This window comes from Anolis carolinensis, chromosome 1, assembly GCF_035594765.1.
Source record: "Anolis carolinensis isolate JA03-04 chromosome 1, rAnoCar3.1.pri, whole genome shotgun sequence".
Classification (NCBI taxonomy): Eukaryota; Metazoa; Chordata; class Lepidosauria; order Squamata; family Dactyloidae; genus Anolis; species Anolis carolinensis.
Window position 1 is genome coordinate 222,958,129 of NC_085841.1, and position 552,108 is coordinate 223,510,236.

At 40.1% G+C, this 552,108-nt stretch overlaps 5 protein-coding genes and 1 long non-coding RNA gene across 16 annotated transcripts; 3 read left to right on the forward strand and 3 right to left on the reverse strand.

Moving 5' to 3' along the window:
• Positions 1 to 172,330: 172,330 nt before the first annotated feature.
• Positions 172,331 to 182,700, reverse strand: arl6ip6 (ADP ribosylation factor like GTPase 6 interacting protein 6). Its single transcript, XM_008117712.3, has 4 exons — positions 182,132 to 182,700; positions 179,352 to 179,405; positions 177,274 to 177,406; positions 172,331 to 174,847 (listed from the first exon to the last, which is right to left on the reverse strand). Exons 1-4 carry the CDS (start codon positions 182,562 to 182,564, stop codon positions 174,754 to 174,756), a joined length of 714 nt encoding a protein of 237 aa, XP_008115919.1. The 5' UTR covers positions 182,565 to 182,700; the 3' UTR covers positions 172,331 to 174,753.
• Positions 182,701 to 182,757: 57 nt separating this feature from the next.
• Positions 182,758 to 215,705, forward strand: prpf40a (pre-mRNA processing factor 40 homolog A). Its single transcript, XM_062965794.1, has 26 exons — positions 182,758 to 183,455; positions 189,898 to 190,035; positions 192,996 to 193,076; positions 194,010 to 194,040; positions 195,467 to 195,489; positions 196,847 to 196,924; positions 197,009 to 197,119; positions 197,772 to 197,892; positions 199,080 to 199,101; positions 200,084 to 200,371; positions 200,963 to 201,071; positions 201,764 to 201,828; positions 202,101 to 202,265; positions 203,586 to 203,694; positions 204,630 to 204,780; positions 205,950 to 206,083; positions 207,959 to 208,073; positions 208,815 to 208,906; positions 209,037 to 209,153; positions 209,725 to 209,862; positions 210,692 to 210,787; positions 211,864 to 211,950; positions 212,040 to 212,136; positions 212,229 to 212,290; positions 213,365 to 213,493; positions 214,382 to 215,705. Exons 1-26 carry the CDS (start codon positions 183,054 to 183,056, stop codon positions 214,472 to 214,474), a joined length of 3,054 nt encoding a protein of 1,017 aa, XP_062821864.1. The 5' UTR covers positions 182,758 to 183,053; the 3' UTR covers positions 214,475 to 215,705.
• A 2,926-nt stretch (positions 215,706 to 218,631) lies between these two features.
• fmnl2 (formin like 2) lies at positions 218,632 to 454,431 on the reverse strand. Of its 10 annotated transcripts, none has more exons than XM_008117713.2 (28): positions 453,882 to 454,431; positions 315,653 to 315,736; positions 300,184 to 300,264; positions 295,948 to 296,024; positions 290,630 to 290,713; positions 289,140 to 289,292; positions 276,047 to 276,155; positions 274,893 to 274,969; positions 274,386 to 274,479; positions 263,756 to 263,830; positions 258,925 to 259,035; positions 255,293 to 255,442; positions 251,867 to 251,968; positions 249,996 to 250,311; positions 248,034 to 248,237; positions 244,394 to 244,414; positions 240,368 to 240,492; positions 239,306 to 239,505; positions 237,515 to 237,749; positions 236,993 to 237,061; positions 236,791 to 236,871; positions 235,733 to 235,862; positions 235,036 to 235,199; positions 233,067 to 233,168; positions 230,912 to 231,010; positions 228,465 to 228,588; positions 224,968 to 225,014; positions 218,632 to 221,036 (listed from the first exon to the last, which is right to left on the reverse strand). In XM_008117713.2, exons 1-28 carry the CDS (start codon positions 453,999 to 454,001, stop codon positions 220,998 to 221,000), a joined length of 3,273 nt encoding a protein of 1,090 aa, XP_008115920.2. In that variant the 5' UTR covers positions 454,002 to 454,431; the 3' UTR covers positions 218,632 to 220,997. The 10 variants fall into 10 exon arrangements, with proteins under 10 accessions (XP_008115920.2, XP_016851716.2, XP_016851717.2 ...); XM_016996227.2 differs by having other exon boundaries at positions 224,921 to 225,014; XM_016996228.2 differs by lacking the exon at positions 224,968 to 225,014 and adding an exon at positions 226,582 to 226,716 and having other exon boundaries at positions 453,882 to 454,430.
• LOC134294502 (uncharacterized) lies at positions 233,112 to 234,496 on the forward strand. Its single transcript, XR_010001382.1, has 2 exons — positions 233,112 to 233,222; positions 234,257 to 234,496. It is a non-coding gene; the product is annotated as an uncharacterized LOC134294502 (long non-coding RNA).
• Positions 336,111 to 340,904, reverse strand: LOC134294499 (uncharacterized). The gene is made up of 2 exons (XM_062965803.1): positions 339,690 to 340,904; positions 336,111 to 336,461 (listed from the first exon to the last, which is right to left on the reverse strand). Exons 1-2 carry the CDS (start codon positions 340,890 to 340,892, stop codon positions 336,420 to 336,422), a joined length of 1,245 nt encoding a protein of 414 aa, XP_062821873.1. The 5' UTR covers positions 340,893 to 340,904; the 3' UTR covers positions 336,111 to 336,419.
• Positions 454,432 to 510,324: 55,893 nt separating the features above from the next.
• Positions 510,325 to 537,820, forward strand: stam2 (signal transducing adaptor molecule 2). 2 transcript variants are annotated; one of them, XM_008117716.3, is made up of 14 exons: positions 510,325 to 510,550; positions 520,717 to 520,801; positions 522,598 to 522,673; positions 522,880 to 522,975; positions 523,670 to 523,816; positions 525,528 to 525,597; positions 527,655 to 527,775; positions 528,645 to 528,739; positions 529,589 to 529,671; positions 529,790 to 529,877; positions 530,498 to 530,552; positions 530,930 to 531,083; positions 534,089 to 534,246; positions 534,372 to 537,820. In XM_008117716.3, exons 1-14 carry the CDS (start codon positions 510,511 to 510,513, stop codon positions 534,592 to 534,594), a joined length of 1,491 nt encoding a protein of 496 aa, XP_008115923.1. In that variant the 5' UTR covers positions 510,325 to 510,510; the 3' UTR covers positions 534,595 to 537,820. The 2 variants fall into 2 exon arrangements, with proteins under 2 accessions (XP_008115923.1, XP_008115922.1); XM_008117715.3 differs by having other exon boundaries at positions 510,330 to 510,550; positions 527,586 to 527,775.
• Positions 537,821 to 552,108: the final 14,288 nt, after the last annotated feature.

The following is a 552,108-nucleotide window of genomic DNA, read 5'->3' on the forward strand; positions in this document are numbered from 1 at the left end:
CCTTACATAAATTGTTTTTTTTAAAAAAAATGTGCTGACATTAAAAGACATTAAAAGTTACAGTTCATAGAAACAAAGAAAAGAAACTAAAATAACACAAAATAAAACATCAAGAGTGCAAGGCAAGAAAAGGAGAGAAAAAGAAAAAATATCCAATTTTCTTTTTAGCAGCTGTAAATACATGTAGTAATTATCACATTTGCAGATAATTGCTATTTGAATAATCTGTTATTTCTAACAATCTAACAAGAAGTTACTGAATCATTTTTTCTCAAAACACCTTTAAGAAAGCTCAAATCTTTGAGAAGGTATATACAAACTTTACAGCTTTTTCTTCCTCACTACTCACAGCAGGAATTCTCCAACACCTTCTCCAAACCACCACCTGTCCTTCATCAACTCTCATCAAACTTACTCAGTATAACTACAATTTATATACTACTCCTATTGCATTAACCACCACACCCTAATTACAGTGGCTTATCTCATTTACAAGTGGTCAGGTCAGAGGTATTAACTTTGCTATCACTTAGAAAATGCCAGGTAATTTCCAAATCCTGACAATAGTGGCTAAGGATTATAGACTGACACAGTATATAACTTCAATAATCATAGATCGTAACAAAGTTTTTAATTGTAAAAAGTCACACAGCTTTTTAATAATGTACCATTTTGCAAATCAAATAAAAACCACAGTAAAGAACTTGTAATTTAAAGCACTGCTTTTGCTTTTAATCTTTATTTGAAGTCATCCAATAATGACAAAGTGTGATTTTATTTGAAGTAATCTGATAATGAAATGGTGTCACTTTCAGAACACCAGAATTGACTTTTTTTTTAAACCCATCTGTATTGAAGACTGAAGTAATCTGGTGGGTGGTGTCTTCCTGTTGTCAATGGGGTGATAAATCTGCTCTGGATTATAATTTCAATTTGAAATAAGATATTAAAGAGGTTGAATATTGTCTCCAAGATAGGGTTGTCACTTTGAATTGCTCTTTGAAAACCTGTCCTTTTATTTAGAGCAGATTCACTTCACCGTCGACATGAGAGTCATAAGTGCCAAAGATGACAGACAGTGCAACAGTTTAAGAAAAAAAATTGTTAAATGCAGACCTGTTTAAATATATGTGAAACTTAAACAGAGAAGCATGATGTTTTTTAAAGAAACCTTTTCCTCTTTTAAAGTGTTTCTCTCTTCCAAGCAGGTGTGAGAAACAGATGTTTGGTAATGCTTGATTACACTTTGCCAAGCCAGTTGCAGACACTGTGGGAATTTATAATTTCACAAGACAATATTTGAGAACAGAATGTGCTTCAAGAATGAGTGCAAGAGGATATATTAGCTAAATTGCAAAGCTCCCTTAGGAATAGAACATTCTGTGGCTTGCAGGCTGATGTTTTTCATGGTGGCCGAAGGGTCAAGTGTGTATAACATGTGTTTATAAAGTGTGTGTATGTACACTTTATAAAGTGGTACTGTTGCCACATACATCATATATTCTTATCAATCCTAGTAGCATTTCCTAACTTTCATTTGGTTCCACACAGGGCTTTAACCCAGGTGCAATTGGGTTTCTTAAACCCAATTGGACACTTCTTATAACCTAAAACCATCAGACCTGGTCTTGTCTTCTGAGCAGCAGAGAATAAACCTGCCTCCTGCACTCTGTGGCATCCCTTTCCATATTTAAAGGATTCAATCATGTCACCCCACAGTCCTCTCTTCCCCAGGAAGAAGATGCTCAGTTCTTTCAACCTTTCTTCATATGTTTTGTTCTCCATCCTTGCTTCCCTTCTCTGAACCTGATCAGATTTGTAGATATCCCTTTTCTGAAATGAGGTTCACAGAACTGAATGTAATATTCCATATGACATACTATGCAGTGACCTTCCTGCCTTCCTTCAGGTCTGTTTTTCATGAGTACCTGCTTAGATGGGAGATTGTGGGAAAACATCAGATATGCTCCTTAAGATCCACAGTAAACACAATCAGTAAACACCATAATAATAATAATAATAATAATAATAATAATAATAATAATAATAATAATAATAACTTTATTTTTATACTCCACCCCATCTCCCCGGAGGGACTCGGAGCGGCTTACATGGGGCCAGCAGCAATTAAACAATAAAAACGATATCGAGAATAAAACAAATGGTGCATCAATAAAACATCAACATCAATAAACGGCCATAAAAGTCAGCATAAAGCCTAAAATGATTAAAAAACAGGAAGACTAAAACACAGATCTGGGCCAGAGTGCAATACACTCTCCAGCCCCTTCTACACTGTCATATAAACCAGATGATCATATCAGATAATTCACATTATCTGCTTTTAACTGGATTATATTGGAGCCCCCAGATGGCGTAGTGGACTAAGTGATTTGAAGGTTGGGTTGCTGACCTGAAAGTTGCCAGGTTCAAATCCCACCCGGGGAGAGTGCAGATGAGCTCCCTCTATCAGCTCCAGCTCCATGCGGGGACATGAGAGAAGCCTCCCACAAGGATGGTAAAAACATCAAAACATCCTGGCATCCCCTGGGCAACGTCCTTGCAGACAGCCAATTCTCTCACTCCAGAAGCGACTCAGGTTGCTCCTGACACGAAAGAAAAAACTGGATTATATGAGTCTACACTGCCATATAATCTGGCCCAAACCAGATAATCTGGATTTTATATAGCAGTGTTGAAGAGGCCTTTCTGTGTCTATATGAGTCAAATAAACTTACATCAAAACCAATGTGGACATTCCACTTGACATATGACCAGTTCCACAGAAGAAACATTGCTTACAGCTGTCAATAAATCAGAAAAAGAATGGTAGGTTTCCTAAGAGCTTCCATGAAACTCCAGAGTGACTCCAGTGTTTTTTTTTTGTTTTTTTATGTGTAGACAGCTGAATTAGGTTAGATCCCGGGTACCCCAGTCCCCACACATCAAAAAGACCCACCACTGTTTTGCCAGCTTAGAGGCAAAAGGTAAAGGTTTTCCCCTGATGTTAAGTCCAGTCATGTCTGACTCTGGGGGTTGGTGCTCATCTCCATTTCTAAGCCGAAGAGCCGGCATTGTCCGTAGCCACCTCCAAGGTCATGTGGCCGGCATGACTGCATGGAGCACCGTTACCTTCCCGCCGGAGCGGTATCTATTGATCTACTCACATTGGCATGTTTTCGAACTGCTAGGTTGGCAGAAGCTGGAGCTAACAGCGGGAGCTCACTCTGCTCCTGGGATTTGAACCTGGGCCCTTTTGGTCTGCAAGTTCAGCAGCTCAGTACCTCCCCAGAAAAGCAGTACTTATTATTTAGTTTTTTAAAAACTGTCACCACACACATTCAAAATAAGCTGAGTACACATAATCTGTAGTAGAAGTAATGTGCATTCCATAGCCCCTCATTTTTGGTCTCTGCTCCTCCAGGTGTTTTGAACTTCTGCTCCCAGAAATCCCAGCCATTTTACCAGCTGTTAGGAATTGTGGGAGCTGAAGTCCAAAACACCCAGAAGTGCACAGTATGAGAAACATTGCTCTAGATTCTCTCCCACACCAAATAAGTGTGTGTGAGAGAGATTATAACTCTGGAAGACACTGGAGCAGATGTGGAATTCATATAACTCTTTAAAACATGCTTCCCTCTGCACCTTTTCTCTCTCCCCCCCCCCCCCCAAGTTTTTAAAAAACTAAATCAGAAATGGATTTCTGGCCTGTTCTAAATTTGTTTTGAGAGGGCAGGATTAACCCCTGGACCCTTACAGCCTACTCACCCCAATGTAAAAGATCACATAGCAAAGTATAATTTTATGTGGGTTGGGGTGACTATCTCCCTGCTGGAAAAATGTATTCCTTGAATTGTAAAAATAACATTCTGAGGACAAGGCTTGTATAAACCAGCCCCTGGCAGATAAGAAATCTGATCTGGGTCATGATTGCTGTAGCTGGATATGGGACATCTAACCATAGCAACTGTTTTTGTTTCCTTCATTTGCCCACAGTTGGCTTTCTGGTTCCCTGGGTGCCTTCACCATGTCACAGAGTGCAGTCTGGCACACAGCTGCTCAGCCCACATTGAAAGTGTTTACACTGTGGAAGGGGCACAATTCAATAGCAAACCATTTCTGAGGGCAAGATGAACCCTTAAGCATGAAGTGTGTATGAAGTGTGACAGCTTTTGCCTCTGCTCTTCTGCAACATTGTCAGATAAATTCACAGGGTGATGAGAATTCTGGAACGTTCAGATTTCATTTCCACTTAAACTTTTAATTCTGAAGCACCGAATCCGTTTATCCCTGCTCCTGTCATTTGTCATTTTCAGTTTGCCACCTGTCTGGATTTTTCACTGACTTGGCCAGAATTGGTTTTGTTTTCTGAAGTTTCCCATTTTCTCAAGATGAGACTCCGTTATAATCACTTAAACTTATTGGGATAAAGGCATAATATAAAAGCAATTAAACCAGTGGTTCTCAACCTATCGGTCCCTGGGTGTTTTGTCCTACAACTCACAGAAATCACAGTTTACCAGCTGTTAGGATTTCTGGGAGTTGAAGGCCAAAATATCCGAGGACCCACAGGTTGAGAACCACTGAACTAAATTGTTACATTGACCTCTGCACCCCTGAAAAGGTGAGGGCAATTTCCGAAAATGCAAAAACTTTGGAACAGTGTGCCACACATGGAGACCTCAAAAATGTTCTTGTGGAGCTGCATGCAAGATGGAGTAGCCTCGTGGTTTCCAAAGACTGGCTTTGAAGGTGCAAGGTTGTTCAGTGTTAATCAAGGTGGGCTACAAAGGGGTTGATATATGTGTGGAATAACGTGCAGTGTGGTAGAATGAACTGTTGTGTGGTTGAGACAGGTGTTGCCATGGATCTCCTTGATTAGCATTGAATAGGCATGCAGCTTCAAGGTCTGCCTGGTTAGTACCTGGAAGAATCCTTTACTGGGACGTGTTAGCTGGGTGTGATTATTTAAGTTGTTTAGCATTGAATGGTCTTGTAGCTTTCAAGCCTGACTGCTTCCTGCCTGAGGGAATCCTTTGTTGGGAGGTGCTAGCTGGGCCTGGTTGTTTCCTGTGTGGAATTCCCCTGTGTTCTGAGTGTTGTTGTTTATTTAGTGTCCTGATTTTAGAGATTATATTGTTGTGTATTGTTATTAGAGCACAGTAATTATTACACATTATATTTATAATGTTATATGATTTGCCTGGAACAGGATTATATGAGACCCCTTCTAAACAATGGTTTAAAATCCACACTGAAGTGGTGTTTTGTTTTGTTTTTTGTTTGTTTGTTTTTTTGCTGTGGCCTAGGAGGCAGCCTGGCTTTGAAGCTGGAAGGCTGTTTAGTGTTAATCAAGGTGGGTCACAAAGGGGTTGATCTATGTGTGGAATAATGTCCAGTGTGGTAGAAAGAACTGTTGTCTGGTTGAGGGAGGTGTGGATGTTGCCATGGATGTCCTTGATTAGCATTGAATAGGCATGCAGCCTCAAGGTCTGCCTGGTTAGTACATGGAAGAATCCTTTACTGAGAGGTGTTAGCTGGTTGTGATTGTTTCCTGTCTGGTATGTGTTGTGACTGCGCCTTCGGGGATTATGGTTGATGGTGATGGAATTCAAAGAGGAAGAAAAAACCCTCGTGATGAGGGTTCACTGGAGGAGTTGCGCAGGAAGCGACTTAGAGAGCTATATGGGGGATCTTCTGAGGAAGATTCAGATGGGGAGATGGATGCTGAGGAACAGGTGGTGGCTGGGGAAGCGGGCACTGAATGGGCACAGGCACCGGAGATGTCTGGGGATTTGGGGTCTATGGATACTTCTGAACCTGGGGTTTCTGCAGGAGCTGATCCCAATTGGGATGCTTGGAGAAGGGAGGATGGTTCTTTAAGTGTTCGTGGGGCTAAGTGTGGGCAGGATGATTGGGACTCCGACGAATTGCTAGGTACTCCAGATCCACGAGCTCTAGCTGTGTGGAGTTCAGACTCTGAGTAGATTTGGGACACCTGGTGTTTGGGTGTGAGTGTTTGGTCACCCAGGAGGAAGGGGAATAAAATGGGAATGTTTGGCCACTACACTTTGCGGGTGGCAAGGTGTTGCTGAGGCGCCATTGGGATCTCTGTGTTGCCATGTAGACTGGACATGGACTATGATTTGAATCTGCTGATATCATCTAGCTTGGCTCTCGCTGTGTCTTATCGTGGACCTGTTTTGGATGACTGCACCCTCTTCGGACTTTGGATTGAATTTGACCTGGCTTCTGTCTACGCCCTCTGACTGACGGCTGACTATTGGTTTGTCTTTCGGAATTTCTGCTGCCTCCTGACCTGACCTTGGATTCTTCTGACGACGGCTATTCATCATCCCTTTGAGGCTCTCGGCTTATCTGCACTGTGGAAGCAGCTTTACTGCTTTTCTAGTTTGTTTATTTTCCAGCAATTAACTCTATTTGTTTTCCAAAGCTGAATTGAAGCGTTATTTAGTTTTTTATTGAATGCCAGCATGGGAAATTAGCGTGGCTCGTTTTTGAGTTATTATTGTCCAATCTACTCTCGAAACACTGAAAAGTGAAGTGTTTCAAGGATATTTCCTGTGTTTATGTTATTTTTTGGCTTATCTTCGGAATAAACTTTGTTTTGTATGTTAACTGGCGTCTGACTCATGTGTATTTGAGGTATTTTGTGTTACGGGTTTGTTGAAAAACAAACTGCGTGCAGTCCTGTCCAGACTTATCCAGCCACAATGAGCAAAAGAAAACAAGCGAGGAAAATGGAAAAAATCAAAATTTACTCTTAAGTAGCAGAGTCAAAAAAATCACAATAAAACTTCCAGCAACAAAACCCACATAAAGTTCCTTGCATTAAACTCATGCATTTTCATAGTAGGCTCTCAGTAAGTCCCCAAAAGACATTACAAACATTTCCCAACTATACCCCATTCAGGGAGTGGTTCAAGCTTGTTAGCCTTGATTGTTCTAATTACTCAACTATGAGTTGTAATTGACCAGGTGTTTTTCCCTTAACACACACACATATACAAGTAGCAATCCCACAGAAACTTAGTCAAATACATGCATATACAGTAACATTTTGTAAGTGTAATGGTTGTAGTGAGGGGGGGGGCGGTTTGGAGGTGAAAAACGTGGCAGGGAAGGTGAGTGATGGTGGCTCCAGTGGCTGAGGGGGGGGAGTGTTGGGGGGTTTTTTAAGAGAAAGGGGGATGGGCAGCTGGCGTGTTCTTGTCTCCAGGATGGTGTGGACGGTGTGGGAAATGGCAGCGACGTTTGTGGCGTGAAAAGGATTGCGCACGAGAGGGGCCGTTGAAGGGAGGGGTGGGGGTTGTGCTGTCTATGCTCGGACTGGCCTTTGGCGCAGGCGCAGATGGAGCATTCCGGTTTTTGGGGGGGTTTTGGCCCCATGGAGGTTAGGGATATGTAGTTTGTTTGTAAGAATGTAGAGACATGGATGAGGGGTTGTATTGTCAATTTTCTAGGTTGGGGGGCCTTTAGTTTTGTTATTTTGCCCGGTAGAGCGATGCCATTCTCCTTTTATATATATAGAAGATTTCAGTGGGAAATTTCCATTATATATTGTGCTACTTACATCACGGAAATCCTATTTTTGCAAAATGACTTACAACTTCTCAGAACTAGCAAGGAACATTCTGGGAATTGACAATCCAAAACATAACTTTTCCAAGTTCTAGATCCATTCTGCTGGATATACTGCTAGCTCCCCATTTCCAAACAAATAGGATTTTTTTTTTTTGTGAATCCAAGTACTCAGAAGGCAAAAGACAAAATAGTAGTGCTCTCCGGCAATGTTGTTCCTCTGAGGCTTTAGCAATATTGATGTTAAAAATATTACAAAGACTACTTGAAAGTGGTCTTTCATTGTTAATTCATAACCTGGCTTCTCACGTTTATGTCTTTCCTGGTAAAAAATTATCTTTACCTTCCAGCTCTCTGCTGATGTATTCCACCATTTGTCAAATAGAAAACCGCCACTTTCTTGCTTCTTATTCCAAAGCAATTTTTTTTCAGTAGCAGGAATTTCTCAGAAGTGTTCAAGAGTCCACTCAGAGCCTTTTTGGGGTGGTAATTTTAACATTCACAGACAAGACTGAGCTATCCAAATTATTTTTACGCTGGGCTTCTTTTGGAAATTCTTCATCGTCTCTTCGTTATTACCCACATTCTTCATCACACTGACTGCCAACAATTCCATGGCCAGTTTCTTCTGATGGTGCAATACAACTCTTACAACATATGATACTACGATTTAGTCCCCTGGATCTTTTACACTACACAGTTATAGTGTTTTGACCACCCTTTAACTGGTGTAGTTGATATCTTTGGAATGCTGTAGTTCATAGTTTGGGGTGTTACAAGGAGAGCTACCTGGTTGAGAAATCTGAATGCCCCTTCCTATGTTATCAGTTTCAATATTCCACAAGCTGTTGTCATGGCAGTTCAAGTCACATCATAGTGCTATAATTATGCAAAGAGAAAATGCTCTAGGGACTGGAAAATTGTGGGTTGAAAGATTGTTTCTGATAACCCTAAGTAGCCTCCTTTTGTTTTGATAAAAATAGCACATAAGTCCTCTGGGTATAAGTGCTAAATTGTGCCATTTGTAGGCCACCTGAGCAGGTTCAGAGGACCTTTTTCAAAACTGGAAATCACAAAGGTACCTATTAAACCCAAAATAGTTTTATTTGGCTCATGTAGACACCGCCCAGTATGAAAATGTCATGGGATGGAATCCCATGACCACTGATGGTAAAGGGATGCTGCATTATGCTGCCCCATGGTTTCCCATGCTTTTCCCCAGCTCCTCGACCTTCATATGATGAGGTCCATAGTCTTCGAATCTTTTCTTCTGGGTCTTTAACGGTAATGCCTCCTTGGAAAGCTACTTTTGGAAAATAAACAATTAGTTATCATTACAAGAAGGAGCCCCCCAGTGGCGTAGTGGATTAAAGCCTTGTGACTTGAAGGTTGGGTTGCTGATCTGAAAGCTTCCAGGTTTGAATCCCACCCGGGGAGAGCGCGGATGAGCTCCCTCTATCAGCTCCAGCTCCATGCGGGGACACAAGAGAAGCCTCCCACAAGGATGATAAAACATCAAAACATCTGGGCATCCCCTGGGCAACGTCCTTGCAAACAGCCAATTCTCTCACACCAGAAGTGACTTGCAGTTTTTCAAGTCGCTCCTGACACGAAAGAAAAATCATTACAAGAAAGTATTTACTATTTGGCTCCGTGTTTAAGCAAATAACTTAATGGAGTTGAGAAAACTTCTGATGGCTGACATAAACTGAACACACTCAGATGCCCATAATGTCATAGATTATATGGCAGGTTAATGTAGCATAGCATAATTCCTTGTGACAAAGTGCTCCCATTTGTGGCTATGCAATGCAGCTCCCAGGACAATTGATTTTATAGAAAGAGAGAAACTACATTTATATAACATCAGGATATGATGGTATTTTCTGGCCACTAAGAAATCCTCATTTGCTTCGTGCCCTTCCAAGCATCCCATGTCATTTTTTAAAAGCCCAATTGCAGAAATTTCTATGAGGATTCAATACAAGGGCTGATCCTAATGACAAACATATAGTTTCTGCGGCATCATTTTTTGTGAGCCATGGCATGTCACAGAAATGTCACTGGGTTTCAATACAGCTTTGGAAAATCATGCATTTACAAGGTACTCCCAACTGCTATGACAACAGAGCTTCAGTTTCTGCCAACCTAGCAGTTTGAAAACATGCAAATGTGAGGAGATCAATAGGTACCGCTCCGGCGGGAAGGTAACGGCGTTCCATGCAGTCATGCCGGCCACATGACCTTGGCGGTGTCTACGGACAACGCCGCCTCTTCAGCTTGGAAATGGAGATGAGCACCAACCCCCAGAGTCTGACACGACTGGACTTAACGTCAGGGGAAACCTTTACCTTTTATTTTATTCAATAAAGTTTACAACTTACATATAAATAATAAGTATTAAAATTATTCATGAAAGGTACTACTGTTCCGTTGAACTACATAAAATATATAGGAATTTGTCACAACGATGTTGGAGAGATGGTGGTAAAACAAAAGATTAGCAGCATATGTAGCTAATCTACCCAAAAATAGTTTCTAGACGATAATATCAATTTGGGTAAGTCAGATGTTAGAACAAAGAGAAGCTTTATAGTTCATAACCATATATGAAAATGAAAGTTTATCAGACCATGAGCTCAAGGCACTTTTGTTCAGCACTGTAAAATTAGACATAGTGAAATCATAGGAAAGGTCTCCCTACGGAAAGATAGCTAGATAATGCTGCACGGATCACAGTCTAGCTGGAATTTTAACATATGAAGTTAGATTTTTTTTTCCGTGTCAGGAGCGACTTTAGAAACTGCAATAGGGAAATCATGCCAATTCTGTACTTAAACCACCACTTGATCAAACATCTTTCTAGAAAAGTGCATTTTTAATATTATGAATAATGTACAACCCTTTGGACAGTACTTTGAAGATGATTTATCCTGCAGTGATTGACAGTGGTGTAGACTTTGCTTCATTAATTAAAGTTTTGAGAGCTGAAGAAAGGGAGGAAAAGGTTACATTATGCATATATATATATATATATATATATATATATATATATATATATATATATTGCAATACAATAAAATACAATAACAAATGAAGGAAACATATTATGCATATATAGACTTGTAATTTTTTTTGTGTCAGGAGCAACTTGAGAGACTGCAAGTCGCTTCTGGTGTGAAAGAATTGGCTGTCTGCAAGGACATTACCCAGGGGACACCTGGATGTTTTGATGTTTATACCATCCTTGTGGAAGGCTTCTCTCATGTCCCTGCATGGAGCTGGAGCTGACAGAGGGAGCTCATCTGTGCTTTCCCCAGGTTGGATTCAAACGGGCAACGTTCAGGCCAGCAACCCAAACTTCAAGTCATACTTGTAATGATAACAATGATAATGGACAAAAAATATTTTTAAAGAGCTCAAGCACATACTAATGCAAGTGAATAATAATAATAACATTTTATTTCTAACCCATCCTCTCTCCCCAAAGGGACTCAAATACAAAGGCAAATGTTCAATGCCATATACAATCATAAAAACACAGCACAATAAAACAACAAATAAATCATGGTTAAAAGTGTGTATAAAATAGATTCTATGGGGATGATTAAACGATCAGGCTGTGACCCAGAATTCACAACACAATAAGTGTTGATCCAATACTCCAGGACAGAAATCTATCCCTGGTTTGGTGCTCCGCTGAGGATGTGAAGGTGTACCAAATAAATAAAACAGTAAAATAGAGCAAACCAAATGTTTCCACTTCCCTCCCGGTTGGAGTGCAATTGCAGGAGAAGGCTTCTTGTTGGCATCAGGATAAAATGTAGTTGCGGCAGCCTAGCAACTAATCCAACCCAAGCGCCAGCCCATTAGTTCATTGGATAAAGTCTATACAGGTTGGAGTTAACAGTCTTTGTGTATCTGTGTTTTCTAATGCCAATTTGCATTCATTCAGACTTCATGACTTTGCTTTATTATAGTTTCCCTCACTCTGTGTGACTCTAATCTGCAGCCAATTTCTTCTTCCCTCTCTCTCCTTCATTTGATTATTTGATTAATTTGTAACACAGACTACTTTTAATATCTTTTGCAAAGAAAACTAAGCCTAACTATTTTCTCTGAGAGATTGGATGAAATGAGGTGGGATATAGGTTGTTCAGTTTGGTGGTTGTGTTCAGTTTTTGCCTTGCCAGATTGAAAGGTCGCAGGTTCGAATCCGGGTAGCAGAGTGAGTGCCCACTGTTAGCTCCAGCTTCTGCCAACCTAACAGAAAACATGCAAATTTGAGTAGATCAATAGGTACCACTCCAGCGGGAAGGTAACAGCGTTCCATGTAGTCATGCCGGCCACATGACCTTGGAGGTGTCTATGGACAACACCGGCTCTTCGGCTTAGAAATGGAGATGAGCATCAACCCCCAGAATCAGACACGAATGGACTTAAAGTCAGGGGAAACCTTTTTTACCTTCACATGACCCAATACTGCTGTCTCTAGCAGACAGATCATTTTTTCCATAAGAACTCACTGACTAGACTTGTTAAATCTTTTGTTTTTGCTCCTCCACCTACTCCTCTCACTTCCTAACTACATCTTTAAGAGATTGAATAAAGAAGTTAATAGCTGATGCTACCTCATGGACCGGTATAGTCAGCCACATTTGCTGGGGTTAGGGGCAAAGGATCTCCTTAAAAGTGAAAAGCTGCATTTCAAAAAACATTTTTTAACTTGAGAGAACACTTTTCAAGGAATCTCTATGTCCTTCAGCACAACCTCTGCTGGAAGTTGAACACAGAATCACACTAAAGAATCTAAAATGCAGACCTCCATTTATGAATCCTCCAGGTTGACTCTATATTCGACATATGGCAGAAATTGGCCAAAGAGTCATATGGGAATGACCTAGACCTGTGGTTCTCAATCTATGGGTCCCCAGATGTTTTGGGTTTACAACCCCCAGAAATCCCAGCCAGTTTACCAGCTGTTAGGATTTCTGGAGTTGAAGGCCAAAAACATCTGGGGACCCACAGGTTGAGAACCACTGGTCTAGAAGGAGATCTTGCACTGAGCAGAAGTTTCCACTCTATGATTCTAGGATTCAGAATGCTAGACGGTAGACTTAGAAATTCAGTTTTCCACACAGGATTGCAATTCTGATCACATTTCTGTGCTACTTTGGTTCTTGTTATGAAATGAGATAGACCTTCAGATTAAAGGTTTTAGTTATTAAGAAATTTCTGAAGATGTTTGCTTTAGTTCCCCATGATTTTAGGAAGTCCGTGTGAACAACCTAACTTCCCCCCAAAAGCTGCTCAGCTGCATCTTTGCATATCTCCAGGCGCATCCAGACAGCACCTAAAATGCACACCCTCCTTAGGATCTCTGGAAGCTGAAGGCCAAAAACATCTGGGGACCCACAGGTTGAGAACCATTGACCTAGAGATTCCTAAAGAGAATATTTTAATCAACTCCATAAATAATCAAACCAGCATATACAGAGGTTTGACTGTAATAAGACAGGCAAAAGCAATCTTGTTGTAGAGTATCTTTGTCTTTCAGAGGATGAGGTCCATGAGATCTGCCATGTGTATAATGGTGGACATTATATATATATATAATCTATATAATTTAGATTCTTCTACTGTTTGGTACGGGGGCCCCTGGTTGCACAGTGTGTTAAACCGCTGAGCTGCTGAACTTGCAGATCAAAAGGTCCCAGATTCAAATCCCGGAAGCGGAATGAGCGCCCGCTGTTAGGCCCAGCTCCTGCCAACCTAGCAGTTTGAAAACATGATAATGTGAGTAGATCAATAGGTACCACTCTGGCGGGAAGGTAATGGCGCTCCATGCTGTCATGTTGGCCACATGACCTTGGAGGTGTCTATGGACAATGCCGGCTCTTCGGCTTAGAAATGGAGATGAGCACCAACCCCCAGAGTCGGTCACGACTGGACTTAACGTCAGGGGAAAACCTTTACCTTTACCTTTTACTGTTTGGTACTGTCATTCATTATGATTGTTTCTCAAAAAACTAGCAACAAAATATATGTCAATAGCAAGATTAAACCCAGATACTACCTCCAGAATACAAAAGATCCCTTCAGTGACATCACTTGTACTGAAATGAAAGATATAAATGAAGTTGGGGGGGGGATCTGACTGTTCATGTGAAATAAGGATTAGAGTGAACAGATCAAAGGACAAAATAAGAACATGTCTTTGTAACTGTTTAAAAATTGTTTGCTGCTTTTTTCCTTTTTGAAAGAATCCATCCCCTGTATTGCTAAAGTGGAAGTAATATCTGTTGTGAATCAGCAGAGACCTGAAATGACTTTTTCTAATCTTTTCAATTATTGGCGGTTCAAAATGCAACCAAAATGTAGTCCTATAATATCACGCTCACTGCTTTTGTTTCACTAATCCCTCATTCAGGGAAGAACACAATATCCTGGTCTTTTTCTTTAACAGGAAAATTAAGCCAGGTAAAAAGGAATGAGGAACAAACAGAGCGATTTGACCCACAAAGGCATTTCATCTCTATTGTGAGGTTCTTCTCACAATGGAACAATTGTGTACTAAGTTCATTCAGAAGACAGAACAACAGAAGAGTAAAAAAAGACCATGTTTTAAAGCAAAGATTGTGATCACACACCTCTGATCCAGTGAAAAAAATCCCTGTTACTCTTAACAGTGCAAGAACCAGTGGTACTAACCAGAACTCTGAGCTGCAACAGTCAGGGCCCGTTACTGCTTCTGTTCTACCTTTTCTCAACCTTACAGTGGTCCCCAGATGTTTTGGCCTTCAACTCCCAGTAAACTGGTAAACTGGTTGGTATTTCTGGGAGTTGAAGGCCAAAACACCTGGGGACCCACAGGTTGAGAACCACTGAGGTAGAGACTTTGTATTCTTCTCTTCAGTACAGAACTATCCCAACTGGTCAGATTTCCAGTCTAAATAGTGGAAATCTCAGTGGTGATAGCAAACCATTGTTGATTATCTAGCTCATCCATGCTGAGAAGTTTCCAAAATTTGCCACAAAAATATTAAAAGGGATATCAAAATTAGATTGGCTGTAATCCCCCTGTGGCTGAAATTCTCTATGGTACAGCTTAATATAATAGTTTCATGGGACCTCATCACATGGATGAGGTCCCATGAAACTATTATATTAAGCTGTCATCATCACATGGATGAGGTCCAGCGTTGTGATTCGCCAGCCTCTGTGGTGAATCAGGACAGCAGCCAGGCAATCCTGTTGCAACAACCAGCAGCTGATGCTTCTCCATCACACGTGGGGAAGCATCGCTGTGAGGCTTAATCCTACGGTAGCCCCATTGTTTCTAATGGATCACGGGGTGGGAGAGATGCATCATATGACTTCATCACATGTTAAAAAAGGGAAGTCTGATTTGGCCACGGTGGTCCACGCTCTGGTTACATCCCGCTTGGATGACTGCAATGCTCTCCATGTGGGGTTGCCTTTGAAGATGGCCCGGAAGCTCCAATTAGTACAACGGGCAGCAGCCAGATTAATGTCTGGGACGGCATACAGGGAGCGTACTTTTTTTCGAGTTAGGAGCGACTTGGGAAACTCCAAGTCGCTTCTGGAGTGAGAGAATTGTCCGTCTGCAAGGACGTTGCCCAGGGGACGCCCAGATGTTTTGATGTTTTTACCATCCTTGTGGGAGGCTTCTCTCATGTCCCCGCATGGGAGCTGGAGCTGATAGAGGGAGCTCATCTGCACTCTCCCCGGGTGGGATTCGAACCTGGCAGCTTTCAGGTCAGCAACCCAACCTTCAAGTCACTTAGTCCACTACGCCATCTGGGGGCTCCAAAGGACTCCAAGCCTACTACCCCCCTGCTAGGCCAGCTCCATTGGCTGCCGATATGCTGCCGAGCCCAATTCAAAGTGCTGGTCTTGACCTATAAAGCCCTAAACGGTTCTGGCCCAATCTACTTGTCTGAATGTATCTCCTTCTATGAGCCAGCAAGATCCGCAAGATCATCTGGTGAGGCCCTGCTCTCGGTCCCGCCTGCCTCGCAAGCATGGCTGGTGGGAACGAGGGACAGGGCCTTCTCGGTGGTGGCTCCCCGGCTGTGGAACACCCTCCCCAGAGATATTTGAGAAGCCCCAACCCTCCTTGGCTTCAGAAGAGCTCTAAAACATGGTTATGTACTCAGGCTTTTAGTGAATAAATGGCAAAGACGACATGGACCGATTTATGGCTAAAGCATGAGGTTTCTTGGACAAATGGATCTAATCATATGTTTTGTATTTTAATATTTTTAATTGATTGTATGTACTATTTGTGATTTTTAACTATGTGTAGTCATTGAATTTCTGCCAATTGTTGTAAGCCGCCCTGAGTCCCTTCGTGTGCGAAGGGTAGGATATAAATGCTGGAAACAATAAATAAATAAATAAATAAATAAATAAATAAATAAATAAGTGTCCTAAGTGGTGCAGCATCCTACCACGCTGCTGCCACAGTTCACTCATGAAGCCCTGCCCGAAGTCAGCCTATGTCATCTGATGGGCAGCGTGGGGCTCCGTGATTGAACTGGGGCAGAAGTGTCCTAGGGCACTTATTTGTTCACATGTAATGAGGCCAGAACCTCCAGTGTTTAGCCATTTTGATAGGTGGGAAGTGGGGCACAGTATCTGGCCTAACACAGAATGATTATTCTGTGCCGGGCTGTGGCGCAGGCTGGTTAGCAGCCAGCTGCAACATATCACTCAGACCAAGAGGTCATGAGTTCGAGGCCAGCCCCGTGCCTGCGTCTGTCTTTGTCTATGTTCTATGTTATGGCATTGAATGTTTGCCTTATACGTGTGCAATGTGATCCGCCCTGAGTCCCCTTTGGGGTGAGAAGGGTGGAATATAAATACTGCAAATAAATAAACTAAGAATTTTATCACTTGAGACTGGCAAATTGCAGTTACAGCAGGAGTAGTGAGTACTTATCTCATGATGCCATGTCTCTACCAATGTTGCTTTGCATTTAAATCATTGGGGGAGCTCCTTTTCATTGATGTGAAAATCTGTCAATGGCACCCAATATCCCTGCTTGAGTGAATGGGCATGATTCACCTCCTTTCCTCCTCTCTATTCAAAGCAAGCTGGGGTTGGTTTTACTCACAGAAGAGTGAGCCCTGGATTTGGGAAAGGAGGGTTTAGCAAGATTAGCTCTCTAGGAAACACCCTGCTCCTTAACCAACTTTTCTTCCCTTTGGGACTATTGCTCCACATCTCTCCCCTCCCACAATCCCCATCAGAGTTAGCCCTCTGATAGAGTGATGGTTCTTTAAATAGAGAAAAATAGAAAGAGATCCACACCTGCTTTTCAAATGTTCACTGAAAACAATATTTTGAGGAGTGGAAAGATCTGTTCTGCGAAGGCCATGAAAAAGGGTGAAAGGGAAAATAAGAGGAAAGGCAGAAAAAGGGACTGGGAAAGGAAATGAGGAGCAAAAGACGGGGAAAACAATGGAACGACTGCAGGGAGCAGTGATAGTCATTGTCTTCAAACTGGTATGTCTCAGTATCTTCTCATTTCTTCAACAATGTGACTGCTGAGAGACAAAAGGCTAGTGTGATAAAGACCCATTAGGGTCCTCCAGAGGCATCAAGGAATGAGGTAATCATTTTGCATTTTAGGCGATGCCTCATTGTCCGAGTATGATTGTCTTCCAAGTATAGTATCTTTTCAATGGTTATGTAGGTGACTGTTGAGCCCTATTCTTAACTCGCATGTTCTTCCACAGTTAGGACATTGATTTCCAGGTGGAAGGTGATCCAAATCAGGCTTGGCTTGATGTGCCTTCCTCTTGGCACGTTTCTCCCTTTCACCCTCCATTTGTGCCTCTTCAAATTCCACTGCACTACTGACACAAAGGACCTCTAGTTAGAGCACTCAAGGACAAGGGCTTACCAGTTCTCGATGTCTATGCCACAGTTTTTAAGGTTAGCTTTAGGTAAAGGTAAAGGTCTCCCCTTACGTTAAGTCCAGTCATGTCTGACTCTGGGGGTTGGTGCTCATCTCCATTTCTAAGCCGAAGAGCCGGCGTTGTCCGTAGACACCTCCAAGATCATGTAGCCAGCATGACGGCATGGAGCGCCGTTACCTTCCCGCCGGAGCGGTACCTATTGATCTACTCACATTGGCATGTTTTCGAACTGCTAGGTTGGCAGAAGCTGGAGCTAACAGCGGGTGCTCACTCTGCTCCTGGAATTTGAACCTGGGACCTTTCAATCTGCAAGTTCAGCAGCTCAGTGCTTTAACACACTTCACCAACGGTTAGCTTTAAGCTCCTTTTTAAATATCTTTTCCTGTCCATCAGCATTACATTTCCCGTTCTTGAGTTGGGAGTATAGCAACAGCTTTGGGAGACGGTGATCAGGCATTCGGACAACATCTAGCAGAGTTGATGACGTAGGAGAATCGCATATGAGTACGGGGATATAAACACACATTTCTCCAATGTATTGTCAAAGGATTTCATGGCCAGAATCACTGGGTTGCTGTGAGTCTTTCGGGCTATATAGCCATGTTCCAGAACATGGTCATACAGCCTGAAAGATTCACAGCAACCCAGTGATTCCGGCCATGAAAGCATTCGACAATACATTGAACATCTCTATGGGGAAATTGGAAGAACTAAGGACCAGGAAAGAAATGTCTGGAATATAGCCATACAGCCCGAAAGACTCACAGCAACCCACTTCTCCAATGCTTTCCCCACTTTCCACCAGTCTTGAAATAACTGCTGAGAATTACGCAGCTGGAAATAAACCAGGAGGAGACCCTCCCATTGCAGAGAATGAAAGAGAAATACATCTTTATACCCCTACAGAATATATCGATTAGGTTGTATTGTGGCCAAAATTCTGTAAACTTTGATTTATCCATACAAACCTTCCAAGATTTACTTACATTTTTTACAAAAGAAAAAACTGAAACTGATTGTATAAAACAACAAATCATAAATTTGCCCACAGCGAAAAGCAATAAAACATAGCAAGGGATCAAAGTTAGAAAATATTTTCTAGGGTGACATAGTCCCATGATCCATTAGCAAAATGCACCATGAAATACCTGTTCCTTTGCTTTGTGGAGATTTATGTATGGTTTTAGCAAATGTCCATCTGTCACAACTGATGGACTTTATGGAGTTGAGAAAGGACACATTTTTTTCTCTGCAGGGAAAAAATCTCCCTTATTTAGTACAGAAAATCACTTTCTGTAAGAAAATGGCAAATAACAAATCTAGATAATGGAAGACATTTTGGTTTAGAAACATTACATTAACTTAATTAGAGCTGCAAACTAACTTGAGCTGTGGCAGGTTTATTACTTGCCCCAGGGACTTGGAATATAATAAGAGCCAAAGCAGATTTGCCTGAGTGAGTCTCTGCTACTCTCATTATGTTGACTTCTTGAAGTAAAGAGCTCAAGCAACACTAGACAATCAGAACACCTATTAACCTTCCCTATTTCCTTCATGAAGACAGCTTCATTAACACCTACAGTCTACTGTCAGTTCCTAACAATAGAGATTAGTTGTATGGTATTAGAATTATAAACACATCTCTCCCAAGATGATGCAGTGGAAGAAAGAGGGGAATCTGAGGCATTCGTATAGATAAATGCAAGCTTGGTAATTAGAGTCATAATCAAGCTTATTCTATGGGCCTTGCGGAAACTCTGTTATAGGATCTGATCCTGCTGGGTTGTTTCTTATTACTTCATAAAAGGAAATGGTGATCACCATTTGCTTTAGCTGTTGCAATTTATAGGATCATTCTGGAGTTGCTTAATCAAAAAGCTGAAGCCAAAAGAAATGAGTAGGCATATTGGCACACAAATATATGTACACACATGCAGTAAGTATGCAAGGAAGAGAAAGCAGGTTGTCTAAACAAGGAGTCAGGAAAATGTGGCCCTTTATCTGGTTGATCTTATACATGTAAGAGTTGCCAGACTGGACCCAGGAGGGATCTTCTGCAATTTTAATCCTTAATACGTCTTGGAGTATGATGAGGTACTGTAAAGCTTCATCAAGCAGAACCTATCTTATTTCAAACCCCAATGTTCACCTGCAGCTTTTCTAGAACAACTTGGATATCACCTTACCAGGAGTATTGGAGGAGTATCTGGTAACAAGAGCAAACTTGGCCTCTCCAAGGGATAGCTACAGGTGAAAGTTGGGGTTTGGAAGATGAAAGGAAACAAATATCCTCATCCCACTTTGCAAAAGTTTACCATCCAGTACTTCACTTTCAGGTCAATTTGCACTTTCTCTGCTTGATATCCATCTAACTCAGCCAGTCTGCTTGTAAGTTCAGTATACCTTGCAGGTGTTCTACCTCTATGGGCACTAGGTGAAATTCTGCCCAGATCAGAAACTTCTGAGCCTATGTCATGAGGGAATGCAACCACATCCTTCTTTGCAATTTAGATGAGCATTTGTGTTCAGGAGCACCTTTCTTTCTATGATGCTTGCAAAGGACAGGAGGGCTAATGTGATGCCCCGAAGTTACAGCAAATTTATGCTGTTGTTCTGGTTTCTCGGAGCCTCCGGTGGCTCAGTGTGTTAAAGCGCTGAGCTGCTGAACTTGCAGACCAAAAGGTCCCAGGTTCAAATCCGGGGAGCAGAGTGAGCACCTGCTGTCAGCTCCAGCTTCTGCCAACCTAGTAGTTCGAAAATATGCAAATGTGAGTAGATCAATAGGTACCACTCTGGCGGGAAGGTAACGGCGTTCCATGCAGTCATGCCGGCCACATGACCTTGGAGGTGTCTACGGACAACACCGGCTCTTCAGCTTAGAAATGGAGATGAGCACCTACCCCCAGAGTCGGACACGACTGGACTTAACGTCAGGGGAAACCTTTACCTTTACTCTGGTTTCTCAGATGTCAAAAGGGAGGGAAGAGAGACCATGCACTTATCTGCCCTTTTGATTGAGTTCAATCCTTTTTGCGGGACAGATGCTCTGACTGTAGCAATAAAGGTACAATAGTTTCAAGGGACAAGCCACTAATTCTGGTAGGTTTCCTTCCCAGCCATGTAGGGAAGGCAATACTCACCCCTTTAACTTTGTCATCAGATTGGCTTGCCTCCTTGACCTCTTGCCTGTTTTAGCTTGGGCAATGGAAATGCGTGGGTACAGTGCCGAAAAGGGCTTTTCCTTTTCTGTCTACTCCTCTGGCTACTTTGCCCTCGAAAGGCAATCCCTGCACTTCCACCAGAAGTGTTGGGAGCATGATGAGAAGTTTTCAATCAGGCCAGAGAATCTCTACTTAGTTCTCCAGAGGCTCAGCATCCTAAGGTCCTCCCTAAGTCCCACACTGAGTCCCAGGAGGCAACAAAGGTTTGAGTCAAGACAAGAGCCTAACCACTTAATCACATGAGGCTTGGTCTCCATCCTTCGACACTTCCAGGACAAAGCCTGCTGGAACCCATCATATGACATAGGGCTACTTCCGGTGGGCTCCACCCTGGCTCCATACTCAAGTTGTAGGAAGGAGCCACCCATGTATTCATTAGGAAAGCCAAAGACAGTACAGGGGAAAGCCAGGAAGTGACATTTTTCCCTATGTGATTGGGAAGGGGGTGATGCATGCAATGTGAGGCGCTTAATGCTGGTTTTGTTTGCTGCCCAGTGGATTCCCCCATTGTTCCCTGGCTTGAGGACCTCAATATGATGAAGTCCTAAGAGTCTTAAAGACCTTTAAAGAGTTTAAGGCTGGAGATTTAATGTGTAGGATTCAAGTTGAAAGTGGGGTTAGAGGGGCAGAGATAAGAGAAGAGCAGAAAAGAAGGAATATGATAAGAAGCTGTAACAGTGGAAGAACAAACAAGGAAGCAGGGGAATGAAGAATGGTCCTAGTGGAATAGTAGGCAGGAAAAAGACTGATCTTCTAGGGCATTGGTTCTCAACCTGTGTGTCCCCAGATGTTTTGGCCTTCAACTCCCAGAAATCCTAACAGCTGGTAAACTGGCTGGGATTTCTGGGAGTTGTAGCCCAAAACACCTGGGGACCCACAGGTTGAGAACCACTGACCTAGGGGTTGCTCCCATGTATGGCGATGCCAGAAGGCCTTTTTTTTCCTAGCCATTGCAATGAGTGGAAGGAACATCCAAGTTACAGGATGTTCCTCCCATCTCTGCTGGGAAACCTGTAGTTTGTATTTCCAAAACTCCATACCTTTCATCAGTGGCCTGTGATTAATTAAAAAAACAGAGACACCTAAGCTCGGTCCTGTTGGATACCCCTCTAAGCCATCTTGGATCATGAAGAACCAATATAATGGTTTATTCTTTGTTGAAATGCTTTACATATTACTTGCAAAAAGATGGCATAGAAGTCTAAAATGAAACACCATACAAAAGAATAAGATTCATGTAGTTTGGATTGGGCATGTCACCTTACTTGCTAAGCGACTGCTTTTACGAGCTTGGAAATTCAACTCTCCGTCCAATATTGTTGACTGGACAGCCGAATACCTAAAACTGGCACCTTGGGAATGTGTGATATTTATATGAAGCTTCATATAAATTTAATGGTGTATGAGATGCCTTTCCAGGGTGCTTTGACAATAACTTTAAAGCAATGTATTTCATCTGGCTGCTTTCCCAGTTAGCACAAAATGCTACACTCTCCCATTCCCTTCCTCCATCTTCCTTTTTCTGTCCAAACCTCTTTGTTTTTTATCTTCTTGCATGCTTAGGAAATAGGCTGTGGATTCACAAAGAAATAGCAAAAACAAAAATATAATTTGATTAGGAAGGTTTTCAAAATAATAGCATACTACACAAAAAGATTATGCACGGTTTTTTCCCATACCTTAGAGTAGTTTATTTGCTTATTGTTGCTCTGATAATTTTTAGGTGCATCAACAATAAGAGAAATGTCATCAAAGAAAGTTATGTTCGTTGTGTACATCACCAGCCACTATCCATTCAAACTTAAATACTGGAATGGAGATTTGGCATCAAACCATCCCACAAGAGCCAAGACACACAGAAATGAGGACTTGGGATATTATAATTGAGTTTTTAATTTCATGTTCAATTTGTCCTTGGAGCTACCACATAAAGTAATTTAGTTCTAAAAGGCTTTGTAAAGTTTAATTACTTTGTGCTGCTGTAACTGTCTGTTTAGCAGATGGTACTTATAAAGCCCAAGACTAAAATAGGCTTGTCACTGGAATGAATGGCTTCCTACTGGGAAACTGCTATGTTTTGTTCATTGAAGAAAACAGGTAAACTTATTTTATTGGTCAGACTTATAGCTTTCTTCCTCTTCAATAAGTTCAAAGTAGCTTTTATGGCTCTCCTCTTTCAGACTTTATCTTCACAATACTATCCTTGTTAGACTGAGATAGGTAGGTCAATTCACCCAGTGACTTCCATAGCTTGGTAGGAACAAGACCCAGGATTTCTGAAGTGCCATTCCAGTGCAGTTACTATGCTGTTGTAATTGTGATTTAGCAGATTCATGTGAGAAAACCCCCAGAACATTGTGAAATTGCCTTCCTGGCCCTGTGAAGCATTTCTCATTTCCCCTCCTAAGTCTAACAATTGCCCACCTGTATTTTAAAGGAATACCCAACTAGGAAATCGGACAAATGGGCCTTGGGCGTATCCCCCACCCCAGGTATTTCTCCCTAGAGCCAAACTATAGTCTAAAGTTGAGCCAAGACCATTATGGTTAATACAGACATTGTCCTTCGAAGACACAGAAACAACTCACAAAAGGGGAAACATACATTTACTTTTGTTCAGCAGTTCAAAACAGTAAAATAACCTTGTAACATTGCAGCAAAATAATAGTCCTTCAGAGTAACAGAACTCACATAGTCTTTGTATGCAATCACGACAACAGAGGTTATGACTCCTAATAATAATAATAATAATAATAATAATAATAATAATAATAATAATAATAATAAAGTTACAGAGAATGAGCATGTCAAGCTACTCTGGGACTTCCAAATTCAGACAGACAGGGTTTTGGAGCACAATACTCCTGACCTCATGCTCGTGTTAAAAGACAAAGTATGGATTGCCAATGTTGCAATCCCAGGTGATGGCAGGATTGAGGAAAAACAACTGGAAAAGTTGGCACGATATGAGGATTTAAAGATCGAACTACAAAGACTCTGACACTAGCCAGTTAAGGTGGTCCCAGTGGTGATTGGCACACTGGGTGCAGTGCCTAAAGACCTTGGCCTGCACTTAAACACAATTGGCCCTGACAAAATTACCATCTGCCAGCTACCTTACTGGGATCTGCACCCATTATTCGCCGATACATCACACAGTCCTAGACACTTGGGAAGTGTCCGATGTGTGATCCAATTCAACAGCCAGCAGAGTGTCTGCTGTGGACTCATCTTGTTGTGTTTCAAATAATAATAATAAAACTTTATTTATATACCGCTCTAGCTCCCCGAAGGGACTCAGGGCAGTTTCCAACATAGATAAAGCATTCAATTACCAACACAAAACATACAACACAACCGTAATAAAAATCAACATAATTACTATTAGCACAACATGCTCATTTAAATTAAAACCAGTTTCAGTGCTAAGCCATTGGGTTAGATTCAGCCACCAATGGACAAAATTCCAGAATGGGTCTATACAACTATGAGAGGCTGGGCCTTATTTGGAGGCTTTTAAGCAGAGGCTGGATGGCTATCTGTCGGGGGTACTTTGAATGCGATTTCCTGCTTCTTGGCGGGGGTTGGACTGGATGGCCAATGAGGTCTCTTCCGACTCTATTATTCTAGGATTCTAGTGCAGCAAAGTGACATGAAAATGGGGGTGGGTAAAGTGCAAACTGGTGGCCAGGATAGAGCCTGGGTTACTTGGTCTCAAGGCCTGTTGAGCAGCTATAAGAGGGCTAGACTAGTGCAATGATGTATCAGGGCTGGGGAAGTGGGTAAAGTGCAAGCAGGGTCCTAACTGGTGGCCAGGGTAGAAATTGGAATTAATCATTTTCAAAGGCCCACTGGAACCCGCAGGTTTTCAGATCCCTGCGGAAGGAGGATAATGATGGGGCTTGCCTTATCTCTTTGAGGAAGACGTTCCAAAGGTGGGGGGCCACCACCGAGAAGGCTCTCTCCTTCGTCCCCACCAACATGGTGGAGGGAGCAAGAGGAGGGCCTCCCCGGAAAGTATAAGAAACCATGCCGGTATATGGGGGAGATGCGATCGCTGAGTTAGGCAGGGCCCGAACCATTTAGGATTTTATAGGTCATGACCTGCACTTTGAATTGGGCCTGGCAACTTACTGGCAACCAGTGGTTTAAATAGTGTGTTGTCAATTCCCTATAACTAACCTTTGTACCGGTTGAAATTTCCAAGCCATCTTCAAAGGCAACCCAGAGAGCAAGCGAGAGAGCCACCATGTATCCCAAGAGACACTCAGTTATACCTGCACCGGGAGTGGCCCAAAATTACTGGCCTTAATGAGTACATTCATGTAACTTGGATATAGTAATGACCAGGGCCGGTCCAACAATGAGGCGAATTAAGCGTTTGCTTCGGGCGCAAAACATACGGGGGCGCAGTCGAGACTGCTTTTTCTGTTGATTTCTTGTAAAACATAATGTAAAATCTTAATGTAATTTGATTTGTAAAATCTTAATGTAATTTGATGTTTAATAGGCTTTTCCTTAATCCCTCCTTATCATCCAACATTTTCGCTTATCCAACGCTTTTATTTTTCAGTGATTGGTATTGGGGGGGGGGGGCACTCTTCTGTTCGCCTACACTTGAAAAATACCCAGGGCTGGCTCTGGTAAGGACCACCAGAATGAGTCCTTTTTCTTCTTAACACACCTGGTGCAGAGAAGGTAGTAATCCCACACAAAATTTACAGCCAGTTTTACAGAAACCTTAACAAGGACTTCATAGTCATAACACAAAACCACATGCACTACCAAAATTCTGCAAAGTAGAAAGGTTGGAGAAAACTGAAATGACCCCACATGGGTCAAGTAGGGAAAGCTGACTCCAACTTGAGGCCAAACCTTGCCCAATGAGTCTTTATATTCTTCCCAAACTTATAAAGACTATTATAAGTCTGAGAAGAATATATTCATTGTATTGCAGCAACGCAAAACTGGTAAGCATAAAAGGTTTATAGAAGCAAAGTATTACTGTTTTTTAAAACAAGGCTGTAAAAACTGTGATAGGAATTTTACTTCCTTCTAAGCTTTCCTTAATCCTCTTTGCTAAAGGAAGAAGTGATTAAAAAACACTATAACAAAATGTATTTGTTAATGAATGAATCTTGAAGAAGGGCTACTAAGCAACAACTTTCCATCTTGTTACAGGAACAAGTGCTGGAACAAATTAGTTCTTTTCTAATATTAGCTCTCAACTTTGTGATTAATTCTTACAATAATGTTATCACTTTGACTATTTCATCTAATTTGGGGAAACTAAGCAAGTGTTTTAAATTTCATTTCTATGACTCAAAGGCAGTTGTAATTAACTATTGTACTTAAATAACACTGAAAGTCACTAAGGAAGTCATTAGACTATAGGACTGGAATTCGAGATTTCCAGATTTTAGTCCTCACTGAGGGTGCATTTACACTGTGGAATTAATGCAGTTTAACACCATGTTAACTGTCATGGCTCAATGCTATAGAATTAAAAAATGAGTCGTTTTATAATGTATTTAACTTTCTCTGCCAAAGAGTGCTAATTTCTCTCCAAAATGTTGCCATATGGAGTGGCTCCGCTTAAGATTGCAGAGTTGTTCAATTATCCTGAATGGATCTTTGTTCTAGTCCAGTGGTTCCCAACATTTGGGCCTCCAGGTGTTTTGGACTTCAACTCCCAGAAATCTCAGCCAGCTTACCAGCTGTTAGGAAGTGTGAGAGCTAAAGTCCAAAACATCTGGAGGCCCAAAGGTTGGGAACCACTGCTTCAGTCCCATGCCCCCCACCCCACTCCATTGTCCTTTGCTGGTGTGAAAAGCAATGGGTCCAAATTGGCATGGAAGCACTGAATTTTTTCCAAGTGTGGGTAAGAACCAAAATGAGGAGAAACTCTGGTTCATTTGGGAAAACTTCACACTTATATTAGCCTCTGCACATCAAAACAATCGCTTTCACATAACCAAAGCGATTAAGGAAGTGAGGCAAGTGTACTTCTGACATACTGGATTAATGATTTTAAGAACAGCCAAACAGGGCTCTGTCAATCCTGTCTTCCTTGATTTCCCGCAACAGTTAAACAGTAAACAATTCGTATTTTGTTCTCATTTAGAGAATAGAGTCTTTCCATCATTTTCTCCCAACCCAGTGGTTTGGTGCTTCCTTGTACTTCTGCAAGCAAAGTAGTTTCCTCTGATCCTGCTGACATCTCCCCCCAAATATTTTGCCATAATAGCTCCATAAGGATTTGAAAAAGTAGGATTGCTTAATCCTAATGTGTGTAAGCTTAATCCTAATGTGTGTAAGCATTTAAATCAGTCATCTGATATATCTTAATCTCAGTTCTTTGAGTTTGTTCGTCATGAAGGAAAGCAAAGAAAATGGTAATATAATGAAATAAAAAATAGAAATTGTTTTATAGGTCCTCTCTTTTGTGAGAATTACTGTTACAGTAGAGTCTCACTTATCCAAGCTAAACGGGCCGGCAGAAGCTTGGATAAGCGAATATCTTGGATAATAAGGAGGGATTAAGGAAAAGCCTATTAAACATCAAATTAGGTTATGATTTTACAAATTAAGCACCAAAATATGTTATACAACAAATTTGACAGAAAAAGTAGTTCAATACGTTATGTTATGTTGTAATTGCTGTATTTATGAATTTAGCACCAAAATATCACGATATATTGAAAACATTGACTACAAAAATGCGTTGGATAATCCAGAATGTTGGATAAGCGAGTGTTGGATAAGTGAGACTCTACTATACTTCTGCAAGCAAAGTAGTTTCCTCTGATCCTGCTGACACCTCCCCCCAAATATTTTGCCATAATAGCTCCATAAGGATTTGGAAAACTAGGATTGCTTAATCCTAATGTGTGTAAACTTAATCCTAATGTGTGTAAGCATTTAAATCAGTCCTCTGATATATCTTAATCTCAGTTCTTTGAGTTTGTTCGTCATGAAGGAAAGCAAAGAAAATTGTAATATAATGAAATAAAAAATAGAAATTGTTTTATAGGTCCTCTTTTGTGAGAATTACTATTACTTTTACCAAAAAAAAAATATTAGGCTATGGCTTGCCAAGCTGATGCTCAACTTCAATTTTTATAATACAGCAAGAAAGAGAAACTCCACTTGTCAACATAATTCTCTGAGCAACTCATGTGTGGCCTATGCTGTCAGAAAATTGTTCCTAAGAGAACACACAATCTCCCAGTAGTAAAGCCACACACAGAGCCTCATCGTTTTCACAGCAGGTAAAAGAAAAGCAAGTGATCATACCAATCCCTGACACTTCCCACTAAAAAAATATATTGACCAATGACTAGATGAATGATTCCCCAGCATTCCAAGGGAGTTCATTTATGAACCAAAGCAGGAGAGAAATATATGACTTAGTAGCCGTCTTCTCATTGCATGCCCTCTTCCCCAGTAATGTGTATGGTTTGATAGGCCCTGGGGTGGTAGCAAGAAAGCCAATCTGAGGTAGTCTGGTTGGCTGTCAGGGGTGGGATATCAAAGATGGCCTGGAGGCTTCACTCCAGTCCATCCCTGGAGTATATACTGCTTCCCTGGTGCCCTAATAACCAGTCAACTTTGGCACTTCTTTCTATCCATCGTTTCAAGTCTTTAAAAATTGTAATTCCATGTCCTTGGTTTAGAGATTGAGGTATGGGATTAGGTTGGATTTGGGGGGGGAGGCATGTTCTGTTCAAAGATATCTATTCTGTCTCACTTCTAGGGGATAAAGGAACCACACAATATTTTCTCCATGTGGAATCCAACATTTTTTATTCTAGATCTACCCAACAATCAGATATGGAGAATCCATTTTCATTGACTGACTGGTCAACTGCCTCTGTAACTATGATTGTTGAAGCCTCTTCCCATTCCAACAAATCTTGTTCTCATTTTGGTAAGTGGGAATCACCACATTTTCTGTTCCAAATCTCAACATTCATGATTGTTAATGCAGCTTAGTACCTTGTAAGGTAAAGGTAAAGGTTTTCCCTTGACATTAAGTCTAATCGTGTCCAACTCTGGGGGTTGGTGCTCATCTCCATTTCTCAGCTGAAGAGCCGGTGTTGTCCGTAGATGCCTCCATGGAGTGCCATTACCTTCTCACTGCAGCAGTACCTATTCATCTACTCACATTTGCATGTTTTTGAACTGCTAGGTTGGCAGAAGCTGGAGCTAACAGCAGGCGCTCACCCCACTTCTCGGATTTGAACCACCGATCTTTTGGTCAGCAAGTTCAGCAGCTCAACTGTTTAACCCGATGTGCCACCCAGGGCTCATGATTGTTAATCAACACATTAATAATGTATTTAAGATGAAGTTATTATGTTTACTGAGACACAGGTTCAACCATGTTCGCAGTGCAGCTTAGTGTCTTGTAAACCTGCTTCATATTGCCAGCATGAAAGGGAGGCCACCCAGTCATACAGGCAGAACTCAATCATCCATTTTTTCTGTTAACCAAAACAGTTCAGGGACTGAATAGGATGAGGAACATCCACCAAGCTTTGAAGACAACCATAGATAAAAGTGGCCAAACTCTTCCTTCTAGATGTAGTATGTGCTACAGCTAGGATCTGTGAAGAAGGAGCCCATCTAAAAATGCTGTGGCTCATAGCTGTTGGAAATCTGAATGATGCCAGAAACCTTCCGCCAAATAAGTAGGGCAGTGATTCTGACAGTCAATTGCAACAAAGCCAGTGTTGGTGTATCTCAGTTTCAAATCCTTGACCGCTATTTAGAATCCTTGGAATGTTTGCTGATGAATCCTTTGGATCTTTGAAGTTGATTTACCACTTGGTTCTTCACCTTGGTCTGTTCTTGGCATGAATTCACTTTATCTTCTCCTTACAGTATTCCTGACCTTTCCTTAACTGACCTAACTCTTCAATCATGATTCCTACACCGCTGACTTCAGACATCTGTGCTGTATTGGAGAGGCACTTCAAATCAGAGTAGAACATTTATTGGGTTACAGATGTATCATTTATAAATGATATCCACAATCAGTTATTTCAGGGTGGACCTGGAGCTTGGGGGCGCTTCAAGTGGGACCCCAAAAGCTGCATGCAAACTGAAGACCACACGTTGTTCCACAGATGTTACTGGACTGTTATTCTCATCAGCGTTTTGGCCTTCCCTCCCACATCTACATTGCCATAATCTCAAACAATATAGTTCAGGTTGTGAACTGAATCACTGTAACTCAAAAGCACCATGGCAGAGCATTTATGATCTGCAGTTCCCAAATGATCAGTTTGTTGTTGTTCAATCACTCAGTCATTTCCGACTCTTCGTGACCTCATGGACCAGTCCACGTCAGAGCTCCCTGTCGACCCTTGCTGCCCACAGTTCCTTCAAGGTCAAGCCAATCACTTCAAGGATACCATCCATCCATCTTGCCCTTGGTTGGCCTCTCTTCCTTTTTCCTTCCATTTTCCCCAGCATTATGATCTTTTTCAAGCTTTCCTGTCTTCTCATGATGTGGCCAAAATACTTCATCTTTGCCTCTAATATCCTTCCCTCCAGTGAGCAGCCGGGCATTATTTCCTGGAGGATGGACTGGTTGGATCTTCTTACGATCCAAGGCACTCTCAGGATTTTCCTCCAGCACCAAAGTTCAAAAGCATCTATCTTCCTTCGCTCAGCCTTCCTTATGGTCCAGCTCTCGCATCCATAGGTTACTATGGGGAATACCATTGCTTTGACTATGCGGACCTTCATTGCCAGTGTGATGTCTCTGCTCTTCACTATTTTGTCAAGGTTGGCCATTGCTCTCCTCCCAAGAAGTAAACGTCTTCTGATTTCCTGGCTGCAGTCCGCATCTGCAGTGACCTTCATGCCTAGAAATATAAAGTCTATCACTGCCTCCACATTTTCTCCCTCTATTTGCCAGTTATCAATCAGAACTTGTTTATTTTCACAAGGATTGCATCCTAATAGTTCCTTGAAGGCTTTGTGCCATCTTATTCATAGACAATAACATAAAAACTACTGCTGACACTTGCCTCCTAGTCAGGTCTTAGGCTCCTCTCAGAATAACTTCAGAAGAGGACTATTCTATGCTCTTTTGCCTATATGTTTTGCAGAAAATACCTTTAAGTATTCCATCTCAAGTTAAGACAGATCAGGCCATATTTGAAGTGGTTCATTAAAATTGCACCTTTTAATATTATTATTCCTTAACCCGAAAGGTTACTTAGTTTATTTTAATGATTCTTTTAAAATTTCTATGTAGTCATAAGAATTTGATTCTTATTTTGGGGTGTTCTACTATGAGAAGACCATTAGCAAAACATGGATTTTATTTTTCCTGTGATGACAAAGCAGTAGGCTTTGAGCTAGAAATTAAAATAAAGTGATCTTCACATTTATGTTGATTTAGAAGTCTAATTGCTAAAAGGGAGGTGCTACATGTGTTCCAGACTTTCAGTATAATTTAAGGTGGCTTAAGATATCAACAACACTGACATTATCCAAATATGTAGTAATAGGTATGATCATTATCCATAATCATTGCTACTATATATAATAAATATTGTCAGATATCGAGGGACAACATGATGTAGTGGCTTCATTGTTGGAGCAAGTCGACAGGAGACTGGACTTCAGATCTCCACCATGGAATTCCTTGGAAGGAAAAATATAAATGCAGGTTGAGTAGCTATTGTCTGAAATGCTTGGAATCATAATTATTTTGGATTGTTTTAGTCTGGAATACTTTTGTGTGTGTGTGTGCACGTGCAAATGAATGCACACATGTACACACACAATGAGATATTATGAAGATGGGAACCAAATCTAAACATGAAATTATACGTCTTATAAACACAGCCTGGAGGAGATTTTACAAATATTTTAATTATTGTGCATGAAACAATGTTTGTGTGCAATGAAAGCATAGGTGTCACAATTTCAGCCAGCCATGTGGATAATTTCAGATTTTGGAGATTTCTGATTTGGGAATTCCAGACACTAGGTGCTCAACTTGTATAAAAAGTATATAAGGCATACATAACCATTTAAATTTTAAAGAAAAGAAAGAGTTTAACAGGAATTTTAGAAAGGTTCTTCTGGTCAGCAATTCCTTCTAGCTCAAAGAGTCCTGGAATGTACAATCCATGTACAATGACTCACGCTGACAGCTTGGGAATTCTTTTGGGTTATTGATTCAAGCACTAAAGCAATAATCCTGTTACTTTTAATCAGCAGTGTTCACTCTGTCCTCAGACCTTTCTTGTTCTCTGCGTGGTCTTTTTTCTGAACGTTTCATGCATTAGCTATTAATGGAATTTCACAGTTTGGGAATATCAGTATTGCCAAGAAAAAATATCTCACAAAACAGCTTTCTGAAATCTGACTTCAGCAAATCCAGGGAAGATGTAGTGGATATTATCTATGAGAACAATCAAGCTCTAATTTGAAAAGAAAATATATAATAATACTGTGTTCCCTCACTACTTTGCGCTTCATTTTTTGTGGATTCACTGTTTTGTGGCTTTTCAATAAACTCTAAAATAATATTATAAATCATAAAGAATTACAATTTACAGCCTAAGGAAGGGAGGAAGAAGAAGCCAAATGGAGAGAAAAGGAGCCCAAGCGGCAATGAGAGAAGAAGGTGATTTATCAACACATGATTGGTTGATAAAGACTTAAAATAGTGTGTCACTACTAAAATAATGTATAAATATATATAGCATCCCTACTTTGCACAAGATCTGGTGGATGATGGGCATATATATTCAACGTTGCACTGTGTTAAATCTTTTATATATTGTATTTTATTATGTTTTAACTATTTTAACTGTTTTATTATTTTATTGTATTACGATATACTGGTAGTGATCCTGCCAGTTGTGCAAGCCACCCCGAGTCCCCTCGGGGAGAAGGGAGGGGTAGAAATATTGGAAATAAATAAATAATAATTCGCGGATTTTCACTTATTGCGGGTGGTCCTGGAACCTAACCCCTGCAATAAGTAAGGGAACACCGTATATATAATAATATATATTAAACCATAACATTTTTCTCCATTGCTATACAGTCAGCCCCACACATGTTTTTATGGACACAGGACCCGCATAAAACTGAAAAACAATTAATAACAAAATAGCTTTTTTAACTTTAGAGATCACATCTCTGTGAATCTCTCGGTTCTATAGCATGACTCTTCTGGTAGAAGCTGACCATAGAATAACACTGGAAGACCAAGGACTCGTCATACTGATGCCCCCCCCCCCCAATGTTGTTCCATTTCTCTGGCAATCATTGGCAAAATGGAAGGTGTGCATGGCACCTTGCATCAACCTATGCACCCTCCCTCCTTTCCCCATTACATGGGGGCATCAAGATAAGGCATATTGGGAAAAGGCCCAAAAAACATGAGTCACTCCATTGGAGCTACCCAAAAGATGTCATACTTCCCATTGTTGGTGAGGAAGTGTCTTGTGATGCCATAAATGAGGCATAATGTGATGGCACTTGGCAGAGTTCCTGGCTGAAGAGGAGCAAGGGGCCAATTTCCCCTTGTATGATAAGCTGGGAAAATAATTTTAAAAAATAAAATCAGTAAATAATGAAATCTGTAAAACTCATACCCACAAATGTGGATGGCCAACTGTATTTGGGATACTTTCATATTAATATACACATTCTTGAAAACTGCTTCTACTCCTGATAGCAATGCCTTGGTACCTTCAACATTAATTTATTTCAGAATCCCCCAGCCTTCTTGGCCCTTGGTGAAGAAAGTTTGAAATGCATGAAAATGGGTTGTTGTGCATTTTCCGGGTTGTATGGCCATGTTCCAGAAGCATTCTCTCCTGCCATTTCACCCACATCTATGGCAGGCACCTCTGTGGATGACTGCCATAAATGTGAGTGAAACGTCAGGAGATAATGCTTCTGGAACATCACCATACAGAGGTCTAAGGAGATGTCCTTTTCCTCCCTTCTTAAGGAATGGAGAAATTTGTTGTCGAAGGCTTTCATGGCCAGGATCACAGGGTTGTTGTATGTATTCCGGGCTGTATGGCCATGTTCCAGAAGTATTCTCTCCTGACGTTTCGCCCACAACTATGGCAGGCCTCCTCAGAGGTTGTGAGGCATGGAGAAACTAGGCAAGGAAGGTTAATATATATCTGTGGAAAGTTCAGGGTGTGAGAAGAGTTCTTTTTCAGTTGGAAGCCAGTGTGAATGTTGCAGTTAATCACCTTAATTAGCATTGGAAAGGTTCATCTCCTGCCTAGGGGACTCTTTGTTCAGAGTCATTGACTCTTTGTTCAGAGTCATTAGCCGTCCCTGGAGCTCCTCTGCCCTCAGAGTGTTGCTTCCCATCTACAGTTCTGATTTTAGAGTTTTTTAAATACTGGTAGCCTCCCCTGCTGCCTATTATCCTCCCCACATCTCCTCATGAGCACACAATGGCTTTGTGGAGAGGTGCCAGCCAGGCTAGAAATCAGGTATGCAACTTAGAGAAGGAATCATAGCAGATTGGAGGTGCATGATTTCTTCATTCTCCACAATTGAAAAAAACTTACATATGCAATTATGCCTTCATTTGTCACTATGCCCAAGCACTACTGCTGCCAGCTGTCCATGCTAAGTCTCGTGATACATTTCATAATGCTTACATGGTGTCAAAGAGCACTGAGAGGGAGTTGTTTGTATAACCTTCTGGTGCTGAAGTTAGGGCAACAAGAATACAAATTATAAACAACACATGCACAAAAGTTGCAATGGCTGAGCTTCTTTGTAGTGAAGAAGTCCTTTCTTATCATCACTGTACAGATTCCTCCCATATCAAACTACAGTCTGCAATCATCAGAAAACAGGAGCAAATGATAGATAACACATGGAAATGCACTTACATTTACAACCTTTGTTGCAGGACTGCATGCGACCTTTCCACACTTGGATTTGCTCCACTGCATTTTGGAAAGGGGGTTAAATACTGTCTCGTAGCTAATTTATGGAGCAGTTTGTTCCCGGTGGCGAAGTGCGTTAAAGCACTGAGCTGTAGACTGAAAGGTCCCAGGTTCAAACCCCGGGAGCGGAGTGAGCAGCCGCTGTTAGCTCCAGCTCCTGCCAACCTAGCAGTTCGAAAACATGCCAATGTGAGTAGATCAATAGGTACTGCTCCAGCGGGAAGGTAACAGCGCTCCATGCAGTCATGCTGGCCACATGAACTTGGAGGTGTCTACGGACAACACCGGCTCTTCGGCTTAGAAATGGAGATGAGCACCAACCCCCAGAGTCAGACATGACTGGACTTAACGTCATGGGAAACCTTTACCTTTTACTTGTTGTTGTTATGTGGCATCAGCTAGTTTATTGTGGCCCTATGACCAACTTATAGGGTTTTCTTGGCGAGATTTGTTCAGAGAGAGTTTGCCTTTGCCTTCTGTTGAGACTGAGAGTATGTCTTACCTAACATCACCCACTGGGTTTCCATGACTGGGCAGGGATTCAAACATTGGTCTCCAAACTCATAGTCCTACGCTTTTTTTCATGTCAGGAGTGACTTGAGAGATTGCAAGTTGCTTCTGGTGTGAGAGAATTGGCCGCCTGCAAGAACGTTGCACAGGGGACGCGTGAATGTTTTTTATTTATGATTTTACCATCTTTAAGGGAGGCTTCCCTCATGTCCCCACTTGGAGCTGGAGCTGATAGAGGGAGCTCATCCATGCTCTCCCCAGGTTGGATTCGAACTGGCAACCTTCAAGTCAGCAACCCAGCCTTCAAGTCATGAGTCCTGCTGGCACAAGGGCTTAACTCACTGCACCACCAGAGGCTCCAGTCCTATGCTAAAACCACTACATCATGCTGTCTCTCCCATGAAGTTGAGTTATCTCTAAAAGATAACTCTGTACATTATATACTAAATATATAAATGTCCAGGTCATCCCAAATTGTGCACAAAGAAAATCCGAATACTGTGCTCTTATGTCGTGAATTACTTTTTTTCTAGAATATAGCCTATAGCACTTAATATTTTTTGTTAGTCTCCCATCCAAGTAGTTATCAGGGATGACACTTGTAACCTTTCAAAGTCAGACAGAATCGGGTACCTTTAGGGTATTTAGGCTTGGAAACTGGGGCTTTTGTTTCTTTCTTTGTTTTTGTAAAGTAAGACTAATACTCAGGCTATCCAAATTTTGTGCCCAAGGCCAAAGCCTTTTTTACACTTGTTTGGAAAACACTCAAACCTGCACCTTCATCCATTCATTATTCATTTAATGATTGGCTGTCAGGTTGGATAACTTTGTTATCTAGGGCAGTTTACAATAAAAAAAATACAACACAGTAAAGTCGATAAAGTACTTTACCTTTCAAGCATCCTGAAGGCACTGGATAAATAAGATTTAAAACATAAGAGTTTTTCTAAGTTTTATGTGGAGTCTGTTCAGTCATCAGAAAAAAACCAGTAAAAAGTGACACTGGTGATGGGTTATTTTCAGACCTGCTGCCCCATTAGTTTGGTATCAACTCAAACTCTATTTTAAGTGCCTCATTCATAAGACCCGCCATTAAGGAACTGCAATTACCAACAACAGTATTTCCTATACACACATAAAGTATGTCAAGAAGTGTATGTGACAGGAAAAGCAGAAGATAGACTCAGGCCCTCCGGGTAGAAAAATGACTCTTCATCATCAGGAGAACTAGTTGAGTCTCAGAGAATTGGGGGAGGTGGTAAGAAAGAAGGATGGCTTGGTTGCTAGATGAGCAAAAGCAGAATGAATTGGATGCATTAAAGGGAAATGACACTTCAAGGGCATTCTGTATGATACACTGTGCAGATATTTAAAAGGTTTCATTTCAGAATTAACTTTGGACATTCTATCTTCATTTTCTTCCATTTTACTGACCTGGCTATTTAGAGAATCAAGATAAAGAATAACAACAAAAGGTAAATGTCCTTGCCCAGTATCATTCTTTTTTTCTGAAACATTTTCTGCATTTTCAGACTTAGGGCTCATCTACATTGACCACATAGTTGGTTTGGAATTGGCTTGAGAGAAACTAGTTTCATTGTGAGGACTCACCTATCTGAAACAAGTTTGAGTCCAGAAAGGTGATTACATTAATCACCAAAAATGGACTCAAACCAGTTCCAGAATCACACTTGACAGTCAATGGATAAAGATTGATGACATTTAGCAGTGGAAATAATCACTTACCATCAAGGGGCCAGTTAGCCCAATGCTGCCCAATATGCCCTGGAGTGTTTTTCAACCCCCTCTTAACCACAACTTACCAAATTTTGCAAAGCACTTCTACGAGGATGGATGTCTGTAAAGCACTTTGCAATCTCCTGAGCCAATTTCACCATGCGATGTGTTTTAAATGCAGGATTCACTGAAATGCATTGAGGGACAAAGTTAGATTCCCCCCCCCCCCCGAATTTAATGCACTTTACATTGTTCCCTTACTTATCGCTGGGGTTAGGTTCCAGGACCACCCGCAATAAGTGAAAATCCACGAAGTAGGGACACTATATTTATTTTAATATTTATACATTATTTTAGTAGTTATACACTATTTAAGTCTTTATTAACCAATCGTCTGTTGATAAATCGCCTCCTTCTCCTCCTGTTGCCGCTTGGGCTCCTTTTCTCTACCTTCGGCTTCTCCTTCCTCCCTTCTTTAGGCTGTAAATTATATTTTTATGATTTATAATATTCTTTTAGAGTTTATTGAAAAACCACGAAGCAGCGAATCCGCAAAAGTGAACCTCAAAGTAGTGAGGGAACACTGTACTGGCCTTAAATTACACTGCAGTGCACTTTGGCAGTGTGTAGTTTCTATATATATGGTCAGTGTAGCTGTACCTTTACGGTAGCGCTGTTTCATGTATCACTGTGTGTCAATAATTCTGACCCTCGAAAAAGGAAAGGAAAGATCTTGACTTGAAAACATGGATGTTTCAATGTGCTTTTGAATAAATCAGCTTGCACTATCACTGTGCTGTCCTAAATTACTCTTGTTCGGTTCCCAGTACTTTATCCTGCTCCTGGTTCTATTACCTGCATTTGTACAAGCCTGCCCTTCCCATGCAATTTGAACAGTCCCACTTTTGTCTTGTAATGGTCATGTTGTGTGATTTATTTTAAGAAGTTTTAATTATTTTGTTCTATTATGCATTTTAATCTTGTATTTTGTATTGTGCTTTAATTATATGTTGAACTTCTTGTTCTTTGGGCTTTGTCCCCATGTAAGTTGGCTTGAGTCCCTTCAGGGAGATGGAGGCGGGTTATAAGAAATATATTATTATTATTATTATTATTATTATTATTATTATTGACACAACGACGTTGTATGACACAACAAACAAGATAGATATGCTAGATTTTGTATCACAAAATCACAAGTCGAACACTTCCCAAGTGTCTAGGACGGTGTGATATATTTTCGGATGATGAGCGCAGATCCCAATAGGGTGGCCTTTTGCAGGTGGCAGATTGTAATTTTGTCAATGTCTATTGTTTCCAAATGCCGGCTGAGATCTTTTGGCACGGCACTCAATGTGCCGATCACCACCATGACCACCTGCACTGGTTTCTGCCAGAGTCTTTGAAGTTCAATCTTGTGGTCCTGATAGCGGATGAGTTTTTCCTGTTGTTTTTCATCAATGCGACTGTCACCTGGGATGGCAACATCAATGATCCAAACCTTTTTCTATTCCACAACTGTGATGTCTGGTGTGTTGTGTTCCAGAACTTAGTCTGGATTCGGAAGTCCCACAGTATCTTTGCGTGCTCATTTTCCAATACTTTTGCAGGTTTGTGATCCCACCAGTTCCCACCAGATCCCACAACTTCTTTGAGGTTGTCCCAGGATGGATTAAGCTCCTGTCTTTTACTACTCTACAGAAAGAAGGTGATAGTTTCTTTCATTTTTAAGATCAAGGCAGGGTGTGGTGTGATTTTAGGTCTGAATAAATTTTAAGGATTTAAATGGTTTTTTTCTACCACTAATATTTAATTATTTTTACATGTTTGTACATTTTTAGATTGTATTGAATTACTTGTATTATAAGCCGTTTGAGTATCATTTGTAGAGAGAAAAGCGAGGTATATACAAACATTAATAATACAGTAGAGTCTCACTTATCCAAGACTCGCTTATCCAAGGTTCTGGATTATCCAAGGCATTTTTGTAGTCAGTGTTTTCAATATATCATGATATTTTGGTGCTACATTCGTAAATACAGTAATTACAACATAACATTACTCATCCAATGCTTTTTGGGGTATGCCTGTCCTGTTTGGCACAAGTCTGCCCATGCAAAGCAGGTGGACATAGCACTGAATGAAACATGCAGAATCATCACGGGATGCCTTAAACCTACACCTGTTGATAAACTCTACAAGTTAGCTGGCATTGCCTCTCCTGACGTGCGACGGGAAGTTGCTGCTAACGGTGAGAGAAAAAAGGTCGAACATTGTGAAAGCCACCCACTGCATGGCTATCACCCTCCTCCCACCAGACTCAAATCAAGGAAGGGCTTCATGAGAACCACCACTCCTCTTGATGTTCCTCCAGCAACAGCAAGGGTGTCCCTCTGGGCAGCTAAACCTGGCAATTCTAACTGGTTGGCCCCCCACGAGGGTCTTCCTCCAGGGGCAAACCAGGAATGGGCAACTTGGAAGTCCCTGAACAGACTCAGAAGTGGAGTGGGCAGATCAAAAGACAACTTGGCAAGGTGGCACTACCTGGAGGAATCCTCCACCTTGTGTGACTGTGGAGCTGAACAAACAACTCAGCATATGTATGCTTGCCCACAATGCCCTGCCTCATGTACGGAGGAGGAGTTGTTTAAAGCTACAGACAATGCGGTTGCTGTTGCCCGCTTTTGGTCCAAAACTATTTAGTTGCTTGTGATTTCTTTTCTTTTTTATTTTATTTCCATTATTTGAAATGTATTTGCTGTACCAATGCTTTTGATACGAAATAAATAAAACATAACATTACTGTGTATTGAACTACTTTTTGTGTCAAATTTGTTATACAGTAGAGTCTCACTTATCCAATGTAAACGGGCCGGCAGAACGTTGGATAAGCGAATATGTTGGATAATAAGGAGGGATTAAGGAAAAGCCTATTAAACATCAAATTAGGTTATGATTTTACAAATTAAGCACCAAATCATCATGTTATATAACAAATTTGACAGAAAAAGTAGTTCAATACACAGTAATGCTATGTAGTAATTACTGTATTTATGAATTTAGCACCAAAATATCACGATATATTGAAAACATTGACTACAAAAAAGCGTTGGATAATCCAGAATGTTGGATAAGCAAGTGTTGGATAAGTGAGACTATACTGTATAACATGATGTTTTGGTGCTTAATTTGTAAAATCATAACCTAATTTGATGTTTAATAGGCTTTTCCTTAATCCCTCCGTATTATCCAAGATATTCGCTTAGCCAAGGTTCTGCCGGCCCGTTTAGCTTGGGTAAGTGAGACTCTACTGTAATAATAATAATAATAATAATAATAATAATAATAATTATTATTATTATTATTATTATTATTATTATTATTATTATTGATAAGATATAAGGCACAATAATCACATTGACCCATAGATAAACTGACCCAGTTTTTTGGACTGATTTTTGACTATAATTTCTAGACTTATATATGAGTACTAGCTGTGCCCGGCCACACGTTGCTGTGGCTTAGTCTGGTGGTGTTGGTCAGTCTACATTAGGTTGTATTTATGCTGTGACCTCCACCTTCTTTATACGCACATTAGCAGTAGTATTTGAAGTCTGTTACCTTCTTCAATTTTTGTGTTGATTGATAATTGCTTGAGATCCCTGTTGTCTTTGGTTTGTTGTTAATTGTAAAGTCTGATTCTGCTAAGTGCGGTTTATATTTTTATTGCGGTACAATTTTCTTTTTTTTTGTTTTGCCTGTGTAGGTGTTTATTATTATTGTTGTTGTAGTGGTCATGAACGTTGGATAAGTTAGATGCTACTGTATTGTTTTTTGGAGGCCCAGTGTAGCACTGACTGGCCTCTCAGCCTCAGTGCCTGGCTGTTTCTTGCCTGTGATGGTGCTGATTCTTATTGTTGTTGTTGTTGTCATTGTTATTATTGTAATTGTTTTTTTGGAGGCCAAGTGTGAATGTAGGGATTGGGGAGGTGGATGAGTTGTGTTGTATTTGTTATAGTCACAATGCGTTGTTGTGAGTTTTGTGGGTGCAGATTGTGGTTTTGTGGTGTGGTTGTGTTGTTACAACTGAGAGGCAAGGCTTTTGTGTTGTGTTGCCAAGTTTTGTATTTCTGGGGCATTTAGTTGTGCTGTTATAGTCATGATGCATTGTTATGAGTTTTGTGGGTGCAGATTGTGGTTTTGTGGTGTGGTTGTGTTGTTACAATCGGGAGGGAATGCTTTTGTGTTGTGTTGCCAAGTTTCGTATTTCTGGGGCGTTTAGTTGTGTTGTTATAGCGATGATGCTTTCTTGTGAGTTTTGTGGGTCCGGATCGTGGTTTTGTGTTGTGGTTGTGTTCTTACAACTGGGAGGCAAGGCTTTTGCATTGTGTTGTCAAATTTTGTAGTTCTGGGGCGTTTAGTTCTGTTATAGTCACGATGCGTTGTTGTGAGTTTTGTGGGTCCGGATTGTGGTTTTGTGGTGTAGTTGTGTTGTTACAACCGGGAGAAAAGTCTTTTGTGTTGTGTTGTCTAGTTTCGTATTTCTGGGGCGTTTAGTTGTGTTGTTATAGTCACGATGCATTGTTGAGTTTTGTGGGTCCGGATTGTGGTTTTGTGGTGTGGTTGTGTTGTTACAACCGGGAGGCAAGGTTTTTGCGTTGTGCTGTCAAGTTTTATATTTCTGGGGCGTTTAGTTGTGTTGTTATAGTCACGATGCATTGTTGTGAGTTTTGTTGGTCCGGATTGTGGTTTTGTGGTGTGGTTGTGTTGTTACAACCGGGAGGCAAGGCTTTTGCGTTGTGTTGTTAAGTTTTATATTTCTGGGGCGTTTAGTTGTGTGCCAAGTTTCGTATTTCTGGGGCGTTTAGTTGTGTTGTTATAGTCACAATGCGTTGTTGTGAGTTTTATGGGTGCGGATTGTGGTTTTGTGGTGTGGTTGTGTTGTTACAACCTGGAGGGAAGGCTTTTGCGTTGTGTTGCCAAGTTTCGTATTTCTGGGGCATTTAGTTGTGTTGTTATAGTCACGATGCGTTGTTGCAAGTTTTGTGGGTCCTGTGTGGTTTTGTGGTGTGGTTGTGTTGTTACAACTGGGAGGCAAGGCTTTTGCATTGTGTTGCCAAGTTTTGTATTTATGGGGCGTTTAGTTGTGTTGTTATCGCATGATGCGTTGTTGTGAGTTTTGTGTGTCTGGATTGTGGTTTTGTGGTGTGGTTGTGTTGTTGTAACCTGGAGGCAAGCCTTTTGCATTGTGTTGCCAAATTTCATATTTCTAGGATGTTTAGTTTTGTTGTTATAGTCACTGCGCAAACAACTTTATCGTTTTATATATATAGATGTAGTACAGTATGTAGCACTTGTTTTATTGGTGTTTTAAAATAAAAATCAGAGATTTTTTTTAAACTCCTTTGGTTGGGCTCCATTTAGATAAGATTTTAATGGATAAGAATGCAAGCAGAACAGAGACACACATAGCCAGTTTTCTCAAACATTAACATATAGTAGTTAGGACTGAAATGCTTATCTTGGCTAAAAGCCACATAGAGAAAGAAAGTGGGTCAATTAAGTGCACTTCAGGTACCTTTCAGACAGTATAGCGATCACTTCTCATCTAATTAAGAATGATCATGGCACAAATGACACTTGAGGCAACTCGATCTATTTCCTTCATGAAACACAGTATGCCAGGACTCTGATATATAACTGCTGACATAACTCAGTAAGCCTCAGGAGATGATGTCTTCACAGAAATTGGCCTTATCTTTCCAAAAAGGAATCCTTGATGCCAATCCAGGCTGGCTCCTAGTTGGAAGAAGCCCTTAGCAAAGTGCCTTCCTGAGGGTTGTTGCTTCTGCTTATGGGCCTGCAGTCTTGAGTCAATTCAATCATTAAGTAAAGAAAGGGGGGTACCTCATCACATGGGTAAAATTGCCCATTCTATAACAATTTCACCTTAGTTCAGGCACAGAGCCTTCTGGATTCCATCAGACAACATAGACCTACTTCCAGCAGGGCTCCATCCCTGAACTGAGCTGAAACTGGTGTAAGAGGGAGGAGCAAGAACACGGGAGGCTTCCCATGTTCTCATTGAGAAGTACAAGAGGAAGCTGGGCAGCAACACTTCCCTACGTGGGATAAAGTAACAGGTGATGCAGGGTGCCTGGATGACAGGTTTATTTATCATTATTTATTTTATTTATTTACAGTATTTATATTCTGCTCTTCTCACCCCAAAGGGGACTCAGGGCGGATCACATTGTACACAAAGGCAAACATTCAATGCCATGTAACATAGAACAGAGACAGAGACAGACGCAGAGGCAATTTATGTTTAACATTTATATATTGTAATTTATATTGTATTTTTAATAGTTTTAACCTTTTTATGTATTGTTTGATACTGATTTTGTATGGGCATCGAATTGCTGCCATTACTGTAAGCCGCTCTGAGTCCCTTTGGGTGAGAAGGGCGAGATATAAATGTGAGAAATAAATAATAATAAATAAATAATAAATAAACCTTCTCCAGGTTCCAGCTTCCAGTTTCCTGAGGGTATGCTTGATTCCGGCCACAGGGGGAGCAGCTGCTTCATCATCCACTGCGAGGGCAACTTCCTCATTTCAATGGCGGCTGGATGATTTTTATGGTGTCATAAATTTGCCTCCCCACATATAAGTGGTACCTACATTTCCTACTTGATAGATGCAACTATCTTTCGGGTTGCTTAGGTCAGCAATGAGCAGGGCTTTATTTTATTTTTAATTGTTGGGTGCTTACCCCGACAGGGGCCGGCCTCGAACTCATGACCTCTTGGTCAGAGTAATTTATTGCAGCTGGCTGCTAACCAGCCTGCACCACAGCCCGGCCCCTGGGGTTCCCCACACCCCATGCTGGATTCACCACAATCCTTGGAAACCCCCCCCCCCCCCGCTATCATCAAGCACCCCATGCAGACATGCCTGCAAAACACAATTGGAAATGTCCATGGACAACAAACTCTTCAGCATGGAAAAATGGAACAAGAGTACCTCCCCATGGTTGAGTTGAGTATTGTCTCCAGATGCCAGAGATGAAAAGAGGAAGGCTTTTACCTTGTCTGTGTATTGTATGTCATTGTGTAAAAGGCATGGAATGTTTGCCTTGTATGTGTACTGTAATCCGCTCTAAGTCCTTCCAGGGAGATAAAGCGGAATATAAATAAAGTGTATTATTAAAATTTTGATCTCAATGTGATGGGTCCTTGGTAACGGAAGGGGCCAAATTGTTGTTTACCACTAACTTGTTGTGATAGTGGTAGTGGTGGCATTACTATGAGGGTTATCCAGAAAGTAGATTATGTATTGGAATTAAAAATGAACCAAGTATAGGAAAAAAATATTTATGATATGCAGTTGAAAGCCACACTTAAATACTACTTTTAAACATAGTCCCTATTCAAATTTAGGTACTTATCATAGCGATGAATGAGCTTGGCAATTCCTTCCTCATGAAATTCTCCCGCTTGTGTCTTCAACCAGTTGGTCACTTCTTCCTGCAGCTGCAGCTGCGCATCGTCCCTCGTGGCACCGGGGTGTCAGGGAGGGTGCCATGGGCTCACTTTGAAAGGCTTCTTCCCCTTGGGGAATCCTGGAGGGCTAACTCTGTCACCTTCCCTCCTCACATTGCCTGATCCTCGCCTTTCCCTGTCCTCTGTGACTCAGGGGGGGAAACCAGGTCAGCGCGCCGAGATGGGTAAAGCAGTGCGAGCAAAGCTGCCTATACTCAGGTGTGCCCAGCCTCCTAATCCCGAGCTTTGCACCTTTGGATCGAAGTATCAACAGCTCAACAAGGCGCTGGGTCCCAGCAGCAGTAAGTCCGGATTTGATGTTGTTGTTGTCCTTGCGGGACAGGAGTAGGAGGAGGGAGCCTGACCTGGGCAGGAGTTTACCGCGGTCACCATAACCTTCCTTGCCGACATTGTTTGCAAGCATTTGCAAAACCTTAGAAGAGTGATGTTTTTCCTATACTTTGTTCATTTTTAATACCAAAACGTAATCTACTTTCTGGATAACCCTCGTATTATTACGAGTTTCACTACCAGGATTTAAAAGACATGCTTACTGTATGTACTCATGAGTAAATCTAGAAATGTTAGACAAAAAATTGACACACACACTCCCACAACACTCACACACACATGGGTCGATTTAGAGTAGAAAAAGGCAAAAGTGTAGTCTGTCTCATGAAAACCCAAAGGAGACACTAATCACATCTACTTTCTCGATCACAGTGCCAATTCTGGACCTTTTTGAATGCCTAGGTAGGGAAATAATGACAGTAGCCAAGAGTGACTGGCCCCCTGAGTTGACACTGGCCCTTTCCCCTCTCTGTGGAACTTGCTACGGGTTTGTAAAAAAAAGGTGTGCAGTCCCCCATTCAGGGAGTGGTTCAAGCTTGTTATCCTTGATTGTTCTAATTACCCAAGTATGGATTGTGATTGACCAGCTGTTTTTCCCTTAACACACAAACACACAAGTGGCGATCCCACAGAAAGTTAGTCAAATACATGCATATGCAGCAATAGAACTGTCCTTGACTTATCTATGAGTCACATCAAACTCCATGGGACCCGAGAGAAGCCTCCCAGCAACACATCCGGACATCCCTTGGGCAACATCTCTGTAGACGGCCAATTCTCTCACACCACAAGCGACTTGTAGTATGTTCTCAAGTCGCTTCTGACATGATTTTAAAAAATCAAATTCCATAATTTTGGCCCCCAAATCTGCCTTCAATTAATTAATGAGGTCAACATTTCAGTGAACTACAAACTTGCTGGGTGCTCACTTTCTATCAACTAACAGATTTATTTAAAAATAAAGTGCAAAGAAGAAGAAAAAACAATGTTTGCCATTGAAATATAAAATAAATATATAAAAAAATAATAAGCACCCAACATCTAACATTATTTTATATTAACAGAACCTAACACATATAAAGGAACAGAAAAACAGATTAAATCCATATAGTTGGGCAATGATAATTTACTTTCTTAGAAGTTGAGGGGCCATCTCTAAAGGCCATCCTGCAATTGCTTAAGCTGAGAGACATATCAACATAGGAAACTATTCTGCCTTTTGAACTCAGCAGTACATCACCAAGTCAGCTGGTCTGCATGATAAAATCTAATTCAAATTTTATGAGTCTTTTAAAGTCTGGTCCTAAGTAATGTGCATATGTGTTTGTTAGTTCTAATGTGAAACGTTTTTGCATATAAATACCCATTTTCAGTTTAACATTGAAGCCAAACTCAAATGTCATGGCTCTTGAGAAAAGATTGTTAAATTCCTGAACCCAAACTATTTTTTTAACTCAGTAAACATCTGTGTGAATAAAAAATAAGTGGAAAGAGAATATTGTGTCCTATCATCAGGTCTAGCTTCTTGTCTCTAAGGCTTTGCTGTCTGATCTTGAAAGCATACATTGCTGAGGAAATACATGACATTAATTTGTGATAAAGGTTGGGTTTATGTAGCATGGGGCAATTGAAAGAGTGAAACATTCATTTTAGCTCATTTTGCAGCCTTTTCCAATCTGGTACTTTCAAATGTATCCAATGCTGACTGTTTTAGTTTTGTGTGTGTGTGTGTCAGGAGCGACTTGAGAAAGTCCAAGTCACTTCTGGTGTGAGAGAATTGGCCGTCTGCAAGGACGCTGCCCAGAGGACACCCGGATGTTTTGATATTTTTACCATCCTTGTGGGAGGCTTCTCTCATGTTCCCACATGGAGCTGGAGCTGATAGAGGGAGCTCATCCACACTCTCCCCTGGTTGGATTTGAACCGGCAACCTTCAGGCCAGTGACCTAACCTTCAAGTCATCAGTCCTGCTGGAACAAAGGTTTAATCCGCTGTGCCACCAGGGGCTCCATAATGCTGACTGTACTCCTACATCATAACAAGCCATGATGCGTTTTGTTGAAAAGTGGTTTATAGTGATGGTATGTTAGCTAACTGTGAAGAACTCAATGTTCAGGAACTTAACAATCAGCTATATATGGAAGAAAATTTGCATTTATCTGGCAGTTTGGCTAAAAGCAAATTTTTTAAAAAAAATTATTAAAGTTTCAAATATTGAATACAGCAAAAGTGTGAGAACAATTTTTCAATAGGAAAGGGGGGTGAAAAGATAGAAAAATCAAGAATAATTTTTTTAAAAAAGAGGCCCACACTGACAGTTCAGTCTCACTTATCCAACACTCGCTTATCCAACATTCTGGATTATCCAACGCATTTTTGTAGTCAATGTTTTCAATACATCGTGATATTTTGGTGCTAAATTCGTAAATAGAGTAATTATAGAATCATAGAATCATAGAATAGTAGAGTTGGAAGAGACCTCATGGGCCATCCAGTCCAACCCCCTGCCAAGAAGCAGGAAATCGCATTCAAAGCACCCCCGACAGATGGCCATCCAGCCTCTGCTTAAAAGCCTCCTAGGAAGGAGCCTCCACCACAGCCCGGGGGAGAGAGTTCCACTGTCGAACAGCCCTCACAGTGAGGAAGTTCTTCCTGATATTCAGGTGGAATCTCCTTTCCTGTAGTTTGAAGCCATTGTTCCGTGTCTGTAGTCTGCAGGGCAGCAGAAAACAAGCTTGCTCCCTCCTCCCTATGACTTCCCTTCACGTATTTGTACATGGCTATCATGTCTCCCCTCAGCCTTCTCTTCTGCAGGCTAAACATGCCAAGCTCTTTAAGCCACTCCTCATAGGGCTTGTTCTCCAGACCCTTAATCATTTTAGTCGCCCTCCTCTGGACGCTTTCCAGCTTATCAACATCTCTCTTCAACTGTGGTGCCCAGAATTGGACGCAGTATTCCAGGTGTGGTCTGACCAAGGCAGAATAGAGGGGGAGCATGACCAGGGCCGGCCGGAGATATTTTTAAATGTTAAGCGGGGGTGCTAAAAAGCGCCCCCGCCACCGGCCCCGCCTCCCACGCCCTGGGCCCGCCCAGCATGCCCTGGTCCCGCCTCCCACGCTGCGTGGGAGGCGGGGCCAGGGCGAATAGTGCTGGGGGCGGGGCCAGAGTTGGCCCCGCCCCCCTTCCAGCGTGCCCTGGCCGCGACCAGGAAGTAAGGGCAAAATGGCCTATCTGTGCTGTGCGCATGCGCACAGCCAGATAGGCCTTTTTGCCCTTACTTCCTGGTCGCGGCCGCCGATCGCCCGGGCGATCGGCGGCCGCGACCAGGAAGTAAGGCCCAAATGGCCTATCTGTGCTGTGCGTATGCGCACAGCACAGATAGGCCATTTGGCCCTTAGTCTACAAACTAAGGGCAAAAAGGCCTATCTGGCTGTGCGCATGCGCACAGCACAGATAGGCCATTTGGCCCTTAGTCTACAAACTAAGGGCAAAATGGCCTATCTGGCTGTGCGCATGCGCACAGCCAGATAGGCCTTTTTGCCCTTAGTTTGTAGACTAAGGGCCAAATGGGCTATCTGTGCTGTGCGCACGGGCACAGCACAGATAGCCCATTTGGCCCTTACTTCCTGGTCGCGGCCGCCGATCGCCCGGCGGCTGCGACCAGGAAGTAAGGGCCAATAGGCCATTTGGCCCTTAGTTGTCAACTAAGGGCAAAATGTGCTATCTGTGCTGTGCGCATGCGCACAGCACAGATAGGCCATTTGGCCTTTACTTCCTGGTCGCGGCCGCCGGGCGATCGGCGGCCGTGACCAGGAAGTAAGGGCCAAATGGGCTATCTGTGTTGTGCGCACGGGCACAGCACAGATAGCCCATTTGGCCCTTACTTCCTGGTCGCGGCCGCCGATCGCCCGGCGGCCGCGACCAGGAAGTAAGGGCCAAATGGGCTATCTGTGCTGTGCGCATGCGCACTGCCAGATAGGCCATTTTGCCCTTAGTTTGTCGACTAAGGGCAAAATGGCCTATCTGGCAGTGCGCATGCGCACAGCACAGATAGCCCATTTGGCCCTTACTTCCTGGTCGCGGCCGCCGATCGCCCGGGCGATCGGTGGCCGCGACCAGGAGGTAAGGGGCAAATGGGCTATCTGTGCTGTGCGCACGGGCACAGCACAGATAGCCCATTTGGCCCTTACTTCCTGGTCGCGGCCGCCGATCGCCCGGGCGATCGGCGGCCGCGACCAGGAAGTAAGGGCCAACTGGCCTATCTGTGCTGTGCGCATGCGCACAGCACAGATATGCCATTTTGCCCTTAGTTTGTCAACTAAGGGCAAAATGGCATATCTGTTTTCAGCGGTTTGGCGCGGGCGCGGGGATTGAAGCCCCGCGCGGCCGCACCAACACCGGAGGCGTCGGTGGCGCTACGGGCCGCTGTCGACGCCTCGACAGCGCCCCTAGCGGCCAGCGCCCGAGGCGGCCGCGTCAGCGGCCTCGTATAATCAACCGGCCCTGAGCATGACTTCCCTGGATCTAGACGCTATACCCCTATTGATGCAGGCCAGAATCCCGTTGGCTTTTTTAGCTGCTGCATCACATTGTTGGCTCATGTTTAACTTGTTGTCCACGAGGACTCCAAGGTCTTTTTTGCACACACTGCTGTCAAGCCAGGCGTCCCCCATTCTGTATCTTTGATTTCCATTTTTTCTGCCGAAATGAAGTATCTTGCATTTGTCCCTGTTGAACTTCATTTTGTTAGTTTCAGCCCATCTCTCTAGTCTGTCAAGATCGTTTTGAATTCTGCTCCTGTCTTCTGGAGTGTTAGCTATCCCTCCCAGTTTTGTGTCGTCTGCAAACTTGATGATCGTGCCTTCTAACCCTTCGTCTAAGTCGTTAATAAAGATGTTGAACAGAACCGGGCCCAGGACGGAACCCTGCGGCACTCCACTTGTCACTTCTTTCCATGATGAAGATGACGCATTGGTGAGCACCCTTTGGGTTCGTTCGCTTAGCCAATTGCAGATCCACCTAACCGTAGTTTTGTCTAGCCCACATTTTACTAGTTTATTTGCCAGAAGGTTGTGGGGGACTTTGTCGAAGGCCTTACTGAAATCCAGGTAGGCTACATCCACAGCATTCCCTGTATCGACCCAACTCGTAAGTCTATCATTACATTACTGCGTATTGAACTACTTTTTCTGTCAAATTTGTTGTATAACATGATGTTTTGGTGCTTAATTTGTAAAATCATAACCTAATTTGATGTTTAATAGGCTTTTCCTTAATCCCTCCTTATTATCCAACATATTCGCTTATCCAACATTCTGCCGGCCCGTTTATGTTGGATAAGTGAGACTCTACTGTGTATATCTACTTGTGGAATATTTCAGGTGATTCTTTTCTATGAGTCAAGATGATGAATGTCACTAGAAATAATATCTCTTCAATTTGCCTACCATGTAGAGGTTTAAATATACAAGGGCTATCCAGAAAGTAGATTACATTTTGAAATTAAAAATGAACAAAGTATAGGAGAAAACATTTACCATATGCAGTTGAAAGCCAGACCCAAATACCACTTCTCAACATAGTCCCCATTGAAATCTAGGCACTTCTCATAGCGATAAAAGAGTTTGGAAAGTCCTTCCCCACCAAACTTTGCCACTTGGCTTGGATCATTCTTCTGTTTTGCAAATGCTGGCAAGGAAGGTTATGGTGACTGTTTTTTGAGACAGGAAAGGTGTGCTTCTTGCAAAACCTTAGCAGAGCGATCCAGGAAGAGCATGGGGGAAAGTTGAGCACATGCACATGCGCAGCTGCGGGAAGGGACGCCCACCTGATTTAGGACGCAAGCCAAGCGGCAAAGTTTGGTGGGGAAGGACTTTCCAAACTCTTTTATCGCTATGAGAAGTACCTAGATTTCAATGGGGACTATGTTGAGAAGTGGTATTTGGGTCTGGCTTTCAACTGCATATGGTAAATGTTTTCTACTATACTTTGTTCATTTTTAATTCCAAAACGTAATCTACTTTCTGGATAGCCCTCATATATATGAATATTTCTATCCAGACAAAACTATTCCTATTCACTTATTGTGTATTGTATATCTGAATCACAATTTTCAGATACACAATAATGTACATGGCTCCCCATGTATGTTGCACAGTGTTTGACATGGCTGGAATTTATGAGCGATTGGTTCACAAATTGTTCATCTACCCACTACATAGAATGTAGTAAAATGGGCATGTGAAGAGCAGTTGATTGACATGCCCATTTCATTTTGAAATGGGCATGTCAATTTTGAAAGCTATATTTCCATGCATATTTTATGGCCTCCAAGTCATCGCTTTCCTCCCCAGTCTTTCCCAATATAGATAATTGTGTAAATCAGGGCATTAAGAACACATGAGTGAGGCTTTGTCAACATCAAGAGTAGTTATTATAATCTTCCATATCGACAGAACCTTTCTTTGATTGTATAGTACGGCCCCTGTATCCACAGCACTGGCATCCATGTCCAACAAAATGTATCCTCTTTTGGCATTTTCTAGAACCTTCATTTTCTTGAATCAGAAGACCTTCATTTTGATAAGGTTCACTTTCATCCAGAGTTCTCATATCCAGAGAGCCATACTATATATGCGGTAAGCCTGGGCATATTTCCAGAGAAATATTGTATGAAATATTGTACTCATAATCCTGACACTTAGTCAGCCAGTCTGGAGCACAACCACGGGTAGGATCTGCCTGTGTGTACTAATGTCTACGATAAATTAAGCCACATCTCACACAAATGCTAACATCTCCTAACAAGTCTGGAACGCGGAGTAAAAGTAATGTGAACCATCTGCTAGTAAGCATCTGGTTAATGCTGGACCAATTCCATGACAGACAAATGAACTGTCTCCACATTTCCTTCAAGATACTTATGACAACATTTTGTACTTGTTAAGCTATTTCTTGTTTCAAAAACTGACTTTCTGAAAAATATTGTTAGAACTCAGCTTGCTGTTTGTCTAATGAGTAATCATTCGGAACTGGTGTTGATTCACCCTAATTATTAGCTATTTTTGGATCTTTTCACATATCACTATTCTAGTCATGGCAAATGAAGACGGTTGTTAAAAAAAGCTATGAAGTGTGGCTTTCACGTTGCCTAGACCTGCAAATCAAAGTTTGTTCAGCTGCACCATGTAAATTCTGAAGATTCTAAAATCTTAGAAATGACTCATAGTTAAGAACAGGGGTGAGACAAAAGGAAGTGAGACAAAAGGAAATCTACACATCAAAAGAAAAATTCACTCCTGAAAGAGTTCTCATGGGGAAAAGGTGTCTCAACTGAAGCTGTATCACCAATCCTTGTTTCTAGAACAAGCCACATTTTTCAAAATCCAATTATCACAGGGACATAAAGTGAGGTGAAATCTTCTGAATAGGGACACAGACAGCAAAACAAACACCACAGTGGTGCTAACCCTTCCCTATGCCATCCAAAGCTTACAATATGTGTGTGTGTGTGTCTGTATCTGTGTGCAGCCTCCAGTGGAGCAGTGGGTTAAACTGCTGAGCTAGTGAAATTTGCTGACCGAAAGGTCGGCGGTTTGAATCCGGGGAGCAGGGTGATTTCCTGCTGTTAGCCCCAGATTTTGCCAACCTAGCAGTTCGAAAACATGCCAATGTGAGTAGATCAATAGGTACAGCTCTGGCGGGAAGGTAACGGCGCTCCATGCAGTCATGCTGGCCACATGACCTTGGAGGTGTCTACGGACAACACTAGCTCTTCGGCTTAGAAATGGAGATGAGCACCGACCCCCAGAGTTGGACAGAACTAAACTTGATGTCAGGGGAAAACCTTTCCCTTTACACCTCTCTCTCTCTCTCTCTCTCTCTCTCTCTCTCTCTCTCTCTCTATATATATATATATATATATATATATATATATATACATACATACACATACAGTAGAGTCTCACTTATCCAACATTCTGGATTATCCAACGCATTTTTGTAGTCAATGTTTTCAATATATCATGATATTTTGGTGCTAAATTCGTTAATACAGTAATTACTACATAGCATTACTGTGTATTGAACTACCATTTGTGTCAAATTTGTTGTATAACATGATGTTTTGGTGTTTAATTTGTAAAATCATAACCTAATTTGATGTTTGATAGGCTTCTCCTTAATCTCTCCTTATTATCCAACATATTCGCTTATCCAATGTTCTGCCGGCCTGTTTACGTTGGATAAATGAGACTCTACTGTATATATATATGGAGTTACACACTTTAAAAAAAGTACCTTTTTGACTTACATAAAATTTAACAAGAACAAACCTACAGAACCTATCTTATCCATAACTTGGGGACTGCCTGTAATATCATCTTACATCTCCGAAACAGGAAAACCTGAACCTAAGACGACAACTTTAATTTTAAAAGCCACATTTTAGTCATCACTCCACTTTTGCTGGGATTAGGGCCAAAGCACCCCAGCGAAAGTGGAAAAACAATGAATAAAAGAATGTAATTTTTTTAAACCTTCAAAAGTTGACCATAAGGTTGAAGGAGCAAAAGATTCCTAGGGAGATCATATTAATCAAATCCATGAATAGCAAATCCACAAAAGTGAAACACACAAATGACTGTGCTATCTTCAAATGAAAATCCAATCCACCATCCCACACACTAGAGAAATGTCCCACTGCAGGGACCACAGCCAATTCTTTATATCCTAATGCGTGCTTAAAGGGGGGAGAGGGAACAAAATCTTCCCTTTCAAGGTAATAGTAGCTTTGGATAGGTTTTTTTTTAAGCACCATCTTCTGTAGGCATATACTGCTTTGAAGTAGAAACAAAACAAAACACAGATACACATTGAAAGCATCACGTACCATGTCTACTATATCCTCTGCAACTGAAGAATACCTGTGATCTCCAGTGACAAGGTGAACATTTCAGGGACCTATGGTGAGCATTATTTGGAGTCCATTTATATAATTTTGCCTTCCAGAACATAAGTAGAATAATTTGCTCTTCCCAGCAGCCAGTTTTGTAGCATAGTAACTATGTGCTCAGAGTCTCCAAACATTGAACTAAAAAAAATATGATTTCTGTATATTGTATACTTCTCTTACCTGAGACCATGTCAGCAAGTCTCCTTAAAATATAATAAGGGCAACCAGTCCTGTAGCCAGAAAAAATGGGGGGATTGGGTTTGAAACAATTATTATTTTTTTTAGCAAATCATGAAGTGTTGGTACATAACACAAAATAATTTACATTCTATGACTCATTCTATAATTGTATATAGACTTGATTAAATCAAATTTCTATTTTAGCTACAAAGTTTAAAAATCTGAAACTTACTCTTAGTTGGTAATTTAGAGGTTGCAAAAGTGTACCACAATTCCTGTTGGAAACACTTGGAATCAGGCTCCATCGATAAGCTTCAGTTGACACTCAAGAGTATAAGTTCAGTCAGTCTTTCTTGCCCCATTGTGCTTCTTATGTATGTTTTCAAATGTTTAAGACTTGAAAACTACCTTTTGTTTGTAGCTGTTGACACTGGCAATGTTGCAGAAATCTGAAGAAGTTTCTTCACATTAGGAAAAAAACTGTCTATCACTGACAAGATATGCTTCCCGTGTATTTGATAGTTTTTCTGAAGCTGTAATCTTTTTCCATTTTCTATACCACAGGTCAAACTCTTTCATCAGTGTGTAAGTACATATTGATAATAATATTATAATGTAATACAATATTATGCTACTAATAATATAATATAATATAATATAATATAATATAATATAATATAATATAATATAATATAATATAATATAATATAATGTAATGTAATATTAATGATATATTATATATTAAAGGAGCCCCGGTGGCGAAGTGTGTTAAAGCACTGAGCTGCTGAACTTGCAGACCGAAAGTCCCAGGTTCAAATCCCGGGAGCGAAGTGAGCGCCCGCTGTTGCTCCAGCTTCTGCCAACCTAGCAGTTCGAAAACATGCAAATGTGAGTAAATCAACAGGCACCGCTCCAGCAGGAAGGTAATGGCGCTCCATGCAGTCATGCCAGCCACATGACCTTGGAGGTGTCTACGGACAACGCCGGCTCTTCAGCTTAGAAATGGAGATGAGCACCAACCCCCAGAGTCAGACATGACTGGACTTGATGTCAGGGGAAACCTTTACCTTTTTATTATATACTAATGTAATATTACTAATAATATTACCATATAATGATATAATACAATATAGTAATTTAATTCTTATACAGTAGAGTCTCACTTATCCAACACTCACTTATCCAACGTTCAGGATTAACCAACGCATTTTTGTAGTCAATGTTTTCAATACATCGGGATATTTTGGTGCTAAATTCGTAAATACAGTAATTACTACATAGCATTACTGTGTATTGCACTACTTTTTCTGTCAAATTTGTTGTTAAACATGATGTTTTGGTGCTTAATTTGTAAAATCATAACCTAATTTGATGTGTAATAGGCTTTTCCTTAATCCCTCATTATCTAACATATTCGCTTATCCAATGTTCTGCCGGCCCGCTTATGTTAGATAAGTGAGACTCTACTGTATTTGCTATGCTAATAATATATTGTATGTACATTTGATTTGTAAGCCGCTCTGAGTCCCTTCCGCGGTGAGAAGAGCGGGATATAAATGTAGTAAATAAATAAAATAAATAAATATATTGAAAGCATTCATTATAAAGTTTTGTGTACTTGTTCAAGTCCAATTAATAGGAGGAACACTTGCTGTTTCTGAACTACTTTCCTGTGCCTTATAAACCTTTTTTGAAGCTGACTGTAGAAAAAGTCCAGAAAAGAGATGTACACCTTTAGCCTATAATATTGCATTGTTGTTAGTGAAGTTGCCGGTGTCGACTGGATAACCAACCAATGGGGCAACAGTTTGCAGTGATAAGCAGTGCAATGCACCAACTTCAGTATAAACAATCACATCAAACCATGAAACTGTCAAAATCATGAATCCCGAATATAATTAGGGCATCCTTCTCAGGCAATGTGCACCATTGACAACCACCACCACCTCCCCCCTCCCCCAATGAGGGGGTTTCAAAAGCCAATCAGGGCTATCTATCCAAGGACAAGATAGGCTAAATGGAGCTAAGGTAAAGGTTTCCCCTGACGTTAAGTCCAGTCGTGACCGACTCTGGAGATTGGTGCTCATCTCCATTTCTAAGCCAAAGTGCCGGCGTTGTCCACAGACACCTCCAAGGTCATGTGGCCGGCATGACTGCATAGAGCGCCATTACCTTCCCACTGGAGCGGTACCTATTGATCTACTCACATTTGCATGTTTTCGAACTGCTAGGTTGGCAGGAGCTGGGCCTAACAGCGGGCGCTCATTCCGCTCCCGGGATTTGAACCTGGGACCTTTTGGTCCACAAGTTCAGCAGCTCAGCGCTTAGCTAGTGCCATTAAATTTAGTAACTGTAAACATAGGAACACTAACCAGATGTTAAGAAAGGGTTAATGGACACCATTAGCTAAGACATGTGTGCTGCTAACCTGAGGATGCCCAAAACAAAGCCCTGTGGAAATGACAGGCACAATGCTAACACCTCAATTGGGAAAATAGCTTAGAAAGAAGAAGTAGTTAGTGAAGTTGCCTAGATGTCGCTTTTACAAGTCTGCCTTGAACAGATATTTCTCCACTCATAGACTCCACCACTGATCTTGCTGTGTCTGTGTCAAAGATCTCTTGAAATTCTGTCACGGGCCTCACCACACTTGAGCCTTTATCCCCTTTAATCCACATTAAATGCTGTGATTGCCTCCTGCAGAATTCTGGGGTTTGTACTTTAAAGAGGGGCCTTTAAACTGCTGATCCAAAGAAGCCCTAGGCCTCCTTAAACTACAGACCTCAGAATTTAAAGTGGATTAAAGTGGATAAATACTCGAGTGTGATGAGGCTCTGTGTGCATCTCCCTGGCTTTTTCTAAGAAATTATCGACACGTTGTAGAGTACAGAAAATGTCCATATCTACTCTTTGTAATGTTTTGCTAAACTAAAGGGATGAAGACAGAAGCTTTCAAGGTGGGATTTGCCTTCCTTTGAGGCTGAAAGAGGGTGATTTGCCTAAACCAGTGGTTCTCAATCTGGGGTCCCCAGATGTTTTTGTCCTTCAACTCCCAGAAATCCTAACAGCTGGTAAACTGGCTGGGATTTCTGGAAGTTGTAGGCCAAAAACATCGGAGGGGCCCAAGTTGAGAACCACTGGCCTAAACCATTGGGTTTCCATGGCTGAATGGATTCAAGCCTTGGTCTCCAGAGTGATAGTTCAATGATAAAACCACTGCACCACGGGGACATGAGAGAATAATATAATAATAATAACTTTGTTTTTAAACCCTGCCCCATCTCCCCGAAGGGACTCGGGGCAGCTTACATGGGGCCACGCCCAGACGAAACAGACAATATAAAACTCACAATATAAAAACAGATCAATAAAAACAATTAAGATCACATATACAAAAATCATACATTGAGAGAAGCCTCCCACAAGGATGATAAAAACATCAAAATATCTGGGCGTCCCCTGGGCAACGTCCTTGCAGACAGCCAATTCTCTCACACCAGAAGCGACTTGCAGTTTCTCAAGTTGCTCCTGAAACGGGGAAAAAAACCCACTACACCATGCTGGGTGTATACATGTGCTTAAAACCAAGGTGAATAGTACAAAATGATACAATATATTTTATTTGGACAGCCTTAAGTTTGTTTGAAAAAAAATACATAACCTTTCAAGAGAATATTAAAATATAGATGGGCCTTGATGAGATTCGTTCAGTTACCTCCGAGTCTTCTCATTGTGCTGTACTTCCGGAGCCTTGATAACACAACGTATTTGACACAGAATGTTTTATACCTGAGATAGATGAGAAAGTCTCATAAAAAGATTAGTATTTGCTTCCCCCCCGCCCCCCATCTGAATTAAGGCTTTTCTGAAGGGGCAGGAAACAAACAAAAAAACATAAATTAAGAGTGTGCTGGATCTATTGAAATCCAACCAGTTCTGGCAGTACACTCTCCTGTTTCAATAGACTGGATACAGGAGGATATGGGATGTCTTTCTACATGAAGTAGCTGTGCTGTAGAAGAGTCACCCCATCACAGATATGTCTGACCTACAAGTGAAAGGACAGCATGTCCATCTGAATGTTTTGACATAAAGACTAAGAGTAGGTTTCAAAAAGTATTACATCACTGTTGTACATCTTCATCTCTAGTGCTGCTGTGTGCCTTCATGTTGTTTCCAGCTTATGGTGATCATAAGCTGAACCTACACATGGTTTTCTGGGGCTGAAAATGTGTGGTTCACTCAATGTCACCCAGTGGGTTTCCATGGCCGAGTGGGGAATTGAACCCTGGTTTCCAGACTGTAGTCAATGCTCAAACTACTACACCATGTTAGCTCTGCTTCTTCTTCACTAGATTTACTTTTCTTTATTGTAATTAAATTTATAATTAACTAATGTACAAGCAACTCTATTGTGAAGGTTACCCATCCTGTGGCATAAAGCTCTCTCAGCTGAAAATACACAAAATTTGTTGTTTATTCGTACAGTTGCTTCCGACTCTTCATGACCTCATGGACCAGCCCATGCCAGAGCTCCCTGTCGGACATTGCCACCCCCAGCTCCTTCAAGGTCAGGGCAGTCATTTCAAGGATGACATCCAGGATATTCATAGAATAAGAAAGTAAAAAATGAAATAAAAGGGGCCGGGCTGTGGCGCAGCTGGCTAGTAACCAGCTGCTATAAATCACTACTGACCGAGAGGTCATGAGTTCAAAGCCCGGGTCAGGTTAAGCCTCCGACCATTAATAGCCCCGACTTGCTGTTGACCTATGCAGCTCCGAAAGACAGCTGCACCTGTCAGTTAGGGAAATTTAGGGACGCTTTATGCGGGAGGCTAATTTACAACACCATAAAACTGCCAGCAAAACATGAGGAAAGGAATGCGGAAGTACAGCCACTACTGGACGGTGAAGCAACAGCTCCCCCTGTGGCCGGAATCGTGAAGCTGGAAAAATGTTAAAAATGCCTCTGAATCTGTCTAATGTATGTTGTTGTCTGTTGGCATTGAATGTTTGCCATATATGTGTTCATTGTAATCCGCCCTGAGTCCCCTTCGGGGTGAGAAGGGCGGAATATAAATACTGTAAATAAATAAATAAACAAATAAATAAATAAATATGATACAGCTTTTTAGTGGAGGAGAAAAAGGCCAATGGTTAACTGTAATAAGATAAAGGTAAAGGTTTCCCCTGACGTTAAGTCCAGTCATGTCTGACTCTGGGGGTTGGTGCTCATCTCCATTTCTAAGCCAAAGAGCCGGCGTTGTCCGTAGACACCTCCAAGGTCATGAGGCCAGCATGACTGCATGGAGAGCCGTTACTTTCCCGCTGGAGCGGTACCTATTGATCTACTCACATTGGCATGTTTTCGAACTGCTAGGTTGGCAGGAGCTGGGGCTAACAGCGGGTGCTCACTTTGCTCCCAGGATTTGAACCTGGGACCTTTCGGTCTGCACATTCAGCAGCTCAGCGCTTTAACGCACTTCGCCACCGGGGCTCCTTTACTGTAATAGGTACTAGCAAATATGTATAATTGGCCCAGAGTTTCATCTGATATCCTGTAGTTCTTGTAGCCCAATGCAGGGATAACTTTTTTTAATGCATGGCATTATATTTCAGTGCAAAAACCACTCTCTCATTTCAGCACATTTCTTTGTCAACAGGATTAGCAATTTATCGCTGTGCAGCAGTTTTATGGATTGGCATTTTATTGTGCTTTTTACTATATTGCATGGGTAGTTTTACAAAAGTCTGTTATCCAAAAACCCACTTTGGTAGATGAATGGAAGTCTAGGAAGGTAAATTTATTTATAGTGACAACACTCAAAAATTATTCCTTAAAAAGATTTTATGTGTTGTTGAAGGCTTTCATGACCGGAACCACTGGGTTGCTGTAAGTTTTCTGAGCTGTATGGCCATGTTCCAGAAGCATTCTCTCCTGATGTTTCCCCCACATCTATGGCAAGCATCCTCAGAGGTTGTGAGGTCTGTTGGAAACTAGGCAAGTGGGATTTGTATAATTTGTGGAAGGTCCAGGGTGGGAGAAAGAACTCTTGTCTATTGGAGGCAAGTGTGAATGTTGCAATTGGCCACCTTGATTAGCATTGAATGGCCTTGCAGCTTCAAAGGTTTTATGAATTGGTGACTCAAACTATCATTTGATGCTGAAACTTTTCAAATTTTATCAAAATGTTTCTTTATAAACCACTGGCAAATTGTTCACTGGATGCATGACTGGTAGTCACCATTGTATTAAGGAGTGCTATTAAGTACTGTCTGTGTTTAGGTAGTGAATAAATGACTTCTAAATTGGTATTTTCTCACTAAATTAAACCAGTTGTGTTGTGTATAATCCATACAGTACATAACACTGAATTTCTTATCACCTAATTGGATTGGAGATTGCTGTTTCAGAACATACTTGACCTCAATTTTGAACAACACAGGGATCCATTTTCATGTTCACAGAAATGTGACATATGCACATACGCACACACAGGCTTTATTTTTAAAACATAGCAAGTGATTTCATTTTTAGAATAATGAATGAAAAATTGCCGTGGCTTATCTTTATTGTAAAAAATGAGATGTTAATATTCTTCCTAAAGGAATCTTTTTAGCATCCTTCGTAAAAATCATTTATAAATGCTGGCAAGACTCATGTGCTCTTAATCAAATGACATGAAGCAAAACTATGAAGGTTAAGATAAAAGGCCTTCATTTATGTGCAAAGAACTGTCCATTAGTTTCTGTTAAACACTTGAAATATTTGCTTGAAAGTGACTTTAAAAAAAATGAAAAGGTAGGAAATCCATTAACTAATACTTATGTTTGCATTATTCCCTTCCAAATCAAAAAGTTGTCAACTGTTAGAAACTGGAATGCTTCAAGTTCTTACTACATAATCTGAAACAAAAAAAATAGCTCTATAAAGTACCAGAACGGATCAACACAGTGCATTACAAAAAAGAAGGAAAATTCAACTCTTTAGCATTTTTTATATACACAGCTAACAGTATGCACATGTGAAATGAAGCAACCATGGCAAATAAGCCTTTCTTTAGAAGGAAAACATGTTGGATCTTCTGTGGACCAATTGAGGGCTTCTTCTGAAATTCATCTAGACAATTTTTTTTCTTTCATCAGCTTTACTTGTAATTTCCATTTTGGTGGAAACATTTACAGTGTTCCCTCACTACTTTGCGATTCACTTTTTGCGGATTCGCTGTTTCACGGTTTTTCAATAAACTCTAAAAGACTATTATAAATCATAAAAAATTACAATTTACAGCCTAAGGGAGGGAGGAAGGAGAAGCCGAAGGGAGAGAAAAGGAGCCCAAGCGGCAACGGGAGGCAAAGGAGGCGATTTATCAACACACGATTGGTTGATAAAGATTTAAAATAGTGTATAACTACTGAAATAATGTATAAATATTAAAATAAATATAGTGTCCCTACTTCGTGGATTTTTACTTATTGCGGGTGGTCCTGGAACCTAATCCCTGTGATAAGTGAGGGAACACTGTATGTATGTTTGCCCCCGCTTTGCACAACTCATGGGATAAGGTCCTAAGACACATTCGGTTTATACGGTTAGTATGTGCTATGGATTATTAAACTCTGTCTGGCATCCTGTTGGCTAGTCCCAACTAAAGTAGACCCAAACTATTTTTGAATTGTGAGTCAACATGTAGATTAGTGGTTCTCAATGTGTGGGTCCCCAGATGTTTTGGCTTTCAACTCCCAGAAATCCTAACAGCTGGTAAACTGGCTGGGATTTCTGGGAGCTGTAGACCAAATACCTGGGGACCCACAGGTTGAGAACCACTGATGTAGATAAACCTATTGGATCCAGCAAGTCTATGTGGCATAAAGAGAGAATTTAGGTTACTGTATAACTAACTCATCAAGGAGAGAATGTCATAATCATCTACACAAGGAAGAGATCCTTTGATAAATGTACATAAATGAGTAAATTACTCTAGTGCAAGGTTGGAGAATTCGAATCTCTCCAGAAATTGTGGGATTCCAATACCCATCAACCCTAACAAGCAAAGGCAATAGAAAGGGATGATGAAAACAGCAGTTCAACAACATCTGAAGAGCCAGAGCTTCTCCACCTCTGATCTACATATAAAGACAAACATCCTATTGTATCTGCTGAATGTGTATCATACTCATTCATCTGAATAGCTTTTGGAATGTAAAACTAGTGGGTGGGATGTGCTGTTTAGGTTCAGGATCTTTTCCTTCTTGTTTATTCTATTTTAACTTATTTGTATATGGCATTGAATGTTTGCCAGTTTTATGTCTGTAAGCCACCCCGAGTCCCTCCAGGGAGATAGGGCAGGTTAGAAATAAACGTTTTATTATTATTTCCAAAAGTATATGTGACAATATTGAACCTTGGTTCCAATATACTGTATATACTCAAGTATAAGCCTAGTTTTTCAGCCCTTTTTTAGGACTGAAAAAAAAAACCCTCCTCGGCTTATACTTGGGTGAAGGTCCTGGTGGCCTGATATTCAAGTCGGCTTATACTCAAGTATATATGGTATATTTATTATTTTTCTCTATTATTATTGGTATTGTTACATTTATTATTTTACTCTATTAATTATTATTATTGCATTTATTATTTTACTCTATTATTGTTACTTTTACATTTATTTTACTCTATTTTATTATTAATAATACATTAATTATTTTACTCTATTTATTATTACATTTATTATTTTACTGCATTTATTATTATTATTATTATTATTATTATTACATTTATTATTTCACTCTATTATTAAAAGGATACATAAGCACATTTACATTGAAGAAGATGAAAATAATGATTTAATCAAAGTTGAACAGTCATATCTTAAATTACAGTTTGATGTAAAGATTCAAGAACATTTAAACTACTGATGCCTCAATTAATGTAATTTTATTGGTATCTCGGCTTATATTGGAGTCAATGTTTTCCCAGTTTTTTGTGGTAAAATTAGGTGCATTGGCTTATATTCGGGTCAGATTATACTCGAGTATATACAGTATATTTCATATTAATCCCTATGTTTTCGAATCCATTGGTCATGTACTGCTTTTTTATCTTGTCAGAAACGTGCAAATCGCTTCTGGTGTGAGATAATCGGCCATCTACATAGACGTTGCCCAGGGGACGCCCAGATGTGTTACCAGCCTGTGGGAAGCTTCTCTGGAGCTGACAGACGGGAGCTCACCCCATCTCACGAATTCGAACTGCAGACCTTCAAATCTTCAGGTCAGCAGTTCAGCCGGCACAAGGGTTTAACCCATTGCGCCCTGCAGCTCCTGTGTACTACTTTGACTAAAGATAATGAAATCTTGCCTAAAGACTGGTAATTGGATCTTGATTCAGTGTGTTGAATTTTATGCACTGAAAATAGTGGGACAAAAAATCATTATGTAAGACTTCTCTGATGTGAATACACTAGGTTTGGATCCAGTCCTGAATTTTAGCAATAGTTATTTATCCACATATTACTAGAGCTGACTAGATGCTTCTTCTGATAAACATTTTTTAAAATACTGGAATATTGAGAGAGTTGGTTCTTTATGGGTAGTGAGATAGGTAATCAGAAAAATGACGAATAAGAGTGATGATCATGACATATGGACTGCAATGCTAATTAAAATGTCACTGCTTAAGTGCGATATTATGGATTTTTCATTTCTCTACCCACAAATGGTTTTAAAAGAGAATTTTATAAAAGAATCTCATTAACACTTGTCATGTGTTACAATCCAATTCATAATATCAATTACTGGCATTTTGTCAGTGCTGATATTTGTTACCAGTTTAATAGGGCCTACTTCCTCCTTTTCTGTATTGTTGCCTGAATTTGTTTGGAAGACAATTTTTAGCTGGAGAAGAAATAACATTGAGAAACAGGATGCAAATGTGAAATAGTAGCACATAGATTTTACGGAACCAGGGATGTGGCTTCCCTGATTGAGTCTGTTCATCAGGAATATAGTTTTCCTCTCTTTTTTAAAAAAAATTCTCCTCTATTCCAAGAATTACTGTATTTTCTAATGTGTTGTGTCTTTTCATGATATGGAAAAATGAGCCATGGTGGCGCAATGGGCTAAACCCTTGAGCTGGTTGGACTGCTGATCTGAAGGTTGGGTTACTGACTTGAAGATTGCTAGTTCGAATCTGCGAGACGGGGTGAGCTCCCATCAGCTCTAACTTGCGGGGACATGAGGGAAGCCTCCCTGCAGGATGGTAACACATCCGGGCGTCCCCTGGGCAACATCTCTGTAGACAGCCAATTCTCTCACACCAAAAGTGACTTGCAGTATGTTCTCAAGTCGCCTCTGACACGATTTTAAAAATTGCCAAAGTACAATAATGACAGTTTATTCATCTTGGCTTCTAGAGAGAGTTAAGACTTAATTTATTTTAGTGGGAACAGCTCTTACTATGTTTTAATCCTGTTGTCACTGATAACTCTTAACATTGTAATCTTATACTTGTCTATAGAGAAAGCTATCACATTGAAATTTGTGGAACTTGCTCCTAGTTATATGGATTTAGGATTTCAGGTTACATCACCACTCGTGTGCACAGGGAGTATATTATGCTTACTATGGCAAATATTATATTCAATGTGGTCTCACCAAATTGTGTAATCCTACAGGTTGATTTTTTAAAGTGAAAATAAACACAATATAGATGGGAGGGCATAGTCCATTTTAATTGTTGTATCTAGTGTTTTGGAGCCCCCAGTGGTGCAGTGGGATAAACGCTGAGCTGCTGAACTTGCTGACCGAAAGGTTGGCAGTTCGAATCTGGGGAGCGGAGTGAGCTCCCGCTATTAGCCCTCAGTTTCTGCCAACCTAAAAATTCAAAAATATGCAAAAATGTGGATAGATCAATAGGTATTGCTTCTGCTGGAAGGTATCGGCACTCCACGCAGTCATGCTGGCCACATGACCTAGGAGGTGTCTACGGACAATGCCGGCTCTTTGGCTTAGAAATAGAGATGAGCACCAACTTCCAGAGTTAGACACGATTAGACTTAATGTCAGGGGAAAACTTTTACCTTTACCTATCTAGTGTTTATTCTCCCTTCCCGAAACATCATGAAAATGTAGCATCACCCCAATAATGGGAAACAACTTAGGAATTTGTACTAGACCAGAATAGAAATGCAATGTCTGCAAAATTGAAAAAGAAAAGTAACATCTCCAGGTAGCACAATATCCATTTTTGCACATCTCTACCATTAGGAAATAGGTAAGGGTAAAGGTTTTCCCCTGATGTTAAGTCCAGTCGCGTCTGACTCTGGGGGTTGGTGCTCATCTCCATTTCTAAGCCGAAGAGCCGGCGTTGTCCGTAGACACCTCCAGGTCATGTGGCCATCATGACTGCATGGAGTGCCGTTACCTTCCCGCCGGAGCGGTACCTATTAATCTACTCATATTGGCATGTTTTTGAACTGCTAGGTTGGCAGAAGCTGGAGCAACAGTGGGCGCTCACTCCGCTCCCAGGATTTGAACCTGGGACCTTTCGGTCTGCAAGTTCAGCAGCTCAGTGCTTTAACACACTTTGCCACCGGGGCTCCTTTAATATATAATATATAATTAATATTATTCCAGTAGAGTCTCACTTATCCAACATAAACGGGCCGGCAGAATGTTGGATAAGAGAATATGTTGGATAATAAGGAGGGATTAAGGAAAAGCCTATTAAACATCAAGTTAGATTATGATTTTACAAATGAAGCACCAAAACATCATGTTAGACAACAAATTTGACAGAAAAAGTAGTTCAATAGGCAGTAATGCTATGTAGTAATTACTGTATTTATGAATTTAGCACCAAAATATCACGATGTACTGAAAACATTGACTACAAAAATGCATTGGATAATCCAGAATGTTTGATAAGTGAATGTTGGATAAGTGAGACTCTACTGTATATTATATTATATTATATTATTAGTAGCATAATATTGTATTACATTATAACATTATTATCAATATGTACTTACACACTGATGAAAGAGTTTGACCTCTGGTGTAGAAAATGGAAAAATTTTACAGCTTCAGAAAAACTATGAAATACATGGGAAGCATATCTTGTCTGTGATAGACAGTTTTTTCCTAATGTGAAGAAACTTTCAAACTGCTAGGTTGGCAGAAGCTGGAGCTAACAGCGGGCGCTCACTCCGCTCCCCAGATTCGAACCTGGGACCTTTCGGTCTGCAAGATCAACAGCTCAGCGCTTTAACACACTGCACCACCAGAGGCTCCAGTGTTTGGAAATAGGTTTCTCAAAAGCCTACTTATGTGGCAAAGTACAGTATAACCTCTTTGCAGCACAGTGCCCAAAATTGTCAATTTAAATTGGCATATCTAAACATAAAGATCAAAACATACAAGCAAGGATGACTGTAGGCTCTTAAGTTCCAAGGAACTCTTCCTTCAAGCCCCAGTGGGCTTTACTGCATTGTGTCATTTATTGCTGACTATCATTGTCCTTGGGGAAGCCTAACTTGCTTCTATAGGATATACTGGCAGCCCTTGAGGGGCAGATCCACCTCTGCCTCTGTCACAGTGCACATATGACCCTGGCTCTTCTCTCGTCCCCTCCTTATTGGCCGATCCCTCCTGCTGTTGTGGAATGGAGCAGCTTTTGCTGAATGACAGCTCCCTTCGGAGTCTCAGATCTTTAATTCAGCAGCCAGCTGCCAACTGGCTAGTCACATGGTCACCTTTCTAGTGACATAAGACCAATGGATCACCATCCCCTGATCCATTAATAGAAACAGCCTAAAGAAGGGCACATGGCTTGCCCTGGGCCACTGCTTTCATTTTGCTGCAGACAGCATATTGTGGAGGGTCACTATCAAGCCGCATAGGAATCAGCACAGTTATTTCTAGGTTTCTGCTTCCCTTCTCATCGACTTATCCATTCCAGACAAGGACAATGTTTGCTTTCTCCCAGACATTTCTCTCCATCTGCATATCTTCTCTCTTTCCCATTTAAAAAAAGAAGGGGAACACAAATCAAACACTGAAGGTGAAAATTATTTGGAAACTAGAGGAATATCTAGTTTATCCTTTATCCTTACACATGATTTTGATGTAACTATGTTAGTCTAGAATGCAATATCAACACTATTCACTCCCAGCATCCCTTTTTGGGAAGAGCTGTGACTCAGGGACCCTAAGCACGTGCTTTATATGCAGAAGATTGAATCCTTAGCCCAAAACCCTGGAGAGCTGCTGCCATTCAGTGCTGACAATATTGAGCTTGATAGGTCAATAGCAAACATATTTTTTATTTATATTGCACCTTTCTAGGGATGGGATATAAACCGCTCCGGCGGGAAAGTAACAGCAGTCCATGCAGTCATGCCGGCCACATGACCTTGGAGGTGTCTACGGACAATGCCGGCTCTTCGGTTTAGACATGGAGATGAGCACCAACCCCCAGAGTTGGACACGACTAGACTTAATGTCAGAGGAAAACCTTTACCTTTACCTACAGATGGAGGGCTACTTAAAAAATGTTTTTAACTGTCAAGAAACAAAAAAAGAAGTTTTACAACTCTCAAGAAGAGCCCCTTGTGGTGTAGTGGACTAAAGCCTCATGACTTGAAGGTTGGGTTGCTGACCTGAAAGCTACCAGGTTCGAATCCCACCCAGGGAAAGCGTGAATGAGCTCCCTCTATCAGCTCCAGCTCCATGTAGGGACATGAGAGAAGCCTCCCACAAGGATAGTAAAAACATCAAAACATCCGGGCATCCCCTGGGCAATGGCCAAGTCTCTCACTCCAGAAGCGACTCAAGTTGCTCCTGACACAAAAAAAAACTGTCAAGAAATCTTGACAAGAAGAGTCCTGGGCTGAATCTTTCATTTCAGGACGTATCTTTTCACAAAATGTACACATGGGTGATTTATATAAAAATAGCATTTTCTGCACAGAAAACAGCATGAACTGTAAAGACAATATTGTTACCTGTCCAGAAAATGCTGTTTTGCATGCAAAATAACCACATGCAAATTTTGCACAGAATAGGTACTGAATTGGCGATAAGGTTTGAAAACTGTGATTTTCAAAGACAGAAGGAAGAAAATTACTTAATTTACAACAGTCGGCAATTATATTGCCCAAAATACATTCAATAAAAAAGTAACAGAATCCATAAACAATAAAACAGTATCGCATTAATTAAAACTCTAATTAAACTCTATTAAACCATGAATTATAAAATTTAAAATGCATATATAGTTAAGTTCGTCCACTAACACCATCCCCTGAAATCAGAAGACGTTTACTTCTTGGGAGGAGAGCAATGGCCAACCTTGATAAAATAGTGAAGGGCAGAGACATCACACTGGCAACAAAGGTCCACATAGTTAAAGCAATGGTATTCCCCATAGTAACCTATAGATGCGAGAGCTGGACCATAAAGAAGGCTGAGCAAAGGAAGATAGATACTTTTGAACTCTGGTGCTGGAAGAAAATCCTGAGAGTGCCTTGGAGTGCAAGAAGATCCAACCAGTCCATCCTCCAGGAAATAATGCCCGGCTGCTCACCGGAGGGAAGGATACTAGAGGCAACGATGAAGTATTTTGGCCACACCATGAGAAGATAGGAAAGTTTGGAAAAGATCATGATGCTGGGGAAAATGGAAGGAAAAAGGAAGAGAGGCCAACCAAGGACAAGATGGATGGACGGTATCCTTGAAGTGACTGGCTTGACCTTGAAGGAACTGGGGGCAGCAACGGCTGACAGGGAGCTCTGGCATGGACTGGTCCATGAGGTCACAAAGAGTCGGAAACGACTATGTGATTGAGCAGCAGCAACCTGGAGTTCCCCATTCATAAGTGCTCTGTATTCACAATCCTTACATAGTTATGACTGTGGAAATATTGCAACAATTGTGCCCCACTCCACCCTGTCTACTTTATCAAGCATCAACTGCATCAAGTGAAGGAGATTCACTTTGTTGATGACTTATGCAGAAGTGGTTGATTTTTCCACTCACTTCCACTAGCAAAAGATACTGTGACAATCAGAAGCAGAACTCTTGTCATATTTCAATATTGCATCCTCACTTGCTGATGGGAAGGGGTGAAAATGACGTTCCCCAATTGCCAGCAGCACGGTTCTCCTTCTCAGTACGGCAGATGCCTCGTCACGCAGCACTGGAAGAATTCCACCCATATTCTAATTCTGTTTAGAGAGTCAATAATCTAAATGACCCCTCATCTAAGATTAGATGCAAGAAGGCAAATAAGAAATGTATTTTATTTCTCTTGAGGCATCAAAACAATTTATGAGGAAGGCACTACTCCCATGCCCTTTTAGTAAATCCATTAAAATGACACTTTTTTTTTAAAGGAAAGTGTTCTTCTACCAGAAAGGTAACCTTGCTAAGGGGGATAGAAGCACTCTTTCTTTAAAAATTAAGATGAATATATACCCAAGTAATTACAAGCACACACATGAAAAAATTAAAAATAAAATGGGCAGAACAGGGGGGGGGGGGTAAGACTTATTTTTGTTCCATTATAAAATAAAAGACTTCTGCGTGAGGAGAATTCAAAGTCTGCTATACTACTGAAATATCAGTATGCAAGGGGATCTTGTAGCACCTTAGAGGCTGTGTGGGTGGCTTATGCATGAAGGGGAAAAGATTAATCAAGAATCTCTCAGTACAGTGATTGCACCCAATGTTGAATTCTCTTTTCTTTTCCCTGGTGTGATTGTATAGAGTTGAGTCTTAATATTCCAAGACATCAAAACGGCTAAGACAAAATCAATCCAAAATTTACCACTTTTCACTCTAGATCACAAAATATATAACAGCAAAATATGCAAACAAAAGAAAAAGACTGATTGCAGGGGGAAATAATGGTAGATAAGAGGCATACAGAGCCCTGACTGAAGAGAGAGCTACTGCCTGGGTAATTTGCAGAGCAGGTCTACAGTTATATCCATGGAGGGAAGATACATCTTTGTTCCTTCTGCCTTTTCTCTTTTTTAAACACAAATGTGTAACTATGAGTAAGAACTCTCTGCCCCGGAGTATAGTGGTGGAGGCTCCTTCTTTGGAGGCTTTTAAGCAGAGGCTGGATGGCCATCTGTTGGGGATGCTTTGAATGTGATTTCCTGCTTCTTGGCGGGGATTGGACTGGATGGCCCATGAGGTCTCTTCCAACTCTATGATTCTATGGGCTGTGGCGCAGGCTAGTTAGCAGCCAGCTACAATAAATCACTCTGACCAAGAGGTCGTGAGTTCGAGGCCAGCCCATACCAGGGTGAGCATCCGACAATTAAAAATAAAATATAGCCCCTGCTCGTTGCTGACCTATGCAACCTGAAAGATAGTAGCATCTATCAAGTAGGAAATTTAGGCACCACTTATATGTGGGGAGGCTAATTTACAACACCATAAAAATCATCCAGCCTCCGTTGGAATGAGGAAGTTGCCGTCACAGTGGATGATGAAGCTACTGCTCTCCCTGTAGTCAGAATCAAGCATACCCTCAGGAAAGCTGGAAGAGGTTTAAATTGCCTCTACGTCTGTCTCTGTCTCTGTCTCTGTTCTATGTTATATGGCATTGAATGTTTACCTTATATGTGTACAATGTGATCTGCCCTTCGGGGTGAGAAGGGTGGAATATAAATACTGTAAATAAATAAATAAATAAATAAACTCTATAGTTGTTCTTGTTATAGTCCTTTTGGTGTGGGAGTATTTCATGGCATGAGAAGGTATTGACCCAACAAATCTTTGAACTGTTCCAATATGTCATGGGCAAACTAAGGCCTGGGGGCCAGATATGGACCCCTGGGCACTTACCTTAGGCCCTCCTCATTTTCCCTGTCTTCTCGGCATAAGGACATGGTGGCCCGCCACATCCTTATGCAGAAAGGAGAGGGGAGAACAGCATGCAGCAGCTGAGAGCCCTCTGGATTGCTCTCAGGCAGCACATGTCTCGCCCTCCTCCTCACATAAAGACAGTGCGAGCAGCCCTGACCTTATGCTGAGAGGATGGCCCAAGGAAGACACGCAGTGGCTGAGAGCTCTCTGGAGCACTCTTGGCCATTGCCTGTCTCACCCTTCTCCCATCATAATGCTGAGGGGACAACCCAAAGATCAGAGGAGGAGAACTGGGGAGGAGGATTGGGGCAGTCGCCGCATGTCTCGTTTTCCTCGCATTTGCCCATGCCTGCTCTAAAATAATGGATGGTACAGTGAGATAGAAACCTCCAATACTGGAATTTGTATTTTGCTCTTAGCAGTTAATCACATCAGACAGGCAACTCACAGTTAAAGCAGGACAATAGCATCTTTCGCTGGAACTTATCACATGGTGTCACTTCTTTGCTGCCTCTCTTCCAGTGGGAGACAGCCACAGAAGTATTTCTTTTACAAACACAAATAATCAATCAATGCCCTCCTTTTGTAAAAGAAATGACTTCCAATGGTCTCCATGCACCCGCTCCAAGAGAACAGAAGAAAAATAACATCATGTGACATGTCCCACTGTTATCCTGCTGTAATTACAATTTATCGGCCTCGTGTGATCAACTCCTTAAACAGGGAGGTCAGCAGCATCCAGTGGTACCTCAGTGGCCTTACTGAGACTTCAGAATTGTCCCTATGTTTTTTTTTATTTTAAAAAACCTATACAAATAAAATTTAAATTGAAAAAACTTTATTTGACAACTAGTAAATTGCAAATGCAATATAGTGACAAATATTTCATTATCCCATTACATTTAGCACTTGCTTCAAACATAGCCACTAATTTCCAAAGGCACATTGTCAGAATCACCAAACATCAAATTGACTGAAGGCAGAATAGGTAATTGGTTAAAATTAAAAAGCAGTCTTAAATTTAATAGGCATTTTCCACACTTCCTTTCAAAATGGGAATTTTTTTCTAAGAAATTATAAAAGTTTGCAGTTGAAACAACTCGATCAGCATAGTTGCAAAAAATAGGCACCTATATCCAAATGCAAAGCCTATACATTTGTGCTCAGAAGTAAAGTCAGTATGTAACTCAAAATCAGTCCAATCTAGTCTATTTTGCTACCTGAAGCAACTGATATCTTCTCCTTTCCAGATCATGATACAATAGTATTCCAAACTAGTCAAGACATTTTAACTGTGGTAGGTAGTAGTTTCTATATCAGTGGGATGGAGAAAATGTTTTGTATTTTAGGGCCCCTCCAGACAGGTTCTATATCCGAGGATCTGATCCCAGGGTTTCTGTTTATCCCAGATTACCTAGTAATGCAGACACATATAATCCATTTTAAAGCAGAAAACCTGGGATCAGGTCCTGGGATATTGGTGCACCAGTTTATTTTTACAACCTCTCCGTGTTAATCCATGTTTTTGTTAAGTTTTTGTCATTTATTTTATTGGTTAATGTTTAAATTTTTAATTGTGCATGTCTCTTGTCTATTGTTGTGTTTATATTGTGATTGTTTTATTTGGGCTTGGCCCCATGTAAGCCGCCCTGAGTCCCCTTTGTGGATAAAGTTGTTGTTGTTGTTGTTGTTATTTTATGTCACAGCAAACCAGATAGATATGCTGGATTTCATATCACAAAATCACAAGTCGAACACTTCCCAAGTGTCTAGGACTGTGTGGTGTATTTTCGGATGATGCGTGCAGATCCCAGTAGGGTGGCCTTTTGCAGTTGGCAGATCGTGATTTTGTCAATGTCTATTGTTTCCAAATGCTGGCTGAGATCTTTTGGCACGGCACCCAGTGTGCCCATCACCACCGGGACCACCTGTACTGGTTTCTGCCAGAGTCTTTGGAGTTCAATCTTATGGTCCTGATAGAGGCTGAGTTCTTCCTGTTGTTTTTTTGTCAATGCGACTGTCACTTGGGATGGCAACATCAATGATCCAAACCTTTTTCCTTTCCACAACTATGATGTCTGGTGTGTTGTGTTCCAGAACTTTGTCAGTCTGGATTCAGAAGTCCCACAGTATCTTTGCGTGCTCATTCTCCAATACTTTTGCAGGTTTGTGATCCCACCAGTTCTTTACTGCTGGGAGGTGGTACTTGAGGCATAAGTTCCAATGAATCATTTGGGCCACATAGTTGTGCCTCTGTTTGTAGTCTGTGCGATTTTCTTACAGCAGCTGAGGATATGATCAATGGTTTCGTCAGCTTCCTTGTACAGTCTGCATTTTGGGTCATCAGCTGATTAATGATGATGATTGTTGTTGTTGTTGTTGTTGTTATCCTGACTCTGAGAGAAGGAAGAGATAGGCGTGGGCCAAAGAGGCGTTGGAGCCACCTCGTCCACCTCCTGCTTCTTCTCCCAGCATCAGGACAGGTCACTCACCCGGTCCTTATGCCGGGAGAGAGTGTGAGGAAGGCATGCTCCCAGACACCGCATGCCTTCCTCTCTCATCCTTTTGGCATAAGGACACAGTGGGCTGCCTTTTCCTTATGCCCAAAGGACGGGGAAAATTTGGAGGGCTGGGCATAAGCATCCAGAGGGCTGTGACTGGCCCATGGGCTTTAGTTTGCCCATGCCTGCTTCAAGGAGATGTCCAAGGCACCTAACCGTGTCTCCCAAAGAGGTTCAGCACCTTGGATAGCTCCTGTAAGCAATGATTACCAGCCAGAACTGATCAACTGCCTTGATGTGCTAACCACGCAAAATCTACTCCCTGTGACTTCAGGTCCACCTCAACTAATGCGAAGGAGGCCTGATAGGACTGCAACTTCACTATATGGTTTTCCCTCTTCAAGCATATCTTTCATGCCAAGTTCAATTATGGAAGCACACTTTTATTCCCTTTGTTGGAATATAGATATGTTTATTCCTAAAGAAGCACTCTGGAATGATTTGCATTCTGTAACAGCACGCATTTGCTGGAGATGTATTCCAAAGTTAAATGAGTGGTGAAAATATTACCATTGGTTAGATATGACTAGGTCTTTTGTACAGCACACTTATAGTGGTATGATTTCCCCTTAAGATTCCTGGGATTTCTGTTTGATGAGGCACTATACACTCTGGCACATAATTCTAAAAATCTTTCAAAACTACAGATCCAAGGATTCCATTGCAGTTAAAATGTTTTCAGCATGTTTCAACTGTGTAGTGTTTTAAAATATCTTAATTTATCTGACTGAAAGCATTAGAAGTGGGTTACATATCTTTGAAAAACAGGATGCTCAGTCTCCAATTCAGTTCAGTTTTATTGTTTACAACTCATCTAATAAGATGTCACGTAGTTTATCATATCATCCCCAAGGCCACATTTGTGAAAGCATGGAGGAAACCCGTGGATTTCAGTAAATAGCTTTTATTATTTGAGCATAGCTATCCGTTTAAACATGCAGAAGTAATTGGTTTTAGGATTGAATAGTTGGAGAACATGCCTAGCTCACAATGTCATTTGAGGTGTATTGGTTGTTATATGTGTGTGTGTGGGGGGGGGGATCAGAAAATAGCTTTTATAATTTGAGCACAGCTATCAGTTTAAACATGCAGATGTAATGGGTTTTAGGACTGAATAGTTGAAAAGAATGTCTAGCTCACAATGTCATTTGAGGTGTAGTGGTTGTTATATCTATCTATCTATCTATCTATCTATCTATCTTCATTCATTCTAGTGTTACTTGGAACATAATTCTAGAAAGTCATGGGATGCCTATGAAGCAAGTCTTGATACTGAAAGATTCCACAGACAGCCAATTTTTGTGACAGGAAAGTCTGTCAATCTACATTAGCTACTAAGCAACGCTTTCATTGGGAGGTATTACTAAAACATCTAGAAGATATTGTGCTGCCTGAAGCAGATTAGTAAATAGCACCCTTCATTGAACTAGGTTAAGTTGCATAATACCCAAAGCCATCCCAATTCTCTTGGCCCTTGTAGTACAAAGTCTCAGAAGCATCATTCTCCAGCTGAGGCAACACCAATGAAGTAAAGGTAAAGTAAAGGTTTTCCCTGACATTAAGTCTAGTTGTGTCTGACTCTGGGGGGGTGGTGCTCATCTCCATTTCTAAGCCGAAGAGCCGGCATTGTCTGTAGACACCTCCAAGGTCATGTGGCTGGCATGACTGCATGGAGCGCTGTTACCTTCCCGTCAGAGCGGTACCTATTGATCTACTCACATTTGCATTTTTTCGAATTGCTAGGTTGGCAGAAGCTGGGGCTAACAGCGGGAGCGCACCTCACTCCCCGGATTTGAACTGCCAACCTTTCGGTCAGCAAGTTCAGCAGCTCAGCAGTTTAACCCGCTGTGCCACCTGAAGGCCTTCATTGAAGTAAATACCAAAGTAAATAATGTGCTGTTTTTTAATGGCATGTAAAATATGCTGTCTGTGACAGTTGACTCACTCTGGCCAGCAACACCCAGGGTATTCCTGGTATAGAGAGAAGAGGAAACCCATTCTGAAGTTGGGGAAAATTGATGTAAAGTTATTGCAAGTGTCATTCAGGGAAAGAAGAATTTTATCTCTCTTTCTATTTCAGCGTCATTGGTCCGAACTTGCTACTGTCTATTAGTCAAATGTTCAATGCATTACAAAACTGAAAGAGGTGTGATGCTGTAAATGTTGACTTTCCTCATGCAGTGTAAACTTTTTTGGGCAGGTAGGGAGGAATATTTTTTGCCCTGAAGGAAAAAAAAGTTCTTACCAGGATTCAATGTCACTTGCAAGCTGCTCTGATATATCAATGTGACACCTGCAGCAGACACGGTTGTCAGGTGTGGTGCACCTTCCTCGTGAAGAGTGCACGCAAATGCTATCTACAGTTTGTCAATAAATATGCAAATGCACTGCGGACCAAAAGCACAGATAGTTGCCATAGCAATGCTGAAGAAGTTGCCCTCTTCTGCCTCAACTTCCAAAAAAGAAAAAGATAAACACTTGGTGAAAATCAAGACAGAAAGAAAAGGTGGGGATAAGTGCCAGCCACACATCCATGCTGAACAAAAGGGATTGTGTAAGGTCCTTGGAAATGGAAAATCAGATCCACTATTTTATTTCTCAAGCTCTTGTTGGTCTCTTGAATTCAGCTGAAGCAACCCATTCGATTAAGCCTTTATTCAGATTTATTAAAACAACTAGCTGTGCCTGGCCATGCATTGCTGTGGCGAAGTATGGTGGTATGGGAAATAAAGTATTGAGGAATTGGTGGTAGTTAAGGTAAAGGGTAAAGCTTTTCCCCTGACATTAAGTCCACTATAAATGGGTTATATAACTGCGTGGAAGAGCCTTGAGTCTACACTGCCATATAATCCAGTTAAAATCAGATAATCTGTATTTTATAGGCAGTGTGGAAGAGGCCTAAGTGAGGCTTAACTCTGCCTGTCCCCTGGGCTGAGTGGGTTGCTAGGAGACCAAGTGGGCGGAGCTTAACCTTCTAACTGGCAGCAATTGGAATAAAAACAATTATTCCTCTTCCTCTAATTAGGACTTTATTTTTCTTTTCCTTTTGTTGTATGAACGTAGAGGCATGGATAAGGGATTGTGCTGCCAAGTTTAGTGTTTCTGGGATGTGCAGTTTTGTTGTTTTGTCCTAGGCCGAAATTTCATTACCCTTTTATATATATAGATTAGGGAAGTTATCAAATGTCCTGGCAAACACCTTTGACATCAGAACAGTGCTGAATTCTGAGGTGAAAAGGCCAGGGCATGGCACAGATGAGAGTTTGGCTTATATTTTCTAAGCATTTGATCTTAATTTATTATATTCAGTTCAATTGGGCTCTTTAAGAATGAGTGCAGGAGGATATAAATAAGAAAAATTCATCCACCAGGTAAAGAGTCTGAAGTGTTTATCTCCTATAAGCTCTGCTTTGAAACTGGGTATAGTCAAAGCATGTTTGTGGACCTGAACATACACACATATACAACACTAAAGAAGGTTCTTTGTCTCTAAGAGCTACGTGGCAGACAAGTAACAGCACTGTTCTCTTCATACTAGGAATACACGTACCCGTAGAATTTGATTAAAGCAGCTCAGTGAAAGGTACAAAAATGAACACAGTTTTTTCCAAATTCTTTCCAACGTCAGGTTTATAAATAAAAACTGCAAGAAAGCAAAACTGAAAGAGTAATCTATGCATCTGATTGATTGATTGATTGATTGACTGACTGACTGATGGTTAATTGATTGATTCAAGGTAGCTCTCAAAAAGACTAAAATAAGGTAAAGTTTTAAAAAGTTAAAGCCCAATTAAACAAGTTACCATATCATAACACCATTTCAAACTGTAAAATTGTGTAAAAACTTATTAGAATTGAAAATACAACATAAATATTCGAATAAAAAAGATTCTTTGCAGCCAAATATGTCTGGAAAGATCTTCCACTGGACTAAGAAATCTTTTGCCTAAACTAGTGTTGATTAATGTTTGGTTCTCCAGATGTACTTAGACTGCAACTTTCTTAACCCCAATTTCATGGCTAAAATCTTAATGAACTGTTATAAATGCATCACTTAGAGTTACAAACTCATGACTGTTTTATATTCATGACCCATAAATAGCCCCATACGCGGGTTGAATGAAAAGTAATGCCTCCACCTTCGTAACTCCTCAAACAGATGGTAGTACTGGTATGCGGCAGGTACTGGCTTGTTCAGTAGACTCTCCTCTACAGTTCCATTTGGTGGGAAGCCTTAGCATTGAACGGTTGTGTTGTTAAAGTGCAAAGTATAGAACCCTGCGCTGATGGTCAGTCAATGAGACTTAAGCAACGTGCAGTCACTGAATTCTTGATAGCAGAAGGTGTCACCCCAAAGGAGATTCATCAGAGAATACAAGCTGTTTATGGTGATTGTGTTGATGTGAGTACTGTGTGTTGTTGGGTGAGTAAGTTTGAAGATGTTGAGGTGGGAACATCTGACTTGCATGACAAACAAAGACTTGGATGTCCTGTGACAGCAACCACCGAGTTTCACAAGCACAAGTTTGACAGATTGATTCAGGACAATCGTCATATCACTCAGAGAGAAATTTCACACATAATTGGCATTTCACAAGAATGTGTGGGTTACATTATTGCTTGGCTTGGCTATCGGAAGATCTGTGCATGATGGGTACCTTGAAAGCTCTTCCGTGACGGCTTCAGAAAACTTATTCATCGCTGGCAGGAATGTATCCAATTGTGTGGTGATTATGTGGAAAAGTGAATAGTGGTAGTTAAAGAGCACATTCAAAGGATTATTTCTGTGTTTGATTTATTAAAATATTCCCATCCAAACCCAAGTAACGAAGCTGGGGGCATTACTTTTCATTCAACTCTCATAGTATAGGGACTATATAGCATAGGGACTATAAAAGCACTATATAGGGACTATATAGTATAGGGACTATAAAAGCATATCTATACATGCCATAGACCTGGGGCAGCTGAAAATTGGCCTCTTAGGCCCCATCTACACTGCCATATAAAATCCAAATTATCTGCTTTGAACTGAATTATATGGCAATGTAAAGGTAAAGATTTTCCCCTGACGTTAAGTCCAATTGTGACCGACTCTGGGGGTTGGTGCTCATCTCCATTTCTAAGCCGAAGAGCCGGCGTTGTCCATAGACACCTCCAAGGTCATGTGGCCGGCATGACTGCATGGACCACCGTTACTTTCCTGCCAGAGCAGTACCTATTGATCTACTCACATTTGCATGTTTTCACATTTGCATGCTAGGTTGGCAGGCGCTCATTCTGCTCCCAGTATTTGAACCTGGGACCTTTCGGTCTGTAAGTTCAGCAGCTCAGCGCTTTAACACACTGCGCCACCACCAGGGGCAATGTAGACCCATATAATCCAGTTCAAAGCAGATAATGTAGATTATTTGCTTTGAGAATCTTGATTATATGGCAGTGTAGAAGGGGCCATAGTGTCCATTATCCTTCTTCATGGCACAAAGCCACTGAACGCATTCTTGCCCTACTTTAGCAAAAGTTAGGGAATGCTCTGAATGTTTAAGACATCAATTTATGTGGTTAAAGCACCTTCCCCACACGTGTCCTCCTCCAGATTTTTGGACTACATATCTCGTTGTATGTGCATATGCTTTCACATTGTATTTTGATTTATGACAACCCCATACATTTCATAGGGTTTTCTTAGGTAAGGAATACTCAGAGGTGGTTTTGCTAGGTTCCTTCTCCCAAATCTAGTATATATCCCAAATCTAGAATATATCAATATTCATTGGCAGTCCAAGGACTAATCATTCTCTGCTTAGCTTCCAAGAGTAGATGGGGCCTGGTGCCTTTATGGTATTTGGGCCCTACATATATCATTATTCCCATTGAAATGGCCATGCTGTATGTAGTCTAATGACCTCATTACATTGGCACTGGTAGCCAGCGACAGTGCTCCTCTCCATGGCAAGGCGTGGGGAATCCAGTGACCCCTGCCTTGCCACACATAGCCCATCAGGAAGATGAGCACATGGGAGAAAGCATAGAGCATATGTGGTGTGCACGGCTTCCCCCTGACATCTGGCAACACGGGAAGCCTCCCATGTTGCTTGGGCAGTGGTAGTATGCCAATTCTGACCCTCTGCATCCACGGAGGTGGCACGACATCATGTGAATAGAGTCGCTGACTTAGTGGATGACCAGGGCTAGATTGGCATTTGCTGCCAAGTCTAGCCCCATCTGATGAGGTTGTTAGACATCTAGAAAGGGTCATGCAGAGAAAGCCAAGTTAACGAAATACACTCTGCCCCTCCAAGACTCTTTCATCTATTATTTCTTGATATATTCCAGGCTTGAGAGCTGGCAGAGAAAACAGATGCCAGAGATGATCCCTGGCACAAATTAAGTCCAGAGTCAAGCGTGGCATATGTCAAAATGAGCAATGTATGAGATTTCTGTCTCAGGAGCATTGCATTAAGACAGATTGATGCTCAAAGACAAAGTCGGCGCAAAAATCCCCTTTGTGCATGAACATGAAAAGCAGTTTATGTCCAAACCAGCAAAGATCAAAATAGCTGCTGACCATATTCAGCAGCAGAAATTCAGGGACAATCTGTACAGGCCAATTTTCTGCACATAGCAGATAAAATTTCCCACTGAGAAGGTTGTAGCAGAAGACCACCCAAGGAAAGTCAGTCTGTTGAAGACAGCTGCAGGCGCAAATGCCCTGGTACTAAGGAAACGAGGGTTTGGCTAACCACAAAGCCTACAGGATCCAAGCAGATGTAAAAGAAATAATGGATTTTTGGCAGGGTTTTAAGGGCCTTATTGCATTTTTCAAAGAACAAAGGCGAAATTATCAATAAGTACAAAAGGCAAGAGGATTTCTTCTAAAACCAACAAGATAAGTACTGTAAATGTGTCAGCTATACAAAGGCTGATCAAACAAATGAAGGCAGTTTAAGAACAAAATGTGTTTTAAGATGTGTTTGAAGTTTATCAGATCAGGAACAGAGAGGGTCATGTCAATAGAGAGTGGAGGAGTGTATGTCTATAATATCTCTGTGAACAATTCTAATGTCAAACAAACACTAGGCTTGTTTAGCACAGAAACAGCCTTGCCATTAGGCAGAGTGAGGACTTTATTGCATGAACCTGCTATTTCACAACAGTCATGTCATCACTGATAGCAGATAGATACCAGATTGAACACTTTCGATGTTGCACCCCTCCTTATTGGGGCAATTGTGCTGATTTACCAATCCAGGGTCCCATAATCTCCGCCTTTCTGCACTACTGCTATTCCTCATTTTTTTAGAAAGCTGAACATTTCCATCATTAAAAAAATAGACATATAGAAACATTAAAAAGGAAAACAACCAACTTGGGAATGGTGAGGGGGAGAATGCTGCCCCTGACATCATATTGCGGCCTTCATATCATCACAGAAGTGGAAATGACCCACTCCACTAAGACAAGTGACAGAAACATGGTGGAATTGGAAGTTTTTAATTGTTTTCATGGGAGAATCACAGGTAAGAGACAGACCGGTGGCGACAGACTAGCAACAGGATGCACATTGTCTCATTATATAGGTCCAACTGCAATAATGGTTTGCTTGTGGCTTGTGTGACAAAGTCCATGGACACCTATCTCAGGAAGCAGCAGATTCTAGGAGATGACAGTTAGTGTTCTTTGGTCTTATCAGGCAGAGCTATATGGCCCTTGCAGCCTGTGTGGCGTCTCCTAAGCTGCCTTCCTGCCTTCAGGGGGATATGTAGAAAGATATTTTAAAAATTGCACCCTTCTTTACCATTGTCTTCTTGTTTCCATTAGAGAATGGGTAGGAATTCAGATCTGTTGGTACTACAACTTCCAAGTCGTGGATAGTGTAGTCAATGTATGAGAGATTATGGGATTTGCAGCTCACCCATGACTCTTATCCTGTATTGAGGAGACATAGCATCTCCTGTTTCCAGAAAACCCAACAGCCATATAATGATTGCTGAAAAGCAGAACATGACTAAGAAGTATCTGGCTATGTGAGGAGATAATGAAATCTGCAGTGACCAAGCCATCCTAAAGGATGCCTGAAGGACCTCAAGAGATCCCATAGGATACCTTTATTGTTGGGCATTTGGTTATAGGCAGAGAGCAATACACTCCACTCAACCTCTCATTGAACATCGAGAAAACCAAAGTGCTCTTCCAGCAGTCACCAGACAATCCCTCTGCATAGCCAGAAAAGTCAGCATCAGCACCGAAGTACAACACCACCTGAGCTCTGCGAGTGCAGCATTTTTCTGAATGAAGCAGAGAATATTTAGGACATCCGTAGGGATACCTAGGTACATGTGAATAAAGCTATTCTCCACCCAACCCTGTTATACACCTGTGAAATGTGGACCATCTACAGACATCACGCACAACTCCTGGAACGATTCCATCAGCGTTGCATCTGAAAAATCCTGCAAATCATCAAAAGAAAGGAACAGAGAAAATATGCTAATTATCCAAGAAACATTTGGCATTTGGATTCAGACTCATTGGAAAGGTCAGCTTCTGGCTTCTGGACTACCATGTAACTTTTCCCAGTGATATTAAGTGGCATAAAAAGAGGTCCATAAATAGTTAGATATTATGAATGCTATAATAAACAGGCTTTGATACAAGAATGTACATATTTACAGTTTGGTCAATCTTGCAAATCTTGCAAGTCCTTGCCCATAAATACGATGTACATATAACTTGTAAGCCGTCCTGAGTCCCCTTCAGGGTGAGAGGGACAGGATATAAATGTTGCTGATAAATAAATAATAAAATACACTTTGCCCACAGCTAAAAAAAAAGAGACCAAAGCCAAAACTGTAGCCCTATTTTATTGATCCCTGTTCATCTTTCTGAACCATTCACTCTCGGACACTGTCTCAGACACACCATTAGGAATACTAATGGTGGAATGACCTCGGACTATGATATTGGATTATGTGATTTTAAATAAGTGGTTTTAATTGTTTGATATGTTATAGTGGATGCTTTTAATGTATATCTTTATTTTGATGTATTTCATGTGGCACTGTATTATTGCTTGTCTATATATGTGAGCAGCTCTGTGTCTCCTACAGGGTGAGAAGGGCAGGGTATAAATAAATACTTTTGAGAAGACACCATCACAAAACTCAAAAGGAGAAAAACTAAGTTTTTAAAAATGCCTCATTTTTTGATTTTCTAAACGGGGGAAATCAAAAGCAAGTTACATGCATCCACATCATTAACAGTATCACAACCAGGCATGTTTCTGGATAATGATGAGCGGGCCAATAAAATGAGGCAGTTTTGAAATCGTGCGACTACGCCTCCGTCTCTTTGCTTGAGTTCGGAACACTTGGCGGATAGGGATGTGCATCCCGTTTGAAGCAAACGGAAAAGCTTCAAAGGAGCCCTATGTGCACTGTATCACAGACAACGCTATTGATCAGCACATATATCTGTAGCACTGGAAATGGATTATATATTTGTTTACATTGCTCTCTTTTTAAAAATAAAACAATCCCTCCTATAAATTGCCATGGTTATAACAAAAAGACATAATATGGGCCTTGTTGATTTATGATTCTCTAAGCCAAGGGCAGCTCACTGGCTTCTTACACAACCTGCCCTAGTCAAGATACACAGTACATAAAGAGTTATTGAGATTGCTGTGTAGCTAGGCAGCTCACAAGTCCTGCAAACCCAATCTCTTATGTGCCTTTCATTAACATTATTGTGATGGGCTTTTGGACTTGTTGTTTGGCTAGATGATCGATAATTGCGCAGCACAGTAAATATATCTTTCAGTGGTCCCATGGTGAGGAATGGGAGGGGGGTAGAAAGATTTCCAATCTACAAACTGCAAGATTAACCACCTCAGGAGCTTCAGCTGGGCTGGCATTTATCGTGTATTTGAGAGAGAAATAAACACATGCATTGAAAAGCAGTGAGTAGAATCAGTTCTGAGAATACCCATGATGAGCAAGCTTGAGGGGAAAAATCTGCCACTAGCTAACATTCTTTTGGTGCTAGTGAAAAATCCATAGCTGTAAGAATCTACTTTTGCAGTGCTTAGAAAGAAAACAGATAAAAAGCAGGAGAATCCAGTCAGCTGCAGCGACAGTATAATGGGTGGGCAGATAAGAGAAATAATATCACGGCCATTGATCTGCCCATTCTTTTTCAGCAGAACATCTGAAGAAAATATTAATGTAATAGCAGTTATAGGAAAGTTAATGGAGAAGTGCCACCACACTATGGTCACACTGAAAAGCTTTTTTAAAGGTTTATGACTAAAGGTTTTAATTGTTTTATATTAAATGGGGAATTTAATATTATACCTAAATTAGCCCAATGTTGGTGGATTTCATAGGATTTTCTTAGGCAAACAATACTCAGAGGTGGTTTGGCCAGTTTCTTCCTCTGAAATAGTTGTTATAGTTTTATAGTTTTAATGGTTTCAATCTATTGTTATATGTTGATGTTTTATGCATGTGAGACATTGAATTTTTCCATTGATTATGTTGTGAACCACTTTGGGTCCCCGCAGGGGTGAGAAAAGCGGTATATAAATGCAATAAATAAATAAATAGACCCTAGACCACCTGGGATTCATTGGTGGTCTTCCATCTGATCCCACTTAGTTTCTGAGATCTGATGGGATCTGGTGCCTTACAGGTATTTAGAAATGATGGGCTGCTCTTCTGCCACATCCTGCTAAATGCAGATGATGGAGAAGCACACCGAAAAATGATGGGGAATCATTTGGATTCTCCTGACAAATTACATAAATGAGGCATTGAAAACTTTACTAGAATCTAGAATCTCCTGGTTTTGTTCATTCCCTCTCCTTGTCCATGATTTTTAAATAAAATGAGCAAAGATGGGTACTTTGAGTGTCACAGCTGGCTCTTCAAACAATCAATACGATAAATTTGACCCTTTTGACTAGAAGAGCACCTTTAGGGTAAGGAATGGGAACAGTATGGCCTGAATCACACATCTGTGCCCCTTGACACCTGCCGGTATTTCTCCAAAGCCCCTTGAACCTCATCCATCTAAAAAAAGCAGGCAATTTGGGTAGAATTTTCTCCTTCCAAACTGACTGCATTGTATGAAAACAGCACATAGACCCAGTGATTTGGCTTTCCTCCCCAACCCTTTAGATCAGTGGTTCTCAACCTGTGGGTCTCCAGATGTTTTTGGCCTGCAACTCCCAGAAATCCCAGCCAGTTTACCAATTGTTAGGACTTCTGGGAGTTGAAGGCCAAAAACATCTGGGGACCCCAGGTTGAGAACCAGTGCTTTAGATGTTACCCAAACTGGATGAAAATGGCAACCAGATTATGCTATCCCTGGTGTGGGGCCAGAGTAAAAATTGACCCCCATTTCTGTGCAGTTACCAACTGCTTTTAAGGGAATGCCACATCTTTCAGAACAGGTCAGGTTGCATTCCACTCATTCTGGTTAAATTTTAAGACCTCACAATATCACAAAGAAATTGGGATACTGAGAAGATTCAGCATTGCTTCACAAATCCAGCACATCACTAGTAGACCACCAAGGCATGGTTTGCCCTTATGCGTAAGCAATCAGATGTCAAAAATTGCCAAGAGACTTTTCATCACTTCAGTCTTTCAGAAGAGCAATGATTGCTTTGCTTGTTGAAAGCATTTATTATCATAAATCTAAGAGGACCAGAGGTGGGGAATAAATAAAATTAAGACTAACTAAATTGAGTCAGATTACATAAAGAAGCAGCACCCAAGTTAGAAATAAGAGGTTCTGTAGGTTTGTTCGCTTTGGATAGAATAGGTTTAACAAATCCTGTGGTGCTTGTTTTGCTGTCTATGCCCCTGTTCAGAAGATTTCACCTCAATTTCTGTCCCTGTGATGATTGGATTTTGAAAAATATGGCTTGTTGTGGAAACAAGGATTGGTGAGAAAGTTTCAGTGGAGACACCTTTTCCCCATGAAAACTCTTTCAGGAGGGGATTTTTCTCACTTCCTATTGTCTCACCCCATTTGAAACTATGAGTTCTTTGTAAGTCAGATGTTTGTAACTTGGGGACTGCCTGTACATTCTAAATCTGAATAATCTCATTAGCATAGATATGACTTTTTAGTCTGTGTTTATGTAAATCCCATTTTTCTCAGTGGATCTACTCTAGTTTGGATTTAGATTTAGTCTGTTGTGTACACATCCTAGAAGAACTGTTTAGGCAAAATTCTTTGCTTTGTATCAGGTTTTAGATTATCTTTTTGCTTAGATTTAGTAATGAAAGTGTTATATATTTAGGGTGAACTGTTCATAATTCAGGGTGTTGACAGGGAACACTGTAAGAGCTAATATCCCTTTATTAATCACAAGCCATACTTCACTGAGCAGAAAAAAATTATCTGCAGTGTTTGTGAATAGATAAAGTTCAAACCATTAACATAAAGTCTAGGAGCAATTATGTGAGCAAACAGAACAGAGATGTGTAAATAGAAGCCAAAGAACATATTAACACAGTGGAGGGGGCAGCATAATGGGGCCAGAGTTAAAGCACAGTATATTTTGAAGAGTGAGTGCTAAAATGGATTGGATGGCAAAGATTCAGATGAGTGCTTCATCAGATTAAATTAGATCGTGACTGTGGGCACCCAAAATATCAAACGTTCCTAATGCAAGCTGTTTTCAACATAAGAGCAACACAGTGTTTACAAGGTTGCAGTTGTTGCTGCCCAACCAAGGAATAATGAGACCAGACACAAGAAAACTTTATTGTTACATATTTAAAGGTTGTTTGGGGGGGGGGGTAGTTGGTGATAAGCAAAGCTAAAAGTGGGGAGAAACCTAGTTGAAGAGTGGGTGGAGTTGTAACTATCACCCAGACCACACACCCCAGCCTCTCCTGTGTAAAAACGTCATAACCTCCAAGAGGATTGCTCCCAGGTCAACTTCAAAATTGGAAGGTTGACCAAAAGATGCAAGCCCTTAAGCTGCATGGCCCCTGGAGAGGCTTAAAGTTCCAGAGACCAGACCCAAGGACAATGATGTTTTCACCAACCTCTTGATCAGGAACATTTCCAAATTCCTGTCCTTCACCAAATGTGAGCCAGAAGGTACTCACTGACTCATATCTCTCCCAAAGCCAGCCACAGATGGGAGACAAGTGTCTGCTTCGCCTCTATATCCAACAGAGTTGAGTAAAAAGCTTTTTTCCCCTCTTTCCAAATTACAAAAAACCTGATTGTTCCCCAGATTGGATAGGTGAATGCCAACACGTCTGAGGGCGCTTCCAGACATAGCTAAAACCCACGTGGAAATGGGTTAAAATAACTCGCTTCCACACAGAATCTAGTCCCCACATCCCAACCCAAACCCTGGGCTTTTCCTGGGGGGGGGTGTCTATATTTATTTATTTTATTTATTTCCAGCATTTATACCCCGCCCTTCTCACCCAGTGGGACTCAGGGTGGCTTACAATAGTTGGCAACATTTAATGCCAAGAACATATGCCATCATGAATCAAATCGGGATGACATGAAGCCACCCACAGCTCCCAATTTTGTCCCTAAAACTTACCCAAAAGGAGCTGGCAGCCACAGAGTCTGTCTGGCTCCTGGTACGAGGAAATGGTGACTCAGGAGATGGGATGGGGGACAAGGAAAAGTCCTCTTCTCCTCCACCTGAGTCACCATTTTCTCCAGTCAGGAGGATGTTATAGGTAGGATCTGTGGCTACCAGCCCCTTTTGAGTAAGTTTTAGGGGAGAAATCGGGGGCTAGGGGAAAGGGTGAATGCCTTCATGTATCTTTGGGCTCCAGAAGCCCAAAAAAGTGTGAGATGGCTGTGGGGACTGATCCCAAGGTGCCGGGGTCAGTCCCCACAGAGGCAGTCCCGGTAGTCAGTGCCCCCACAGGCCCAGTACCTCAACAAACCTGGGCCTTTCAGTAAAACCTGAATTTGTTGAGGTGTTTAATTAATGCAGTGGCAAAGTGAGTTAAAGCACTGAGCTGGAGACCGAAAGGTCCCAGGTTCAAACCCCGGGAGCAGCATGAGCAGCCACTGTTAGCTCCAGCTCCTGCCAATCTAGCAGTTTGAAAACATGCCAATGTGAGTAGATCAATAGGTACTGCTCTGGTGGGAAGGTAATGGTGCTCCATGCAGTCATGCCGGCCACATGACCTTGGAGGTGTCTATGGACAACGCTGACTCTTCGGCTTAGAAATGGAGATGAGCACCAACCCCCAGAGTCAGACATGACTGGACTTAACGTCAGGGGAAACCTTTACCTTTACTTTAAACTGTTAAAACCTGGTTTACTCCTCATTAATTTGCTTTTACTGGAGGTGTCGTTTGGACAGGTCTCACATTAAAGGCCTGTCTGGAAGTGCCCTGAGCAACTCTGGCCTGTGGTAAGCGATTTCAGGATGTTGTATTCCACAGGTATAAAATATTTCTCTCTGTATTTTTGCCTTCAGAAGCCTTCAGAAATGTATTGAATAATGAGGAGAATTGTGTCAGAAGTGGTTTTAGGAAATGTGTGTGTGTGTGTGCTTTCAAGTTGCCTGTCAATTTATGACAACCTCATATTTTTATATTGTTTCCTTAGGCAATGAATCCTCAGAGATGGTTCTGCTAGTTACTTCCTCTGAAATACAACATATACCACCTGGTATTCCTTGGCCGTCTTCCATCCACATACTAACCAGGGCTGACCATGCTTAGCTTCCAAGGATCTGGTACCTTTGGGGTATTTTAGAGAGCTTCTTGGGAAATGTTTGTTAAAATTCAAAGGACAAATTGTTATGGTCTCCTGCTTTATTTTCAAATGACTAATTTCATATTCAGTTCTGTGTTTCAATCCCACAAAGCAATTTCATTCAAACTAAATATAAACAACGCTGGAACATAACAAATATTTATTGCCAAAGGATATGACTGTGCTCCTATAAACCACATATCCTCTCTGCCAAACAACAAATTCTGTATATTGAGAGTTACTGTCATTTAATGGAAATATCATATCTGCATGTCTAGTTCATTTTTAAAATGGTGATTGATTGTGCCAAAGTTGTGTCTGATGTGTGCCTTCTGTCTCATTGAAAAAATACCATACTATTCCATGGTAATTTATTGCTAGTAACAATATGCATTGCTTTTATGTGTATGACAATCCATGCAGTTTATTAGTAGCATGTTTGAATTGTTCGATGCCCCCAGGCAATTCATAAATTGTGCAAATATGAGATATTGAAATAGGTGGCAGACAGACTGGGACTAGAACATATGATTGACCGAGATACCCATTTCTACTCTGGCAACATCTTTACAGGACTTTCTAATGTCATTTACAACAAGGGTTCCTATGTTCACATTTTCTAATATGAGAGATAGCCATAATTTATGAGAAATGTGTGACTGTAGGGATACATATTTTTTGACTCACATTCCTCAAGCCCAAACCACCAGGGCCACCAGGGTTATAGCAGTTGTCAGAGAGAATATTCAAAAGGCATCAAGTTACTTAACATCATCAGCACTCGCTCATATTGCAGTTGGCAAAAAGAAAATGGATCAACCTGTGTCCAAAGAATAAACTGACAACAATCAGAAATTGTGACATTCAAAACTGATAGAGGAAGCCACTGTGAAATCAAGATTTTCTAAGGTTGGATGTAGTATATTGACAACTTCAGAAAGCATAGTGAGAACATCAAATGTTTATAAGCCTACTATATTCTGAATCTCTCTGAATAACAAAGATGTTGTAGGTATAAAGTTGTATTTTCCTTAAACTTAGAAACTATGTCCAAACTACTTTGGGAGCCTCCACCTATACTTTTAATATGGCTTGCTAAATGGTTTCTCTATGTATGGTGACAGTGCTGAGCACACTCTTCCATTATGTAATATGAAATAGTCCAGAAATGTCTGATGATGCTAATCCTTAATATCTTATTTAGTTAGCTAACATGAACTCTCTCGTTCCTTTTTTTCTTTTAACAGTATTACCTAGAATATTCCTTGCCCATTGGATGTGCTGAATAACTGGAAAAATTCACAATACAATAGTTCTTGGATCAAATGAATAAATAGATAGGTAGTGTTGTATAATTAGAGTTGTAATTTTAAATGATACTTTTATAATTGTTTTAACTGTAACAGTTTTATGTTTGCGTTTGGCATCTAATGGTTGCTGGTTGTGAAGCCCCCCTGAGCCCCCCCCCCCCCCCGGGTGTGGTGAGAAGGATGGGATATAAATGTATGAAATAAATAAATCCCAGAGCAGGATCTCTGCTGACCTAATCACTACACCAATTGTGAGTATAAACAGCAAACAGTTTATTAAAGAATATATGAGAGCTAAGCAATAAAAATGATGCAAACCGTATATTCCAAAAGGTATATTCAATAAGCAAGAATTACTCCATGAATTTCCAGATACAAAGATAAAACACAAAGTTGCAAACTTCACAACAACAAGGCAGCTTAAGATCCCAAAACTCAGAACAGGAACATGGCAAAACAGGAACCATGAAACTAGAAATCCACTTGGAAACAAGACTGTCATGAAAACCCAACGTTGACCACACTGAGGTAAAAAGCCCTCCCTTGTCTCTCATAAAGCCCTTCCTGTCTCATGCAATGAAAAGAACACATTCCATTTCACTTTCCAACCAGATGCAATTTTATTTTCCCTTTTTTCCCAGAGTCAGGCTGACCTTCGACGGACCTGTGAACTCTCCCTTTGTTTATAAAAGTCTTGTCTTCTATCTTCAAGCTCATTAAATTCTGCACCTGACAAATCATCCTCAGCAGACCGATTCTCAGAGAACAACTGCTGAGGGCCTCTCTCAGGAATTTGGCCTTGAACATCCACACTCTTTTCAAGAGAAATCTTGGCCCTCTCGGAGCCAGGCCTGTCAGGAAAATCATCATTCCCATTGTCATCAGACACAGACCCAGAAACCCCAGCATCCCAATTGACATCAAACATTATCACAGACTGAACTACAACAGGTAATTACAAAAATATGCCTGCTTTAGACATTACTTGCCACAAAGAGCACTAGATAGCCATCAATTTTGCATGTCCCTTAAAATTAGATGACTGCTCTGAACCCATCATCTATTAAGGAATAATATCTACAATGGGAAGCCATTTGTGTCTATTGTGGCTCTTGTATGGGCTAGACACCTGATTTTTAGACATTGTATTGTGTGGGAATCCTTTGTTCATGCACTAAATGTTCCCTCCTGTTAAAGTTCACCCACTCCGTCTGACACATCAGGAGGAACTATGTGACTTGAGGTGGAGCTAAAATAAACTACAACAACTCACAGTGTCCATATTGCTGTCAAAAGAAGCATCACAGGAGAGTCCAGGAGCAGAACCTCAGAGTCCCAAAATGGTGGAATGGTAGACAACCAGGATGGTATAGTGGTTTGAGTGTTGAGTCATAACACTGGTGGCCAGGATCCAAGTCCCTACTTTGCCATGAAAACCAACAGAATGAACCTGGGCAAGTCACACACCCAGAAACACCTGTAAAAGGGTTTCCAGAAACAACTTGAAGGCAAACAACAACAACAACAATTGCCAAACACAATAGAGCTGCCTCCCCACATTCTGAATCACTTATGAATGTGTACCAAGGGAGGGAAGATGACTTCAGTAATTAAGTCTAAGGGAAAGAATGATTAATTGCACTACTGGCTGCTGCTTAGGGACAGAGATGGAATAATGGATAGATGGACAGAGACGTAGGTAGACAGATTATTTGTGAAAACAGATAAGACTCTGCTGGTTTCTTGGCCATGGTCTCTGCTGCCTGGGCTTTTTGTAAAGGTTTTGGCTCTTTTTTATCTTGCTCTAATTGAGCTCCCGGTTCCCGCTGATGTGCTTATGCCGGATTTTCCCTTCTGTCATAGCTAATTGCCACACTTCTATACTTCATGGAATAATCACCTCCAGGAAGTCCTCATTAAGCCACAGTTTGCTTCTGCAGCATAACACAAAGTGAGGATTTAGGGGTTGTTTTTATTTTTATTTTTATAAAATGTGTTAATTACCTGAAGTAGTCTCCAAGGTAGTTTTGCAAAACTTTTCCTGAGCTGGCTGCATTTTCCAGAGTCGCAGCCATGATCTGTCAGTTGAGAAGAAAGAATCTTTCATATTTTTCCATCTATACATGGGATAGAAACAAGAAAAAATAAAGGGGGCAACCTTTATACATGAGCTTGTACAAACAGTATTCCTTTCCATTAATAGGGGTAAAGGTAAAGGTTTCCCCTGACGTTAAGTCCAGTCATGTCCGACTCTGGGTGTTGGTGCTCATCTCCATTTCTAAGCCGAAGAGCCGCCGTTGTCCATAGACCTCTCCAAGGTCATGTGGCCGGCATGACTGTATGGAGCGCCATTACCTTCCTTCCGGAGCGGTACCTATTGATATACTCACATTTGCATGTTTTCGAACTGCTAGGTTGGCAGGAGATGGGGCTAACAGTGGGTGCTCACTCCGCTCCCAGGATTTGAACCTGGGACCTTTTGGTCACAAATTCAGCAGCTCAGCGCTTTAACACACTGTGCCACCAGGGGCCCCTTCCATTAATAAGCTGATTGTAATTTGTAAAGTGCTGTTTTTCGGCTTTGAGGAAGCATATGAGAAGCTTGGCCTTTCATTGACCAGCGAGAAAACCAAAGTCCTCTTCCAGCAAGCACAGCCAATCCCTCTGCAATGCCAGAAGTACAGCATAATGGTGTAACATTATAAAATGTTAACAATTTCCGCTACCTTGGCAGCCACCTCTCCACAAAAGTCAACATTGACACTGAAATACATTGCCTGAGCTCTGCGAGTGCAGCATTCTTCCAAATGAAGCAGAGAGTGTTTGAGAATCGGGACATCCGTAAGGACACCGAGGTGCTTGTTTATAAAGCTATTGTCCTCCCAACCCTGTTATATGCCTGCAAAACATGGACTATCTACAGATGTCACACTCAGCTCCTGGAATGATTCCACCAGCATTGCCTCTGAAAATTCCTGCAAATCTCTTGGGAAGACAGGTGGACAAATGTCAGCATGCTGGAAGAAGCAAAGACCACCAGCATTGGAACAATGCTCCTTGCCATCAACTTAGCTGGACTGGCCACGTTGCCCAAATGCCCAATCACCTTCTCCCAAAGCAGTTACTGTTAATGTGGGATTTGTGTATTGATAGTGTTTAAATGCAATTTGTGCCATGCTTGTATTGCAACTGATTGCATCATCCAGATGTACCATAGTGTGGAAAGAGTTAATTGCCAAGAAGCTATGATGACCTTGATGTGTGGCTGGAACTAGGGAGTATCCAGACACAAGTGTTTGTGCATAACGATTGCATCAGTTCAGTTCTGTTCAGTTGAGTTCTGTCTGCCTAGAGTTCGAGTCAAGTTCTGTTGGAGAACAGAACAGTCCTGTGTTCGTCTGTTGTCTGCAAGTCTGTTTGTGTTGATTATTGCTGCATACAGTAAAACTTTGTAAATAGATTTACCAACGTCTCTGAGTGTCTCTTCGTTCTGCACTCCACTGCTTCCATCCAACTACTGCTGCGCTGCAAATACTCTGACAGTTACTATACTCTCAACTCAAGAACGCAAAACATAATGTTGGTGGACAGGAAAAGAGATTTAAAAACGGGCTTAAAGCTAACCTTAAACACTGTGGCATAGACATCGAGAACTGGGGAGCCCTGGCCCTTGAGCGTTCTCACTGGAGGTCAGCTATGACCAGCAGTGCTGTGGAATTCGAAGAAGCACGAATGGAGGGTGAAAGGGAGAAACGTAGCGAAAGGAAGACATGTCAAGCCAACCCTGACCAGGACCACCTTCCATCTGGAATCCGATGTCCTCACTGTGGAAGAATATGGGGGTCAAGAATAGGACTCCACAGTCACTTACTGTGTGGTACCCACTGCCAAGACACTACACCTGGAGGACCATCATACTCAGATAACAAGGGATCTCCTAAGTAAGTAAGTAAGTTTTTCGGCTTGCATGATCTTCAGAACATTCTGCTCCGTAGTCTCTGGCTATGGCCAGAGAAAAAGGACTGTCTTACAAGCTCAAGAAATTCATTTATTAGTGGCTACAGTTACATGCTGAAGATAGTCAGTTAGCAATCACAACCCCATAAACATCCAAGACATTCTCTTGCTTGGATACTGAAAACTACATCCAGAGATGAACCAGTGAGATTAAGAACCTTTAAAATGCTAGAAAATGGGACGTGATGAATTGCAAAGCTCCTCCTTTCAGCTTTGTAGTCTATTAAATTACCAAGAGATAAAGAGTGCAGTATGGAACCTAGAAAAGAGAGTTTGCCAGATAATGTTCTGCATTAAATCTTGTTGCACAAAGCAGAAAGCTGGAAATAGGGGATGGGAGATGGGCCAGTGCTTATGGCAAAATAGTACATAAAGCCAGCACATGAAGATGTACTTGATCACGTATTTAAACTGACATTGCTCTTTTAATTCTAATTTATTATTGGCCCTTGCATTTTTGCCCACCAGCCCTGTTCTGAAATTCTATTGCACAATTCCTTTCCCCCCTGAATTTCAGTACCCATTTACTGCTCAGACTATTGGCTGTTGATGATGCTGTTTTTATGTTATTGGCTTCTTGTAATGTCATTGATTTTATTGAGATATGTTTTAATCTATGTTTGGTTTTAATCTTTGTTGGATCGAGCTTGTCCCCGTGTAAGCTGCCCCGAGTCATAATTATTATATTTGAGAGTTCACCACCATCACAAGCACATCTGGCAACAGCTCATCCTTCTTGGTTGCTGCTCCCCAGATTTGGAAACATCCTCCACAGAAGTTTAGACTGACTCGCCTCCTTCATTGTTTCAACAGGCTTTTATTTAGAAAATCTTTATTGAGCTAGGCTTTTGGTGATTAACTGTATTCCAGAAGGGGTCTTTTAACTGCAAGAAGGTTAAATACTTTTATTCTTACCATCAGATTTTAAATGATTTCAAACACAGTCTTACATTATTGTTGTTTTAAATATGTTCTTCTATTTAGTGAGAGCTAGCATGGTGCAATGGTTTCAGCATTTGACTAGGACTAAAGTTCAAACCTCACTTGGACCTGGAAAACCATTAGGTGACCTTGGACAAGTCTCATAGTGCATGTATGCTATAGACTTTATACAGTTTGTCTCTACTTTAACTGTCATGACTCAGTGCTATGGACCCATGGGAATTGTAGCTTTACAAGGTCTCTTGTTTTATCTGCCAAAATATTCTGATGCCTCATCAAACTACAGATACTTTATTTATTTATTTGTTGCGTCAAAAGCAAATTGCTGATATAGTTATAATGTATTTTTAAAACTCAAAGTTAAAAACTTGACATTTAAACTAGATTTCCTTTAACCAGAAGCTGGCCACTTGTAGCGCCTCTGGTGTCGCTGTGAGAAGGTCCTCCACTGTGCATGTGGCAGGGCCCAGGCTGCATTGTAGTAGGTGGTCTGTGGTTTGCTCTTCCCCACACTCGCATATCGTGGACTCTGCTTTGTGCTGAGGTGTCCCTGCAGGTATCTCTGTTGATCTTAGAAAACTGTTTTTTGATTTAAGGTTTACAGCATTGAGCCATGGCAATTAGAGAAAGGCTATTTTTATTTATTTATTTACAGTATTTATATTCCGCCCTTCTCACCCCGAAGGGAACTCAGGGCTGATCATATTATATACATATAGGGCCAACATTCAATGCCCATATACACATAGAACCAAGACAGAGACAGACGCAGAGGTAATTTAACCTTCTCCTGAGGGGATGTTCGATTCTGGCCACGGGGGGGACAGCTGCTTCATCGTCCACTGTGATGGCACTTCCTCATTCCAACATCGTAAATTAGTTAAATTTGCCTCCCCACTTTATAAGCGGTACCTTATTTCCTACTTGATAGATGCAACTATCTTTCGGGTTGCTAGATCAGCAACGAGCAGGGGCTATTTTTATTTTTTAATTGACAGATGCTCACCCCACCATGGGCTGGCCTCGAACTCATGACCTCATGGTCAGAGTGATTTATTGCAGCAGGCTGCTCACCAGCCTGCGCCACAGCCCGGTCCCGGCTAAGAGAATGTAGGTGCATCTACACTGTCAAATCAATCTTCTGGACTAATTTTGCCAGAAAACCCAAAGATAAGTTCATCTTAAGGTTACCATAAGTTGGAAAAGGTAACGGCGCTCCACGCAGTCAGAGGCGGTCCAACCGCCAGGCAATCTAGACATTTGCCTGTGGCGCCATCGTCCCAGGGGCGCCATCGAGGCCCCAGGAGGGTGGCGTCACCCCTGCTTCTTTCACCTTCGGGACGGACCTTCCCTCCACGGCCCGGGCCTTGTCGCTGCAGCCTGGGCCTTGTCGCCATGCGGCCTGTGCGCCCTGCCCCAACCATGCAGCCCACGTGGCCTGGCCTTGCCTCCCGGCCCACGTGGCCTTGCCCCACCACCCAGCCCGCACGGCCTGGCCACGCCTCCTGTGCGGCCTGGCCCTTCCCGCCGTGGCCTGGGCCTTGCTACCATGCAGCCCACGTGGCCTGGTCTCGCCATGCGCCCCGTGGCGCGCGGACCCGCCCCTGTGCCACGCAGCCACGCCCCCCACAGCCCTGCCCCCATGCTGTGTGGCCCCTCCCCCATGCCGCACAGCCCCACCCCCACCCCCCCACTGCGGGGGGGTGCAAAAAATACCTTTGCCTCCTACATTAAAATACCTAAGGACGGCTCATGACCTTGGAGGTATCTACGGACAACACTGGCTCTTTGGCTTAGAAATAGAGATGAGCACCAACCCCCACACTAGACTAAATGTCAGTGGGAAACCTTTACCTATATTATGTTTCTCAAACACCAAAGTGTTTTGCATCCCTTCTGGGTAAAGGTATAGGAAGATTTTATTTTAACCCTCTCCTTAATTTGGCTTTTTGCTAAGAGCAAAGATACTGACTTTGATGCCAATCATGAAAAATTCCAGCACCAAGCAGAACATACCCAGCACTATTATAGCTCTCAAGGAGATGGAGAGAGGGATCTTTGCTTGATTTTTCCATTTTCTTTACTGTTGTCATTTTTAAAGTTTTGCAGTGCCTTGAGGAATCAACTGCTGCAAAAAACAGTGCCTGTCTTTATGATACCTGACTGGGGATTTGTTTCTGGGTAATGAAAAGCACTGCTGAAATAAGAGGAAAAGAAGCCCAATTTCCCTAAGGCGTCTTTTTAAACAAAACAGCAAGACATTTCCTTTAACAAAAAGGTATTGATTGAAAGCATGATTCCCCAAGAACTAATTACAATGATCTTGAATTCTTACATCATCAAAGCCATACAAACATTTTTCCCTGAAGGAAAAAAAATACGGCTGGACTTTGACTTAGAAATGGCCCATGTAATTGGAATGAAGGAAAAAATAAGCAATCGTTTAGAATTCAAAACATCAAGTAATGAACTGGGTCAAGTTTCTGTCTTTCACTGTCTTTCCAGTTCAGCTATCAATAATTTTACAAATCCATAGCCCGGAAATTAAATTCATGCTTAACTTTTCCCTTCTTCTACTCAAGCAGCATAAGTTGGCATACAGATGTAGCCTGATCAGGCCAGTATTATTCATTGACTGCAGCAACAAATGAACCTTATGTCTGTTTTTTACTGCCTTAATCAAAATTGGTTTCCACAGAAACCAGTGTCTAGGTCCTGTGGTGGTTCACCAATCTGTTTAATGCTGCATCCACTGCCATTGTCACAGCAATAATTTTATTAATTGCTGGGAGGTGGGGATAGATATGTGCAAGACTCCAAATAAAAATTAATATCATTTTTTTCAAAGAAGAAAGTAAACACAATGATTTATTCCCAGCCAACTGCATTTGCAAATAAAGTCTGAGATGATGAACTGCCTTTATTGACCAAGAAAACGTATGAGTGGGAAGCACAGTTTTATAACAAGCCCAAATTATTATATTTTGGAATCATGTTATTTCCAGACAATTACATACTCGGTTCTACTCCACGGCAGACTTCATCCATCTGCCAAGTTGAATTACAGGCACTATAGTAACATCTTTGTAATTTATGGGTTAGCTTCACTTGAACCCATTATGGGTTAGCTTCACTTGAACCCTGCTGCTCTGCTCAAAGCTTGATTCTGGGAGTTGTAGGGGAAAAGTAACTATTTTATGCTTTAGTTCCACCGTATCCAGCTGTCTAATCTTTCCAAATACCTAGAAAAAGGAGCAGTCATAATCTGCTCATTAGCTTGTTTTCCTCTTCTGGGTTGTGAAAAGGACCAAGCTGGAAGAGAGATGGTGGTAAACCAATATTAGATGAGAAATGTTAAGCTGTTACAAAGAGTATGCTTTTTTTGTTTGCGCACGGGTTTTAAAATCAGCACGTTGACTCTTAAAAGTTGCATCCTTTTGCATTAATAAAATACCCTTTTGTTCATTTTTGGTTTTGTTTATTTCAAATGGAATAAAAATTAAGGCTCTGGTAGCAAGCAGTGTGAAACATCATTACTGCAATAGCGACTCTGCATGCAGTAAGAGTGGAAAAGAACATGCAAGTGGAATTTGTTTAATACAATAATGGGTAGTTCTACAATGCCTTCAATCTGTTGCTGAACAATTGGCTGTTTTCTCTTTAATGTGATTGCCTGTATTCGGATGTTTTAGCTATGCAATCATGTGTCAGCCATGGTTTGTAATTTTAGGTTTTCACTACGACCATGCACTGCTGATCTTTTTCTCTCCAAGCCCTTTTTGTAAACTCCTGCCTCAAGGTGGGACACTAAGGGGAATCCAAGGGCAAACCAACAGTTTTGCGATAGGAGGGATGTCAAGAATGTTGCATTCCAGACTGTAAGTGCTCTTTCAAGGAAGGAGTTGCTCTAGGTGTCAGACTTGTGGATCTTCAGATGTCTGGACTTCCAATACCCAGAAACCCTAGCCGACTTATCCAATAGCTAGCAATTCTGGGAACTGGAGTCCAAAATACCTAGAAGGCCACAACTTTGACACTACTGTTCTACAAAGTCCATTCCAATTCTTATTAGAATCATAGAGTTGGAAGGGACCACAAGGGCCATCCAATCCAAACTGCTGCCCTGCAAGAATACACAATCCAAGCACTCCTGACTGATAGATATCCAGTCTCTGTTAAACCTCTGAAGAAGGGAATTCCACATACTCCAAAGCAAATTCTTCCATTGTTCAACAGTATTCCCTATCAGGAATTTCTTCATAGTGTTTAGATTTAATCTCCTTTCCTGTAGTTTGAATCCATTGTTGGTTTTTGGAGCAGCAGAAAACAGAATTGCTCCTTCTTCAATATGGGTAAAAAGGTAAAGGTTTCCCCTGACATTAAGTCCAGTCATGTCTGACTCTGGGGGTTGGTGCTCATCTCCATTTCTAAGCCAAAGAGCTGGCGTTGTCCATAGACACCTCCAAGGTCATGACTGCATGGAGCGCTGTTACCTTCCCGCTGGAGCAGTACCTATTGATCTACTCACATTGGCATGTTTTCGAACTGCTAGGTTGGCAGAAGCTGGAGCAACAGCAGGCGCTCACTCCGCTCCCGGGATTTGAACCTGGGACCTTTCGGTCTGCAAGTTCAGCAGCTCAGTGCTTTAACACACTTTGCCACTGCGGCTTCAATATGACATCCTTTCAAACATCCAGTATTTCACTTGTGCTCATTACTGGAAGTCAAACCTGACTCTGCATTAGTTTGTTCACCAGTGAGACAAAATGTTGCTTTGTAAGAAAATAATGGCTCTTATGAAATTTAAAGAACAGCCCTTAAACATCCTTAATAACAAACCCAAAGTAACATTTGAGGAGTAAACATTATTTCAAATCTCATTATTTTTACTTCAAAAATAATGTATTACAATATCACCTTTACTTATATCATGTTACATTCAGGCTCTGGGTGGAAAATATAGTTAGCCCTCCACATTCGCTAGGTTGGGGACAGAAGATCCCTGTGAAAGTGAAAAACTGCCCCCCCCCCCAAAAAAAGTAACAACCTGAGATAGCACCTCTCTAGGAATCACTTTGTTCCGAGAGATATTCAAATCGAAGCATATCCCACCTAAACATTAGGAAGCACTTCTTGAAGGTACAGTAGTAGTAGTAATAATAATAATAATAATAATAATAATAATAATAATAATTATTATAATAATAATTGCTGCAAGAAGATGGCACAGACAGACTACAAGCAGAGACATAACACCGCCATTGCTCAAATGAACTGGTGGGATAACAAGCCAGAAAAAGTTACAGAGAATGAGCATTTCAAGCTACTCTAGGACTTCCGAATTCAGACAGACAGGATTTTGGAGCACAATACTCCTGACCTCACGATTGTGTTAAAAGATAAAGTATGGATTGTCAATGTCGCAATCCCAGGTGACGGCAGGATTGAGGAGAAACAACTGGAAAAGTTGACACGATATGAGAATTTAAAGATCGAACTACAAAGACTCTGGCACAAGCCAGTCAAGGTGGTCCCAGTGGTGATCGGCACACTGGGTGCAGTGCCTAAAGGCCTTGGCCTGCACTTAAACACAATCGGCGCTGATAAAATTACCAGCTGCCAGCTGCAGGAGGCCACCTTACTGGGATCTGCACGCATTATTCGGCGATACGTCACACAGTCCTAGACACTTGGGAAGTGTCCGACCTGTGATCCAATTCAACAGCCAGAAGAGGTAAAGTAAAGGAAAAAGTTTTCCCCTGACATTAAGTCCAGTCGTCTTTGACTCTGGGGGTTGGTGTTCATCTCCATTTCTAAGCCAAAGAGTCAGCGCTGCCCGTAGACATCACGAAGTTCATGTGGCCAGCATGACTGCATGGTGCACTGTTACTTTCCCGCCGGAGCGGTACCTATTGATCTACTCACATTTGCATGTTTTTGAACTGCTAGTTTGGTAGAAGCTGGGGCTAACAGTGGGCGCTCACTCCACTCCCCGGATTCGAACCTGCGACCTTTTGGTCCGCAAGTTCAGCAACTCAGAGCTTTAACACACTGCACCACTGGGGGGCTTCCTGCTAAATTAGCAGTACCTAACTTCTCTATTTACACCTCTAGGCTGTTTTTGAACTGCTTAGGTAGACAGTGAGCAGGGCTTGACAGTTGAGTGCTCACGCCGACCAGGCTTCGAACTGGCCTCCTTTCAGTTGGCAGATCTTATTACTACTGGTGATTTACCAACTGTGCTACAGCCCAGCCCAGGTAAGAGCGAAAGTAGAATATGCTACCTCAGGGCATGGTGGAATCTTCTTCACTTTGTTTTGTTTACATGACAGAGGGTTGGGCTGAATGGGCCTTGTGGTCTCTTCTAGCTCAGTGATTCTATGATTCTGGGTCCTCCAGCATAACTCGATGGTAAATGTCCGGTGGAAGTTGACCATGGAGTAGCACTGAAGGACCCCGTGAATCTCAGGGAGAACAATTTAATCAAATTGGTGAATAATCATATCCACAAAAGTCAAGCCTGCAAATATAATGGGCTAAGTTTATTTGTAAACCAAACATGCCAACACCCAGAGAGAGTTGGCCAGCCACTATGGGGAATAAGATAAAGGGTGAGAGGAACCATGGTGCCAATCCAAGAGGACTCTTCTTTTGCTCTAAATTTCCCCATCTAACATCTGCAGGACATAATTAGTTTTCAGGAACGGACAAGCTTCCTCCTGTAGATGCTCCTGGCTTCCATTCAGCCATCACTAGTAAGTGCTGAATTATTATTTTCCATCTCTCTTGAGCTGTTCAGCACTCCAGCTGTCAGCCTCCTAGTCCCATGCTATGCCTAAATGAGCATGCTTGCCTCAAGCACTTCTTCCTGTCAATCACTAACAAGAACCTGGCTAAATAATCCAAATGGCCAGGGCAAAATGTGTAGACCCAGCTCAGCAGAGCTCACCTCATGCTTGAAAGTACAAGGGAGAAGAGAAATTAAGATGTCATATTCAGGAAGGAAGGAAGGTTAAATATGGTTCAACAGAGAGGTGACGACAAACAGAAAGAAGGGTGAAGAGACTAATAGGGATGAGCAACATTCACTCTGGCCGTGCCACACACCTGCTATAAAATGATTGCTCTGGTGCTACAAAAGGCAGTTACATAATGATCCCAGGACTCCTACCCCAATCTGTCTTTCCTTTGCTTGGAATCCACATATGAATTAATTGCTCAGAAAAAAGGCTAAAGGAGTCACAGCTCTAATATAAGAGGCAGTGCAGCACAAATACTCAAGCAGCACCAAGCACTGCACCCGTTAGCATTTCTCAGACAGCGGCCAAAAAGAAAATTTCCTCCTCGCAGTTGGCACTACCATTAGCTAGATAGAGGCAGCTGCTTCAGACAGTACATTGAGAACAGGCAACAAAATGAATCTATTTAATTTTAATATTTTATTTTTTACTATTTTTTATACCCTGCCTTTGTCCCACACAGGACTCAAGATAGGTCACATGAGTCGTAACATGTTACATGAATTTTAAAGTGATCGTAAAAAAATTAATAAGCTGCCATATTAAAATATCATATAAAAGTAGGATTTAATATATTGCTGTTTTTACTTTTCCTACCAGAGAAAGGCATCTATGGGTTCTTTTCTCTCAATTGTTGTGTACCAAAATATGTGAGACAGTGTATTTCCTACTTTCCCTCCCATAGCAAAATGCTGTGAAGTAAACATTATGAAGCCTTTGACTGTGTGGCCTTCTCCCATTCTATTGAATAGTAGGGCAGTTTTAGGGATGTGCACTTTTGGATGCAACCAATTGTCCTTAAGCTGAAAACCTTTGCATGTATAGGAGCTGGGGAGGAGGAACTAGCACTGACACCTAGTGGCTTCTGTGCCAGTAAGACAGTTAATCCTCTCTATAGTCATTCTTTAAAGGAGTTATCCAAGGTGCTAAACCCAAAGCACATATTTGCGCACAAACACTGACCTCACATCACTGTCATGGCAACCACCAGGTGCCACTGAGCAGAGAAAACTTCAGTTTATGTATGAGATCATTTCGGGGTGAAGGAACCTATATCGAGACAGCTATGTTTTGTTGTTAACTTCCTGTCAACAAGCTGACTTCGATTTATGGAGATCCTGTGAATGGGAGACATCCAAGACCCCCTATGTCAACAGAGAATGGAGCTTCTCCATCTTCTGCTTCTAATTATGTAGTCAATTTTATTTCTATATTGGCTATCAGATGATATCCATGTATACAGTTGCATCTTTGGTTGTTTGAAGAATGTCATTGCATTAAACCAGGGGTCCCCAAACTTTTTGAACTGGGGGCCAGTTCATGATCCTTCGGACCGTTGGAGGGCCGGACTATAGTTGGCCACCAAGCAATAATAATAATAATAATAATAATAATAATAATAATAATAATAATAATAATAAATAGGGTTGGAAGAGACCCTTTGGGCCATTGAATCCAATCCCCTTCTGTCTTTGGGCACCAAAAGCACAAGCAAAGCACCCCTGACAAATGGTCTCCCTGCCTCAATGTTAATAATAATAATAATAATAATAATAATAATAATAATAATAATAATAATAATAATAATAATAATAATAATTGGAAGAGAAGAAGAGAATCCTTGGGCCATTTAGCCCAACCCCCTTCTGCCTTTGTGCCGTGGGGGCCAGATAAATGGCTTTGATGGGCCGTATGTGGCCCCCGGGCCTTAGTTTGGGGACCCCTGCATTAAACAAACTGTTGCTGTCACAAAATTCAGTCAGTCACTCTCTTGCTTTAGTCCAAATTTCCATACAATCTTTGACTTCGCCCTGTTTCCTACTTTGGTATTCCAATTGCCTATGACTAACAAATATTCCCCATAGTAACCTATGGCTGCGAGAGCTGGACCATAAGGAAGGCTGAGCGAAGGAAGATAGATGCTTTTGAACTCTGGTGCTGGAGGAAAATCCTGAGAGTGCCTTCGACCGCAAGAAGATCCAACCAGTCCATCCTTCAGGAAATAATGCCCGGCGGTGCGTGATCAATTTCCACTTGGACTTCAGATATACAATGTGTTGTCAAAGGCCTTCATGGCTGGAATCACTGAGTTGCTGTGAGTTTTCCATACTGTATGGCCATGTTCTCTCCTGATGTTTCACCCACAACCTCTAAGGATGCCTGCCATAGATGTGGGAAAAACGTCAAGAAAGAATGCTTCAGGAACATGGCCATACAGCCCAGAAAACTCACAGCAATTCAGATATACCACTGTTCCCTCACTTATCGCTGGGGTTACATTCCAGAACCACCCACAATAAGTGAAAATCCACGAAGTAGGGACACTATTTTAATATTTATACATTATTTTAGTAGTTATACACTATTTTAAGTCTTTATCAACCAATCGTGTGTTGATAAATCGCCTCCTTCTCCTCCCGTTGCCGCTTGGGCTCCTTTTCTCTCCCTTCAGTTTCTCCTTCCTCCCTTCCTTAGGCTGTAAATTGTATTTTTTTATGATTTATAATATTCTTTTAAAGTTTATTGAAAAACCATGAAACAGTGAATCCGCAAAAGGTGAACCGCAAAGTAGTGAGGGAACACTGTACAGTTTTAGCACTTGGACCCACTATGAGATATGATCAATGAAAACCCCACATGCATCTCCCCTTTAAGTAATTTAAAAAAAAAAGGCTGAAATGTTGGTCTTTCCAGAACAGTAGCCAAAAGTGCAAGCCCTAGTTTGGTTTCAAAACATGATGCCATTGACAAATCTGATTGTCAGGAAGTCTGTTCAAACTGAGAATAGTATTACTGGATCTCACTTTGATTTGACTTTGTGACATCACAATGTAGACATTATGAACAAAGCAAGATCAAGTTAAACAAGTACATTTTAATGAATTCACTCTGGTTCCCAATGTATCATAGACACCATTCGACACAGAACTGAATGAAATGCAAACTTTCAAAAACTTTTGAACTCTCAAAAACATCTAAACGGCACCTGAAATAGAATCTGAGAGTTGTGATCCAAAAGAATAGGATTCCCAAGCTCTGATAAATGATCACATTATGAATATGTGGCAATGGTGTGCATTATATGTTAGAGCTGACATCTTTGATCATTCTTGATTTTAAAAAGACACGTTTTTGTTTCCCATAATCAGTAGTTAAACTTGAGAGTTACAGTGGATTCAATAACCTGAATTTGTATTCTTTCAAAAGTTTTGTATAAGGTGAAGAGCATATGCCATTTATTTCTACTAATGTAGACATTATGAATACTTTAGAATGAAAAAGAAAACTATAGTTACAGTAAATTATTTTTAAAATAGAAGTGCAATATAACAATCATATTCCAAAAGTAGTGTGCTCATTTAACTCAAGCAGGAGCCCCTGGTGACACAGTGGGTGAAACCCTTGTGCCGGCAGGACTGCAGACCTGAAGGTTTGGTTGTTGACCGGTTTGCATCCAGGGAGAGTGTGGATGAGCTCCCTCTGTCAGCTCCAGCTCCCCATGAGGGGACATGAGAGAAGCCTCCCACAGGGATGGTAAAACATCAAACATCCGGGAGTCCCCTAGGCAATGTCCTTGCAGACGGCCAATTCTCTCACACCAGAAGCGACTTGCAGTTTCTCAACACACACAAAAAAACTAAATAGCAAAAAAAGAAGAACAAAACAGTCTCTGGCTTTTAAAAAAAGTATATTTGCATATGTTCTTCATGTTTTGTTGTTATTGTTTTGTTTTTAATGTACATGTTTATTAGCATGGAACAGTACTAAATAGGCTACAGAAGGCGCTGAATCTATACACATAACCAGCCCATATTCTACTTGACCAGAGACTACCTTTGTATTCATAGGATCTAATTTTTTTGCTTTAGAATCAGAGAATTAGAGAGTCAGAAGGGAAAACATGGACCGTCTAGTTAAATCCCTTGCCAGGTAAGGATATACAATTAAAGCTTTAATTAAGTCCAGTTCTCAGGATGCTAGATTTTGTAGCCTTTTCTACTCCTGTGCACATTCACAGAACAGGCAAATCCCTGAATAAGAGGAATAATTTGGTTGGATTCATTTTGACATTTAAGAAGAAAGGAAAAAAATGGCAAGAGGAATTAGGAGGCATTCATTCATGCCCTAGAATTTGCATCCGCTTCTGAGCTACCCCAGCAAAGTCCTGTGGTTGCGATGATTGTGTGTGAGAAGCAACCTTGTGGGAAATTAAGGTTGTTCTATACCTGGAGTGAAGGCTGCTTGCCAGCAATGCTGATTCCTACCTTCAATCCTCCATAGGCAGTAAAAGGAAACAAACTTTTATAAAAGACAGACACCTTCTCAAGAGTAACATTGGATCTTTGGGCCAAGGACCCAGCTGCTGTGCCTGCTCTCGAGAGATCGAGCCAATGGACCTCAACAGTCTTGTGGGCACACTAGCTGGATCTGTCAGGGCTAGGACACAGCCCTGGTGTCCCTTGGAATGGGCAAGATGGGCAGAAAGGATTCCTTAAAGCAGGGGTCCTCAAACTTTTTAAGTGGAGGGCCGATTCATGGTCCCTCTGATTGTTGAGGGGCCGAATTATCATTTTAAAAAAAAAACGAACAAATTCCTATGCTCACTGCATATGTCTTATTTGTAGTGCAAAAAAAAAAAAAAACCCCAACAACAATCATTTATTTATTTATTTGCTACATTTATACCCCACCTTCTCTCACCCCGAAGGGGACACAGAGCGACTTACAAGTTGTATGTACATACAATATATTATATTATTAGCATAGCACAATATTAGCATTATATATTACTATATTGTACTATATCATTATACCGTAATATTATTAGTAATATTACATTTAATATATAATATATAATTAATATTATTATATTATACAATATTATTATATTGTATAATTATTATTAGCCGCCCTGAGTCCCCTATTGGGTGAGAAGGGCGGGGTAGAAATACTGTAATAAATAAATAAATAAATAAATATTATATTTTATTACATTATAATATTTATTATCAATATTATATGTATACACAATATATTATATTATTACCATATCATTCATTTACAATATTTCATTTACAATATTGGTAAATGAAAAAACAATACAATATTTAAAAATAATTTTAACCAACATACTGTGAACTTATCAGGATTTCAGTGGGAATTGTGGGCCTGCTTCTGGCCAATGAGATAATCAAGTAGGATTGTTGTTGTTGTGTCTTCAAGTCATTTCAGACTTTGGGCGAGCCTAAGTCTAAAACTGAGGGTGGGGGCCAGGTAAATGGCCTTGGAGGGCCGCATCTGGCCCCCGGGCCTTAGTTTGGGGACCCCTGCCTTAAAGGTTCCTTCGTATGAGGTTCTGACAGCCAATCAATTGTGCTGCTCCCTCAGATTGGCTGAGAAAAGGGCCAGCCAGGATCCACGTCGTAATTGGCTGAGGATTCCCTTGATGTCACCACCCACAGACGGGGATTCCCAAAATGGGAGAAATGACAGCCAGGGATTGGTCTATGCACTGAGCCATTCAGCTGCAGAGATGCCCCCTGGGAGGGCACAATCCATGAAGAAACAATGGTACAGATATGCTGATGAATCTTGATTAACTCAAATGTCCAGTTTTGTGCAAAACAAATGTGCAGAGCTCAAAAGACAAAGGTAATTGTAAGTAATCAAGGACTTGGCTGTCAGTATAGAAAGTTAATTAATGCACATACTCAAAGCCTCCTCTTTCGTGGGAGCAGCAGACTCTCAGCATATACACTTATCCAAGCTAAATGGGCCGGCAGAACCTTGGATAAGCGAATATCTTGGATAATAAGGAGGGATTAAGGAAAAGCCTATTAAACATCAAATTGGATTATGATTTTACAAATTAAGCACCAAAACATCCTGTTATACAACAAATTTGACAGAAAAAGTAGTTCAATACGCAGTAATGTTATGTTATAATTACTGTATAATTACAAATTTAGCACCAAAATATCATGATATATTGAAAACATTGACTACAAAAATGCATTGGATAATCCAGAACCTTGGATAAGCGAGTCTTGGATAAGTGAGACTCTACTGTAGATGTACTTAACCTGCGGAATTCAACATGGGTATTTCAAAAACAAGTCATACCAGACTAATTTTTTTTAACTACAGTTATAAGCTTGGTAGATGTGGGGAATGCTGTAGATGTAGCATATCTTGATTTCAATAATGACTTTAACAAGGTCCCACTTGATCTTCTTGCAAACAAACTAGTGAAATGTGAGGTAGACAATACTACTGTTAGGTTAATTTTTAATTGTTTTTGTCCCAGGGCTATTCAACATATTTATTAATGATTTGAATGAAGGTATAGAGGTCATGTTGGGGGGGGAATGGAACCATCACTGAGAAGAACTTGGAAAAGTTACTATTGTGAACTACAGCTACCCAAATTCCCTCATGCTTCAAACATGCTATAGAAGACTCTCCAGTTATCTGGAGCAGGTCTTTAGGTCACACTGAAGGGGTGGAGGTTGAAGGAAGGAGGAATAATTAGTTAAAATTTTTGAATTCTTGTGCAGGAGGACTCTTTTTATTGCCATTTAGTAAACTACAGAATGGAAGGGCATTCACAAAGGACACAAAGAAATCCACAGATTCCAGGAGAAAGGGCAATAGCATAGGCTTAAAAGGATAAGAAAAAGCCAGGGAACATATGGTACTTCAAAATGAAAAGAGAGTTGACCTTCAGAATTTCATGGCTGACGTAACAGGAACAACAACCAACAGTGGAGCTTTCTATGGTCAGTGCTATTAATTTAGACTACAGGGGGTTAAAAATAGAGTGACAATAACACCCGGCATGTAGATCCTTTGCAATGCCTATTATATGGATGCAAGAATCGCTTTAAAGTACTTTTGTGTGTGTGACCTCCCACCAAGCTTGTTCCTTGGTTACGGGTAAAAGGCAGACGACCTGTTTTGCAGAAAGGTATCTGCTCATGAAGAAAAATCATATATATCAATTTTTGTTATTTTAAAATATTGGAGTCACTAAATATATCATTTTCCATCATTCATTATTTATATATCATTTTCCATCATTGATCCATCTTCTTTAGGTAAGTTCACTCTGTTTATTCACTCTGGAGAAGTGTCTGAAGTAAACAAGGTAATAAAGTCTTACCTGAGAAAGAATGGGATCCTTATCCACATGAACCATAAAATACAAGGAATAGCAATAATCTGGTCTGGCCACAGGAGTGGTGTTGTAGCTCAGCCATCGCGGCCTATAGTCCATCAAGAGTTGGAGTTGGAAACAGACTATGCTACGTATCCCAGCCCAGAACGAGGCCCCTTGGCCTTGCAGCTGCCTGATATTATTACACAGGAGGATCCGATAATTGGAGAACATTCCGATGCCTCTGCATTCTTGCCTACACCAGATGGTGTTGTTCTGGGCGAAGATGGGTTTTTCAATTGGAGGGAGTGTTTTACGAGAGATAGGAGCAAGAAGGAGGGGGTTCGAAGAAGCAAGAGGTTAGCTCTGAGGATCGATAATGACTGTTTCCCGTGGGAAGTTTTGTGGGTCCTGCACTCCCTTAATCTCACAATCTTGTAATCTCCTTAAAAGTGTTTCCCTTTGTGTTCCTCATTGCGGTGTCAACTTTGCCTTTCCTCGGAAGAGGTTCCAGTATCCAGTTCCCAGCCTTGATTCCTGTTTGGAAACCGAGCCAGGTTTCCAGTTCCTTGCAAGCTGCCCCATGCCGCTACTTCCAAGTAGACCTCACCTTGTTACCTTGCCTTCCTTGTTCCTGGATTGAGACTGACTTTGCCTTGTTTATGTTGCTTTCCTTGTTCTGAGATGGGACTCACCAATTGGATTACAGATGCAGTTTGCAGCGTTTGGTTCTTGATTTTGATTTAAGAACTATCCTTGACTTTTGGGTGAAACTATCGAGTTTCACTGGTGGATTACAGAAAGGACTTTGCTGAACTTGTTTGAAATTGCAAAAGACTTTATATTAAGGACTACTTTTAATACTGACATATTTCGCTAACTGCGCATAGACATATATATATGCTTTAATAAACCGCTTGTGTGTTATACTGGTTTTCTATCTGTTTCTCAAGAGTGCTCCCGCAGCCTTGGGGTGCAACAAGTGGCTACACTGCCCAGTGGATGGTCATCCTTACCTGGGTGGTTTTTGTCACTATGGAAGAGGTTAGTACTTGGATGGGCAATTGCTAATGCATACCAGTTGCTGTAGGCTATATTTCAAAGGAAGGAACTGGCAAAAACAACATCTAAGTAGTGTTTGCCTATGACATTCATGGGATCAGCATAAATCAACAGACAACCCGACATGTACACATCTATGCATAAGCCGGGGGAAATTGTCAAGCAGTGCCCTGCTTCACCCTTTTGCCATCTTCCACTGTTATCCATCTGGCCCTGGCTTGTTCCCATGCTGTCAAGTCACAGCCGGTATGAAGCCAGCACAGAGCCTTGCCAGAAGTAGCTCTGCGTCATGTAATGGGCCCCAGTGGGCTCCATCCTGGCTGTGTCTCAGCAGTATCCTAGGATGGTGCTGAAAGCACATGTGATAAGGTCCTAAAACTTTTCAGTTGCCTTCTGACAGCAGCTTGAATTCTCCCAATTAAGTAAAATGAATTTGGCACAGATATTGGACATGCAGCAAGGGCATGAATCTATTAAAGAGAAGAGGGAACAAAGTCAGTTTAGTTCTTTGTTTTCAAGACTATATTTGATAGAGGGGCAAAAGTTGAGCATTTATACCTAGTGCCACTTAAAAAAATTACAACTAAGTATCTATAGGAAGGGGCTTAGGTCAACCCGTTTTTCCTATAAGGTAAGATGAAGCAAAGAGCCAGTGTGGCCTAACATATTGAGCATTGAACTTCAACTCTAGAGACCAAGGGTGGTCCTGGAACCAAGCATAAGCAAATACCAAGAGCTAACTATAGTTGTGTAGTGTGAAAGAGACCTTCTTGTCTTGAAGACACAGATTCAGAAATAAGGCAGAAACTATGCACATTGTTACTTAAGTAGGGTGAAAACAGACAGACATCCTAAGTCTAAAGCAACTAGTGTGACTGCAAATAGAACTCTCCCTTACATCTTTATACAGATATATAGCATTTTAACCTCAATTTTCCCTTCATGTAAAGTGATGCAATCAGAAGCTGAGATGAAATAAACAAAGTTCAAAGAAATAAATATGATAAAAAATACCATATTATACCTTGGTGGATAGGCCACGTCAACACACACACACCTCTCGCCCATCTTTTTGCAATGCTGTTGGCATGGTGCAATGCTGGTAGATCGTATACTGTTCTCAGTTTAGTGAGTTACACTTTGAACAAAACTTTTCTTCCTCTACTATTACAGTCTTTTTTCGTCCAATATGAAAGATGATATGATCTAGACATAATTGCATAGGCTGTGTTCACCTCAGCTGTACCTTTTTTGAATCTGATCAAACAGCTTGTGCAGGTTGGAAGGAATGTTTGAAAACTCTAGAATTCCTGTTTGACCAGAGGCAACACTGTGACAAAAGAAATAAGTAGATACACCATAGGAAATTATCATTTCTCATACTGTCTTCCCTGGTCTTAAGATTTGTCTGCCTCCAGCCAAAAAGGCTGGAAAAACTGAATTATCTGTTCAGCTGAAATATTATGTAGCGCACAACCAGCAAAGGAAAGAAGGTTAAAATGACTAATTCAAAAAAGATTAAATAAAACATTTCAGTTCCACATCAGGGTCTTCTCCTTGTTCTTGATGACTTGAATATACAAATTCAAATCTTGAAACACAAGACAAAATTGTTTTACATTTTAAACTCTTAGCAAAACAAATCAATATTTACCTGCATGCTCCCAAAATAGACCAAAACCTTCTGTACATTAAGAAACTATTTCATTGGGTAACACCAATAACAATACTCAAAAAAGGTTCTTAATTGTTAACAGTTGGGAGTTACAAAGAGGCTTTGCTTCCCTTTATGCACCTGACCTTCTCAGCCACAAAGCTGTCACAACCCATTTCTGCAATGTGTTACCAATGTAGAAGGAACCCATTCTTTTCGCTCTTGATCCATTAACACCTTAGCCCTCTCATCTAAACTATCAAAGCTTACATCTCTCCCTAGACATTCAGGTCAGATCGGCCAGGATGCTGCTTTCAAATGATGGACTTAACAGATCTTTTGCTCTAAGTCTTTTAAATGTCAGACTGTGTCCTATACGAGCAGCATCACCAGAAGCTAAATGGATTTGTTATCAACAATCAAAATTTTCTGTCACCAACCTAAGGATTTATTTCCAACATGATTTTATTCTATTTTATTGTTACAGTTTCCCTTAACTCAAGAATTGCCAAGGGGTGGACTGTGGGAACTGGCCTCTTACATCAACTTACTCACAAGAGAGGGAAGGTCATCCCAGAAATCTTAGTTTCATCACAGAGATATCTGGGACAGGCCAGACCAAAGCAACACAATGATCAAAACAACACAGTTTTCTCCTGTCTGAATTTGCCCATTTGAAGCCACAACTCAGATGTAGGAAGTCCAAAAAGAGTGACTAAGGACTTCATCACATCGTGATGGCACAGTGTAGGTCTGGATAGAGATCAGGTCAAATTGGATCCAATCCAGTTGTCCTGACTGCTGTGAAAGCCTGGGATACTCCAGAGTTTTCAGCAAATTTCAGATTCTCTCCCAACTATACCCGCTCTTTCGTGTTCTTGTAGACTCGTCCTTTGACACACAAAAATGTATGGCTAAATAATATTAGAAAACAAACTGAGTGATTTTATTCATATACAATGATATATTGAATGTATTTAAAAGAATGTTTGCAAATGCCATTGTAACTTGGTTAAATTCATTTTATTCTATGTTGCCCTGAGATCCCACGTTATATGATGGTAAAGAAATATAAAAAGAGAGGGAAAAGGAAAGTACTACCAAGCAAGCAATTAAGCATTAAATTTAAATGAGACAAGATAAGGAAATCATATAAAACAGCTTAGAAAGTAAGTTTCAATGAACAGAAATGAGTTTTGTCTCAAGACATTTTAGTTCCAGAAGCAGAGTACTAATAACCTTTTTCCTGTCCCTTTGTTGTTAACCAGTTGCTGTTAACTCCCTTCAAGGTGACTTTGACTTATGGTAATCCTGTGAATAAAAGTCCTCCAAGTCCTGGAGCAATTCAGCCTCGGTTTAGTTATCTAGAGCATATATAGGCAAGCCATGACCCTCCCTTAGGCCACACACGGCCTGTTGAGCTTTTTGCTTCAGTCCACCAAATAGTTTGCCCACACATGTAAGATGAAGCCCTTTGGTCAGCAGAGGCAAAAGGTGGAAGAGAGTCATGGAGTTGGGTGGGGCCTTCATCACCCGCTTTGGCTCAAGCTGCCTCAGCGCTTCTTCCCTCCTCTCTGCCCCTTCAGCAGCACTGCTGCTGCCTCCTTTTTTCCTCCTCGCCTTTTCTTCAGCAGGCTACTCTCGGTGCCCCCTCCCACCAGTGAAGATGTCACTGGGCAGAGGGGAAGGAGAGAAGGAAAAGACAAGGTGCCTCTCTTTCTTGGGGCCCCTGGGCCGGGAGGGGAGGCTCAGCCCCGGAAGGCCGTCTCAGTCAAGAGTGGGAAGGCATCTTCCTTAGGCAAGGAACCTTTGCACCCACCTCAAGCCTACCTTCTGAGGGGGGCAAGGAGAGGAGTTGATTCTAGAGAGTGTTACTCTAGATATTGGCACAGGGGCCAAACAACTTTATGATAATTCACTGCTGCAGTTGCTGTTCAGTCGTTTAGTCATTTCCGACTCTTCGTGACCTCATGGACCAGCCCACGCCAGAGCTCCCTGTCGGCCGTCACCGCCCCCAGTTCCTTCAAGGTCAAGCCAGTCACATCAAGGATACCATCCATCCGTCTTGCCCTTGGTCGGCCTCTCTTCCTTTTTCCTTCCATTTTCCCCAGCATCGTGATCTTTTCCAAGCTTTCCTGCCTTCTCATGATGTGGCCAAAATACTTCAGCTTTGCCTCTACTATCCTTCCCTATTTCAGTCATCCATGTGGACAGTTGGATTTGGGTGCATTTTTGAATTTAAGATCAGGGATGCTCTACCTGCATTGTTGTTAAGCCTGAAACCCCAAGTTTTGGCAATAGCCAGGAGAGCATTTGCACAATTAAAACTTGTGGCCAGTTGCGCCCGTATCTTGGAAAGTCAGACTTGGCCACGTTAGTCCACACTCTTGTTACATCCTGAATAGATTACTGCAATGCACGCTACAGGGGTTGACTCTGAAGACTGTTTGAAAGCTTTAAGTGGTCCAATGGACAGTAGCTAGGCTCCTTACCGGAGCAGCATCCTGAGAGCATACAACTCCACAGTTATGTCAGCTACACTGGCTGCCAGTTTGTTACCGAGCATAATTCAAAGACCCCCTCGATGGATTGTCACCTTGACGTGGTGAGGGGGCTTGCGTGTTCCAATGAACCTGCGGGCAGAACCACAGGAGTCACACTCTCCCAGAAGTGGCCACAGGGGAGGATCCAGACCAAGAACAATCTGGAGACCCAAAGACCTCAATGGTGGAGCAGGCAGAGGATAACATGGTACATGTTACAACGGCTGTGAAGGCGGAAGAAGGCTGCAACAGACTGAGAAGCCACTCTCGTTGTGTTAATCACACCACTGCTGGGACCTCAATCTGTGAAGACTGTGTGTTGACTGGTTGTGCACCGACCTCCACACATTTAAAAAAATCACGCAGAGGCGTCTTCCAAGAAATGGAGGACCATCATCCTCGAACTACGAGGGATCGCCTAAGTAAGTAAGCAATTCAAAGAGCTGGCTTTAACCCATAAAGCCCTAAATGGTTCTGGCCCAGCTTACCTGTCCAAACATCTCTCCCTCTATGAACCATCATGGATATTGAGGTCTTCTGAGGAGGCCCTGCTCTCGGTCCCTCCTGCTTCACAAGTGCAGCTGGCGGGGACGAGAGAGAGGGCCTTCTCAGTGGTAGCCCCTCGGCTGTGGAACTCCCCCCCCCCCAGTGATATTCTATCAGCTCCTTCCCTTCTAGCCTTCAGAAAAAAGAAAGTTAAATCATGGCTATGGAACCAAGCTTTTGGAGAATAGCTGCAGTGCAATAAATGAATGTAGAATCTGTGCAATGACAATTGGAATGGCCCTGGATTACAACTTTGGATCATGTGATTTTAATAACTGATGTAATTGTTTTTAGATGTTTTTAATGTAGATGTTTACCAGTTGTATGTTATTTTAAGTCATTGAATTATTGCTTCCCATATAGATAAGAATAATATTTGCATTAATTTCTCCCACCTTATTATGGTCAAGAATTTGAGATAATACGAGGGAGACAATTATGTTATCAGTCTTATTATCAATGCAGGCAAATGAAATCCAATTTTGTTCTCTTAAAATGCAGTCTTCAATTTACTTCCTCCTCTGCCATAACATTATGAAACCACTCTGGAGGAAAGGAAGCTCAGAGTGCTGTTTTATAGGTGGCTGATAATTGTGCATACAGTTCTCTGCCAGAAATTTAAAAGCCTGTATTACAATGAAACAGAAAATATCTTCCATTCCACAGTTAGTCATAGTATAAACTCAGACTTTCATTGTTTAGCAGGGACATTCCATTTTAGTCCTCTGTCATGTCACTTTCAAAATGTCCCAGTTTCTCTATCCTCCTCTCTTTCCTCCTTCATCCTCAAATTAATTCAGTTGCTGTAAATTAGTTTCAATTAAATTCAGTTGCGGTGACACAGTGGATTAAAGCACTGAGCTGAACTTGTTGACAGAAAGGTCAGTGGTTCAAATACGGGAGTGGGGTGAGCTCCCAATGTTAGCCCCAGCTTCTGCCAACCTAGCAGTTTGAAAGCATGCAAATGTAAGTAGATCCATAGATACTGTTCCGGTGGGAAGGTAATGGGCTCCATGCAGTCATGCTGGCCACATGACGTTGGAGGTGTCTACAGACAACTCCGGCTCTTTGGCTTAGAAATGGAGATGTGCACCAACCTCTAGAGTCAAACACAGCAAGGACGTTGCCCAGAAGACGCCCCAATGTTTTGATGTTTTTACCATTCTTGTGGGAGGCTTCTCTCATGTCCCCACATGGAGCTGGAGCGAATAGAAAGAGCTCATCCGTGCTCTCCCTGGGTTGGATTTGAACCGGCAACCTTCAGGTCAGCAACCCAACTTTCAAAGTCATCAGTCCTGTCGGCACAAGGGTTTAACCTACTGCACCTGGGGGCCCCTAGAGCGAGAACACATAGATAAATAGACATTCAGGAGCCGAAGGGGGAGAGATTCCCTCAGCCTAGTCTAATGCTAAATAATTGTTCCATATTGAGGACTGCAGACTTGAGCAGTGTGAGGTTGACTTCCAACAATAAAATATACAGTATAATCTCTATATGGATAGGACTGGAACATGCCATTGAATAGCCAACAAAATATGTCTTCTCAAGGTCATCCAAGCAATTCTAATTCATGCTTCCACTAGATGTTACCACAGAGTTGCCCTGGACAACCCAACAAATTCCTAGACAGGATGCCTCTCTAAGATTTTTCTGGGTCCTCCAGGGTGACACTAGAATAACTTACAGCAGAAGTCATTCACTTCAATAGCATTCACTATTTTCTATGGTTTCCGGTTTCCAGAGTAAACCATGTTGCTGTGGAATGATATGTGTGATGTATAGTTCAACTTACTCCCTGTATGATTTGCCAGAAAAGTATGATTCAAGGGTCCCTAAATTCCATAGAAATTTTTACATTATTTTTCTGAATCATTTGCCATAAGCTTTGATTGTAAAAGCTATTGCTAACATAGACTTGCCTGGCTTATTGTATTAAAGGCAAAGGCGGAAGAGGTTTGTTGCTTTGTCTGCTTTAAACAGGGGCAGTCTCAGGTCCCTGGGCTGCACAGATGTTAAATGCCAGCTCTGTCCCTGAAAGGCGACAGGCTGCCAGTCAATAAAGGGACTGTGTGCATTGAGAAACAATCAATCCTTTCCTTTCAAGAAGAGCCAGATGCTTTGACTTCAATGGAAGTCTGTTTTTAAACTGTCTCATTCCACAAAATGCGCTCTAATGTTTTTGTGTTTGCTTGAAAGGAAAAGAAAGAGAAAATGTCTGTTGTGCTTTGCTTCTTTGATGCTGCTTGGAAGTAAGAGGCAACGTTTATGAGGAAGGCTGAGAAAACCACAGTCAGACACGAGCCTTCTCAACTCTTCCTTTGTTGTTCAGGAGCTTTCAAAGGATGCAATCGTTTTAAAAAAATAGCTTGGGAAACAATATCCTCCTCTCTAATTAGTGGACATGTTATTAAATGTTATCTGGATTTAGTTCTCAGTCCCAACAAGAGTAGATGTCCTGTGCCAACATGTATGCAGATTCTGCTGATTCAGTGAGTGTATGGAGAGAGGCAGTGTGATGTAGTAGTTTGAGCATTAGACAATGACTCTGGAAACCAGGGTTCAATTCTCTTTTTTGGGCCACAGAAACCCACTGGATCACCTTGTATGAATAACACTCTCTCAGCCCCCCTGTAAAGGGTCACTTTACAGTTTAAGTTAGAATCACCTTGAAGGCACACAACAACAAACTCTAATTGGAACTAACCATTGGATTTCGGACTGTACAAACAATGTGAAGTGCAATCCAGGAGTCACACCACTTGAGTATTTTTGCAGATACCAGATGAGAAAATCTAGGCTAGCACTGGGGTAGCAATCACAAAAATGGTAAACAATTGTTGTAAAATACTAGTAACTACTACTGTAGCTGTTCTGGTAGTTTACTCCTTCACTACATGAAATTAAGGGGAATTGAATTTAGAGGTCTCATCAATATGTCTCGATTGTTTCCATTGTACATATAGCCAATGGTGAAAGCAAAGAGGTGAGGAAGCAGCCATGTAGATCCAAGGATGGAAGGAACCCACTTAAGTTTCTATGGACCCTTTTCCATGAAAGTCTCCACTTTGAAGGTTGCCAAATGGGGAATACTTCAGGCACCAAGGACCTTGTCACACTGAGGACCACATAATGGGGGGATTCATCATGCATTGTAGTGCATCCGACGGGCAGTGGGGGGAAACCACTGCCCCACACCCTGCATTACCCACATCGCCCCTCATGGGGGGAAGTATCGCCACCTGACTTCCCCCATTCTTCTCAATGAGAACACGGGAAGCAACCCGTGTTCTCTGAGCAGCATCCTAGCATGCTGCCAGGACACTACCCTCTATGGCAGTGGTTCTCAACCTGTGGGTTACCAGATGTTTTGGCCTTCAACTCCCAGAGATCCTAACAACTGATAAATTGGCTGGGATTTCAGGGAGTTGTAGACCAACACACCTGGGGACCCACAAGTTGAGAATCACTGCTCTATGGAGTCCCGCCAGAAGTAGCCTTACATCATCTGATGGGCTCTGTCAATGAAGCATACTGGTGCTTCCTAAAGCCCATGTGATTAAGTTCCAAGTCTCTCTAATTATAGAACACACACCAAAAAAAGATCTTTTAAATAGGCAACCCATGGTTTAAGAATGCTGAGAACTGGGATACATACCCACACCATCATACCCAGTTCTCTCCCTTCTGTATCTAATAAAGTAATTGTGCCTTTATTGAGGAAAGGAATCAAAGCCACGAACCACATCAAGGATTTGCTCACCTATCACCTAGATTCCTCCCATTGGACAGAGTGTGACAGTCACATCTGGCAATGGATGCAGAAATACAGCAGCAATCTTTTTGATAGATAAACTGCTGCATTAAATGTGGCTCATACTGAATGACCTCTAACCCAACGTGTATTAACTTTTAGGTTGGGTTGTTGTATGTCTTTCGGGCTGTGTGGCCATGTTCCAGAAGTATTCTCTCCTGACGTTTCACCCACATCTATGGCAGGCATCCTCAGAAGTTCTGAGGCATGGATGAGTATGAACCTCTGAGGATGCCTGCCATAGATGTGGGCAAAACGTCAGGAGAGAATACTTCTGGAACATGGTCACACAGCCCGAAAGACATACAACAACCCTGTGATCCCGGCCATGAAAGCCTTTGACAACACAACTTTTAGGTTGTTAGAGAAAAAAAATCCCAAATGTTTTTGGCCTTCACCTCCCAGAAATCCTAACAGACGGTAAACAGGCAGGGATTTCTGGGAGTTTAGACCAAAAACATCTGGGGACCCCAGGTTGAGAACCACTGCTATACTAGTATTGTAGTAAAAGAGAAAACTCCAGTATAGTTGGTTCAATGGGGGTGAGCTGGAATATTAACATTTGTTGTTTGTCTTAGGTAGCAAAATGTCTTGGCTCCGCAATTTCTGTCCCCATCCTCAGCCTAAAAAGGATACTCCTCCTTCATCAACAGATAGTTCAGTGCATAGTTGTTTATATGAACCTCCTTGTAGGCCCTTGAATCAGTAGCTCATAAAGCTAACATTGCAGAATATGAGGACTAATAAGGAAGATGTCTGACATCAGCAGAAGACTGATGCATTACAGAGTCATTCATCGTAAAACATTGTATTTTCATTATTTATCACAAGGCATTCATGTCTCAGTGAGAAAAGTGAGGCCAAAATGTTCTGACGGAAAACAAATTAAATCCACATCTTTCCCCTATATTTTCCATGCCAGGGCACATTTAGAAAGCAGGAAGACTTTAATAAATAGATCACATCTTCAAGAAAGAACTGAAACATCTTTTTATACGTAACGTGTTGACAGATTTTTGAGATGACCCAGATTGAAACCTGACAGGAGGTAGTCACACAAAAAGAATTGTTCTTGCCACTAGGTCCATTCTGGGTCACTCAAATAGCAGTGAAGGAGTATTGAGAGGGCACAGTTAGCAGGCACCCAAACTAGGTTGGTTGGTTTTAATCAAAGAATTGTTCATTGCTATCAGATAATAGCAGTAGCAAAGGAAACAATGCAGTTCTAACTAGTTCCAAGATTTAGATATTCCACCCAAGAATCTCTATCTTGATTTTTGTGTGTTAAATAAATATTCTGCTGGGAAATAGAACTGACATGAGTGTGCTTTACTGGAATCAATTTGTTAAGATGCACTGCTGCCCAAATTAAAAGATCCCATGCATACATTATTTCAGTATATGCAGAGGTTTGAACTCATGATTAGAGATGATTCTTAAACACAATACAGAGGACCTGGTTAACTGAAGAAGTGCCATAAATAAAGCGCCATATAGAAGTGCCATAAATAAATCAGACTAAAATGAGAAAAATATCTGGAGTACAGTAGTCTACAATCAAAGCTCCTCATAACATTTGTGCAGAAGATTAAGCATTAGCAAACATGCTTGCTAATTAATTGCTGATTAAACATGTGAACGCCGGATCAGCTCTTTCTGAAATTAAAATATAAATATTTTACTTATAATAGAAGAGAAATTACAATAATGTCCGTGATTAATATAGATCACTTATTTGCTAGTCTAAATTAAGGTTTAACAAACTAGGATTCTCTCCAAAGCATTTGAATTGAATCACAACACATAGCAAGAAATAAGTTAATTAAAATATGAGTGAATGTGCTTCAGTGTAGAGTAATCATCCATAGAGATTAGAGTGTATTTTCTACACCTATGGATTGCTGCAGATAAGACTGAAAAGTGTTTGTGTTATAATGCTAACCTTACATGATTTTAACCAAGTTTGCAACTAAAATGATTTCCAGCTTTTTCATAAAGTAGGTACAGCATAAGGGAAAAGCCATATTAGGGTTAAAAGACCCAGGAAACTTGCCAGAGAAAGTGATGGAAAGACCCTGTGCATATACTTTGCATGAAGTAGAATATTCCAAGAAATAAAGTGTTTGCTTGTTTTTAAAATGCATTGGTTAAATTTACATCTGGAGGATTTATGTTTTTCAACGAAAAGTTTGTTTTCAGTATAGCCTAATCCATGCTCTGTAAACTGGAACCATTTCAATTTGTTTTGAAAGAATTCACTCTTCTGACAAATTTACAGCAGAAAGGTGGGATAAAAGGATAAGCTTGATACTGTCTTGCTACAATAGCAATTTGTGACCATGTTGGTTATAATTTAAATGTTACATTTACGGGGGAAATTCAACACGTAGCATTGTTTGATAGCAGTTATATAGGTAGCCATTAGAGTAAGCAGTTATTGTAAGCAACATATAGCTACATCAAGTCCTGCAACCTTATCACATAAGCCAGGCGGAGTGTCCCACTTCACCTGGTTTTGCTGAAGAAACAGAGGAACAGTGGGGCAAATCCATCACCCCACATGCCACTCCCACATGGCAATGCTTCCCCCTGAGCGGTGAGGATCCATGCTGATTCCATTGGAGCCGGTAAACATGGGCAGACTCCCATGCTGGGAGGGAAGCGTTGTACAATGTTTCCATTCCAGTTATGTGCAGAGCTTCCGCTGGAAGTCCAGCAATGTCATGGGATGGGCAGTGTGCCCATTCATCACTGGACTGGCAGGGAAGTGTCCCAAGCCCCTTGGTAAGGTGCCCAGAAGTTTGTGCAAAAACTAGTGCAACAATTTGTGCAACTGCCTAGGTAGAGCCAACGTACAAGGATGAAAATGGGACTGCTCCAACAATAGAATCACAAATCACGTTTTATTGATTAGCCCATCGGCCGTATCAAAACATTTAACACATAGACATACATACAACATACAACATACAACATACAACCCGCGGTAAAAAAAGAAGTTAAAATAAACAAGCTGTTAACAAGACCCCGTTCAGGTCAAATATCTGCATCACCTGCACAGTTTACCCCAATTGATTCCAGATATGCAATTCTCAGTTGTGTGGCTTTGAATAGGAAAAGGGCTGTTTTGTGTGTTATTTTAGGATTCTGGCCGGCCAACAAAAATGAAATTTTAATATGTGGGTCCCAGTGTGTTTTGTGAATAATGTATGGCCCGAGGCATTGGTGTCTCTCTTTCTTATACAATTCACAGCTGAACAAAACATGTGCAATATCCTCCACCTCTGATGCTCCGCAAATACAAAATCGTTCGTTGTATGGAACATGATTAAACCTTCCGTGTTTGACCATCGTATCCAGCTGCTCAAAACGGGCTCTGGTAAATACCCTCCTGAGATGTTTAGGCATTTCTGTCTTTAGATACCTGGCTGTTTGGAAAGTATGTTTAAAACGGCTTAACCATTTCAATGAGCCAGCTTTACTCAGGGTAGCAATGTCTTTTTGGCCTTCTATATCCAGTACTCGTTGAGCCACTATTTTTGGGTCTAGTTCTTCTAAGAGATTTGGATACCGAATCGGAAGTCCACAACTACTAATGTATTTTGTCAGATGAACTAGCCAAGAGGACTGATGTTGATTTTCTATCTGCTCTAACAGGCACAGTTTTGGCAGTCTATCATTTGCCATGGCAATCAATTTTATCCAGTACTTGTAGGCCCTGATTTTAGATAAGCCATCAACTGTGTATACTCCCAGTTCCGCTCTTACTGCAGCAGCTGGAGTCGTCCTGTCTACTCCTAGAAAACTTCGCAGGTGCTGTGATTGTGATTGCTCTAATAATGGTACCTGGTTTAGACCCCAAACTTCAGCTCCATATAAAAGCATGGGGGTAACCTTCGCTTTATACACTTTAAGAAGTGGGTCTAAAGATCCTGGTTGGCTGTGAGTTGTTAATTTAAGCAGTTGGTTTACACGTACTCTCGCCCTGACTGAGCTTCTTTGATGATGTGGTAGCCAAGAGCCAGTCTCAGAAAAAACAATTCCCAGGTACGTGAAAGTGCAAACTTGCTCTATTGATTCACCATCCAGGAACCAGCTATGTCTGTTATGTCGTTTGCCAAATACCATTATTTTTGACTTTGATTTATTAATAGTTAGAGCGTTGTTATGACAATAAGTGTTAAATCTTCTCAGCAGCCTACGTAGCCCGACTTGCGAGTATGATAATAAAATCATATCATCTGCATATAGTAGGATGTTAAAGTGTGTTTTACACAACTTAGGCATATGTACCTCTGGGTCCTTCAGCTGTTCGGGGAGATCATTTACGTATAAGCTAAATAACAGTGGTGCTAATATACATCCTTGTCTGACCCCTTTGTATGTTTCTACACTGTTTGTCATGGCTCCTTGCGTCCCGAATCGCACTTTCAGGAAGGTGTTTGTGTAAAGTGCTTTGATTAGTGCCAGCAGTCTGGGTTCCATATTGAGATCAGTTAATTTTTTCCATAACGTCTCTCTATTTACAGTATCAAATGCTGCACTAAGATCTATAAAAGCAGCATACAGTTGTTTCCCTCTGCTGACATATTTTGCAATTGTATGATTTAAAACAAAGCAATTGTCAATAGTTGATCTATTCTGCCTGAAGCCAGCCTGTTCTTCAACAAGGATATGTTTTTCTTTTTCCCAGCATTCAGCTCTGTTCAGGAGATATCTGGCATATATCTTGGCCACAATATCAATTAGGCTAATTGGCCTGTAGGAACCAGGGTCTTTTTTGTTCCCTTTTTTGTAAACCGGGACAACTATAGCCATCTTCCATCCAACTGGAATCTGGCAGATGTTATTTATGTGTGTAAATAAGCCTGCTAACAGGGGGGCCCACCAATCCAGATGTGTTTTAAATAGCTCAGCGGGTAAATAATCTTCCCCTGGGGCTTTATTGGTCTTCAAATTATTTATAATACATCTGATCTCATCTTCTGTTACTGGTGGCCAAAGGGGCAGGGCTTTTATTGATAGATCTTTACCTCGTGACTGTGTCTCTGGAGGTTCTGTGGAGGCAAACAGGTGGGAGTAGTAATTTTCCCAGTCCTCTGCAGGAATAGGTATGTCAAATGTAAATTTCCTTTCCTTCAAAATTCCAGCTACTGTGTGCCAAAAGATAGCTGAGTTGTGACTCTTAGCTGAGCACTCAAGCCCTGACCAGATCGAGACTGTATGATTTTTCTTTTTTGTTTTTATAAGTTTCTTATATTCTCGTCTCAGGGTTAGCATTTCTAATTGAGGATTTACAAGATGTTGTCCCTGAGCACGTCTCATTGCCAATCTCAGCTTTGTTCTCTGAAGTTGGCATTCTTTGTCAAACCAGGGCGCTCTGCTCAAGTAAGGACCTTTAGGAGTGGATTTTGTGACAAGATGTTCCTTTAGACTGCCACAGATATTTGTAAATGCATTAGAGACTGTCTGCCAATCTGCTGAGTGTGACTGAATTATTGAGTTCCAGTTTGTAATATCCTCTGTTTTGAGGCTATTGGCTATGGCTGTCATGTCTACTTTGGTCCAGGCAAGTCTTTTGTTTTGTATCACCTCAGTGTTGGCCATAATCCAGTTATCATTCCTATTATTTGGTCTTAAATCTGAGGGGCCCAAGAATTTCACACACACTGGTTGATGGTCACTTTCTTCCCTCAAAAGTACTTTGATCTGTGAAAAAAGATTGGCCTTGCCTGTTGAGACACATATAAAATCTAAGGCACTGCTTGTATGGCTAGAATGAAATGTATAGGGGTATATATAATTATAATTATTGTTATTGTTCTTACCTCCTAGGATTTGTAAATTGCACTTCAAGATCAGTGATGCCAGACTTATACCAGACCTATTGATCTTTTTGTCTCTTGAGTACCATTTTGGGTGATTTTTAATAAAATCATGTGGAAGGCCACCATATTGGGCTAGATCATGTATAGATGGGCCTAATTTAGCATTAAAATCTCCAAGTAAAATAATTATTGCTTGGGTATACGCTACTGTTAGTTCTTCCACTATTATCTCTAGCTGTACCCAGGCATCAGGACTGTAATAGGAGGATGTGAGTGGTGGGATATAGACATTTATCAATATAAGCTCCATTTCTTTATAACTAAACTTAATGGCCAATATATTGTGGATATCATCCCCCTTGCACAATCTCTCCCCTTGCCACTGTAATTCCTCCTTAATACATATACATAGGCCCCCTGAGGCACGCCCTTTGTTCCCTCTTTTCTGAGCAGGTGTGTGCCAACATTGAAATCCAGGTAATTGTATTGGGTCAACCCCTTCTACCAGCCAAGTCTCTTGTAGTGCTATTATCTCAAAATCAGATAAGAATCTCACCAGTTCACAATCAACAATCTCTTTCCAGCCAGCTACATTCCAGGTTACAATCTGGATTGGTCTTACTGTCTCTAAGTGTTCTGGTTGGCCAGGTTGTATGAGTATTGAAGATTCTGACAGTCAATTCATGTCTGAGGCTGGTACGATGCCACCAATATCCCCATTGAAAACACAGTTGTTGTGGGGATCTCTTTTCTCCTTTCTGGTTTGCCGCAGATGTTGTAGTTGTTGTATTTCTTCAGCAGTAGTATTATTCTGTCTTGATGTTGAGGGTACACTCATTCCTTCCCTGGGAGGTAGATCATGGATAGGGGGTCTGCTGTCATCCCTCCTAGGTACCAAGACCTGTATTGGAGACAAGGTGGGGGTCTCGTCCTCCTCATTCAGCTCCAGTAGGTCATTAACATTAACAGGGCCCACTTCTAAGTCCATCTCAGCCTGTGGGGACTCATCAGTGGACATTAAGCCCACCAATGGCTCAACCATGTCCCCTATGGTGGTCGCTACAGTCTCAAGATGATCCAATCCAAAGTCAATGTCTCGCTGATCACCACAGGTTGCACTGCTCAGGATCGTAGACTGATTCTGTGTTGGTTTGCTGTCAGCCTTGGCTGGACTGGACTGTGGCCTATTCCTGCCAGAAGTCTCCCTGGGGGCTAATAGGCTGGGTCTGCCCACTTCCACAGGCATGTCATCACCATGCATGGGAGTTATCAGTGGGCTGATGTCCAGGTCACGGAAAACCCTCATGGGAGCTATTTGGAATTTAAGCAGGAAGAGCTTCATCTTCATCAGCATAGATGGTAATGTTGATTGTTCAAAGGTCATTACGATTTTCTTATCTGCAGATACTTGGGGTAGCCACTCAACTTTAAGCAGGTCAACACTTTGGGGATGTATATGTAGTAACTGACCCAACGATGTTCTAATAGCTCTGAATGACCTCCATCTGCCCTTATTTATGTTGTTATGAGCAATTCGCAGCATTATCTGGTTTGCTTGTAGGATCCTATTACACTTAGTAGAAGTAAGTGAGTAACCCCTAGTTGCCTTTGTGCAAGGCTTTTCGTCCGTTGCCTCCCTTCTGGGCCCCATACCATCAGCCTGAACTGTGCTTTCTCTTAGGGCCGTATTCCTCTGGACAAAAGAGTCAAAAGACAGTCTGAGCTGCTCAATCTGATTTGCTACATTCTTTAGTTTATCAAAAATAAATGTCACTGTTTTAACAGTCAGTAAACATTGCTGCATCAATGCACTGGTGGAGTTCGTCTGCTGCAACAGCTCAGGTTGTTTTAACTCAGTAATTAGTGAGCTTGTTCCAGGCGTATCTCCTCTACACAAATCCAAGGACACTCCTTCTTGATATGCTGTGGAGTTGTTACCGGAGTTTCTGTTTTCTTTATCCAAGGATAAGAAGCTGTTATCGGTAAATAATGAGTTCAATTCTGGCGTACTCACGGTTTCCACAAATAGATCATCTATCTTGAGTTGTTTAGAAGGTTTTTGATGTTTTAGTGTCTCTGGGCTTGTCCTTGTCCGTTTCTTCTTGTTTTTCTTATTCCCCATTTGCAGAGGCAAAGATTAGTTGCGAGAGATGCGATAAAATAAAATACTAATAAAATAAGGCAAACTTTAAAACTTTAAAAACATAAAAACAACAAAGATACCGGAGCTCAATTAGGCACGTCTGATTACTCCGGCGCCATCTTGCAATCTCTCCAACAATAGAAGTTTTCAGGGTTGTTGTATGTCTTTCGGGCTGTGTGGCCATGTTCCAGAAGTATTCTCTCCTGACGTTTCGCCCACATCTATGGCAGGCATCCTCAGAGGTTGTGAGGTATGGATAAACTAGGCAAGGAAAGGAATATATATATATATATATATCTGTGGAGAGTCCAGGGTGTGGCAAGAGTTTTTTGTCAATGGAAAGCCAGCATTAATGTTTCAGTTAATCACCCTAATTAGCACTGGTAAGGTTTTGTCTCTTGCCTGAGGGGCATCCTTTGTTCAGTCATTAGCTGTCCTTGGGGCTCCTCTGCCCTCAGAGTGTTGGTTCCCATCTACTGTTTTGATTTTAGAGTTTTTAATACTGGTAGCCAGATTTTGTTCATTTTCATGGTTTCCTCCTTTCTGTTGAAGTTGTCCACATGCTTGTGGATTTCAATAGCTTCTCTGTGTAGTCTGACATGATCGTTGTTGGAGTGGTCCAGCATTTCTGTGTTCTCAAATAATATACTGTGTCCAGGCTGGTTCATCAGGTTCTCTTCTATGGCTGATTTCTCTAGTTGAGTGAGTCTGCAGTGCCTTTCATGTTCTTTGACTCGTGTTTGGGCGCTGTGTTTGGTGGTCCCTATGTAGACTTATCCACAGCTGCATGGTATATGGTAGACTCCTGCAGAGGAGAGAGGATCCCTCTTGTCTTTCGTTGACCGTAGCATTTGTTGGATTTTCTTTGTGAGTCTGTAGATAGTTTGTAGGTTGTGCTTCTTCATCAGTTTGCCTATGCTGTCAGTGGTTCCCTTGATGTATGGTAAGAACACCTTTCCTCTGGGTGGATATTTGTCTTGACTCTCATGGCTTGTTCTTGGTCTTGCAACTCTTCTGATGTCTGTGGTGGAGTATCCATTGGCCTGTAGAGCCCAGTTTAGGTGGTTTAGTTCACCTTGGAGGAGGTGAGGTACTTAAGTATAAATAGAAGTTTTATACTTATAAAAAGACAGACTTGTATAAAACTTTTGATTCTTAACTGTGTATATAATATAGTCTGCCCTCCATATCAGCTATGAAACTCCCTCCCTGGCAAGATTAGATCAGCCCTCTCCCTCCTGTCCTTCAGAAAGATGGTAAAGACCTGGCTGTGGGACCAAGCCTTTGGGGCAGGGCAATAACGGCAGCAATAGGAAATTTCACCCTGTGGACTGGATACAGTAGGCTGACTTGTGATGGTTTAAAATAATTGTTTTAATGTGAAGATAATTGATTTTAGTATTTATGTATATTTATAGTTTATTTTATATTCCAGCATTGAACGTTTGCCGTATGTATGTTGTGCTCCACCCTGAGTCCCCTTTGGGGTGAGAGGGCAGAATATAAATGTTTTAAATAAATAAATCAATATCCATGGGTTCCGCATTCATTGATTCAACCAACCATTATGCCTCTAGCATTGAATTGAGCTGTTCACCATTTTATATAAGGGATACCATTTTACTATGCAGTTGTAAATAAAAGGACCTGAGTGTCAATGAATTTTGGTATCCACTGGGATCCTGGAAACCGAGGTCCCGCTTAAAGATGTGTAACCTTGGTACATAGATATTATTACCTTTTTTAATGCCTAAGCTCTCCAAAAGATTTAACCTATTTAAGGGATGGAGTTCAATACCTTGTATAACTCCTTTAACCACCCATTTTGCCAACCAAACACAGAAATCACAAAGCACTTTGACTCACATACTGAATGTTATATCACCGATCTACACAAGCCTTTACCATTGTTTCCACATTTAGACCAGAAAGAGACGGATGAAAATACACTTTAAGTATGATTAAGGACCTGAAAACAAAAAGAAGCAACCCAACAGTGCCAGCCAACAGTCTGCAGACAATCAATAATGTGCTTCACAGACCATAATTTGACAATGCAATTAGACAGAGATCTCTGAAGAAAGGAGGCCAGAAGCCAGGAAGAGGCGTAGAGAATAACACTGTCCTTGTTTAATGGGCTGATAAAAGGTCAATCAAGAATGAGCAATATTGTTCTTTTTAAGGCTATATTGTCTGACTTTTCAGGCTTCTTTTTTGTTTTCATTTTTTAGTTTCAATATTACTTCTATAAAAGCCATGGAGGTTTTGCCGTGTCTCTTTCACACACACACACACACCTCTTGTTTTAAAGAAGGAAGATGCTTATAGGGGAATAGCTAACTACCAGCCCAGAAACTGAATATGACCACCAATTTGTCCCTAAGGCCATGGCTGGGATGTCTTTGCTCTTTCCCTTTTTATAGTGGAGGAGTTAAAGGAGAGCCAAGTCAGTTCAGAACATAAATTGAATTTCAAGAATCTCTCTATGAGGTCTTCTCTGATCAGAGTAGAGTTGGCTCAGAAATTAATTTTACATGGGCTACAGAGTTATAAGCAGACCCTGTGATCGCATAGGAAGTTTCACTGTATTGTTTCAATAAAAGGTTAGATAAACATAGGAGGTAGATTACCTGTTTCCCACCTGAGTGAGTCATGTCAGTCCATTATTATTATTATTATTTTGCAAAAACCCTCTGTTAGAATGTCGAAGTGTCAATAGGCACCCTTATACTGTCAAATAATTCAGGAATTATTTCAAAATTGGAGCAGTGGGTTAAACCGCTGAGGTGCTGAACTTGCTGACCAAAAGGTCAATGGTTTGAATACAGTGAACGGGTTGAGCTCCTGCTGTTAGCCCAAGCTTCTGTCAACCTAGCAGTTCGAAAACATGCAAATGTGAGTAGATCAATAAGTGCTGCTCCAGGGGGAAGGTAACGGCGCTCCATGCAGTCATGCCGGCCACATGGCCTTGAAAGTGTCTACAGACAACGCTGGCTCTTCAGCTTAGAAATGGAGATGAGCACCAACCCCCAGAGTCACACACGACTAGTCAAGGGAAAACCTTTACCTTTACCTATTTCAAATTGCAGGTGCCACTTTCTCTCATAATTCTTTGTTCATCAAGAATTATGAGAGCAAGCTCTCCTGCATGCGGAAGAGGACTTGGGACCCAAGAATAGTTTTGAATCACAAGTCCTCTTCCAGATGCAGGACAGCTTTTCCTGATCTACAGGTTGAATATCCCCTAAAAGGGCTGGTTTTTGTTCCCCCAAATGGCCTTCCCAAACTACATTTCCCAGAATTCTGCTTACCACCTTATGCTGCTGCCTCCTTTTCCTCCTCCCTGAAAGTTTTGGTGTTCATTCTCTAAAGGGATTTCAAAATAAAAGGGGTTTGTTGGGAGTTGAATCAACCCTGTGAGGTAGGCAAAGCTGAAAAGCAGTAACACCAAAGTTTACCTAGTAGGTTTCCTATTATTATTATTATTATCATAGGAGCCCCCGGTGGCCTAGGGGATAAAAGCCTCGCGACTTGAAGGTTGGGTTGCTGACCTGAAGGCTGCCAGGTTCGAATCCCACCCGGGGGGAGCATGGATGAGCTCCCTCTATCAGCTCCAGCTCCATGCGGGGACATGAGAGAAGCCTCCCACAAGGATGGTAAAACATCAAAACATCCGGGCGTCCCCTGGGCAACGTCCTTGCAGACGGCCAATTCTCTCACTCCAGAAGCAACTCCGGTTGCTCCTGACACGGAAAAAAAATATTATTATCATTATTATTTCAAAGGCTAGATGGATATCTATTGGGGGTGCTTTGACTGTCATTTTCTTGACTGTAAGAAGAGGGTTGGACTGGATGCCCCCTGGGATCTTCCAGTGAATTAGTACTGTTAAGTTTATGTTGGTTAAAATTCCCTGAAAATCAGTGGATGTGTAAATCTTTCTAAAACTTGGAGGGAAAGATGCCCTAGTTATGTTCTATCATTGAAAGTTGAAATTCAAGGAGATGGGTCTTGTAGTGTTTTTAATGTTGTTCATAAAAACTTTTTTAAATTCCCAAAAATTAGTGAATGAGTCAAACATTCTCAAACTTGTGTGTGGGTGGGGGGTAACAGTGGTAAATGTGTTCTACAATTGTAGCAAGTTTCACCCCAATACTGTAGCTTTAAGTGACTGTAAATCACTTCAAACTGAGCTGAAACCATTACAAGCTCAGCTGCCAGTTGCTGGTTATGATTACATAGTAACTAGGGTCTTCCTGTCCAGATCATGCCTGAGATTTCTAACTTACCTTAACAAGGCATTCTTAGATTCAGAAATAAAAAGGTGTTAAGCATTAATGTTTCAATATGTGCTCTTGGTAGCACAATTTATTGTGAGTGGCAAAGTGCACTCTGTAAGAATCAGACTTATTTCATGAGAAGAATCAACAATATTTTCTGTTCATTGCTTCACACTTAATATGATTGAACAGCACGGCTTGCAATGGTACAGAGGGACCAAAGGGGTCAAAACAGAATATGGCCTTGCAACTCTCCTGAATATAAAGCTCCTGATTGATTGAACGAAAAGAGAAGTTTCTATGCATGAGGTACTTGCAGAATAGAAACAGTCAAAGAATAGCTAAACCTTCCTGCACATAGTTTACACTTGTTTGCAAACTATATCTTAGGGCGGATCCAGACAGCCCTTTAAAAGTGGGAATGTCCTCCCTAAAATGCTGTTTTTATTTAATGTTTACCAATATTAAGGAACCAGAAAAACTTTACAATTTGGAACAGAGATTTAAGCAAATTTATTTGGTAAAGGAAAAAACCCCGTATAAAGATGAAAAGCTTAATTGACGATAAAAAAAGGGGAGGATTTGCTATGCCTGATCTAAAAACATACTACAAATAATGTAATCTGATATGGATTAAAGATTGGATACAATTTAAAAAAAAACTAACTGTGGAAGGCTCCGATTTACACACCGGCTGGCATTCATACATAAAATAAAATTAGAGAAAAATTTTAATAATCATTTCATCAGGTCAGCCCTCATAAAAACATGGAACAAATACAAGATAAGAATGTATAATAAGACCCCAAGTTGGATATCCCCTCTAGAAGTGGCACAAAGGAGGCTATTGGGCTAGACCCACTGGCCCAAATATGATGAATTAATTAAAAAACAGGAATGGACCATACACTCAAGTCACAACAGGAAATTAAGGAAGATTTTATAAACATTTTGATAAAATACTGAAAAGCAGAGACATCACACTGGCAACGAAGGTCCGCATAGTGAAAGCAATGGTATTCCCCATAGCAACCTATTGATGCGAGAGCTGGACCATAAGGAAGGTTGAGCGAAAGAAGATAGACACTTTTGAACTTTGGTGCTGGAGGAAAATCCTGAGAGTGCCTTGGACCGCAAGAAGATCCAACCAGTCCATCCTCCAGGAAATAATGCCCGGCTGCTCACTGGAGGGAAGTAAATTAGAGGCAAAGTTGAAGTATTTTGGCCACATCATGAGAAGACAGGAAAGCTTGGAGAAGATCATGATGCTGGGGAAAATAGAAGGAAAAAGGAAGAGGGGCCGGCCAAGGGCAAGATGGATGGACGGTATCCTTGAAGTGACTGGGTTGACCTTGAAGGAACTGGGGTGGACTGGTCCATGAGGTCACGAAGAGTCGAAAACGACTGAACGAGTGTGTCAACGACGAAACAGTTTGGATGGTTACACCTTGGGTGTGCTTTACAATCTTATCACACAAGACTCTGGAATCACCATGCATTGTGGCAAGTCAGGTGACTGTCAGCAGGGGGCATGGGAAAAACATCCCTCCATGCCCCACATTGCCTGGCTTTGCAGGAAGCTGATCCCACGAGTTCCCCCATTGTTCGCTGCGAACATGGGAAGCCTCCCATGTTCGCAGCACAGTGGCATACACCGGCTCAGCTCTAGATGAACCGTGTAGCCCCACCGGAAATACACATGTATCATGAGATGGGAGTCAGTGGGCTCCGTGAGTCAACTAGGGCTGGACCAATGTATGCTGCCTGATGAGATCATTAGTTATATATTGCAGGAAGTTAGAAGTTGCAGATCCTTTCAATTCTATGGTTCTGTGCTTTTAGAGTTGTATGATTGTGGTTCAGGAAAAGGAATAATTACCATATTTCACCAACGTAATATAAATTTTTAAAACTTCAATTTTAGCGGGGGGGGGGGGAATAGTTTTTCAGAATTTCTTTTGTATGCACAAGACTTTTTGTGTTGTGACTGCGCCTTCGGGGATTATGGTTGATGGTGATGGAATTCGAAGAGGAAGAAAAAACCCTCGTGATGAGGGTTCACTGGAGGAGTTGCGCAGGAAGCGACTTAGAGAGCTATATGGGGGATCTTCTGAGGAAGATTCAGATGGGGAGATGGATGCTGAGGAACAGGTGGTGGCTGGGGAAGCGGGCACTGAATGGGCACAGCCACCGGAGATGTCTGGGGATTTGGGGCCTATGGATACTTCTGAACCTGGGGTTTCTGCAGGAGCTGATCCCAATTGGGATGCTTGGAGAAGGGAGGATGGTTCTTTAAGTGTTCATGGGGCTAAGTGTGGGCAGGATGATTGGGACTCCGACGAATTGCTAGGTACTCCAGATCCACGAGCTCTAGCTGTGTGGAGTTCAGACTCTGAGTAGATTTGGGACACCTGGTGTTTGGGTGTGAGTGTTTGGTCACCCAGGAGGAAGGGGAATAAAATGGGAATGTTTGGCCACTGCACTTTGCGTGTGGCAAGGTGTTGCTGAGGCGCCATTGGGATCTCTGTGTTTCCATGAAGACTGGACTTGGACTATGATTTGAATCTGCTGATATCACCTAGCTTGGCTCTCGCTGTGTCTTATCGTGGACCTGTTTTGGATGACTGCACCCTCTTCGGACTTTGGATTGAATTTGACCTGGCTTCTGTCTACACCCTCTGACTGACGGCTACTCCCGGCTTCTGACTATCGGTTTGTCTTTCGGAATTTCTGCTGCCTCCTGACCTGACCTTGGATTCCTCTGACGACGGCTATTCATCATCCCTTTGAGGCTTTCGGCTTATCTGCACAGTGGAAGCAGCTTTATTGCTTTTCTAGTTTGTTTATTTTCCAGCAATTAACTCTATTTGTTTTCCAAAGCTGAATTGAAGCGTTATTTAGTTTTTTATTGAATGCCAGCATGGGAAATTAGCGTGGCTCGTTTTTGAGTTATTATTGTCCAATCTACTCTCGAAACACTGAAAAGTGAAGTGTTTCAAGGATATTTCCTGTGTTTATGTTATTTTCTGGCTTATCTTCGGAATAAACTCTGTTTGTATGTTAACTGGCGTCTGACTCTTGACATTTTGTTTGTTTGTTTCAGTGCAGTTTTGTAGTGCAGTCCTTCCTTGGGGTAAGGCTGGAGTGTGAAGAAACCCACAAGCCATCTCTCTGCAGGAGTCTATACAGTATTAAGCCTATGGACCTTTTGGGAAGGGCAGAGGAAGCAGGAAGCGGCATTTAGCAAAAATACTGGTAAACAGCCGTCTGAGGACAAAATGGTGGGGGCATAGCAAAGCTACTGAGGTCCCTCTTCTTCCTTCTCTCTCAGAGGTAGGACACCTTTGCAAAAAAAACCCCAGTGAATCTAAGCCACTATTAAATATAAGATGCACCTCGTTTTGGAAGGCCATTGAACAGGAAAAAGTGGGCCTTACAATCAATGAAATATGGTAGTAGGCTTAAAACTATGTCTCCATGCAAGATCTCATTGGCCTCATCTACGCTGACCAATTAATTAAGTTTGAACTAACTTCAAACTTTGGTGGCCAGACACCAAACTCCTACATAAAGCACGCAAAAGAAAACCCTTAATGTGCATCAGTGCCCAAGCCTCCAACTGGTTCCAGAATTTCCTATGTGCACATGTACCAATTTGAAATGGCACTAAGTGTTCAGTGCAGATGGGGTCAAAGACCAAAACACAAAGAATGTATTAGCTCTTTTTAATCAGAGGAGATAAAGTGTTGTAGCACTACACGGATAATTATTTCTTTCTTACTTTTAAAAAATGCAGCCTTCTTTCAAGTCTGTCAGAGCAATGTATATGGCTCTCTTATTGTTTTATTTTCAGAATATCTGTGAAGCAAGTTGGTATGATCTGTGTGGTTGACTGGAGATTTGAATCCTTGACCTACTCCACCCTACCTCACATTGGCTCACTTTGTGAAATCACAATCTACTTTTGCACAAATGCACACGGATACGAAGACAAATTATTAAGTCACAGGCCTAAATCCAATTACTCATTTCAATAAGAGCAGACCCATTGAATCAATTGGTGAGCCCAGGACCTATGTAAATCCCACATCTCTAGCAGGAACTAAAAAAATGGAGTGATTTTAAAAGTTATAAATAAGAATCAAGTTCTCACTATGTAAAGCCAATTCTTCCTTCCATCCTGTATCTTTGTGAGTTACATTAGGCAGCTGCCACTGTCTTTCTATGTTAGCAATCTGATTATTACCTAAAACTCCAAGAAAGCACTTTCCCAGATTTAATTACAATAGATTTGTGCAGTCAGTTTGTAAAGTGAGTCTCTCTCCTTTCCCATTGCATTACAAACTGGAAAAAATGCAAGGGTAAGATAATGGAAAATAAAAAAATGCCATCAACCTGAATCTAGCTCAAAAAGCAGAACCGAGGTGTTGTCTGAAGTTTATGAAAAACCAGAATTGTTCAGGGAATTGTTAATGTTAGGAATATTCTATCAGTTACCTTTTTGCCCATTCTAGAAATGATGGTACTGAAACAAAAAAAACTCCCTTATTTATACAAGCTGAATTCACTAGCTGCAATTACAACCTATCTGGAAACTGAATATGTCTACAATATATATATCCCACCCACAGATGTCATGTAACTGCAAGCATGCCAGCACAGAAGTGGAGGGGACTCATCATACTATGGCTGATAATGGGAAAGTAGCAGGATGGGGAGCTATTGATGGGTTTTAGCTAAGAATGGGAGAATCAGTAGAGGTGGGAGCTGATAGTAAGATGTATGTGGCATTGCTCAAAAAGTGATGATCCAACTACAATGTTGATTTGCTTGCTTCGTGTGATAAAGTCCTAGGACAGCACTAACATGATTGTGTACACACATTTCAAACCCAAACTCTTAAGCACTAGATACACCTTGCTTTCTCTTAGATTGCCAAATCTATAAGTTTCTCCCACATTAAATTATTTAAATCTTCATATTTCCCCATTCCAAATGTGAAAAAATAAGTGTAACTTAAAACGTCAGGAGAGAATACTTCTGGAACATGGCCACACAGCCCAAAAGACATACAGCAACCCTGTGATCCCGGCCATGAAAGCCTTCGACAACACAACAAAATATGGGGATTTGGGCAACATCTTAACAGCAATACAGTGAAACAAAAATTTTACCTCCTCTTATGTGTTATATTGAAAGGAAAATGCTACCATTTAATTATGAAGAATAAAACTAAAAACAGCAAAGATTCCCATGATGATTTAGAAGTCCAACAATTTTATGATAGTATCAACTTCCATAAAGGACCCACTTCATCAGAGGATTTGTTGACTGACCTTCGGAGAGTTTCTAAAATACAAACAGTTTTCGCCTGATTTTTCACAAAGAACCATGAAAGGTATGTGCAAAATTATATGGTTTACTCACTATCAAAATGCAATTTGATTTGACTCCACATAAAAAGCAACATGGATAGTGCATGATTAAACTTGATCAATTTGCCTACGACTTCAGAATTAATTCACAACAGAGATGGCTTTTGATCATCACTAGTTCTTGTGTTTGATGCTACAAGCCTTAGAGACACATTCTGTAAAGAGTTATAAAGATGTTGCAGGCAAGTTCCTATTAAAATGCTAACTTTTTTTTTTACTGAATGGGAATGCATTCATTCGTATTTGTGGCATGTAGCTATTAAATCAATCTGTTTGGAACACAATCTCAGAAGAGAGAATTTTTAACACATATAAAAATTTATATGAAATAATGAGAGGAGAGGGAGTAAAAAAGACCTAAAAAGTAGCTCAAAGGAACTTTTATGAGGCTGAATCTCTATACTCTTTCCTGATAACAAAGCTTTAAACTGTAGAAGTTACTTTTAGGAAAACACAGCTAAATTAAAATGCATCACATTTGTTTTATTTCAACATCTATACAATATTTTAACAGCTTCTTCATGAAATGAGGCAGAATCCAAAGGCTTATTAATGTTTACAAGACAATAGGAATGTAAAGGCAGCCCCCAATTTACAAACAAGATAGGATTTGTAGGTTTGTCCTTAAGTTGAATGTGTATATAAGTCCTAACACGTATGTTTTTAAGTGTAACTTAAAACACACACACATGTATCATCAAAACTGGAAACAGCATCTATTGCATTACCTATTGGAAAATAACTGCACCCAGTCTTTGAGCACATATACTTTTGGTAAATGTGAATCTCCATGAATATGTGAAGATCACCTTTTGAAAATCACTAGTCAAGAAACACATGACCTTGTTAGAAGTCAACTCTTTGAACAAATTATATTCACAAACATTCATGTAATGGCACACAGGTAACTCAGTTATTAAACTGAAGAACCATGTCTTTAAACTGCCAAGGATAAAGACATGCCACTACAAAAATATATCTAGTTAGCAGAGTTTTAAAAATGTTTCTTTGCAGTTGTAGTTGCCTAAAAGATATACACTCCCTTTAAACCTCTTAGTTAAAATATGCACTCAGAGATAAAATCAAAGTATTCTTTGAAAAATAACATATCTTGTTTACTCATAAACATCTTGTATTAATACACATGCAGGCACATTTCTTATTAAAGTTCAGTTACAGATAGGATGTAGCTTCTCTCTGTGTTGAGTACACAGGGTATCTTTCTTAATCAATAGTCCATAGTCTTTAAGTATAGCTGTACTCAACGGAAGTCCATAAACTTACTTGTCTATTGAAGTCTCTAAACAGCAACATGCATCCACCTTCACTGAGGTCAGTGGACACATACACCTGCTTTCATTGAAGACCAAACACTGAAGACAAAATGGAGTCTTGAGTCTGAACATGCTCAGTACAATCACATGTCTATAACTCCTCCCACACCAAAAAGGTCAGTTAAACTGGCAAATCAACATACACATAGAATACAGGTTAGCAAATATATACATTAACAAATAAATAGTGAGAGGCTTGGGAGGTTGCTATTTCCAACAGCATCTTCCTTGGTGGGCTTAATGTCAGCAGTTCATATACTCTCCATTCATTCTTTCTGTCTCTTTCTTGGAAAATCATCTTATTTAGATATCGAGGGAATTGATAAAAGAATAGTATCTGAACATCCAAACTTAAGTTGTTATGAATGTGCTAGTGTGCCATATACATATTGCCACTACCACCATCGAAAAGAGGAAATCATTACCAGAAAAGAAGATGAAAGGAGACAAAACCATGCAAATATCTTTCCATAGTAAAGAAGAATGCTGACCTTCTGTGTCACGGCTGAATCGGCCCAACTAGTTGTTGCTGGGTACTGTCAATGCCTGTGCTATCATTTGTCACAGTTTTTGGGTTCATCTCAAGTGTTGACCAAGCAGACCTTAGCTCAAACAAGTAAAATATGGGTATTTGGCTTTCTATGAGAAATAAGATATAGGCATATTGCTCAATGTGGAGGTAAGTGCATCTTCTTAGTTCAAAATAGGTTCTATGCACCACAATTTTCATCTGTACTATAAGTCATAGGAAAGGTAAAGGTTTTCCCCTGAAGTTAAGTTCAGTCGTGACTGACTCTGGGGGTTGGTGCTCATCTCCATTTCTAAGCCAAAGAGCCGGCGTTGTCCGTAGACACCTCCAAGGTCATGTGGCTGGCATGACTGCATGGAGCTCTGTTACCTTCCTGCCGGAGCTGTACCTATTGATCTACTCACATTTGCATGTTTTCGAACTGCTAGGTTGGCAGGAGCTGGGGCTAACAGCGGACGCTCATTCCGTTTCCGGGATTTGAACCTGGCACCTTCTAGTCTGCAAGTTTAGCAGCTCAGTGCTTTAACACACTATATAGGGGGGCCTATAAGTCATATGGTGATGCTAATTTGAAATTGAAATTGTTGCATATTTCACATTTTAGTGAATAGAAGGCAAACTTTCGGTATGCATTTGGGGCAGGAAAGAATGAGAGCACATCCTGGGCAATGTATGTTATGTATTTGTCATAATATCTGTTCATTTGCCAGTGAACTCAAACAAAATTCACAGATGGACAGCAGGACTCCAGAACAAATGTGACCGGGGAGGGGGTGGTCATGGAGGATTAATTGGAAATGTGATGAGTACAAAGATCTATAATGGAAGTAAAACTATACAGATTTGGCATATCCTCTGATGTCCTGTTATTTTTGCCACTTGTAGCACCCGTGCTGCAGGCTGGGTTATGCATTAAAAACAATGTATCAAAATAAAATTTAAAATAATAATGAGATACAAGATCAGTAAGAATATTTAAAATGTGATGTAGGAAAATGCAGTCTAGTAATACAGTGTTTGAGATATGTGCAGAACTGAGGGACAGCATATAGATGGCTCAGCTTTCTGAGATAAAATAAAGGCTTTAACATTTCCACAAATGCCTGATTTCAAATCTCTCTGAAAATGAGAAAACATGCTACTGCATCCGCCTCTAGTAGCAGCTGCTTCAATTTAAATCTGAAGAACATATATTTCCCTTCACTAGGAGTCACTCAATTCTTATGCTAATTTATCATGCCATCTCAGATCACACAATGCAGCAAGCACCAAAAATGCAAAATAAAGATGACTAGAATATGTGCATGCAACACAGAAATGTGTTGATAGAGGACAAAAAAAAAAATCTCAGTGGTCCAGCAAAAAGAATATCACCTGGCTGAAATCACTCAGGGCAACAAGACAAAGTTAATGCCTCACGGATATGTGGCAAAGATGTGATGTTCTCTGAAGCTAGACAATTCGGCCATAAGTACAATGTTCACTGATAGTAATAGAAAGAAAATCAGTACAGGTTTGCAGTCACGGTGTAAGGAAAAGAAGAAAAGGAAACTGAATTCACTGGGAAACAATTAGATCTGGAGCCCCCGCTGGTATAATGGGTTAAACCCTTGTGCCAGCAGGACTGCTGACCGAAAGGTCAGCGGTTCAAATCCTGTGAGAGCGGGTGAGCTCCCTCTGTTAGCTCCAGCTCCCTATGTGGAGAATTAGAGAAATCTAAATCTATCCCTCTTAGGAAGAATAGCAACAATAAAAATAAGTGTTTTACCTAAATTACTTTATTTATTCCAAAACATCTCAATTATAAGGAACATAAAAATATTTCAATATTGGAATAAAGAGATAACAAAATTTATATGCCTTAGATTTGGTTAGAGAATAGGTTAAATTGGAAAAAATAAAAATTTTAACATTAGAAGGACACGACCTAAGAAGAGGTTAGCATGGCTATTTATGATACGGGAAAATTAAAGCTGAGAAGAATTTCGGGAATTATTTGATTAGATCTTTCCTGATAAAAATTTGGGATAAATATAAAAGATATTTTTACGAGAAAACTCCACTTTGGCTTTCGCCTTTAGAAGCCAACCAGAGAAGGCTACAAGGTTGAAACAACTGGCCAACTTATAGAGAAATCTTAAGGAGACCAAACACAAATCAAGATATACTTCAAATTAGAGAATTAGAGGAAATCCAAAAAGATAATAAAAATGTTTCCTGGTATCAATATATTCAAATTAAAGAAAGAAAGAAAGATACAAGAAAGATAAAATATTGGGTTTTAATTTTAATAACGGATTTTGGGACAACTTACTCCAAAGAAACAAGAAAAAAAGTAATGATATTATATAATAAATTGTTAGAATGGGCAACAGTAACGGAGGAAATTAAAGATTCATTGCTGAAATGGGCAAGAAATATAATAAGACCGATAAAAATGAATGAATGGGAGAGAATCTGGACAAAGAAAATTAAATACACACATGCCACTGATCTTAAAGAAACTTGGCTAAAGTGAATACATAGATGGTATTTGAAGCCCAAAAAATTAGGACTAATGTATAAAAATATGAATAACAAATGTTGGAGATGCAAGGAGCAAATAGGCTCGTATTTCCACACGTGGTGCAGTTGCAAAGAAATAGCCAAATACTGGAAAACAATACACACTGAATGTAAGAAAATTTTAAAAATAGATCTGGACTGCAAATCGGAACACTATTTGCTAGGTCTCTATAATATACAGAGTAGCGATGAAGCAGACAAAAATAAAGATAAAGACAATAAAGATAAAATCTTCACATATTTAGTCACGGCTGCAAGGATACTAGTAGCCAAACACTGGAAAGGGGAAAGCACTCCCAATAAAGAAGGTAAAGGTAAAGGTTTTCCCCTGATGTTAAGTCCAGTAATTTCTGACTCTGGGAGTTGGTGCTCATCTCCATTTCTAAGTCGAAGAGCCGGCGTTGTCCATAGACACCTCCAAGGTCATGTTGCTGGCATGACTGCATGGAGTGCCGTTACCTTCCCGCCAGAGCGATATCTATTCATCTACTCACATTTGCATGTTTTCGAACTGCTAGGTTGGCAGAAGCTGGAGCTAACAGCGGGCACTCACTCTGCTCCCGGGATTTGAACCTGGGACCTTTCGGTCTGCAAGTTCAGCAGCTCAGTGCTTTAACACACTTCACCACCGGAGCTCCCCCACTAAATAAACATGACTATTAAAAATGATAGTTATTGGAATGTTTCTTTTAACAGTTTGTTTTAATCCGCTTCCAAACTGGATTATAGTGTCTGTGAAGAACCCCCCTCTATTACACATTCATATGTAGAATATGAGCCTTAATTTGTAGCAAATGTATGAAATCTTGTAGAAAAACAGAAGAGATAGTTACATGATGATCTATTACTAACAAGAAAGTAAAAACTGGGGTGCATCCTGTGAAATGCGTTAAGCATAATCTTTGCAGCCTCTTAAGTCAAGTCTCTCTTTTTTACTTGTCTATTTCTACTACCCTGTTTCCCCGAAAATAAGACATCCCTTAAAAATAAGACCTAGTAGAAGTTTTGCTGAATTGCTAAATATAAGGCCTCCCCCGAAAGTAAGACCTACAAAGATTTGTTTGGAAGCATGCCCAGCGCCTGCCAAACAGAACACCAGAGCATGCAGGACTGGTAAATGTACATACCAGTTGTACATGGAAATAATGGTAGTAACAAGAAATTCTTGATAGGATTCATAGTTTGTCTGGTTGTGTTGGTTTGTGATGACAACTACTGTACAATATATAATAAATGTTCATTTTTTGATCAACAATAAATGTGAATTCTTCTTCATGGAAAAATAAGACATCCCCTGAAAATAAGACCTAGCACATCTTTGGGAGCAAAAATTAATATAAGACACTTATTTTCGGGGAAACACGGTAATATCCACATGGCTAATATGGAAGCTAATATGTCCCCTGCCACTTCAAAAAGAAAAATGCTACACTTTCCTTTCACTGACCATTTAACAAGAGAAACTCCCCGAATATTTCATTTCTCAGCTGGATTTCTTGGATCTACTTATTGTAGCACTATTCAAAGTAATCTGCACTTTATGTCCTCATTCCCCTCTTACTGCTTTTATTTCTGCTTTCCTTTTAAGTACTCTATATGTTGATCACGCTTGCCATACACTATCTGCTTCTCTCTTAGGATTTTATTGCAGAAAGCCACTATACCATGACAACTGATAGCAGCAACATATGAGAAAATCATGTATCTCTTTCACAACTCTCCACATTTCTGAAGCTTCCAATTTGCCAATCCAAGGGCATGGCTGCACTTCTGCTTAGCCTTATAACTCCACCCTCCTGCAGTTCTGCTCTGCTGTAATTTTTTAAAACATGATTTATTTATTTTTTTAAACTTTATTAACATTTTCCATAGATATATAAAAATTCAAAGAAAACATAAATGGAGGGAAGGAAGGGAGAAAGAAAAAAGAAAAAAGAGCAGAGAAGAGAAAAAGATTTTATTTTTATTTTTTTTTAAAAAAGGGGGGGGGAATATATAAAACTGAAGATATAAAAAAACTGCGACTTCCAGTCATCCTCAATGCGACATTTTCATTCTGTTCTTCCTCCTTTACACAATTATTCCCCTCCTTTTCGTTCTACCTTTTTGTATTTTGTTTTTGTAGTTCTTGTTATCTTTTGTAATATATTCCTGCATTAGGCTCCAATCTGTTTCTTTTTGCGGTCTTCCTTGTTGTTTCATCATTAGATATGCCAATCTATCCATGTTTTTTAATTCTAATAGTTTAATCAGCTATTGTTCTGTGTTGGGAGTTTCATTTTGTCTCCAGACTCTGGAGTAAACAATCGCAGCTGTTATCCTATAGTTCACATTTTTTTCAGTATTTTTCTCTAATTTCATATCATTCCTAATACAGTAGAGTCTCACTTATCCAACATAAATGGGCCGGCAGAACGTTGGATAAGCGAATATGTTGGATAATAAGGTGGGATTAAGGAGAAGCATATTAAACATCAAATTAGGTTATGATTTTACAAATTAAGTACCAAAACATCATGTTATACAACAGATTTGACAGAAAAAGTAGTTCAATACACAATAATGCTACGTAGTAATTACTGTATTTACAAATTTAGCACCAAAATATCACGATGTATTGAAAACATTGACTACAAAAATGCGTTGGATAATCCAGAACATTGGATAAGCGAACGTTGGATAAGTGAGACTCTACTGTAAGTATATTTCCGGTCTCATCTGGATGTTTAAATTCAATATAATTTGTGTCTCTTTGTGTATGCTTTGCCAATAATCTCTCGCTTTTTTATATAACCACCATATGTGGTAAAAGGTCCCCTCTTGTTTCCCACACTTCCAACATTTTGTATTTACCGTATATACTCAAGTATAATCCCACCCGAATATAAGCCGAGGCACCTAATTTTACCACAAAAACTGGGAAAACTTATTGACTCGAGTATAAGACGAGGGTGGGAAATGCAGCAGCTATGGGTCAAATTCAAAAATAAAAATAGATATTAATAAAATTGCGTTATTTGAGGCATCGATAGGTTAAATGTTTTTGAATATTTATATAAAACTGTCATTTAAGATAATAATAAGACTTTAATAAGATAAGACTGTCCCACTCTGAATACTTATATACTCAAGTATAAGCCGAGCTGAATAGAAGCCGGCCAGGACCCTCACTCGAGTATAAGCCGAGGGGAGCTTTTTCAGCCCTAAAAAAGGGCTGAAAAACTAGGCTTATACTCAAGTATATACAGTATATCTTTGTACCATTTTCCTAATTTGTTCAGTGTTATATACCATATATGCATCATCTTCATCCAAGTTTCCTTTAAGTCATACAAATATGTATACTTTAATTTCCTGTTCCACATTTCTTCCCACTCCTCCATCTGGATTTTTCTGTTAGCCCAAGCTTCTGCCAACCTATCAGTTCGAAAACATGCAAATGTGAGTAGATCAATAGTTACCGCTTTGGCGGGAAGGTAACAGTGCTCCATGAAGTCATGCCAGACACATGACCTTGGAGGCATCTGCAAACAACACTGGCTCTTCGGCTTAAAAATGGAAATGAGCACAAACCTCCAAAGTTGGACACGACTAGACTTAATGTCAGGCGAAAACCTTTACTTACCTTTACTATAGATAGAAAGGATTAGCTACTAGTAAATAAAATGACCATACCATGAGGCCTACAACAGCTCCCTGAAGGCCACAGTCGGGACCTTAACCTCTTGTTGATTAGCCTAAACCATAGTGTTCTGAACTCCCTTGAGTTATAAAAATTCGTTCTTGAAATTAATTTTAAAATTATTGGGTTTTATATAATGTTTTTATATATTTCACTCTTTATTTGCTGAAAATTACCCTGCCTTTCTCCTGGAATTGGATCCAGGGTGACTTATAGTGAAATTTTCATGGAACCATAGAATCATGGGGTTGGAAGAGACCACAAGAGCTATCTAGTCCAACCATCTGCCATGCTGGAATGCACAATCGATGCACTTATTTTATTTTACAAAGTTTTTTTAAAATAATATTATTATTAATCACCAAAGCATTATTATTAACTGGGTTTCTGCAAATTTTGTGGGCTTTATGGCCATGTTCCAGAAGCATTCTTTTCTAATGTTTCACTCACATCTATGGCAGGCATAGGATGCCATAGATGTGAGTGAAACATCAGGAGAGAATGTTTCTGTAACATGGCCATATAGCTCGGAAAACTCACAGCAACCCAGTGATTCCGGCCATGAAAGCCTTCGACAACACAAAATTATTAATGATAATCATTATCACTTTTGGAACCTAGTAGGTAGGAAAATGACCACAAGTAAGCAAATAAGAAGGCATCATTGAGCTGATGGAGAAAACACCCATCAGCTGAAGTGCTGTGTCTGTCTGCTTGGTAAGGAACTGCTGAAGCCTGTGGATGAAGGGATGCTGCAGCCTTCTGGAGAGTATATTTTCTTAAGCCTTGTTTTTTTAAAAGGTTTCCTCACCTTGGCTCTGTTTTGCCATCCATCTGCTTTCATGCATCACCAGGCATGGAGGTCAGGAGGCTAGAGCATCTGCTTCAAGAGGAATAAAGAGAGGTTCCTACATTTGCTTGCCTGGCTGCTTCCCAATGAACAGGCTAGCAGCAAAAGTGCGAGGTGAGAGCAGCAGAAGCAAAAGGGGAAGCAGAGAGATAGAAGAGAGACTTTCAAGGCAGGAGACAAAATGACAGAAAACAAGTGTGATTCCAGAGGAACAAGCAGAGTGGCAGTGGGAAGAAAGTATGCCAACAAATGAAAAGGGAAGTATAAATAGATGAAAGTTGTATCCTACAAGCAACCGATTTTGGGACAGGGGTTCAGATTTTTATATGGATGCTATTTTAGAGATCGGGATCAAGTATCCCAAAGCAGTTCCTTTATTCTCAATTTAAGATTGGAAACACAATGTGGTAGACAACAAAAGAAATTTAAAGATGGGATTAAAGTTAACCTTAAAATGTGGCATAAAAACCAAGAACTGGGAAGCCATGGCCCTCGAGCGCTGTAACCAGAGGTCAACTGTTACCAACAGTGCTATGGATTTTGAAGACACACAAACAGAAAGGAGAAACATGTCGAGGGGAAGGCACATCAAGAAAAATTCCTTTTTGTGACTGCCTTCCATAGAAAAAAGCTTGTTCCCTCCTCCCTATGACTTCCTTTCACATATTTATACATGGCTATCATGTCCCCTCTCAGCCTTCTCTTCTGTAGGCTAAACATGCCCAGCTCTTTCAGCCGCTCCTCGTAGGGCTTGTTCTCCAGACCCTTGGACACCTTCCAGCTTGTCAACATCTCCTTTCAATTGCGGTGCCCAGAATTGGAGACAGTGTGATTCCAGATGTGGTCTGACCAAGGCAGAATAGAGGGGTAGCATGACTTCCCTGGATCTAGACACTATACTCTTATTGATGCAGGCCAAAATCTCATTGGCTTTTTTTGCCACAGCATCACATTGTTGGCTCATGTTTTTGTTGGCTTTTGTCCACGAGAACTCCAAGATCCTTTTCACACGTACTGCTGTCAAACCAGGCACTTTTCTGGTCTAATTTTCCTTAATTTATATGCTGAGATCATTTTTTCTTCAGAGAGGTTCCTCTCTGAAATCTTCTCCATCCCACTTAATAGCATGACTTAAATATTTTGTAAAAAGTCCTCGGTATAGTGCAGAGCCTAGGAAGAATCGTGTTCATTAATCTAGAATAATTGCCATATCTTGAGGTCTTTATAGCAATTACTTAGTTCCATGGGACTATCCGTGTACATTTTAGCATTTCAATTGCTACTTTTCTCTCTCACACCATTTGATATGCTCTCCACTCTTACCTTCTGTCCAGAACTTGGGAAAATTACTTTGTTGGACTGTAACTCCCCAGTGGCGCAGCAGATTAAACTGCTGAGTGGCTGGACTTGCTGATTGAAAGGTCAGTGTTTCGAATCCGGGGAGTGGGGTGAGCTTCCGCTGTTAGCTCCAGCTTCTGCCAACCTAGCAGTTCAAAAACACACAAATGTGAGTAGATCAATAGGTACTGCTCTGGCAGGAAAGTAACTGCACTCCATGCAGTCATGCCGGCCACATGACCTTAGTGGTGTCTATGGACAACACAGGCTCTTTGGCTTTGAAATGGAGATGAGCACCAACCCTCAGAGTCGGACACGACTATACTTAATGTCAGGGGAAAACCTTTACCTTTATCTATCTGCCAACCTAGCAGTTCGAAAACATGCCAATGTGAGTAGATCAATAGGTACCGCTCTGGCAGGAAGGTAATGGCGCTCCATGCAGTCATGCCGGCCACATGACCTTGGAGGTGTCTACGGACAACGCTGGCTCTTCGGCTTAGAAATGGAGATGAGCACCAACCCCCAGAGTCAGACATGACTGGACTTAACGTCAGGGGAAATCTTTTCCTTTACCTTAGCTCCCAGAAATCCACCAGCAACTGGAAGATTCTTTAATTCATAGTCACAAATATGTCTTCCAAGCAATGTTCCTGCTACTATTTCTGCTTTTCTTTTCTTAACTCTCGCTTGTTTTTCAAAATTTTAGTCTTGCGGGAAGTATTCAGGACAGCACACAAGCATTTGGGAGAGGGGAATAGAGTAACACACTGCTTCTCAACCTTTGGTCCATCAGATGTTTTGCACTTCAACTCACGAAAACTCCAAATGGCATGACCAATGGTCAGGGATTTCGGAGTTGAACCCATAACATCTGGAGAACCAAAGGTTTAGAGCCAATGGTCTCAAATATGCTAACTGACAACTAGCAGCAGATGTGGCTGGTTGATTTCACAGCTATTAGAGAAAGTAGAGAAAGATTAGAGAAGAAGAATAAGAAAGTGAAGTATGAAACATACATGGGCCATTTAAGTTGCACTTGCAAGGGAGATATTTGCAGTCACACATAGATATTTGGGGCCATGTCCACACACTAGGGGTATACAACATAGTTGCTGTAGCTTCTCCATGAACGGTAGGAGTAGTACATTAGAGGATGAACTAGGAATTTTCTACATTTAAAAATTTCCTATTCAACTCTTTCCAAGCAGAACTATAGTTTCTAGAATCCCTGGAAATATAAGCTCTTTCTTGTGGTGGTGCCAGTGCTAGCAAGAAGGTGAAAGTTTGCAAAACTCACTGGATTTATAGCAAGGACGTGTGCAAGCACCAGGCTCACAAAGCAACCCAATACAAGGTGATGGAATCTATGTATGCGCAGGGAAAGCATTGGTATGATCACAAATTAAGTAGATATAAATGGTCACAAGAAGGTGAAGACCAAAAAAAGTGGAGTGTGTGAAACCCATTGCAGTCCAAATGGACGCTGGTCATTAGGAGGTGCAAGAACTTTTGAGTTAGGAGGAAAAAAGAAGAGAAGGGGCCAGGCCATCTAGTTCTAAACATTCACCTTTGTTATTTGCCATAAATCTTATAAGCAATAACTATTAAATCAGGCAATGGATGTAGAATACTTGTGCCCCAAGAGTTAGAGCCTAGTAATTTTTTTTGCCAAGAAACCATTCTTTCCTTGTCAACCTTTTAGTTTCTCTTGTGACCTTTCCTATTAGGTGACAAGCATTTTTATGGTGCAGTTTATCAAGAAAATGCACCATCCATATATAATGCAAGTCTGTTCTGGAATACAAGTAGCCATTGTGATCTTGTTGCCCATCAGCTACTGGAGGCACAAAACAGCAAGTTTTGTATCACAACTCATTTTTGTGGACTAGAGGAGAAAAGTAAAGATAATGAGGAAGATTTTTTTCACAATGATCAAGATATCAGAAGAATGATAGTAATACTACATTTTGTACACATAGATACTAACCTACTAACAAAGAGATGAGTTCAATAACTTTTTTAGATCAAGTTTGGCAATCAACAAAACTGAGCAAGAGAGTTAAAAGAAGAAAGCTTTCAAGAAGAAGAAGAAAAAGGTGAAGAAGACAAGAAACATGGAACAAGACAGAAAACACAAGAAGGTTCGGGAAGATAAGACTATTAGGTTTAATAGAAGATAATAGGCTTGTGCAATCCAGGTAAACCACAAGCTGTTTCGTGTCCCAGCTTTTGGTGGGCGCCCCAATCTGTTTTCTTTTTGGTTGCCTCCCAAATATGGGAGGGCAGATATTTATTTATTTATTTACTTACTTACTTACTTACTTACAGTATTTATATTCCGCCCTTCTCACCCCGAAGGGGACTCAGGGCGGATCACATTGCACATATAAGGCAAACATTCAATGCCATAACATAGAACAGAGACAGAGACAGACGCAGGCATGGGCGGGCCTCGAACTCATGACCTCTTGGTCAGAGTGATTTGTTGCAGCTGGCTGCTCACCAACCTACACCACAGCCCGGCCTTGTGATACTAAAGTTTTGCAAGTTTAATATATCTTCCATATCAAGGAGAGAAATATTATCTTGAGTTGTACGCAGATCCATTTTTAGTCATTTCCTTTGGCAAATCCAGCTTCTTCAGGTACACAAAACAGCAAGGGCCCAGCTGTTACGGATACCCCTCCGTAACGGGACCACCTGACAGACAATCTCGGCTCCTCCTCCCCTATTCAGCATCATAGTTTAATCTTTTTTATTAATGCTGGGGGATTAATAAAGGAAGGAAACGGTCTGTGCACAACTCTAGAAGATAATATTTCTCTCCTTGATATGGAGGACATATCAAACCTGCAAAATTTTAGTATCACGAGTAATGAGTGTTTGGGGAACAGAGACTAAGAATTGGATGTAACACACAAAAAAAATAAAATGTTTCTCCCCTTGCCTTCTATTCCATTTTCCTCCCTTTCATTGATTTACTAGATATTTGTTAGGATTTAATTTATTAACACTAACACGAGTACCCCTACCTGTTCCCCTTTCCCTACCATACCCTCTGGGGAAAATATATTTGGAAATGAATAATAAAAATGGAATAATAAAAAAGATATCAGAATGGGGTGTTTAATCTACTGGTATGTATATGTGTACATTATGACCTCCACATCTGCAGGAGATTCATTCCTGTTAAAGCGCTGAGCTGCTGAACTTGCAGACCGAAAGGTCCCAGGTTCAAATCCTGGGAGCTGAGTGAGCGCCTGCTGTTAGCTCCAGCTTCTGCCAACCTAGCAGTTCGAAAACATGTCAATGTGAGAAGAACAATAAGTACTGCTCTGGCGGAAGGTAACAGCGCTCCATACAGTCATGCCGCCCACATGACCTTGGAGATGTCTACGGACAACGCTGGCTCTTCGGCTTAGAAATGGAGATGAGCACCAACCCCCAGAGTCAGACATGACTGGACTTAACATCAGGGGAAACCTTTACCTATATGTGTACACTATGACCCCCATATCTGCAGGAGATTCATTCCTGAACTTTCTTGAAATGAATGACTTCCACTGGAAGTTACCATAGAGTAGTGGTTCTCTACCTGTGAGTTCCCAGATGTTTTGGCCTTCAACTCCCAGAAATCCTAACAGCTGGTAAACTGGCTGGAATTTCTGGAAATTGTAGGCCAAACACCTGGGGAACCACAGGTTGAGAACCACTGCCATAGAGTTACCTTGGATGAGCTAGAAAAATTATAGAAAGGTTTCCTCACTTCAGATTTGCTAGTTTGTGGTAACTCCAGACATAAGCATAACATAAAATCACCTGGAGAACTAAGAAAAGTTCCAGGAAGAACATATATTTTTTTGGATGCAGATAGGTAAAATCACTGATACTAATCCCATGGGTATAGAGGTCATACTGCTTTAGCTTCATATGAAAACAAGTCTGAGATAATTGTATTTGTATCCAGTAGCATGACCTGGAATTCATTTATTTATTTTATCCAAACAATGAATAGAAGAAGGTTTGCAGAACTTAAGGATATATTGAGGTATTGTTGTGTAAACAATTTTCCAGATAAGGAGGCACATTTTAAAGCCAGTGGTGCTGGAGAAAAGATTTGTTTTATTGTGTGAAGTGCCCTCAAAACAGGGTGGGGAAAGTACAGTCCATGGAGCACACATGACCTCCCTTTTCAGCCATCTCCAGACCAAACTGTCAACCAGAAATAACAAAATTTTGGCCAAGAAATGGCTGGAAAAGCATGGCATGAAAGGGCACTATTGCAGGGGGTTCTATCTCAAGGTCAGGGTAGAAATTGTCATCTTGAAGTTGCCTATCTCTTCTTTGAAGCACAGGTGCCCATTTTCTGCTACTATGCATTGGCACCAGGACAGATGCCTCAGTGCAAAAATCTATATATATAAAAGAGTGATGGAATCAGGGCACCGGACAAAACAACAAAACTACAAGCCCCCCAACCTTGAAATTTCACAACACAACCCATCATCCACGGCTCTAGGTTGATACAACAAAAAGAAAAGAAAAATAAAGTCCTAATTAGAGGGAAAGGAATAATTGTTTTTATCCAATTGCTGCCAGTTAGATGGCTAAGCTCCACCCACTTGGTCTCCTAGCAACCTACTCAGCCCAGGGGACAGGCAGACTTAGGCCTCAGGCCTCTTCCACACTGCCTATAAGATACAGATTATCTGATTTTAACTAGATTATATGGCAGTGTAGACTCAAGGCCCTTCCACACAGCTATATTACCCATTTATAATCTTACTAGCTGTGCCCGGCCACGCGTTGCTGTGGCATTGTCTGGTGGTGTTGGTGAGAACTTGTTGAGGTAGTGATGGTATTGAATGTCTGTTGTATGGTTGTCTTTATGTTTAGTATGCATTTGGTTGTTTGTGTACTGTGTAAGTGGTGAGGGTAGAGGGGGTCTATGTCCCTGTGTAGTAGTGTATAGTTTTTATACATTGTCCATGTGTTATGAATGCTTGGATTGTGTCCTGCTGCATAGTAGAAAGGGTTGGGCTGGATGGCCCTTAGGGGTCTCTCCAAACTCTTGGATTCTATGCTTCCATTATTATTATTATTATTATTATTATTATTATTATTATTATTATTATTATCTTCATCGTCATTATTATGTAGAGGCTGGATGGCCATCTGTCAGGAGTGCTTGGATTGTATCCTCCTGCATGGTAGAAGGAATACCACCACTACCTCAACAATTTCTCACCACCACCACCAGACAACGCCACAGCAATGTGTGGCCGGGCACAGCTAGTGTGTCTATGTGTGTTGTATTTGCACAATACTGGCATGGCTGAAAACCAAGTGTGAGGAGAGAGACTAGAAAGAGAATCACTGAGTACATGCACTTGAACACATCATGTCTTTCAGAGCAATGAGGGAAGCATAGCACCATCATTGCAACTCTGGAATGCTACATTACCTGGGTTGCTGTGAATCTTTTGGGCTATGTGGCCATGTTCCAGAAGCTTTCTCTCCTGACATTTCACCCACATCTGTGGCAGGCATCCTCAGAGGTTGTGAGGCATGTCATCTTAAATGGGAAAAAAATACTTAGCTGGCGAAGTCTAATTGTTTCTACTATCTTGGCTATGCGGCATCTATGGCTTGGCATAGGATAGTGCTGTGAAGAATGAAATCTAGTCTCTAGCCAATTCTAACAGGCTCTCATAATCAGGCAGTAATTTTTGAAACCTCTTCTAACCCAGAAACAGCTTCCACCAGCTGCTTTCACACACAGTTATAACTCCAGCTCATTTCAATATTTGCCATTTTATTTTACATCGGGATACCAGTGCTTTTTTAATGAACAATTCTCTCAAAAGTCCACCTTTCCTATGAATTCACCTCCTCCACTTTAAATGTTCCTGTCATTTTACAGGGGTTTATGACAGAAGGGTAACATATGACGGGAATAATATGAGCCCATTCTATTTTTGCAAAATGATCTCTTTATTATTAGGCAGAAAAATGAGCAGACTGATCACACTTTTTTGGATTTTGTAATTCAGTGTAATTTAGGGGCCTCCGGTGGCGCAATGTGTTAAAGTGCTGAGATGCTGAACTTGCGGACCAAAAGGTTGTAGGTTCGAATCCAGAGGGTGGAATGGGCGCCCGCTATTAGCCCCAGCTTCTGCCAACCTAGCAGTTCGAAAACATGCAAATGTGAGTAGATCAATGGGTACCGCTCTGGTGGGAAGGTAACGGCGCTCCATGCAGTCATGCCGGCCACATGACCTTGGAGGTTCCTACGGACAACGCCGGCTCTTCGGCTTAGAAATGGAAGTGAGCACCAACCCCCAGAGTCGGACATGACTGGACTTAACGTCAGGGGAAACCTTTACTTTTACCTAATTCAGTATAACACAGTGGTCTCAGCCTTCCTAATGCTGCGACCCCTTAATATAGTCCCCCAACCATAAAAATGTTTTTGTTGCTAATTCAGAACTGTAATTTTACTACTGTTATGAATCGTAATGTAAATACAGTAGAGTCTCACTTATCCAAGCTAAACGGGCCGGCAGAAGCTTGGATAAGCGAATATCTTGGATAATAAGGAGGGATTAAGGAAAAGCCTATTAAACTTCAAATTAGGTTATGATTTTACAAATTAAGCACCAAAACATCATGTTATACAACAAATTTGACAGAAAACGTAGTTCAATATGCAGTAATGTTATGTAGTAATTACTGTATTTACAAATTTAGCACCAAAATATCACAATATATTGAAAACATTGACTACAAAAATGGCTTGGATAATCCAGAAACTTGGATAAGCGAGGCTTGGATAAGTGAGACTCTACTGTATCTGATATGTAGGATTCATTTTAATTCACTGGACCAAATTTGGCACAAATACTCTATACGCCCACATTTGAATACTGAGGGGGTTGCGGGATTGATTTTGTCATGTGGGTGTTGTAGTTTTTGAGATTTACAGTTAATCTACAATCAAAGAGCGTTCTGAACTCCACCACTGATGGAATTGAACCAAACTTGGCACACAGAACTCCCATGACCAAAAGGAAATACTGGAAGGGTTTGGTGGGCATTGACCTTGCGTTTTGGTGTTGTAGTTCACCTACATCCAGAGAGCACTGTAGACTCAAACAATGATGGATCTGGACCAAATGTGGCACAAATACTCAATATGCTCAAATGTGAACACTGGTGGTGTTTGGAGAAAATAGATCTTGACATTTGGGAGTTGTAGTTCCTGGGATTTATAGTTCATCTACAATCATTCTGAACCACACCAACTATAGAATTGGGCCAAACTTCCCACACAGAATGCCCATGACCAACAGAAAATATTGGAGAGATTTGGGAGGAATTGACAGTGATTTAGGAGAGATGTAATTCTCCTACCTCTGGAGAGCATTGTGTAATGTCTTTGGCAACCCCTCTGACACCCCCCACCCCGTGACCCTCCCAGGGTCCCCAACCCCCAGGTTGAGAAACACTGATGTAACATGTCCTGAATGATAAAAATTTTCTAAGTGATTTTCATAAAAAGTGAAACCAATTATGTTCAGAAGCTATCCTAGAATTTATGTGTCCCTCCACAAGTACTCCACTACTCGGGGGAGACAAGTCCAACTGCCTGCTCCAGCTAGATCTCCAGTTTAAGTATGCACAACAGATAGCTGTCTAGCCTCTTTTTGGAGACATCCAGAGAAGGAGACCTCACCATCTGTGTAGACAATTGATTCCATTGCTGTACCTTACTGTCAAGATATTGTTTCTAATATTCAATCAAAATCTCTGATGGCTGAAAGTGAGGAAGAGCTGAGGAGCCTTATCACCAAGGTGAAAGAAGAAAGTGCAAAAGCCAGGCTGCAGTTAAACATCATGAAAACCAAGATCATGGCAACCAGACCGATTGACAACTGGCAAATAGAGGGAGAAAACGTGGAGGCAGTGACAGACTTTATATTTCTAGGCGCAAAGATCACTGCAGATGCAGCCAGGAAATCAGAAGACGTCTACTTCTTGGAAGGAGAGCAATGGCCAACCTTGACAAAAAGAGCAGAAACATCACACTGGTAACAAAGGTCCACATAGTGAAAGCAATGGTATTCCCCATAGTAACCTATGGATGCGAGAGCTGGACCATAAGGAAGGCTGAGCGAAGGAAGATAGACACTTTTGAACTCTGGTGCTGGAGGAAAATCCTGAGAGTGCCTTGGACCGCAAGAAGATCCAACCAGTCCATCCTCCAGGAAATAATGCCCGGCTGCTCACTGGAGAGAAGGATATTAGAGGCAAAGATGAAGTATTTTGGCCACATCATGAGCAGACAGGAAAGCTTGGAAAAGATCATGATGCTGGGGGAAATGGAAGGAAAAAGGAAGAGAGGCTGACCAAGGGCGAGATGGATGGAGGGTATCCTTGAAGTGACTGGGTCGTCCTTGAAGGAACTGGGGGTGGCAACGGCCGATAGGGAGCTCTGGCGTGGACTTGGTCCATGAGGTCACGAAGAGTTGGAGACGACTGAACGAATGAGACGACAACGAATCAAAATGTACTTTTCTGTAACTTCAAATTATCAGACCCTGTAGAACAACAGTGAGCAGGCTGACCAGCCATCTCTCTATTGAAGTCCATAAAGAATGTAATCATGTTACTCTTGGTCCATGTATGCCCCATTCTATAGCTGCGCATTTAATTCTACCTAAATGTAGAATTTTACATTTGTTGCTCCTGAATTTAATTATAATTCTTTCTGCTCAATTTTCTGCCCTTAAATTGATGATGGCAAGAGGAATTTTGTCATCATGTGAAAACACAATGTGGAGAACAATAGCACATCATGCAGAAACGGTAAGAATGCCATCATGTAAAAATACATTTGAAGTCTCTACACAAGATTTTTTTTTTCCGTGTCAGGAGCAACCTGAGTTGCTTCTGGTGTGAGAGAATTGGCTGTTTGCAAGGACGTTGCCCAGGGGCCGCCCAGATGTTTTGATGTTTTTACCATCCTTGTGGGAGGCTTCTCTCATGTCCCCGCATGGAGCTGGAGCTGATAGAGGGAGCTCATCCGCGCTCTCCCCGGGCGGGATTCGAACCTGGCAGCCTTCAGGTCAGCAACCCAACCTTCAAGTCACAAGGCTTTAATCCACTATGCCATCAGGGGCTTCTACACAAGATAATCTATATGATACTAGTTACAAAAGCCTCACCTTATGTTGTGAATTCATATGTGTAGAGTAATAATTCCCTACTAATCTAACCCATGAATTTGTAAAGCAGTACATTATTTTGAGACCTCCAGTAAATGTCATTTTACCTGACATCCTGGAAGACCTGGGAATAAATCGCTACCAACAGAGATGCATTGATTAGCAAGAATCCTCAGCCGGCGCCCTGAAACTGTTGCATTCAGAACAAGGAAACGAGAAAAGACATTTGTGAGTTTTAATGGAATCCATTTTCAGGCTCTGCTGTACTTATATCACCTTTTTAAAAGTAAAATTGTACTTTATCCATGCTTCAAGTCATTAATTTCACTGAGGTTATTAGGTGCTTTTTAAATGGTGAAAAACGTAAAGAATGATAATGGCTATTTAACATTCTGAAACAAAGAAAGATTCACCGAGCTGCAAATTTTCAGTGACAAAGGCTATTAACAATAAACACCACTTTAAAGCACTGTGGAAAAGGTATCAGATTGTTTTGTATTTCCTCAAAGGAGCATCCAAATGTACAGTACCATTCAGAAGAGATAGAGTTCTTGGAGATTATGTTATCCATGTCTGCATGTAAAATGCATGTAGGTTTATTTTAATACTTCCAGGAATTTCACTAGTCACCGATATGTGAATACTTGTGATGAATAGATGGCTCAGAACCTTGATAGCTGAGCAAATATCTCAAGGGCTGTGAAGCCCTCTTCTGTGTCTAAGAGCAATACATTGTGTGAGAGAGGGCATTATCAGCTATATGTCAAATGTCCTTACCTTAGAGGTTTGATTTGTCACCCAGTAAAAGTGTGGCTCTTTATCATATCCTCTGGGGCTCATTGGTTTATCTCAATGCTTAAACACATAGTTTTACACTCTTGACAATCTGATTTATTTTATTAGTTTATTTTAAAAAAGTTATTGTTTTAACTTGTTTGAAATCATTTTACTTTTTAAACCACTCTGAGATACTGTATATACTCGAGTATAAGCCTAGTTTTTCAGCCCTTTTTTTAAGACTGAAAAAGCCCCCCTCAGGACCCTTGGGTGAGGGTCCTGGTTGGCTTATATTTGGGTCAGCTTATACTAGAGAATATATGGTACATTTATTATTTTTCTCTATTATTATTGGTATTATTACATTTATTGTTTTTCTCTATTATTGTTGCTACTATTACATTTATTTTACTCTATTTTATTTTTATTATTAATACATTTATTATTTCACTCTGATCTTATTATTATTATTGCATTTATTATTTTACTCTATCTATTATTACATGTATTATTTTCCTGTATTATTTATTTATTTATTTATTTATTTATTTATTTATTTACAGTATTTATATTCTGCCCTTCTCACCCCGAAGGGGACTCAGGGCGGATCACATTATACACACATAGGGCAAACATTCAATGCCCATAAACACATTATTATTATTACATGTATTATTTTACTGTATTATTATTAATAGGATACATATACATTGAAGAAGATGAGAATAATGATTTGATCAGAGTTGGACAGTCTTATCTTAAATTTGAGCTTTATGTAAATATTCAAAAACATTGAACCTACTGATGCCTCAATTAATGTAATTTTATTGGTATCTATTTTTATTTCTGAAATTTACCACCCTCGGTTAATACTGGAGTCAATGTTTTCCCAGTTTTTTTGTGGTAAAATTAGGTGCCTCGGATTATATTTGGGTCGGCTTATCCTCGAGTATATACGGTATTTTGATAAAGGAGAGGGCGTAATCATCAGCATCAACATCATCGTTGTCTTTTTCCGCCTCCTGTTCCTCCACCACCCCAGCCCCAAAATATCAGAATAATATTTTAAATAATCCAAAACAAGACTAAAACTCTGTGTTATATAGAATTCATTTGAAGTAAGTATCCTGTATCCAGGGCCATAGCCAGAAAAAAATGGGGGGAGGGGGGCTGAAACTTCTTTTTAAAGAATCATGAACAGTAATTCCATAACACAAAATAATTTAGAAATCAGGCTCCATCGATAAACTTCAGTGGACACTCAAGACAGATAAACTTCAGCGGACACTCATGGGGATTTGGTTAATCAGTTAAAATTCATGAGTAAACCAGGTCTTTGTAAAACCTGAAATTTTTGGGGGGGGGGGGGGTTGAACCCTAACTCCCTCCCCCTGCCTACAGCCCTGCCTGTATCCATAGAGAGATGTTTCCAACTGTAGATACCCAAAATTATGGATACAAGCAAAAGCTATTAAATTACTTGATGTCCAGCCCCAGCATGCCATAGTGTTGCCCTGGAGCAGGGGTCCTCAAACTCTTTAAGTGGAGGGCCGGTTCATGATCCCTCAGACTATTGAGGGGTCGAATTATCATTTGGAAAAAAAAACAAGCAAATTCCTATGCACACTGCACATGTCTTATTTCTAGTGCAAAAACTCCCAACAACAATGAAAGAACAATACAATATTTAAAAATAAAAACAATTTTAACCAACATAAATTTATAAGGATTTCAATGGGAAGTGTGGGCCTGCTTCTGGCCAATGAGATAATCAATTAATTAGGATTGTTGTTGTTACAATATAATAATAATAAAACTTTATTTATATATCGCCCTATCTCCTCAAGGGACTCAGAGCAGTTTCCAGCGTACCAGGAAATATACAGTCAGTTTAAAACATACAATTAAAACATTATACACATATCCAAGAATATTTAAAACCGATAATCATAAAACACATAACCCAAATTAAAACTTAATAATAGGGCTCCATCAATAAAACCAGAAACAATGGCCAGGATTTAACATTGGAGCAGCCATCTGTAAAGTGCTAGATGTGCCAGGTATTCCAATACAGTGTGGGCAGGGATTGATAAAGTGCTAAGCAGAGACATAGCTAGAGAGTCTAAGGAGCTCTATTCAAAGATCTGTTTAAACCACCAGGTTTTCAGCTCCTTACGAAATGAAAGTAAGGTGGGAGCTTGCCTAATCTCTCTAGGAAGGGCATTCCAGAGCCGGGGAGTCACCATCGAGAAGGCCCTCTCCCTCGTCCCTACCAACTGTGCCTGAGCCGGTGGCGGGAGCGAAAGGAGGGCCTCCGGAGGATCTTAAAGCACGTGCCAGTTAGTAGGGAGATATGCGATCACAGAAATAGGTTGGGTCCGAGCCGTATAGGGTTTTATAGGTCATGACCTACACCTTGAATTGGGACCGGCATTGGAGCTATTGTTGTGTGCCTTCGAGTCATTTCAGACTTTGTCTGAACCTGAGGGTGGGGGCCAGGTAAATGACCTTGGAGGGCCGCATCTGGCCCCCGGGCCTTAGTTTGGGGACCCCTGCCCTGGAGGATCTAGAGCAGTGGTTCTCAACCTGTGGGTCCCCAGATGTTTTGGCCTTCAACTTCCAGAAATCCTAACAGCTGGTAAACTGGCTGGGATTTCTGGGAGTTGTAGACCTAAACAACTGGGGACCCACAGGTTGAGAACCACTGATCTAGAGATTCTTAGAGAAGTATCCTATCTTGAATTTGCTAGGTCCTCCAACGTGATTCTGTTTTAACTTCCAGGGGGAGCAAATTCTGAGAATGACCAGCTTTCCAGGAATGGTTAAGTGAGATCGTGAACATGGGTTTTGTGGTTATGAGTGTCTTACTGTACTTCCTGCATAGGTCATCTAAACAATATGAATTTTGCACTCGCATAAACCAAAATCTGGCAAAGACTAGGGAGGGGAAAATAGACCAGCTTGCTGATTGAAATGTGGAAAGAGCCAAGAAATTTGTTCTGCAGCCCAGCCTTATCATGTATTGAATGGAACTCTCTGCACACCAGTCCCGCTCTGAGCCCCTTATCTTAAGATTTACCCTGCCTCCCCATTCTCTGTCCCCACAATGAATGGTAGATCTCAAATGTAGTTCTATGTGCAGTTGAATACAGAGTATTTACTTACTTATTTATTTACAGTATTTATATTCCGCCTTTCTCACCCCGAAGGGGACTCAGGGCGGATCACATTATACACACATAGGGCAAACATTCAATGCCCATAAACACATCAAACAGAGACAGACAGACGCAGAGGCAATTTAACCTTCTCCTGAGGGGATGTTCGATTCTGGCCACGGGGGGAGCAGCTGCTTCATCATTCATTCTGATGGCACTTCCTCATTCCAGGTCGTAAATTAGTCAAACTTGCCTCCCCACTTTTTTTATAAGTGGTACCTTATTTCCTACTTGACAGATGCAACTATTTTTCGGGTTGCTAGGTCAGCAACGAGCAGGGGCTATTTTTTTATTTTTAATTGACTGGTGCTCACCCCGCCACGGGCTGGCCTCAAACTCATGACCTCATGGTTAGAGTGATTTATTGCAGCTGCTCAACAGCCTGCGCCACAGCCCGGCCCCAAAGTCCTAGATGACTGGGGACTCCCCTTTACCACACTTCATTCTGCTCATATTCAGTTAAGTAAAAGGCACTGTTCAATCTAGAGAGGTCCAGTATGGAGACTTCACTAGCTTGCAAGCCATTTCTCTCTTCTTGTATTAACATAGACGTAGAGCAATGTCTAAGCCTGTGGTTATTTTGTTTGAAAAGAATAGTGAATGATTGCTTCAGAATAGATTCAACAACAGTGACAGTCTGAATTATAAAAATGGCATTGAACATAAAATGTGTGCTCATTTATTATGGAAGGAATGCTACACAAAACAATTGAATCAGTCATAATAGTATCCTCCTTTTTACCCGAAGCCTGCCAAGGCAATTAACTTGTGTTCACATTTGCACAAACATTGAAATGCAAATCAAAAGTTGTTACCGGTTGGAATCAAAGATTGTAACGCTATATTACTATAGCCATATCACAACAAAACAATACAATGTATTAGTCAGTCATTTAAATATTTATCAGTATGCTACATTGCTTCCTATTTTTTAAATGGTTTATGTCTCTTTTAGTATATCCTGTTGTTGTTCTTGTTCTTGTGTGGCATCAAGCAATTTCCAACTTGTGGTGACTCTAAAGCAAATCCATCCCAGAGTTTTCATGGCAAGATTTGTTCAGAGCGGGGTTGTCTTTGCCTTACTCTGAAGCAAAGAGTGTAACTTGCCCAAGGCCACAAACTGTATTTCCGTGACTAGTGGGAATTTGAACCGTGGACTGCAGAATAATAGAGGTGGGGAGAGAAATGGAGCCATACTATTGCACAGCACATGTCTCCTGAGTTGTATTGATTAGTCTATGATGTTTGTTTCTACCTTGTAGAACAGAGACACTGTTACAGTACAATAAAGGTTTTTAAAAAACATTTTTTTATTTTATAGTGGATGATGAAAACTCTATTTCAAACGTCTGTCACTCACAGAAAGCTCCCTTAAAAATCCCAGTCCTTTAAATGGTTCTGACCTTTACTGATCATGCAGTCTACAGAATGGGAAGAAGGACTAGCTTTTCCAATTTCACATCAGGAAGCTAAAATCAAAATAGCACTTGTGCAAGAAGTGGAGCAATGGTATATGAGAAGGTGGTAAAAGCTAAGGACTACATCTGCCAAAAATCTATTGATATCCACATTACATGTTTTCATTGCAGTTTTTCCAGTATGTAAATATATAGATCCACACTTTCTCTAGAACATTTTTTTTCAATTCCTTTATATGTAACATATGATGTCGAGTTAGCAGGGAAAATTGGGAGTTGTTGTATGTTGGTGGCAAAAACATCGTAGAGCTGTAAGTAGAGAAATTAGATAGTGCTAATAAGCAGGGGAGGTATTTTATGACACCATAAAGAACAAGACCAGAAATGTGATGACCAAAAGGAAGATGGAAGGAGGAAGTCCTGATGGTTCTTTGTCATCGAGAATGGAACTCTTTATCATAGAGAACCCATGACTGAATCCAAACCCAACCCCCAAAGCATCAAAACTGGACTTTGAGACAACATACCTCCTTTCTGTCTGTCTGTTCTGTCCTGTCTGTTCAAACGGCATTGAATGTTTGCCATGTATATGTACTGTGATCCGCCCTGAGTCCCCTTGGGGAGATAGGGCAGAATATAAATAGTGTTATATGATATTATTATATATTATAATCTTCTCCAACCCCACCAGTATTAAAAGTTCGCTATGTTGGCTATGTGTGCCAATTATGGTCCAGATTCATCATCGGTGGGGTCCAAAATGCTCTCTGGCTGCTTGGTGAACCAAAATTCATGGTCAGTTCCACCCAAACCCTGCTAGTTTTGGCATGTTGGGTATACATGCCAAATTTGGTCCAGATCCATCATTGGTGGGGGTCACAGTGCTCTCTGGATGCAGAACTACAACTTTCATCATGTTGGTTCTGTCCCTCCAAATGCCTTCAGTATTTTCTGTTGGTCATGACTCCCCATGTGCCAAGTTTGGTCTAGATCTGTGGTTGGCAGGAATTACAACACTCTCTGGAAGTGGGAGTCATCTTGGAAAATATATACAAACAATCATAGATACCTACCTACATACATTCACTTTATATAGATATAAAGAGCTAACTGCTTCTTTCAACTTTGTTATTTCAATAGTCTTTTACTATTGTAAGCAAGAAATGGCTGTAAGCTTAATATTGGAAGCAATTCAATAATCGTAATCTGCCAGCAAAATCCAGCAGGACTATTTCAGAGAACGTTTATAAAGAATTGCAACTTTCCTCCCATTTCATTTTCGCCAGTGCCTCAGGACAATTGCTTGTTTTTTAGTAGTTGTTTAGAGAAGGTAACCAGTCTTAATAAGATGTGACCTTAGCCTTTATTTAAAATAACATTCAAGGGAATTGTGCTTATTTATTTGAAGAACCTTGCAAAATGTTTCTGCCCCTGCAATCAGAAGTAGGCATAGGCAAGCCTGTGGGAAATAAAGGGTGATGTATAACATTTGGATTCTTTCTTGTGTTTGTTATCATTTAATTTATCAGAGAGCCTGGCACTGGAACTTAAATTCTCAGAGTAATTTTTCTGTTCTGCTAATGATTAAAAAAATGTAGTGAATATTGAAAAACCGACTAGTTTTCTAAAGTTTTTTTGTGTTTTTTTTAAAGGTCATCCGCAGCCTTCCCCAATAGGTTCAGGCAAAAATTTGCATGACATGATAGTCATATATACTATTATGTGCATGTACTATATATGATAATGCAGAACCCTAAAAAACTACCCTGTAGCTCAGCGAACCACCAAGGACAAGTTCAGCATCTTCCTTAGAGATTGGACCAAGAAATCCCCTTTCCCAACATGTTGACACCTGCCAGTTTCACTCCGCGGCAGAACCATATAATTCCTTTCTCTGATTTACAATATGTCTTATCAACATATCAGGAGATCATGGTTGCTATTGGATAGTGACCTTGTCAATATAGTATAGATGAGAATATACTGAGGATGGACCTGGCATTATCCATAGGTAGAAGAAGTAGGCTGAAATAATATTGCCAATGAGTTATTAACAAGTTGAAATTATTATTACAGTAGAGTCTCACTTATCCAACGTTCTGGATTATCCAACGCATTTTTGTAGTCAATGTTTTCAATATATCGTGATATTTTGGTGCTAAATTCGTAAATACAGTAATTACTACATAGCATTACTGTGTATTGAACTACTTTTTCTGTCAAATTTGTTGTATAACATAATGGTTTGGTGCTTAATTTGTAAAATCATAACCTAATTTGGTGTTTAATAGGCTTTTCCTTAATCCCTCCTTATTATCCAACATATTCGCTTATCCAACATTCTGCCGGCCCATTTATGTTGGATAAGTGAGAGTCTACTGTATTTGAAACACAACAAGTTGAGTCCACAGCAGACACTCTGCTGGCTGTTGTATTGGATCACACATCGAACACTTCCCAAGTGTCTAGGACTGTGTGATGTATCAGCGAATAATGCGTGATCCCAGTAAGGTGGCCTTCTGCAGCTGGCAGGTGGTAATTTTGTCAGGGCTGATTGTGTTTAAGTGCAGGCCAAGGTCTTTAGACACTGCACCCAGTGTGCCGATCACCACTGGGATCACCTTGACTGGCTTGTGCCAGAGTGTTTGCCGTTCAATCTTTAAATCCTCATATCATGTCAGCTTTTCCAGTTGTTTTTCTTCAATCCTGCTGTCCCCTGGGATTGCAACATCGACAATCCATACTTTGTTTTTTAACACGATCGTGAGGTCAGGAGTATTGTGCTCCAAAACCCTGTCTGTCTGAATTCAGAAGTCCCAGAGTAGCTTGACATGTTGTTGTTGTTGTTGTTGTTGTTGTTGTTGTTGTTGTTGTTGTTGTTGTTGTTGTTGTTGTTGTTGTTATTATTATTATTATTATTATTATTATTATATTTAATATCAAAAGCATTGCATAAATTTGATAAAAATAGGAGCACAAGCAGCTAAATATCTTTTGACCAAAAATGGGCAATAGCGACTGCGTTGTCTGTAGCCTCGAGCAATTCTTCCTCTGTACATGAGGCAGGACATTGTGGACAAGCACACAGATGTGGAGTTGTCTGTTCTGTTTCACAATCGCACAAGGTGGGGGATTCTTTTAGGTAGTCCCGTTTTGCCAGGTTGTCTTTTGATCTGCTCACTCCACTTCTGAGTCTGTTCAGGGCCTTCCAAGTTGTCCATTCTTGGTTTGCCCCTGGAGGCAGACCCTCGTGGGGGGCATCCAATTGGGATTTATTGGTTTAGCTACCCAGAGGGATACTCTTGCTGTTGCTGGGAGAACGTTAGGAGGAGTGGTGATTCTCATGAAGCTTTTCCTTGATTTGGGTCTACTGGGAGGAGGCTGATAGCCACTTTATATCTATATCTATTAGGCTTGATCGATCCACGAAAAATTTGATTCTAAACTCGTTTCAAAACTAGAGGGGGGCAGCTTTTCGTTTCTGATGGTATTTCCGAATTTGGCCCCCCAAAAAATTCGAAATTAACGAAAATTCGTTATTTTCTAAATTAATTCGTTAATGGCGGACGCGCATGCGCAATTCCCAAAAACAGCACAGAGGGAGAGGACTTTACAGGACTCTCCCACCCTCCTTTTTTGAGTGATCTTCTTCAAACTTGGTACAGTGGTAGAACACATTTAACACTGATAGCTCACCAAAATTTGGAACGTTTCCCTTATCCTCTGATTTTTGGCGAATTTTCATAGCTTTTATAATAAACCATTTTTAATAATTGCAGAAATCTGTTCCTGCTTTGAAAGTCTTATTTCCTGTTAAATTGGGTTGTCTTTACTGTGAAAGTCATTGTTCTACTTCAGTAACTTTGTTTTTGTGGCTGAAACTTTGTTAAATTGGTGTGTGTGTGATATATACTGTGTATATAGTCCCTGCATAATGTGTGTGTGTGTGTGTGTGTGTGTGTGTGTATAGGTAAAGGTAAAGGTATCCCTTGACGTTAAGTTCAGTCATGTCTGACTCTGGGGGTTGGTGCTCATCTCCATTTCTAAGCCCAAGAGCCAGTGTTGTCCATAGACACCTCCAAGGTCATGTGGCCGGCATGACTACATGGAGTGCCATTACCTTCCCGCCAGAGCGGTACCTATTGATCTACTCACATTGGCATGTTTTCAAGCTGCTAGGTTGGCAGAAGCTGGAGCTAACAGCGGGCACTCACTCTGCTCCCGGGATTTGAACCTGGGACCTTTCGGTCTGCAAGTTCAGCAGCTCAGTGCTTTAACACACTTCGCCATCGGGGCTCATGTATATATAATATACATACACATACACACAATGTGGAGAATATGTGGAAAGGTAGATAGATAGATAAGTTGGGAGCCACAGCGAAGGCACCTTCCTGGGAGCAAGGTCTAATAATAATAATAATAATAATAATAATAATAATAATAATAATAAATCCCTTACAATATCCAAGATGGGTACCATTATTGGCAGAGAAAGCCAAGCTGTAGGAGTTGAAATCCAATCATTTATCCTCCCTATAGAATCAATTTTATATGCATTTTTAGCTACAGAAAAGCTAAAATCAGGACAGTAAAAGAACAACACCCAGAAAATGGGAATTCCAGACAGGAAACAATCAGGGCCAGCTAATACCTCCCAACAAAGGATTCCCCCAGGTAGGAAGCAGCCAGGCTTTGAAGCTGCAAGGCTATTCAATGCTAATCAAGGTGACCAATTGCAACATTCACACTTGCCTCCCACAGACAAGAGTTCTTTCTCCCACCCTGGACCTTCCACAGATATATAAACCCCACTTGCCTAGCTTCGCACAGACGTCAAAACCTCACCGCCGGGCCCCTCTCTGTCTCTCTCGGTCTCAGCTCCATCCGCCGCCTTCCCGCCTCAGAGAGACACCAGGCCTGAGCTGAGGCGAGGCGGCGGCGGCGGTGGCCATTTCCCCCCTCCGTCTTCCTCCTCCTCCTCCTCCTTCCCCCTCGCCCCCTCCCATTGGCTGAGCCCGTGACGCCCCTTTTGCTGAGGGGCAAAAGGAAAGGGCCTGAATGGTTTGGGTGATTTGCAAAAGCTTTTTTTTCCTAACGAAGAAAACGACGACATAACGAAAAACGGCCTCTCGCGATTCGAAACCGCGATATCAGACGTGTGGACAACCAATGCTTCAAAATTGCTTCAAAACAAACGAAAATAACGAATTAATAACGGTTAACGGGGAAAACGAATTATTTGAGCAAGCCTAATATCTATATATATATCTATATCTAATCTCTATCTATCTATCTATCTATCTATCTATCTATATCTATATATAGTATCCCTTATTTTATTTATGAAAAATAAAAAAATATCCTGCCACCATCTCCCAGAAGGACTTGGGGCAGCTTACAGAAGCACATACAAGTGCCATAACACATAAAATAGAGGTAAAATTACATCACATATTAAACAATGACAACAACAGTTAAGAAAAAATAAGCAATATATTTGCTAACCAAGCAATATATTTATTACATGACTAGGATTTGGCCCCAAGAAACCGTAGTAAAGGATCATGGGAGCAGTAACTCAAAAACATCTGAGAGCTCTTCCAGACAAGAAAAAAAAGGTTTCTGAAAGCCCCAGGTTTTTTGCTCCTGTACAACTTATCTTATTTTGAAGATCTACATGACATTTCTTGCATCCTGAAGGGAATTCCTAGCATGGCAAGCACTTTTCATTCCCACTCCCCATCTCTGCTTAAATTCACCCAGTATTTCCCAAAATGAAATGTACCCTCCCAAAGTTGTCGGTTTGTGTTATGCCAGAACAAACTACTGACGCTCCCACCAAAAAAACAAAAAACAAAACCTTTTGCATTGTTTCTAGAATTCAGATTCAGCAGAGATCAAACAAGGGAAAGAGAAATGCTAGCAATAAAAGAATACCTCCAGGGTTTGTTTGTTTTTTTCATCCCCTCAAAGACAGAGCATAGATTCTCCATCTCTGGGTTACTGACTAGTTTATTCCATCTACATTTAAACAAGGCTACAAACTGCACTCTTGCCTTTGGGCAAAAGGCGGAAAGAAAGTTGTTGGAAATTAGTCGCCCATGAAAATTCATGGAGTGTGAACAAGCATTGATGTAAGCTGCTCTGAGCCTTGATTACAGTTATATTGTGCGCGCAAGAGCACATAAAGCAAGCCAGATCGCAGTGATTAATATTTTTAACTTTCAGTGTGGGCATTCAAGACACAATGAAGTTTTCTTCACCTCATTAATGGAAAATGTCGTATTTACAAATAAGCAGAGATATTCATCACATTCTATCAACGTATTAGGAAAATTAAATAGGGCTTAAACCATGGAAATGAATCAAAGTCTCTCACCGCCTCTTTTCTGTGTAATTAGCACATAGCCTATCCATATGTATACAAGCAACTCAGGCAGACTGCAATTCCCACTAAGGGCACATCTACACTGTAGAATTAATGCAGTTTGACCCCACTTTCACTGCCATGGCTCAATGCTATGGCATCCTGGGACTTGTAGTTTGAGAAGGAACAAGTACTATTTGGCAGAGAAGGCTAAAGACCTTGTAAAACTACAACTCCAAGGGTTCCTTACCATTGAGCCATGACAGGTGGGGTCAAACTGCTTTAATTCTAGTGTAAATACATCCCAAAACTACCTTTCCCAACCAGATGACTGGATTGTGATCCATGGTAAAAGCATACCAGTGTAAATAAATGAAAAGAAACAGTCCACAGTTTCCAGAAACATGTGTCTCCCAGAACATTTGATGGCCTCCAGAAATTTTGGTTATAGCTCCCACTACTTGATGTTAAACTCTATTCTACAGTACCTCGAAGTCACTAAGCTGGGGAAAGCCGACATAAAAGTGGGGCATTAGAGTAAATAATTGAATATATACTAATGGTGTCTGAAATGTGTGGCAACACTCTGCAACAATCTCTACTCTGGAGATTACTAGGAAAGGGGCAGAAAATAAAACAAGCTTCTATATATGAAACCATGGGGCAGCCACATCTTATATCAGAGTATTAAACAAAAACAAAACAAAAGAAAACTTAAGAATAGAAGCAACAGTATGGCAAAGGGACTGCAGCATTTTCCTTAAAAGTAAAGGTAAGTAAGAGAGGACTACTTAAACAACGAACAAAGAAAATTGAGGAAAAATATTGTAGAAGCTTATAAAATAATGCATGGTGTAGAGATGAATAGAAAGAACATGTGTTCTCTGATACCCAGAATATCCAAGTTAATCAGGTGGCAGTAGATTCAGACAAATGAGAAACAGTACAAAATTCATCTTCAGAATGTCTGTTTATGGCTTAGAGGGCTCTAAAAAGGATTTGTCACTCAGAGGATGAAACAATAACTAAAACAACAAAGAGCCTTGTGAAACGTTCTAACTTGGCTTTACTTGCTTATTCCAACAATACATTTGCTTCTCTGTAAGGCGCCACAAGACCCTGTTTTTGTTGGAGTGGATAAACACCTTGACCCTCCGGGAAGCTGCTGTTAATCATGAGAGTTGAATAGAAACACCATGTTTCTGTGTCAGGAGGACTCCCAACAGAAAAACGGTGCTTACTTTTATGCCTTGCTTGTTGGGTTCCAAAGCTAAACAGGTATTATGTTTCCTTGCTGTGATCCAGCAGAGACACAACTCTTCTTTATGTTCACGCCATAATTAACTATGACATATCCCTAAATAAAGCCAACAAAGGCCACGTTCATATGAATGGGAATTGAATGTTCATTTTACTGAGGAATACACAGGAAAAAAATCCCTGTGGATACTATCACATGTTTCTACTTATTTACATTTATATTCTGCATTTCCAGCTGGGAGAACAAAGATGTGTGCCTAGCTTTCTTTCTCCCTGTTCTGTCGTTATAACAATTATATAAAAATTAGGCTGAGAGTAAAATGAAGCATAAGTAGCCCTAGTTTCACAACAGTGGGAATTTGAACCTGAATATCCGAAGTCCCTGTTCAACATTTAAATCACTACACAGACTTCAAGTTATTGCATGAAATAGCTTATGTTGAATAAAATGTTTAATTTTGAAAAATAGAGTTTATCAAGAGAGTAATTTATTTAGGATGATTTGTGATGGTTATAACAGAATTATAAGACAGCTTGGCACATTTTATATCAACATCTTAAATCAACAGGTCACTTGAAAACAGAGATTTCCATAGCAGAAGCAATGCCTGCATCCAAGGTAAAATAAGCTTTGATTCAACCATTGCAGTATTAACTTCTAGCAAGGCCAGCTTAAAGGTAATGAAGATTAACCTAATTCATTTCATAACTCTAACCAAGCTCCAGGATAGATTAGGTCAGGGGTCCCCAAACTTTTAAAACAGGGGGCCAGTTCACAATCCTTCGGACCATTGGAGGGCCGGACTATAGTTGGCCACCAAGCACTAAATAATAACAACAACAACAACAACAACAAAGAGGGTTGGGAGAGACCCTTTGGGCCATTGAGTCCAACCCCCTTCTGCCTTTGTGCACTGAAAGCACAAGCAAAGCACCCCTGACAGATGGCCACCCAGCCTCAATGTTAATACATAGAGTCTCGCTTACCCAACGTAAACGGGCCGGCAGAATGTTGGATAAGCGAATATGTTGGATAAAAAGGAGAGATTAAGGAAAAGCCTATTAAACATTAAATTAGATTATGATTTTACAAATTAAGCACCAAAACATCCTGTTATACAACAAATTTGACAGAAAAAGTAGTTCAATACACAGTAATAGTATGTATTAATTACTGTATTTACGAATTTAGCACCAATAATAATAATAATAATAATAATAATAATAATAATAATAATACTTTATTTATACCCCGCCACCATCTCCCCGTGGGGACTTGGGGTGGCTTACAATGTTACAAAAGTAACAGCGCAAATACATTAACAATATACACAGTTTAAAACACAAGAAGATGATAAAAACAGAAGTTAAAACAAAGGTTTATACAACAGTAATAATATCAAACAACCACCAATGCAATTCAGTCAACTTCAAAGGTTGGGGGGGGGGGGGGACTATAGCAGCAATGTAAAATAAAATCATTAGATTAAAATACCCCGATGAAAGGAACCTAATAACATTCAGAATAGAATTATGATGAGGCTGGTCATCCAATAGCTGTCTCTCCAAAATATGATGTATTGAAAACATTGACTACAAAAATGTGTTGGATAATCCAGAATGTTGGATAAGTAAGTGTTGGATAAGTGAGACTCTACGGTAATAATAATAATAATAATAATAATAATAATAAAGAGGGTTGGAAGAGACCCTTTGGGCCATTTAGTCCAACCGCCTTCTGCCTCTGTGCACTGAAAGCACAAGCAAAGCACCCCTGACAGATGGCCAACCAGCCTCAATGTTAATAATAATAATAATACAGTCCTAGACACTTGGGAAGTGTTCGACTTGTGGTTTTGTGAAACGAAATCCAGCATGTCTATCTTGTTTGCTGTGTCATACAATGTCGTTGTGTCAATAATAATAATAATAATAATAATAATAATAATAAGGGTTGTAAGAGAAGAGGAGACCCCTTGGGCCATTTAGCCCAACCCCCTTCTGTCCTTGTGCCGTGGGGGCCAGATAAATGGCTTCGATGGGCCGCATCCGGCCCCCGGGCCTTAGTTTGGGGACCTCTGGATTAGGTATTCTTGCAATGTATGGTTGAGTTGGCAAATACAAAGCACCTGAGCTGTTGACCTATTTGCAAGACAATGCTTTTCTTTGTCATTTCTCACTCTGCTCAAATGATTGGCATCAGATTTTCATTGCTATCTGCTCCCTGAAGATATACTGATTGCATCCAAGCATTTGATAGTTTTACTGCCTGAGTCACTTATGATTGTCCAAGTTTTCAATTCATCCCTGCTGCTATTTGAATTTAATCTGTCACACTATAATGCCTATAGTTGAAGATAGAATATTTTAATTCTTTCACTCTGAGTCTGACTCAATTTTTGAAAAAGGAAAAAGCAGACAATGCAGCGATAACACCTGTAGTGCATACCATATCCAATGAATTGACAGCTTGAATGTCCCTTGTCCTAAATGTTTGGGCCAAAAGTCTTGAGATAAATAGCATCTAAGTGAATGGGGCTTATTTATTTCTAAGTCAAAACATGACATGTAAAAGCTACAACAGAAATCAGTCAATCAATTATGCCTTAACTGCTACAGGAAATCAAGTCAAATGCAAGTAATGTTATGAGAGCATTTTTAAAATTTACATATTGTCTAAACGAATTTTTGTATCTAGTTAACTGCTTTTATGCTTCTTAGCTGAGGTGAAATGCATCTCAGAGTTCTAATGATGATAAAACTATGCAAATTTTCTGATCATTGCTTATCTCATACTGGACAGGTTATAAAACACACATTTAAAATTGAAATTCCTAAATTCTGGTTTGTACTTGGATGGGAGACCACCAATAATTGGTGCAGTAGACTATACTTGGGGGGGGGGGGGGGAGAGAGAACTGACAAAACTAAATCTGAATATCCCTAACTAAGACAACCCTCTGAAAAATCACTGGATCAACACAAATCAACAGGTGACTTGAAGGCAGAAACTCTCACACACACTTTTATGTGCATTATCAGGGTTCCTAATGGCAGAAACATTAGAACTCTGTTAAACCAAATACTAAAATCTCTTTTGAAACTGAATGTGAAGGTTTGGACAATGTAGACAATCCCTTTGAAGCCCTTCTGCCAAGATGGTTACTAAAGCATTTCATCAAATCCTAATTTGTTAAACCCTGAGCTAAAGAACAGGCCAAAAGAAAATTTACCTGTGGCATCACAATTCATACCATTGTTGCTTTTCTAAAAAATTGTGTCAGAAGCAACTTGAGAACATACCGCAAGTCGCTTCTGGTGTCTACAGCGACATTGCCCGGGGGCATTCAGATGTGTTAGCTGGGAGGCTTCTCTTATGTCCGCACAAGCTAGAGCTGACGGACAGGAGCTCACCCTATCTTGTGGATTTGAACCGGCAACCTTCAGGTCAGCAACCCAAATTTCAGGTCAGCAGTTCAGCCAGCACAAGGGTTTCACCCATTGCGCCATTGTGGCTCAATCTCTCTTGATATGTCATTGCCAAACATAATGGTAAAGACCCATGCACTGTGACAAAGAAGGATATGGGGACAGCTTCAAAAAGGCCCATCATTCCTTGGTCAGTGTTTGGCAAGTGTTTCTACTGACTGCTATTTGGAATCTCCATGTGTGCAGAAAAGGGCCAAGATAATAAGACCAAGAAGAACATTCTCATTCAAGAGAGACAACAGAGATTAGGTATAAGGTTGCAATTAATATTCACACAGAAGAAATGGTCAAAGGAGATCGAAGAAGAAATATGACCAAAATACTTTATTGCCATAAGAAATTACTGCATTTTTTTTGAATGTAGGAAAATACTATGTAGACAAAACAATATGTATTTACAGGTGCATATGTAACATGGACCAGTTATTGGTTCAGGTCAGAATGATAACTTTTTAAAAATTACAATGTTTTAATAAGCTATCTTGGCACTTATTTTAATACTATATATAGCATACAGTTCATAGTGGCTATTAAAACACAGCCCACTCTTTCAAAGTGCTCAATAAACAAGGCAAGCAAGCACATTTGGTTTAGACACAATATTTGTGCTCATTCTTTCGCCTCTGTTCCACTGGTGTGTCTGTGAGATGTAGATTTCATTCCCCCTTTTCAATCATTCCTATCATACAGGGTGTTTGAAAAAGAACTCCCTAGTTTTAATGCGTTTTAACTTAAAACAAGGGAGTTATTTTTCAAACACCCTGTATGGCTAAATGTGAAACTATGGTTAACTTTTACTATGACTTAGCAAAAGCATAGGCAAACTTCAGCTCTCCAGGTATTTTGGACTTCAACTCCCAGAAATCCCAGCCAGCTTACTGGCTACTACAAACTGTTGGAGTTGAAGTCCAAAACACCTGGAGAGCCGAAATTTGCCCATGCCTGATTTAGCAATGTAAGCCAAAATTGTGTTGACCTCTTAAATTTAATGCTAACCAAGTTTGTCCTCAGATGTAATGAGCAATATTTAATTGAGGAACATTCCCACCAACAGAAGCAAAGACTAAATGTGGACAATAAACATAACTTTAATTGTAAGGCCATAGTAATAACCCTGTATTAAGGCAGGTTTGAGTGAAGGTAGCTTTACTTTCAGATGGTTAAGCAAGACCTCTTGTATTTGTGACAAATGAAGAAAGAGCCTAGGGTTTGTTTAGGTCAACGCAAATTCCTAGTTTAATATTGCATCCATGATAACTTAAAACACATATAAAAGCTATCATAAAGGCCTACATTTAATTGGTAGTTCCAGCTAGAGAAGATTCCTTGGATAAAGTGCTAAATAATAAGATCCTGTAGATCCTATTAATTCAACAGATCTTCTCTAGTACCCAGTATTACTGGATCTTGGCTATTAGAAGACAACAAATTACATTATTCAAAAATGTCCTTATTTAGAATAATGGGATAATAAACATACAGAAAGAAATGAGAATTTAAGACAGATCTTTCTCAACATCAAAATCATGATTTTCACATGCAAATAATTATTTCAGGCATGTACTCTAATAAAAGTCTTATTTAGTGTGACTCACTGAAAAAGTATCTTCTAAAAACTGAAAAACATTTTTAGCAAAAGGTAACTGTCAAACTGCTTAATCCTCTGAAAGCAAAGCTACATTCACTCAAACCTGCCTTAATATAGCGTTATTACTGTGTCTGCATCTAGTATTTGCTTCTGTTGGTGGGAATTTTCCTTCTACAAAGTTCTGTTCTCAGGTTACTTTTGCTTTCTTTTTCTACAGCTGTTTTTATTTTATTTTTTAACAAAAACTTTACCAGGTTGCATTATTAGAAGGCAAAAGCAACAGTGAGGGGAAGAAAATGGTGTGTGCTGTATGCCTCCTTTCTTAAAGTCAAGTCTCTCTGAAGGTTGTACACCTTCTATAAAATATAAGTTTTCCTCCATCATAGAACAGAATAAAGATCACAATAAATCTAGATTTACAGCTTTTTATTTTTCTTATACAACCCTCTGGATATTTTAGAGTACAAGTGTTCCTGACCTCTAGCCATTCTTGATGGGGCTAATGAGAGACCAAAATCTCCAAAAGGCACCAGGTGAAGAAAGTTGTATTAACTGTGTTATATCTTACATATTTACAGGAAACATAATTTTAAATCATTAAAAATATAGAATAATTTAAAGCTGTTTACATTTGATGTGCAAATCTTGATTACCGTTGACATCTATAGAGCAAAAATGTCTAGTAACAATAACATTCTAGAAGTTTACATTTATTTCAATCCCTGATCTGTCATAGAAAAGAAATGTTTCCACACCACCTTTTTGCTCCTTGGGGAACATAAAAGTCCAAGGCTTGTACTTACGTATGCATCATGTCAAAATAAGATTCAAAAGAAGGCATAAAGGTCATTTAAGAAGTCCAACACAAAACAAGCATTTTAACATCACTGATCCAGAGTGGTTTCCTTTCCTTCACAATAGTTACCAAGCAGAGTCAGTTTGAAACCACTCTCACCTGTGGCTATCATGCCAAGCAGTTGGACATTTGTTAGAAAGTCGATTAATTGTTGTACATAGCAATCTTTCTCAGCCTCCAGCTGGTTTCTAGAAAAAATGTATTCATGTGGAGAAAGTACATGGCACTGGAGACACTTGTAGGAAACAGTGCATTTTCTATACAGCTGAGACATCTCTATACACACTAAAAAAGACACCACACGACAGTGAGAGCTGCCACTATTCCATTAAGTATGGCCATACTGTAGCCCATGTGAAAAGAGTGTCCTGTCATTCGCCTGAGAAGAAAATAAGAAGACCAATTAGTCAGAAAAGAAACACTGAAAGTCGAATAAATTCACTTATTCTAATAGGAAGATTAAAAGGCAAATTGGAAGTGACAAAAGTCACAGGATTACTCTCCAGATGGAACTGACTTCAACTTCCAGAAGCCTTAGCCAGCATGCTAAGGGACTGTGGGATTAGCAGCTCAAACTACTGGAATACAGAGGTTTCTTATACAGGAGGTCCCCAAGTTATGTACAAGGTAGGTTCTGTAGGTTTTTTCTTGTTGAATTCATATGCAAGTCAGAACCTGCACATTTTAAAGTGTAACTCCAGCCATATGCATGTACGCTTTGGATAGCACAGGGAAGGGTTAACACCCCTGTGGTGTTTGTTTTGCTTTCTGTGTCCTTGTTCAGAAGATTTCACCTCACTTTCTGTCACTGTGATAACTGAATTTTGAAAAAAAAAAAGGCTTTTTCAGACTTCCTGTTTCCTCACCCCTTTTCTTAATTATCAGTTGTTTGTAAGTTGTTTGTAAATCAGATTTTTATAACTCAGGGACTGCCTGTATTAGATTTCACTTCATGAAAACCTGCAGAGCTCCATCTAGTGGCAACATTATGATGATCCTTCCCTGTTCTGGCCACCACTTTCTGGAATGACCTCTTGTTTACTGAGCATGCATTTATGACCGTTATTAAAAAAAACTACTTGTTTACTGTTCCAAACCATTAAGAGATTAGTTGTTCTAGTTCTTGTTTTACAAAGCCTCCTATTTCTTATACAGCTGTGTTTTTATTCTTTTCTGTGTCATTGTCTGCTGGAAGCAACTTGAGCATTTTATGTTATCCATTACTTGTTTTATCTATAGCCTGACTCTCTCTCAATATGAGGCTCTAGTATGCTTACAGTGCAGGATAACATATACAACTAAAACAATACATAATACAAATGTTAAAAAATTTAAATAGGCACACCTATGAAAAATCATGAAAATCAAAATTCATTTGTACAACTAATTAAAGAGCTGAAGGGTGTCTAAATAAAAGAATCTTTGCCTCTTGGTGAGCCAACTAAGCCTTCCCGGGAATGATGTTCCACAGCTTAGCCCCTGAGACAACTCCCCTATGCCCTCACCAAGCATGCCTTGGTGAGACTGTGAGAAAACCCTCTCCTGAAGACCTTAGAACACAGGCAGGTTCATAGAGAAGAGATGGTCTTTCAGATAGTCTGCACATAAAGACTTCCCAAAATGGAAACATTTACATAGTTTAAATTGAGCTAAAAAGGAGGTATTGGTGACCCTAAGAGATGTTACAATATTTTAATTTTCACCTTGCACTGATATTGCCAAACATAACAGAAGTTTTGCGACAAATGTGAAAACTTATAGTAGTGCACACCCTGTTGGCCAATTTGTAGAACTTTTAAAACCATTTTAACATAATTTAAAAATAGGTGCTAACAAAATACAGTAGAGTCTCACTTATCTAACGTTCTGGATTATCCAATGCATTTTTGTAGTCAATGTTTTCAATATATCGCGATATTTTGGTGCTAAATTCGTAAATACAGTAATTACTACATAGCATTATTGCGTATTGAACTACTTTTTCTGTCAAATTTGTTGTATAACATGATGTTTTGGTGCTTAATTTGTAAAATCATAACCTAATTTGATGTTTAATAGGCTTTTCCTTAATCCCTCCTTATTATCCAACATATTCTCTTATCCAACGTTCTGCCGGCCCGTTTATGTTGGATAAGTGAGACTCTACTGTTAGTCAACACAACCAGCAGATTATACTAGCTAGAATGAGAAATATAGGAATGGCATTGGTCTATCTTACCTACACTGTTGGAAACCATTCAACCATTTCAGGCAGGAGTTGTTTTTAAAAAAGATGGTATGCAATGAATGTGAAGCATTTTGCATGCAAAGCAATGTATGGGCTCTGCACCTATGGCCTCTCAGTTGTTTAACAACAGTTTCTGCAAGAATTAAATCCTTGACTAAATATAGAACTAAATCCAACATTTCTTTCTTTCTTGTTTCATTGTCTGTTCTGTTTCTAAGTTCTTCAGATTGGCTTTGGGACTTGCACAAGGGTCTACTGTAGAGTAGCTGCCTCTTTCAATTTTGTTGGATGCTGCTATTCTGCCAGTAGAATACTATCACTGGATACTGCCTATAGAGTTCATGTCATTCTAACTGGACATTTGAGACAACACTCTGTAACCATCAACATATATAAGTATGGTTATATTTTCTAGAATGCACAATTGCGTTAGAATCATTACATTTATTAAGATTGTTCCTTAAACATCTGTAATTACACTCTATGTTATATTCTGCGTATCTAATGTATGAATTTCTACAGCTGACTTGCAATTTCTACAAGACGTCACATTTTAATCTTAGTAAACCAATACTTACTTGAACCGTGCAGGGGAGAGTGGGGTAGGAGGAAACATTCCTGGTTCAAAGGAATCAAAGTATGTCACTGTCCAGGAAAAACTGCAGCACGACAGCCCAGTCATTAATGACAGAATAAGAAGACCCCAAAATCCTTGCAAAAGAAGAGCATATTAGCAAACATTGAAAGCTTAAAATACAATAAAATTGCACACAGAAGATATTGCCAGAAAGTAGAAAACAAAGGAGGTAACAGGTATCTAACTAACTAAATACAATTCAATCTAACACATATTTACTCAGATGATGAATGTGGGGTATTCCTGGACCACTGCTTCTTAAACTGAGGGTCCTGGCCCCAAATGGGGTCCCCTTAGCTCTATGTTGGGGTCATGACAAATTTGGCAACAATAACATTTCTGAATGTCACCTAGATATTTACACGAATCTGTTAGCAACAATGTGCAGGGTTAACAACAACTCTGTTAGCAACAACTCTGTAGAAATTGCTTTAGCTATATTTCACAAAAAAAGAAAACTATCCTGTTCAGCAAGCTTTGCAAATGCTGGTTTATCAGTAAATGTTTGATTTATATAACTTTTTATATACCGATATACTTGGGGTCATGTAAAAAATTCCTGGGCGTAAAGGGGTCACTTGAAAAAGGTATAAGAAGCCCTGACTTGGACCAATCCTTGATCCAGATAGTATCTTTATAGCATGTTTGACTGGATAACCATAGCAAGCAACGGGGTTCATTTTCCAAAGTACAGGGAATATGTGTTCCCTTCAATGGAATGTATATATCTCACTCCCCGCCCCCTTCGCGCACAGTGCATGTCACTCCAATCCTTTAAAAAAAAAATCACTGAAGTCATAATTACATCCTCTGAGGTGAGCAATCTCACTATGCTTTTGATTTTCCCATTCTCTGCTGGTTTAGACTGAGATCCTTATAACAGTACATTGCTCTAGCACTATGATTTCACTTTAACCACCATACCAAAATTTTTGGGATCTTGGGATCTGAAGTTTAGGGAGAAGCATTTAGGATTCTCCACCAGAGAGGTCTTCCCCCATCCCCCAACTACAAACCTCAGAAATCTACAAGATGCTGCCATCATAGTTAAGAGTAGGATAAGGTTTCCCTTGATATTAAGTCCAGTCGTGTCCAACTCTGGGGGTTGGTGCTCATCTCCATTTCTAAGCCGAAGAGCCGGCGTTGTCCATAGACACCTCCAAGGTCATGTGGCCAGCATGACTGCATAGAACACCGTTACCTTCCCGCCAGAACGGTACCTATTGATCTACTCACATTTGCATGTTTTCGAACTGCTAGGTTGGCAGAAGCTGGAGCTAACAACGGGCACTCACTCTGCTCTCCGGATTTGAACCTGGGACATTTCGGTCTGCAAGTTCAGCAGCTCAGCGCTTTAACACACTGAGCCACTGGAGGCTCCAAGAGTAGGATACTGTGCTATAAAAATATAGTATTGTAAGAAAAGTAGTAGGACCCTTGTTAAAAAAGGAGGAAGATGCATTTTTAAATGAGGAAGAATAACTTCTGGTTCTGAATAAAGCCCCTCCTTCAGGCTATAACAGACCAAGGAGGGTCGAGCATAATTGTGAAAGGGGACATTTAAAGTTGTTTTGCTTTTTAATGAAAACTTTTAAAAATAAGAGGAGGTGGTGGCCGCAGTTATGGTCTTGTGGTTACATTATCCACACCTCACTCAAAAGCACCGAATAAGTCATTTTATACTAAGTGAATGGGTAGAATAAAATAAGACACTTATGGTATAACTCAAGATAATATAATATGATTTCAGCATACATTATTTGCTATAATTTTTAAATTAGAAATCTAGGCATGTTTGAAAATATTTTTTGGAATATGAATGGAATATATATTAGCACTCATGGAACATTATAAACCTCAAATGTAGGAAATACATTTTGATTATTAGTAAAGGTATTGGATAATTTCACAGTTCCTTTAAAGAAGAATCTTTTTAAAATATATATATAGCTGTCATTGATCCAAGAATGAGTAATGCACCAGTAAGATTTCCACAATGAATTTTAAGAAATGTCTTACCTAAAATACTTGTTTCTACAGTACCTTCAGCCCTTTCTTTTTCATATCTCAAATCTGCAAGGAGAAAGCATGATTATCTACAATAGCTTCTGGGATCAATCTTATAGTGCAAAATTCCCACCCTCAGAAAACATTTTTGATATCCTGCTTATTTTTAAAAAAAAACATAAATAAATTTACCTCTTTGCAATGAAAATTGGCCAAATCCTCTCTTTCCTGAACTTCTCTATACTGTAGCCTGGGTACCTTGTCTATAAATATATGTACATAGAAGCTCTTATGACACCAAGAACGCTTATGAGAGAAACAAAGCCTAGAATATGGCAAATAATACGAGAGTCAGATACCATACGATCTTGGAAGCATGATCAGCCCTAGTTAGGAGTGAGATGGGAGGCACCCAATGAATGCCAGGTGCTGTTGGCTGTATTTCAATGAAAGAACTGGCAAAACCACCTCTGAGTATTCATTGCCTAAGAAAACCCAATCAAATACAAGGTAACGCCATAAGCAGCCAAGTATCCTGAAGGCATGTGCATGCACACACACACACACTAGGACCTGTAACCATCCAGTATATGAAGCAGGGGCCTAAATACTAAAATCACCAGACCTTGTCTGATCTTGGAAGCTAAGTGGGATCAACACTGCTTAAAACAAGGATAAAAAACAACCAAGTAATAATGGGTGCTGTAGACTTTATTTCAGACGAAGAAACTATCAGAACAACCTCTGAGTATTCCTTGCCATTAGCAGGCAATGTGATGATAAGCACTATGCACACACCATATATAAATAAGAGCAAAAGTTAAGGTATCAGGTTATCCAACATGGGGGATTTTTTTCTTCTAATATTTTAGGGATGAGCACCATATTTGTATTCATTAGCTACAACAGCGTCTTGCTTTCCTGTGAACTTTTAGCCAACAGCTCATGGCTCATCATAACTGTACTTGCCTTAGGGAGTTGGTACACTGTAGAATTAATCCAGATTGACACCATTTTAACTGCCATGACTCAATGCTATGGAATCCTGGGAGTTTGGTGAGGCACCAGCACCCTTTGGCCCCATCTACACTGCTGTATAATGCATTTTATTGTACTGAGATACTCCACTTAGGCAGAAAAAAATATGAAATGCAAAGATACAGAAAGGGGGACACCTGGCTCGACAGCAGTATGTGTGAAAAAGATCTTGGAGTTCTTGTGGAAAACAAGTTAAACATGAGCCAACAATGTAATGTGAGCCAACAGTGTGATGCTGTGTCCAATTCTGAGCACCGCAATTGAAGGGAAATGTTGACAAGCTGGAATGTGTCCAGAGAAGGGTGACTAAAATGATCAAGAGTCTCGAGAACAAGCCCTGTGAGGAGTAGCTTAAAGAACTGGGCATGTTGAGCCTGCAGAAGAGAAGGCTGAGAGGAGACATGTAAGCCATTTATAAATATGTGAGGGGAAGTCTTAGGGAGGAGGGAGCAAGCTTGTTTTCTGCTGCCTTGGAGACTAGGACGCGGAACAATGGCTTTAAACTACAGGAAAGGAGATTCCACCTGAATATTAGGAAGAACTTCCTAACTGTGAGAACTGTTCAGCAGTGCAACTCTCTCCACCAGAGTGTAGTGGAGACTCCTTCCTTGGAGGCTTTTAAAAAGAGACTGAAATGCCATCTGTCAGGGATGCTTTAAATGTGATTTTCATGCTTCTTGGCAGGGGGTTGGACTGGATGGCCCACGAGGTCTCTTTCAACTCTTATGATTCTACACTGCCATATAAGTTCAATGCATTATATGGCAGTGCAGACGGAGCCTGTGGCAGAAATGGCTAAAGACCTTGTAAAGTTATAACTCTTAAAAAGAATAGCATTGATCAATGGTAGTTAAAATTGGTGTCAAACTGCATTCCTCCTACAGTGCCGCCAATCTGTGGCCATGCTCCAGCTCCGGTGTCAACCGCTTTGAGGCTAAACCTGGCACGGGCCACCTTGGGCCCTCCAGGTGTTTTGGAATTCCAAAAAAGAGGGGCTGACCAAGGGCAATACGGATGGATGGTATCCTTGAAGTGACTGGCTTGACCTTGAAGGAGTTGAGGGTGGCCATGACCAGCAGGGAGCTCTGGCATGGGCTGGTCCATGAGGTCACGAAGAGTCGGAAGCGACTAAACAAATAAATAATAATAACAACTTTATTTTTGTATGCCGCCTCCATCTCCCCGAGGGGACTCGGAACAGCTCACATGGGGACAAACCCAATCACCATCATAACGTGATAAAATAGTCAGTTTAAAACACATAAACAACCATCTCCCGCTACGACCCACCTCGAAGCTTAAGATCATCAGATGAGGCCCTGCTCGCAGTCCCGTCAGCCTCACAGGTGCGGCTGGCGGGGACGAGAGATAGGGCCTTTTCAGTAGTGGCTCCCCGCCTATGGAACGCCCTCCCCATTGAAGTCAGGCAGGCTCCCTCCCTCCTATCCTTCCGTAGGAAGGTTAAAACTTGGTTGTGGGGCCAGGCCTTCGAATAATTATCAGCAGCATTACTATTATGTACGCTGGAACTCAATTGACAGACCCAGTCTTTTAAACTTGAACACGCCTATTTGTATTTTATAATGCGTTCTATGAATGTTTTATGTAAGTTGATTTTTAACCGATTTATAGTGTATTGTACAGGTTTTATATGTGTGTTTTATTGTAAGCCGCCCTGAGTCCCCTGTTGGGTGAGAAGGGCGGGATATAAATGTTGTAATAAATAAATAAATATAATGCTCCTGGGCGCTCACCTCTCAGTACCAAGCAGCCGAGGGCGAGCAGGAAGGCCAGGAAGGCCACGGCCAGGAGGCAGCAGAGCACCGCGCAGATCCTGCTGGGCCACCGGCGCCCGGGGAGCGACGCCCGAGAAACCGCGGGGGCGGCCTCGTAGCTTCGGCTAAGGCCGCCCAGCACGCCTCCCGCGCCCTCGCCCCTCTCCTCCTCCTCCTCGAAGTCCGCCTCCAGGGTCCGCGCCACCCTGTCTCCCTCCGGCGTCCAGGCCGCGCTAGGCCCCAGATAAGACGCTGCCATGGCAACCGAACACTCAAGCAGGAGGGGCGGGGAAACAAGAGGAGGCCCACCACTCTGCCTCTCCGGAAGTCCAGCCAAGAAGGTGGTGGATGGGAAGATGAAGAAGCCCCGCCTTTTCCTGCTTCCTAACAGCAATGTGCGGCCTCCCATCATGCTCCGCGCCCTCCCATGGCTCCATTAAATCCACCCCCTTTCTTAACCCTCACAACGGCTCTCCTTTCTCTTTGCCCGAATTCTCCTCCCTTCGCTAAAAAAGGCGGAACCTCTTGGGCTTCCGTAGCCTTGCTGACGGAAGCTGCTTTCCCAGTGTCCTTTGCGCGGCCCGTCTCGTTTCCCTTCCCATTCCTCCGCCCGGGGCCTTCTGCTGGGACGAGAGCCGGCCTTTCCCTCCCGCCCGCGCCGCTTTTTAGCCTCCTGCGGCGAGGAAGAGACAGAGGGCCAACCACGCGGCGTTGTTTTTTTGTTTGTTTCTCGGCCCCGCCCGCCTCTTTTTCCTTCCAGAGCGCGAGGCTGCATCTCCATAGGCTGACTTTCGACAACGAGGCCTTCCCGGGTAGTTCTCCTCAGTCAGGCAAGAAGGAAGGCCGGACTTAGGTGCTCTTGAGAGGGAGCGAGAGAGGGAGGCCGTCGGGCCAGCCGGCCATGTCAGGCGGGGACTCTGCGGCGGCCTCCCCGCAGGCCTTGCCCTTCTCGCTGCCGAAGCCGCCTCCGCTCATGCAGCTCAACCCGGGCGAGGGTGTCCGGCCGGGCCCCGAGCAGTCGCCCAAGAGAGGCCGCGGCCCCGACTGGCCCTCCGGGAAGCCCGTCAGCCTTTTGGCGCCGCTCCTGCCCCCGCGAGGGGAGCCCGAGCCCCTGCTGCCATTCGGGCCCGCCTCCCGCCAGCCGCTCCGGGGAAGGATGCTCGGCAGGTGCGGAGGAGGAGGAGGCCCCGGCGGAGGAGGGAACCCTCTCAACCCGTCAATGAGGCCCGGAGGAGGAGGAGGAGGTCCCGGCGGCGGAGGAGGAGGCGGCGGCGGTGGCGGCATGGGCCGAGACGCCCTCATGGTGAGTGGGCAGCATTTGAATGGCCCCGACCCACGGTGCATGCAGACACAATGCTCTGGGATCGTCAGAGTTGCCATTTCACTAGGCCTTGGGCCTCCCCTGTCAAAGAGTGCCAGCGCCTCACTCAACTCCGACTCCCAGGATTCCATAGCGGTTGCAGTGGTGCCAGGCGCATTCATTCTCACGCCAGATTTGTTGCAGGCCCTCTGCTGCACCTCCAACACTTCTCCAGCCCTCCATCGCTATCCTCCCAATTTTGTGGGATATTTATCCCTTTATGTCGGTGGTTCCCAACCTTTTATTATTATTATTATTATTATTATTATTATTATTATTATTATTATTATTATTATCCTGGGACCACACTCCAACATTAGTACCAAAAGGGTTACAAAGCAATTTTTGCTCAACTTTAGATTCAGTCTGGTGTCGCACCTTAGGTTAGTTTCACCTTGCTAAATACACCAGGTTGCACACAGGTTATAGCCTTTTGTAGTTTATTAGAAGATAAGACATAAGTAGCTCTTAAAAGCAAAACTAAAGTTCCAAAAGATTGTCACAAAATCAGAGCTATAGAGAATAATCAAAGAAAACATTAGGCATAAAACAAGGTTACATGAATGCATGACAAAGTCCCATAGCTTGAATACACAAGGCAAGGAGCCTCCGGTGGCCTAGGGGATAAAAGCCTTGTGACTTGAAGGTTGGGTTGCTGACCTGAAGGCTGCCAGGTTCGAATCCCACCCGGGGAGAGTGTGCGTGAGCTCCCTCTATCAGCTCCAGCTCCATGTGGGGACATGAGAGAAGCCTCCCATAAGGATGGTAAAACATCAAAAACATCTGGGCGCCCCTGGGCAACGTCCTTGCAGACGGCCAATTCTCTCACTCCAGAAGCAACTCCGGTTACTCCTGACATGAAAAAAAAATACACAGGGCTGCAAGAAAGCAAGAGCTAGCTTCTATACTCCAAAACGAGACGTTGCTTTTGACAAAGGTTTGTCTCTCAGCACACCCTTTAATATTCCTTGCATAACATGAACACATTTCTTTGGCCTCTGACCTCTCTCTTGTTTGCTATTCTGGCGCTCCTGCGAACTTGGAATTCCAAATGGCCAGGTCGGTCCAGGGATACTGTTTCGTCAAGGCCAGACAGCTCGTTAGCAGCAGCCTCTGTCTGCCTGCTATCTAGCTGGAAGCTATCCTCCCTTTGCACCTGGCTAGCTTCAGTATCATCTCCACCATTCCCTGCCGTGGGAATGCCTCCCTACTCCTCATCTCGCACCACAGGGACACTCTGAACCTGAATCCCATAATTCCCATCCGAGTCATCATCATGGACATCTAGAACCTGAATCCCACAATCCCCATTAGAGTCACTCTGAGACTCCAGCTGAGTCACAACATCTGGTTATTTGGGTTGCTGATTCAAAAGATCGCATTGGATAGACCACATCAGCTCTAGATTACTAAATATGGGTTTCTGTGGGCAAGCAGATGGTGACTACTGGATGGCATATGTTCTGTATCAGAAACTAGAGCTGATTTGGTCTATCCAATGCAAATTTCTGAATCAGCACCACAAATAACCAAACCAAATCTAAAGTTGATTTGTAACCCTTTTGGTACTAATGTTGGAGAGTGGGCCCTGGTTAGAGTGGGCCGTGGTAAAAAAGAAAAAGGTAAACCACTGCTTTAGCCCATATTAAGTTCTAAATGATTCTGGCCCAGCTTACCTGTCCGAATGGATCTCTATGATCCACCTCGGAGGTTAAGATCTTCTGGTGAGGCCCTTCTCATGGTTTCACCTCCCTCTTAGGCTCGACAGGCAGGGACGAGAGACTTCTCAGTAGTGGTCCTTCGGCTCTGGAACTCCCTCCCAGCGAAATCAGAGCAGCCTCCTCCCTCCTGACCTTTAGGAAGAAAGTAAAAACCTTGTTATGGGACCAAGCTTTTGGCTAGCAAGTTAGTGCAATATGAGTATATGGAATAGTGAAAGGACTAGTAGAACAGCCTTGGATTTGATTCTGGATGACGTTATTTTATCAATTGTTTTAATATTGTTGTTTGATTTTTGGTTTTAATTTATATGTTATTTTTATTGTATGTATGTTCATGGCATCAAATTGCTACATTTCTGTAAGGCTATATAAACTACAGCTCCCAGATTATATAGCATGAAGCCCTGGTATTCATTCTGCTCTATCTTATCCCAGGGCCAGGCATGTAGCTGGGGGGGGGGGGGGGCTTGAAGGGCTTCAGTCCGTCGTCCCCCCCCCCCCAAAATTCTCAGGGTGGTCCATGAGAAGGCCTTACATTTACTATTTAAACTGTTATGTTTATTCATATCATGATCTGATCACCATGCTCAATATATCCCATATGCATGGGGGTATTGGGATAACGATACAAAAGGTTTGCTAGGGTAGATCCTCTCAGACTCCCCCCCCCCTCCCCGGAATCAAAATCCTGGCTACGGGCCTGCCCAGGGCAAACGGAAGCTTTTCTAGCAGCCCTTCTCATCCAGGATGGCCCCATTGCCATGTCAGGTTAGCTCAAAATGGCACAGCGCATCTTCTGACAGACACGTCCTCTAACCCATCATTCTGATCAAATTTTCCACACAACGTAGGTGTTTCTTAGGATACATCTTGCACGGTCAATTTGTTGCAGTTTGACTCCACTTTTGCAGCTGTGGCTCAATGCTATGGGATTCTGGGGGTTGTAGCTTTTCAAGCCTTGGCTAGCAAATAGTGCTGGTTTCTCACCAAACTACAGCTCCCAAGATCCATAGGATTGAGCCGTGGTAGTTAAAGCAGTGACAAACTGCACTGATTCAGTACAGATGAGAGTTAAAACTTCCTGATTCGTGAGAATATTATTATTACAGTGTTTCATAGCTGCTTTATTTACATATTTGATACATTTCTATACAGCTTTTCTCACCCCTGGGGGGACTCAAAGAGGTTTACAATGTAATTGCAAAATGCAGTGCCTTACATAAACTGTATATAAAAGCACATCACATACCTAAAATAACATCACTATGGTTTAAAACCATTAAAACTTTAACTGTTGTTACTCCATCTTACAGAATTGTAGGGTTTGTACTTTGGCAAGATATTTCAAATGCTCTATGGTTGTGGACTTTGATGTGCAGTTCCCTGAATTACAACACTATAACTCACCAAACTATATTTGTTGTTGCATCCATATTCAAATCATGGGAGGTGTAGTTTGGTGAAACATCAGCATGTTTTGGCAGAAAAAGCTAAATAATGTGTCAAAAAACATTTCCCGGGTTATATAGCATTGAGCCACAGCAAGTAACATGAAGTCTACAGTGTAAATGCAACCTAAGAAGCAGCACATGCAGTTCACATGGGTGCACTTACAAATATGTTTCTTCTTCATGCCTTCTTGCAAAGTTTACTTCAGGTGCACGCAGCCTACATATGATCTTAACCTGGAAAGCAGGAGGAAGCAATTCTGGTTGTCATCCTTTTCCACATATGTAAAGTGTGCATGTTTTAGAAGGAGGAGTTTATCTGTTAAAAAAAAACATTTTGCCCTCCATATCCATGTATTCTTCATCTACAGATCTAACTATTAATGTTTTGAAAATATTCCCAAAATGAAGACAAAAGCAAGCAAACCTTGATTTTGCCATTTTGTATAAGAGACACGATTGTATTAATGAATTTTGGCATTCATAAATGTTGGTGTCCTGGGCCCAAACCCCAATAGATACCAAGACCCCACTATATTGAGTATTCAATCACTACTAATCTTTATATACCAGGAAATTGTTTTGAATTGGTTCGTAGGCAGGTTGCTAAGCAATCCATTAATTTAAAGGTAGATACAATACTTGATAATTTGGTTCAAGTTCCAGGTACAATGTGTTACTACAAGTGGAGTGGAAAGGTAACATTTTCTTGATTCCTGTTAATATATAAACTCGCCATTGTACCTTTATAAAGCCACTTTTGTACCCTGTCATGTGAATGTTTAAAACTCTGTCTGGGCATAGGAAAATGTCAGAACTGAAAGCAGTTTATGTAGATAAATGAAGGCTCAACATGAGATAGTTATTTTGCATGTATGGTATTCCACACATTTGGTATTATTACTCCTATCTTCAGGCTCAGACAGCTTTATTATCTTGACGAAGACTAGTTCTGTAGTTCAGTCATAAGGCAGAGACTTTTTGCTTCAGAAACAGGCCTCTGTGTTATGACTGAACTAAACTTGTTTTATGATCCATTCTTGTAAGGTCATAGATGAGATAGTCTGTCTTGTTCAGACATTACAGTAAGATGCACACACACCATAATTGCAGAATGCATATCCGTGGTTTCACTTACCTGCACCTGGGGAAAAATTGTCTCCAAGAATTTGCTAGGTCCTTCAGGCAGTTCTATGGTATGCTTTTCCCATAAGTTGCGATAGAATTGTGCTGATAGTAGCCATGATTTCAGGTAATTGTGTTCTGGCCAGAAACATCTCCCCCCTCAGATGTGGGGAATCTTACTGTACATTAAACTGACTCTTGATACATTCAACAGTTACAGTAGAAAGATGCAACACTAGCTATAACATATTTGAAACTTAGAGCATATTGTTTGCCTGCAAGGTCTTTATTTTAAATATATACTGTATGCAGTCAGTCTGCCATATTTGCAGGTTTTGATTTGGGGGTTTGAGTATTCATTGATTCAGTTAAAATGTTTTCTCTTAAGAATATCTGTGTTCTTCAGTGCAACTCTTGTCAGAGTCACACTGGAGGACCAAGCAGACCAGCTGTCTAGAAACCAGTAGATTGCCCCAGCATGATCCTAGCATAGTTGACCATAGAATCATGCTGAGGGACCTAGAGATTCCTGGAGAGCTGTGTTCTCGGGTTTCCAAAAATAATTTTTTTAAATGGCTTCTAATGTTAAATAGTGTGGTTGGTGATAAAAAGTGGTCCCTGATTGATAATTTCTAGAAAATGAGTGTTTTGACAACAAGGAGCTAGATTCTGATATTTTAGTTAAAATCTAATGACAACAGAGAGCTAGATTCTGAAGTTTTAGGATTATGTGATAAAGTAGGATCATCATCAGTTCTTCTTGATGGTTTGAATGTCCCTGGTATGCATGCTATTTATTCTTGAATGCCTGTTGCTTAGTCAAGAGTAATTAGCGTGTATTTTCATGCACAGCTAATGATATAAGGACCTTGGGCAGACTGTGTTTTAGGATAGAGGCCTGGTAATCATTGCCCACCCAGAGGCTGAGGTTATTGCATCTTGGTTGTGTGCTTTTGTCCTTCAAGGTGATGTGTATGTATTAATAATGGACAAAGTACTTTTTGTAGTATTATAAAATGATTTGTGGTAGATATCCTGTTTCCCCTAAAATAAGACATCCCCAGAAAATAAGACCTAGTAGAGGTTTTGCTGAATTGCTAAATATAAGGCCTCCCCCAAAAGTAAGACCTAGCAAAGTTTTTGTTTGGAAGCATGCCCAACGAACAGAACACCAGAGCATGCAGGATCAGTAAATGTACATACCATAGAGTGTTGTACATGGAAATATTAGTAGTAACAAGAAACTCTTGATAGGATTCAAAGTTTGTTTGTTTATGCTGGTTTGTGATGACAACTACTTTACGGTATATAATAAATGTTCATTTTTTTTGTTCAACAATAAACGTGTATTCTTCTTCATGGAAAAATAAGACATCCCCTGAAAATAAGACCTAGTGTATCTTTGGGAGCAAAAATTAATATAAGACACTGTCTTATTTTCGGGGAAACACGGTAGTAAAGACTTGTATTAGAGGAGTTCTACACACTACATACAATATCTGAAATGTATCATGGGTATACCACAGCATATTCATGTATCTTACCAGTCCTGTCTGCCAACCTATATGGCAGACATATTTCCATGCTAGAAAATTTAAAGCGTATATGGAATATTTATAAGTATATTTGAATCATCCTAGGAACACCATCTGCCACCCTGAGCCCTAAAGAGGAAGGACTTGGTATAAATTGAATTAATAGCAATGCTGAAAATGTGGGAAGTAGTCAAGTAATTTGCAGTTTTGACCACTAGCCCTTTCATTTTACTTAAAAGTATTCATTTAGATTAGGGATGAGAATAATTTGATCCTCCAGAAATTTAACTGCTATGGCTCAATGCTGTGGAGACACAGGAGTTGTAGTTTAGAGAAGTGCCAGCACTATTTGGTAGATAAGGCTAAAGTCTTTGTAAAACTGCAACCCCCATGATCCCATATCATTGAACTGAATTTTCTGCTCTCCTTGTAGACATAATCAACTATACAGTTTCTGAATTGGAATCCAGACAAGTTTGCTCTTTTCATAATGTCATTTCTACTGTTTCTGAGGTCTCTGTATTTTCAAACTTTCCTGTTGTTTTTTTTCCTTCAGATGGGACATCCAGGCATGCCCCATTACCCACCCATGGGGATGCATCCCATGGGCCAAAGGCCGCCAAATATGCCTCCAGTATCTCATGGAATGATGTCTCAAATGATGCCTCCAATGGGAGGACCACAAATGGGGCAGGTAAATTAATCTCTGAGATTTTTTTGTTGCATAAGTGGCTGTAATTAGTTACAGAAATGTAATGCATTACAATTTTAAAACAGTAATTTAAATCTTTTATAAAAATTACCATACACCATTAAAAGATAGCACTGAGCCTCAAATAACTATAGTCTTCTAAAGCTTTTCATTTTTGTAAAAAATATTATTTATTTAATTGAATTCAATTTTCTGCAGGTAATCTAATTACAAGAGTAATGCATGTTGAAGAATTTCAGTTCCATAGTGCTCACTATTTTGGTTGCAGTGTTAAACATGGAAGGTCATGGGCATATTTCTCAGATTGCTCTACAATTCTGAGGTGTATGGCCATTGAGCGCTTCAATCATTTTAGTTCCTGCTTTTGACTTCCCTCCCTTAATGTTAGTGACTAGTATTTTGTATCTTCTGGGGCTATGTAGGGAATCAGAAATGGTACATTTTGCTTTGCATTTGTTTTTCTTCTAATAGTCCTTCCCCATCTGTTTGGTCAGTAGTCTAAGCTTGCTTTCAGGAAAGATGCCTTTTTCAGATATCTCGTGTCAGATCTCCTTTCAGAAATATCCCTACTACTAGAAACTTTCATCTTCTTTCCTGATGCCTTAGTTGAAGGTGAATAAAGGGACTGTGTCTGGGCATTTAGATGGTAGGAAGGTTTATGAACAGTGTGGCAATGTGTTAGTATAGATGACTGTAGTAATTTCCCCCATGAATTTAAAGGGAATACGTGTGAAATAATTTTATCAGTGAGCTATTGTCTTTATGGCCTTTTTTTCAGAGGAGATTGATAGAAGAAAGCACTCTGCAGTTCAGTATTATTGATAACCTTCCCCTAGCTGTTACTTTCAGTTAATTTTTTATTACTTTTATACTACTAGAACTCATATTTCTTGTTTATATCATGTAATTTAATTATACATAACAAGACAAAAGCACTTGGATCTTTTTGCAGATATCGAAGTGTTTATTTTGATTTTTTAGAGGTACAAGTAGGTTTTGTTAAATTCAGACTATAGGGTTTTTGTTTCTTACCTTCATAGCTCTAATTTATTATCCCTTCTTTTTAGGCTGCCAGGTCCTTCCTCCAAGGAATTTTATCTGTTCTTTAGAGGAATAGCTTGTGGATATTTAGAACCTCTCCATTGATTGCTTTTGAGGGCCAGCAGGTTCCACTTGAGATTTATCTGCTATGTTTCACCATACCACACTGTAGGTGTACCTTTATTGGAATAACAGTTATTCCCATTGATGATAGTTTCCCTACAACCACCATGGTTTATAGGAATACTGAGTTGAAGATTGTGTGCTAGTATTCCAGAAAGTTAAGAATATCCCCAATTAATTAAAAAAGGCTGCCAAAACACACAGATAATTGACCATTGTGAACCACAAGATGCTTGCTGAAACCTGGAGTTTGTAGTTTATTGGGGTCAACGAAAACTGGACTTGCAGCATACAGATTTGTTGTTTTCTGTAGCCTAGGGGCTATCAATTTGGCACCTGCATTAAGGAATCCTCTATTTCTGAAACTATCTGAGTAGAGGTTTGTAGGGAGCATCTCTTGCGTGGAACACAACTATTTGGAAGCAGCAGTGGGGCAAGACTCCTTTCTTCTCCTGCTTCTACAGGATGGTGGGGAATGGGAGGGCCACTCCCATTCTTTCTTCTCTTCCTCACGCTTCCAAGAAAACCTTGTGGATTGAGGGTGGAGCAGTAGCCCTACCAAATACCTCTCCCTCCACACAAGATGGAAGGTAAGAGGGAGCAATAATCTGATGCTCCCTGAAGATACATGGGAATGGGGTCCCTTGGCCAACCTTCCAGGGATTGTCACCATATATTGGGGGGTGAATTCCCAAGAACTGTTTGTGGGGCTTGCCATGAAATTGGCTGATATGGCCAATGGAGTATATTGCCACTATTTGTATAGACTATTTCTCTTGTTGCTATTCTCTCAGTCCCTAGCAAGTCTGATGAAAATGATCAGAAATAAATCCCTTTAGCTTTCTTTCAGGAATTCACTTCCAGTTAAATCAACATGAGCGACACACGTTTTGTAGTAATTACTTTTATTCTCTGTCTTGAATGACCTATAATAGACCCCCAAGTAATCATCGCTTTGCAACGTTACTCCGGTCTGAAGAATTGCCACATCACCATAATGTATTAAGGAATAACAGCAGATAAGGTTTTAAGTGCCTGTAGTAGTTTGCATCCTTGTTGCATGCATTTCTCAGCCTTTTTTAACAGTTCATGTTTTTGAACCCTGCAGTCATAATTCTTAAACTTTATAGTACTCTTCATCTTGGAACATCTTTGCAAGCATAACTCTTACTCCAGCCCTGTGAGACAAGTTCTTCAGGTATTATTCTCTGTTCAGATGAGGTAAATGAGCCCTCAAGATTGATAGAGTTTGCATAGGTCACAAGATTTGCTTTGGGAACTAGACATTTTGGGGCTAAATGACATGGGCTTCATTCCTGCAGTGTCTTGTGAATAGACCTAATGCTTTGGGTTGTTTTAACTTTAAAATACTTTCACTTGGGAGGTTAGTACTTTTCATAATTTCTCTGCTATCCCTTTACCCCAAACTTTGATTTCCCTCTTTTTTTCCCCTTTTGGGTTCCCTTTGATAGATTACTGATTGAGAAATCTTACCTTTTTGCTGTCCCCTAAGTTCATCTTGTTTACAATAGTTTTTATAATCTGAATTGCCCTTAGTACCATAGACCTGGAAAATACCCAGAGCCCTAATACTATATTCCAAGAGTCAGGCAGTTCCCTCATTCGCTTTTTACAGCATTTAACATTGTTTTTATGCCCCAAAGTATTTCTTTTTGAACAGAGTTAAATATTATTACCTTGTCAATATAAGCAAGGTTACATATTTAGAATTTTGTGGTAAGTTGTAAACAAATCCTATAATCATATTTTGCTTTTAGATGCCTGGAATGATGCAGTCAGTGATGCCAGGAATGATGGCGCCCCATATGTCTCATGCTCCTATGCAGCCTACAGGACCGGTAATTAAATTGATTTGCTATCAGTTATTGTGACATATGTAGCTTTATTTTTTATCTAATATATGTAGTCGAGAATCTTTTATGTTTAAACAGTTTGGTACTTTGAAAATTATGTCGTTAAACATTGGAAGTTAATGAAGGGTAAACATTGTGAATGGACAGCTTTATTATTAGGTACAGAAAATGTTTGATTATGTGATACTTAGTCTATGCATGCATAGTAGGCTAAAAGGCATATTTCAAATGAAAAGTTGTCAAATCTGAAGATATTGATGGCTATTATAGTTGAAGCAAATAATTTTAAAGTCTAATTTCTTATGTTGACATTTCATAGGGTTGTGACATTTTGACTACTTTTTCAGGTTTGACCATTTTCAGCCCTAAAAGTGTTAGTAAATGCTCGCAAATAATGCTGTCAAAAGTGGTGGCCCTTGACTGGTTCCAGTCCTTGGTGGATTTCCTGGAAAGCAAGAAACTGTTGGACACAATAGGCTCAAATTTAGTGCAGGTTCTGTCACTGGAGGGGGGGGGGTGTTAGTCAGATCAAACAACCAAAGAAGCACTGTTTTACAGTGTATTGTTGACCTTTACATTTTCCCCTAATTTGTGAAGGATTGGTACTATATTAGTGCCCATTGACAGCAACTGCTTCTTTCTTTCTTGCAAATTTAATTTGGACCAGCAAATTTAATAGCTCATGAATTGGCACCCAGTTCACAGACTGCCTGTAAAGGAAGATTTTTGCTTATCGCTTGGCCTTCTTCTCTTTCTTTTATCTAGACATTTCAGTTCATTCTTGGAGAACTACTTTGATAAAATGATGGGTGGTTTTTAAATAAACATGTGGGTCAGTAAGATTTCCATTAATCTGTGAACAATGCTGGAGAAGAAATATTAACTGAATTCCTGCCTTTGTCTTTTATATTTCTACAGCCAGGAGTGAACAATATGGATTCTCAAATTGGTATGCATATATTGTCTGTTACTTGTTGAATAGATTCCCAGTGAAACACCAGGGCAGAAAAATATAATCATTACAAGAATTAAAATGTTAAAAGTCCATTTAGCTATTTGAGTGAACATTGAAATCTCCCTTCATGCTATTTGATAGATGACAGTCATTCAAATAGTTAAGTGTGGTTCTTATTGATTATTAAAGGCAGATTCTTTGTAACAACAACAACAACAATTTATTGATTAGCCAGTTGGCCTTATCAAACACAGACAATACAAACATGAAATACAACATATATCTGGTACACTTAAAATAAAATAAAAATATACAGGTATTTGCCAGCTTGGTGCCAATGTAGCTTAACCATAGATGTATGCATCAGCTATCCTCATCTCCCCTACACTGCACCCCAATCTAATCTATGTACTCCGATCTCCTTTTAGCAGCTTTAAGCAAATACAGGACCACTTTTGTTGTCACAATGGGGTTATAACCTGCCAATAAAAATGTAGTTTTGGCTGCTATGTCCCAGCTTGTTTTATTACAAATAAAAGGCCTTAAGTATTGTTTCCTTTCTTTTTCGTATAAGTTACAATTACGCCAACTGGAAGTCCTTCTTTGTAAAAGATATAGAACTCAGAAAATGGGCTGGGATGGAGAGTATTCACCACTATTTCATCTCTGAGCTGAAAAAGATGAGTTTCCTGACGTTTTGGAAATCCAGGCAGGAATAACATAGGTTTTAATAATTTTCCATAGTTTTCACCCAGTCTACACACATTTTAAAGTACTTCAGAAAACTATTGTCTAGTAATTCATGTGGGTTTATAAAAAAAATAATGATTGCATATGCATAAACCTTATCTCTGACACATCCCCCCCCCCCCCCCGCAAACAATCCCACTATTCCTAGAAAACTCAAATTTTGCGCATACGATCAGGGATCTGGAAACAGTGGAAGGGGAGATGTGTATCAATATTTTTAATGTGCAAAACAGATAACAATTGCTAACTGTTAGAGAAAAATAGAAAACCAAGTTTCAAGCAAAAATTATATGAATCATGAAAACTTCTGCCTTGGTTCAGGAAGCACTTTTTGCAGCAACATTATGTTGCATCTTCTACATTAGAACATTTCCTCTTGTGTGTAGTTCAGTTTGCTGATCCTTGCATTATTGCAGTTCATTGCTACCTTATTTTTTAAATAATATGAGCTTTTAATTGATATGCTGAGTCAGTTTGACGTGTCTCTGTATTAATTATGTTCTAGTTGCTGGAGTGTTCATCTTCCTACTATCTGATATTGTTACTTGCAAGTAATCTGTTAAATTCAGCAGAAATAATTATTTTCTTTGTGTGAAATCAGAAATCATAGGATGGATGAGATTGTTTTATTTTTGTTCTCTAATATTTGACTTCTCACTTTGTCTCACAGGTTTAGCGCCCCCTGGAACTCAGGTAAGCAAGGAACTTTTCTTGGTTTAATAAATGAATTATTTTTAGCATTAAAACATTGGTTATACCCCTCTCCTCCTTTGTATAAATTGGAGCAAAATTGTGCATCCCCATCAAATCTTCCATTTCAAAGCTGCCAGACAGTTATTTTTAAGAGTAATACTTGAGTAGTATAATCTGGTGACATGGCTTTGAGTCAGATTTGACAGATTCAAGATGCTAACTTCAAGGAAGCCTTTTGAGGGGATGCTTTGTTTTAATGGCTTTTTCTAGTTTTTACTGAGTTTTGTTGACTCAATGTCAGTGACACCTTTAAAGACACAATATCAGTTGTTTACTCCTTAATCTATTATTTTTATAGGCACAAGTTTGTGGGCTTTATCTTTGACTTAATGCACTGACAAATATGAAGCTATCTTATCTTAATACATTATAGTTAGGGTTAAAACTATAATAGCTTGAGTATAATTACCGTATATACTTGAGTATAAGCTGAATTTTTCAGCCCTTTTTTTAGGGCTGAAAAAGCTCCCTTTGGCTTATATTCGAGTGAGAGTTCTGACCAGCATATATTTGGGTTGGCTTATACAGTACTTGAACTGTATATATGGTACATTTATTATTTTTATTACTATTATTGTTATTACATTTATTATTTTACTCTATTATTATTGTTACTATTATATTTATTAGTTTACTCTATTTAACATTACATTTATTATTTTACTCTATTAATATTACATTTATTATTATTATTACATTTATTATTTTACTCTATTATTATTTAAAGGATACGTAAGCACATTCACATTGAAAAAGATTAGAATAATAACCTAATCAGAGTTGGACAGTCTTATCTTAAATTACACTTTTATGTAAATATTCAAAAACATTTAACCTACTGATTCCTCAATTAATGTAAGTTTATTGGTTTCTATTTTTATTTTTGAAATTTACCAGTAGTTGCTGCATTCCCCACCCTCAACTCAAGTCAATAAGTTTTCCCAGGTTTTTGTGATAAAATTAGGTGCCTCAGCTTATATTTGGGTCAGCTTATACTCAAGTATATACGGGTAATAGCGTGGTATAACATGTGATGGTTAATCCAGAATTAAAGCTGAAACTCACAGTGTGCTTGTGCCTGGACAAGAACGGGTGGCTTTGCTTACATGTCAATAATGAGGCAGACCTATAGCATCATGCACATATGAATCTGACTCCCTCCTCACATAGACATAGGAGGTTATAGTGAATGCATTCTTAATGATGGTATGTTTTATTTGAATCAATTGCATTCTTGTTCTTGAAATTTTGTTTCTTAATAAACAAAATGTTTTTCTTAATAACCTTCTTTCTTTAGCCTACACCTCCAGTAGTTTGTTCAGTGCAGCAAGCCATACCAGCCAACAGTACTGCTACTGAAGAATCTTCCAAACAGGTATATGTCTCTTAAATTTATTTTGTCTCCCACTCCCTAAACGTGTTACAGATGTCTTTTTATTAGATGTCTTATTTTTCATAGAAATCTATGTGGTCAGAACATAAATCACCAGATGGAAGAACTTATTTCTATAATACTGAGACAAAGCAGTCCACATGGGAGAAGCCAGATGATCTCAAAACACCTGCAGAGGTAAAATGAATAAGTTAAGAAAATTTAACTTTTTAATTGGCTTTGTATTTGGGAACATAGGGTTTTTGCTTATTCGGGCTAGTTTTCATTTCCAAGTATATCCTGTAATGCCAGATTGAATATTTGAGATACAGTAGAGTCTCACTTATCCAGGCTTCACTTATCCAATGTTTTGTATTATCCAATGCAGTCTGCCTTTTGGTAGTCAATGTTTTTGTAGTAAATGTTGCAATGTTTTGGTGCTAAATTCGTAAATACAGTAATTACTACATAACATTACTGTGTATTGAACTGCTTTTTCTGTCAATTAGTTGTAAAACATGATGTTTTGGTGCTAAATTTATAAAATCATAATGTAATTTTATGATTAATAGGCTTTTTCTTAATCCCTCCTTGTTATCCAACATTTTCGCTTATCCAATGTTCTGCTGGCCTGTTTATCTTGGATAAGTGAGACTCTACTGTATTGCAGTAAAAAAGGAGGCAGTAATAAGGTCTTTTTAGACGCATCATATCTTATGTTTTAGTATGATTTTTTTTTGTTTCAGGTGATACAACTTTAAATACCACTCACTTTTAAGCATTTGTATAGTGTTAACATGCTCTGCATTGTGGAATGGTTTCAAATATTTTTATGAAAACTTTTTTTTAGCAATTGTTGTCAAAATGTCCATGGAAGGAATATAAATCTGATTCCGGAAAGCCTTACTACTATAACTCCCAAACAAAAGAGTCACGTTGGGCAAAGCCAAAAGAACTCGAAGATCTTGAAGGTAATTTTCACAGAAAATATTTTCTGCCCTGGTTTAAAGTTGGTGTTGAGGAATATGAAATTTTAGGATGAAGGGAGCCAACACTCTTCCTCTAAACACCATACACCAATAATTATTTTTGGACAAGATGATATCTGAAGATGTGGCCTTATCTTCCAATGTTTTTGTGTGTCTAGACAAAGTATCAACTGGGACCTCTATAGCTTAACACATTCGCAGGGAAGGTACAACTTTTCCTATTTGGTTCCTTAGGCTTTTCCTATCTGGCTCCTTTACTTCATTGTGTCACAAATGTTGGAAACTTGCTTCTTAACTTAAAGTGCTGATAGATCTTCTCATCAATACTTTTTGAGTGGTGGTTTCACTTCTTGTTCACGTTGCTATTGTGCAGAAGGAATAATAGAAGTAAAGTAGCTGGGCAAATCTCAAGAACTTGGGACAGTTGCTTTCCTCCTCTCCCTTCTGAATAAATAGGCAGAGCTTTGCGAAGGAACCTTGACTCAATGCATTGAACACTGAGTGGGCTAACATAGTGAGTCAGTTTTGTTTTGTTGTGTAGACCAGGGATTTCCTGTCCTTATATTCTGGAGTCCATGATAGTGCTGAAACGTATCATTCATGCCAGCATGGGAACTCCAGAATTCAATCTTAATAATAAAATAACCCATAGTCCTGAACCTGTAGCATGTCAGTAAACAAAAAGAAATGCATTGGTTAAGCTGTCGTGAATGAAGAGAAAAGAATAAAAGCCCAATCTCAGTAGTTACTATAAAACAATCCCGGGGGGGGGGGGGGGGGGGATGTCTCAGTAGCATTAACTGCCCTGAATGTGTGATATACCTTAGCGCCGTTAGTGAGAAGTCTCAGACAGAGGTCTTTTCTAACTACTGGAGATAGGAGCACCTTCTTCAACTAGAGCATGAACTCTACCAGTGATTTATGGTTTAGGCATGCAGTAGTTTGCCCATGCATCCAAACAATATAGAACACATCTTAGGCTTTGGTTGCACTTCAGGCTTAAAGTGTCTTATCCTATTTCTAAATGTTTTTCAAGGAGGATGTTACCTTTAGTAATGATAATAATAATTTTATTTCTTATCCACCTCTCCTCGAGGCGGGTTACAACCTTTAAAGTGTTCCTTTATTTCAGTTGAATTTCATACTAATTTTGTTTCTTTTTTCTATAGCCATGATTAAAGCAGAAGAAAGGTAAGTTTAAAATATGAGTCAGACACATTTGAACTGCTGGGGTATGTTCTATGGGTGCTGGCACTAGGGGGATATGTATATTAATGCAAGGGAGCCTGTGTGGTGCAATAGTTTGACTGTTGGACATTGGGAGACCATGGGAACCAACTAGGTGTCCTTTGGCAAGTCACACACAGTCAGCCTTAGATGAAAGAATGGGCAAAACCGCTTCTGAACAAAGTTTCCTAAGAAAATTAATGTCAGGTTGCCATAGGTCAGAAATTATTTGAAGGCACACATCAACAATTGATCCAATTAAGTGTCTTTTGTTATCTGTTTCTAGAATTTTCAATAAAATCTTCAATGAGCATCGAGTGCTCGGTGCTCGATTGTAGGCCCTGCGAGCCGGGCCTATGAGACATCAAGCACTCAATGGCTCATAGGCCTGGTTTGCAGGGTCTACAATCAATCGTTCGGCACTCGACTGTGAGCCTAACCTATGAGACATTGAATGCTTGTAGGCTTGGCAGGCAAGGCCTATGAGCATCGAGCACCCGGCGCTTGGCTGAAGGCCCTGCGAGCCAGGGCCTACAGCCAAGTGCCATAAATCAGCTGACCAAATGGCTACCATTCCCCTCTGAATTTCGTTCACGTGGGGTTTTACCGTTCCGTGCAATCCGAATGGACAAAACTTTACAAAACCATGAAAGAAACAGATGAAACAGGATTCGGGCCCTACTCTAGTATTGATGCCTTCAGCAGCCCTTAGGGGTGACCTGCCATGGGCAGCATGCCAGCATTGGGAAGAGATAGATATCAGAAGCTTCACATTCTACTTCCTTTATTCCTCTGTGCCCAATGGAAGGCTGGGAGAGACAGATTACCTTTCTGAGAGGTCTGATATGTTCACTGAAGAGACATTCTACCCTGGAAAAATCAGGCCCCTGTATATGCTATTAAGAACAGACTATGAATCCAACACTGATGTCTCTTGTTTTCTTAGTGGCAAAGCAGAAGAATCCATTCCAGCATCCTCTGCTGCTGCGCCAGGGACTACCTCGGCCACTCTTCCGGAGGCTCCTGCGGCTGCACCATCTGCTCCTGCTGCTCCACCCGCTGCATCCGCTCCTGACGCTGAGCCCTCTGCTCTTTCTACTGCTGTAGAAAATGAAAACAGACTCCCTCCTTCAACAGAGGAACAGCCACAGCCAGCAGTTCCAGTTGTGCAAGAACAGTCAGTGGATGTTATCACAAACTCTGTAGAAGAAATTCCAAAACAAGAATCCTTAGAGTAAGTAATAGGTTGCCTAGTTTTTCAATGTTTTAGTATGTTTTGTTTCAAAACATTGAGTTATAGCCTGGTAGTAGAAAATTAAATTTGAAGAAGGAAAATGAGATGGAAAATTAGATGGTTGTCATTTTGCAGCTATTAAAATTGGACGTTTCTCAAGTTGCAGGGTTCAGTTAAAGATGCATTGTGGTCCAACCTGGTTTTGTTGTCCAAGAAATAGGGTATCATAGGTTTTGGATTCTGAGTGGAAGTGGTTGGAACTGTTTGACTGGCCCCATTGTGCAGCTGGGGGTTATGCTGTAGCCTGAAACCCAAATATGCCTCAGATTTTCTGGGGTAAAATAGTTCCTTGTCTTCTTATTTCTCTCTCCTGTTTGACTGGCCCCATTGTGCAGCTGGGGGTTATGCTGTAGCCTGAAACCCAAATATGCCTCAGATTTTCTGGGGTAAAATAGTTCCTTGTCTTCTTATTTCTCTCTTTCTTCTGTGAATGGAATCAGCATCCTGGTTGTCAGCTACCAACTTCCTGACCCTCCCATGGAACTAGTAGTATTTTCTTTTGCTAAAATGATGTTTTTTATTTCATTTTAGTATTACTCCCAAGAAAGAAGAGGAGGATGCCCAGCCAGTTAAAAAAACATATACTTGGAATACAAAAGAAGAAGCTAAGCAAGCATTCAAAGAACTGTTGAAAGAAAAGGTCATTAAATTGAGTCATGGATTATGAATGCAATACTTAATTTGGCAGAATTGCTCATTTTTAGTGAGCTTTATAGAGTAACAGTTACACAGAAGTAATCAGGGGGGAAAGTTGGTCCAAAATAATGTTTGTATAAGCTATCTTACCTGGTACTGTCTTAAAGTATTAAGTTAGGACTTTGAGTGAGAAAGTCTAGGAAGAAAATAAAACAATTATTACTTTCAAGATGATCATAGTGCTGAGGCAGTTGTCAAATTCTAGAATTCTGGAGCAAATGGCAAAGGAACTATTTCGAAAACCTTTTGATGTTTCCAGTTGAATCTTTGTTCTTGGTAAACCACTGAGAAACACCTCTGTGCACTGTTTTAGTACCTTTTCATTTCAAGTCCTGTTTCTGAAACATCACTTCAGAAACAAATAGATGAAGCTCTGAATTTTTTATGCGTTTGCTTCCTTTCACACTAGATAGGAAATGGGAGAAAATAACAATTGTTGGATAAATGAAGTATAACAGTAGAAAATAAGCATGGTGGTGAGAAGAATCCTGTGTATCAGATTTATCAGTTGCCTTTTTGTCAAACTTCGTATAAAGATACATGACAATCCTTTGTGCAAGTAGTTATTTTTTAATTTTAAAAACATTCAGCAGCATACAGGTCACAAGTTAAATTGTTTATTTTGTATCTTCATAGCGTGTACCATCAAATGCCTCCTGGGAGCAAGCAATGAAAATGATTATCAATGATCCAAGATACAGGTATAACTTGTATTTATTTGTTTTAACCATATAGTTTTCAGTTATGTCCATGAGCCAATGCAAAAGCGGATGCAGTTGACTCATAAGTTAACCTTTTTGCAGTGTTATTAGTGTTTGTGTGGTTGAGAAAGGTTCCAAGTGTGTTTTTAGGAGCAAAAAGTTCTACACATTCTAAAATTGTCATTTGTATAAGGTTAAAATCTGCAAGAGGATGAATTTTAGTTGATGTTGCAACTGTGATTGAGTTTTTTCTTTGTTCTTTAATATGGCAGTGCTTTGGCAAAGCTGAGTGAGAAAAAGCAAGCTTTTAATGCTTATAAAGTCCAGACAGAGAAAGAAGAAAAGGAAGAAGCAAGATTAAAATATAAAGAAGCAAAAGAGTCTTTTCAGCGTTTCCTTGAAAATCATGAAAAAATGACATCCACAACCAGATACAAGTAAGATGAGCTTCATATAGAGTACTAATCAGTATTTTGGACCTAAAGTTCAAAACTCTTTAGCTCGGGCAGAGTGGAATGTTAGTTTCAGTGTATTGCATAAATCCTTTAAACCGTCTTGCATAAAGGGACTGGGAATTTACACAGATTGTATCCTTTGTGTCCATTCATATTTTCTCCAACAGTTAGCAGTGGAGAATGTGAACTTGGGAAAAGGTTTAGATTGCATTACATGCAAACAAAACAGTAGAATAATAATTTCTTCCTGTTTAGGAAATGATGTCCAAAGCCATCTTGTGCTGTGTTTTCAATATTATTTGAACAACGTTCTGGTTTAATAAACCTTGGTCTTTATAAAAAAAAAACCCCAAAACCTTATTAAGCCCATTGAATGGGCTATGATGAATTCCCAGTCCTTTTCCATTGTAATTGGTTTATTCTTTTTACTGCATTTTCTGTTGAAATCTCATTTTGCTATGTTTTGTATGACACCTTGGTCCTATAAGGTGAAAGGTGGTTTGAAATATTTTTAATAAATCCATTATGTGATTTGATGTAATAATTTAGGTCATGATTGGAGGATTTATGGCTTCCAATGTTGGAACTCCTGCCAGCCCTGGCATGTCTAATACTAAGGGATGATGGGAGCTGTAATTCAACATTCAACAGGGGTGTTTCCCACATAATAATAATAATAATCATCATCATCATCTTTATTTATACCCCACCACCATCTCCCCACGGGGACTCGGGGCGGCTCACATGGGGCAGAGCCCGATCAGCATAGTTTACAAAAACAACAGCATAAATACATTACACAATATACAAAAGATAAATCACAATAAGGCAATAAAACAAGAGTGAATACAACAGTAATAATATCCATCAACCACCAAGTACAATTCAGTCGGCTTCATAGATGGGGGAACTGCAGCAACAATATATAAATAGCATCATCAGATTAAAATACCCAAATAAAAGGGACCTAATAAAATTCAGGATAGAATTATAATGTCGACTGAGGCTGGCTGGCTTTCTGTAACAATTTCACTATGAAAACTGATTTCTGTGCTCAAAATGTACCTTAGTTGATGTGGAGAGAATGTCTTATATCTAAATTGAGATCACATTGTTTCTTTATGTCATATAAAGCAAGAATACTTTTGCAATTCTGAACACAATTTATGTGGAATCAGAAAAAAAATTGGCATAGCTATTTAACAAAAACCAGCCAAAATAATAGAAGTGGAACAAAGTGAAGATATATATCATGTGTCTCTATTTCACCCCCCCCCCTTCCCCCAATATTTTTGTAAATAGAAAAGCTGAACAAATGTTTGGAGAAATGGAAGTTTGGAATGCAATATCAGAACGCGATCGTCTGGAAATCTATGAAGATGTGCTATTCTTCCTATCAAAAAAAGAAAAGGTAATTCCCCCCTTCCCTGTTTGCTGTCCTATCTTCCTGTAGATCAGTGTTTCTCAAACAAACTCTGTTCCTCTAGGTGTTTTGGACTTCAGCTCCCATGCATCCCAACCAGTTTACCAGCTGTTAGGAATTGTGGGAGCTGAAGACCAAAACATCTGAAGGAGCAGAGTTTGAGAAACACCACTGTATATAAACCCTAAACCTACATTTTTAACATCAAAATATGTGAGAGTTGTATTAGAACATTTAGAGGGCCAGATGAGGTTTGGAAAGTAGATTTTTTACATGTTAAACAGAAAAAGAGTTTGATTTTTCTTCAGTGATATTCTTACATTATTTTTGTAAGAATTACAATTAGAAAATTAGAAAAACTTTCTGGTCCTGGTTTGAAAGTGTTATTCATGTTTAATTGTACTTTGAAAGTAGTTATACTCCAGAAACTTCATTTTTGTCGCTGCCACAAACTAAGTTGAATTGGTTGAGACTCAGTGAGATATTCATTGGTAAACTATAGCGAAATGTGCTGCAGGATGTCCAGAAAAAAGAAAGTTTTTGCAGTTTAATAAACGTTTTCCATGTTTTTATGATAGAACCAATTAGGAAATGACATTTATAACCCAGGAACAAAAATCATGTTACATAGTGCAATTACAATTCAGTGGAATCTTTATTAAATGTAGGGAATTTAATAACTTAGATAATTGTATTTTGTTTTTAAATATATGATGTGCTACATCTTTTAGATCAGCTTGTGCTACACAATAGAAACAAGGAGTGTTACGATGTCATTTTCCTGTGATAGATGAAGTACATGTAGAGGAAACATAAAGACTGGTATTTTGTCTTGCACCCTTGTTCAGCTGGCAATATTATTATTATTTTTTTAAAAATCAGAGCATTCATACCTCTCAATTTCTTGTGACTTGCATTTTCAGGAACAAGCCAAGCAGTTAAGGAAGAGAAACTGGGAGGCATTGAAAAACATCCTTGACAATATGGCCAACGTCACTTATAGTACTACTTGGTCAGAGGCTCAGCAGTATCTGATGGACAATCCTACTTTTGCAGAGGATGAGGAACTTCAGAGTAAGGATAAAATGGATGAATGACTTTTTTGTTGGAATTCGGTGTTTTGGGGGTGATTGAGTTCCAAAAGCAACTGAAATATTGAAATGGTTGAGAGTTAACTGTTGTCTGAATGTGAAACAAAAACCCTTTGGTAACCTGCCATAAACACAAGATTTTGATACTGTAAAGTACTGCATCATTAAGCTGTGCTGTAAATAGCCTAGTGTGAGCTGTTCAACAGAAAATGGTCACTTTGTAAATGTTTTATTGGGTTTTCAAAGAGCAACCCAGAATAATAGATCTTTAGCAGTATGGTAGGTTTGCATGTACAGTTGCATTTTTAAGATAAGCCTGTGAGGAAAGAACCTTTAGGCTTGAATATTTATTCAATATTTCATTTGCAGTTTTGCCGTTTTCCCCTTCATGTTATTGATACAGATCACAAGATATAGCTACCTTTAGAATCCAAATCCTGATCTTGACACATCTGGATTAAAGAACCCATATCCTTAAAGTTAATATTCAGAAATATTTTATTATATTTTCCTTGCTTTTTTATTATCCTGGCATCTGATATGATTGCTTCCAGGATGGCAATGGAACCGTTTATAACAGCAACATTTGCAGCACTTTCAGGGGTTTAATTGATTTTAATCAGCAGCTGCCTTTAAGATGGTGGCTCGGAGCACAGGTTGTGGCTCATTTCAGAAGGTTTGCGATTTTCCACAAGGAAAGTGAGCTATTGAAAGTCTCTGGATTATAAATTTATTCATCTCCTCTTCTCATTCTTTTGGTGGGCAGGGATTGCAAGATTCTATTTTTGTTATGAAGTTATAACTAGTTTCCCAAGGTAGGACATTATGGAACTATTGTGGAATGAGAGCAAGCTAGAATCAAACTTGCGATTTCAGATCTTGACTTGCTTTTGAACCAGAGTTCATTGAGTTCATGAATTGTAAACCGGTGCTTAAATTAAAAGATTTCTTTGCAGGCATAAAACAAGAATTAAGGAAATTGCATTCGCCATAGATTTGTTACAGAACACCCTGACAGAGTGATATCATGATTTCTTTTAATTCTTCACCGAACCGCTGTCCATATAGCCTTCATGAGATTACAGGTATGGACCTGTATTTGAACATGTTGATATTAGAATTGTTTTTTAAATTACTTGCTGTTTTTTCTAGATATGGATAAAGAAGATGCATTGATTTGTTTTGAGGAACACATAAGGGCCTTGGAAAAGGAAGAAGAGGAAGAAAAACAGAAGGGCCTTTTCAGGGAACGGCGACGGCAGCGTAAAAATCGAGAATCTTTCCAGGTCTGAAACATCATGCTAAGTCCTTGTTAGAGACGCAATGTTAAATAATTTTTGTTGAGGCTTCATTATATGTGGGATTTATGAGCTTGCATTATGCTGTTAAATGTAGAAGTGTGGCTATATAATAGTTCTTAAAGGGAGTAGACTAGTTAGTTAACATTTAAAAAAACAGGCAGAGAGAGATCTGTAGACTAGTCTAAGTTTATTAGTCTTGTTTTAGTATAAATGTTGTGTGTTTTTTGTTTTTATATGTTTTTTGTGTTGTCAGGTGTAAAGTTTTAGAAAGTAGATTAGTAGGGTGTTTTTAATGTAAAACTTCATAATATGTTTGCTTATTATAGTTATTTTTTCTATAAATAAAAATTAATAGCAAAGAAAAATAAGAAAAAAGAGACAAATGTTAGTTTTGGTATCCACTAAGCAATTTTTGGCTGGTCTAGTCACTGGCAAGGTTGTTGACTGTGTTCCAATAAGGGATACATGTAGATTTTTCTTTTGCTGGTGCTTTCAGTGCCAGAAATGTTGCTAAGCCACAGTTCATTGTTTTTAATGTACACTCGGACTTACAACAAGTTCCAGTTGGAGGCAAAAAGGTGTTTGTGTGCTGCATATATGAGCGCTTTCGAGATGCCTGTGGACTCTTAGGGCAACCGCCTACATTTCATAGGGTTTTCTTAGGCAATGAATACTTGGACGGGTTTGCCCGATCTGATATCTTTGTCTGGTGAAGAGTTACAGCTTTTGAACATCCAGATAGAGAGAGAAAAATATGTATCCAATATTTTGCACACACTATTGGACTCAAATATTTTTCATTTGTAGGTTAAATAAAGTAAGTGCTTTAGAATAGCAAAATGTGCCTTAAACCTCCAACATTGTGAACTAATTAACTAACACTCTAAAATAACTATGATCAAGACCTGTATTACACTATTGTGCTTCAAATTCTTCCTTTAAGCTAGGAACCTTTTCCTGTTCATGACCTGTATTCTCTTGGAGATAATCAAAGGAGACTGTGTGCCAGCAATAGGAGGAAACAGAATCAAAAGTAGATGGGCTGCATGTTTTCTCTCCCCTTTAAGCGTGATGTTGGGGGAGGAAGTGAACGCTATGGCTAGGGTCCTTAACAAGACTGATTCCAACAGTGATTTTTAAATCAGGCCAGAGATACAGAACTGTAAGATGTTCTTCCCCCTACCCCCCAATGCTACCCTGTTCAATTTGGGGAGCGGTGGTTTTGGTGAAATTACAGAATGGGTCCTTCAGCCTAGAGGCAGAGAAGTGTTTTATTGGCCAAAGATTTCTACTCTTTTGTGGCTAAGTTTGTAGGGCCACATACAGAGGTGGGGACTAACCTGTACCACACATGGGTATAGTGGGCAAGATAACCATGCTATTTCTCATCTGCTTGTGTCTGTTCATGCACAGATCAAATATATACTCCCATCTCCCAATTTCTCTTCCTCCCAGCAGTTACTCTTTTTTAAAAAATAAACTTTTTAACTGGAACCATGTTGGAGGAGTACTGCCATTAAAAAAAGGCTTCAAAGTCTGATCATGTCTGAGGAAGAGGAATATCCTTTTCTTTCCCCTCACCACCCATTCCTTGCATAGTTATAAGGCACTTGGAGCTAGTAAGAATGCCTAACTCCTGTGTGAGAGGAAGAGAGGGTGAATGGGTGTCAAAAAGGGAAATCAACCTATGGGCAGAGGGTTTATGCCTTTTCTCTACTGACAAATGGCTGAGGTAGCAGGTGTTTTTCCATTTGGAACTAGAACATTGTCTTCACCTGTTTCTGAGGCTTTAGAAAAAGCAGAACAGATACATTGACTTTTAATGTACAGGTTTCTAACTGCCTCATTACTATTTTCCAGATATTTTTGGATGAGCTGCATGAACATGGACAGCTGCACTCAATGTCGTCATGGATGGAATTATATCCAACTATAAGTTCTGATATTAGGTTTACTAACATGCTTGGTCAGCCTGGTAAGCATGTTTTCCATTGCTTGTAGACAATAGAAGGCAAAAGTACAATTGGCCTTCCACATTTACAAGTTTAACTTTTCCAGCTTTGCTTATTCACGGATTTGATTAGTATGTTCACTATAGGAATTTCAAGCTCCTCCACCATGACTCTGTAGTCAGTTTTTTGCCAGAAGTAGACCATAGAGTCATGCTGGAGGGCCTAGAAGTTCCTAGAGATGTATTGTCTCCGGTTAAAAAAGACTAGAGGTTTTTTAATTTGTGGTTTTTCCATTTGTGTGCAGGGCCTACTGTATATTTTAGATAAATCATACGTTTGTCTACTGGCAGTTCCCGAGTTACAAATATCTGACTTATAAATGTTACATAGTTACAAATGGGGATAAGGCAATGGGAAATGAGAGAGATCTTTCTCCAGGAAGGGAAATTCACTGCTGGAAGTTATCATGGGGAAAAGGTGTCTCCACTGAAGCTTTATCACCAATCCATGTTTCCACAGCAAGCCAAATATTTCAATAAAATTGGCCTTTTGTGGAAAATAAGATTGGTGATAAAGCTTCAGTATGTGTGTGTATATGTATCTGTCTGTCTGTCTGTCTGTCTAAATATATACTTACATATAAATTCAACTTAAGAACAAACCCACAGAACCTATCTTGTTTGTAACTCAGGCACAGCCTGACTCTGAAATGTAAAGCTATTTGGTTGGAGGGTATGTTTGACCAATATGGTTTCTTTCTTTAGGCTCGACAGCACTTGATCTTTTCAAGTTTTATGTTGAAGATTTAAAAGCACGCTACCATGATGAAAAAAAGATAATAAAGGATATCTTAAAGGTGAGATAAATATATTAAATCTGATTCAAAATTGTGACACCCATTTTGATGTCTGGAGCTAGGATTTCACGTTGTGGCGATCAAAGGCATTTCCTTGCCTTCTGGTGACATGGATTTTGCTCTTTTGCAGGATAAAGGGTTTATAGTTGAAGTGAATACTACTTTTGAAGACTTTGTCACAGTCATCAGTTCTACTAAAAGAGCTACAACATTAGATGCTGGGAATATCAAGCTGGCTTTTAACAGTGTAAGTGTTGTTTTTCTTAAAGGAATCCTATGTTTAAGAACATTGGCAGCACATAAAGCAATATTTTTTTGACCTTGATGAAGTTAAACCCCAATTTTGTGTCACCTTTAAATAGCCCCACTTCACTCATAAAATTTTATTTAAATAGCAGTGGAGCTATTTAAAGATGACACAAAATTGGGGTTTTACAAGACTGAGCTCTGAAGACTTTTGGGCTTGTTTGTTTCTTCATGACCAGCATGGAATAACGAACATGTCTTGAACCCGGTTCATTGACAAATTAAACTGTCTGCTGTTTTGCTTATACATAACTGTACACAAGAGCAGCCTCTAAGACTCATTTTTCATGTCAAACTGATCTAGAGGTACGACAGAATAACCTTTGAATGATAGTGGTATCTTTATAAATAATTCCTTTATACATTGCTTTGGCAACCCTGACAATAGATTAGTGATTACTTTTAAGTAGTTAAAACAAATGCAAAGCAAATTATATGAAAATTGCCTTCGAAATGGGATTGGGGTGATTTTTGCACCTTTTATTAAATGCCTATTTGCCTTGTTTTTGTAGCTGTTGGAAAAGGCTGAAGCTCGTGAACGTGAAAGAGAAAAGGAAGAAGCTCGCAAAATGAAAAGGAAAGAGTCTGCTTTTAAGAGCATGTTAAAACAAGCAACTCCTCCCATTGAGCTAGATGCAGTTTGGGAAGATGTGAGTGTATTCCAGTATTTTGGAAGAACCTTTTTTTTCCTTACCAATTTAAATAATTTAATTTTATCAATACTTCAACTGAAAAAAACTTTTAAAAAAATCTCCCAAGAGATTTGCAGTCCAAAGAAAATATATTTTTGACAAAATTCAGATAAGCTGTAAAACTAAACAGAAATTGGGTAGGCCTAAATGTTACAGAATAATCACTTGCATCGTTGGTTGTATAGGCTCAAGCAGTATTTTGCCAATTCCTAGAGTAGAGTGAGATGTTGATGGACAAAGTCATTTAAAAATTTATTCATGTGGGATTGATTTTCCTTTCAATCTTTGATTCACATTGCAAAATTATTTTCCTCAAGGTTTACCAAGGATCATATAGTTAAATGAAAGCAATGACAAATGCACTTCTTTATGACATGCAGATTTTAGTAGGTCTTCTCATGTATAAGATTAGAGTATCAGATTATTTTATGCATTGGGTAGGTAATCAGTGGATCAACATTAAGAAATTTCTGCGTTTGGAAATTTTCCTAGAATTTTCAATGTTTCTCGTGTTGGAATGAAAGCCAAAAGCCAAATTAGATAGTTGCTCTATAATAAAGTTTTTGGCAATTGAAAAAAAGAGGGGTTTTTTTGTGGTGATGGTGCTTCTAGCTATTTACTGCATTATCTGTTTATTGTGTTCATTTCAGATATAAATTTCTTCTGAACTGCAACATTTATTTGTAAATAAAATTTATATCCTGCCTTTTTTGCCATAAGTTGATGTTCTCTTTATAAACTTGAGTGGCTGACTAAATCCTATATGCATTTTTTAAATCATATATAGATTCGAGAAAGATTTGTGAAAGAACTGGCATTTGAAGACATCACTCTAGAATCGGAAAGAAAAAGAATATTTAAAGATTTCATGTATTTACTAGAGGTAATGGCACTTGATGTGTGATTATACTGTGAAAAGCCTGAGTTAGAATGAAATGGACCAAGTGCAAAAATGGACCTTGTTGAACCTATTAACAAGAGGCGTATTTTAGTGAAGAGCGTTATGGATACGATATTGTTCATAATCATACAGTTAAAGTGAGAATTTAATATGCAGCTATCTTAAGCAAAAATATGAAGCCTGAAGATGCGGTTTGCTTTTGCTGCTTTGCTTGTAAAAGTCCCATGTTTTGCAAAGATATTGTCTATAATGGTTAAAAACACAAAACTTGCCATTCTTTGGAGATGGAGGGATATGTCTGCATGCTACTGTTGGGCATCATCATATAGTATGCTACAGGAGTAGCTTGACCAGTCTACTGTTTGCTCTTTTTCATTATTGAGGACAAAACGGAAGGGGGGAAATGTCCTTTCAAACCAATTTGTACCTGGTAATAGCAACTACAGCCTAGACAACTGTTTTCTTAGCATTCCTGCTTGGGTGCCCATGGCCATTTTGGATCCATGTTAAATGAACACAAATGAAATCGAATGGATGGCAATCTTTTTCATTGGAGTCTTTTAACAAAATCCCTCAACTGCTTAAAGCATAGCATTCCTCATTAGGAATGGGAATATGTCAGATTTCCCCATATGCAAATTGCACTTAAATGTAGTAAAAAAGAATCTTTTTCAAGCACCTTTTCTTGTGAGAGAAGATTTGTGTTTGTCAGATCTCGGTTACTGTTGAGATTAGAGAGCCAATAAAGCAGTGTTTCTCAACATGTGGGTCCCCAGGTGTTTTGGCCTGCAACTTCCAGAAATCCCAGCCAGTTTACCAGCTGTTAGGATTTCTGGGAGTTTAAGACCAAAACATCTGGGAACCCACAGGTTGAGAACCACTGCAATAAAGGGATATAGCATAGTACAAATAAATAATGTTATAGGGGTATCCTTCAGGGATAAACAGATGCATACAGAGAGATGGAGGGGGGAAATTGATTAGAAATGTGCAGTAAATATGAGTTATTTTTTTACTCTTGAAAACTTTATTAGTAATTTTGATTCTCTCTGCTGCAGCATGAATGTCAGCATCATCATTCAAAGAACAAGAAACATTCTAAAAAATCCAAAAAGCATCATCGAAAAAGGTCTCGTTCCCGTTCGGTAAGTGCTTTATTGCTGCATTTAATTCGTTCTCTCCCTTAAACCACCTTTAAAGGTTCATACTGAGCCCAAACACTTTTGTTTTAAAGGGATCAGAGTCTGAGGATGAGGACAACCATGTGAAGAAAAAGAGGCAGCGCTCAGAATCCAGGTCCGTTTCCGAGCGCTCATCCAGTGGAGAATCTGGTGAGACTGTTTTCATCTTGCCAAAAGAATTAAAGATGAATTAGTGGTGAACTTCAAAAGTCTTAATTTGTTGTTCTGTAATACACTAATAGAGAGAAGCTACAAGAAGTCGAAGAAGCACAAAAAGAAGAACAAAAAGAGACGACACAAATCTGTGAGTATCTCTTGGTTTTAGATTTTAATCTGGACATGAATCTTCAATTTGATATACTTACCTATGAGGATAAGCTTGGTTATAGTGAAACATAGACTTCAAACTTTATAATTGCCTTGTTTTGAAAGAAAAAAAATAACAGATTTGGCTTACTTATAGTCACAGAGCTGTTAAATGGAGGATTCTTTCACACTAAATTAGAATTCCTCTCTAATTGTCATGGCTCCATCCTATAGATTCCTGGGATTTGTAGTTTAGAAGAGGGGGATTTGGGATTCTCAGCCAGAGAACTCTTTGTTCCCTCTGACCAAACTATTAGGTCCCAAGATTCCACAGATTGCCGTTAAAGCAAAATCATAGTGTGAAAGAGTCCCTGTAGTTGGAAATCTTTTGGTCCTCTTATTCTTATCAAGTTTAAACACAAAAGGTTGACTTGTTAATGAAATTTTGGGTTCTGTGCAATGTGTGTGCATCTGATTATCAAATTCATTCTATGTAGGTTAGATGTCACCTTTCTGAGGCTTTATTTTTCTTTCTTAGCACAAGATGAAATTGTACTGTGCTTTTGGTACAGTGTCTATAGACTTCAGTTTGCCCAATAAACCATCTTCCCCCACCACCTTCTTATAGTCAAAAATCTAGCGGTGCATTGATAGTATGTTTAATCTCTAAAGTCTTGGGTCCCATTCCAGGAGAGAGGGAGGGCACACATTCAATAAAAAAGGAAAGGAGGTCTCCTACACTTGAAGATGTAATTTTCATAAATTCATTTTCATAAATTCATGCTTTCTAATAAATTAGCTTCCAGGTTCAGTCTCTGACATCTCATATTAAAAGGATCTCAAGGAGGAGGGAGAGCACTGAGAGGTGCTTCAAGTCCACAGTAATTCCCTCAGTGGGTTGGGTCCAAATAAGGCCATTTGCATGCCCTCAGGCTCTGACTTTAGAACCTAATTGACTTGCACAAATCCCAAGAACACTTTAGTAGTGGATTTTCTGTTGACTGTTAGTTCACAAACATCAGCCTAGTTCTGTGTACTTTGGGTTATACTGCTTTCTTCTCCTGGCACACAGGATTCCCCAGAATCAGATGTGGATCGAGAAAGAGAGAAAAAAGAACGAGAGAATGAAAAGGAAAGAAGTAGACAAAGATCTGAATCTAAGCATAAATCACCTCCTAAAAAGCGACCAGGCAAAGATTCTGTAAGTTTCCTTGTTTTGTTTTGGTATGTTTACTATGTAAAGTAGTGATGGCTTAGCTGATTCATACACAAGGAAAATCTTTTCAGGCGAACCTGTACCTCTTTGGTCTCTGGCTATGGTTGCCTGTTTTAACCCACATATGGGCAACTCATGGGTCACATGTTCCCCCTCTGCTAGAAATTATATCTCCTGTTTGCTGGAAGTTAACCTCTCGCTGGAGAGTTGGGCGCAGTCAACTATTTGGCAGTGCAGTTGTGATCAGAATAGGATGTGGGGAACAGGGTCATCCCTGTTGACTCTCTTTCTACCAAAATGTCTCCTCCAAAAGTAGGGCTTTTTAGTAGTTAGGACAGAACTTTGGGGAAAAAAACTTGCCCAAGTACCTCCTTCCCAGCATAGTTTTGTGTTTTACTGGGTAGTTGTAGGTAGTTTGAGGAGTGAAGTAGGCCGAGGACAGTTTTCTCCTTTGAAATGTTGAATTAAGGACAAATTATACAGGGTGTTTCAAAATGATGGATCCTGTTTCAAAGCAGTACATTTCATGATCACAACATGTTACATCTACACAAAAAGTTACAAATGGTTTGATGAATTATCAAGTTTTGCTAACCATTTTGAGCCAGAAACAAAAAAGTAACTCCGCAAATGGAGAATATCTCATGAGGCATTATGTTGTGGGGTTGCGATCTTATGAATGACTGAAGCTAAGAGCAGTTTCAGGGAGAAGCATCTATTCGTGGGTGATTCATGATTGCAGAGATACAGCTATTTCCAATCGCATCCATCTTTTTGAAAGACCCTCTAGTTCTAAATGTGTGTGGAATACATTAACCAGATGGCTAGTTATATGAAATGCTATACCAGTTACTTTTCCTTATGCTTTTTCAGGGTAATTGGGATACCTCTGGTAGTGAATTAAGTGAAGGTGAACTAGAAAAGCAAAGGAGAACCCTCTTGGAACAACTGGATGAAGATCAATAAGAAATATTTATACCAAATATGTTTACAGTGTGATCTAATAAAAATATAAATGGCTAATTTCAGGAAAATGGATTCCCAGTGTTCTGAGTTCCATTGGTTAAACGATGGCTTTTCGGTTGTACTGCGTAACTAAGTATCTCCAATATCATTGTGTGCCTGGCAGCGAAATCAGGAAGATGGCAAACATTCAGAAGTCTCCTTGAAGTTCTGCTTGGATGAGCTAGGCAGTCTGTATATATCCCATGCATCAGAGAGCACACTTGGATGAGCAGGGAAAAAAATTATTTTTGAGCCCTTTCAATAATGGCTTTGAAAAACTATGTAATCCTTTCAGGCCTTTCTTGTCTATATAACAACAGCTTTGCTAAAAAGGCCTACATTTGGGCTCCTTGTCAAATAAGGTCTAAAAGGCAGGGAAAAGATGCCCCAAGGGTGTTGTTCCCTTTGGAAAGATGCTCTGTAGTTCGCTTGTAGCTTCACTTCTGTTTGTTATTTTTTTTTACAGTACTTTTTTTGCAAATAGAGGAACAGGAAAAGAAGGGGGGCAAATGCTTTTCCTGATCCGTGGTAGTCCAAAACCCAGTGCTGGGTTTCTATGCATTACCTTTCTGGCCAAACTGATGTCTTTGGTGATTTCTATTGATTTTTGACTTTGGGTTGAAATGTATGAGTTTCATCCTGAAGTGAATTTTTAGTGTCAGGTTTTAAATCTGTGAAAAATAGGTGATTGGTGGAGATCCTAATAGGCCCTTAACTTTAAAGGCACTAAGATGTGCTGGCATAATAACATAGCTACCATTTTTATTAGGAAAAAAGTATCTGGTATATGTACAACAAACAAAGCAAAATTTGCATTGTTTTAGCATTAACCCAGTGTTACAGAAAATTGAAAAATCAGACTGTAAATCAATTGCAATATGTTGCCTTAAGGACCTTCCGAAGAATGTACCACCAAATTTTGAAAAGCAGTTGCAATACTTCGTTTAGAAAATCAGTGTAGATGTAATGCTTTTCTTTTGAAACATAGTGACCTACTGTTAAAGACCTGGTCTCCTTTTATTGTTTTCCCCCTCCTTTGTATTCATTAGCTTTTGCCAGATTTGATTTGATGAGTATTCTCTGCCCTATACATTCAGGAGTATTGACTACTGTGGTTACAGACTCTAAAATCTTTCTGATTTGAATATTTTTGTACATTTTTATCACTTATTAAACCTTGTCTTCTAGTGTGTACTAGTATTTTTTCTGTTTTTGAAAATGCTCTGTACAGGTAACACATATTGATTTCCATTTGTTAGTTGAAGAGTATGCATAGGAGTTCAATTCTGTGGTCAAATGCTTCAATCACTTATATTACAGTAAAAAGTGTGAAAGAAGACATTCAAGGCCAGCCACTAATGTGGAATACTTCCATCCTGTATTGGTGTAGTAACAATTAGTTAACTATGCATATTAAGAATTGCAGACTGTACATTACCACTTAGTCAGCTGGTTTCATTAGAGCATCTGTGTCGATCAGTTTGTCCCCATTCCCCATAAACGGATAGTTTTGCTGTCTAATGAATGGTAGACTTCCCATGAGTGGAACTGAGGTCCTGAGATGCTCCTAATAAAGATATAGGGTTCAAGGTTGATTTTTTTTCAGCCTGTTGTCCTGATTGCAGCCCCCTTCGGGATAATGTGGGAGATGCGGGACGAGAGTGGAAATATGTTTAATCCGTCCAACAAGTGGGTCTTGCTTCAACAAAAGAGTATGCACAGTATAAGGTAACAAAATAACTTCCCTGATCACTAGATTTTATCCAGATATAGCTACAAGCAAACATCAGGACGCATCTCCAGAGACATCAAAGTATAAGATAAACTTTTCCAGAATTTTGTGGCAGCAGTCTCAAAATTTGAAAAATTGAAACCCAATGATGTCACACTATTTTGAGGATCTGGGTGTAAAACATAAGTAAGGCGCTCTCCCTGTTTGGCGCCTTGTTTTGAGAAACTTAAATTCAGATTACATGCCAGTAGCTGAATCTAGTTACAGTACTTACTCAACATGTTTCATACTCAGTTATATGTTGAGATAGCACTGGGCAAATATTGCAATGCTAGAACTGGAATTTTTAACATTATAGTCTTTGGTCCCTTCTTCCATGCAGGAATATTGATGTGAAATATTTTCTTACTGCCTTGCATAATTTACATGAAGAAACCTGTTTCTAAGTAAATATTACTTCTGAAAGCATTGTCTTTATTTTTTCATTAAAAATAAAATGCTATAAATATCACATTAAAATGATTCTTTATATTTCTCTAGATTTTGATCTTGCAGGTTACTTGGTTTAATTTGAGGAAAAGCTGAAGTTTTTAGCTTAACTTGCAAAGGCCTTTTTCACATGCAGACACAATCATGAATTAAGTGAAAATTTCCTCTTGTCTTCAAGCATACACAAATTGACTTGTAATCCTATTCTGGTGCATTGTCCAAATATGAACAAAAGTGAGGTTTGAGTTCTCACATAGCTTTAAGAGGAAGACAGACGCCTAAGAGAAACCTTTTAAAAATAGGATGTGAAGGAAAGGTTGATCTATTGGGGAAAAACCAAGCAGCCTCTGGTAAATTTCCCCTTGTGTTGTATGTGCCCTGACCAGCTTAGCACCAGCTTGTTTTTTGCAGCATTCGAAATGGCTGCTGGGTCTTAACAGCAGAATAGAGAGAGTACATACATGTCAAGCGAGAAAGATGAAGCTCAGAATTCTATTGACAAAACATGCGGGAGAAGGATGGGATATGAAATAAACATGGCAAAATTACATCTACATGTGTCCATCAGAGGCTATTGTGGAAGGAGTTACCCCACTGTCTTTCTGTATCAAATTGCTGGCTGTGGAACCCACCTCATGACTGCTTTCTTCTCCATCCTGCCATTAAGAATGGTCAAGCAGTGAGATGTAGGGGTTCTTTGGGAGATCTCGTAGATATGTACATGTCTGGCTGTAGGGATATAGCTGGATGCCTGTCATTCAACCTCCCTACATTATTGACCCTGGTAGCAGAGAGATAGGAGACGGCATCTTCATGTCTTGCTGGTAGGAACATGGGACCTCATCATGTGGAAGTTTTCCTCTTTCTACCTGTTAATACACACTTCAAAGACAGACTCCAATGGAGCTCATCAAAGAACACTGGGCTGCGTCCGGTAGTTGCTCATAGGTCTCCTGTCTGGAGCGTATAGAAATGGGAAGATTTCAAAGACGGGCAGAAATCAACTCCAATCCTTTCCCTGCATATAGAAATACTAAAATGGGTGTTTTCCCTTGTGATGAAGTGGTGGACTTGTCCAATTACTTTGTGACGTTTCAGCGTAGGTGTTCATGTGGGCGGTCTATTTGTTATTGTTCCTTCTGTTTCCATTAATGGTTTCAAGGTGGGGTCCATTGAAAGGAGTGTTTAAAACATTGTGTCTGTCTCCTTTAGTGTAAAAGGCTTAAGGGGAAGGAATGATCCCATGGAAAGCAGTGTATCAAAAAGGAAAGGATGCTTTTAGTGTAGGGGCTTCAGGGTAACAATCACATGGAAAGTAGTGTCTCAAAAAGAATGCCCATTTTAAAAAGTGTTCTGGTGTCCTTGGAAATGGAGGAGGCCATCCTGTGTGATGGGGGTGAATAAATTTTCCGGCTTCTATAAAGAAGCATGCATCTTTAATGTCTTAACGATTAGCACAAGTTTGATTTTTTCAACATGGAAATAGGTAAAGGTGAAAGTTTTCCCCAGACATTAAGTCAAGTTGTGTCCGGGGAGTGGTGCTCACCTCCATTTTTAAGCCAAAGAGCCAGTGTTGTCCGTAGACACCTCCAAGGTCATGTGGCCAGCATGACTACATGGAGCACCGTTACCTTGCCACCAGAGTGGTACCTATTGATCTACTCACATGTGCATGTTTTCAAACTGCTAGGTTGGCAGAAGCTGGGGCTCAATGCGGGAGCTCACCCCGCTCCCTGGATTCAAATTGCTGACTTTTCAGTCAGCAAGTTGAGCAGCATAGCGGTTTTAACCCCTTACACCACCGAAGGCTCCCATGGAAGTAGCCACAGTTAATCATACTCGTTTACTTCGATTGCTGGAATAAATTGAACATCCAAAAAATAATTTAACTCATTCGTAGTAGTGTAAATAGTTTATTCAATCATATGCCATGAACAGATCAGAAAAGTAACTTGAACTGCTTTTATAAAACAGCTATAATATTGCTAAGAAGCAGGTCTATTACTAGATAAAATATCAAAGAGAACATGCCAATATTACAACCTATTTGTTCATTTGAAACTATTTTTGTATGTTTTGAGTTTTGCCAGCATTTTTCACTGCTGTTAAATTATCTTATCAAATTGAGGGTTCATAAATAGGGATAACCAAGTCAAAATATTTGTCGTTCTGTAAAGAAAAAAGCTGTAATGGTGGCATGTTCTCCCTGGCAGGTCAGGTACACGCTGCTGTAAACTGCGAATGCTATTGGTCATTGTGTAAAATAAACTTTCTGTCAATAGGTAAGCAGATGTCAATGTAATAACTTCTGAGCCCCCAAACTGTCCATTTAGTTAAATATAAAAACAAAACTATAAGTTAAAATAACATTCAGATTGTATAGCTCAGGCTGATGCATTTTAAACAATATTTACAATATTACCCCGAGGCTAGAGTAGGAATTAAAGAGAAGTGTAAAAACCATAAAAAAGCACCAATTTTGTAGCAAAATATCTGTACATTTAAAAACATTATCATATAGCTACACATTATCAAAGGAATATGGGACCTTTACCAGTGGTTCACATAAGCACAACATAAAAAAAGAAAAGAATTAAGTGGTTAAATACTATACAAGAAATTTTTACAATTAACATAGTGTTGCAGTGCTATCAGCAAAGGTAAGCAGTAAGCAAGGTATCCCGTAACTTCCAGTTCCTGACTTCAGAACAAATTGGTGCCCTGCCTTATAGAAATAGATGAATGTATAGAAGATTAAAGCCTGATTGAGATGCTTGAATTGGCTTTAAGATGAAAATATAAGCACTTAGATTAGATTTGGAAGAGACTCCGTTAGCATAAATCGTTTTTTCAAACGAGTACATCCTTCTGCACTGCATTACGTTCAATGGCTTATGCATTCCCTTTGAAATCCAAATGTTGACCAAAAGAAACACAGTGCAGATATATTTAAAAGTCTGACTCCACATTGTACTTGGTCTTGGTTTATATTATTGAGTGGATTAGGATAAAGTGTTTCCAATTCAGGTTTGGAAGCGAGGCGATCAATTCCATAGTTAGCTGCAGTCCAATTAAATCCTGATCCAACTTGGATTGTCGTGAGCTGGCTCCCAAATCTCTGGTCTGTGCAGCATGAAGATAGAAGGTTGTGCATGGAAGGCATCCAATTTTTTAAAGTTGGGCACCAGGTTTTCACTGTTCTGACAACTGAACAGTTTGCGGTCCTCAGGAATTCTAATACTGATTATTGAGAAGTTAATATCTTAGTGCTAATTAATAAATAATAAAAGTTACCCAAAAGCTGCCTCTACGTGAAGAACACAATAACCAGAGTTTCATACATCATTCTGTGTTCGCAATATGTTCAAACTTTTCACCAATACCTCTGCTGCCTACTGGTATGTACCAGGTAGAATTTGAAAGTAGGCAAATGTGTATTTCATATAAGCCTTGCATTACCACATCCTATTTACAATAGAAGTCCCACTACGCAAACCTTTCTTTTATCCCAGTGATCTTTAACTTTTACAAACTGTACCCAAATCTATGTCAACTTTTGCTTTATGGATGTTTTCTCCCACTAAGACAACAAAATTTTCTTACAGGGCGCAATTTATTTTAACAGCATATTTTGTCCTTATGTATGCATATACCTACATATGCATATAGAACACTAAAATAAGTGCAGCTCAAGTTCAGAGTTAACTTCTCAAATCATTCAGGAATGTACTGAAATAATAATAATAATAACAAGAAAAGAAAAGCCCACAGCAGCTCACATCAAAGTATTGCCTATTTACAACTGGTCATGGTATCAAGAAAGCCTAGTGAAGGCTACTTACTAAATTGTATGTAACGACAAAAAATACAATATGTATCTTACATTTTGGTTAAAAACACGGAACAAATTTATTGGTGTAAAAAGATACCCAATCAAATAAAGTCCTATTGCTTTGATTAAATTTGAGCAGGTACTTGAAATTTAGGCACTTGGTAGCTACAGTTATGTGGGGAGCCCAGATTTTCCCCGTCATTCCTATGCACTTTCTGTCATTACGGAGCCCTTCGGAAGATAAGTTAATGTACTGTGATCAAGGCCATAATTAAAGTGGTAGCACAAAGAGAGTTCGCGTGGGAAGGAAGTGATCAAGGACACTTCCTACTTTACACATGCAGGTTTCCTCAGTCCGGCTCACATGGTTATTTCAGCACCATTGAGAGCACGCAAGGCCTGGTCGTCGAAGCGCCTCCGCACGCTTCTCCTCACCGCATCGGCTCGTCTGTAGGGCTGGTTTCTAAGATCTGTGCAGAGGAAACAGGAGAGTGTCAGAAGCAGAATGGCCGGTGCCTTTGGATTTAGACAAGGAAAAGAGTCTTGCTGGTAGCCAATCAAAGCAGCTTGAAGCAAAAGAGAAAAAGGGGCTGTTCAAATTTCCAGAGAGGTGAACACCCAGCATAGATTGGTCTGTCTCCACTAACTAAGTGTAAAAATATAACAACATGTGGAATTTCAACTTTGGCAGTATTTTAATTTGACTGGGTGGCAAGACAACTACATTAGGTGTAGGAATAGATCCATGTTTGGAAAGTCATCAGATTTGGGAACGGTTGCTTATTTTAAAATTGGGTTCTTGGGATTGTGATTACCCCTCCCATACACACACACACATAGTAACAAAAATACATTTCCAAGTCTTGGTTCCGTTCCTGGAGGGCTAAGACTTGTGTTCCCATGATTCTTGGGATCAGTTCTGTTTCTTACTATATGGATGAAATGAAAGAGATGACAGCAGGGTTAGATGCTAGTGCTGTTGACTGTGCTACTGAAAGTCAATCATTTCTTCAACTTTCCCAATAGTGAAGGTGACTCCGTTATGAAGATTATCATTCTTGGATTGGTGAGAGGAGGGTTCATTCCCATCATAGTTGACCAAAGACAGGCAAGGAAAACATCTGACCTAAGTTCTAAAACGGATTGGCTCTCTCTATACAGCTATCTTCCCTGAGGCAACTGATTCCTTGGTTGCTGTGAGTTTTCCAAGCTGTATGGCCATTTTCTAAAAACATTCTCTCCTGACGTTTCACCCACATCTATGGCAGGCATCTGCAGAGGTTGTGATGTCTGTTGAAAACTAAGCAAGTGGGGTTTATATATATGTGGAATGTCTAGGATGAGGTTTGCCTAGTTTCCAACAGACCTCACAACCTCTGAGGATGCCTGCCAAAGATGTGGGTGAAACGTCAGGAGAGAATGCTTCTGGAATATGGCCATACAGCCCGAAAAACTCCGGCCATGAAATCCTTCGACAACTCCTTGTTGGTCCCACAGCAGAGCTCCTTTGCCCTTTCCCTTCTTGTTTGTTCCTTATTCTTAGATCCTTTGCTTCTCTTAGTCTCTAGTCTTTATCTTCCTAATCTTGTTGCATGGATACCTCTTTTCAACAATCTATATATCACTTTCCCAATAAATAACCAATGTGGCATTTCCTATTTACCATGAAGGACTAACCTTTTTGATTGTGTTTAAATTATTAAGTTTTAGTGGAATTTTTTTGTTAACCTCCATGGATCCCACTACAAGGGAAAGGCAGAATATACATGAAATGGATTGGATGAATGCATGAATGCTGTGAAGTGACAAGGTCATCATACTAGATTAAAGCTGTCCAACATGTTAGGATGTGTGCGTTTTACAGTATTTCTACTTTTCAAAAAGTATCACTCTGTCCTTGTCTAGCTTTCTGTCTATACACAGAAATCCTTCAGTTATTTTACTATGCCTCATGTAGCTGTGTAAGGTTTCCAGCTGGTAGAAACCTGCTTGTCTATCCCCATATTTAAGTAGCAGAGTCCTTGGTGGCAGAATGGGTTAAACCCTTGTGCCGGCAGGACTGCTGACCAAAAGGTCGAGGTTCAAATCCAGGGAGCGGGGTGAGCTCCCACCTGTCAGCTCCAGCTTCCCATGCGGGGACATGAGAGAAGCCTCCCACAGGATAGTAGAACATCAAACATGTGGGCGTCCCCTGGGCAAAGTCTTTGCAGACAGCCAATTCTCTCACACCAGAAGCGACTTGCAATTTCTCAAGTCGCTCCTGATACAGAAAAAAAAAGTAGCAGAGCAGCTATTTTGCCCTGATTTTGCCTTGTAAGGCAAACAACAAGTCTGGCAAAACTCTTTCCATTGGTGCCAGTGCCTTTGTGCAGCTCCCTCATCTTAAGGCAGCAGGCCAAATAGAAAGTGATGAATAAATATAGGACACGGGCAGATCAGATAAACATTGTGTCCCACTTATTTCTGTTCCCATTTAGCAGGCTTCCTGTGTTTTTGGTCCCCTATTTCCCACAGACATTGCTGATGGCTTTGAAAAAGGCAATCAAACCATGGCAGCAAAGATACCTGTTTAAAGATAATTCTTACCACTTGTGGGAATAAAGGCCAAACAGGGAGAAATAAGGTACACAACTATGGGGAAGGGAAGATCCTAGGTTAAGGTCCTATGCTCTGCCGTTAACACTTCTTCATATTTTCCAATGGGGAAAAATTGGAAACTTCAAATAATGTAGGGCTCCATTGGCTGTACTGTATTCCCTTTTAATAATGATTTTAAATAAATGTTAGATGTTGTTTATATAATTTATGTTTAATGTCTATTATGTTAGATGTAGATTAACTGGTTGCTTTTTGTTTCTATTTATGTATTGGATCTGGCATTGAATCTTTGTCATCTTTTGTTGTAATCCGCCCCGAGTACTCTTGAGAAGAGAGGGCAGAATATAAATAAATTATTATTATTATTATTATTATTATTATTATTATTATTATTATTATTATTATTATTGACACAAAGACATAGTATAACACAGCAAACAAGATATATATGCTGGATTTCGTATCACAAAATTACAAGTCGAACACTTCCCAAGTGTTTAGGACTGTGTGATGTATTTTCGGATGATGTGTGCAGATCCCAGTAAGGTGGCCTTTTGCAGTTGACAGATTGTAATTTTGTCAATGTCTATTGTTTCCAAATGCTGGCTGAGATCTTTTGGCACGGCACCCAGGGCGCCGATCACCACAGGGACCACCTGCACTGGTTTATGCCAGAGCCTTTGCAGTTCGATCTTGAGGTCCTGATAATGGTTGAATTTTTCCTATTGTTATTCATCAATTCGACTGTCACCTGGTATGGCGACATCAATAATCCAAACCTTTTTCTTTATTATTATTATTATTATTATTATTATTATTATTATTATTATTATTCTTGGCAATATATTATCCTTTAAGAGGAGATGGGTTGGTGTTGGACCATTATGGTTCTTGAGTTAACGGCAACAGGTAGGGAGGGAATACAAATATTTTATTTATTTATTTACAGCATTTATATTCTGCCCTTCTCACCCCGAAGGAGACTCAGGGCGGATCACATTGCACACATAAAGGCAAACATTCAATGCCATGACATAGAACAGAGACAGAGACAAGACGCAGGCACCGGGCTGGCCTCGAACTCATGATCTCTTGGTCAGAGTGATTTGTTGATTTGTTGCAGCTGGCTTGCTTTCCAGCCTGCACCACACCCCGGTCCTGTGTATGTAAGCTCTCCCTCCTGAGATATCACACAGCATTTCCTTGTGTGTGTGTGTGTGTGTGTGTGTGTGTGTGTGTAGTAAAACTCTGGACTGGACAGGGGCCTCTGTCTTTAAAAACATCCAACATTTAAAAATATAGCAGGCTGCACATATTCATTTTTATTCCTGTTCCTGTCAAAGTCTCATTGGCTATATTTCTGTATGCTGGGCTGCTAAAAATGTAAGAACAGACTGTTCTTTAAAGGACAGCAATTCTGTTTACACGTTTTTGTCCTCCCTTTATATACTCCTGCCTTGTTGTGCTCAAACCTACAACCTATCAGTATACACAGGTCTATAACCAAAGTGCAATATCCACTTTGTAGAATATGACCTGGGTGTCTGGAAGCGGTCTGGAAGATTTGTGATTTGACACTCTTGCTATTCAGTGCAGAATAGAGCTGCTGGTTGACAGATATAGAAAAGAGACCTAAAAAGCATCAGCAATGCTCCTGCACCCTTACAGCATAGCACTCCTTGAAATCACTGTGTTTTGCAGCAGTTTTGTGTGGCATACAGAGAGAGGAGGAAGCTAAGTAAAAAGTGATGCTTGCCAGCTCTGTGTATCCTCCACCACCGGTGTGCTAGAAGAAATCCTTACCCTCGAGTGAACATTTGGAAATTTAGTGATATTATTCTTCTTTAAGGCTAAACAGAAGGGAAAAAAACACAGAATGATGGTTACGTTAAAAATGGGATGGAACATGAAGAGCAACTCAACTCAGTGTCCAAAACAAAAAAATCCAAAAAAAACCCCACATGGGTTAGCAAAGTCAAGCAAGAGTGAGGGAAAGCCAAGACTTGAAAGGGGTTAAAAAGGGAAAGGAGAGGAGAAGGCAGCCACCCTGAACTCTGACTCATGAAACTCCAAGCTGCTTTGAACACTGGCTCCAGGATGACAATGGCACTTAAAAGAGCAAACAGGAACTGATCTGGTTATAGTCAGCATTCGTATTGAAACGTTCCCATTAAAACGTACACATCGCACCAGTCAGAAATGAAATGTGCTTCCTTGGAAGATCCTTGGTTCCTTGCATCCAAGACAACAGCATTGAGAGATACATGCAGAAACATGCACTGCTTTTTAACAGTTCACATTGTGTGATGTAAAAGGATCCAGTTCCATGACAATGAACTTTGGACAACTTATTATTGCCAGACAATTTTGAGAGACAGCCCTGATATCCCCCACATATGATTTCTTCAAACCATATTTCTTTGGTTCTCAACCTAGCATGAGAATGATTAAACATTGATGCGAATCAATGGAGAGGATGCTCCCCAGGTTATCAGACTACAACTCCCATAATCTCTTATCATTGACCATGCTGATGGAGCTGATGGAAGTTGAAGTTCCACAACTTCGGGAAGACTAGTTTCCTGACCTCCAATACCCTGTTAATTTCTGGTTGAGAAAACAAAACCCATTTCCAGTATTTTGATCTCTCTTGGTCCTGGTTTTATCCATTCCCTTTCTCACCAAGACGGATCTAATAAAATGCATAAAGTTACATATTTCTATGACACTGCTCTAAGGAGGTTTCCAATTAAGTTGGCATGGAACTGAAGCTGGTATGACTGTGGAGGTGTCAGGATGAAAATGGAGATTTAGAGGCTCACTTATTTGTTTTCTTTCCAGTTTCACAGGCAAACACAGCATGCAAGCAATGGTTAGAGGGGCCAAATGTGGGAAATGCTCCTAGAGATCTCAAGAAGAGAGCGACTCTCTTGCATGCCAAATCTATGACAGTTTAGTTTCATCCATTCTAGATTTCCTTCTGGAGATTGGTTTAACTGAACAGGACTCATGCAACACAGATCAATTTGCTAAGAAGGATGGAAGAGCCCGGAAGAGATGACATGAATAAACCAAGTGAACCGTTTGTCACATATATCATTATGTCCTACAAAACCCATTTGCAAATTGGGTAGGCTGGCTTGAAGCGCAGCTGTTCTTGATCTCTGTGGCTTCCAACACTTGCTGTTCTATAGCGCTCAGCACATAAACCAATGGTGCCTCTGAAATGCAAAAGCTGGTGGGAACGGTCCCATGTCCAGTGGAAAAGGAGCAAAAGGTTTACTGGCAGACAAGAACATGCAATGAGATGACAGTGTAAACACAGCTCCACGAGGATGCCAAACATCACGAGTCCATTCAACAGCCACATTGCCTTACACAAGTGCATAAACAAACATAAAAAAAACCTACAGCAACCTTTTTTGTTTTTTAAGAGCACCGGGTCTGAAAGAGGAATAGTTTAGTAATGGAATTCCTCTGTGAGAACAGGTTCGCAGAAGAACCGAGAGCCACGCTTGGCCGTTCGAGCGGTAAAGGGCACCGTCTTCAGCACTGCATGGAAAATAACAGCCAAACAAGACAGAATACAGTAAGAAGCAAAGATCTATGGCATTTAGTACATTGTTAGTGCTCTCTATTAAGAATGGTTTGAGTTGGCTCCTCAGTCATTTAACCACAAGAGGATGTGTTATGCTGGGTTACTCTTAGAATTAGCATTCTGTAGTTATAACATATTTAAGTAACTTTAGTGTTAAGGAAATTTTTATATCAGTACTCTTTCTTTGGCATGGACCTTCCCCTCTGCCCACCATTGCTGGGTTGTCCCTGGATCTTAATTAAACAAAACTGTCATGAAAACTCAGCTGAGGCTTCACCCAGGGAACAGCAGACACACTAGATTTCCCTGCCATCCTAATTTAGTCCTTGAACAGGGTTCTCTGCAGATGTGCATGTGTGTTTTTCAAAAAAGGTGACAGTAGTAACTATTCCTAGCATTCGTTATTACTTTATATACTCAGAAGCTTACTAAGTAAAGGTAAAGGTGAGTAGATCAATAGATCTACTCACATTTGCATGTTTTTGAACTGCTAGGTTGGCAGAAGCTGGGGCTAACAGCAGAAGCTCACTCTGCTTCCCAGTTTCAAACTACCAACCTTTTGGTAACCAAGTTCAGCAGCTCAGCAGTTTAACCCGATGCACCATGGGGGGCTCCAAGAAGCTTACTAAAGGTAAAGGTTTCCCCTGACGTTAAGTCCAGTTATGTCTGACTCTGGGGGTTGGTGCTCATCTCCATTTCTAAGCCGAAGAGCCGGCGTTGTCCATAGACATCTCCAAGGTCACATGGCCGGCATGACTGCATGAAGCGTCGTTACCTTTCTGCCGGAGAGGTACCTATTGATCTACTCACATTTGCATACTTTCGAACTGCTAGGTTGGCAGAAGCTGGAGCAACAGTGGGCGCTCACTCCGCTCCTGGGATTTGAACCTGGGACCTTTTGGTCTGCAAGTTCAGTAGCTCAGTGCTTTAACACACTTCGCCACCGGGGCTCCCTAAGAAGCTTACTACTGAGTATCAAATTTACGGGAAATGTACCCTCCTAATGCCAAGAAAGCTGTTCATAATTAGTTCTTAAGTACTACTTCCACTCTGCTACAGCCATAAAAGAAAGTAAAATTACACTTTAGCAGATAACCTGTTTTGTGGCAGGAATGTCCTGGTTATCTCTACTATAAATTTGACCCAGCCATGCTCACCCTATTGTCTTCAATTGCTGAAGAGGGCAAGTATTAGTACGTTGCAAGAAAAATATTTAACTCTAAACCATTTTAGCAACCCAAATCAAACCATGTCCACTGTTAGGTATTTAGTGCTGCAGTAATTAGTATTAGTAGCATTTGAAGGACAAGGCAAACTTTCGAAACCAAGCCAGCAAGTTTACATGTAGTGCAAACGTATTCTGAAAAATATATATGGCATGCATCTTTTGCACAGACATATCTAACAAGGCTTGATACGATCTATGGCTTTAGTCATGGCAGCATGCTGAAAAGAAAGACAATTACAAGAGAAATAGATAAACAAATGATATCTCAGTGAGAACTCTGCCACTGATGGGGCCTTTAAAACTGGTATTTGGAAAAAATAACACCTGGAAAGTGGGTTTTTCCTTTAATGACTGATACATTGGATTACTGGCACTGACAAGCAATTCGTAATGCTCTAACAGAGCTCTTAAACATGAAAGCTAAAAGCAGATATATGGGACTGTCCTCAGAAAATCCACCTTTATAAGGCTTACCTGTGATTATGTCTTCAATGGCACCATCCTTCCCTTCATACACATGCCTGTTGTCTTTGACTTGCCGCCGCCTTAGCTCTGCAATCAGCTCTTGCTGCTGTCTTTTTGTTTTATGGGATGGAGACTGAAAGGAAGCAGAAAAGGGCCATCATTAGCAGATAATGAGCAGGCAGTAAGGTGACACATGGAAAAAAGGATAGGGTTCTTCTATATTTAAGAGTTGCATACACAAGTGGATTTCAATAAATGAAACATCTGCCAAAAATCCTTCTTCCACACAGCTGTTGAAGGTCCAAGAGACTTGGCTTCTGCTACATAGATGTGGGTGAAAAGTCAGGAGAGAATACTTCTAGAACATGGCCGTACAGCCCGGAAAACATACAACAACCCTGTGATCCCAGCTATGAAAGCCTTCAACAACACATCGACTTGGCTTCTTTTCGTATGGTCACCCTAGACCAGTGGTTCTCAACCTGTGGGTCCCAGGTGTTTTGGCCGACAACTCCCAGAAATCCCAGCCAGTTTACCAGCTGTTAGGATTTCTGGGAGTTGAAGGCCAAAACATCTGGCGATCCACAGGTTGAGAATCACTACCCTAGGCAACAGTACCTCTACTCAAATTGAAGGAAAAGAGATTCCATCTAAACATTGGGAAGAACATCCTGAGAGTAAAAGCTGTTTGGTAGAGGAATATGCTGCCTCAGAGCTTAGCTGAATCTCTTTCTCTGGAAGTTTTTGGCAGAGACTGGATAACCATCTGTCAGGAATGCTTTGATTGTGTGTTCCTGCATGGCAAGGGGTTGGACCGGATGTCTCCTGGGGTGTCTTCCAACATTATGATTCTATGTGTTGTCAAAGGCTTTCATGGCCGGAATAACTGAGTTGGTGAGTTTTCCGGGCTGTATGGCCGTGTTCTAGAAACATTCTCTCCTAACGTTTTACTACATCTATGGTAGGCATCCTCAGATGACAGTAAATAAAGAACAACCCTCTGAAAACAGGGGAATTCCAGACATGAAACAACCAGGGCCACCAAAGGAACCCCCCAGGCAGGAATTAGCCAGGCTTTGAAACTTGAAGGCTATTCAATGCTAATCAAGCTGCCCAAGTGCAACATTCACACTTGCCTCAAACAGACAAGGGTTCTTTCTCTCACTCTGGACAGTCCACAGATATATAAAGCCCCTCTGCCTATTTTCCAACAGACCTCCCAACCTTGAGGATGACTGCCATAGATGTGGGTGAAACATCAGGGGAGAATGCTTCTGGAACATGGCCATACAGCCCGGAAAACTCACTGCAACTCTATGATTCTACTCTTCCTACAGAAACCTAAGCTTCGTGGGGGACAAAGGAAAGTGCCTTAAACTGACTGAAGTCATTTGTTCATCCGGCTCAATATTAGAAGCACTGACCAGCAGCAGTCAATGCAGATAGTATTTTCCAGAAGTATTTCCCAAAGGCAGTTAGTGAATGTGGAATCTCTCATATGTCAGTCATGGGATCTACCACTGGGATGCTGTCCCTCCCTAACCTACCTGCTGCCTGGATATATTTTGTGTATATATTCTGTGAATTATGATACAGTAACCTACTTTGTGATGTCGTCTCAGTTCGTTTCTAAGCCTCTTGGAGGAGCCAGTGAGATGGAGTGGTTTGAATGTTGGACCAGGACTCTGGGAGACTAGGAATCTAATCCCCACTTGGCAATGGAAACCTACTGGATGACCTCGGTCAATTCACACTTTTTCAGTCTCAGAGGAAGGCAAAGGCCTCTCTGGAGAAATCTTACCAAGAAACCTCCATGACTGGTTTTGCTTAACATCACCATATGTGGGGCAAGACTTGAAGGCAGACAGTCACTACTGCGACTATAAGACTCATGAGATATTTTAAACTATTTTGGGGAGAGAGTGTTCAGAATGTTGGAAATGGTTGGCTGGTGACTGGTTGAGAGTTTGAAAGACAAAACAGGTGGGCAGCAATTGTAAAGGAGCAATTGGTGTCTGGAAAACTGAGGCTCAAACAAAATAAATAAAACAGAGGAGAATGTTTTCCCTGGCAAAATGTCCATCATATTTGGCTACTGCAAATGTATGTGCAAGCACTCCATCTTCTGCAGTTACGAAACTGCTTGAATGAGATAAATATCTAAGACTTCTTGGAAAACACCTTTGGAACAGAACAAATTCCAAACATTGTGAGCAATGTCTCTAAGATAATAAATGCTAATCTGGGATTTAAGGACTAGAAAATAAGTACAAAGAACTGTGACATTTATAAAAGAAGCTAGAATATCAGAATAATGCGGCATCATTAAATACCACCAGGACAGGTGTTTGGATCACTGCTATTTTGTTCATTCTAAACAATAAGAAAGGCAACAGTCTGACACTTTCACAAGTTCATCACTTAAATTAATTATTGAAGACTTGGTTCTTGGCTACCTTTTGGTCTTGTTGTTCCATCAAGGCTTCCTGTTCAAGAAGTTTTTCCATTAATGCTTGCTCTTGCTTTTTCCTTAGGTCATTCTCCTCTTCCGCTTGCTGTTCAGTTTCAAAGAAAATACAAACTGGTAAGAGCAGGCCACGGCTTCCAACAGAATAAAATTCATTTCAAACTGACTGCACATCACAAACCTACCAATACCAATTTTGCATGGATACATTACCTGTATAATAAGGACAAAGTCCTCTGTTTGTTATACAACCTCAGCTTGAATTCTTTCAGAAAAGTAGCCTAACTCATTAAATGTATGTCTGATGCTTCCCACAATCTATTTCCAATTAATCTACAGAAAAGCTTACACCAATGGGGCTGGTGGAAACTGGATTTCCAGTCCCTTTTCCTTCTAGCAGCCTCGTGAAAATCTGTTACACGCATTTCTGTCTGGATCCAATCCTATGTGGGCTATCTGACACCAACCTTCACTTCTCTCATTCTGTCATATACACTGGAGTTAAACTAGTTTTAACCAATAAGCAAATGCAAAATTTGAGCAAGCTACCTATGTTCTCCTTCTTGGGAGGAAAAGAAACCCAAAACATGGAATGAAGATAGTGGAGCATATTTCAAAGACACACTAATGACAGCCAGTACATCTGTAGCGGAAAAGTGCTTTCATGTGAGTATCCCTGTCATTGGTCAGGGATGAAGCTGTGACTGAACACCATCCAGTACCCATCATACTGCTAATCAACCATTTTGTGTAAGGAAATACAAAATTACTTCCTTATGCAACACTGAAAAAAACATATCCACTAGCATAGCAGCCAGTTACATTGTGGTAAAGCCCGAAGAGGATTCCACACTAAAGGACACCACTACCGTGTCCCTTCAATTTTCCAGAATCGTCACTCTTCGACATGTCAATAAAACAGGAGTGCTCACTTCTGAATCTCACCACTGACTTGCTGATAACTAGAGCTGATGGAAACTACAGTCCAGCAGCATATAGCAGCATACAATAACAACAACAACAACAACAACAACAACACTTTATTTTTCTATCCCGCCACCATCTCCCCAAAAGGGACTCAGGGTGGCTAAAATGGGGCAGAGCCCAAAACAAAACAGAGTAAAACAATTACAACGAATATCAAAACAAAAACAATAATAACATCAATCAAATTAAATAAACAATTTAAACATTTTTTAAATTACAGTAAAACACATAAAATCAGAACAAATGAGTAATAATACAACATCAACCACTAGAGATAAAAAGGGGCCGGGCATATAAAAACACAATATCAAAAGCTTTTAATAAAGTGCATAAACAAGTGTCAGAGAGTCAACTGGGATAATATGGGACAAGGTAGGGTAGGAAGGAATAAAGTGCTAAGAAGTAATGTCTCGGTGAAAGGGTCTATTATGCTGGTGAATTATTCAAAGACAAAGAAATAGTCATACAAGTTGCCTACTCTTGGGAGTTTAGGGGAATTTGTGATTTTAATTTTATTAGTTTTGCCCATTGCTTCTTAAACTGTAGATCCCGACCTCCTTAGCTCAATGTTGGGGTCACAAAAAAATTGGCAACAGTAAAAGATTTCTGAATGTCACACATTTACACAAATCTGTTAGCAACAACACGCCATGTTTACAGTGGACTCTGCAGAAAATGCTTGTTGTGCAAGCCACAAAAAGGAAAGTCAGTGTGTCTAGCAAGCCTAGGAAATGCTGGTTGATTACCAGTAAATGTTTGATTTTTATACTTATTTTATATACCTATATACCTGGGATCACACAAGGATTTCTTGAGTGGAAAGGGGTCATGAGTGGAAAAAAATTAAGAAGCCCTGGTTTAGTCCATAAGTACTGGGACTGCTGTTCTCAACTAACAAAATGTTTTTGGGAAAATTGATGGTTTTGGGACAGTTGCCACCTGCTCGTGAAAGAGGTATAATAAATCTTCACTGTAGGCACTTTAATTAAAATAATGCAAACAATTGTTTTCTTTGTAGTTATTGTGGAGCATGGAGTTGGCAATCAAGCCTTTTTTTGGCCTGCTGTGCAGGAAGAAATTACACAGTCACAGAGTCCAAATAGCACAGTCATAATTCATATGAATTAATGTGAGATATGATTTACATTTTTGTTTACCTTGTATGCTTTCACAAATCGGACAAAGACTGGGAAGAAGACAGATGGAGGTGTTGTCTTGGGATTCTCTCCAAAATATTTCACAGCATCATCAAAGGCATCCTGGAAGACAGACACTTTTCAAAAACAAGACACAACCTTGGCACTAGTAAATAGGTCAGTGAAAGGAAATGGAGGGAGGAATTAAAAGGGAAACATGGACAAAAAATTGAAATAATTTTCCAGGGATATGTGTTTATGTATATAGCTATGTCATAGATAGATCCAGAGAAACATCATTGTATAATAATAATAATAATAATAATAATAATAATAATAATAATAAGTAGTAGTAGTAGTAGTAGTAGTAGTAGTAGTATATCTGCCACCATCTCCCAGAGGGACTCGGGGAAGTTCACAGAACACTCAAGGTGTGACATAAAAAATACAACAATTGCAAAACAAAACATAGACAATAAACAGTCAACACAACATCATAAATTCACAGTACCCCCTGGTAAAAGCAATAAAATAAGCAATTGCAGTATTTGATCTCAGAATTGTAAAGTGCTAACAAAGAGTCTAAAGGTCCTCATATGTATTATTAGAGAGAGTAAACATGATCGAAAGCTTGATGCAAAAGCCAGATTTTTAATTGTGTGCGAAAGGTTTGGAGGGTGGGGGCTAGCCTGATAAGCAAACATAAAGATTTTCTCATTAAACCTTTACCTACATTCCTATGGAAAGGAATATCCCATTATCTTCCACCACTGCATGATAGTGGTTAGGGTGATTTGGTTAGGGTGATTTGCTGATATTCTTTGACTCCAACTCCCATCAGTTCCCAACACTAATGCCAGTGGGCAAGGATGATCAGGGGCATCCCATATGCAACAGATTGGTCACTATGGGAAAAAAATCATGGTCCAGGCTGTTGCTTATTAAAATGTGGGTCCTGACCCCATATGGGGTCCCCTTAGCTCACTGATGGGGTCCCACGTTTTTTTCTGAATGCCACCTAGTGACTGTTTCAGACATTTACATGAATCTGTTGTATAGTGTTTACAGTAGACTCTACAGAAGATGCTTCAGCTGTATTTCATAAAAAGGAAAAATCTGTCTATTTAGTAAGTCCTGTAAATGCTGAATTGTTATCAGTAAATGTTTGGTTTTTATACCTATATACTCAAAATCGCATAATTTTTTCTCAGGCCAAAAGGAGTCCCGAGTAGAAAAGCTTAAGAAGCCCTGGTCTAGGCAATGCTTTGCTCTTTTTCAGCATGACCTTCCTTATAAGGAGAAGAAGGAAGATAAAAGGAGCAACAACATCTGGAAGGCCTCATATATATTCTAACTAAATACACACCTTGAAATGATTCAGCCAAGTCCATGAGGGTCTATCCTACTGTTAAAACTGATGTGCATTAAACACACATATGCATGTTTCTTTATTGGCTGTTATTGACCTGTTGTTTTCTGATATATTGATTATGTATACTTGTTGTTCAAGCCATACTCATCTGTCTTTTGGAACTGGTTTATCTACAATGGGTTTATTGTGCATAAAAGGGCTGGGGAACTGGTGGTCTTCCAAATCTCATCTTTCTTCCCATGTTTCCCTATAGAAGTTTCCAGGGCAGCACAATCTGATAACTTTCAGACTGTCCATACTTGATGTACATCCAGATGCAAATATATTATATAGGGGCATAGCTTCTGCAGCATTTTTTAAAAATTTATCCCCTTTCCCCCCTTGGAAGCATTCATGGTTTTCTTCTATTCTCAATTTCACCTTCACCTTTCTGTGAAGTAGGTTATGTTCAAGGTTATCCAGCAAAGATCTTGAACCTGGGTTTCCTCTGTCCTAATCTGATATAATGACCACTAAGGGGGAAAACAGTTTATTCTGCCTATTCGGATAGCATTGTTTCCAGCTTTGAAAGAATGAGACATTGTGATAATATGGTAACAGATGAACTGCAGGGAATACCTGGGCTATTTTTGCATCATCCTGTAACTTCTTTAGCTTCCCTTCATTGTTCTGAATGAATTCCTTCAGCATGGTATTGTGATCATGCATGGTGTATTCACGTTTTGTTAGGTCCAGACCTCTTTGGAGTTCCTTTACATCCAACAGAACATTTTCTAGCGATACTAAAGAGGAAAGAAAGCAAAAAACCTTCAAAAAATTTAAATTTACTTTCGAAGACTTTTTTGAGAGCGGTGCTCCATCATTATTTTCTTCATTCCAGCATACAGCAACACGACCAACCATCTGTTTAAATTGTTTGGAAGATATTTTCATTGACTATGTATCCCTGAAGCCTATATACATTGGAACCAATACCAGACTTGCAAAACTTGCAGATTCATCTACCAGAAGCCCTGGAAAATTTAAGTACAGATTCACTAGTAGATATTTCTGCTACTGATATTAAAACATGGAGCTGCAGAGCAGAAGGCTGCATCAGAGTGATAAAAAATACTTCAAAAAATTATGGTATCTCTGTGAATTGTCATATTTGTTACACCCTTTTAAGATGCATATTTACACATAGCAATGAGTATAATTCAAGGCAGGTATATTTGGCTCTATGTACATGTATTGAATTCATTGTTAAGTTGTTCAGTGAATGAAACTCATCCTGGATTTTATATAGTTGAGAAGTGAATTTTGGACACATTACCTGCAGCAGCTTTCTCCACATAGTGAAGTTCATTGTAAAAAAGTGATACTTGTTGATATTTGTCCCTCACAACATTTGATATATAGTGCAATAGCGTTTGTTTTCTGTCTGTTGATTTTGTATCTAGTAACTGCAAAGAATCAAAGGAAATACATTAGATTAGGGCAAATCTAGGAAAAGCTATAATTCTTGACTGCTATTCACATCATCCCCTTCTTACTACTTTTTCAAATGCAAGCTTTTAAACTATTCTTGATGTTTTATTTTTTTTTCCATAATTTTAAAGACCTAAACCCAACTACTAGGCACAACTAGAGTAGTTTAGATCGAACCAGTTGCTGAATAATAAGACAAGACTTATGCAAATCCCACTGATTGCACTGAAAACAAGGTCAATGTTTTAAGTTTTAATAGTTTACTTTTTGGTATTGAGTATGTTTATAGGAAAGACACAAAATCCAATCAGTGGATACAGCTGCAAACAAGCAAAAATACTCAATTTATTAACTAAATGTATTTTTTCACACTCCATCTGTACTCTTTCATATTATTTTGAAAAATTACGAATCAAAACATTGTCATACTCAAGAATGTTGAGAGTCTGTTATACAACAGAAGCTAACAGAAATCAGCCAAGTCTGAAATGGAATTTTCTGCAATTGGAAACTTGAGATAAATTTCAGTTCTTTCTTTTTAGCTACAGACTCTAATCTCTATGGCTGACAGTGGAGGAAAAATCATCATGGTGAAAATGCAGCCTTGGGAGGCCTAATATGAAAATTTGAAAATGTAGTTAATCTTTATTTGATAAGACTGGAAAAATTACTCCTTCAGCCAGCATACCATAAGTATGCTGATTGATGGATTCTGGGAAGTGTAGTCCAAAAAAAGAGGAATTTTTTTCAAGCTGAGAAATAAGCTTATGGCTTCCTCCTTTCCTCACTACTTCACCATTCTCTCTTGCACAGATGTGGCTCATGTGGGCAATGTGAATGCATGGAGATCCAAAAGCAATGTCCCAAGCAAAGGTAGTTCACTGAAGATGTATCCCTGCTTACCAGATCTAAGCTTTGTAGTTTAAATCCATAAACAGCTCCTCGTTTACTGCTATTCATATAGTTTCCCAGAGCCAAGATTATCTGCAGAAGCCACAAGGGGAAAAAATGGTAAGGATTAACGAAGTAATAGAAATGAAAGGAGCATTTTTGGCTTGTCTACTTTCTCCTAAGGTCCAAAATGAATTAGTATAATGATACTTGCCTCTAGGATTTTCTTGAGCTTCTGAGATGACTTTATTGAGACAGATGCTGCAATTATAGCATGAAGTTGCTAAAGATAAGCACAAGAAATAACATTAAAAGCTAAGTGCAAAATAACACAATGTCTACACAGGATGGCCTGGATCCAATCATAATTATATGGAAAAGTCATTCAACTTGCACAAGATATTAATTTTACTAAAACCCTCTTTTGACAGTAGTATCAATGCCATATCCCAGTGCCATTTCCCACTCTCACTACTACAATTTTTTTAAGGAAAGGGTCAAAAATGGGATCAGAAAAAAGATAGGAATGCATCTGAATACGTTCCCATCTTAATGCATTTAGTTGATTCAGCGAGGAGATTTAAATGGACAAAGATACGTCAACACCCATAAAAAGACAAGATCAGCCCGTTTCTAACAAGCAAATGCCTAAAGGTAATGTATCCTTAAGGTCAATCCTTAGAATTCAGTTCTAATTCCCTTTTGGAGAAGGTTCTGAGCTCCATATCCCACTCACTGGAGTCAACATCTGGATGCTTTCTGCAAAGTTGCCAATGAAGGCCATGATGGTCATCTTCTGCATCAACCTCTCAATCTTGCTGAACTGCATCATGAACCGATCCTCGTCTGACAGGTTCTCAAGGGGTTTCCTCTCCCGCTCGTAAAGCCGCAACATTTTCACTTCATTTTCCATGGGCAGGAACCTCATTAGGCATTCAACAAAATCTACTGGAAGCGTCTTCAGATCAAATCTAGTCAATGGGAAGTAAAATACAGTTTGTTAGCACTCAGTGCTTACAGTACAGGAATTAGAATGGGCTATTTTCAGCAACATCCAGGGCCCTGATTTCCATAAGATTTCTAATTTATTTGCCTTATTAAAGTTATAAATCAATTATATAGTTGTGTCACATTTCATGCAACAACAGTTGTAGCAAGCATATTGATTTTACATTGGTGTTTTCTGAAGTCAACACGTAAAATGTAGGGGAAAAACACAACAAAGGTAAATTATGAACATATGTTCTTAAATACATGCCTTTGAATGATTGGAATTGCAATGTATAAAATTATCTGTTTAAGCTTGGCAGGCCAATAAAGTTGCTGTAGGCCCTAGCAGCTGTTTGAAATAAATGGAAAGTACTTCCAGGTAACCAGAACCACTCCATATTTCATGGGATCAACTGGGCTGCAATGCTTCATTGTCTCCCTCTCTAAGTTATCAGAACTCCAATTACTATTTTCATGAATGAAACAGTGGCAATACCAAATGCCTAAGCTTATTGGAACCCATTCTTAATGCTGGGAAAAATAACTTGCATTTTAATTACATGATAAATTCCACTTTTATGTGATTATATTCCTTCAGGAGCACTAGAGTACATTTTCTGGTTTTAATATCTTTTCTTAAACTTCTATATAGTGTGTCCTTGATATCTACTGTGGTTTGCTACCAGGACTTCCTATGGATACAAAAAATTGTAGACACTGAAGTCCCATAATGTACAAAGGCATAGTAAATTCTGTTCCTTATATAAAATGGCACAATCAATGATATATGTACACATACTTACATACATATTTTTAGAATCTGTGAATACAGACAGCCAACTGTACGTTTGTGAATATGAAATGTCAAGAACAAAAATGTACTGCAGGGATTGTCTGGACATCAATATTGAACTGATACTTGGTTAGATTAATCTTGCTTCAAATTTATTTTAAATTGACAGAGGTGTTAGTATTTGAAGACAGAAAGTTTGCAACACTAGATTCTAATTAATCTGGTTTTGGGAGGAGTGGGAGGGAAACATCGGGAGGCGGGGAGAGTTCTGCTTTGTTTTGCCCTCCATTGTGAATCTAATATTACATTTCTATTTTGCATTGTTCTTTCTGCTCCAAGGTTTCACAACAGATCAAATAGGAATTAAAAATAATATGGGTTGTGTGTGTGTACACATACACAACCAAGGTGACAATAAAGAGTGATACAAGTAAAATCATTTTTTTTTGTCTCTTTTCAGCTGCATTTTTAACAGGAACCCAAATAGCAATTGACACTATTGGGATTTAGAATTCTCTACATGACACTGTTATCCTAATTATCCTGGAATTTGTAGTTTAATAAGATATTTAGAATTCTTTTCTAGCGAGTTCTGGTGCTATCTATAGTTTACTGGAATGTGCCCTTGAACTTTATGGCACAGAACCCCAATATCTCATCAAACTACAGCTTTTAAAATTTAGTCCAGTTCAGAAATACTACTGAACAGTAAATATACTATATTCTACATCCCTTTTTACTTACGCCTGAATTGCCTTGCATATCTCATCAGATGTCTTCCCAGCTTTTCTTAAAGTGATGGCAAGATTTTTTGCTCTGTTTGCTTCCAATAGCGTTACTTTGTTTGACCCCTTCTGAGTTATTTGCTTGCTTGAAGAAAGATCAATGGCTGGACCTTGGGCTTTTGTCTTGAATATTTCTTCAAATTCATCCACATTTAAATCCTAAGACAAAAACCATGTGTAAATAGAAAGTAGTCTATAAAGCAGGCAGAATAATCCTCTAAAGAATCTATCATGGAAGAAGCGTTCCATGCTGTTGGGCCTTGGGAGGTGTGTAAGGAGGAGGCTTTTTCTTTACTGAGTATCTTTTAAATCTCCATCTCTAAATTCTTACAATGTGGATGGAAAATAAACATGCCAGCTCCAGTTCCCCTCTATTCTAGAGGATGTCTAGGGAAGAGTACTATTGTTGCTCTGCCACTGGACCAGCAACAATAGAGTTGGCACAGTATTGTTGCTTTCTTCACCAGTCAAGTGAAGATTACTTCTATGGACCTCATTCTCTGACACACTTTACCTTGTCACCAAGAGCTGAAGACTATGACCACAAATCCTCAGGCCTTACTGATAGTCAGAATTGTGTGGCCATATTCACTCTTAACTGGGTGCCCACACCCCCAATTCAAATGTTCTCCCTAAAATAGGAAAGCAGTATTTTTGTAAACTTTAGGATCTTGTGTGCAATGATCTAGAAGAGAATCTAATGGAACCTACTTTGGAAGAGTTTAATAGTTCCAGTATCTGGACCACTAAATGGCAACCACTTGCATGTGGTAGCTTCTGGGTCAATGGGGACAGTGAACTCTATCCTCAAAACTGGTTCAGCATCCAACTCTTTTAAAATTCATACTAAGCCCTGGATCACCTACATATAAGTCAAGCTATCAAGTAAAACGTACTGATTTAATGTTTAAAACTCATTTAAATTCACTTCACTGATAGAAAGTATAGATGTTTCCTTTTGAAGAACTTCAAAACACACTCACACGTCCCCTGCCCCATTACAGTTATATAGGTTGCATACCTCCAAGATCCTTTCATCATCGATTTCATTGAAGACTGTCCCATTGATCTGATTGGGTTTCAGAGCTACCCAGTTAAATACTGGCATGCGGAACTTTGTCTTTATTGGCTTCTTGATTTTCACAGCTTTAAACAAAACAGAGAGTCTAATTATACATTTCAATCGTGCCAGAATACACACACACACATACACACAAATACTTGGATCAATCCAACAACAACTCTGGGAGATGGCACTTCAACACTGGAGGAAGTCTAGCAAGTCTTAAAAGAAATGTCTTGGAAATAATAGAGAAACACATTTTCTATGTAACTCATTAGGTTTGCCTATCAGTTATCATAAGTTAATATGTTCTGATATAAATACATGCATTTTTCAATCTGATACTACAATTCTAGATAAAATAGTCCAATGCTTGTCCAGGCATGGGAAAACTTCAGTCTTCTAGGTGTTTTGAACTTCAACTCCCACAATTCCTAAAAGTTGGTAGTCTGGGATTTCTGGGAGTTGAGCATTTCTGGAAGGCCGAAGTTTGTCCATGCCTGCCTACACCATGAGACCAGAAAGATCTCCCAATTCCCCTTCCCAAGCAGAAGCCACTGCAACCATTAGGTGATGGTTACACCAGTCAGGTGACAGGAGACCATCCATCAGGTGCTTTCTGATTGATAGGAGAACAGATTCCCATTGATCGCAGCAGTTGCTGCCTGGTGAGTGGAGGTAGGAGATAGGCTAAGAATCCTTGCATAGCTACGTAATTACAGTGACCAAAGTGGATTCTGGCCACATTTGTATAATCAGGGATCTCACATGTTTCTGCATCTGTTGTTATGGGTCACAAGTGTATAATAATTTGCCTGAAGAACATTATGAAACCGATGGTATTTAAGTCACTGTATGTCACATTTGCATAATGTATCACTCAGTCTTCGTAACTACAGGTTTGAGTCCATAATCTGTCTGAAAATGTCAGTCTGGCATAAACAAATGATGTTCTGGAGGCACAAGTAGCAGAGCCCAATTTCCAATTTTCGAAATACCCAAGGGAGAATTGTAAATCGCAGTGCTCAGTAGGCAAAAAGTGCTGCTGCAGTTTTAAACAAGTTGAAATCTGTACTTTAAATAGCAAAAGGAACATGATCAAATCTCAGTAGTTTCTTCTTGGGGTATTAGTTGCTTTGACCGATCACTGTGTTAGGGCTTCTAAATCTTCTCTGAAGAGATTTGTTCCTTATTAACTATTAATGGACAAAGTATAATAAGCTGAAGCAGAAAAATGTAGGTTAATTACTAAGGGAACAAACTTTCTAACACTTTAGGCCATTCGTTTTTAGCCAAGAGTGCTGATAGAATGTCAATCACTGGAAATCTTTGGTACTTAGTAATTAATTAATTGTAAGCATTAATGTGCAGCAGATTCCTTCATAACATTCATAATAACATTTAATATCTAAAATATAAATAAGGAAGATTTTTAAATGGATTTCCCACCATCAATAAGTAATCCAACCTTTTCTTACCAACCTATTAGCATTGTCCAATCTGTCCCCTGACACTCTTAGTATCCAGTGCTCAGTGTTTGTGACCACAAACTCCTAAAAGTACTATGCCCTACAGTTGTAGAAAGTATTATCACAGGTAGAAAAGATACTAGCTCACCACTATCAGTATTATTAAGAATACAGTTATATCAATCTTACATTAATGTAGAAACTAGTAAACTTTAAACATCTTTTGTGAATTTTACACAACCAACAAAATGACTGCTGCTCACTCCTCCAGTTTTGAATACAGTTTTTAAGCCAACAGAGTGAAAATGAAGCATGCAACTGATCAGGAAACAGTTTGCTATGGTGGCATCTGTTCACCATCAAGCCAAACATTGTAGCAGGTCTTTGAACGGAATAATATTCTCAGAGGACCACTGCTTTTAAGGGTTCAACACCCCAACATTCTTGTTATCTCAGTAGCTTCTTCCATCCCACCATTGCACCAACTTTCTTGTGTAAAGTTTCAGATTACAAATAAAGCTAAACTAAATTCAAATTCATCCAGTAATGTACAGGTGGGCAGTGGTCCGTCTAGAATTTATCTCCTTGTTCTGTTGTTTTCCTGAGCTGTTAAAATAACTCAGATGCTGACGTCATGCAATGATGCCATGCAATGATGTTATGTTGATGTCATGATACACCAAAAGAGCTAAAACAACTATAGAGTCAAAGCTCACATCCTTTATTTTGCTTAAAATCCACATCTTTTTGGATGTGTGGTTGCATCACCAAAAACACCAGGTAAGGCACATACGGTGTTTTTACTTGAAAGTATCCAAATGATAACTAATATTTGTTAATCTCTAGCACAGTGGTTCTCAATTTGTGGGTCCCCAGGTGTTTTGGCCTACAACTCCCAGATATCCCAGCCAGTTTACCAGTTGTTAGGATTTCTGGGAGCTGAAGGCCAAAACATCTGGGGACTCACAAGCTGAGAACCATTGGTCTAGCATAAAGCACAGGGATTATGATATGGCTTGATGTACTGTACTATTTCTTTTTTTATGGAGAAACTATTGAATATTTTGTGTGAATACTAGGCATGTGTATACTGTGAATACCAGGCACGTGTCAGCAGCTAAAAGGAAAAAAGTAGCACCCATTGCAAAAAGGAAACAGGCAAGGAAAAGGCTAAACAGACAGCTTCCCCATCCACTCCCTGCAAAATTCACATGGCAGAAAGTCCATGTGTTCTGTTCCCCTGCTCCATTGCTATCCACCACAATGAACAAACTCATATGCTGTGAAGTAAAAATGTTCAGTTGAGATTTCAGCTGAACAGCAAAACCAACAGACTTATTGTTTCTACAACACATCCCTCCACTTACAATACATATGGCCTTATATCACGTCAGACTATTTGCCCATCTAGCCCAGTATCATCTAGCTAAGGTGAAGCTACCCATTTACATGAGGTGCCAGAAGCTTGATCTGGGACATCCTACATGCAAATCACGAGGCTACCCAGTGAGCTGTCCCTCTTTTTAAAATACAAATAAAATGATAATGATATTGCAGGGATCATTGTGAGGATTATAAGGACTGGTAGAGGAACATTTGGACCCTCAAATGTTTTAACCACAACTCCCATAACGCATGACTATTGGTCATATTGGCTGTAGGAGTTGACAACTAAACATTTTGAAGACAAAGAAACCATGTCTGTTGTAAAAACGATTGAATTCCCATGTGCATGAGTGTTGGTGTCATGGGCTGGATATCTGAAAATACTGTTGATTTATTGTGCATATATTAGAATAAGAAATAAGCTGACGGGAGTAGGGAGAATAAAACTTATCATTAGTGGAATATTTGCGAAGATTTGCATAAGGCTGGTGAAGGTGCATTTCAGTTGTGAGTTCAATGTAGGTGGGGAGATAGTTAGCCTAGAATTTGAGTAGAATGCAGTCAGAAAAAATGTTTGAGACAGGTTTGAGTCAGACTAAGGCTGGAGTAAGAAAAGAAGGGTTGAGTTGAGTAGTTTGCTCAACTCAAACCACAGCAAGAGTGTGTGTGATGTTTTTAATGTGCTAAGTAAACAATCTGTGGTGTGATGTTTACCTCTTGTAAACAAAGAATAGTGTTTGTTTTTATACACTTTTGGCCTCTAAAAATGCTATCCACAAGATAGCTTGGATTCAGACAAGGTGTCTGTGGTGTCAGCTTTGAATATAAAAGAGTGGTATCCATTGAGGACTAACTCTCATTTCTTCCTTCCCAGAAGACATTTGTGTAATATTGAACATTTATGCTTGTTTATTCACAAAACTGAATGAAAATAATATATTGACAAAGTTGGGCACCATGATGATGTTTTAAGCTATCTCAAAAACAGCCCATGCTTTTAGCTAATGTAAAATCACAGCAAGCTGATTTTAAAAGTGACACAAACACATGTATTGTGGTAACAGAAAAAGGAAATATTAGAAAATAGGATTTTAAAAGCAAGTAAAACATTTAGGAAAAAGAAACCTACAGAAAAGCTTGATTGGCCCATCTTAAAGGAAGCAGAGGAAATAAATAAGAGAAGTGTTAACTATGATTACAAACACAAAGGTCATTGAATCATAAGGAGAAAATAACATCTGACTTTATGCTTGTATAAAACAGGGATCTTAAGGCCACACTGCAGTTCTTCTCATCAGAAATTTTATCTTTCTATTTGTCACATGTTTATTTATTTAATACCTCATCTTTGTTCCAAGATGAGGTTCATACAGATATTAACAAATGCCCTGAAGATCACATAGTGTACTAGGAAGTCTCTACTGTGTAAATAGTTATTTAAGCTCTCTTCCTCCAGTGGGGAAGAGGTGAGTAAACTGTGGCCCATTCAAATATTGCCAGAGTATAAAATTTAAATACATACACACATTCATTAAATGCCAGAATTGCTGACCGCTGACCATGCTGCCTGGGGCTGATGGGAACTGGTGTCCAGCAATACCTGAAGGTTCACCGACTACTCACCCCTGCATCCAGCCAACACTTATTTCCCTACATAAGACTTCCTCAGAGTAATAAAATGCAATGGACAATCATATGCCCATCAAGAGCCTTATTCTAATTTCATCTAAGCAGATTTTAAACAAAACACAGCATCTGAAGCACAACTTTGACAGATATGCTTCAGGCATATGATGATCCTATGGCACAGGACCATAATTCATGGTAAAACATATCATATTTGGAAACTACACTTTTCATCCTATTTTTTTGTAACCAAACCTGCTAGTAGAGGCCAGCAATGTTGCTACTACAAAGTGCTATAAAGTTGCAGTCTAATTATCTATAATTACATGCCCTTCCAGGATGCTTCCAATCCTGTTATTTTCTATGACTGGTAATAGTTACCATCTGCATACTTTGAATCAGGAATGATAGCTTTTCATGCATATCCTCAATGTATATAATGCAGTGGGCAGAAAAATTATGTTACTAGGGGCTACAACCAATTTACCACTGGAAGTCTCTAACTCTAAAACATTGAAGTTGAAACCAACCATAATGTAGGATATCGTATGTATATTGCCTAAATAATGCACACTCTTCAACTGCTTTCAACACCTACAATTTCAAAAGATTTGAAGAATCTGAAAAAGTCCTAGCAGAGTTTGTTAAATTGTTTTCACTACTGATTCTTCTACTTTATTTCTAAAGATAATCTTGTCTTAGAAACTATAACAAGTGAGTTAAGGAAAATACCAACAATTAAACCGCTGAAGGCCAGGATTTGGAAGATCCTTCTCTGTGAAATTGACACAATTTTCACTCACTTCCAATTAAATTTTCATCACACATGGGCATCAGAATGCATCAAAGTGAAATATCTGCAATTCTTTTTGGATCCTAGTAGCTGTCATTTTCAAGAGAGATGTTAAATGGCACTGGCTTCAGCATCAGTTCCATATTCAGGCCTCTGATGTGAGGTCTTCTAACTATGCCCAGCACATGCACAAATATTTATAAATTGTTGGAAAACTTTTCACATTAATGAGGGGGCTGAATGGATTTTAATGGGTGAGACTGAATCAAGATTCATATTCCTCTAAGCCACACTTGACTAAAAGAAAACTGTATTAATTGTAGCAAGACAACAGACAGAGTATTTCCAGGCTGGCTGGTCATTGGATTTACAGGGAAAACGGTGACTAATGACAAAATCAAGCCAAAGGCTCTGGGCTGAAAAAATCAGAAGAGGCCGAGCAGAGCCACCCAGACAGTGTGATGCTTTTTAAGACCCTGGGTCTGAATGTCTTTTGCCAAGTGCACATATACTACTAGAGCAGTGGTTCTCAACCTGTGGGTCCTCAAATGTTTTGGCCTTCAACTCCTACAAATTCCAACAGCTGGTAAACTGACTGGGATTTCTGGCAATTGTAGGCCAAAACACCTGGGGACCCACAGGTTGAGAACCCTGTACTAGAGGATGAACACTTTGGATACTGGACTATATTCGGGATAAGGTGAAAGGAAGCATTTGCTGCAGAGTCTTAGATTTGGCTAAGTGAAGCTTTCCTGGTGCCAAATAAATGTCCCCGTAGCAGAGACACACCCAAATGTTTGTTTTTAGCTAAGAATATAGAGAACAACTAAAGAAGGACATCTATGGGATTGGATGGCTTGAAAAAGCCACCTATTTCACAATTAATTATATATTCCTTATATAATGTGTTATGAGTTTTGTTAATAATGAAAATCTATACAGAATTAGAGGGAAATGGAAAGGTAAGAATTGGGTGTCTGCTTTTAAAACCCATTAGGAACAGATGCCATGTTCTCTCTTATGTACATTATAATATTTTGCACAGAGTGACAATTAGGTTCCATTTGCTTCTTGGCAGCACGATGGGCTTCATTCTCAACACACTGCTATGCCATAAAACACCACCTGGGAAACACTCAACCAATATCTTAGGAGCATTTTATGTGAACTGGCCAACTCAAAAATAAAACGCAAGATTGATGATCCTCAAGCGGAGGCTTCAAAAACATGAATCATCATCTCCTTTCTCTCCCATTTCCATGGCATCAATATAAAAAGCTCATCCCCACATTGTTTTGTACATGAAACTGCTATAGGAAATTGAGCTTCCAGGTAGACACCCTGCTGCTCTTCTATCTTTTCATCCTCCACATTTTTAGTAAGCAGAAGAAAACACCAGCAGAAAAAATGGCTGAGTTACTAAGTGAAAGACATTTGGAAGCACCCTGGAAAGTTTTATGAATGGGATAGGATGATAAAAGACTAATCTATTAGTTGTCCAACTATATAAGATACCTAAAAAGAGCAAAATATTAGCTCCTTATAAAGCGACTGTCATCAAGCTAATAAAATATCAATTAAATTCAAACAATTCATTAATTCTTAAGAGATTTTAGTGTAATGATATGAAAATATCTGTACACTGGTCTATAAGCAGTCTATGCTTTGAATGTCTGTAGACCATCATCAGACATACTAGGAAAGTCATTTCAGGAAGGAGGGTAGTTTTGAATCACCTGCTTGAGCTTATTTAGTTGTCATGCTGCCATCTTTTGCCAGTTCTAGTGGGGAGCAAATGGCATAACTCTCTCCTTTTGACATATGATGCACTTCCGAGATCCAAATTGCATGTGACACTCAATCTGAAACAGTGGCTAGTGGATATACTACAGAGTGGATTAATCCACTCTGGAGTTTGCTACTACTCTTTCTATAGCTGTTTCGAGAGTAATTAGACCTTTTCCAATGCTGGATTCTGGATTTGGAGCAGCTTCAAACTGGCAAGCGCCAGAGTAGATTCACCACTTCTATGCTACCCACTCAGTTTTTAATTCACCACAGTTCTACTCTTGCAAAATTCAACCAAACGAATCATAGATCAGCAATGGGAGAGGGATTTTCAAATCTTCACCTACCATTATTTTTTTCCCAAAATAAAAAATAATATCCTGTCCCACTGGTTCCCCATTATTAAAGAAGCTTAGAATAAAGATGTACTATTTCCAGTTGAATAGATATGGCCATACGCAAGTTATAAGAAACAGAAGGAATTGATCTTGACTATTTGTCCATCTAACTTGGCATTGCCTCCTCTGCTCTGTAACACCAATGATATCTTGTTACTTCTTACCTGCTAATCCTGAGTTGAAAACAACTGTGGGGGAGGCTGTTCCTGGAAGAGGGGGTGCGGAGGGTGGGGGTGGGGGCGGCAGGGGGGGCGCTGGTACTGGTTCTGCAGCCGGACCAGGAAGAGGGGGGGCTGGTGGGGGCGGAGGGGGAGGCGGCGGTGGTGGAGGAGGTGGAGGCATCGATGTTGTAATAGGGCCATTTTGAACTGTGAAAATGAAAAAGATGAGAGGCATATAGCATTTGAAAATATTCAGCCAATGATGAGAGTCCTAGAGGCAGTTTCTATCATCCTGTTTCGCTCTGAACCAGTGTTTCACAAACTGTGCCACTCCTCCATGTGTTTTGCACTTCATCTTCCAGAAATCCCAGCCAGTTTACCAGCTGTTAGGATTTGTGGGAACTAAAGTCCAAAACATCTGGAGCACAGTTTGAGAACCACTACTCTAAACTATAGTCATTTAATTTATAACCTGTTTTTATCTTATATAGTGGTTTACAAATAAAAACAAATCATTGTGGCTTAAAACAATATGTAATATACATTTTTTTAAATGAAAAATACTTCACTTAAAAACATTAATTTAGATTAGGAACCAGCACATTCAACACATATGCTATTAATTCTGAACATAAAATATGAGAAGCTGCAAAAAATAGAAGTTATTATGGCCAATCTGCTCATGGCTCTTCAAATCCACAAAATGCAACATAAGCTTTCCAAATCCTGTACCTGCTGGTCTGAAAGCAGAGGAAACAGGTAAAAGAACATAGGAGCAAGAAGGAGAAACACCATGTTCAAAACCACCTTTTATCAAATTGGTTGAAACCCATTTTCTGAAGACAGGACAGCGGTGGGAGGAGGTAAATACAAATTAATTTTCTAAGACTGAGAGGCTGTCTCTTGGAAACTTGTATCTCAAATGCAGCTGAATTCACTCTACTGCACATATGGTTTTTTATGTCCATACAGAACATTTTCTATTGGCAGAACTAAGCAAATGAATACAAGTTTATTTTGGTAGTGTCAGATAATTATATTATCTAGGGCTGTGGTTGCCAAAATGAAGTCCAGTGATGCTACTGAACTCCATCCTGCAACAGCTCTAGCTAGCATGGCTAATGTTCTGGTTTTGAAAGCTGTAGTCCAACAATACTGGTGGATACAGGTTTAGGTATCGATGGTCTTGGACATCTGTAAACTGCAATTCAAATTATTTTTGGTGAAAGACACTAAATCACCTGCTCAGAAAGTGCTAACATTATTATTTTTTTAAAAGTGAATCCAGTGCTCAATGTATGTATCGTGTCACAATTTCTTTGCCCTCCAACAAGCCATTCAGATTTATACCATTTATGGATCTCATCAAAGAAGGAAAGGCAATAACATGGTTAACCTTAGGAGGGAGGAAAATGCAATTAGAGTCAGATATTGTTCTGTAATGCCCTATGAGTACACTAAGAAAAAAAACCCTACACTACCACTAGTCCTACTTGAACATTAAGTACAATCCAGGGCAAAGCAGATACACTTAATCTGTGACCCAGCTTAAAGAAATCTACTTGGAGGTAAGCCTTACTGTTCTACAAAAATGTACTCATAAGCGAGTGTTTGTAAGGGAAGATGAGAATGAATTAAACACTAAAATCTTACTTGTCCTAAGGAGCCTTTAAAGCAGTGGTTCTCAACCTGGGGTCCCCAGATGTTTTTGGCTTTCAATTCCCAGAAAATCCTAACAGCTGATAAACTGGCTGGGATTTCTGGGAGTTGTAGGCCAAAAACATCTGGTAATCCCAGGTTGAGAACCATTGCTTCAAAGCATCAACCTTTCTATTGGCTTGTACTCAATTCTTTTCAAGTGTGACCACAAAATGTTATCTGGTTTAGGAAAGTCGATGAACTCATCCTTGATCTCTTTAAGCTGAGAAATTTCTACTCATTCCTTGTACAGCCAACATTCCTCACCTGCTTCTGATTCTTCTGCAGACAGCGGCAAGGGGGGCGGAGGTGGCGGCAATGCAACTGAAGACGTTGTACCAGAAACTGAACCCCCAACAGTGGTAGTCACTGCGTCTGATCCAGATGATAATGTCCCAGAAGCCACCCCAACAGGAAGGATGTTGATATCACCATCGCCTTTCTTTTGAATTTTAATAGAACCTTGCTTCTCCAGTTCATGAATTTTTTTCTCCAGTGTGGACTGTCGCTGAATGGCTTCCTCTTTTTCTTTCACCATTTTTCTCAGCGTGTGAACCTGTGTATTTGCATCTTTGTAAATTTCCTGCAAAGAAGCCCAAAAGCAAAAGGAATGCATTTGAATTCAAAATACAAAATACAAAACAGTGTCCAAACAGAAGTACACCACAAAATTTCCATCAGATGGTCATCCTTCTCTGGACTGTCAGCATTCTTATCACAGCAAATTGCCAACAGATCCAGAAAACTTTTTGCCATCACTAGCCACCTTAGCTAATGTCAGCAAAGTTTCCTCATGATGGCCATGAGGTCTTCTAAAGTTTCACTGAAGCTCTGGAGCATTCCCCAACTTCTAATACAAAGTAAAACCAGGTGAAATAGTTTTATCCTGTGTTACCAACTGGAAGTCCCTTGACATTGTCTGGATATCCAAGTGTGAACTATAGTTGAAACTGGGATATAGGGCCAATGTAGACAAGGCCTAAACCAATGAGATCTGGTTTTAAGCAAAGTGGATGAGATGTTCCAAACCTCTGCTTATAGATTTCACTCTTACTAATTATTTGTCCTATTCTTTTTGATGCAACTGCTAGACATAGGACTCCAAACAAAGGGAGCTTGCTTAAGGTAATGCATAAAAGAAGAAAATTGAGGTTGAGATTCAAAGAGACCCACGGACACATCCATGCACTTCTCCACATGCATGGATTTTTCTGAGAATATGTATTGATCACAACTCCTTATGGATCATCAGATATTGCTGAATCAAAGGAGGAGGGTACATCAGCAACCACAGAGAACTATGGTCTGAAGTTGTTGCTAATGGTGCGTTATTGTCCTGATCTTCATGTAACCCGGATGTGCCTGGACCTTGAGATCTTCAGGAGAGGCCCTTCTCTCGGTCTCACCTCCATCTCAAGCTTGGTTGGTGGAAAAGATAGAGCGGGCCTTCCTTCTCGGTGGCTGGCCCTCGACTCTGGAACTCCCTGCCCAGGAAAGCCAGAATGGCCCCTTCCCTGCTGTCCTTCTGGTGGCAAGCTAAAACCTTTTTATTCAATCAGGCTTTTAAAGAAGAAGGTTTTTAAGATCAATTCAGGAAGTGCTGTGGTTTTATATGCTTTTATGGTTTTAACCTAAATTGTTTTTAATATTAACGAGGTTTAATATTGTTTTTATATTTTTATATTTTAAGTTGTATTGTAATGCTTTTTATTGTGAGTGGCTTTGAGTCTTCATATGGAGAGAAAAAGTGGAATATAAATAAACATTAAAATAAAATAAACCCTTTTAATTAGATTTTAAAATCACTAGAAGATACAGTGATCTATATGCACCTTGTTATTAGCCGTTCAAAACGGCAGCTAGAAATGTCTGCATAACGTAGCTCTTCCTCACTGTACTGTGTGTACACACTTTGGGTATATGCCTCCTATAATCTGGAAGCACATTTAACTGCTACCCACTTTGAATGCAAAAGTGAATTCAGCAGAATCCAACTCTCAGAGTTTGATGCATTTGAGTAACTATCTAGTTACCTACTTAGTATGCAAAAGTGAACATAGCAGATTTCGCTTCTCAAAGTCTGACAAGTCTGTGGTTGACTTTCTAGTGAGCCCAGTCTGCGCTCAAAGCACACTTACCCGAACAACATCCAGTTCTTTGTTTCTTTGCATGAGTTGCTTTTCCAGTTCCACAATCTTTGCCATAGCTTCATTTTCTGTGTCTTGAAGTTTTTCTGATAACTAGACATTTTTTAAAAGGCAGAAGGTGTTAAACTGATATGAAATTTCACAGCAATATCTCCTGCTTTGGCAATGTCTTTGAGGCAAGGTTCACTGGTCTAAATAGAGTATTATATAGAAAGGGCACAAAGTTTTTTCTCAGGGCCGAAGTTTTTTTCTGGCCCGAGTCTAGCAAAATATTCCCAATATCTGTATATATACTATAAGATGGATAACAGCACTCCTAGCAACTCCCTGAAGTGGCAATTCTGTCTCCTCCAAAGCATCCTCATAAGGCATTGATTTATTGAAAGCAATCCTTTTCAATTGTAAAGAACTGAAGTAAACTTTTGTTCACTTTCTATTAAAAAGAAAGCAAAATAACATCAGATGTCACATTTTGTGCAAGAGTGCACCCTACAGCATATTATAGGAGGAAATAAACCCCAGCACCACAAAATTATCTATCTTAGCTATAAAGATACCGCTACATGCCCCATAGATGACCTCAACCTGGGAGTTATTCAATTGATTTTTTCTTGGAAGCGCAAACCAAAAAGATGATGTTCTGTTCCACTTTGTAGATGCTAGCCTTTGAGGTATTCCAGATTTTCATCTTGTCTACCACGTTTTTCTGCATCTACATGAGTTTACTGGGAAGCTATCTCCAGAAAGCTTGGACTGAGGTGCTATCAGCAGTCTCTTTTCCATCGACTGGACACATAAAACAGTGATCCCAAACAAATGTGAGGAGGCAGGTAAAAGATGCATGATGGCAAATAAACTGAAGATTAATACATAGAATTTGGAGGTGCTATTTGTTAGAAAAACAGTTTATTAGACATCACGTGTTCCTTGAGACCCCAATTCTGGCCCCAGAAGCCTTCCATATATCCCCAAAACGCAAAGGAAACCTTCAAAATGGGTCAAAATGTTTCCATAAAAATGATGTTATTTGTGTTGTCCCCTCCTGCTGGACACTTGCCCTTCCTCATCTAGAGAAAGGCCTTCAGCTATTTTTGGCTAGATTAACTATGAAGTTAAAATTTAAAACCGTAGCAGAGAAAGAGAGAAAACTGTCATGCTAATCAAGCCTACATAACTATCCTCCCCTTCATAACCTATTAAACTACTGAAAACAAGGGGGCACTATGTTCACATTCTTCTGACTGAATCATTCACAACACTTTTGAGCTTTCATCTCTAGAGGATTTGACTTAATTTAATTTAATTATATATGTACAAACACCTACCATGCAACTATCTCCCTCCAACATAATTCCAGCTGCTGATACATTTTAAATGCAAAATAGCTCTGCTTTGCAACCACTTACTGTACATTGTACGATGCACCAAATTGCAGTTATTTGCTTTTTTTATATGTACCCAGAATTTGCAATTTATATCTAAATTAGCCGCCTCCTCCCCATAGTGAAGCTATTTTCCCAAGTGATTCCATATGGAATTATAAAATTAAATACTTCTGAGCTATTTGAGGCAATTGTCTGATCACAGAACAACAAATACCACACATATGCAATATGTTTCATTCATAGCATTAGATCAGCCCTGAAATGTGTCTTGATGAAATACAAATCAATATGAGAAGTTCAATTTCAATATTGAAATGGATTTAACACAGGAATATTTTATCAATATTACTTGTTCAAGTTTTAAAATGCAAGCTGTGTTGTGTAATTACATTACTAAAAACCACAGCCTTATGCTTTTTTGGTAAAAACGCACATTCTAATTTTAAAACTGCAGTGCAATATAATTTTGATTATTAAGCTGTATATACATAAAAAAAGATTATCCAGGCAAACAAGGAAAAAAGGCTATTCAGGGGACAATCAGATAAAAGTTTGGTCACCAAAAATCTCAGCATAATTCTATAGCAAACAGTTGCTGTTATTATGTGCCTCCAAGTGATTTATTACTTATGGCAACCATAAGGTGAGCATTTAAAAGGGTTCTGGAACATGGCCACACAGCCCGAAAGACATACAACAACCCTTTAAAAGTGTTTTCTTGTCAGAATTTGATCAACGAAGTTTGCCTCCTGAAAGAATATGACGTGCCCAAGGTGGGTTTCCATAGCCAAGTGGGGATTCGAACTCTACTTTTCTTGTGTCCTAGGGTGAATCTATACTGTAGAATTAATGCAGTTTGACCCACTTTAAGTAACACAGCTCAATGCTATGAAATCATGGGAGTTGTAGTTTTACAAGATCTTTAGCCTTCTCTTCCAGTAACTGCTAGTAGTTCACCACTTTACAACTCCCATCATTCCATAACATTGAGCCATGGCAATTAAAGTGGTCTCTAACTGCATTTATTCAGCAGTGCAAACGCACTCCTAGTCGAATATATATAAACCATTACACCATGTTGATTCCACAAACTAATCCATAAAGAATTTCCTACTGAATCCAACTGAAAATGTACTCCTGCAGCATTCTAACAGTGTCCACCCAAGCAGCCATAGATTGGGCTCTAAGGAAACCTCAAGCTTCATGTCCAAAGCACCATATGTTCCAAAATCCTACATAATATTCCCCAACCACATGTCAACCTGGAACAGAGACATAACTACTCAGACATTAAAAGGACCCCAGAGTTATGATCAAAAGAGGTCAGCAGATTTTGCTGTCTGTATGAACTTTTAGAAATAAATTGTTTATACTGTTTGTGTTACAACAGAAATTTACCATCAAGAAAACATTATTTATAGATGCTTTCATGGGCATCACTCATGCAGTTTGACCCCACTGTCATTTGAATTAAGCCTACATAACTATCCCTCTTCCATAATTTAAAAATGAATTAAAATGAAATATCACTGTGTTCAAGACTATGTTGCCAATATTTTTTTTAATGCATACAGTTGCAAACATAGCTAAACATACGGACACCACCCTCCAGACCAGGAGATGGTCAAAGGCAGAGTTGTGGGAAGGAGAACAAGTAACCCCTTTTCCTTTCCGCTCATTGATGTCTTTTTTTTGGCGGAGGGACACTATTTGAAGGGATAAAAACATTTTTTTAAATAAAACCATCATTGCTGGGAATGTTGTTTGGCTGCAATTCCCACATGTCCTCACCAATGGTGAGGAATGCTGGAAATTGTAGTACAATAAAATGAGGAGGACTGAATGATTACCACTCTATAATAATAACTACTTAATGCCTTGTTCTAGTGATACTATAAATCCTTCGCTCCACTCCTTCAGGGGTTACATTTTCTTATAACCACCCAGCCAACCAGCCAACTAACCAATCAACTTATCCTAAGCTTCAGAAATCAGTTTACTAAACTTTTAGGCCATTCATGCTGATACTTACATGAGAGATATTTTCTTCCAGTTCTTCCACTCTTTCCAAGGCAGCATTCTTGGTTTCAGCATCTTCAAGTAAAGCTCCAACATCAAAGACATTGTCCAAATAAGCTTGAATCTGCACCTGGAGCTTATCGCTTTCTGTGTGTTTCAGCTTCTGAAAGGACAAAAGCAAAACAAGAGAATGGCAATTGAATTAATCAGATCAGATGGAAATAATATGGACATGGTGGTCCTACTTTTCCTCTCATCATCACTCCAAAGTTATTTATCTTATCCTATCTGTTGTTCCTCAGATATAAGTCCTATTTAGTTCAATGTGATGTTTTCTAAGTTCATGTGCTGAGTATTGTGGCCCTATCTGCTTTTTAGAAGTTCAGTCAAATTTTTCCGCTAACTTCAAAGAACACTCTGTTTCATGTGAATTCTGAGAATTTCTGGACTTGCACTGTTTCTACAGAAATATGTAGAACTCAACTGGAGGATGGGAAACCTACCCTACAGCTGAAGGTGAATGATTCAAAAGAGCTACCTCTTAGAGTCCCTCTCTTTTTGGAAATATAAGCCCTGGACTGAGTGCAGCACTGTAGCATCAGAAGGAATACATTATACAGAACATAAATATTCTTGTCAGAAAACATAAAAAGTACCTCTTGCTATGTCACACAATGGAACAAAGCCAAAAAACCAGCAAGAGCAGCTGAATTCCTGAGCAACACCCCTCACAAAAAATGTGTTCACATTAAAAGTGCCTAAAAATAGAATCTCCTGAGGAAATAGAAATGAAAAGATGGAGAAACAGCACACAGAAGTTGAGAGACCACAACGAACCAACAACAGCTGAGATACTGAGGGAAGGGAAGCAGAATTGTTCTTTGTTAATAGCAAAAAAAAGGCACAAAACATTATGGGTAATGTTAGCCTGAGTGTTGTTTCTATTGTCCACTACTTAATGTATGTGGCTGGATAAATTTCTTCATCTCCACAACCAGTTTTACATATTAAGCATCTGCTGAAAAGGTCTCCAATTTTATTCCTAAATAGATGTATCAATCACATTTTGTATATAGATTAACCTGTCTGAGGAAGGTTTGCTGGGATGAACAAAAATATTGCTTTACAAAAGGCTGGGATCTTTCAAGGGGGCCTCAGAAGTTGCTTCCTCCTCTTGACAGCAGTTTTTCATTATTGTGTCATTATTTGCTCATCCTATCTCAACAGTTGTGCTAAGTTACTGCTGCCAAAAAGACAGTAATGTATTTTGATTTCTGCTAGTGAACTATTGGAGCACAGAATGAATAAAATTCTCAGAAGTTTGTACAACTGTAGCTTGAGTGATGTATCACTCTACTTACTCAAAAGGGTCGGCTGGAGCGAGGAATGGAAAGTAGATAGCTAACAAAACTCCTGAAATGGATCCAACTTTCTCATTAACCAGGGCTGCCCAGAAGAGGTGCACCTAGCAGTTTACTGTGCTAGAGGTACACACTGCACATGGCTTCATTCATTTCTCTTGACACAATAACCAGGCAGTCACTGTATATAAGATGCAAACTCAAAGCAATTTTTCCCATATTCTCCTTTCCGGTTTTCTGATTGGCTATGATCTACAAGTCATATGAGTTCACCAAATTAAAAAGAAGAGCATAAATGATATGCACCAGGAATAGGCAGCCCAGCCTAAATGCCCTGAAGGCATTAGATCCTGTCTTATCTCGACTGCTAAGCAGAATCAGACCTGGTGTGAACTTGGAAGGAGACTGCCAGGAATATCAGGCTATATTTGGAAGAAGGCGATGGCAAACTTCCTCTGAATAAATCTTGCAGAGAACACTTTTTAATAAGGTTACTGTAAATCCAAGTCGGCTTGAAGGCACCGCAAGGAGAAGTTTCATTCTGAAACGAGCACATGTAGAGAGAGATAGGAATGGCTTGATATGATACAAATGTGGAACCCCTTGGGCTCTCCACATATGAAATCCAAAATGTCTCAAGGTTCCGCACCCCTGAGATAAAGGGTTTATAAAATTTGAAGAACCGACATAACTTGTTCAGGCAGACAACGTCTGTGGGTCTGGGGCAAATTTTCTGCCTCTGGGGCCCTCAGGGGCTGTAGGACCTGCCAAAAATTTGAAAGGGGGGCAGAGAATAGAAGTGGCAGGATGTTCACTTCTGGTTTTGGGTGATGGTGGTGGTTTTGATATTGACTAGGGGCCCTGATGTCCATTAATAAAGTAAACTGTGAAATTGTACACCACTAGTCTAGGACCATAATAAAGATTTTTAAAAGATGATAGAAATTGTCTGGTGGCTGGTTGACATTATAAAATACTGTTATAATATTTTTATATTGTATTGCTGTTTTACCTATTTTATACTGTGAATTGTGCATTATGTTTTTGTCTACTCTATTTTAATTGTGTTGTCGGGGTTGGCCCCATGCAAGCCGTGCCGAATCCCCACGGGGAGATGATGGCAGAATACAAAAGTAAAGCTGTTGCTGTTGTTGTTGTTGTTATTATTATTTCAATTTGAAAGTAAACTGTAGTTACTTTTCCTATGGATTTTAGGTGCTACTGTTCAAACCTTAAGTAAATCATTAACAACAATCCAGGCTACACTGAAATTTCCATGCAAGTTTGACACTTTTGTTTCATTCAGGCAATTAGTGAATCAACTGGGTAAATTACAGGACAAGAGAGTTCTGGGTGTCTCATTTTAAGAAGTGTATAGACTATAGTAGGTTCAGAGAAGGGAAACAGGGATGATAAGAGATAGGAAACAAAATATATGAGGCTGTGAAGGAGCTGGACATGTTCAGCTTGGTGAAGAGAAGGGAGAATAACTGCATTCTAGATATCTCAAGGGCAGTCACAACGAGGAGGGTGCAGACTTGTTCTCTACCTTGTCAGAGAACAGAATTTGGTCTAATGGCTTTACATTCCAGGATGATAGATTTCAATTGAACATTAGAAGGAATTTTTAGACTGTAAGAGCAGTCTAGCAATGGAATCAATTGCTTAGAGATGTGATGACTCTCCTTATCTGGATGTCTTCAAAAAGAGAATGGGTAGATAACTGTTGGGGATGCTCTAGATCAGTGGTTCTCAACCTGTGGGTCCCCAGATGTTTTGGTTTTCAACTCCCAGAAATCCTAACTGCTGGTAAACTGGCTGGGATTTCTGGGAGTTATAGGCCAAAACACCTGGGGATCCACAGGTTGAGTACTACTGCTCTAGATAAAGATCCTAGACTGAGTGGGAGGTTGAGCTCGATAGCATATAGGGCCCCTTTCAGCTATGAGGAGGGGTGATAAATAAAACAGAAATATTTACTGTATTCTTTCTTCCACCCACAATTAGAAGACTACAAGAGGTGCAGTGTAGGGTTCTAACTCAATCTATTGGATTGTTTTTCCCATATCGTTTTGTTTTAGTATGACCAGTGTTTGAAAACTGCTTTAAACAATTCAGACTTTTTGAAAAAGAATTTGCACTAGTGTTCTCTATCTCAAGAGGTGGAAGTTACATGATAATGATTTGTCTGGCCACATCCAAGCATAAAGCTCAAAAATACTCAAACGTGAGAATCAACAATATGCTTGGGAAGCCATGAAGAACCCAAGTGAGCTGTACTTACATCCAAATATTCATCCAGTCCTAGTTTTGTAAACTCATATTGGAGGTGGACTCTGAAATTCATGTCTTCAACTGAGTGAACAACTATGTTAATGAACTGCATGCACGCCACCTGTAAAGAAACAATCATCATTAGAAAACAGAAACTGACAGTCAATAATAAGCACCTTTTTGTGGGGTGGTAACAGGGACAAAAGATGTAGTATATTGGCTGTCATATAAACATATCATATACTATCACTGATAAGAGTAGGTCAAGATTATGTATGAGGATTCTGTGCACCTGTATGTGTCTGTGCGTATTCACACATGCCTGCACAGGGAATAAGATCCCCTTATCCACGGATTCAGTACCCACTATTCCTCCCTAGAAGTGTTTGTGGGTCTCTAGATCAGTGGTTGTCAACTTGGGGCCCCCAGATGTTTTTACCCTACAACTCCCAGAAATCCAAACTAGTTTACCAGCTTTTGAGATTTCTGAGAGTTGAAAGCCAAAAACATCTGGGGACCCCAGGTTGAGAACCACTGCTCTAGGTACTCTAATGTGATTCTATGGTATGCCTTTGGTCCAGGTATAGTCAAAATACAGGGTTCACCGTTATCCACAATTTCAGGTATCCACAGGGAGATTTGGAATGTACCTCCCACAGATATAGGGTTTTTACTATCCAGTTGGAGCAGTGGTTCTCAAACTGCGGGTCCCCAAGGTTGAGAACCACAGGTTGAGAACCACTGAGTTAGAGTCTTTTCAAACAAGAATAACAAAAGGAAGCAGGTTTTTAAAAATAAAAGGCCAAGAAGGATAGAGATGGGAATGATGCAGCACAATCCGATGCAGGCTTCAGAAGACCTGCTTACTGCAAACAAGGTAGTGTTGGAAATAACATCTGAAAACATTCTGGACTGATTGGCATCTTCACAAGTCAATTTTGTTATGTACAAAATTTGCACATGGTTGTTTTAAACAGAAATTCAGGCAATTTCCTTATTATATTACTAGCAACGCTAATAGAAAACCAACATACTATCTGATTTAAAGATGATAGAATAATTTCATACTTTCCCATGAATTAGGCTGTACGTGGTCATAATGTATAAGGGTATGACCAATATTTAATTATATTTCAATTTCTCTTGAAAGGTCCAGTTATAAATTAAACTTACGTGATATAAATTACTTTATCAAGAAGTAAAAAAAAAGACATACATATATTTATATAAAATCATACATATATTTAAGAAGCATGAAGTACAACTTATTGAAAGCACTGGGTTAATTTAAAATATAACTTTGTTCCCTGGTGCAACAGCAAGGTCTGGGAATAACTTTTTAAATCCACTTTCTCCTCTTTACATCAGGGGAAAAAAATACTTTCCAAACTCCAATCCAGTTTCCATGTCAAATTAATGGTCAGAAGCTATTGTTTTATCAATGCTCCCACTGTAATTGCTCAAGTTTTAGAATGGAAGGTCTTATTTGACCCTTCCTTCCCTATCATGATAAATACAGCTTCTGTTAATAATAAATAAACAGTAAACATCAGAAACCAGGATGGATGTTGAATATTAGAAAACTCAAGGGTTCATCACAGAAAGCCTCAATAAATTAAGTCTTCTTTCACCTAGCACTTCTTCTCCCAATCTTCCTGAATTATTTCTATCCAGATGAGGATCTATTTAAAACCAGATGGTAACAGAAGTATGTGATCTATCAAACTATGGGCCATTAATTCTTGATTGCTTCTTTGGCACAATTATTTTATTGATTAAGGGGAGAATAGAAATGATATAAACAACACAAGGCTGTAAATATTACCTGCAATGAGTTCAAGTTCTATTTTTCCTACTGCCCAGAATTTTTTAAAGATAGATTTAATTGGTGGACTTTAAAAAACAATGTCTTTTAAAAATTTACTTGGTTTGGCACTTGATCCTAGCCTAGGGAGTGTTAGACCTTAACCTCCAGTCTTGCCTCAGGCACCTGCAATAAAGTCCACTGGGACTAATTTAACATCATCTTCAAAAACTCTAGAATGCATGGGGAAATGACACAAGAGGAAGACTGGAGAATAACATCATAGTGGAACAAGTTGTCTGGCTAGTAAGCTTCATGTGACCCTTTGGATCCCTATTCACCCCCCTCAAGCCCCAGCCATTCATTTTTTTATTCCCCAATTCCCCTTTCTAGGCCAAAAATACATTGAAGATGCTTTGAAAATACACTGAAAGATGCTCCAGGGATGCAGTAAGACTCCTCTCTTCAAAATTGCCCCAGTGTTGCCTGAGGATAACACAACATCATCTATGTTTTACATTTGTCCTTGTTGAAATTCATTTCATTGCTGTGGAATCCAAGGATTCTACAGCATTGAGCCATAGCAGTTAAAGGTGTGTCAAACTGCATCAATTCTACAATGTAGATGCACCACAGTCTGTAGAGGCTTCTAAAATTCCATAGTTGAATCTGATTCTCTTTCAATGAAAGAAGAAGTGGGAGCAGAGAATAGTTTGGCAGGAGGAATCTGGAAACAGTCAAACAGGTAGTGCCACATTTAACTGAGGAACAAAAAGAGGAAGAATGGCAGTTCCCTGATACTGTTCTCATTCATGAGGCATCTGTATACTGTATGTTTCAGATATTTATTCCATTTCCCCTTGAGTTATTGCTACATCTTATTTTAAAGTAAGAATTTCTAAAAGTGGTTGCTTAATCTGGAGATATATTGCTGAATTTTGAAACAAAATTTCTCAGATTCAGTAATTGATAAATGTTGGCCCTAATCAAGTTTCCTTACTAGGAAATATGGCAATATCAAAAACTTATGAACAGAGAAAATGATAGGGAAATCATTGACACATATCCTTGAAAACTCTAAAAAAAACTAACCTAGGTGTCCAATTCAAATCTCAGTTTTAAAAATGACACTAAAATTTTAACTTTGCATTTTGTTAGATTGATGATTGAGGATTCATTGTAACTGTATTTTTATTTTTGTGTCTTGCAGTAAGTGTATGAATGGCCAGACGCTCCAGGATTTTAACAACAACTTTCTAAACTTGCTATTAGGGTTGTGCATTTTGGTTAAACCCTGATCCGTTTTCAGTGTCCCAAATTCCAGTGTAGTCCCCATCCGTTTTCGGGAAATCAGTAGAGTGAGAATCTGTTTTCCCTTACTCCAACCGAAAGATTCATTTTCGATCCAGCCCACTGGTGGCAACAAGGAACTTATGAGGCTTCCCTTTCCATCATTTTTAGGGCAAGGGATTATGAAACCCTGCTTCCTACGATCCTTTCCCTTCTTTCTTTCAAGGAAACCTGGGTTTAAGGCAAGGGCTTAATCCTTGCTGCAATCCTTTCCCTTCTGTCTTTAGGAGACCTAGGTTTGAGGCAACAGGCTTAAAAAACCACAAGGCATGTGGAAAAAAATCATTTTTGTATCATATTCTTCATTAAAGCTGTTTCTACTCTAGAGGAGACAAGAGCCATGGGTGCACACAATTCTCTCCCTGCAGGAGGCAGTTTTCCAAGACACCTTAAGGGGGTTCCCAGGAAAGGAGGAAGGATTGACCTGGAGGTATCCTCCCCTGGGCTTCCTTGAAAAAAACCCCTCCCTTCTCTCTTGATTTGGAGGCACCAGAAAGCAGAACTGGCCTCTTGCTTAGAATGCCTTTTCCCCAATCGCACTTCAATTCTGCCTCCAAATCAAGAGAGAAGTTAAGAAACTTTGCTTCCTGTAAACCTTTCCCTTCTAGCGGCTGCCTCCCTTTCCACACTCCACGTGTAACAACCCCCCCCCCAAAAAAACCCCAAAAGCAGCCAGTTTTCGACAGCCACTGTTTTGTTGCAACTTGGGGAAAAAGTGGCGAACCCCATGCCGTTACAGATGTCCGAACCAGCTGAAGATTACTGTTGACAATGGATTTGTGCACACGCCAACTTGTTATGACCATGGCCGAAATTAACAAAAGTTGCTACAACAGTCATTAGCCTTGCTTGCTTTGTAGAATGCAACCATACTTTGGAAACTATGCTATTCCTTGTGAGAATGAGAAAATAGGACAGAAAAGAAGTCAGAACCTTGCTCACAGCAAAGTCTTGCTTCTCAGAAGGAAACTAAGAACTGCAGATAGGGGAGTCATAAATTATTTCAAGTAAAGATGAACTTTTCTTGTTTACTTGTGTATTTTCTTAGCTGGATAAAAATGCTGTAGTTGTAGACTTTGTTCCGAAGAGGTTCTACTGGGCTGCTACTTGAGGGAAGCACCATCTTTTAAGAGTAAGTGAAATCAGAGCTTTGAAAAGTTCCTTTTTGGACTAGAACATTCAGAAACCCAAGTCACTGGAAATACTGTCTGGAGCATTCTGTAACTTGCAGACAAAAAGAATTTTCCCTCAAGCTCTGAGTGTAATACTTACAGTAGAGTCTCACTTATCCAACATAAACAGGCCGGCAGAATGTTGGATAAGCGAATATGTTGGATAATAAGGAGAGATTAAGAAAAAGCCTATTAAACATCAAAATAGGTTATGACTTTACAAATTAAGCACCAAAACATCATGTTATACAACAAATTGGACAGAAAAAGTAGTTCATTATACATTGATGCTATGTAGTAATTACTGTATTTACGAATTTAGCACCAAAATATCACGATGTATTGAAAACATGGACTACAAAAATGCGTTGGATAATCCAGAACGTTGGATAAGTGAGTGTTGGATAAGTGAGTCTCTACTATATTTATAAAAAAAAAAGTCTTAAACATTATCAAATACAGCACATGAAAACTAAAAAAGAGAAAGGCCAATACATAAAGTAATTGACACTTACCATGAAATCTATATTGTTATCTTCGTTTCGGAAATGTTCCATTAGCTTCTCAAAGCGCTGTTTTTCTCCACAAACCTAGAAAAGAGTAATGGATAAATTATTTTCAAGATTCTGTTGCAGCATTAAAAAAGAGAGGAAATATGGTAGCATGTTTACAACTAACTTGTTTTTCTTCTGGCATGTACTTTTGTGAATACAAATCCACTTTTTTCAATGCAGTGTGTTTGTGTTTCACCTTTAAGTCCTTTCTGACTTTTGGCACCTTATCACTGAACTTTCTTAGCAATATTTGTTTAGTTTGCCTTCTTCTAAAGCTGAGAGTATGTGACTTGCCCAAAATCTTCCAGTGAGCTTGTGTGGCTGATGCAGTATGAAGTGATTACTTGTACTATGCATCTGTTTACTAGAGACAGTAATAAAACACCACTAAGCAATGAAACACATAAAATTACTGGGAACTTTTCACTGGGCAGCTTTTTTGAGCTGCATGTCTATCTTTTATTTTGCAAAGGTCCTAGTCATGCTAAAGGTCAATATGGTATACTCTCAACAAATCACACAGATCACTAGGGTGACCTTAGGTCAGTTAAGAATTATTAGCCTAGAGTCAACCCATTTTGCAAAGATCGGATTTAGGTTGTACTTGATACTACAACTGCTGCATTCTAGCAAGTGGCTTGGGGATAGGTTTTAATTTACATTCAGCAACTGTATCAAGCATATAAATTTGCAGAACTGAAGAGCTTTCCATTGTCAACTGTGATGCTTAAAAAAAATCCCAGCTGGAAATCCACATTTATTGGAACGCACACAAGGTCAAAAAAGGGCACGACTGAATAGTGCTCATAACTGTTGGCCATGTTTATAAGAAAAGATAAAGAACTGTCATCTGGAAATGTTGCAGCGACAGTCACAATGTTTAAAATTTTCTTCTCATTATAATAGCATCATTGGCTTGACATAGGAAAAGCTGTCTGAAATAAAAAAGGAAATGGAAAATATAAGCCAGAAGTACATTCAGAGCAGATGGCTAACGTAAGTATAGGAAAACAAAACAGGAAAATAGCAAAAAAAAGGACCTAAGGACTGGGGATATCATAGCTTGAAAGTGGAAAACAATTTCAAGCATTATTTGTCATCAAGAGTAAGTATACCCTATCTACAGACATGTGTTTTAGATCTTCCACCACAGCACTATTTCAGACCAATCAACTTGTATACATGAGTAATGGTAAGCATCCCAAATGTGAAATATTTTATTTCATATTTGGCACCCAATGCCACATTACATAGCACGTGAGCCTGAATTTGAGTGTTTGTGTGCATATTTTGCTTTAAACAGTGGAGAAATGAGAAGGAAAGTCACAGATGAAATCTGCTTACTAAATTTGTACATGCCAATGTAAACAGGAATATATAGAGAGCAATGGGTTCACACAAAAGCATGGTTTAGCTTCCAGTGGGCACTACTTTTTCTTTCATGAAAGCAAGGGGTATAGCTTTTACTTCCAGTTGTAGCTATTCACTGTACTTGAATCCAGACAAACTATAGTGTGACATGTCAATGTGAAACATGATGAACTACTCTGTCTTAGTTTTCCTAAGCACAACTGCTACTCTAGTCATGTCTGAATGAAATGAAAAACCATGGTTTGCTGCAGATGCATACAAAGTTTCCTACCTCTTTCTCAAGGACATGGCAGAAGGGACAAAAACCACATTGTCACTGTATTGCGCCCAACACTATTACTATGCCTTACTTGTTGCTGTTTTATGCTATTACTCTATATATCTTACTAGAAAAACGGCCACATTTTCGACCTATAATTTCTCATTCTAACATACATTGGAATCCTATCAGGTTAGCTCCTTCCCTGCCCATTTTCTGCTGGGAATTAAAAACATGGTTGTTCCAGAACGTGTTTGAATGAATAGGCCCAATAGAGCTGTCACCAGAATACTTCTTTATGTTTTAAAAGCGTATGGCACTTTATCACTGTTACTCAATTCCATGATACAGCACTTTATGAAACCTGTCCCCACTGGTTTGCTTTTAATTACTTTGATTTTATCTGCTTGGATTTTAATGTATTGTCCATTATTTTATTTTATGTATCGTTGAAAAGTTTTAAGTTTTTGTCAAATATGTTGTGTCGTTGTTTCAGGCTTGTCCCTGTTGTGAGCCACCCCGAGTCCCTTCAGGGAGATGGGGCGGGATATAAAAATAAAGTTTTTTATTATTATTATTATTATTATTATTATTATTATTATTATTATTATTATTATTAAACATTTGTAATTTTCTGCAACTTCTGCAAACCACACAGGATCAAAGGCAAATTCAAAGACATTCCTCCCCTGGATCCTGGGACAAAACAATTTTTTATAGGGAATCATTTTGTTACTACCCTGAGTCCCCGTGGGGAGATGGTGGTGGGGTATAAATAAAGTTTTATTATTTATTATTATTATGTGAGGAAGAACTTGAAAAAAGTGACTTCCACAGCCAATAGCTGGGGAAGTTTTTGTTATCAATTGCCATCAAGTCAACTTCAACTTATGGCAACACCACAAATGAGAGATCTCCTCAACAGACCTTGCAGATTAAGGACCATGGCTTCTTGGCTGAGTCTATTTGTCCGTAATGCAGTCTTCCTCTTTTTCTACTGCCCTCCACCTTGTCTTCTCATGATATATCCAAAGTATGACAGTATGACAGTCTCAATTTAGCGATCTTGGCTTCTGGAGAGAGTTCAGGATTGATTTGCTCTAGGACCCATTTATCTCAAAAAAATAATGTTTGCAAGCCAAGAAACCAAGTGAGACAATTCCTACTAACTTTCTTCTGCTTCAGAGCTGGAAAGGATGGTGACCACTCAGCACAATTATAATAATGCCAGATTTAGTACTCAGTGAGTATACTGGGTGCAGCATGGGATTCAGAGAGTGGAAATTCACCATCAAATCCCAATTCAGATACCGGTACTCACTAGCCAAATTTCAGCAAAAAAAAAATGCATTAAAAGACCCATGTCTATCCCATTGTTCATTTACATTGGTTTTTAGTTTTATTCATCCCAAAATCTTAAATAAACTAGCTGCAAAAAAGAGTCCCCCAAAGTCTACAAAATTAATTTTCAAATGCGTGTTCTAGTTTGCATGACTAAGAAATATCTATGCACATCAGTGTGTAACACCATGAATTCAATCTAATAAAACGATGGTACAGTAATACTATAATACTATACCATCATAATTTTATAATTAAAATAACTGTGGTCCTGTCCAAAGTTCACGGGAAGTTGTTCTTCTGGACATTTCCTCTACAAATGACATATGAGGGTTGGTATACAGCTGCCAAAAATAATAGGGGAAGTGATAAAGTCCAATGCAAATGAGCTTTATATATTAGAGAGGAAACTTCTCAGGACGTAGGGGGAAATAAACTTTTGAGAAGAACTTTGCTGTGGTTGTTAAACTTCTCTATTATGATTTGAAAGTAAATGAATGATCTCTTGCAGTAAAAGTTCTTCAAAAGCCTTTAAGAAATACATATCTACTAGATTATAGTCTCATCAGATACATATACAGAGAAAGAAAGAAAAAACGGAAGCACGTTCTATCAGGACTTAGATCAATAATCCTTCTCATAAGTGCATTCAAATGAAAATGAAAATAAATCTGTCAAGGTTACAAATTATTTGTGGTTTCTTGATTCAGGAAGGGACTATAAAAAGTACAGGTTTGCAAGAACCAAGGATAATGTAATGATGTTCTATTAATTCAATGGTGAGAACCAAAAACTCATAACCATTCTATTTCCATTCACAGTCCTTAGATTTCTGTCAGCTGTGTAGTTTTCTTATGCTTTCGTCAGCTAAATCCAGAAACATTCCTTGAAAAACGTTTTATGGGGATAGGGCTTTGTGAGCTTATTGACCATATGGAAGGATCTGGATAGTCATATCTCAACATGGCATTTGAAGGTAGTTTGATATCCAAGCATGCTTCAAAGCTCTTAACCAAAGTTTTGTAATCATATTTAATTGAAGACTTCCTTCAGTTTCCTTTAATGCTATGCATAAAAAAGAGGGGCAAAAGCATGGCTTGACAACACAAGTCTAGTTAAAATGCAGTCAATGTGACAAAGAGGTTTGGGAAAATACATGATATACAATCTAACTTATCCATGTTTACTGAGAAATAAGATCCACAAAGCCTTCAAGGTAAGCATGTTTGGTTGTTGTTGTTGGGGTCTTTAGTACTTATGTATTCACGTCAAAAGCACTGCATAATAAATAAGTTTAAAACTGCTATGTGTACTGATATGTGTAAATCCAGATAAGAATAGGAGGAAACAGAGAACACTGAAGGGGGATCCAAGAATTAATACAAACAACACGTGTATCAATGTAACTATTATAACCACTTAAAATACTCTCTCTTCACAACTCAGTCACATGCATATATACTGGAAACTATAATTGTCTGGGGGCACAGGGTTATTTTAAAACAGGGGTGTCAAGCCCATTTTTACCTATGACCACATCAGCCTTACGATTGCCTTCAATGGGCCAGTTGTAATTGCAACATTTTATAAATGTAACTACTGCATATTGCCCTGGCATTGAAAGCCTTGTGGGTCACATAAAATGGCATGTTCTTTGACATGTGCTAAAGGAAGGGTGCACAAAATCTCAGCTTAATTTTTACTATGTGATACATCAGTAATTCCTTCAGCCTGTGTGGTTCCACCTCCCCCCAACCTCAACCCCCCAAAACAACATTGACAACAAAAACTGTGTATGTACACACACAGGCACATTGCTCTTCCTCATCCCAATTTGTTTCATTATAGTAAGTCCATCAGATTGAAGCAACAGGAAATTCCATAAGGAAATGGGAGGCTGCCACAAAGTTTTGTCCAAATAAGCAACTCTGACCAAATGAGTAACTCTTATGTCCATTACAACTTTTGCTGTAAGTGTGTGGAGGGGAACACAGAAATTATCCACACCGTCAGGCCATCAATCTACATGTGCTTTCTCCCAACATGATACATCTGCCATATGAAGACTATCTCAGTGACAACTGTAACAAGCTGACCAGACCTGGGACTAAACGTTTATACTAAATGTTCAGTGCTAATAAGATGCAGAATTCATTTCATGGAGGAGGGAAAGTATGAAGAGGAAAATCAGCAGTTAGAAATATGTTCCATATTTAAACATGCTTGGGTGTTCAAACATTAACGTGACTCTCCCCTAAATATTTTCTTTCTTTCTTGGTCTCACCATCCCAAGGTCACAATGAATGCTTTTTTCTTCTTAGCACAATGGTCTAGTGTGATCAACCAATTTCACTCCAGGACAGTACTATTTTGGGGCAGATATCTCTCAGAGACTAGCATTACATTCTTACAAACCACTTAAGGAACAAAAGACCAATTTTCTTGCAAGATTCTGGTTAAGTAAAGGGTTGTTTAATGTTTAGTACACTGGAAATACTTTGTTTTCTTCTTCTTAAAAAAAAAAAGCAAAAGGTCTACATCATCTGCAGTTTATGGCCCCGGGCAAAGACTATTGGCTCATTTTTTCCGACACATCCTGCTGCGACATATAAAATTAAATAGCTGCAACGTCCAATAAGAATAAAGCTGGAATCTTGTTTGCAGTAAATTTCTATCTTCAGTTACAATACATAAAATTGAATCTCTACTAAGCTTTGTGAGAGTCTTGGGTTAAATAGTGAACTCTAACTCCACCAGAGGGAAGGGTAATAAAAAAAAAAAGAATCAATTGGAGTTCACTGACCCTCAAGTACACTCCATATTTTAAAAATCCTTCAAAGATGTTCCAATGCATATCCAAAGTTCAGATTGTACAATACTAGATTTACTTGATAGTAATCTATATTCATCTCAGTGGAATTTTCTTCCAAATGAGATACAACAACTCCACTCACTAATCCGTGGGTTCGGTTTCTTTAGCTTCAGTTACCCGTGATCAATTGGGGACTGAAAATATTATAGGTATAGGGTTCGGTACTATCTGTAATTCAGACATCCGGTGGGTGGGGGTGCTGGTCTTAGAATAAATCCCCGATAGATGCAGGGAGACCGAATATTTTTAAACTGGATTTCAGATTTTAAGGGTGGCGGGGTTGGATGACTGCCCTTTAATGGCACTAAGGCCATTAAGGCCGAAGTGCAGTTGGATTTTAAAATTAATTTTTGATATGAATTTGGCCCTCGGTCCAGCTTCTTGTCACCCCCCCCCCCCCACACACACACACACACATACTTCCTCATCACGTCCTATCTCCCTACAGAGAAACAGCAACACGAAAAGAGGGAGGGATGGTTTTTGGCAGGAAATCTGATTGGAATAAGGGCAGTTCCCGAGTTACAGACATCTAACTTACAGCCAACTTTTAGTTAAGAATGGGGGTAAGACAAAAGGAAGTGAGAGAAATCTACCCCTAGGAAAGGAAATTCACCCCTGAAATACTTATCATGGGAAAAATGTGTCTCCACCGAAGTTCTATCACCAATCCATGTTTTCACAAGCCGTTTTTAAAAAAAAATCCTATTATCACAGGGACAGAATGTGAAATCAAATTTTCTGAGCAATGGCACAGACAGCCAAACAAACACCACAGGCATGTTGTAGGAACATTTGACTATTTATACGTAGATGCAGAGGTTTCAACTGAATCTAGAAATCCAATTTGTTCAGGCTATGTGAAAGCTTACACACATGGTGCTGTTTGTGCACAGCCTTCCTTGCTCAGATATTCTTGCTTAATAGGTGAATGAGAAAGAGTGAGGCCATCACAGTAGATATCCTCCCCTTTCTATATACAGAACCATTCTTCCCATAAAAAGCTTGGTAAGGCATACTTGTGAGACCATGGGTTGAAAAAAAGTCACTTAGAAGCAGCAAAGCAAAAGGTAATGTCTCTGGATTGTTTCATTGCACTAGACACGGTCGATATAGTTCCCAGCCCCAGGTTTACAGCAGTTGTGCAGATGCAAGAAACTAAAGAGTTTCTATATAAAGTATCAGCCAATGAAACTATTTTGAAGGTAAATGCAATATATTTATAAATCCATCCATCCCAGAATGTTTTAGAGTCAGGATTAAACTAGATTATACTACTGGAACAAACTCAAAATGTCTGTCTGATTTCCTGCCCTATTTAGCATCTCATAAATAAAAAGCTAATGAGCCTTCATATTATCATTTTGAAGAAATGGAAAAGTAGTTTTCCATTGACACACAATAGCCAAACATTATATGGGAAGCATGTATAATAATATACAAGTAAGGATAAAACCATCTCTTTTTGAGGGCAACTTGCTTTGGAGCTCTTCTGAGCCAAGAGTTGACTATAAATTGTTGCAGATTAAATAACCTTTTCCTATAAGATCTTGCCTCTCCTGCTGAACATCACATTTTCTCATCTTATTTTTTCCAAGTAAAATATGTTGTTCCCATCCTGTCCCGGCTATTGCTTCAAACGTGAACTTCTGAGCTACTACTGATTGCAAAATGGCAAAAAAGTGCCATTAACCAAACACTGCCTATCACAGTGGGTAGAAAGTAATAAGTTACTACCCATGCCTTTGTCAATTTATATACATGCAAAACATTTCTAGAGCAGGCCCTCAAAATAGGATTTTATTCTACCTGCTAACATTCTCAACTACAGGTCATGTTGGATGGGAATGATGGGAGTTGTGCACCAAGATGAGTGGAAAGGTTATCCAATTACTCCTGCTCAAGGGCATGAAAAAACTTCATGAAGGGTTCTCCTTGCTCAAAACTACATCTCACACTGCAGCAATATCCATTTTCACAGGTATGCTTATCTCCAGTAACCCCTCTTTCACAGGTATGCTTATCTCCAGTAACAATGCTCACAAAAGTCTGTGTCTCCTTGAAGCCCATTCCATTATGCCCGAAGCAAATGCCACACTAATCACTTTGGATTCTCTTCTTACCACTCCTCCATGTGGTATGTTTCTACAAAAAGGGGTTCATGGTGAGGGCACACTTTGGATCATATGAACAAGCTTTCCCCAGTTCTGTCACCTAACTGAGAAACCAGCAAATATAAGACAGGAAGATTCTTTCCTCCTCTCCCAGAACTCCATCATCCTTAGAAATATTATAAATAGACAAGAAATTCACCATTATGAAAAATTCATTTATTGGCTTTCAGAAGCTCTTTCAGTTGAAATGAAAGAAAAACCAAAGTTGAATGTAGAAAGCAAAAGCAGCACAATGCAAAAAACAAAACCAGAAGTAAAACCTAGTACTAACTCTTTTAAGGCCACAAGCTCTTCTATCACTAGCAACAAGTGTATCATTATTATTATTTATTTGCATCCATAGATTCTAAAGTGTTTTATATATTTCTTGTCTACTTGCTGCTTAATCTTAGCAAGAATAAATTTCAGTGTACTGTATAATTAAGCTATTTTCAAGGCTGGTTTATGGAAGTATGCTACAGGTCAGAAACAAACCAAGCCTTTGCAACAATTTGCTAATGAGATCAGTGCAAGTCCTTCTGTTTCAAATAAGTCCAAGCAAGGAAGCATAGTAAACAGGCTGGTGGTGACTTCTGGATTCCATGTCAGTGGAACAGTGAACCAGCTCTCAGTTTAGTTTGTACTTTAAAGATAAGATCCAAGATGCTGAATGAGGCATGCTGTGGCATTGAGCACCTTTAATAGTTCATTTAAAGATCAGAATGTAACCCGGTGTGGGGTAATTATAACACTATCATTCCAATGTAACTATCATGGGTGTATCTCATGGAATCCTAGAGTCTGTAGTTTGGTTGGAGACAACAGAAAAATTCTCTGTTTGAGTGCTGAACATTTTTGTTGCTGTTGTTGTTGCTCTTGTGTGCTTTCAAGTTGGTTCTGACCTATGGCGACTCTAAGCCAAACCTATCCAGAGTTTTCTTGGCAATGTTTATTCAGAAAAGTTTTGCCACTGCCTCTGAAACTGGGAGAGTTTTGACCAAGGTCACCCAGAGAGTTCATGACTGAGCCAAGATTCAAATCCTGGTCTCCAGAATCAGAGCCCAATGCCCACAAATGCCTCTACCTAATCTGCCAGTCTCGGGATTCCTTAAGATGTTGATATGGTAGTTGAAGTGAAATCACAGTGGTATAATTTGGTAGTGTGACAGGCCCCCAAGCTGCTTTGCTCATGCACAATATTACATATTCATCCTTCCTATATAGAAACAATGTGCCCATCTCTTTCTTTCTCACTCTTAGACACACTACCGTGTTTCCCCGAAAATAAGACAGTGTCTTATATTAATTTTTGCTCCCAAAGATGCACTAGGTCTTATTTTCAGGGGATGTCTTATTTTTCTATGAAGAAGAATTCACATTTATTGTTGAACAAAAAAATGAACATTTATTATATACTGTACAGTAGTTGTCATCACAAGCCAGCATAACCAGACAAAATGTGAATCCTATCAAGAATTTATTGTTACTACCAATATTTCCATGTACAACACTCTATGGTATGTACATTTACCAATCCTGCATGCTCTGGTGTTCTGTTCGGCAGGCATGCTTCCAAACAAAAACTTTGCTAGGTCTTACTTTCGGGGGAGGCCTTATATTTAGCAATTCAGCAAAACCTCTACTAGGTCTTATTTTCTGAGGATGTCTTATTTTAGGGGAAACAGGGTATCTATTTCTTTAATTCACAGAGAAACATGCCGCACTTCCTGGTTCACATGCACCCTCAAAATATGAAGCAGAATTTGACAGGAGCTGCCACAAGGTATGTCAGGCAAAAAACTCTACCTGACCCCTTGCACCACGTATGAGAAGGCACATTTACCTTTTTGACAAGGAGGTATTTTTAGTGTTGGTTTTAATTCAGACATAAGCAAAATGTGATCCATGAGTTGTACAGCATTTCCTCAAAGTCTAAAACAGCCAGGAGGGCCAAAAATATGATAAAATTGTCCACATACTCCCAGAGGGCATAAGGATTATTTTAAGTTTACTTTTGAAAGAGTTTAAACCTCTGAGAAGCTTGAATGAGGGGAAAGCAGAAGAAATTATAAACCACCACCTGCCTATTTCACTGACATTAGTCATTCCACTGATACGACGAACAAATTGGACCTGACCCATTTCTCTGACAGTTTAAAATTTTGTGTCTTGATTCTGAGATGAACTGTAGTCAAGTAGAATGACAAACACAATACATTGTATGGCATCAAGGCATGGCCAACCTTACCATTAGATATGGTGTGATCATCACTTCAGATAGTAGGTTTTAGTTATCATGAAAGGCCAACATATTGTGAGCTGTTAAGGATGGGTAGTGGTACTTGCCAGATCCTGAATAACAAAACAACATGGCTCATTCTTGAAACACCCTGAATCAGATAGAAAATGGTGCCATTTCTTGCTCTGACCACGCAGGAAAATGTCTTGGGCTGATCTTGGTATCAATGGCTCTACGAATAAGTTAGATGACTCTCAGGCTCATGAAATAAAGATTAATCCTCAAGCTTCCAATGGCCTCATCCAGCAAAGTTATGCAGGGCATATGCTCTTCTCTGATTAAATAGAATAACCTACCTCTTTAAAATGATCAAAGGCAGACAAAATGATTTCATGTCCTCCTCTCACGAGACAAACGGCTGCCAACAGTTCCAAGACCAGAGCCTTTGTTCTGCACAAAGAAAGGGGAAGAAAAATCAATTAGAAAAACATGATGAGTCAGCTTTTGCAAGATGGATGTGATGACATCTGAAAATAATATTTTTAATGTTCCATACAGCTTCCAAAGGTTCTCTCTCTCTCAAGCAAGATACGGCAAATGCTTGATTTCTCCTTGAAGTTCCAGTCCTGAAAACTTTCTGTAATTTTTTTAAAAACCTAATCTGTAGACTATATAGTCACTACAACACAATTTCTTGAGCTGCATGGGTCTACCAAAATGATCACAAGTTTAGATGAAAGAAAACCAGTCAAGAAATAAAATTCATGAGGGACTGAGTGCATGTAAATGACAGGTTGCTTGCAGAGCAGCTTTAAAAAAAATAATTTCCACACAATAATTTCTAAGACAAAAGAGGCTTTTACCTGGGGTTCTTGTTGTTCAGGCTTAGTGCAATTTCATTAACAGCATGGGGGTGCGACATGACCATATTGAATCCATACTGAAGTAGAAATTGGAAATAAAGTACAGCATTTGAAAAATATTCTTATCATTTTAAAATGGATAAAATGGATAAATCAAATATTCTTGGTTCAGGAAACAAATCTCAATAATCTTTTTGAATGTCTCTAGCCATCCTCTTGTTTGTATTCTACTCTTTTAATCCTCATTACCATTATTGCATGTAAACTAAAGCATCTTTAAAGAAGGTCTTTTTCTTCCCAATACTCTTTCGGAATTCTGATATTCTGATACGTCTATGCAATCTTAACAGCAACATTGGCTGCCAGACTCCTGATCTGTGACCAGAACAATAAAATTCAATTCAACATTGCCTGCCTAAACCTAGTTGTTACTCTCAACTAGAAAACAGCCACTAAATCAAAGTGAACTTTGTAGGACAATACTTGTTCAAGTTCCATTAGTGCAGTGGTTTTCAACCTGGGGTCCCCAGATGTTTCTGGCCTACAATTCCCAGATATTCCAGCCGGTTTACCAGCTGAGAACCACTGCATTAGTATATATCAAAGGGACTACTGTAGTAGGATCTTGGAAGTGGATTAAGGCCACTGTAATCAAAAGTACTTAGTTCCACATGTTCCTTGCTTCTCACTCTATAACCTACTCAAATAGCCATCTGGAATACTCTTTATGTTTCAAATAATCTAAGACTCCTTCTCCTACTACTATTACAGAACATCGCCTTCTTATTTTTCATCCCTCCTCCATAACAATTGTTGTCAAATAGTGAGACTATAATAAGCCCAGGGAGTTGTTGGGGCCATCTCAAACTCCTCTATACCATCCTGATTGGGTTTATGTAGTTTCACTATATCCAGTTTCAAATACAATATGCACCATCACTATTGTGTGACCCAAATAGTTTTGTTCTGGTGCATTAAATATTATGATCAAATATGATGATAAATATTAATCCAGATAATTCAGCCATCTCTAATTTTCATTTACAAAGCTTGGATAGTTTTCCCTTTAGTGAAGCAAGGCAGATCATTATGACAAATATCACATCCCCTCTCGATAGAAATATGTATGAGATCAAATAGCTGAAGTTAGATACCTGGTAATTCATGATGGCACGCAAACACATGATGCAGACATGAACATCATCCTTTTTACTCACTAATCTTGAATTTTTAAGTGCTCTTCTGCTTGGTAAGGTGTTATACCTGAAAAAAGGAAAGGAGAATCCCATAAGCTCTTAGTTATTTATAAACACCGAAGAGACCTGATTTTTCTCTCCTCTGCATTCACCTGTGAAGATATGCAAGTAGCTCCATTATTGATTCTAAGTAACAATAATCACAGATAATAGTTGCTGGAAAATGCTTAATGTTATCTCAAACATATTAACCAAGTGAACGTCCTGTGAGATGGCATCTCTGTGGAGTGGGTAATATGTTACAGTATGACCCCCATATCTGTGAGTGATACATTCCAAGATCTCATGTGGATGCCCGAAACTGCACAAAATACTGTATATTTTGATTATGTTTGGGCTGGAATCATACCACAGAATAGCACCAAAGAACCTGGGGTGTGTGGATATTTTTTGGAGCATTGGTAAATGAAACCATGGATATCAAGTCTATAGATAAAGGGACTTTACTGTATATAACATAGATACCAAGGAATTATATTATTATCCATATGAGAAATTCTAAAGGCATTACTTTGTGAATCAGTTAAGAATTCCCAGTGTTTTTGTATCCTCTAAGTATCGACCCTGCTGCCTTTTCTTTTCGAAGGTGTAATGTGACAGATAACACTACGAAAACAGCCTTCTCTGCAGGAGCAAGTGAAGATGGAGAGATGTGAGCTTAACAGCTGTTTACACAGTACTTATAACATGGTGCCTATCAGGTCTTGGCACTCAATTAATGTCCAAAGAAATCAGTCAAGCACAGCTGTGCTACTTAGACCCTAGCAAATCCACACATTCCTCTGGAATAAGTTCTCTATCTTTCTTTTCCCAAGAGTAATTAATCTGAAGGCTACATACAGTGAGAAAATCAAAGAACATATGTCCCTGTTCTCTGATGTATGATATTTCATATCTTCCACCACATAGCTGCTGTGCATTGGTACAATACCAATTTCAAGGTAAGTATTTTCAACATCTCAATAGTATTTTTTTTTTGAGATCCAACTTATGCTCACAGTGAAATTCCACAGTGAAAACCTCTTTGCAGTACAGAATTTCAGAGTGCAGCTTTGGGATCTCATACTGAAATTCTCCGCTATGAGTAGCAGAAGGAAAATGCCGAGATAGTTTTTATTGACCTTTTATTCATGAGCTAAATTGTGAAAAGGTCCCCCCAAAAAATCTTCCATTAGAGCAAATTAATTCCTTCATCAAGAAAATATAAATTTTGTGATATGAAAAAATTGAACAGGGATGATCTTGTTTTGAGCAATTTCATCATGCATTTTGCACAGCATATTTTTATTTTCTTCATACAGAGTAACACAGAAAGTTCACCTGCATCCACTTGGCCTCTTATTCATGAGACCCCCTTCAGTTTCCGTTTTTTTTAATTCCCTCATACATAATAAAACTTATTTTTGAAGCCATAAAACTACAAACTTGATTTTTAAAAGTAACAAAGAACGTTTTAAAAGGAGAATATTCTCAGTAAGATAAATTATGTGCCTGTCAACAGAGCCATTGACTTTTCTGCGCACAGATAGAATACACATATTCTTTATAAGGCAGCTACATGTCGCAGGATTAGACTATCGTATATCCTGCTTCTTCTCTTGTATTTCTTTTCACTCGATAGATACCTATTTCTAGCCCCCCACCCCACCAGCATTGATAGAGAATTAGAAACTCCTTCAAAAGGTCCTCTTGAATTAATAACTTATCTGAGATAATACACTGCCACCTACCCTACAACCATATGGATGCGGTCCAACTTTTTCCAAGGTCTTCCACTTTCTGAGTTATATAATAACCACAGAAAACTGGTTTTACTAGGCACGTTATGACAACACTGTACTTTAAAAAGATGTCAGACAAAAAGCAAGGCAGCATAGCTCATTATTCCACATTTATTAGGGAAATATACTTTTATTGACATGCTTTATCTTCAATATCATTTTAATATGTGGATATTAATGCTCCTAGATTAAGTGTTTTTTAATAAGTCTGGTCCTTCTTAATGCCAAAGAAAACATCTAAGCACTTTTAAACCTAGCCAAATAAAAGCAAATTATTCTAAAATTGTTTTAGCTGTTATTTTTAATGACCACTTTACAAAATCATCTAGTGTAACTTAACCAAGCAGGAAATAAGTCTTATTGAAGTATATGAGGCCAAAGTATATTGGCCTCACTACAAATATTATTATGTCTACATTTAAAATGAACCCTTTACTTACCAGCATAAATAAGTATAAATGGGGACACCTATTACTTTTAATGCATAAAAGAAACCAAACTTCAGTATTATTATTAATATAAATGAATCAATTTGGTTTAAACTAAGAGAGAGCCCTGCCCACTCTTTTAGGAAACTACTCTCATGTGTTTCTGAAGTCAATATGATTGACTTCAGAATTGCAACCTTTGGATTAAGTATGTGTTCTAATCCATCAAGGGCAGCTGCTGCAACAAACCAGTATATTATGGGAAAAAGTTCATACCCTTTGTTTAGCACTGAATCTAAAGCTTTGGGGGAAACCCCCCACATTTAGGAACACACCTGCATCACTGCTCACTGACCGTAGCTGAAATATAACACTGACACTTTCCCAGCACTTTCCTAGCAAGGGATTTGGCATTTTCTCCCAACCTTGGTCTCAGTTTCTAATGGGAATCACTAAATCAAGGCACTGTTTGACTTAAATGTATGATAAATAGAAATTGCAAGCAACTGATCTCTCCCTATGGCACTGAATAAATCAGATGACCAAATTCTTTCTATTGCACAAAAACTGTGAAGTAGAAAACCTCTGTGTACATTCATGAGAACACATACCTGAGACACACTGAAAGCTGATATACCATCTTATGAAGCATAACAAGGCCTTGCAGAGATTAGTTCCTTACTACTCACACATACCACACCACTTATAGTATTAAAATAAATACACTATTTCAGATCTAATGTTAACCATGTGTGTTACTTTATATATCAGTGTGGGAATGCTATTTTAAAAACATGGCATATTGAAAACCAAATATTGATGTAACTATTGATTTCAATTAACTGACCAATTCTTCTACATACAGCTTTAAATGGAATCAGGAATAGTGATCTCTCTCCTATAATGTTGTAAAAGAACATAAAAGTGGGAATCAGTAGTCTCAGAACAGCTCTAAGGCACACCATAGCCTCTCTATGTTGGGGTTTACGTGCATTCGGGTACACATCCTCAAGTTTTTCGGAGAAACTTCAGGTGTGATTTTACATCTTATCTGTCCGAACGTGTCCCCTGCTACGACCCACCTCGAAGCTTAAGATCGAAAGGTGAGGCCCTGCTCGCGGTCCCGTCAGCCTCACAGGTGCGGCTGGCAGGGACGAGAGATGGGACCTTTTCAGTAGTGGCTCCCCGCCTATGGCACGCCCTCCCCATTGAAGTCAGACAGGCTCCCTCCCTCCTATCTTTCTGTAGGAAAGTCAAAACTTGGTTGTGGGGCCAGGCTTTCGAATAACAATTAGCAGCACTAATTATTATTACGTATGCTGGAACTCAATTGACAGACCCAGTCTTTTAGACTCAGAACAAGCCCATCTGTATTTTATAAGTGTTTTTATGAATGTCTGATGTAATTTAGTAACTTTTTAATTGATTCAAAATGTATTGTACAGTTTTTATATGTGTGTTTTATTGTAAGCCGCCCTGAGTCCCCTATTGGGTGAGAAGGGTGGGATATAAATATTGTAATAAATAAATACATACATCAGCTACTAGCTAAAAAGCATCTCCTAGCCTGAGTGCCCCTTTCCAGTATCCACTTTTGAACAGGCAGCTGCTGCGGGCAACAGGGAGCCCATTATTCTGTTGATTGGAAATCAGCTAACTGCCACCGGTGGTGCAATGGATTAAACCCTTATACCAGCAGTCTCTCCTGACATACTGTTGAATGACATGTCGGTGGTTCGAATCCAGGGAGAGCGGGTGAGCTCCCTCGGTCCAGCTCCCCATGCAGGGACATTAGAGAAGCCTCCCACAAGGATGGTAAAACATCAAGCATCTGCGTGTCCCCTGGGCAATGTTCTTGCAGACTGCCAATTCTCTCACACCAGAAGTTTCTCAAGTCGCTCCTGACAAACACACAAAAAAATCTAACTGCCATTACCACCACCTTCTGACAGGCAAGCCAGAAGAAAGATATCTGTCAAAGATCCCCATGTTACCAGAAAATATCAGTCAGCTGCTTCACACATAACTCAGCTTAAATATTCCTGATCAGGTTTATGAGTCTTAGAAAAAATACTTCTGCCAAGTGCTGTGCAGAGCAAGCCATCACTAGCTAGAAGTCCATCTTCATGAAATCCATCCAATGCTTTTCATCCAATGCATTGCCCCTCCTGACATGCGACGGGAAGTTGCTGCTAACGGTGAGAGAAAAAAGGTTGAACATTGTGAAAGCCACCCACTGCATGGCTATCACCCTCCTCCCACCAGACTCAAATCAAGGAAGGGCTTCATGAGAACCACCACTCCTCTTGATGTTCCTCCAGCAACAGCAAGGGTGTCTCTCTGGGCAGCTAAACCTGGCAATTCTAACTGGTTGGCCCCCCAAGAGGGTCTTCCTCCAGGGGCAAACCAGGAATGGGCAACTTGGAAGTCCCTGAACAGACTCAGAAGTGGAGTGGGCAGATCAAAAGACAACTTGGCAAGGTGGCACTACTTGGAGGAATCCTCCACCTTGTGTGACTGTGGAGCTGAACAAACAACTCAGCATATGTATGCTTGCCCACAATGCCCTGCCTCATGCACGGAGGAGGAGTTGTTTAAAGCTACAGACAATGCGGTTGCTGTTGCCCGCTTTTGGTCCAAAACTATTTAGTTGCTTATGATTTCTTTTCTTTTCTATTTTATTTCCATTATTTGAAATGTATTTGCTGTACCAATGCTTTTGACACGAAATAAATAAATCTTCATGAAATTACAGAGGAGCCCAAGAAGCCACTTCTTAAACTTGCTCCAACTTGTCTTTCCAGATGTCACATACAATGTTATTACTTGACAAATCTGAAAAACTGAGCCTCAAAAATCTAAAGACTGGTAACATCCTGTTTCGAGACCCAGCATAATGGTAACGCCAATTAAAATAGCAATGCACAGCAAAGTGCATTTTCTGGCATACCAGAGTGGCATGCAAAATGGTAATATGTATGCAAGGAAAGGTAACTTTGGTGAATTGCAGGGCCAAATTATTATTCAGAGCATCTACCAAGGACCAAACAATTCCCAGAAATGTTTTAAAATGATGCTAGTGGAATAAAACAGGAAGAGACTAGACATCTATTTTCTGTTTTGACTGGGTAGGAGTGGGTTCTATCCTCTCAATGCATCCATCTCGGGGACAGAAGAGCCCAAAATTATAGGACACTGTCCAGAATTAGATAATTCTACATCCAACTTCAGTCAACTCTGCTTTGGAGGAACCTCCTTCCCCTCTTCACACTGTCCAGTTTTGGAGTGACAGATGTCTTCAGAGAGAGAAGCAAACAGGAAACCTTCTATGAAATCCTTTTAAGTTAATGCACCTTGTCAAAACCTTTACATCAAGTAAAATCCCTTGAATGTCAATGGCTGATCTATCTGAGAAACAAGTGTATGCTGTTTCCTCAACATTGTGGGTAAAATCCATAATGCAAAGGAAGATTTTAAAAGGAGACTGGAAAATGAATTTTTCCACTTAATTTAAGAAATTCTTCTTTCTTGTGCCAAACTAGTTGAGGTTCAAATGTCAAGTACTACTGATGGCCTCGTCATGTAGTTATTTATATATCTGTTTGTTTAAGGTCTATAAGAAATAAGAGTTATAATGCACATCACTGTTCTTTCTACTTTTTATCTTCTAAGTGGCATTTCAGCATCAGCCAAGAACATTTGCTTAAAGGAGCTCTTGGGACGGTCTCCAGTCAAATAAAGAGAAAGTGAAATCCTTTAAACTGTTTTCTTTCTACTTCTTGCTACCAAATGTTTGTTAGGGCAGAGAAAGCTCTTAAATGTGTTACTGGTTTTCATTTTGTTCTTGATAGAGGTCAAAGATGACATCTCTGATAGCATGTTTATTCTAATAATTAATATCATATGTTTTCTTTTCGGCCCCATCCAATTCTCTTTTCTTCCTCTCCTTCAAAGGCAAGCAATAAAAAAGCCGATAGCTGCTTTCAGCTATAAAAAGCTTTGTTTAAAAAGACCATGTGTATATTCCTATGGCTTTGAAAATCTTTTTACCTACTGAGAATGAGCTGAAGAGCGCTCAGTTCATATCTTACCATAGTCATAAAACCACTGCTTGTTTGTTTTATTAAATGTCTCCTCACATAAATAGATAATAAAAATACTTACAATAAAATTGATTTTTTTTAAAAGAACTTTTTTGTTTCTAACTTATAGTAAACTTATGCTGAGGTTTTCTTGGAAAGATTTGTTCAGAGAGGGTTTACCAGTGTTTTCCTCTGAGGCTGAAAGACTGCGAAGTGAAGTGATTGTGAAGATTATTCAATAACTACCTTATCAGACACAGTCTTCTCTGCATCTTCTCTCCGTTTTCAGATGCTGCCAAAATGGAGTCCCATGGAGGCCATCCTACAATGCACAGCCACTTCTCGTAGCTGCCTGTATGAATCCATTTTGCCAGTGTCTAAAAATGGATAGACGACTTGGAGAACACGGGGAGGAAATGGGGAAGCGACGGGAAGAGGCGTGGGATGGGAGGCCACTCCAGAAGTCGGGAAAATACGGTAGGGAACAAAGGAGGAAGGTTCCATCTGCTTTCCCTCTGCCCATCCGATGAGTTCCTATGTTTACTGGCTGAGCCAGAATTTGAACCCTGATCTCCAGAGTTGCAGTCCAACACTCAGACCACTACAGTCTGACTGCTGGCCCTCTTAGATTTCTGCAATTTTTGGTGTCAGGTATGTGTCTCCCATCTATTCAAACAGGATCTGTATACAGCCATCACTGTACATTAGTATGTGTTGTCATGATTTCACAAAGCAAACAATCCTTGACAACAGAGATTTTAAAATGAGAGCACACCTCTTTCATTACTTCATGCCCATGTGAACCGCCCCAAGTCCCTTAAGGGAGATGGGGCAGGATACAAAAATAAAGTATTATTATTATTATTATTATTATTATTATTATTATTATTATTATTATTATTATTACAGCCAATGAAACACAAAACATACATTTATCTCTTTTTATGTGAAATAAAATATATAAGTAGAGTCCAGGCTTAGCCTTAGGGTATGTCATATAGTTTAACTAGTGGAGATTCATGTAGTATAAAATTGGATCTGGATTTTGTTCTTGTTGAACCCCAAAACCGAACTAAGCTTATTTTTAGCTAAAGGTTCTATCTCAGGATTACTCCAGTTTTTTATTTCAGCAGCCTAATTAGGATGGAGATAGTCCATTATTATATGGAAACAGGAACCTATGACAAACAAACAGTGATCTATAAGAAGATACAGATTCAGTTTTTTCAACACCTGCTCCATAAGGATGAAACAGTAGTACTGTTTCATCCATAGCCAAGAAATTATTGGAGACTTCCCCGCAAATGTGTGTAGATGTGCCTTCAAGCTGCCGGTTGACTTATGGCAATCCCATGGATTTCATAGGTTTTTTACGGCAATGAATACTCAGAGGTGATATTTAGGGACCTGGTAGTGTCACAAGAGATAGTGCCTTATGAAGTCATTAAGCATGACACAATAAGCATCATTCCCAACTCTTCAGAGCATATAATTCAAACAAAAAACACAAGCCGAACAATTAAGACAAAGTAGAGAAAGAAGAGGGTGAATTCTCGACGAGTTTCTAGACAAGTGGTTCTCAACCTGTGGTTCCTCAGATGTTTTGGCTTTCAACTCCCAGAAATCCTAAACAGCTGGTAAACTGGCTGGGATTTCTGAGAGTTGTAGGCCAAAACATCTGGGGACTCCTGGTTGAGAACCACTGCTTTAGGTTGTCTACAGTAGCCATTCATAGCTATCTGCAACAACAGGAATCAACAGCACACATTTTAAAAATCTGTTTTTAAAGCAATCCTCTTGCCTAAGTTTCCTCCTTTTTTTGGCCCAGAGAACAGGCCCTGAGATCTGAAAATCCTACCACTCCAGAGGTAAAGTGGACTGCAATTCCAATCAACCCTTATTAGAACAGCACAAAAACTAGTGTGGCTCCAACAGAAAAAAAATTCAATCAGTAACAGCACATATGCATCCATATTTTTCTTCTTTTTCCTTAACAGACATGTCATTAAATATATTTGCTCTTTAACTAACAAAACATGATGAAAAGCTTTCAAACAATACAGAATCATAAAGATAATAGTAGTTGTAATAAATATTTGAAGATCACTGCAACTTAAACACAGTTAGAAATAATTTGAGATTCTACAGAAGCAGCTCCTGACAGATTTGATGCATTGTTTTTCATATGTGCATAAGTACAAATAGAGACGAGACAGAACTGCTGGAGGAAATGGAAAATCAGATGTGCTACATATGAAACAAATAATAAAGCAATATTCCCCATGATGAGAAACAAAACCAGATCCTTTCCTTTAAAAAAGTAGGCTATTTTTTATGAAACAAAACTATATGCAGAAACGAGTCAACAATGTCTTTCCCAAGTATTCTCTTGATTAATTTAAATAGCACATGAGATGCTGGGTTGCTTTGACAAACAGATAAAGTTTTCACTTAGACATCAAAATAAATAAATCCTATTTTAATGTTTCCTTGGAACCCATTATCCAGCATAGTAAGTACACCTCGCCCGCCACGTGAAATAAAACTACCTATAATGAGGTAACCTACATATCAGACACTGATGGGTCCTGTGGCTGGAACCCTTCATGTATGACATGTCATCACCTTCATTATAATACATGGAGAGCAGTGCAAAGGGATCTGCTGCCATGTACTATTTGGCTGTTCTGGGTGTAGCTATACACCCATGACTTACGAGTTTTTCCGGCTTGAAGCCTCCTCGGCAGAGGGTAAACTGAAGCCGCTCCAGAGGCAGTTGGGTGAAAAGCAGCTCTGGCGGCGTTTGAACTGAAGTTTTTCAGGCAGACAAACCATTCTGATGGCATTTTGAGAGATGGATGAGCATGGAGGAGAAAAAGAGAAGGAAGCAGTGAGGAAAAGAAGAAATAGCAAAGCAGAGAAAGAAAAGGAAGGCACTAGGGGAATTGATATGGCAGGAAAAGACCGTCTAAAGAAAAATATAACATGGAAAAGAAACAGAGAGGAAAGGAAGAAAAAATGTAAGCAATGTGTAATGCACACTGAATTTTGTATTCTGCAACAAATTTCTTCTTTCCAAGGGAACACTTGGATATAACTCTACAGGAATCCACGTAAGAAAAATGTTAAAACTCATAAACAGAATTGTTGTTTTATCTTTTGTTCCCAAAGCAGATCAGAGTTCATGAAGATGCTACTTGTCCAATCCAATTTGATCATCTTCCTCTGAACCCTTTGTTCCACTTGTACACAGGCCTTATTACAATTTACCAACAAAGTGATGCCTGCAACTCTTATGAAGCATCAACCATTGTCATCTACTCAAACTGTTTAAGTCTACCAATGCAGACTGATAGTAACAGGGAGCTCCCTGAAGATGCTATGCTTCTACATTCTAAATCCTCAATGATTTTAAAATCTGTTTACTTTTATGTTCAGCAAGCAATATACAAAAAGCACTTTTAAAAACAAGTGTAATAATAGGTATCAACAATCCTTTACAGATACATTGTTGCAATTTATCCATATGCCTACACTCTGCTGAGTTTCTTTCAAACTTGCAATGGCTACTGCTAATATATTATTCACAGTGCAGTTCATGTGAAGCTGTTGTTTTTGGACACACATTATTTGATACTGATTGTTTGGCATTGAATCTTGCTGGGTGTTGTGAGCCGCCTTGACTCCCCTCGGGTGAGAAAGGCAAGGTAAAAATATTGTAAATAAATAAATACTGATTATATGAAGATGCTCCGCTTTTGGGAGGAGGGAAGTAGGCTCCAAGAGTGCTACTACTCAATGTCTACAAAGTAATAAAGAATACAGAGGTCCTGTTTCAATACAAACGCTTTCTCACCTGAGCCCAAACTGGAAGTCTGTACAAAACCACTATTATGGAGACCACGGTTCAAGTGCCTGCTTGGCTATGGAAACCCATTGGATAACCTTGGGTAAGTTACACTCTCTTGGACAAAACCCCTTTATACAGTTCTTATAAATCGGAAATGACATGAAGGCTCACAACACCAACTATGTGATAGCCACAGAACCATAAATAGTGACACATCCTTTGGCATAACCACATTTGCTACTCTAATGCTACAATCTTTTCAAGACTAATATTGGAGGAATTTGAATTGAAAGCATGAAGGGGACTCTACAACAGATTTTTTGGATAAAAGTCTGCTGAACTTAATGTGACTTACTAAGTATACATAAGGCATTACTTCTTCTATTAGTATCTCCTAAAAGCAGATTCACATATAGGTGACTACAGATACTGAGTAGCTAGTAAAATGGAAAAAAACCAGTCAAGTTAGAGTTTGATCAAGATGCAAAATTAATTATTTTTTATTTTCAAACTAACACTTCATCTTGAGAGGGTTTGCAGCTAATATTTCTTGCAGGAAGTTAGATCTACTATACAGTTGGGTCCTGTGGCTATTATGAAGCTAAAACATTTGGGTAGTCAGGGAGGGGTGATGATCCCAGGTCTTCCACCATATCCACTAGTGATCTTCCCACTACATTGAGCTTGGAAAGTTTATTTTTGTTGTTAACATCCAGCTGCTAGTTCCAACCAGAGTACACTCATTGAATCAATGGGAACATCATACAGTAGAGTCTCACTTATCCAACATAAACGGGCCAGCAGAATGTTGGATAAGTGAGTATGTTGGATAATAAGGAGGGAGTAAGGAAAAGCCTATTAAACATCAAATTAGGTTATGATTTTACAAATTAAGCACCAAAACATTATGTTATACAACAAATTTGACAGAAAAAGTAGTTCAATACGCAGTAATGCTATGTAGTAATTACTGTATCAAAATATCACGATGTATTGAAAACATTGACTACAAAAATGCGTTGGATAATCCAGAACGTTGGATAAGTGAGTGTTGGATAAGTGAGACTCTACTGTACATTATTTTGATGAAATAGGTCTAAGAACTAAGTTTAGGCTGAGGACCACAACTTTCAGAACCTCCCAGCCAGCTTGGCCACCCCACATGCATACTGGAAGACTGTGGGAATTATAATCTAGGGGGAAAAAAGTTTTCAGAACTCTGCCCATGCCTTGGATTCATGTTCAGAGAGGAAGTTTGCTAAATGTGACAAAGTTCTGTTCTGACTGCAGAAAACTTATAGGGAAGTAACACATGCCAGCAGCCTTTCCCTCTATAGCCAAGAATCTCATGTGTGGGCAGCGTGTGTCACGGGGGGAGAGATGAGGAGATGCAATGGCAGGAACAAGGCATGTTCCATTCTCTGCCCACATGAGTTTAAAAATGCAGAAAGAAGAGGCCAGAGCTATAGTTATGCAAGCCATGAGTGAGTCCATACTGAAAGGCATGCCCTACATCGGGGCAGGGCTGAGGAGTTCTTACTCATAGGATTCACATGTACAGAATGAATGTCTGCCAAAGGAGGATCCTCACACATAACAGCTTTAGGAATAAGGAGTTGTCCTCATAAACATTTACACTGGATGGCTGTATATACTTTTGGAGACAATCAGGGACAGAGATGATAATGAAGTTCTGTACTGCTGTTACTCATAAATATTACATCTGAGTTCGGCTTGTAACACCCAAAGAGGGCAATATGCAACAGGTCTAATACCATATTTGCTCGAGTTTAAAATGCCATCAAATCTATTGCGCACCTCAATTTTCAGAACCCTGAAATGGGGAAAAACGTATTTTCTCCCAAATGTAATGCTCAGCGGCAAAAGGTGCGCTTTTTGTAATTTGACCAAAAAAGGTGTGCATTACAATTGCTGCCTGCTTAGAATACAGAAATGTTGGAACATGAAAGCTTCGAGCAATGGAAAAGAAAACCTTCAGTTGCATCTAGGCTGCAGAACAAATCCACTTTAATTGCTTTGGTTCAATGCTATGGAGTCCTGGTCCTTCACTGACAGAGAATGCTGATATCTCACCAAACTACAAATCCCAGGAATGCACAGAATTGAGCTATGGAAATTAAATGAGAGATGATGTCACTCAAACAGGAGTTTCTGAAGCAGCTTCTCCTTTTGCTATGGCTAAGCACTAAGATTACCGTATTATGTGAATCTAATGCGCACCCTAATTCTGGTGAGATCATTAAATTTGATTAAATAGGTAGTGAGGTCATTAAACTTGAGTATATACAATTATATATTAACGGGTCTAACATATGCAGTACATGTACATTATAACAGGAAGATCTTGCAAGCCAACTTAAAATTAACTGTGTACTGTAATGTTTACCTGTTTATTTCCTTTATGAGATTGTAAGAACATTTTAAAGCATTTGTGGCTTCAGTAATGTAACTAAGGAGAAATTGTGTGTGGCAGGACCTCATTGCTTTGCAGTGTTTTAATATAAACAAAAAGAAGATCACTGCCATGGACATGTGAATAATTAGCAAACAAGTAGCTGCAAAATAGGAATCTCTCTCTCTCTCTCTCTCTCTCTCTCTCTCTCTCTCTCTCTCTCTCTCACACACACACACACACACACACACACACACTGTACTCATTTTATTGCAAAATAAATACACACATGATGAGAACAATGAATTTTATAAAAATGGAAGATGCTGTGTTTGTCTTAAATGTTACCATAATGTTTTAAAACATTTTGGCACAATTTAAAACAACCCTTCCTCGCGAGGCCACTCCTCTCTATTCCACTCCTCTTACTTCCTTACCTCAGTGTAGAATGCCTGCTAGAGCGGGAAATGCTACTGCCAACGGGAGAAGGCAAGTTACTTCCTCGATGAAGATCTTCTATCGAACGGCTCCAAGGTTTAGATTTGTCCATTGAGTTTTCCATATTGTTTTCCAAGCTTTCAAAGTCAAAGCTGAAAAGGAAAGAAATCGAGATTTCAATTTTGATGTTGTTGTGCCTCTGGGCCATTTGTTGTGTCTTCAACCTATCACAGGGTTTTCTCTGAAATATTCCTTCACATAGGATTTGCAATTGCCTTCCTCTGATGCTGGAAGACTGTGTCTTGCCCAAGGTCGGACAGTGGGTTAACATGACCAAGATGGGATTCATTCCTTGATCTCCTAGTATCCTAATCCAACATTCAAACCACTATATCACACCGGTTCTCCTGAGATTTCAATGAGGGCAATTTTCTTTTAAAAAAACAGAGAAAGAAAGAGAAACATTAAGAGCATTCCTCCCCCCGCCCCCCATGCTGAACATCTCCAGATTTACTGTGTCTCAATAGATTATTGTCAATGATAAAGCGACAGAGGACACCATAAAATGTTTTCCCTTGAGCTGAAAAATTGCTGGTTTAACATACATTTCACATTACATTTGGATCTTGAGAAACAGGAAAAGACAAACCAAGGAAATATCTTATAATCTTGTATTTTTCCAAACTTCAGTTCTGAATGAGTAGTTGAAGGACAAGTGCTAAAATAGATCACTCCGTTTTCTAGTGTTAAAGTAGATTATACAATTTTCTTTTAATAAATCAGTAAATTACTTTTTTGGACTATAACTTCTAGAATTCTTGAACCAAGAATGATAGATTATAAGAGTTATAATAAAAAAGTAACTTTTCCAAAACCTGGTTCTAATTAGGCGTCAGTTGTTAATATGCTATTGAGCATTCACCCTGATAAGAATAGCCAAAAGCAAATTCCCAATCTTATCATACGTAACTGTGATCACTACAAATCTTGCTTTGTTTTGGCAAGTCTTCACTGTCTGTCCAATGGTAGCATCTATTGTGTGTGTGTGTGTGAATATACCTTCAAGTTGCCTGTCAATCTATGATAATTCCATGGATATCACAGGATTTTTTTAAAGAATACTCAAGAGGTGATTTTTGCCATTTCCTTTCTCTGAAATACAAACTACAACACCTGGGATTTGTTGGCAGTCTCATATTCAAGTACTAACCAGAACTGGCCATGCTTGACTTTCAAGATGACCAAATCTTTTGCCTTTATGGTATTTAGGCCTTATTGCCTTACATTTATATTGTTATAAGGAGTGAAATATGTATGACACAAAAGATGCAATTTCAGACAGCAGCTTTCTGAAAACAAAATTGCAAATGACCACACTATATGTTGTTTTACATCTTACCAATGCCAACATATTTTAATGCTTCATCCACTTACTCCAAACAACCCCCACCCCCTAACACTATGGATTTGTAAACCACATTTTACTTACGTGACTGCATATTGTGCAAATGACAAATATTCCACCAAAACATTTAGGCCTTTGTTTTCTTCATTCAAAAACTCTCTGACCCATCTGTTGGAAAAATCATTTAGAAAGGCATCAGCATATCTGTATTAAAGAACATCAATCTATTCCCATCCCTCGCCTCCAAAAATAGAAATCCACACTCATTTTAGGATGAAAAATATCCAGTGTAAAAACTGTTAATTTGTCTCTCAGCCACTTTGCAGCAAGGAATGGAATGGTGCCACCAAAAATCTGACAGCTTTAAGAGCACAACAAATCTTAATCATTGGGGCCCCTTCCACACAGCCATATAACCCAGAATATCAAGGCAGATAATCCACAATATCTGCTTTGAACTGGATTATCTGAGTCCACACTGCCATATAATACAGTTCAATGTGGATTTTATAAAGCTGTCTGGAAGGGGGCTGAGTTGATTTTACCATTGAACAGAGTGAGATACCCCACCTCAGAAAGATCTGGTGGCACCATTTGAGGACACCACTGTAATTTCTGAATGTTGTATGCACCAAAGGACGTCATTAACAATCTTAATGTAAATACAAATGCCTCTGGTTTTATTGTTTGATCAGGAATCTGGAAGAGAATTTGCTGTGAATCAAACAGTAACATGGAAGCAAAACCAACTCAATTGGACTACGTCAAAACAAAAACAGATTCATGGGGGGAGGGGGATCCTTTAAGGGGAATGTGGACCAAATCATACCGATGATATTTAACTCATTTCAAAAAGAAACTCAAAGCCTCTATGGGGCTCAAAACGTATTTTAGTTCGGCAAAACCTGATATATTTGATAATATTGCACTTACTTAGTGGTAACCTGTACATTGTTTCTGGGCAAAGTTAAATTGCACAGAATTCATAATAGGGAAACAATATCTGAAGGCATGCAACATGACTCTGGAGAAGCCTTTAAGGGGAAAGCTGCATAAGTTTCTAATTCCAAGGAACTAATACTAGAGTTCATGAATGGGGTACTTAGACCACCACTACTGAGTTCTATTTGTGTGCCTTCAAGTTAACTGTTGACTCATGACAACCCCATGATTGTAATAGGCAAGGAATAATCAGAAGGATTTTCCCATTACCTTCTTCTGAAATATGCCCTGTAGGTAAAGCTAAAGGTTTACCCTGACATTAAGTCCAGTCGTGACCGACTCTGGGGGTTGGTGCTCATCTCCATTTCTAAGCCGAAGAGCTGGCGTTATCCGTAGACATCTCCAAGGTCATGTGGCTGGCATGACTGCATGGACCGCCATTACCTTCCCGCCGGAGCAGTACCTATTGATCTACTCACATTTGCATGTTTTCGAACTGCTAGGTTGGCAGAAGCTGGAGCTAACAGTGGTACAGTAGAGTCTCACTTATCCAAGCCTTGCTTATCCAAGCCTCTGGATTATCCAAGCCGTTTTTGTAGTCAATGTTTTCAATATATCGTGATATTTTGGTGCTAAATTCATAAATACAGTAATTACAACATAACATTACTGCGTATTGAACTACTTTTTCTGTCAAATTTGTTGCATAACATGATGTTTTGGTGCTTAATTTGTAAAATCATAACCTAATTTGATGTTTAATAGGCTTTTCCTTAATTCGCTTATCCAAGCTTCTGCCGGCCCGTGTAGCTTGGATAAGTGAGACTCTACTGTATAAGATATTCTTAATGAAGGGAACTGTGTTATTTATATTTTGTCTCAGAACAGTATACATGGCCTCCTGGGCCATTTTTAGCTTCACAACTTCCATTGTATTAAGACGATTCTGCCAGACATGAAGACCATGGTCAAGAGCAAACAACATTTTTCTGTAAAACTGATCTTTCTATGTTAAAAAAGAGTTTACGTTTTCACAATCATAACACATTATCAGCTCAGTCCTAGCATTTGCTAATTGGGAATAAATACCAGAGAGCTAAACAAAGTTTTCATTGTTTTAAAGACACCTCTGGGTATTAGGGTTTCGGATAGTTAAAATAAACCCAGGCTTGGACAAACAAAGGATTGTTCCAGCAGCCAACTTCGCACCATGTAAGTTTAGTACAGTTTGCCAAATGATGACCATTCATCCAGTTTTGAGCTGGGAAAGGAAACCATGAGGTAACTTTTGCCTTAAGGCTATGAAGTGATCATATGCTTCCACCTGGCAGAAACCAAAAATCCTGGAATCAACCTGGAAACTTTATTTTTAAATTGTTTTCAATAGATGAAAATGTGTGATCTTATGCTGTATGACCAGTTTTTACGAGATAATTTTATTATGTGAAAACTGAGGTGGAAGTCTAATAGTAGCTGTTAAAATGCCAATGTGTTTTTGAGTCCTGAGAGATTTATAGGGACAATCACCAAGCAACATTCTGGATGCAACAACAGCTTGGCTATCTGTGCGAATCAGCCTATTTCTGGTTCCATTAGCACTGCCATATATTCCCATTTCTGAATTCAGATAGTCTGTTTTTACTGGATTATATGGCAGCATAGACTCATATAACCCAGTTCAAAGAAGATCATCTGTCTGGATTATATGCCCGTGTAGATCCAGCCTTAAAGTACGTACATTTGTGAATTACTTGCTGGGGGTTTTGCCTGAAGGAAGTGAGATAATTTATTTTAAGATAAAATGGGAAAAGTCAGCAAATTATCAACCAAGCTTTTGGGATCTCTACAGCTTGAGCACTTATTTAAAATGGATGTCAAACCAAATTAGAACATGGTGTGTGATGATAATATGGGCATGATGCTGCCATCCCAAATTGTAGAGTTAGGCTTCAAATCTGTACCCAGTTTCTTAGGAGTAATCTTAATAATGACTTATTCTTGACTGAAGCATCATTTAGGTCCCATCTATACTGCCATAAAATCCAGTTTCAGAATGCAGATTAACTGCACTAAACTGGATTATATGGCAGTGTAAATGGGGCTATAGGCTGGTGTCAAACTGCTATAATTCTGAAGTGAATGTAGCCTCGGTGTCTTACAATGTAATGTTCTCTTGTCTTGAAATATGATGAGATAATGCACCAGGTCCAGGAATCTTAAGTGTGGCAGATGCTTTGCTGCACATGTAAGGATGCTATTTCAATTCTAAAATGATATATGTGCCTAGGTGCAAATAAACTGCAAACAGTTTGTACAGTTGACTTTCACAGCAGACATATATGACGTCAAAGTCCTAATGAACCTAGCAGAAATGGTCTCTAACTCCTGTCACAGAGAACATCTGGCATTACATTTGAGTAAGTTGTACATTTTGCTTGGCATTTAAAAATAGCTATCTTCCAAAATGAAACAGGTGTGTGTGTGTGTGTGTGTTGAACACAAGCACTCTTCTACTAAATATTGAATTTCATCAGGGCAGGGGTATAATTATAGAATGTGAAGATCAATGAATAACAGAAGTGTTGCAATAACATGCAGACTTCTCCAGCATGTCATCACATTGCCCGAATGTTCTCTTCGCAGCCAACTATGTACTAACAATGTTGGCTTAGCTTTGGTATTCCATGGTCAATTACACTTCAAGTAAGCTGGAAGGCGGAATAGGATGGCGGGCAAGAAAACCAACACTTATTGAAAGAGAACCCTTTTGTGGAACATCTACTATATAAAATATGTAAATGAATACACTTAAAATGAAGCTCTCTTTTGAAGAAACATAATTATTGAATGTACCCTAAAGTTTCAATATCTGAGCAGTGTGTGTGTGTGTGTTTGTGTGCATGCATGTGTGTGTGTGTGTTATGGTGACCACATGAATTTCATAGGGTTTTCTTAGCCAAGGAATACAGAGATGGTTTTGCCAAATCTATCCTCTGAAATATAGCCTATAGCATCTGGTTTTTGTTGCTTATCAGTATTAACCAGGACTGACGCTGCTTTTCTTCCAAGATCAAACAGGATCTGTCTGGTGCCTTTAAAACTAACTTACACTAGCAATCCATAGGTTCCTTATGAGAAACCACAGTAGTTCTTTCCTCACTCTGGACCTAGAAATTTGCAAGTTCTTGGGGCTTTACTGGAGGAACCTCAAAGAGAACTTCAATAACAGGTACCAGGGTATCCAGAAAGACAGTTTACATGAGTGCATTTAAGCTATTCATTTTACATATAGTGCCTTTGCTGGCCTGGTCAAAACCTGATGGCAGGCCTGTAGAACTTGTCAACAGTAAGAGGGCAATATTAGATAGGTTAAGCCCCTTGTGGCCGCAAATAAGTTTTTATCGCCTCACTTTCCAAGTAAGGAATAATTAATTATTAAGATTGTTGCTGTTTTGTGCCTTCAAGTCGTTTCAGACTTAGGGTGACCCTAAGGCAAACCTATCACAGAGATTTCTTGCCTTCCTCTGAGGCTGAGAGAATGTGGCTTGCTTAAAGTCACCCAGTGAGTTCGGAGCCACAGTCCGAGATTCAAACACTACACCACGCTTTCTGAATTCTGAATTCCTTCCCTCTTTGTTTCCTACCTCCCTTTCTTTTGTCCTATTCTCTGTTCCTCCTTCCTTCCCTCTCTTTTTCCTACCTTCTTTCCATCTTTCTCCCCTCCCCTTCCCATTTTTCTTCCTTCCCCCCTCCTTCCCTAAATCTCCTACCTCTCGTTCTTTCTTTCTTTCTCCTTCTTTCCCAGTGGCAGGCGAAAGAAGGAGCAGTGGCAGCAGGAAGCATCAAGTGATTAGGCAAGCAGGCAGGGGAAAGCATTGATCAAGCAGGTAGATGAATGGCAGGAGGGCATGGTGGGGGAAAAGTATCAAGAAGGTGAGGGGAAAGCAGTGGCAGAAGCAGTAGAAGGTATTGAGCAAACGGGTGGGAGGAGAAAAGCAGAAATGGCAAGGGAAAGCATCAGGCTGGTGGGGGAAAGCAGCAGTAGCAGTAGTGGCAGTGGCATGGGAAAGCATTGAGCGAGCAGGCAGGCAAACAAGCAGGTGCGCAGGTATGGAAAGCAGAGAGTGGTTAGGCAGGCAGAAGCAGCAGGAGGTGCTCGGTGGGCTGCACCAATGACTTGTGAGGCCCACATGCCGCCTTATGAGTACACCCCAAATGTCCCAGGATTCTTTGTAGCAGAAAAGGGACACAAGGAAGCTTTTTTTTTTTCACGGAGGATCTTCATAAGCCCAGGAGATGAGTCAAAACCAGAAATGTTGCCTGGAGGCAACAGGCTTGAAAAACACTCTCTTGTTTTATTCATTTTCGTATTTGAAACCTAAAAGGACAGATCTGTGCCAAATGAGTGATTAAGATTTGTCCAAATGTCCTTAAAAATAAAACAAAACATGGAAGCTTACCCAATATGATTGGTTCTTAAAGATATTTCCAGTTCTCGTAAAACTTGTGTAGATTCTTGAACTCTTCTCCTAAATTTCTGTAATTTACATAGAAAGAAAGCATTATGCCAGTAAGATTACTGATTATAAAATCTAAAAAATATATCTGAAAGAAAACAGAAAAAAATAATTAAGACACAAAGAACTAGACTGCTCATCATGGTGCACGACAAGCAAAAATCAAATGCATTTTATGTAGATCCTAAATGGAGACAATATATTTTCGCTTATTGTTTTCGCCATGCCACAACTGCTAATATGTTCTGAGTGCTGTTCACGAAGGATAACAGAGGAGGTTACTATTACATATGAACACTGAATATACCAGATAATCTGCATACCCCTGATAAATTTCTCCACACTGATCCCTAGGTAATACAAATGATCAAGCCCTGTGGTGGTAGCGATCATACTCCAGAAGCATATGCTTACCTGTTTCATATTGTTGTTGTGTGCATTCATGTTTGTTTCTTATTCTTATTCATAGTGACACAAAGATAACTCAATCAGAGATACCTCACAACCTCTGAGGATGCCTGCCATAGATTTGGGCGAAACATCAGGAGAGAATACTTCTGGAACATGGCCATACAGCCCAGAAAACACACGAGACAATTCAGGTTTTACAAACTAGAGTTCACATAACTGTAAATCTCCAGTTTTTTTGGCCAGAATTGCTAAGATTGCCAATGGGGAGGGCAAAACATATACAGTATTTATTAGTTCTCTGTGCTGAGGGCCCAGTTGCTTAAGTTGAGGGTGGAAATCAATTAACAATCCAAGCAAAAACTCTTTCAGGCACTTTCCGTCCGGGCTCCATTTGAACTTTTGGCCTACACATGCTGTGGTCTGCAGCCCATAAACAGTGTGGTGTGTGGCTTTATTCAACCACCACTAAAACTTCACCATATGCCAGAAGTCTATAGCCTCTGTGGTATTCATAAATTGTTTCCTTCTGACCTGCACAGACAACCTTCAGTGCTCAGCCAACCATATAAGTATAAAATGGAGTAAAATATTTTCCCTTTTTAAAAAATCTAAGGAAGAAGTGGTTCGGAGCCTTGATAGGTCCTGCCTATTGACACATACACATGGCCCGTTTATATGATTTTAGTGAAGTTGAGCAATCAAGTTTTCATGGACTACAGTTCATTCTGGTCACAGTGTACTGTTGTATATTGAATGGTGGGAAAGTGGGTCAAAGAAAGACTGAATTTAGAGAATTACTTTGGAAAAGTAATTAATTACAGCTAACATTCACAGCAGGTACTCCACTGTAGTTAGCTGCCATTGTAGATGTAGTTTTAAGAATATAGTCTTTATTTTTCTATTTCTGAAAAGTACTGCATATAGTAACATAAATTTAGAAATTTTAGTCAAAAATCAATACTAAAATCTGGGTAGACTTTCCGTAGCGCAATGTAAGTATTGTACCTTAAGGTCAAGGTTTTCCCCTGACGTTAAGTCTAGTCGTGTCCGACTCTGGGGGTTGGTGCTCATTTCCATTTCTAAGCTGAAGAGCCGGCGTTGTCCATAGACACCTCCAAGATCATGTGGATGGCATGACTGCATGGAGCACCGTTACCTTCCCACCGGAGCGGTACCTATTCATCTATTCACATTTACATGTTTTCGAACTGCTAGGTTAGCAGAAGCTGGAGCTGACAGTGGGAGTTCACTCCGTTCCCTGGATTCAAACCGCAAACCTTTAGGTTAGCAAATTCAGTAGCTCAGCGGTCTAACCAACTGCACCACCGGGGGCTTCTTAACTCTTTTCAAAATTGTACCTTAACTCTTATCAAAAAAGTAGAGTGGCAACAGACAAGATATTAGTCCATCCAGATGAACCCAAAGGAAACACTGACTTCCTCTGCTTTCTCCCCTTTTTGGCCATTTTGAAGGCCTGGCTGCAAAGACAGCACTGGTGGTCACGGGCAACTGGTCCACCTGAGGTGGTACTGGTTATTTCCCCTCTCTGTGGAATGACCATTGACTTATTCATGAGTGACAAAAAATCCAAAATTTTAGCCCTCAAATCTGCCCTTACTTGATACATGAAGTCGACTACTGCAAGACTATATATGGTAATTAGAATAATGGACATTGGCGGTTACATTTTTAAATTCACTGGCCTATTTATTGTTGTTTTGGGGTTAACTTCTGTCAAAGTGTTATCAATTTAAAGCAATTTTGAGAATATGAGTCATGTTCACAAGGGATGCCAGATTGTAAACTAGAGATCATTCCTTCGATGACTGTATAGAAAAGGGGATTTCAGCAGTGGGCCTTGGTCCTCAAAATACATGCTCCTTCCACCTACTGTGCTGGCCCTTAGGCACCAATAATAAAGCATAAGACAGCATCATGAGGCAAATCACAAGGTAGCAGCTGAACTGTGTGATTTTCCTTGTCTACATATCAGTGAGACCACACTGCCTTAAATATAGAACTAACTAAAAATATATAGTTATGCTGCAAGAAGAGTGAGGATACTCCTTCCTCAGTTAAGGCTGAAATATACTGTAGTTACATATTGGTCCAAAGGAATGAAGTCTTTACAACAAATTATTTCCAAACTCTTATAAATACTACATGGTTAATCTGAACCTTCCTGTGATGGACAGCAGAGGGTCTGTCCAGCAAATATAATATGATACTCTCTTATATAAGGAGTCCATGTTTTCACTTTCCCATGCTCCAAAAAATATCTCCACCCCAGAAGTGTTTGTGGGCTTCCCTAGGGTTCCTTCTACTCTGCCATATAATCCAGATTGTCAAAGCAGATAACCCACATTATCAGCTTTGAACTGGGTTATATGGATCTACACTGCCAAATAATCCAGTTCAAAACAGATAATCTGGATGTTATATCACAGTGTAGAAGGGGCCTTGGTCCTCAAGTGCAATTCTCTGGTATGTTTTCAGCGCAAGTATAATCAAAACATAGAGTTTGCTTCTATCCACAGTTTCAGGTATCCAAAGGGGTTGCATTTTGGAACCTATTCCCCATCAATATGGAGGTCATTTGAAATAAACAACCAGTCTCAGCCCTTGGAATATCGAAAAAGGGGCACTGATGGGGAAAAAATTAAAAGGAGAGGCTTGACTATTAGCTGCCAGTGAACTGAGAACTTGGTTTGACTATGGTGGGAGATTAAGTGGGAAAAGTGTCTGTGGTCAAAATTCAGGAAAAATATTACAATATTTACACATTGTAAATCTGAACTAGGCAAAGGGCCAACTATTGTGCTAGATGTTTCCAAACGCCCTTTTGCTCAATAACCATTTATTGTTCTTTTTGGCTTAACGTCTGTCAAAGTGTTATCAATTTAAGGCGATTTTGAGTATATCAGTCATGTTCACAAGAGATGCCAGACTGTAAACTAGCGATCATTCCTGTTTCTTTAATGACTGTATAGAAGAAGGGATTTCAGCAGTGTTGTTTTTTATATGACAAGCAACATCTGGTGAAATGATCTTTTCTACACAGGTATTCAAAGCACAGCAGCCCACTCCAGTTTTCAGTTTGGTAATCTTACACACTATGTACAAACACAGGGAGCCACAGGGCTGTGGATTAAAGTAAAAGGGCAAGGTGAGTAAAAAGAGATCACAGTTAACTTCTACATGAGTACATTTCTGCGTGATTAAGAGCAATCCACCATAATTTCCTACAAAAGAAGCCTAATATTCAGCTTTACTGTTTGAAAACAGCTATGTTTTGGTTTATGGTGAAAGTAGGCATCGATTAACTAGCAAGTGTGTTGTCGAAGGCTTCATGGCCGCAATCACTGGATTGCTGTGAGTTTTCTGGGCTGTATGGCCATGTTCCAGAAGCATTATCTCCTGGTGTTTCACCCACACTTATGGCAGGCATCCTCAGAGATTGTGAGGTCTGTTGGAAACTAGGCAAGTGAGGTCAACTAGTTTCCAACAGACCTCACAACCTCTGAGGATGCCTGCCATAGATGTGGGTGAAGCATCAGGAGAGACTGCTTCTGGAACATGGCCATATAGCCTAGAAAACTCACAGCAACCCAGACCAGGAAGCCCTTTCAGTGGAAGCATCTTCACCTTCTCTCACACACCCCTCATTCCCAGCATAAAGTGATATAATTCTGGAAACACTATATGATTTTATTGGTTTCCCCAACTGATCCTGAAATGAGTGAATGTTTTTATTGCAATAATTCTCACCTTCCTTGTTACGGCTGGATCAAGATAGCCTTTTAACTTCTGAATATATGTATGAGGAGGATTCTTGACTTGAAATCTTTCCTATAGGGAAGAAGAGGAATTGTTAGCCATTTAAACAGTTACCAGATATGTGTTTTAGGCATCATAGTTGAAAACACCACACTTTGCTGGCTTCCCTCGGTTTAATTAACATTTTATCTTTCACATTTTATATACCAGAAACTAGAATAAAGCCCCAAAGATCAAAAGCTCTACATGAATTAATCAAACTGTAATTAAAAATAAAATACAGTTATGTAGTTTAGCAGCATTTTTGATTCCTGGGTCAATTCAACAGCATGTTCTTTGGAGAGAGGAAGGGGTATATGTAAAAGAGACAGACAGACAGACAGACAGTGATTGGTTATGAGTCCCGAATCCTACTACCAGAATAGCTCCAACATCTTGAATAACTGGGACAACCCAGAGCAGGCTCCTTATCACACCAATATAGCATAAACCAGCTAAAGACAAAAAACCATTTAATTTTATTACAGTTTCATGTTTACTCATCTTGGGGGCTGAAAATCATCTTTATGGTATTTGTAATGCTTGTCATTCTATCAATTATATGAAAACTGAGGCCCTTGCCACACTGTCCCTATATTCCAGGATCTGATTCCAGATTATCTGGCAGTGGAGACACATATAATCCCGTTTAAAGCAGATAATCTGGGATTGGATCCTAGAATATAAAGGCAATGTGGAAGGGGCCTGAGTGACTTTGGATATGTTTTCTCTTGGCACACATTTTTCATGGCTTCTTAATAAATTTTAAATATTTCAGAAGGAAGTTTACTTTCTTAGGAAATATAAATCTCTGTTCTTTTAGAGAAGTTAGTGCTCTTTTGAGCATAAGATCTGATTACTTACTCAAATCTATTTTCATTTTTTAATGATTGTATTTAACAAGACAACAATGTATGAAAAGAGACAAAGATTTAAATGGGGCAGCTACAGCTCTATGTTAGTTCTGTAGTTCCCGTTCCTTTAGTTTCTCTTTTTCTATTCTTTTTAATATCTATTCCTTTTCAATGACACTTTAAAAATTGCTTGGCTTTCTTATGCCAGAGGGGCATGTGAAAGTCCCAGTGGTTCTCAAATTCTGCTGCTTTAGACTTCCAACTCCCAGAAGTTTCAGCCAACAATCTGGAATTCTGGGACCTGAAGTCCAAAACACTACAGGACAAAAGTCTGGGAACCACTGTCATAAGATGCATCTACACTGTAAAATTAATGCAGTTTTAAGCCACTTTAAGTGAAATAGCTCAATATAAAGACAAAGGAATCATGGGATTGTAGTTCACTGAGACATCAACAATCTTCAGGAAAGAAAGTTAAAGGTCTTGTAAAACTAGAATTCCCATGACTCCATAGCACTGAGCCGTGGCACTTAAAGTGGTGTATGGCTAGGACATTCTAAAACAGTGTTTCTTAACCTGCGGGTCGGGAAACCTGGGGGTGTAGTGAGAGGGTGTCAGAGTGGTCACCATAGACCATCAGAAAACATATTTTTGATGATCTTAGGAATCCCTTTGGTAGAGAAGGCTGAATATCTCTTTGCCTGTCCTTCTCTTCCTTTTTGGAAACAGGCAGTGAATTCTCCCACCAAAAGCCCAATTTGCCCAATTCTATTGTTGGTGGGATTCAAGGGGCTCTTTGATTGTAGGTGGACTATAAATCCTAGCAGCTACAACTCCCACATATCAAGGTCTATTTTCCCCCAACTCCACCAGTGTTCACATTTGAGTGTATTGAGTATTTGTGCCAAGTTTGGTGCAGCTCCATCAATGTTTGAGTCTAAGTGCTCTCTGGATGTAGGTGAACTACAACTCCAAAACCCAAGGTCAATGCCCACCAAACCCTTCCAGTATTTTCTGTTGGTCATGGGAATTCTGTGTGCCAGGTTTGGTTCAATTCCATCATTGGTGGAGTTCAGAATGCTCTTTGATTGTAAGTGAATCTCAGCAACTACAGGTCACAAATAACAAAATCAACCCCCTCCAACCTCACCAGTATTCAAATTTGGGCGTATCGGGTATTTGTGCCAAATTTGGTCTACTGAATGAAAATACATCATGCATATCAGATATTTACATTACAATTCATAACAACAGCAAAATTACAGTTACAAAGTAGCAACAAACATAATTTTATGGTTGGGAGTCATCACGAGGAACTGTATTAAGGGGTCGCAGCATTGGGAAGGTTGAGAACCTCTGTTCTTAAAACTTCCTTTTTGTTCACATGCTGATTTCATAATTAAATGTTATGGCAATGTATTAAATACTGTATGTTGGTATTTTTAACAGTATTTTAAATGTTTGCTTATCTTCTGTAAATATGCATTAATCTCATAATACTGAATTATTATACAACATTCATTTTTTTCTTTCAACAATGACATCCTACACATTAGTATTCTTATCTTACTCATATCTATCTCGCATCAGCACTCTTTGAATGTTAAATATTGATAAGCGCTTCCTATCTGAAAACTGAAATAAAAGGTTCTATTATTTTGTTAAAGCACTGATTCACAAATCACACAGCCTTTAATACCTCTTTATCTTTGCACATGCTATTTTCTTTGCCACCGCATGCCAACTTTATCCTTATTCAAATGTATCCATGGGTCAAAGTACTCCTAGTAATTTGTTTGCATGTAAGAACCACACTAAGATCATCAAGCACGGAAATTAAGTTGTGAATGGCAGTTGCCCACTAAATGTTTGGAAATATGAGTTCTGCAAGTCTAAAACAAAACGTGGGTGTAGACAGTACTGGCTGGTTAACACTGATGCTATCAATATAAATACCTTCTTCTCTTCCATAGAGCAATTTTGAACAGTGTTCAATATATTGTATAATGTTTCCAGTTTTTTTTCATGTCAGGAGCAACTTGAGAAACTGCAAGTCACTACTGGTGTGAGAGAATTGGCTATCTACAAGGACGTTGCCTAGGGGACACCTGAATGTTGACGTTTTATCATCCTTGTGGGAGGCTTCTCTCATGTCCCCGCATGGGGAGCTGGAGCTGACAGAGGGAGCTCACTCACTCTTCCCAGATTTGAACCACCAACCTGTCAGTCAACAGTCCTGCCAGCACAAAGATTTAAACCATTGCACTACCGGGGGCTCCAGTGTTGCCAATGAAAATATAAATGTAAATCTTTTTAAGGTATCTAGTGTGTATGGTCAAAGAAGCATGTGAAAAGAAATAAAGGAAGCTCTGATTTTGTCCTCCTTTCCCATAGTGAATGCTAATTTATATCTTGAGTTTCAAAAGAGAGTCTCCATTACAGACAGACTATGTTGGAACATTAACTTCGGTGAAGTTTTAGTGCTAATGCTAACTTGTAAGTGGAGGCAAAGCTTGTGAGCAAATATGCACATGGGAAGAAGGAAGCATGTGATACACTGGAGATATTAAATGTTACTAGACTCATGGATATTTTAACGGATCTGTTTTATTTTTATTGAATGCCTTTGATACCATACTCTTCAATCTAAAAGAATCCAGAAACAATAAAAACAGTAAAGCTATAAAGCAGTCTGGTTACTGTGCAAAAGATATTACACATGCTCAAAAATCAGACTGATCTCTTGGTTGCTGATAAATGCACTGGCTTTGAAGTAACCCAAACAATTGTGTATTAGCCTTCCATGAGTAATGCAATGTATATATCATCAGCGTTACAATTTTATAAATATACAGCTAGAAAAAAAGACTATCATAACCCCCGAAATAGTTGTTGGCTGTATCTGTAGGCTTTCAATCGCCTATATGGATGACTACATATCAAAGACCTGGAATGCTCACATAGATGAGAATCAGCTCTCAGCTCAACATACCGATATACCTCTGAAGCAGCTAACAGAAGAAACAGAGAACATCATATATTGCTCCCCAATGCATATGTTTCTTTGACTCACCATGCGGGAAAGCGCTCAGTGAATCATAAACCTGGCATGCATGAGCAGTAAAATGCAATCATTAGTTAGAAGGTTATATACCAAAAGCATGATTTTTCTGCCAACTTTTCTTGAGCAGACAGCTATCGCTTCTAAAACTAATGGCTGGAGAAAGCACATTACGCTGCTGGGAATACACTCTGTTCAAACTTGTTTACAACTGTCGGAAAGCCATTCCCTGGATAGTTACTTCATCTCACTCTTCTTTCTCCTCAGATTATTTCCTTTGCTTTCTATTTCTAAATTAAGAGCTCCGGAAGTCCCAGCTTTTTCTTCAAATCTCTGAAGAAATGCAATATACTCCCAGGATCGGCAATGAATGCAGACAAATAACACTTCCAGACTAAGCTAAGAGCTTAGATGAGCCCTATTTGGAAATGGTTTAACTAGTAGTCGAAGAATAATTCAAGGGCTTGTCATTTGGGAAAACAAGAATGGCGAGAGATTATTTCAAATTGTCTCAACATTTTATATTTGAAGTAATTGGAAAAAGGCCTAGAATGTTCTGAACTGATTTCCCATTTGCAGTTAATACTACATAGGGATACTTAAATGTATAATGAAAGACGTCTTTCTACAGCACCAAAAGACTTTATTCTCCACTTTCAAATAAAAGTGGAAATGTTTTAATAAATGCACTCGGCAGGCAAGGGTGACTGCACTTACTATATTCAGGATATTTCTGTGCCTCTAATTCAAGATTAGTTGAAACAGGTAACGTTTTCATACATGAATCTTAATCTCACTGTCCTATACTGAACTAAATAGTGTCACCTTTTTTGTCTTAAATTTTCACTGAGCCACAAGCAAATCTGAATTTTAAATAAAGGTAATCTCAGTTATCTTTTAAATTCAGTCTGATTAATTAATTTGCTGCATTTGTATCACACCTTCCCTCCTTTTGGAAAGTCAGATCAATGCACATGAAGCTAACTTGGGAGAATGGGTTCAAACCAATCTTATGAAGTAGGCTAGGGAGAATTAGTGAGTCCCCTAAGATTTGAAACCAAAATACAAAATGACCTCTATCCAATAAACCAAATCTCTAACTAAATGCATTGGTATTTCAGTGCCTATCTAGTGAAATTCTCTCCACCTGCAGCTCATGGTTTGATGGGATAACACTCGCTTGGATCGTGCTATGTGTTTGCATAAATAAGGAATGTTTTTAACTGACCAGTAGTTCAGAGATTGAAATAATGAAATGGGGAAGAAAATTATGACCAACTCTTGAATATCTCAATATAAGATAGCGCACACACTGTCTTCTCTAGCCTGGTTCTGGTGGAAGCTAAAGTCCAACAGATATAAATTTTAGGAGAACGTCACTATAGACAGTGACACAGTTATCATGTTTTTAGCATGGAAGAAGTAAAAAGGCTTCAAACTAAATGTAAAGGTTGCTTGCCTATAAGTAGACATGAGATCTCTATTCAGACAAATTTCTGCAAGCTATGATGTAAACCCAGACTGTATTCATTCAGCCAAGATATAGCACTTCCACATGTAGAACAATAAATATAAGATTAGGGTGTATAAAAATTAAGAGGCTGGTACAGAATAAATGAGCCTCAACCACACTGCTATTACATGATAAGAAGAAAATTACGAGATAGACTTCATCTTGTTTTCCATAAATAAAATCCAGATTTGAGTTACATACTCTCAAGTTTCAGATTGAATACAGATCAAAATATGGTTGCCAGATATGAAGATTTCAAGGACAGTATGTGGGAACTTTTGTACTGGGTAAATCAATATTTCTGGTAATGAAACAGAATCACATGCTCACGACAGCAAGACTTCAGGTACACATGAGACTGACTCTCATTTTCTTAGTCCTTTGCTTTTATATCTTCCTTTTTTCTTTTGTATCCTTCAACCATTTAGATCAGTGGTTCCCAGCCTTTTTTGACCAAGGCCCACGTGACCAGGGACCACTTTGACCAGGGACCAACTCTCCAACGTTAGTACCAAAAAGGTTACAAATCAGTTTTTGTTCAACTTTAGATTCAGTTTGGTTATTTGGGGTGCTGATTCAGAAAATTGCACTGGATAGACCACATCAGCTCTATATTCTGCTGCAGACCATATGCCATCCAGTAGTCACCATCTGTTCGCCCATATTTAATCATCTAGAGCTGATGTGGTCTATCCAATGCAATAGTCAGCTCTTCAGAAAGGAGTAGAAATAAATAAAATAAAATAAAGAGGAAGGAGGTTTGAAGACTGGATTTTCGTTCTCGTGGTCCACTGCTGGGCCCACAGGTTGGGAACCACTGATTTGGATTATGAAACCCTTGTAACTGAGGCCTCCCTTTCTGTTGATGTGTGGCTCAAGACATTTCTGAATTATGGCAACCCTAAGACAAACCTATCACAGGATTTTCTTGGACAAATTCGTTCAGAAGAGGCTTGCTATTGCCTTCTTCTGAGACTGAACACCTATGACTTGCCCAAGAGCACCCAATGGTCAAATCCTAGTCTCCATAGTTGTAATCCAATGCTCAAACCATTACACCATGCTGGCTACTAATGTAAGTGATGATTAGTAACTTATTTTCAATACAACAAACAAAAGTAAACAGATGCATCTTCTATTTTATGGAAGTAGGCAGGGGAGCATTATCAGTGACAGAGTATTTTCTGTTGTGGTATTTTGACTCTTAGACAAAATCCAAAAACATATCTACTAGAAAACTAATGTCTTCTTTTTTATTTGATCAAGATTTCAATAATTTTAATATTTTATAGATTACTACCATTGTGCCTTCAGTTGTGAAATAGTGTAACACCAACACTCACATAAACCTTCCTGTATTTAATATGATGGGCCTTCCATGTCAGTGTGCACTGCAGCTTTTATTTGGATATATACTCAAGAAGGGGTCATCAAGGGGCACCACTTGATGGGAAGACAGAATACAAAGTAAGTAAGGAACTACTATTTTAATCTTCCATCAGCAACCTTGGAGCCATTTTGTTCAAAAGCCAGGTTACAAAAAATGTAATGGGCAGCAGAAAACATTATTTGGGATTCCCCTGCCTCTAAGAAAATCTGGAAAAACTTCTCATAAAGTCTGTCAGCCTCTGAAGTCTGTCTGTCTAAGAGCAGCAGAATTCATAGGAAATAGGAACAGTATCTGATTTCAACATATCCTACAGACTGCTACAAAAAGTTTAACAACTCCAAAAGGAGACAGGCTATCCATTTCTTTTTATTTTTCTGTAGTCTAACTTGCTGAACGGAAATTCAGGCCTAATGAGCTACACAGCAAACACTCAAGGAGGCTATTTCCTTAATTCATGTGTCTTATATGGTTACCCTAAGCAGCTTAGCCATTCTGTTATTCATTGTAAACAAACACACTAACCTTTTCTCAAGTAAGGAACCACAATCTGGAGAGGAGAGGCTTTTCTATCTGTGGAAACTCTGCATGCCATCATGATCTGAAATAGAGAGCCTTTCCTGTTCCTGGAAGCTTTCCATGCCATCAGGAACCTTGAAAAATACAGATTTCCAATCATGTGGAGAGCCTCCAGGAACAGGAAAGGCTCTCTATTTCAGATCATGATAGAGGGAGAGTATGTTCCCTTTCATTTTTTTATAATTTATACTCCTTGGTTAGGGCTATTCAAATCTAGTTTATTCAGAGATCTCCTTTACACAAACACATGGCAAAACCACTAGTATCGCAGACATTCCCTTTTAATTTAAATCTTTTAACAGGAACTCCTTCAGTTCACAGTCTACCTTTTGCTAGTTTCTCAAGTGCGTTCAATTCAGTATTCAGCTTCCTCTCCATCCATCTATGGGGACTAGGATCGTAAGTGGTGCAAGACTACTTAAAACTTTGGTGTTCCATTCCAATATACAAATCTTTGGATCATAACGGACATGCAAGGAAAAAGACATTTCTTATTTTCACCTTGGAACAGGCAATATTTGTATTTTTATTGCTTTCTTTGTCATTCTTTTCTTCCAACTTCTCACTAGCATAAATAAAATTTACTTATCTCCTTGTACATTAAGTTATCTGCATTCATGTTCCTATCACACATCTGTCAAGGCTTTTCATTTTCCCATATAAATTTAATGTAAGCCATTCCACTTTTTTATTAATCCTCCTATCTACCCACAGAGCCCTGTCTAGAATTACCTTAAAAACTGGAGATCCTATATCTGAATGCTGCATATTAACTGCATAAATGGTTATTCTGATTAGGTGAGGGCAGAATCAAATGGTTCTCCAGATGTTATTCAAATACAACTCCCAGCATTCCTTACCACCAAGTATGTTGGCTGGAGCTGCTGAGGGCTGCAGTTCAACAAAATATAGATGGCTGCATGATTCCTACCTCCTGTTCGATCTCTCATTTTTCTCTCATTAAGGTAAAGGTTTCCCCTGATGTTAAGTCCAGTCATGTCTGACTCTGGGGGTTGGTGCTCATCTCCATTTCTAAGCCAAAGAGCCGGCGTTGTCCATAGACACCTCCAAGGTCATGTGGCCGGCATGACTGCATGGAGCGCCGTTACCTTCCCAACGGTACCTATTGATCTATTCATATTTGCATGTTTTCAAACTGCTAGGTTGGCAGGAGCTAGGGCTAACAGCAGGCGCTCATTCCGCTCCCGGGATTTGAACCTGGGACCTTTTGGTCCGCAAGTTCAGTAGCTCAGCGCTTTAACGCACTGTGCCACTGGGGGCCCCTAGTGACATGTACCAGTATATATATACAGTTTGCGTACAAACAAAGAAATACCTTCCTGTCCCTCTGCCCACAGGAATAGATGGGAAGCAGAACAATTACTAATTACTGATTTTTTTTTGATATTTTTTTTTCGTGTCAGGAGCAACCGGAGTTGCTTCTGGAGTGAGAGAAGTGGCCGTCTGCAAGGACGTTGCCCAGGGGATGCCCGGATGTTTTGATGTTTTTAACATCCTTGTGGGAGGCTTCTCTCATGTCCCCGCATGGAGCTGGAGCTGATAGAGGGAGCTCGTCCACACTCTCCCCAGGTGGGATTCGAACCTGGCAGCTTTCAGGTCAGCAACCCAACCTTCAAGTCACTTAGTCCACTACGCCATCTGGGGGCTCCACTAATTACTGATACAGAATGGTCTTAGAACTGGTCAGGATAAGCTGATATAGAATTTTACTTGGGATTGCCCACATTTTAACCCAACTGCTGAAGACTTAGTGGAAAAACATATTCAAGTTTTCATTTCTCAGCCAAATACAATTCCAAGTATTAAGATCACTACCACCATGTTCTGAATATAAATGTCTCTGCCTTTGTGTCCGCTATGAAATCACATTCAAAAGTTTCAGCCACCTATTAGGAGGCATAAAAGAGATTTCTAAGAAGTTTCTAAACACACACACACAGTTTTGCCCTCATACAACACGCTTACCTAAAACTAAGAAGAAGAAGAAGAAGCAGAAGAAGAAGAAGAAGAAGAAGAAGAAGAAGAAGAAGAAGAAGAAGAAGAAGAAGAAGAAGAAGAAGAAGATCACACAGATAGACTCCAAGCAGAGGCATAACGCCGTTGCTCAGATGATTCATTGGAACTTGTGCCACAAATACCATCCGCCTGGGACAAAGAACTGGTGGGATCACAAGCCAAAAAAGTTATAGAGAATGAACATGTCAAGCTAATCTGGGACTTACGAATTCAGACAGACAGAGTTTTGGAGCACAATATTCCTGACCTCACAATCGTGTTAAAAAACCAAGTATGGATTGTCAATGTTGCAATCCCAGGTGACAGCAAGATTGAGGAGAAACAACTGGAAAAGCTGACACGATATGAGGATTTAAAGATCGAATTACAAAGACTCTGGCACAAGCCAGTCAAGGTGGTCCCAGTGGTGATCAGCACACTGGGTGCAGTGCCTAAAAACCGTGGCCTGCACTTAAACACAATCGGCGCTGACAAAATTACCACCTGCCAGTTGCAGGCCACCTTACTGGGATCTACACGCATTATTCACCGATATATCACACAATCCTAGACACTTGGGAAGTGTCCGACGTGCGATCCAATACAACAGCCAGCAGAGCGTCTGTTGTGGGCTCATCTTGTTGTGTTTCAAATAATAATAATAATAATAATAATAATAATAATAATAATAATAATAATAATAATAATAATAACAACAACAACAGCAGCAGCAGCAGCAGCAGCAGATCTTTATTTGTACCTGTTTCTCTTAGCTTAGCATTCTTCCCCACTGCCCTACATAGCTCAGGTGTTGTTCAGAGCTATAATCCAATTGTCCTATCCTGCCACCATATAAATTCCTCACATTCCAAAGTAATATCTTTCCTTGAAAAAGAAAGTCACCCATGCACTTCATAAAAATGAAACCATTCCACGTGCTGAAGGGGCAATAAAGAAAATTTCCTCCTTGGTCCCTCACCAAGATTCATTGGCAAGGCATTTGAGATACGCAAACACCTGATTTGATGTTAATTGTATTGTTTATTTAACTCTATTAAGAGGAGTGGGGGGACAACATCCAAAATTACACCAAATGCCAGGCTGTATAAAAACAACATAACATAAGAGTGGCACTTTTACTTTATTTTTAAATGATTGTTTCTGTTGTTAAATCAAAGTGCTGCTTATGGAAACCCTGTTTGGCTTATTTCCAAAACTAAACGAGAGACTGCATCTCACATATGAACCCACCAATGTTCTGAGATCTTCTTGGCAACTCCTTCTCTTTAATCAACCAACCTCACAGGCACATCTGGTAGAAACACAAGAGAAGGTCCCTTTAGTGGCTTCTCCAAGGCTCTGGAGCCTGGGGGCAGCCACCAAGGTTCATGGAGACTGACCTTTAATAAAGTCAGTGTTGTCCAGATCTTTTGTTATGCTTTTTAGTTGTCATGTTTTTAATTGATTTTAATTCCACTGATATTTCTAAATGGGATATAATAGCAACAATGCCCAGAAACAGACTGGCAGCCAACCACAGTCGTTGTAACAAGAAAGAGGTAGGCAGTCCCAGTTAACAGTCTGGCTACAACTCTTTGGACCAAATTTCTAAGCACTCTTCAAAGGCAGCCTCTAACAGAGCGTATTACAGTTAACAACTATGGGATGTAAAATATGAGATTTGGAAATGAGGCTGGGAACACAGTTTAACTCTAATGATTATTATTACAATCATTGTTTGTGTGCATGCATACACATGTGTGGTTTCAAATCTCAATAAGGGGTAGAAGTCCACATAAAGCAGGGATGGAAAATATTCAAAAATATTTTTAAATGGCTAAAAATATTTTTTGAGTTTAAGAAATATTGATGAGGACTGGACTGATATGCCTCTTCACAGTTTGGGATTTATTCTGCATATACTTCACATATTGTTGTATTATGCAGAAAACAGCATTTTCTGCACAGGATATAGCTTTTTCTGCATCATATTTCAATACGAAAATCTGAATTACAGGCAGTCCCCGAGTTATAAACATCTGTCAAATTACTCAGAGTTAAGAATGGGGGTGAGACAACAGGAACTAAGATAAATCTACCCCTAAGAAGGGAAATCCACTCCTGAAAGAGTTATCATGGGGAAGCTTTATCTCCAATCCTTGTTTCCACAGCGAGCTAAATATTTCAAAATCAAATTATCACTTGGGCCCCTTCTACACTCCCATTTAATCCAGATTATCTGCTTTGAACTGGATTATCTGAGTCTACACTACTATATAATCCAGTTCAAAGCAGATAATCTGGATTTTATATGACAGTGTAGAAGCCAGGGACAAAAAGTGAGATGAAATTGTCCGAACAGGTCGCAGACAGCAAAACAAATACCACAGGGGTGTAACCCTTCCCTGTGCTATCCAAAGCTAAAAGATATGTGTGTGTATATGTGTGGAGTTACACTTTAAAATATACCTGTTTTGACTTGCATACAAATTCAAGAATTCAATTTAAGAATCTACAGAACCTATCTTGTTTGTAACTTGGGGACTGCCTGTACTGTACAGAAAACATTGTTTTCTACTCAACAAAAGCTGTAATTATGGATTTGTTTTGTATAATAAGGTTACTTTGCATAGAAAGCAGCCATTTCTATGTAGGAATTAATATTTCTGCATTGAAATGTTATTCTCTACAAAGAAATGCTGGCTCATTTACACAAAATGCTGTTTTCTATTCAAAACAACCATGTGCAAATTTTGTGCAGAATACATTTTAATTGTGAATAGCTTTTTAAAATTACGTAGTTTTTGAAGACTTTCTCACAGAGAGAAGAAAATTGCAAAAATTACATCCCTACCATAGAAAGAGATGGGGAGAGACCTCACGGGTATCTCTCTGTACCTTAATGCATCTCCCTGTTTAACATAAGAGCTGCTTCTGGAAGACCTTGGAAAGGCATGGAATCTCACAGAATGGGCGAGCTGCATGAGGACAGGGACAATTAAGTGGGACTTGGTTGCACAACTGGAATTTTGCTTATGAAAGATACTTCTGGATCCTAGAAATGGTTTGCTCTTGGAAGAAGCACAAATGAGTGGTTTTCTTCCTCTGGAAAATCTTCTAAAATCCAATGTCTTTCTAACATAGTCCCAAGGTAGCAAGTGAAATCCAGGTAAGACTTTATTCAGAAAAGTTCATCCTCTTTCATCTCTCTCCACAAAAACTACTGTATACAAACTTTTTTTAAAAAAAAATACATAGTCTACCATACCCAATGAAGAGTTAAACCTGAAATATATAATATGCAAAACCAATTTTTGGGGAAACAAACCATGCATTATAATTGCAATTAGAGAAATAAGATTCATGCACCATATGCTACATCAGAATCACTTTTCTGAAACGTCTGCCTCCAGGCTGATCTAATTTACACCTGCTGATAATGACCCTCAAGAAGTCACAGGGTTAACCACGGATGGTCATCCTGAAGCCTGGGAGCATTCTTAATGGTTAAGAGTCCTTGAAATGGAAAAGGCTGGCAAAGGGTAAACTAGGAAGACCTGGAAACATTTGAATTCACCCTCCTCGGGGAACAGACAGAAACAGTTCTAAGAGCAAGTGCCATTTAATAGCTTCTTTCTAGTAGAAACACTCTCTTGACTGTTACAGACAGAAATATGAAAATGGCCAAGTAATATTTTCTCTGGATTTCTCCATCATTTTCTCTTGATTGAAATTCTCACATGTTTTTACTCCAGCTTTACTGTGCTATCAACAGATTCCAAGATGACAGATCTTTATCCGAAATGGTGGGGCTGTGAGCTGCAAAAGAGTACAATTGACTTGGAGGTGTGAATGACAGCACCTCGGCCCCAATGGTATAGCTACTTGCATTCTTTCTGAATCCTTCTGCCTGACAGTGTATACAACCAAAGACAAAGCTCACAATTCATAGTGGCTTTCTGCTCTAACTGCACCATGCTGTAAGCAAACAGCCCTGAGGAAATGAGTTACTTACAGCAGATTAAGCAATTTGCCACAGTGTCTCAGTAAATTGCAATTGTAAATCCCTACAATGCTTGAAATGTTCTGCATAGAATATTCAAGGAACACGAGCTAGTTCTGTAGTTCCAGGATCATTTGACAACTGCTCTGGGAGATACACAAACACATAGCATAACATAGGGAGTGAGTGGGATCAGTTAGATTCCATGTAACTATGAACGAACTAACTAAATTTCAGAAGGACTAAAAACAAGCCAACTTGCCCCATCTAGTTCTCTGTTTGAATATTTTCAGTTTTACAGGTAGTTTGACTAATCATTTTATGGGGCAACTCTTATTTGCTGTTTCAGACTTGATGATGAATTCAAGACATGAACACACATGCAAACCCACTTGTAAACAAAAAAATGACAGCATTTTACTATTTGCTTCAAGAAATTTTTCATCCCTGTAGACTGCCCTACCAATTCCCAGAATGATTGGATTTCATCAATAAATCAAAAGTTAATAACAAGCAGGACAAATTATTCTCATCGACATGCCTTCAAAGGTGGCTCAAATTCACCAAATCATGCGTTTTCAACTTTCCTTATCAGAAGTGCTGTCACCTCTAGATACAAAATAGTGCCAAATCATTATTAACTCAGTTTGATTTTATGAAGATGCGGCCCATGGAATCATCTAATTTTCTGTTCCCCAAGAACAGAACTGAAGCCACAGTGTCTATGTACTAAACCAGTTTATTAATGTGCTGAATTGGAGGCTAAGTTCAGCACATTTTTACTCATTATCACATATTAAGCCAGCTGCCACAGATAGAAATGTTGCAAAAGAAACATGTAAACTAGCCAACATATTCTAAAGCAGATCGAAATAATGCTTGTAATTTGAATTTGTCATCTGACTTGCCCTGGAACCTGAACTCGTGTGATTCATGTGGCTTACAAAGCCTATTTCCCCTGACTTTTTGTCAATTGTAATATGGCTCTTCTGATAATCTTCAATAGATCACAAATTTCTATTTGGAGCAGCATGCCTTCTGCAGCTCTGCTCTTCTCAATGAAAATGCTGTTTTGCCCTTTTGCTTGAAATACAGTAGAGTCTCACTTATCCAAGCTAAACAGGCCGGCAGAAGCTTGGATAAGCGAATATGTTGGATAATAAGGAGACATTAAGGAAAAGCCTATTAAACATCAAATTAGGTTATGATTTTACAAATTAAGCACCAAAACATCATGCTATACAACAAATGTGACAGAAAAAGTAGTTCAATGCGCAGTAATGTTATGTTGTAATTACTGTATTTATGAATTTAGCACCAAAATATCACAATGTATTGAAAACATTCACTACAAAAATGGCTTGGATTATCCAGAAGCTTGGATAAGCGAGGCTTGGATAAGTGAGACTCTACTGTAAGTATCTCTTTGGTCCTAACCAGATAGCCACTGGGTGCATGGTCATGAAGAGAAAGCCTGTATGAGATATTCACATAGTATATGAATACAGAATCCTGCACATGTTGCTGAATGCATACAGCAGACGAAGTCTTAAAAAAGCTACTTTTTATGTACACTGCCTAAAACTCCTCAATCAACATATTTGTTACGTCTGTCATACATCCTTAGAAAATGTTTTTGTGTTGCAAGAATAAACACTACCATTATCAAGAAGATAAGAACCAAAGCAGAATAAGTATTAAAACTCTACATGCAAGTACTTGGCACCACAAATTAAAATAACAAGATGGCACCCAATGGGAAAGATCTCTGAGATCTTCAAAAGAGGAAATCACAGTAAAGCAGACAATACTGAACTAGATATACACACTTCCTGATCTGATGCAAGCCAGCTTCCTCTGCTCCTATTATTTCACCTTACAGTAGTGTCAATTATTTGATTATTGCGCCCAGAATTTTGAGAATTGGAAGCCCAAAGGTTCTGCCTTCCTGAGAACACCCGTATCATCAAATTACAAGTCTTAAGGAAACACTTAATTGCTACCTTACCTGATCACAGATCAATTCCCATTTTTTCTCACTGTCATACTGCCGGAGTAGCCTTGCTTTGTCAGGAGGCAAATTCATTGCATTCTGTGGAGAAAGAGAAAACAAATAGGGTTGACCACAGCAAGCTTAAGGACGTAAAGAACCGTAACATGGTTGTAAACATTAACATTTTTCCTTTGAATACTCAGTTAATCCATCGCATTCCAGAAAAAGGATGTTACAGAAAGAACTGCAAGAGAATATCAAAGGAAGCAAAGACAGAAGTGTCTCCTTTGCACATACATACATACATACATACATACATAGGATTTATTTATTTCGTGTCAAAAGCATTGGTACAGCAAATACATTTCAAATAATGGAAATAAAAGAAAAAAGAAAAGAAATCACAAGCAACTAAATAGTTTTGGACCAAAAGCGGGCAACAGCAACCGCATTGTCTGTAGCTTTAAACAACTCCTCCTCCGTACATGAGGCAGGGCATTGTGGGCAAGCATACATATGCTGAGTTGTTTGTTCAGCTCCACAGTCACACAAGGTGGAGGATTCCTCCAGGTAGTGCCACCTTGCCAAGTTGTCTTTTGATCTGCCCACTCCACTTCTGAGTCTGTTCAGGGACTTCCAAGTTGCCCATTCTTAGTTTGCCCCTGGAGGAAGACCCTCATGGGGGGCCATCCAGTTAGAATTGCCAGGTTTAGCTGCCCAGAGGGACACCCTTGCTGTTGCTGGAGGAACATCAAGAGGAGTGGTGGTTCTCATGAAGACCTTCCTTGATTTGAGTCTGGTGGGAGGAGGGTGATAGTCATGCAGTGGGTGGCTTTCACAATGTTCGACCTTTTTTCTCTCACTGTTAGCAGCAACTTCCCGTCGCACGTCAGGAGGGGCAATGCCAGCTAACTTGTAGAATTTATCAACAGGTGTAGGTTTAAAAGCATTGGATACATACATAGGAGATACACCCTCTCTTCTGTAAGATTCAGTTCAGACTTTGCCAATATTTTGACAATAAAATTGGAGAGGAGTCATTGTGAGTCTCTTCACCCACCCACTCCAGCTACCTTTATTACTGTATCTTCAGCGGTAAATAACAGCAGCTATGCAGATAGGGGCAATACAGAAAATTAAATACAATCCATGAGTCAAATATGAAAGCAGCCAAAATGTACACAGCTTCTAAAGGGGTTAAATCTGATGCAGTATAAACAACAGAGTCTTGTGGCATCTTAAAGGATGTTAGAGAAAGTGCTGTCACATTTAAAGCTATCCTTACAATGTGACTGAGACATCGTGGACAAGTAGGACAACTATAAAGGCTTTCTTGTTTTGGCCAGGGACTTCACACAGAATCCACTCTGTAGATTTAATTCAGTTTGCCATCACTTTAACTGCCATGACTCTAATGCTGATCTATGTTCTTGTGCTTTTCTCATTGTGGCCTCCCTTGTTCTGTTCCATGACAGATGCTTAGATTGCTGTTCTCTCCAATCAATCATATACTCTATAGATACCTACCTTGAACTCACTAAAACCCTAATTAGTGATGTTTGCAGCTATAGAGATACAGGTTGCTGTGAGTTTTCTGGACTGTATGGCCATACAACCCAGAAAACTCACAGGAACCCAGTGATTCCGGCCATGAAAGCCTTCAACAACATATGAACATATGTATACCAAAGAGACACAATTGCTCATGGATCTACAGAATTAGTTCATGTGGCTGGAAATATCTCCTATAGTAGTTGGATTATTTCAAAACTAAGGGACATCAATGACATTTTGTCTAGAGATGTTGATTGAAATGTTTTTATGCATTGTGATATTTAAAACAAATTACAATGGATGTGAAGTTTCTGAAATTTATCTGAATTATTCTCAAGCATAATGGTATTATAATGGCCAACTGACTTCTTTAGGAGGCAACTTGTTCATGCCTATTGAACTGCCCTTTATAACAGCCTTCCCAAAATTGCCAAATCTGTAAGCTGCCTTGAGTCCCTTCGGGCGAGAAAACCAGGATAGAAATGCCATAAATAAATAAACAATACTTTATATGTCAGACTGCAATACCTTTCACCCCAAGCTTTCCTCAACCTGGCAATCTTTACATATCTTAATCTATAGTTCCTATGTTTTGTAGGAATGGTTGGAATAGAAACTTAACATAACTAAAAGGTGCCAGGATGAAGAAGGCAGTTTAATAAAGTGCAACCAGAGGACTAAGTTAGATGTAAATTCAACCATGCTCTCATTGCCTCTGCAAAACCTCACCAGGCTCACAACCTCGTACCCAGCCAGAACAGCAGCAGGAGTTTCCAAATCTGCAAGAATGAAAAGTCCCAGGATACATCTACACTAAATGCAGTTTGATACCACTCTAGCTGCCATGACTTGATGCTATGGAACCCTGGATTTGTAATTTGTGAGGCATGCGCACTCTTTGGTAGACAAGGCTAAATACCTTGTTAAACTATAACTTCCACTATTCCATAGGATTGAGCCATGACATTTAGTGGACTAAAACTGCACTAATTCTACAATCTAGATGCAATTCCAGCGTTCATATCCACCTCAGCACTCTTTCTGTTTTTTTCCTAGTTCTCTTCTCTCCCTGACCCTTCTTACTCATGGCTTATCTCTCCTTCTAGTATTGCTCATTCTGCCTTTTCCTCTGCTTCCTTTCCCCTCTCACCTTATTAGGGAGCTGAATTTCTTCCTCCTTCCCCCTGAACTGTTTGATGAGCTCAGGGGCCATAAAGATGAGGGAATCGTTTAGAACAAACTCGAAGCCTTCTGGAGAAATGGAAATCCTAGACTAAACTGCAGTTTCATCTCTAGGGAAAGTAAGCTAAGTAAGTACTGCAGGCAGATTTTAATTAATTAAACTTAATTAAACCATTCAAAAAACAAAGTAACCCTAGGGTGCACATCCTCAGGGTCTGATTAATATTCATGCCAAATTTCAGGTACCTACGTTTCAGTCTTCAAACTACAGTAAAGCTAGACATACATTGTCTTTTATCACGTTTATTATTATAGAAACTACAATACAGATATGTGCTCAATGGCATTCAAACCTGAGTTTCAAGGCAGCATAATTAAAACAATAAATCAGGCTATCAAACCCAAAATGCACAAAAAAGCAGCAGTTGATGATAACGATCTCTGCTCTTGTTACATTAAAATCCCTAGCTGAATGGAGGTAACTAGTTAAGTGCCAAGTTTAAAAATAATGACGGGACTTCGACATTTGGGACAGTATAGTATGTAAGCAATTTTGCAGATTTAACTGGATTTATTTGACAATAGATCCTAGTTTTCAAACCCAACTCTGCCAAGTTTTTCAGACTTCTGTGTTAACATTCTAGAAGAAAATGATCCTTAGTGCTACAGCTACTTCCTTTTAAGAAGCTGCCATTTCCAGAATGCTGAATTTGGAGATGGAGAGAGGAGAATCCTACACTTAATTTAGCAACATTTCATGCAGCTCAATGTTTGGCTGTAGACTGTAAAGTTTATGCCAAACAAAAATGCCTCCAGTCTAAATCCAATTATTAGTCCCAACTAGAGCAGATCCACTGAATGAATACAAGTTAGGCAACCCAACCCAAGTTTCATTTATTTAGTGGGTTTAGCGTTACTTAGGATTTAAGTCTTAATCTTTAAATTGCCACAATATTGTTATTTTTGCACACAAAGCTATCTTAACACTTTTTTTTGCATAGCTCTCTGGAACATTTATGGTCATGCCAGTATAGAGGAACATTTGTCTAATATAAGGAATGGAAAAATGTGTGCACCATTATTAAGCCATTGTCTTGAATTTCAGGCATCACAGGGATCAAATTCTGGGCCCTAGAAAAGATGCTAAACAGCCTGCAAAAAAGTTTGCAGAGGAAAGGAGACTGGATCTTAAAATAAAAATCAGAAGATCTTAGTAAAAACCTAACTGTAATAAGAGTACTACATATTACATCAGATGTCCTTTAATTTTTTTTCACCACAGTCTCTCTATCCACCCTCCTCCCATTTCTGGCCATCTACAAAACTAGTAATGCAGTAGAGTCTTGCTTATCCAACATAAACAGGCTGGCAGGACGTTGGATAAATGAAAATGTTGAACAATAAGGAGGGGTTAAGGAAAAGCCTATTAAACGTCAATTGACGTTATGATTTTACAAATTAAGCACCAAAACATCATGTTTTACAACAAATCAACAGAAAAATCAGTTCAATACATGGTAATGTTATGTAGTAATTACTGTACTAATTTAACACCAAAACATCGCAATGTATTGAAAACACTGGCTACAAATATATTTGACTACTAAAAGGCAGATTGCATTGGATAATACAGAATGTTGGATGAGCAAAGTTGGATAAGCGAGACTGTACTGTAAAAGTTGTAAGCCTAGTTCCTTTTTATTGTGTAACGGTTCAGTATAGAGACTGAGATTTTCAGCAACTCCAGAAATTTCTTTTCTTGTAAGATTGAATGGTAGATGTAAGTTTCTATATATTTAATAAAATTATATTTATGTGACAGAACTATGGATTGTCCTTTCTTAAACTTTGAAGTTTAAATTATTATTGCATTTATGTTTTTTTCAGGTGTTAGAAGACAAGTGTTAAAATACATTGAGTCTTTTTATTAATCAAGATAACCAAAACAACACATGTTGTTTCTTCTTTTGCCTGTGGATACTATACAAGTTTGCCAGTTCCAGTCTGTTATTCACACCAGGAAGAAAACATCAATGCAATTTCAAGAATTGCCACAGTGATGAAATCACAAAGTTGCAGATGTAAATTGACCCAAGACTAATCCCAAGTACTTGTTGACTAATACAGGTCTCTGATGACTTTGCACAACATCCTTTACAAATCATATCCACTGCCTCATTTCTAAGGTAAAAGAGAGGAGAGTACACCCTGTTAAGAAGAAAAATGCTACCGATTGTACCAAATGACATAATCGTTATACCTGGACATTTTAAAAGCACATCCAGACTTGCTCTTTCTGGCTTAGTAGCACTATCACTGCTTTCTTCATCTCTGTCAAAGGCTAATCCTTTTGCCAATCCTACCAAGTAAGCTTCAAATTTCTTTTTGCAACATCATAAATGATTCATAATTCTGCCCTGAAGATTTCAACAGCATGACTTGTCCTTCCTGTAATTATGGAGCCTGATTAAGTGCAGGGAATTGTGTAATGTTAGTAGTCTGATTGCACTGTATAGTAATCATCACTTCTATCAGAAAGGTAACCTGGCTGAATGCCACAAACCCAAAAGACATAGACTTTACCTCAGTCCCATGGAACTGAAAGGATGCAGAACCTTTTGTACTGCAAGTTATTTTCTCAGACTCAGAAAATTGTTTATTCTTGGGCTCAGCAACCCATGGAGCTAAGACTCATTGGCATAGTGACACCACATCAAAGAGATACGTTCGTAAGTTAGTTCTAATGCATCTTAATACATATGAAATAAATCATTACAGGCATGTTGTTTTGTGTACCTTCAAGTAATTTCCAACTTTTGGGGACACTAAGGCAAACTTTTTCTAAGGCGAATTTTTTCCAAAGGAGATTTGTCCTTACTGTCTTTTGAGGGAGTGTAACTTGCCCAAAGTCACTCAGGGCCATTCCAGACAGGAACAAAACGTGGCACCTGTCTTGCTTTTACTGGAGGCATCCAAATGACGCCTTCAGTAAAAGTGAATTAATGCTGAGTAAACCGGGTTTTCCACACCAAAATGGATTACTTTAACCTGATTCAGTGCGGGTTTTAGCTATGTGTAGAAGGATGCCCAGCGGGTTTCCATGGCCAAGCAGAGATTCAAACCATGGTCTCCAGAGTTTTAATTTAATGCTCAAACCACGACATCATACTGGCTCTCACAGGCATGTAATATATCTGGAAGCATGTTGGAGTGAGATACAGTGTTCCCTCACTACTTCGCGGTTCACTTTTCACAGATTTGCTGTTTCACAGTTTTTCAATAAACTCTAAAAGACTATTATAAATCATAAAAATTACAATGTACACCCTAAGGAAGGGAGGAAGGAGAAGCCAAAGGGAGAGAAAAAGGAGCCCAAGTGGCAACAGGAGGAGAAGGAGGCAATTTATCAACACACGATTGTTTGATAAAGACTTCAAATAGTGTATAACTACTAAAATAATGTACAATGTTCCCTCACTTATCACGGGGGTTAGGTTCCAGGACCACCCGCAATAAGTGAAAATCTGCAGAGTAGGGACACTATATATTTATACATTATTTTAGTAGTTATACACTATTTTAAGTCTTTACAGGAAGCACCATTTAAAAATATCCATAACCTCCGGGCACTGAAGATATTTGTCAAATATTATCAAAATATTTATTAGACTGGTGGTGCCTATTATCATTCGTGTGGGAAGGCCAGGCTCCACAGAAAGGTTTTAATTTGTGAACGAAAGGCCAGTAAGGAGGGGGCCGATCGTGCCTCATTAGGGAGGGAGTTCCAGAGCCACGGGGCCACCACTGAAAAGGCCCTCTCTCTCATTCCCGAAAGCAACCCGAAAGATAGTTGCATCTATCAAGTAGGAAATAAGGTACCATTTATAAAAAAAAGTGGGGAGGCAAGTTTAACTAATTTACAACGTTGGAATGAGGAAGTGAGGAAGTGCCATCAGAGTGGATGATGAAGCAGCTGCTCCCCCCTGTGGCCAGAATTGAACATCCCCTCAGAAGAAGGTTAAATTGGCTCTGCATCTGTCTGTTGTCTCTGTCTTGGTTCGATGTGTTTATGGGCACTGAATGTTTGCCCTATATGTACATAATGTGATGCGCCCTAAGTCCCCTTCGGGGTGAGAAGGGTGAAATATAAATACTGTAAATAAATAATAAATAATTCCCACCAAGAGAAGGGCCTCTCCTGAGGATCTCAGGGCTCGAGTGGGTTGGTAGAAGAAGATATGCTCCCTCAAGTAGACTGGGTTCTAGATGTGCTCTCACAGACACACAATATACTTTAATACATGTGTAAGATAATGTAACACATTCAAAATGTTTTCAGTGAAGACTCACAAAGATCAAGTCTGAGTACGAACCAAATGTGTTGTGGACAAAATATACCTGATGGATAGCTTTGGAATGTACTTGATATACAGAGTTGGATTTGCCTCTGCAAAATAGGAAAAATACACAGTTTGCAAAGAAAGCCCTTATAGGTTCACCGGTTAAACAAGCTAAACATCAGTCTGTAAATCTCCCCGTTCTCCATATCACTTTGTAACTCTGTATCACTTTCTTCTGTATTGCTGTTTTATGAGAAAGTTTCTGTTTTGCTCAAGGTTACAATTACATGGCAGCAACTCACTTCAGAGTGGGATGTAACTTCCAAGTTGTCTGCAGTTAATGAACACCCACACACAGACTACTAAACTATCTGGCTGTTTCATTCAGATCCTCAGATTTGTAAAACAGAATAGAGATCTAGCAGTAGATCAAAATCCTGCCTCTCTGTAGCACCTTTCCCGGTTCCTCCACACCCTGTGAAAAAAAGACAGAGAAACAACTCTCAACTGCCTTTCTCAAGAATGGCTCCCTGTTATCACCCCAGCATGTGACTCATTTGTTTTACTTTGGTGCTTTCCACTTTCCTATTTGAGCATATTCCACAGCTTTTTTTCAGTTGCAAATGTTTTCCCTTCAGGCCATGGTTCTTGTTCCACCTTGTTTGGAACTATTTTTCTTTCTCCATTTCCATTGCTAACCTTCACAGGGTAGATGTGAGACTGGAACAATACCAAGCAAGCCTCCTTTACATACCTTCTCTACCACCTTCCTCTTGTTCTGCTGCATTTTGTGATTTAATTTTTGGTTTGTTTTTGCTCAAATCCAGAGTTCTTTGATATGTATGTTTTTGCTGAGGGGCCTTCTTTTAATCCTTCCTAGACGACTGGGGATCGAAATTGCATTCCAGGACTTTACAAAGCTCCAGGGTTATGTAAAGCATTACCATTGGCGGCTGAAGCACTAAATCACCCCGAACTGTGAACTTCAGAGGAGTGCGGGTCCTTATAAAAGTTTTGAAGTCAAAGTCAGAACTCAGTCAAATCTACGGCTTAGGAGTGCTGTGAAGTTCAAGGCAATTCAGACTCACCCTGATGTCATACATATGAGAGCCATATACCTCTCATATCACTTTCTGTTGACATAATAATATTACAACGTGTGCGGTCCAAGCCATGGGATCAGGATTTCACAAACAGCAGCCCTGCAAGACACTAGCACATTTGGCACATTCTTCTCTCCCCCCCCCCCCCCCCCCCACACACACACCTCAACTTTGGCATATTATTTCTGCATTTCCTTCCCTGCTCTATGCTAGAAGCCCCCAAAGTAGCACAGAAGTCGCACTGTTTCGCATGTTTTGACTTGAAATGAGGCATTTCCAAACTGCTTTCAAATCCTGTCAAGATAACAACCACTGTTAATTAGCAGTATCATTAGTTCTCCAGATTAATTGGTAATGGCCCCATTTGTATGCATCCAAAAATAGGACTAGCCTGTTCCATAAATGCAAACAGCTCAATTCGTTAGGTTATATTTATTATACTGTAAGCATGTTTTGTGGGGATTTCACTAGAGCAGGAGTGGGGAAAGTGTAAGCTCCATTGAGCCCCTGAACTCCAATTTATGGTCTGATACCTCTGCATATTCCCCTCTCCATAGCGTTTATAATTAATTGTAAAAGATCTCCCTTGAACATTACCAAAAATATATCCAAGATAGGGATCTCCTTCTCCTTGTCTCAGAAACACCACAAATCCTGGTTTAAAAATGAATTAATGATTTCAAACTAGCCAAAGGAGGAACCCAAAATGGAATCACAATCACATGGTCATCAAGATATGGAGGTAGTAGGTAAAGGTTTTCCCTGACATTAAGTCCAGTAGTGCCCAACTCTGGGGGTTGGTGCTCATCTCCATTTCTAAGCTGAAGAGCCGGCATTGTCCATAGACACCTCCAAGGTCATGTGGCCGGCATGACTGCATGGAGCACCGTTACCTTCCCGCCGGAGCGGTATCTATTGATCTACTCACATTGGCATGTTTTCTAACTGCTAGGTTGGCAGGAGCTGGGGCTAACAGCAGGCGCTCATTCCGCTCCCGGGATTTGAACCTGGGACCTTATGAGGTGCAAAAATTGGCATCTACACCCCATGTATTTGCCCACCTTCATACTTAATGAACAAATATATAATTATCTTAAATGAATGTTAAAATGCACTCACATATATTACATAACATTAATTTTACTTTGACTTTTTTATCTTGATTAGCCTGGTTTTAACATATGCTGCTTTGCAAAGCCAAAAATGCAGGATAAAAATACTTTAGGAAACAAATACATGCAAACTGACATGCATACACCAGCTACATGCCTTGGGGAACACCTGCTAATACTGACTCTCCAATATGTATTTTGTGAAACCAGCCAACTTGGAGGGAGATGAAATACACAGCTGGGATTAGCAGGGCATTGCCAGGAGAGAGCCAGGGCAGGCACTTCCCAATCCAATCTGGCATGCTCCAAAAGAGATGAGCTGGAGCTGGTGGCTAACTGGGAAAGGAAAAACTACCTAAGGCCAAGGATGAGGGAAGGAATAAGAATTTGAAAGTAACTAGATATGCTAAGCAACGAGGGATTGTTTTTCCATTGTTTTCTGGGGGAAAGGACTCTTAAAGAAACACTGAAAAATTAAATAAGAGTATTTTATCCAGATTCAAAGTTACTTTACATTGGTATGAAATGCATCGTAGACCACTTAATTTGGGGAAAAAAATAAAGCTTTCGTAAATTAAAATGCAATTTACTCAGAATATAGTTACAAAAAATGTACTTCTTGTGAAATATTTTATTTTTCATTATATAATAATAATAATAATAATAATAATAATAATAATAATAATAATGACAACAACTTTATTCTTATATCCCGACCCATGTCCCCATGGGGACTCAGGGCGGCTTACATGGGGACTAAGCCCAGTAATATACAATAAAATACAACTACATAAAATACATTTCAATTACAATAAAATTGATGTATAAAAATATATATAATCGCAACATAACACAACAACAACCTAACCAATAGCCAATGGCCGGCTTAATGGCGTATTCAATATTGGAGGCAAGGCAATACGTTATATTATATCCATCTATTAGCCTCTCTATCATCTATTTCAGTTACAAAAGGGCCTAAACTACAAGCAACCTCCTCGGTTTTGCCACTTTGAGGGGCAGGCAACCCGCCTCCTGTAACAGAAGAGAACCCACTTTCTCTATAAAACAGAGAAAATATTTAGTCTCCACCAGTCTCCATATCATTAAGCAGACATAACATACATTTCCATAAAAAGAACTGCAAAAGGCAAAACCAAAGCCAGGGATTGTAATGATCTGATACTGTACACAGCCTTACATAAAAGTCTTTCTTTTCTCTTAAATAGCTCTTACAAATAATCTTGAGGCAGTAAACATGAGAACACGTTGTCTTAAATGTTTTATTCATTGTTCTAAAATAATATAATATGTTTTCTTTTATTTTAAAATTTATTCTAAAGTAAGCAGAGAAACATTCCCCTCCCCCTTTTTGTGAACCTTTTCCAGGCCTCTTCATCTGTAAAATAACTCCCCTAACTACTTACAGCTGGTTATTTAGCTTGGTAATGACCCATCAAGTACCATTGTTTTTCTGGTCGAAATAATGAAGACAAAGGTCATTCCTTCAAATAGACTTCATGGTGCAAATAGGGGTTTTCCAGATCATTTGTGGACTGTCTCTTTCCTCTTTCCTCCACTCACAGCTGACCTCAGTTTCCTTCCACCATTTCTCCTTCTCTTTTAACCAAAAAATCCAACCTTATGTGGGAGACAGAGAGCCTTTCCAAAAGGCTAAGACAGCTCCAGGAAGCCTCCTAGAAGTACTGATTTTTCTAATTTCCAAAAACACTCAAAGCTGCTTTTTGTGCCCTTTGGGGAGATTTGGGGAATTCAAACTCTGCACAGAATTCCAAAGTAATCATCTGACCACAAACACATTCTCCTTTGCTTAAAACTATTACATTCTGAAGGGATTTTGCCTTCTGTGCCTTGGAAAAAAGGAGATGTTCTACAGGTGCGACCTCCCTGTACAATAAAGGAAAGATGATTTTATTCCATGTTATTCTGGGTTTAGGATTGTGAAAACCAGTTTCAGTGTGTCTGTTTTGGACCTTGGTTAGCTGAGTTCCAATTACTTTTCCAAAACTAAAAATGTGCATTAAAAATACTGCATGGCAGGCATCTTAGCTTTACTCACTATTAAGAAACTATGCAAAGTACCAAGAATTAGAGTACCAAGCCTTGCTAAGTTCACTGGAAACAGCTGCTTTCAACATTCTATCACATGTGATGACGTGTTGCATTTACACTCTGATAGAAAACAATAAAAAGCTTGCCAGCCGCTTAGTAGTGCAGGATGTGGTCTGGAGCTGACGAAGAACATTTGTTCTAAACTTGGAACTCAGCCATCATGTAATAATTAGTTACAAGAGTATATTGGTTCTCACTTTACTACACCTGAGTTTTCCATTCAAACCTGCAGACCAGAACTACATAGTTACTTATACAGGGACTCAATTAAATCTAAAAATAAATTGTGGAAAGCTAGGTATACCTTTTCTTATAGAAACCGCAAAGCTCATTTAACGAAGATACCCTTCCTTACCCCAAAACCCAAAATACCACTTAGAACATTACTGCTGAGATCTTCCAAGGTGAATTCTTTATTTATTCCAAGTTCAGTGTGATCTTTATTCACATATTGACTGGAGCAAGGATCACAGAAATAACAAAAAAAGTGTACTGCAAGAGAAAAGGCACCCTTATGCCTCTTTTCAGTAAAGTATGGTGGAAACAAAATGTTTTTTATTTCCAGTAACATATATGAAACAGCACAGTACAAAATCAGATAATATCCATGTGTTACAACTAGAGATGGGAAGGCCTGAAAAAAAAACCTGGAAAAATGGGGGGGGGGGGGGGGGAGACACAGGTTTTTCTGTGGTTTTTTTCTTGATCTTTCCCTATTTTTCCAGTTTTTTCCCTTGTCCCCCCCCCCCCCATTTTTCTGTTTTTTTCCATCTCTAGTTACAATACTGCACAAAAGAAATGAGAAAGACTCACATAAATACAAACACAGAAGTCCAGTCCATTGGAGAATGGTCAACCAGGACATTAATGTCTACCTGATCCCTTTCTACTATCTAATCTCTACCTGACTGGTGCTGAGAACAATTCTGGAGCACACAAATCCCCCCATGTCAGCAAGGTACGGGGCAGTTGAAGCAAGGATGTTTTTGATCTCCTCTTCTGACATGTGAACAGAAAGACGGGGAGGGAATCATACAATCCCAAAGCTTATCCATAGTTTGTTCAGAGCAGACATGATTTTGTATGTCAGTTCGGTCATACTAAGGTGGTTTCATAGAATCACAGAGTTGGAAGGGACCCCAAGGGAGCTCCAGTCCAACCCCATTCTACCATGCAAGATCATCCTATCAAAGCCCTCCTGACAGATGGTCATCAAGCATCTGCTATAAAACCTCCAGAAAAGACAGCTCCACTACACTCTGAGGCAGCAAATTCCATGGTCAAACAGTTCTTCCATATTTTTTTGCATCATGATTTATTCAGAAATTACTTGTTTTTAATGCATTCTGTACATACTTCCAGATGATAAGTAATAGCTTTCTTGTGCAAGTTCACCACTTGCTCTTCTTGATAAATGTCCAATATTGCAACAAATCCCTTCATTGCCTTGTGATCATACGTAGAATGGAGTACACTAAGATTGACCACCTCACCAAAAGTAGAATCCCAAGTCTATCTGAACAGCTTCAATCTTTACTAGATACCAGACTGCTAAGTTTTATTTAAAAATGCCAAGGGAAGGGCATCACTTGGCCTAGGCTTCAATATGCCAACTCTTGTGTCCGAATGCTAAAAAGGTCCATGCAAACACATTAATCTCATTGGTGCCTGAGAAGATAAGCAAGAGTTTATACAACAGTGAGATCATCCCATTCCCATTCTGGGAAACTGATATGAACAATTGCACAAAGCCAGCTATCGCACACGTGAACTGAGTAAACTGACGCCTGCTGTTAACAAAACGTTGGGCCTGTGATAAAAAGATAGCAATCAGCATGAACTTCCTGCAATTAAGTCATAAAATGCTCAGAGAAAATACAATGACTGTCATGGACATATTAACATCAACCCCATTCCCTCTTTTATCCTATAAAGCATGAATGTTAAGCTCTTTTATCCCTCCCCTGCTCACCTCCAGACTTGGAGTGGACAGTAAATGAAGCAAGTGGAAAATGAAGAGTGCAAGATGTTTAGTCCCTTCTATTTCCCAAAAAGAAACAATCCAAAGGAAAGTTTATATGGACTGGTTAATCTGGTACATTTTCTGAAGAGCAGTATATAGGAATGAGATCACAGAAATTGCAATTCTTTGCTACTTTGCTCATGCTCTGTTCTTGGAGACTGAGGAGGAACTGATAGACTGCAATGATATAAACTCTCCAGGAGAACACAACAGATTTCTTCTATCTCACCTGTATTACAACTCTTGGTTTTTTGGCATGAGATCTTACAAGCAGCTGCCAGCAGGCCCCACAATGCATACTATTGCCTTTATTGTGCCAATTATAGTCTAGTTCAACAAGCACACAGTTTCTCTCTCTCCCCCCCCCCCCCTCCTATCCAAATCCCCCAAATCATTCCTGTCTGATCCTAACTGCCAAATGTTACATGCTAAGATTTCATTTCATTTATCCTCAAATCAGATTGACAAAAACCAGAACTTTTGCTAAACTACTCACAGATGAAAAGCAGGGCAGGAATGTTAGAAAACTGACTGGTGTGTGTAAAGATTTTAAAATTTATAACAAAAATGAATCAAGGAACCATATTAACTCCAGGCTACTGCACATAAATATGTTCCAAATGACGCCATATTAAATTACTGGAAGATATATATTACACACACTTGTCATGACTTTCACTTCAAATAACATTCAAATAGGATAGCAGAGCTATCACAATGGAACAGTAATAAAATAGGAAACACTCAAAAGGGCAAAAGTTTGCCATGAAATTAGAAGTGACCCAAGCCTCACATCTGAGTACTTTGCTTTTAGACCACAGAAATTGTGTTGGATCCTCTCTCCTAGCAACAATATAGAGAGGCGCTCTGCCTAAGCTTGTCATATGATTTCATAGAATAAGCACAGGAATAAAATTTGACATGGCATCACATGCCCTCTGCTCAAGTCAACTTCCATGTATTGGATGCAGTGCCTGGATATATGCCAATTCCTCCTCCCACTAATAGCGCTAGACAGCCTCAGCCCTTTTGTTGTGCAAACCCAAGGGTGAGCTCCGTCTGTCAAATATAAAAGTAATGAATTCATTTTGCTCACAAGAGAGGCAAGCTAGGCGTGTGCCTGATGCCCAACAGGATAGGATGTCACCAAGCAGAAGCTTTTGAAAGCTGCAGGATGGATTCCAAAACCCAGAAATAACTTTTAAGTCTCTTGAAAGCAAAGCTGTCAACTGTTAACACAACATTAGCCGTCGAACAGAAGCAGGAAATGAATGCATTGAAGAATATTTTTAGAAGGCATACTCCTGAGACACAGATTTTTAGGAAGCAACCCATGGGGTGTATGCATCCTTCTCAATTACAAGCTGTACACTTGACTTAGCTTCCCCCTTCTTCCCATGCAATCCATGGGGAGCGTGTACTTCTCAACTGCACGTGGTACACTTGGCTTGAGTTCCTTTTCTTCCCATGCAGCTCTTGCTATCTTTTAATAGAGTAACACGGCTGAGGCCAAAGAGGCATGACCCACATTGGCTGAACGCATAAGACCACTCAGTGGTTGTGGAATGTGAACATTCACAAAGCAGCTTTCTGCTGTCTTACAGTCAAGGAAAGGCTACAAGCAACTGGACAAGGGCCAAAGTATTAATGTATCCATCTTAACTCAGCATTTTAAAATCCACCTCCTCAAAAAAGACAAAACCTCACCAAAAATAAAGTTCCATGGCTAAGTGATATGCTGGACTCTTTTACTATGAAGTGATACAAGAAATATTCAGTTAACTCTGGTGCCACATTGTTCTGCCACTTTCTCAATTGAATTTTTTTTAAAAAAACTGAGCTTAACAAACCTGCTTAACAAAGATTTTATCTTATATTTTAATTGCAAGTGCCAGTACCCTTGGAACATGTTATACAGTGTGGCCACAAAACCAATATAGATGGTTTCATTCACAGTTTCATTTATTCATTTAGGGCAGAAATGGGCAAACTAAGGCCTGGGGTCCGGATCCGCCCCCCTGGGTGCTTACCTTAGGTTCTCCTCATTTTCCCTGTCCTCTTAACATAAGGACACGGTGGCCCGTTGCATCCTTATGCCAAAAAGATGGGGGAGGAAGGCACATAGCAGTTGAGAGTCTTCTGGAGTGCTCTCAGCCACCATGTGTCTCCTCCTTCCGACATAAGGATGGTGCAAGCAATTCCATCCTTATCCTGGGAGGATGGCTCGGGGAAGACATACGGCAGCTAAAAGCCCTCTGGAGCACACTCAGTCGCTGCTTATCTCGCCCTCCGCCCAGAATAATGTCAAAAGGACAGCCTGAGGATTGGGGGAGGAAGATAGGAAGGAGGATCAGGCAGTCGCCATGTGTTCCACCTTCCCCTCAGCAAAAGGATGGGACAAGCAGACCCGTCCTTATGCTAGGAGGACAGTTTGAGGATGACATGGGCCCTGTCCTGTCCCCTCCTGGACCCGTACTTTCCCAGGCCCTTCCCACCCAGGATGTGCCTGCCCCATCTCCCACCTGGCCCGTCCCTCCCAGCCAGGCCCACAATATGACCCCAAGTCAAAAAGGTTTGCCCATGCCTGATTTAGGGCCTTCTGCAAAAGCTACATCTTCTTCAAGGTGCTTCCATTGTTTGTCCTACTGAAAATACGATTCACTATTAGCTGCAATTTTATGTATTTGTATGACATCTGGGGATGTATTCCCCTCAAATACCAGAGTCATACCATAATATGCGTACCAAATATACTGAGGCAGAAACTGCTGGCTGAGTGATTGTGGGAATTACCATCCAAAAATGTATTTTTGGCTCTGAATAAGTTGTTTAGGTTTTGGATTTCCTGTATCTTATAGGTAGGATGAGCATCAACTATACAATGGCAATTTTAGCATGGTACAACCGCCTCTGTTTGGATACCCACGACCAAGACTCTTGTAGTAGATAGTTTCTGGGTCTTAGCCTTGCCTTTGTTGATTTGTTTCTTCACCTCCTTGGGTGGGTTTTGTAGTTTGAGAAATGGCTCTTGAAAAATCCAAGACAAACCAAAACTACAAAATGACAGAATACCCATGATGGTCATCTACAGTCTCCACAGGAGACCACTCAAACACATCAAGAAGGAGATACAACCAATATTTTAAAGTAAAGGTAAAGTAAAGTAAAGGTGCTTCCAGAAAGTGCCAAAATGTGGAACAAAGAAATGGGTTTTTAAAATACGGGACCTTGAAGGGAGTCCAAACACAGACCTGTCAGTCCTGCTGCATAGTCCCCTGTTCTCACAGCCGTTTTTTTGAAGCAGATTGAGATGGAGGGTGGACGGGGACATCTGGCGGATTTTTTTTAAAAATACTCCATAGATGCACATATGCAATGGAGCACATTTTTATTTTGAAAACCTTCCCTCAAATCTCTGTCTTCCCCCAATTGTTAATTCAAGCTCTGTTTAACATTGCAAAATGTAAAAGATAGAATTGGACAGAGCTGTATTTGCTTTCCACTTATGCTTCCCTGGGCCACCTGTGTCTCAATTTGACAGCTGATCTGCTGATTAGCTATTTCTGGCTTTTCAGAAATGCACTGTGTTCTGCAGGAGTCCACACAGGGGGGAGGGAAGGAAAGCATGTGTTTTCCATGCCTGCTGGGATACATGTTTCCCAGGAAGGATCGGGTTTAAAGGAAACTTTTTACACACATGTTTTCCAGCCCTTAACTTGATTCCTCCTGATTCCTTACACACTTTGGCTAAATGTCATTTAGCCAGCACACACACACACACACACCACCCCTTTTAACCCGCTTCCTCTTGGGTTTTAATGTGTAGAAGGGCCCTAACAGGACCTACTCAGAAGCTCTAGGAAGCAGGCTTTTAGTAAGCAGAATTATGGCTTTCAAGACATCAGCATCAAATGACCATTGCAAAGATCTGAAAGACCTGTATCATCTCACCCAGCCCATTGAAAATGTAGGAACATGTAGGGTCCCAGTTTGCATTATTACATTCCACACCACTCCCACAACTATATAAATATATATTTATACCTGAGGCCTTAATGCTATGTGCATCAGAAGAAGTGTTTATGAATGTTGATGTGAGCTAATAATTTTTAACCTGATTTATAATGTACTGTACAGTTTTTATATGTCTGTTTTATTGTAAGCTGCCCTGAGTCCCCTGTTGGGTAAGAAGGGCGGGATATAAATGTTGTAATAAATAAATAAATAAGTGGGTTCTCATATATCCATGAAAGCTCATGCTAATATTTTAAAGGTCTTAAAATTGTTGCCACTTCACTCTTCCCTCTTCATTATTTTTACACTGCAAGATACCTCTTCAAATATGAGGTTAGGATTCCAGCAGGGTTGTTGTTTAGCTTTAAAGTACAATAGAGTCTCACTTATCCAACACTCGCTTATCCAACATTCTGGATTATCGAACACATTTTTGTAGTCAATGTTTTCAATACATCATGATATTTTGGTGCTAAATTCGTAAACACAGTAATTACAGCATAATATTACTGCGCATTGACCTTCTTTTTCTGTCAAATTTGTTGTATAACATGATGTTTTGGTGCTTAATTTGTAAAATCATAACCTAATTTGATGTTTAATAGGCTTTTCCTTAATCTCTCCTTATTATCCAACGTATTTGCTTATCCAACGTTCTGCTGGCCCGTTTACGTTGGATAAGCGAGACTCTATTGTATATGGTTGTCTAAGAAAAATGGAATTTAACTGAGCTCCTGACAAGCAAAAAGAAAAAGATTTGGGTAGAATAATCTGGATCCAAGGAAGATTTATAGACATCTTTCAGTGTTTTATAGTCAAAATTCATGGGGGGGGGGGATGCCACCCTGCCTCTGGGCCCACTGGAGCCCTTATTCTTTGTCATCCAGCAGAAGATTTGAAAAGGGCATCTATAGAAGCCCCTCACATAAATGAAGTCCAGAATCAAGAAAGGATAATGTCAGGCAGTTTCACTCCTTCATTCATTTCTTTCTTTGATCCCTACAAGCTTTTTTCTCCCCTTCTTCATTTTCTCTTAATCAAATCTGGTGCATTTAACATAGCAGCTCAGCAGCAAATACATTCCGTGACCATCTTTTACAGCTACACATGTAGCATTTTACAAAACAAATGTGCAAAAAAGGGGGTGTCTGTTTCACACTTCATTGTGAGAGAAATCTGTGTTGCTGCATTCCCGCAAGGTTTCACGCTTAAGGATGGGCTTTGGTCAAGGCAAGAAGCTGGTTGAAAGATTTTCATCATTGCCAGGAGCCCAGTCAGTCCCTCCACATTTCAAGTCTATTTAATAGACACAACCACTTTAGGTAGTGTATGCTGAGCTTGTGCAAAATGCCTTTTTTAAAATAAAAAAATCAACTCCCAGAATCCCTACACCAGAAAGATCATTTGCCATGTTTATTGATTCTGCGATTTGTAGTCCATCTTTTCCAAGCTCTGGCTTATATGGCAAAGAAGGCTACTTTCACATTAAGAAAATATTTACACTACCAAAAATCTGAAGCAATTGGCAATAGCTAATTTACCCATCAATATTCTGACAAATGGCTAGTTTAAGTACATATCTGGCAATCCCCAGAGAAAATACATGACTGTATAGAAGGCGTAAGACAGCCCTGGTGTACTTACAGATGGCCAACTGAATACAAGGCTAGGTTCATACGTTACATATAGTCAGCCAGCACTATTATTTTTCTGGGGAGTAACAGATTTGGTTTAGGGTAGAGGTATAAATAATGCAGTTCCCCAGAGGTTGCTGGGCTCCTTCTTCAAGTAGTCATAGCCCCTGACTATGTTGGATAAGACTTTTGGAATATACAATTCAATGACATCTGACATACCTAATCTTTCTCACCTCTGCTAAGGGTTCAGGGACACATCTATAGTTATACATATGCAGAAAAATGAAACACCAAGTCAAAACTATCCTGCCATCTAAAAGAGATCTAAAGAGTGGACTCCAGCTACTTATGATATATGAGGCACTGCTTGTCAATTTTGGGTTGTGGCTTGGCCAGCTCCCTTTGGCCTGTATTAGTGCTAGTCCAAAGAACAGCAAAACTGTGAAGGATAACTTAAGGCACCTTCAAGTAAGTCTTTAAATGCACCTTAAAGCAAATTTATTATGTATAAGAGGTATGATGAAGTAGAATCCAGTCATCAAAACATATGCCACATTACTTATTCCTTAATAAGCCACATTTTTCTGCATTTATATTATTATTATTATTATTATTATTGACACAACGATGTTGTATGACACAGCAAACAAGATAGACATGCTGGATTTCGTTTCACAAAACCACAAGTCGAACACTTCCCAAGTGTCTAGGACTGTGTGATGTATTTTCGGATGATGCGTGCAGATCCCAGTAGGGTGGCCTTTTGCAGTTGGCAGATCGTAATTTTGTCAATGTCTATTGTTTCCAAATGCCGGCTGAGATCTTTTGGCACGGCACCCAATGTGCCCATCACCACCGGGACCACCTGCACTGGTTTCTGCCAGAGTCTTTGAAGTTCAATCTTGAGGTCCTGATAGCGGCTGAGTTTTTCCTGTTGTTTTTCATCAATGCGACTGTCACCTGGGATGGCGACATCAATTATCCAAACCTTGTTCTTTTCCACAACTGTGATATCTGGTGTGTTGTGTTCCAGAACTTTGTCAGTCTGGATTCGGAAGTCCCACAGTATCTTTGCGTGTTCATTTTCCACGACCTTTGCTGGTTTGTGATCCCACCAGTTCTTTGCTGCTGGCAGGTGGTACTTGAGACATAAGTTCCAATGGATCATTTGGGCCACACAGTTATGCCTCTGTTTGTAGTCTGTCTGTGCAATTTTCTTACAGCAGCTGAGGAGATGATCAATGGTTTCGTCAGCTTCCTTGCACAGTCTGCATTTTGGGTCATCAGCTGATTTTTCAATCTTGGCCTTAATTGCATTTGTTCTGATGGCTTGCTCCTGGGCTGCAAGGATCAGGCCTTCTGTCTCCTTCTTCAGGGTCCCATTCGTGAGCCAGAGCCAGGTGTCAGCTCACCACAGCCGCTCCTGAATGAACACACGAGACTCTCTGTGGTATCACCAGGAACTTTTACTGTAGGAAACATGAACATCAGAAAAGCCAAGAATGGGAGGCTCCGGCCAACCCTCCTTTATATACCCTCCCCCTCATTTAAACAGTCTCTTCCCGCTCAGTAAAACCCCGCGCAAATTCCCCGCCAAGTCCAGCAGCCGTTTCTCCTCCGAGTCCTGGGACGCAGGTGTCTTATCAATGTCAGTGACCCTGAAACTCAGAGCCACATCCAGGCTCTAGTAGCAGGGTTCTGACATGGCGTCCTCCTCCCCTTCGTCCTGGAAGGAAAAGATTAAACACAACTATTGTTCTCCGCTGTCCAGAGTTCCTTTATACTTTTTTAACAGGCTGCAATGGAATACCGGGTGTACCTTTCCTAGGTCCTTTGGTAGCCTCAGCTCATAGGTCACTTCGTTTATTCTTTTTGCTACCCTGAATGGCCCTATATAGCGTGGAGCCAATTTCTTGGATGGGAACCCCAATTTCAGGTTTTTTGTGCTCAGCCAAACCAGATCTCCTTCGCCCAATTTGTCCCCCTCTCGGCGCCTACGATCCGCAAAGAGCTTGTACTTCTTTTGTGTTTCCCGCAATGCCTCTACCACGGTTTGCCACCCTTGCTTGATTTTGGCCGGCCATTCCTCGTCGGTCTGGCCCTCCCCTTCCTTCCACTCGGGTAGCCTGGGGAAAGGTGCCACCTCCTGTCCGTATACTATTTCGAATGGGGCACGACCTGTGGCCGAATGTACGGCCCCGTTAAAAGCCATCTCAGCAAACGGAAGAAGGTCCGCCCAATCATCCTGTCTATAATTGGTGTACATCCTTAAGAATTGGCACAGTGTCTGTTGGGTACGTTCGACCCCCCCGTTGGTCGCGGGATGAAAGGCCGAGCTCAGGTTCCTTTCTGCTCCTAACAGCTGTAAGAATTTTCCCCAAAATTTTGCAGTAAATTGGACTCCCCGGTCACTAATTATCTTGTCGGGACACCCATGTAGGCGATATACATGCTTCACATACAAATCAGCAAGTTTTTCAGCTGAAGGGAGTTTTGGCAGGGCCACAAAGTGTGCCTGTTTTGAGAATAGGTCCAATATTGTCCAAATGTATCTGTGGCCTCTGCTGGGGGGTAGTTCGCCTACAAAATCCATGGCTACGCATTCCCATGGCCTCATGGGCTCCACCACCTTCTGCAATAGCCCCTGGGGCTTCCCCGGTGGTGTTTTTCCCTCTGCACATAATTCACACTGCGTGACGTACCCCCTGGCGTCTTTCCTCATTCCGGGCCACCAGCATTGTTTGGCCAACAGTTTAATAGTCCTGGTGGGGCCTAGATGACCCGCACCCTTGTTATCATGGTACTTCCTTAACATTTCTCGTCTTAAACATTCAGGAATATACAATTTCTTATTTACAAACACCAAATCCCCACACAATTCTCCCTTTTCTTTGTTAGTTTGTAACCATTTGTCCATTCCATACGCTCGCTTCAACTCTTCCTCCCATATTTCTCCTCCCCCCGTGGAAATGGCAGTACGTTTGTTTTCTTTGGCCGCTTGTGCTCGAGTTAGTACTGCCAGGCCCCATTGCTTATCAAGAAAAATACTCCCTTCAGATTCCTGAATTCCTCCCCCGTGCTGAGGCATCCGAGAGAGAGCGTCAGCGAGTATGTTATGTTTCCCCTGGAAGAATCTGAGTCTGAAATCAAAACGGCTGAAATATTGGGCCCATCTAATTTGCTTCGCTGATAGTTTACGAGGGGATCTTAGATACTGTAAATTTCTATGGTCAGTCCACACCTCAAACGGTGTTCCACTTCCTTCCAGAAAGTGTCTCCAGCACTCTAGTGCTTTTAGAATCGCTAATGCTTCTCTCTCCCAAATCGGCCAGTTTTTTTCTGTATCGCTAAACTTTTTTGACAGATAGCCACATGGCTTCAGGTTCCCCCCCTCGTCTTTCTGTAGCAGAACTGCCCCATATGCCCGGTCTGACGCATCGCAATGTAATACAAAGGCTTTAGACATATCAGGGTGCTGTAGGACAGGCTCCTCAGTAAAACGCTTTTTAAGGGCTTCGAAAGCTTCCTGGCATTCTATTGTCCAGGTCAGTTTGGCCCCTGGGGCCTTCACTTTGGCTGTTTCTCCCCTGCCTTTAGTCTTTAACAAATCCGTTAATGGCAAAGTGAGGCGCGCAAAGTCCTTGATAAATGTTCTATAGAAGTTTGCGAACCCTAGGAAGGATTGCAGCTGCTTCCGTGTTTTGGGGGCTTCCCACCCCCTCACGTCTTCTACCTTCGCAGGGTCCATCGCCACTCCCTGGGAGGAAATCCTATACCCCAGAAAGTCTATCTGGTCTTTATTGAACTCGCACTTGGCAAGCTTCGCATACAGTTTTGCTTCTCTCAACTTTTGCAGGACTTCCCTGACTAGTTCTATGTGTTGCTCCTTAGTCCGAGATACTAACAATATGTCATCTAAAAAAACAAAGACTCCCTTGTACAACAATGGATGCAACACTTCGTTGATTAATTGCATGAACGCGGCACCTCCGCCGCACAAACCGAAGGGGAGCACACGATAATTGAATAATCCGAATGCACAGGAGAAGGCCGTCTTCCACCTGTCCTCTGGTTTAATCTGCAATTTATGGTACGCTTCAATTAAGTCCAATTTAGTGAATATCTGTCCCTCCGATAACTGGGCGATCAAGTCCTTCACTAAAGGTAGGGGGTATTTATTTACAGAACTGATTGCATTCAGGCCCCTGTAGTCAATGCAGAGCCTCAGCGTTTGGTCCTTTTTGCGCCTGAACAACACAGGCGCCCCTAGAGGGGAATTTGAAGGCTCTATGAAACCCCTCGCTAGGTTTTTATCAATGTATTTTCTCAGTTCCTCCTTTTCCCTAGCCGACATTGGGTATATTTTTGCCTTAGGAAGCTCTGCTCCTGGGACTAGCTCTATCTTCACTTCAACTCTCCGCTTCGGTGGGAAACTGTCTGCTTCCTTCTCATCAAATACGTCCACAAAATCCCGATACTCTGGGGGTAATTTATCTGCCAGTTCTGCTATCCTGATAGAGTCTTCCTCCCCCCTTTTCCCCGGCTCCCTCTCCACTTCCTGGCTCCCTCCTTCCAACTTCATCCTGAAGATCATGCTCTTATCCTCCCAGTTGATTTGCGGGTTGGCCTGCCCCAGCCATGGCATGCCTAGTATAACATTATAGCTGGCTATTTGTGATATCACAAATGACACCTTTCCTTCCCAACTCCCTATCTTACACTTTACATCTTCGGCACTGTACTTAGCTAATGATCCCGATGCTGTGGATCCGTCCAACTGCGAAAAAGCTATTGGGGATTCTAGGTTCGTTCTTTCGCATCCCAATCCCTCGGCTAATTCAGGGGAGATGATGTTCCTGGAACATCCACAATCCACAAATGCTTTGCAGGTTGCTTGTTTGCTGCCACTTTCCAGCTGAATGGGGACCACTATCATGGCTTTGTCCTGACTTACCAACCCCCCCGAGTGGTGCCTCATCGGTGGTTCTTCCTCGGCGCGTTTCCCTGCCACGGCTCTTGGTTTGGGCGGGCCTCCGCCTTCCCCTTTTCTCTGCCAGCACTCGGCAGCCCTGTGGCCCAAACGGCCGCACACGAAGCAGCCCCTCCTGCTGGCGCTCACGTTCCCTGTCGGCTCCGTTCTCCTCCCGGCTGGGGTTGATCCCTCCTTCCGGCTCCCCTCTTTCATCTGCGGCCGCTGCTGTAGCCCTCCTCGGTGCCTCCTCGCCTGGGCCAGCGATGTCTCGATGCGCCCCGCCAGCTGAATCCATCCGCGCAGTGTGTCAGGCTCATCACGATGCACCGCCCAGGAGAGGGTCTCCCGCCTGAGCCCCTCTTTGAAGAGTTCTATCTTTGTCACTGCAGACCATTCCGGCACCTTTTCAGCGAGGCATTGGAACTCCTCCGCATACTCAGATACCGACCTCTGCCCCTGGGAGACGGTCTTCAACTTCTCCCTCGCCCGGATCTGCTCCAGTGGATCTCGGAAACGGGTCTCCAGGGCCCCCATAAAGCGTCGGAGTGACCCCAGACATGGGTCGCGCCGCGCGTGCAGTTGAACGTACCAGCTGGCCGCTCCCCTCTTCAACACTGCACCAATGGCCCGTACCCGGCTGGATTCCGTTCTAAAAGTGTGAGCATTGTCCTCCATATAGCCCCTCACCGTGGTCAGGAAAAAATCCAGTTCAGAGGACTCTCCCCCAAACTCGATCCTTAGTTCCTCTCGTCTCGGTAGGGGTCCCTGTGGTGGCAATCCCCAATTCTCCGCCCGTCGCAAGCCCCCTTGCGGGCCAGTGGGCCCCGCTGCTGCTTCCCTTTGTCCTGTGCCACGCCCGGCATTCGCCAGGGGCACCAGGGTCTCAGTTGGGAGCGTAGCCGGGATTCTCGGAGGCTTTTCCCCTTCGTCGTCACTCTCCTCCACCCGCGTCAGGCTCGTTTGGATCTTGGGCCGGGCGCCGGGCTCCTTTCGCATTTCCCTTCCCTTCGGTGCTGGGAGGTCTGCAAAGCCCTGGCTGCTTCCCATGCTCACGTCCCACATTGAGCTAGCCCGAAGTTCCCTTCCTCGCTCCGGCTCCGCCAAAACCGCCAGGCGCTCCATCGCCCTCGACATCACTGCCAGGGTGGTCTCCATCGCCGACATCCTCTCCTCCAGAAACACCATCTTTTGCGGGCCTGGGGGTTACCCCATTTGGCTGGGCATAAGCGGTGGATGACGCCAGGGCCGCCAGCTGGTGGAACTCAGCGTCCGGCTCGGGAGTGGCCCTTTCCGACCTTCCTCCTCCTGCGCCCAAGAGCTCTTCATCCTCCACTTGCATGTTACACCTCACCGCTACAGCGGGATGGTGTCCGTATTCTTGGCTTAGTGTCAGCTCACCACAGCCGCTCCTGAATGAACACACGAGACTCTCTGTGGTATCACCAGGAACTTTTACTGTAGGAAACATGAACATCAGAAAAGCCAAGAATGGGAGGCTCCGGCCAACCCTCCTTTATATACCCTCCCCCTCATTTAAACAGTCTCTTCCCGCTCAGTAAAACCCCGCGCAAATTCCCCGCCAAGTCCAGCAGCCGTTTCTCCTCCGAGTCCTGGGACGCAGGTGTCTTATCAATGTCAGTGACCCTGAAACTCAGAGCCACATCCAGGCTCTAGTAGCAGGGTTCTGACAGCCAGGTCTTCTCCTTGTCATTTCTATCAACCTACCAACTGGTCTATCTGACTTTTCCTCCCAGCATGGGATTCAAGGCAACTTGCAGCATAAATAAAATAGATTCCAGTTTTAAATTTAAAAAAACTTAATTATTGAGGAAGAAGAAATGGGTCAGTTAAAGAGGGAAATTTCCTTTTCCTCACATCTATATGTCATGATGCAAGCTGGAAGGGAAGCAATTATTTAGCCTTTTTATTACAAATTCAACTGATTGTGTAGCCTGTAAATTATCTCCCCTGATGGTTTGAAAAGATTTGGCATTTCTCCTTTCTCTGAAGGACACAGTAAGTACACCCTGGGCTACCTGAATATCCATCAGACACAAAAACTTTAAGTCATCCATTATGTTGTCTGTACTTGAACTGGTGACCTAGTGGTCAAAGGCTCTCATATCCCATTACCTGTTCTTTGAGCCAGTCAATCCTCTTATTAAATGGTTTTTATCTGGTCTGCGTCTTCTACTCTTATGTAATGTTTCTTAAGAGGCCCTGTGGGCTATTCTTCTTAAGGGATTATTCTCCTTTTGTTTGAGATGCCTGAACTGTACCAATTAACATTAGCAGAACTGTACTCTGAATCACTAGAAAAATTGTGCTGCCTTTCATTCAACAAAAGCCCTACATCCCTTCTTGCCACCATAATAAATATAAGACAACATAACAACCTGCTAAGTCGTAAGTGTGCTCAAACCATTTCAAAACATTCATAAATCTGCAACTGGATATCTGGATGTCTAGTTAAAAGTCGGGCTTCAGTTCTGATATGTTTAATTTTAGTTTTGCAGGACATTATAGGCATGTATTTACATAATCTCCACCCCAAAGACAGAGTGATCTAGAAATATGGAGCAAAATACTGTATTTCAGAACAACTTACAAAACACAGCCAGTCCAACCCAAGCATTTTTTTAAGAACGATGTACATGAGTTTCCAGTGATTTCTAGAAAAAACTTTTCAAGGAATGTCTTTAATTATATTGTTTCCAGCATAACAGTCAACCCCAAACACACCATATCTTCTGCTCCAGGGACCCAAGGCATGTGTCCAAATAATATCGTGTTACTGGAAAGGCACATATCCCAAATCCTGAATCAGGAAGAACTGATATTATGGAAGTAGGGGTAAAACAGAGTTTACAGGAACAGATTTTGAATGGTGTAAACAGTAGGAAATGGAAATTCCGCTTTCCATTTTCCACGACTTGGATTCTCATGATGTTCGTTAAGATAAACAACTCTATTTGATATCTTGAAGTAAGCCCAGGTCAATGTTTAGGAAACAGGCACTGTCCTTTTTTATTTCTGGTTCCTGTTCTAGGTAGTATAATGACCATTGCTTCTTTAATACCAGAAAACTTGCATGTGTGCCTATGACTTCCTCTGTTGTTTTGTTTCATTTTTTATTTTATTGTGTAAGTGGCAAAATAAGTGTCATTTCTGTTTTCAACAAAAGTGTTCATAGTAATGGCTAGGAATATGAGGGTTGTCCCATGAACAAAACTACACTGCACATTTAAGAATAGTATTATAAAGCTCCCTTCTGTCCTATTCAGCTGTTCTCTACATATAGAAGTTACACATGAAGAAAGGATCAATGGGTCCATGCTAGTGGTCCTGCCATAGTATCATGACTGGAATTGGCCCTAGCTTTTATTGACAGCATGCTGTCATGCTTTTGTGGAAAGTGTAAATGTGTAGAAATCCAGGGAGCTGGCCCATAACATAATGGATGGAGCCTAAAACATGACACCATTCTGCCTCCCCCACCTCCCAGCTTCTCCATGCATAGTTTCTTCACATAAGGAATTAACAGATAGGGATTTGTAATAGATACACCTGCTGTCTGCTTCAGTTAATTTTACTAGAGACAGTAGACATTAATGAATCTTTTTTTTTACATAACAAAACTTAGAAGCATAAATACTATTAATTCAGATGTATAACTTCAGGAGACACTGCCAATCTCATGCTTTGAGTTGAAAACACTGGATAATGCACTACAGATGTTTGAACCAATCAGCATCATAAAGCATATTTAGTCCCAAATCTTGACAATGAAACACTAATCCCTTCTTTGTTTATTTTACCATAAGGCCCCAGTGACAGCTCCACTCAAGGATCACGCATCTCACCTTCAACCACGACAATCCTCAGACTCCCCATATACTTCTCAAGGATATTTGTCTACCTTATTTGTCTCCATATTTTCTTCTCCTATCTTTGGGGCTGTAACCTTGTTAGAACCCTACTACACAGTTGTACCTCCACATTTATGGTTTTGACTTTTCCGAATTCGATTATTCGTAGATTTGATTAAAGTGTTATCTCTAGAAATCTCCACCTCCTCCAGTGTGACTCCGTGGTCAAATTCCTCCAGTCATGCTTGAGGATTCTAGAGATTTCTAGAGATAACATCTCTCCAGGAGATACTATGGTCAGCTTTCTACCATAAAGTTATGCTGGATGATCTAGAAATTCCTATAGAGGTGTTCTTTCAGTTAAAAAACTGATATCTGTAATTATGTTTTTTCACTTTCTTGGGTGTCCCACAAACCTAACCCCAGAAAATGTGTAAGGCTGACTGCAATAACCAGAGTGAAGGCATGGCTATGACAAACAAATACTCTTTAAGTTTAGTAAATACAGTTTAATATCATTCTTTATTTTTCATTTTATTTTAATAATAATAAACCAACCAGTTTTAATGCAATGCACAACTCATCCTTATTCAGTATCACTTTTTCGTGCTTCACTTCTCAAATTATCTCCATTCTATTTGATTATCATCCATCTCACTCTCAACATATCATTCTGACAGCAGTCCCCAGAATTCCTCTCTCCATCAATGGCCATTCTTCTGTAAATTTGCTCCATCCAACCAGGCCCGTAGCCAGGATTTTGATTCGGGAGAGGCTGGGATTTTGGTTTGGGGGGGGGGGGGGGGGGCTGAGTCTGGATGAGAGAGGATCTACTCTAGCAAACCTTTTGTATCGTTATCCAATACCCCCATGCATATGGGATATATTGAGCATGGTGATCAGATCATGATATAAATAAACATAAGTTTAAATAATAAATATAAGGCCTTCTCGTGGACCACCCTGAGAATTTGGGGGGGGGGGGGCTGAAGCCCCTAGAGCTTAACACACACACCCCCCGCTACATGCCTGCATCCAACATTCTCTAACTGTCACTCAAGCTTCATGCAATGTCCTTCTTATGCTACCCATGTAATGCAATAATATCAACAAAAATTGCTTGTACAAATTGTGTGTTGCCATAGTTCACAATCACAAATGGAGGGTGTGAAGTTTCTAGCTGCATCAACTTCAAGTCATTCTTTTCAGTTTGTTATTTCCAGTATTTTAAATGTGCTTTCCTTTGCCATCAACTTTAGCAGTATTTGGGTGTCCATGTATTCCTATCTCAAAACACTACTTCGCAGTTCACTTTTCGCGGATTCGCTGTTTCACGATTGTTCAATAAACTTTAAAAGACTATTATAAATCATAAAAAATTACAATTTACAGCCTAAGGAAAGGAGGAAGTAGAAGCCGAAGGGAGAGAAAAGGAGCCCAAGCGGCAACAGGAGGAGAAGGAGGTGATTTATCAACACATGATTGGTTGACAAAGACTTAAAATAGTGCATAACTACTAAAATAACATATAAATATTAAAATAAATATAGGATCCCTACTTCATGGATTTTCACTTATTGTGGGTGGTCCTGGAACCTAACCCCCGCAATAAGTGAGGGAACACTGTATACAAATAAGACTACGTGGGTACCTTAAGCAAACTTTTCCAATATCCGCATACCCTGAATCCTTACTCTGTATCCACCTCTGGGCAGTTTGACAAGAGTCGTTGAACACCTTTTAAGGGCAATCCCATTTGTTTTTTTATTTTAAGCACAAAAGTGCAGCTACACCTTTAACATACAACATGCAAAAGTATATTAATTTGCTCTGTCTGGATATTAAGCAGCTTTTAAACAAATTTTCCCATCCAAATTTCATGCATTAACATGTCTTGAATATCTTTAGTGACAGATGCCAATTACTCTTACCCCACAGCTGCTTAATTCATTTGAAAGTTGGTATTCAGCCTAAGAGGCTTCAGATTTTGGAATCACTGAAACCTCATTAATTCACGGCTTATGGGAGAGAACTATGCTCCAAAGCTTCAAAGCTCAACTAGGTGGAGTTTTTTAAAATGTATTTAGGTGCTGAATCACTCATGCTGGAAGGTAATTCCAAGCAAATATACTTTCATCCTGCTAAGGAAAAGCCACCAAATCTAAAAATTAAACATGTTTATGGAAAGATCAGGCAAAGTGAGATAAGGAGACTCAGGGAAAATAGAACCTATTATAACTATTATCGCAATCATTATAACTGAATTATCACTGTGAATTTCTGATTAGTTCTTCTGATTTTGTAATAGCATTTAAGCGGTGGTTCACACCCAGTATTTTCACTAAAATTACAACAGTATTCAAAAGAAGGAGAACAAGAGTGTATAGCATGTTATAGAGTGTTATAGCATGTATTGAGTGTTGAGCATTGGACTATGATTCTGGATACCTGAATCTGAATATCTGCTCTGCCATGAAAGACCCTGGGCATTTCACACTGTCTCAACCTTATGGGGAGACAATGGAAACCCAACCTAAATAATGGGTTCACCATAAGTTACACTGATGATGCAGTGACACAAAGTGACAGTGAGAGGTTCCTGCTTGAGCTTATGGCAATCTTGTCATTGGTCGGCCTAAATGTCTACCTTATCATAAAAGTTTTCTCACATTTCCATGAAAACACTATATGATACAGAATAAGATACAATAGAATTCTGATGGCACTTAGCTCTCCATGTCATCAGAATCAAGTGGGGCCTGTGTAGGTGTTAAACTAGCATCTTAATTTGGTAATAAAATATATAACAGATAATAAACTAATGGGAATCAAGGTAGATGATTCCCATGAACAGAAATGTGGTGTGCAGTATGTTCTAGATGGGGGTGGACTTCCAGTAAATGAATGGCTTGGAGACATTATATGATCAAGTTTTGTCACTTCAGGACCTGGTAACAACAGTGGACATTTTACTAGTTTGACCCGTATCATCAGCTACAATTGGTCCTAAACAAGGGCAATCTGTGCACAGGGAACCATGCTTTGACAGCCTTCTGGTTGGATTACCCTAATGTTGGGTTGTTGTATGTTTTCCGGGCTCTTGTTCTTCCCTCACCCTGGACTTCCCACAGATATATATAAACCTTCCTTGCTGAGTTTCTCCATACCTCACAACCTCTGAGGATGCCTGCCATAGATGTGGGCGAAACATCAGGAGAGAATACTTCCTGTGATCCCGGCCATGAAAACCTTTGACAACACATACCCTAATGTTCTGTTCATGAGTTGCCTTTGAAGACAACATAGCAGGTTCTGCTAGTGCAGAATATAGCAGGCAGGATGGAGTCAATGAAGTCATATGGAGCCATGCTACATAGATTACAAAAGAGCTGCCTAGACCCCCACGTACTCATCTGAAAAGCCCCAAAAGGCTTAAGACTCTCCCTATGCTAGCCTGCCTGTATCTTTAAGACAATCATAGAAGGCTCTTTATTCAAATATCATTAGTACATTATAGGACAACAAGAGAGAAAACCTATGCAATGGTATGGTAGACCCTACCTTGGAAACACCCACTCCATGGAGATATGAACACCAATAGTATGGTCTTTTCAGGTTCAGGTTTGCTCAGCACTTTAAATACAATGGACGTTTGTTATCTACTGGGCTTTGATTCCAGAACGCTTCACAATAGATACTAAAATTTATAGATTATTAAATTTTGCCATCTATATATATAAAAGGGTAATGAAATTTCGGCCTAGGACAAAACAACAAAACTGCACATCCCAGAAACACTAAACTTAGCAGCACAACCCCTCATCCATGCCTCTACGTTCATACAACAAAAAACTCCAGCTACTCCAGAAAACGGCCAGGCTTTGAGACTGCAAGGCTATTCACTGCTATTCCACCTGGCCAACAAAGGATTTCCATAAGCCACAGCAACACGTGGCCGGGCAAAGCTAGTTTTATATAAGATGGCAAAACCAAGGTTTGCTTTTTGTTCTCTCTGTGTGTGTGCACACATGCATGCACACACATTTTCATGTCATGGATGGTTGAAAATGTGGATATGGAATCCATGGATGTACGCAGTTTTATTTTAAACTGGTTGACGTGAGCTTTCTATTTAAATGCATTCTGGGCCTTTTATTGCTATGCTTGATCTTGCTTTTGTTTCTACCAAAACCATATTGGATTGAAGTTTATGACTGCATTTTAAATACTGCCCTGGTGTTTCTAAAATGACATATGAAAGCACAATATTTTGATGACAACATATCCCAAGGAAACAATGTAGGCAGATAAAAGAAACTAAGCAGATCTTGAACTAGTAAACACGTGGATGGGATTCTGCTTGGCAGCCTCATGCACAACACTTTGAGTTTCATCAGGATGAAAAGTAGGATATGAATGAAACACAATCCTAAAGAAGCAACTTTCAAACAGTGATACTATTTCTTTTAGTGTCAGGAGAAACTTGAGAAATTGCAAGTCGCTTCTGGAATGAGAGAATTGGCTGTCTACAAGGAGATTGCCCAGGGGACGCTTGGGTGTTTTATCATCTTTTTGGGGAAGCTTCTCCAATGTCCCTGTATGGGGAGCTGGAGCTGACAGGGGGAGCTCATCAACATTCTCCCTGGATTCGAACCGGCAACCTTCAGGTCAGCAATGGGTTTAATGCACTACACCATCGGGTGCTCCACCATGACACTATAAAACTGAAGGATTTTCAGAATCTCTTTGGGGGAATTTGCAATGATATACTGAAGGCCCCATTTATATGTATGCCAAGAACTACGACTTGTTAGTGATGTCCCAATTGGCTACAATGTGTGAAAGTGTGGGAGAAGATTAGTTGTTGACAGTGAATTAAGCTTACCTAGGGGGTTATGGAAACTCACATGCAGGAAGAAAAGAGACACCAACAATGGTCCTGAACATAAATAATCCTAAAGCAGAGTTTAATATCAAAAGCAGAAAGCTGATCAATAAAGCAATTTACTGAGAAACACATAAATGATAACAAGCATACTTGTACTACTGTAACACAACAGGTACTCTTTTCTGAAAAACAAACTCTTTGCTGTGGGTAAATAACGCAATCCTGCCCAACTTTCTCCAAAGCACTTAATCCCCTTTTCAGGGCTAACGCCTACTTTCTTTCCCAGGTTCTAATTAAAATGGAAAGAAAAATGAGGGCCGAATTCTATGAACAATAAAAAGATAAAGATCACTACACAACAAAAATGTCTATGATAAAAATGTATTGGCATGCAAACAGTGGGCAGTTGCAAAAGAAGACGACATTGTTCTATACAAGTTGCTGGAAAGTGAAAAACGGCAACAGTGGTGAATTTGACATCACTTATCATTCTGTGTCTAGCATAATCCTGCATTGTTTGATGGATGGTTTACTGTACGGCTTGCCTGTCCAATTGAGCCATTTGTAAGTCTTCTCACAGAGATGTGTTGCTGACACACACTGGTACAAAGTAATTCCAGATTACCATAATAATTGTCTTTTATTGTAGTTTACTGAGCCCCCGGTGGTGTACTGAGTTAAGCTGAGCTGCTGAACTTGCTGGCCAAAAGGTCGGCAGTTGGAATCTGGGGAGCAGGGTGAGCTCCCGCTGTTAGCCCCAGCTTCTGCCAATCTAGCAGTTCAAAAACATGCAAATGTGAGTAGATCAATAGGTACTGCTCCGGCGGGAAGGTAACAGTGCTCCATGCAGTAAAGCTGGTCACATGACCTGGGAGGTGTCTACGGAGAATGCCAGCTCTTCAGCTTAGTAATGGAGGTGAGCACTAACCCCCAGAGTCGGACACAACTAGACTTAATGTTTACCTATGAGTAAACAGTAACATTAAATCGTTTAACCGTATCCTGTTACTGATGGTTTAATTAACAGTACTCCATGCAGTCATGCCAGCCACATGACCTTGGAGGTGTCTACAGACAATGCCAGCTCTTCGCCTTTGAAATAGAGGTGAGGACCAACCCCTAGAGTTGGTCATGAGTGGACTTAATGTCAGGGGAAAACCTTTACTTTTACCTTTTTATTGTACTTATTTTGACAATATGGCTGTTTTGGTTTTTGAAAAGAAATATTCAAGTGACAAAAGACCCTGACTGTTCTAACTACAGAAAAAAATTAGATGACACTTCTTGATGAAAGCAGGTCTGTAACCTGTCCTCAGATTATACTGTGCAAAAAGGCCTTTCTTTCAATTTATCAAATTAATTCCTCTTTAAAAATAAAAAAACAGAAAGAGGAAAAATAGCGGGCTGAAAACCATCTGCTAAATGATTAAGTGTTACCTTATGAACAGAGAACACCTGCTTTAAAAAAGTCAAGATTTTCATCAGAGCATGATTTCAATCTATATGAGGAACTACTGGAAACTCATATTAACAACAGCCCAGAACTCATAAAGGAAAAATCTGGTTGCTGCAAATTATTTTTAATATTAATACTTTAAAAAATTAACTGAAAATTATTCATCCAAAGGACACTATTTCGTCGGTGTTTTAAAATCAAAGTATTTCATATTATGTGCAGGAATAAGTCTGGTACCCTGCTAACTATGAATAAATAACTAGAAACTAGCAGTTGTTTCCCCATCAACCAAGCACATTTCCTACTTAACCATGGCTCAACAGCTTCATAGTCATCAATGTTAACCACAGACAAGATTGATAGAATTTCCCTTGGCTCAATATACAAAGCCAGCTTCAAGTCACTGTTTCATATCCCAAACTAAACAGACGTCAGTTAAAATTATACACCACTACTAATAAGAAAAAGAGAAATTGGATCCAAGAGAAGGAAGAATGCATTCCTGAGGTGACTGTGGTTAGGTAAAACACAATGTTGTATGTCTGATGACCTTTCATGAGAAATATGTTTCAGCAGAATTTACTTGAGATATTTTAGTTAATCCAGCATAATTCCAGCCCTACCGCAACTTCTATTAGTAATTGAAATTATTATGAATATGAATATGTATGAGTGTGTGTGCATTCATTTTTATATATTATATATTTATATATTGCCATGTAAATGGCAGAGGTATTTTTAACCCAACTGTCAAAGAACAACCTAAAGAGAGCTGAAATCAGTGTTTAGCTTAATGACTGAAAAGAGGGACATTAAAGTAGCATCTATACAGTAAAACACAATATGATTCAAGATCACCAAACAGCAAATGTACCTCTGAATAAGGAGCTTTATGACCCAAAATTGCTGACATTGCAAGAAGCGTGACCAAACAAAACAGAGTATTCTGGCCGGAGGTCGTGCAAGTACCATTAAGGAAACTCTCACCTAATCACACATGGAAAGATTCTCTTTGGTTTCTATTTTGGAAACTGAAGGATGAGGAGAAAATGAGTAAATCTATCACAACAGCCCTAAGTACAAAAAGTTATTTTAAAAATCATGGCCTCCATAACTCCCTTTCATTATGCCGACTTGCCCTCCAAACTCCCTGAGAATAAACAAGCTGCACTCCTGGTGATAAAACTTTACATGCCTGTTCTGAAAGAAAACCTATTGAGTCCCATGAGTCTTATTCCCAGGATTCTAGTTTTCCCAATACTAAAATTTGGGGATGAAATATGGGGCAATTCAACCACACTACACGGAAGTATGTGGTAGAATACTTAGGTACACAATTAAGAGAAGATGAAAAACTTGCCGAAACTTGGTTTAACATGGAGAAGTATGTATTAGTTGAAGTAAATTCTTATTTCCAGCATGCTATAGTAGTTCCAGGGGTGGACTAGGACACTAAGGGCGCTTCCAGACAGCATCAAATGCAAGACAAGTAAGTGTGGGGAAAAATCTTCAGACCTGACAGCAAGTCCAAACACAGACCTGACAGTTTGTAAATGTTCCCCTGCTGTCCTGACACCTTCATTTGTAGCTGATTTTTAAAACCCACAAGATGGACATCCAGAAGTTTACTTTTTTTAATTGACTCTCCAAGATGCGCTGGACCTCACATGCACTCATGCGGATATCTAAATGCACACACAAACAGATTTCTTATTATCTCTCCTCCCCCTACTGTAAATTCTAGCTCTGTTTAATTTCATGAAGATCAGAACAAAGGAATGGTTGCAGACAGTTCTCATTGTAATAGCTTTCGAATTGTGCTTCCATTTAGCCACTTGTGTGTTCGTGGATCTATTTGTTTACAGCCCAGATCAGCTGTGCTGGAGCAGTCCACATCAGTGCATATGAACAAAATCCTATGTTTTCCTTGACTACAGAGATATACAGTCATGCCACATTTTTGGGAAAAATCGGGTTTTAAGCGCACCTTTTTAACGTGTGTTTTCCAACTGCTAATCTGAATCAGCACTCATTTTCATGAAACGTCATTTAGCCCCCTACCTCACCCCCTTTTATCCCAGTTTCTTCCATGTTTTAGGGCAGGTGTTGAAGAGCCCTAAGAGCTCAAATCCCTGTTTGGCCAAGGAAACCCACTGGGTGACTTTGGGCAAGTCAGTTTCACTCAGCCTCAGAGGGAGGCAAGGCCAACCCCCCTATGAACAAATTCTACCAAGAAAACCCCATGATATGTTTCTCTTAGAGCTGCCATAAGTCAGAAATGACAAGGAGCACAATCACAATCAAACTGTAATTCAATAGCTGTACAGCTGATCTACCCTGGATCAAGCCAGATTTGCATAACAGAGTACATATCAAATATAAACCCAGGAAAAAAGATTCTGACAAACATCTGACTGTGTGTGCCATACACAGTGTTACACAAGTACAGTGTAATACCTGGTCACCTTTATATAAGCAATGTAGCAGACTAAGTTCAAAAGCCAATAAATCCCATAATCTTGGCCCTGCTACAGTCAATGAACTTCCCCTTGTCCTAGCCAAACTTCAGCTGGGAGTACAGCACCACCACACATTTAACACACTGCTGAAAGCAAATAAAGAGTTGACAGCGGCATGATAATTACGCAAGAAGAGAACTGCAGTACAACAAGATGCAAACACTCAAATTTTGACCATGGAATGAACTACAATGCAAATCAGAACAATGTATATTTCATTATGCAAAAGAGAACCACATGAAGGAACCACAAAAGAAACCTATAAAAACATGCATAAATCATTATTCCACTAGATTTATCGCCAGTTTAAGCTGTTGGTGCGCTGCTGACGTTAGCATTCACTGGATTAGTGCCAAATTTATATGCATTTAAATTAACTGTGACCTTGGGGCCGCACAAGACTTACGTATAATCAAAATTCAACAACAACAAAATCCATTCAATTCCAAATCACACTGAAAGGTAACATAACCTCGTGATTGCCAAGAGATTTAATTGCTTAGCTGAATCATTTCATACTGATACGTTTTCCCCTGTAATTGCAACATGGTTCAATGGTTGGAAATATGGAGTGCAGAGAGTGACAAAATAATTACCTTATCAGCAAACAAAGAAAGAGAAAGAGAGAGGGCAGGGGAAAGAATAAGTAATGCTCCATTAAATCCAACATTTTTCATATTTATTGTGCAGTTCTTAAGGATAGCAGGGATCCAATTAATGAGCAGAAGGAGAATTATACGAAACACATTTTGAACATCTATTCATAAAATACCTGCACACCCACAGCTTCTAGCTAGGTTTACTCTTTCTTCCAAACTGAAGACAGAGAATTTGAAAAGTAGGAATATTTTCAATGTTGCACAAAGCACTGACAGAGTGTCAAAAGGAACTTATTCATGTCACAATGCTATTAATAATCACGACCTTTTTCTTATGGAGCCTGTTGTTTTGAAGGCACTGTTCCTTTTCCTGGAGACCCACAAGATCTCAGACACTTGACTGGAATCAGAGATTTGGAAGGTCACGAAATGAAGCTTGCTAATTTTCAAACCAAAGATTCCACAGTCAACAGTGAGGCCATCTGCCTGGAAGTAGCCAGGCCTTTGTTCCAAAAACCTTATTCTGACAACCACTTTGTCAGACCACACAGAGAAGCCACAAGCACATGGACAATTTCAACATAAAGAAAGAAACCATGAAAATGGACAAAATCTGGCTACCAATATTAATAAACACCAGAATCAAGACAGTAACTTATGAACACCACCCAGACACAGGAAGCCCCTGCCCCAGGCAGCAAGCAAACATGGGCCAGTGAACACCACCCAGACAAAAGTTGCCTCAAGGCAAGAAACACTCCAAGGGAAAAAACCTCTGGCTACAGTAGAGTCTCACTTATCCAACATAAATGGGCCAGCAGAATAAGGAGGAAGTAATGAAAAGCTTATCAAATTACATTATAATTTTACAAATTAAGCACCAAAACATCATATTTTACAGTAAGTCTGCCACTTGTTTGGAAGTATGGCTGCACTTCTGTTGCTGTTGGGCGTGTTGTCCTGCTTCACATTGCTGCTTTGAGAAACAGTTGTGGATCCGGGCAGGCGGCAGACTGAGTTGGATAATACAGAACATTGGATAAGTGAAGGGTGGATAAGCGAGACTCTACTGTACTTCCAGGCAGATGCCCTCACTATTGACTATGCAATCTTCTCAGTTACTCACATGCTAATGGATGGACCCTACTTAAACACTTATAAATCTGGCTTGTTAACTGCACCCTTCACACTTTGCAAATAGACATTGGTTCTTTCTCCCACCCTGGACATTTCCCAGATATATATACTCCACTTGCTTTACCACCATCAGATTCTCTGAAGACACCAGCCACAGATGCAGGCAAAACGTTAGGAGAAAATGCTGCTAGAACGCAGCCATACAGCCATGATTCTAGCTGTGAAAGCCTTTGATAATACATATTTCCAACTGGACCAACTAATACAAGGGATAAGCAAAGTGAGAGCATCCAATTTATATTCAGCCTCCCACGGTTAAACTGTGTTCTGGTGTTAACAACTTTCTTCACTCCTGAGAACTGGCAAAACTTATAAGCAATTCATTTCTATGTGACTGGTTATCACCATTCTCAGAGGGAAAGGAACAGAAAAGATGCTGTACCTGAGAATTAATACTTTATTGCTGTGTATCAATCTGACTGATGGCTTCTCAAGAAAAACTGGTGGGGGGGGGGGGGGGGGGGTGGAGAAAAAAAATCCAGAAATGTAGATGAATTAAATTTCAGTTATTTGTACTTGTTTATAGTGTCCCAGAAGACTGCTTCCATATTCTCTAGCAGTGAAATGGTAATTCATTCTTTGGTCTTAGATCTTGCGCTGGCAAAGACACAAAACTTTCAATTCTCTGGTAACAGAATGAGGATGTTCAAGTCACTTGCACTTTCCTCTTGTCTCCTCACTCCACTAGATCCTAAGTCATTCTTATGAAAAGGTTAGTTTTACTTCCCCTGGTACACAATGTTGTGCTCAAATAGGTGTCAGAATGCCAGTAACATCAATTTTAAGAACAGTCAGCAAAAATGAATTCAGCAATAAACAGATGAACAATAAGTTAATCCAAGCTTAAAACCTTCTTAAAATGTCACATTTTGGCCGAGATGGGATTTGAAAAGTACATAAGCAGATTTCTCACTAGCCAATAGTCCACAACACTATCCCACCATGTCTGAAAAATCCCCGTTTGCAGAGCTTGGTGAAATTACTTTTGGAAAATGACTCCCTGAAACCACATCCAGCATTACAAACAATCAATTCAAGCTACCTGGCAAGTCAAATGGATAACATATGCTTATACACATTCCATATGCTCCAGATCTCTATGCTATTAACACCCATGTGTGTTTACAAATTAATAGTCAAAAAGCTACGAGTTTCTACTTTAGTGTCCTTGCTGATAAAGTCTTTGTACAGGAGTAACATTTTCATGTTTCCTAAATCATCCCAAAAATGCTATTTGGAAGTATGAGCTTACTTTCAAACATTTTGTACTATCCACTGATCAATGAAAGTATGTTGCCTAATGAGAAGACAGGAGAGCTTGGAGAAGAGAATGATGCTGGGGAAAACGGAAGGAAAAGGGAAGAGGGGCCAACCAAGGGCAAGATGGATGGATGGTATCCTTGAAGTGACTGGCTTGACCTTGAAGGAGGGGTGGTCCAGGAGGTCACAAAGAGTCAGAAGCGACTGAACAAATAAGCAACACATGTTGCTTAAACAATTCCCCATCATTTTCACATCACCACTGTCACAGTGATAAATGACAAAACAGCTCTTGTGAAGCCCAAAGATAGAGTACTTTTGGGGGGTTAGCTCAGGGACTGAGGAGTTCCCCCTTTAAAAGCTGTATGTAGGGTTAGAAATACCCCCTTCACCTTTGGCTTGATAGGACGACCATTTTCAGATGGGACAGAGAACTGTGCTCTTCTGAATGGTGTTGGTTTATAATTCCCATAACTTTAGCCCATCAATGTTAAAGATTCTGGTACTTAAGAGTTCAGAAACCAAAGGACCATAAGTGCCCATCCCTGATGTAGACCACTTTAAGAGAAAGTTTTTTAGATCTTAACAAAGAACTTGATAGTTCTAGGGTTTAGGAAGCTGTTTGGTATTAAAACCACTTCAAATTGAGTCATTGACATATACACAGGCTGCTTCTTCCACAAAGAAGGCAAAGAGATCAAATTTCTGGGCAAAAATAGAATATGACAAATAATCCATCTGGACCCGAACATTTTTCCTATAAGGTTCCAGTTCCCCTTTCCAGTGTTGACTACAGAATGAGTCATTGGTAACAGAGGAGACAATGTCACAACACAAAACCACTATTCACAGTCACTACGGTGGTCTCCCTGGAAAATAAGCAATGAGCGCTAGGGAGGCGACATGGTTTAAATGCACACATCTGGCTTTTTAAAGGAGGGAATGAACATGAAAATGCCTACTGTGTAGAAGTGCTGTGTAATTGCTTGGTTCATTTCAACTCTGACTGATTTGGTTTATTCCCAAAGCTCTTCTGAAAACAAAACACACGCACAAAAAGTCTACATGGTCTCCTCTCTGAACCCCACTGTTCTGCTGATTTCATAACATGAGAAGGGGAGTGATGCACTAGTGCGTACAGCTTTGGATTACAGCAGTCAGGCACAATTTGCTGTGCCAACAAGTTATGAAGTCCCTTGAACTGGACATAAAACTTGAACACGGCCAGGATTTCATCAGTTCAATAGATTCCCTCTAATCATCTGCTTCATCTAATCTGACAACTCGATTCATCTGTATTGCATCTTTTGGGGAAATAACCACTGCTTTAAAACCAACTAAACTTCACACCACACGTGAAACAAAATGTTGCATTTTTTTTCAAACTACACTGAATATTAAGCCAAGCTGTAGAAGATGGAACACAAGAAAACTGAAATTAAATTACCATGTGCACAGTGAGGAGGGACCCTCTGTATCTGGAGGAAAAGTACCTTCCAAATGAATTCCAATGAATATGAGCATAGCAAGCTAGTGACAGGACACTGGGCCAGAGATTAAGGTGACATAGAAAAAATCTCTTCATCAGGCCAGAGGACACATATTGCAGTATGTTCGGTCAGGGAAGAACTTCAACTACTCTCTTTGGTTTTAATTTTGGCAAACTATTACATTTTGCTCTGTATCAATCAGGCAAGCTGATTTTCTCTACTTTGAATTCTATTTATCCATCTGATGTGACATCTCTTCTGAAATTGATTTCTTATTTGAGTCAATGGTGGGTCAACTCTAATGGATAGTCTGATGAACAAGTACAGACTGACAAAGCTGAAACCCTGTACTGCGAGTTCTGAACTTATTACTCATGGTGTGTTTATCCCAGAGCTTTGAAGTTTCTTTTGGGAATCCATCAACAAACCAACAAAGTACTTTTTCCAAGCTCTGATCTGACCATTACCTGAGAGCTTATTTTTTATTTACTGCTTAGTGCTGTCATCAGCCCACTATCAAAACAGGAGATTTCAAAGAAGCAGAAATGCCAAGCTGAAGGATGCATTAGCGTTTACCCAAACATGCCCGCCAGTAAATACTGGCAAAGAACTTGGCATAAAACATAAATGAAGAGCTACATCAAATCTAGAAATGGCCTCAAGAGTACCTAACGAGTTGCTAAAATGCTTACGTGTTACATATACTTTTTCCTGTGATCACACACAAAATGCTGTCTTCAACAAAATCTAAGCACACAGACTACAAAGTTAAAAACATACCTCTGCATATTTCAAACTGCAATGGCTTAAACCAGGCATTAGCAAACCTCGGCCCACCAAGTTTTTTGGATTTCAGCTCCTACAATTCCTGACTGCCAATAAACTGGCTGGGATTTCTGGGAGTTGAAGGCCAAAACACCTGGAGGGCCAAAGTTTGCCCATTACTTGGTTTGAACTGTCATTTGTTAAGGCAATAACAAAGTACATCATGTCTTCCTATGTTGTCCACATGGCAATACTGACACTATCCAAAGATGACAAGGTTTACATTTGCTAACCTGTAAAGGTTCTAAAGGAAGAACATAATAATCCCAATGTATATAACCTATCTCTAACCTCCCCACTAGGATACTGTTTATGAAACTAAATGATGGTCACACTTCTCTGCTATGAACAGCCTACTGGCCCTGTTACTGTTCGCTACCTGAAGCCTTTTGACTTCCTTTGGTCCTAAAAATATGTCAAGAAGTTGTAGCTAGCAATGAGGAAGAGCAAAACTACTCAGCAGAATGGACAAGCACCACCATGCAAGACCCTCTTTATTATCATAAATGCATGAGTGGACATCCAGGTGATTTTGGTGTACCTCCAGTGTACCTCCTGTTCTGGACCCTAACATATCCTATTTGAAGTTATTTATATATAATAGAGATATTGATTGCAGATTGTGGAAACCCACTTGGTGACATTCAGCCTCAAAGGAAGCAAAAGGAAAACCGTCTCTGATAACTTCTGCCATAAACTCCATGGCAGCTTCAGCTTAGGGTCATCATAAATCAGAAAAGACTTAAAGACACACAACACGATTTCTGTGCAGAACACCAAATGAAAACATTAAGAAAGGAGAGACCCAGTCTGCCCCTACAGACCAGTACTGATGCCAGGCCTACTTAGAAAATATCTCTGATTTTCATTGCAGCAGAAACCCTCATTCATTTCAAATCACAGCCCTCAGTTTTTCACTCCCAAACTCCAACCTTCATTAGGAAAGAAATTTAAAGCGATGCCCTATAGGTGCAATTTATTATTCAGTGAAAAGTTTTCAAGCCTCCTTGTTCTATTTTAGAAGATCAAAAGCAGCATCCACTTTTCAGGATCTCTGACTGGAGAGAGCAGCAGGAACTTAAACAAGCACATATAAATCTTCCATGACCCACTTTTACTGCTGACACCTCAGAAGCATGAATGATAATCCCCGGGACGGATTTAAGGCTACAACATATCAAAACAGAGTACAATATCACCAGGCAGCTAGATTTTCCAAATGCAGCTTGCTTTCACCCCATTTTCTGTGATTTTTGTCATCACTAGATAATGCCCTTAAAAACTGCCCTTTGCTGCTTAAGAGTCTGAAGCTCTTAACAAAGCATCCATTTTACCGTCTTTTCAACTGTTTGTGGGGGGCTCCTGCCACCCGATTTATGGGCTTCCTCTGGATTCAACCCAAAAATATAATAAAATGAATTCCTGTCACAGTTTTAAGTACTGCCAGCAATTATGACACACTGTATTACTATAGTCCTGTTATGGCAAAATAATCTATAAAATACATCATATTTTAATGTGTCTTAACTATTCTCTCATTCTTTCTCTTTTTTCAGCTAATGACAAACTATCCTTTGCTATACAGTAATTTTGTGCACTCCCAGATGTTGCTGGACTACAACTCCCAACAGTTTGAGGAACGATGAGAGCATCAATCTGACAATATTTGGAGAATTCAAAAGCTGCTGGTTAACAAATTCTACTTTACGTGGCTAGTACAGAAAGAATCCAAAATATTAAAGACTCCATCCATTTCGAGACTTGGAGAACTATCCTTTCTGCCTCCTCTTTTCACTCTGTAGGATTCCTTCAAAGTTGGTGCTATCAAAAGCACACCAGACAGTGCTAAAACTTTAAGTATTCTTGTTCTTGTTATGTCAAAAAGCATTTAGAAATCCAGTTTTAAAAATCTGTAAACATGGACCAAACTATAAGTTCGCCACACTTTAAGTTCGGTTCCACAGATTCAGCTATTTATCATACCACCTCTTCCAAATGGACATCTCCTGTTTTCTATCAGACTGCCATTGCTGGCTAGCTTTTTTATTAATGAATCCTGGCATGTGCTAATTTGCAAACAGGTAAGTAATTATCCAGAGTGCTTAATCTAATATGGCACCTTGTAGGTGTTTTGTCATCTTCCCAAACACACTGTCCAGTACCACGACCAAATGCTTTTTCTACTGCATTTTTAACATGAATTTCTGTTGTTCACATACTTAAGCAATTTGGTTCTCCTTGATCCAAAACTTCCTGGTTATTTTATGCTGAACTGTAAAATTGAAGCCAAACAAGGGTGAACTGGGCCATGTGACGATATCTTTGACATATAATAAATGAAAATCAAAGAAATGTTTGGCAAAGTATCCTCTGATAAACTTTCTACTCTTTGTATTAAAACAGTAAAACCATATAACAACACAGCATGTAAAGTGTTGTATATTTTCAAGGAGCCATTTCATACCCAACATACAGATCTGCAAATGTTATTATTCAAAAGAATAAATAACAATGATGAGGTTGTACATTAACATATCAGTAAAAGCATATTATATCAATTTGTCAGATACAGTTTCAGCATATCATTATATTCATTCTCAATAAAATGTAACTTTTCTTGACTCTGCAGTCTTCACATGCAAAGCCAATCTGTGTCTTGGAAATTCTCAGGATAATGAAGAAATGGCAACTATGTACTTTAAATACAGTCAGTCCTCTGTATCAGCCCTTTTTACCCATGGAATAATCAACACCTTGAAAATATCTCTCTGCCCCCCGCACAAAAAAGACATCAAAAAGCAAACCTCGATGGTGCCACTTTTTATAAGGGACAACATTTTACTATGCCACTGTAGATAACGGGACTTGAGCATCCACAGATTTAGGTATCAGTGAATAGTCCTGGAACCAAACCATAGTGGATACCAAGGGCCCACTGTAATAGATGCTTTACTTATCAAATCGGAGGTCTTTTAGCTGGTCAAGAGATTGTCCCAGGAACTGTGATTTTCAATAGTTTTTGGTATCCAGGTTGATCCATGCTTTTTAATTATAGAACAGCATTGGCAGGGTGGATGAGTGGTTGTGTGCCACTTGACCATCAGAACCCTTTTCCCCCTTTGATTAATTAAATACTTGAAGTTTGACAATGAGCCAAGCTTTAAGCTTCCACATTGATCAAAGGCAATCAAAACAAATAAGATAATCTGCCCTTCTGTCGTTGTGACAGAAGCAACAAAACTAGACCCAGTTGAAAACTCAAAGCTACTAAAAGCTGTTTTTACTTCTTTCTATATTTCTTATTAATTAAAACAATTAGCTTCAGGAATTAACATGTTCCTAAATTCCTAATCACTGCAAAGGTAGCCAATGATCTGAGAGAGGATAGTGGGTACCTCAATGAGAGGCAGCAGAGTGAAACCATGGACCATGTGCCACCACTGATCAATGACAATGTAAGACAACTACTTGGAACAGAAGCTTTACTCTATCTTTAACTCACTCAAAGTATTCAAAGTTCTTCCTGAAGAGTCCAACATTCTTCAGTGGGAAGGACATGGGATACTGACAACTCCCAATCATCTAAAAGTCTCTCCCCACATTCATGACCACCTTTTTTTTCTGCATGCAGTAGTTGCTTTCTCCCACACTGGAACTCTTCCATACTGCTCAATTGTCCCAATCTGGCAGGGACAGTTCTGGCCAATCCTCTGTCATTCCACTTTACTAGTTGCTCTTAAGATGTCCCAGTTTTTCACCCCTTATCCCACTTCAACATACTTGATGAAAATGGAGTTCAAAATATAAAAAAAATACACTCCATTAAGTCAGAAGAGATAAAAGGAGAGGAGAAGGCAGAGTACTGCCCTTCCCAATAAGCTCTGACCAAAACAAACTACATTAGCCTTTTGTAGTCTGAATTTTCTCCCTTTTACTATGTCGACCATACTCTGATGGTGCTTGGCCACACATGCCCCAATTTCCATTTGAGTAGTGTTGAAGGGTATGATAACTTCGTTTAGGGTGTTGTTCAATTTAATGATGAGCCAACCAATCTGCCACTGTGACTTATTTATTTATTTACCCTATTTATACCCTGCCTTCCTCTACCCTGAAGGGGATTCAAGGTGGCCTATATATGGCAATTATTCAGTGTCATAGCACATACAAAATTAAGCTCAAAATAAATTGAATTAAAATTAATACATATTAACATTTTAAAACATTACATTCAATATTAAAATCACATCATCCAAGTGATCATAGATACCACTGAAAACTTTGTGGGTGGGAAGTCGGAGGATCCAAAGACTGTCATTTCCAACATGAAAGGGAGGGGGGGAGGGGATAAGTTTATTGGTTAAAATTGTTCTTCATTTTTGAATATTGTATTGTTCTTTCATGTTTTTTGTACTAGAAATAAGATATATACACAGTATTAACAGGAATTTGTTCATAGTTTTTTCACACTATAGTCCAGCCCCCCAATGGTGAACCGGTCCTCTGCTTAAAAGGTCTGGGGGCCCCTGGTATAGATGGACCCCAAGCTACCCAGTGCAGGACTTCTGTGCCATTGCTACAGAATTAGCTCCCCTGAAGGCTTCCATTATGAAAAAGGAGAAAAGAAAAAGTACAAACTACCTCATGCTTCCCCTGAGGATTTCCAAAAGGCCCCATGCTGTTTTAAAGCCTCATTAATATCTAGTAATACTCATCTGATTACGCTCCATTAACAAGAGAATCCCATTTGCAGAGTGGCTAAATCAGACCATAACAAAACCAGAATTAACCAGAGTCTTAAGATAAAATGCTGCTGACACATGGCCAGTCAGTACTTTACTACTCATGACCACAAAATGGTTAATAAAAGAAACAGGGGAATTCCAAAAGAACGCTTCCCATGTCCTTTAAAATAATAATGTTAGTTTCATTTCTCCAAAAAGTTCACTCATCTCTCAAATGGTGGGGTGGGGACTGTTTATTGTTTTTGATTTCTTTTCACTTACACAATATTTCCTCCACATGCCATGATTATAAATCCATTGAACTTACTATTCCTAATATAGAAGTTTTTACCGCATATGGGCAATAATTTGGAGCATCTACATTATAGAATTAATACAGTTTGACACCACTTTACTGCCATGTCTTAGTACTATGGAATCCTGTGTGTTGCAATTTGGTGAGGTACCAATACTATTTGGAAGAGAAGGCTAAACACCACGTAAAACTAGTTTCAACAATTCAATTGCATTGTGCTACAGCAGTTACAGTGATGTCGAATTGCATTAATTCTACAATACAGATTCAGTTTTCATGTATGAAACCCTTGCGGCATGCACAACTGCCATGGAATAGAAGCTTCCTGTGATAAAGTCCAAACTGTTTATCATGCTCCTAGAATTAATATATTAATTCTTACTGTTTAAAAGTTTGAACATGTTCTAAATTATTTTCAATTGACTTTAGGGTATACCACCATGAGATGATGGGATAGAGGGTAAGATATAAATATTGAAAATAAACAAGTACTTAAAGGTGGATTCATAAAAGTCAAAACAAACTACTTTCATACACGATTAAATTTCAAATTTTGCTGCCATCACATATGGTAATAGCTGCTAATATAAGTGGCTTGAAAAATGGATATGCATCCACCGAATGGATAGATGTAAATGAATAGATGCATCCACCAATAGCTATTTTTCAGTAAGTTTTTTTGGGGGGAAATAGGAGCTGGAGGGGGGCTGGATGACATCTTGGGCCAACCTTTGGTTGACCCGGGTTGGCATCTAGTCACCCCTCAAGGGAAAGCCCGGGGTCTGGGTTGGGAGTGGGGCATGAAACCTGGAAGGAAGCAGGTTATTTTAGGGAAGTGTAGAAGGGCTCCGAGTTGGTGCTGTTGGACTGCCAACATGGTCCGATTGAAGGCTGAAGCATGAGGTTTTTAGACAAATTGATCTAATTTACATATGTTTTAATTGTTATAATGTATTTTAATGATGTATTTTTATGGTTTAATTGATTATATGTACTGTTTTTGTTTTATTATTATTATGTTATTGGCATTAAATGTTACCAACTGTTGTAAGCCGCCCTGAGTCCCCCCCCCCCCCGGGTGAAAAGGGTGGGGTATAAATGCTGGAAATAAATAAATAAATAAATCATTATCTTGTTCCTGTTCTGGGATGAGCGGTGCCCACCAGGTACAAAAATCAAGCTGTTCATCACTCAGCATCTACAGTGATTTTTGCTGTTAACAACACGATGATACAGGAGAAGGGACACCCTTCCCTTCTCTGATCACCTCATCACTCTGGCTACTATTTCTCCAGGTGCCAGGCAACTAACTCCACCATTTTGTGCCAATTTTGTTCATCCAACATACCTCGTAGGACGGATCTATGTAACTGCCTCATTCAATATGAAAGAGAGTTTCCTTTTCCTAATGAGGATGCTCCTTGGGAAAAAAAATGAAGTCAGAATCCTTCAGAACTGTTAAAATGAAGATATCTATGTTAAATCACACTGTGGCTTTTCCTGTCTTCCCTAGTTGAGAATAAAATAAATCCCTCTTGCAGTAATTAGGTTAAACAGTTCATCAGGCTCAGACAGTAGCAAAACATGGCCCAGAATGAAAATGAGTGTGGAACCCATCAAAGACTTCGACAGCCTATTATCATGAAAGGAAACAGAATTAATTATATACCACCTCCTCTATATTTATACTTGCATACATATATACAGCTTCCAGTTATAACTAATAACTTTTCAGGCAAGTCAATCAACAGTAGAATAACAGACAACAAAAGAAACTGATTCTCACAGAACAAAAAAGCTAAGAAAATCTTAATATATAATACTATAAAATCAGCTATGGTTAGGGGTGCAGGACCCATGCAAAAGTGGAAAAACTAAAATTAAAAAAAACATCTTTTTTTAATCTGAGAGAACACTAGAAATGTCAACATCCTCCAACACTGCTCCAAAGTGAAAGTTGACTATAGTGTAACATTGAAGGACACGGAGATTCCTAGAGAGAACAGATTAATCAAATCCAGAAATATTCAAAACTGAAAAAGTGAAACCTGCAAATGTGGAAGGCTGGCTCTATCAGATAATATTTTGTCAATCTGTAACCAATATATACCCAAAACAAATTTCCATACATTAGAGCTCTGAAATTACTCTATATAAAGTTTTAACTCTTAAACATTTGCAAGTATTAGTTCAAAGCACATATCCATAATTGTCTGACTTTTTAAGATTTTGTATACTTAATAACATAGTGAGTGCAAATACCTATCTCTAATCTGAAAGAACTTTACATAAGCTGTTATAAATACAGGTGCTTTGGCCCAAGCCCAATTCTTTTCAACACAATTTGTCTTCTGCACAAGAGAAGGAGTGAAAATAAATCACTTGATCACAGGTGGTGGAATAAAGAAGTTTTCCCCATACCAAGTTTTCCTACCAGAAGTAAAATATCTAAAATGAACATGAATAATTGGAACTCTATAAAACTGTATGCACATACTTACTTGAAGATTTAAAATATTTTCGAATTTAAGTTTTAAAAACAGAAGGGGTCTGTGTGGATTTTATCAACAAGAGAAACCTCAGTCTTTTTTAAAATGAAGGCCACAAATAACAGAACTATGAAAATACGTTTTGCATTAAAAACATCACAATGATATTGAAATATAAAAGAAAAATAAGATGGTGCATGGATATTATAGGTGCATCCGTGGCAAAAGCCTTCAGCTACATCAGCTATCTTAACATCTAATAGATTACTGACCAACTAATGGCAAAACCAAAAAACCAAAACATGGCATCTTGAATTAACACATTGTTAATGCATTCCACCAGTGTTGCCTTCGAAAAATCCTGCAAATCTCTTGGGAAGACAAGTGAACAAATTTCAGCGTGCTGGAAGAAGCAAAGACCACCAGCATTTAAGTGATGCTTCTACACCATCAACTTGGCTGGACTGGCCACATTGTCTGAATGCCCAATCACTGTCTCCCAAAACCAATATACTCCGAACTCAAGAACGGGAAACGTAATGTTGGTGGGCAGGAAAAGATATTTAAAGGTGGGCTTAAAGCTAACCTTAAAAACTAAGACATAGATACCGAGAATTGGGAAGCACTGGCCCTTGAGCACTCTAGCTGGAGGTCAGCTGTCACCAGCAATGCTGTGGAATTTGAAGAGGCACAAATGGAGGATGAAAGGGTGAAACGTGCCAAGAGGAAGGCGTGTCAAGCCAACCTTGACGGGGACCACCTTCCATCTGTAAGCCAATGCCCTCACTGTGGAAGAACTTGCAGGTCAAGAATAGGGCTCTACAGTCACATACATATCCACCGAAAAGACACTACACTTGGAAGGCCATCATACTCAGACAGTGAGGGATGACCTAAGTAGTTCACCAAACATTAATAAGGAATATTTTGCAGAATGAAATAATTGAAACAGAATCAAATGCTACCCTTGAATCCACTGATTATTATGAATTTATTCTTAATTTAAACAACTATCAATTGGTGACATGCCCAAGTCTGCATTAAGTCTGTGGGATGTCAAGATATTAATTTTGCATAGCCAATGTAACATTTTCCATCTTTATTATATCCTTCATTTTGCTGGGCTGACACTTTTATTTGTTCTTGCTGTTGGTCTTGTTGTAACTGGTTTTATTTTTATGATGGTTTAATTGCTTTTTGGCTGTTGTATGCTGTTAAAATTTTACTATGTTTGTTTTAATTGTTGTAAGCCACTTTGAGTCTCAAACCAGCTAAAAGGTGAGAGAAAACTGTATATATTCATGTACAAGTCAATCTCATGCATAAAGAGAGGGAAGGTTTCGGAGCCAAACAAAATTAAGGATTCTGACAAGACCCATAGATAAATTGAGAATCATGCAGCAGAGTGTGAGCAATGCCAGCACCTCCTCGGGGTATGCTGCCCCTGGCCACCATCATTTCCCTGCCCAGGCATTCAAACAGGCCAGAAGCAGAGTTGTGGCAAAGAGGGGAGAGTGGGTCAATGCTTCTTTCGGGTTCTCCAAGGATAGGCTAATACCTTGCCTTTGACCACTCTATTCAGAAAAGGGCATGGTTCTTTTTTATATATAAGCATTAAGGTATAGTACATACACTGACCTGTGGATATGTTGACCCAGGGTTTTGGAGTTGATTTTTCGATTAATATTTCTAAACTTAAACATGACCTGGAAAACCATTTATATGCAGGCGACAAACTACACTAAAAGTTACAAAGATAACAACATAAGCACAAAAAATGCAGGTGGGAATAACTTACTCTCAACACACATATTACTACAGGTTTAGGAGATATACCATTCTTGAGCCAGCTTCAAACTGCATTATAGTATTCGTGCAGAACTGCCCATAATTGCATCATGTAAAATAGCTTTAGCTGGTTTTAAATAATCAAGCTATAATGGATAAACTATTAAATATATTTTAAATCTTTTAAACTATTGTTATTATGTTGGCCAACATACATTTTGGTGCCTCTAATGTTAGACCTGTTTCTGGGTATATTTGACCTGCTGATTCCAAAAATGGCACAAGTTTTCTCCAATCAGCTCTAATTTTTGAGATACAGAACATATGCCATATACAAGTTGCCATCTGCTCATTCATAGAAGAACATGATAACCACATCTAAGAAAGTAGAGCTGATGCGGTTAATCCAGTGCAATTTTCTGAATCAGTGCCCCAAATAACCACAGGAACAGGCTTAAAAACCAAGGCACAAAGAATTTATTTTGGATGGGCAGTGTTATTTATTGTAATACGGTGGGCTACCCTGAAATTTCCAGACAAAGAAGGTTCCAGACATCATACCAATAGAGTGCATATTTTAAAGCTTTGTGTTATCAATTAGGAAAGGGTGTGCCAAGGAAACTCTTCTGGCCTGGACTCCAGATTGCTTCTCTGTGGCCCTCTTTGTATCTGCTCTCCCAGTCTTTGCTGGCATATATGAGGCCTTGAATAGAGTGCAAGGCAGCATGGTGCACAAAACACACTCTAGTATGAAAATGGTTGCATTAATTAGGCAACTGACCTAGAATCTTACTGCTCAGAAATTGCCCATCTTGTTTTGGCAATGTTATTTTACCAATACATTTCTACAATAATTTCTACTTGTACGATAACTATTCAGACTAGATATGATGATGGAAAAAGTCATTTCTGGAAAGAAAAGTTAAACTGGTGCCACTAGTTATTGAAAAACAACATGATTTGTGGAGCAGAACCTGGAAAAAGGGGAGGGTCGAAAAACTGGGGGCATATCTCCAAGAATCTAGCCCATGCTGACTAGAGGATTTGGGAAGTTATAATAAAAAACTAAAAACGATGAAATAGAAACTGTTCTAAGCTGCCAGTTCTAGGCTACCAGACTGAGCTTTCTTCATAGAAGTCCTCTGTCTTTCTTGGACATTCTTGGAGCAAATAGCTGTTATAGCAAAATCTACATCCCATTATGGAGGAGGACCCAAATATCCCCAAAACACACACACATTTCTCTCTCAAAAAGCTGCTGGCAGAGAGGTTTTCTCTCCTGGCAAGTTGAGCTGTGGAGCCTCATCGAAGCAGCTCCTTTGCACAAAGGCATCCAATTGCTAATGAATGGAGAGTCATTAATTGCACATAAACCCTTTTTGCTTCTGAAATCCATTAGCAATACAGACTTTCCCAAACAGTCATATTCTCACTCGCTACTGCATAAAATGTTCAGGGTAGTGGAATTCTTCCAGGGGAAGAAAATAATGAAAAGTAAGGTTGGGAAAAGGGGCAAGCTGCATGAGGAGGGGAGGGATGCTTTTTGTTTGGTTTGGGAGGACATACAAAACATAATGCTCAACTTCTCATTGCCAAGCCAAAAATATACCCTCTTCTCTCACAAAGAAATTTCTGAGCCAAAAGTTGCCACTCTGTATTCCTAGCAGCTTTGAGGCCTCAACCTATGTTCAAGTTGCTATTAAGTCCAAAGTAAACTGATATATATCCTTAAATGTCACATGTAACTAATGATAAATAGATGTATTTGTAATGCTTTATTAGACAAAACAAACCTAATTTCTTTAGATGCCATTAGGTCAGTACGGGCTAGTATTTATATGGAAGATTATCAATGAATACCAAGAACTATAGACTATATTCAAAGGAAGGAACTGGGAAACTGGAGTATTCCTTATCTAAGAAAATCCTATTCCACTTCCTTGCCACTTACAATGTGTTTGTTATCTAATAATTTACTAACATGTTCAGAAACAGAAAGTAAATGCTTGAGGATCTTCTCCACCCCAGTTCCCCAAGAAAGTGCCCAGTAATGCATTAAAAGTATATGAACGTAATTTTAAATTACAAAGGTAATTTTATGCCCTAAAGATTCCACTTCTCACAAATATTTGGGGGAAGGTAAAACAGACATTTAATAAGTAGAAAATCTACAAAAGTGAAAGATCTACAGAAGATGAAAAATGATATTTGGGAGACTGATTTCTTGCAAAATCAACCTCCCAAATGACAGATAGTATACATGGCCACAGAATGGCTTCATCCTTACTTTTTGTTTTCTCCACATTGCATTCATTGAAAGCCAATTAAATTTGGACCCCACGAAAAACACAATACTATTAAAGTCATAAAGTAGAGAGAGTAATAATCAAATTGAATCAAATTATGTATCCAATCTGACAGCATGAATATGAATTGCAAAACATAACATTCACCTAACCCAGTGGTTCTCAACCTGTGGGTCCCCAGATGTTTTAGCCTTCAACTCCCAGAAATCCTAACAGCTAGTAAACTGACTGGGATTTCTGGGAGTTGTAGGCCAAAACTGACCTAACCAATCAAGGTGAACAACTAATAATATAACTGATCCTCCTATCAGCTGTTCTACTAATGCCAGAGTTGCATAAGGGAGACTGAAATTGAAAAATGACAACACTTGTTGTTGAAAGTTAATCAAGAAATCTAGATTTTTTTTTCTCATGCAATATCGCAACAAAAGTATTTACAAAGTGTTAAAACATTATTATGAAAGGTCTTTAACATTACCATGTTAGTTTAAAAATAAAACTAGACCTGCTTTAAGAAAGGCCAATATAGGTCTGATATGTCACAAATGTATACTTTTATCAGGAGACACACAAACTCTTCTAGAGTCCTGAAGATCCTGACTTGAGTAGGAGAAAAAGAGTAGATCAATTCCCCAATCAGAGCAATAAACTGATTCTTTACTGCTCAAATTAAGTATCTGGTTTTTTCACAGATTGTTTGCTACATCCCCTATTATTATTTAGCTCACTGATTGCCATAGTAAAGCATGTTTCCTGTGAACTTATGCTAACCCAAATAATTTCATAGGGTTTTTTTGACCACATAACACCCTGAGGTGGACTTGTCACTTTCTCCCACTGAAATGTAGCAGGACCTGGCATTCATTGACAGTCTCCCATCCAAGAACCAAGCAAAGCTGACCCGGCTTCACTCCAATATCAGATGGGATCTGAAGCCTTTAGGGGCAGAAATGGGCAAACTTCAACCCTCCAGGTGTTTTGGACTTCAACTCTCACAATTCCTAACAGCCTACCAGCTGATAGGAATTGTGGGAGTTGAAGTCCAAAACACCTGGAGGGCCAAAGTTTGCCCATGCCTGCTTTAGGAGGGTATGTGTGCACATCCATAAACTGCTTGCTTTTCTAGAATTCATGCCTATAGCTTGTCTCTTTACTTTGCAGTACAGCTTTTTTCGCAAGAAAAAATTATCTAGTATAGGGGTATTTGTGGTTCCAGGGGCCTTTTATTATTATTTGTTTGCCTCTGGTCACTTGTTTAGGCAGTTATCTTTCCCAATTCTTCCTGGACAGGCCAGACCTAGGATTTTCTGCATGAAAAGTATGTTCTCTATCAGTAAGTTAAGGCACAGAGGTATTGACTGCCACTCTCTCGTTTCCACCCAGAAAAACACCAGAAGTGATAAGAGAATTCTAACAAAATTGGGAATTTTGGAATATGAAAAAGGATGGGGAAGTCTGCAGCCTAGTCAAAGGGTGCATCCAAGAGATAGCATTCACCTTTTCATGTTTGTTGTTGTTTATCCATTCAGTGACTTCCGACTCTTTGTGACCTCATGGACCAGCCCATGTCAGAGCTCATTGTTGGCCGTCGCCACTCCCAGCTCCTTCAAGGTCAAGTCAGTCACTTTAAGGATATCATCCATCCACCTTGCCCTTGGTCAGCCCCTCTTCCTTTTTCCTTCCATTTTCCCAGGCATCATTATCTTCTCCAAGCTTTCCTGTCTTCTCATTCTGTGGCCAAAGTACTTCATCTTTGCCTCTAATATCCTTCCCTCCAGTGAGCAGTCAGTCATTGTTTCCTAGAGTATGGACTGGATGGATCTTCTTGTGGTCCAAGGCACCCTCAGAATTTCCCTCCAACACCACAGTTCTATAGCATCTATCTTCCTTCGCTCAGCCTTCCTTTTGCTTCAGCTCTCACATCCATAGGTTACTACGGGGAATATCATTGCTTTAATTCTACAGACCTTTGTTGCCAGTGTGATGTCTCTACTCTTCACCTTTATTGAGGTTGGTCATTGCTCTCCTTCCAAGAAGTAAATGTCTTCTGATTTCCTGGCCGGAGTCTGCGTCTGCAGTAATCTTTGCGCCTAGAAATGTAATGCCTGTCACTACTTCCACATTTTCTCCCTCTGTTTGCCAGTTATCATTCAGTCTGGTTGCCATAATCTTGATTTTTGTGATGTTTAACTGCAACCCAGCTTTTGCACCTTTTCATAGACAGCAGTAATTTTGAAGGATGGAAACCCACAAAAACAGATTGCTGCATGAAGCCCAGAGGTACTTTTTCCCAGTCCCAATATAGCAATGCATTAATTAACCCTTCTAATTCTGATCTTCATTTCGAACAATCTCATCATAGGGTTTTAATGATAACAGGCATTCAGAAGTGGTTTACTGGTCCCTTCTTTCTAAGCTGTGCTAGAAAGAGATAAAGTGCCATTATTGTTCCTGAGAGATCCTCTGCTATTGTCACCCTCAACCTTGAAGTAGCTGCTAACCAAAAGGCTATCTGACATGTGAGAGCCTACCAGCAGCAATAGTACTGCTGAATAATCTCTTGATACACAATGCCTTTACCATGAAAAAGGCCATGATGTGTCCTATGGCAATTCAGGTCTGAACTTCCCTTGGATACATTGTGAGACAATATGGCTCATTAAAAAAGACAAAAAATACTTGGTAAAGGAAAGGCAGTACAAAAAGAGAAAGACAGCATTACAGGTGGATACACTCAGTCTAAGAAGACATGGCCCTGAGTTTGCAAGATCTTTAGGGTTGTTAATAGCATTCAATGATAGGTTCACCATGAGTTGATGACATTTAATAACTAGGTGGCAATTAATATCAGCAAAATCCTGCTCTGGAGGATTAAGACATCACCAAAATTGACAGGCAGACGATGATGAAGGAATAAACAAAACTTTTTCCCTTCCTTTCCACTGGCAGGAGCCTTCATGGTACTATTTCTGATTCTGAAAAAACAACTTAAGATCCAGTCAATAATCCAATATTCAAATCTATTTCAGTTCCTTTGCAAGTAAGTGTTTAGTCTTCCACGGCTCCTTGGCCTCTCCGAGTACAGCCAATGAAAAGACAACTGTTGGTGAGACTTTCTGATCCACATCAGTAGATGACTGATTAACAATAGCTTCTTTCTGCTATTAAGTTTAATATTATCAAACCCTTAGGGCTATTAAAAACAGAAGAGAGATTTATTGACCCCAACCAATGAGAGATAGTGAAAGAGGCCATTTCCCCCATCTGAATTCCTTCCTAAAACTCAACAGCATGTTTGGAAGAAGAGTTTAGTAATTTATGGTGTGGACAGCAGGACTGGATTTCTACATTGCTATATATTACGCCATCGCTCCCTTTGAAGTTACATGCTGCATTGTTTTCTAGCTTTCCAGCTGATAGCGAAATGGCATGTTCAAGAATTTGGTTTGTTGTAAATCTTAGCAAAGAAGTTAGCCATGTGTTACAGTTTAGATACAGAAGGGTTGAGGAAGTAGGAGTAGGAGAAGATACCTATGGAAGGAGAGTTTTTCCTTTCTTTTCCTTCAGCAAGGCCTCATCTTTTAACTTGCACAATTACACTACATTTATATAATAAAACTTGGTAACCTTGCAGAAAAGATAATCTTTCATTTTTACATGTAAGCTTCTATCCTTCCGTATCCAGTGTGAGGACAAAAAATAAAATAAACGAGCCAAAAAATTAAGTATCTAGCAGCATCAAAAGTAGCCCTGTCTTCTCCACCATGACTAACGAAAACCTTGCTTGCTGGCCTGCTTCTTTTTCCTCTCAAAAATCTTACATCCCTCCCTTTTCTAGGACAATCGTATACAGTGGGACCTTGGTAACCACTATCATTTAGTTCCAGGACCTCCCATGAATACCAAAATCCACTGGAGTTTAAAACACATTTTCAAGTCATGGGTGGTTAAATCCATTGATACAGAATCTGTGGAAAGGGGAGGGGTAGACTGTACATGCCATCTCTCCACTTTCCTGCCACAACTACAGGTCTCAAATTCATTTAGCAAATACAACTTGGCTGATGGATGGTCTTCTCTCCATTCCAACTGCCATAGTTGTGACCTCTGAGGAGGAAAAAAGCAGCCAATTCATCATGCTTTGGCATAGCAGGTCCTTCTTCCAAGTTGGGAAAGGACTCATTTTGGGAGTTTATAATGGACTATTGGGAGGAACACCCTTATGGATTTGGATTTTCTCTTTTCTGAGAAGACAAGGTAAGGTAGGTAAAGGTTTTCCCCTGACATTAAGTCTAGTCGTGTCTTACTCTGGGGTTGGTGCTCATCTCCATTTCTAAGCCAAACAACCCACATTGTCCGAAGACACCTCCAAGGTCATGTGGCCAGCATGACTACATGGAGCGCTATTACCTTCCCACTGGAGCGGTACCTATTGATCTACTCACATTTGCATGTTTTCAAACTGCTACGTTGGCAGAAGCTGGGGCGAAAAGCGGGAGCTCACCCCCACTACCTGGATTCGAATCGCTGACTTTTCGGTCAGCAAGTTCAGAACCTCAGCAGTTTTTCTATTTTCTGGTATATATTTCTTTCTCTTTCTCTCTGTATGTGTGTATTTCTAATACTGTATTTCATCACTATGGAGTAGTCACACACACCCTTTTTTGGCCCCCAAAATGGTATTCCAGCTACAGAGGTTCACTCAGCAGTTGGCAGCCAAGTGATCTCCTGTAACTGGATTTTTTTTAACCGCATAATAGTCGCACCTCCCCTTTTTCAGCCAAAAAGGGAATAAAAAGTGTGACTATTATGCAGTGAAAACAAGATATACACACAGAGATCCTGTAGGACAGATGCATCCATGAACAGAATGTGTAAAAATTTGCCTGAAATCTATTTAAGGGAGCATAAAATATGAACTTATTCAGATACTTCATATAGCTTAAAACCTTTTCAGTAAGATAATATGAAAGTGAAGCATCTTTTTTCAACTGGAATATACCATCTCAAGAAATTCTAAGAAGGTGCTCAAGGAACAGTCAAAACAAAAAGATAACACAAAAACATACACCTTCTATTTTTGAGATTTCAGGAGAGGTCCTCCCTGCATGTTCCCATTGCCACTGCTTCAACCTCTGAGGGAGACAAGAACAGCCTGAAGCTGGTGGACTTAATCCATCCGTCCATGCCCCATCACCCTCCCTTCCTCATGTGTGTGTCATGTACAATTTGTAAATTGCTCTGTAAGCCTTTTGGCTGAAGGTCAGGGAAATAAATGGTCTAATAAATAAATAAAATCAAAATGGAAGGTGACTGAGGATAACACATGCAATCTTTTGTCACAGACATGGAAAAACACCTACACACCCCCAAGCCACCTTTTGCCCAAATGTTAAGAATGCTTCCCAATATTATTTGTTTTGCGTTCCAGCTAGTGCATCCCAATGTGTTTTGGTAAGGGGAGACAAAACAAACAAAGCTAGCAAACTATGCTCAGCTTCATCCTCTGACACAGAAATTGGACTTCTGTAAAACATATGTAAAGAAAGATACGTACTTATCCCTTTACAACCTATACAAGCATTCTCATTGATTAACACTTTTCTTTTGGGTCATATGTTTCCATATTAGCTTTCTGTTGCAGTACATGTAATGCAAGCAAAAATGATGACATGGTAACCAACATAGAAAATAAAATTGTTCAAGATTTTTTTCATCCCTCATCTGCAATCCCCTCCCCCCAATTCATAAAGCTCGTTTGTGTTTCAGAGTATTCTTAAATAGTTCTTAATCTAAATATAAAACACTTTTTGCTTTATATTGTGCAGATAGTTGTGGTCTGGTTTTAAAAATAATAATAATAATAATACACCTGCAAAACTTGAAGATCAAACACTACACTGTTTTTCTAATCACCTGCTAAACATAGCAAATTAATAAGTCGCAGATAAAAAGTAAAATAGAAACATGATAAATATACCCTATTTGCAGTAAACAGATTTAGGGCTGCGATATAAAACCTAGACAGATTAAGGAGCAGGGCCCCAACCATACTGTAAAGTCAAGGCTTGTTCTGCTATACAATGAAGGAAAACACACAAAGAAATAAAAAAGATGGGTTACAAAACATGTCAAAGACAAATATTGAGTATAAAGTAGGACAGAGCTGGGTGGCTGCAGAGGTGTTCCATTAAAATGTATCCTGAGAATCAGGCTAGAAAAAACATTGCCTTTTTGTTTTGTTCTTAAAATGGTTATATCGATCCAGAAAAAGTACCAATTTCAACAGACCTAATTCAATCATCTGGAAAAAAATAAATAATAATGCATCATTTCAAACAACATTCATTTCTTTATGAGCATATATTATCAGGGATCAAAGAAAAAAGATGCCCATCTCTCAATGTACATACACACAGAGTGTGACCTAGTAAATAAAAAAATAAACAATAAAAATTGGAAAGATGGCTTAGGATGTTAAGGTACTACAATAATTATTTTAAAATTTCACTCTGTTTACCCCAGTTCACATATGGAATTGAAAATTTGTTTCAGTAGAAAGACATTTTTGAAACTACTTTCAATGACATTGGCAAGGACTAAGTATTGTGTATATTAATATTAATTGCGAGATGTGGGTATAATACAGAGCTGACACCTGGTGTTTTATACACAGATTTTTCATATAGATTGAGACATTCATTAACAGAACTGTAAATATTATATGGTAATGTAAGTCCCATATTTTGAACTTTGTATTATTGTACCAAATGATATGAAGTTATTGTGTTTAGACAGTTGTGATTTTACTTTCTGTTTCAAGTTTATTTCTGAAAAATAAGGTACAAACAGCTCTACAAACTACTACTCCTTGAAAGTACAGCAGTCTGAATAGTCAGCTACCAAGAATTACGCTCCAAAATTGACACAATTTTTTGTAGTTTTCATGTTTCTGCATCATTTTCTTGTCCAATATTTGCTACAAAGATAGTAACTAGTTTATCAGACAGAAATCCATCCTATGCCCCCAATAACTCTTGGTCCTTTGCCCATTTTAACAACACATTTTGATCTTTACAGTGCTGTTGCAGTTTAAACAGTCTGTATAGTTTCTAAAACAAAAACAACTTTTTGAAACATTGGCTCTAAGGATTAATGAAGTCCAGGTTTCCCCCAGTGTCAAGGAAACCCCCTTTAAGCAGTATTGTTTCTATCAGAGAGGTAATAAAGGTATCTTCAAAACATCATGTGGCAAAATATCTGTTGCACTTGTCAAATCTTCACCTCATTTATTTTCACAGATGTGGGGAATAGGAACAAAATCAGAATAAAGTCCATTGCTCATTTGATTTTTAGAATGTCACTTTTCAAGTGACATCTATGCCATAAAAAATTAAACATGGACCAGAACTGGACTTGCTCTCTTATGATCGTGCCGCATGAGTGCATATGTGAATGGTGTCAGTTGAAAAGCAGTGTCCTGTGTAATGTAAAACAGTTAGCTCTCCCAATTTATGGATTTAACTTCTGCAAATGTGATTATTATGGAATTTCTATGTGCTCTGATGCGACTCTATGGTAATCTTTGGCTGGATACAGATGTACTTAATTTTATGTGCAGTACATTTTCAGTACATACCACATAACAGCACTGCATTTTTGTAATTTTACAATTTTGGAGAAATCTTGAGAAATGTTCTAGAATGTGTTGTTGAGGGCTTTCATCACCGGAATCACTGGGGTGCTTTGAGTTTTCCAGGCTGTATAGCCATGTTCCAGAAGGTCTACAGGTATTATTTTCTAGACAAAATTGTCAATGAACCGAAGCATGTCAACCAACGCTCGATCTACACTGCCCTATATCCCAGGATCTGGTCCCAGATTATCTGCTTTGAACTGGATTATATGAGGCTCCTTAGAATCATAGAATCATAGAATAGTAGAGTTGGAAGAGACCTCATGGGCAGGAAATCACATTCAAAGCAACACCAACAGATGGCCTTCTACAATGCCATATACAATCCAGATTATTCTCTGCTATGCATTGGATTATATGGCTGTGTTTGTTGTTTATTCGTTCAGTCATTTCCGACTCTTTGTGACCTCATGGACCAGATCACTCCATGCAGTCGCTTCGGGCGCAAAACATACGGGGGCGCAGTTGAGACTACTTTTTCTGTTGATTTCTTGTAAAACATGATGTTTTGGTGCTTAATTTGTAAAATCTTAATGTAATTTGATGTTTAATAGGCTTTTCCTTAATCCCTCCTTATTATCCAATATTTTCGCTTTTATTTTTCAGTGATTGGTTGGGGGGGGGGGGGGGGGCGCCAAAATTCTGTTCGCCTACACTTGAAAAATACCTAGGGCCAGCTCTGACTCCATGGCTTCCTATTGGCCATAGCCACCCCCAGCTCTTTCAAGTGTAGAAGGGGCCAAAATCACTGATCCATTCATCAGATAATGTGATGTTGAAGTTATATAGTGTTGGCCCAGTTTGAGGCAATTGCCTCATATAGCAAGATGGAAGAGTGGGAAATGGACCTATGAAACAGAAGGACAGAGCTGTATGCTACATATAATATTCAAAAAATTCCCTGAGCTAGTTTTCTGCCATCAGGTATGATGGTTAATACTGCCCTGACAACAACTGTTGAAATTAAATCCAACTGCAAGTTTGGTCAGCTTTGGTACATGGCATGGGAATGAGGTGTCATTTTCTATTTTGCCACAGACAGCTAATTGTCTCAAGATGGCTTTGTGATTAAATATTTGTGACCAAGAAAACCAAAACAAACCAACAAATTGAACAAAAACTCCTTTACATTAAAACAGACAGTAAAATAGCCTATCATGTGATAGAGCAGGTCACACTAAGATAATACTTGGCTGATGACAGTATATTAACAAGCAAAACAAAAAGTTCAGCACCCCATATGTGGGAAGTGAGAGCACTACTATCCTTGGAATCACCGAGGCCACAGCTGAAACACTGTGTCATGGGTAACAAAGCAAGCAAAAGCAAGCATTTCCAGAAAATTAGCTGAATCTCCTTTCTGAAGAGTTTTCAAAATGAAGCTAGAGAAGTTCTTGGCAGACAACGTTTAGGCACAGGAAATCCCTCCTCAGTGCAGTGGGCTAGGCTAGATTATCTTCATAAAGATTCATCCAATTCTGTGATCATAACTTCTTCGGGACTTAAAATAAACAGCTGCTGGGTTGAGTTTCGATATAGGAAACCCAGGCTGAAAACTCCTTTAAACCATTAAGCATTCTCTGGGTGGTCTTTTGTAAGAGTAAATTTTACAAGGGGGACAGGTTGCAAGGTAGGGGTGTGTAAGCAACTTCTCTGCAACCATTTGAAGGGAGTGATTGCATCAGGAAAATTTTGTGTGAATCTCTTGCAGTTTCCTCTCAGAATGCATAGTTTGCAGCTAAGGCCCTTTCTATACTTCTATATAATCCAGATTATCAAATCAGATAATCCACATTATCTGATTTGAACTGGATTATGTGGCAGTGTAGACTCACATAATCCAGTCCAAAGCAGATAAAGTGGATTTTATATGGCAGTGTAAAAGGGGCCCAAGATGTACAAGGACAGATGTTTAAATGATGGAGAAAGATGGGAGCATTTCTTTCCATGAAACTAAATATTTCTCTTCCTAATACTCAACATTCAGATTATAAGAAATAAAAAGGAAGAAGTCATTGTTTGTGTTTTTACATGCCCTAATCATTTTATAGAGTGCAGGATGTGTCCCTTTTGTTTCCAGTGCCAAAGCTTCATGAATAGTCTCAAGAGAATAGTGCTGGTGGAAACAAATTTTTGTGAGATTAAGGTCACATAATCCTCACCAAAGTGGATAACCATGAATTTCAAAAATGCCTGAGGATCACTTCTCTAAAAAATCTCTAGGTTCTCCAACACGATCTGGTAGAAGTTGACCATAGGATCATGCTGGAGGACCTACAAATGTTTAGAGAAGTGTTCCCTCTAGGAATCTCTGGAGGCCAAACTATGTTCAACTTCCAGCAGAGGAACTAGAGATTCCTCAAGAAAACACATTAATCAAATCAACGAATAATCAAATCTGTAAAAATTGAATCCACAACTGTGGATGGACAACCATGCTTCAACAAATCCTTTACAATCCTTCTCAGGCGATCTGATGTGGCTTTACAAATGCATTACTCACAAGCTGCTATAGTTCCAGTTAAGAAATGAAAGACTCTCACAGAAATATAAACCACAATCTGACACCAATGCTCAAATATGAAGGAACCGCTGTGAAATATCAGATTATTAATGGTTTCTGCAGAAGGCAGCCACTACCCAAGGAGATTTCTCATGCCCACAACTGCCTTCCCAAGTCCAAAGAGGTGGGTAGGAAAGACAGTAATGTTGTTATCATATAGCAACAAGAGATAATGACTTGCACCACTGGGCTGGATTCGATAAGGTGTGGCTGTCCCTGTTCACAAGCACAGGCACAAAATATGAGTCTACACTGCCAAATAAAAAGATAATCTGGGATCAGATCCTGGGATAAAGGTCAGTGTAGATCCAACCCAAATTCATTGAATAGGTGGAAGCAAATGCAATATTCCATCTTTCAATCACTAGCTTGCATTAGTGTAGTGATTCCCAACCCGTGGGTCCCCAGATATTGCTCGACTACAATTCCTAGAATCCCTCAGTAAAGGACATGCCAGCTGGGATTTGAGGGGCCGGCACTGGGAACCAATAAGACAAGGCAATGAAAACCATTGCCGGACATAACTCCTCTTCCAGTATCTCAGCCCCCTTCCACACTGCTTACTAAAATCCCATATTATCTGCTTTGAACTAGAATATATGGCATTGTGTACTCAGATAACCCAGTTCAAAGCAGATAGTGTGGGATTTTCTGCCTTGATATTCTGAGTTATATGGCTATGTGGAAGAACCCTCAGTGCATTCCTTGATATATACACAAGTTCCTTTACCCAAGTTCCTTTACCTCGATGGATTGTCACCTTGACATGGTGAGGGGGTTTGCGTCTTCCAATGAACCTGCGGGCACAACCACGGGAGTCACACACTCCCAGGCCAAGAACAATCCGAAGACCCAAAGACCTCAATGGCGGAGCAGGCGGAAGATAACATGGTACATGTTACAACGGCTGTGAAGGCGGAAGAAAGCTGCAACAGACTGAGAAGCCACTCTCGTTGTGTTAATCACACCACTGCTGGGACCTCACTCTGTGAAGACTGTGTGTTGACCGGCCATGCACTGACCTCTACACATTAAAAGAAATCACGTAGAGGCATCTTCCAATAAATGGAGGACCATCAACCTCGAACTACGAGGGATCGCCAAAGTAAGTAAGTCCCCAAGGAAAGGAACAGTGAGCCAGTCTGGTTTATGAACATCCATAAATTCAAATTAACACATGCAAAGCAAATTCATTTCAGTGCACCTAAAAATGAACTCAATTTTTACATTGAGAAGGCCGTTGCTTCAGAAATAGTTCCCCCCACCCCCAGAAAACACAGGTGAGTATGGCCCCTTCCACACTGCCAGATAATCCAGGTTATCAAAGTAAAAATCCACAATATCTTTGTCTATACTGCCATATAATTCAAAACAGATAATGTGGATTTAATAGAGCTGTGTAGAAGGGGCCTAAGAAACAGAAAAACAGCCATCTTTACTGAATCAAGCGAAAGCTGAAAGGTGTTGTAAACCAGGGAAAACCACAGGTCCTTCTACAGGCATCAGCTCTGTAATGTCACATACTGAGAAGTCTTGCCTACTTCGTGCTATATGATCCTGAGGGAATGAACAAGGTAACTCATTATCCAGCAAAGAATTGGCAGTTGCACTGAAAGTATCCCCAAATCTACAGCAAGTTTTCATTCCAGCTGAGTGCTGGAAGCAGAAACAGATGGGAGTGTTTCCCTTAAGTCTGCACAAGGCGTTCAAGTGCACAAATCCTTGCTAGTAGGTAAAAAAGGTGAAGGGCATGCCTGCTTCATTGACTCTTCTGGTAGAATCAATGTTATTCTTGCCTCAGTACCGTTTCGAAATTGACAGCACTGCCATAAAATAAAGTAATGTACCTCTGACAAATGGCAGCATTAACAACACCAATCACTCTGCCTTTATTTAGAGAGTGGACATAAATCCAATTTTTATAAGATCAATAAGGGGAGGAAGAACCCCACAAGCAATATCTCAACTATTAAAAAACTGGAAAGGAAAACCTAGCCATTGCTTCAAAAGGGAAGGATACCATCAGTGACAGACAGATGTCGGAACACAATTCATCTAAGAAGATCATCCAGGTGCATCCATGAGATACTAAACCAAATGCTGCAGGAAGGAAATATAAACTTTGAGAGATGCAGATTACCTTGATATCTCCATCTTGAACTGGATGCTCACTGTGAGCCCATCTACACAGGCCTGAAAACCCACAAGAAAGTGGGATAAAAGGGGGCAGTAGCTAGAAAATGCACACCCAAAATAATGTTTGATCACAGGACTGCATGAAAAACACATTGAGAAAAAAGTCTGCAAAAAATCCAAAATCAAGCAAAAAATGCAATGCTATAGAGTAAAAAAAATATGAGTCCCTTGCGGTATGCTGATGTACACTGCTACTGTGCTTACTCTCCCTTTCAAAATCCTAAAATAGCTGATGTAGACAGATGGAGCCATGGACACGTATGTGTCTAAATGGAAGCACAACAGGAAAGCAATTCCCATGAGAACTCTCGCCAACCATTCCTTTGTTCTCATTTCCTGTGAAAGGAAACGGAGCTTGAAATTACAGTGCGCACCAGCATGGCAGGCAAGTGACCCAAAAGGGAAAGAGGGTTCAAGAGGACAAACCAGGAGGCACTAGGAGTGAGGTAGAGGAGAAACAACAGAAAATCTGCTTGTATGCACTTCATTATATCCGCATCAGCGCTGCAACTCTGGCAAAATGCTTATGAGGTGCAGCACATCTCTGTGACTAATGGGGGGAAAAAGTAAAAGAAAATTTCCACTATATATTTTGTGGTATTCTTCAATACGCATTCACCAAAGCATTCTGGACAGCATGGGACCATTTCCTGGGACTAACAGCTCCTTGTGTGATACTGGGATTTTTAATCGCACTTCCTCAATCTGGATTAAATGGCTGTCTGGAAGGGCCCAGTACCAGCCCTTGGATGACTAATTTTACATTAATCGAACCTACAAATTTCTCTTTCCTTTTAACTTTTGGCTCCTCCATAGATTTTTGGTGCTATGAATCTGCACAATCTAGTATATTTAATTTTTCTAATAATAAACAGCCACATGCCATGTTTTTAAAGGAATCTTCCATATTTTATGGCAGTCTCTTAATCCTATTTCTTTATCAATTCTATTAAAATTCTTTTAAAATCTAACTTTTCTGACTCAGTTACTGAACCAGGAGAGAAACAAATGTCTAAATTTTGGAATCTGTACCACTATCCTCCACTTTTGCTGAATTGCACATGATAACCATTCGCAACTGCTAAAATGTCTTCATTTTCATATTTGTAATAATACAATAACTACATTGAATAGACTGTATGACCAGATCCAGCATGTGTGCAACACATGGTTCAAGTTCAAGTGCAGACATTGGAAAATGGAGTAATACTGCATATTAATCTGTTTAAAACCCTAACCACAAACCCTTCCTAAAAATCAAGCACGGCAAAAAACTAGAGGAAGACGGGAGATACTAGCATGCAGAAGATAAAAGCATTCAGAGGGCCTTTGCAGATTAGCTCACAGTCCCATGACTTCTATCTCATGCATTTTGGTTGTTTTAATAGATGCAACACACTCCCACATCTGGCACGCTATAGTCTCCAGGGTTTTTTCCAAGTACTTTTTTAAAGCAATTTCCAAACAGAACTAAAGAGTAATCCTTTGGGTGCAAACAAGCAGCTATGCCTACTGTATACTAGATTAAACTTCTATAGATGTGGCCCATTTGGCTCTTTCTATCAGCTCTGCATTTCTCAAAGCCTCTAACCCCGGACCCAGCAAAACTCTGGGACACCCGCTCTGACTAGGCTTCATCGTGCTGGATAATATGCCCTCCAGGGATTAGATCTGGAAAAAGGTTGAAAAGAAATCTACGCTTTTCAGAACCAAACTTTTGTTATTTTACACCCACTGCTCCTCATTAGTTTCCAGTTCTGAGTATTAAAATGGGTCACTTTGCTGCTTAGTTCCCCAATTAATACTAGCAAAAATTACAGGCTGCCGGTTTAAAAACGGAGCAGAAAGAGAATATTATAGTACCAGTGGGAACCCCTCAGAGGCACCACAGATTTGCTAATTCACTCTGCAGGAGTCAAGCACAGAAGCTAACTATAGAAGAAGGCCTGTTCTTGTGATCTGCCAAAAAGGGAAGGGAAAGGGGGCTGGGGGAAGAGTGTGGAACGACCCTGTATTTCCACAGACTGAATTACAAAATGAAAAGGGAGGGAAGACTGATCAGCCCACAACCAATAAAAGTACAACCTCCAACACAGCCTCAGTGAGATTTTTTCCTCTCTCAACAGAAACCTCCATTATAAAATTTGAGATCAGAGATGGACAAAGTGTAGCTTACCGTGTTTCCCTGAATATAAGACAGTGTCTTATATTAATTTTTGCTCCCAAAGACAAGCTAGGTCTTATTTTCAGGGGATGTCTAATTTTACTCCCTTCTCCTCCACTGAGAAATTGCACTGAGGCTGTTAGGAATTGTGGGAGTAGAAGTCCAAAACACCTGGAGGGCCCAAGTTCGTCCATGCCTATTTTAACTGCTAGGCCTCCCTCCAGTCATGCCCATTTTTAACTCAGAGCAGAGCTTTGGCCTTGGCACCAGAAAGAAACCACCCGTGAAGGCAGAGGAGGCATGAGCATGTCCACTCGCTCACTCGCCTCAGGCAGCGGGCGCTGCTGCCACCAGTGCACCCTCGGGATCATAATGCGCCTCGGAGACCTGGGATACAGCGCGTGAGCCCATCCACAAACTGGCACCAATTTAACCATACAGCCCTCCCCCCTTCCCTTTTATTTCACTTGTGCATTCTAGCCTGGGCCTCCGGGGCGCTCTATGGTCCAGAGGGATTGCGCGTCCCTGGAGGAGCCTAGGCCAGCGCTGCTGGCAGCGGCGTCTGCTTCTTGAGGCTCAAGGGAGCAGATGTGCCCTCGCCTTCTCCGCCTTCGCGGGTGGTTTCTTTCTGGTGACGAAGCCAAGGATCTGCTCTGATGGAAAAATGGGCATGACCAGAGGGAGGCCTAGCAGCTAAAACAGGCATGGACCAGCTTGGGTCCTCCCGGTACTTTGGACTTCTACTCCCACAATTCCTAACAGCCCCCTCCCATTTTGTTTTGTTATTATTTTGTTTAAAAAGACAAATTAGCCCTTGTTCATTCTAGGAGTTGTGAATGGCAAATGTCATGTTTTGGGCTCCTGTGCAGTTTTAGGTGCTGTGGGGTGTGCGTGTCTTTTAACACTCATTTTGAGGGGGGGAAACTATTGGGCATAAATAAATAAGTAAAATTTGCTAGATTTATTTATCGTATCAGAAGCAAAACAGGGTACAGTTGTGATGTATTGAAAAACACAAAGTTTTGTTTTTTAAAAAAAACTTGGGATTATAATAAATGTCCTTTGACCAGTAGCTGGCCACTTGAAGTGCCTCTGGTGTTTCTGTAAGAAGATCCTCCATAGTGCATGTAGCAGGGCTCAGGCTGCATTATAATAGGTGGTCTGTGGTTTGCTCTTCTCCACACTTGCATGTCGTGGACTCCATTTTGTTGCTCCATTTCTTCAGGTTGGCTCTGCATCTCATGATGCCAGAGGGCAGTCTGTTCAGCACCTTTCAAGTCGCCCAGTCTTCAGTGTGCCCAGGAGGGAGTCTCCCATCTGGTCTCAGTCACTGATTGAGATTTGCTAGATACTCATTTAACATGGCAAGATTGCTTTCTCGAACCCTCCATTTCATTTCTTCAGCTGTGATCGTGTGGAGAAAGGGCAGCCCTCCTACACCCAATGAAGCAGCTAAATTTCTCAAACTGTGCTCCTTCAGGTGTTTTGGACTTCAGCTCCCACAATTCCTAATAGCAGCTGAGCTGGCTGGGATTTCCAGGAGCTGAAGTCCAAAACACCTGGAGGAGCACAGTTTGGGAAACACTGCAGTAGAAGCTGGCCACTACAGATTAACATTTTGCAGATTTCATGAGATTAGTCAGTGCAACTAAAATTCTAAAGGCAAACATATATATATGCCTAAAGAGTTTAGGGGGTTCCCTAGATGAGGATATCTTTGCGCTTACAAGATGCTAATGCATGCAGCAATGAAAGCTTTATCCTCTGCACATATTGTGTCCGCAAATTCATGTCCAGCTGAGCTGATCAGGGTGAAGAAAGGCCTAACACTGGTATCCTCCTCCCTGAACGCAATGTTAGGAGCCTTCAACAGCTCGCTATGATGTCTTTAATGACCATTTCGCAGATAAAGTATCTCACATAAGAGCTGAGTACTAGTCTTGTGCATTTGTATAGAATTGCTATTTGTTTCTGTTTGTTTCATTAGTAAGCCCCTGTTTTCATTTTCAAAGGTCTCTCCCGAAAACAGGCACCTTTCCAAATGAGCTTTTTCATCCCGGGTCCAAAAAATGAATATTTTCATCCCATTGGTGGCAATGGCCAGTTTATCACGCTCCCCTTCCCCTCAGTTTGAGGGCTAGAAAGGTGAAACTAGCCATCTCTGCTGCCATTTCCCCCTTCAATTAGGAAATATACCTTGCGCCACTGCTGAAGCCTTTTCATCAGAGCTAGAGGTAGACCCACGGTGGGATCCTTGGCACAGAACTGGAATGCACCACATTCGCTGGCGGCTTGCTGGGGTTTGCCCTCCATCATGTTTGCTCACGGCCTTGCTCCGCAACCATGCAGGCCCAAAGCACCCACGCCTACCAGGACCTGCAGCTGAGCACTGAGTAAGAGGCTATCAGTTGCAGGCCCTGGCAGGCGCAGGTGCTTCGGGCCTGCAATGCCACACATGAATGTTCTTTCCAAGGAGAGTGCATGTGTGGTGTACAGGCCCAAAGCACCTGCGCCTGCCAGGGCTTGCCCTACACCCGAGCGACGAGTAAGAGGAGCTCGGAGCTCGGCTGCAGGCCCTGGCAGGCCAAGTGCTGAAAATCAGGTGACCAAATAGTAACCATTCCCACTTTCCTTTTGTTTCACTGTTATTTTTATATCGGAGGGGGGTGGACCATTTTGTGCCATCCAAATGAAACAAACAGTACGAAAACATGAATTAAAGAACTTAAACGGTTACCAGGCCCATGACTACTGAATACAGGGTTTACCATAGTAATGAAAATCATTGCTAAACCACTCAATCTCAAATTATGGCAAACACAAGAGATGGAAATGTTTGTATTTACAGCAATTAATACCCTTAGGGCTATTACGCTGTGTATCAATGAACCTTCATGTAATCAAAACAGGAGAGGTGCATAATTAACTCTTATATATAGGACATGTTCCGTGGAAGCCATACTTTTGAGAAAGACATTGCAAAACAAACACAGTGCAGCTGAGGCCAGTCAGTAAGATATAATTGCTATAAAGCTGAAGAAAGGGGCAATTATGAGATATTATGAAAAGACAGGGTTATGTTGTTGTTGTTGTTGTCATTATTGCTGAGAAATACACTCATGCAAAGTAGTACATGCAGCAAATATGAAGCCATGCTGGGTTTTATGGGTTAAAGGGCATGAAGACAGATGGAAAAGCAGAATGCTCCGATTCCAAACTTCTCACATTTTGCCTCATTCTGTGAGACACAATAGCTGCAGCCTTCATTTATTTAGCACTGAATTAGTCTCAGTGTTAAAACAAGGCAGAAATAATTTCAACTTGTGTTATGAAGTCAGGCTTTGGCCCTGCTCCCAAGATGCAACAAAAGCTAGCAAACATGTCAAGATCATTCCTAGTACCACTCCAGAAAGCTGAACTAGCTACATATTCACAAATTGGACTGCCTCCAGATCCAAAAAGTTGGCACAGCCTTGTCTAGAAACGTAAAAATTTCCAGAACTTTTGAGGTTATGGCATGGGGTGGGGGCTATTTTTCTGCTATTTTTTAAAGGGGGGGGAGTTTAAAGAGAAATTGAAACATGGGTTTTAATGGCAAACCTAAATTTATACTGGCATAAAATACTTCACCCATAACTAAGCATTTTAAATTGTACTATATATCACGCTTAAAAATTTTAAAATATCAAAAAAATTTACAATCAAAATTGAGAAAATACTCTTTGACTGGAGTGGGGGAAATGTGGTCTACAAATCGCAAGCAGCCCTTTCAAGTGCTAAAACACGTTTTTCAAAAAGAAAGAAATCATGACTATTCTTGCATCTTCACCCCACTCAAGACCACTGCAAAATGTAGTAGTTTTGCCCTCAAGAATCTCCCCTTCTAGAGCCAGAAGTGATCTGATACCCCTTCCCATGATTTCAGAGGCACTAGGGCAGATCTCAAGGGGGTGATAAATGGTCCCCTGACCTTTCCTTTTGTGGTTGCCCACCCCTACCCCTATGCTGAATGAAGAGAGCACCTCAGACTGCTACATTCGCTGCTATCTAAACACATGTATTTTCATGTTTGGTCAATTAAAACTAAAAGCTACAGATTTTATGGTAAGCCAAAGTGTATCTTTTTAACAGAAATGGTTCCATGCAGTCACATTCACAAGGATTGGATAAACAGCATATTTAGATACAAAATTGGAATTGTTAAACTTTTCTATGGCATCAACACACACTCCTCATCATGTCCAATGAATGCTTCCCTTCCTCATAGGCTCCTCTCTCAAAGATGGCAGCACCTCACAGTGCCGGAAATGCATGCTGGATTTGAGGGTGGTCCATGGTATGCACAGGACTTTTATTGCTGTTGTTGTTAGACTTCAACTCAACATTATAATGACCATATCCTAAGCTTTCCCAACAAGATGTAAGCATAAGAGATTTGCCATTGCCTTCCCTTTAGGCTGAGGAGAAAGCGTCTTGCCCACTGAGTCCTACTGGGTTTTCATAGCTAAGTATGAGTGCTAGAGTCATGGTCCAACATTCAAACCACCACACGATTATGGCTCTATTCACTGTGGAGGAATGAATCATAGCAGACAATACCAATAGTCTGATTTAGTATGAAACAAATTTCCATGCTCCTAGGCTTCCAGTGAGATTGATAACTACCTGCTTTGCTCTTCTGTGCTCCATCTTTCTTTTTCAGCTGATGTATTTTCTTTGCTTTTCTGTACTCTGTTTTGCTTTCAACCCATGTATTTCCAAAACTCTGAATTCTGGGTGCTAATAAACAACACAAATACATCCTGCCTCCACATTTGTGGGCTTGATTTTTGTGGAATCTTTAGGTCCATTTAGCACAGTCATTCTCAACCTGTGGATCCCCAGATGTTTTGGCCTACAACTTTAAGAAATCCCAGCCAGTTTACCAGCTGTTAGGATTTCTGGGAGTTGAAGGTCAAAACATCTGGGACCCACAAGTTGAGAACCACTGGTCTGGTGCAATTCCATGGTCAACTTCTGATTTCTAGAGAAGTGCTTCTAGCAGGTTAAAAAAAGAAGTGTATTAACTTGTGGGTTTTCACTTTTGTGGCGCTCCTGTGTTCCTAACCCCTGGTAATGGAGAGGGCTGATTATAGAAATAAAATCCCTGCTTCTCTACATTTCCTACAAGTGGCCTTACATTACCTTGAGAAAAATAGTAATACATTTTATAGCCACTGCTGCCTTTTCTAATATTCTAAAGATTCTTGCATACATTCAAAAATTGTGTTACATGCAACAAAGTGGAAGTCAAGCTTTACGATCTTCTGACTTGAAATCTGCTCTACAAAATCTACAGAGAAAGATTACGTGGCCAAATCATTAAGCCAGGGAACATTTATTCTGTCTCACAAAGAAACACATGGAACAGAAGAAAAAGCATGACAATGAGCTGTTACGCCCATACAGAAGTGAAAATAGGGTGTAGCTAAATGTTAACCAGACTTTGGCACAATTATTAGGTTATGCCTGTTTACGCCTGCAAATCTCTCATAACAAATTTTTCTTTAAAAAAATAAACAGAAAGACTTTTTAATAAAGCAAAGATATTTCAAGCTAAATTTTGGTTACACAACATACTTTTGGTATCTACCCATCATCCACCTCTATCTATCTATCTATCCATCTATCTCTACACATACACTAGTACTGGAAAGCTGTGTAAATGACACTAAAAGCACAGCTCAGGTCAAAAGTATTTATTGCTTACTTGCTTCTTAAGTTGCTGTTTGAGGATATCTGCCTCATGCAACCTCATATAAATCCTGTGAGCTGATTGGACTAAAGTTTTATTTGCAGAGCTTGTTTCCAAAATGTATCTGAACAAATTTTACAGGAATAAAAAATAAAAAAACGTGCTGAAGATATACATTCTTTTGATACAAAATGCAATTTTCCAAGCCCTATGTCAAAGTGTTTTGATACATTTTGATAGTTTTGATCTGTACATAATATTTTACTGCTAGCAAACATTGTGCTGCCACCTATAACTTGTTTTTAATTTTTTAATTTTGTACCATAGAATCATAGATTCAGAGTTGGAAAAGACCTCATGGGCCATCCAGTCCAACCCCCTGCCAAGAAGCAGAAAATTGCATTCAAAGCACCCCCAACAGATGGCCATCCAGGCTCTGCTTAAAAGTCTCCAAAGAAGGAGCCTCCACCACGGCCCCGGGGAGAGAGTTCCACTACTGAACAGCTCTCACAGTGAGGAAGTTCTTCCTAATGTTCAGGTGGAATCTCCTTTCTGTATTTTGAAGCCATTGTTCTGCATCCTAGTCTCCAGGGCAGCAGAAAACAAACTTGCTCCCTCCTCTCTATGACTTCCCCTCAGAGGCAGTTCAACCACCAGGCCAACTAGACAGTTGCCTGTGGTGCCATCTTGTTGGGGGCACCATCGAGGCAACTCCTGTCTCCTGCAGCCTGCCTCCGTCGCCACGCTTCCCTCCGCAAGGAAGGAGCCGAGGTCGCCGCTTTGGGGAGCAGAGAAGCGGCGCTTTTCTGCTCCACAAAGCCCTGAACACCTTCCTTCTCGCCAGGAAGGCGTTCAGGGCTTTGCAGAGCAGAGAAGCCGCCAAACGCCTTCCTGGCGAGGCCTTCCCCTTCTGCCCAGCGCTCATGCGAGCACCGGGAGGCCCAGGACTCACCGGGTGCCCGCACCGGGCCCGCCCGAGTGCCCGCGCCGTGCCTGCCTTTGGGGCCTTCAGAGATTGTGAGGTAGGTGGGGTTTATATATCTGTAGAAGGTCCAGGGTGGGATAAAGAACTCTAATTAATCACCTTGGTTAGCATTTAATAGCCCTATGGCTTCAAGGCCTGGCTTCTTCTTGCCTGGAGGATTTTTTTTTGGGAGGTGTTAGCTGTCCCTGATTGTTTACTGTCTGGCTTTCTCCTGTTTTCAGAGTGTTGTTCTTTATTTATTGTCCAGATTTTAGAGGTTTTTTTAATACCGGAGGCTATCTGGGTTATCTACACTGCCCAATATCCCTGTTCAATGTTTGGTGCTAAATTCGCAAATATAGTAATTCCTACATAACATTAACATGTATTGAACTGCTTTTTCTGTTGATTTGTTGTAAAACATGATGTTTTGGTGCTTAATTTGTAAAATCTTAATGTAATTTCATGTTTACTAGGCTTTTCCTTAATCCCTCCTTATTATCCAACATTTTTGCTTATCCAACACTTTTATTTTTCAGTTGTTGGTTTTTTTGGGGGGGGGGGTGCCAGAATTCTGTTCGCCTACACTTGAAAAATACCTAGGGCCGGCTCTGCTTCCCCTCACATATTTATACATGGCTATCATGTTTACCTTATGGAAACAAACTTCACATTTATATCATGTCTATCTACCAAGATCATTTATAACAAGATCCAAACTGTACAAATTTTAAAAAGTCATAACACCAAAAAATAAGTATATTGATTACCTTATTAAAATCACTACCAGATGAAAAGCAGTTGCTAATAGCTCATCTGCATAAGATGCCCTTGAATTGCTAAAAGAAAGAAAACAAGTGTATAGACAACCAAAGCTCCCTTGGTTGGACACAGCCACTGAAAGGTGCCTACATTTTAGTTAGCTGTTGCATACAAATGCTTCTAATAAAATAGGTTGTTTTTGCTTTTTAAAAAATTGCAATTTTGAGCAAAGCAGTAGCAGTAGATGTGACACTTTTTGTTCCCACCTGAAAATGTTACGGTGAGGATCTATTTTGAGCAAATAAACAGTCCTTAAGGGGAAATGATACAAAAGCACGCCTTGGATCACATCTATAATCATATACTCATAAGTAGAGATCTAATTCTTCTGTAAATTTTCTTCTTGAAGGGAACAGTGAGTAATTTTAGCAGTTTTCATTCATCTGGGCAAAAGCCTTCAAAAGTCACACTACTTTCAAAGCCTATTTGCAATGTGAAACTTACTCTGCTCAAAAATGTGCATCTGGTTGTTATGCACAGAAAATAGTGTTTTCTGCACAGGGAGAAACTTTATCTGGCAAAAAATAATATTCCTGTATAGAAATATTTTCTGCATGAGAAGAGAAATTTTTTAGCTCACAAAAGTATGGTTTCTATGCAAATCAATGATGTTGAATTTTGTGTAAAAGAAGCCCCGAATTCTAGCATTTTCTGTGCAGAAAACACTTTTTTGCACAGAAAGAAAATAGAATCAGGGTCATAGAGTTGAAAGAGACTCTAAGAGCCATCCACTCCAAAACTCCTGCCATGCAGGAATACACAATCAAAGCACTCTTAACAGATGACCATTCAGCCCCTACTTTAAAACGTCCAAAAGGGGAGACTCCACTATGGTCTGAGCCAGCATATTCCACAGTCAAACAATTCTTACCATCAGGAAGTTCCTCTTAATATTTAGGTGGGATCTCTTTCCCTGTATTTTGCATGTTTAGAAATATTATTTTGTCTAGAGAAAATACAAAAGAACCCTATGTAGATTCTATGTGAAATAAATCTTTGGCTGAACAGAATCGCATTAGCCTAGGATTCTTATTGTCTGAGTTTCTCAATAGTAAAAAAAAAAAACACACACACACACACACACACACACATTTTTCAACCATTAACTTTCAAATAATCGTTTCACCATACTCCCAAGTTAAAAACAAACTAACAAGCAATTAACTAGTCTTCAAGCTTTTTAGATGACAATATTTAACCTAACTATACATTTAGGGCCCCATTTCTGCATCTGTAGGAAAACTGTATCTCTCCCACTTCCTCTCTCTCTGGCTCAAGAGAGCAATGTGATCAAATAAAGTCAGTAAATTTCCTGGTTAATGATTATTGGGAAGCAGAGTCTCACACATCAAAACTAACCCCTTTAACAACTGCATCATATAAATTTAATGTCTGGCGCAACTGATGTTGTTAAGACGTTGTCATAATGACCACTGGGTGCCTGAGCATAAGAGCTGGCCTTAGTGGTTGCTTCACTCTGTGCAGAAAATGAATCCAATAAAAATTTAACAGCCAACAGTACTTTGTAAGGTCACTCACAGTCCCAACAAAGCCTAGCAGACACATGAAATTAAGAGTCCTTTTGGGGCCAAGCTCCAACTGCAAACTTTTTAACTGTGCAGGTGCACATCCCTAGAATTTACAATAAATAATTCTGGTGCAGTGAGAAAGTTTGCAGTTGGAGATTGGTTGCTGACCACCAAGCAGGAGCCCTACTCCAATAAATAGCATCCTGGGGTGAGGCTTTTTAGTGAAGCTCACAGGGATGACAAGACAACCAGGAAAAACTTCCTACAATGTTAAGGGTTTCCTGAATGTCAGAAACCTATTTCTGACCTACTTGTTCAAATAACATACTCTTTAATTAATCTTCTATTAGGGAAATAAAAGAACCCTCTGTAACCTCTGTGCAAATTTTCCTTTCCCTGAGACACGGCAACAGGTTTAAATGCCCAGTACTCACAAATGTGTGGTTTGCTAATGAAAACATAGGAGAATCTTCTTTAATTAGATTTGTTTACAATAACTACCTGCCAGATTGGTCTTTTAGAGATATTCTGGGAGGCTCTCTGTCAAACTGATTTACCTTCCTCAATGGCAAAGGTCACGCAAGGTACAGATTTAGCACTTCCACAGCCATCTGTTGATGCATTTGGAAAACAAAAGAGGAGACAGGAAAGGCTGGAGTCCAGCTAAGTCCCTCAAAGTATTTCATGCTTCAAACTAGTTTTGTTTTCATCATGCATCCAAAGAACAATACAATAAACTTGGCCCTAGATAGTCTTTAGTGTTTATTGGAGTTGGCAGCTTAGGATCCTAATGCATGCACTGTGGCTCAGAGAATTGCAAAATCAGAAAGAGGTTGAATCATGATGTCAAGCGTTGACATGCCGAGTGAACACAGACAATCGGACAGTGTGGGCGTCAAAGAGAGGGGTGAAGTCTCTCCACTGAGACACCAGACTCAACAAAAAGTCTCAATTTTGTTCAGACTTTTAGGTTTCTCTATGAAAACAACCAATAAATTATGGCTATGTACAGGACGGCTCACTGCTAATAACAGTGCATATTACTATAGTATTACTGTTTCACACCAAATCTCCATGGAGGCCCAAATCATAATTTAAACATGTCAATAGGATGATGTAAATCTCTCTCTCTCTCTCTCTCTCTCTCTCTCTCTCTCTCTCTCTCTCTCTCTCTCTCTCTCTCACACACACACACACACACACACACACACACATTTAATAACACATACATCTAACCTAAGAATGATTTCAGACAGAACTTCTTCCTATTTATTGCAGCTTCTTGAGTGTTATGTTTAGGTTCATCAGCGTAAAATCTGATCTAAGAGGTTATAAATTTCAGTCATGGCATTTTTCACAGCATTTTTTTCCTAGGAAATGGTTCCCTACCTGAAATAGGTAAGCCCTCATGTACACTCAATGAACACTTCTCATAACTTATGAAAACACAGTGGCCAACACAACACTACTAATATGATTTAAAACAAATTGTATCAGTAAGTCACTTTTCAAAGATTGCAAATGCGAAATAGTGTCACTGCTGCAATATGATTCAGTAAAAGAAACATTCCATGTCTATACATCTGCATCATTACAGCAAACCACATAATGGAATGATTGGGCAGGGTACGGACTAATAATTTTCAGTTTTAGGATATGATCGCAACAGAGGTTTTTTTCAAGGTCACTCTTTTCAAGCCACAAAAAATTACAGATTTGTGACAGAACTGGAAGTAAGAAATGTTGGCTTTTACTCCTGTTTCCAAAGCCATGTCTGTCTAGCATGTCTCTGTTCCTAGACAGCAAAAACCAGTCTAATTGGTGTGACATGTATTTCAGTTCAAAGCCAAAAAGATATTATCCTCCGACTTCCTATCAGAAGGTTTCACAATCATCTTATCATTTCAGATGATTAACCGATAGTTTCACAATTATCTGGCAGGACACCAGCAAGCGAAAAGTATTTGGGGATGTGATATAACTTCACCATTATAAAGTAAGACAACAATCAGAGGTATCATGTGGTTGGCTCAATTATTACTAGGAAGAAATAGAAAAAAGGGGACCAGGACCATATTGGCTTCAACACTATCACAGGTTCCTGCAATGCTTACACAAGTGTCTGCTTGTTTTTCCCATGAAGTGCATTTGGTATGTCTATGTTCAGTCACGTAGATAAGATTACAGAACTGACTATACATGAAGAAGACAACCATCTCAGTACATGTTTCAGAAACCATAAGTCTGCTATTCTAATCAGGAAGCTTAAACCATTAGCAACCAATTATTTTAAATAAGCATACCATAGTCTCTCCAGTTTCAGTTTATTCTTTTTTTTCTCTTTGCCTAAATCATACGAAGATCTTCTCAAATAAAACTAACTTTAGGGGTTATTTTGAGTACCCAGTCAAGATCATCATATTACAGGATATTCTTAATTTCACTAAGAAAGGAATAGTAGTGTTTTGCATCTTGTTGATCAGCCTTAAATAGAATGGACCCCTATAATCAATTATGGATTGATGAATCAATAGATAAGCAATCCACAATGATTCGACAACACATTCAATGGGTCTATTTTGGACAGGAGAATTCAGATACATGTCTCCTTTTGTTTTGTCATTTCTAATACAAGGAAGTAACATGGTGTTATTTCAAAGGATGCAGGAAAACACCCATAATAAATGGAATATAGGCACACCATCTTCATTTAAATGGCATGGTGAGCAATATATACATATATACCACTTTTAAAACTGCCTTTGCCTTGCACTCACATTCATGCCAATCTTTTAAAATAAAAAAGACTAACAAAAAAGACCTACTGCAAGCATGATAATATTAATCAAAATAAAGATCAACACCTGTGGACCTTAACCAACACTCTCCCTCTGCCCCATCAAGACAAAATTAGCCACAAGTCAGGAATGCAGAAGGATAATGTGCTGCTAACTTGCAATTCGAAGTATTTCAGCAATGTGTGAACAAATATGCCTTGCCAAAGAGGTATCAGAAACCACTTTACTGTGAAGCGACAAAGAGACATACACACCAAGACCCTTAATGATTGTATAACGTCAGGTGGATACATTCCTAGTAAATATGCTTCTTTAAACACTACATTTAACATTTTAGTGGCTTAGAAATCTAATAAAGCTAGTTCAATGAAAAAAGGGATGCTGTAAAAAGTATTTTCCTTCTCCTATCACTGACTTTAGTAAAAAAAAAACATTCTAAGGATTTGTGAAAATGCCTCTTCTCTGTCTTTAATGCTAATTACATTCCATTTTGATCTATAAAAGACTCTGAATCAAAAGATTGGACTGCAGCAAAAAATAGTAGCAGATCAATTGAGATCAGCTATTTTTGTGGGCAAGATATTCCACTCATTAAGATGCTAGGTCTTACTTAAGTCCTTTATCCTTTATTCATGGATGACACTTTCCTACATTTATAGGAAGAACCTAATACATAGGAAATGGCCCACAGGATAAAAGTATTCACTCAACATTTACCTTTTTCCTCATATGAAGTACAGTGTTTCCTCATTTAGCGCGGGGGTTAGGTTCCAGGACCACCCGCAATAAGTGCAAATCCGCGAGGTAGGGACACTATATACTTATACATTATTTTGGTAGTTGTAGACTATTTTAAGTCTTTATCAACCAATCATGTGTTGATAAATCTCCTCCTCCTCCTCCCGTTGCTGCTTGGGCTCCTTTTCTCTCCCTTCGGCTTCTCCTTCCTCCCTTCCTTAGACTGTAAATTGTAATTTTTTATGATTTATAATCGTCTTTTAGAGTTCATTGAAAAACCGCAAAACAGCGAATCCACAAAAAGTGAACTGCGAAGTAGTGAGGGAACACTGTAATGTCTTATTGTCCTTGCTTAATTTTTTTTCTTAAAATAAACCCCTACTTACAATCCCCTGGATGTGCCAATTATCTAAGTGGCAATTATACATGTTATTGTGCTTATGATGTTGCCCCTGTTATGCTAATAAATGCAACAATAATAGGTTTGGCCTTGTAGGTGGCATATATCGACAAGTCAGCAAAATTAGGGTATGTTTTCGCTGATATAGCAAGTGGTTTTCTTCATTCCTTTTTTAAAAGATGAAATGCTGTCAACGCACAGCACATCAATACACCAAATGTGCTGTGATGAATCTGTCTTGCTTCATATTTCACTTGCTATCACTCCGCTGGTGTGTTCAGCTGGTTGGTGAAGTGGGCAAACAGCTGAAGGACAGCACTGCTCAAAGCACACTAACTGCTTTGTGTATGTTCTCTATTCTCTTGATCGTTCGTTCGTGACAACAGGCTTGTCCTCCAATGCACGTTCTTTCTAGATGCTTTGTTGAGAAAACAATAGTAAGCCACCTTGTGGTGCTCTTTCTGTGACATCTTCCTTGCGATTGGGTAGAAAAAAGGAGAGCGATTACTACTACAAGCCTGTTTACACTTATCTTCCTAACAGCTGGCATTTACTCATATGAGCTTCAGCTGTATTGTACATTAATTCAAAAGGCAAGTTTGAGGCTGCAATTCATGGGACCTGAGAGAAAACTTACTTATTTCATTTAAAAAACAAATCTTCCTTGGATCCCACTATATTGAGTATTTTAGAACAGGGCAAAGTACTACAATGATCCAGGTTTTCCTAGATGAGACAGATTATCCCGTTTGCTTTTAGGCCTGGTTATGGGATGGAAACATCTTTGATCACCTTAGATAATGATCTGTACAGTGTTCCCTCACTACTTCGCAGTTCACTTTTCACAGATTTGCTGTTTCGTGGTTTTTCAATAAACTCTAAAAGACTATTATAAATCATAAAAAATTACAATTTACAGCCTAAGGAAGGGAGGAAGGAGAAGCCGAAGGGAGAGAAAAGGAGCCCAAGCGGCAACGAGAGGAGAAGGAGGCGATTTATCAACACATGATTGGTTGATAAAGACTTAAAATAGTGTATAACTACTAAAATAATGTAGACATATTAAAATAAGTATAGTGTCCCACTTCGCGAATTTTCACTTATTGCGGGTAGTCCTGGAACCTAACACTGTATAAGGAACTGAACAGAAGGATTGTTTGGCCCACAGTTTGTTCAGCTGGACAGAGGTGCTCCTGGTCAGCTAAATGACAGAACAAGAAATATGAATTCCACTCTACTAGATGTGGTTATGCTCTGTCTGAAGATGCACGTTCATGGGTGTAGTCCTGAATTGAGGTTCAGTTCCCTTTGGTGGCCAGAAGTGCATTTCTTAGTGTGCCAGCTGCACTCATTCATGAAGATGTCTGATCTGGCTATATTGGAACATACTTCAATTACATCCATTTTAGGAATACTGCATTGTACATCACAAGGTAGGTAAAGGTTTCCCCTGATGTTAAGTCCAGTCATGTCTGACTCTGGGGGTTGGTGCTCATCTCCATTTCTAAGCCAAAGAGCCGGCGTTGTCCGTAGACACCTCCAAGGTCATGTGGCCGGCATGACTGCATGGAGCGCCGTTACCTTCCCGCCGGAGCGGTACCTATTGATCTACTCACATTGGCATGTTTTCGAACTGCTAGGTTGGCACAAAGGATTGCCTTTTAAGATTATTCAGGATCCTCAGTTTGCTCAACAAACTGTAGCCAGGTTGGTTTAATTGTATATATTATTTGATCACATTTTAACTTTGTATCCTTTAATGATACCTTTGGATATATTTTATTCTGTGTTTGTTTTATGTTTTGTAAATGATAGGGAAAAAGCAAAGTATAAAAGAAACAACTGCAGCAACATAAGTTATATGTAAGTTATATTGCCTTTTCTACACTTTAAATTATAATCTTACTAATTTACCAAATACTAGAAAGACACATATGCTGGTAATTTTTTATCCTTGCAGCCTCAAAGCTTTCAAAGCCTACCTTTCACTTCATTCTTCCTGATTTCCACTTTTCTCTTTCAACTCCACCTTAATCTCCATTAAAACAGAGGTCACAGAAGTGTACAGATACTATACTATCAGCCCTGTGTATCAACGGATTCTGCACCCACAAATTCAAGCATCCACAACTTTTTTCATGTCAGGAGTGACTTGAGAAACTGCAAGTCGTTTCTGGTGTGAGAGAATTGGCCGTCTGCAAGGATGTTGCCCAGGGGATGCCTGGATGTTTGATGTTTTACTATCCTTGTGAGAGTCTACTCTCATGTCCCCACATGGAGCTGGAGCTGACAGAGAGAACTCATCTGCGCTCTCCCCAGGTTGGATTCACACCGACAACTTTCAGGTCAGCAGCTGAACCTTCAAGTCAGCAGTCCTGCTGGCACAAGGGTTTAACCCATTGCACCACCAGGGCTTCCACAGATTGAAAATGTTTTTTAATCCAAAAGGCAAACCTTGATTCTACCATTTTACAAAAGGAACATCATTTTACTATTCCATTGTACATAACGGGACTTGAAGATTCATATATTTTGGTATCTATATCCTGGAACCAAACCCCAGTGTATTCCACAGACTCGGTGTATAGCCTAAGCATTTTATCTTAAAATTTGCTGGAGCAGGGAAAGGAAGAAGCGGCAGTCACAACGCAAGCACTTATCCATTACAATAACAACAATCATTTATTGAGTAAAACAATAATAAATAAAAATAAAATGATAAAATAAAAAATCAGTATTACCAAATGCTGATATATGTGAAGTGTTGGAAGGTAAAAGGACCCCTCTTTTGAGAAAAGCACCAGTTAGAAAAACAGCTTTTTAAGTCTTAGTGAGCCATTCTGCCCAGATTAATGCTATTGTGTTCACCCTTTCCCAATAGTATGTCAAGTCGGGTTGGTTAACTCACGGAGGCAGCCAAGAAACACTGATTGGAAACATATGGTAGCTGTAGCAAAGGGTTCACCTAGACTTCTTTGGCCTTAAACTGGCTGATTCTATCCCCTTTCTGATGCTGTGGGAGAGTGTAAAACCAAAGCTTGCACTCAAGCCTTTTCAATGGAAATATTTTCCACAGCAAGAGCCAAATTCTGCCTTCAGATGCTCACAGTAAACTCCCAGAGAAGTCAACTGCAGTTGCACAAGGGCAGTCAAGAGGCAAGATTGCAGGCCTTAAAATTCAAGGCTTCCTTAACATACTGAATTCTAATTAATGAAGAATGTGAAAACAGAGCTGCATTTTTACTGTAAGCTTCTTGAGCCCTCCCTCCTCTCAAGTTCATATAAAAGACTACATTGTTAATTCAGTTATAACAGTTAAGGCTTCTGGTACAGCAAATGTGACTCTGGTCTGAGGTAAAGCCATTTTGTTTATTAAACCGGACAACATAATTCTAAAGGAGTTGCTAGCAATTTAAAACTGGGGAATGCTCAAAATTAGGCAACCAAAAAATGAACATCAGGATAAGACATTCCTTCTATTTTAGTCTCAGTTGTTGGGGGAACCGGCTATGAATCTTGTTTGTATTCATGCACACATACCCAGGGTACATCTACATGAGCAGGAGCCTCCAATGGCCTAGAGGATAAAAGCCTCGTGACTTTCAGCTCCAGCTCCATGCAGGGACATGAGAGAAGCCTCCCACAAGGATGGTAAAAACATCAAAACATCTGGGCGTCCCCTGGGCAACGTCCTTGCAGACAGCCAATTCTCTCACTCCAGAAGCAACTCAGGTTGCTCCTGACACGAAAAAAAAAATCTACATGAGCAGAAAACCTCAAGGCTGGGACATACTGAGTACTCCGCATTAGACTTTGGTGTGGCTTCATTACCCGCTTCTATCCCACTAGACGGCCACCCTTATCTTGGTGGTCACATTACTATCATCATGGTGGTCACAAAACTTCAAAGAGTTTCTAGCTGTCCCCAGGTGCCATTGCTAACATTTGCAAGGACACCTGCACAAATCGGAGCAGAGGAGAGAGAGGAGGGAACGATTTCACTCTCCTCTCCGAATCATATGGGTACAAACACCAGCAATTGTGCCCAGGGACAGTCAGGAGTTCTTTTACCTTCATGACCATTGCGACAACAACTACATGATCAGCAAAGTAGGTGCCATCCCACTATTCCCATGGTCCAGAGCTCGAGGAAGCAGCATGGCTGTGTGAACAGCAGGGATGGTTCCGATTCAGAACTGGCCCTACTGCCTATATTACTGTGAAAACTCCAGAGCATTCCCCGACTTTGCCTATCACAAGGCAAAATCACATTAAATGGTCTAGTCCTTTCTTGGGGGCAAGAAGAGCCAATGCATCATGTGGATGTCACAAGAACTATTTTCATCCACCCACTACATACATCTATGTAGATAATATGCCTCCAGTTATCTCGTCTCCTCACATGATTACATTACTTCCGGATTCCACCATTTATTAAACCATTAATTCATCACTACAGCCAACTTGACAAACTATAGTTCTCACCACCGTCTCCTAGATGTCTTGGTCGTGGGCTATACATACAACAGAATGGGCTGAAAGAATGAGATGTTCTATACAGAATGCAAGTTGGAGCTTTTCTTTATATACATTAATCCGAAATGATAACTTCAAACAAAAAGAACACTGGGCAAATTCATGTTACAAGCAAAAGACATTATCTTATGGACAGACACCCATATCTATATCTATATCCAGAGCCGTCCCGAGGTAATTTTCGGGAGTACGTGACCGGAATTTTGGCATCCCTCCCGAATTTTGCTGCCCCCCCCAAAAAAAAATTGTTGATAAATACTGGCGATGGTGGAAGGCCCAGCCACCCGTCCGTGTGGCCGCCCTCCTGCTCTCCCTCGCTGTTGCCCGCCGCCCGCCCGTCAATCTGGGAGTTGCAGTTCTCCCTTCCCCAGAGAGCCCTGCGCCCAGCCAAGGACGAGCCTGGCCCTCGCCTCCCAACACAGGGTGCATCTCCTCCTCACATCCCCACGCGAGAAAGCAGAGGGACTCACAAACAAGAAAGGCTCCCCAATCTCCCTCACTCTTCCCACCCTCCCTCAGGGCTTCTCCTCCTTCTTCTCTCCGAGGCCTCCATCTTTCTCTCCCTCTCTCTCTCTCTGCCCACACAAGCCCCTCCTTGCCGCCCGTCAATCAAGGCTGGAGAACAGCACGCAGCCAATGGGGGGCCTCCGGTGGGCGGGGCGTCACGGGCTCAGCCAATGGGAGGGGGCAGGGGTGGGCTCCGGGGAAGGAGGCAGAGGACGATGGTTGATGGTCCTGTGCGTGTGCACAGACCTTCCAATCGACCCCACGGTCAATTGAAAGGCCTACGCACACGCACAGGACCATCGATGGGCGGGCGGCAGGCGACAGCGAGGGAGAGCAGGAGGGCGGCCACGTGGACAGGTGGTTGGGCCTTCCGCCACCAACACCGCCTCGACAGCGCCCCCGCATGGTCTGCGCCACAAGTGACGGTTTAATTGGCTGTAATGTTGGACCACCTCTGTCTATATCTATATCTATATCTATCTGTGAGTGAGTTAGAAGAATTGTATGAGAAATTGCTCTTCTGGAAAAACCTTAAGAAAGCAAGTCTTTCTATTTTAATAGTAGGATAAAATGTGACTACATGCTGTGCACTCTCAAGCAGTTCTGTTCCTTAACTGCTATTTGTACATACGTATATTTATATGTGTATGCACATATATCCATCTTTTGGTTTGAAACTGAGACAAAACAAGGTATAGGAAGCAGGTTATAATGCTAAAACACAACTAAAGAAAGTAGAAAGTGGTTTTAAAATACACTGATGTAAAAATTACAGCATCCATTCATAACAAACCCTCTCTCCCAACAACCAGTCAATTGCCAATAGACCACCTGAATAGGGAGCCAACCCTAGTCTACCACTGTCATAGCTATGTCTAATGAATTCAACACATTTCTGCCAATGTATATCAAACAACATCTCCTTCCTTAGTCCTTTACCGTTTCCTCTTTTCTGAACCACAGCAATGCTAGTCATAGACTTAGCATTGATTCTGGAAATTTGCCCATCAGCTGCAAATGTTCAGCTCTGTCAGCAGGAAAGTATGAAAACAGGAACTGCTGAAACTAAGATTCAGGCAGTTCTAAGATGCACCAATAAAGCATGCCTCAACTGTGTTGTTATTGTGTGCCTTCAGGTGGACTCTGGTTTATGAAAATGCTGCCATGGGGTTTTTCTAGCAATAATTGTTCCAAAGAGGATGTCATTGCCTTCTTCTGAGGCTAAGAGAGTGTAACATGACCAAGGTCACCAGTGAGCTTCCAAGGCAAAGCGAGGACCCCAGTCCTGGTTACTGTCAAGAGAGACCAACAACCCCTACGCCACACTATTGTTATACCTATACCTACAGCTTCCCAAACAATTTACACAATACCCTTGAATGGCAGATTTCCCTGAAAGACAGCTCCATACAGATCAAATGGATGATTAGACAAATAACTGAGTACATGTTACACCCTTGTACCCTACTGACATTGCTAAATAGTAAAACCAAGACAGAATCATGCTAACAAATATGATTCAACACATCCTTCACTGCTGAAGAAAAGTCTAAACTATTTACTTCCCCCTATCACTACTGAAACTTCAAATATAGCTCTAGGTAAGTGTGACGGCGCGAGTGGCGCCATCTATGTGTTGGAACTATAAGTTGCAAGATTTGAATTGTTGTATCATGCCTGATTTTGCCCTTACCCTGTAAATGTAGTTGGATTGGTTATTTATATCTGTCAATCAATGTTGTTTGTACCTGTTATATTGCTCACTCAGCAAAACTGTTTGGCTCCACCTCTTCCTGGAGTAGGACTGTGTTCCCTCCCTTTCATTCCATCAGCAAGTTCTCTCTCGGATGGACGTGAAAGAGAGGCTTGGCTCAAAAAGCCCTTCAAAAGTTACCTCTCAGCACCAATTCTGAGGTTCTTACCCTTGGGACTCACACTTCATGTTCAGGGCCAACCTGAACAACGTTGAGGAGTCTCAAGCGCCTTCACATCAGTCCTTTGGCAACAGAGGAAGACTCTTGTCTTCAGATATAGGTCATTGGACTGAGGCTGAGTTTGCTCCGGCATTCACAGCCAGAGAAAGAGGGATCTGGACAAGCTTCATGGACTTAAACAATCAAAGACTGTAATGTATATTTTCTTTTACCCCCTTTGTGAAGAATAAACCCAGTTTTTGAGTTAACTACAGTGTTTTGGTCCTTGGGAGTTCCAGTTTCCCTAAAGGAGGGCAAGAAGCAATCCCCTGGGGAAAGATGTCACGTCCATGCCTCTTTCACTAAGAGTTTACAGCCCCAGGCGCGACGGCACAGTAAGTAAAAGGTTCCCAAATTTTCCAGCGCAAGAGACAAAATGCAAGAGAATAGAAACATGAAGATCCTCCTTCAACTATTTACATTAGAGCCACAAAGCAGCATCACTGCATCCAATTGACTTGAAGTCTGCCAACCATACATATTAATATAAATGGGAAAAGCTAGCAATACCATGGATTTCAGTATAGCCCATGAACTCAAAAGGCCTCAGTTTTTGAACACTGAAGAGGTGATGTTTCTGAAGTTCTCACACCTAAGGTCTTTTCTTCTGCTTTTATCTCAAACATCTTGGGCACCTGAATTGTGCAGGTGACATAGTCAAACCGGAGTCAGCACAACTGCCACCTAATATCTGCTAAGTCAACCCTCCATGCCATTTACCAATTCTTGCCTAGCTACAGTATAGAATCCCTTTTATGTAGCAACCCTACTATCATCGTGATCTTGAGATGGTCACATCTTCACCTCCATCATTCTTCATTGTAGAATGCTTTCTGTTTTCTCATCTGACAAAAACAAGAAGAAAAAGACCAGAGAGGTTTTTTGGAAATGCAAGAGAATTGCACAGGGCATCTCAATGACCACAATATGTGTCTTTCCAAATCTGGTTGCAGTTCCCTGCTTTCAGAACCCCTTTGCCAGCTTAGGGTATAGCATCAATGTCATTTTTTTCACTATCTCTGAATAGCACCAATATTGAATGGTGAAGTTTCACTCGTGTTTTCTCTGGCCAATGAATATGGCGTGTGACTCAGCCTTAGGACTAAAAACCACAGGGCTTGACTGGGTGATTTGGTGAAATTATCACAGTTGCATTGTTGTCTGTGGGCCTATCGTTGAACAAAAAAATGTGCATCTTCTTCACCAGATACTTTCTGAATTTTATTATGTTTCTGTTATTGTATTTTGTGTCTTACCTGAGTTGGGCTTTCCCCACTTTTGATTTATACAAATAAGACTTATTCCCAACAGATCTTGCCAACTCAGATTTCGGAGTGCATTTTAATATCTGCTACTATTGATTGATTGATTGATTGATTGATTGATTGATTTACTATATTTATATCCCGCCCTTCTCACCCCGAAAGGGACTCAGAGCAGCCTTACAATCAGCAGCAATTTAATGCCATATCAACAGGCAATAAAATAGACATATACATTAAAACAAAAAATTAAAAGCAATATAAACATTAAAACACATTATTAAATTCACACAATCCAAGGACATAGTCATTACGGTCATTATTGCACTTGATTCTATTTTACTTATTGTACTGAAGTATTGACCAAAGGCTTGGTCCCAGAGCCAAGTTTTCACTTTCTTTCTGAATATCAAGAGGACACTTGATCTTGCCACTGTCTTCTTAGAAGCATGACTTCAATTTTATTTTAGTCACAGATTGACATACAACTACATTACATGTTCACAGATTGACATACAAGTACATACGAGTAAAAATAAATATATACCTAGTGCAACTACCCTACTAACACAAATGTATGTCTCCAATGTACTATTATACTTTTCAACCCCAAACGTGTCCTCAGGGAGGCTGGGTGCCTGCAATTTCAATCTTCTTAAGAAAATAGCATTTCAGAGTGCACTAGCAAGTCTTCTTTCTACAAAGGGATCATTATAATGGCTGCCAAATATGGCTTGCCTAAATGACAGGCACATATTTTAAAGGGTCATGTTTTTTTTATAACTGCAATTGATAGAGAGATTCAAAGGAACCTAAATGGGCAAATAGTGGTTTCTTTAAAGTAATACACTGAAATAGATGCCAAAACACTTATGCTGATTTTGCGGTCTATATCAAGTTTTTAAAGTTTATGACTTAAGTGCCTTAGATTTAACCAGGACCATACACAAAATACAGAAACCAAACTCAGCAACCACCCAGTTTTAAATTCAGTGCCTTCCCCAACCCTCAGTCAAACCCTGGGTTTTATATCTCTGAAATATTAGTTACTATATTCTATTGTTTGTTCCTGCCCTCATAATCCTCCACCTATTCAGTCACTTATCTACAGGTCCAGCACAAATCTGGTTTTTCAGGGGGAAAACAAGTGGTTACTTGCTGGTACCTTCCTCCCACATTTAGAAATTATAGCAAAATATGCTATTGACAGATGGTAGCTACTCCTAAAATAGGAAGAGCTAATCTAGCTACTGTATTTTTGAATCCTTGCATAGCTACGTAGCAATTTTAAGGAATTGCTTGAAGGAGAAAAAATTAATAAGACAGATTCTCAAGTCATATTTTTAGTAGCAGGCACAACAACTGTCAAATGCTGTATACATATATTTTATATCTATACACCAGATGTGGATAAATGACATTCTCAACATGCAAAATTATCCAACCCACTCTCCTACCTCCCAAATTATAAAACCCTTTATCCCAGGCAACTGATTCAGAACTATTTCTTTTATTTCATTCATGAGCTGTTAAGAGTTTCTGTCTTTCCTGATTGTATGAATTTCTAGGGAAAATTGAAGTATGAGATAATACTAGAATTTATTCAAAAACTGGGCATCAGCGTATTTCTTGTCCTTTCAGAAGTTCCATATATTGCAATCTTATCCATCTGCCATGTTTCACAACACTGAAAGAATGCTTTGCAAATATTTTTCTAGCACATGGAGGCCCATCCATATCATTATCACACCTCAAAAATCATGAAGTGGATTGTGCCTATAAAGGCGTTCATGTGGCTATAAAGACAAACCATGGCAAAGCAGGCACACTTAGAGCACAGTTTTTTAAAATGTATTCTTACTGACTTTTTTTAATGACATAAGATGCCTGGTGACTTTGACAGGGTAGGTATTTCTAATTCAACAACAACAACAACAATAATAATAATGCATTAGTTTCACTTTTGTTTACAAAGGCTGGAAAATCACCAAGGAACATACCTATCTAAATTTAGGATAATCTGGTTTAGCACACATCTGATATAAAAAATAGAGGTGATAAATCTGTTTCTTGGGTGAATCATTTGAGACAGCTGCTGGGTGTTGATGTATTTAAAATTCCCTCTATTACCCCCACCCAATTCTTCCACACAGAAAAAACAGCATACTAGGGAGGCGTTGAGCACCTATTGTGACATGTCAGTATCCAACCTTTGATATGTGCATTATATGTGTATATCAAGAGAAAGATAGCATAAGTCCACTATTTCATGGGTATCTACGCGAGGTGATGGAAGTTGATGTGCAACACCAGGAAGGCTACATATTTCTTTTCTTTTTTTTAACTAAAGGCTGGTTTAAATGTTGCCTTGGTTTAAATGAATCCTGAAAATCCTTCCTTCTCCACTTAGCTAGATTCTTCCCCTTCTACCCACATTTCTGTTCCCATCACTATTGTCACACCACAATTGTCTTCTCTTTTCTAGACCAATGAGTGTCAACCTACTGTCCTGTAAACATTTTGGACTTTAATTCCCAGAAGCCTCCACTAAAATGGGCAACTGTCTGGGATTATAGGAATTGAGGTCCAAATTATCTTGAAGGGCAACAGCTGAGAATTATTTTCTCTCAAAGCCCCCTCAGCCATGAAATCCACTGGGCAAGATATACTCTCTGAGGGCGCTTCCAGTCAGCTCCAAAATGTCAGACAAAGAAGTGGGTTTTTAAAATGCAGGATCCCAAAGGGAGTCCAAACACAGACCTGGCAGTCCTGCTAAATAGTCCCCCACCATCCTCATAGCTATTTTTTGAAGCAGATTAAGATGGAGGGTGGATGGGGGATATCCAAAGAAAGTCCTTTTTAAATTCACTACAGAGATGCACATATATGAATATGCACATGAGGTCCTGCACATAGTGGAGCAATTAAAAAAAAAACTTCCCTTGGATCTCTGTCTTCCCCCAATTGTTAATTCAAACTGTTTTTAAAATTAAAAAGTGTAAAAGACAGAATTGGAGAGAGTTGCATTTGCTTTCCACTTTTGCTTCCCTGAGCCACCTGTGTCTCCGTTTGACAGCTGATCAGCTGTTTTTGGCTTTGCAGAAATGCACGTGTTCTGGAGAAGTCCATGCAGGGGGAGGGGAGAAAAGCACATGTTTTTCATGCCTGCTGGGATACATAGGCATGGAAAGATGTGTGTTTCTCAGGAAGAATGGGGTTTAAAGGGCATCTTTTCAACACATATTTTCCAGCCCTTAACCTGATTCCTGCCACACACCCCTTTTAACTCGCTCCCTCTCGTGTTTTAATGCATGTGTAGAAGGGCTCTAACCCTCAGACTAAAGCAAAGTCAAATTCTTCTCATAAATTTGCCTAAGGCTCACCATAGGTCAGTAATGACTTGAGGCACCCAAAACATACATGAATATAATTATAATGGATGCAATAATTGCATAACTGATTATGAAACAGAGCTGTTACCTGGAACTCAACAATTGTGAAATAGTTGATTACCTCCATCCCATTAAGTCAAATACAAGACAGAAGATGGTATATCTTCTTATTGAGTTACTACTTGTACCATACTGAGGTACCATACAACAAAAAACACTAGGTTATGCAAGAATTTTTAAAGGCATCAGATACTGTCTGATCTTGGAAGTTGAGCAGGGTCCGGTCATACTTAGATGGAGTTTACCAACAAGTACCAGGCTGTCTCAGTCATATTTCAGAGAAAGGAACTGGCAAAACTACCTTTCCTAAGAAAACTATAAAATTAATGGAATTCCTACCCAAAACAAATCCTATGAAATTAATGGGATCACCATACGTCGACAGGCAAGTTGAAGGCATACAGACACACAAAAAAGATTTCTGGCCCCTTTCTTTCCTTTAATGTATCCCAGAAGCTAATAAACAGGACACAAAGCCAACCCTAACTGTCTGCACCTATTGATGGTCCCCAAGCAATGAACATGAACACTCCATAGCTCATCAACACTTCCTTCACTGATTTATCAACCAGCCTTCAGTGTGATGGGTAATGCTCGTTCATCGGAGTTTTCAAAAACATTAGAAGTAGCAACATATTAGTAAAATGTTGCTTCTGACCTTAAGTAGACCCTGCACCTGCTCTATTAAGGAGCATCAATCCACTGGCATGAGTCCACTAACTCTCTCCTCCACTTTCCCTTTCTCTTCTAGAGTCAGCTAAGTAAACAGTTTCTCAAGGAAAACATACCACATTTAAAAAAAATAAGAAAGGAAGAAAAAGGAGAAATTCCCAGCAGACTTCTAAAGTGTGGTTTTTGATCTACATACTCAAGTCTTTTTATCATTATAGAAAAATCTTGTGGTCTCCCTGTCATACTCATTTGAGAGAAAACAAAGATGTTAATGATCAAGCAATAAGCTATGACTAGAATTCAAGCTGGAGTCCTACACATATTTCCTTGACAAATAAACTCAGCTGAATGTCTCAATGAGACATTTCTGAGTAAACCACACATAAGACTACATTCACGGTTGCCTAATAAGATAAGTTACTTCTTTTTTGCTACTGAATCTGTATAGGACACTGCTGAATAGTGTTCAACAATGCTCTGATGAATCAATGTGGCAATACGGCCACAGGATTCTCCTGCAGCATTAAAGTGGAATACACTTTCCATTAGTTTTAGTATGCAGATCTACAATGAGACTTTCTAAATCTGACAAGAAATTCTTTTTCTATTCCCTCCTTCTTCCTTCAGAAGCAAGCAAAGTAGTCGTAAAGATGATACATAGATAGAGGGCAAGATTCAAAAACTACACAGGTCAAAGCTGGGGAATTATTTATAACCTGTAACACAGTTACCTGAAACATGGACATTATAAAATTACATTTTGATGGAAGAACTAAATCAACACGTAATGTTTTCGAACTACATTTTAAAGTTACTTTTAAAGTCATTTTAGAGGAAAATTATCCAAAAAGGACAAGAAATTACTTTTTAAATCACGGCATTAAATTAATGGGTTACCTTTAAACATTATTGAGACTAAGAGAAACAAATCAGTTTGAAAAAATAATCCCCCCAACCTCTGCCACATGCATATACCGAATGTTAAAATGCACAAATGGGCAAGGGGGTCTTAAGACGAACTGTTGCTCCCTTTATTATCCTTTACACAATCTACAGCAACTAGATCAGGGCATCAAAGGAAATTGACTGTAGTCCACAGAAACTTCTGCTGAAATAAACTGATTAATACGTTCCTTTTATACTGAAGTAAACTAAAATGGCTCAAAAATCACCCTACACATATGTATGTAAATACACGTTCCGCTGAATCCAAGAGGGCTTATTTGCATGGGATATGGCAGTTAAAAGGTTCAAACAACCATGCTGTTTACTTGTTTAATTCCTAAAGTAAGATTTGTTCCTTTCATATACCCATAAATCGAGTGAATGATGTTTTTCATCATCGTTGATTACACCAGTAGTAACTGTGTGACTTCAAGCACAGACGCTCCTGGGTTTCCTTTTTTTCTACTCAATCCCCGATGAGGCAAAGAAGGGATAATCCAAGCAAGAAGCTTTTATTGCTCAAGGCAAATAATGGCTTAATATTAGAAACAGCACTACAAACTATGGGGGCAGGGGAAGGAAAAACTAATTATCCATCCTCCACAACTACATAGTTCCGTGTCCAGTTCCTGAGAGGAAATATACATATTGGTTTGGAAACAAAAGAAATACAGAGTTTGAGAGAGTGGTTTTGTTAAACCACGACTCACAGCATGGCCACTTTGAGAACTGTAATCTCAAATACAGCTCAATGTTCCCAGCTCTTGAATAAGGCAAAGAAGAGGTCCATGCTCAGTAGAACTTCTCAGTCTTTTTTGTGTGCCTTTCCTACTCTCAAGAGTTAGAGGTAACTCTTAGAAACCAGAAGCTCTTCCTTTGGAAAACCAGCCACTGAAATACATGGCTAGCATACCTTATATGCCTTGGAGTTATTTCTGACTTCTAGTGACCTTATCATGGGGTTTTCTGGGTCTGAGAATGTGACTTTCCCAAGGTCATCAGTGGGTTTCCATGGCTGAGCAGGAAATTAAACTCTAGTCTCCATAGTTGTAGTCCAATGCTCAAACCACTACACTATGCTGGCCCTCTGGCATACAATATTCTGAATTTATTTCATCTGAGATACATAGTACTTCCTGGGAGGGGGGGGAGTGCAGAAGTTTAAAATGGGCAAAAAACATGAGCAATAGTTTGATACAGCTGAAAAGCTCCTACACACAAAATACAGCAGTCATACCTCTGTCCTCAAAAAGCTTCTTGTAAAAGATAGGCAAGAGCAAAGGACTGTCAGAGAATCTTTTCATACATAGACAGGATTCACACTACTGAGCAGAATTGGGACATTTCCTCTAAAACAGCGGTTCCCAAACTTTTTTTGACCAGGGACCACACTCCAACATTAGGACCAAAAAGGTTGCGAATCAGTTTTTGGTCAACGTTATATTCGGTCTGGTTATTTGGGGTGCTGATTTGGAAAACTGCATTGAATAGACCACGTCAGCTCTAGTTTCTGATACAGAACATATGCCACCCAACATATGCCATCTGCTTGCCCACAGAAAACCGTATCTAATAATCTAGAGTTGATGTGGTCTATCCATAGAAAGAGAATAAATACATAAATAAATAAATAAAGAGGAAGAAGGTTTGCGGATTGGATTTTCGTTCTCGCAGCCCAATGCTGGGCTGCGTCCCACAGGTTGAGAACCACTGCCCTAAACATTCTCCTATCTCAATCTACCATATACAGACTATTTATTTCTTTTCTCTCAACACAATAGTGTCAATGCCTGAGAAGCAGTGAATTCTCTGCTCTACATTTCTATGGCTTCCTCCTCACCACCGGTACTTTAAACTATCAGCAGGAGTTTTATATATTCTGGGTTTATGACTATTTTTCCATATGTGGTACCACTCCAACGTCAAACAAAGAGCTGACTGGTGGTTTTTATGGCAGTAGGCTTAAGAGAAGGAGAGAGTGCACTTTTTTTTTGCTTCCCCTGCCAAATTACCACTCTAGTCCAACAACCTAATTGGTGGGTTATTCATAGGAGAGAGGCTAAGTGAAGGGGAGAGGAATTAATAATATTTCTTGGTATGCCCAGGGAGGGAGGGAGGGAGGGAGGGAGAGGGTGCAAAGGTGTGACAAATGACTTTCAGGCTCTTTCTTTAAAAAAAAATAGATGAGGTACAAAAGAAGGCACTGTGTTGCCCCTATGAAAAGTAACAATACTGCAGTGTTTTCTTCCCCTTTTGTGGTTATTAGGATAACATTGCATGGTTGTTGTTGTTTGTGAAAGGGAAGAAAGGCTTTCAGTTCTCCCTTGCACTTTCGCCTGTAGCTGCCCGCAACTGTCACGGCAAATCCTGTCCTGTTGTTTTGGATCCAATGATTAAGGATCTATTGTGCTAGACGAGATGCCAGAGTGACTCTGTTCTTCCCGCTGAGTCAAAAACCAGTGCCAGGTATCCTATGAAATCTCTGACAAATAGCATTGCCACCTGGCTAGGATCTGACAGCTGATACTGGCAGTCAACTCTGGCTCCAAAAGAACCAATAAAAGGCCCAGTTTCTTGATGTCACCAGAGAAGAGGGCATGTGGGGAGAGAGTTAGCAGTTACAATCCAGTCATTAATGCAACACACCACATGCTATCTGCCAGATGCTGTTGAACTGCAACTTTCAGAAGACCTAGCCAACATAGTCAGTGTGAGGGATGATGGATGTTATGCTTCAACAAGATATTGAGGATCACACGTTGCTCACCCTTCAGAACATGTGGAAGAGGAGATAAGTTTTTGTGAACCATAAACATGTGCACCATGCTTCCCTTACAGGGAGAATGGATTGTAAAAAGCTATCATGTTTGGATTGTAATACAAAGTTCTCTTTCAAAACATTACAGGTTGGTTTGAAATGTCCACTTTCTGCATTATTCATTTAGGCTGGAATTCTAGCATCAGCTCTTGCTAAGTTTAATGGGGCTTATTTCTGACTAGATAAACATAGAATTGGATTCTTAGTACATGTACATCCAAATTTTTACATCATGGAACTTATGATAGTTTACATGGTGTTTCCACAAAGAGTTAATCTACACTATACAGTCACTGCATTTTGATGCTGCTTTAAATTTCATGGCTCCCTCTTATGGAATCCTGGGATCTGTAGTTTGGTGGGGAATTTAGACTTCAAGTGGTGTGGTTCAGGGTGATGAACATGGGATCCCTAGGAGTCTAAGCATCTCACCAAAATACAAATCCTAGGATTCCACATAATGAAACCACCGCAGTGGCATCAAATCACTACAACTATAGAGTATAGACGTGCTCATAGTTTCTCATCCAGTCATTGAGCAAAGCCAAGATGGCTGCATGATATGCCCTCAGACCATATTCGGGGTAATTGCCCTACCATCTGTCCAGTGCAGACTGCATTAAAGGATTTCATCATGAATCACAACAGAAACAGATGCAACCATAATGCTGAAAATAAATGACACGATAAATAGATGGTTGGGTGTGAGGAAACAGATTGCCTGTTGCCACTTTGGGGTGTGCTTTCTTTGGTAATCATCCAAAGACTGGTTCATCTCTTCTTACTGTCCTGAAGCTGCCATTTCCTCACAAGGCATCATAACAATTCATTTTAGGTATCTTTTCTCAATGAAAGAGTGATAGAAAAATAAGCCTATTTTAGTTTCCATACTCAAGAATTCCTTAAACAACCTCAAACTGAGAAATAACTGCACAAATTGGTTATCTGTTGTTTTTAAGTGGCGACATGTTCAGATTTTATGATAAACCATAGTTAATCTGGATGTGAGTGAGCCTCAAGCTTGCACTGCCCTATCCCTTTCTCCACCATCATAGTCTTGGCAAGGCTGGAAACATCTCTAGCTACTTTAGTAGACATTGCGGTTTAAGATATAATCTAATGTGGAGCTATTCTTAGGGGGTTGGAGAAACACATTAGCTTCATAAACCATGGCTTACTGCTGGTGTGTTTCAGTCAAAACATGGCTAAAATTGAGAATTTAGGGTTTAAATGACTAATCAAAGACAATTGTCAAATTCAAAGCCAATGACCATTTTTTTAAAAAAAGAAACAAAAGCTCCTGAGATGTCTAATGGCTACAGTGGGAAAGAAGGGCAAAACATCAAGGACATATTAATGCTTTGAAGATATCAGGAAAGTGGTGATTAATTCCTTACGCATGCATATGATCTGAAAACTAACTAGTTCAAAATGTGTCCTACTTTCTTCTGGCATATCTAAGTCATGATGAACTAACTTATCAACTATCTTCTCTTAACATTCTCTCTGACTGGCTTTATATTTCTTTTCAGCTATTTTATAATTATTTTTATTAGCTACAATAAAAAACAAAAAATATAAAACAGAACAATTCCTACAAATATAATAAAATAAAAATGTAAAATACATTGTTGTTATGTGCCTTCAGGTGGCCTTTGACCTATGTATGACAACCTTAAGGTGTAAATATGATGAGTCTTCTTTGCGAAATTTGTTCGGGGGGGGGGGGGGTTGCCAGTGCTTTTGTCTAAGGCTGAGAGTGTGTGAGGTGCCCAAGGTAACCCAACAGATTTTCATGATTTACTGTAGCAGGTCTTCAAACCCTGGTCTTCAGGGGCATTGTCCAATACTCAAAATACTACACCATGCTGGCTCTCATGGATACACTTCAATAAAACACAAACCTGAACAAAATAATATCTTGGTCAACAGCTCTCCAAAGACAAAGATGGAGGCAATCACCAACTTCCTTGGGAAGGGGTCAGGGGACTGCTATAGAAGGCTCTGTCCCTGATGCCCGCCAAGCTCATTTCTTTAGGTCAGGACTGGGACTTTCCAAAAACCCACTTCTCCTGTAGGAACTCATTACATGCCTTTTTGAAATCTCAGAAGGGCTATCCTAAGACATTCACAGCAATCTGAATTAGTCTTGGAAATTAATAGAAAATCAGTGAAGTTTATTTATTTATATATATATTACATCATTTCTACCCCGCCCTTCTCACCCATCAGAGGACTCAGGGCAGCTTACAATATGAGCATATACATCAAAACAGTTTACATCACGTTTAACAATCCGTGTAAATTAAAAATTACATTAAAATTAAGAGCTTACATTAAAAACCTAAATAATTATACATATAAATATACATTCAGGCGCGTTTCAAGTCCAAGTGGGGTCTATCAGTGAGTCATATAGTTGTGTCAAATCTGACGTTATATGGTCTTGAAGATTCACACACAGGACACAAGTCTAAAACTATGTTGTCCAACTAGTTATTACTCTCAAAACACTGTTCAACAGCAATCCTGTAAAGAGAACTACTGTGTATATACTCATAATGAGTTAGCCTCATGTAAAGTTGAGGGCTGGTTCTGGAGCCAAAATTGTAGGTTTTAAATATGACCCATGAAAAGGGTCATTCTACACAGTGGGGAAAGCACCAGCACTACCTCAAGGGGCCAGCTGCCCCTGGCTACCAGGCATTCAAAAAGGCCTTTCACCAGTCTACTCAGAGAAGATGGTTCTTTTTTTGATAAAAGATAAGGTACAATATTAATTCTTATTTTAAAAAAAGAAAAGAACCATCCCTTTCTCTGAGAAGAGTGGTGAAAGGTGAATCCATCCCAGAAGATCCTTATAGAAATACCAACCACCATACTCTCTTGGTGCTCCTTTAAGAGGAAGTGTGAAAGAATTGTTGCAGCCACCATTGTCCCAGCCAGGTTTTCAAAAAGGCCAGAGGCTACACCACAGCAGAGAAAGTTGAGAGAAATCAGTGTTTCTTTTCAGTCCTCCTGGTATGAACTAAGCTCTTGTCTTTTGATGTTCTACTCAGAGAAGAGAACTGCTCCTTTTTATACGTATGTGTGTGTGTGTGTATGAGATTTTGGATTAATTCTTTTGAGTAAAATCCCTAGACATCCCATGTATATGCAGTACATTGCTCTAATCTAAATTAAAGGTGATTAAGACATGGAGCACTATGACTACATCTTGAACTAAATTCTTATCTAAAGTTTGAAATCTTTGATCCCACATGAATGCTGATGCATATAAAAATTTGTATTTGATAGAGCAATCAAATTACACCAGCATTAGTAGTGTTAAGGATTTTCACTGATGTGAACAACTTTGATGGAAACCATGAGTATCACTAACTTGCAAGAGTTATAAATACCATTGCAGAGTAATAGTTTATCTCACTAGTTAAAATTTTATCACGATGCTATAGAATTGGAATTTCTTTGAATAAATTATTTAGTATAATGGATAACAGCAGAAAAGCTGCAGAAGAATTACTGTCCCTTTCTTCCTCACTGCTCAAGGATGTGCTCACAGTGGTACTAAGTCAGTGGTTCTCAACCTGGAGGGTCCCCAGATGTTTTGGCCTTCAACTCCCAGAAATTTTAAAAGCTGATAAACTGGCTGGGATTTCTGGGAGTTGTAAGCCAAAACCCCTGGGGACCACAGGTTGAGAACTACTGAAATTGGTGATGCTGCTACCTATTCTGATCGTTTCCTTTTTTGCTTACTTGAAGCCACTTGAGTCCCCTTCAGGGGAGATAAACTGGGGTATAAATAAATATAATAATAATACTAACAATAATTCATCCCGGGGTGAGATAAATACTTGTTGAATGCAGTGCCCTGGATGTCTTTTGGCAGCCACTGGACCCACCCCACAAGATCATTCTTTTAAAAAAATCCCAAACTGCCAGAAACTGCTAAAAAGTACTGGAAAACGGAGCAGTTTTACCCACTTCCAACAAATTCCCAAAACGAGCAAAAAGGGGAAGAGATTCGCAAAATCAGCTTGAAATGAAACCAGAAGCGACCTCACATCACTGCTGGTTTTGCTTTGGCATAATAGAGATTCAAATGAGTGGGAAATGGTGCCCAATACAGCTGCTGTGAACCCTGAAGCTAGACTAAATTTGGAGAATTCAAACATGTGTAATTTTGGTTAGTCCAGAGATTTTCTTCTGCCATTCTTCTTGATTTTCCTATACTACCACATTCCCATGGGGGTCCTTTCGAAAAGAGGAAAGGGAATTGTAATGCATATGTTTTAAACATCTATGCAGCCTTATTCCAGCAGTTTAAAAAAGTATAAATTCATAGGTCTGGTTACTATTTAGTTTCTGTTGCTATTCCTGAATACATTGCAAGCTAGCTTTTCTTCACTACAAAGGATCAGATGTGATGCTTTCCAACTGATTCACCTAGATTCTACCCTTGGCTATGTCATAGTCTGACTTTAGAGGCTTAGCTCAATTATATTTTGAAAGCCTACAGTTGCCAGTTCTAAGAATAGGGAAATTGTGCTGAACAATGCCACAATTCCACAGGGAACTGGAAAAATGCCCGCAATCCACAATCCATTTATCCCAGAATGGCTCCACTGTCCGTCTGTTCCCTTCGTTCTTTTCTTTCTCGCTGACAGCTCGGCTACCATTGGGTTTAGGACAGCAGCCATGTGTGTATTTACATTTAAATTGAGATGTATATATCACAGACTACTTTGTTATGCAGCACTTGGCAAAAATTTATCCTACTAATCTGCCCCTTCCCCACACACTGCCCCACAGCCTCCTTGGGGCTGGATGATTCCTTTTTGTGTTGTGGGCCAAGTCGTGTCACAATGCCATGGCAACTCCGCCTGAACTTGTAGCCATGCTGCATCTGAAAGAGTGTGCCAAGTGCAAACACCAGCTAAGCATTTCCAGCTTCTTTACACTCAGGTCCTTCCCTCCTGCCCTTTCCATACGTTCTTGAGAATCTCGCCAGTTAACTCTGGAAAGCAAGCATCCACACAATGAACATTCCTCTATGGGAGAGAACAAAAATCATGTAGATTTGAACTTGTGATCTAGAAACACAGATGGGTGTTTTTAAAAGCAATTTTCCCTTAAGGGAAGGGTTTTGTCCAAGAAACCAAGTGTCACCCTTTTTTTCTTTAGTTCTCTTAGCCTTGAAGTGTAGCTTGAAATCAACTTAATCTGCAAGCACAACTGATAAATTGCTGGGAATGACAGATAATTCAAAATGAAATATTTAATCCCCTACTTAGTCTTTTCCAAGGCCTTTAAATGAGGTAAGTTTTGGAATGCAAGTATGGAAGCTAAGTGGGGTCAGCCCTGGTTAGTACTTGGATGGGAGACCCCATGCTGTAGGCTATATTTCAGAGGAAGGAACTGGAAAAATAACATTTAAGTATTTCTTACTCTATGACATCCACAGGGTCACCATAAGTCGACAAACAACTTGAAGGCACATTTATATAAACAATCAGCAGGGTAACTTGGTCTTCTCTGCCACCATGCTCTTTTCCTGACAAAAAAATTCAGATTAACAAAACAAGATACCTGTACAGGGAAATTTAAATTCTGTGTTTTTCCAGCCAGTTGTGACTGTCATTAATGCCTTACAATGGAAGTACAGTTGAGGTGCTTATCCAACATAAACAGGCCGGCAGAATGCTGGATAAGCAAAAATGTTGGATAATAAGGAGAGATTAAGGAAAAGCCTATTAAATGTCAAATTACATTATGATTTTACAAATTATGCACCAAAACATCATTTTTTACAACAAATAGACAGAAAAAGCAGTTCAATACACTGTAACATTATGTAATAATTACTGTATTTACGAATTTAGCACCAAAACATTGCAATGTATTGAAAATACTGACTACTAAAATATTGACTACTAAAAATTGACTACAAATAAAGATGGAATTGCTGCCTAGAGAAACAGCTGTGGATCTGGGCGGGAGGCAGACTGCGTTGGATGATCCAGAGCGTTGGATGAGCGAAGGTTGAATAAGTGAGAGACTACTGTATCTTTTATAACCAGAAATTTAATACTTAAAATGACCAAAATGACTATTTTTAAAAGCTGAAAGTTTGAATCATGCTTGTTTTTTAAACATTTTTTTTTCATTGAGTCTTTATAACCACTTACAGTTTAGTTTGAATTAACAACTTGGGAACTAGGCTAACCTGATACAACATGATTAACAGTGCTATCTCTGGTCAAATAATGTTATCCTGGATATAATCCATGACTCTTTAGACTCTAAAAAGCTTAATCTTGTCATTGATGGGTATCTGACTACAGAGGAAATAAATTGCTGAGAGCTAGACACTCCTGATTGTTTGATGTGAAGCAACTTCAGGCCTTCATCCTATACTCCAACCTTAGTGCTGAAAACAGGAGAGCTGAGGTTTCCATGGAAGGAAAAGTTCATTAAACATCAAGTTATGTTATGATTTTACAAATTAAGCATCAAAACATCATGTTTTACAACAAATAGACAGAAAAAGCAGTTCAATACATGATAACGTTATGTAGAAATTACTGTATTTACGAATTTCGCACCAAAACATCATAATGTATTGAAAACATTGACTACAAAAACACTGACTACTAAAAGGCAGAATGTGTTGGATAATACAGAACGCTGGATAAGCAAAGGTTAGATAAGTGAGACTCTACTGTATGTGTCACCTGCTCCTCTTCCTAGTTTTTCAAGTAGTCTTTGATCTGCATTGAATATAAATTTACTACAAACCAAGAACTGCCTATGTTGAATTTTGCTGTCAAGCCAACCTCAACTTGTGAGACTCTAAGAATGAGCCATCGTCATCAAGAGCTCGAGATCTGCAAACTCAGGGCTATGACTTCCTAAACTATCTACAAGTGGCATAGTTTTCATCTTTTACTACTCACGTCCACTTTATCAAGCATGACTGTCTTTTCTAATGAATCATGTCATCTCCCAATATAGTCAATATAAAATAGCCTCAATTTAGTCATTTTTGCTTTACATCTAATATGCTTCAGGTGTTCTAGGATCTTGTCTTTTCTGTCTGCATAGTATGTGTAGAATTCTCCTCCAACAGCATTTCTTCCTAATAGCTTTCACAGCCACAGACAGAAATCAGCACTACCATGGCATTAAGGGTTCTGACTTCAATAGTTAATTATGAGGATCTTTCCCATAAGAAATTAAATTTAAACATGAAAATGCACACAGAAAATATTTTCCAAAGGAAGGAGCTGAATTTAAGGAATCAAGAACAAAGTGATCAACTCCAATCATATCCATATTAACTCAAGTAAGGAGGAGGAGAGGGGATAGACAGCGGAGCACACTGTCAAAATCAGACAACAAAATCAAGCAATGTTGGTTTGTACAAGGGATCTTCTTGTGCCCAGCAAAAATAATTCTCAAGAATAATCAATCCAATAAAAGTCTGCCAGGAGCCCTGAATGCACAAATACATCCTTAAATTGCCATTTTACATTTTATTTATTTATTTATTTATTTATTATTTAAACTTATATGCCGCCACTCCCCTAGGGCTCGGGGCAGCTTACAAGAAAGGCTAAAATCTAACAATTTAAAAACATCTTTAAAATATCTTTAAAACAATCTTTAAAACATCCCAAAAGAAAACCAAAACTGCAAATCTTAAGAACATCCCAAAAGAAAACCAAAACTGCATTTCTAAACACACCTCTGAATTTCTTAGAAAATATTTAGCTTCATTTCAAATAAACATGCTTAATAATAAATGGACTGCATGGTCACAACATAAATGTCATTGGCTTCAGTGTCAAAGCTCCCTCAGAAAATAATGGCTGTAGATGACACAATGGCAATGTAATCAGTGCTTTTACACAACCTGTCAAATGAGTTCAGTGACTCACCATATATGCCACTAACAGAAAATGTGTCCAGGACGGCAACCTTGAACATTTTGTTATCAGTAGAAGCAGGGCCCTGTATAATGTTTTACATCACTTCTAATCACATTTGGGTCTGAATTCTAACACTGCCAACACTTAAGGGATATTGTATTACGGATACAATAACCTTGATTGCTCCCAGTTTCAGTAAACATAGTCGCCAGCAGCATTCTGTAGTAGAAATTCACAGTTTCACATTTGATTATACCAGGCTGTTAGCTAACATGGTTCAGGTTTTACAAGGAAGAATACAGACAATATTATTTGTACTTTTTTATTGAGGATCTTGTTGCTGGTGTGTTTTTTAACTTCTTGCATCCTAATACTGTCTCAGTGTATCTGATTCAATCCTTTCATCTTAGGGGTCTGGTAAACAGCATATTGGATCACAAAATCTACCACTCTCCAAAGGCAGATGTTTAGGCTACAGCATTCATCACCAAGCATCCATGGCACTAACCCAACAATGTAGGCTCCAAGGCAATAAAAAGACGATTTTCATTTTGCACCGTTCAGGGCTTAACCCCAGCTGAGAAATAAAGACAGGCAGCACAATTCAATTTAAACATCTGCGAAACAAATCTGTGCCTCTTTACATTATGCTTATGTTTAACTGGATTTCGAGTGGACTCCCTTCATAAAAGAGCGGATGAATGGTGTCCAACTAAACTCTTCCTCTTGAAAAAGACCACAACAGAGAGCAGCTTGTCTTCAGTTTATTGTCCCTTAATATCCATGAAACATGTTGTGTAGTTCAACCTCTCTGTTTCACATGTTCTAGTAATCTCAACAACAATAGTTGGTAATCTATACTAGGAGGAAAAAATAAAGGAGAAAAAAATAACACTTTCCAAATATTTTCACAAATATAACAAGTCTTTAGGGCATGCTATCTCACAACTTCCTACCAAGTGGGTTAAATAACTTGCTCTTGAAACAGAATTGATTGGAAATTTAATGAAACTTATTAGGACACTCTTAAGTCTTCTTGAGAAGATTTTGACCTATTCTGTTCAGGACAGAAGACTAGCAATCAATGATTTTTACAACAGTAGTTTCTTAGGCAACTCAGGAAGTGACTAAAGATTTGTCATGGTTTTCATAAGGAGCCTGAGAGAAGATTGAAAACACAAAGTGATAATAATTTACTGATTACCTACCATTGGAAGCTACTGAAGCAAAGGCAAAGCTCTCCAGAAGGTTTTAGATATTTCATGGAAAATGTCAGTGTGAGCAGCTTTAGCTAGCTGTTAGAAAAACTGAAGAATAGAATAGGAAGCGATAGAAAAAATTGCATAGGTAACCTGCAATGACATCATCCAAGGGCTGTAAAACTATTTCGTTGTTGCCTATGGCAAGTAAGAATCAGAGAGCCAGACTGAAAAGTTTGATGTAAATTGGTTCTTTTTTTTTCTCCTTCTCTCCTCTAAGCCCTTCATGAACAGGCAGCTAAGCCAATAAACACATGCACATCAGTGACATGGAATCTCACCTGTAAGTTGGCATTTTCTACATCAGTGGAGATTTCAGGCTTGATTCATGTGCAAACATGAGGAGGATTTCAAGTGCCCCATGCATTCATCCACATGTGGAGAAATCCTGGCACGAACAGGATTCCCCCTTGTGCGGCAAGTTTTACACATGTACATTTGTACATGTACAAAGGTGAGGGGGTTCAAATCCAGGGAGCGGGCTGAGCTCCCATTGTTAGCCCCATATTCTGCCAACCTAGCAGTTTGAAATCATGCAAATGTGAGTAGATCAATAGGTACTGCTCCGGCGGGAAGGTAACAGCGCTCCATGCAGTCATGCGGGCCACATGACCTAGGAGGTGTCTACAGACAATGCTGGCTCTTCAGCTTAGAAATGGAGATGAGCACAAACCCACAGAGTTGGACACGACTAGACTTAATGTCAGGGGGAAAAACTTTACCTTTAGTGTATAATCCAGCACATTGCCAATGGGGTAAAGAGTAACAAACTTGTGTACCCTTTCAAAGTGTGAGAAGGTCAAGCAAACTCCCTTTTTAATAATAAAGATAAGGAATAACTTTAGTATTGCCAGTCTCATCAGGAGTAAGACACACCGGCCTAAATGTGCATGTCACAACCGTTCATTTCCAGGAGTTGCTATGCAAAATATGAAGCAGCTGTACAAGCAGTGCGCATGTGGAGTTTTGTAACTCTGTATTCTTCCAAATTAACCCTAGCATCACTCACCCATGAGTAACACATCTCCCAGTAGCTTCATGTCCCCTCTGGCCATATTGTCACTTCCTTACAAAGTATAAGCTCTGACATTTCCATCCTTTTTTCCCCTTGACCTCACTATTAAGGAGGCATCTGTATAAATGCCCGGTTAAGGTTGTGGGGAAGGCTGTACAATGCAGATCTCAACTTGGCAACTGTAAAATACAATCTAATACAAAATGTAGGCCAATGCTCTTAAGAATGCTTGTGAAGTGGTGCAGGGACAGGCATTCTCTCCAATCTCCATCTGCAACGATTCCAATCAGCACCACATTTGCAACTAAATAGTATGATAATTTTATGAAGCTCATCCTGTCTCTGCTGGGCATGAAGAAAAAGCAAGGCATGTAAAGCAAGGAGGTCAAGTAATGCAGATTTATTGTTCTAGATGAGATGAAAGATACAAGCCAAGTGAGAAGGAGGTAGCTGAAAAGAATCGTGGCTTTGTTCAGATTTCTTTGAACTGAAGTTGAAACACAGCTGATGTATTGGGAAGTGACAGCAAGACCTAGACAGGCAGAGGCCTCTTTTGACTACAATTGGCTTAGCTGTTCTGATCTCACAGAGAGACGAGCTAGCTTTGGATCAGACAGATGATTTGGATTTGGGCAAATGTTCTAATCTGAGTTCTACATTAAATGAACAGTGTTCTTGTTTTGTTTTTAAAATGAAACCTCATCAATGCTGCCTACATGCTACTGTCGTTACCACTGCCCTTTTGAACACAGGAATGAAAATAACTAGTTTCTCCCTATCAGGCAACCTGGGGTCCCCAGATGTTTTTGGCCTTCAACTCCCAAAAATCCTAACAGCTGGTAAACTGGCTAGGATTTCTGGAAGTTGTAGGCCAAAAACATCTGGGGACCTCAGGTTGAGAACCACTGCTGTAAGGGCTGGTGGGTTTAGGGCAACCTTCACTAACCCACAACATCTGGATACAAATGCCACCATATTCACTCTAATGGTATTCATAGCTAATGGTATGATGTCTAGTCCACCCAGGGAGCACAGGGAGAGGAAGGCTGGTTCAGGACACTTCATGAACAACTTGATTATTTCTTCTGAAGAAGTCCCATTCATGTCAAAGTCATCTCTTTGATGCTGTCACTTTTAACAAACCTACAGCACAACCCCTGCATCCATAAAGGATATGTTCCTAAAGCCCCCATGGATATCTAAAACCATGAATAGCTGACTCTATATTTTGCCAATACTTAAATTGGAACCATACCACAAAATAGCAGTGGAGGACCTAGGAAGGCGCATGAACACTTTGGTGGTGGTGGTGGTGGGGGGGGGGGTCTGGAAGCCTGGGTAAGTGAAAACATGGATGTCAAATCTATAGGAAAGGGGGTCAGTGTATCTCAAATTGAAATGAGAATGGTATTGTCATCTGGAAATTATTGATCATTTTTCCTATGTGGCCTCTGTGTAGTCTTGACCGCTCTAGAAACTGGGATGTTACCCTATATGAAATCAAACTACTAATGGTCTATCCAGCCTAGTACTGTCAACTCTGGCTAGCAGTAGATATTCAGGATTTCAGGGCCCTTCCAGACAGGCCAAAATTCTGAGAGGAACTGGGTTTTTAAATCCCAGTTTCTCTCGGGATTGAGACCACAGAGCTCGCGCAAAACCCGCACTTATGACTGGATCTTGTCGAGTATGACATCAGCAAGGGTGGGTATGGGCATGGGCACTGCCAGCCTTCCCCTCCCTGTACTCCATTTCCCCCTCCACTTACCAAAGGGAAGTTCTGGATCTTTAGAGGTATTTTTTAAACCTAGATTAAACTGAATACATTGGGTTTACTCCAGTTTTAAGTAGAAAAGCCTGATACGTCACCTGGATGCCAAGATGGTTTCCAGCAAATGTCAAGAATGAACCTGTGAATGACTTCATGAAAAAGCACTGAATGTTAGAGGAAACCTGGTTTTGTATCTTTGCTGAGTCTACACAATAGCTAATTGAACTTTACCAGTACTATCCAGAAATGTTTATGATTAGGGAACAAAAAAGAAGATACCAAGGATAAAATTGACTAGACTTTATCAATCAATGCTGTTCTTTCAAACTATACTAGCACAGCGTGGCTGAGTTATCTACCGTAGCAAAGATCTAGATTTGATGATAAGCAAATCTGACAGATTTACGCCACAATTATTCCTCCATATTCAGATGCAATTTTAGTACAGTAGGGTAGTTTTTTTTAATAAAAAGAACTATTTCAGTTTTTGCAAAATGGTTGAATGCATACATATGAGTGAAAAACATAAACAGGTAGTTTTCCTTTGCCCCAGATACAGTGAGCTGTGTAGATTTTTATGCTCTGGGCTTTTGTATTGTTTATCATGGAAGGCAGAAAATTCAAGGATGCTATTTCCATCTTGTCCCTCTAATCCACGAGTAGAACTTTCCCAGGATGGGTTTGTCTACAGTTGAGAGAATGTAAATATCCACACACACTTCTCTCATATCTTTCCGACTTGGCAAAAGATTAATTAGGGGAAGGACCAACATACCTTTCTGCTCTTGGCTTATAAACCCATTCTGTTATCCTTGAATGGAAGGCATTCCTTCCCTCTCATCTCTACAGAATAAAGTCATATACAATGTAGGGAAATGCCTATCTTATGCTAGAGTGAAAGACAGTGATAACTTGGACTACATATGCATGTTAGAGCCCGTCTTTGTACCTGAGGAAATATTATGTAGAAACTAATTTATTTCACACATATGTGCACATATTTACTATGTTGTTGTTTAGCTTGTTTCTCATTTATTGTGGTTGTGTGTATAGAAAAACTGTATTCCTACAAAACAGCTTTGCTTAAGAAAAAGTTAGCAATGAGAAATGTACAGTTATGGTACGCAGGGATAAATCTGGTCCAAAGAAACCACCAAAAGTAAAAACAAGAGTAATAAAGAACAGGATTTGGCAATAAGGCAACTGATATGCTATACCTGAATTAGGGTAGTCTCAATGTTAAAATGAAATACATGGATGTTAACGGATAGAGAATAGACTACTTTAAAAAGTAACTCTCAACTTTTGATTATATATTTGGGACTTGAACTCTCAGAATCTCTGACCCATTGGCCATCCTGTTTAGTATTTCAAGAAGCTGAAATCCTAAACATCCAGAGAATGAAAGGCTGAAAACCCCTGGTTTCAGGGTTAGGATTTTTCTATTTTATATCAATTTGCATTTCTGGTGTGCATAAGCTCATAAACACATAAACAAAAACTATACGGAGTATATGTACACTGAAATTACTATAATCTAATCAAAGCCTGTCAGATTGGGTGGACAACACATCAAAATTTTAAAGAAAAATAGTTCAAGATTTTTTAAAAATAATCCAGTCTGGATGTTGACAGTAGTTTTAAAGAGAATTGAAAGTGGTGATTTCCAGAACTTGCTGAACTCTGTTTTTCTGTGATTGTCTCTGGGACAAATTCTGTAAAGCTTTTTTCAGGAGGGAGCTCAACTCTCCAAAGGCTAGAGTAATGATATCACAACAAGCACAGCTGGACATGTACAGACAGACACGAACCTTGAGAAACACTTCCCTATTACTGTACAAGACGTCATTAGAAAAGGAGGGTTGAGGGGGCTTTTTGGAGGCTTTAAAGTAAGGTCAGACCAATTGTTTTATTCTTATCACTTTTGCACTTAGCATATTGAGTTCAAGATCTAGAAACATAGCTTTAAATCCTACCAGAGCCAGCATGGTGGAATGGCTGGAGGGTTGGGCTCTGGAGACCAGGATTTAAATCCTTGGTTCAGTCATGAAAACCTACTAGGTGACCTTAGACCAGGCATGTCCAAAGTCCGGACCGGGGGCCAATTCCAACCCCTGTTCAAATTTCCATCAGCCCTCACTCCCCAAGGCCTCCCTTCTCCCTCCCTTGAGTCTTTCCTTCCTCCCTCCCTCCCTCCCTTTATTGACTTCCTTCATTCTTGGGGATCAGGGCCACCGAAAATGTGGGTTCCTTGGGAAAAGAGAGAGACAGATGGCGGCATCTTACATCCCTTCACCCCAATTAAGCATCGCCTTCTTCTCAAGTGGCTCCTGTCTCAGGCATCCCATCCCAGTGGTCCCTTGTCTCTCTCTCTCCCCCAGCAACTTTATTTCTTTATTTCTTTATTTCTCTCTCTTTCCCCTGCTTGCCCTGCTTGCTGCCGTCGCAACTGCAACTGTAAGCCACAATCAAAGCCCTTCCGACAGATGGTCATGCCGCCTCTGCTGAAAAGCCTCCAAAGAAGGAGGCTCCACCAGACTTTGAAGCAGCATATGCCACTATCTGAAACAATTTGAAGGCAAACAACAACAACAACAACAACAACAACAACAACAACAACAACAACAACCCCACACTTCCTATTGAAAGACTGGTACATTTGCATTGGTTAAAATTGTTCTGGGGCCAAATTTCTAAATTTTGATATGGCTCATGAATAAGTCAAGGAACCTGGACTTTGTGAGGAAACCTGGCCTGATCAGGGTATCTTTTGATCTTTTCATGTTTGATAGTACACGAGTGGAGGAGTAGAGACAGCAAACTAGCCCAGCATACAAATGGTGCAAAAGCATTTCCATCGCAATCATTACCAGAAGAGAACATGGCAATAGCATACATCAGCCATAGAGACAGAGTTTATTCATGGAACCACACAACCCACTGCTGAATTGTTTCAACACAATGGAGGAATTCATATAAAGCTCCCTGCTGAAAACCTTTCTAAGTTCCATGAAATAACAACAGAATGCATAAGTCACAGAATGTATTTCTGATACACGTGAGCAGCCAGTTTTTATTATGAAGACTGGAGCGTCCGATCTTGCAAAATCAACCCCAAGTACTAAGATGGCTAGTGAATAAAACCAACCTGTTGAGATCTATAAGATGCAAAAGATATTTTTCAGTCACAACCTGCAGTATCATAAGCAACAACTGCCCTTCTACAAGCTAGCAATGGGGAGGAGACATCTGGAAGAAATCTGCCTTTATTTCATTCGTTTTTCCAAAGTAAGATTAACACACACCTCACGTGCCCTCAGAATACCATCTGCCAAAAGATCAATTGGAGAAGCAAGGGAAAAGAGAAAAGGAAACTATGAATTACTTGCAAGTGTTAAAGAGCAAAGGGTGGAAATTGTCTTGTAACACAAGGATCTAGCACCAAAAAGTCAATTTTTAAAAGATCCACAAAAACAGGCCGTTTTTTTAGGCCACTGTCTGAAGGATAGTGGCAGATGGTTGACACAAAAGTGATCACACAAAGCAACAAGGTCAGATGCGCTGGACGGAGCTGAGCTAAGCTGTGATGAGGAAAAAAACTGTACTCAAGTTCAAGGCTCCTAATCAGCACACGATGCCCAAAGGAAGACCTTCCTCTTCAATATTTCATCTCATTTCTACTGCAGTAACAGCAAGTCGGACTAGCCCCTCAACTCTTTAAAGGAAGGCCTCTGGAGACATATCAACCTTCCCGCAAAACAGCATCCACCCACACAAAAGATAGCAAGGCAGGCAATAACCAACATGTGGGCGGAAGGTAATGCCGGGGAATATTTCACAACATTGAACTGTTACTGAACCAGTCTGGAATACACTCTTGCTAGGAGTAAATAAATAAGTAATGCCGACTTGCAGATGCTTGGTCTTTTTTCTCTCCTGTATCCCAGTTTGAAGGACACAGCGTGACATCCAAGATTGTCCTAGTTCGAAGCAATTTAGCATAAAACCTAGAAGAAAAGTAAGAGATTTTGTTTGGGGGGGGGAGGTTGATTATTTCTCCAGGACAATTGAAAAATCAGCAGTGGTGACTCTTCAACAAGGATGTAATTTCCAGTATGAAATAAGATGCATTTTAAATGTAAAACAAGGACGTGATGGATGCACCATACTCCAAAATGAATGCCGTTTGACAACACTTTCACTGCCATGCCTCAATGCTATGAAATCCTGGAGGTCGTAATTTGGTGAGACACCAGCACTCTTTGACATAGGAGGCTAAAGACCTTGGAAAGCTCAAACTCCCAGGATTTCATAGTATCGAGCCGAGCCACGGCAGTTAAAGTTATTTCAAGATGCTTTAATTCTACATTGTACATAGACACATGCTTACAGCCCCGATAACTCGAGACTCCCTGCCTTCACCAACTCCTTGGCGCTTTCTCTCAGACTAACAATATCAATAGCATCAGAATACCAATCTTCCATTGCAAATGATCTTCCTATAAAATGTTTGTAAAGACAATGCTTCTTCATAGGGGAGAGGAGGAGGGCAGTTACTCTGTATGCTTCTTTAGGTTCTCCTTCCACTCTCATTTACGGTTTTCAAGCAATTAATTGCTTCCGCTAAAGGTCACCCTTTTTCACCATTTAAAATTAGAGGTATGGATCTTGTCAGTCTGCAATTATCTTCCAATGTGTTGTCATTGTAGGTTTGTGATGGCACTCTATCAGTGGAGGAATTTATAGGATAATTAACTTCCATAGCATTAATCTGAGGAAATCAATGCCCCCCACCTTATCATGAGCTGGTAAGCACCCTCACCATGATATGCAGCAAAAGTGAATGCAGCGAAATTTAGATACAATGCAAATGTGAGGGAGACCCGATCTGCATTCTATGCAACTTAGTTTTTAAGCCTCACAAAGATGCTGACAAAAAGCATTCTCTGCCCTGTTGAAGTCAGACCATGTGAACTCTTGCACATATTCCCTGCCTTCAGAAAACACACATAGAGAGCAGAACAGTCTGCGCTTCATTCATGGCAACCATCCACACTTGAGTACTGACAAGGCCCACCCAGATGTTGTCCTGTATATGACTTCTTCTGGATTCTATGCAGTTAACACACCCTGCAGTTGGCTAACAAACAGATCATGAATTAAGGAGACAGGAAACCTGAACTATAATCCAACAATTTATTAACCAACAACAATGGAACCACCACACTGACAACCTAGAATGTTTTAAGATGCCCAGCATCAACAATGTATGGCTACTGGGAGTTGCAGTCTGACAACATCTAGAGGACCACACATTCCCCAGCCATGCAAAACAAAAACAACACCTGGGGAACAACACCTGGGGAACAAACAAGAGCTCTACTGCCTTCTCCACTGAGTCATGCCACTCTCCATTACATATTGCATTTAAATCTATAGTCACTTGTGGGTTTAACATTTGCAGATTTGACTATTTGCAGATTTGATCAATATGTTCTCTCTACGTTTTCCAATGGCTATCAGCAATGTTAAATTTGCCAAAGAGAAAAGGGATATAGGGTACGACCCATCATTCATGGATTCAATATACATGCTTTCACTTGCCCCCATTCCAAATGAATCCCCCTAAATGTTTGTGAGCCTCTCTAGGTCTTCCAGCAAGATGCTATGCTATGTATGCTTCCATCTCAAGTATAGTCAAAATATTGCTGTTGTCCATGATTTCTTGTATCCACAGAGAATCTTGGAACATACCCCACAGATATGGAAACCATATTGTACATCATTCTATCGCATGATTTAATTGACTGCAAGTCCAAGATTTCTATCAAAGAAAGCAATTTTCTCTCTGGATTCTACTGCAACATCCCAACATCCTTGGACTCAATACTTTGACTCCAAGAGTTATTCCTGGTTTCTGGCTATGGGTGTTTTCTGGATATCAAGCTGCCTTGTTCCACCGGCAAGCTCTCAATATTTATACAGATACGCAACCCTGACTCTCCTTCCAGCTTTGATATTGTGGGGCATTTGTTTTCCTCCACTCCTTTCTAATCTGGAAGAAAGGAGGCCCATTATCTTCACGCTATTCTTGCTTGGCATCTCCCACAGAGGCATTTCCCTATCCCAAATGAGGTGGAACAGCGGCTGGTCAAGAACTATTTGCCCTGCTCAACCAAGTGCCATTGAAACAGCTGTTTTTTTTTCCAAGGTGAGATTAAGGATGTTTCTCTTCCCCCTCCTGGCCCCAAGAGGCAATTAGCTTTGATGGAAGCTGCCCTCTCAAAACACATTCATTCTGTTTTTTGTTCACATTACTTCTCATTTCTCTTGGCAGTCCCCATCTAAAAAGACCAATGAAAAAACCAAACAAGAAACTGAAAGTGAAGAGAGAGGAAGGGAGAATATTGGAAGAATATGGCACTTCTGCACACACAAAAAGAGAGAGCTGAGAGAGAACGTTCTGGGAATATCCAAAGGGCTTGAAACAACACCTCAGCTATTAAATCATTGGGCTGCTACCATCTGTACTATTTAGGGTTCTTTTAAAAAATGTATTGGAATGCCAAAAATTACTTCAAAATAGTAACTCATAGGGTGCTTTCAGATAGTGCCAAAATGTGGGTTTTAAAACTGGGGCAAAAAAATCCCGGGACCTGAAAGCAGTTTTACACACAGACCTGTCATTCCCAAGAAATGCTATCCCACCATCCCCACATTTTCCTTTGAAGCAGATCAAGATGGAAGGCAGACAGGGGACCCCCAGTGGAGGTGAGATTCTTTTTTGTTTTATTTTCTCTTGAGAAGTACTGAACCTCATATGCGTATATGCAAAGATCCCAAGGTAAACACAAGCAGATTTCTTATCTCTCTCTTCACCCAACTGTTAATTCTAGATCAGTTTAATATTATAAAGATCTAAATAAAGGAATGGTTGCAGAGAGTTCTAACCGCTTTCCAGCTATGCTTCCCTTTAGCCACCGGTGTTTTTGTGGCTCAATTTTTTGACAGCCCGATCAGCTGTTTTGGGCTTTCCATAACTGCAGGGATATAGTCAGGGAGATAGGGCGGCATAGAAATAAAGTGTTATTATTATTATTAAGTGTACCTTTTAAACACGTGCTTCTCAGTTGTTAACGCCATTCCACCCGCACTTTCCCCAAACGTCATTTAGCCACTACCCCTTTTATCCCAGTTACTTCCAGGTTTTAGGCATGTGTAATTACCAAACTAATCCATCAGAATAAATGCCCACTTATTTTCAGCAAACTAAAATGCTCCTCAGGTATGGCAGAAGTGAAAACGCAGGGGAAATAAGGTCACTGCAGAAATGAAATTAAATTTCTACCAACATTACAGCCTATTTAACATGAAGATTTACCCTCTGAACGTCTAATCCATTGCCTGTGAATGGAAATGTGTGGCACTGCTGATGTTAACTTCAGAGTTAAACAGCATAGTCAGTAGTGAGGCATTATGAGAGCTGAGGTCCAAATGAAATAATCCCTGTGTCTCTATATGGGCCAAATGAAATGTACTCACCTTGGACCTGCTACAAGCAGTCCACACAATGTATGGCCAGTTCCTTAGCAGAAACGTAGCTTCCAGCCATTCATCCAGTACAAGGAGAATGACAGGTTACTCTGGAGTGACCCCAAGTGCTTTTGATGTGTGAGCATCTGGATTGGGCAGGATCCAATGCAATCCAGTGTTCAGACATTAAAAAGACCCATTGCTGTTTCAATGACCAGAAGCAGCTTCTTGGCAAAGCCTTGCTGAAGAGGTCACTTCTGGTGATCACATGGCTGGGTCTCACCAAAAGTAATGTTACCAATGTCGACCTGTTGTCACCCAGGCCCTGCCATCTAGACTGCACAAGAGCTTTCAGGGCGCACCCAAACTGGTATGTATGAACATTCTATGCTGCATATGGGACAGCTCTAAATCGCACTAGATCATTTTCCCTGGGAAAGATGCAGCCTCTGAAAGGTTTGTATGCTACTTTAATCCCCAATATGGTCAAGAAACCAGACTTGTGTTGAACATCGTTGATGCTTTTCTGGGGAACTGTTCTTCTCCTTATGGGATTGTGAAAGACTGAAATTGAAAAACTGAAACCCACGGTCATATTAGGAAGTACACCAAGAGCTGGAAAACAGGGTCGGGGGAAGAATTCATACTTCCCTTTTCACCCACCATTTATAGGGAATAAACAGGTCTAAAAACCTACTAAGATCAGTGTTGAATTATTACCTCCTCTGTTGGATCATTCACATTCAAGACAGCCCCTGGGAGCTCTTATTGACCAGCTTCATTCTGCAAATGACCATAAATCCAACCAAAACACCCTTGTTAACTTTTAACATCAATTTGTGATAGAGCTGTGGCCTAAATGTGATAATCTTAAAAATGCAAAGTAATTTTCTTGGCTGCCTTTACAACAGTACTTTAGACACTGGCATATAAATAGAATGACTACTGATGGGCCTCCACTCCTGTCAAGTCTGCACTGGCCCAGGGTTTTTTAAGCTGCTATCAAAAAGAAAATACAGATCATTTGTGGATTAGGAGTAAATACTCTGACATACTGGCATACTTGGACAGAAAGAGAGAGAAAAAGAGAGATAGACTGGAACATACGGATTTAATGCATATTATATTAGAAGTCAAACATCGTTACTTAGAAACATAGCAGGGCAAACCCTTATCTAAGCAGAATTAAAGGCAATGCAAAATATTGTATTATTTCTTGTTACTGACACAATGACATTCTCTCCCATGGCTGTCAATACATTCTGAATGCAAATCATTTCTCCTTTCTGAGATCAATTAACCTGGTGGCTAAACACACTCCTTTCAAGTGAGCTGCAAACTCTTACAACTTGCCAATAGCACAACCACAACCATAATAACAGTCCAGTTTGTAAACATGTATTTAACTCACCATAATATTTCAGTGTACCCAACATCTAGTAATGAATTAAAACCATTAAAATGTTTAAAGAGATTTGCAAACAAACCACATATGTAATATGTTTCTTTTTAGATAATTCAATATTGTTGGAGTAGTAATAAAGACAATTTATTGCATCATTTTTGTTGTCAAATTGTAACATACTATAATTTTAAAATATATATATATTAGCAAGACAAGAAATGTTAAAATTTTAAAATTCTAGAATTGTTTTAAAATTCCTGACTGTTTCTGACTGGGAAACAACATGAAAATTATTCTTGTCTATAGGGGCTCGTATTCTTGGTTGTCCATATCACAATTTGAAGCTTTAAAAGAGGCTCTTTCCCCTTTTTTTCTCTTTCCTTCATTTGTGCTCTTTCCTTCATTTGCGCTAACAGAACATCTTGGGATTTGACCAAACCACCTTATGCTCTTATAAACAAAGAGTCAACCTGTGCTCTGCATGAGCTCTCCATGCTCACAAACTTGCACTAAGGTAAGTAAATTTGGGAAGGGATTTTTAAGATATAATGTGGTTCTTGATGGCATTTCGGGTTGTTTTCAGGACCTTATTAATTGCATAGTCTGCACACATATACCCAGTCTAAATTAAACAATAAATTCTCCAACTATTGTGATTAAGTTCTACAGTAGTGTCAAAAATCTGCATTTTCAAGAATCGCCAAGAATTATTATTCAACAGTATAGATTCACTCTTCCTGAGGTTGGCATCATAAAATCGTTATTTCCATTAGAGGTTTTTTTTTTCCCAAAGCCAAGCACACTACTTTCTTCCAGGCCATCCCATGCTTCCTCAAGGCACGAGCAAGTGATGCATGCAACTTGACAGAATGGGTTCATACCTTCATTGGTAAAGGCCCTATAAATTAAATCAATTATCTGGTTTGCTACCAATATGTATGCACATATGTACAAACACAAACATACATTATCCTGAGCATTTCAGCATTTTATTAGCATTCATTTTATAGCTGAAGTACTCAAGCACCCAAACAGTTCAATAACATTTTCCTTTTAGATGGTGCTAATAAACAGGCATATTCTATGTACCTGGCACACATACTCTAAAATAAATAGTTTCTATGAGGTTTACTCCAAGTAACAGTTGAAAAAAACTACATATCATCCCTTGGGAAGCTTCTTCCCATCCTATTTGGGAAATGAAATAGAGTTTGAGCAGCCTAATGCCTGGGTGGAGACCACCTGAGAATTCAGGTGCTCTTTTAGTGACAGTATACTTGTTTTGACTCACTAGAGAGAGCACTTTTTTCCAATGACTGACCTAATTTTGCACTGAAAGCACATTCAGGAAAGGTACAATCACCATATTCATGGGGGTTGCATTTCAAGACCCTCTGTAGATACCTAAAACCCTGTATAATAGTGAACTTTGAATAGGTTTTAATGGCTTTTAACTGTGAATTTTTAACAATGTTTATGGTTAATTCTGTTTTGATGTTTGCATATTTGTATTTTTTTTAGATTGTGTGCTGACGCTTTTATGTTACATTGCTTTGAGTCTTCTTTGTGAGAGCTAAAGCAGGGTATAAATATAATAATAACCCTATAGCTTGGCTATACCTGGCCAGAAGCATCTCATATAATTGCACTGGAGGACTAAGAGAGGCTGGTTTATTTTTGGAGCATGGTTAAGCGAAACCACAGATATCAAATCCATGGATAAGGAAGTCACACTGTTTTTTATGCTGTCTTGGTCATGCCCTTTGTTTTGTTTTGGTTGCCCATTGTTATTGATCTTCTGGAACCAGCACTCCTCAAGATTTGTTCAATAATAGTCCCTATCATTCCCAGCCACAAGGCACAGTGTTAGCTGAGGTTGTCACCCAATGCTTTTGCATGGCATTGGGTTGAATGAGTTGTTGAAGAACATCACAGGCGCGTGGGAGAGAATCTCGCAGTTCTCTTTCATAATCAGGACCAGGCTGGTGGGCAAAACAGGATAACCAGAAATGTCAAGGCTAGAGAACTGGTTACTCACATTTTATTTTCCTGTTATGGCCTGAATCCAAATGACAGTCAAACTACTTCTACAAAGTCCCCTCTGCCTGAAGCAGGATAGTGACTTCATAGTAGGAGTGCGTAACTCCCATAATCCCACTGAATTTTGGACCAACTTCCATCATCCTAACTAGTGCAGTCAGTGATGCAAGATTCTAGCATCTGTACACCAAAAGCATCGGGGGGGGGGGGCAGTTTCCCATCCCAGATTTCCCATCAAAGGTTAGCATAGTGCTTCCTATCCCCTCCCCTACACACATGCACACTACTAAACAGATTCAAGTGGCGAGATAAGGAGGTAGTCTGGAAACATAGCATTGTGGCTTTCCTGGACAAAACTGCTCAGATCTAGAAAGAAGAGAAGACTTTACAAAGCAGTCATGGTCATAGTACTAGCTGCCCTTGATTATCTACCAGTATCAAACATCTTATGGCCTATGGTGTTTGCATTTTATTTCAAATGTTTGCAATTCATCCTGCTAAACAGCAGCCTTTCTAATACAAAGTAACCAGTATCAAACATCTTATGGCCTGTGATGTTTGTATTTTATTTCAAATGTTTGCAATTCATCCTGCTAAACAGCAGCCTTTCTGATACAAAGTAACTGGGTCCTTGAATTGAGGCCACTCATGACTAATCTCACTTATCCAACGTTCTGGATTATCTAACACATTTTTGTAGTCGATGTTTTCAATACACCGTGATATTTTGGTGCTAAATTCGTAAATACAGTAATTACTACATAGCATTATTTCGTATTGAACTACTTTTTCTGTTAAATTTGTTGTATAACATGATGTTTTGGTGCTTAATTTGTAAAATCATAACCTAATTTGATGTTTAATAGGCTTTTCCTTAATCCCTCCTTATTATCCAACATATTTGCTTATCCAACGTTCTTCCGGCCCGTTTATGTTGGATAAGTGAGACTCTACTGTAAATAAAAAGCAATATACAGTATATCTCTGATATATTTGGGGTGGAAACATGGCACAGAATCACACTACAGGATGTTGAGAGGCCCACAAGCACTCGGGGGGGGGGGGTGTAACTGAAACTGTTGATACTGAATTTGTGGATAAGAGGATTGTAGTGTACTTTGGCTAGAAGCATACCACAGAATGACACTGGAGGACATAGATAAGCCTACAAACACTTCCAGGTGGTAATATTTTTCAGAGAGTGGGTAAGTGAAAAAGTGGGTATTAAATCTGTGGATAAGGAGGTTGTGCCGTGCAAATGAATATGCAGCATTCATCAGATTATTCCAAGTGGGTCAAGAGGAATGCCTCGACACTCCCCTGCCTCAAATATGAATGAACATGGCTTTCTGATTGGACAACGGATGACTGCAAATTCTCCTTTCCCCCACTAATATCAAGTATCTGCAGATGCTTCCAGTGAGATGCCAAAATAAGAATAGAATGGGTAAACACACACACACGCACACACACAACAGAATAGAGCAGGGAGGTTATGCATACTTTTTATAAAAATGAACAGCAGTCGTAATCATCAGCATCTAACTCATATTCTATTTCCCTCTTTGAACTGTGTTGTTCGATATCCTTCTGAAGCCTCCCACAAAATTGTGGTTTACAGGCTGAAGCAACGCAGCTGAGAGACAAGAACTGAAGGGATGTTTCATATTAGGATCTCCACAAACGTGTGAGCCAATATTCACATTATCTCAGCGACAACTCATTAGGCTATAGTCCTTTCTGCAACTCCGACTCTTTCCCCCAGCCCATGTGTGTTCTTCCATAAACACACAGTGCTATTCAAGCCAGAAAAAGAGACCACCCTGCTGGAAAGAACTGTCCTTCAGCTTCAATACAGGACAGGGGAGGGAGGGGTCCTGGTCCAAATGTCCTGAGGCAGAGTTGAGAAGAAGCAAGGACTGATCCAGACCTCCTCTTTCTCCCAATTGTCATTTAAAAATAAAGCAAAAGGGGAAAGAAAAGATGCTCTATACAGTACTTGTAACTTGATCACATTCAATGAAGTTTAGCAATTGTGTCTGAACTTGGTCTTGATCATTAAACACACACATTAATGGCTTAAAACGGCCAAGCGTAGGCATCCACATATCATAGCACTGCCACTCTCATGGGCCACGATGGTTAAAAGTACTGGAATTTGTAGTCCAACAACACCTAGAGGATTGTATGTTTCCCATACCAGGTCTGGAGATAGGCACTAAAACCTATTCTAAAACTGAGAATCAGGGAAAACTTGCTCAGATAAATCCCTGCAAGCATTCAATAGGTTATTACTCATTCCTGAGGATGTTAATTCGTATAACAATTACATTCTATCCCACTTCCACAACTTTAAGATCACTCGGTATTGCATCTGAAGAATTGGGTTTCTACCAACAAAAGCTCATCTATCTTCTATACACATAGGTAAAGGTAAAGGTTTCCCTTGACGTTAAGTCCAGTCTGGGGGTTGGTGCTCATCTCCATTTCTAAGCCGAAGAGCCGGCGTTGTCCGTAGACACCTCCAAGGTCATGTGGCTGGCATGACTGCATGGAGCACCGTTACCTTCCTGCTGGAGCGGTACCTATTGATCTACTCACATTGGCATGTTTTCGAACTGCTAGGTTGGCAGAAGCACAGCAGGTGCTCCCGGGATTTGAACCTGGGACCTTTTGGTCTGCAAGTTCAGCAGCTCAGTGCTTTAACACACTTCGCCACTGGGGCTCCTTCTATGCACATAATGAAAGTGAAAATCTGTATGTGTGTATGTGGCACGGGTGTCCATTCACACACAGCCTCCAGCCTCTACAAACAGGCTATAGTTCCCAGTGCTGTGGAGCCACCAAGTCACTCTCTCCAAGGACATTGCAGGTTACAGCGAGCACATCCCAGTGTTCCTTTCTCTCTCCATTTGCATGTCCCTGTCCACTGCCTCTCCCTTAACCCTTCCCTACCCCTTCCTATGGCACACAAAAAATAGATGCTACATTTCTTTTTTTTCCCCTTCCCTTCCTCTTTTTTATAGTAGATCCTGAAAGAAACCTTTTTAAAAAGCCATCCCTACCTAGCTAAAGGGAGAAAAATAACCAGATCAAAAGATCAACACAAAACAAAACTGGTTGAACTCATTGCCAGCTGAATGTACAATTAACTGTTTGGTGCCTGACAATAAAAATAAAATAGGGAGTATGTAATAAAAAGAAGTATGTGCCGAAATCTCACTCTGAAATAGAACTTGAATAAGATTCCCACCCTTTTTTAATAAGATTCCCACCCTTTTTTCACAGGAAATAGAGATTCTGCAGCAGTTGGCATCATCCCCTGGCTGCTTAGAAATTCTATAACCATAAAAAAGAAGAAAGCAGGATTGTGTACTGCTACTTTCTGGCTTTGAGCACATCTGAAATTAGTCTGAGACAAAGAAGCATTTTGAAGGCATCATTAACAGGAAAAGATACCAGCAGCATCTCTTGGGAAAGCATATATTAATGTTCATTCTCAGATACAAATATGAAAAGTAAAAGGTCAAAACATAAGTGAGTCGGTACGTCTCAGGCTGTGGTGTATTATTTTTCACTTGAGATCCTTCATTCACTCTTACCCAAGAAAAAGCAGAGCTTTGACATTTCAATCATATGCAGCACAGAAAAACACAAATGAATTAAAACTGCTGGATGGCTTCATGGTTATTCAACATTTGAACACTCAGTCACAAAGCTTACATTGTCCAAGGAGAGTCCTGTCAGGAAAATCCACATCAACCCAACAATTTCAGGGCGAAAGAGCCCAAGGCATTTAAAGTTCACATGGCATTGCAAGCAACAGGCCTACTATAGTGGCATGAAGGGCCAGCCTAAACATTTTTTCCACCTGAGGCAAATATCTCCCACAAAGAGAGTCCAAGCACGCTGGCAACTGAATCAGAGAGGCTGAAAAGACCACAAGGGCAATGCAGTCCACACCCACTGCCATGCAATGATGCACAACCAAAGCACTCCTGACAGATAACCATCCAACTTCTAGGTAACTCCATCATACTTATTCCACGGACAAACCGAAGTTGTTTGCCCCTGGATTAAGATATGGACTTGTCAAAGAAAAGCAAGAATTAAACTGTAAGTGCACTCACTAGCAAAACTTCTCACACCGCATTTCTAGTAGCATATGTCCTAGTAAAACAATCTCTTCCAGACACACACAGGCTACCCTAGAATACTTCTGGAACACGGCCATACAGCCCAAAAAACATACAACAACCCTATGATCTTGGCCATGAAAGCCTTCGACAACATACCCTAGATAATTTGGCAATCCTACACTATCCTATTTCTCCAACTTAAAGATAGGCATGAGAGAGAAAAGGTAGAAAAGCCAAGTGGATTCAGGATTGGGACTCTGCTGCTTTTACACTAGGCCTGGAACTACCTTATCTTCTTGCACTGCGACTCCCACCTGGAAGTGACTGGAGGTATAGTTCAGCAACATTTGCTGTCCAAAAGTTACCCAAATCCTATTATAAAAGATTAAATTAGTATTTCAACCAGACCTAAATATATTACTCCAAATTAAAGAGCATTATTAAAAACCCAGAAGCAATATTTCTAAATTATTCACATAGGCAGGGTTTTCTTTTCCTCTAGAGTACATTTTGAGGAAGGAGCTAGCAAAACCACTCTTGCTTAAGAAAACCCTCTGAAATGCATGGGGTCATCATAAGTTAGCAGGTAACTTAGAGGCATACACACAGTTTGTACCTCCAAAGTTCCTTTTCTTGAAAGCCATCCCAAAAATATAATTTTGAGCATGCACCACACCGTACACATAAATTAAGAAACTGCTACCACAAAACACAGTTTGCATCTTTAAAAAGTAGATGTCAAAGAGAAAGAACACAATAAAACACAGGATAGCAATTATATTTATCATCACTCTTAACACACAATGGATTCCAGGAAGGAGGTGGGTTGGAGCCTTGTCCTTCTCCCCCTCCTAATACAGTACACTTATGAACTCTTTTCTGAACTGTATTCATCCACTGTTGATTTCCCCTTCTGTCTCCTGCTGGGAAATCTAAGATTGGAAAACAACACCTACTAAGAAGGCAAGACCAAGAAACAGAACTCTTGGACAGTATTTTATTGATCTGCCCAATCCCGAACCCACTTTGAATTGGGACCCTGAAATACTGCTTGGATCCTTTTTGTACAATACCCTTCTCATTTCCAAACATACTTTCTGGATGTGATATCTACGATTTGTGGTGGATTCCTTTTTAGATAATCACCCAGAGCTACCAGGAGCCATGGGAAAGACAGCCCTAGATTCAACGTCAAATAGGCAGGTCATAGTACTTCAACAAAGCACATCTTTTCTTTTCTTTTCTGATGAGGCACGAGGCCCTTCTATTCTTTGGACCTTGTCCAAAACCTCTCCTACCCGCACAGATGCTCAGCCCCAAAAGAGACCATTATTGCACCATATATTCTTTACCAATGGAGAGGGAAGGGAGGGGAGAAATGTCAGGTAACACAGAACCAGCTCAGCTCAGCTCAGCTGAGAGAGGAAAGGAAATGTAGTGTGCCCACTTATTCCTTCCCGTTAAAGTAGTGGTTCCCAACCATTAGGCCTTCAGGTGTTTTGGACTTCAGCTCCCACAGTTCCTACCAGCTGGTAAGCTGGCTGGGATTTCTGGGAGTTGGAAGTCCAAAATACCTGGAGGCCCAAAGGTTGGGAACCACTGTCATCTGAACTTCCTTCCCTCTTCTTCTCCTGAAAATAGCAGTGGTGCCCCCTCCAAAGCTTTGACAGTCCTGATGGGAGATGGTTTTGGACACTGTGAAAAGGACTACAGACTATCACTCGCTGCCTCATCCAAAACAGATAAAGTTGCATGTGTAAGGCACAATTGCGCAGGCAAATGTCCCTACTAAAATTCCACCCAAAGTTCCCAGCATCCCGAGATATTGCTCCACACTTCATAATGCTGTTCTCAAGCAATGTACAGACGAAGTGTTATTACTGTATTACCTATACAGCCTTTAAAGTTCATGAAGGAAAGTGACTCTTTCAAACTGAGTCACTGATGAGCCATCTCTTTGTCTGTTCTTGTCCAGGCATCATCGCCAGAACCCCATGGTCTCCGTCATCCAAAATACATGCAAACGAACCTGCATGGCTCTTCCTGGTGGTGTATTTCAGCATTACCCCCATGTAGTGCCCAACCTCTTGAGAGATACAATGTTTATATATTATACCTCAACACAAGTGGAACTGCCACACAATGTGGCAACATGTTGCCACCCGTTCAGGAGCTCTGCACTGTTCTTCAGACTTCTCGGGGAAGGGAAAGGCTCCAAAGTGGGATACAGATAACAACACACCTTTTCCCCTTTCATGTTCCTCTGCTGTGCAGTATTGTGTCATGCATGGCAATTCCTAAAGTGAGCCTTCCAGAGATCTGGTTGAGGCCACACTGATGACAATGAGCAACTGCATACGACTCCTGGAGAGCACTTCACCTATCTCTAATTCATGACACCATAGTCAAACATAGAATCATAGAATCATAGAATAGTAGAGTTGGAAGAGACCACATGGGCCATCTAGTCCAACCCCCTGCTAAGAAGCAGGAAATCGCATTCAAAGCACCCCCGACAGATGGCCATCCAGCTTCTGCTTAAAAGCCTCCAAGGAAGGAGCCTCCACCACGGCCCCGGGGAGAGAGTTCCACTGTCGAACAGCTCTCACAGTGAGGAAGTTCTTCCTGATGTTCAGGTGGAATCTCCTTTCCTGTAGTTTGAAGCCATTGTTCCGTGTCCTAGTCTGCAGGGCAGCAGAAAACAAGCTTGCTCCCTCTTCCCTATGACTTCCCTTCACATATTTGTACATGGCTATCATGTCTCCTCTCAGCCTTCTCTTCTGCAGGCTAAACATGCCCAGCTCTTTAAGCCGCTCCTCATAGGGCTTGTTCTCCAGACCCTTAATCATTTTAGTCGCCCTCCTCTGAACACTTTCCAGCTTGTCAACATCTCCCTTCAACTGTGGTGCCCAAAATTGGACACAGTATTCCAGGTGTGGTCTGACCAAGGCAGAATAGAGGGGGAGCATAACTTCCCTGGATCTAGACGCTATTCCCCTATTGATGCAGGCCAGAATCCCATTGGCTTTTTTAGCAGCCGCATCACATTGTTGGCTCATGTTTAACTTGTTGTCCACGAGGACTCCAAGGTCTTTTTCGCACACACTGCTGTCAAGCCAGGCGTCCCCCATTCTGTATCTTTGATTTCCATTTTTTCTGCCGAAGTGAAGTATCTTGCATTTGTCCCTGTTGAACTTCATTTTGTTAGTTTTGGCCCATCTCTCTAGTCTGTCAAGATCGTTTTGAATTCTGCTCCTGTCTTCTGGAGTGTTAGCTATCCCTCCCAGTTTTGTGTCGTCTGCAAACTTGATGATCGTGCCTTCTAACCCTTCGTCTAAGTCGTTAATAAAGATGTTGAACAGAACCAGGCCCAGGACGGAGCCCTGCGGCACTCCACTTGTCACTTCTTTCCATGATGAAGACGACGCATTGGTGAGCACCCTTTGGGTTCGTTCGCTTAGCCAATTACAGATCCACCTAACCGTAGTTTTGTCTAGCCCACATTTTACTAGTTTGTTTGCCAGAAGGTCGTGGGGGACTTTGTCGAAGGCCTTACTGAAATCCAGGTACGCTACATCCACAGCATTCCCTGTATCGACCCAACTCGTAACTCTATCGAAAAAAGAGATCAGATTAGTCTGGCATGACTTGTTTTTGGTAAATCCGTGTTGACTATTAGCAATGACCGCATTTGTTTCTAAGTGTTCGCAGACCACTTCCTTAATGATCTTTTCCAGAATTTTGCCTGGTATTGATGTGAGGCTGACCGGACGGTAATTGTTTGGGTCGTTCTTTTTTCCCTTCTTGAAGATAGGGACCACATTAGCCCTCCTCCAATCTGCTGGGACTTCTCCCGTTCTCCAAGAACTCTCGAAGATAATTGCCAGTGGTTCTGAAATAACTTCCGCTAGTTCCTTCAGTACTCTTGGGTGTAGCTGATCTGGCCCTGGGGACTTGAATTCGTTTAGAGAGACCAAGTGTTCCTGGACAACTTGTTTCCCTATTTGGGGTTGGATTTCCCCCAATCCTTCGTCCATTCCGTGTTGCTGAGGTTGAAGATGGCTTTCTTTTTCTGAGAAGACCGAGGCAAAGAAGGCATTAAGTAGTTCTGCCTTTTCCCTGTCCCCTGTCGCCATCACCCCATCTTCTCCTTGCAATGGCCCTATCGCCTCCTTTTTCTTCCTTTTTCTACCAACGTAAGCAAAAAAGCCTTTTTTGTTGTTTTTTATGTCCCTGGCAAGCCTGAGCTCATTTTGCGCTTTAGCCTTGCGAACCTTTTCCCTACAGGTGTTGGCTATACGTTTGAATTCTTCTTTGGTGATTTCTCCCCTTTTCCACTTCTTGTGCATGTCACTTTTGAGCTTTAGCTCAGTTAGAAGTTCTTTGGACATCCATTCTGGCTTCTTTGCACTTGTCTTATTTTTCTTCTTTTGCATGTTTGCATTTGCGCCTTGAGTATTTCACTTTTGAAAAACTCCCATCCATCCTTAACTCCCTTGTTTTTTAATATTGGCGTCCATGGAATGCCGCTCAGTAATTCCTTCATTTTTTGGAAGTCAGCTCTCTTAAAGTCCAGAATGCGTGTTTGACTTGTCTTAGTTTCAGCATTCCTTTGTATTGCAAACTGCAGGAGCGCATGGTCACTTGCCCCTAAGGATCCAACCACTTCAACTGTATTGATCAGGTCTTCCACATTTGGTAAGATTAGATCAAGAGTTGCTGATCCCCTTGTTGCCTCTTCTACCTTCTGGACCATAAAATTATCTGCAAGGCAAGTGAGGAATTTGTTGGACTTTGTACTCTTGGCTGAGTTTGTTTTCCAGCAGATATCGGGATAATTGAAATCGCCCATGACTACTATATCTCTTCTTTGTGCCTGTTTGGTCAGCTGTTGACAGAAGGCTTCATCAAGTCCTTCATCCTGACTCGGAGGTCTGTAGTAGACACCCACGACAAGATCTTTTTGAGTCCCAGTTCCCTTGATTCTTATCCAGATGCTTTCAAGCTGGTTTCCCGGATTACAGTCTTGCATTTCTTCTGCAACGTAACTGTTTTTGACATATAAAGCTACTCCCCCTCCTCTCCCCTTTGTTCCATAGAAAGGAGTAGATACCACTCTGGAAAGCCCATTTTCTCTCTTTCTGAAGAGTGCAGGGGATGTCTTTTCAACCTAAAATTCATCTCCCAAATTCTTCCATCCCAGAATACCAATCTTCAAAAGTTTGCCTCAATTCGCTCTTTTCCCTTTCCTCCCCTCCCCTGGTGAACAAGGGGTGCTATTATATTATACTATTATAACTTATCTCAGCCATATTACTTCACTGATAGAAGTGTTAAACTCTGACTAAATTCTCATTTCCTAAGGCACTTACAACTGCATCACCGAGTAACCCACAATTTCTCATTAAGCCAGATGATGATTATGATGATTTTGTACACTCCCTTTCCTCCATTTACTCACCCACTTTTGCACAAAGATAAGGCCTGAAGAAATCACTAACTTTTTTCTGAGTGACCTTATTTTACTTCCCAGTGGGCACACACTCAATCACAAACATCTGCCATTATACACATAGACAAACTCTATTATACACTGATTTTAAACTGTGGTGAACTTTTTGAATCTTAATTTCTCCAAGAGGAACACAATGCTCTGGAAGAAAGTTATCAGTATTAAGGGCAAAGGGCAGGGGGAATTACTTGTCACACATATGGCAGAAACATTCTGACTACTCCTTTCACTTTAATTAATTACCCTTGCTGCCTTCTTAATTACTACCACTTTCTACGTGTTTTATTATTTAAGGTTCCATCTAGCAGGATACAATTGCAAAATTAAGAGTAAGAGCAAGTACAGGCAAAGAGAAAATGCAATCTCTGTCTGCTCGCGTCAGGACACATTACTATTTCTGGCTGGATATGACTGGGGGGCGGGATTATCCCAAACATATTATGACAATAAAATATTGCAGAGGTTTTTAAAAAACCAAGAAAATACTATGACCCCCATAACTTGTCCCTGACACTAACCTATATACCACTTTTTTTTAAAAAAAACTCCTCCTTCTCAGAAACAGGAAAACTGACACAAGCTTTTTCTTCTTCTTTTTTTCATGTCAGGAGCAACTTGAGAAACTGCAAGTAGCTTCTGGTGTGAACAGGCCAACTGCAAGGACATTTTACCATCCTGTGGGAGGCTCCTCTCATGTCCCTGCATGGGAAGCTGAAGCTGACAGACGGGAGCTCACCCCGCTTCCTGGATTCGAACTGCCAACCATTCGATCAGTAGTCCAGTCAGTAGGGTTTAACAAGCAGTTACCTCATGATTAAACACTGTCTTCTTTACATGATGATTACTATGTTTTTTAAATGCATTCTCAGGAGTATAAATTGTGCAGCAGTTCAAATGTTGCTGAAGTGCAAGTCCTAGCATTCCTAGTCAATAGCTATGTAGGCTATGGTAGCCAGAAGTTACAAAACAACATCTGGAGTGAAGTGTAATTCCTACCTGACAACATAAGTGCACCCTTAAGTATTTATGGACATTTGACATGGTTTGAGTGGTTTGAGTGTTGAACTACGACTCTGGGAGACTGAGCTTCAAAACCCTGCTCAACCATGGAAATCCACTGGGCAAGCCACACGTTGTCAGTCTCAGAGGGAGGCAACAGGAAATCTGTTCTGAACAAATATTTTCAGAAAAATCTATAGGATAGGATCACCCTACATCAGGATCAACTTGAAAGCACATAACAATGTGTGCGTAGAGAAGATACACACACACATAATTGCATGAGCATATTGATATTACTGCCAGAAAGTGCCACTCAAGTCTCCACTCTTTTCTATGAAACACTAACATTCCTTAGTGGAAAATGGAAGGAGATGTTCTTAATGGAAACAGTTAAGTCTGCCCAGGAGGCACTGATCCTAAAGACCAAATCCTGTTCCATTTCGCCTTGCCTCTTCATAATTTAAAACCAAAGAGAACGCCCAAGCATCTGATGCTGTTAAGAGTGCTTCATTATTATTATTTTTTGCATAAAGTGTAATCCAGTTCTAAATCCTCATGAATTCTGGGAAAGTAAGGTGAGCAGCTTGGCAGGGGACACAGCTGAAACAAGGTAGGTGTTTCCCCCCTTTTTAAATCCAACAAAGAAATTGTGTTTTTGTTTTTTAAAGGTGGGGTGAGAAGTCTCACACACTTCCAGTGCACCCACCAAAGTTCCCCTGCCAAACTGCACACCTTGGTTAAAGGTTTTAGAGAAGGTTGATAACTTTTTTCCCACAGTTAACAGCATCAGCTGCTTGGACACTATCTTTGGATTTAAATTCTGAACAGGTAAGGCAACTGGAACAGGATTTGGCCTTCTGGATCTGTGCCTCCTGAGCAGACTGACCATATACTGTGCCGTCGCGCCTGGGGCTGTAAACTCTTAGTGAAAGAGGCATGGACGTGACATCTTTCCCCAGGGGATTGCTTCTTGCCCTCCTTTAGGGAAACTGGAACTCCCAAGGACCAAAACACTGTAGTTAACTCAAAAACTGGGTTTATTCTTCACAAAGGGGTAAAAGAAAATATACATTACAGTCTTTGATTGTTTAAGTCCATGAAGCTTGTCCAGATCCCTCTTTCTCTGGCTGTGAATGCCGGAGCAAACTCAGCCTCAGTCCAATGACCTATATCTGAAGACAAGAGTCTTCCTCTGTTGCCAAAGGACTGATGTGAAGGCGCTTGAGACTCCTCAACGTTGTTCAGGTTGGCCCTGAACATGAAGTGTGAGTCCCAAGGGTAAGAACCTCAGAATTGGTGCTGAGAGGTAACTTTTGAAGGGCTTTCAGAGCCAAGCCTCTCTTTCACGTCCATCCGATAGAGTGGAATGAAAAGGAGGAAACACAGTCCTACTCCAGGAAGAGGTGGAGCCAAACAGTTTTGCTGAGTGAGCAATATAACAGGTACAAACAACATTGATTGACAGATATAAATAACCAATCCAACTACATTTACAGGGTAAGGGCAAAATCAGGCATGATACAACAATTCAAATCTTGAAACTTATAGTTCCAACATATAGATGGCGCCACTCGCGCCGTCACATATACACATAAGTCTATCTCACATAGAAGTCAAGGGCAGGTTTTGGGAACAAAATTATGGGTTTTGATATGACCCATGGATATGTGTGTTGGGGGGGGGGTCATTCCACAGAGAGGCAAAAGCACCTATGCCAACTCAGGGGGACAATTACCCCTGGATGGGACCCAACCATTCAAACCACCCACCATTCAAAAAAGCCAGTAATGGTGCCACAGAGGAGAGTTGAGGGGATCAATCCTTTTTTTTAAGTTCCCCTGAGATGGACTAATCTCTTGCCTTTTGCCACTCTACTCGGAGAAAAAGATGGTGCGGACAGGTGGACACAGAATTGTTGGGTTGATTATTTGATTAAAATTTCTGGACTTATATATGAGTATACAGTATATATGGTCCCTAAGAGCATTTAGGACATCTCCTTCCTTCTTTTTCTAAGGCAGGGGTCCCCAAACTAAGGTCTGTCAACCTTCCAAGGTCATTTACTCAGCCCCTGCCCTACACTTTAGACTTAAAGTTGTCCAATATCTCATACGACTTGAAGGCACACAACAATTAAAATCCTAATCAACTTGACTATCTTATCAGCCAAAAGCAGGCCCACACTTACCACTGAAATGCTGGTAAGTTTATGTTGATTGAAATCGTTCTTCATTTGAAATATTGTATTGTTGTGTTGTCCAAGGCTTTCATGGCCAGAATCACAGGGTTGCTGTGAGTTTTGTGGGCTGTATGGTCACATTCCAGAAGCATTCTCTCATGTCGCTTCACCCACATCTATGGCAGGCATCCTCAGAGGATGTGAGGTCTATTGGAAACTAGGCAAGTGAGGTTCATATATCTGTGGAGTGTCTAGGGTGGGAGATAGAACTTTTGTCTGTTTGAGACAGGTGTGAATGTTGCAACTGGACAGCTTGATTAGCATTGAATAGCTTGGCAGCTTCAAAGCCTGGCTGTTTCCTGCCTGGGCTTTGCAGGACAATGGATATTCCACCGCAGACATCAGAAGAGCCAAGAACAAACCACAAGAATAAAGACAAAGATCCACCCAGAGGAAAAGTATTATTACCATACATCAAGGGAACCACCGATCACATAGGGAAGCTGATGAAGAAACACAACCTACAAACTTTCTACAGACCCGCTGAGAAAATCCAACAAATGCTACATTCAGCAAAGGACAAGAGGCATTCCAACACCTCTGCAGAAGTCTACCATATACTATGCAGCTGTGGACAAGTCTACATAGGAACCACCAAACACAGCATTGCCCAAACATTAATCAAGGAACATGAAAGGCACTGCAGACTGATTCAACCAGAGAAGTCAGCCATAGCAGAACACTTGATGAACCAACCTGGACACAGCATATTATTTATCTGAGAACACAAAAATGCTGGACCACTCTAACATCCCCTATGTCGGACTACACAGAGAAGCCACTGAAATCCACAAGCATGTGGACAATTTCAACAGAAAGGAGGAAACCATGAAAATAAACACGATTTGGCTATCGGTATTTAAAAAACTCTAAATTCAGGACAGTAAATAAAGAACATTCAGAAAACAAGAGAATTCCAGACAAGAAATTATCAGCGCTAGCTAACACCTCCCAACAAAGGATTCCCCCACACAGGAAGCAGCCAGGCTTTGAAGCTGTAAGGCCATTCAATGCTCATCAAGGTGGCCAACTGCAACATTCACACCTGCCTCAGGCTGACAAAGAGTTCTTTCTCCCATCCTGGACATTCCACAGATATATAAATCTCCCATGCCCAGTTTCCAACATACCTCACACCTTCTGAGGATGCCTGCCATAGATGTGGGGGAAACATCAGGAGAGAATGCTTCTGGAACATGGCTATACATCCCGGAAAACACACATCAACCAAGTGATTCCGGCCATGAAAGCCTTCAACATCACAATCCTAATCAACTTGACTGTTTCATCAGCCAAAAGCAGACCCACATTTCCCACTCAAATACTGGTAAGTTTATTTTGGTTGAAATTGTCCTTCATTTGAAATATTGTATTGTTCTTTCGTGTTTTGTTGCATTGCAAATAAGATATGTGTAGTGTGCATAGGGATCCGTTCATGGTTCTTTCAAACTATAGTCTGGCCACTCCAACAGTCTGAGGGGCCCTGAACTGCTTAAAAAGTTTGAGGATGCCTGCTCTACGGATATTAGCATTTCATAGGAAATTCTTCCCACTTTACCAGCCTTCCCTGGCTCAGACTGAAGCGCAGACAAACTGAGTGGACATCCTGCAGATTTTGTACTGTGCTTCAAATGCAAGGAATCCCACCATACAACCTCTCGCCTGCCCTGCTCTCTTCTTTCTCCATGTTTTCCGGCTGCTCCCCCCTTCAACAAATGAGATGCAGATCCTCTTTGCACACCAGCAACTGAATGGCCACGGCGAGAGAACTTTCACCGGAGCCTGTATCTCTCTATGGGAGGGAAGAGGAGAGAAAGGGGGGTCCTCTCCTTTCGCTTTTTCCGAAGAGATCAAGGGCTGGGAAGGGACCCCAAAGACTGGGCAAAGGAAGCACACACAAACACGTCCCCATTGGCTTCTTCCTCTCCTCCTCACACCAATTCCCTTTCAAACGGAGAGACCCAGAAACAGCAAGGCGGCTTCTGGTGGGAAGGCACAGGCTGCCCCTTCCCTTCAAACAATGGATCAGCTGCTTTCCAGGCTTCCCTTTCTCTCTTTCCCTCTCCTCTTTCGAAGGGATTTCTCCCTCCTCCAAACACACAATCCACACACACAGATGCTTTGAGGGCTCACACTTTTTGGTCCCCTTTGTATTGTTATTTTCGGGGTAGGGATTCTTTGCAATGAGCATTGTCCTTCCATCAAAGGAGAAAACCTGCAAGATTTGTTTGTGTGATTCAGTCTCATCCAGGGAAGGAAAAAGACTGGTGAGGAGGGAAGGGGTTGCAAGAAGGTTTACTCACAACTCGCCGGGGTTCTCTAACACACATACACACACATATACACATCTCAATATTGGCACTTTGAGGTTCTTTTTAGGCCCCTTCCACACAGCTGAATAAAATCCCACATTATCTGCTTTGAACTGGGACAGTATGACTCAGTATGGACTCAGGGCCCTTAGTGAGAAAAGAAAAGAGAGGCATGAAAGCAAGCAAGAATGTGCCCCCCATGGCCTAGGGGGTCTCTCCTGGGTCTCTCTAAGACATGAGAACAGGTCACACACACACACACACACACACACACACGCTTGAAAAAGTCACACACACACACACACGTATATATCAATATTTGCATGGGGGAGAAGGTTCCCCACATTTGTGTCCCTTTTTGTGGTGAGAAAGGGGGGGAAAGGAATGAGGGACCTCAATGGGATGTGAATAAAGTCACACAGAGAATACACTGATTTACACGGAAAGCACCTTACTTTTCACTCTTCTTCTAACTGGTGAGGAAAGAGGGAGCCCAGAAGAAACCCAGCACCTCCATGGCCTTCCTCTAACTTGGCTGGCTGTATACAAATCTTAATAACTTCAAACAGATTTTAGATTTACTGAAATTTCTGTTGTGTTTTAATGTTAGATAAGCAGTGGTTGATTGGTTATGTTCTTATTTAATTTTTGTTTCTCTGTTTTCATTTCAATTGGTTATAGTTGTGAATTGTCTTTTGGAGTTTTGGGGGAAGGGTTATTTATTTCTCATTATTGGTGTCTTCTGGCATTGAATGTTTGCCAATTTTCGTTGGAAACCACCCTGAGTCCCTTTGTGGAGATAAGTAAAGGTAAAGGTTTCCCCTGACGTAAAGTCCAGTCATGTCTGACTCTGGGGGTTCGTGCTCATCTCTATTTCTAAGCTGAAGAGCCGGCGTTGTCCAAGGTCATGTGGCCGGCATGACTGCATGGAGCGCCCTTACCTTCCCGCCGGAGCGGTACCTATTGATCTACTCACATTGGCATGTTTTCAAACTGCTAGGTTGGCAGAAGCTGGAGCTAACAGCGGGCGCTCACTCCACTCCCACGATTTGAACCTGGGACCTTTCGGTCTGGTAGTTCAGCAGCTCAGTGCTTTAACACACTTTGCCACCTTTTGGGGAGATAGGGCAGTATATAAATCAAGTTTTATTATTCTGGGTTGCTGTGAGTTTTCTAGGCTGTCCATGCTCCAGAAGCATTCTCTTCTGGCGTTTCGCGCATATCTATGGCAGGCACCCTCAGACGTTGTGAGGTCTGTTGGAAACTAGTCAAGTGGGGTTTATGTATTTCTGGAAGTCCCAGGGTGGGAGAAAGAACTCTTGTCTACTTGAGGCAAGTGTGAATGTTGCAACTGGCCAGCTTGATTAGCATTGAAAGGCATTGCAGCTTCAAAGCCTGGCTGTTTCCTCCCTGGGGGAATCCTTTGTTAGCTGGCCCTGATAGTGTAATGTCTGGAATTCCCCTGTCTTCTGTTTACTGTTCTGATTTTACAGCTTTTTAAAATATTGGTAGTTAGATTTTGTTCATTTTCATGGTTTCCTCCTTTCTGTTGAAATTGTCCACATGCTTGTGGATTTCAGTGCCTTCTCTGTGTAGCCTATCACATTGGTTGTTAGATTGGTCCAGCATTTCTGTGTTCTCAAACAATATGCAGTGTCAAGGTTGGTCTGTTATTATGATTCTTCGGGGAGCCACCACCGAAAGGCCCTCTCCCTTGTCCCAGTTCAAAGCAGATATTTTGGGATTTCCTGCCTTGATATTCTGGGCGCCCTTCCACACAGCCCTATATCCCAGAGTATCAGGGCAGAAAATCCCACAATATCTGCTTTGAACTTTGCACTCAGATCATGTGGGATTTTCTGACTTGATATTCTGGCATATAGGGCTGTGTGGAAGGACCCTGGGTTTGTTTGTTTGTTTCGTGTCAGGAGCAACCTGAGTTGCTTCTGGAGTGAGAGAATTGGCCGTCTGCAAGGACGTTGCCCAGGATGTTTTACGATCCTTGTGGGAGTCTTCTCTCATGTCCCTGCATGGGGCTGGAGCTGAGAGAGGGAGCTCATCCACGCTCTCCCCGGGTGGGATTCGAACCTGGCAGCCTTCAGGTCAGCAACCCAACCTTCAAGTCACAAGGCTTTTATCCCCTAGGCCACCGGAGGCTCCAGGACCCTGGGTGATATGGCTGTGTGGGAAGGCCCACAGAGTATGGGAGAAGAAAGAAGCCACCCCCTTGTGGAGTCTCTTCGGGAGAAGGCAAAGGCGCCTTGGGATGGGAAGCCAGGCAAAGCCACATGCACACAGAGCGAGGGGTGTTTGCTTTGTGCCCCTTTCGGTGAGGGCAGAAGGGGGAAAGAAGAGAGAGAGAGAGAGAGAGAGAGAGAGAGAGAGAGAGAGAGAGAGAGAGAGAGAGAGAGAGAGAGAGAGAGAGAGAGAGAGAGAGAGCAGCCTCCCCTTTGGGTTCTCCTCAGGAAAGCAGGGCGCAAGCAAGCCCCGCTCCCTCTCTCCAGACTCCCTCCAGACTCACCAGGACGACGTTGAAGCGCTCCTCCAGCTCGGCGGGCTCCGGCAGGGGCAGCTTGAGCGGTGGCCCAGGCGGCGCCCTGAAGTCCGCCGGCTGCCCGTCCATGCTGCCGGCGTTGCCCATGGCCCTTAATCCCGGGGCCAGCCGCCCTCCTCCTCGGGCTCCTGCTGCCTCTTCCTCTGCCTCCGCCGGGCTCCCTCTCCAAAGCAGCAGCAGCAGCGCCGCCGCCACGTTGGGGCCGGCCGCTCCGCGACGCCTTCCCCGCCCACCTGCCTCCTCCTCCTCCTCTGCCAAGGCCAGCCCCGCTCGAGATACACACACAGAGAGACACAAGCCCTTTCTCTCTCTCTCTCTCCAATGGTCTCCCTCACGCCCTGCCCGGCGGAGAAGGTCTCTCCTCGGCAAGGGCTCGCCGCGCCATCGCTCCCCCGAGGCCCAAAGCGGGAGGAAGGGAAGCTCCCGGTCCTCCTCCTCCGCCTTCAGCCCCAGCAGCCAGAGCGAGGGAGGCCGAGGGGCGGCACAAAGACCCTTCCCTCTCTTTCCCCTCCGCCGGCCCAGAGGAACCCTGGGAAAGGGAGTCCTGCTCGCCCCCTCCCCTCCAGCAGGGGGAAATCCCGGCGAGGACAACGACGACGCCCATTGGCTGCCCACACCTTCACTACGGCAAAGGGCAAGGGGGCTTCAACCAAATAATCCACATACATCCAGGAGCCTCCGGTGGCCTAGGGGATAAAAGCCTTGTGACTTGATGGTTGGGTTGCTGGCCTGAAAGCTGCCAGGTTCGAGTCCCACCCGGGGAGAGCGCGGATGAGCTCCCTCTATCAGCTCCAGCTCAGGAGCCTCCGGTGGCCTAGGGAATAAAAGCCTTGTGACTTGAAGGTTGGGTTGCTGACTTGAAAGCTGCCAGGTTCGAATCCCACCCGGGGAGAGCGTGGATGAGCTCCCTCTATCAGCTCCAGCTCAGGAGCCTCCGGTGGCCTAGGGAATAAAAGCCTTGTGACTTGAAGGTTGGGTTGCTGACTTGAAAGCTGCCAGGTTCGAATCCCACCCGGGGAGAGCGTGGATGAGCTCCCTCTATCAGCTCCAGCTCAGGAGCCTCCGGTGGCCTAGGGAATAAGCCTTGGGACTTGAAGGTTGGGTTGCTGACCTGAAGGCTGCCAGGTTCGAATCCCACCTGGGGAGAGCACGGATGAGCTCCCTCTATCAGCTCCAGCTCAGGAGCCTCCGGTGGCCTAGGGAATAAAAGCCTTGTGACTTGAAGGTTGGGTTGCTGACTTGAAAGCTGCCAGGTTCAAATCCCACCCGGGGAGAGCGCGGATGAGCTCCCTCTATCAGCTCCAGCTCAGGAGCCTCCGGTGGCCTAGGGAATAAAAGCCTTGGGACTTGAAGGCTGGGTTGCTGACCTGAAGCTCTGCCAGGTTCGAATCCCACCCGGGGAGAGCGCGGGTGAGCTCCCTCTCCAGCTCCATGCGGGGACATGAGAGAAACCTCCCACAAGGATGGTAAAACATCAAAACATCCCGGCGTCCCCTTGGTAATGTCCTTGCAGACGGCCAATTCTCTCACTCCAGAAGCAACTCAGGTTGCTCCTGACAAGAACAAACAAACAAACAAGTAGAGTCTCACTTATCCAAGCCTCGCTTATCCAACGTTCTGGATTATCCAACGCATTTTTGTAGTCAATGTTTTCAATACATCATGATATTTTGGTGCTAAATTCACTACATTAGTAATACACGAATTACAACATAACATGACTGCGTATTGAACTGCTTTTTCTGTCAAATTTGTTGTAAAACATGATGTTTTGGTGATTTGTGAAATCGTAATCTAATTTGATGTTTAATAGGCTTTTCCTTAATCCCTCCTTATTATCCAAGATATTCGCTTATCCAAGCTTCTGTTGGCCCGTTTAGCTTGGATAAGTGAGATTCTACTGTACATCCACTGGTTGCCCACACCTTCGTGGCAAAGGACAAGGTGGCTTTAGAAAACGAAAATCGAGATCTCCTCGCCACATCTATCCATTCTCAACACCTTCATGGCAAAAGACAAGGTGGCTTTAAAAAAAAACCAGATCTGTGTTGTCAAAGGCTTTCATGCCCGGGATCGCTGGGTTGCTGTGAGTTTTCCGGACTGTCTGGCTATGTTCCAGAAGCATTCTCTCCTGACGTTTCGCCCACATCGATGGCAGGCATCCTCAGAGGTTTGTGAGGTCTGTTGGAAACTAGGCAAGGGGGGGTTTGATATCCAACCCGGGGAGAGCGCGGATGAGCTCCCTCTGTCAGCTCCAGCTCCATTCAGGGACATGAGAGAAGCCTCCTACAACATCAAAATACCCGGACGTCCCCTGGGCAATATCCTTGCAGACAGCCAACTCTCACACCAGAAGCCACTTGCAGTTTCTCAAGTCTCTCCTGACATGTAAAAAAAATCCTCAGAAGTTTGTGCGATCTGTTGGAAACTAGGCAACTGGGATTTATATACAGTAGAGTCTCACTTATCCAACATAAACAGGCCAGCAGAACGTTGGATAAGCAAATATGTTGGATAATGAGGGATTAAGGAAAAGCCTATTAAACATCAAATTACATTATGATTTTACAAATTAAGCACCAAAACATGTTATGCAACAAATTTGACAGAAAAAGTAGTTCAATAAGCAGCAATGCTATGTAGTAATTACTGTATTTACGAATTTAGCAGCAAAATATCACAATGTATTGAAAACATTGACTACAAAAATGTGTTGGATAATCCAGAATATTGGATAAGCGAGTTTTGGATAAGTGAGACTCTACTGTATCTGTGGAATGTTTACTATGCAGCCAGAACTCTTGTCTGCTTGTGGCAAGTGTGAATGTTGCAGTTGGCCAGTTTGATTGGTATTGAATGGCCTTTCAGCATCAAAGCTTGGCTGCTTCCTGCCTGGGGAAATCCTTTGTTGGGAGGTGTAAGCTGTCCCTGATTGAATCAAGGAACATGAAAGGCACTACCGACTAATTCAACCTGAGAAGTCAGCCATAACAGAGCACTTTATGAACCAGTAGATTATCTGAGAACACAGAAATGCTGGACCACTCTAACAACCAGCATGTCAGACTACACAGAGAAGCCACTGAAATCCACAAGCATGTGGACAATTTCAACAGAAAGGAGGAAACCATGAATATGAACACCATCTGGCTACCAAAAATAAGGACAATAAATAAAAAAACAACACTCAGAAAACAGGGGAATTCCAGACATGAATCAATCAGGGCCAGCTAATACTTCCCAACAAAGGATTCCCCCAGACAGGAATCAGCCAGGTTTTGAAGCTGAAAGGCCATTCAGTGCTAATCAAATTGGTCAATTGCAACATTCACACTTGCCTCAAGCAGACAAGAGTTCTTTCTCTCACCCTGGACCTTCCACAGATATATCAAGCCCGTGCACCTAGTTTCCAACAGACCGCACAAACCTCTGAGAATGCCTGCCATAGATGTAGGCGAAACGTCAGGAGAGAAAGCTTCTGGAACATGGCCCAGAAAATTCACAGAAACCCAGAATCAAAATCTCATCGCCACATCTATCCATTCTCAACATCGTGATGGCAAAGGACAATGTGGCTTCCCCCTTTTTAAAACAAAAAAACAAGAAGCTTCCATTGATTGTCAACACCTTGATGCCCCTCCCCCTTTAAAAAACAAAACAAAACCAAGCTCTCCTGGACCTCACACATTTAGGATATTTTTTATATATATAAAGAAACAAAATCTCATCGCCGGCATCCATTTGTTGTCAACAACTTGATTTTCCCCTGGTCACCTTTTCCTCCTATTTCTCTATCTGTCAGTGGTCGGCAAGAATTCCAATTTACAGGTAGCATTCGTACAAAAAAAAAAACCCTAAGATTTAGGTATGATCTGATATTGAAAAAGGTCTATGTGGACAACACCATGAATTACTACATTGTGGGACACCAAGTATAGTGATGCCTTTGTTGTTATAGCTGACACCATTATTGTTACATTTATTTTCTGTTTCTGATATTTTTGTTGCATTGTAATTCTTTGCATCACTTGAAAATCCAGTTTGGAGACATTTACTTCTCAGGAACAGGCATAAGTGGCAGTGTGATGTCTCAGCATCATAACTAGCATTAAACGTATGCACTTATAAAGCACTAGCTGTGCCCGGCCACGCATTGCTGTGGCGAAGTCTGGTGGTATGGGAAATAAAGTATTGAGGAATTGGTGGTAGTTAAGGTAAAGGGTCAAGGTTTTCCCCTGACGTTAAGCCCAGTCATGTCCGACTCTGGAGGTTGGTGCTCATCTCCATTTCTAAGCCAAAGAGCCGGCGTTGTCCGTAGACTCCTCCAAGGTCATGTGGGATGACTGCATGGAGTGGCGTTACCTTCCCGCCGGAGCAGTACCTATTGATGCACTCACATTTGCATGTTTTTGAACCTCTGGGTTGGCAGAAGCTGGGGCTAACAGTGGGGGCTCTCTCTGCTCCCCCAATTCAAACTTGTGGCCTTTCGGTCCAGAAATTCAGCAGCTCAGCGCTTTAACACGCTGCGCCATCAGGGGATATTATTTCCTAAAGGTTGTGAATATATAATATTTCTGATTGGTTTTTTTGTCTGTTGGAGGCAAGTATGAATGCTGCAATTAGGAAAAATGATTAGGATGTAATGACCTTGCAGCTTTAAAGCCTGGCTGTTTCCTCCTTGAGTGGATTTTTTGTTGGGAGGTGTTAGCTGGCCCTGATTGTTTCCTGTCGGGAATTCCCTTGTTTTCAGAGTGGTGTTGTTTGCGATATTTTATGTGTTTCTACTGTCTGTGGCCCTGAGAAAACAGAGGATTTGCCAGACTTTGATGATGGGAATACTTTGTTGGGAGGTGTTAGCTGGCCCTGATTGTTTCCTGTGTGGAATTCCCCTGTTTATTTACTGTCCTGGTTTTAGAGATTATATTGTTCTGCATTATTCTATCCCAGTAATTATTTCATATTAAAGAAGAATCTCACTTATCCAACATTTGCTTATACAATGTTCTGGATTATCCAATGCAGTCTGCCTTTTCATAATCAATGTTTTTGTAGTCAGTGTTTTAAATTCATTGTGATAGTTTAGTGGTAAATTTGTAAATACAGTACAGTAGAGTCTCACTTATCCAACATAAACGGGCCGGCAGAACGTTGGATAAGCGAATATCTTGGATAATAAGGAGGGATTAAGGATAAGCCTATTAAACATCAAATTAAGTTATGATTTTACAAATTAAGCACCAAAACATCATGTTTTACAACAAATCAACAGAAAAAGCAGTTCAATACACAGTAATTCTATGTAGAAATTACTGTATTTATGAATTTAGCACCAAATATCACGATATATTGAAAGCATTGACTACAAAAATGCGTTGGATAATCCAGAACGTTGGATAAGCGAGACTCTACTGTAATTACTACATAGCATTACTGCGCATGGAACTAATTTTTCTGTCAAATTTGTTGTATAATATGATGTTTTGGTGCTTAATTTGTATAACGATTACCTAATTTGATGTTTAATTGGCTTTTCCTTAATCCCTTTTTATTATCCAACATATTCACTTATCCTGCCGGCCTGTTTATGTTGGATAAGTGAGACTCTACTGTATATTTCTAATCTTATATTATCTGCTCAGAACTGGATTATATGAGCCCCCTTCTACACAGCTGTATAAAATGCACACTGAAGTGGATTATATGGCAGTGTGGAGTCAAGATAATCCAGTGCAAAGCAAATAATATAAGATTATAAATGGGTTGTATAGCTGTGTGGAAGGGCCTTGAGTCTATGCTGCCATATAATCCAGTGCAAATTAGATAATCTGTGGAAGAAACCTAAGTCAGGCCTAAATCTGCCTGTCCCCTAACTGAACCCTGGCTGTCTCTTGGTTGCTAGGAGACGAAGTGGGCAGAGATTAGCCCTCTAAACTGGCAGCAATTGGGTAAAAAAAATATTGCTCTCCCTCTAATTAGGACTTTATTTTTCTTTTCTTTTTGTTGTATCAACCTTGAGGCGTGGATGATGGATTGTGTTGTCAAATTTCGAGGTTGGGCGGCCTGTACTTTTGTTGTTTTGTGAGTTGCCGTGATGCCATCACTCTTTTATATATATAGATTAGATCTTGCCACTTTTCAAAGAAAAAAATCTGGCAGCCAACATAAGGGATGTAGTAAATGCCATGATTCACACAGTATAATGCTTTATTCACATTCATGGTTCGGTTAAGGAGTCCATAACAGCAATCAAACTCTCACATCAACTTCTTCCACCCTTCACAAAGTACCAACTGTGTGTTTGAACTTGATTGTCATTCATTACAGAAGAACATAAGGTATTCTTTTTTTTAATTGCCAGCAAGATAAATATTTGTTAAGGCAAAGTAGCTGATTACTTTGGTTTGGAAGGCACCCACAACTACCCATATCAATATAATCTTGATGAAAGCAAGATGGCAAGCATTATTGTTCAAAGGTGAAGGCTTTTGTTAGTTATCTGATACGTGTGTAATTGTTCTTGCTAGAGGCAAAACTAAAGAAGCTGTCATAAAAATATATTAAAATCATAAGCTACTGTTGTTTTTGTTAATGGCGGAGAAGATTGAATTGTTTGTCTTGTATTTCATCATTAATAAAATTGCCGTACATGTTGCAAAGTGAGTAGCAGTTCTATGGAGAAGCTTGTTTTATTATTATTATTATTATTATTATTATTATTATTATTATTATGTTTATTTCTACATTCCCTTTTTGTCACAAGGAGACTTAAAGTGGCTTACATTAAAAGCATTTCAATACAATTCAAAATCTAAAAATATACAAACATTAAAACAGAATTAAATATAAATAGTATTTAAAAATCAGTTAAAATCCATAAAAAACATAATCAAAGAAAAATATGGAACATTTAATGAATGTGAATGTTTTACTGAAGTTGAAATCAATATTTTTGGTAGCACAATATAAGTAAACATAAGGTTTAGTGTACAACTGGTGTATGCACCATACTCAACCTGATAATGTTCATATACCCAGACATGATATGTTGATAATCATAAGCAATTGGGATGTGAGAAATTTGAGCAGGACCAAACATTGTAGGAGAGATTGACAGGATCAAGAAATGTAGCAAAAGCTTAGCTTTTTAAATTTTGTGAGTTCTTAATTGCAAAGACCTTTTTCCAACAACCAAATACAAAAGGATTTTACCAAATAGCCAATGCAGAAATCAACTAGATTACATACCGGTAATTGGAAACAGAAGGTAAAGAAGATCAATTCTCTCTGCAGAAACAAGATCAGAAGTTGATTGTGGTACAGGCAATTAAATGCTGTATCAAAAAAAGTAGTAATGCTTAAAAATTACATTGAATTCCTAATTGTGCCAAAATATAACCTAAAGATAAACCATAGAATTTAAACAACATGTAAAGAACTGATCTGCATTGGTAATTGACAGGGAACCAGAACTCTTTCTTGAAGCTAGAGACATGATCAGAGAGGTTGTTGTTGTTGTTGTTGTTTATTCGTTCAGTCCCTTCTGACTTTTTGTGACCGCATGGACCAGCCCACGGCAGAGTTTCCTGTTGGATGTCACCACCCCCAGCTCCTTCAAGGTCAAGCCAGTCTCTTCAAGGAAACCATCCATCCATCTTGTCCTTGGTTGGCCCTTCTTCCTTTTTCCTTCCATTTTCCCAGGCATCATTATCTTCTCCAAGCTTTCCTGTCTTCTCATGATGTGGCCAAAGTACTTCATCTTTGCCTCTAATATCCTTCCCTTCGGTGAGCAGCCAGGCATTATTTTTTTGAGTATAGACTGGTTGGATCTTCTTGCGGTCCAAGGCACTCTAAGAATTTTCCTCCAAAACCACAATTCAAAAGCATCTATCTTGCTTCGCTCAGCCTTCCTTATGGTACAGCTCTCACATCCATAGGTTACTATGGGGAATACCATTGCTTTAACTATGTAGACCTTTGTTGCCAGTGTGATGTCTCTACTCTTCACTATTTTATCTAGGTTGGTCATTACTCTCCTCCCAAGAAGTAAACATCTTCTGATTTCCTGGCTGCAGTCTGTTTCTGCAGTAATTTTCACACCTAGAAATACAAAGTCTGTATTGTTGGAGTCTGCCTTGCAGGATCTTGAGCATTACCTTACTGGCATGTGTCACTGTACCAACGTTTGAGCATTCTTTAGCATTTCCCTTTTTTGGTATAGGGATATAAATTGATTTTTTCCAATCTGATAGCTATTCTTGTATTTTCCATATTTGCTGGCATATAGCATGCATCACCTTGACAGAATCATCTTTCATGGTTTTAAACAACTCAGCTGGGATCCCATCGTCTCCTGCTGCCTTGTTATTAGCAAGGTTGCAGGTTAACTATAAATCCCAGCAACTACAGCTCCCTAATGACAAAATCAATCCCCCCAAACCCCACCAGTATTTGGATATTTGTGCCAAATTTGGTCCAGCGAATGAAAATACATCTTGCATCAGATATTTACATTACGATTCATAACAGTAGCAAAATTGCATTTATGAAGTAGCAATGAAAATAATTTTATGGTTGGGGATCACCACAACATGAGGAACTCTATTAAAGGGTTGTAGCGTTAGGAATGTCGAAAGCACTGGTCTACAACCTGGTTTTTAAACATCATTGATGATGATATAATTTTGTCACCACCACTCCTCATAGTTTGGTGAGGTACTATAGGATCAAACCATGGCAGTTAAAGTGGTGTCAAGTTGTATTAATTCTATAGTGTAGATGCACCCTAAATTATATCTAACAATATATTTAGGCTCAGATAGTAATAAAAGAAATAGCAACAAACTCCTTCTGAGGTGATCTGAGAATTTAATTCTTATCATCTCAAGACTGCTATACAGCATGAGTCCAAATATGCATCTTCATGGCACTTATTTGCAAATTTATATTTACAGTTATTCCTGTTTAACTGTGTCCCGCCCCAATCCCTGGAGCAGCTGAAGATACCAATAACCTTAGCAATTTTCCTCATAGGAAAACATTCTTAGAAGATACTTCACATTCCTTTCATTGAGTGGGCACAAAAATTTAACACCGCTGAAAGCACAATAACCTCCTCTTTATAGACAAAAACAACAACTCTGTGTAAGCTAGTATTAAGCCAAGCTTTATGGGAACACCTTTAGAGTGGTTAGTGTGGCAAATGACTCTGCATCATGAGCCATTCACATGCAACAGGACATTACTCAGATTGAACAGGGCAAACAGGAATGCTTAGCCTACATAATTTTTTAAAGACTATAATACAGCTCTCTGATGATCAGAATGGGCCAAATTGTTTAGCAAAAGGAGGCTGTTGTGAAAGTCGGCCCTCCTTATTTACAACGATTAGGGACACAGGATTCATGTGAAAGTGAAATCTGCTAATACAAATACAATTTTTTTTTACCCAAGAGAAAATCTCTCTAAAAACCTCTAAGGGTGCTTCCAGACAGCACCAAAACAGGTTTTAAAAAACCACTTCGGCACGAATTTGAGTCCCCACAGCCCCCCAAAAAACGAGGCTGAGGTAACGGGAGGGATGAGGAGGAAGATCCCTTTGTGTGTCGTTTCCTTGAGCTAGGAGGATATGAGGAGGAAACTTATGGTGGCCAGGTACTTTTACTTAACTTTTAGGTGTAAATGGGGGGCTTGGGAGGAAAGAGGAGGACACCATCCCACACTTTTGGGTTCCAGGAGCCCAAAAGGTTTAGGATGACAATAGGGACTCACCCCCGGGTAGTCCCAAGACTACCCGAAAGTGAGTCCCCACATGCCCAATGTTCCACTAGGCCCAGATCTTGGTTTGTTCCGAATTAAAAATTTGGCGTTTGGACGCCTCTGGTAAAAACCAATAGGTTCCAGTTTTTGGGCCTGTCTGGATGAGCCCTAAGTCCTCCAACACTGGAGAACCTAGAGACTCATAGAGAGGTATTTCTTCTAGGAATCTTTAGGTCTTCTAGCAGAATTCTCTGGTCAACTGGAAGATTCACACCTGTAAATATAGAGGGCTAGCTATAATTCATTGTTTAACGTATTGTTGTCCAACATTTTACAAATGAAAACCAGCATACATATATCACTGTGGGGTCAACATAACAAAATTTATTGGTGAGGAAGATCACACAAACTAAGAAAGAATGCAGCAGTTTGCTTTTGCCCAAGCCTGCTGGGAAAGGCAAGACCTCATCCTATCATCTTCTCACCTTGTTGCTGAGATAACCGGGCGCAAACAACTTTTGCATTTGAATTTAATTTGCAGAAATAGAAATAAACAAAAGACCAAGAGGTAAAGTAAGAAGAAGAGAGAGACACTGGGACGTTTTCAACACAACTTTAAAAGTGGGATGACAAAAGATTAAGTGATATGATCCCAATAATTTGGGATTGTTAGAGCATATGTTGTCAAATAATTTTTTGCTTCAGGTGCAGACTGATTTTAGGGAATTGGTATTCGTTGCTCAGCCTAAGGCAGAAAAATGGCATGGGCCAAACCCTAGCCCGTGACTTGTTAGTCATGTGAGAAAGTCTTCAATGACAAGCAACCTAGAGGTATTGCCCAGTACATTTTGAGTTGTCAATATTTTATAGTTCAACGTTGTCTCCTCCAAGAGCCTTCAGTTTTCTTCTTTCAAATTTGCTTGCAAAAAATACTTTTAAAATATCTCAGGTATATCTGAATGTTGCTATATTTAAGAAAGGTATGAAGTTTAACACAATAAATGGTAATATGGTTTGATTTTCAGTGTCCTTCAAAACACTGAACTACACAAAATGTGCAAAACTCATTTCCGCTCCATTCCGTACAAATTATTACACTGATGAAGTTCTACGAGTCACTTCAGCCACACAAGCCAATGAGTCAGAGGGTTTTGTTCTGCCTTTGTTACAGGCAGGCAGTTTATCTGCGTATTTTCAGATGACAGTTTCCATGCCTGTGCACACATGCTTCTTGGGCAAGAGCTGACTCTGCCTGATGAACAGCGATATGGACTTGTGCCCTGATAGGCAGGTAACAATAGAGTCATATAAGCTGGTGGCATTGTGCTCTCTGCTACACATAAAGCCACTTCCTCTCTGAATTAAGAATTAAGTCATAGGCTTTAGCTCTGATTTAAATTTACAGCAGCGTTACATTCATTAAATTCCTCCAGAATCACAGGGGTGCCCCTGAATTTGTTATGCTGTAGTCACCTACAAGTTGGGAGAATAAGTCATGCTGAATTCAGTAGAGCTTAGGTTTGAGCAGATGTGCATAAGATTGCATTGGAAAAAAGTCATAGCCAAAAATTCAAGTCTTCAAAAACCCTCTTTTGTGGATCAACTCTCAGAATCACCCAGTGAGAGTAGCCAGCATCTACATTGGTTGAGTTAATGAACTATAGTTCACTAGACTTCATCATTTACTAATCAGATGTCACAAAATTAAGAACTTCTGAGAGTCAGTTTAGCAAAGTGGCTGATCATTCAATCAGTGGTTCAAATCTTGCATTAACATATTAGGTGGCCATAGGCAGGCTCATTTTTGCAGCGAGGTTTGAGTGCTGGACTAAGGGTGCAGTTACACTGTAGAATTAATGCAGTTTGACGCCACTTTAACTGCAATGGAGTCATGGGAGTTAAAATTTGGTAAGACAGAGAAGGCTCAAGACCACAACTCCCATGATTCCATTGCATTGAGCTATAGAAGTTAAAGTGGTGTCAAACTGCATTAATTCTACAATGTGAATGAACTCTAAGAACCAGGATTCGATTCCCAGCTCAGTCATGGAAACCTACTGGGTGACCTTGAGCAAATCATACTCTCTCTGTTTCAAAGGCAAACCCTCTCTGAACAAATCTTGCTTAGAAAACCCCATTCTATGTTCATCTTAGGGTCACTGTCAGTCAGAAATAAACTGAAGGCACACACTAACAGTGTCCAAAATATTCTTCTTATAGCTTGGAAGAAGTTTTCAAATAATCTCAGAAAGGTTTAGATTTGTTGTTCTTGTTGTTCACTTATGCAAGGCTTGCTTGACCTATCTATTTCATTTTAACATGCAGTTTTGAATAAAAAGGTCTGCTTTAACTTGTTGAGGCAGTTTTCTTTTATGTCGTGTAGCAATCTACCAGTATATCTCTATTCCTTCCATGTTATTGGTACAATATTTTCCATTACAACAGGAACAAATGCATGTAAATGGAGATACAGAGTTCCCTCAATACTTTGCGGTGCACTTTTCGCGGATTCGCTGTTTCGCAGTTTTTCAATAAATTTTAAAAGACTATCATAAATCATAAAAAATTACAATTTACAGCCTAAGGAAGGAAGGAAGGAGAAGCTGAAGGGAGAGAAAAGGAACCCAAGTGGCAACAGGAGGAGAAGGAGGCGATTTATCAACACACAATTGGTTGAAAAAGACTTAAAATAGTGTATAACTACTAAAATAATGTATAAATATTAAAATAAATATAGTGTCTCTACTTCACAGATTTTCACTTATTGCGGGTGGTCCTGCAAGAGTCCGAAGCGACTGAACAAATAAACAACAGTGACAAAATAATATATTGTACTGGTAACAGCCCCTTGTGGTTAAATGATAATTCATTTACATACCATAACCCAGGGGTCCCCAAACTTTTTAATCCGAGGGCCGGTCCACAATCCTTCAGACTGTTGAGGGGCCGGATTATCATTTGAAAAAAAATACAAATTCCGATGCACACTGCATATGTCTTATTTGTAGTGCAAAAACAACAACAACAACAATGAAAGAACAATACAATATTTAAAAATAAAAACAATTTTAACCAACATACATTTATCAGGATTTCAATGGGAAGTGTGGTCCTGCTTCTGGCCAATGAGATAGTCAAGTTAATTAGGGTAGTTGTTGTTGTTGTTGTTGTTGTTGTTTGCCTTCAAGTCATTTCAGACTTTGGGCTAGCCTAAGTCTAAAATGTATTTATTTATTTATTATTTATTTACTGCATTTATTTACTACATTTGTATCACACCCTTCTCACCCCAAAGGGGACTCAGAGTGGCTTACAAATTATATGTACAGTACATACAATATATTATATTATTAGCATAGCACAATATTAGCATTATATATTACTATATTGAACTATACCACTATACTATAATATTACTAGTAATATTATATGTAATATAGAATATATAATTAATATTATTATATGGTATTATTATTAGTGTTATATTGTATTACATTATAATACTATTATCAATATTATATTATATACAATATATTATATTATAAAACTGAGGCCGGGGGCCAGGTAAATGACCTCGGAGGGCCGCATCCGGCCCCCGGGCCTTAGTTTGGGGACCCCTGCCATAACCAGTGGTTGCAAATTGAAAGAAAGGTCATAACAACAAGTGTCATCAATGCCAAAATGAAATAAAGTTTTCAACATGTACTAACATTACAACATAACATTTTCAAAGTTTATTTGCTTGAGATAGCTGAAGAAGATTCCCATAGCAAAGACATGGCATGCAAAAGGATCACTGCATAAAAAAAGGTGATCCACAGAACAAGCAGTGAGATGTAAAGCATACAACAACCCAAACTCCCTCGGTTTAAACCAAGTTCTTTCTGTTGAACTCCTTGAGACAAACATACCCACAGCAAACTTAACTGGTGGATGAGGCCCTATTAAGAACTGACAAAATAATAAGCCCTTGGCATACATACGCACATACTGCCATCAAAGATCTTTTCTTTTGCTATGGTATTGAGTTTGTTTTGCATCCATATGGATATGTTTCTGTGAATTTAAGAGTATGCCTACACTAGCTTGAATGCAGCAGCTCCATGACTAATGTGTTGGGAAGGCATCTGCATGCATATACAGAAACGTTTTTAGTCAAGGGATATATACAGACTGCAGTGCTCTGCTGTTATTGCTAAACAACACACTCTGCTCCCAGGTCCCTGCTGATGCCATCTGTTAAAACACAGCAGGCAGGAAAAGAGGCAGCTTGTAAGGAGGGTGGCTTGGAAAAAAGAGGGAGAGAAGGTTTTTTATAATGTCTCTCCTGTTCCTCCTGCTGCTGACTCTGCAGAGGCCAACTTCTTAAGAAGCCCAACAAGACCATTATTTAAGTGAAGCATGGTATTGAAGCCTTTCTTTTGTGAAACAACTCAATAATCTATAATCCGATCGCAATTCCCTTTTTACAGAAGCTCCCGTCTGTACAAGTGTCATCTTGCTAGGGAAATAGACTACAACAACAACAACACTACACACACATGCACGCACGCATTCTGCATCCAACAAATCCTATTTTCTTCTAAATCCCATGCGTTCAGTTTGGCTCCTTCCACTGTCATTTCGGCAAATTTTGGTTTTGGGAGAAAAGGAAAGCGAGGGAGGTAGAGAAAGAAACATTTCCTCATCATTGGATATCATTTGCTCAGATATTCTGTTGTATTTTTACCTATTATTGTCCTACAATTGAGTCAGACTCTCAGGGCATTCATATAGTTGTGTATACTTCAAACATAAAATCAAAGACTTGAAAGAGACCATAAGGAGTCAGGACCATCCAATTCAAAGACCAAGTAGTCACATTATTTTTATTGTGGCTCTCAACCTGTGGGTTCCCAGGTGTTTTGGCCTTCAACTCCCAGAAATCCCAACCAGTTTACCAGCTATTAGGATTTCTGGGAGTTAAAGGCCAAAACATCTGGGGACTCACAGGTTGAGAACCACTGATCCAATCCAAAGACTAAGAAGTCACATCTGTTTTTATTGTATGCTTGTATCTGATACTGTCGTTTTCAGAAAAATGGGATGCCATATCCTTTGAATGTCCTGATTTGGCAGATATAATCCCAATTACAGTCAACGCTCCACATATGTGGATAAAATTTTAGCAGATCTGATTATTTGCAGATTCGTTCATTCATTTAATTAATTTTTATGCCACTTTTCTCCCAGAGTGCGACTCAAGGCAGTTTGCAAAAACAATAATTAAAGCATGTACCACACAATGTAAAATTAATTAAAATCATATAATACATTTGATTAAATGGGTATTAGTTGAATAAGATGATCTCTATAGAATTCATCATGTCCTACAGCACAACTCTGTGACCAACTTCTGGATTTCAGGTTGCTGCAAATATGAACCCAGTACCAATTTATGGTTTGTATTTAAACAGTTGCTTGAGGCTCATCCAAAGGCAACTATGGGCCCTTCCTCACAGCCATGTAACTCAGAATAATCCACAACATCTGCTTTGAACTGAATTATTTGAGTCCATGCTGCCATATAATCCAGTTCAGTGTGGATTTTATATAGCTGTATGGAAGGGGGCTAAGTCATACTCAGTGGAATTTTAGGTTTAACTATGGAGAAGAAATATTCTTTACGATTTTGAAATCTCCCTGAGCCTTGATAATTTGTAATGGACTGTCTTTACTAGGAAGGGACCTACCTGGTACTATCACTGCATACCTTTTGCACTGTATATGGTGGAAGACTTTGATCTTTAGGTAGGTCTTTGAGGACTGAATACCTTGGAAACTAGCAGATTTGTTGCTAATTGTTCTTTTTTTGTTTTTCCTATGTTTCCTATGTTTTTGGATTTTTTATTATTGTATGACCCCCATATCTGCGAAATTGAAATGTTGGAGGATATATCATTTCCTCTGTGCCCTTTGGTTTTGTTTTACACAAAAACATCTTTAAAAAACACATCTCCATATACAAACCACTACGGGCACTGTTGTCTGCTGAGGAGACCCTCCTCTCGGTCCCACCTTCGTCTCAAGCGTGGCTGGTGGGAACGAGAGAGAGGGTTTTTTCCATGATCGCTCCCCACCTCTGGAACTCCCTCCTTAAAGAATTAAAAATGGCTTCCTCCCTCCTCTCCTTTAAAAAGCTAGTGAAAACACACCTATGCAATTTAGCTTATGGAAAGAAGGAGGATTAAGTACATCTATATGCACCTTCACCTAGCTGCTAACACCTGTCAATCTGCTATTCACCGTCCTCCCTTACAACTATTTTAGCTGAATTTTAGAAACTTTTATGAGATTTTAAGGATTTAATATGTTTTAATCATGTGGATTGTGCAATGTACTGTCTTGTTTAAGTTGTTTCATAATTTATTGAGTTGTTTTCTTATTTGTTTTATATACTGTGATCGGCATTGTGAAGGGACCATATGCCAAAAAATAATAAACTTTTGCCTATGTGGCTTTGCCTCTGCATATGCCCCTCCCTTCCTGTGAGCTGGTGCCTTTCTCCAGAAAGTTTCAAGACCAAAAGTTAGCTTGAAATCAACAACTGAGGTCACAGGTATCATTTATGCCAAGTGGGTGTGGAAGGTGAGGAAGACCCTCAACCATTGGTCAATTTTAGATAAGCCAAAGGTATATATTCTTTGTTTGCTGTGACATGCTTTTGCGACGGCCATTTGCATAGTACGGACCCATTAAAGTGGGTGCCTATGGCTGTTTGCCTTATCATAGCTGTGATAACAATAAAAGGCTTGTTTTATTGCTCTCTTGGAATTCTTTCCTTTACTTCACCTCCGGCGCTGGACAAACAAGGTCAGTCTCTTACAATTGAACATTTGCTGTTGTTTATTGTGTTGTAAGCCTCCCTGAGTCCCTTCAGGGGGATAGGGCGGGCTATAAATAAAGTTTCATTCATTCATTCTTAAAGTTTTAAAGTTAAAATCTGGAGGGCAAGAGAGAATGTGCCATATTTTTGACATTTAGACATTTTAGGTTCAGGAAAGGTAAATATTTAATCCACATGTAAACTAGACAAAGACCTTACTGCTTAAAGAGAGGAGCTTCTCAAATCTAAAACGCTCACGGAGACTCAAGACATCAAAAATTTCCGTCTCCCAAAGATGGGAGGGGGCTGTTTTAAGATGGAAAAGGATGAGGAGGAAGGAAGTATGAAAATAAGTTTTTTCCCCCACAAAAATAATGGGCGATTGGGTAGCATTTGCACTACAGCTGAAATAGCATCTCCCCTTTAGCAACTTTTCAACCTGGAAAGAGCTTGTGAAGTTTTCCCTGGCAGGTTGCTGATCATATTCACCTTGTCTTGTCGCTAGCAAATTAAATTTCTGCTAATGTCACCAGAAGCAGCCTCACTTTTCAAACAAAGTTTGACAGTCCTTCTGCCCATCCTAAATGGTGCCCCTCGCTTCGGTTCAGTCCTTGACTTGGACAAATTATCAGAGCAGAACGGCCTTTCATGGAATTGTGCTGCTTTCACACCAGTTGAAAGTCTGAGTCTGCTCCTATACAGATTCAGGCAAATCTAGATTGAAGACGCTTCCAGGGCAGCTTTTTAAATGTTTTGCCTCTGAATCCAGCCTGGCCCATTGGGAGCTGCAGAAAGATTAAGAAATATTTGTTTCAATATAACATGAGAAGGGAGGCTTTTAATAATCATGTGATATGAATACCACACTCTTTGGCCATAAGTCTGTCACATTTCCAAACAAATGAATCCATGGGCAGTGCATAAAGAAATTTTACACACAATATAGGAACAAAAAATTAAAACCCCTAATTTATACTGTAGACATCATTCAATGAACTCCTCAGGCCTATTAACTGGACAAAATAATTGGCCATACTTATCTCATGAATAAAGAACAAATGTATTCGACAAATCACAAAAAAAAATATAGCTCAAAGGGTGCATCTACACTGTAGAATTAATGCAGCTTGACACCATTATAACTGCCATGGCTCCATGCTATGAAATCATGGGAAAGAAGGCTAAATACCTTGTAAAACTACAGCTCCCGTGATTCCATAACATGGAGCCATGGCAGTTATAACGGTGTCAAACTGCATTAATTCTATAGTGGAAATGCATGCAAAGTGTGCCTTCCCACACCAGACAAAGTTACAAGCAGTCTTGTGGGAAAAACCAAGTTTTTCCAAAGGAAAACAAAGAAAAAAAACTAAGTTGGAAGGGATTTTGTTGCTTTTCTTTAGACCTTTTTAAAGATCATAAAACTTAATTTAAAGATATTGCATAAGGCATAATATTCATTTGATTTATAGAGCTCAAGTATGTGGGATTCTGGAAGAAAGGGAATAACATAAATGCCTATGTGAATGCATGCCCAATGACACCTAACTCTATTATTCCTTTCCACCAAAAGCCATGGATGCCATCCTGCCCCTAAACCAGTGCCTGTCATCAGTGATGAACTGGATGAGGGCTAATAAGTTGAAGGTAAATACAGACAAAACAGAGGTACTACTGGTCAGTTGGAAGGAAGATTAGGGTGTGGGGTTACAGCCTGTGTTGGATTGTGTCGCACTCCCCATGACAACACAGGTTGCGCCTTTGCACAGTTAAAACTTGTGCGCCAGCTGCACCTGTACCTTGAGACACCAGACCTGGCCATGGTAGTCCATGCCTTACCTCCCGTTTGGACTACTGCAACGCTCTTTATGTGGGGCTGCCTTTGAAGGTAGTTTGGAAGCTGCAATTGGTGTAGAGATCGGCAGCCAGGTTATTAACTGGAGCGCTGTATCATGAGAAAATGACTCCCATGCTACAGCTGCTCCACTGACTCCCGTCCTGCTTTTGGGCTAAATACAAAGTGCTGGTCTTTACCTATAAAGCCCTAAATGGTTGCGCCATCACACCTGGGGCTATAACTCTTAGCGAAAGAGGCATGGACGTGACATGTTTCCCCAGGGGATTGCTTCTTGCCCTCCTTTAGGGAAACTGGAATTCCCAAGGACCAAAACACTGTAGATAACTCAAAACTGGTTTTATTGTTCACAAAAGGTTATCCCAATAAGCTGGAAGATTCAAAGGGGTAAAGGAAAATATACATTACAGTCTTTGGTTGTCTTAAGTCCAAGGAGCTTTGCAGCTGAGAAGCTTTTCCAGGTCCCTCTTTCTCAATGATTGTGGATGCCGGAGCAATCCTCAGCATCAGTCCAAATGGCCTGTGTTTGAAGACACAGTCTTCCTCTAATGCAAAAGAACTGATTTCAAGGCGCTTGAGACTCCTCAATGTCATCCAGGTTGGCCCTGAACATGAAGCAATAAGTCTCAAGGGTAAGAACCTCAGAATTGGTGCTGAGAGGTAACTTAATCAAGCCAAGTCTCTCTCACACATCCATATGGTAGAAAGCTTGATAAGGTAAAGGTTTCCCCTGACGTTAAGTCCAGTCATATCTGACTCTGGGGGTTGGTGCTCATCTTCATTTTTAAGCCGAAGAGCCGGCATTGTCCGCAGACACCTCCAAGGTCATGTGGCCGGCATGACTGCATGGAGCGCTGTTACCTTCCCCCTGGAGCAGTACCTATTGATCTACTCACATTGGCATGTTTTCGAACTGCTAGGTTGGCAGGAGCTGGAGCTAACAGCGGCCGCTTATGCCGCTCCTGGTGTTTGAACCTGGGACCTTTCGGTCTCCAGCTCAGTGCTTTAACACACTTTACCACCGGGGCTCCTTGCAGAAAGCTTGAGGGAGCAATATAACTGGTGCAAACAACAAATTGATTGACAGCTATGAATAACCAATCAATCCAACTACATTTACAGGGTAAAGGCAAAATCAGGCATGATACAATTCAAATCTTGCAAGTTACAGTTCAACATATAGATGGCGCCACTCGCACCGTCACAATAGTTCAAGTCCAGACTATTTGCAGAACCACATTTTCGTTTATAAACCAGCTAGAGCATTGCGATTCACAGAGGGGGCCCTTCTCTCAGTCCCACCCCCATCTCAAATGCGGCTGGTGGGAATGAGAAGGGGCCTTCTCCGCCTCTGGAACTCCCTCCCAAAAGAACAAAAAACTGCACCCTTGCTCCACGCCTTTAAAAAGTTGCTAAAAACATATCTATGCATTTTGGCGTATGGAGAGGAGGAAGATTACTATGTCTTGACATATAACAGTGTCTAGATATACTAAATCCTGTTTAGATATTGGAATTGACCTCAGCCTGTTAGTTGTTGGCAACTATTTTTTTCTCTTAATAAGGTTTTAGTGGCTTTAAATCTTTACCTTGGTTTTGCACTCGCGATTCAGAGGAAAGAGTGTTTTACCACACTTCTGTCAAGACCAATATTTCCTGAGGGTTGTTATGCTACAGAGCCAATCTGCTCCATGCCGGGTCCATTCAGATGACATGGTTCCGTTAAAGCCAAAAGGACTGAACTTGTGGGGCATCATGGAATTCTAGTTAATTTTGCTCCGCCATCGCCTTCTGTGTCAGGTGCAGGGCACTGAATGGGTCCACATTGTACACTCAGCCTGAGCTGGAGGGCTGTGGCTAATTTGATTATTTAAAACAAAAGAATTAACATAATTGGTATAGAATGTTAATGAAACTGACAGATGCCAGGCTAAAGTTTACAGACTTGTAGCAAATGATTGTACAATATTAGCATCCTGTCAATGTGCTGTGGTTATGTCTCTCGATGAAATCAAGCAACCAAACAAAAACATAATACAAGTTCATGTTTTTTTCCTGACCTTTAATTTTATTTATTTATACCACTAGTCACCAAAATTGAATTTTCATTTTTCTTCTTCCTGTTTTAAATTTGGCAGTGCAGTATATTTGGCTTTGAATGGATCTTTGCAAGGACAAAGTTTGTCTTTGGTGGAGTCTCTTGAAGATTTTTTATATCAGTGAGCATGAACTTGGGAGAAATTTCTTTTCAGAGAATTTTGAAATCTGGAAATTGTAATCTAAATCCATAATAAAAGTGAAAACCCATATGTGTGTATGTGGCACACGTGTCTGCTCACACAGACAGGCTACACTCTTCAGAAGCCAGCAAGTCACTACTTTGCTCTGACATTGAGGTTACAGTGAGCACCATGAACATGTAGCCCAACCCCTGCCAATGTCCTTCCCAAACACTACAAACCACCACCCAAGGAATGCTTTCATTTGGGGACCATTTCATCCTACATTTTGCTATTTCTTCCACCACAGGCAGGCATTTCAGGCTTCTCCATTGCTATGGAATTTGCATGACCCCACCTACTGCCCTTCCCTTTCAAATCTGTCTGCAAAACAAACAACAGAATTGAGTTGCAACTAAACTTACTGCAGGAGTTTGGGAGATTGAAGTTGTAGTTTAGCCTGCATCAAGTCAGAGCATTGTGACTCCTATAATAATAATAATAATAAAACTTTATTTATACCCCGCCACCATCTCCCCAATGGGGACTCGGGGCGGCTTACATGGGGCCACGCCCAAAACAATACAATGTAAACAGCATATAAAAGAACAGCACACCACAATACAGTAAACAATACAGTAAATAATATCCATTACAAAATAAAACAAGGAGACAATAAAAACAAGGGCAGACCACATGAACATTAAGTTAAAACTCGGGGTGAGAAAGACATAAAAATAAAAACCACAGCGAACAGGGTCATAAGGGAGTGGGGTATTCTGGAGGTTAGATATTAGGGGGAGCAACGGAAAAGAAATATAAAATGGTTACTCTCCAAAAGCGCAGCGAAAGAGCCATGTTCTTCCTACTGGGGAATTTATAGGAGTTATAGTTCACCTACACCCAGAACGCTATAAACCCAAACAATGATGGGTCTGGACCATATTTGCCATCCATATCTGATATGCCCAGATTTGACTACTGGTGGGTTTGCAGGGAAATTGCCCTGGACATTTGGGAGTAGTAGGTACTGGGATTTATAGGTCACCTGCAATGAATAAGTACTTCGAACCCAACCGATGATGGACCAGGACCAGGACCAAACTTGCCACACAGAGCCCCCATAACCAATACAACCTATTGGACAAGTTGGGGGGAAAGAAAGTTATAGTTCACCTGCATCCAGAGAAACAGTGACCCCCACCGACAATGGACCATGACCACACTACACACAACTGAACATACTGTAGGTGTTAGTGGGAAGCCAGGCAATGACCACCCAATGACATATCTGGACCACACTTGGTACACAGATCCAAAATGGCCAACTTTTCATACTGGCAGGGTTTCGGGAGGATTGAGCCAGGCTTCTAGGAATTGTAGTTCACCCACTCCAAACACAATACATAACATTGAAAGACAAATAAGGCCATTCTCAAATGACCCGGGCACCGCCGGGTCCCCAAGCTAGTCTAAAATAAAACGTCAAAGGTGTGACCACAAGTGAGGATATATAAGAGGTTTTGAATAAAGCATATGTTAAATATCTTTGAAACAGTGCATTTGTACATCAGCTGTAATATGACAGGTAAAGGTAAAGGTTTTCCCCTGACTCTGGGGGTTGGTGCTCATCTCCATTTCTAAGCCGAAGAGCTGACATTGTCCGTAGACACCTTCAAAGTCATGTGGCCGGCATGACTACATGGAGCACCGTTATGATAATGCCCCTCCAAATAGTATCTGTGAAAGGAACCTATACAATAATGGGAGAATTATGTATTCAAAAGGATTTGAAATACAGTAATCCCTCCACATTTGCAGGTTTCACTATTGCAGACTGGATTATTTACAGACAAGATCAATACATTCTCAACCTATGGGTCCCCAGATGTTGTGGGATCCTAACAACTGGTAAACTGGCTGGGATTTCTGGGAGTTGTAGGCCAAAACACCTCAGGACCCACAGGTTGAGAACCACATTTTCCAGGAATATCCCCCAGAAGATTAACATAGAGTCATGCTGGAGTATTCCTAGTGAGAATACTTCTCTAGGCATTCTCTCCAGCATCCTACTATGGTCAACATCTGTCATAGAATTATACCTAGAGGTTCATAAAGACAAGTTTACTACAAAGTCATCCCAAAGAACCACCAATATCACAGTACAGGTTAAAGAGCAGGATATTTCTAGAAAGGTATTCTTTCATATTAAAAAGTGTGTTTTTGTTACCATTTTGTACTTTACAGCAGTGTTTCTCAAATGTGCCCCTCCAGGTGTTTTGGACTCCAGCTTCCAGGAATCCCAGCCAGCTTACCAGCTGTTAGGAACCCAAAGGGTGCTCACCAATGCGTCGTCTTCATCTTGGAAAGAAGTCGCAAGTAGAGTGCCACAGGCTTCCGTCCTGGGCCTGTTTCTGTTTAACATCTTTATTAACGACTTAGACGAAGGGTTAGAAGGCACGATCATCAAGTTTGCAGATGACACCAAATTGGAAGGGATAGCCAACACTCCAGAAGACAGGAGCAGAATTCAAAACGATCTTGACAGACTAGAGAGATGGGCCGAAACTAACAAAATGAAGTTCAACAGGGATAAATGCAAGATACTTCATTTCGGCAGAAAAAATGGAATGCAAAGATACAGAATGGGAGACGCCTGGCCAGCAGTACATGTGAAAAAGATCTTGGAGTCCTTGTGGACAACAAGTTAAACATGAACCAGCAATGTGATGCGGCTGCTAAGAAAGCCAATGGGATTCTGGCCTGCATAAATAGGGGTATAGCATCTAGATCCAGGGAAGTCATGCTCCCCCTCTATTCTGCCTTGGTCAGACCACACCTGGAATACTGTGTACAATTCTGGGCACCGCAGTTGAAGGGAGATGTTGACAAGCTGGAATGTGTCCAGAGGAGGGAAACTAAAATGATCAAAGGTCTGGAAAACAAGCCCTATGAGGAGAGGCTTAACGAACTGGGCATGTTTAGCCTGCAGAAGAGAAGGCTAAGAGGAGACATGATAGCCATGTACAAATATGTGAGGGGAAGTTATAGGGAGGAGGGAGCAAGCTTGTTTTCTGCTGGCCTGAAGACTAGGACGTGGAACAATGGCTTCAAACTACAGGAAAGGAGATTCCACCTGAACATCAGGAAGAACTTCCTCACAGTGAGGGCTGTTCGGCAGTGGAACTCTCTCCCCCAGACTGTGGTGGAGGCTCCTTCTTTGGAGGCTTTTAAACAGAGGCTGGATGGCCATCTGTCGGGGGTGCTTTGAATGCGATTTCCAGCTTCTTGGCAGGGGGTTGGACTGGATGGCCCATGAGGTCTCTTCCAACTCTACTATTCTATGATTCTATGAATTGTGGAAACTGAAGTTCCAAACATCTGGAGGAGCACCGTGTGAGAAACTCTGCTTTACAACAAAAGAAAAGTGTATGCCACAACATTTGACTGTCTTGCTATGTAACTTGTACTCAGGAATGGAGACTAGTATTAGCAGTCTTCGATACCATAGACCACGGCATCTTTCTGAGACGACTCGCCGGAATGGTTTGGAGGCACTGTTCTGCAGTAGCTCCGGTCTTTCCTGGAGGGTCATTCTCAGAAGATGTTGCTGGTGGACACCTGCTCGGCCCCGCAGCCATTGTCCTGTGATGTCCCACAGGGTTTAGTACTGTCTCCCACGTTGTTTAAAATCTATATGAAGCCGTCGGGATAGATCATCCGGAGTTTTGGAGTTTGATGCCATCTGTACGCAGATGACATCCAACTCTATCACTCCTTTCCATCTCCTACTAAGCAGACTGTTCAGGTCCTGAACTGGTGCTTGGCCGTTGTGACGGTCTGGATGAGGACAAACAAATTGGAATTGAATCCAGACAAAACGGAGGTCCTCCTGGTTAGTCGTAAGGCCGAACAGGGTATAGGGTTACAGCCTGTGTTGGACGTGGTTATACTCCCGCTGAAGACACAGGTCCGCAGCTTGGGAGTTCTCCTGGACTCATCGCTGAGCCTGGAACCTCAGGTTTCAGCGGTGGCCAGGGGAGCTTTTGCACAATTAAAACTTTTGCGGCAGTTGCACCCGTACCTTGGGAAGTCAGACTTGGCCACAGTGGTCCATGCTCCTGTTACATCTTGTATAGACTACTGCAATGTACTCTATGTGGGGTTGTCTTTGAAGATGGCCTGGAAGCTTCAATTAGTCCAACGAGCGGCAGCCAGATTTCTAACTGGGGCGGCCTACAGAGAACATACTACTCCTCTGCTACATCAGTTCCGCTGGCTGCCAGTCTGCTACCAAGCCCAATTCAAAGTGCTGATCTTGGCCTATAAAGCCCTGTATGGATCTGGACCAACTTACCTGGCCGAATGCATCCCCCTCTATGAGCCTATAAGAGCTTTAAGATTGAATGGGGAGACCCTGTTCGTTGTGCCAGCCTCTTCACAAACGCGATTCATTGGAATGAGAGACAGGGCCTTCTCAGTGGTGGCCCCTCAGCTGTGGAACTCCCTCCCCAGTGACATCAGGCAGGCCCCATCCCTCCTGGTTTTTAGGGGGGGGGAACGTAAAACCTGGCTTTTCTCGCAAGTGTTTGCTGAATAGGAAACTACGGAATGATATTTGAATAATGGACTATGGATTTTAGAAAACAATTTGGTTATGAGATCATGACTTGGCATGTTAGTTGGTTTTAATCTGTTTAATTGATTTATATGTTTTAATTGCTCATGTTTAGATTGTTGATATGTTGTTGAGATGTGTTTTAATGTTTGTAAGCCACTTTGAGTCCCCTCTGGGGTGGAAAAAGGCAGGATAGAAATGAAGTAAGTAAATAAGTAAATAAATAATAGTGTTAGGACAGAATAAGGAGCCCCAGTGGTAAAGTGGGTTAAAGCACTGAGCTGCTGAACTTGCAGACCGAAAGGTCCCAGGTTCAAACCCCAGGAGCGGCGGGAGCAGCCGCTGTTAGCTCCAGCCTCTGCCAACCTAGCAGTTCTAAAACATGTGAGTAGATCAATAGGTACCGTTCCAGCGGGAAGGTAACGGCGCTCCATGCAGTCATGCCGGCCACATGACCTTGGAGGTGTCTACGGACAATGCCGGCTCTTCGGCTTAGAAATGGAGATGAGCACCAACCCCCAGAGTCAGATATGACTGGACTTAACATCAGGGGAAACCTTTACCTTTTTTTAGGACAGAATATGGAGAAACATAATGGTTTCCAATTGGCAAGGAAATCAGGTACAGCCATATTTCATCATGGAATCAAATTTTCTATTAAAGAAGCAATGTCTAAGAACATGTATCTTCTTCATTAACTGAGATATACCTGTAATCCAAATGGACATAACCAAAAGCATGCGTCACTATAGCCAGATCAACTATTTCCAGGGATAAATGTGCTTAGTGTATAAAGACTGATGTTACATTTCAGGCATAAACCCACCTCTGACCAGTTTCAAATTTGTTTAATAGTGGTGAGTGCTGGATCCAAATATAGTAGAGTCTCACTTACCCAACATAAACGGGCCAGCAGAACGTTGGATAAGTGAATATGTTGGATAATAAGGAGGGATTAAGTAAAAGCCCATTAAAAACAAATTAGATTATGATTTTACAAATTAAGCACCAAAACATCATGTTATACAACAAATTTGACAGAAAAAGTAGTTCAATACGCAGTCATGTTATATTGTAATTACTGTATTTATGAATTTAGCACCAAAATATCACGATATATTGAAAATATTGACTACAAAAATGCGTTGGATAATCCAGAACGTTGGATAAATGAGACCCTACTGTAACTGTAATTTTGTGGCAATGCTGCATGTTAGATTAAAATTTTCATACAAATTCTTATAATTCCATTGCTGGATTGGGCATTGAAATTTATGTTATTTAGATGTGCAACATTTAGCATTCTGAAGTATTGCTCTCCCCAAATGTTTTGGACTACAATGTCCACGAACCCTAGCCAATATATGTAATGGTTTGAGATTATAGGGGTTGAGGTCCAAAACATCTGAACTGGATTGTGGAAAGGCTTTCTTATTTTGTTAACTCTGAGCTGTGATGCTAAACATGCTTACTTGCAAAAATGTTCCACTTAATCAATAAGACAATTTATGAAACTACTTTGCATATGCCCATGCGTCTTTTATTTGTAACCCAAACTGAATTGTTCAAGTAGTGCTTGGATAATGTGAAATTGTTTGACACTGAGTACATCTTACTGTTCAATATTCATCAGAAAGATAAATGACTTGCTATCTCTGTACACGGTACAATTTGGAAGGAGAGCAAAGCACCCAGATGCAAGCTCAGTGATTGTGTGAACTAAGCAAAACAGATACAGCACAGCAGTGTAGAAGTCCGAGCATTGGACTAGAACCGGCAAATTCCAAATTTGAATCTCCTAAATATCAGAGTGACTTTGCACCAGTCACACACTCTCAACTTAATCTTCTTCAAAAGATTGTGGGGAAGATAAAGGGGGTAGAAGTGGAATCCAGTGAAGTCCTTCCACTGACAAAATGGTTTCCGCTTCCATCACCAGAAGGGACTGTAGAGCTGTTCCACCTCCTTGTGTATGTGTGTGTGTGTATGTTCCTTCATGTTGCCTGTCAACCCATGGTGACCCCATGAATTTCATAGTACGAGGGTTGAATGGAAGTAATGCCTCCACCTTCGTTACTTTGGTTTGGATGGGAATATTTTAATAAATCAAACGCAGAAATAATCCTTAGAATGTGCTCTTTAACTGCCACTATTCACTTTTCCACATAATCACCAGACAATTGGATACATTTCAGCCAACGATGAACAAGTTTTCTGAAGCCGTCACGGAAGAAGTCGACACTCTGTTTCCGCAACCAACGTCTCACAGTACCCATCATGCACAGATCTTCTGATAGCCAAGCAAAGCAATAATGTGACCCACACATTCTTGTGAAATGCTGATTATGCTTGAAATTTCTCGCTGAGTGATACGACGATCGTCCTAAATCAATCTGTCAACCTTTTGCTTGTGAAACTCGGTGGTTGCTGTCACAGGATGTCCAAGTCTTTGTTTGTCATGCAAGTCAGATGTTCCCACCTCAACATCTTTAAACTTACTCGCCCAATGACACCCAGTACTCACATCAACACAATCACCATAAACAGCTTGCATTCTCTGATGAATCTCCTTTGGGGTGACACCTTCTGCTGTCAAGAATTCAATGACTGCACATTGCTTAAGTCGCATTGACCGACCGTCTGTGCAGGGTTCCATACTTTGCACTTTAACAACACAACCGTTCAATGCTAAGGCTTTCCACCAAATGGAACTGTAGAGGAGAGTCTACTGAACAATGCATACCAGTACTGCCATCTGTTGAACAGTTACAAAGGTGGAGGCATTACTTTTCATTCAACCCTCGTATTTTACTGATTTGGAGGATAGTAATGGGGAGCACTAAGTGAAAATCCCTTTATAGGAATGTCCCTCCTCTAACATTGAATTTATCTCTAAATTCTTTTGTTTTCTTGTAAAACCATGTTCATTATACAGTCTTAACTATTTCTTATTCAAAGCAGTGCCTGAAAGAAAAAAGGATCAAAAAGTAAAGCTAAAGAGTGAGAATACTGCAGTTAACAACACTGCGTCAGACTCTTTATCAAAGAGAAAAGTCTTAATTGGTCAACAGTATAACTCCCATATCTGCAAGGAATATATTACCAGACTTTGGGTGGTACATGAAACTATTGATAATAGTGAAACTTATTATTTTCAATGGGACTAATGATTGAGAAGAAGGTGTAGCTTGTATAGGAGGCCCTAAGTCAGTGGTTTTCAACTTATGGGTCCCCAGGTGTTTTGGCCCACAACTCTCAGAAATCCCAGCCAGTTTACCAGCTGTTAAATTTCTGGGAGCTGAAGGCTAAAACATCTGGGGACCCACAGGTTGAGAACCACTGCCCTAAATAAACAAGTGAATAAATTCAACTATGGATAAGTGAAATCACATATACTGGTTTTATGAATATGTGGGTTGTGCTGTATCTTCTTCTACTGTAGCATATAGAAGTGAATGAATAGATCTGGCAGTGCTAGCCCTGGGAATAACAATTGTGCAAATACTGTTCACAATCATGTTATGTTAATTTTTACATAGGTTGGTCTGCAGTGACTCCTCAGTATCGCTTTAATAATTGCTTGCCAATGCCTAGCCTTAGTTACCTAGTCTAGGAAAATGCTGTAGGGCATATGTGTATGTGTACAAATGCTGCTGTTTAGAAGGCATGCTATGTCTTTGGAGAATTCCTCTAAACTTCCTTGGAAGTGGAAATCTAAATTCTGGGTTGTTTTTTTTAGGCAAGGCCCATCTGCTCGAAAGATCTGCAAGAAAAATAAAAGTAGTTTTTTTAACTGATGTAGCTTGTAAACTTGGGGCTGCAGTGGCACAGCGGGTTAAACCACAAAGCTGCAGAACTTGCTGATAGGAAGGTCAGTGGTTCGAATCCACAGGCTGGGGTGAGCTCCTGTTGTTAGCCCCAGCTTCTGCCAACCTAGCAGTTAGAAAACATGTAAATGTAAGTAGATCAATAGGTACCGCTCCGGCGGGATGGTAACGGCGTTCCATGCAGTCATGCCGGCCACATGACCTTGGAGGTGTCTACAAACAACGCAGGCTCTTCGGCTTAGAAATGGAGATGAGCACCAACCCCCAGAGTCAGACACAACTGGACTTAACGTCAGGTGAAACCTTTACCTTTACTTATTTCCCCAAAGGGACTCAGGGCAGTTTTCAACAAACATTGGCAAACATTCAATGCCAGAAGACACCAATAATGAGAAATAAACAACCCTCCCCCCAAAACTATGGACAACGTCTATGGACAACGCTAGTTCTTTGGATTAGAAATTGAGATGAGCACCAACCCCCAGAACCAGACTCAAGTAGACTTAATGTCAAGGGGAAACCATTACCTTTATTTTACCTTGTAACCATCTATTTGTGTAAAGGTTACCTAGCAAATAAACACCTTTTTAGGCAGGGACTTTCCCCCATTCCGTTGTATAGATGGCACAAGGCACCCGTTCAGGTTACCATAGTGAAACTCATTTGTTATTTGGAAGGAAGACACCTTTAACAAACAAATGTAGAAGCAACTTTGTAATGGAGTTAAACTATAAGCATGATAGAACTATAATCTATTTCTCTCCCCTATTCAGTCCTAAGTGAAAACTGAAATGACAACTGCTACCAGGGGTTTTCCAGCCCTTTGGAGCCAGTGCTGATGACACAGGTTGGACTTCACCTTCATTTTCTGCTAAAGAAAGAAGAGCTATTAGCAAAATTCCTCCTTAGAGTCATCCGGTCATTCACCCCTGGCCTGCTTTGACCTATTACTTAGTATTGAACTCAAAATGAAATCATATATACTTGAGTCCTACGAATGCTTGTCTGAAATATAATGCCATCAAAATACTTTACAGAGAATTGAATGTGAACATTAATATGAAATGTATCCCTTGCACTTTTTCTCTAATATTTGAGCTATGGGACAAAGCTTCTCCCGGGACTGATTTTTGTTTTGTTTTGTTTGCATTTCCACCACATATTTTCTTCCTGTTAGGGTCCCTAACCATGTCCCCAAATTTTATTATTTTCACATAGCAGCAAGGAGTAAACAATCGTGGACTATAGCATTTTATTCCATCTTCTATCTATAGTCTGGGTATTGTTATTTTTGGAATGATATGATGGAGGATATTCTCACAAATATTTCAGGGGCAGAAAAGACTGTATGCCCTTTATGGGAAAAGGAGTAGAACTGGGGTTTTTTCAGATAGCTAGACTGGTAGAGAGGTAGGTAAATAAATTAGGAGAGAGAGAGAATGCCACATTATTGTTGTTGCTGTCATTGTCTTCTGGAGGTTGGTGCTAATTTCCATTTCTAAGCCGAAGAGCCGGTGTTATTCGTAGACACCTCCAAGGTCATGTGGCCGACATGACTGTATGGAGCACCATTACCTTCCTGCTGGAGCAGTACCATTGATCTACTAAATTTGCATGTTTTCTTTTCTTTCTTTTTTAAAAAATACTTTTTATTAAAGATTTTCTAAATATTTGTACAACAAAAGAGTGGGAACATTATTAATAGAAAAGTTTGAAAAAGAGAAAAAAAAGAAAGAAAAAAGTGAGAGTAAAGGAGAGAGAGAGAAAAAAAAGTACATTTGCATGTTTTCAAACTGCTAGGTTGGCAGAAGCTGGGGTTAACAGCGGGAGCTCACTCCGCTCCCTGGATTCAAACCGCCGGTACCTACCTTTCGGTCAGCAATTTCAGCAGCTCAGCAGTTTAATTTGCTGCACCATCAGGGGCTGTCTTTAATAACTGTATATATATCTTATTTTCTTCCCCAAAATCAGGATTCAATGTAACTTAAATCAAAAATAAATACAGTATAGTTAAAAAATATTCAAAGCTCATAATCAAAATAGAATTAAACCATTCACAATATAAAATCAATAGAAAACATACAGCAGGCATCAAACACAACTGCAATAAAAGCAGTGATATAATCTTCAATAAAAACAACGCAGCATACTCTAAAGAACTTTCTTTAAAACTTTCCATTCTAAAAATCTCCAACATCCATAAGTGTCCATGGGAGTGACTGAAATAGTGAAATCTTTGTTTTCTGATGGTTTAATATACACAGCCTTTGTTTTAAATATTTTGCATAAAATTATTTTCAGGCTATGTGTATAAGATGTATAGGAAATTCTGCTTTTAGCCTTGGGTCCCATCTCCAAGATATTTCATTATATATCCCTGAATCTCAAAAAATACAAAATACGGAACACTTGTGATCTCAAACATTTCATGTAAGGGATACTCAATTTGTATAGCTTAACAATACATATTTTATAAGTAGTACTATACAGATGTTTATTATAATGTAATGTAATAATCTTTGCCAGCCTGATTAATAAAAAATTGTTTTCCTAGTGATCTTTCAGATCACTTCCTTGGAGCTGGTCTGTCTCCATCACTTAGCCTATCCATGTGCAACCTTGAACACTTTCAGTCCCAATGCATTTAGATAGAATCAGGGTCCATATTCATACAAAAGCAAGGATGAGAAACCTTAGACCAGTGGTTCTCAACAAGGGAACCCCAGGTGTTTTTGCCTACAACTCCCAGAAATCCCAGCCAGTTTACCAGCTGTTGGGATTTCTGGGAGTTGAAGGCCAAAACATCTGGGACCCACAGGTTGAGGACCACTGCCTTAGACCCTGGGATCAAATCAGGCCATCATCAGATTTCCCAGGCTCATTTTAGGTTTTGTGTTTCCCCGGTGTATGCCAGCATTTTCAGTTCCATCTTTTAGTCCATGGCTTTGCTTGGGTGCATCTAAACTGTAGAATTAAATGCAGTTTGACACCAATTTAACTGCCAAGGACCAATGCTATGGAGGTTGTAGTTTTACAAGGTATTTAGTCTTTATTCTCTGCCAAAAAGTGCTGGTGCCTCACCAAACTACACCTCTAAGGATTCCATACCATGGCATTTAATCAACAGCTCATTACACTGACCAACACTGAGCCTCAAATGTTTGATATGTTTCTGGGTATATTTGACCTGCGGATACCAAAAAATCCACCAGTTTTCCCCTATCAGATCTAGGTTTTGAGATACAAAATATATGGCATCTATCAGCCGTGATCTGTTCGTCCATAGAAAACCATAATAACCATATTTAAGGGACTACCACTGATGTGGTCTATCCAATGAAATTTTCTGACTCAGCTCACCAAATAACTCCAGGAACAGACCTAAAAACCAAGAATTTTTTTGGCTGGGCTGTTATCTACCAGATACCATTACGTATGTGTGAAGTCTTGTTCTGTTCCCCCTGCTTAGGTTTCCCAATAGTGTAGATGCCTCCATTTGTATTAGTTTTTGGGTGGAGCATAAAAATTCCCTTAGAGACCAGTCTTAGTTGGTCTGTTCCATTTGCCTGTACAGAGCTTTCTTGCTAGGCCTTCTTTTCTTTCTGCAATAGAGCTATAGAGTTTAGCGGCTTGGATATTGTCTGGAAATCCTAGGCTCTAGCAATCCAAACAGGCATCCTTAGCACTAAACTCTTAATATATCATCAGTCCCAGTAACAACAGAAGCTTGTGGTCAGCCCAAGTTTCACAGAGTAGAAGACCAAGTCCATTGCTTTACATCAGAGGCAAAAGACTTTCAAGGATTCCAGAGAGATGACTGCAAGCAAAATCTCCTTTAGTAATGTATTGTTTTACGCTATCTTTCAGTAGCCCCGGGTGGAGTTAACCCTTCATTCATCTTGTTTTCAGTAAGCTCATTTGGTTATCTTTTCACCTTGCCTAAAGTGCCTTTGTATGCTAAGGTTCTTGATCTTAATAGAAGGTATACAGATAACCCCCGAGTAAAGCCAGACACTGTAGTTTCCCAAAGGCTCAGCCATGCCATCACAGTATGTATGAGATGGTACATAAACTCCTCCCTCTCTATTCACCTATCAGTTTCATGAGAGCTTAAGCTCCACATTTGTTGCACATTTGCACATGCCTTTCATTTCTAGATGCACTGTTCCTGCTCTGAAGTGAGGCTTGGACTACTGCCTTGCTATTAATTTGTAGCTTTGTGCAAGTTTAATAACCGTAATCACAGGGTGCATTGAACTGCACTCCTGGCTTTGAAAAGACGGTCAAAACAAGAACATCCCCTGCCCTTTCATGTCTTTTGGTTATCAAAACAAGAAACCTCTGCAGCGATCAACAATACAGAACTGCAGAGTCTTCTAAAACAAAGCCGCATGGGCACATAAATACTGGAGCCACAAAATAATATGTCATATGTGGTGAACAAATAAAGGCTCTAAAGGAAACAAATGTGTTTTTCAATAACAGTGATTCACTGAAGGTTTAATTTAAAAGGAAATCTTCAGTTTTCTCACATAATAATTCACACAGACCAGAGGCAGCACACCTCCTGCCTGAGCACGTTTTGTGTCTCTTGGACTTTGAGCTGGTTGAGTGTCTTGAAGAAGTCTCATGTTGCTTGTCATCCTAATTTCTACACTATGGGTTGACTGTGAAAGGAAGTGTTTCTTTTCTTCTACATATAGCAAAGAAAAGCTCCCAAGTTCTGATCTGAATGGGATCAGAGTAGGATTTGCCTCCTACTTTGGTCCCAGTCTTTACTGTGGACCCTGTGCCTGCAATCAGCATTAAAAGAGAGGATGTTATTTCATTGTGTTTCCCCCCGCAATGCAAACTGCAAGCAAGAAGGAAAGAGGGGCTCCAAGGGTAAACTCAGATATCAATCCTTAAATAATTTTCTTACAGTGATCAGCTGGAAACAGTACAATATGCGGAGGTGAATCATGCATGGTCCTGTTGCCTATCTTTTCTTCGGTTGAAGACTACTAGATGACTGTTGGTTGTAACAATTGAAGGAGCTGCCTGCCCAATAGTGGAGAGTGAAAGCATGTACTAACCAACAAGATTATATAGTAGAGTCTCACTTATCCAACATAAACTAGTCGGCAGAAAGTTGGATAAGCGAATATGTTGGATAATGAATCCTCCTGTCCGAATCCACAGCTGTTTCTCTAGGCCTGAACTTTTTATGGATTTAACTTCTGACAATGTGTTATTGCAAATTCATTTTATATAGTACTAGTCTTGCATGCTATATGCCATGTAGACTGGTAGCACCATCCATTTCTACCAGAGGAGACACCACAGATACATCATCACACTAACATTATTTGTAGTAAACTTTTTAGTCGTCGATGTTTTCAATACACTGTGATGTTTTGCTGCTAAATTCGTAAATACAGTAATTACTACATAACGTTCCCGTGTATTGAACTGCTTTTTCTGTCGATTTGTTGTAAAACACGATGTTTAGGTGCTTAATTTGTAAAATCATAACATAATTTGACGTTTAATAGGCTTTTCCTTAATCCCTCCTTATTATCCAACATTTTTGCTTATTCAATGTTCTGCCAGCCCATTTATGTTGGATAAGTGAGACTCTATTGTAATTACTTTTGAACAGGTCTCAAATGACATTCAGACATTTAGCACTCAATCATATGAGAGGGCATATGGAACACCTGGAAACCCTGCTTGTGACATATTTTGTGCTATCACATAGCAGATTCCTTTGTGATTATTTTTATATGAACACTGATTTGCATAATTTGATGTGACACAAGACTATACATAATTCTATAATGAAAGCTGTACTCCCTTTTATCTTTTTATCTCCAGTGTTTTTTCTTGAGTGAACATCCTACAGAAACTCAGCAAAGATTCTGAAATTCTTTGTGTGAACAGTCCTTCTGTTGCATCTATCCCAACATCAAAGAATTCCCAGGTGAACTAAAAGCTAATTTTATTTCAGCTTCCCATACAAACGTAAGTTGAGATTAAAATCTTTTAAAGTCAATTGATTTTAATGAAAAAGATCTAACTGGATCCTTGGATCCCACAGAAAGCAATATGTATCAAAATAAGGGTCTTTGCATCATAATAAAATGTTGGTAACAAATATTTAATAATATTTAATAATTATTAATGATTTAAGTAAATAAATAAATATAATATTTCATAAACAAATACATGTTTAAGAGTTATAATGGTATAAAGAAGATGAATTTACCTGGTGCTGAAAAGGAGGTGAAAGAAGAATAAATGTGCAAGAAATCTTTATTGGACTATTAGGATTTCCACAAGCAATTCCACTCATTCACTTCCCCAAACATTTCCTTTAGATAATTATTGTTTTAGAGAACCTTTTGTCTCAGGAAGTGGTTTCCTCATTTAAAAATAAGATTGCTATCCAAGGTGTGTTAAAACAAACCAAATTGCACTGAAAAAGTCACACACCTATGGGAACAGCTATAAAATTTGATTTCTTTTACGCAAAAACATAGCTCCAAGCTGTCATAACTGGGTGATTTAAGGAATGAAAATTTAATCAGCATCTTAGCACACCATTGTTTTGGTTCTAAGCTTGAGAAAACACGGTCCTTTCTGTTCCCAGACATGAATGCAATGCAGCTTTACCTTGCTCCAGAAGTGACAATGTGAACAAAAAAGTGCTGGGTTCAGGTTCAGTAATCACATACTGTTATTAGTTTCCTTCCTACCTTGCAGAAGCATAACTACGACAATATGTGCTGTGCAACTCTGAACTGACTGCCGTTTTAATGCCTGATCAACGTCTCTCAAAGCAGTTACTATACTCACAACTCAAGAATGGAAAACAGAATGTTGCTGGACAGGAAAAGAGATTTAAAGATGGGCTTAAAGCTAACCTTAAAAACTGTGGCATAGATACTGAGAACTGGGAAGCCCTGGCCGTTGAGCGCTTTAACTGGAGGTCAGTTGTGATCAGCAGTGCTGTGGAATTTGAAGAGGCACGAATGCAGGGAGAAACGTGCCAAGAGGAAGGCATGTCAAGCCAACCCTGACCAGGACCGCCTTCCACCTGGAAACAGATCCCTCACTATAGAAGAACATGCGGGTCAAGAATAGGACTTCACAGTCACCTACGTACCCACTACCAAGACACTACACTTGGAAGGTCATCATACTATGACAATGAAGGATCACCTAAATAAGTAAGTAAGTAAGGTTCATGACATTGTGGGGAATCAGATAGCTCATAGCTCTCACTACTAGTGGAAAAGAGAAAGTCAGGTGGGCCCAATCCAGAACAGCCACCAGCAGTGATGGTAGATGTCCCCAAGATCTTCTGTTCACTAATAAAGAGCTCATCTACATGAGCTTAATAACTTGTACTCACTATGCAGTTAGTCCTGGCTGTTTCCATGATGTTCCTGAACCTCTGATGCTTACTACAGGGTAAACTGGATCAAGCAGGTTTAGCCTCATATTAGAAATGGTTAGGAGATGCTCTGAATTTTGGTCCAAATTATCAAAAAATCTCATAGCTTCAACTCAGTGTAGATGCAGGACCATGCCCAATTCAGACAGATCAGCTGTTCACACAGGGAAGGCAGTGGTGGTGGTCTGTGTGAATAGCTTTTCCCAGTTCTAGAAAAAAGAGGATGGATCAGGACTGTATCACCACTGAGGTGGTCGCCGTCATTCTGCCTGGTTGCACAGTTGCCTCTGCTGATGTCAGCACGAGTCACCCGCAATGCTAAGGAAATCTAATGGAGCTCTGTGACCATTTGGAAGTGGTAATGACAAGATACACACATGGTAAAGTGACAGTTCGGCAGGGCTGATGCAGTCTTGGCCTGACTGCACCATTTCGATTCCACCCCATTGCTGTCATGGTTGGAGATTTCTGCTCCAGACTGGCCCCAGTTTGTGACCATCTAGATAAGGCCAAATTCTCAAAGACCTTGGGAGTAAACTATTTGATGGAGGCAATATTCTTATGTAAGCCTATCTCTAGGAGTTGGAATCATAGAATCATAGAGTTGGAAGAGACCTCATGGGCCATCCAGTCCAACCCCCTGCCAAGAAGCAGGAAAATCACATTCAAAGCACCCCTGACAGATGGCCATCCAGCCTCTGCTTGAAAGCCTCCAAAGAAGGAGCCTCCACCACACTCTACGGCAGAGAGTTCCACTGCTGAACAGCCCTAACAGTGAGGAAGTTCTTCCTGATGTTCAGGTGGAATCTCCTTTCCTGAAGTTTGCAGTTTCTTCTGTCCTGCCAGCAGTTAAAATTAGGACAGTGAGAACAGGGCAAGAAACCTCAAGGCCTTCTCTGAGAACCTTTCCCCTTAGGACATTAGACAGATCTCTTATATTTGTTTAGTTTTATGCAGGCTGTTGATTTCTCACATTGATTCCTCAATGGCGTTGGAGTGATTTTACATGCACAGGTTCAGCATCGGGCATCTGGAATTCCAAAATCCAAAATACTCCAAAATTTGAAATGAACACCTTTGCTTTCTGACAATTCAGTTGATATACACGTTGTTTCATGCACAAAATCATTAAAAGATATTGTATAAAATTACCTTAGACAATGCGCATAAGGTTTATATGAAACATAAATGAATTTCATGTTTTGATTAGGATCCCATCTCTAAATTATCTCATTATATACATTTATACAAATACAGGTATTCAAAATCGGGGTAGGAGGGAGTCTAAAACCCCTTTGTCCCCAAATATTTAAAAAAGGTAAAGGTAAAGGTTTCTCCTGATGTTAAGTCCAGTCGTGTCCGACTTTGGGGGTTGGTGCTCATCTCCATTTCTAAGCCGAAGAGCCGTTGTTGTCCGTAGACACCTCCAAGATCATGTGGCCGGCATGACTGCATGGAACGCTGTTACCTTCCCTCCAGAGCAGTACCTATTGATCTACTCAAATTTCATGTTTTCGAACTGCTAGGTTGGCATGTTTTACATGTTTTACATGTTTTAAGGTAGTTATGCCGTGCAATGTAAACATATTTTATGGTGTTGTATTTTAATTTTTGTTCCATGGGGCTTGGTCCCCATGTAAGCTGCCCTGAGTTCCTTTGGGGAGATGGAGCAGGATATAAGAATAAAGTTGTCGCTGTTGTTGTTGTTGTTGTTGTTGTTGTTATATTCCATTAATATTAATGCTGCTCTGTGTTTTTAAAAGACCATTTTCTTTTGTTATTTTTTCTGTTTTTCTGTTTTAAACTTTATTATTTTAAAAGCTTAAATTATAAGTTGCCTTGACAGCCTGTTTGGAGCTGAAAAGCAATTCGGAAATCATTTGTAAAGTACAGTAGAGTCTCGCTTATCCAACCTTCACTTATCCAACACCCTGTATTACAATCTGCCTTTTAGTAGTCAATGTTTTTGTAGTCAATGTTTTCAACACATTGCGATGTTTTGGTAATAAATTCATAAACACAGTAATTACTACATAACATTACCATTTATTGAATTGCTTTTTTCTGTCATTTTGTTGTAAAACATGATTTTTGTTGCTTAATTTGTAAAATCATAACGTAATTTGAGGTTTAATAGGCTTTTCCTTAATCCCTCCTTATTATCCAGCATTTTCACTTATGCCGGCCTGTTTATGTTGGATAAACGAGACTCTACTGTAATATAAATAGACCTCCTTCTAAATCCTTCCCATAAAAGAGGAAAACCCCATATTCGTCATCAGCTCTAAATTTAAATGTGACGAGAAAACTTGCCTAGTTTTGGGTTCAAGAATGAACTGAAGACCGCAAACTGAAATGCTTTAAACATGTGTTGCTTAAATATGTGCTGCTTTTAATTGCTGTTGATGAATTTTGTAAACCTATTTGTGCTTAAATGTGACACAGAAAATTTTAAAAGAAACATGGTTGGGAGGGAGGGGAGAGGAGAAAGAAGGAGTTCATTATGCCAGCTTTCCCTAGAAGGCATCAGAATGGCATAAGATGCCTCCTTAGATTTCTCTCTCTCGCTCTCTCCCCCCCCCCCCCCTCTTATTTTAAGAAGTAGGCTGAGTTCTTCCACAACTAACTGTCCTAATTATCCCAGGGACTTTGTTCTACTTTTCCGGAATGCATCAAGCTGGTTACTGATCCCTTGCCTTCGAGTTACATCTCTGCAGTGCCAAAAGCAGGTTTTTGCTCACAATCTCAACGGCCTAGATGAAAAGAGCTTAACTTTGATCCACTTTTTTTGGTATTATAAATTCTGGCATGGTTCCACAAAGAGAGAGAAAAGGGAGAGACAGCGAGGAGACACACTCTAATTTGTCATGTAGTTTTTCAGATTTTAAAAATGGGATGGGAGGAGGAAAGCAAATATAATGCGAAGTTGTGAAAGATTTATTTGCTAGTGTAGCATGTTTCATCCAAAGACGATCATGTAGCACATTGTTCGGCACACCTTGCCTCCAGTACATAGAGAATGCACACTTATTAACATCATACTTTACAGCTATGCTGATTATTAGCAAGAGATAAGCAATCTAAAAGAACAAGTCTGGGCCTAGAGATGACTGTCGTTTGGTTGATATATTTCTTAGATATGCATTTTAATATCAGTACCGACTAAAGGAGACCTAGTACACCTACTGAATTTACCTAAGTGTTGATGTGCCAAGTTGTCTCGAGTCTGCAATACAATCGAAGATGAAGGGCTTCCAGGCCCAACATCTGAGTCAGTAGAAAGCAGGGAACAACAGTTGCAACCTGACACTGAGGAAGATACAAAGACACAAATCCACTACAAGCAGTAGTAAAACAATAACAGAAGTAAATATTTTTTGCAACTTAACTATGTTGCATGAGAAAACCAGACCTGGGTCCTTGGGATGTCTAGTTTACCTGGGCCAGGTCCCCCCTCACTGAAGTCTCCTTCCCCCCCCCCCTCTTTTTTCTTCCTCCTTCCCCCTCCTTTCCTTCCTTTCTTCTTCCTTCCCTTCCTTTCTCCTTTCCTCCCTCTTTTCCTTCTTTTCCCTTTTTATTTCCTTCCTCACTTTCTTTCCTTTCCTCCTTTTCTTCCACTCTGCCTGCCTTCCTTCCCCTTTTTCCTCTGGGAAGCCTGGCTTGTTAAAGGTACTTTGGGAAACTATGTCTTTCATGTATATAATTTACCCTAAGAGCTCCATGTGTTTTCCTATGTATTCCTATTTTGCCTATATGTTGTTTTAACCTAATGTTTTATGCTCCTGAGATCCCCATTCCTTCCCTTTGGGGGAAACCTTGTTTTTGAACCCAATGATGTCTTGCATCCTGGGGATTGCATAGCCTGGGGAAAAGAAACCAAGCTGGGAATTTCCCATCAATTCCCAGCCTCATCCATCTCTTGGACTTCATCTGGACATTGTAACACAATAGCTTACCCGGGCAGGGCAATTACCTCTCCCCACCCTTGGGGAAGAACCAATTTCACCACCTACACCTTTGATGAACGGGACCTCTCGCATCGGAAGGAAATCAGCATGTCTACAGCCAAACCCATCCTCTGTCATTTTTGCATGATTGTATTAAGGAACCCCATTCATTGACACTTAATCATCCCTTGTTCCCAGCCCACGCTGGCCAACCAAGCCCCTCTCTGTGACTGGTCAGAATTAGAGGCTTGGCTGCAGCCTATGTATAAAAAGGGCTATGAAACTGTATTCTGTATGCTATCTACTTTGTGAATGTATCACTAGCTAGCATCTTATTTATTTATCCCGAAGGGGATTCAGGGCGGATCACATTATACACACATAGGGCAAACATTCAATGCCCATAAACACATCAAACAGAGACCGAGACAAACAGACGCAGAGGCAATTTAACCTTCTCCTGAGGGGATGTTCGATTCTGGCCACAGGGGGGAGCAGCTGCTTCATCATCCACTCTGATGGCACTTCCTCATTCCAAGTCGTAAATTAGTTAAACTTGCCTCTCACTTTTATAAGTGGTACCTTATTTCCTACTTGATAGATGCAACTATCTTTTGGGTTGCTAGGTCAGCAACGAGCAGGGGCTATTTTTTATTTTTAATTGATGGGTGCTCACCCTGCCACGGGCTGGCCTCGAACTCATGACCTCATGGTCAGAGTGATTTATTGCAACTGCTCAACAGCCTGCGCCACAGCCCGCAGATAATAAAATCTTCCTTGGCTGAAAATCACCGTCTCTCCTTGCTTGCTGGTTAATTTCAATTGGGCCTAATTTGTTTGCTCGCCATAGCAGGGACTCACTCAAAATGGGAATTTCAGACAAATTACTTGCCTGGGTTTCTGCCAACAGGCATCTCCCTGGTCTCACTGACAGGGGTTGCCTCCTAAAATGGGGCCAACAAATACAACAACAATAAACATACACAAAGCACATAAGACTATTCTATACACAGTGATTGATTGTAGCCAAGAGAGTTCTACCAAAGAATCTTATAGCAATAATTTTCTTCTGGAGAGCTGTGTAAAGATCTTCAAAGGATGTCAAGAGTTTATAACATGCTGTATTGAATGTTCTTTTTTGCTTGGGATGAAGGCATCATGCACAGAAACTTCGGAGCAGGTTTCTCTGTAACGGCAGTAGTTATTTAGCTCTTAAAGTTTGTAACATTTACTGTGCTGGATATCTTTTCTTGTAAGGTAGAGTTATCAAGTGTGACTGCTTCAGAGCAGACTTCCCCATAAGAGCATTAGATTCCTTACTCACTTGTAAGTAGAAGTTTATAAACCCAAATATCTAGGAAAGGATAATCCTGTAATCTATACTAATGTGTGGAGCTTCCACTTTCTTGTGGAGAACTTGATGTCCACTTTATCATTGTAATCTCATATTCTTCCACCTGAAGAAGACTTAATATTTTGGAGAACTTGATGTCCACTTCATTTTGTAATTATTTTTCCACCTGAGGAAGACTTAATATAGTCGAAACCGGTCTGGAAATCCTCTACGTGGATATCTTCCACAAGGAAGCGGAAGTCTGCTCCAAAGTTTCTGTGCTTGATGCCTTCATTCCAAGCAAGAAAGAACATTGAATAAAGCATGTTATAAAATCTTGGCCTCCCTTGAAGATCTTTGCACAGCTCTCCAAAAGAAAATTATTGCCATAAGATTATTTGGTAGAACTCTCTTGGCTACAATCAATCTCTGTGTATAGAACAGTTTTATGTTCTTTGTATATGTTTATTGTTGTTGTAGATAAGTTGCAAAAATATTTACTTCTGTGATTGTTTTACTACTGCTTGTAGTGGATTTGTGTCTTTGTGATTTTGAGAATCCATTTTCTTTTTACCGAGGAAGCTACTCCTGCAGTGCAGGATCAAGTGCCTCAGGCAAGTCCTGAGTCCTGAGTTAACTCAGAATCAGGAGAGCGATGAGGCAGAGTTAAGTATCCCAGAAAGACTGCAACTGAGGACTCATGCTATTCAGCTGTGTAGAGCCATTTGTTGGCATATAGAAGGGCCAACAGGTGACAGCACTTGTTCTATGGAGCATAAAGAGTGGCAGTTTGGAATTGGTCTTTGCTGGGAGTAATGTTTTGAACCTGCTACAGTTTGAAACTCTGTCAGATGACTTCGTGTGCCTTATTGTGTGTTGGACATTGGCTTTGCACTTTGGATTATATATATAGTTTTGGTGAGGACCTTTGGAATGGACTGTTGACTATGCCTTCTGGATTATCCCTGCGTAGTTTGTTGTTTGATTCTGCATTAGATTGGATCTCAGACTGACTGACAATGAGAATAGTGAGTGGCTGTTTATACTAAGAGACGCTTTGCAGGATTGCGACACAAGTTCCCATTTATTCAGTGGGACTGAAAATGGAATTTAAGTCTTATGTTAATTCAACCAGCCTTCAGTATACAGTTTAAAAACACAAATGCATATAAATCAATATATAAAATACAATTTCACAGATGAAAACCAGGACAGATGTGACCAAGCAAGATCAGATTGCAATCAAGATGGCAAACATTGTTCCATATTGAGTTCACAACTGAAGATTTGACCTGAGGCTTCTTCTAAATCAATACTAGAAATCATTTTACCTTCCGAAAGCTTTCGGATTACAACTCTAGCCAGCATAGCCTATTGTCAGCTGTCATTTTATATTATTCCCTAAAACTTTAAAAAGCTAGAAAAGTTTCACACCATAGAATTCATTAAAGTAAAGGTAAAGAGGATGCCCCTGACGTTAAGTCCAGTCACGTCTGACTCTGGGGGTTGGTGCTCATCTCCATTTCTAAGCCAAAGAGCTGGCGTTGTTGATAGACATCTCCAGGTTATGTGGCCGGTATGACTGCATGGAGCGCGGTTACCTTCCCACCAGAGCGGTACCTATTGATGTACCCACATTTGCATGTTTTTGAACTGTTAGGTTGGCAGGAGCTGGGGCTAACAGCGGGCGCTCATTCCGCTCCCGGAATTTGAACTTGGGACCTTTTGGTCCGCAAGTTCAGCAGCTCAGTGCTTTAATGCACTGTGCCACCAAGGACCATTTACACTCCTATTCACTGCAGGAAACTTGCTAATGTATTGATTTCACTCTAACATGATTTAACTCACTTTAGGCATCTAGATTCCCAAGTACCTCTCCCTAAACTACAGACTCCGGAATTCCATAGGATGTTGCCATGCAGTTAAAGCCAAATCATAGCACCTATACTTGTGTAGTGCAAAAAGGTTCTAAAACTCATTTGCATCAGACCACTCGAGCTATTCTAGAATATTGGCTAGAAGTTTAGAAAGACCACTCAACTCTCTCTCATGGATAAAAGGTCTTTTAACAAAAGGATGCGCAGAAGCATGCAAAAAGGATGTACAGAAACCCCCTAAAGATCTGTCTCTGATGCATTTCCTCCCTCAACATCAGCATTACCAGCTCTTTGCTGAAAATTAATTGCTGTAATTGCAAGTGAGAAGCCTCAGTCTTTTTTTTTTTTGGTCCTGATCCCAACAGAGTTTGGCTGCAGCTCCAGAAATGGCAGATGCTCTGTTCTATTCATCCAGCACTCTCCACCTGGCTCCCTTTTCTAGACATAGGCCTGTATATTTCCCCTTTTAGCTGGTGATATCTGTTCATTTCCAAAGCCATTAACTCCTTTCCCAAAACAGTATTCCATATACCTTGGAGGCTGTTGTATAGGGAAACCTTTCCACCAATTTTACTGCATGGCAGCAATGCGAGTTTGCAATTAAATGTCAACTTCCCCATTTATCCATGTCCTTTTGGCACATGAATAAAATGGTATCATAGGCACACAGAACAAACCTAATGAGCAAATTCCAGAACTACCCTGTTTCTTATTCCTCCAAGCCCTTGCATGTTGGATTTCATTCAGCAAAAGATTTCAGGCTATTTTGCATACTTTGGTTTCATTCCAGCTGTTAGTCTCAACTAGAATAAGCCAACTGAATGACTGAATGGTAAATCAACACTTAAATAAATCACATTGATTCGGTAGGTTTACTTTAGTTGGGAACGACTGGATTGCAGCCTTTGTCCTATGCCGGAAACAAGGAGTTGCCAGCAACAAACTTACACTATTTTTAATTCTGAAAGTCAATATTTAAATCATTATCTTGGAGCTAAAACACTCACATCTGGAGTGAAATTAAAGAGTGAAATCAGCAATATATATAAATCCTTATGCTAAAAAGAAATCAAATCAAAAAGCTGAAACAGCAATGCAAGATAAATCCGTGTTATTCAGCAAAAGAAATAAAGCAAGTTGAAATGCCTGGAGTCAATATGACTTTGAAAATTGAGACTGTCTGAGGATGGTATTTTACACTGATGGGGTTAGGGATACATTAGCTCAATCAAATCAATTTAGTTTCAAATGGTAGAGAGCTGGAGAAAGGCCCAGTTGATAACACAATGTATCCTGAGATTCACCACTGATGCTTTCTCAGAATAGTACAGAAATATGAAGTTACAAGACCACTGTAAGACCCAGGTTTATCAGTGATAAAGTTTGAAAAGGCATTTTTTGAAAAGTTTGCCACTGCTATTATGATTCTTGAAATAAGAGATGGACATCTTTGGTTAAAATGATAATCATATAGGCAGTCTGCTCATAGGACTAAACTGAAGACTAGAGTTCTGCCTGTATCAATCAGAATAGATTCAAGAATATTTTTCCCCCTCTCACTAAATCTGTCACCTCCCCCACCGCCCCCCCAAAAAAATCTATCCATGAGCAAATGCAAACAGACTACACTGGACAGAACACTAAACTGAAAGCAAGTGCTCATGAATGTGTTCCACTGCAATGTCTGACTCTGGGAAGAGAACTATGAGGCGAGAGAGCTAAGAATATATGTGATCAACCATCCTGCGTTCATAACAACTAAGGTGCATAAAACACTGACTTACTGTAATGCAGTTTGAATCATTCCTTTGGGCCTAGGGTTTAAATAATAAATAAAGGAACTGTTGGGTTGTTGTATGTTTTCGGGGCTGTATGGCCATGTTCCAGAAGTATTCCCTCCTGACGTTTTGCGCAAAGGCAGGCATCCTCAGAGGTTGTGAGGATGCCTGCCATAGATGTGGGCAAAACATCAGGAGAGAATACTTCTGGAACATGGCCATACAGCCCGGAAAACATACAACAACCCTGTGATCCCAGCCATGAAAGCCTTCGACAAAGGAACTGCTCTTTGTGTTTTCTGAAAGTGCTAAAGGGCACACATTTCACTATAATAATAATTTTAAATTATAAAATTATTATTTCACTAGGAGAGACAGACACTGAACATCTTTTTTGTTCAGAGAGTTGTTGGCAATGTCTCTCTGAGGATCATGTCTTCCTAGGGCAGACTGAAGGTTCATTCCAGAAGAAGTGCATTGACTTGCGCAGAAGAGGTTCCCAGTCTTGTTTAGTTGATGAATTAAGGGTAAAAGATTTTATAAAAGTGGAAATTACTTCAAGGTATTTTTTAAAATTCTAATACCTCTGCCATGGAAACAGTTTTGACAAGATGCTTGGAACCTATAAATGAATGAGCAACATCCATGAGCAAATGCAAACAGACTACACTGGACAGAACACTAAACTGAAAGCAAGTGCAGTATGAACTGGTCATACAGAACCATATCTATTTATTTTAATAACATTTGTCCTGCTATTCTTCAAAGTCATCCAATACAATTCAGTACAATGAGATGTAATGACATCAGTCAAATTGAAAATATTATTTATTTACGACATTTAGATCCCACCCTTCTCACCCTGAAGGGGACTCAGAGCAGCTTACAAGTTATATGTACATACAGAATATTATATTATTAGTATAGCACAATATTAGTATCATATATTACTATATTGTATTATACCACTATAGGTATTCCCCTGACTTTAAGTCTAGTCGTGTCTGACTCTATGGATTGGTGCTCATCTCCATTTCTAGGCCAAAGAGCCGGTGTTGTCCGTAAACATCTCTAAGGTCATGTGGCCAGCATGACTGCATGGGGCATCACTATACTGCAATATTATTCGTAATATTATATGTAATATATAATATATAATTATTATATTATTATATTGTATTATTATTAGTCTTGTATTACAATATTATGATCAATATTATATGTAAATACAATATATTATATTATTAGCATAGCACAATATTAGCATTGTATATTACTATATTGTACTAGACAACTATGCTGCAATATTATTAGTAATATTACATGTAAATATATAATTATTATATTGTATTATTATTAATATTATATTGCATTACAATATTATGATACAATATATTATATTGTTAGCATAGCACAATATAAGCATTGTATATTACTACAGTAGAGTCTCACTTATCAAACACTCGCTTATCCAACGTTCTGGATTATCCAACGCATTTTTGTAGTCAATGTTTTCAATACATCATGATATTTTGGTGCTAAATTCGTAAATACAGTAATTAATTACTGTGTATTAAACTACTTTTTCAGTCAAATTTGTTGTATAACATGATGTTTTGGTGCTTAATTTGTAAAATCATAACCTAATTTGATGTTTAATAGGCTTTTCCTTAATGCCTCCTTATTATCCAACATATTCGCTTATCCAACATTCTGCTGGCCCATTTATGTTGGATAAGTGATTCTACTGTATATTATACTAGACCAGTATACTGCAATATTATTAGTAATATGACATATAATATACCTTACAACCTCTGAGGATGCCTACCATAGATGTGGGTGAAACTTCAGGAAGGAATGCTTCTGGAACATGGCCATACAGCCCAGAAAACACACAACAACCCTGTAATATATATAATTATATATTGTATTATTATTAGTAATATATTACATTATAATATTATTATCAATATTCTATGTATATACAATACAATACAAGGGGCCGGGCTGTGGCGCAGGCTGGTTAGCAGCCAGCTGCAATAAATCACTCTGACCAAGAGGTTATGAGTTCGAGGCCAGCCCGTGTCAGGGTGAGCACCCGACAATTAAAAATTAAAAATAGCCCCTGCTCATTGTTGACCTAAGCAACCCGAAAGATAGTTGCATCTATCAAGTAGGAAATGTAGGTACCACTTATATGTGGGGAGGCTAATTTATGACACCATAAAAATTGTCCAGCCACCATTGGAATGAGGAAGTTGCCATTGCAGTGGATGATGAAGCAGCTGCTCCCCCTGTGGCCGGAATCAAGCTTACCCTCAGGAAGCTGGAGAAGGTTTAAATTGCCTCTGCGTCTGTCTCTGTTCTATGTTTATATGGCATTGAATGTTTGCCTTATATGTGTACAATGTGATCCACCCTGAGTCCCCTTCGGGATGAGAAGGGCGGAATATAAATACTGTAAAGAATACATACATACATACAATATATTGTATTATAGGAGCCCCGGTGGCGAAGTGCGTTAAAGCACTGAGCTGGAGACCGAAAGGTCCCAGGTTCAAACCCCAGGAGCGGCGTGAGTGGCTGCTGTTAGCTCCAGCTCCTGCCAACCTAGCAGTTCGAAAACATGCAAATGTGAGTAGATCAATAGGTACCGCTCCGGCGGGAAGGTAACGGCGCTCCATGCAGTCATGCCGGCCACATGACTTTGGAAGTATCTACAGACAACGCCAGCTCCTCGGCTTAGAAATGGAGATGAGCACCAACCCCGAGTCAGACATGACTGGACTTAACGTCAGGGGAAACCTTTACCTTTACTATTGTATTATTAGCATAGCAAAATATTACTAAAGTATTAAAGCAATTATAGAAAATATTAAGATAATTTTACAGTGTGTCAGGATATTAATCTTGGTTATAAACTATTAGCCCTAGTACGAATTGGTATTCTGTCTATCATACACAAATGTGTTTAATGGGGATTCAGTACCAACAAGAGTTTCTTGTTTGCTATTCCCCACCAAATAAATGTGTGGACAAATGTGTGATTAGCTATGTAAAGCCATGTTGGACTTCAGTGGGATGCAGCTCTGCTCTAGTGGTTTAATCTGAAAAATGGGCTGTGTTTCTCCCCTGCTGGAGCAAAGGGCACTTAGCATAAATTGTTTTATTGGCTCATGCACCTTACAAGATCAAACAGCGCTGGCATGTTAAGACCTTCTGTTTCTGAGCGTATGAAAACATTCCAGCATGATAACCAGATGCCTTGGGATTAAGGACAAGCCTTATGGGGGTAAGAACTGTCACACCTTGGGGAGTGCACCAGCCCTTTTAAAATTTATCACAGGAATGCAAAGGAGTGACAGCTCACAGACAGACCCTGGCATTCCTCCCTGAACAGACAGCAACCCCGTGGCCACCCCCATTTGTCTGCAGAAGGGATCCACAGGTGCTTTGCTCAGGAATGTCGGTGAGTCCAGCTGAAGACAAGCAGCTGCTTCCCTGAGGAAAAAGAGAGAGACTTGCACGCTCACTGAAGGGTGTGGGCCCCACACTGCAGCCTAGGCCTGAGTCTTAAAATAAACACAACAATGTCATAAATATGTACCGGAATATCTACAGATCGTTCTTTTCCCTACAGACTAATCACCACTCTTGTTAGGAGAAGCCCTAAAATGTCTCATCACTCACACTGAAACCTAGCATTATGAAGTTTTAGCATTCAAGAAAGTTTTTACAAAGTAACACAACGGGTTGCACTCCCACATGCGGAAACATGCACACACGTCGGTTGTATAAATGTGTGTTCCACAATCTCATCCATGGAGGCAAGATTAGAATCATAGAATCATAGAGTTGGAAGAGACCTCATGGGCCATCCAGTCCAACCCCCTGCCAAGAAGCAGGAAATCGCATTCAAAGCACCCCCGACAGATGGCCATCCAGCCTCTGCTTAAAAACCTCCAAAGAAGGAGCTTCCACCACACTCTAAGGCAGAGAGTTCCACTGCCGAACAGCCCTCAGTGAGGAAGTTCTTCCTGATGTTCAGGTGGAATCTCCTTTCCTGTAGTTTAAAGCCATTGTTCCACGTCCTAGTCTCCAGGGCAGCAGAAAACAAGCTTGTTCCTCCTCCCTATGACTTCCCCTCATATATTTATACATTGCTGTCATGTCTCCTCTCAGCCTTCTCTTCTGTAGGCTAAATATGCCCAGTTCTTCAAGCCGCTCCTCATAGGGCTTGCTCTCCAGACCCTTGATCATTTTAGTCGCCCTCCTCTGGATGCTTTCCAGCTTGTCAACATCTCCCTTCAACTGTGGTGCCCAAAATTGGACAAAGTATTCCAGGTGTGGTCTAGAATAGAGGGGTAGCATGACTTCCCTGGATCTAGACCCTATACTCCTATTGATGCAGGTCAAAATCCCATTGGCTTTTTTAGCAGCCGCATCACATTGTTGGCTCATGTTTAACTTGTTGTCCACGACTCCAAGATCTTTTTCACACGTACTGCTTTCAAGCCAGGAGTCCCCCATTCTGTATCTTTGCATTCAATTTTTTCTGCCGAAGTGAAGTATCTTGCATTTGTCCCTGTTGAACTTCATTTTGTTAGTTTTGGCCCATCTCTCTAGTCTGTTAAGATCGCTTTGAATTCTGCTCCTGTCTTCTGGAGTGTTAGCTATCCCTCCCAGTTTTGTGTCGTCTGCAAACTTGATGATCGTGCCTTCTAAGCCTTCGTCTAAGTTTATTAGCATAAGACACATTTTGTTATTATCCTCTCTCTGAGATAGCACATTGATACTATACATTTGCTTTAGTATTAATACATGTAGTGTATTAATAAACATGCATCTCTCAGTGCCAGCACTACAACTATTCCCAGACTGGTCTGGAGATATGAGGATCAGTACAGATAGAGGAAGTGACAAACATGGTTGTAAAAATAACTGACAGGATAATCAAAGGTAATTATTCCTGTTATCAAACACAGATATACACCAGATAGACTGAAGCAAAAGGATTGCATACTTTAGTCTCGGGGGTGGAGGGAAGTCATAGAAAACAACTATTATGTTCGTAGATTTGAAGTGCCCCTATGTAGCATGTTGAAATCTCATAAAATCTCGTCCTTTCACTTTACAGCCTCCAGTGGCCTAGAGGATAAAAGCCTTGTGACTTGAAGGTTGGGTTGCTGATCTGAAAGCTGCCAGGTTCAAATCCCACCCGGGTAGAGCGCGGATGAGCTCCCTCTATCAGCTCCAGCTCCATGCAGGGACATGAGAGAAGCCTCCCACAAGGATGGTAAAACATCAAAAACATCTGGGCGTCCCCTGGGCAATGTCCTTGCAGACGGCTAATTCTCTCACTCCAGAAGCAACTCCGGTTGCTCCTGACACAAAAAAAAAACTTTACTATTGTCCTCTTCCCAAATATATTATTCCCCATCTTACATTGCTCATCCCTACTAATCAGACGTATGCACTTTATCAATTAACCCTATTTTTAAAAGTGAGCTACGCCAGCCCGCCCATCCATGCCTATAAATTGTCTTTATTTCAGGCTCATTGGTTGATGGTTCAAGATTGTTTTTATTTTGTCACAACTGCAATGATGTTATAATTGTTGTTGTATTCTGTTTTATGATATTGTGTATCTATTTTAATGTGATTATATTTTATGATGTTGACCGGGCTCATCCCCATGTAAGCAGCTCCGAGTCCCCTTGGGGAGATGGAGGAGGGGTAAAAAAAATAAAGTTATTATTATTATTATTATTATAGAAAATGCAATTTCTCTGCCTATCAGAAGCAGTGATCTGATCTCCAACTGAGGCCACTTCTACATAGCTGGATAAAATCCAGATTATCTGCTTTGAACTGGATAATATGGCAGTATAGACACAGATAATCCAGTTCAAAGCAGATAATCTGGATTATCTGAATTGATATTCTGGATTATATGGCAGTAGAGAAGGGCACTGGAGCAGGGGTGTAATAGTAGGCACGTGTCTGAGAGCCAGTAAGGAGAATAAGGCAAGCCAAGCCGAGGTCAAATAAATGTAAGGCAAAGTCCAAGCAAAGCCAGAAGCACCTTGGACAGCTCCATTTGAAGTGCTCATTGGAGGCTAATAGGAGTTGAGTGCAATAGCAAGCAAGTTCTGATTACAGCAGTGGCTCTCAACCTGTGGGTCCCCAGATGTTTTGGCCTTCAACTCCCAGAAATCCTAACAGCTGGTAAACTGGCTGGGATTTCTGGGAGTTGTAGGCCAAAACACCTGGGCAATCACAGGTTGAGAACCACTGGATTACAGCCTTGCACAGGATGCATCTACCCTGATGAATTAATACAGCTTGATATACTTTGACTGCCATGGCTTCATGCTATGGAATCATGGAAGATGTAGTTTTACAAAATCTGTAGCTTCTCTGCCAAAGAGTGCTAGTTCCTCACCAAAGTACAACTCCCAGGATTCCATAGGATTAAGCCATGACAGTTAAAATCAATCTGTGTTAAATCTACAGTGTAGATGCACCCCTAGAAATCTTACTGGAGGGTTCAGAATGGTGCTTCCCTCTCTCTGTGAGCAGAGTAGCATCACATAGTCTCCACCTCATAGAATAAAATAATAATAATAATACTGTAATAATGCTTTCTCTTGTAAAGGTGTGTACATGTACAGTGGATGGGAAATTTGTGAATTGCAGTCGAGCACCATTAGAGGACAACAAGATGGGGAAATAAACCACTAGGAAAGATTTCTTACTGTACAATAGCAAAGAAAGTTCATTTTTAAAAGCATTCAGTTAATACTTTGAAATGAAAGACATATATGGTCTCTATCAGCTCTCAAAGTTTTTCCTCTCCTATATTTATGTGTGGTAAAGATGCAGACTGCAGCCAGGAAATCAGAAGACGTTTACTTCTTGGGAGGAAAGCAATGGCCAACCTCGATAAAATAGTGAAAAGCAGAGACATCACACTGGCAACGAAGGTCCGGATAGTGAAAGCAATGGTATTCCCCATAGTAACCTATGGATGAGAGAGCTGGACCATAAGGAAGGCTGAGCAAAGGAAGACAGATGCTTTTGAACTTTGGTGCTGGAGGAAAATCCTGAGAATGCCTTGGACCGCAAGAAGATCCAACCAATCCATCCTCCAGGAAATAATGCCCAACTGCTCACTGGAGGGAAGGATATTAGAAGCAAAGATGAAGTATTTTGGCCACACCATGAGAAGACAGGAAAGCTTGGAAAAGATCATGATGCTGGGGAAAATGGAAAGAAAAAGGAAGAGAGGCCGACCAAGGGCAAGATGGATGGATGGTATCCTTGAAGTGACTGGCATGAACTTGAAGGAACTGGAGGCAGCGACGGCCGACAGGGAGCTCTGGCATGGACTGGTCCATGAGGTCACAAAGAGTCAGAAATGACTGTGTAAATGAAGAAGAAGAGAAAGAAACACATTTTTTTACACCTTGTCCAGCATTAAGTAGGCTGGAGAAGCCTTCACTGTCACACGCTCCCAGATACATAAAATGAATCAGAAAGGTTACAAATGATTTAGAGATGTATGTTTTCTAATTTGGGAAATACCTAAATACCACCTTCCTTTACCACACAGACACAGCCCTGCTTAGTAAAAGTATTATATGCCCACAATCTGTTTTTGCAGCTACATGTATAAGGTTTTAGTGGATAAAAAAGCTTTCTATATTTTTTAAGCAAAAAGACTGAAGCATTGAGAACTTGATGTTTTCTCTTGAATACAAGAAAATGTACCAATTGGTTTTGTGTGTATTCAAATTGTGCTGTATAATGTGCCCACGCTATTGTGAGTGTTTATTATTGCACTACTTCATTTACATTGTCCCACCTGACAAGCTAAAAGCAAACTTGAAGCTGCAGTTCCTTGGAACCGACGAATTTCACTAAGTGACAGAATTCAAGGCTTCCAAAGGAATGCTATGATCCTGATGGTCATTACACTACTATTCCTATTTTTAACTCCCTGTTCTGCTCATATTCTCAACCTCAACCTCAAAAAGTTTACAATAAGAAATACTGGAGTAGGCTGGGGAAAAACGAGATGAATTTTACACAGCCAGGACTATACAGTAGAAGCTATCCTATGAATTCTGTGGCCAAGTTATGGCTTGGAACAATATTGCCACCTATAGAGGAAATATAGCATATCTCTTTTCTCTCTTCTCATTGCCATATGAAGTAAAAAAGCATTTAATAGTATAAGTGGTTGCAGGGAGTTGTTTATGGAGTTGCTGTACTTTTAACTTTATTATAATGTACTAGCTGTGCCAGGCCATGCATTGCTGTGGCGAAGTATGGTGGTATGGGAAATAAAGTATTGAGGAATTAGTGGTAGTTAAGGTAAAGGGTAAAGGTTTTTCCCTGATATTAAGTTCAGTTGTGTCTGACTCTGAGGGTTGGTGGCCTTGTCCATTTCTAAGCCGAAGAGCTGGTGTTGTCCGTAGACTCCTCCAAAATCATGTGGCATGACTGCATGGAGTGCCGTTACCTTCCTGCCAGAGCAGTACCTATTCATCTACTCTCGTTTGCATGTTTTTGAACTTCAGGGTCGGCAGAAGGTGGGGCTAATAGTGGGGGCTCTGTCCGTTCCCCCAATTCAAACCTGCGACCTTTCGGTCCAGAAGTTCAGCAGCTCAGTGCTTTAACACGCTGCGCCATCAGGGGATATTATTTCGTAAAGGTTGTGAATATGCAATATTTCTGATTTTTTTTTTGTCTGTTGGAGGGAAGTATGAATGCTGCAATTAGGGATAATGATTAGCATGTAATGACCTTGCAGCTTTAAAGCCTGGCTGTTTCCTGCCTGAGTGAATTTTTTTGTTGGGAGGGGTTAGTTGGCCCTGATTGTTTTCTCTCTGGAATTCCCTTGTTTTCAGAGTGGGGTTTCAGATTGTTGGCCAGCACTACTACAATGTTGAAAGCACTGACAGCAGTGTACTGTGGCAACAGGAAAAAGTGACCCTAGGGGTTGTGCTGATGAAGAGATAGCATCAGAAGAAATTGCTGTTTTGCTGGTTACTGAACTGCATGGGAGTGGCAGGGCAGTTTTCCTCGGCAATAGGGACAGCTTTCCCTGCCATCCTCCCATTGCTGCTCCTTATCCCTCCAGAAAGTTCCTGACATCAGCATAGTAGACTATTAAGGCACTAAAAGGATTTTGGCCATAATTTCACAAAAGCCATGGCTCTTCACATCATATGCAAAAATGAGCAGGAATTTGATGTTTTCTGCATTTTGCACCTGCTGTGTTTTAAGCTGCTCTTGTAATGCAATAGTCATCCAACACAGACCTGGTCACACTAACAGACAAGGACAATTGGTTTGCAAATATCTTTGGCAGATTAAGGCATTTTTGTAGCAGTGCACTGAGCAAGATTATATATGTTTCTATTCTGCATGCTTTACAATATTTGGCACTGCCAAAGCAGCTAAATACCAATGCGGGAATTGATTCATGCATAACATACACTCTGATTATGGCCTATATAAAAATGCTCTATGTTTGATGTGATTTCTAATCAGATCTTACATAATTAAGCAAAGTTTTCTCTCATCCTCAGTTCTTCAATAATCTAATGTTGGATCTAAGATCAAGATTTCTGGAAGCAGCCAGGCATTGATGCTACAAGGCCATTCAATGGCAATCAAGGGGATCAATTGCAACATTCACACCTGCCTCAAGCAGAGAAGAGTTCTTCCTCCCTCCCTAGACATTCCACAGATAAATAAACCCCACTTGCCTAGTTTCCAACAGATCTCACAACCTCTGAGGAGGCCTGCCACAGATGTGGGTGAAACGTCAGGAGGGAATGCTTCTCGAGCATGGCCATACAGCTTGGAAAACTCACAGCAACACATTCTATTGTAATTCGTATATACAGTACAACCTTCCCCCAACCATGGAAGTTCATAAAAGGCAACTCAACTAAATGGTGAAATGCACTAGACTATTTGTCTATTTATTTATATTATTTATTTATTTAGGAACCCCGGTGGCGAAGTGCGTTAAAGCACTGAGCTGGAGACCGAAAGGTCCCAGGTTCAAACCCCGGGAGCGGCGTGAGCGCCTGCTGTTAGCCCCAGCTCCTGCGAACCTAGCAGTTCAAAAACATGCCAATGTGAGTAGATCAATAGGTACCACTCCGGCGGGAAGGTAATGGCGCTCCATGCAGTCATGCCGGCCACATGACCTTGGAGGTGTCTACGGACAATGCCGGCTCTTTGGCTTAGAAATGGAGATGAGCACCAACCCCCAGAGTCAGACATGACTGGACTTAACGTCAGGGGAAACCTTTACCTGTTTTAGCTTCATCTCCTGGCTTCTTCCTGCCTGGGGGCATTCTTTGTTCAGAGTCGTTAGCTGCCCCTGGTTGATTCATGTCTGGAACTCCTCTGTTTTCAGAGTGTTGCCTCTTATTTACTGTTCTGATTTTTGAATTTTTTAATATTGGTAGCCAGATTTTGTTCATTTTCATGGTTTCCTCCTTCCTGTTGAAGTTGTCCACATACTTGTGGATTTCAATGGCTTCTCTGTGTAGTCTGACATGATAGAGTCAGACATGACTGGACTTAACGTCAGGGGAAAACCTTTTCCTTTACCTTTTATTTATCTCTATGCGCCTCTCCTTCCTAGGACCCTGATGCCAGGTGTCTGTTGTACTGCCTGTCTCCGCAGAAAGGCAATAAATTGTTCTGCTCCACTCATCTATCTCTATGCGCCTCTCCTTCCTAGGACCCCGGTGCTAGGTGCCTATTGTATTGCCTGTCTCCTTGGCGGACATGTTCCCTTGGTGCCGAGGAAAACATGAAGGGAGGGTGAGACGTTTCAGCCTCCTCCTCCCACGACTCCGACCTTCGCTTCTCCTCAGGCGCTCGCTGGGCAACAATGAAGCGGGAGGGCGGGCCCTCCGTTGGAGGGCGGAAGAGGAAGTTGTGGAGAGGAGAGGGGCGGGGCCGAGCCGAGGAGTAGGGTTGGTGGGCTGTGTTTGCAGTCGCTCGCTCCTTCCTTCAGCCGGGCCTTCTTGCCTCCCCCGCCGCCGCCATGCCGCTCTTCGCCCCCAACCCCTTCGAGCAGGATGTGGGTGAGTCGAGGGCCACGGAAGGGCCCCTTGGGAGGAAGCCAAGCAGGGCCGGGCCTGGTTAGAACTTGGGAGGGAGGCCCCTGTCAGCTGTATTCCAGGGGAAGGACCTGTCAAGACCCCCTCTTGTTTAAGTCACTCCTACGGAGTCCATAGGGCCGCTCAACTGGCAGGTGACTTGAAGGCACCTCACACAAAAAGGCACTGGGGCAAAGGGCGAAGTAGGCATTACATGAGGGCGAAGGGAAAACGAAGTGTCAGGCGAGCACAGATTTCTTTAGTCCAGTGGTTCGCAACCTGTGAGTCCCCAGATGTTTTTGGCCTTCAACTCCCAGAAATCCTAACAGCTGGTAAACTGGCAGGGATTTCTGGGAGTTGTAGGCCAAAAACATCTGGGGACCCACATATCCCAGAATATCCTCCTTCAGGAAACAACTAAAGACCTGGATGTTTCGGTTGGCCTTTGGTGAGACAACCATTGGATAATCTGCCCTAGATGGTATTATATCTCTACACTGTATTTTATTAGTTCCGTATTAGGAGCCCCAGTGGCGAAGTGCGTTAAAGCACTGAGATGGAGACCGAAAGGTCCCAGGTTCAAACCCCAGGAGCGGTGGGAGCGGCCGCTGTTAGCTCCAGCTCCTGCCAACCTAGCAGTTCGAAAATATGCCAATGTAGACCTTCCGGCGGGAAGGTAATGGCCCTCCATGCAGTCATGCCGGCCACATGACCTTGGAGGTGTCTACGGACAACGCTGGCTCTTCAGCTTAGAAATGGAGATGAGCACCAACCCCCAGAGTCAGACATGACTGGACTTAACGTCAGGGGAAACCTTTACCTTTAATTATCTATGCACATTAACTTATCATTTTATTCTTTCATAGCTGCTTCAGTCTCTTCACCTATGTAGTCGACAGAATTCTGCCGAGTGGTTGACTGATATTAACTGTTATAATACTCCTGTTTTATATTGCATTATTGTTTTTTATCTTTTTGTACTGTGAATTATATTTATGTTGTTGCTTCTCTGCTTAATTATGTTATTTGGGCTTTGCCCCATGTAAACCGCCCCGAGTCCCCACAGGGATATGGTGGTGGGGTATAAATAAAGTTTTATTATTACAGTAGTCTTATTTATTCAACACTCGCTTAGCCAGCGTTCTGGATTATCCAACGCATTTTTGTGGTCAATGTTTTCAATACATCGTGATATTTTGGTGCTAAATTCGTAAATACAGTAATTACTACATAGCATTACTGCGTATTGAACTACTTTTTCCGTCAAATTTGTTTTATAACATGATGTTTTGGTGCTTAATTTGTAAAATCATAACCTAATTTGATGTTTAATAGGCTTTTCCTTAATCCCTTCTTATTATCCAACATATTCACTTATCCAACATTCTGCCGGCCCATTTATGTTGGATAAGTGAGACTCTAATGTATTATTATTACTTACTTACTTAGGCGATCCCTCGTAGTTCAAGGATGATGGTCTTCCAGTAATTTTTCTTGGAAGTCGCCTGTGCGTGATGTTGTGCTGGTTTATATGTACAATGATGTACATTTTAACTTTTGTAGTTTTGTAGTTTTAACTTTAATCATGTTTTAACTTTTGTAGTTTTAACTTTCATCATGTTTTAACTTTTGTAATTTGTAGATGTTGAATGTTTTTTAAATTGTTGCTGTATGTGGCTTTGAGTCCCAATCTGGGGGGAAAGTGGGACAGAAATAATCATAGTAACAGTAGTAGAAGTAGTAGTAACCAGAGCTCCTTGGTATGACTCAGAGGATGCTGTGCCATTTCCAGCCACACAACTCATGAGTCATTGGAGCAAAGAGAGAGCTTCCTGGTGGATGGGGCCCCAAGTGTCTCAATCAAGATAAAAGTGGGATATAAATAAATATAATAATAATAATAATTCCCACCTCCATTCAGATGGTTTGGACTGGCCAAAAAGGAGGTCACTCATTTTTTTGAGAGTTGTGGATGTATATTACCATAGCACAGAGGTGACTCTATTGGCATGTGTTTGCATTGTTGTGTTTTGGTTGATGGCTTGGGAGGAAATGACCTTCTGATTAAGAGATTATTGTTCCAGAAATATGGTACTCTATACTCCTGAAACTAGGGCACAACTATTTCATGTTGTTTCTCCCAATTTACAAATATTTGGCTGGTTTCCCATACGCAACATGGAAACAGGTCTCTTCATCTTTAGAATTTCTATTATCTTTATTAAATGTTTTGCTGTCTGGGAGCTACCCAAGGGCAGTTCTTTCTCAGCTCTCAAATGCAGAATGAACCTGAGAGCTAATGATTTGCCCAAGAGTAATTCAAGGGTGAGTCAGATTTTCAGTCTGAATCCCGCTCTGGCTGTTTGTCAGCTGGACTGTTATCTCTTGTGTACTCAAGCAATCACAAAAGCAGTACTGTACTTAAAAGTAAAGGACAGTGTCTTATGCTGGTCTTGTTTTTACTGTATGATACACATGTATAAAAGAAGTGTTACACCTTTTTCGGTCCAAAGCTGAGCTGAACTTTTCACTACGAAGTTACTACATTAAAAACGAAACAGAATAGGATTTTTCCTCCTCACAGAAATGGCCTTATAAGTACTGTAATCTCTGCCACCTCCTTTGCTCACCTGTGGCATGTGACAGGTTATGTACTTTCAAATATTTTCACTCTGAGCTATTTAAGACTATGTTGGCACACACCAGATCCTTGAATGGGCTCCAAAAATGAACCTTATGTCTTACAGGTTGTTGTTTAATATTTTTCAGTTTAGAGGATTACGTTTATTTGAAGGTTGGGGATGTGACATGACTGTATTGATTTAACAACATAGATTAAATTTGTAGTTAGATTGAAAGAACAAAATATGTTTGCTTTTAAATGTATTGTGGTATGTAGTTTAACACAGTGTTCTGAAAGTATTGAGCTGAAATTCATGCATTTATTTGGCTTCTCTTTAATCTGTCAATAATTAAATTGTTCATAAAATGACTTTAAAGAGCTTTATATCTGTATGCTTTTTTGTACCTATACTGTAATTGCTGTCACTAGGCTGAATACATAAGTCTTTGATCTTTAAGATAATGAATTATCTCGGTGGTTCATATTCCATCTTGAAAAGTCCAAAGTTCCTGAAAGGGGCTGTGTCTGGAATCTATTAGTCAACAGGTCATACGGTTACACACAGAACAGAACACTTTTTTTTCATAACTTACAGTGACATCTCTTGTAGTCAGCTGTTAGCTATTGTCTTTCCTGGTTGGTGGATAGTTCAAAAACTGGGAACAGGAATAAGTTGTCAGTGTAAAAGGAATTATGAAAGTATGTTTCAGTCCTTATGTACACTCACCTAAGAGTAGTAAGTCTAGGGGCTTATTTCTGCATAGGACTGCAATGTTAGTGACCCTAACTTGTATGTGTTTACAGATTTGGCACTGAAGAGTATAATGTAATTCATTATATTATTTAATATAACATTTAATAGGCCATTTAAACAGTCAAACATAAAGAAAAATATTAATTATTTCAAAATAGTAGTTGTATAGCCAGGAAGCAAAGTCATTAGAAACTAATAATAATAATAACTTTATTTTTATACCCCGCCCCATCTCCCCGAAGGGACTCGGAGCGGCTTACATGGGGCCATGCCCGACACAACAATACAATAACAGTAGTAAGACAATAGAACAAAATCGCATCAATAAAACTTCAACATCAGTAAAAACAATCATAAAAGTCAGCAAACAATATAAAATGTTAAAAAACGGGAGGCTAAAACATGGATCTGGGCCAAAATGCAGAAAACTTCACATGGGAGAGGTAGTTTCAGAGGTAAAATATTCAATAAAGTGCAGAGTAGCAAGTAATAGTGGCGAGAAACTAACAAGAATATTGCAGCATGGTGCAAAACTAGAAAGTAGTAATCAATTTGAGTATATTTCAAACTAACTGCAATTCGTCCAACACTCATGAAATATGAACTTAAAACTACATTTTAAACAGATAATGACGATATTTTGTACAAGACAAAATTATTTAAAAGTTTGGTACTGTTCCATTATCTGGGTGGAGGCCACTAGGGGGTGCTAGGGAGAGAAGGATAGTCCATTTTATAGGGGTGGAGGGTGTGTTGAAGGAGTAAAACCACCCCCCACCCCCCCGTTTTCCTGTTATTCCCTCCACCCATGTCCTTGTTGTGGAAACAACCCTCATCTACGATATGGGAAGTGGGGAGAGGGAATAACCAGTGAAAACGGAGAAAATAGTTTTCCTCCTTCAACTCCTCCCCCAAAAGGGACTATCCTTTTCTCTCTAATGCCCCCTAATGGCCTCTGCCCGGATAATGAAACAGTACCAAAAGTTCTAATCAGATGTGTACTTACAAGTATACGTAATGTGCCTAATATTTTAGCTTTGGGAAAACAGTTAAACAAGCAAGAAACAGACAGGTTTGCTTTTTAAATTCACAAGTTGATTGAAAGCTTTGATGTATTGGCTTCTTATCTGAACGAAGCAATACTGTGCATGGTTACTCATATCCCGTAGACTTCAATAGCAAAACCTTAATTTCAGTTATAAAAACACTAAGATGTTCTAAAAAATCAAGTTCTGATAGATTTGAGGGTCATATGTGAGCAACGCTAAACATTTATAGATTCTGTAAATATATTATTTTAAAACTTTCATTGAAATACTGGTACAGTAGAGTCTCACTTATCCAACACTCGCTTATCCAACGTTCTGGATTATCCAACGCATTTTTGTAGTCAATGTTTTCAATATATCGTGATATTTTGGTGCTAAATTCGTAAATTCAGTAATTACTACATAGCATTACTGCGTATTGAACTACTTTTTCTGTCCAATTTGTTGTCTAACATGATGTTTTGGTGCTTAATTTGTAAAATCATAACCTAATTTAATGTTTAATAGGCTTTTCCCTAATCTCTCCTTATTATCCAACATATTCGCTTATCCAACGTTCTGCCAGCCCGTTTATGTTGGATAAGTGAGACTCTACTGTAGATGTTTTAGGAGAACTTGTTTTGATACTCTGTCAACAACAGAGATATTTCTAGAGAAGCTTGGAAGCCATTACAGATGACAATGCACTCTTGTTAGAGATCTCATTATGTAGCTTTCTAGGGTAAAGCCAAAATAGAGAGAGTTCATTGCAAATGGACTTTGATTTCTGGTACGATTTCTGTTCTCCTTTGTCAACATCATAAAAACTTTACACCCGTGAATTGTTCTGTTTCATGTAAGCAAGTTGCTTGCTTTTGATTTATAAAACATCACAAAAACAAAAAACTGAGCAATTAGTATTGAAGAATCTTTCATTTGCTGTTATACTGTAGCTATTTTATATTTTGACAGACCTGAGATAAACAAAGCTGGAAAGCTGTCTTGTCTCATTATGTTTGGATACATTTTTGCTGTTGCAATCTGAGGATATGCATAAGCTACTTGTAGGTTTGAGATTTACCACTTGTTTTCTAGATCCTTATTTCTCCAGGATATTAGGGGCTGTCAGGATGAAACCTACTCTTTAGGCTACAGGGGTGGTTAATATAGTTTTGAGGGGAAGATATTAGTAATTCTCTTTCTGGAAATCTTACCTCTCTGAAAAAAAGAAATTGTAAGGTATCTGTACCCTATTATTCTGGACATTTTACAACCTAGAGTCTAACATGCCATTTTTGAATCATGATACTAGAAAAGGAGGTGATACCTTTTTTAAATGGAACATAGAAATAATCCACATATTCTTATTTGGAGATAGGAGAGAAACAGACCTGGCCACTAGTGGTGTACATTTGTATGTAATAGTGATCCGTTTTCATTTGTTTTATTCGTTTTGGCTCATTTTAATTTTCATCTCTGCTTCCGAAAATGGGGTGCCTATCCGAAACGGATTTTCATGTCATGTCCAAAAAACCCCCAAAAAATGGATCATTGGGAGAAAATAATTATAGTTCTCCTAAGAGCCAGTTTTAGAGAGAGATTCAAGGTTAGAATAGAGACAGGAGTCCAAAAATGTCTTTGCATTCAAAAATATATGTAATCTACGTATAACAAATAATAAGACTATGCTGTTGTATTTGTTCTCTGTACAGCCCAAAAGAGGAGAACCAAACCACAGGCAGTACAGAGAGATAGGGAGAAATAAAAAAAAATTGCTCCCATGGGACTCATGGATTTCCTGTTCCTGCTTTCAGTGATTTAAGACTATGTCACTTGAAGAATTTCAGACCAGCCATAGAGGTCTTCAGAGGGCTTTTAATAGCCACAGATTTGTGTGTATCAAACAGTTTTGGTGATGGTGTCTTACTTCAAAAAGCATGCTTAGCTTACCTCCCATGTTCTATTATTCTATTATTTTCTTTCAATCCATAGTTTAATATGGATCGCCAACTCTCAATGGGGCATGCTGTCCCTCACAAGATCTTGAAGGAAATCCGTCTCCAACTGCAGCCATCCAGTGCCCTCAAACACCCTTTAGGAAATTCTTTCCGAACATTTTAGATCCACAAGGTGACATCTTCCATGTTGTTTTGGAAGATCCTGAAGTGTCAGGGAATATTTGTGAAATAGAAAGAGGAATTTTAGGTTGGAGAAAGGAATCAGTGAGAGTGCCTTTTCCCTCCATTTGGTTCACAGGAAAGCAATGGGGCATACATAAGCCTTTTCCGCACGGAAGAAGACATTTGAATCTATGCTTATATTTGATGTTTTCAAAGTTTTTCTAATAAAGTTGAAGTCTATAGTTGTTTAGTTCCTTTATGAATTTCTTGGCATTATTTTTAAAGTTGATATTTATTCATTTTGATACATAAAAATGGCTTTACCACAGCATAGAAAATATTCAGGGGGGAAAAAGAATGATACATATATATAGCCAAAAGTAAAGCGAAACTACACCACACTACACTGACACTATGGCATATTGCTAAGGCACTAATCTATTCCAATAAGCACAGTGCAACTAAACACTAATTAACTAAAACTCAGGAGGTTCTGGCCGCCCCTCATGAACTGTAATGAAAAGAGACGGAAAAATCTGCACAGAATAGCTAATAAAAAGCCTATTTTTCTAATTTTACAAGTTGAACTAAATTCTATGTTGCTATAATTGCTAGAAGCTATAAACACAAATTATTACAGTAGACCAGAGCTTTCCAAACTCTTGTGTTGACTGCAGGGTGTAGGTGTGTTGCTTGAAGATAACAAGACACCTCGGAGTCTATGTGAACTAAGCAATAAATCATATATTTTAAAGATATAAATGAAAGGTTTTCATGATATGTTTTGTTCTAACACATTTTGTTATTACAATTTGTGTATGTATCCATATTTTTGTGAGATTGGTTTAACCTCCAGTTTGCTAGTAAAACTGAATTATTTTGTTGCAAAATGATTCGTGTCTAAAATGTTTGGAAAGATGATATGTTTGGAAAGTTCTACAGTAGACTTTCAGTTAACTGGTGCCAATTGTTATTCCCTGAAACCCCCTTCTCTGCTGAATATGTGGTCAGCACAAATATTAATGTTTGGTATGATTTCTGGCAGCTGAGTCAGGGAAAGGGACCAAATGCACAACCCATTTTCAGCTGTGCAATGCTGCACACATGGAAGTTTTTGAATTTAAAACAAACAATATTTTTCTCAAATTGAAACTTTCCACAATCAACCATTTCTTTAAGATCCTATTCATCTTTGTATAGAATTTTGATAAGGTATCAAAGACCTTTGGCTTTTCCCCAGTAGAAAGAGGATATGTCACTAATACTCATGTATGATCTCATTGGCTAAAAATGAGTCTGTTGAAATTAATGAAAATTCTAGGAGCCCCGGTAGCACAGTGGGTTAAGCCCTTGTGCCAGTAGGACTGCTGATTTGAAGGTTGGGTTGCTGACCAGAAGGTTGCCGGCTCGAATCTGGGAGAGCACGGATGAGCTCCATCTGTCAGCTACAGCTCCCCATGCGGGGACATGAGAGAAGCCTCCCACAAGGATGGTAAAAACATAAAACATCCAGGCATCCCCTGGGCAACGTCCTTGCAGATGGCCAATTCTCTCATTCCAGAAGCAACCTGCCGTTTCCCAGGTAGCTCCTGACACTTAAAAAATTCTCATTTAATTGACGTCTATGGATGGTAATTACCAGGACAGCTAACCTTTATGGCTGTTGGTATTATTTATGAATGAGAACAGATATTTTTTTATTTGTTAACCTACCATCCGACAAATGGGATTTAAAGCATCTAACGGTAAAATAAACCAACAATACCAGTAAAATACATCATTTAAAATACATTATTTAAAAGTATAAAGCAAACACCAACAAAAACATTTAGGTGAGTATTCCCTTCACAGTAGGACCAGTCCTTCTCCCCATCCTGAATCAACATTTGAGATCTGCATCCCACATTTTTAGAATAGATAAGAATAATCTGTGTAGGATGTTAGGATTCCAACCCTTACATTTCTGTATGATTCACTGGAAGAATAGCCTGATAAAGAAGCAATACCAGGCTTCCTAGTCAGCAACTGTGATTCAGAAACAACTGTATTTAAAAACAGGACAGCATTAATTTGTGGTAGAAAAGTCAAGGACACAAGGCTAAATGTTCTTTAATGCAGCAGGGAATCCCCTCTTTGAGAAGAGGAACATATCACTTCTCAAAGCTTAATCTCCAGGTGTAAAATTTTAAAGTGAGCTGATGAAAATAAAAGCAAAACCTAAATGCAGTGAAGGCAAAACCTTAAGTATTATTTGATATCTTGCATAATGGTTTTGTTTCCTATAAAACCAGCTTCTTATATTATTTTTACAGGGATAGTAGCACCTGTACTTTCATTGGGGGTGGGGGTGGAAGATAGCATTATAGAAGAGAGCTTTCCAGATGTTTCACACTGATGGCAGCAATCATCTGTCCTGCTTTTGAGGAACTTTGTCAGAGGAATTATTCCTAAATAAGCGGTTAAATTCTGAATTCCTCTCATATAAAGCTTAACGTGATGCTAGAAGAAGATGAATGAGTTATATTTTTAAGAAACATCATATTTTAGTGTGTATATTGTGAAGTTGAACTACAATTCTGGAAACCAGGGTTTGACTTCTCAGTCATGGAAACCCACTGGGTTAGCTTGAGCAAGTTGAACTGTCTCAGCCGAAGAGGAAGGCAGCCCACCCCGAACAATCTTACCAAGAAAAGCTGTGATGAGTTTGCATTAGAGTCCCTATAACAAAATCAAAATTTGGTAGCCCACTGATAATGCCTTTTCAAGCTTTCTTGTCCAGTCAATCACACCTTTTTCTCTCTAAAGTAGTGGGAAGAAAAGCAGTAAGACATTAATATGCAAAGAGATCTTGTAGCACCTTAGAGACTGAGAGGATAGGTTTTTGTAGGCTACTTCTTCAGCTGCATCTGAGTTACCTTTATATACTAATATTCAAGACTAACATACCTTTGCCTTTGATAAGACATTCATACTCAGACACACTCTTTAAGAATACAATATACAATATAATATAGTTGTATTCAGCCTGAAACTAGTAGAAAACAGATGTAGCTTCATCATATTTTCCTGAAATACCACACAGTCCTTGCAGGTGATCAGTACTGTTTTTAAGGTTTAGCAATTTGTTATTTCAGAGATAGAACATTTCTTTCTACAAACAAGTATAACTTTTTTTAAAGGTTGAGATCTTTTATCAGTTTTATTCAGAGAAAACAGACATTTTAAAATGAAATGCCTGTGTGGTAAACTACTTTTTCACCACATTTCACCATATGGGTTGGTTGAGAAAAAGGTTGAGATATATCAGACAGTGCTAGCCTACAAAAATTTGCAGTGTTTGTACTTTGGTAAAGTAGTTATGAAAGGCATGTCTTTTTATACTTCAAATTGTTTATAGCTAAACATCATGTGGAATGGTGATTTTGTAATCGTAATTGCATTTCCTTCTACACAGTGATAAATACATGTCTTGTTTTAGATACATACTTTAGTGGGAATTCTCTGAACTGTGTATTTCAGGGTTTTAGAAATATAGTCAGAATAAAAAGAAGATTGCAATAGAGTCAATGAAGGCTCCTTGTGTTCTAAAAAGCTGTTGATTCTCAAAATTCTATTTTTATTTATAGAAAAGGCCACAAATGAGTACAACACTGCTGAAGACTGGGGAGTTATTATGGACATATGTGACAAAGTTGGAAGCACTCCTAATGGGTAAGACACTTTCTATAGTCTGCCAAGCCTCTCTGAATTGCCATGGTGTTATTAGTAGACATTGTGTTTTTAACCAGTGAATCTCTGCCTGGATTAGAGAGGCAGTTCTATTCCAGATATTTTAGGCATGCATTCAAAGTAATATATTTCTCCTGCGTAAAAAATGGAGACATATCTAACACACAAAGAGTAAATGGAATTAGTTGCTCCAAACCTGTTCATGATGGTACATACATACAATCAGCTCTCCGCATTCACTGGGGTTAGAGGCATAAGATCCCTGCAAATGTGGGAAACCCACTATTTTTAAAAGCTCTATTTTAAGCTAAGGGAACTCCTCTCTAGGAATCTCTAGATCACTCACATGAACCAACTTGTGCTGGAGAATCTATAGATTCCTAGGGAGGTATTCTTTCTTATGTCTTCCAATGCGACTCTGTGGGCAGTTTCTAATAGAAATCGATCATAGATTTGCACAAAGCCAAAGTTTCAAACGTTGAATGCTTTTGCAGTTATTTGTGCGAAAAACTGCAGCATCCTCCAAATAGGAAATATAGTAAAGGCCTTCTAAACTAGGTTCAAATAAAACATATTAATAATAACATAGTTTTTGTAATAATTCTATGTATCCCAGAACTCTTGTCAGCTGACATTATAATCTTACAGCATTGTTGCGTGTTTTCCGGGCTGGATGACCATGTTCCAGAAGCATTCTCTCCTGACATTTCACCCACATCTATGGCAGGCATCCTCAGAGATTGTGAGGTATAAGCTCACAACGCTGTGATTCCGGCCATGAAAGCCTTTGACAACACATCTGTCCTCTTACACAATGTATCTTTTTTGTCATTAACTGCCATTGTGTTGGCTTTGGCCCTATGAATGAGAGACTTCCAAACTCCCTTGACATCAGAAGTCCTACTCAGCTCTTGCAGATTCAGACCCATGGAGTTCCTTGGTTGAGTCTTTTCATTTGGAATGTAGTCTTCTTTACTTGGTGCCTTCTACCGTAATTATCTTTTCTAGTGAGTCATGTCTTCATGAGTGTTCAAAGTATGAAATTCTCAGTTTAGACAACTTCTTTTTTTAGAGAGAATTCAGGCTTCACTTTCTTCTTATCAGCTTTCTTCACAGCGAATCTTTATTTCCAATAACATTTGTTTGGGGTTTGACTAAACTACAAAAGAGTTCATATTTGCTTGGATATGATAAGATTTTCTCCTATCCTTAAATGCAGTTCACATCTTTTATATATATCTGAATAAAAATAAATGTTTGTAGTTAATGTACCACCCGATTTTCTGCAGCTGGACAACTTTGTATATGAGATTAACATTGTTAAATTTAAATCTGGACATCAGCATGTGATTAAAGCATAGGAGAAGCCATTTACGGGTAGAGGAGGTTTGGCTGTTTGTACTATCCGTGCCCTGTTGCATACACAGCCTTTTTCAGGAGTAGAGGAATGGCAGCTTTTATTCTGTTTCCTTTCCCTGCATTATCTTTGCCCAGAAATAGAGGTTGGTTTCATAGTTACAGTTTTCACATTTCATTCTGAAAATGTTTACTTCTAAGTAACAAGAGTACAATGAAATAATCTTCATAATAAGTGTGTGTCTGATTACATATACCGGGCTGCAAACATTATGCACTGAAGTCACTTTAACTTCAGTTTGACTAGTTAACTGTAAGGTAGACTTGAAGGTACTTGTGTTCAGTGTCTTCTTCACTGTAACAGTTTTATCCTTTTTTGATTTATATGATTAAGTGTCTGACACTTGCATTATTTTATCTAGCGCAAAAGACTGCCTGAAAGCCATTTTGAAAAGAGTAAATCACAAAGTACCCCATGTTGCACTGCAGGCCCTAACTGTAAGTATCGTACATATCATACAAACCACAGTTGTTCATTAAACAATAGTTATGATGAGGTTTCATTATTTGAGTTATGTTAATATTATTTGGGAAGAGATGATGTAGTCTGTTTTATGACTAATACCTTTGCCAGTGGTTAGATGGATGACATTTTGTATTATGTATTATGTTTATTCAGTTATGACCACAATTTTATTTCTTAGCTATTGGGAGCCTGTGTTTCAAACTGTGGAAAAATTTTCCACTTGGAAATCTGCTCACGTGACTTTGCCAGTGAAGTGCGTGTTATAATAAACAAGGTAAGCCTCTGATTTGTATCATATATTGTGAAAGACAATGGAAAATGAATTAAAACTGTCTTTAGATCTGTAAAATACATTTCTGGTATTAGCTTTGGTTGCAGCCATGGGCATAAGAAGAATTGAATGGAAGAAGTAGGTGGGATAAGACTATACAATGCCATGAGATTACTTGGTACACTTGGATTCTATTCATTACTATTGTGAAGAAAATTCACTTTTTGTAATATCTAAAGTGACAGCTGCCATGCAGGGACAATAGACTGAAAGGAAAGTCTAGGTGTTCTGTGTAATAGCAGAGTAGGAAGAGTAGAAAATTTTTGTCTTAAAACTTTATCATACATTTTAATGATGGTATTTATAATGTTACCAACATCTGTTACTATGTCTTGGATTTGGAATTAAAATGTCTAAACTATGTAAAAAATACGGGCTATAATCTAGATTTACATTTTGCTAGGTTATGTGTCATATTGTTTACCTTTTGGTTAAATACCTGACCATAATATCAAAATTCCCATTGGAATTTTGAGGACTAACTGAGAGGAAGCACAAGTCCACAGCTCTGTTAGAAATGCAGAATGAGATTCTTGGTCCTCTGGATCTCATCTGTAGTTTTTGCAAACCTGTATTGTAAACTGTGCTGTCAGCTCATAATACATGGCTGTGCTTCTTTTATTTTCTCTGATTTTAGGCGCATCCTAAAGTATGTGAAAAATTAAAAGCTTTAATGGTGGAATGGTCTGAAGAATTTCAGAAAGATCCACAGTTTAGCCTGATATCAGCAACTATTAAATCTCTAAAGGAAGAAGGAGTTACATTTCCCACTGCTGGGACACAGGTAAGAATTTTTGCAGGGATATTTAAAATTTTGTAGATACAGATGGAGATTTAATGAAAGGACCTTGTTCACATGATTTTTGAGTAGCTTATAAACATCAAAACACATGCCATAATACTAAAACCACATAATAATGTATTATTTGTTTCCTTAATAACATAGTTGGGTCACTGTAGCATTGCTAAAGTTAAGATCCAAGTATACATAAGGGACTATAATGCCAACACACACACACACATACAGGTACTGTTCATTTATTACATATTGTGCTCTCCTTAGCTGAGTGGAGCACTTAGCTTCCTTGACATCATCCCCTTTTCACCTGGAACATGACAACTCTGAAGAGGAGCAGTTCTTGGAGTTTCCCTATGCAAGAAAAAACCCTGAAATACCAGGGGTCTTGCTTAGGTGGAAAGCGTTCCCACTGAGAAAAATCTCTCTTTAGAATCATCACTTGAGAAAAGCAATGTTCAGCAGGTGCTGGAAGTCTTATAATGAACAAAAATGTTAGTTCATTGTATTTTCAAGAGAACTATCTCCAAAATTAACTCTATTTATTTAATCTTGTCATGGGGTAATTTCACTGACTAGGTGGCTTCTCCCGCCCACTGGTTCTCATTAGACTGTTTTGTTGTAATAATGTTAACATTTAAAACCAGCGTAATGTTCTGGTTTGAGTGTTGGACTATGACTTGAGACCATGATTCAAATCGGCTTTAGCTATGGAAACCCACTGGGTGGCCTTAGGCAAATCATACTCTTAGCTTGAGAGGAAAACAAAGGTACACTCCCACTGAACAAATCTTGTCAACAAAGACCTCATGATGGTTGTCATTGTAAGTTAGAAATAGCTTGAAGGCGTACAACAACAATAATCCAACATTACTTTGTGACTGAACTGAACAAGTTGAGGTGCCTCTAAAGAAGAGCTGGTTGTTCCAAATGGATTCCTATCTCCTGTTTGTCTGCTTGTTTGAAATGTTGAATAAAGCTTGACACATTAATACAGGGCTGTTTTAAAAATACAATTTATTTGTCGGGTCAGCGAGTTGAGAATATACTGCAAGTTGCTTCTGGTGTGGAAAAATCTGCCGGCTACAAAGATGTTGCCCAGGATGTGTTACCATCATGTAGGAGGCTTCTCTCATGCCCCCGCATGGGAAGCTGGGCTGACAGATGGGAACTCACCCCGTCATGAGGATTCAAACTGCCAACCTTCAGATCAGCAGTTCAGCTGGCTCAAGGGTTTAACCCATTGTGCCACCATGGCTCCCTTTTAAAGTACAAGACCGGGAAGTCTTTGAGCAAGATTAGTTGGCTGTTCAACATGTTCACCTTGGTCTACAGACTATCCACCCCCGGGTCCTATGATACACTGAAGTTCAAGTCATTACCTATTTTTAATTGATTATGTCTACCTCGCAGCCCTGATTACTGTATTGGACTCCTTCATGTTGATTAGTACTTTAACTGTGTTCATTTTAGATTGAACTGTTTTTACTGCTGTTTTATGATATTGTTTTATTATGTTTGTTTGTTCATTCTGTTGTATGTTGTTTTGACAACTGACTGTCTTGTACATGCTGGAAACCGCCCTGAGTCCTCTCGAGGGGATGGAGCAATATATAAATAAAGGCTTATTATTATTATAAGCAAATACAGTACTCTTTCCACTTGGTGTAGCATATTTATATTGTAAGTTTCTTTACAGAGTCCTTCCACTGCTGCCAAGAATGGTGCATCATCAAGCAAAAACAAAGAGGACGAAGATATAGCTAAAGGTAACTCATTAGTCACCGTATGTCTTAAGTGATAAAGCATAAAGCATTACTGTGTTTATATTCAGATACACAGCTGGGTGCTTAAAATGCATAACTTTGGCATGGACAAAGGATTTTTGAGGTTGTGGAGGAAGTAGGGAAAGCAAGAGGTAACCTATATACTCATGCATAAGTCTGGAAATTTTAATCAAAAAAATCAACTCCACCAAAACTGGGTTGAATTATCCATGGGTCAGTGTGAGTACTGTATCTTAACTCTTATAAAAAAGGAACCATCACCTTTTCTGAGTGGAGTGACGAAAGATAGGAGTTCAGTCCATCCTAGGAGAACCTAAACAAAGCATTTGACCCCCTTTCCTTTCTCTGCTGTAATGCTAATTTTTGAATGCCTTGGTAGGAAAATGGCAGCAACAGTGGCCAGACACAATTGGACCAATGCTGCGGCATTGGTTCTTTCCCCTTGCCATGGAATGATACTCGACTTATCCACAGGTCATATCAAAATCCATAATTTCAGCCCCCAAACCTGAAAACTGTTCTTTCGAAAACTTTTCCTTAAACTCTTGGGAAGAATGTCATCTCATCACAATTTTAATGCATTATCATTTTGCAGTGTAGCTTGTCACGATCTGGCACTGAATTTTTAAAAGATTGTTAAAAGTTACAAAGCACTTCATGAAGTTGGATTTAATTTCATATATTTAACAAAACGTTCGTATTGGTTTTGTCAAATAAGTCTTCTAAGAAATCTTGAGTTAGTTTTTTGTACCTACGGAACAGCAAAGATTGTTTTGGAAATCACAGGCCTTTATAGTAGTAAAAGGTAAAGGTAAAGGTTTCCCCTGACGTTAAGTCCAGTCGTGACCAACTCTGGGGTTGGTGCTCATCTCCATTTCTAAGCTAAAGAGCCAGCATTGTCCATAGACACTTCCAAGGTCATGTGGCTGGCATGACTGCATGGAGCACCATTACCTTCCTGCCGGAGCGGTACCTATTGATCTACTCACATTGGCATGTTTTCGAACTGCTAGGTTGGCAGGAGCTGGGGCTAACAGCGGGTGCTCATTCCGCTCCCGAGATTTGAACCTGGGACCTTTTGGTCTGCAAGTTCAGCAGCTCAGCGCTTTAACACACTTTGCCACCAGGCACACAACCCCCTTATAGTAGTAGGTAGTAGTAAATGTATTGATTAGCCCTTAGGCCATATCACAGTACCAAACCAAACAAAAAGGCTTGATAAAACATGATTACATTCCATATAGTAAGTTAAACAAAAAACTTGTAACAACACAGTAAATAAATATGATAAAACTGAATATATACATCACGTTTCCGTATCACCCCTACAATTTACCCCGATCAGCCCCACATATGTGGTTCTCAGACATATTGCTTTGCGTAAAAACAGAGCTGTTTTATATGTTATTTTTGGGTCTTGGCCACACATAAAATATGTTGTTCTGATGTGGGATTCCCAATGAATTGTCTGTTTGATATATGAACCAAGGTACAAGTCTCTCACACACTTTATAGTGTGAGTTCTCTGTGGAGCTGGGCCACTAGGGAATCATGGGGCACCTGGAGAAGAGTCAGGAATGGATGGGATGATGAGGAGAATGGTGCCTTTCTTTTCAGCATCCATAATCTGGATGGCTTAAATGCCTCTTGCATTGGATCCACACTGTAAAGGGATAGGAGAGTTGATGATGCTTTAATGAGCTCAGAAGGAGTTTTTGCCTTCTTGCCAGGGGTTTAGAAATCCATTAGTGCAGCTCTGTTCTTTATACCCCAATGCTGGGAGAGGTTTGTAGGTTTTTTACACATAATTATATGTTGTGTAATTTTGTGTATCTTTGACTCCAGAAGACAGTTAAAAAGAGACCCCATGTTCAGAGGCTTTACAGAACATGTCTCAGGATCTAAAAATTAAAATTTCATACTTATTTGGATTTGGTAAAAAAAAGATTTTTTTGTTTTCCAAATCATAGCTATTGAATTATCTTTGCAAGAACAAAAACAACAGCAAACAGAAACAAAATCTTTATACCCACCTGTAGAAGTTCAGCAGAACAATCAAAAAATCTCTAGAAAGGTGCGGGCCTTGTACGACTTCGAAGCTGTTGAGGACAATGAACTCACTTTCAAGACTGGCGACATTATTGTTGTTTTGGATGACAGGTATGATGTACTTAAAGTAGCATGCCAATTCCAAATGTTATAACTAATGGTTAATTGGTAGGTTTCTTCTAAGGTAGCTGAAAATATTAAAAAAAAACTGTCAAAGGCACAAAAGAAAGCACTTTTTAGTCAGGTTAGAGGTTAAGAGACACAAAATGTTCATAATTAATGTTGGGATACATTAGAGTGATTATAGTAACTTTGCCAATTGGATAATGAACATGCTGATTCATTAGTCTAAATAAATCCTAAAGGTTGTATTTTAAATGACTATGCTGAGTCCATTTCATAGTTGTAAAAACTTCAGATAACTCTGGTGTCTGAAGGTTTGAGGAAAAAAGGGAGACTGAGTTGTATATACATAAGAAACAAATATTTAAATTTCAATTTAGAAAGGTCCTCCTTCTCTTATGTGATTTGTGGAAGATCTTGGGCAGTTGTGTGTTTTGTCCTCCTTGTTTTTAACCTCAGAGTAGGGTAGGCTGAGAGAATACTCTGTGAAATTCTTAGTTTAAGAATTCAGGTGTCCCTGATCTTAGTACAGCAAAGTTTTACCAAATTGTTTTTCAAAACAAGCAGTAGAAGTTTCTGTCTGGCTTTCCTTTAACAAAGCTAGAAATGGGTTGCTGTGCATTTTTGGGGGTGTATGGCCATGTTCCAGTAGTATTCTCTCCTTACGTTTCTCCTGCATCTGTGGCAAGCATCCTCAGAGGTTTGTTCAGAGGTTTGTAAAGCTAGAAATGGAGAACAGTGAATAATAATCAGAATTTATTGGTAAATTAAAAGTTGAGCCTTCACAATTTGAAGCAACAACCGTAATGCTACAGTTCAGATTCTGGTGTGTTTAACTATGTATCTTTATTACTTAGTGATGCTAATTGGTGGAAAGGAGAAAACCACAGAGGAATAGGATTATTCCCATCTAATTTTGTGACCCATAACTTAAATGAAGAGCCTGAGTCAGGTAAGTTGAACACAGACTTAGTTTTGAAAGTACTTTAAAAGTCATGCATAAACTATTGCCCACTTTTATGCAAGAAAGCACCATGAAATGGAATGACTTATCCAAAATCACTCAATACCCATGGGAATGGGATTTAAATCCTCTGACTCACAATGCCTAATTGTTCTCTAATTGCCAACTCTTCTCTATGCAGTATGATGGAAGATCTTGCGCTTTCTCAGCAATAGCTTCCCATATGTCTGCTGATCATATATTATTTCAAGACAAGCCTGTTTCATTTGCTCTAAAACTGCATATGGAGATGGGAGTAAATTGTATTTGTGAAGAAAATTGGTTCTTAAGTGCAGTGTTCCAGCCGAATCAAAAATCTTAGCATTGACAAAAAACAAAAACAAAAACATTCTACCAAAACATTCAGATAACTTAAGATAAAATGATTTAATTCACCATCTGGGTTCTGAACTTACGGCACACAGTGCATTTTTTTTAAAAATGCCATCTTAAATCACAATTGCAGAATTTAAAACTTGATTTCCATGTACCCACATTTGAAGAGTTGCTTCACCTGGTGTGCCATGTTTTATGAGCTGCATTAGCAAAATAGATTAATAGAAAAATATTTTACTTTTAAAGAGCTGCTCAGCAGTGGAATATGCTGCTTCGGAGCGAGAAGGACTTTCCTTCTCTGGAGATTTTGAAGAGGAGGCTGGATGGCCACCTTTCGGGGGTGCTTTGACTGTGCTTTTTATACATGGCAGGTTGGGGTTGGACTGCATGGGCCTTCTGGTCTCTTTCAACTTTATGATTCTGTGATTCCAAAAGCCTAATGTTAATGCTTTCCCTTATCAGCAACTGTGGAGAAGAGTGTTTCTTCTGAAGAAAGTGCAGAGGAAACTGCAAAAACTGAGCCTGAACCAGTTTACATAGATGAGGTATGTAATTCCGGTCAACCAGATAAGGTTTTGTAAATAAACAATTGTGTCATCTTATAAGTGAGACACAGAGTTTTGTACATCTGAAGAACTCCGGTGCTTCTTTTCTCTCTTTAAGATTAAGATGGATAGGACATTGCAGTTACTCCAGAGCATTGATCCAACAGATCCTAAACCTGACTCTCCTGATCTTCTGGATTTAGAAGGTATTTTCATTTAAGTGCTGCTAAATATAAACCCTCCTGTTGCAGGGCAATCCTGTACTGTCATGTTCACATTCTCCCCCCCCCCCCAACTAAATTAAAGTGAAACTTGAACAAAAATGTTGGAGAGGGTTTCACTTGCCCAACACTATTTGAAATTATAGTTGCATCTCAGATACATTGTATACTGCTTGAAAACTCCTATATACTGTCATTGGTTAATAATAATAATAATAATAATAATAATAATAATAATAATAATAATAACTTTATTTATACCCCGCCACCATCTCCCCAACGGGGACTCGGGGCGGCTTACATGGGGCCATGCCCAGAGCAAAACAATATAACAAGTATAAATACAACATAACATAGAGCAATTAAACAATACAATAAGTAATAATATGCAATATACACTACAACGCAAATCAAAGAAGCAGTAAAAACAGGGCCAGCCACATGAATACAAAGATTAAAAACTCGGGTGAGAAAGATAAGGGGAATGGAGACTATGGGGAGCAGGGACATACAAAAGTGGAACCATCTAGAGGAAAGATGTTGGAGAGGAGCAAAAAAAGATTAACATTTGCTTGGATAAATAAATGGCTTTTTTGTATTACTAGGTATTTGTCAGCAGATGGGTCCCATGATAGATGAAAAACTAGAAGAAATTGATAGGTAAGGCAATCTTCTAGTACTTGCAAGTGCAGTAAAATGAATGTATATTTAAGTACTATTGTAGTACTTAGATGAGCTTTCCCAGATATCTTCCATTTTGTCAAATCTATTCATTTAGTAATCAAGAAGGAAGCCCGTTTATACTAGATTGTGTGCAAACAAGAAAGAAAAATATGAGACCAGAATCCAGACTTGAGTTATTGTCATGTATGTCTAGATTTTGAGGAAAAGCAAAACCATCCCCCGGCTTTCAAGATCAGGAAAACTAGCAATCTTTTCCTAAAGACACTGTCTAAATCTGATACTGTGACCTTATTATTAAACATATGGGCAAATATGTAATCATTGAAAGCACTTGGTGCTCTCTTCTACATTAGGAAGCATTCTGAGTTGTCTGAACTGAATGTTAAAGTGATGGAAGCTCTGGAACTCTACAACAAACTAGTAAATGAAGCTCCTATGTATGCTACATACTCAAAGATCCATTCGTCAGCTCATTACCCACCTTCATCAACTGGTGTTCCAGTACAGGTAGGGGCCTTTTTTTACTTTTTGAAAATTTCTAGCAAGATTTACCTAGTTAAAATGGATATAGTGGTGTGAAGACAAACACATTTTTGTTAGGATTTAAATATCTAAATCCTGCTTTGTGACCTAGAATCATAGAATCATAGAAAACCTCATTAGAAAAACTCACTAACTTGTCACTAATTGATATCCATCAAATTCAGCTTCAAATGTTTACCAAATAGTTAATAAAGGTGTGCCACATAGTTTTAATATACCTTTACCATATATTATTATGCTTAATATATAAAAGCATAAACAATTCTATATTTTTCACTTTTTTGCATAACTAACTTCCTGCTTCTTAGCGGGGGGTTGGACTAGATGGCCCATTAGGTCTTTTCCAACTCTACTATTCTATGATTCTATGAAAAGGCATACACAACTTAAGAGAAGCTCTCTTTTGTTAGTACAGACATTTCCCAGCTACTTGGGGAAATGTCTTTGGGAGGAGATGGGTATCAAGAGAGCTGCAACAAAAACCTGTCTTTGTGAGTGGAATTTTAACTATCTTTTTAGGGTCACAACATTTGCCAGGTTCATTTTGTTTATGACTTTCTACATCATTAGATAAGGGAATCAATTTACTTGTTCAATTTCAACATAAACAACATAACATGTTTAAGGTTAGCAGGTTTGGTGGTCAACAGCTAAAGAACAGGTACTTGAGTAGTGCAACATCTTCAGTTTTGGACTGCTGTATGGATATGTAGTGAGCCTCTGGAAATGAATATACAGTACAACGATTTAAAAATACTCTCAAGGACAAAAACAGTGCTATTCAATAAATGTTCAGTTTTTATTTCTTCCATTCCTTTGGGCAACATGCTCTTTGTGAACTGAATGAAATGATTCCAAAATTATACATTTGATATTGGTCCAAATCAAAACGATAATGTTAAGTTTATTTAAGCAAAAACAAAGGGAGGGAGGAAAAGTTGCAAGCAGTAATTAAATGAAAAGGGGGAAATGTAACTGCATATATTAGGCGGATTTTACATAATGAGTGTGAAAAGAATAGTTACCATGGAAACTGCCACATGAAAGATTATGCATTTAACCATTATGCTTTTGCTTGAGCTCTAAGAAATGATGAAAGATTGATTGTGTTTGGGGGTGTGAAAGAAATTATGAGTATTTGACATCTCAGGTGCTAATAATCTTCTCACTTCGAGATAATGGTGCTCTTTGTTGAAAATAAAAAGTCAATGGGGATAAATGCCTTAGAAAAAGCACAAGGATATATTGTACAGTGGCCTTTACTTTGTAAGCCCAGTTTTAAAGAATTACCAGTTTTCTAAAAGAAATCTGTAATGTACATAAATATTGAAATACATCTGAGATAACTCCATTCCTTGCTTTAGTTAGCAAGAATTTAAGCACCAAATTTAAAGAGTTTCCAGATTAACAACTCCATACAACTAAGACAAATCTACATCATTTTTGCCTTATTGCAATATTAAGGTAGTTCTTTTTCACGTTTGAAATATTTTTACAAAAAAGTATTGTAATTCCATTTCAACGTATGGTGTAAATTCTTAGCCAGTTCCTTATTTCCCACTCTAAACTAGAGACAGTTACTTTTAGAATGTCAGTTTAATGTGAAATGTATGCCACATTCAGAAAAGTATGCTTCTCTATTCGTCTCAGCATGCATGCCTAAGTTCTGATGAACCTTGGCTCAAATTAGGCTTTTATTTGGTATTGTTAAAATAATAGTGTTTGGTGCACTATTTTGCTTTATCTGGCATTTCTAGTTATGTAGCATTTCTAGTTATTCTAGCGATGCAAACAGTCTGACTAATGGGAAAATACTGACCAAAGGAAATTTCTCTCTTTTGTTTGCCAGTATATATATATGTGGTTAAGGGGAAAGAGAAAGATGCTATTTCTCTTTCTAGTCAGTATCACACGCCTTTCTCTTACTGACGAGATCAGAGACTCTGTCAAGAACATATCTGCATACTGGGTGTCTGTTTCTTTTATGTCCGTTTTTAACATGTTATAAAAAGTGTGAACAGTTTGAATTATACAGTACAAAGCTTCAACAATTAACAGGAAGCTTGGAATGTGTATTTATATCCAGATTTCTGGCTTCTATGGCAAATCTATACAAATGCTCATATGTGGTACAATATGATAAACATCAGTATTCTTATTTTCCATTGCTCCTAACCCAAAAGGATATATAGAATCACAGAGTTGGAAAAGAACGCAAGGGCCACACAGTCCAACCCCTGCTATGCAGGAACACACAATCAAATCACCTCAAACAGATGGTCAGTTATCTCCTCACAGCAGTTGGAAAGAGTCTCTTGCAGTGTCGAGTTAAATTTATTAGCTACTTCCTAAAAATGTATTTTAAACTTTTTGTGACCCCAACCATCTAATCTGCACTATATAGGCCTATCAGTGTTTTGGAAGGAAAGGCATTAATGTATATGCTTGGACCCCACATTAGGAGATAGGCACAGCAGAAATTAATAAGGAAACAAGCTTTCTTCAGACAAATAGACTCAAGGGTCTACTTTTGGCCACAATAATAATAGTGACCATAATTGTGTTACCCAGCTCCCCTAAAGACTCGAGGCAAGGTACAAAATAGATATTGTGAGAACTATTGCTATTTTACCCTTAATTGAAGGTAATTTCATGTGTGACCTGAATGCTTTTTTATTACTTTTGTCTTCTGCCTCCTGATGGGGAAAGCATGCTCACTACCAAGCTCTCTAGTTATTCCTGAGGCTTTTGTGTCTCTTAACTGTGACATAGGTGCTACTGCGCCATAAAATCTTTACTTAACTTTCTTTCCCCAAGGAAATCTTTATATTCCTACAAAGTTATTTGTAAAGCTACAAATTATTTTTTCTATGATGTATCTGACTACTGGATCAATGTTTGTATGGGTAATTATCCCTCTTACTTACTAGCCATGCAGTGCTGATTGGCTTTTTGTTCTGTCTCTGCAGCAGCCGTATCCCTTGCATCCTCACAGTGGGAACTATGGGGTCCATGGAGTCCCTCAAGGATACAATCCCGGAAATGATCAGATTGGTCCACTGAGGTCTTTGCCTCCAAATGTAAATTCTTCAGGAACATCTCAACCAGTTCAGACAGCATATTTAAGGTATTCCATTGGCAAGAGGGTGCCAACCTCTGTCTGCAAGTTCATTCTTTAAGCTTCAAATTACATAGTGTTTCCAGGATTGGTTTTATTTTGAAAGCTGGCTAATGCCTTGGTTTGTGTTTCAGCACCGGTCTAGATTCTACTTCCAATCCTGCTTACGCGAACCAGAATTCCTGCCTCCCACCAGCTGGTACAATTTCTTACACCCAACACATGACCATGCCAATGGATATGTTGGCCTACCAGAACACTGTATCCAGTTTGCCCCAAGGAGTATGCTACCCAACAGTTCCTGCTCACTCACTTCCGCAGCAGCAAACAAATTACCACCAGCAGCCTCTTCTCTAAAGACGGAGGCCTCCCTCCTGAAAGCAGTCTTGGATGTTGCTGACTGTTGTCATTTAAATATTCCCTCCATTGATTTGAAAAGTTGCTTCTACACAAGGGCAAAAAGGCAACCACACAAATATCAATGTTAAAGTTAATGCAAATTGAGATCTTTTTCTGCATAGCTGTTAAAATAAGATGAGCTGCTGATGTGTTCAGAACAGACAGCCTTCAGACCCTGGTTCTTGTAGCGTTCTGTCTAATATCCTGCCTATTTAGGGAACATTTCCTTGTAATAAGCTTCATAAGATAAAGCTTTGAAAGCAAGCTCATTTATGCATCTCCTCCTGTTTATTCTTTCCAGGCTTTATAAGGCCACTATTTTTATGAAACCGTATAAATTTGAAAGTCTATCTCAAACCACAATTTATTTAGCTAATTTGTTTTCAGTTTGCTTCCCTCCTCGCTCATCTTAACAGATTGCATTTTATGATGGTTCAGTAATGCCGCAATAGTGAACTTTGGGGGGGAGGGGAACTTTGAATGACAGAAGTTGTTAATGGCCTTCATAATTTCTTCCAGACTGGATTTCTTATTTGTACATCTCAGAAACTAGTGCCATTTATTGTGGTGGAGTAGTTCTTATTTCTTGTCTGAGGAGAATCTAAATAGTGTGATATTGTATGCAACTTGATTTCCAAGCCTAAATTGTTCTGGTGAAATAATATCTTTTGTGCTGTCTATGTTCCTTTTCACTGGCATCACTGAATACTTAACACAATATGAAAAAGAAGCCTTTAGCATTGGAAATACATGCTTATGCCATAATTTTATTTACAGAGGTGGCGTTTTTTTGCCTTAATTGTCAAATGCATACTGTTAGAAGGAGGGATCTAAAATAGCATGCCATGACAATATACCATTGTCATTGAGCTCTTAAAGGGTCAGAAAAGTAGCCTGACCCGGGTTTTTTTTAGAAGGAAAGAGAGTCCTCCCCCCACTCCTTTGGAAGTCCTTCATTGTCCATGTACGTGGCTAGCTATTTAACATAATAATCTTAACAGATAACTTTATAGGTCTAACTTACATGCTGCCATTGAGGGTATTTGGTGAAGGGAATAAACAGTGATTTAGTGGAGCAAAAGGGATGGTTAAAGGCATGGGAATAGGAAGGCGTTTGTACATTAGTCTCAAGGTTCTTCTGCAGTTTATGTTGTCTGTTATAACGTATAGAAACGTATATTTCTTTGTAGTGAAGTTGACATTCCAAATCAAACCTGCCTGTCATCAAGTAACTCTTTCTGTTCTTATTACTGGTGCTAAATAGGCTGTTCAGAAGCATCATGGTAATGAGGTACAGTTTCACTGTTGACCAATGTGTGTTGACAATGGGAAGGGAGGTGTCCCCAGAAAAAAAGTCACTTGTTGGTGATTGTTCCTTTGTACGTGTTCTTCATGGGGATTTTTTATTGTTTGTTAGAGATCTAAAATGGCAACATGGGACATGTGTGTATGTATGTATGTATCTCTTTTCAAAACAGAGTTAATTTAAGAAGGTGCTCTTTGGAATCCTTATCTGGAGCAAAATCAGTTTTTCTTTCAGCTCAAACATTTTATAAGCAAAATCTTTGAACAGTGTAGCTCCTTCGTATTTGTCAATACATATGGCAATGGAAATTTTTATTGATTCACATTCTTTGATACTACATTACGTGGTGCCCAATATCTGACTGTGATGTTGAGTTGAAGTGATTGTTTTCATTGTATTTTGTTCTTTATATAATATATATATTATAAATATAAATAATGTCTGTATATATCTGCTTGTCTGGGATTTTATACACAACTACATATGTACTCATTCTCTTCAAAAAGAATCAGTGATTTTTTTTAATAAGGCTGCTTTTGGCTTTATTGCTAGTTGCTGTAATCTTACAAGGCATTTAAACAGGTTGTAAATATGTATAAATTCCGATGTTGAAAGTGTCTAGTGTTTAGTGTTATTGGGGATCATCTATTTCTCTTTCTCATTCTAGATTAAAATATTATTTATTACTAAAGCGTGATCATAGTTAATGCTGCCAAAAAAGCAGCAACATATTTCAGTAGCAAGGTCCCAGTCTACATTGGCATCGGTGAGTGTTACGCCCTGAATCTGAATGGAATTGAGAATGTATTGCAGGCATATACCTATTTTTATATTAAAAGTAAACATTAAATGCTTTGCTTTTCATATAATGGAGTAAATAGACATTTGTAATAAGGGTTATAGTGTGATTTGTCTCATGGATCTTAAAATAAAGTACTGTCTATGTTTGGAAGTCAAACTGAATTTCAGAAACCCTATTTTTTCCCCCATTTTAAATGTTGTCTTGTGACATTACTTGTTGAAACTAGAGTTCTGCCTGGTTCTGCTTTTAAAAAAAGATTCATGGTTTGAATTCTCAGATAGATGGTATGTAGTGTATTGGAAATTCCAATATTTCTCCTGATCACCCCAACTTTTAAGATGGCGAGACTGTTAAACATGCCTTACTGCTTGCGTGTTGATTTGATTTTCAGTTGTGAATGTCCCATGTTGCAGAAGAGTCAGGTGAAAGACTTCTAGTTAAAAGGTGCCTCTGACATGTTATTGCTGTGGTTTTCCAAACTACCTTTCTGTTACCTTTGCATTGAGTTACTTCCAGTGCTGGCTGTTCATCTACAGAATGGAAGCTCTATGTCTCCCTCTCTACGTGCCCTTCCCAAATCTTTTCTGGAAAGTCGGGATCCTCCACTGTACATTGAATGATTCAGGAAGGACACAAGAGCAGTCCCTATTAGATGAGCAGAAGTCTCCTTGCGAATGTCACAGCATTATGTATAGATCATATTTGTTGCAATAAGCTTAACTTATAGAATATTTGACTGTTTTTTCCTTGGTATATTCTTACTTGGAGAAGCTGGCAGGACACTGAATTGAACAGTTTTAATCTTGAGTTAATTGGTGAAAGGAAAAGAGGATATTGCATAGTACTGAAATGAGAATGCCTTAGAAAGATTTGCTATTTGTAAGAAGTTCCCAGTGTGTTTGCTTGTCCAATTCACACTAAGAACTCTTTTCTACAGCAAAATACTATTTGGGTGTTTTATACAAGCAACCTTCACTCTTTAACAGTTTGGATTTTGATCGTGTGAATTATCCATCCAGAATCTTGTCTACATGTTTGCGCTGAATTAAGGAAATAAAACTTGTTTAACAAAAACATGCAGTTCCGTTTTCAATACATTATTAAAAACTGATGCTGTTACAACTTGAGTCGCTTCAACTGTTGAATTAGATCTAAAATCCTTCGCCATGCCATCTTTTGTTGTGAGAGATCCTGGGAAAGCTGTGTTTTGGAGGCTTCCCTTTGTCTGTGACCCTAGTGGTTTGCCTTCTGATTGCCTTCATTTTAAGCATTTGACAGAAGTCTGGGCCTAGCATTGTATTCTATTAGATGCATTTTATGGAAGATTAAAATACCCTCTAGATTTGCCTTAAGGCTCCAAGCCAGAATGTTTTATGAAGAAGACTGATCCACAGCAGGCAGGATAACCTTTACTGATGATAACCCTGTCATTTCCACTTGTTTGAATATTTTAGTCTTTTCATAGACATCAGATATAGAAAATTGACTTCCATGAATAACAATAAAATATTTTCAGATTATCAGCAAGCAAAATTATACATGACATATTGAGTACTTCATCATCATGGGGAGATCTAGAAAAGAGAGAAATTAAATCTGCTTAGCAGGTCTTTCTTTTTTAGGCCACTGTGCCTTAGCTGTAGCCCAAACAGTGTTGTTCCATATTGACAGAATCCCTCACATGTAAACAGAAAAGTTCCTTCTCCTCACTTAACGTTTTGTTTGGATAGTATTCAGAATGGCTGAAAGCACAGGCTTAGTTATCTCGGTTGTGTGGTCGTAGTATTCTCTTTGCATATAGGCGTGGAACTGGAGTTGCCTCTTTCTGTTTGATGTTGTAGTCAGCTCTCCACGTTTGCTAGGTTTGGGGACACAGGACACCAGCAAAAGTGAAAAATTACAAATAAATTTGCTTTTTTATTATTAGGTATCTCTACATCTTCCTGCAGATTTCTATAGTCAGCTTACACTGGATTGTACTGGAGGACCTACAGATTCATGGAAGTACTTACTATTGAGTTGCATTGAGGAACCTAAGGATTCTAGAGAACTTTACCAGCAACAGTCTATTAATCAACACTAAAGAGAAAAGAAAAAGAGGAGTGAGAAAAACAAGCTGACCTGTTTAGCTTTCTAAGGATTCTGGAAGTTGATGCAACAGTTATCCTAAAATTGTTCTTGTGGATTCAGCAAAATACTACTATTATTCTATTACAAGGTGGATTGTTATAATTTCCTCTCCCTTCATTCCCAGCCCCGTGGTAGCTGCAGTTTCAAACACGCTCGTTTGTTGTGATAATTGCCCTGTGCTGAGAAGGAATTGAAATAAAAGCAAAAGTGAGAGAGAGTAAGAAAGAGAAGGTGAAAGGAGCAAGAAAAACAAAGAAAGACAGTTTGCAGTTCAGGGGTACTTACAGCTGACCTCTCACTGAAGAAGTGGATTCACACAAAAGGCTCCCAGCTAGTGAAACCACCCCCTCAATGACTGGATATTGCTCCATAAATCATTGCCTGGAACTATACCTTGACACTGGGATTTGCTCTAACTCTTGACTTATACAAAGATTCTTGTATTTCACAAAGCAAGTCCATGAAGAATTTTTATCATCTAGGTATTTTTATAATTCTTACTATTTTTACTATTTACTATTTTGCAATTTTATTATTTATTATTAGTATACTTTATTTCATTAAACAAACATCATTTTGCCCCATTGGTGCCATCAGTTAAAGCCTTGTGCCAGCAGGACTGCTGACTTGAAGGTTGAGTTGCTGATCTGAAGCTTGTTGGTTTGAATCCAACCTGGGGAGAGCACAGATGTGCTTCCTCTGTCAGCTCCAGCTTCATACGGGGGACATGAGAGAAGCCTCCCACAAGGATGTTAAAACATCCAGGTGTCCCCTGGGCAACGTCCTTGCAGACAGCCAATTCTCTCACACCAGAAGCAACTTGCAGTTTCTCAAGGCACTCTGACATGAAGTCATTATTAATTCAATATGAGACAAATGTATTGAATATATTTTTCCTGCTTTTTAATAACTTTAATAACTGTGAAATTATAAGGATAAAGCTTGAAAGTAAAAGTAGCATTGTCTTTGTACAAAACCATTTTGATTTTCGGCATAGTTAAACTTTCAACGCCATAGGCTAGTCTTTACACGGGCCCAGATATTCAAAGGCTCTGCTCTTAATACTCTGCCTACCATTGTTCAAAAGTCAATTTTAGAATACTATGACCCAGAAAATGCTGAGAAAGAATTAATAGCAAGTGAGCACCAGTTGAATCAAGAATTCATAGATCTCACCACATTAAACAAAGCAAGTACCAAAAAGACTGTTTATACTACAATGGAGGCAAGAGATGATGGTGATAAAGCAGAATCTAACTCGTAACAAAGGTGCTGCTAATTGGTCCATTGACCCCAGGTCTAATGGAAGTTACTCCCTTCACCAGCATTGAAAAGACAATCGTCTTCATACAAGGAAATTATAAACACTTAAAGAGAGGTCTGGCAGACTTCATCCAGCAGATAAAGAGAACATTGAACCATGCATGACTTCATGCAAGATCAATGCTTCCTAGTAGAGCAGACGACAGAAAAATTATTTCAGAGAATGGATATGCTGCAAAGGGAAGTTTCCGGCCTAAGAGCTACTATTGGAGCTTTGGTTGGTCTGGTTGAGCTTGGGATTCTGACAGCAGCACCTCCAGGAAATTTTCCTAGCCAAGAAATGGAGAGCAGTACTGGATCTGTAGATTACCAAGCTATGAACCAGAAGTAGCCAAACTATCTGCAGAAACAATGGGCAAGCAATAAATGACAGAATGGAGGACTGGAACCTGAACTCCAGGAAATGTCACCTTGGAAAAAATAAGCTATGCCCCAATAGCACCAAATCAATCTCAGTGTTTAGTCTTACTCCCTCAGACCAAAAATTCCAAGTTTCTGGAGGGCCATTCAGACACTCCACTCTTCCCTTCAACCAAGGTACACACATCAACTTGGGTATCTGGAAAAGAAGACAAAGATAGATTTGAAGATTGCCATAAAGGGGATTTAGTGAAAGAAGGCATATAGGTAGTTGTTGGTTAGTTATGTGATCCATATTGAGGGGTGTCGGAGGTCATGGGGGTTGGGCACACGGGGATAAGAAAGATTAAGGTATAATACCTGTACAGCCAAATTTGATTTTTAACATGTTTAACGAGTGCTGACTGTATTTTGTAAACTTGCTTACTCTTGTATTTTTTCTTTTTTTCTATATTTGATTTTTTTTCTGGGTTTTTTTTACTGCCTGTTTTATTTTTTATATACAGTAGAGTCTCACTTATCCAACATAAATGGGCTGGCAGAACGTTGGATAAGCGAATATGTTGGATAATAAGGAGGGATTAAGGAAAAGCCTAATAAACATCAAATTACATTATAATTTTACAAATTAAGCACCAAAATATCATGTTATACAACAAATTTGACAGAAAAAAGTAGTTCAATACGCAGTAATGCGATGTAGTAATTACTGTATTTATGAATTTAGCACCAAAATATCACAATGTATTGAAAACATTGGCTACAAAAATGCATTGGATAATCCAGAACGTTGGATAAGCAAGTGTTGGATAAGTGAGACTCTACTGTACATTATAAAATTAAAAGTCTGTATGAACCTGGAAAAAAAAAGAATACTACATTTGATATAGCATCTAAAAATTCCAATAACCTCGTATAGAGTATTGCTGTTCAAAATATATGAATTATAGAGGATTATAGAGGATATTTCAGAATTGCCAAAATTGCAGAGGCTTTGATTTTAGCTGCCACCGAAATATTGGAAGGATTCGAAATCGCTACCTCTACTAATGCTGCCACCAATGTTTTATTCAGGAGCCTCTTCTATGTTAGCATATTAAGAGAGTCACATAAGACACTTTATGTGAGGAAAAACAAGAAGTTGTTGTTTATTTGTATCTGAACAGTAAAGAAATGTAGCGATTTCATTAATATTGAAGAGTAAAGATGCATAGCGGTTTCAATAACAAGTTAGGCCTTTTCTCTTATAAAAGATGGTTTTATAAATTGGATTCTGTAGGATTATGTTCCTTCACACAGGAAACACAAACAGGGCAATTTAAACTTTTAAATCTACTTCTCCTGAGATTTAAAACCAACACTCTATAGACTATAGAGTCACAATATAGTTCTCAGCCCTTCCTTTCTTGAAGGCTTTTTATTATATTCCTCAAAGAGTTTTCTTTTTAAAAACACAGTTCCCAAAACTTATATCTATCTCCACACTTCAAAAACTAATTCTCTGACTGAATTCCAAACTGAAATTCTTTTCTGCTGTATAAGTCCAACTGTCACTTTGGCTCCGCCCATCTCCAGTTGAGGCTTTTCTGTGGTATTTTATTGTCGTATTGCTGGAACTTTTATTAAGGCTTCTTGATGGAAAATATGCACTGTGTAGGCTTTTGGAAGTTGAAAATAGAATAAAAATCTATTTTCTTAAAAACAGATTACTTCAGAGAGGTACATTAGCGTAAATGATTACAGACATTCTTCAGCTTAACTTAACTCCCCCTGGGGGAGAAGAGCGGTATATAAATTAAATAAATAAATAAACTTAGTTGTATGTTTCAGATTACTTAGTTTCAAACAGTTCCAACCAACCAATCTATCTACTGGTCACAAAAACCCTCACTCTATTTGCTGAGAATAGACACGAGTTCCCCTGGGTTGTTAATTAACTCTAACCTAGAGTCCTTCTATTAACCAGCCCAGTAGTGAGAGACAATCCCTTGAGTTATCTTTCCCCTCAAGAGATCCAAACTGCCTGACTTAGCCTGTAAGTTTCCACAGCTTTCAGTTCACTCTTACACACACACTCTCCCACTCCAAAACCAAACTGCTCTCTTTTTTTCTCTGCACTCCAAGACTTGGCTCCTCCCATCTGCTCTGGTTGGCCAATCCTAGGAGTCTTTCTCTAAGCTCCTCCCCCTTTCTAACCACACTCAAGATGGCTGCCTGGCTTCATCCCAGGCCTAATAGGTAAGGTTCACTACAGATACACATTGGACTTAAATAATGGCGTATTCTGTAAATGTATGACATGGAGTGGTCAAAGAGGAGAAAACATTTTCATCAAATCTTCAAATCTGGAGGGCTGTTTGTACCGACAGGAGACTGTGGGAGGAAAGTCAAGGCTTTATTTATAAACAGAAAATACTGTTTTGCGCTATTGGGTCTAAAACTATTTAGCTGTTTGTGATTCCTTTATTTTATTGCTTTTAAACTTATTTATTATGCAATGCTTTTGACACTAAATAAATAAACCCTGCCCATGCAGACACTTCTACTATTTGAGGTTGCAGGCTGCTTGTCTACTCTTTCAAAAAAAAAAAATGAGCAGAGGGAATAATGTGAAATGGAAGTGTGGGGGACCCCTTAGGGTATTGTTAACAACCATTAAGCCAAAAGATTACTCATAGAACATAATACAAGTTAAGGACACCTTACGACCCAGTTATGACTTGGAAATAAAAGATTATGTAACTTGCCATCCTTATAAGGCTGGGAAGCAAAATGTTCCTGTGAGTCATTCTTCCTCTAATTCACAGGAACTTAGGCTATATTTCAGAGGAAAGAACTGGCAAACCATCTCTTGAGTATTCCTCACCTAAGGAAACACTTATGAAACTAATGGGGTTGCTATTAATTTCATAAATCAGCAGGCCACTTGAAGACTTTTGCATCCATTGAATCCCTTGGGCCATTTGGGAGTTTATACCTAAGGCAACCCTGTTCTGTCTGAAGTTTTGCAATTCATAAAGGGAGAAGGAAGTATCACTTTGCTGGGATCAACCAATGGCTTTTGCTTGCAAAGGTCTTGCCAAGTTGACCCGTTCTATGATTTATTCTTTATGTTCAAATCATGACAAAGTGGCATCTTGCTAGCAGAGAGCGAAAGCAATGTGGCTCATCTGGCATTTTTCCAATGAATGGCGTGGGGGGGGGGGAGTTTAAAGCAGTGTGAATTTGATTTGACTTCAGTAAAATTTATTTTTAAAGGGCAATTTCCCATGTATGTGTGGTTTGGTTTCAAACCCACTCAAGTAAAGTTATTGAAAACTGATCCTTTCAATAGAATGTTGCACCATTCTCTTTCAAAAAGGCTTTCTCCTTTTTTCCCCAAATTAATATAGGTAAAGGTAAAGGTAAAGGTTTTCACCTGACATTAAATCTAGTTGTGTCCGACTCTGGAGGTTGCTGCTCATCTCCATTTCTAAGCCAAAGAGCCGGCGTTGTCCGTAGACACCACCTAGGTCATGTGGCCAGCATAACTTCGTGGAGTACTGTTACCTTCCCACAGAAGTGGTACCTATTGATCTACTCACATTTGCATGTTTTCGAACTGCTGGGTTAGCAGAAGCTGGGGCTAATAGTGGGAGCTCACTCCACTCCCCAGATTCGAACCACCAAATTTTCTGTTAGCTAGTTCAGTAGCTCAGTGGTTTAACCCGCTGTGTCGCCGGAGGCGTATAACTTTCCAAAATAGGTACCATTTGGCTTTCATTCATTCTTTTTAGTAGCTTTTAAACAGTAAAGTGGCCTTTTAAAAGATGTAAACAATTTAGGGCAATGAAAAGTTTTACTTCATAACCAAAGGAGAACAATAAATATGAATTAAAGGACTCAAACTGTTTCCTGCGTTATAGTTACTTAATGGAAAAGTCCATTAAGGTATATTTTCCCCACTTGAGTATCCCGCAATGTCACTTATGTTGTGAGCTCTGCCATCCCCTCTGTGCAATGGTGGACTTTCTTGTATTGCTGCTTTGTTATAATCTGGCATGCCCAGACCTCAGTGTGAATTCATAGCATCTGTGGCCTTAATAAACATAAAAATCAAATAAAAAATTCTGCATGAGGTAAACTATGCTGTGGCGATATTGCTATAAATTATCCAACACCAAAATAAGTGAAAAATTGCATTACCCCCAGGCCTGTGTTGTAACTGTCCCAACTATCAACATTGTTAGCATTTCTCAGAATGAAAACAAAACGAGTTTAGAAAGCTGGAAAGGCAGCACTATTCATTACTGCTAAGCAGCCCCATAAGTGTATAACTTTGATTCTAAAAACAAAGGCAAATTCTTTTTCAGGTTTGCATGGAACCATATGGAACCATGAATATTTCCTCTCTTAGAGCAAAATATGCAATATAAGCCCATGGGTTGCTTGCCTCCCTTGCTGTTCTTTGTGAGCCTGCGTGACCAAGAGGCCAGTGATTTTCCTTTAAAACAAGGTTTACACATGCCTTGTTTTAAGGCAAAGCTTATTTCTGAAAGCTCAGAAGTATTATTTAGCTGCAAATCTTGGTATGTGCCTCCTCCCACATTTGTTTATGTGCCGTCAACACACCTATTGGCTTATGCTGACCCCATGAATTTCAGTTTATTTAGGCAAGGTATTGTTTGGGTATCACCCAGCACGCTGTTGCCTTAAATCAAGAAATAGTTTTCTAAGACCTACAGAGATACTCGCAGGAGCACCTCAGCAAGCAAGAGTCCAAAAGTGGCAGGCTAAAACCTGGAACCTCAATCAGTGGCTGACGATGGATGAGAGACTCCCTCCTGGGCACACAGAAGACTGGGCAACTTGGAAGGTGTGGAACAGCCAACCTTAAGAAATGGGGCTACAAAGTGGAGTCCACGACATGCGAGTGTGGAGAAGAGCAAACCACAGACCACCTACTACAATGCAGCCTGAGCCCTGCCACATGCACAATGGAGGACCTTCTTACAGCAACACCAGAGGCATTCCAAGTGGCCAGCTACTGGTCAAAGGACATATAGTAGAATGCCAAGTTGTTGTTTTAAAATTTGTTTGTGTTTTCAAATACATTACAACCCTTGGTTCACTTCTGACACGATAAATAAATAAGGCAAGGAATACTCAAAAGTGGTTTTGACAGTCGCTTCCTCTGAAATGTAGCCTATAGCACCTGGTATTTTTGGTGGTCTCCCAAGTACTAACTACAGCTGCCCCAGCTTTGCTTCCACCATCAGATGGAAATTATGCATTTCTATGCTGTCAGTAAATTTAGCTTCAAGCTAAGGTGGCAATGTGCCCCATCATATGGGGAAACTGCTGACCCCTTTCCAAATGTTCACTTCAAAGCTAGGACCAGGCTAGCAGTATGTCTGGTTTTGTTAATTGCAGTGACTACGAACTCCAAAGGACTCTTCCGTGTATCTCAATTACTTGATTTTATGAATATAACTTGTGGCACAGTTTTCAGAATGCATTTCCCTCAACAGGCAATTCATACACTTATCAAATTAAGTACAGAAACCTTGGTTAAAGCCACTAATAGGTACCAGTAGCAGCACATGTGTAGTCATATACACCCACAAACACATTTATACAGCCTCTAGCTGTGCCTGGCCACGCGTTGCTGTGGCGAAGTATGGTGGTATGGGAAATTGTCAGGACCCAGGCTGCGGAGCACCAATAACCATGCGCAGAGACCAGAATCTATCTAATATCTTTATTATAATTGTCCTTTCGAGAAAACGGGGGAGAATTCTGCCCAAGGCTTGTTTGGCTAACTTCTTGAGGGCAAACATCCTGCAGGTGCAGGGGCTCCGTTTCTGGCTGAAACGGTGTAAATCCCATGTTTTCCTCTTCGTCTGCCACAATAGTACTAGGAACGGGACTACAAGGCCCATGAGACATCACACTATCCCCCTCCTCAAGGCCCCTCTCCAAAATGGGCCCTCTTCCCGAGGTGCGGGGCCGCGGCTTGGCAGGGTAGGCCTGATGGAAGCGGCGAACTAAATCGGGGGCATGGACTGTGGAAGCGTCTTCCCAAGAGCGTTCTTCGGGCCCAAAACCCACCCAGTCAATGAGATACTGAAGGCGGCGGCGATGAAAGCGAGAATCCAAAATGTCCTGAACCTCAAATTCCTCCTCCCCGTCCACCAAAACAGGGGTGGGGGCCGGTCGGTCCACATCAGGACGGACACCATCCGCCGGAAGGAGCAGGGAACGATGAAACACTGGATGAATGCGCATGGAGCGCGGAAGTTGGAGTTTGAAAGTCACGGGGTTAAGTTGCGCCACCACTGGGTAGGGACCAATGAAACGTGCATCTAGCTTCCGGCAGGGACGGTGGGAGGGCAAAAAGCGAGTGGACAATAGAACCCGATCTCCTACCTTGATCTCGGGGCCGGGCTGGCGATGACCGTCAGCGTGGCGTTTATAGTCCTCCTTGGCTTGATCCAATTGCTGGTGCAAGAGTTGTTGCACCGCTGTGAGTTCTTGCAGCCAGTCCTCCGCTGCAGGGACTTCTGAGGTTTCAATGACAGAAGGGAAGAAACGTGGATGGAAACCATAGTTTGCAAAGAATGGGGTTTCTTTAGTTGAAGCCTGGACACCATTGTTGTAAGCAAATTCTGATAGAGATAACAGGGAAGCCCAATTGTCCTGCTGGTAGTTTACATAACAGCGAAGGTATTGTTCCAAAGTGGCATTGGTGCGCTCCGTTTGCCCATCCGTTTGGGGATGATGAGCTGAAGATAAATGAGAGTCTATGCCCAATAGTTTCTGTAGTGCCCTCCAAAAACGAGAGGTGAATTGAGATCCACGGTCTGTGACTAAACTCTTGGGCAATCCATGTAGTCTGAAAACATGCTGAAGGAATAAATCTGCAGTCTCTTTGGCCGTGGGGAGACCATCGCAGGGAATGAAATGGGCCAACTTGGTAAAAAGGTCCACCACCACTAGGATCGTGGTGAATCCAAGGAAAGGTGGTAGGTCAGTGATAAAATCCGCGGAAATTATCTCCCATGGGCGAGAAGGAGTGGGGAGGGGATGCAGTAGCCCTGTCGGCTTCTCCCTTCGTGCCTTGGAGCGCTGACATACAGGACAGGTATTGACATATTTCTCCACATCCTTGCGGATCTTGGGCCACCAGAAATCTCGTAGAATCAAGTGCATGGTTTTAAAAAGTCCAAAATGCCCTGCTGGCTTGCTGTCATGGCACAGACGAAGTGTCTTTTCTCTGCCGGGGCCTGGAGGGATGTAAACATGATTCCTGTAGCACAGTAGCCCATCCTTAAGTGAGAAAGGGAAACGTAGTCCTTGGCGAATCTGTTCTTGAGCCCAGGCATCTGCCTGCTGACTGGCTCTAATCTCTTGAGCGCAAAGGGGTTCTGGGTTAGAAGGAGTTGGTTCAATTGGAATGGATTTGGTGTTTCCCACTGTGAGCGTGGCAAAGTTCTCGGGCTGCAGCAATCGAGATTCGAATGTCTCTCTGCGTCCTGCAGCATACTCGGGTTTCCGTGATAAGGCATCTGCCTGCTTGGTCTGAGCCGGGGTTACATAATAGATCTGGAAGTCAAAACGTTCAAAGAATAAAGTGCAGCGCTGTTGCCTTTGATTTAGCTTTCGTGCGGTCCTTAGGTGTCCCAAATTTCGATGATCAGTGTGAACCTCAATGGGGAATTTGGCCCCTTCTAACCAATGTCTCCAATTTTCAAAGGCTGCCTTTATGGCCAAAAGTTCTTTCTCCCAAATAGTGTAATTTCTCTCTGGGGCTGTTAATTGACGGGAGTAATAGGCACAAGGATGAAGATGCTCTCCCACTGGTTGCATGAGTATAGCCCCAATTGCCACATCAGAGGCGTCAGCCTGCACAACAAAAGGGGTTTTAGGATCAGGGTGCTGTAGAATTGGCTGGGTCGTGAATAACTTCTTTAGTTGCTGGAACCCTTTCTCTGCTTGCTCCGTCCAGCGGAAGGGCTGTTTCCCACGGATGAAGCTGGTGATTGGGTCAGACCAGCGGGCAAAGTCTGGGATGAATTTGCGGTAGTAGTTCGCGAACCCCAAGAAGCGTTGCACTTCCTTCTTGTTGGTTGGCGCCCGCCATTCCAATACTGCTGAAACCTTTGCCGGGTCCATGGAGAGTCCTTGTGGCGAGACGCGGTACCCCAGGAAGTCTACTTCTTGCAGATCAAAGGCGCATTTTTCTAACTTGGCATATAGTCCATGATCCCGCAATCGTTGTAGCACCATCCTGACGTGTTTCTCGTGCTCCGATTGTGATCTAGAAAACACCAAAAAATCGTCCAAGTATATGATCAAGAACCGATCTAGATAATCCTGGAAGATATCGTTGACAAAATGCTGGAACGTTGCGGGAGCTCCGGATAATCCGTAATTCATGACTAGGGACTCGAATAATCCGAATTTGGTCTGGAAAGCGGTTTTCCATTCGTCCCCCTCCCTGATGCGAACTAGATTGTAAGCCCCCCGGAGATCCAGCTTGGTGTAAACCTTGGCCCCTCGAAGCCGGTCTAATACGTCCGAGATCAAAGGCAGGGGGTAGCGGTTCCGCTTCGTGATATTGTTCAATGCTCTATAGTCCACAACCAAGCGTAAGTCCCCTGACTTCTTTTTTACAAACATCACCGGGGAAGCAGCTGGGGATTGAGAGGGTCGGATGAACCCCTTGCGGAGGTTTGACTCTATGAACTCCCTGAGAGCTTCTTGCTCTGGTTCAGTCAGGGAGTAGAGGTGTCCTCGCGGGATCGGGGCCCCCTCCACCAAGTCAATGGCACAGTCGTAGGGTCTATGCGGGGGTAGTTTCTCGGCTTCCTTTTCATTGAAAACATCCCAAAAGTCTGAATATTTCTTGGGCAAGGTGATGATGGGCTCAGCATCTGTGGCATGGCAGACCTTGGCTACTAGACAATGGTTTTGGCAATATTTAGAAGCAAACTGTAGTTCTCTGTTGGACCAGGAGATGTTTGGGTCGTGGAGTGTCAGCCATGGAATTCCCAAAATCACAGGGAAGTGGGGCACCTCGGTAACGAAGAAGGAAATCTCTTCCATGTGTTCCCTTATCCACATTCTGGTGGGCTCAGTCCATTGGCTTACTGGACCCGTCTTTAGGGGACGGCCATCTATAGCCTGCACCACCCGGACGTTCTTGAAATCGTGATATTGTAATCCCAGAGAGTCGGCATACTCTCTATCGATGAAATTGTTTGTTGCTCCTGAGTCTATCATGGCATGGATCATGACGGGTCCTTTTTTCGCTGACCACAACGTGACCACTAGGAGAAATAGGACCCCGGTTTGCGGCTCTTGAGTGGGGTTTTTGACCGGGTTGGCGAGCCTCTCTACGCCCGGTCGCTGGCTTCCCCCGCCGGCTTTGCTCCAGCCGCCTCGGCCGTCTCCGTCTCCGCGGAGGACGCCGCTGCCAGGCGGGCGGCGGGCTTCTTTTTGGCTGGACATTCTCTGGCGAGGTGGCCCCCATTCCCGCAGTACCAACACAAATTCAAACGTTGGCGACGGGCCTTTTCGGCAACATCCAGTCTGGGGCGCATATTGCCCAACTGCATCGGTTCTTCCTCGCTTCCCATGGGGTTTGGGGCTGGCGGAGGGGATTTCCATACTGGTCGTGGCTGAATACTGGTAGAAGCGGGGGGTCTCACCCCGGCACTTCCACTCTGACTTTGGAGCCACTGTTTTTTGTTGGCAAGCAGGACTTCGGCTCGTAGACAATGATTAATGAGTCTCTCAAGAGTCTCTGGAGGATCCACCTTAGAGATTTCTTCCTGCATCTCGAAGTTAAGGCCCTCACGAAACTGTCCTCTGAGGGCGATATCGTTCCAACTGGTGTTCTGAGCCAGCACCCGGAACTCGGCTATGTACCGGGACAACGGCCTGTCCCCTTGAAGGAGTCACCGGAGTTTATGGCCGGCCGCCTCCTCGTTGTCCTCGATCCCCCAGGTCTTCCTAAGGTGGTTCAAGAAACCTTGCGCGGAGCTTAGGTGCGTGGAACCCGCATCAAACAACGCCGTCGCCCAATTGGCCGCAGGCCCATCTAGGAGACTGTAAATCCACGCCACTTTGACATCCTCGTGGGGAAATTCGGCTTGGCGGGCTTCTATGTACGCCTGGCACTGGCGACGGAAAACATGAACCTTGGAGGCTTCTCCAGTAAACTTGGTTGGAAGCGCTAGGGCAGGGAGGCGCGCTCCGCATTCCTTCAAGCCCAGAATTTCACCCTCCTGTGTTCGGAGAGTATCTCGGATCCTGTCGAATTCTTCCTTGGAAATGGTGTAACTGAGTGGTTGGGCTTCCGCCCCGGTTCCTGTAGACATTCTGGCCTTAGGTTAATTGGTGCTTAGGGTGGCGGAGTCAAACTGTCAGGACCCAGGCTGCGGAGCACCAATAACCATGCGCAGAGACCAGAATCTATCTAATATCTTTATTATAATTGTCCTTTCGAGAAAACGGGGGAGAATTCTGCCCAAGGCTTGTTTGGCTAACTTCTTGAGGGCAAACATCCTGCAGGTGCAGGGGCTCCGTTTCTGGCTGAAACGGTGTAAATCCCATGTTTTCCTCTTCGTCTGCCACAATAGTACTAGGAACGGGACTACAAGGCCCATGAGACATCACAGAAATAAAGTATTGAGGAATTGGTGGTAGTTAAGGTAAAAGGTAAAGGTTTTCCCCTGACATTAAGTCCAGTCGTGTCTGACTCTGGGGGTTGGTGCTCATCTTGAGTCTACCCTGCCATATAATCCAGTTGAAATCAGATAATCTGTATTTTATAGGCAGTGTGGAAGAGGCCTGATTGAAGTGGCCCTGGGCTGAGTGGGTTGCTAGGAGACCAAGTGGGTGGAGCTTAGCCTTCTAACAGACAGCAGACCAAGTGGGTGGGGCTTAGTCTTCTAACTGGCAGCAATTGGATAAAAAGAATTATTCCTCTCCCTCTAATTAGGACTTTATTTTTCTTTTCTTTTTGTTGTATGAACATAGAGGCATGGATGAGGGGTTGTGCTGCCAAGTTTAGTATTTCTGGGATGTGTAGTTTTGTTGTTTTGTCCTAGGCCGAAATTTCATTACCCTTTTATGTATATAGATATAATCACACACACAAGCGTATGGGGTATGAAAAGTACCTTTCACCTCTTTCCCATGAGCAAGAGAGCAGAAGCCCACATGAATATTGGTGATCTTTCATATAACCTAGCCTTTAACTGTAGTGATCTAAAGGCCAAAATATAAACCACAATCAAATAGTTCTGCCAAGATGGAATTTGTGTGGTTTGCTATAAACCAAGTTTCCACAAGAACTATCACGTCTTGGATCACAGTTCCCATACTTTTTCTCATTGGTTGCCTCACAAAGAGTATGTGATTATTATCTTAAGAGTCATGAGTTGTGTGCTTTATCCAAATATTGTAGAACCAAGATTATCATTTTAAGAGTAGGAGCCCCCGATAGCCCAATGGGTTAAACCCTTGTGCCAGCAGGACTGCTGACCTGAAGGTTGGGTTGCTG

What these genes read in the sequence shown, in the direction of transcription:
- fmnl2 (XM_016996226.2), bottom strand. Translation starts at nt 454,001, where the DNA reads ATGGGCAACGCCGGCAGCATGGACGGGCAGCCGGCGGACTTCAGGGCG. An exon ending in AGCGCTTCAACGTCGTCCTG is followed by an intron (nt 315,737 to 453,881) that starts GTGAGTCTGGAG and finishes CTTTCTCCACAG; the next exon opens with AATGCAATGAATTTGCCTCC. An exon ending in TGGAACAACAAGACCAAAAG is followed by an intron (nt 228,589 to 230,911) that starts GTAGCCAAGAAC and finishes GCTTCCTTTCAG; the next exon opens with TCTCCATCCCATAAAACAAA.
- LOC134294499 (XM_062965803.1), bottom strand. Translation starts at nt 340,892, where the DNA reads ATGGTGTTTCTGGAGGAGAGGATGTCGGCGATGGAGACCACCCTGGCA. An exon ending in GGCACCACTCGGGGGGGTTG is followed by an intron (nt 336,462 to 339,689) that starts GTAAGTCAGGAC and finishes TTTTCCTTCCAG; the next exon opens with GACGAAGGGGAGGAGGACGC.
- prpf40a (XM_062965794.1), top strand. Translation starts at nt 183,054, where the DNA reads ATGTCAGGCGGGGACTCTGCGGCGGCCTCCCCGCAGGCCTTGCCCTTC. An exon ending in CAATATGGATTCTCAAATTG is followed by an intron (nt 194,041 to 195,466) that starts GTATGCATATAT and finishes TTTGTCTCACAG; the next exon opens with GTTTAGCGCCCCCTGGAACT. An exon ending in TCAAGCTGGCTTTTAACAGT is followed by an intron (nt 209,154 to 209,724) that starts GTAAGTGTTGTT and finishes TTGTTTTTGTAG; the next exon opens with CTGTTGGAAAAGGCTGAAGC.
- arl6ip6 (XM_008117712.3), bottom strand. Translation starts at nt 182,564, where the DNA reads ATGATGGGAGGCCGCACATTGCTGTTAGGAAGCAGGAAAAGGCGGGGC. An exon ending in CGGCTGCTTGGTACTGAGAG is followed by an intron (nt 179,406 to 182,131) that starts GTGAGCGCCCAG and finishes TTCTCCTTGCAG; the next exon opens with ATTTGAGATATGAAAAAGAA. An exon ending in TGTAGAAACAAGTATTTTAG is followed by an intron (nt 177,407 to 179,351) that starts GTAAGACATTTC and finishes TTCTTTTGCAAG; the next exon opens with GATTTTGGGGTCTTCTTATT.
- stam2 (XM_008117715.3), top strand. Translation starts at nt 510,511, where the DNA reads ATGCCGCTCTTCGCCCCCAACCCCTTCGAGCAGGATGTGG. An exon ending in CAACTGGTGTTCCAGTACAG is followed by an intron (nt 531,084 to 534,088) that starts GTAGGGGCCTTT and finishes CTGTCTCTGCAG; the next exon opens with CAGCCGTATCCCTTGCATCC. An exon ending in GTTCAGACAGCATATTTAAG is followed by an intron (nt 534,247 to 534,371) that starts GTATTCCATTGG and finishes TTTGTGTTTCAG; the next exon opens with CACCGGTCTAGATTCTACTT.